The sequence below is a fragment of the Saimiri boliviensis genome, chromosome 7, assembly GCF_048565385.1.
Source record: "Saimiri boliviensis isolate mSaiBol1 chromosome 7, mSaiBol1.pri, whole genome shotgun sequence".
NCBI classification, from domain to species: domain Eukaryota; kingdom Metazoa; phylum Chordata; class Mammalia; order Primates; family Cebidae; genus Saimiri; species Saimiri boliviensis.
Window position 1 is genome coordinate 96,123,349 of NC_133455.1, and position 406,072 is coordinate 96,529,420.

The window sequence follows — 406,072 nt, forward strand, 5'->3', positions numbered from 1 at the left end:
GTCATTAATTACAAAAGTTCACACCTAGTTCTGTTTATATCAATATCATAATGTGGAAGTTAAGCTCAGTAAGATGAAGAATTTCAGGGCTTTAAAAAATGCATCAACCACTCATGGTGAAAGCAGAGGAAGGTGCAATGCAGTAAAGAATTTAATTTTGCCCCAAAAGAAGTCTTGCCATTGCCCTTGGCTTCTGGGAGGTAACCTTGAAGCCCTTGGAATGTCATGGCTGATGAGTGTCTTTATTTGCCTGGGAAGCCTGGGCCAATTTAGATAGTAACAATGTGATTTAGGATGGAGACATTGAGTAAAGCAGTAACAGCTTGCCTTCTTAAGGGGTCAGAAACTGAGGTTGGATAGTCAGCCACGCCACTGTGATTGAGCCCCAGTAAAAACTTTGAGTATCAAGGCTCAGGTGAACTTCCCTGGTTGGCAATACTTCATGTGAATTATGACAGTCATTGCCAGGAAAGTAATACTGTCCATGGCTCCATGAGAGAGGATGACTGAAAACTCCCCATTTGTTACTTTCCTAGACTCTGTCCTATGTGTTTCTTCTCTTGGTTGATTTTAACTGGTTTCCTTTTCCTGTAATAAACCATAACTGTGAATATAATATCGTTGAGTGTGTTCTGTGAGTCCTTTTAATGAATTACCAAATCTGAGGGTGGTCTTGGAACCCACAGACTTGTTGTTGGTATCAGAAGTAAAGGCAGTTTTATGGATGTATCCCTAACTTCACAATTGCTAATTCCTTAGATGCTTTAAGGAGATAAATATATTCAGGGTGGAAAGTGAGTATGGATTTGCACAATAAGCCATCTTATGTAATTGTAACATACTTCTGAAAATGCATTACTGGTTTGGACTTTGTCTTGGTGAAATCATTTGATGAAAATATAAATAAGCAATTGAAGTAGACATTGTTTTTCATTCCATGTTTGTAATTTAATGTTTATAAAGCAGAGTAAATTCTAGCTAAGTTATATCCAGATGAAACAAAATGAAAACTTAATGATTCTGCACACATTTCTGAGGTAAACTGCCAATCAGAATGACTTCAGATAAGATAGTATATATTCAGTAAGGGCTGATGTTATACAGTATTGTGCTGGAGTTAGTGTTTAACCATATTTGTGAAACAGTACATTGTTTCAGTCCACAACAACTCTAGAAAGTTTCCATCTGTAATAAGATGAGAGGGTATCTTTAGGGGTAGTTTCATGTAATTTACTTTTAAAGCGTGTATAACAATTGTAATTTATTTACAATTTCTTGGTTAGCGTTTATTTTCCTCCATGACAGTGTAGCAGTGTAGCAAATGCTGTCTGTGCCCTGCTCACATTTCCTGGGCACCTCCCATTTTCATACATGCCAGCCTGACTTGCAGCTGCCAGTGCATGACTGGTTTCCTAAAGGGCTTCTTTTGGCTGCCAATACGTCTTCTGCCTTGGAGGAGGCAGATGGAAGTACCAAAGTGTTAATGCTGTTTGAGCAGTTGTTTTAAACAATAACTGAATAGGAATTGGTGATTGAATACTTCTCCCTGCCTCTTGGACAGGATAAGTCTTTGAAAGTGTGTTCTACAACTCTGCTTCCTCAAAAGTATCCACTGACCAGTAACAGTAGCATCAGTACTGGTTGGGAACTGGTTAGAAATTAAAATTTGTGGAACCCACCCCCAAATTACTGAATCAGAGTCTCAGGCAGTAGGTCCTGGAATTTGTAGAGTGATGTCTGTGCTCTCTCGTGTTGGAAAACCCTATTCCTGCTGAGTTCCTCAGAAAAATTAACCTTAAGTTGTTCACAGTGGTAACTTGCTTAATAACACACACTTCATTACTTTCCTTCTTTTCCTGTCTGTCTCCTTTCCCACTTGCATGTGTTTCTTGATTTCATACCCCAAACAAACTGTATGTACATGATTCCTTGCCTCATAGTTTGTTTTTGGGGCAAGTCAAATTAAGACAGGCAGGGATTGTGGCAAGTAGATGAATGAATTGGCTTCACAGGTATATCTAAAAGGTTAACCTTGCTAATTTTTGTAGTTTTACCATTCTCTAGTTTCAGATTTCCATTTCTGCTGTCTGCTGAAAATTTAGTATGCGGGTGAAGTGGCATGTAGGTACAAGTAAAGAGATAATTTGTGAAGTGAAATATATATAGAAGGATAAATTATCAAGAATGCTGGAAGAGAAAATAAATAGAAAATATGAAAGAGTGGTTAAACAATAAGGACAGAATGAGAAGCTTTATATGTTTAATTGAAGTCCCACAGTATAGGAGAGAGAAAGAATAGAGGCATAATTTGAAGAGATAATAGCTGAGAATTTTTCCGGAATTGATCTTTTATATAATCTACAGATTCAGGAAGACTAGCAAATTCCAAGTGGGATTTAAAAACTGAAATATATATTCTAGTCCCAACATAATAAAATGACAGAGCCTCAAAGTCAAGTGAAAAACAGAAGGCCACTGAAGAGAAAAACTACTTTCTTAGAAAAGACAGCTACAGTGTCAGATGACTCATTAATAGCAATGATGGAAGCCAAAAGACAGTGTAATAATACCTTCCAAATGCTGATAGAAAGTAATTGTCATTTCAAAATTGTGTTTCCAGCCCTAGTTTTGAAATTACAAAAGTATCCACTACTAGCATGAAGGATCTGCTTCTGTAGGATTTGGTGACTTATATTTAGGGTCTTTATATTATATGTAGATAAGCACTTTCTCTTTCACTGTAGGAAAGGTTTTTCCTGCTTGTATTTCTGTTTGCTCTTCAACCCATATGTTCAACCATTTTCTTATTTCTTATATGTCTTTAGGCCTTTTTAGAGACTTCATAGCACTTGAAATGGCTTTAGCCACAGGCATTTGTTTTATTTTTGCAGTGCTGTCTCTGTTGGTCTACAGTGTGTATCCCTTTAGCCTGTTGCTCAGGAGATACCATGTGTTTTCTCATTTCTTTCAAAAGGCTTTATTTCAAGCTTCTCTTTAATACTTAATTCTTATCATGCACTGCTTGAAATTTTAAAATCAGGACACATAGGCATATTTAGGAAGTTGAGTGACTGTATATTTTATATGTGTGTAATATATATCATAAGCTATATATAATCATATAATTGATATCTATAAATGTCTACAATGTGGAAGAATGGCAAGACACAAACTTATGAGATAATACACACAGTGAATTGAAGTAGCTGGTATGTGTCCGAGGGGTTTGTGTGTGTTCATTTTGTGTATTATGTGGTTCAGTTCTGATGGGCACAGGTTTGTCTGTTCACCTGGTATTTCTTATGGGCACAACTGCACATCAGCCAGTGTGGTACTTGCATTATGTTCAAATTGTTTCCAAATATGTCAGTCATGTGGAAACAAATTTGCCTTTCAAAACAACTTGGACCAGCAAAACTGTTTTCCAGGTCTGTATTGTCTTCTAATTTTCTTTTTCTTTTTTGATTTCCTTTTTAAAAATTTATTTACTGTACCTTAAGTTCTGGGATACAGGTGCAGAATGTGCAGGTTTGTTACATAGGTATACATGTGCCATGGTGGTTTGCTGCACCCATCAACCCATAATCTATGTTAGGTATTTCTCCTAATGCTCTCCTTCCCTTAGTCCCCCACTCCCTGACAGGCCCTGATGTGTGATGTTCCTTCCCCTCCCCTGTGTCCATGTGTTCTCATTGTTCAACTCCCACTTATGAGTGACAATATGTAGTATTTGGTTTTCAGTTCCTGTGTCAATTTGCTGAGAATGATGGTTTCTGGCTTCATCCATGTCCGTGCAAAGGACATGAACTCATCCTTTTTTATGGCTGCATAGTATTTCATGGTATGTATGTGTCACATTTTCTTTATCCAGTCTATCATTGATGGACATTTAGGTTGGTTCCAAATATTTGCTATTGTGAATAGTGCTGCAATAAATATATGTGTGTATATGTCTTTATAGTAGAATGATTTACAATCCTTTGGGTATATTCCCAGTAATGAGATCGCTGGGTCAAATGGTATTTCTGATTCTCCGTCCTTCAGGAATTGGCACAATGTCTTCCGCAATGGTTGAACTAATTTACACTCCCACCAACAGTATAAAAGCATTTCAGTTTTTTCACATCCTCTCCAGCATCCATTGTTTCCTGACTTTTTAATGATCTCCATTCTAACTGGTGTGACATGGTATCTCATTGTGGTTTTGATTTGCATTTCTCTAATGATCAGTGATGATGAGCTTTTTTTCATAGGTTTGTTGGCTGCATAAATGTCTTCTTTTGAGAAGTGTATGTTCATATCCTTTGGCCACTTTTTGATGGGGTTGTTGGTTTTTTTTCTTGTAAATTTGTTTAAGTTCTTTGTAGATTCTGGATATTAGCCCTTTGTCAGTTGAATACATAGAAAAAATGTTCTCCCATTCTGTAGATTGCTTGTTTACTCAGATGATAATTTATTTTGCTATGCAGAAGCCCTTTAGTTTAATTAGATCCCATTTGTCTATTTTGGCTTTTGTTGCCATTGCTTTTGGTGTTTTAATCATGAAGTCCTTGCCTATGCCTATGTCCTGAATGTTATTGCCTCAGTTTTCTTCTAGGGTTTTTGTGGTTTTACATCTTACATTTAAGTATTTAGTCCATCTTGAATTAATTTTTGTATCAAGTGTAAAGAAGGGATCCAGTTTCGGTTTTCTGCAGATAGATAGCCAGTTTTCCCAACACCATTTATTAAATAGGAAATTCTTTCCACATTGCTTGCTTTTGTCAGGTTTATCAAAGATAAGATGGTTTTAGATGTGTGGCATTATTTCTGAGGCCTCTGTTCTGTTCTGTTGGTCTATATATCTGTTTTGGTACCAGTACCATGCTGTTTTGGTTACTGTAGCCCTGTAGTATAGTTTGAAGTCAGGTAGCATGATGCTTCCACCTTTGTTCTCTTTGCTTAGGGTTGTCTTGGCTATACAGTCTCTTTTTTGGTTCCATATGAAATTTAAAGTAGATTTTTCAAATTCTGTGAAGAAAATCAGTGGTAGCTTGATGGGGATAACATTGAATCTGTAAATTACTTTGGCAGTATGGCCGTTTTCACAATAGTGATTCTTCCTATTCACGAGCATGGAATGTTTTTTCATTTGTTTGTGTCCTCTCTTATTTTCTTGGGCAGTGGTTTGTAGTTCTCCTTGAAGAAGTCCTTCACATCCCTTGTAAGTTGTATTCCTAGGTATTTTATTTTCTTTGTAGCAGTTGTGAATGGAAGTTCACTTATGATTTGGCCTTCTGTCTATTATTTGTTGTATAGGAACGCTTGTGATTTTTGCACATTGATTTTGTATTCTGAGACTTTGCTGAAGTTGCTTATCAGCTTAAGGAGATTTTAGGCTGAGAAGATGGAGTTTTCTAAATATACAATTATGTCATCTGCAAACAGAAACAATTTGACTTCCTCTCTTCCTAATTGAATAACCTTTATTTCTTTCTCTTGCCTGATTGCTCTGGCCAGAACTTCTAATACTATGTTAGCTAGGAGTGGTGAGGGAGGGCATCCTTGTCTTATGTTGGTTTTCAAAGAGAATGCTTCCAGTTTTTTCCCATTCAGTATGATACTGGCTGTGGGTTTATCATAAATAGCTCTTATTATTTTAGATATGTTCCATAGATACCTAGTTTATTGAGAGTTTTTAGCGTGAAGAGCTGTTGAATGTTACCAGGGGCCTTTTCTGCATCCACTGAGATAATCGTGTGGTTTTTGTCATTTTTTCTGTTTATGTGAAGGATTGTATTTATTGATTTGCATATGTGGTACCAGCCTTGTGTCCCAGGGATGAAGCCAATTTGATAGTGATGAATAAGCTTTTTGATGTGTTGCTGCATTTGGTTTGCCATTATGTTATTGAGGATTTTCACATTGATGTTTATCAGGGATATTGGCCTAAAATTATTTTTAATTATGTCTCTGCCAGGTTTTGGTATCAGGATGATGCTAACCTCATAAAATGAGTCAGGGAGGACTTCCTCCCTTTCTGTTGTTTGAAATAGTTATTATGAAGAAATGGTACCAGCTCCTCTTTGTACCTCTGGTAGAATTTGGCTGTGAATCGACCTGTTCTTGAGAGTTTTTTGGTTGGTATGCTATTAATTGCTGCCTCAATTTCAGAAGTAATTATTGCTCTAGTCAGGGATTCGACATCTTCCTGGTTTAGTCCTGGGAGGGTGTATGTGTTCAGGAATTTATCCATTTCTTCTAGAGTTTCTAGTATTTGTGTAGAGGTATTTATACTATTCTCTGATGGTATTTCTTTGGGATCAGTGGTGATATCCTCATATCATTTCTTATTCCATCTATTTGATTCTTTGTTCTTTTCTTTTTTATTAGTCTGGCTAGGTGGTCTATCTATTTTGTTGATCTTTTCAAAAAACCAGCTCCTAGATTCATTGATTTTTTTTTTTTTTTTTTTTTTTTTTTTTTTTTTTTTACGGGTTTTTTGTGTCTGTCTCCTTCAGTTCTGCTCTGGTCTTAGTTATTTCTTGTCTTCTGCTAGCTTTCAAATTTGTTTGCTCTTGCTTCTCTAGTTCTTTTAATTGTGATGTTAGGGTGTTGATTTTAGATCTTTCCTGCTTTGTCCTGTGGGTGTTAGTGCTATAAATTTCCCTCTAAACCCTGCTTTAGCTGTATCCCAAGATTCTGGTACATTGTGGCTTTGTTCTTACTGGTTTCAATAACTTATTTCTGCCTTAATTTTATTATTTACCCAGTAGTCATTCAGGTGCAGGTTGATCAGTTTCATGTAGTTGTGTGGTTTTGAGTGAATTTTTTAATTCTGAGTTCTAATTTGATGGCACTGTAGTCTGAAAGACTGTTTGTTATTATTTCCATTCTTTGGTATTTGCTGAGTGTTTTACTCCCAATTATGTGGTCAGTTTTAGAGTAAGTGTGATGTGGTGCTGTGAAGAGTATGTATTTGTTGATTTGGGGTGGAGAGTTCTGTAGATGTCTATTAGGTCCACTTGGTCCAGAGGTTAGTTCAAGTCCTGGATATCCTTGTTAGTTTTCTGTCTCATTGATCTAATACTGACAGTGGGGTGTTAAAGTCTCCCACTATTGTTGTGTGGGAATCTGAATCTCTTTTTAGGTCATTAAGAATTTGCTTTATGTATCTGGGTGCTCCTGTGTTGGGGGCATATATATTTAGGATAGTTAGCTCTTCTTGTTTCATTAGTCTCTTTACCATTATGTAATGTCTTTCTTCATCTCTTTTGATCTTTGTTGATTTAAAGTCTATTTTATCAGAGACTAGCATTGCAACTGCTGCTTTTTTCTTCTTTCCATTTGCTTGGTAAATATTCCTCCATCCCTTTATTTTGAGCCTATATGTGTCTGCACATGAGATGGGTCTTCTGAATACAGCATACCATGGGTCTTGACTCGATCCAATTTGCCAGTCTGTGTCTTTTAATTGGGTCATTTAGTCTGTTTACGTTAGGTTAATATTGTTAGGTGTGAATTTGATCCTGTCATTATGATGCTAGCCAGTTATTTTGCCCTTGAATTGTTGCAGTTTGTTTATAGTGTTAATGGTCTTTACAATTTGGTATGTTTTGCGGTAGCTGGTACTGGTTTTTCCTTTCCATATTTAGTGCTTCCTTTAGGAGCTCTTTTAAGGCAAGCCTGGTGTTGACAAAATCTCTCAGCATTCGCTTGTCTGTAAACCATTTTATTTCTCCTTGCTTCTGAAGTTTAGTTTGGCTGGATATGAAATTCTGGGTTGAAAATTCTTTAAGAATGTTGAATATTGGCCCCCACTCTCTTCTGGCTTGCATGGATTCTGCAGACAGATCTGCTGTTAGTCTAATGGGATTTTGTTTGTTGATAACCTGACTGCTCTCCGGCTGCCCTTAACATTTTTTCCTTCATTTCAACCTTGGTGAATCTGACAATTATGTCTTGGGGTTGCACTTCTTGAGGAGTATCTTTGTGGTATTCTCTGTATTTCCTGAATTGGAATGTTGGTGTCTCTTGCTAGGCTGGGAAAGTTCTCCTGGATAATATCCTGAAGAGAGTTTACCAACTTGGTTGCATTCTACCTGTCACTTTCAGGTACAGCAATCAAATGTAGGTTTGTTCTTTTCACATAGTCCCATGTTTCTTGGAGGCTTTGTTCATGCTTTTTTCATTATTTTTTCTTTAGTCTTGTCTTCATGCTTTATCTCATTGAGTTGATCTTCAATCTCTGATATCATTTCTTCCACTTGATTGATTCAGCTATTGATATTTGTGTTTGCTTCACAATGTTTTTGTGCTGTGTTTTTCAGCTTCATCAGGTCATTTATGTTCTTCTGTAAACTGGATATTCTAGTTAACAATTCCTCTGATTTTTTTTTCAAGGTTCATTGTTTCCTTGCCTTTGGGTTAGAACATGCTCCTTTAGCTTGGAGGAGTTTGTTATTACTCACCTTCTGAAGCCTACTTCTGTCAATTCATCAAACTCATTCTCATCCAGTTTTGTTCTCTTGGTGGTAAGGGGTTGTGGTCCTTTGAAGAAGAGGCCTCTGGTTTTTGGAATTTTCAAACTTTTTGTGCTGGTTTTTCCTTATCTTTGTGGATTTATCTACCTTTTGTCTTTCATGTTGGTGACCCGCAGATGGGGTTTATGTGTGGGTATCCTTTTTGTTGATGTTGATGTTCTTCCTTTCTCTGTGTTAGTTTTTCTTGTCATAGTCAGGCCCCTCTGCTGCAGCAGGTCTGCTGGAGCTTGCTGGAGGTCCACTATATGCCCTGTTTGCCTGGGTATCACCAGTGGAGGCTGCAGAACAGCAAAGATTGTTGCCTGTTTTTTCCTCTGGAAGCTTCCTCCTAGAGGGACACCTGCAAGATGCCAGCCGGAGCTCTCTGGTACGAGGTGTCTGTTGACCCCTGTTGAGAGATGTCTTCCAGTCGGGAGACACAAAGGTCAGGGACCCACTTGATGCAGTGTGTCCCCTAGCAGAGCTCGAGTGCTATGCTGGGAGACCTGCTGCTCTCTTCAGAATCAGGAGGCAGGAATGTTTAACTTTGCTGAAGCTGCACCTACAGCTGCCTCTTCCTCCAGGTGCTTGTCCCAGGGCAATGGGAATTTGATTTATAAGACCCTGACTGGGGCTGCTGCCTTTCTTTCAGAGATGTCCTACCCAGAGAGGAGGAATCTAGAGAGGCAGTCTGGCTGTAGTGGCTTTGCCGAGCTGCAGTGGGCTCTACCCATTTCAAACTTCTTGGCAGCATTTTTTACACTGTGAGGGGAAATTGCCTACTCAAGCTTCAGTAATGATGGATGCCCCTCCCCTCACCAAGCTTGAGCATCCCATCCCATGTCAACTTCAACTTCAGACTGCTATGCTGGCAGTGAGAATTTCAAGTCAGTGTATCTTAGCTTGAAGGGCTCCATGGGGGTGGGACCCACCATGCCAGACCACTTGGCTCCATGGCTTCAGTCCCGTTTCCAGTGGAGTGAATGGTTCTGTCTGACTGGTGTTCCAGGCACCACTGGGGTATGAACAAAACTCCTGCAGCTAACATGGTATCTGCCCAAATGGCTGCCCAGTTTTGTGCTTCAGACCCAGTGCCCTGGTAGTATACTAGGGGAATTCCCTTAGGCATCGGAGGGAATTTCCTGGTCTGTGGGTTGTGAAGACCGTGGGAAAAGCATAGTATCTGGGACAGATTGCATCATTCCTCACAGCGCAGTCCCTCATGGCTTCTCTTCTTGGCTAGGGGAGGGAGTTTCCTGATCCTTTGCACTTCCCTGGTGAGGCAGCACCCCACCTTGCTTCTGCTGGCCTTCTGTGGCCTGTACCCACTGTCTAACCAGTCCTAATGTGATGAGCCGGGTACCTCAGTTGGAAACGCAGAAATCACCTGCCTTCTGTGTTATAGACTGGAGCTGTTCGTGTTCAACCATCTTGCCCAGGAATCGTCTTCTAATTTTCTTAATAGTGTGTTTTGAAAAGGGCAAAAGTTTTAAATTTTGATAAAATCAAATTTAACTTTTAAAAAATATTGATTGTGGTCACAGAAATTTTCTCCTGATTTTTCTTCTAGAAGCTTTGTACTTTTAGTTCTTATATTTGGTTCTGTGTTTCATTTTCAGCTAATTGTTGTGGTGTCTGTAACATAGGGTTATTGGGGGTTTTAAATTTTTTTTTAGGTATAGATATCCAGTTGCTCCTGCACTATTTGTTGAAAAGACTACTCTTTCTTAATTAATTTTGCACATTTATCAAAAAACAGTTGACCATCCATATGTGTTTGAACTCTTTATTCTGTTTCATTGATTTATATATCTCTTCTTATGCCAATATCATACTGTCTTGATGATAGTATAGCTGCTGCTGCTTTTTCAAAATTGTTTGGGCTAGACTTGGTTGTTTGCATTTCCATAGGCATTTTTGGCTACAGCTTGTCAATTTCTACCAAAAATTCCTGGTTGGATTTTGATAAGAATTGTGTTGATCTGCTATCTCAATTTGGAGAAGTACTGATGTCTTAATAACATTTAGTTTTATAATCAATGAATATGCTGTATCTCTTTATTCAGGTTTTCTTTAATTTATTACAGCAGTATTTTGTCCAAAGTACAGCTTCTTGAGAAACATGAAAGTTATTTTAAGCCACTAACTTTTGAGGAGGTTTTTTTTTTTTTAACCCATAGTAGATAACTGGGAACACATTTTTTGTAGCTGGGAGTGATGTGCTAGCATAACAAAACCACAAAACATGTGGCTTTAGGACTAGGTGATGGTTGAAGCTGGAAGAACCTTAAGATTGTTAGTTAAGGTCTAAGGACCTTAAAGAGATTCTTAGTGTAACTATATGGCCCTTGAGGTGGCTCATATTTCACAATTTCCTTTAGTGAGGGCTGAAAGGAAATTAAAGATAATGTTATGGCCAGGCACGGTGGCTCACGCCTGTAATCCAAGCACTTTGGAGGCCAAGGCAGGTGGATCACCTGAGGTTGGGAGTTCAAGACCAGACTGACCAACATGGTGAAACCCTGTCTTAAAAAAATAATAAATAAATAAATAAATAAAGATAATGTTATTGAAAGTTGGAAGGATTGGAATATTTATTACATAGTGACATAAAGTTCAACAGTATCACCTGAAGTAATATGGAAAATAGAAATAGAAAATAAGACTAGAAAATTATGCTGATTTTCAAGGAGAATGTTGATGATGACTCCTGGTTTCTAGCTGCCTATTGTAAAATGGCAGATGAGAGTGTTAAGCAACAGAGAGAACTTGAATATATAAAGAAGCCAGAACTTGCTGGGATCAAAAATACAACTTTCTCATTGTAGGCTCTTCAGATGGCAAATGAGGCTAAAATTAAGAAAAGCCTATTGGATGAAGGTCAAATTTAGGACATTGTCATGAAAAACGTAATAGAGATGATTTCAAGGGCATTATTGTACAACCTTTTGCAAAGATTTGAGGTAGTATTTTATTCAGATAACTTTCTCTAAGGATCTTGAGGGACATGCATTGCAAATTGTCTCTTCTAAGCAATAGGCCTTATAAGAACGTCAGGGTGCTTTCCTATAGCAACCTTTTGGAAATTAAAGGTAGAGAAATGCTTATCTTGATGAATTTTGTGGGTATAAATTTGGCAGATGGGGTGACCTGCAGTATGATTCATGTGAGACCCACAAAGTTTTAAGAGAAGCCTACTTGCAGAAACACTGCCAGCTTGGACTAAAGGGGACAGAGACAGACCATCACAAAAAGAGAGCTTTGGAATTCTGAAATAATTCTAGTAGGAAGCAGGTTGAGAAAACTATTTAGCTGCAAACATTTTTTAGTGGAGAAGCATTGTTTTAATGGAAAAGGATGACTTGAGGAGGAACTATGAGATCAGAGGATAGAGCTAAGACCCATGGAGATGCTATGCTGCATTATCAGACAGCAGACCCGAGTCAAGGAGCCAATAGTTTGAGCATGGCAGGATTACATAATTGTTATAGACTAGTGAATCCTGTTGGCCTTTCTTTTCCTCCCTTTGCAATAGGAAAGTCTGTAGTAATTATCCTGTGCTTCTTCCACCATTGTATGTCAGTGTCAATGTGTGAAGGACATATAACTTGTCTCTTTAGTTCACTAGGTCTTTGGATTGAGAATAACTGTACTTTATGAGCTGTATTCGAAAAGTGGTATCTGAGGAGATTCATCCACACTGGTTGCCTAAGTAAGTGGAGTATATTTTGCATGTGAAAGGAATATAAAAATTTGTGTCCAAAGGGTATGTTTGCAATTTCTTTCACACTCCTTCCACAGCAGGTGGAGTCTAATTGCCCTTCCCTCATTATCTGTGAACCTTAATGACTTGCTTCTAACAAAACAGAATGAGGAAGAAGTGATGTTGCATGGTTTCCAAGGCTATGTCATAAAATGTGATAGAATTTTCAGCGGGCATGCTCGCTCTCTCTTTCAGGACACATGCCATGGGTGTCCTGAGCTGCCATATGAGAAGTCTGGCTATCCTAAAGCGCCCACACTGGAGAGACCATGTGGAGGGATCACATAGTGATTGAGAGTAAGATGCCTGAGAAGCCCCAGATTTCCCAGCCCCAGCCTTTTGGGTCTTCTCAGCCTGAACACTAGATGTGCAGCCCCAGTCCACGGTGAGTAGAAATGAGCTGTCCCTACTAACCCTGCTCAGATTTCATATTTATGGTAAGATACTGTATGTTGTTTTATGCAACTAAAAGTTTGAGGTGGTTGCTACACGGCATTAGATAATTGGAACAGAGCACCTTTCACTGTCTTATTCTCCTTAATGTTGTATTTACTGTTGAGAGCCAGAACTGTGTTGCACTACTTTTTGTTTTTTAATATGTATGGCTCCAAATAATGGTTTTTTTACGCAGTGGAGACTCAATAAATCCAGTTGGTGATAATAAACGCATTGGAGCACAACCCAGAATATATGCATCTGGCTCTTTAAAAGCAGGTCTATTCTAGCGATGTTCGGATTACTTTGCATTTCCCCTTGAAAGTTCGTTTTTGTTGCTTTATCTTAGTTATGTTCTACCCTTTGCTTTAGTTCACAAACTAGTATCTAGCATTTCTTTTACTTCATCTCAACTTCTACTCCTTAACCTAAATTTGCCTCATGGCCTGATGATGATATCTATAAAATGTATTGAACTATATGTAAGTTTTATAAGATCAAGAGCCACTGTATCTCCCTGAAACAGTGCCCAGTAGAGAGTGTTTACTCAGTAATCATTTCTTGATTTATTATAGCTAGATAGGAGACACAGAAGCAACTTTATATGCATACCTCCTTTAATCCCCACAACACTTTATTAGGATTTTTATCCCCATTTTGCAGATAATGAAGTTGAATAAGTTAGTGAAGTGATTTTCTCGTCAGTAAGTCAGTAGTGGAGACAGGATTTGAATCAAAAGTCTGACTTCAAAGCCTGTGCTCTAATGACTGATTTTTAACCATAAATTCTAGCATATGTTAACCATAAGTTTCTAGCAGTCGAATTAGGTATTATCCATTGACTTGGCCTACAACATGTATTTTATTGGATATTTGGCCATTGCTTCTCAAGAACTTATGTCTTGCCTGTCCCTGATTTGGAAAGAATCTACCAAAATATGATTATGCACATGAAATTCTGAACTAAGAAGACCTATTTCATTAACACAGAGAATACCTGTCGAGATGAAAAACTTACAAAATATAACATTCACTGGAGTCATTTAAATGTTTCCATGCTTGACAAAAATTAAGATTTGTAGGAATGAGTGAAAAGACCTATGGCAATTCTTTTTTAATGTTAGATTTCACACTCTTAGAATTGGACATTTTAAATCTTCCAGATATACCAGTAAATGTTTTTGTTCTGTTAAGCTGAAATCACTTGCTCATGTGGAGTCTGTTTTCCTGTTGCATGTTGGCATGAGAATTAACTCTGTTTCCCTGCTCTTGGCCATTTGGTCCTCACCTTTCTGTGTCACTGAACATGTATGTGAGCAATGTTTGCCACCCTTCTGTCTTTTAAGAATTTTTATTCATATGTCATTTATTAATTAGAGAAAGTGAATGCATAAAAACTGAGAGAAATTAACAAAGTAAACCAAGAGAGCAGTTAGAAACATTTGAAAAATCAAAATGCAATGAGTATAAAGATACCTTTTTTATGTCATCACCTAATTATACTGACACCTTATTATGTTCAATAGTCAAATCTCATTTGTATTTAATAATTTATAATGGGAAACTACTTCATTTTAGGGAAGATCAGATTCAATGGTTATTATTTTCTTGGACTGCTTTTACTTGGAAATAACTTCATCTGACTTTATAGAAAGCGATCTTAGTAATTTTTGGAGCTTCCAACATTTGTTTAATATGTATGAAGGTAAAATATTTCAGTGTATATCTTAATCTGGGAGTCTTTTCTAAATTTTACAGCCAGACTTCCTGTATATTTTCAAATGTAATTGCCATATACTGAGTAAGTTTGAAAAATGGGAGATTAAAAAATCAAGTGGATATATTTCCAATTCAATCATATTTTTGTAATATGAAATAATACATATTTTATTAGAAAATTTTTCCAAGTAAAATAGCTGATAAGATTATACTATTGAATTGAGATGCAGACTTGCAATTCTGTTGACAACTACAACTTTTGCTCTTCCTATAAATATGTACTTAACAATTATTTGTAGATGACTTACCATGTGCAAATAAATACCTAGAGGCTATGGGAGATACAGATTAGTTGAGACAGCTGCTTTCTTTATGAGTTCTTAATTTAATAGAGGATTCATTCCTTTATTCATTCAGTCCTTTAGTCAGTAAACAATATTGATTGAAAACCTACTGAGTTCAGGTATTACCAAAGCAATGATCACACATTAGAAGAAAAGATAGAACTGATCCCTAGCCTTCAAAACTCATGATCTATTAGGAGCTCCCACATAAAGAAAATACAGCAGAATAGCATGATTGAATTATTTATTCATATTGAGTTAAAATATATCCCTTTTGACTGGGATGCTCAAGGAAGTCTTTCTTGAAATTATACTTCCAAATCGTATAAGTCACTACATGAAATAAATGCTCAGAGCCTTCATTTTTTGAAATTAATTACAAAAGAGGCACAAAAAACAAATGCAGTACTGTAGATTGCCAAAATGATCATAATTCTCTACCCCTTTCTGTATTCCCATCTGGTAAAATGTGATGTATTTTCTTTTATCAAGAAGTGTAATCTGTTTCTCTACCTCTGGAATTTGGGTAGGCATTGTGACTTGGTTTTGCCCAAAAAATATGACACATGTGAAGTTGTGACAATTCTCAGCCTATAACTCAAGCTTGCATGCTTCTGCTCTCTTTCTTAGAATCCTTCTCATCTTCCATGGATAAGCCTAGGCAAGCTTATTTATGAGAAGACATGTGTAGAAGACAGGTGTGCCATCCCAGCTGAGTCTTCTTAGGTAGCTGTCATACAGCCAACATAACTGTTGAAGTCATGTATTAGTGACATTAGGAGTTATGGCAAGAGCAACCGTATAGGATCATTTGACATTATCAAACCACCAAATTGTGTATTTGTTGATATATGCCCCTACATTTTAGATGGTTTATTTCATAGAAATAACTAGCTGATATGTCAGTTAATAAAAATCTTCCTAATGCTTTAGAATTGGGAGTGGGGGGTAGCACAGTTAATAGGTGAAACTGCATGTAGGAAAAAGATTTAATTACCAAGCTTTTAAGACCGTTTATATGACATATGTATTTTTGGGGAATCCTTTTTTCGCAAGCCAATTTTCTTTCCTATAGTGAATTTTTGTGGTAAATGTGGAGTTAGGATTGAAATTACTCATAGGCTATATTTCCTTCCAAAATGTTGTCTTAAATTAATAGGAAATAGTTATTTATTTTCACAAAAACAACATGCTGTAAGTTAAGTTTTTAGTGTTTTTTGTTTTATTTTCTGGGCGCCACTTTACAAGGTATAAGTGATACATTAAGGTTTTATTCAGTTGCATCTTGGGATCACTTGCAAGGATAATTTGTGATGAAAAATATAAATGGGCTACAGAGAATCAGTGAGACCCTGTGCTGTGCTATAGTTAAAGAAGGCATATATGGAGGAAGAAAGGATGGGAGACTTGGGCTCCAAACAACTATATCTGTTCAGAAAATCTAATTTCCTTGGTGTTTCTAGATTATTTTTAATCTTCATAACTTTTTTATTGCTTCCCAAAATGTGAAAACACAGCTGTTTAATGATTCTTTTTGTAACAAAATTAAAATTGATTTGGATTCCTTTGTTAAAGGAAACCTTATTTGTATTGGCTGAATAAACCTTATTTTAAAACTTAATGTAATATTCATAATTATGTATGCTTCTTTAATTTTTTTTTTTTTTTTTTTTTTTTGGAGACAGAGTCATGCTCTGTCACCTAGGCTGGAGTGCAGTGGTGCAATCTCGGCTCACTGAAACCTCTGCCTCCCAGGTTCAAGTGATTCTCTTGCCTCCACCTCCTGAGTAGCTGGAATTACTGGGCTTCTTTACATATTCTTAACATGTTCTTGATTTAGAGAAAACATGGGTAGAAGAGATAACTTCAGGTTTTCTTAAAATATCCAAATTTCTCCCTAAAACAATTTTTTTATGCATTCAGAATGCCCATTATATTTACATCGGTATTACTCCGTCACTTGAACTGGACGTGGGTCAGTTCTTCTCTCTCTTTTTTTTTTTTTTTTCTTTTGAGACAGAGTTTCGCTCTTGTTACCCAGGCTGGAGTGCAATGGCGCGATCTCAGCTCACCGCAACTTCCGCCTCCTGGGTTCAGTCGATTCTCCTGCCTCAGCCTCCTGAGTAGCTGGGACTACAGGCACGCGCCACCATGCCCAGCTAATTTTTTGTATTTTTAGTAGAGACGGAGTTTCTCCATATTGACCAGGATGGTCTTGATCTCTTGACCTCGTGATCCACCCGCCTCGGCCTCCCAAAGTGCTGGGATTACAGGCTTGAGCCACCGCGCCCGGCTAGTTCTTCTCTTTTTAAAAAATAACATAATGTAAAGCCTACCTTAATCCTGGGGACAGACAAGCATATCGGTAGACTTCAGCCAGCCTGAGCATCATCTTGACTTCAACCAGCCTGAGCATCATCTTGTCAGAGAATATGATAAGAATGTTATGTCTCCATTTCCTTGAGGAGGATCATTATTACTGAAGATAGAAGAATTTTATCATGTAGTTCATTTCACAGGGCTTTGGATATGAAGAAGTGTAGAGAGGTGTTAACGGACAAACCAAACTTTGCAAAACATTTTAAAGAGGTTTATTTTTAGTCAGTATGAGTGACTGGCCTGAGAAAAATAGAAACCCAAGAAGTCTTGAGTACATGGTCCCACAGTTTGGTTTTACACATTTTAGGGAGGCAGGAGTTACAGGTGAAGACATAAATCCATATATGGATGGTATACATTGGTTTGGCCTGAAAAGGTGAGATATCTTTAAGTGGGGGCTTATAGGTTATAGGTGAGTTTCCAGAATCTTTAATTTATAATTGGCTAAAAGAGTAAGGCTCTGTCTAAAACTCGAGGTCAGCAGAAATAAGTTTTTATGATAAGGAAGCTGTGTCAGTCAGCCACAATATACTGGATCTAAACAACCTGTTTAGCAAGACTAATGGCCTGCAGATGTGATGTAACCCTTGCCTTTCATGGCCTTAGGTCTTGTTCTTATTGCCACAAAGAGTGTGTTTTGTCAGTCTGTGATCTCTATTTTAACGTTAATGCTGGTCAGTTGTGAGTAAATTCCAAAATGGTAGAGGGTATAATGAGGCCTGTCTAACATCCCTTACCCTCATGGCTGATAACTCAGTTTTTAAGGTTTCTCTGGGGTTCCCTTGATTAAGAGGGGGTCCATTTGGTCAGTGGGGGGATTAGGATTGTATTTCTGGTTTGCAGGTAGGAGTCAGTACAGTGACTGTGAACATTTTCTGATTTGGGCTAAGCAAGATAGCTTTTTAAAAAAGGCCACTGTGTCAGGCTCTTTTCCACAGTTGAACATCTTTTTTTTTCAAGGGAGGAAGAGATCATGTAATTGCCAGATATATCTTTGTTACGTTTATTAAGTGTTGATAAATTAACTCTAACATCTAACAGTTTGAAGGCTGAACTCTTGGCACCTTCATATTCATTAAGATTTCTAATTAAACTTCAGAAGTAAAGGTAATTTTAAATTGTTTTGTTTTTAAAGGTACAGTTGTCTTGGTGACAGCTTATCTTTACCATGTGTCAAGGTGAGCTGTCTTGGAGCTCCCGGGTAGAGGACCTCTCTGCCTGTGAAGACCTCAGAGAAGGCTTCAGTGTCTTCTGGTCATTTGCCCAGTAGTTTTTCCTGGTAGGAAATGGTTTCTTAAATCATGTAAAAAGATACTGTGTTTGCCTTAGCTGGAATTTTTCATGTTGTATTTTACAGAGTTGTAGAAGCTTATTCAGTTTCTGGTCTGGCAGGTAAGGAGCTTGGAAGTTATACACTGTCCTCACAAGGAAAGTGCTAAATAAACTGAAAATCACTAACTCTTCTATGTGAAAAGTAAGGTCACAGGAAAATTGCTGTCCCCCAAATTGGAGAAACAGACAGATGGATAGAGAGAATCACTATTTACCAGAGCAGAAATCCTAAGTAGAAACCTCCATGGGAATCAGTGCCTGGACAGGAAAACCTAAATTGTAAGAGGCAAATTGCTGGAAGATCAGTATGAACAAATCTGAACTAAAAACTCCATGTGGCCCAGTGATAGTGAGGAGCCCCCCACCTTCACTGACATACTTTTTAAAGTTTTACTTTGATATATTCTATAAACCAGGTTTATAGAATGATGATGGGAGAAAATCCCCTTGTGCCTCTGGTAGGGGGAAGAGAAAATTAACCATTTTGAAATATGCCAAAGGATTCTGTTGCTTTTAATAAAGCCAGTCCTCAAGAGAAATTCTTTTATCTCAGCCTAACTTACTAGGGTTTAATCAGAGCCTAATTGACTTGGGGGAAAGGAATACTGAACTCCAGCCTACTCTAGCTGTCCTTTCCCACTTAGAGGGAGAAATAACTGAGAAGCACTTGTGAAGTTCACAGCCCAGGGCACTGCCTAACTAAAAGACTGAAACATAGTCATAGAACTATAGAATGCTTCTCCTTCCCTCATATCGTATCACCATGTCACCAAAAGTTTACTTGTCAGAGTTTCTTTAACCCAGTACAGTATATCTAGCTTTCAATGAAAAATTACAAGGTATACTAAAAGGCAAAAAACACAATTTGAAAAGACAAAGCAGTCATGTATCAGACTCAGCTATAGCAGGGATGTCAGAATTATCAGACTGAGAATTTAAAACACTATAAAGGCTCTAGTTGAAAAGGTAGATAAAAGAACAGATGAGTGAGGTAAGCAGACAGATGAAAATTCTAAGAATCAGAGGTGCTGGAGACAAATACACTGACAGACATGAACAATGCCTTTGACAAAGGGCTTGTTGATAGACTGGACACAGCTCAGGAAAGAATCTCTGAGCTTAAGTATATGTCAGTAGAAACATCCGTAACTAAAACAGCAAAGAGTAAAAAGATCAAAACAATAAAAAATAAAAAGGAACAATCTCCAAGAACAATGGGGCAACTACAAAAGGTATAACATACACATAATGGGAGCCCTAGAAGAGAAAAAAGAGAGAAAGGAACAGAAGACATAGTTGAAGCAAGAATGTCAAACAAAACCCCACAGGTATAGGAAGCTGGATAAATGCCAAACAATAATATTAAACTTCTCAAAATTGATACCTAGGCATATCAAACTTCAGAAAAATCACATTAAAATATTGAAAGGTCCAAAGGGAAAAAAGGCAGCTATAAAGAAATAAAGAATTATATTTGCCTTCTTAGAAACCATGCAAGCATGAAAAGAGTGGGGTAAAACACTTAAAAATCCAGCCATCTGAAATTCTTTATTCTGAGAAATTATCCTTCAAAAGTAAAGGTGAAATAAGACTTTTTCAGAAAATATTGAGGGAGTTTGTTGTCAGTATACCTAACTTGCAAGAAATGTTAAAGAAGTTCTTGCTAGAGAAGGCAGATGATATGGGTCAGAAATTCTGATCTGCACAAAAAATGGAAAAGTATTAGAAATGGAATGAGTGAAGGTAAGTTGTAATTTTTTTCTTATTCTTAATTGATCTAACAAATAACCATTTGTTTAAAATAATAGCCACCATATATCCAATTATTATAGCTGCTGTACAAGTGAAATGAAGGACAGCGATATAAGGGATGGGAGGAATTAGGAATAGTGTAAGGTACTTGCTTTACCCACAAAGGGGTATAGTGTTTTCTGAAAGTGGATTTGGATAAGTAGTACATTGCAAACTCCAGGGCAACCACTAAAAATAGCGAAGAAAGAAATGTAACTGATACACTAGGAGAGAAAATGGAATAACATAAAATACTCAGTTAAAAACCAAAATGGCAGAAAAAAGGTGGAAGACAAAAATTGGAACAAAGTACTAGGACAACAAATAGAAAACACAAATAGACATGGTAGATAGACATCACTTCAAAGGTTAATGCTCATCTAAATACACCAAGTATGAGACACTGTCAGAATGGATCAAAAAACAAAACTCAACTATATGTTGTTTTCAGGAAATGCACTTTCAATATAAAGACATGTAGATTAAAAGTAGAGATGGTTAGCATATACCATGCTAACACTAATCAAAACTAAGTTGAACTGGCTATATTAATTTCACATCCTAGACTTCAGAGCAAGGAAGTTTGTTAGGTTTCTGGGTTAATTCATAATTGTAAATGTTCCATAAACATTTAAAAACATTCCAAAAACAGAGTCCTAACTAAATCCTGATTCTTTCACATTTGCCTCTGAATTATACTATAAGATTTTATACAGTTGTCAGTATGTCAGTAGTTAAGACTTTAGTTCCTAAATCCATAAACAGTGACCCTGCAGGAAGAAAATGGTACCAAAATTTTTAGGTCGAGACAGTTACTACAATTTTCCATGATAAAGCACATTGTAAAAAACAGTAAAGGGTACTGGTTAAAAATGTCTTTTGCCCCAGTTAACCCTGGTCTAAATTCAGATTTACAAAGCTGAGCTACTTAATGTAAGTAACTGCTTCCTCTAACTCAGTCCTTTTGTAATTCATAAAATAGGGGTGATAATAGTGTTTTGGATATAGGGTTTTTGTAAGGATAGAATGAAATCATGGATGTTAAGTATCTAGCACATAATGAGTGTGTTATTCCATAAAGAAAATATATAAATAGAATAATTATAAAAGGCAGATTTCACCCAACTTTATCTTAATAATGATTTTTTATTATGTTTTCCCATTTAACAGGAATAAGAAACTATCTAAATGTATTATCCAAATGTGTTTATGTGAACACACATGCATTCATATCCTGTACAGATTTGCTGTTTGATTAAAGCAGCTATGCTATGCAGAGGTTCACTGTGAAGCTTTTTTGTTGTTGTTAATGTAAGCATGGTGCCATGTTGCTGTTTTAATTTTTTGTTTTCCAGCCTGGGAAAAACTTCCACTGTTCCTTTGCTGGCTGCAGGAATGCTTGAGATGCATGCACCTATTCATTTTTTAAAATTTATACAGCACATACTGTATGTCAGGCACTGTATGAGGTGCTAGAGAGGCAGTAGTGAATAATTCCATGCTTTCATGCAGTGTATCTTCTAGTGTGGAATCCTCAGCACCCAGGCCATGGACTGGTACTGATTGTGACCTGTTAGGAACCAGGCCATGTAGCAGAAGGTAAGAGATTGGCGAGTGAGCATTACCAGCTGAGCTCTGCCTCTTGTCACATCAATGGAATCTTATGGGAGCACAAAAACTACTGTGAATCATGCATGCAAGGGATCTAGGTTGTGCACTCCTTATGAGAATCTAATACCTGATGGTCTGAGGTGGAACAGTTTCATCCCAAAACCATTCCCTCACCAACCCCCAATCTCCCAGATCCCTGGAAAAATTGTCTTCCATGAAACCAGTCCCTGGTGCCAAAAAGTATGGGGACTGCCATTCTAGTGGGAGAAACAGGCAAGAAATAAGAAAAGTAATAATCTTCAAATAATGATACTATGAAGAAAATGAAAGAGTGACATGGTAATGTATTCAGATGAAAGGCATGATTGCATTACATAGAATCACGTCAGGCTCTGGAAGACAGGATTTTGAGCTGAAAATGACAAGAAAAGAACTGGATACATAAAGAGTAGGGCAACAAGCATACCAGGCAGAGGCAGCTACCTGTGCAAGGTCCCTGAGGTGGAAATAAGACAGTTATACAAATCCGAGCAACTTGCATGTAAATTCAGTTGATCATTTTATTATTCACTAGATGAGCTTACCATTTAAAAGAACACACCAGATTCCTTTTTAAAGTGTTGATTTCAAAGTTCTGTGCAGTGGTTTCTAAACTATTGTGTGCTGAAATAAATCACCTGGAGAATTGTTGAAAATGGTTTCCAGAGCTGTATCCTCTGAGAATCTGATTCAGCAGGTCCTGCAAGGCCCATGGATTTGCATTTATAATCCATGTTGCTGTTTTAATCTTTTGTTTTCCAGTCTGGGAAAAACTTCCACTCATCCTTTGCTGGCTGCAGGAATGCTTGAGATGCATGCACCTATTCATTTTTAAAAATTTGTAGAGCACATACTATAACAAACTGCATTTATAACAAACTCAGGTGATGCCAATGCTAGTTTGAGCACCATTCTTGGAGAACTGCTGTTCTAATGTATGTTTTGTGAGCTTAGTATCTATTTACTAAAAGTAAAGCACATCAAAATTTTCTTTGGTGTAAAAAAATTAATTTATGCTTCATGCTGATCATGAAATTAGTTTTTGGAGGTGTAGTAGAAAAGCACACAAAACATTAAAGGTTAAAAGAAGTAGCCTCGATGTTTTATACTGCATTCAAAGCATCTATAGTAAGATGAGCTTAATTTCAATACAGTTATTTAGTGAAGGGTTAATGTCACTGTTTTTGTTTGAATCAGGTTTCAAAAATTACGTTTTAAAACAAAGACTTTAAATGAGAGATTACTGAAGTGAAAGTTATTTTATGTTTTGACTGTGAGATGATAGAAATTGTATATTTAATCTTGTTAATCTGGGGAATACAGGAAGGTTGTTTTTTTCAACTGCCATTCAGGAGGATGCATATGGAAAAGAGAGGGAGAAAGGAAGAAGGACATCAGGCTAGTCAGCCAGATCAGCTCAAATCATTCTGGTCAGCTGGGAGGACATATGTCAAAGAAGCCAATGTACTCCTGTTCCTAGTAGTTGTTCTCAAGAAAGGACTTTATCAGCAAAGTGCCTGTGCTTTGAACGTTGTGACCTTAGATCATCAGGCATAGGATATGGATGAGGAAACCAAAAGCCAAGTTATCCAGTCCTTACTATATGCTACTGCTCTACTTGCTTTACATGATTCATTAATAACCCTCACAATGCACACGTGAGGTAGACGGTAAGCACATCTCATTTTATAGACAATTAAAGTGAGGCATAAAAGTAGTTCAGTAATTTATGATACTAGGCAGTACATTGAAAAGCTGGCATTCAAATCTAGATGATTTGAATTCAGTCTGACCTCTTAGACAATGCATTATATATTGCTTCATATTTGACAAGAGTCTGTAAATGAAGATTTTTAGGATTTGTTCTTGTAATCCAGGTTAAAGATGAGGAATCCAATTTTCTATGCATTCTTTTATGTTATAATGCAAGAATTCCACAATTTCTTTCTGTTTTAAATTTATCTTCCTAGGTCTGAAGAGATGATGTTCCAAAGGAGCACATAGAGAGGAAGACTTTTGGTGAGTCACTGCAAAGAAGAGTTTTGTATAACTTTCTAGTATGATCTTGGGCAATTGACAGAAATATTTTGAACTTAAGTTTTAATACCTGGAAAAGGTATGACAGTGTTTACCTCACAGGATTAGACAATTAAATGAGGGTTTTTCTGCCCACTGATACTGACATGTACTGCACTATTCAGGTGTCCATTATTCAGGTGAATGGACAATTGATAAGTAATTTGTGGGATTTTCAAGGGTCATTTGACTCAGATTTTTGCCTTACCTGCTGACATTAAGAACCTTGGTTAAATGTAACTCTACTGTAAGCCTGTGAGTGACAGTAGGTCTGGAGTATTCTAGTAGATCTCCTTGGGCTATTTCTAAGAGAGGCTTCGGAAGACACACAACTAACTATGGAGATGTGTCTAGAGACTGCCAATATCAAACAAGTGTACATTTGCCAATTATAGCTATGATTGAGGCTGAATGGCAAGGGAGAGCCACAGAGTCCCAAAAGGAACTGTCAACTGGTCTTCCAGCACAATTTTCTTTCTTTTTTTTTTAATTTTATTTTATTTATTTATTTATTTTTTTATTGCATTTTAGGTTTTGGGGTACATGTGATGAACATGCAAGATTGTTGCATAGGTACACACACAGCAGTGTGGTTTGCTGCCTTCCGTCCCCTCACCTGTATCTGTCATTTCTCCCCATGCTATCTCTTCCTACCTCCCCACCCCCCCCGCCCCTCCCCCATTTCCCCGCAATGGACCCCAGTGTGTAGTGCTCCCCTCCCTGTGTCCATATGTTCTCATTGTTCAACACCCGCCTATGAGTGAGAATATACGGTGTTTGATTTTCTGCTCTTGTGTCAGTTTGCTGAGAATGATGGTTTCCAGGTTCATCCACGTCCCTACAAAGGACGTGAACTCATCGTTTTTGATGGCTGCATAATATTCCATGGTGTATATGTACCACATTTTCCCTATCCAGTCTATCATCGTTGGGCATTTGGGTTGGTTCCAGGTCTTTGCTATTGTAAACAGTGCTGCAATGAACATTTCGTGTGCACGTGTCCTTGTAGTAGAATGATTTCTAATCCTTTGGATATATACCCAGTCATGGGATTGCTGGGTCAAATGGGATTTCTATTTTTAGGTCCTTGAGGAATCGCCACACTGTCTTCCACAATGGTTGAATTAATTTACATTCCCACCAACAGTGTAAAAGTGTTCCTATTTCTCCACATCCTCTCCAGCATCTGTTATTTCCCGATTTTTTAATGATCGCCATTCTAACTGGTGTGAGATGGTATCTCAGTGTGGTTTTGATTTGCATTTCTCTGATGACCAGTGATGATGAGCATTTTTTCTTGGGAAAACTGGCTAGCCATGTGCAGAAAGCAGAAACAGGACCCCTTCCTGACACCTTACACCAAAATTAACTCCAGATGGATTACGGACTTAAACATCAGACCTAATACCATAAAAACCTTAGAAGAAAATCTAGGAAAAACCATTCAGGACATAGGTGTAGGCAAGGACTTCATGACCAAAACGCCAAAAGCAATGGCAACAAAAGCCAAAATAGACAAATGGGACCTAATCAAACTCCACAGCTTCTGCATGGCAAAAGAAACAGTCAGTAGAGTGAATCGGCAACCAACAGAATGGGAAAAAAATTTTGCAGCCTACCCATCTGACAAGGGGCTGATATCCAGAATTTACAAAGAACTAAAGCAGATCTACAAGAAAAAAACAAACAAGCCCATTCAAAAATGGGTGAAGGATATGAACAGATACTTTACAAAAGAAGACATACAGGAGGCCAACAAACATATGAAAAAATGCCCAGCACAATTTTCATTTCCACTTGCAAAACAACAACCAAAGATAATTTTTGACGACTCAACTTAATGGTTCATGTCAACATCTGGTTCTCACAAAAACCAGAATTATTACTTCGAGGGTTCCTAAGTACCACATTTCACAGTTTTGTGTTCACTATTTAGAATAATTCTTTAGAAAAAATTTTAGGTATTATATTTTTAAAGATGATTAATCTTATCCATAATCAAAATAAATAAAATATTAAAATGAGTAGGACTGCATGAATATATAGAGGTAGATTGTTTTTGTAGATGCTTTAACTGTCTGTCTAACCTGGATCCCAGGAAGATAATTTAAAAAATAAATAAGTGCAAAGGAAGTTAATGAGTAATGAATTATTTTAACTTTTATTTGATTATTTTCATTTTACAGTTCTGGCACTGACACTTTTTTTAAAAAAAGATTTTAATTTTATGTAAAGATTGAACTTCAATAAAATAACTTAAAAAACATTTACATGTATATCACTAAATCTCCATAAAATATACAATACTTTTGATACAGCATAGGCTAGGATGACTTTGAAGGAGATAGTACATATTCATAATTTTTAAGAGATATCTCATATATCACTGTGGGAATAAATATTTATATTGAATTTGCCAAGACACCCGAAGTATTAAATACTATATAACATGCACTCAGAAATTAAAATATACAGTTGGAAAGACATATTTTAAAAGCATAAAACTGATTTGATTTAATCTAGGTGTATATCGGAGCTTCTAAATAGAAATTTGAACATTTATTACAAATAAAAGATACTTTAACATCAAGTAATATATAGTCCAAAAGCTGCTAGGAAACAGTTTAGACATGTAGAATATAAATTTCTACTTTGGCTACAGTTGTCTCTTCTTTTTTAACCTTTAAATGAGATGGAATAACGTTAAGTTTGCTGAAACTTTACAAAATGGTTACTCGTTAGCTGCATGATCCACTTTTTCTCATTTATACTGACATAACAAAATCAAACACATGAACTGTCTAAAATAAAAATGTGAATATTACTGCTAAATGAAGGTTTTTAAAAATTCCATAGACCAAATTACTCAAGTACAACAGACTATATATTTTGTACATATAAAGTAAAGATTTACATAAATTGTTTTACACTCACAAGCAAATTATAGGGATAAAATACTTTCATGAAATTTTGAACGTCAACATTCTTATAAAACACCTCTTTGATGACTATTGGCACACAAAAACTTCCTTCTCCAAAGAAACAATACACAAGAAAGAGTTGATAGCAGTTAGCTATTTGGCATTTTTAAATGATTGCTATTTCTAGAAAAATAGCAGCAGTATTGCTCACCTAGAAGAGCTGAATGTACCGACAATTTATATACTGCTACAACCTGAACCATTTCATCAAACTGGCTTAACATTATTGTACACAAAGCTAAGAAGACTAGTAAAAGTGACAGAAAACAGGATGTAAAATTAATCCAGAGAACAATTCTGAGCTTTCTTATTGGCAGCAGCTACATATGAGCTGTAAATTTTATCCATAATTTAATGCATTTTGCTATAAAGCACATATATTATAAATTCTCTGCTCCTGGTCTGATATAATCATCTATTTCTTTTACTCATAGATAATGAAAAGGTCTTAATTTGGTAACTGAAAACTTGTCACAAGTGATTAAAAGTCAGTTTTAGGTACTTACTATAATTTGAAATTTTTTAACTTTGAATATGGTAAAAAATATGATTATAAAAAAACTCATTAATTTTTTTATAATTGTGATGATAAAACCAAAATAACATTCCAACTCTCTCTACTGTATTACAGTATTTTATGAATTGTACTAGTGTCACTAAATTGTGAGATTTTCTTAGATAAACATATGGATAGTGTTTTCTAAAACATTCGTCCATTTCCACCAACTTCTGGATCTGTGAGTTATCATGATAGATTTTCAATATTATTTTGTTGTTGAAAAGCAAAAGGGTAAGTTGCCAGCTTACATTTTTCCTGATCGTTCTTCCCCTGTATAACAGATATTAAAATTATAGTAAAAATTTAATAAATTCCTTGTTTTTACTGATTTCCTCTTTTAGAATGAACAACTTAATATTTAGACTCTTATGTGCTAAAATCAGGTTCAGTGGTAAAATTAACTTCTGAAAAAAATACTCAGTATTCTTACAGTATTTTCTATCAGGAAACCACTGCATATGGCTGGGAACAAAATTTAAAATGGACATATTGCCTTTTATTATTTTTTAAGTGTTTTACATATATATTAAAAATAATCATGTTTCAGGAAATGATTAAATTAGAAGCAACAATCAATCAAAATTATTAGGAATGTTTACATTGAAGAAAATTATTAATGGCAAATCCTTTTGACATTATATTCAGCCCTATGTGTTTATATGCAGACAAAATGATACATCCTCTTAAGTCTAGTGCAGATCAGCCATCCAGCTAAGCCTCAGTAGGGATTTGGACCATCTTCATTATATTTACCTAAAACATAATATACCTCTATCAAATCTGCAGCAAGTTTCAAAGGAAATCTATAATTTTGGTTGAAAGCACGATATGTAATCTGTGTCTGTTTTAATATGGTAGGTCAAATCACATCCTATATTAATTGTCCTACAAAATATATATTTGATGATAGTTGATAGTGGTAGCCAAATATGCAGGGAACTTAAAAGGTGCCTAATATAAAAAAATCTGTAAAATTTAAACATTTAATTTTTAATATACTATAAATGTTCACCAAATCTAAAAATAATACCCTAATTGTATAAGGTTCCTTTTCAAGTAGTTATTTGTTTCTAAAAAGTTATAAATAATTCTTATACTGTGCCTCTCTGTCTTATACTTCAAAGGTAAGGAATATTATCTTTAACACTATATAAATAACAAATAGTCCTTTAATGAAGGGGCTCAGGCGAGTAGGGAAGAACTGTGGCTAATTTTCCCTGTTATTATGTGCATTTATGGTTATAAAGTTGAAAACATTGTTTTCTTATAGCAAGGAGAACATGCCATGTTCTGCTTTAGGAAATAACAAAAATCCAATTTCTCCTTTAATAAAGTTACTGTGCATCAGCCCAGCTGAGTCATAAGTATATAGTTAAGGCTATGTATACAATAAAGAGAAGAATTGAGGCAATTATTTTGATAAGTCCAAAAAATAAAATTTTTAGAGAGCACTTTATTGGTCTAAATATTTTTTCTCCTTGTATTTTGATTGTACCACACAGTAGCTCATTTTTCACTTCAATTTACCTGTGTAAAATATGAGAAATTTCTTATGAGATAAAAAATATCAATAGAATAATAATTTTCCCTATTAAATCATTTCTGCTTTTCTGAGGAAAAAATCAATGCTAATATTCCCTTGGAAATCAATTGTTAAAGCACCTAATTCAAGGCAATAACCTCTGTAAAATATTAAATTTTTGTATTATATGAAATGACCAAAGAGAGAAAACTATTTTTGTTTTTTGTTAAAGAATTTTTAGGCCACTAATGTGACTGTTTAAGCACATATTATACCTCTGGTGACTTAGAGAATGAACATTCTCAGCTTGATAACTGTGATAGGAAGAAGCCAGATATTAAACGAATAGAATATCTTGGAGACTAGCAGAATATGGAGATAGCCACCTTTTCTCTCCAAATACAGTACCTTAGTAGATGCATCAAACTGATGTACTCCTAACTGGCCACAGAAGATTCATTCATATTTTTCTTGGAACTATCAAGTACTTTTGTGATCAAGTAATTCTGTACATACTATATATTTATTAATAGAAAAGCAAAAATTAAGAGTTGTGATGCATTATCATAAAAACCAATGAAAACTTTGGAAAGGCATTGTAGAAATATAGTTAGGTCTGCATTTCTTATAGACATATGCTATATTAGAACCAATAATCTGTTCCAATAAATAGGAAATCTCAATTTTTAGACAAGAAGGAAAAAAACTAAACGAAGAATAAGAAAAACATAGAGAAAAATCTATGTATCTTTTTTTTCTGGTACATTCTCAGGGAAATGAGAAAAGTGTGCAAAATAAAAATGAGTTTATGCTCTTAAAACAAAGACAAGTACAATTAAATAATAATATGTAACAGTTCCCTTAGGAAGAGTTAACAAGAAAAAAAGTCCCATTATTTTAAACAAACACCAATAACAGCAGGATTATTTCTGCCAGTGATTTCTTTCCTCTTTTTTACTTTGAAAAGTATTGTTTGAATAAAAGAAAGGGGAAAAGTAATTTGCTTGCAGCTATGTATGTAACACAAATGAAGGCACAAAATAGTAGGACTCCAGGGCCAATGAGGAAGGTGTAGTCATTTGGCCATGAACAAAAACTGACCCTGATATACAGTTAAAGATCCGGCACTATTTTGCATTTATAATTGCATACCTAGTGACTAACCAATTTGGGATCCATAGAAACCTTTTCTGTTACTTTGCGACCATAAAAGATACTTCTCAAAACTTGCTAGCTTGTCTGTGCGAATGTATGCCTTATCACTGATGTTAAAAAAACAAACAAACAAAAAAATAAACAAAACTATGAAAATAACCCCTAACAGATTATCTTTTCACAATGTTCAAAAGCTAGTGTAGAGAGTCAGCCTCTGAATAACTCCCAATATCTGAATTGGAGAGAAACAAAAATGTGGAATCCAAAGGAGATAGGGACAGCTGTGCCCTTGTAGGAGGCACTTTGGAACTTGTTGATAAAAGTGTAAATGGAATTTAGTTTGTAACAGCTGATCAGAGACAATCCACTACTCTCTGTAGGAAAATTGAGGGCCAATAGGCCATCTTTTGACATAGAACACCCTTGGACCATCTCCCAGAATCCTTTATAAATATATTATGCATATGTAATTTGACTAGATTAGCACTGACTCTATTTGCCACTAATAATTATAAATGGTCTTAGGAAAATAGGATACCACTGAAGTCACTGGGTACAGTATTCATTTTAGACTATTTCAGGAAGGCAATGCACACATTTGCTTAAGAAGTATTAGATTAAAATCTCTGTAAATATTTTTTAAAATATTCCTTGTGAAAAAAAGGTCATCATGGTTCTATCTTCCTCCTAATCAAGTATTCTAGAATATAAAGTGAATCAAAACTAGACTGTGGAAAGAACCAGATTAGAAGCAGGGCAGTGAGGTCACCCATAGCTGTTCTTCTCCCCAAGTTTGTTTAAATAACTAAATATATGAGCAGCTGAAAATTATTCCACATCAGAAGCATCATTGTCAGAAAGATGATAGTTACTTCCCTTTACCCGAATATATTCAATATATCTCCCTTCATCAGAATCTGAAGTGCCACATGTACATAGCCTGTTGTCAAAGAGTGATTCAATTTCCTCTAGTTTTTTGCCTTTGGTCTCAGGAAGACAGCCATAGATGAAAATGAGTCCCACAGCAGCAAATCCAGCATAGAGGAAGAAGGCTCCTGCAATGGAAAATAATAGATACATGAATATGACTATATCTAGAGAGACATAAGTTGGAAAGAGTACTTGATTTTGACTTTTTTTCTTGTTAGTCATGCATAACCACAGTAAGAAATAGGACCAAAAATATTACTACGAGCCTGGTTTACTCCAGTTGTTCCAACCCTGTGAATATGATGCAATGTATCTTTCTAAACTCAAGTTTAGAAACTCAAGAATAATTGAATTTCTAACTTACATCTGGGCTAATAGACTGAGCTCAGCTGTAAGTTTGCCTTTGAAGCCCTTCCTCACTTTCCTGATTAGAGGGAATTACTCTCTTCCATGTGCTATCACAGCATGTTGTTAAGACCCCTAAAATAACAACCAAGAAGTCTTATAATTATGTACACACATGTGTGCTTGCCTTGTCTATTACACTAGAGGCATTCTGAGGTCAGAAGAGGTCCCTTTCTTATTCATCTTATGTTTCCAGAATGAATGCCTCAGTGGAATCCTCCATCATTCCAGTTTCTCATGTCATCTTTAATTTTTACCTTACTCTCATGACTAACATCCAATCTGTCAGGAGATCCCGTTGGTTCTACCCTCAAAATATAATCCAAAGATGGCCACTTTTCACCACTTCCATTGATAACTGTGGTCTAAGGGCCATCGATGGTCTCCCATCTGCACTATTGCAACAGTCTTCTAACTGGTCTTCTTGTTCTTTTCTTGGACCTTAACAGTCCGTTTTTTTCTCCATAGCACATATCATCATCTGATATACTATGATGCTTACTAATTTGTTTTTTGTTTCCCTCCACTAAAATGTAAACTCCATGAAGTCAGAGAATTTTGTTTTGCTGTAAGATTATGCACGTCAATGCTGCACAGCCAGAAATACATATATATTAGCTAGTTTGTTTTCTAAGGGTCACGATAGCAAGCTAGATGGATGAGATATATGATTGTATGGCTTGTTTATATTCTCTACACATTTCCAAGATGGACTTTTAAAATATGAAGCCTAGCCAAGATGGTAAAACCCTGTCTCTACCAAAACAGACAGACAGACAGATGGACAGACACACACACACACACACACACACACACACACACATCATTGAATTCTTTTTTTTTTTTTTTTTTTTTTGAGATGGAGTTTTTGCTCTTGTTACCCAGGCTGGAGTGCAATGGCACAATCTCAGCTCACCGCAACCTCTGCCTCCTGGGTTCAGGCAATTCTCCTGCCTCAGCCTCCTGAGTAGCTAGGATTATAGGCACACGCCACCATGCCCAGCTAATTTTTTGTATTTTTAGTAGAGACGGGGTTTCACCATGTTGACCAGGTTGGACTCGATCTCTCGACCTTGTGATCCACCCGCCTCGGCCTTCCAAAGTGCTGGGATTACAGGCTTGAGCCACCACGCCCGGCCCATTGAATTCTTTAAATGCCCAATTTAAATATAAGAAACTGTACTTGTAATTTTGATGGTGGAAAGCAACTAAGTATAATGGATCCCCTGTCTTATTTTAGGCCTTCAGTCCAGACCATCATGTGTATGAGATGGGGGAAGGAAGATGAAACACTAACGTGACAATTGGCTGGAGAAAGGATATCAGATTGGGAGTAGGAAGGTCTGAGTTTAAATGTTGGCCATGTGACTTATAGATAGTCATTTAACCTCTTCTCTGGGCCTCTGTTGCCTCATTAAGTAAAATAAGAGGGTTTCTCAGCTCCCATTTAAGTGTTGGCAATTTATGATTCTATAAATCTTACAGCCAAAATCAGGAACATGTGTAGGACAGAGAGTTAGGAGATGCTTGAAAGAGAGACCTGCTCTTCTGTTTCTGTGGCAAAGGTAGTATCCTTGAGGGCAGAGTATATGGCTTCTTCGTCTTTGGTTCCCAGTGCCTGACACATTGTGGGTTTAGAGAATGACTGTGCCCTTATTGACTGACAGATGGAATAGCACTGTGTAGCAGATCTGAAATAAAGGGCTAAACTAGACAACACACAGACATATTCCAAAGTCAAGCTGTAAGCTGAATAAACATAGAAGTTAAAGAACTGAATAATTTCCTCAGTTTTGCTGAATCCTCAAAGTTAAGGACATATTAAGAATACTTTCTTAAGAAACTGTTTTCAGAATATCCATTGAAACATGTCTTGAGAAGGCTCTAGAAAAACTATGGAGGAAAATTGCTGCTGAATCGGCCACCCAACCCAGAATCTGCTATGTGGAATGCAGAGCCATGATAAAATAGAAAGGAAGCAGAGGTAAATTGTGAGACATTAAGAAAAACATGAAAAAGTTAACTAACGATATAATTTGTCAGAGCTATATTATTCTTTAAGGAACTGGACTTGTATAAATCAATTACTCTGCTTAATAGCAATACAATGCTGTTTACAAATGTAAGGCTCTTGATATGATGGGCTGTGTCCTCACCCAAATCTCATTTTGAATTGTTCTTGGGATAGTGAGTTCTCATGAGATCTAATGGTTTTTTAAGAAGAATTTCCCCTTTTGCTTAGCACATCTCCTTCCTGCCATTATGTGAAGAAGAATGTGTTTGCTTCTGCTTCCACCATTATTTCAAGTTTCCTGAGGCCTCCCAAGCTATGTGGAACTGCAATTAAACCTCTTTCCTTTGTAAATTATCCAGACTCTATGGCATTTCTATATGGCAGTGTGAGAACAGATTAATACAGTAAAATTGTTTAATACAGTAAATTGGTTTCGCAGAGAGTGTGGGTATTGCTATAAAGATGCCTGAAAATGTGGAAGTGACTTTGGAAACAGATAACAGGCAGTGGTTGGAACAGTTTGGAGGGCTCAGAAGAAGAAAAGAAAATGGAGGAAAGTTTTTTTTTCTTCTTTCTTCTTTTTTTTTTTTTTCTTCTTCCAAGAAGAAAAGAAAATGTGGGAAAGTTTGGAAATTCCTAGGGGCTTGTTGAATGGTTTTGACCAAAATGCTGATAGTGATATGGACAATAAAGCCTAGGCTGAAGTGGTCTCAGACAGAAATGAGGAACTTGGAAACTGGAGCAAAAGTGACTCTTGTTATGCTTTAGCAAACAGATGGCATTTTACCTCTGCCCTAGAGATCTCTGGAACTTTTTGAGCTTAAGAGAGATGGCTTGGGATACCTGGTGGAAGAAATTTATAAGTGGCAAAATGTTCAAGAGGAAGCAGAGCAGAAAAGTTTGGATGTTTTGCAGCCTGACAATGCATTGGAAAAGAAGAACCCATTTTCTGGGGAAAAGTTCAAGCCTGCTGCAGAAATTTGCATAAGTAACAAGGAGCCAAACGATAATCACCAAAACAATGGGAAAAATGTCTCTAGGTCAAGTAAGAGACCTTGTGACAGCCCCTCCCATCACAGGCCTTGGAAGCCTAGAGGGAAAAATGGTTTCATGGCCCAGGGCCCAGGGTCCAAGGGTTCCCTGCTGTGTGCGGCCTAGGGACTCAGTGCTGTGCATCTCAGCTGCTCTAGCCATAGCTAAAAGGGGCCAAAGTACAGCTCAGGCCATGGCTTCAGAGGGTGCAAGCCCCCAAGCTTAGGCAGCTTCCACATGGTGTTGAGCCTTCAAGTACGCAGAAGTCAAGAACTAAGGTTTGGAAATCTCAACCTAGATTTCAGAGGATGTCTGGGAATGCGTGTATGCCCAGGCAGAAGTTTGCTATAGGGGTGGAACCCTCATGGAGAACCTCTGCTAGGGCAATATGGAAAGGAAATGTGGGGTGGGAGCCCCCCCAGAGTCCCCAGTGGGGTACAGCCTAGTGGAACTGTGAGAAAAGGGCCACTGTCTTCCAGACCCCAGAATGGTAGAGTCACTGAGAGCTTGCACCATGCTCCTGGAAAAGCCACAGACAATCCCAGCCCGTGAAAGCAGCTGGGAAGGGGGATGTACCCTGCAAAGCCACAGGAGCAGAGCTGCTGAAGGCTGGGAAAGCCTACCTCTTGCAACAGTGTGATGTGGATGTGAGAGTCAAATGAGATCATTTAAGAGCTTAAGATTTGACTGCCCCACTGGATTCTGAACTTGCCTGAGGTCTATAGCCCCTTTGTTTTGGCCAATTTCTCTCATCTGGAAAAGGTATATTTATGCAATGCCTGTACCTTCATTGTACCTAGGAAGTAACTAACTTCCTTTTGATTTTACAGGCTCATAGGTGGAAGGGACTTGCCTTGTCTCAGATGAGGCTTTGGACTTGGACTTTCGGGTTAATGCTGGAATGAGCTAAGACTTTGGGCGACTGTTGGAAAGGCGTGACTGTGTTTTGAAATGTGAGGAAATGAGATTTGGGAGAGGACAGGGGGGGAATAATAGGGTTTGGCTGTGTCCCCACCCAAACCTGATCTTGAATTGTAGCTCCCATAATTTCCATGTGTCATGGGAGGGAGCTGGTGGGAGATAATTGAATCTTGGGGGCAGTTACATCCTTGCTGTTCTTGTGATAGTGACTGACTCCTCATGAAATATGATGGTTTAATAAGAAGCTTTTCCCATTTTGCTTGGCAGTTCTTCCTGCCATCATGTGAAGAAGGATGTGTTTGCTTCCACTTCTGACATGACTGTAGGTAAGTTTCCTGATGCCTCCCCAGCCACATGGAACTGTGAGTCAGTTAAAAACCTCTTTTCCTGGCCGGGAGCGGTGGCTCAAGCCTGTAATCCCAGCACTTTGGGAGGCTGAGGCGGGTGGATCACGAGGTCGAGAGATCGAGACCATCCTGGTTAACAAGGTGAAACCCCGTCTCTACTAAAAATAAAAAAAATTAGCTGGGCATGGTGGCGCGTGCCTGTAATCCCAGCTACTCAGGAGGCTGCGGCAGGAGAATTGCCTGAACCCAGGAGGCGGAGGTTGCGGTGAGCCGAGATCGCGCCATTGCACTCCAGCCTGGGTAACAAGAGCGAAACTCCGCCTCAAAAAAAAAAAAAAAAACCTCTTTTCCTTTATAAATTACCCAGTCTCAGGCAGTTCTTTATACCAGCATGAGAACTGAGTAATACAGTTCCTTTCATTTCAGTTTGGTTCACATTAAATATAACAAGGTTATATATTTTTTACCTTGAGAAAATAATACCAGGTTATCTGGAATGTCTAGCTGAGTGATACAGTGAGAAAAAGGCTACATGACTCTATGGTGAATGTGGGCCTGAATATAATGACCCAGGCTGAATCCTTGGACAAAGTTTCTTAAATTCTCTTGAACTCTGTTTCCTGATCTGTATAATAGGGAAAATAATTCTTGTTTTGCCCAACTGTCAAAAATAGAAATAATGTATGTTTCAATGCCTACTAGAATTCTAAATATCGGTTACTCAAAAAAGTGATGGCTGGATTGTTAAATTCTACTAAATGACCAGGAAAGGAAGAGTTGCTATAAAGAGACAGAATAAGATTAGTGTGACTAATAAATTGGGATATTTTCACAAAAAGGGTGATAAGGTATAAGCCACACTAATAAGTTGATAAGCTGCCTCTTGGAGAATGGGGGGAATTTTGACACACACACAAAAATGAAAGGAGATGAAGTGCTATATTCTGAGCACAGATAAGCAAGGCTGTGAAAGTAGGAAAAGCAATGGAATCTTCAGCAGGGAGGGCCAAAGACTGGATGGTAATTATGGAAGATATAGAAAAAATAAGTGCAGATGGTAAAATATTTTAGACTAAACTAGGCTTCTAAACTACAAAATCTGTAACAGCAAACTCAGTTTGGCTTTATAAATATAATAGTATATATTTTGTCTTTATCATTGTCTTTCACAATTTAGCATAATTAGAAGAAATCAAATCTGTCAGTGCTAAACTCCTATAGTTAAATGCATTAGTTGGATTAGCAAGATTCCCAAAGTTGATTACAGATTCTTGCTTGTGACCTAGATTCCCAAAGCTGAATAATATCAAGGAATTCCTATTAAAATACAAGATTGTTTTATAAAATCTCAGGAATCCAAAGCAGGCAAATGCCAAAACTGCCTACTCAGTGTGAATTCCAGTGGTAAGACCTGATGTTAATTCACGTAGGAGTGTGGTCCGACATGGGAGACTGTGACCTGTTCTTTGTCATTGTCAAATCAATCACGAACTCAGTTTCCCATTTATTCCTCCCTTGGAATGAAAAGAAAAATGTCTGTAAGGAGTCCATCAGGACTACTGAACAATGTAGATATTCCTCACCTTTATTCTAAGGAAATAAATCTTATTAGAGCCCTAACTTAAGTTCCAGATTAAAACAACTCTTTTTTTTTTTTTGGAGATGGAGTTTTGCTCTTGTTACCCAGGCTGGAGTGCAATGGCACGATCTCGGCTCACCGCAACCTTCGCCTCTTGGGTTCAGGCAATTCTCCTGCCTCAGCCTCCTGAGTAGCTGGGATTACAGGCACACACCACGATGCCCAGCTAATTTTTTGTATTTTTTTTAGTAGAGACGGGGTTTCACCATGTTGACCAGGATAGTCTTGATCTCTTGAACTCATGATCCACCCGCCTCGGCCTCCCAAAGTGCTGGGATTACAGGCTTGAGCCACTGCGCCCGGCCCTTAAAACAACTCTTTAACTGAATTACACAAATTGAGGACTCAAAGGCCATGTTTGATTGAATTTCAGTAGTACCTCAAAAGAGAAGCTTTGATATAATGCCCTACAAGGGATCTCTTTAGCCACATGTGCCATATATAAAATGGCATATTGGTGCTATTTCAATAATACTTTTTCGTAATAAACATTATTGAATGAGGGCACAAAGAAGACTTGTATAAGCAATATGGTTGAGGAAGGAATCAAATTTTGAGATCTATGAAACAGTTAAAAAAAAAGAGGTAGCAAAGAAGACATAGCTATTTCCACAGAAATACACTATTAGGATGTGTATGTATTAAATCAGGAACATAAATGCATAGCTTACATAAATCAGTAACATGTAGATTAAAATGACATACAAAAAGGAGAAAAACTAGCCTGAACAGAACTATTTTTCTACTACTAGAGAGTACTAGACCAAATGGACCAGTGCTCTGACATAAGAGAAGCTTAATGCAAAGCAAAATGCTTTCAATGGTTTGTTTTTGAAAGAATTCTGCTTATGCCCTGTTTAAATTTCATTATTGTTGTCTCATGTTTCTCTGTAAGGATAAAGTCAAAAAAGAGGAGCTTTGCTGTCAAAAATATAATATAATCATGTAGACTTTTATTATTTGGTCTATGTCTTTCTATGAAGAATGCTTTCTCAGTATGCCAGCATGTATTTAGGTCTTCAAATATTTAAGTGTTCTCAAGAATCGGTAAACAAGGAAATACTTATTGTGCTCATATTTATTATGTCATGAAGATAAGTTCATGAATTTATAGAAAAATCTTAATTGCCAAATGGGATCCAGCTGAATATAATAAATATATATCCAGTTTAAAATGCCAGTGCATTTCCTTTCCAAGAAAATAAGTATTTTCAAATGTCCTAAGTGGTGATTAGGAGAGAGAAGAGTTTTATGAACATAATAAAATCATTAGATAAATACTATTAACCAAAAGCAAATACCAATTCAGCATGTTCAGAAGAGGCAGGGAATAGATTTTTATAATGTTTCATCATATTCAACATTCATCTACAAAAATTTATCCATGTGCATGGTCTAGAGGGAAATTTATACCACTAAATGCCCACAAAAGAAAGGAGGAAAAAATCTAAAATCAGCACCCTAATGTCATGATTAAAAGAACTAAAGGAGCAAGAGCAAACAAATTCAAAGCTAGCAGAAGACAAGAAATAGCTAAGATCAGAGCAGAACTAAAGGAGAAGGAGACACAAAAAACTCTTCAAAAAAATCAATAGATCCAGGAGCTGGTGTTCTGAAAAGATCAACAAAGTAGACCACTAGCCAGACTAATGAAGAAGAGAAAAGAATCAAATAGATTTAATAAAAAATGATAAATGGGATATCACCACCGATTCTACAGAAATACAAACTACCATTAGAGATTACTACAAACACTTCTGGGCAAATAAACCAGTAAATCTAGGAAGAAATGGCTAAATTCCTGGACACTTCCACCTTCCTATCACTAAACCAAGAAGAAGTTGAATCCCTGAATAGACCAATAACAAGGTCTCAAATTGAGGCAGCAATTAATAGCCTACCAACCAAAAAAAGCCCAGGACCAGAGGGGTTCACAGCCGAATTCTACCAGAGGTACAAAAAGGAGCGGGTACCATTACTTCTGAAACTATTCCAAACAATAAAAAAAGAGGGAATCCTTTCTAACTCATTTTATGAGAACTGCATCATCCTGATACCAAAACCTGGCAGAGACACAACTAAAAAAGAAAATTTCAGGCCAATATCCATGATAGACATTGATGCAAAAATCCTCACTGAAATGCTGGGCGGCCAAATCCAACAGCACATCAAAAAGCTTATCCATCATGATCAAGTCAGCTTCATCCTGGGATGCAAGGCTGGTTCAACATATGCAAATCTGTAAACATAATCCATCACATAAACAGAACCAAAGAGAAAAACTACATGATTATCTCAATAGATGCAGAGAAGGCCTTCAACAAAATTCAACAGCCCTTTATGCAAAGAACTCTCAATAAACTAGGTATCAGTGGAACGTATCTCAAAATAATAAGAGCTATTTATGACAAACCTGCAGCCAATTATCATAGTAAATAGACAAAAACTAGAAGCATTCCCTTTAAAAACAAGATAAGGATGCCCTCTCTCATCACTCTTATTCAACATAATATTGGAAGTTCTGGCCAGGGGAATTGGGCAAGAAAAAGAAATAAAGCGTATTCAATTAGGAAAAGAGGAAGTCAAATTCTCTATTTGAGGATGACACGACTATATATTTACAAGACCCCATCGTCTCAGCCCAAAATCTCCTTACTGATAAGCAATTTCAGCAAAGTCTCAGGATAGAAAACCAGTATGCAAAAATCGCAAGCATTTCTATACACCAATAACAGACAAAGAGCAAAATCATGAGTGGACTCCCATTCACAATTGCTACGAAGAGAATAAAATACCTAGGAATACAACTAACAATGTATGTGAAGGACCTCTTCAAGGAGATCTACAAACCGCTGTTCAAGAAAATAAGAGAGGACACAAACAGATGGAAAAACAGTCCATACTCATGGACATGAAGAATAAATATCATGAAAATGGCCATATTGCCCAAAGTAATTTATAGATTCAATGCTATCCCCATCAAGCTACCACTGATTTTCTTCACAGAATTGGAAAACATGTTAAACTTCATATGTAACCAAAAAGCCCACAAAACCAAGACAATCTTAAGCAAAATGAGCTGGAATCATCACGCTGCCTGACTTCAAACTATACGAGAAGGCTACAGCAATCAAAAAAACATGGTACTCATACCAAGACAGAGATACAGACCAATGGAACATAACAGAGGCCTCAGAAATAATGCCACCCATCTACAACCATCTGATCTTTGACACACATAACAAAAACAAGCAATGGGGAAAGGATTCCCTATTTAATAAATGGTGTTGGGAAAACTGGCTAGCCATGTGCAGAAAGCTGGGAAAACTGGCTAGCCATGTGCAGGATCCCTTCCTTACACCTTAAACAAAAATTAATTCAAGATTGATTAAAGATTTAAACATAAGACCTAACACCATAAAAACCCTAGAAGAAAACCTAGGCAATACCATTCAGGACATAGGCACGGGCAAGGACTTCATGACTAAAACACCAAAAGCAATGGCAACAAAAGCCAGATTAGACAACTGGTATCTAATTAAACTAAAGGGCTTCTACACAGAAAAAGAAACTGTCATTAGAGTCAACAGGCAACCAACAGAATGGGAGAAAATTTTTGCGATCTACCCATCTGACAAAGGGTAGATCTAGAATCTACAAAGAACATAAACAAACTTATAGGAAGAAAACAACTGCATCAAAAAGTGGGTGAAGGATATAAACAGATAGTTCTCAAAAGAAGGTATTTATGCAGCCAACAAACCTATGAAAAAAAGCTCATCATCACTGGTCATTAGAGAAATGCAAATCAAAACCACATTCAGATACCATCTCACACCAATTAAAATGGTCATCATTAAAAAATCAGGAGACAACAGATGCTGGAGAGAATGTAGAGAAATAGGAAGACTTTTACACTGTTGGTGGGAGTATAAATTAGTGCAACTATTGTGGAAAACAGTGGCAATTCCTGAAGGACTGAGAACCAGAAATACCATTTGACCCAGCAATCCCATTACTGGGTATATACCCAAAGGAGCATAAATCATTCTATTATAAAGACATATGAACACATTTGTTTACTATGACACTGTTCACAATAGCAAACACTTGAAACCAACCCAGATGTCCATCAATGATAGACTGGATGAAGAAAATGTGGCACATATACACCAGGGAATACTATGCAGCCATAAAAAAGGATGGGTTCATGTCCTTTGCAGGGACATGGATAAAGCTGGAAGCCATCATTCTCAGCAAAGTGACACAAGAATTGAAAACCAAACACCACACTTTCTCACTCATAGGTGGGTGTTGAAAAATGAGAACATGTGGACACAGGGAAAAGAACATCACATACTGGGGTCCATCATGGGGTGGGGGACTAGGGGAGGCATAGCACTAGGAGAAATACCTAATGTAGTTGACAGGGTGATGGATGCAGCAAACCACCATGGCACATGTATACCAATGTAACAAACCTGCATGTTTTGCATATACATGTACCCCAGAACTTAAAGTATAATAAAACAATTACTGATGTATTTATTCATTTGAAAAATACTTTTCGGCCGGGCGCGGTGGCTCAAGCCTGTAATCCCAGCACTTTGGGAGGCTGAGGCGGGTGGATCACAAGGTCGAGAGATCGAGACCAACCTGGTCAACATGGTGAAACCCCGTCTCTACTAAAAATACAAAAAATTAGCTGGGCATGGTGGCGTGTGCCTGTAATCCCAGCTACTCAGGAGGCTGAGGCAGGAGAATTGCCTGAACCCAGGAGGTGGAGGTTGCGGTGAGCCGAGATCACGCCATTGCACTCCAGCCTGGGTGACAAGAGCAAAACTCCGTCTCAAAAAAAAACAAAAAACAAAAAACAAAAAAAAAAAGAAAAAAGAAAAATACTTTTCAATGCTTATCAGGTGATAGGGAATGTAACAATGAACAAGGCACAGTCCTGGCCCTCCAGGGATTTATGTAGTAAATCTCCCTCTAGTAGAGGGAGCTGGGGGCAGACAAACCTGTTCTTGCAATGAGGACTGATAAGTGCCCAGAACACAGAATAAACTGGGACTGTGGGGAGATCAGAGAAGGTCTTCTGGGAGAATGGTCTAAGCAGCAGGCATTCCACCTCCACCACAGGGATTAGGAGGAGATTAGAATGAAAATTCACACCATGAATAATCCTATTGCAACCTATAAAGTCATGTCATCAATGCAGAAATCTTTTTTTCTAAAAAGCAGTCTTTTCACATTAGTAAAAGTAGATTTCAAGTAGCTCCCCAAAGTATTTTCCTGACTCAGCCTCTAAGCACTATTCTTTTTTATTTTGAATTATGGTCCCCACACATTTGCATTTGAACAGTTCTGTCATATTTACACTTTTGCAAGTGATAAGTGCTGGTCTCAGAGGACACTGAAATGCACATCCATTGGCCTGAGCAGCACAGGTGATACCGTAGAAGGTATGGCCACAGCACAGAATATTGTTAGGTACTTATTCTGGGGAAGCTACTTTCAGCCCTCCTCAGATTCTGCTCTTGGTCTTGATGCTATCCCTGTCACAGGGTATCTCACTGGCCCTAGACTCCCTGCCTACATCTTTTTTACAATTTTCTGTTTTTTAGGTTTCAGTGAAACTACAAACTATGCTGTAAAGAATTCCACCTGGAGAGATAGCTAGGAGATGTCTGTGTTAGGAGACAGCCCTAAGCACTGTGGGACAAGAAGCAATGCTGTTTAGGATAGGAGAATCCATCTTTTCTTTCCCAGACACATTTCCAAGCCCTTTGGAAAACTAGAAAGCCACATGGAGATACTTCTAACAGCAAAACATAACCACATACTCTCAATCACAAATGATATTATAGTATATCTAAAATAGAGTAATAAAAATAAAAACTATGTTCGAAAAAATATTCTCTTACCGTAGTATGTAAGATACTCTGCTGTGTGTAAAAATGTTAGTGAAACCAGAACATTGAAAATCCAGTTTATTCCAGATGAACATGCATTTCCTGTACTTCTTGCCCAAAGGGGATATATTTCAGAATTCACAGTCCAAGGCATTGGTCCCATTCCTGAGAAATAAAACATTAAAAACTTTAGTAAAATAGCATGTAAGATGTTCGTAAAATTATCGTTTGTCTACTCTAAAAAGAGGCAATTCAATTAATGCAACAGTAATAACAAAGCCTTTGTTTACCAGGTGCAAAGAAAACAAGATATAAAATAAGGCCCAAAAGTGCAGTCCAGGAGTATGGCGTAGGGCAGAAATTGAAAGCCCAAAATATGTCTTCTGTTTTGAACTTGGTTTCATTTTCACACCTGAAAAATAATGCAATATAAGTATTAATGTTTTAGGCTACAGTTGCAGAAATTCAATATGATCATATTTATGTATTTGGAAATACCTTAATGTCTTCAAAAAAGAGTCCAAAATGTTTTTCTTAAAAAAAAAATAGCAACTGAATATGCAGTATTAGATTGCAAGCTCACATAGGAATTTTAAAGCTAATTCAAGAGCAAAACAAAGAAAGACGCTATGTTTTATAATCATTTCCCATAAATTAGACATGATTTCTAGTTAGTCCCTGGAAGCTGCAGTAACACTTCAATACCACTGAGAGTCAGTATGTTGCAGTAGAATTTGCAATCAGGACAGGATTCAAACTTTAGAGAGATATTTTTCATCAGAAAAAATAGGGATAACACTTTGTAGACTATTTTAAGAATTAGAAGGGTAACCTGTAAAGGGTGATGGGGTGGACGAGAGAAGCAACCAATTCTGATTCCAGAAACCCTCTCCCTTCCAGGTCTGTGTTCTTGCTTGGATACCAGTCACTCCCTGATGACCTTGTCTTCTTAATCCATAGTAAAGCAAAGAATCCTAAGGTTTGATTAATTCTGAAGTCGAACTTCCAATTATTTACCTTAATTGCCCCTGAAGACATCACCAGCCTCAAAAACATTCCAATCCCCTATTGTCAATTTAGACTATCGTTCTGTCTCCTTCAACCTCTAACTTTGAACCTTGTCATCCAAGCCCTATTGTTATAGTATTTATGAACTCATCATAACATTCCACCTCTCTTGATGATTTGGGTGCCTGCTCAGTCCTCCTCCTTTCTTCTCTTGCCACATTCATTTATTTTTAATTCACCTCCTGTGTATCTCCATCAGACTTCCTGAGTGACCAGTGTCAATCAGCAGTAATATTTTGAAAGGAATCTTTTTTTTCTGAACAGGTCTCCACAGTGGCTTAAAATATTCACTAAACTATTCTGTAAACATAAGTGCTGTCATTTAGGCTTTGTTGTTTCATTTATAGAGCACAGGTTGAATAGATTCAGCCCGTCTTAATGGCTCTAGGATTTCTGGAGTGGCAAATGAGCATTGGCTTCGACTTAAAAGTCACCAGCTGCATTATATCCTAACAAGAGAGCCAGCCTGTCCTTTGAAGCTAGGCATTGACTTCTCTCTAGCTGTGAGAGTCCCGGATGATATGTTCTTCCAACAGAAGGAATATTAATCTCCATTGAAAAATCTGTTGTTTAGTATAGCCACCGGATACAATCTGGCTGCATCCCACCCAAATCTCATCTTGAATTGTAGTTCCCATAATCTCTAATAACAATAACATTATCTTGAAGAATGTTGTGGGAGAAATCCAATGAATCATGGGAATGGTTACCCTCATGCTGTTCTCGTGATAGTGAGTGAGTTCTCATGAGATCTGATGGTTTTATAAGGGGCTTTTCCCCTTTTTACTTGACACTTCTTTTTCCTGCCACCATGTGAAGAGGACATGTTTGCTTCCCCTTCCTCCATGATTGTAAGTTTCCTGAGACTTCCCAGCCCTGTAGAACCGCGAGTCAATTAAACCTCTTTCCCTTATCAATTACCCAGTCTCAGGCAGTTCTTTATAGCAGTGTGATAACAGACTAATACACCACCTTTATCAGTTATCTTAGCTAGATGTTTTGGATAACTTGATACCACTTCTCCATCGGCACTTGCTGCCTCACCTTGCAACAAGGTGCGAAGTGAAGACAGCTTCCTTCCTTAACCCTCATGAATCAACCTTTGCTAGACTCAAACTTTTCTTCTGAAGCTTCCTCATCTCTCTCAGTCTTCACAGAATTACATGGAATTAGACACTTATTCTGGATTAGGCTTGTGCTTAAGGGAATTTTCTGGCTGGTTTGATCATCTATCAGACCACTCAAACTTTCTTCATATCAGAGTAAGGCTGTTTCATTTTCTTATCATTTGTGTGTTTACTGGAGTAGCACTTTTAATATCCTTTAAGAATTTCTCTTTTGTAGTCACAATTTGGCTATTTGGTGCAAGAGGCCTAGCTTTCAGCTTATCTCAGCTTTCAAATATGCCTTCCTTAGTAAGCTTAATCATTTCTAGCTTTTCATTTAAAGTGAAAGTCATGCTACTATTCCTATCAATTGAATACTTAGAGGCCATTGTAGAGTTATTAACTGTAGTATCTTAGGGAATAGAGAGGCCCCAGAAGAGGGAGACAAAAAAGGAAATGGCTGGTTGGTGCCATGATCAGAACACACACGACATTTATAATTAAGTTTGACGTCTTATATACAGGTGCAGTTTGTGATGCCCCACAACAATTATAGTAACATTAAAGAATACTGATCATCATAACAGATATAATAATGAAAAAGTATGAAATAATATGAGAGTTACCAAAACATGACACAAAGACACTAAACGAGCATATACTGTTGGAAAAATGGTGCCAGTAGACTGGCTTGATGCAGGGCTGCCAGAAAATTACAGTTTGTAAAACAAAATGCAACGTCTGTGAAGTGCAGTGATGGGAAACACAATACAATGAGGTATATACTGTCTTCACTGGCCTCTAGAATCCATTCTCCCTCTTTTTTTTTCCTGCTGTTTTCACCATTTGAGTTCTCAACCTGGTATAGCATTATTAACTTCTTTCAACAACCACTTCTCAGAAACTGACCAGTGTTATGAAACCATGCTGTTGGGCTCTATTAAAAGTTCACGCTATTGCATCTCAGTTGGTTCTCTAATGATGCTTATTTTATCCTTTATTGTCTTCTCTACTGAATTATCTGTTTATCTTAGAGTAGACATTGAGTAAACTTCTGTTAACTATTGACTCAATTAATTAAAATGTTTCTTAATTAAAATATTTCTTACCATCTTATAGTCCTGAAATCTTTCCTTCTGTTTCCTATGTAGATGAACTTACCTCCTTTTTTTGGAGAAAATTTATCAATTTTAGTTGAGAAAAGTAAAATAAAACCAGGAATCTGGAGATGCTTTGGAGGACTTGATACATTTGAATCTGAAGAACAGATATTTTAACAATTGGAATTCCATTTAAGGAACTGACGATCATTAACTTAAACATCAGTTTTTCTCCATCGACTTCTACTTTTCTATATTTTTCTCAATACTTGAGAAAAAAAGCTTTTGACAAAATATTGTAGGTAGGCTTCCTTCCTCCCTCCAGGGGTACATGTGTCTCACCCTAAGGACTGCCCTTCTTATCAGTGGTCTTGCATCTCATTCTTCTGCCTCCTCTTCGATCACATTCCACCAGTATCTCTTCTTTTCCTGCCCTGTTTAGTTTCTTCCTACTTGAGCCTTCCCTTCATTCTACAATACACAATGTCTCTCCTACTCAAATGTTCAACCTTTCTCATATTCGTACAACTAGCTCTCCTGAAATACCAGAAGTTTATACTCATGAGTTTTTCCTGACTACATACTCCTCCTTTCACAGCCCAACTCTTCCACCCTCCCAGATGCTGTCTAACTCTTATATTGTCTCTTTTCCTGGATATGTTCACATGAAAGTAATCAGTTATTTCCTAGTCTCCAATTTCAGGTTTCTTGTCTTAATCTTGATGCTCTGATTACTCTGTGGTGCTTGGAATTTGCTGGCAACTCTCCTTCCTTCTCTTCCCTCTTTGCTTTTATATCCATATCTCCTTTTTAGCTCTCTGACCTATATGTATTCATTGCGTTTTACAGTGCCTCTTCCTCTTCTCAACCTCTAAATATAGGTGTCCTCTAAGATTCTATTTTGGGATCTATACCCTCATAATCATCTCATCTAATTTTAGGACTTTATAATTTCCATGTGGATGGTCCTCAATAGTTTATTATGGCCTTGATCTTTCTCCCAGGTTCCACTGATGGAATTTAGGTACTTAAATACCTAAAATAGCAGAGTTACTATGAACAGCTATATCCAGCCATGGCTCAAATGCAATGTAACTACAATGAAATGACTTCTCCAGGAGGGAGCATGGAGCTGCTCTGAGTTCAAAACGTGACTCTGCCACTTACTAGCTACATTCATTCCAAAACTTATATAACATTTTCATGTGTGAGACATAATGTCAGAGATAACAGCTATGAACAAAATAACCAGCGCATTTACAAAATGTTGAGTTTAGTGGGCACTGACATGGTCTGGTTTCCCAATCTGTAAAATCAGGGAAAGGACTGTATCATGGACTGTTAGGAACATTAAATATTTCCATTTGCATAAGCAACAGAACTTCTGCATACTCAGTGCTTAGCACACTGCCTGGCATGTGGTATATGCGTAGCATAAGTATTACTTTACTAGTGCCCCTCATGACATTTCTATTTTAGTTAACACCACCTTTCCCTAAATTAGAATGGTTTAAAATCTTGGATTATCTTCCTTTTCCTCTTATCCACTTCTCTTAGGTCCTTTATACTTTTAAGTACAAGTAAAGAAGAGTGGCCAAGACTGAGCGTCCACACTGACATCCTAGGTTCGGATCTAGGCTGGGACACCCAGATGTGAAGCTAGGATATATGTGACCTCTAGGTGCTTAACATCCCAAAGCTGTGTCATCATCTGTGAAATAAGGATTTTCCTTGCACCTACCTTAAATATTTTGATGCATATGTTAGATAATGTACACAAAGAACTTCACATGGTATACACAAGAAATAATACTTTCTAGACATAATTTCTTGAATCTGACTTTTCTATTTGCATTAACACCACCCTAATTTAGACTCTGTGTGTGTCCCATCACCTGCCTCTGCCTTTCAGGGAGACTGACTCTAGAGTAACCCTGATGATTCCTATTTCCTGATTTTATTTTCTTTTCTTTTTGAGGTAAAGTCTCACTCTGTTGCCCAGGCTGGAGAGCAGTGGTGCGATCTGGGCTCACCACAACCTCCGCCTCCCGGAATCAAGCAAGTCTACTGCCTCGGACTCCCGAGTAGCTGGGACTATAGGTATATGCCACCATGCTCAGATAATTTTGGATTTTTAGTAGAGATGGGGATTCACTATACTGGCCAGGGTAGTCTCGAACTCCTGACCTCATGGTCTGCCCACCTCAGCCTCCCAAAGTGTTGGGATTACAGGAATGAGCCACCACACCTGGCTTGTTTCCTGATTTTCATGCCTTGTGTAGTTTCTTCTCCTGGAGTGTGAGAGTGTCCTGGGACTTGCTTCTAACCAACAGAATATGACAAAGGTAACAGGACATATGTGACTAAGATTCCAGTGTTGCTGAGCTGAAGTCTCTCATTCCCTTGCTGGTTTTGAAGAAGCAGGTTGCCATGCTGTGGGATGCCTATGCTGGGAGACTTGTGGAAGGAACTGAGGGTAGCCTCTGTCCAACAGCTAGCAATAAATGGAAGTCCTCAGCACAAAACCACAAATTACTGAATTCTGCTAACAAAAGTAAATCCTTCTCCGGCTGAGTCTTAGATTAAACCATAGCTCCAGACTGCACACTGATTGTAGGCTTGTGAGACCCTAAGCTATGCTTGCATTCCTGACCCACAGGAAGTGCTATATTATTAATGTGTGTTACAGTAGTAAATGAATACAGTTTCCTGATTTTCCTGCTACTATCATTCTTTTCTTCAAACTCACACCCCACCAATTTAAGCACCCTGGCCACCTCAGTGCTCAAAAAGCTCCATTCTCCTTATTCCAGCAGTCTACAAAATGGCCTGTAAAATGTTGCTACAGCCTATCTTATTTTGTACTCCTATACACAATCCTTTTATCCAACTAAACTAGATTACTTATTTTCTGAACTTACATTCTAGACCCAGTATCTCCTACTCATGACACTTCCTATAACTGAAGGCAAACTCTTATTCCTGACATCTACTGTTAGTATCTACCATTAGTTCCTACCTCCTCACTCAAGGCCTGCATGGAGGCTACCCATTCACCTGTCTGAAATATCCTTTCCTTCCTCTCAACTCCTTTTCATTTTCCTCATTTGTCATTATCATGTAGTGCTCTGTACAGTCATATATTAATATACTCCTTCTTCTGCTATACTGAGATTTTACCCCAGGCAGTACAGCATGGGTCTAATGTCAGAACTGCATGAGTTTGTATCTCAGTTCTATCTCTTATCAACTTTGTAACTTTGGCCAAGTTACTTAACCTCTCTGTCTCAATTTTCTTATAGAGTAAGATTGAGTAATAGGACTACAAATATTAAATAAGGGGATAACTGCTTGGCACATAAAAAATACAATTTATAATTACTTGCCAAAAGAATAGTCACCTTTCTATTTTTAAAAAAAAAAACACAATCTATTGTTCATCGTAATACCCTATGTAGAGACAAATGTTGAATGATGAATGAAGCTTTCACATTTGCATTTGTTTAATTGTGAGTAGAAAACAGCATTAGATGTCCCTTGACCAATAATCCCCAATAATGAAATAGCCTTTTGAGTCATGAAGATCTTAAGAAAATAAGAAAGGGAAGAAAAAAGGCAGGAAGGCAATAAGCAGGCTCCTGTAGGAAGCAATACTCACAAATAATGAAATAACTAAAATTCACTGAACAATTTCCTATTTACTCTTTTCATTATTATCACAATTCCTTGGGCGATCTCCTCCTTTGGCCATGGTAAGTAGGACATTTTAAAGTGGACTCTGTGCTTGCCCGGATGAAGCTTTTCACCACCTGGCTATGCACGTTTACATGCACAAAAAAGGCCAAGTAGCCGCTCATCATCCTCATGCTGGTTTTGGGAAGGCACTGCAGGCACTGACTTGGCAGAGTTACACACTCAGCAATACATAGATGCTAATGACTGAGAATGTGACATCACACCTGACCTTCAAAATATAAACAGTAGAAATACCAACTAGAAAATGAAAATGCAGATTTCAAACATTAACACAAAATATCCTCATGCTTTCCTGGCAACTGCTGGTAGAAGAACATAATGCTCCCAAGAAGGAGCAAAAATACTTTAACATCAGTGTGTGGGTTGGGATTAGAAAAAGTCATGCTCTCAGATGTGGCACCTCTTCACCACATCCTAGAGCAAACCCTGAAAATGACTGCAGTAATGGGAAGCTGCTCAGAGGGCACTGCACTAGACAAAGCAGCAGAATTGCATGCAAGCAGGTGAAATATGTCTTATTTTGGCAGAGGGAGAGAACTAATCTTTTACCAGCAGAATGACTAGACTAACACCTGACACATTGACCAAATAAATCATCAGTTCCCCGTTCCAATCATGGAACTCACAGTACTCCCTTTAGTAATACCATCTAGAAATTAATAGCTCCATTTGAAGGTGGAACAATGCTCCCCTGCCCACTCAACACCCGCCAAACTAGTTCATACGTAGAGCTATTTCTGCCTTTTTTAATGTTACCTCTCCATCATCTACATATCTGTGGAGTTTTAAAACTAAGAAATAACCAAAGAAACTTAAGCAAATATACAACTGTTCTTGTCACGGTTAGCCATAAGTAGTATATTCCTTCCTTCCTACACAGAATGTGCTGTCTATATTGCCTCTTTATTCTCTATGATGAAATAATTTGACTGCTCCAGGTTTATATATGGGAGTGGGATAAAAGAAATAGGACCTATATTTAAAATACAAAACTTTCAACGTTATACATTCAGTCCTAATCACTGATAAATTTATGAAAGTTCATTCTCTTCCCAAAGTTTATAAAAGATCCAGATTTTTGGAACAGGGGAGAGCTTACTATAATTTGCATGACACATCTACCATTGTTCTATTAGGTTTACTGCACAAGCTTGCTAATTCTTTATTGAAGAGTGTCAGTGAAGCACAATTTTATTTCCAGGTCCTGATGCAGGACTGTGATTTTTCTGTTTAAGGTCCCTAAGCTATCACTTTAAAACATAGATATCCCTCTAAAAGTTAACTCTCACAGTTCTTTATTGATAGAGAGTTAACCCTAATAGTTCTTTGATAGAAAGTTATGATAATAATTACACAATTACAATTTGAGGGTAGTAGCGAAAAGGTACCCAGGAAGCCATAGAGTATGTCTCCAGGGTAGGACACCTTCATCTTATCTGAGGAGAACTAAAGAAGCAAAATTCTAATTCCCAATTAGAGAATTAGGATGATGTAAATTTCCTATAAGCAACCTAAGTTATAAGAAATTCTAAATTTTGGGCATTCCATCAAAGCAACCAGGAAAACTTACTGTTATAAACTTGGCTCTTTACTTCCCAGATACTTTCAATTATTGTTCAGTAGGCATATTTCCTATTTAATAATCTAACATGAAATAAACTTATATAAAGGGTGGCAACCTAGCATTTAAACTCTAGTAACATTTCTGTGGTTTTGAACAATTTAAGAAACATATGGTTCCCTAGCTTGCAGTGTGCAGACCATGTTGAAAATTTTGCTTTTTAATGATTTCCCATTGTCTAGTCTTTTTTTTTTCTTTTTGTAATTTTCCTGCAGAGGATTGTCATTTAAAGGCAAGACGAAAAAGCTATTGTCAATTACTATTATTTTCTAATAAATCCTTATTGAGACAATTAAATCACAGACATGGGTAAATTTCAAAAGCATTAGAAATTTGGAGCAAAAAGCCACTATTTTTTCCTATTCTGAATAAAATGTTATTTATCTATAAATCATTGCACCTAAACTCCTTATCAGTATATCAGCTACCTTAGGCACCCTAAGTATGGAAAACAGATGAATGGAATATAGACAGACGCAAATGAAAACAATGATAACATTTAAAGGTTGTGAGACTACAGTGATACTAGTACAGACTCTAATTCTGGTAACAATTTAAATTGGTATAATCTCCTTTTGGAAAGAAATTTGGCAATTTGGACATTAGAATATGCATCCCTTCCGTCCCAGTCTGATATCCAAACTGTATCTTTAGGAAATCACCTAAATGGGAAATTACATGCTTAACAATATACTTTTCTCTGTACTTTCATTTAACACAGCATTAACATAGATAGATAATTAGAAACCATAAAAGTCTCACACAGTGGAAGGGTAGTTAATGCAATTAAGGTACAACAACTGAATAAAAAAGCAGCCATTGAAATAATTATTTTAAAGGAAACTGGGCCAAAACCACCAAGGTTGGTCTGGATAGAGGACTGTTGAAAATGAAGTCTTAGGTAATGTAGGTTACTTTCATTTTGGCACCAAACTGGCCAACAAGCAATCCAATAACTGTATGCAAAATCCAGGACATGAGGATGTGGTAGTGGCCTACTTCTCTCTCTCCAGTTCCTCCGATGTTCCTGAAGTTCTATGGTCAGTGTGAAAGTAAGAGGCTGCCGAGTCAGAGGAGCCCTGAACTCTGCCTTGGGGAGGATCCACATTGGCATTTGAGTGGTCTAAGAAAATGTTTCAACTCTATTAAATTCATAAGAAAATACTTTGAAATTCTTTCTCTTACTGTGCCATCAGATCCAAAGCAAGCAAGGCCATGGCCTACTTCATAAAGTCTACCTGGAAACACACAAAATGCCACAAAGTTGGCAGTGGAGAAGATATTAAACTAAAAATACTGCCTAGGGAATAAGTTATATGGATAAGAGTGACTGGAAATATAAAAAATTAAGGGAGGAAAAGGTCATTTATTAATTAATGATTGTCTTCACGGTTGAACTTAACCAGGTTGTGTGTCTCTTATACAAAGTAGTTGAGACCAGAAGGGCTTTGGATTTCAGATTTTGGAATATTTGCATTATACTTACTGGTTGAGCATCCCTAATCCAAAATCCAAAATGCTTCAGTGAGCATTTCTTTTGAGTATCATGTCAGCACTCAAAAAGTTGGAATTTTGGAGCATTTTGGATTTTAGATTTTTGGATCAGGAACACTCAAACTGTAGTTGTTACAATATTATTTTGAGAAGATGGGAGAAAGTTTAGTGACCCATAGACAGCTAATGTTGGGCCTCTTTTTCCATACTGTTGCTCCCCTCTACAATTTTTCCCATAATAAAGTCAGGCATTCCAGTTATTAGCCGTTCTCCTGCTTCAGCTGGCACTGAAAGAAAAGGGAATTACATCCATTGTGTGGTTCCTTCATATTGACCAAAGGCCTCAAAATGCTGGTTTCCATATTTATACTACACAGTCACTGCACTGCTTCCCCACTTAGGAGCAGTAGGGCCTGCCTCTGCTGACAGCTGACGGGCCCCCTCGCCACCACGCACAAGTGGTAGTGCTCTCCCCCAAGACCTGCCTGCCTGGCCATTACTATGTGTGACACAAAGGCCACCAACAGCCTGGCCAGTGGCCTAGGAGGGAGCTTGGCAAGGAGTGGGTGCTTTATACCAGAGAATGATGTGGCAAACGGTTTATATTCTCTCTCTGAGGATATCTGAAGAGGATGGAGTGACACAGAAATGGAAATGACAGAGCCAGTGAGCAGAGGCCATACTGCAACAGAAGCCAGGAGGTAAAGAAGGGTCACAGAGTTGACAGTCACTAGGGAAAACATAGAAGAGAAACCAAGCACAGACTGCTGCCAGTCTGCTGAGCCGTAATCTAGATTTCCATGAGTTTGGGATGGGTGAAGTTGAGACTTTTTATTTTTTTTTAAACTTTCCTATGTACCTTTATTATGAAACTTTCATTAACTGAGGAAATCAAGCATGTCTCTTTTCTGCTTAATGTGAAAAGTCATAACAAAGTGATGGCTAGGTTCTAAGATAGTGATTACTGATCCTGATTTTGAATTAATAAAACCCCACAGGTTTTTCTATGTTGGCTGTACAACTCCATTCCTACTTTTTTCCCCAATTTTTTATAGATACGGCATTAAAAAACTAAGATGACTTTTCTCCCTATTCCATTGCTGTGGAAGGTAACATATTAATACTCATTCCAACTATGCTGTACTATACTGCTCATATTTTATGAAATTCCTTTTGGAATCATATTCAGAATCTACTTGTCACTCAAAAAATTATTTTTTTTCTATTCTACTTATGGTTCACTTTCCTTTCTTCCCTATTCCTTTTATTTCTTGCCATAATGAGCCAATTATATGAGGGACTCTAGGTGAAAAGGAGAGACTGGACTAAACTGAGTAAAGGTAGGGCAACAGTCAATTGAAATAATAGCAACAAACTCAGGATAATTTCATTTGTATGTTTTGACTCGAGTTATGAGAAATAAAATGATTATTCTTAGATAAAGGTCATCAAATTATAGAAATCTACATGGGAGAAGTGATACAGAAGAGACGTGCTGGGAGGGGAAGAGTGTGGTCCCTTTAAATTATGGAAGGGAAGTGCTGGGTAAAGCAGGGCGTGGTCCCTGGCTAGGGCTCCACCCCTGGCCTGTGCCCATGGACCTAGGTGAGGACAGACATTTGTTTTTTTTATCCTGGCCAAATGTTCCACTTCCCAAGACCACCTTGGCCTGCCACAGCCCCTTCCTGTGCCTATACAAAGCCCCAAGACCCTAGAAGGCAGACGCACAGGTGGCTGGACATCGAGAGAAGCACATCAGTGGAGGAACACACAGGTGGCTGGCCATCAAGAGGAAAGCACCGACGGGCACTGGCACTGCCGGCAGGGCCACCGACCGGCAGAACAACATGCAGTTTGGCTGTGGCAGTTGCAGGACGGCTCAGGCCACTGAATAAATAAAACTTGCTCAATAAAACCTTGCATTCATTCTCCAGGCCCACGTGTGATCCAATTCTTCCAGTACACCAAGGCAAGAAACCCGAGATAGAGAAAGCCCTCTATCCTTTATTTAAGGCATGGGTCTGATTGAGCTGACTAACATTAGCCACCTATGGATGGCTAAACTAAAAGAGCACCCTGTTACACATGCCCACTGGAGCTTCAGCTGTAACACCCCCAGATGCTGCTTTGGGGTTGGAAACCCACAGCCTGCCCATCTGTATCCCCCCCTAGAGGTTTGAGCAGCAGGGCACTGAGGCAAGCCACACCTTCATCGTATGTCCTGGAATGGAGACAAGGGAAGCTTTCCATTTTAGAAGACTGGAGAACACTGCATCCAACATATTCATTTTATAGATAGCACAGTTGAAGTCCAGTGAGGTTGAATGACTTACCAAAGTCTCAGAGAAAACTGTAAGTAAAACTAATCTTCAGTAGCACCCCGCTCACAGGCCACCCAGCTGAGGGGGCTAGTGGGCACTGAGATCCAACTTATGCCAGCCCTTGGGGGCCAGCCATAGGGATGACTCTTCCTGGGGGAAAGCGTCTCGTATTCTAGTTGTCACAAAAGCTTATCACAGTGACAAAGTTATTTCTTTGGAACAGTGCACTCATGTGAGGGCCACTCATAACCCTGTTTTAAAGAAATAACTTTATCCCTGTGATAAGTTATATTAATTTTATATTGTGTTATTTTGGTTTAAAAATGGTTTTTATCATTAGTTATTATTAAAGTATTATTACATTAAATTATTAAATCACTGGCAACCAGTAAAATAGACTCTATTGAACTCATTGTCTTCATTCATTTCTTCGCTCATTTATTTGACAGGTGAGTCTATACATTGCCCCAGGTGTTGGACATCCTTTAAGATATCAAAACAAGTGGCTATCAAATACCAATGACTGAAAAACAGCAAGTCTGCAACACAAAACCATTTAGTAACATCTGTTGGGGTATAGGGAGTTTAAGTTGGCAGGGCTTCCAAGAAAACTGTTTATATCAGTTTGGGGGTCACTTTTTAGGTTAAGAGTTTAATAATGAAGGGAAATGTTTGAAAAACCAGGAATTGCAGGAAAAAGAACCAGGGAGTCAGAAGGAAGACATAGGTAATACCGACCTTTGTGACAACTAAAATGCAAGACACTTCCCCCAGGAAGAGTCATCCCTATGGCTGGCCCCTAAGGGCTGGCATAAGTTGGATCTCAGTGTCCGCAAGCTCTCAGTTGGGTAGCCCATGGGTGGGTGCTGCTGAAGACTGGTTTTGCTTACAGTTTTGCTCTGAGACTTTGGCAAGTCATTCAACCTCACTGGACCTCATTTGTGTTACCTATAAAATGAGCATATTGGATGGGAAAGACTGCTTAACACTGCCATCTTATTGTGGCATCCTTCCCAAGTTCCAGTTCAGAGAACTGATGTTTTTCCATACTTAAGGGTTTACCTGATTGCCTGAGTGGGTGGGCTCACATAGGACCCTGGTTTATTTTAGGGACTTTTATGACCCTCACTAGATAGTGAACTTCAGTGAGAGCACCATACTTATCATCTCCCTTTTCCTTCTCTAGGCCTTATAGGCTAGTACTTGGCATAACATTTTACACACAGTCAATAGCTCAATAAATGTAAATGCAAATGTCAATTAAAACCATTAAAACATTTTTTTTTTTTTTGCTTCCCGTTTGGCTGACCTTTTGTTGTCTGACAATTTCTTCACTACATTGTAAGCCCCACAGAAGACACATATTTGCTGTCGAAATTTCTTGAACTCTAAGAAATCTGTGTCTATTTAATTTAAGATATGCCTGCCTGTGGTAGTAAAAGGAGAGACACATTTCTTTACCATAAGTGTTGAAAAATCCATCTGCATCATCCTAAGGTTTAAAAATGTCAAACTACACCAGTATTCTGATCTTATTTTCTTTCCACTGCAAGAGTGCCTGCACAGTATCTGCAGGTGCCTAAGAATGAATGCAAGCTGATTTATCGCTGTGGGCTATCGTGATGCAAACAATGGCATACTCTGTTTGTTAGATTCTTTTCAATCCATTCTACAGCTGTTTTCCATCAAATATGAGTTCTTTATGAAAGTTGTGCTCCCAACAGAAATGTCCTTGAGTAGATGTAAATCCCTCATTTTGATGAAATTGACTAACATTTGTATAGGGCCTTACCATAAACAAAACAGTTCACATATATTAATTCATTTAAGTCTGATGACCATTCAAATTCCCATTTTGCAAATGAGACAAGTCTTTTTTAAGTATAGTGACTTTCCCAAGATTACACAGTGGTGGCAGATATATATGGAAACCTCTGCTGAGGTGCATTATTTTTTTTATGGAATTTGAATGGAAAAATAGATGAAATGAAAACCGCTTGAAATCTCCCCTAACTTAGCATTCTTTTTAATAACAGCAGTGAAGTAAGCCCCTGAAATCTCATCCAGAAATGAGTAGAATAAAATGCTTCTCGAAGAGCATTAGGAATTAAAATGAGCAGCATCTTGGTAGGTCCGAGCCTCTGTGTCCTCTATATTCTCTTTTGACTTGGTATCCATTTTGCCCCCAAAGCACAAAACAATAATTAGAACACAAAGGATGCCTGCATGAGCTGGAAGTTAAAATATCATATAACAATCTCAGTAACTAGATAACTCATTTGAGAGCAATGATGTCAATCCTACAAATGTATTACAAGAACAATCACTCTAATGCAATAAGAAGGCAGTGTTAAGCAGTCTTTTAATAATACATACAGAGAAACATAGAGCTACATAATGATTTTCTCTGATACAGCCATGTCAGTAAGGAACTAAATTAAAAAAAACAAAACAAAAAAACTTCCCCCCAGAAACTGCTTAGAGAGTGAAAATACATACAGAGTGTCTCAACAATTACTTACAATAGAACTTGTGCCAATAGTTACTGACATATAAGAACTTTGTAAATAATGAGGAGATGGAAAGTCATTATATTAAAACTGTAAACTGTAAGGCAGTTTCACATTATTTCATCTCAAATTACTGCTAAAGTGAAAACATAATAGCTTCACAGAGTAAGCATTTTAACTGCAATTGCCTTTTTCTCACTTCCTGATTTGTACAGAAAGTTCTGAAGCACCTTACTATCAGCAATGAAGCAAAACTATGAAACTGAGAAAAATCTATCTCAATCCTTCCAAATCAAAGATGAGTCTTCTACCATTTGGGTGAGTGAATAGCTTAACATGTCTATTAAAATTCACTCTATCCTCCCTTCTAATCTGTTCCTGGCACTGGAGCAAAGAAAATCATGTCACACCTACTGTCACACCCAGCCTCCTAAACAGAGCCTGGTTCCCACTGGGGGTGCCCCGCACAGTCTGGCCTGCCCCTCTCCAGCCTTCCACAGCACCTCCTCCACATCACCTGCCACTCTCACCACTATGCCCCAGGGGCTGGTACAATGGCATGTACACAGTTGGGGCTCAGTACATATTTGTTTAGAATCATTTTCACCATTTGATGAATGTAACAAAATACTGTCTCACAGTTTTGAAGTTTCCTTATTTTCAAAGCAATTTTATGTAAGGAGAGAAGGAATTAGTAATTCAATTTATCTTTTATTCTTGACATGACTTTGTATATTATAGTCCAGAGCCTGTTTTGAAAGTTGTATTTTAATACCATAGTTACTTCTAACACGCACAAACACATACACAGGCATACAACATAAAAGAGATACTAGTAGACATTTGTTGTGTTTCTCTTTAGAATAGGTGGAAAGGATTTGGGAGCAATGGACAAAAGTTAGTGGGTGGGCTTGCATAGGACCCTGACATATCCTGAAGAAAGGGATTTAGCCCATTAGCCTGTATTTACAGAGGTGTCTAGGAGATCAGTTTTAATACCTGGTAATAAGTGATATTCTGAATAACTAAGCAATGGATAATCTTGAGGTATAGATGTCTTGTGAATACAGGAACTGGAAATTACCCAATGTCTAGGCTTTATCTTGGTTTCTAGATGGGCTTGTACTTGGTGGGGTCAAAGTAACTATAGTTATGGAACTATGCCCAGAAATAAGACCAAATCTTAGGACATAAAGACAAAAATCTTAGGGGAAAGCATATTTTAACTTAAGGAAGTCTTGCTATGCTTGGATTATAAAGTAATGGGCAGTCTGCTGTTGAGAAACCTTCGTGTTTACTTTATGTAGAAGATTCCCCAGTGATATAGTTTGGCTGTGTCCCCACCCAAATCTCAACTTGAATTGTATCTCCCAGAATTCCAACGTTGTAGGAGGTACCCAGGGGGAACTGAATCATGGGGCTTGCCAGTCTTTCCTACGTTATTCCTGTAATAGTGAATAAGTCTCAAGAGATCTGATGGGTTTATGAGGGGTTTCTGCTTTTGCTTCACCCTCATTTTTCTCTTGCCACCACCCTGTAAGAAGTCCCTTTTGCCTCCCATCCTGATTCTGAGGCCTCTCCAGCCATGTGGAACTGTTAAGTCCAGTTAAACCTCTTTTTCTTCCCATACTCAGGTATATCTTTATCAGCAGCATGAAAATGGACTAATAAAGTAAATTGGTACAAGTAGAGTGGGACATTGCTTAAAAGATACCTAAAAATGTAGAAATGACTTTGGAACTGGGTAACAGACAAAGGTTGGAACAGTCTGGAGGGCTCAAAAGAAGACAGGAAAATGGGGGAAATTTTGGAACCTCCTAAAAACATGTGAATGGCTTTGAAAAAACTGCAGATAGTGATATGACCAATAAGGTCCAGGTTGAGGTGGTCTCAGATGGAGACAAGGAATTTGTTGAGAAATGGAGCAAAGGTGACTCTTGTTATGTTTTAGCAGAGATTGGCAGCATTTTGCTCAGCCCGAGAGATCTGTGGAACTTTGAACTTGAAAGAGATGATTTAGGGTATCTGGCAGAAGAAATTTCTAAGCAGCAAGGCATTCAAAAGATGACTTGGGTGCTGTTAAAAGCATTCTGTTTTAAAAGGGAAACAGAGCATAAAGAGAATTGGCAGCCTGACCATGCAGTAGAAAAGAGAAGCCCAGAGAAATTCAAGCCTGCTGCAGAAATTTGCGTAAGGAGCAAGGATCCTAATGTTAATACCCAACACCATGGGGAAAATGTCTCCAGGCCATGTCAGAGACCTTTACAGCAGCACCTGCCATCACAGGCCTGGAGGCCTAGGAGGAGTGGTTTCGTGGGCCAGGCCCAGGATCCCCCTGCTGTGTGGAGCCTAGGGAGCTGGCGCTCTGTGTCCCAGCAGCTCCAGCCATAGCTGAAAGGGACCAACGTAGAGCTTGAGCTGTGGCTTCAGAGAGTGGAAGCCCCAAGTCTTGGCAGCTTCCATGTGGTGTTGAGCCTGTGGGTGCACAGAAGTCAAGAATAAAGGTTTGGGAACCTCCGCGTAGGTTTCAGATGTATGGAAATGCCTGGATGCCCAGGCAAAAGTTTGCTGCAGGTGTAGGGCCCTCATGAAGAACCTCTGCTAGGACAGTGCAGAAGGGAAATATGGGGTTGGAGCCTCTACACAGAGGCCCTGCTGGGGCACTGCCTAGTGGAGGTGAGTAGAGGGCCACCATCCTCCAGACCCCAGAATAGTAGATGCACTGATGGCTTGTGCCACGTGCCTGGAAAAGCTGCAGACACTCAATGCCAACCTGTGAAAGCAGCCGGGAGGGAGGCTGTACCCTACAAAGCCACAGGGGTCGAACTGCCCAAGACCATGGGAACCCACGTCTTGCATCAGTGTGACCTGGATGTGAGACCTGATCAAAGGAGATAGTTTTGGACTTTTAAAATTTGACTGCCCTGCTGGATTTTGGACTTGCATGGAGCCTGTAACCACTTTGTTTTGGCCAATTTCTCCCATTTGGAAAGGCTGTATTTACCCAATAGCTGTATCCCCTTTGTATCTAGGAAGTAACTACCTTGCTTTTGATTTTACAGGCTCATAGAGAGAAGGATTTCTTTGTCTCAGATGAGACTTTGGACTATTGACTTTTGGGTTAATGCTAAAAATGAGTTAAGACTTTGGGGGACTGTCGGGAAGGCGGGATTCGTTCTGAAATATGAGAACATGAGATTTGTAGGGGCCAGGGGGAGAATGATATGGTTTGGCTGTGTCCCCACCACATCTCAACTTGAAACGTCTTTCCTGGAATTCCCATGTATTGTGGGAGGTACCCAGGGGGAGGTAGTTAAATCATGGGGGCCTGTCTTTCCCATGCTATTCTCATGATAGTGAATAAGTCTCATGAGATATGATGGGTTTATCAGGGGTTTCTGCTTTTGCTTCCTCCTCATTTTTCTCTTGCCCCTGACATGTAAGAAGTGTCTTTCACCTCCTGCCATGATTCTGAGGCCTCCCTAGCCATGGGGAACTGTGAACCCAATTAAACCTCTTTTTCTTCCCAGTTTTGAGCATGTCTTTATCAGCAGAATGAAAATGGACTAATACACCCAGAAAGGTCTCTAGGGCTGGTCATGTGTTAACTTATAAGGGAAGGGTTTACAAGGCATCTGGAGTGCATTCAAAACAGGTCCTTGCATATAAAGCACAGGTGAGCACGATATTCAGCCCTGGAGCTTAGGAGAGTCAATCCATCTGGCTGCCCTGACCACAGCACAGAAAATCAGAGTCATATACTTAGGAATTGGGGAAATGTCAGACAGAGAGTATTAAATCTGGGCTCAGCCTTGGTGAGTGAATCATTCTTTGTACTATCTTTACTCAAGGGGTTAAGTGGTCTATATCTAAATCCGCTCTCTCCTATAACAGGTACAATGACTGTTTCCTCTGTGAGATAGAACTCATGGAATTGAGATTTTAGTAAATGAACTATTTTGAGCTAGTTCTTTGTCCACTTGCCTTTGTTCTTGGCATAGTGATCATAGTAGCCAGAACATTTTTTACACAAATCAGAGACATAGGCATATTTTCTGTGTTTTTTCTTTTCTTTTCTTTTCTTTTTTAAAAGTAACACTGAGGTTCTGTAATATAGTAAAACAACATAGTCTACCTGGATGTTAAGGTAAATCTCTGTTCTATATATTAGGAGTGACTCAATATGGTTAAAAGCTGCAGAGGAAATTAGATGGATTTGGGTATATGGCTAGTTTTATACGAAGGTTAACACACAAGCCTTGCAGCATAGCAGACTCAGGTTTGAATTCTGGCTTCACCACTTACTGCCTTCCACCAGTAGCCTCCATCAAGTTACTTAACCTACCTGAGAAATGATATTTTCATTTAAAAATGCTTTGCATGAAATGACATTGGTATTAAAGCAACAGTAATTATTGTTATTATTAAAGATGTATGCATTCTGCCAGTCCCAAGGACAGAAAGGAATACTTTTTCTTCTATAAAGTTTACACAGTACAATATTCCCTGTGGATATAATGTGTTCTCTAAAGGAGAGAGAAATCCTTCATCTGGATTTCTAGGAGATTTTTTTCCTTCAGTTTACTTTATTTATCACAGGCATAGTATTTTTGTTAATTTTTTAATCACATTTTAATATACTTTCTTGGCTTCCTCTTTAGTCCCTATTGAAACAAGTTTTCTCTTCATGCAATCACAAATAAAGTTATGCAGTTTTATTCAGTAATGTAAGCATTATCTTTGGTAACATTGGGATAAATTTTAGCTTGCAAATGAATGAATAGCAAGGGCAAGAGACAAGAGGTGTCTGTTAAGAAACAACATGGTGTTAGGTGAATGGAAACCGTTGGGAGGCCTAGTTTTAATTTCCTCATTATCTAAAAATCAAAAGGCCAACTGCACCAAATGTACTGATAATTAACTTTTATTTGCTAGCCATGCATCCATCATGTAAAGAGCAGGATTGATGAAAAGAGCACTATTATCATCTACAAAATGTACTTGGTACTAATGTAATATATAGTACTGCTAATTCTATTGTAGAAATTTGGCCAAGGAATGAGAATGTAGTAATTTATGAATTCCAAGCACAATTATGTAATAATACAAATAATATTCTAATACTCATACTTGTTGGGGTACATAAATAAAAATTATTCTACCTCTAGGAGACTTATGTACAGTAGTTCACCTTTACATGTGAGGGATACATTTCAAGATCCTCATACCTAGTACCAAACCCTGTAGATGCTTTGTCTTTTTCCTATACATATAAGCCTACGAAAATGTTTAAATTGTTAAGTTAGGCATAGTAAGAGATTAACAACAACTAATAATAAAATAAAAACAATTATAACAGTATGCCAGCACCACTACTCTTATGCTTTGGGGCCTTTATTAAGTAACATATAAGGTTTACTTGAACACAAACAGAGTGATACTGCAACAGGAGATCTGATAACCAAGAAGACTACTAAATGATTAAGGTGCAGGTAGCTGAGATAGCATGGATATACTGGACAAAGGGATGGTTCATATCCCAGGTGGAAATGAGCAGAACGGTTTATGATTTCATCGCACTTCTCAATGGTACACAATTTAAAACTTATGAATTGTTTACTTCTGAAATTTTCCATTTAACATTTTTGGACTGTGTTTGACTACAGGAAACTGAAACCATAGAAAAAGATATCATGGATAAGGGAGGACTACTGTATATCAAATGGGCCAATCATGGTTTTCTGCATGTGTAAAACTTTTAAGAAGCATCTAAAATTTTCCTAAAATATGCAAGCTTGCAAGTTTAGGTCTGTAGTGATATAATGATGCTGATATTTTGATAAGCACAATTAACAGAATGCTGATTTGTATTGGAAAGTAGCTCAATCGAAGCTGCCCTGCAACCTAAATTTCCAGACTCAAACTTCAACTACTCATCTACGTGTAGCCGTCTTATCACCATAAAAAATATTATGATATGCCTCCTTAGAGTTCCTTTCTAATACCTATTTAAAAATCTACTCTGTGTGTGTGTGTGTGTGTGTGTGTGTGTGTGTGTGTGTGTGTGTGTGTAAGGAAAATTGGGTTGATGCCATAGTTGTTTTACAGTTTAATTTATTAAAGTCTTTCATACATACAAGAAGTTAGCTAGGTATACTTTAAAGAATGATAATAAGATAATCACCAATTTACTCACCAACCAGCTTAGGAACTATATCATTATCAGACTTTAGAAGCTCTCTGTGAACCACTTTCTGATTGGATCCCCCTCCCTTGACCCCAGAGATAATTACCATCATGAGTTTTGTGTTATATATATCCTTGTTTTTCTGTATAGGATATTTTCTATGCCTGTACTCCTAAAAATACATATCACTTGGTTGTGTCTGTTTTTGAACTTAATGGAATATATGATTTATTTAATTACTTGTTTCATTTGGTATTATGCTTTTGAAATTCATTCAGGTTAATGCCTTTAACTACAGTTTATTTTGAGTACACCATGATATATACTTCTCTGAAAATATGTCAGACTATCCCTGATGTATTTATCCCCCATTCTTGTTTTCAGTTTTTAAAAATTACAAATGCTGCTGCTATGCACATATTTTTAACATCTCTAGGTACATGTGTGCAAGAACTTCTTTCATAAATACAGGGAGACAGAGTAAATAGAAATCCGATATTATAGGGTATGTGCACACAGTCAATTTTATAGATAATACAAACTGTGTCCTAAGAAGCTGAAACCATTTAGATTCTCATTAGCAGTGGAGGACAGAGAACTTCGTACTACAACCTAGCCAACATTTCTTAAATATCCACTACTCTAGTTGAAAAAATGGTATGCCAATATAGTTCTAAGTTGCACTTTATTGATTAAGAGCTTGATCCCCTATTTCACATATTTATTGGCCAATTGGGTATCTGCTTTTATAGAGTGTCTACTCTTTCCTGTTTTCCAAGTGGACTATTTGTCTATTTCTGATTGATTCATAGGAACATCTAGTCATATTATAAATCAGAATTGCTGTTAATATACAGGAGCTACAAATATAATTTTAAATTTTCTATTAGCCACATTCAAAAAGTTAAAAAAAGATGAAGTTAATTTTATTTAACCCAATATATCCTAAATATTTTAATTGCAACATGTATTTAATATAGAAATTATCAAGTTACTGTACATTCTTTTGTTTTCATACTAAGACTTTGAAATCTGACATGTATTTGGGATAAGACACTGCACATGCTCAAACATGTGACTTGTGGCTACCCTTCTGGACTGCACAATTCTAGATACTAAGCCTCTGCCAGGTGTATATACAGCCACCTTCAGTATTCATGAGTGAACTGGTTCCAGGATCCCTGTGGATACCAAAACCCACACATATTCAAGTCCTACAGTTGGCCCTACGGATACCAAACGTCAGTATATGTTGGGTTTGCATCCTGCAAATACTGTATTTTTTATCCTGTTTTGGTGTAGATGCAGAACCCACAGATACTGAGGGGTGGCTGTATTTATTAGAGAAAAAAAAACCCGCATAAAAGTGGATCCACACAGTTTAAACCAGTGTTGTTCTAGGGTCAGCTGTATTGTAAATTTATATCAACCTGGGGCTTCTCTTTCCACTTTCTCAATGGTATACAAAATTATAAACTTTAAGTAGAACCAAAATTATAAACTTTAAGTAGACATTTATCTATATTTTCCTTTATGCCCTGTATTTTCTATAACTAGTTAACAAAATCTTTCACATTGCCTGGGCCATAAAGATATATAAAGATTGTCTCTTAAAAGTTTTACAGTTTATAAACACCATCGTCACATATGTAGATCTAATGGAACCAACAAAAAGAATGAGTGAATTTAGCAAGGCTGTGTTTTATAAGATTGGTACATAAAAACCTACATACTATTTATGCATAATGAAATAATTGGAAACTGAATTAAAGAAAATTACATTTATAATAGCAGTAGAAAAGGAAATAAATTTGACAAAAGACATGCAAGATTATACATTAAAAACTAGAAACTGTTGCTGAAAAATATTCAAGACTACATAAATGCAGAGATGTACCTAGCTTATGGGTTTATTGGTAAAGACATTAATTCATCCCAAATTGATCTATAGAGTCAATGCAAATCCAATCAAAATCTCGGCAATATAAGCTGACTCTAAAATTCATATGGAATTGCAAAGGATGTAAATAACCACAACAACATTGTTCTTGTCTTAGCTTCTTGAGTGGGGGTACTCATACTACTTGGAAATGACTGCTGCTTGTGCATCCCTGAGAATCTTTCTAATGTGAAGCCAACCAGAATCTCTTCTGTATGGACAACATGGCTTTTACTAGAATGTACTCTGCATTGGGTGGTTAGGGCTGGGACCTCTGACTTTAGGCATTCCAAACAGAAACCGAGTCTTGGCGCTGAACAATTCTCCAGATTATTCATGCACCTGCTCTTCCTCTTCATAGGAATTCCCCCCATTAAATGCATAATTTCTATGATCATTAAGCTATACAGTGACATAATTTCCAAATAAATGATCCCAGAACATTATCTTGAACAGAAGCACAAGGAAACTTTAACCCTGAAGTTCACCCTCCCATTCTAATGACTTTTATCTCAGAGAGCTCATTATGGTTGGTCAGTGTTGATTTTTGTGCACGTTGGCCAAGAAGAGGGATGTGGAGAACCATTTTCTGCTCTGAACCTAATACCTACTGTCTTGTTCTTTGATACTGAGAAAGTAATGCCCTCCCTCTAAATTACTCTTTTGAGCTAGAAATTCCTCGAACACGATGTATGTCCTGGGATGGGCCAAATTGCAAGGAGAAACAACTCCTTTCTGCAAGATTGCAAGACTTGTCTGAACGGTGCCCACCAAACTCGCTGCTCTCCCTTTGTTGCTTTTGTGTTTTTCCCCTGCAAAACCTCTCATTCTTGATGTTTGAATAAAGTACATTTTCTGTTGCATTTTGAGATTTAAAGAATTTTTGACAAACAGACACTTTTACTTTTGTAAGTTGAAAGATATTTTCACTGGGCATAGAATTATAAATTGGTGTTGTTAAATTAAATTTGGCCTAGAGCTGCCTCTTTACATGTTTTAAATTCTGCCTAAAAGTTTCCCCATACATAATTAACTACAACTCAGCTTGGTATATAAATAGACTGTAACCTACTCTTGTAACAAGTAGCCAAGTCTCAGCCAATCACAGGAGCCAAACTTCAATCAACCACAGACAACTGCTCCAAGAAGGCAAAGGCAGGTTCAAATAAGGCAAAGGTAGAGCTGAAACCAATCCAGCTGTTTCGTACCTCACTTCCATTTTCTATACATCACTTTCTTTTTTCTGTCTGTAAATGTTATTCAACCATGTGGCAGCCCCGGAGTGGCTCTGAACCTATTTTGGTTCTGGGGGCTGCCTGATTTGCAAATTGTTCTTTGCTCAATTTGCGAATCATTCTTTGCTCAATTAAACTCTGTTAAATTTAATTTGTCTAAAGTTTTAACTGTGTATTTTCTCTCAGCGCATGAAGGATAAAATTAAATTCTCTTCTGAAGAAATGAGCTGTCAGTCTAATTGCTCTTGCTTCAAGATGATTTCTTTTTCCACCCTCTCTAGCTGTTTTTAAGATTTTTCTCCCTCTCGTTGTTGTTCAGCAGTCTCATTCTAATGTGTTTGGTGTGGATATTGTCTTACTGCTCGGATGCTTTGTGCTTCTTAAAGCCATGGGTGCAAAAATTTGGGAATATTCTCAGTTATCATACATTCAAATATTGCCTCTTCCCCATTCTCTTTCTCGAACTGTCATTTGAAGTACGCTAAACTTACTATTCTAACCTTTCTTACATCTTGATCTCCCACCTCTCTGTCTTTCTCTCTCTGTGTGTGATATCTTTTTCTTTATGTTTCTTGGAGTTTCATTCAGGAAACATTTTTTAAATCTTTCAGTTCACTAATTCTTCTGAGTCATATCTGCTGATTATATAGTTTTAAACTTAATTATTATTTCTTTTCTAGAATTTTTATATTTATAAATCTGCTTGTCTGCTCATATTGCCAAAATTATATTTTTTAAACATCTTAAACACGGTGATTTTATATTTGTCTAATAAATCCAATACCTCTAATCTTTTCAGGTCCAGCTGACGCCTGGGTGTTTCACTGCTTCCTACTCATGGTGCCTAGTTCCCTTGTATATTTTATGCTGTGAGTTACTCATTTTCTGTGGGCTTTTATCTATGGAATGATTTGAGGCATAGATTGATGTTGTTATTTCCAGAGAGGATTTACACTGGCTATTGCTAGACATCTGGAGGTGCAGCAGAGCCAGAGCTACGTGAGAGTAAATCCTTACTAGAGGTTTAATGGACACAAAAAGCATAAAGTCAGGCCACACTGAGGCTGACTTCTGGTTTTAAATTATTGGGCTAGAGTGTTTCCTCTTCTATCCAAGCCATGGTTGAGGGAGGAAAGCTTCCTTGTTGTCCTTTTATGCATTGGGAAATTTTTTTCTTTTATAATAGTTTTATTGAGATAATTCACATATCATAAATTCATCCTTTTAAAGTATATAACTCAGTGATTTTTAGTATATTCACAGAGTTGTGTAGCCATTATCACTATCGAATTTTACAGCATTTTCATCATCCCCAAAAGAAAACCCACACCCTATGCAGTCACCCCCAAACCTCTTCTCCCCTTAGTTCCTGGCAACTACTAAGCTACTCTCTGTCCTTATGGGTTTGCTTCTTACGGACATTTCATACTGTATGGAATCATACAGTATATTACTTTTTGTAACTGGTACTAGACCTAACATGTTTTCAAGGTTATGCATGGCAATTTTCATATTTCATTCACTCTCACCATGCAGGGGGTAGCCCTTAAGATCTTAATTTATCTGTGTGTGACCATGTGACTAAATTTTTACCTTGGGAATGTGGGCAGAAATACAGTACAATTCTGGGTGCGGTGGTGCATGCCTGTAATCCCAGCTACTTGGGAGGCTGAAACAGGAGGATCTCTTGAGCTCAGGAGTTTGAGACCATCCTGGGCAACACAGTGGGACCCACGTCTAAAAACAAAACAACAAAACAAAACCCAAACAAACAAAAAAATAAATGAGGTATAAAACTTCTGGGCCATTTCCTTAAAAGCAAGCTTCTTGCCCTTTTTCCTTTTTCCCATTCCCATGAGCTGGCAAAAGGTCTTGGTGGTGGTGAGCTGGCAGACGCTAGCAAGTATAATACCCTGGTGACTGCTGGAAAAAGAGAGGAAACCCAGGTCTTAGATAATCTTGTGGTGTACAGCCAGCCAGTAAACCTCCAGAATATAACATGATGGAAGTAAACTTTGTTTAGATGGGTCTTTTGGTTTCAGCAGTTCAGCCTATATGCCAACTAACAATAAGAACGCAGCATCGTTTATTTTATCATTCCCCTGCTAGATGGTTTTGTACTATTTTTAATAATGATAATGCTGCCATGGACATGTATGCACCTTTGATTTCCTCTCTTGTTATTTCCTTATAACACATTTCTAGAAGTGAAGCTGCCTATTACAGAATGTGGACATTAAAACATCTCTTAAAACATATTGTTAAACATCCTATTAGAAAAATAATTTGTTTTATGCTGGACATCTGTGTAAAAGAGTGCTTTGTGGTTATTTAAAAAAACTTAAAACATAATTACCTAAAAAGTACTACTTGATAACTTGTGTAGGCATTGGATAATGGAAACTATTCAATAGTAAGTACTAGTTAATAAAACTATTCATTTTGTTATTTGTATACATTCTGATGCTATGAAAACACCACATAATTTCAAGCAAGTATGCAAGCCTGATTTAAAGTAAGCACACAAACATCCCTAAACCTTTCAGCTGGGAAATGATGGTAAAAACTGTATTATGTTTGCAATGCAATTATCTTTAAGTACATTGAAAAATGCTAACATTTTCAGCATACACTGAACTTATTTTGGGTTTCTGACTTGTATTTCCTGCTCTATAATTATAATGTTATTTTCTTATTTCAGCACAGTATTTTTCTCATTTATATGTTGGTTCTGTAGCCAAATACGATTTTCTGTTTTCATAAATAACAGCAGTATGGGATATAAGTGGTGATTTGACACAAAATGAGGAGGTAATCTAATAACCCATTTCTTGTAAATAAGCTAAATATTTCAGTCAAATTCACATAGATTATGAGGACAACTTCGTCCCTTTTGTTGGCTCTCATTGGTAACTTTTATTTTGTGAGAATGAAAACCATAAAGCTGATAATCTAATCATATTCCAAGATGCAAGTGTGCTTTCAAATAAAATGAAAAGCTAATGGATTCATGTTATAAGCCAGTTATGATAAATACACACACACACAGGCACACACATGGATGCATACTCAAAACCAGTCATAATACAACCTATGTATTCCATCCATGTAAACATAAAAATCATTGTTTTAATTAAAGAATACATCTAATGAGATCTGCATTTGGGGCTGTGAGAGTCAGCCTCCAGAATGTCCCTCATTGATCTTACTTCCTGGTGTTCATGTCCTTGTGTAGCTCCCACAGAATGGGGTTAACCTGTGTAATCATTTTGATATTATGGAATGAAGGAGTGTGACTTCAGAAGCTAAGGTCAAAGATATGATGGTGTCTGTCTGTCTCTTTCTTGGATCACTCACTTTGGAGGAAGCTACATGCTATGTCATGAGCACAGCCCAGCCTGCCCAATGGAAAACTCCAAATAAAGAGAGAAATTAAGGCCTGACAACAACCAGCATTAACCTGCCAGGCACAGGAGGAAGCCACCATGGAAGTGGATCTGTCAGCTCCCCTTAAGGCTTCAAAGAACTGGAATCTCATGAGAGATACCACCCCAGAGCCTCAGCTCAGCTACTCCTGGATTTATGACCCAAAGAAACTGAGTGAGACATAAATGTTCATTGTTTGAAGTTGTTAAGTTTTAGGGTCACTTGTTACACAGCAATCGATTACTAATATAGGGGCTTTGGAATATTAAAAGAGGATCAATTAACTTGAATAAGAAATAGAAAGCAAAAGGAGATACCTTAATTAACATTAAACTAAAATCTATATCCCCACCTAACTATTAATTCATCAAAAATTTACAACATACTTACTATGCCTAAGAGCCCTTCTACTGTTTCTAACTGGAAAGCAAGTGCTTCTGTCCTGAGTAGGCCTTCAGCTCCTGTTTGGCCTCCCAGGAATGCCCCGGGCTAGTGCTGAAAGACTCATAAGACAGATCACATCCATTCCAGTCTTTCTTAAACTTTTGGGACATTTCTCATGATGCTTTTAGAAACATAAAAATCTCTTATACTCCTTTAGTACTAAGTGAAGCTCAAAATACTTTTTTATAAAGCAAATTCAACATATTAATTATGATATATAAACATATATTAATGAATTATTATGTATTTTATATAATCTAAACATATAATTTTATGAATCCAACAGCTTTATAATTATAAATTAAAATTATAAGTTATAAATTGTCCCCAAAATAAATCAAAGTAGTAAAACAGGGTGCTGCTTGTTTCAAACTATATACAATCCTACCATCTTCCATCTTCTCTCCACTATCCCCACTTCAGATAATACAGCTACCTCAAGAATTAGTCTGCTTTCTTTTGGGGGCGGGGACAGAGTCTTGCTCTGTCACCCAGGCTGCTGGAGTGCAGTGGCGCAATCTCTGTGCACTGCAACCTCTGCTTCCTAGGTTCAAGTAATTCTCCTCCCTTGGCCTCTCGAGTAGCTGGGACTACAGTCATATGCCAATACACTTGGCCATCTTTTTTGTATTTTTAGTAGTGATGGGGTTTTGCTGTGTTGGCCAGGTTGGTCTCAAGCTCTGGCCTCAACTGATCTGCCCACCTCGACCTTCCAAAGTGCTGGTATTACAGGCATGAGCCACTAAGCCCAGCCTGTTCTGTTCTTTAATCTTTACCATTAGCATCCCCTACCTGGCCCACTTTTATAGGAACCCACCTAGAGTAACCTCTAAAATTATAGTAAAAATAAGCTTCATTTCTACTAGAACTGGCAAAGTAGAGTAAATCAAATAAACAAGTATGAGAAATCAACAACAAAAAGGCAAAAACAAACTCTGGCAGTTGGCTAAAAGCCTGGTCAAAAAGGGAGTTGGGGAGGGATAGCATGGGGAGAAATGCCAGATATAGGTGATGGGGAGGAAGGCAGCAAACCACACTGCCATGTGTGCACCTATGCAACAGTTTTACATGTTCTTCACATGTACCCCAAATCTTAAATTGCAATAAAAAAGTATTTTATTCTTTTTGATACTACTGTAAATGGAATTGTTTTCTTAATTCCTTTTTTCAGATTGTTAGTGTACAGAAATGCAAGTGATTTTTGCATGTTGATTCTGCACACTGCAACTTTGCAGAATTCATTGATTAGCTATAGTATATTTTTGTTAGTCTTTTGGTATTATATATATATATACATACATACACACACACACACACACACACACACACACATATATATATATATATATATATATATATATATATATATATATATGATCATATTATCTGTGAATAAAGATAGGTTTGCTTCTTTTCCAAAAAAAAAAAAAAGATTGGAAAAATCAAGGCCATAAAACAGAATGTACAATTAATAGCAATTCAAAAGGTAGAGAATGCATGTCAGTAAAATGGAACAACTGAATGCTTTTTAAAGTTAGGCCTATTATACAAGAATGTGTTTTGAGACTAAGCACGATAATACATTTACATTGCTAAAGTCTAGCAACTGAGGAGAGATGGCTGGACCATGAGTTCACATGCCTTAGAAAAAAACTTAGAACTTTCAGCTGATAGGTGCAGAGAGAATCAAATTTACAGCAGAATAATTTGTCACCTGTCAGAATCCTTGGAGTAAGAATTATTCCCCCTCTGCAGTGACGCAGCCAATATGTTGAAATTAAAGACTGATGCCTACCTTTTTTTGCAGTTCAATGAAAAACAGATTTTTGCTGAGTAAATGTATATGTAATGTTTACTGTGATAGTTGGACCTATCCCAGTCTTCTAGGTACATTAAAAAATCAGGAATCAGGACAACTCTCAAACTGCCCCTGAGCTTCCCAAATGGGTAATATATCTTTAAACCATTGGCATTTTTACAGAAAGGTAATTGGTACTGATGTGCTTTGCATGAAAACAGTATCCAGAAGCATAATTTGTGGCTAAAATCTCTTCTGAGAATAATATAAATAGGAATACAACTTATACTGAGTAAGAATTGGCAAGGCTATTTCCAAAGGGGGCTTGAAAGAACTGAACTGCCATAGGTAGCAAAGCCATTAACAAAACAAAGCAAACGGCCATAAACAAAACAGTTTTCCCAGAGAAAATGACAATCTGCTTTAAAGGGCTGACCTCATGATCAAGTCTTATTTTTCTTAGCACAGAATTAAGACTCAAATTTGGGACATATTCCATTTAAGATTATTTTAAAAGTCAAGTAGCTGAATACAAAGATCATTGAAGCAGGAAAACTCGCCCCATGTACTAGTCCTAGGAAACAGAGGGTAGAATTGGAAGTCAGCAGACTTACTTTTCTTTTCCTAGCTCTGCCACTAATTGGTTTTCTGAATTTCAGCAAATTAATTAAACTGTATGGGATTCAGTTTCCTCATCTATAAAAGGAAAGGGCTGGCTTAGAATCCAAAATTCACTGGTTTGTGCAAAGTCAGATCAACTGGAAGTGGAGACCAAGAATATTATGTTGAAGAAGATTCTTGGGCTGCTTGGAGACTCATTAGGAAAGTAGACTTTATTCACTCATTACACAAACTAATTATTGAACCAGGCACCATTCTAGGGACTGCAGCAGCAAACAATATGGCCATCCTCATTCCCGTAGAGCTTATAATCTAGTATCTGAAGACAGCCAATGAATAAGTAAGCAAAGAATTTCACATAGTGGTAATTGTCATGATGAAAAAAGTACAAAAGTGATATAATAGAGAAACGCTAAGTGGGGTTGGGCAGTTGATGGGCTGGTCAGGTAGGGCCTGCTGGCTTCATGGGTGTGCAGTCTTCGCAACTGCATAGGGCCTGCCTTGTGCTTAGAAATCCCTATTTGATTTAGAGCTCTGCTTGTTTAAGACAGAGTCTTGCTTTGCTGCCCAGGCTGGAGTACGGTGGTGCAATCTTGCTCACTGCAACCTCCACATCCCAGGTTCAAGTGATTCTCCTGCCTCAGCCTCCAGAGTAGCTGAGACTACAGACACGTGCCACCATGCCCGGCTAATTTTTTTGTATTTTTAGTAGAGACAGGGTTTCGCTGTGTTAGCCAGGATGGTCTCAATCTCCTGACCTCATGATCTGCCCGCCTCGGCCTCCCAAAGTGCTGGGATTACAGGCGTAAGCCACTGCACCTGGCCAAAATCCTTAATCATTTTTAACAAGGGGCCCTGTATTTTCATTCTGCATGGAGCTCACCATATTATGTAGCCTGTCATGCAGGGTTGTGCGGTCTGATTGTCAATAAGAAGCTGGACGTATGTAAAGTTGGTGGAAGTGAAGAAATGTATTCTCTTCCCAGGTCCACAAAGGGGCATAGTTTCAAGGGCAAGAACTTCCCAGCACCATGCCTCCCCACTTCTCCATCTGGGGATTAGAGGTCTTTGTTTAAATTTTTGTGTGGTGGGAAAGAATCAAAGATTAATCACTCCAGCAGAAGTTTGAAGGAACTTTTTTCATAGGCCAGGGGGCTTGGAGGAGGAGGAATTCCTCCCAGGTTAAAAGTCCCCTTCTTCTACACCCCTTTGAATTCCATATTTAGTCCCCTTCCACAATCTTCATGGAAGCTTTCGCTCTCTCATCTTTTTCTCTCCCTTTTCTCTTTCTCTGCCTAAATAAACCACTTTCTGCAAAAACTCTTCAGGGTCTAATATTTACTTGCAAGCGCACCACGCCTGGTCCCCTCTCCCGTTCTTAGGTGAGTGAGAGGCCAAGAGCCTGGAGCCCAGTGGGGATGGGGAGCGAGCTAAACCTCCCCTGCCTCCGGGTCCTGGAACCTGGCAAACAGGAGGGCATTCTATGAGTAAACAGTAAGTGCAACGTAACCTTGGTATGTCTGAGAAATGGAAAAAAGACTAAGATGGTTGATGCACAGAAGTAACAGAAATACAATGGCAGGAAATGATGATAGAGAAATAGGCAAGGGCCACTCCTACAAGGTCTTGTAGGAGACTGGATTTTATCTAAGTACAAACATAGTGTACTTGTTTAAAAGGTGTACAAGAAGAGATACCCCCAAACTTGCAGTGAGACACAAAACTTGATTGTCTCTGTGTGAACTTAGATTAAGACTGTATCTATTTATCTATACAGAACTATGTATGTATATATATATATATAGTTGCATATTTATATATGTCTACGTATATACACATATATAGTTACATATTCATATCTATAGATAAGATACAGAGACATAGGTAGATAAGAATATGTAACTATATATTGGATAGGTAACAATATCTCCATCGTGAGAATTTATAACCACAGGCCAAAAATCTTATTTCAGATTGAGGTTTCAATGAATAATCTAGGAACCTCCAAGTAGGGAAATTAATATCAAAATAAAGTATGTCATAGGACAATAAAGCCCTCAAGGAAGGGCAACTCAGTATGGGATCACCCAAGATAATTACATTGGAAAAGAAGCCTCACTATAGGTATCTTCCATGGGCCTCTTGGGATACAATGAAAACAGAAGTCTCTAAATTTATTTATATTAGTTTTCGGAAAGGAGAAGTAAAGTACAACCATTCTATGGGCTCCTACCTCAAGCACAGGGTAGAGGGCAGCCATTGTAAATGCTCCCTTATTCTGGGTACCAGCCTATTGGTTGGTGATAACCCTGTGGCATCTAAAAGAAGCAAATGCAAAAAAAAAAAAAAAACTCTCTAGAAGGACAAGCTCTCAATAGAGGTTGTGCAGAATTGCCACAGATAAAACCTTGATGAAAATAGACTCTGACAATTATACAAAATCCATGAGGAAACAATCTACTATGATCAGTAGCCAGTAGATGACAGCAGTGGATAACAACAATAAAGAGCAGAGCCACAGGCACATTAAACTTTAGACTGTAAAACTGTCACTTAGGAGCAAAAATAAGGATGAGTATAATTATTTAAAGGAGATATCTGAAAAGTTTAAGAAAATACCTACTGTAGAAACATTCAGATTTATAAAGTAATAAAATGTAACTTCTTAAAAATATATGTATATACACACACACATACATACACATATATAGTCAGACAAAAGAATCCCTCAATAGATATGCTAACCAGCAAATTGGACACATGTGAGGAAAAGCAGTGAACTGGATGAATGATCTGAACAAATTCTTCAGAATATGGCACCAAGAAATGAAATGTGTGAACAAGAGCTTATGAGACAGGGAAGGCAGAATGTGATGGCCAGTGTGCATGTAACTGGAATTCTAGAAGGACCAAGAGAGAAATTTGCTAAGTAATATTTGAAAATATAATGGCTGAGAATTTATCATAACTGATGGAAAACAAGAATCTTCACAATTAGGAAGGACAATGATCCCTTCCCTGGATAAATAAAATTACACTTCTAACAAGGTACATCATTATGAAACTACAGAATTAAAAAAAAAAAAAAACCAAAAAAAAAAAAAACAGAAAAGTGCTCAAAGCATCCAAAGAAAGGACACAGTACAGGAAGAAGTAACATATGAATAAATAAAAATTTAAAAAAGATTTGACAAGAAATTACGAACAAAATCTGGTGTATGTGTGGGTAAACGTAACATCCTGTGACTTGAAAAGGCAGGTGGTTAGCGTCGTGGGGAAAAAAACACTAAATACGTATTTAGGAGATGTACCCACACAAACAGTTGAAATATTTATGAAGAAAAAGTGATACAACAAGCAAATATTAACAAAAAGAAAATTAGTAAAAATGCAATAACTTTTAAGGCAAAAGTAGTTATCAGGGATAAATGACATTATAATAAAATGCGCATTCCACCAGAGAAATAGTTCTGATCTTATAAACACCTGATAATATACTTCGAGCTATGTGAAGCAACACTGATTAATCTCAAAGAGAAAATGACAGCTTCAAAATCATAATGGTAGAGTTTAACATTCATTCCCAGAAACTGCTAGATTAGTAATAACCTACCTGTCAAAACCAATCTACTATACTCATGTTATGCTCACTAAACAGCTATGGTATTCCCTGATTTCTCTGCTTGGAGCTTATTCTGTAACTTTTATATGAATATGGCATAAAGGAAAGGGGACACAGATTGGTTAATTAATGTATTTATTCAACAAGTATTTGCTAAGTAACTTCTAGGCTCCACACACTGTTCTAGCCTGCTGTGTTATAGCACTAAATGGGACTCTCCTCTCATGGAGCTTACATTCTAGACCACACAGAAAATAAATGGATAAACATAAAGAGGAGTTTATATTTACATGTTAATAAAAATATGGAATTATATACACTAAAGAGAAGCAAGGGAAGTAGTACTAGGATGTCAGTGTGGGTAGTTCTGTTTTGACAGGGCTCTCGCGGAAGGCACTATGCTGGGCAGAGAAAAAAAACACTGTGCAGATACCTGAAGACTTTGGCACTTGACTAGGAAGTGTCACAGTCCGGGGGAGAAGCCCGCCAAGGGAGAGGCCTGCCAGAGGGGGAAGCAGCCTGGGCAGGCAGCTGCAAGAAGAGTAATGAGGGTCACCAGTGGTGAGGGGGCCAGGAAGACACAAGGGCAAGCCAGGCCAGAGAGTTGTGTGTGTTGCACGCGGCCAGAATGTGTAGGGCTCTGCAGGGCATGGCTTTTAATGATGTGAGAAGCCACTGCAGAGTGTTGAACAGAAAGTGGTGTGATCTGGCTTTATTTGAAAAGGGTCAGTGTGGCTGCTCTGCTTTGCAGAAAGAGGCAGGGGTTGGGGCTGACGTTGCAACATCAGTTAGGAGGCATTTGTAATAATTCTGGGGTGGTTGGACCAGGCCTAAGAGACAGAAGTGGTCTAAAAAAGGGGACTCTGGGTACATTGTGAAGGAGCACCCACTAGATAAATGACAAATCTTTCCAGCCTGCCTTATACTCTGTCTCTTAGGTTAATGCCTCTGTTGGTTTTTCTTTCAGACTTCATTCCAGTAAGCCTGAAATAGTATATTTAAAAACTGATATATTTAAAACATGCTAAAATATTTTTAAAAGGTTTGGAGAAGTTGCAAATACTGCTAACAGTGCTCTTTAAAAACAAAAATCCATTCTGCTTAAATAATCTGCTAATTAAAATGGCAAAGGTAAGTGAAGGGAGTTGGAGGAGCGACACTTTCGCAGTAACTGGCATCCAGGAACCCAGATCTGAGTGGGAAAGCGAGTTGAGGTTTTAGAGAGATCATCTAGAAAGGGAGTTATCCATTTTTTTTCTCTACTCTGTTGCTGATGGAACATTTTGGAAACACAGGCAGACAGCAGAAAGCTGTGGGCAGGATTTGCTTAGTTTCACAGGTAATTGGACCTAACAGCAAGAGACAATTAATGGCTGTTCTATTCATTAAACACTTTCCTTAGCAATAGAAGATTCCCTGCAATTTAACAAACTTCTTTCTGATATTGATTGCTACCAGAAAAAGCTTACAGCGACAGCAATTGTAGCTGCAGCAGAACTGATTATTTAGAATCATAAAACCAATTTGTATACAAATATATGCAAGTTTCACAAAGGCTCTGATAACATGATTTCAGAAACTAAAAATTAAGAAAAAATTGATGACAAGTTTGTATTTCAGAGTTGATTCTCTTTCTCTTGCCTGGAACCTCTAATGCTGAAAGATCAGATCAAAAATTCTAAATGCACTTTGAAGGGAATGAAGGATATGTCAGAAGCGAAACCTTTGCCCAACAAATGGTAAGGTATTTTTAACAGGAATATCTAACTGACCCTCGGTGCCTAATGAATCAGTCACCCTTTTCCACTAACAGAAGAAAGTGACATTCTGTTCCCTGAACAAGGCACCTTTTCTCCTGAATGCTGCAGAATACATATTTTCCCTGTGATTCAATTAGAAGTCGTGCAGGCTTCTATCTGATTGCATTTATCATTACCTGCAAATTACAAGAAGTCTACAAAAAGTAATGTTCTCAGTTGTGATAAAATCTAATCCGAGGTGTTCCATAAAAGAAGTTCCACTGTACTTGGAATACAGCTTCTTCAAGCAAACTTCCCTAAACAGACTCGAAAATATCTTAAGGTACTTTAGGTGGTAAGAGAATGTTAGTATCTTAATATTTTAGAATTCTTCAAAATGCTTGAATTATACTGTGGGAAACATTGGTTGTTATGGAATAATGAAATCAAGATAGTTGAAACTAAATTTTTAGGAGTTAAAATTGGAAACAATCCATGTGTTAAGAAAACTGGTATATTCATACTATACATTACTACTCAGCAATAAGAAGGTATAACTACTGACACATATAACATGAATCTCCAGAGAATTATGCTGAGAAAAAAGCCAGTCCCCAAAGGTTGCAGTCTGCATGGTCCTATTTATTAAATGTTCTTGAGATGACAAAGTTCCAGAAATGAAAAAAAAAAATTTAGGTTGGTGCAAAAGCAATTGCAGTTTTTGCCACTGAAAGTAACTGCAAAAACCTTGATGACTTTGCACCAGCCTAAACAGTGGTCATGAGGCGTTTATGGCAGGGCCACGGAGGATGTGGGGAGTGGAGTGTGCTTATAAAAGACCACCAGGGATCCTTGTGATGATAGAACATACCTTGACTGTACTGGTAGGCACACAAGCCTACATATGATAAAACTGTATAAAATACACACACTTGCATAAGTAAAATGCAAAGTCTGAACACAATCAATGGATTGAATCAATGTCAATCTCCTGATGCGAAACTGTAGTACAGTTATGCAAGTTGTTATCATTCAGGGCAACTGGGTAAACAGTACGTGAGATCTCTACATTATTTGTTAAAACTTCATTAAGTATATAATTATTTTAAAATAAAAAGATTAATTAAAAACAAGTAAAGGGTGGCTACAAGACTTGATAAATATCAGCTTGGCTATTCATTTACTTTCAGAAGTACTTACTGTTAAACCTGCAGGTAAGTAAGCTACAAGCAAATAAATTTGATGTTTAAATACATGATTTAGTTTTTATATTTCTTTTTCTGTTTTGGAAATCTGTGTCATCAGGAATTTTGTCCATTTCTTCTAAGTGTGCTTTTTAAATTATGATAATGGAGAGTTGGGTCTTTTTTTCCCCTAGGTGAGTCCAGCTATAAAAGTTGCCTAAGCCAACTTTTAATAATTGAAAGAGGAGAATCTTGTCTGTGATGAAAAGTGCCACCAAATGCTGTTTGCTTAAAGCAGAATTAGTTTGCCCTTTGACAATAGCTAGGAAAATATAATTTCATATGCTATAATTCTGAGAAGCCAAGAAATCCATTATTTTAATCACCTATTATGTATAATATACAAAATACAAAGTGTACCCATTTTATGTATAAGTCAATGAGTTTTGACAATGTATAAACCCATGTAACCACTACCACAGACAAGAGAGTAAACATTTCTATGACACCAAAAAGTTCCTTCATGCCCAGCCCTAGTCAATAACAGCTATTTCTGATCAAGAGAGGTTTTGCTGTTCTAGAATTTTATATAACCTCACCAACATTGTTTATATAACCTCACCAACATTTAATATTTTGTCATTTTTATTTTAACTATTCTAGTTGGTATGCCATAGCTTGTCACCATGATTTTTTTGCGTTTCTCTAATGATTAATAATGTTGAACATTATATCTATGTGCTTATCTGCCATCTTTTCATAGTCTTTTGTGACTTGTCTGTTCAAATCTTTTGGTCTTTTTTTGGAAAGGTTGCTTCATTTATCCTATTTTTATGTTGTAAGAATTCTTTATTCATAAGTCCTTTGTTAGATATACTTTTTGCAAATAATACTTCTAGTCTGTGGCTTGGGATTTTCATTATTTAACAGTGTCTTTCAAAGGGTAGACAATTTTAATTTTAAAAACTTCAATATATCAGGTTTTTTTCTGTGTGTGCTTTTTGTCTACTATCTAAAAATTACTTGCTTACCCTGATGTCACAAAGACTTCCTCCTATGCTTCCTGATAAATGTGTTATGATTTTAGCTTTTACTGTTAGGTTTATGATGTATATTGAGTTATTTTTTGTTTGGGGTATAAGAATTGAGGTCCATTCCCTCCACCTCAACCCACAGTGTAGATAGCCAACTGTATTAGGACCGTTTGTTGAAAAGACTATTCTTTACCTATTAGATTAATTTGGTCCCTTTATTGACAATCAATTGGCCATACATATATATGGATCTATTTCTGGACTCTATTCTGTCCCACTGATGTTTATGTCTATACTTACCAATACCACATAGTCTGGATTACTGTAACTTTATAGTAAGTCTTGAAATCAGATAGGGCATGTCTTTCTCTTTCAGGAATGTTTTGGCTACTCCAGTTCTTTTGCATTTCCATATAAATTTCAGAACCAGCTTGTCATTTTTTATAGAATTGTTTATAGGGATTATGATTGGAATTAGTTGAGTTGATCTATAGATCAATTTAAAAGGAACTGACATCGTAATAATATTGAGTCTTTTAATCCATGGGTGTGATCTATTTAGTTAGATCTTCTTTAATTTCACTCAGTAATATTTTATGGTGTTTAGTGTAGTGATCCTTTATTTCTTGCTATATTTATCTTTAAGAATTTCATGTTTTGATGATGTGATTATCCTTTAAAATATTTCATTTGCCAACTGTTAGTAATAGAAGTAAAATATATTTTCGACATTGACCTTTTTTTGAGATCGTTATGTTCACTTATTCTAGCAGTATTTTGCAAAAATAATGCCATCTGAAAACAGAGTATATCTTCCTTTCTAAACTGTATGCTGTTTCTTGCCTTATTACACTAGCTAGGACCTCCAGAAAAATGTTGCATACAAGTGTTAAGAGTATACAAAAATTAACTCAAGAAAGATTAAATACTTAAATGTAAGACCTAAAACCATAAAAACCCCAGAAGAAAACTTGGACAATAATATTCAGGACAGAGGCATAGGAAAAGACTCCATGACTAAAACACCAAAAGCAATGGCAACAAAAGCCAAAATAGACAAATGGGATCTAATTAAACTAAAGAGCTGCACAGAAAAAGAAACTAGCATCAGAGTGAACAGGCAACCTACGGAATAGGAGAAAATTTTTGAAATCTACCCATCTGACAAAGGGCTAATATCCAGAATCTACAAAGAGCTTAAACAGATTTACAAAAAAAAAAAAACAAACCACCCCATCAAAAATTGGGCAAAGGATATGAACAGACAAAAAAAAAAAAACACTCCATCAAAAATTGAGCAAAGGATATGAACAGACACTTCTCAAAAGGAAACATTTATGCAGTCAACAAACACATGAAAAAAAGCTCATAATCACTGGTCATTAGATAAATGCAAATCAAAACCACAATGAGATACTTTCTCATGCCAGTTAGAATGGTTATCCTTAAAAAATCAGGAGACAAAGATGTTGAAGAGGATGTGGAGAAATAGGAATGCTTTACACTGTTGTTGGGAGTGTAAATTAGTTCAACCATTGTGGAAGACATTATAGCAATTCCTCAAGGATCTAGAACTAGAAATACCATTTGACCCAGCAATCCCATTGCTAGGTATATACTCAAAGGAGTATAAATCATTCTATTGTAAGGACACATGCACATGTATGTTTATTGCAGCACTGTTCACAATAACAAAGACTTGGAACCAACCCAAATTTCCATCAATGATAGACTGGCTAAAGAAAATGTGGCAAATGTACACCATGGAATACTGTACAGCCATAAAAAAGGATGAGTTCATGTCCTTTTCAGGGACATGGATGAACCTGGAAACCATCATTCTCAGCAAGCTAACACAAGAACAGAAATCAAACACTGCATGTTCTCTTTCATAAGTGGGAGTTGAACAATGAGAACACATAGACACAGGGAGGGGAACATCATACAATGGGGCCTGTTGGGGGTGGGGGGGTTAGGGGAAGAATAGCATTAGGAGAAATACCTAATGTAGATGACAGGATGATGGATGCAGCCAACCACCAAGGCACGTGTATACCAATGTAACAAACTTGCACATTCTGCATGTGTACACCAGAACTTAAAGTATAATAGTAAGTGTAAATATTCTCACCTGGTTTTCAATTTTAGAGAGAAAATAATCTTTGGCTATTAAGCATAATGTAAGCTGGAGGTTTTTAACACATGTTGTGTATCAGGTAGAGGAAGTTTCCTTTCACTATTAGCCTTCTGAGAGTTTTTATCATTAATGGATTTTGAATTTCATCAATTTATTTTCTGTATGTATTAAGATGATCATATGATTTTTCTCTTTTCTTCTATTAATATAACAAATTATATCAATTGATTACAAATGTTAAATCAAACTTGCATTCCTTTATATTGCTGGATTCAATTTGATAAGTTTTCTGTCTATATACAAGGGAGATACTGCCATCCATGTTCATCTATCATTTCCCTTATTTGTAGTTTTTGGGTAGATTTGGTAATGAAGATAAAACCAACTTTATAAAATGAATGGGGAAATTTCCCCCACTCTGCTCCTTTCTGAAAGAGTTTTTACAGGATTGGCATTATTTCTTTTTTAAATATCTGGTATAATTCACCAATGCAGTTTTCTTTGTGGGGAGATTTTTAATACAAATTTGATTTTTAAAAATAATGATTCAGTTTTTCTATTTCTTTTGGAAATTTGTGTCACCAGGAATTTTTTCCATTTCTTCAAAGTGCTCTAATTGTAATAATAGAGAGTTGGATCATCTTTTCTTCTTAAACGAGTCCAGCCATGACACTCATCTCTTCAACAAATTACCTTTTGATTTCATTTACTTCATCTAATGCTTTTACATTTTCTATTTTATTGATTTCTACTATCATTATTTCTTTCCTTCTAATTACTTTGGGGTTTAGTCACTGTTCATTATCTAGCTTCATAATTGGAAGCTTAATTGATTTTAAACCTTTTAAAAATTTCTAATACACTTAAAGTAAAAGTTTGCCTTGAAGCACTGCTTTAGCTGCATCCTGATGTTCTTGAAATAATTTCATTTTCATTGATTCCAAATTATTGTATAATTACCTTGTGATGTCCTTTTTTACAGCATGGGTTATTTAGAAATGTACTGTTTAATATTCAAATATTTAGTAATTTTTGTGAAAACTTTTTATAATTTCTAAGAAGTTCTGTTATTAGAGGAACATACATTTAAGAATTTATGTCTCGATGAATTGGCCACTTTATTATAAACCATCCTTCTTTATCTCTAATAATTTTCCTTTATCCGGAGTCTTTGTCGAATATTAACAAAGCCACTTCAGCTTTATATGATTAGTGTTCGTATGGTATGTCTGTTTCCATCCCACTTTTTTCTAGACAGCAGATAGTTGTATTTGTTTTCATGTCTAGTTGGACAACTCTGTCTTTTATTGGAGTTTCTAAACTATTTATATTTAACATAGTTAACCAATAGAGTTGGTTTAAATCTATAATTTGTTTCTTCTATGGTTATCTCATCTCACCTTTGTTACTTGTCTTAGTCCGTTTAAGCTGCTATAACAGAATACTGTAGACTTACACACAAATTTATTTCTCAGTATTTAGGAGTCTGGGGAGTCCAAGATCAAGGCACAAGGAGATTTGGTGTCTGGTGAGGGACTGCTTCTTGGTTCATACCATCTTTTCTTTGCACCCTCACATGGTGCAAGGGAAGAAGGAATCTATCTGGGGTCCCTTTTATAAGGGCAGTTATTGATGGCTCTACCCTCATGACCTAATCACTTCCCAAAGGCACCACTTCCAAATACCCTGACATTGGTACTAATTTCAACACATGACTTTAGGGGTTGGGGAGACAAACATTTAGTTTGTAGTTTTTTTTTTTTTGTTTTTTTTTTTTTGAGATGGAGTCTCACTGTTGCCCAGGCTGGAGTGCAATGGCGTCATCTCCCTGTAACCTCCGCCTCTTGGGTTCAAGAGATTCTCCTGCCTCAGCCTCTCAAGTAGCAGGGATTACGAGTGCCTACCATCATGCCCAGCTAATTTTTTTTCTTTTTTAGTAGAGATGGGGTTTCACCATATTGGCCAGGCTAGTCTGAAACTCCCAGCCTCAAGTGATCCACCTACCTTGGCCTCCCAATGTGCTGGGATTACAGGCTTGACCCACCATGCCCAGCCTGTAGTATTACATTTGCCCTCCCATTAAAATCTATTTTATTGGATTAATTGGGTATTTTTTACATTCCATTTTATTTATTCTATTTGTTTCTTAGGTATTTTAAAAATATGTTTGTTTTTGATTTAGGTCAGCATTTATTTTGACATCATATCAAAATTTTATTTTATTACAAATATTTTCAAGTATATTCAAAAGTAGAGAGAGCAATATAATTAACCTGATGTACCCATAACAAACTTTCAACAACTATAATCACATAGCCAATCACATTTCATCAAAATTGCCACTTACTCTACCTCTCCTGGGTTATTTTGAAGCAAATTTCAGATATCATATTTCATGTTACTATTTCAGTATGTATCTCTGCAAAAACTTAAAAAATATTTAACATGATTACTGCATCTAAAAAATTAACAATAATTTCTTAAGAACATCAAATAGTCAATCACTGTTCACAGTTCCCTGGTTGACTTTAAGTGATTTTTTTTTTCCTTTCATTTGAATCAAAATTAAAGTAAAGCCCATTCCTTGCCAACTTTCTGTTTTTATTGGAGTAGTGGGGGATGAAGAAGCTTCACAGAGACTTAAACACACTGCTGCTGCCACTACCATCTACAAATCTCAATATGATTTTCATTTGATTTAAAATTTAAAGTAGCAATTAAAAAGATGTAATTGGGAATATTAACTACACAGAACCCCTACACATGCATTGTAAAATTGGAGTTTCCATTTTATGCTCAAGAATGTCATTCTTGGAAATTGTCTGAAGCCTACACAGCCACATCTTGGATAACTCCATATTTTGAAAGTTTCAATCTTAGACAATTTCCAGTATGAGTGATTTCCTATATTACTTCATCTATATAGTACTGCCAAAATCTGTAAAGCTATCATCGTATCTTTCAAGAGGAGGAAAAATGCTCATGAATATTCTCTTCACTTTTGCCTAAACTCTTTTCTTTCTTTGTGGTAATTAAGAATTAATTTAAAATGTGAGGTCTAGGGACAGTACTTCAAAACATTAGTCAACCACTCTGATGTAGATTGTACTGCTGGAGTTTTAATGTCATTACTTTACCTCCCTGGGAAATGAGCTAGAGATGTAGACAACAAGTGTAATAGCTTATGAGGAATAAGCTCATGAAAGACACTTAATGAATTATTTATTCCCAATTTCCTCTTTGTACTGTTTTTAAATAAACTAGCCTAAACTTTTCAAACAGAGAGTAAAGAGAAAACATCTATTCCTTTAAAAACAACCTAAGAAGGCTGTAGCTGCTCTTTATTGTATCAAATAACACACTGGTTCACTAAAATTAAATAAAAATTCTGATAATGCTAAACACTGTTATAACTGTATAGAATTTAACCAAAATTAACAGACGACAGTTATTACAAACTCAGGAATGCGTTGGCAGAAAAAAATGAACTCCTCTTTTATGGTAGAATCCTTGCATACTTAAGAAAGGAAAAAAAAAACATTTTAAAGAGAGGAAAAACAAACTACTGTCAGTTACTAAATTTGTTTATCTCATACAATTATGTCTGCCATCCCTGCATGTAGAAACCCTATCTATCCTTCAAGGCTCAGCTCAAGTACTACTAAGAAAGAAATTTTAAATTTCATATTTGCCAGTTATATATGCATTATCAGTCAGTTTATCTAGTTAGGTAAGGCAGAAAGGTATGATTGATTGTGGAGCTGAGATTTTTAAGTGGGTCTTTAAAAAATTAAATCAAGTTTATGAATTCTTTTCACACTTTTTTTCCATTTGACTTTCTCAGTGATCTTGGGTGGTAAGCAAGATCTAGTGTTATTACTTTCTTCTGTTTTAAAGATCAGCAAACTAAGGATTAGTAAAGTAAAATAAATGATCCAAGCCCATCTTCTGGTCAGTTACTGAGTCCAGACACAAATCAAAGTCATCAGACTCTAGGAAGTGTTCTCTTTATGTTATAGCAGAGCTAAGCTGTACATTGATTTTAGACTTTTCTGAAAGAAATTTCCTGAGTTCCATATGCCCAAATATGAGTCAAAAATAGAAAAAGAGAAAACAGAATAAAGTAGGGGATGCTGTGTGAGCTGTATTGGATATGAAGATGCTCTGGCCTTTATTGTTAACTACTGTCATTTCTACTACAGGTTTTTCACAGACTGGCCTTCTCCACTTGATATCATATCATCTGGAAGAATAAAATGGATAGGTTATTTGTCAAAACAGCTAGAGGACTGGTAGCCTGGAATATTCTTTCTTTTACTGATTACTATCCTTTCACTAACATTCACATGCACCGAGAGACTTCTATGTGTCCAGGCATAATTTCTGGCAGAGAGAACAACATTATCCCAACTTTGCCCTTGAGAAGTTTCCAGTTTGGGCAACAGTAAGAGACAATCCGGGATAAAAATAACCATAATGCAATAATTACTCGTTCTAGACAGAGCACTGGAAAGCAGTTCTACTAAAGGGCACATAGGGGAAAATAGAGCATTTGAAGTAATAGCTGAAAAGTATCTTAAAATATGCTAGCTACAATGACATAATTCTGACATTCCCGGTCTGGAAAATATAAATGTTGTTTTAGTTATTAAGTTATAGCACAGTATAACATTCTATAAAAGAGAGCCAATTGTCAAATAAATATAGCCAAATAAAACTGGAAAAGCAGTGTGTTAGTGTTTCAGAGTCAGTGACATGAAGTCATAGATTTCTATATTTTCTGTTCTGAGTATACATTTTGTTCAAGAAATTCATTTAGATGTTCAAGTCTTACTCAATTAGTTATTCTCCAGACTTACAATGTCCATCAAATCCTAACAGTAACATTTACATCTATGAGGCACTTAATACGCCCTGGGCTGATAGTGAGCTGAGGTCTGAAACAGTTTCAGCTAGAATTTGCCTATCCCTTTGTAAGTTTTGCGAAATGGGGTTTTGTTTCTGGGTTTCATCTATGCTTGTTAGGATTCTCAAATTAGCACATGATGTGCTACAGAACAAAATAGCACATTTCTTCTAGAAACAAAAATTTCCTTTTCTCACTGATGGTGTGAAGGATGAGATGAAAGGCCATAGGTTGGGGTGGCCTAGATAAATCAAGGATAAGTAATCTTATATTAGTAAACTGGACATGGCTGTATTTTAGCGTATAAAGGAAAATTCATTTATTAAAAAAAAAAACACTAGGATAAAAAAGAAGCCTGTCCTTTCATGGGTCTCCTTTGGTTATGGCTACAAGAACCTCTCACCATATGCCTTCATCCTTAGTTCTTGGAGATAAGGTGGTGAAAGGCAATGCTCCACTGAATTCAGAAGAATTCTAAACAATTGAAAGAACTTAAGAGTTTGAACGACTTTAATAAAAATGCCTAGAAGAGCAGATATTTTGAGCTTTTTTTATATCCAATACACTGAGTATGCTTTATCATTTCCTTTTATCTTGGGCAAATGTATTATTCCAGTGTGGGTTGGGTCATTCACACTTTCAGGATACCAGGAACCACAAGTGCCTTGAGGGGAACAAGTAAGCAGGTGGGGAGTGACTGTATCCTTCTCTTTTCATAACAGCAGCACACAGAGAACATCTCATTCAACTTTTAAGGTGGAAGATAAAAGAAGAGTGAATAGTATTTGCGAAAAGTGTACTAATGTCTTTGAACATCTCTCACAGGAACACTCAACAAATTCATAAGAAAGTCTCTTTTGAAAGAATCAAACTAACTCATAATCTGTTCCAGGTTGCTCATTGTGGGGCGGTCCGTGTGTGTGTTAGGGCGGGATGCAGACAGTCATTAGACAATGTTACACTGCTGTTGCAAATACAGGCAAATCCATGGAATGATCAGCTGCATTCCTGTTTCCATTTAGGATGTGGTGTCCTGGATTCTAGTTGTGGGTCATCTGCTCCACAGATTTGGGCTCTTAGTAACTTATATTGTATCAATTCCTTATTTAGTGAAGAGACATTTTCTTGCCGAAAATGAAACTTCTGCATTACAAAACAGCAAGCTTTTACAGAGGTCAGCTGAGAAACACAACTGATGACTGCTAAGGAGTTTAGTGAAACAAAGGTACAGAACCTCTCACCTATATTCAAAAATATTAGTTGTACACAGTAGATCATAAAATCTAACTACTATATTAGTTAGTAGTTGTCTTAATTTTTATATACTTCATATGTATTTTAAAATGTCTACAGCCAATATATGTAGATACCAAACACTAAATCTATGAAAAAAAAAAAAAAACCTCAAAGCTATCAATCGTATCAGGACTTTGTCAGTATATCTGGGGCAATTTTGCTTACTTCAAAGGCAGTTCCTTGCCCAGCAAGGAGAGACCCACAAATGACAACATTCACTACAGAGAAGGCTCTGTTCCTATCTCCTGAAGTGGCCTCCAGGATACACATTCCTTAAACTTGTATAGGCTTGCCTGTTTTTCTTCCTTCCGTTTTGTCAGTTTTGTGTGTGTGTGTGTGTGTGTGTGTGTGTGCTTTGTCAAGTAGAATCTCTTTATAATAACAAATTCCACCTCTTTAACTTCTACAAATGTTTCCTAATTTACATCTTGCATTCCTGCACTGCCAGAGAGCCCTCTGGGCCACTCCTCTGACTCAAGTGACATCCCGGGTGGGCTCCCTCCTCCCAGTTAGGCCTAATGCGTTGTGGTTTCCCAGATTCTTCCTCCCTCTTGGATCTGGGCAGACAGTAACAATCACATACAATTTTTTAGACTTAACTGCAGTGGCACAAAATATGTTTCCTGGTTTGACTGTCTTGAAAAAGCTAGTAAATATGCACAGAGTTCCTCGCATCATTTGACTTCCCAGTGGTCATGTACACCTAACACTGAGGAGCTGATTTTTTAAACTTTTCTGTGAAATCACAGGAAAAAAATAAAAATACGTTGGCAGGGGAGGACATCTAATGCTGATCTGTACCTTCTTCATTTCTACTTAAAGAAGTAAAGTTATAATAATCAACAATTACTTGCAAAAATGTCCACTGCCATCAAGATACCAGATAGGATCTCTTATGAGTCAATAAAGAACTTAAAATAATATCTGAGTTAGCAGGGAAGAGGATGCTCTGAGTAATTACCTTCTTTGTTTAACTCTAATTTTATTAAAAGTAGCTTCTGTGACATAGCCCATGGTTAACATGTATCTCTGCTTTGTAATCACCATTGAAATTCTGTTTCAAGTGTGTCTAACTGTCCTAGTTGATGTCTCTCAAGTGTTTATAAATACCAAGGTTTGCCATACTATCTTAGGTTAAAGTCTGTTGAACAAGTAAGTAGGCAGAATAAAGGTAGAGGTTTCATATACCAATAACAACTACAGTTTGAAAGCACAGATGTTGAAAACTTTCTACGAATTTAAAATATTGTTATATGTATAAAAATTGAAATATAAAATATTGACTCAACTCTGATCCACGCCATTTCTTCCCTGATTCTCCTTAACAGAATTCTGACTGCCTGTTTTCTAAGCCAATAAATTAAAAAAGAAAAACATAGGTCTGGATAATCAAGTATTTCCCAAAAGGTCAATGTTAAACCAAAGAAGATGATTTTCTACTATGAATCTTAGTTTTCGGACGACCTGCTTGCACCCCACAGAAAGCAAAACAGAATAGCTATATAAGCAAACAGATTCCTGTCTCTGAGGCTTCAGAAGTTTTGATGGTTGAAATGATTTAATAAATGGGTATCCATGCATCACACTTGCAGTCTCATTTTTTAAGCCTTAAATGAAATTTTCATCAAGAATAATAAAGAATATATGCTATATTTATATGATTCTAAAAATGTCACAAAATAAATTCATGGTTTATAAATATTTTTATCGTTTGGAGAATCCTCATTTAGATCACAGAAAGTCCAAGTAAGTCACAGTTACAGGACCTTCAACATTATTTTAAAACATTTTAATGTGGTAATAAATACTTTAAATACTTACAGTCCATAGCTTGTATCCGAAATACTTTGTCCCATAATTTACTTTAAACTTTTATTTATTAAACCTTCCACTATTTGATGTTCCTAAAAGCCCAGAGTTGATTTCTAAAACTCACTCCAAATTTGCACATATTACAACAAATTTTTCATTTACCTTTTCTCTCAAATGTCTTTAAGCAGTACATACTGTAAATACTTTTCTTTCTCTATGTATTTTTAAAAGGAACATTCATTTCTTTAAAATAATTTTGGAGTATGCTTGTGTAAATGTTACGATCTACCTCTTAGATTATAAACCTTAGGTACTAATGTCTGAGTCTTTTTAATATGCTTTCAATTAAATGTGCTGTCTTTCTGAATGCATTTAAAAGGATAAATGCTCCTTTCAATGCAGAGGGAAACACCAGACATTGCTCCAGCATAGCGTCAAAGCCATGGGAACTATAAAGCACACTTGGTGTTCACTGTGCAATATTACATTTTTAACAGCATGTAGCACAATGTCAAATTTCAATGCTATAAAATGACCACAGAAAAAACTCTTTATATTTCAAGTATAAATGCCCTACCAATTTGAACAGATTTTAAATTCTATTATATAATCCAAACTACCAATAATTAAGCCTAATATTAATATTTATGGGTTTGTCCATGCAGAACAGCTCTAAATCCAATCTTTCCCCTATAACTCATTTACCAAATAAATGACAGCAACAAGAAAAAAATGTAATTTTTGAAGGGTTCTAGGGAACATGTGTCTCTGAAATGAAAATAAAGTTGGTTAATCCTTGGAAGTATTTACTTTAAGAATAAAGTTCCTAGCTAAAATAAGACAGCATTCATCCTAACAGAAGTCAAGTGAACATAGAGTAAAGGGCACTATAATGAATTTTGCTTAGAAATTATGAGGACAGAGTTTTGCATTATCACAATTTTCAGGTTGCCATTTTGGCATTGTTTTGAAACTGTAGGAATTGTGATTGGTACTGGTTCATGAATGTCTATGCATATTCCGATGCTAAACCATGGATTTCTATTGTATAAACTGTACAAGTTGTACACCCAGATCACATATAGTGGAAAACCATTTTACATTATTAAACTAGCATTGAAACCAAGAAAGTAGGAAGGACGTGGATATCACTGATATGTACAGAGGCAGCGGTTCTATTTGAATAGTCAAACTATTTCATATATGCTGTCCAGCAAAAAGCTTTCTTAGATTATTTGGATAGCTAATGCTGCCTTTTTTAATTTTTGTACCATAGCAGCATGTATAATCTGTTTAAAGTTTTAAATTAATATATATGACAACATCTAAAAATGCAAGCACCATTCTTCTATATCCCTTATATTACATTTCCAAATGCCTTGTTCATACAAGTTCTTTTTAATTTTTCCTTCCTTCTTCTAACCGAATTTTATCTCCTAAATCTAAAGCTACTCACATTAGCCCCTACTTAAAAACCTTAACAGATCTCTGCTTCCTAGTGCAATGTTCCCCAAACTCATGACATTTGGCAATTCCCTTCAAAATTTTTTATCCTTTCTTTTATTGCCCTGTACTATTATTTGTTTAATAGTTTTCTTTAGAGTTCCCTTTATTACTTAAAATTTTAAAAAAATGTTGTGCCCTTCCACAGTAGAATCCAGCTTATCTTGCTGTATCAGTCGACAACAGATTATGTCAGAGTAACAAAAGAGATCAAATTGCAGTGGGATTTACAAAACCCAAGCTTAATGCAGCGCTCACACCACAGGTCCGCCTCAGGTCAGTTATGCTTCTGTTCCACATTTTCTTCACCATGTGACCAAATCTAATGGAACACTTTCTATTTTAGGACATGGCCAACTATACTGAAGAGGGAAGAGAGGATGTGGCAAATCCCTGTTGAAAACTCCGTGCCTTAAATCTTTGGCTCAGAAGTGACAGAGATTGGTTCCACTCTAATTTCCTTGGCTTGGGCAAAGGAAATATAACCCTTGCCTTGGGAGTGGCAGCAGGTATTCTGAACAATAATACAGTTAACCACACTTGCCAGGAATAGAAGATAGTTAACATAAAAATGGAATGAAAAGAACATTATTCATTTCTAATTAGATGTCTCCTGCCCAAGTGTTAAAATCACACTAGCCAAATGATTTTCTTCTTTACAGACTGAAAATATTTAACTCGTTATGTGATACAATATCCTATCCATGTCCAGGTATCACATAAAGTAATTCACCTAAGTCACTGGCAATATGATTCCCACACCTATGAAAATGTATCTATAAAAAAACACATTACGTAAGATCTCTAAATATGCCTTTTTGATAATCTGATCTAAGTTCTATTTCCTGTATCGGCTCCCGCCATGCATGTTCCTTTCTCCTGTTCTCATTACTTTCTCAGCCCCCTTTTAAATAAAATCCAAGCTCCCCAGACTCATCTCCGCTGTGCACCTTCCGCTGCTTCATTGCACCAATGTTTGATGAAACAAGATTCACCATAGTTATCTTACATTCACCATGCACATGCAATTCAAGCTTTGGCTTTTATCCTTATAATAAAAATCTTACAGTCTTACTTTAAGTGAAAAATAACTCACAGTCTACTTTCCAAAGGAAATGCGAAGAAAAATTTTAAAAATATAAAAGGAACATGGGTTGACTAGAAATATTAGGTTTTGACTAAAAATGAAAGGTAGTTAAATATACTATGAATATCACTACTTGGATAAAACTGCTAAAAAGTGTTTATTTATTATTACAATTAAATGTCAACTAAAGCCTGTGCGGTGGCTCACACCTGTAATCTCAGCACTTTGGGATGCCGAGGCGGGTAGATCACAAGGTCAGGAGTTGGAGACCATCCTGGCCAACATGGTAGAACTATACTAGTCAGGCATGGTGGTGCATGCCTGTAATCCCAGCTACTCAGGAGGTTGAGGCAGGAGAATGGCTTGAACCTGGGAGGTGAAGGTTGCAGTGAGTTGAGATGGGGCCACTGCACTCCAACCTGGAGACAAAATGAGACTCCATCTCAAAGAAAAAAAAAAGAAAAGAAAAAAAGCCAACTAAGAAATTGGATTAATTGATATGAAGGAGGGAGATAAATTATTCAGAAATGTTTTGGTCTTTTGATTTGTAGACTTCGCCACATAAATAGTATTAGAGTCTGCAATAGTCATTAAATCCAATGGAGTCTAAGTTTCTGAACTTGAAAAACTAATAGCCTAGAGATATGAGATCTCTGAATTTATGGGTAGATGAAACTTCCAAACAATAACATGCAGCTACAGATATTAAAGAGAATAATTTAGCATAATGACTTCTATTTAAGCAGTAACATGAAGAAAAGTATAATTTTAAAAGTCAAAAGGACTAAAATATTCTATATTAGACACTATACTTATCTCTATAAAATTTATGTTGGTAAAAATTAATTTTGAGATACATTGTTATTCATTTAGGAGCAAAACTGGAGGTTTTTTCTATCTCTTATATGACTGATAAAAATACATCAGTCCTGTATATGTTAATGATAAAATAAATTTCAATTTCTAAATACAAAAGTGGTATCTCTTTTAAAAATTTTAAAGAGGCTACAAAGGAAAACTCCCTCTGTTTTTGCTATTTGGTATAGTTTTGTAATAAACTTGGTCTTATGCAATCACCATAGATAAAATGCTTCCCTGGCATACCAGTGAATATTAGGAAATATGCTGAATATTTCTAATAATTTTTAGCCAGGATGATGATGATGATGATGATAGATGGGGTCCTGCTATGGTGACTAGGATGGCTTCAAACCGCTGGGCTCAAGGGATCCTCCTGCCTTAGCCTCTCGAGTAGCCAGGACTACACAAATATGCCATTTCACCTGGCTTCTTCCAATAACTTTTAAAAAGTGCTTTTCACAAAGGATGGCTCAAAGCAGTATGTTTGCAATAATATACCGAAGTACATGGTTAAGTGTTATTTTTAAACTGTTTCGTAGTGTTTTTATTAGTACAGGTAAACATTAATGCTTTGTGTTAATGTAAATTACATTACTTTCATTTTTTTCTTCTCTAAGTTTCCTTTCCTGGAAATAAGTATGAATGCAAAAGAAGTAACTAAAATGAAGTGGCTGGAACATTATATCCTCTCATTTATAACTGTGACAATTTTGAACCCTTATATGCTTTTATAATTACTGACTGAATGCTTGATGTCTACAAAATGCCAAAGGTTTAAAAACAGGGCAGAATATACAAATTAGAATTTATAATTTAGAAGCAAATACACATCCAAACACAGATTGCTATCATATAAAAATATAATTTTCATATAAATTACACAAATTTCATTCCTGTTCAGGGGTTTTGGATGGTCCTAGTTAACTGGCTTCCCCAGTGGCAATTTTTCTTCCAAAGTGGTCTGATGCACATCACAGCGATGAGACTTAGATACCGAATGATGTTGAACAGCAGCAATTTATTCTAGCTGCGCTCTTATGAATAGGATAGTGGGAGCAGGTGGGTGGCATGAGCCAGATTCAGTCAGGGGTCAAATGACCACTCATCCAGGAGGGTTTCCATCTGAAGCCTATTCTCAAAGCTTGGGGGATTCTTCCCCTTTCTTATACCTGTATTCAATATGAGTCACTTACCAGGTGTTTTGTTCATAAAAGCAGGTTAAGCTAGCCTTGTAAGAGTAACTTTGTTTAAATGTCTGTAAGAGCTGCATCTGTGCTGAGGAAGACTTGTCTCCTGGAAACCCCCCACTGGGTTGTCTCACACGGCTACTGCTAAGTGGCACACAGTGTCAGCCCTGCAAGGTGTTCCAGTAGGATTTACGGTTCTCATTAATCTTATAGCCATGAAATGTCTCTTATAGTATGCTACAACCAGGGGAGTGCTACAGCCAGCAGGAGTCAGAATAACCATTGTTTTTTGAGGCTTATCACAGAAATTCCAATGAAAAGGGGACATCTTATCTGAGAAAAAAAAGAAAAAACATTTCAGGCAGAGATCAAGAAGGGTAAATTCTAGAGAGAAGGTACAGAGTGAGAAAAGACATAGAAATAGGAAATTATAATAGATATCAGGGTAACAATAAGGGATTTAAATTGGCTAGAATCTGTGTGGAAGAGTAGTGAAATGCTGGGAATACAGGCTGGGTGTTACATCAGAGTGCAGCTTTGAGAAAAATATCTCTGCTGAATGAATACGGTAAACAATGAATTGCCAAACAGGGAATCTATCTAGCTATTTTAGTGTTTCTAATTACAGAGCTAAAGTGCTGTATTATAGGAAACAAATACTGAATCAGCACATTAAGAAAGTGTCCCTCACTGGCAATACTATTTTAAATAGTCAGGAGGTTTGAAGTTCCAGAATAGATTACTTATGGTTTCATAAAACCGAGAGTCAGGAGATAGGGAGGTAGATAAATAGTCAAAAATAAATATAGAAAAAACATTCTAATGCATTTATCCATTAAGTATGATTTGTCAATAACATACTTTCTTTAACTTAGAAATTGGAAACTATCTGAATCTGAAAATATGTATCATTTCACTACTCAATTGTTGCTCCCTTAGAAGAAATGGACTTACTGGCCTTTTGCCTTTGAGAAAGTCATTCAGATCCTCCAAGCAACACTATTCTCATCTGTAAATAGGGTGTAGAAATCACTCACTTCACAGAGGTTCAGAACTGGTTTTGGAAAGTTACATTTTTTTTTTTTTAAACCGTCCATTTATCTGTTTTCAAAGGCACTGGAGAACACTGTTTATAGCATTCTCTTATGAATTTAAAAATATTTACTGTTGTTATACGTCTTTTTTATTCTAAATATTGTTTGTGCCTTCTCTCTCTTCTTGATCGGTATTGCAAGAAGTTTCTACATTGTATTAGTCTTCTCTAAGAACTTTTACTTTTTGATCCTCTCTACTACTTCTTTGCTTTGCACTTCTCATCCTCTGCTAACTCTACAGGCTTACTCCATGTTCTACTTCTAACCTCAAGTGGATCTGCTTAGTTACTTTAACATCTTGTTTTCCACTCTGATTTCTTCTAAATCTAATAATTAATTTGAAGTTGCTTTTCGGGTGTTTCATTTTTAGTTTCCAAGCTAAACCAGAAGGCGTGATAAATATGTTTCTATTATTCTGTAGTTTTATTGCATTTTTATTAGAAAACATGTTCTAGATGATACTAATTATTTAGATTTAATTTACTAAAATATCTATACATTTATATGTTTACTGAATTTACTCTTTGTGCTTGAACATGGTAAATTTTCATAAGTGTTCCATGTTTTCTTGCAAAGAATGAAATTCTCCACGTAAGGTTCTGTTTGACTCTCCTATCAAGCTTGTAAATTTTCTAGACACTCTAGTCTTTGCTATTTTTTGTCTTTTCAACTTAGTACTTATCTAATTTTTTCCTTCCTTTTATTTCTATAACCTTTCTGTGATTGTCTCCTGTAAACAGCATACAACTATATTAAAAAATTCAATATGACGATCCTTGTCTTTTACAATTGTGTTTAATTGGTTTGTTTTTTTACTGTAAAAATAGTTACATTTAGCTGTGTAATTTTTCTGGGTTTTTTAACCTCTTTCTGTCTTACTATACTTTGAGTCTCTTATTTCTCCCTCTCATAATTCATATTTTAAGAGCTTACTCTTATACTTTTAACATCTATATTTAACAAATTAAACTAAAAAAAAAAAATTAGAAGGCTTTTTTCTAAAAGTTCTCACACCACATCCTATGTTATTTCTCTAGAATTTCAGCTTCCCAAGGTTTTTGCAAAAATTGCTGAATTATAACATATATATGCCTCATATAAAAATAGACATATATACTGCACAAATCATAAGAATACAACTTTCGGTATAATTTAAAAATATAGTATTTTCTTTATTTATTTTAAAGTCTCTTTCAATTTGTGTGTGTGTGTGCAATGCAAGGTTCTTTAGGTACAGTATTCATTTGTCCATCTGTCACACCTGGTGGTTTTCTTGCCTCCAATAATTGGTGTGGTTTCAATTAGGTTGTTGCAAAAGTTAACTGTGGTTTTGCCATTTCTTTTTGCCATTGAAAGTAATGGTAAATTGCAATTAAGTTTTGCACCAGCCTTTGACTGTCTTTCTGTATTTACCAGGAGTTGCTTCCCGTGGACATCTTACATACACTGAGTACTGATAATTCCACGTGGATTCCTAACATGCCTCTGTGGATGTCTCCAGTTTAGGACCTACTTTTCATTCAATTTATTTAATTTAGTGTTTCTATTTCTCAACTCATGGTTCCCACTTCACAAAGGCACTGTGAAATGAGAACACACACACTGTCATAGCAAAGGCTCTTGGTTTTGATTTCTTGTGTGTGACATTATTTCCATTTGTAGTCCCATGTGATCAGTACACAAGTCAGTAGATTTCCAAGCCCAGTCTAGTTAGAATTTTTCTTGTTCCTATTTGAGAACCTGGATAGTGCTTTACAGCTACAGAGGCAAGGCCTGGAGCATATCTCCCTCAGCATTAAAAACCCTAACCTCTCACCTGGAAGGCCTATATTCTCTTCTGATATTCCCAGGTGGGCTCACCGCTTACACTCTTTTGTGGCACTTGGCGATTTCTTTCAAGTTCAACAGTGCATTAAACTTGTATGTGTGTGGGATGCTTGCTGGAGGTACAGGGTAAGGTAATGGGCAGAAGGAGACTTTCCTGCATCACTTCAGTCTACTATATTTTCTAAAAGTCTACTAAATAATTTTTTTTAAAAAAGGTTTCATTGAAATTTAACAATGTAGATATAGAAAGGCATGCTGACGGACCTTTAAAGTTCTGTTTCCAACTAATCTCATGCTATACAGACAAATGATTTTCATTATATTGACCATTTCAGAGTTCATCAACATTATTATACTACTTCCATCATCAATGGTGTTCCCATTCCACCTGGTGTCTTTTCAGAAAACACAGCTACAGTTAGAGATCAGAATATATGGCTATGGATTTCCTGAATACTTGACCTTGAAATATCTATACATAGTGTATCTCTAGATGTGAATCCAAAGTAATGGTTGATTTTGCCCTTAGAGTTCCATTCCATGAACTCTATCAACTAAAACACTAACCAATCAACAAAAATATTTACTGATTATCATATATACTGGATATTATTTTTCCTATAAGTGAAAAATCTATCTGATGAATTTTTCATAACACATCCTGCCTCTTTGCTCTTTTCTAGCCAAGACTAAGGAGGTGACCAATAGCAGTGGCTCCCCTAGAAGGAGCACTGTTGTTCAGCACAAGGAAAAGTAAGAAAACATGGCTGTCTTTTCTTTCTTTTTTGTAAAGAGTTTGAGACTATTCTAAGAATATGCTGTGAACATTTATTTTTTAGTTATGTTTATTTTTGCTGCTTAGTTTTATTATCTGTGTCTTACTTTTCTCTAATTTATGTGCAGTTATGGGATAGTATAAAAATACAAATAAAAGAGTGAGTTGTTAAATTAATCTTTCTGAAATAAAGGAATTAATAAACATTTCTACTAAAAATCTGTATGATTTGTTGTTTGCACAAAAAAACCAAAACTCATGCTTTGAGGTCTCCAACTCCTAACCCTTCTACTGAAGGTAAGAAAAATATCTAATTTTAGTGCTTTCCTTATTATTTAATAGAGAGTACTAATATGTTTATAAGTTAGTTATGTAAAATATGGGAAATGACATACATTTCTTTAACAGATTTCATAACATGTTCATAATTCTAGACTAGGAGTAACACAGTTTTCCCCTCCTATTCGCAAAAACAAAACTGTAAAGATTTAAAGCTATGAATTAGTACAACTAGAAATATTTGATCAGTTAACTCACTAAGTTTGGCTTAGGAAAGCTATAAATTATTTTTTTAAAAAACTGTTTTGAGTGTTCATTTAAAATACTAATTGTAGTATCCTCTGATGGTAGTGTGTATTTCTGTGGGATCGGTGGTGATAGTCCTTTTATCATTTCTTACTCTCTCTTTTCTTCTTTATTAGTCTGGCTAGCCGTCTATCTATTTCTTTGGTCTGAAATTGAGGCAGCACATAATGGCCTGCCAACCAAAAAAAGTCCAGGACGAGACGTGTTCACAGCCGAATTTTACCAGAGGTACAAAGGGGAGCTGGTACCATTCTTTCTGAAATTATTCCAAAGAATACAAAAAGAGGGAATCCTCCCTAACTCATGAGACCAACATCATCCTGATATCAAAATCTGTCAGAGACACAATTAAAAAAGAAAATTTCATGCCAATATCCATGATAACATTGATGCAAAAATCCTCAATAAAATACTGACAAACCGAATCCAACAGCATATCAAAAAGCTTATCCATTACGATCAAGTTGGCTTCATCCAGGGATGAAAGGCTGGTTCAACATATGCAAATCTGTAAACATAATCCACCACATAAACAGAACCAAAGACAATAACCACATGATTATCTCAATAGATGCAGAGGCCTTTGACAAAATTCAACAGTCCCTTATGCTGAAAACTCTCAGTAAACTAGTTATCGATGGAACGTATATCAAAATAATAAAAGTTATTTATGACAAACCCACAGCCAAAATCATACCAAATGGGCAAAAACTACAAGCATACCCTTTGAAAACGGGCACAAGACAAGGATGCCCTCTCTCACCTTCCCTAACAACATAGTATTGGAAGTTCTGGCCAGGGAAATCAGGCAAGACAAAGAAGTAGAGAGTAATCAGTTAGGAAAAGAGGAAGTCCAATTTTCTGTATTTGCAGACAACACGACTGTATATTTAGAAGACCCCATTGTCTCAGCCCCAATTCTCCTTAAGCTGATAAGCAACTTCAGCAAAGTCTCAGGGTACAAAAATCAACGTGCAAAAATCACAAGCATTTCTATACACCAGTAATAGACAAACTGAGAGTCAAATCATCAGTAAACTCCTATTCACAATTGCTACAAAGAGAATAAAATACCTAGGAATACAACTAACAAGGATGTGAAGGACCTCTTTGAGGAGAACTACAAACCACTGCTCCAGGAAATAAGAGGACACAAACAGATGGAAAAACATTCCATGCTCATGGTTAGAAAGGCTCTATAATTAAAATGGCCATATTGCCCAAAGTAATTTAATGGATTCAAAGCTATACCCATCAACCTACCATTGACTTTCTTCATAGAATTGGAAAAAACACTTTAAACTTTGTATGGAACCAAAAAGGAGCCTGCATAGCCAAGACAATCCTAAGCAAAATAATAATAATAATAATAATAAAGCTGGAGGCATCACACTAGCTGACTTCAAACTATATTACAAGTCTACAGTAATCCAAACAGCATGGTACTGGTACCAAAACAGAGATATTGATAAATGGAACAGAACACAGGCTGCAGAAATAATGCCACAGATCTAAAACCATCTGATATTTGACAAATCTGACAAAAACAAGCAATGGGGAAAGGATTCCCTATTTAATAAATGATGTTGGGAAAACTGGCTAGCCATGTGCAGAAAGCTGAAACTAAATCCCTTCCTTGTATCTTATACAAAAATGAACTCCAGATGGATTAAAATTTTAAATATAAGACCTTATACTATAAAAACCCTAGAAGAAAACCTAGGCAATACCATTCAGGACATAGGCATGGCACGGACTTCATGACTAAAACAACAAAAGCAATGGAAACAACAGCCAAAATAGACAAACCGGATCTAATAAACTAAAGAACTTCTGCACAGCAAACCAAAATATCATTAGAGTGAATCAGCAACCAACAGAATGTGCAAAAAATTTTTGCAATCTACCAAATTTTTGCATCTGACAAAGGGCTAATATCTAGAATTTACAAAGAACTTAAATTTACAAGAACAAAACAACCACATCAAAAAGTGAGCAAAGGATATGAATAGACACTTCTCAAAAGAAGACATTTACGCAGCCAACAAACCTATGAAAAAAAGCTCATCATTACTGCTCATTAGAGAAATGCCAATCAAAACCACATTGAGATACCATCTCATGCTAGATAGAATGGTGATCATTAAAATATCAGGAGATACCCGATGCTGGAGAGGATGTGGAGAAATAGGAATGCCTCTATACTGTTTTTGGGAATGTAAATTAGTTCACCCATTGTGGAAGACAGTGTGGAGATTTCTCAAGGACTTAGAACTAGGAATACCATTTGATCCAGCAATCCAATTACTAGGTATATGCCCAAAGGATTATAAATCATTCTACTATAAAGACACATGCACACGTATGTTTATTGTGCACTGATCACAGTAGCAAAGACTTGGAACCAACCCAAATGCCCATCAATAATAGACTGGACAAAGAAAATGTGGCACATATACACCATAGAATAGTATGCAGCCACAAAAAGGATGAGTTCATGTCCTTTGCAGGAACACAGATAAAGCTGGAAACCATCATTCTCAGCAAATTGACACAAGAATGAAATACCAAATAATGCATGTTCTCACTCATAAGTGGGTATTAAACAACGAGAACACATAGACACAGGGAGGGGAACATCACACACTGGGACCTGTCAGGGGCTGGGGGACTAGGGGAGTGATATCAGGGGGTGGGGCATAGGGGAGGGCTAACATTAGGAGAAATACCTAATATAGATGACTGGGTGATGGATGCAGCAAACCACCATGGCACATATATACCTATGTAACAAACCTGCATGTTCTACACATGTACCCCAGAACTTAAAGTACAATAAATAAATAAATGAAATACTAATTGTATTTCTTTCACATATTTCTTTGTAATTAGCTTATTTAAAATGTGGTTGGATTTTTCACTCAACCAACACATAATTTACTTTTTCTTTGGAGCACTTCTCTAATAAAATTATTACATTATACTTTATAGCTCCTATGAGACACAATATTTTATTACAGATTTCATTGCCTTTATCAGTACTATGAGTAGACAGGATAAGGGCATATTACTTTATAGGAATTTAGAACACAAAAGAAGTTAAAGCTGTATCAAAATTTACACATTTTATATGTCTGGACCGAAATGTTAGTTCGTAAATCTGCAGAATATTTATTTTATATTACTATTTCATTTATGCATCTACTACAAACCAAAAAGATTAAGATTTCTAGCCTCCCAAGCTAGTTACATGCCAGTGATTACTAACCTTTATCCTCATTTTGCTTGATTTCACTGAACTCTGAAAAAGACCTCTAGGAATGCAAAAATAGTTCCATCAAAGAACTTAACATGATAGTAATTCTTTTTTTTTTTTTTTTTTGAGATGGAGTAGCGCTCTGTTGCCCAGGCTGAAGTGCAGTGGTGTGATCTCAGCTCACTGCAACCTCTGTTTACTGGGTTCAAGTGATTCTCCTTTCTCAGCCTCCTGAGTAGCTGGGATTACAGGCATGTGCCACCACTCCCAGCTAATTTTTGTAGAGAAGGGGTTTCACCTGTCTCAAACTCCTGACCTCAAGTGATCTGCCTGCCTCGGCCTCACAAAGTTAGGATTACAGGCATGATGCACCGTACCCTGCCTAATGTGACAGTAATTCATTTTGACTTTACAGTTTTCTTTCATTTAAAAGATTGGGAGTTTGGAAATACAGTGTAATGAAACACTATGTAGTGGTACAAATTGTCTTGGCAGTATTTGGGAACACCTGCCTAAAACTAAAGATCCAAACTCATATACCTAATTAGGGAAATCTGGATCTCCAAAAGTCTAGGCCTGAGTGCTTTCTGTTCTGCGTGAAACACACAACTGCAATGCTTTTCATCCACTATCACCAGTATATGCTGCAAAGGAATGTAGTTTTGAAGGCTAGTTTAAAAGAACTGCGAGGACTCTGAAAACTTAAACTTAAGCCTCATTTCGAAATATTATTATATATTTGCATGGTAAAAAGAGTCATATACCTGCCCCAGGCTGCCTCATTTGTAGATGCTTTATTAACTGGAACACAGGAGGAGTCAATGACAGTTGATTTGTTCATCTTGTAGCAGAAACCACAGTCTGGATCCAACATACATTCATTACAGTAGCTGAAAAATGAAAAGAGTTACCGTTACATTGGCAGAGACAACTGGTGCTCACCACATACTGGATTCCATGTGCTTCTCTGCATTTTCCACTCTCTTGTGCAGTAAGCCTGGAGCCGTGGGACTTGTTTTGGCCAAGGAAACTGACATGTGCTGAGCCAGGTGAAAGCTGGCTGGTCTCTTCAAATTCTCCCTGTTTTGGCCCCGGCAACTTTGGAAGCCGCTTTGAGCTGACGGAGGCTTGGATCTGAGAGGCTGAATGTAGAAGAGTCTCCACCAATCTGGAACAAATAAACTTTTGCTTTCCTAAACCACTGAGATTTGTTACCAAACGGTAGACTGACTCATTGAGATCCAGCCCTGACTGTTCCAAGTAGCATCAAAGCATTCATTTCTCTTAATTGTCATATGCTATTTTAAAAAATGAAAATACCTCATATGCTATTTTAAAAAATGAAAATATTTTTTTTCCAATACATATCCTGAAAAAGAAAATTCAAACAATGAAAAACATTATGTCTAAAAAAAAACTTAAAAATACTACTACTCAAATATGGCCATTGTTCACATCTTGGTGAAATCTGTGCTTTCAGCAAACATATACTGAGTGTCAATGACATATTATTCTTAATTTAAAAGAAGTAGGTATAGGAACAAAGACTATCATCTAATCACATCTGCTAATTAGATCACAAATTCATAATCGATTACTAATTGCTCATTTGACAGAAGTATTCTCGCTGCAGAAAAATTTTGAAGAAGCAAAAAACTTTAGAGGGCAGGGTTTGCCAACTAAAGCCTACATCGACATCATGCTTAGAGAATGAGTTTTCTCCCTCCCTGTCACACAGTCATTTTCCAGACAAGAATTCTGGAGCATTTTACAGATGGCAAGCACATTCAGGGTGCCAGAGATACTAAAGATGAATAAGACAAAATCCATGCTGTTTTGTAGATAAAAGGCAAGCATGAGAAACAGAACAATGACAATATTTTGGAAATGGTATGAGCTACCTGGGATGGGGGCCGATTCATTTAACTCTGAGAGCTGGGAACCATTTTAGATGTGACATTAGAACCAAATCATTAAAGAAATTCACCAGGCAAAGAGATAGAGCAAAGGGCATTTCAGAGAACTGCTTATGTCGTCATTAAAGATCAGTCAGCACACACTTACGAAATATCTACTGCGTACAAGTAATGATACGAAGGTTTGTGAAAGGTAAAACGTCATCTGAAAAAGACATACAAGTTGTATGAAAAGACTAAGAATATTTCTTAATGTTCAAAATCAAAATCTCCTTTGATTCATTTAACTAAATGTGAAAGCACTGGTGATATGGTTTTTATATTTGTCCCTTCCAAATCTTATGTTGAATTGTCATCCCCAAAGTTGGATGTAAAGCCTGGTGGGAGGTACTGAATCGTGGGGGCAGATCCCTCATGAATGGTTTAGTGCCATCCTCTTGGTGATGAGTGAGTTCTCACTCAGATCACATGAGATCTGGTTGTTAAAGAGTCTGGAACCTTCCTCTTCTCTCTCGTGCTCCTGCTTTCACTATGTGAGGTGCCTGTTCTACATGAGCCTTCCACCACAAGCTTCCTGAAGCCCTCACCATGCTTTCTGTGCAGCCTGCAGAACCATGAGCCAATTAAACCTTTGTTCTTTATAAATTATCCAGTCCCAGGTATTCCTTTATAACAATAAAAACAGACTAACACAACTGGCCTGGCTTAAAAATCAGATTTGTGCTGGCCGGGCACGGTGGCTCAAGCCTGTAATCCCAGCACTTTGGGAGGCCGAGCTGGGTGGATCACAAGGTCAAGAGATCGAGACCATCTTGGTCAACATGGTGAAACCCCGTCTATACTAAAAATACAAAAAAAAAAAAAAAAATTAGCTGGGCATGGTGGCGCGTGCCTGTAATCCCAGCTACTCAGGAGGCTGAGGCAGGAGAATTGCCTGAACCCAGGAGGCGGAGGTTGCGGTGAGCCAAGATCGCGCCATTGCACTCCAGCCTGGGTAACAAGAGCAAAATTCCATCTCAAAAAAATAAATAAATAAATAAATAAATAAATCAGATTTGTTATCATTTCAGCTTCCTCCTGTAAACCCTTCCTGAGGTAGACAGTCACCCCTACTGCTGAATGAGACTTCAGCCCTAGACAAAAAGCAAAAGAGAAGCCATTCAAATGTACTGAGAGGTGATTCAGTAATGTAAATATAAAATTTTCCACACCTGTGATAAGCATGCTAAACCAAACAACTGAAGGCTTTAGAAGTAGGTACCCTGAGTGTCTGGCTTTGGGAACCAGACTAGGCTAATTTGGAAAGGGAGATAATTTCTACTAGTATTTTATTTGTGAATTCTGTCCATATGAAATTAAATTTAACAGTGTTAACTGTTTCAGTGGCCTTAAATGATACTCATGGGGGAAAGGCCAACTCACCCATTTGCAGAGAAATTATTCTCAATTTTATTTATCTGAAAATACGTAGTCCCTATAAAAGTCCAAAAAGCATAATGATAAAGGCTATTACTGAGAACTTCTTGTGTGTACATTTCAGACATGAGATGTCATTCATAACAAATAACTACCTCCATTCCTTAAGCATGACACCAACTTCCCACTTTTCCTGCTTACTTATTAAATGATCTTCCTGTGACCTACTATGTGCCAGGCACTATTCTAGGTGCTGGGACATGTGAGAACAAAACAGAGTCACTGCCCTCATGAAGCTGATCTGCGTATTAGACCTGATGATCATCAGTTAACTAACCCCTCTACTTGCTCTCTATTATCAGTTTTATCCTTTCTCTAGCTTACTGACCACTACCCATCATTTCAATATCCTAAATTTCCCTCCTCCTCTATCATTCCACTATACCCATCTAGCAAACCTCCTGCCCTATATGAATGCAAACACTGGCCTTTTCTGTGACTTCACTCTCACAGCCAAATGCGGCTGAAGGAATCACACAGAGCAGTTGAGTAGCTCTTCCATAATTCATGATCACCAGCCTCACACGGATTCTCAACAAGCCTTATCTAGATGGCTTTAGTCAATATACAAATCATAAAGCTTCTTAGCCCCTTGATTTCTAATTCTTTGCTTCTGCTTAACTTTCTCCACATCTTGGAAGTTATTATCTATGACTGGGGTCAGCAAACTACAGCTGCTGAGAAAAATCTGGTCTACCACTTACTCTATTAAAAAGGTTTACAGAAACACAGCCATGTCCACGTGTTTACTTATTGTTTATGACTGCCTTCATGCTTTAAGGAGAGTTGAGAAGTTGTAACAAAAATGATGGCCTGCAAAGCTTAAATGACATGCAAAGCTGAAAATATTTCCTATCTTGCCCTTTACAGTAAAAGTTTGCTGATCCCTTATCCAGAACACCTATATAGATCCCCTGTGCAGATATTTCACCCCTTTTCTTCAAATTCCCTAACTTCCTTACTCCAAGAATGACTGCTCTTGTACCTCACAGAAACCTTCAACACTCTTTCCCCACTGATCTCTCACTTACTCCATGGTTTCACTTCCCTCTCTATGGAACCTTCATGTGAATCCCACTAACCACTCTCACCAGATCCTCAGTGTCTTCATATTTAGTTTCTTCTATAGCAGCTTCCCTGCAGAACTTCATGTTTGGCTCTTTCTGATCCCTTTTCTACCTCTAGACCATTCTGTACTAGCAGAGGAATAACACAACCAGGCATATTGATACAAAGACACATTCACAGTTTTCAACCATAGTTGGATACTCACTGTTGCCAGGAAACTTTTCCTGTCCCTAATAATAGATAGATTGTCCCAAACACCCAAAACTCTCTTCAAACCCCAATCCTTATTCCTCCACAACTTTCTTAGACGATGCACTTGTATTCATTGGGGCTCAGAACATGCTATGGCATAATATGGCACCTTGGAGCTTACATCATAACCTTCTCCCCACTTTTGCCTCTGAAGCATGGTCATAAAAAAAAAAAATCTTTGGGTTGTGTGTGGTGACTCACACCAGTAATCCCAGCACTTTGGGAGGCCGAGGTGGGCAGATCACAAGGTCAGGAGATAGAGATCATCCTGGCCAACATGTTAAACTGCGTCTTTACTAAAAAAAGTACAAAATTTAGGGGGGCCAAAGACCTGGAACCAACCCAAATGCCCAACGATAGACTGGATAGGGAAAATGTGGTACATATACACCATGGAATATTATGCAGCCATCAAAAACGATGAGTTCACGTCCTTTATAGGGACATGGATGAACCTGGAAACCATCATTCTCAGCAAACTGACACAAGAGCAGAAAATCAAACACCGTATATTCTCGCTCATAGGCGGGTGTTGAACAATGAGAACACATGGACACAGGGAGGGGAGCACTACACACTGGGGTCTGTTGGGGGGAAACGGGGGAGGGGCGGGGGGCGGGGAGGTGGGAAGAGATAGCATGGGGAGAAATGACAGATACAGGTGAGGGGACGGAAGGCAGCAAAGCACACTGCCATGTGTGTACCTATGCAACAATCTTGCATGTTCATCACATGTACCCCAAAACCTAAAATGCAATAAAAAAAAAAAAAAGAAAAGAAAAAAAAATTTAGGGGGGCGTGCTGGCTCGTGCCTGTAATCCCAGTTACTCAGGAGGCTGAGGCAGGAGAATCGCTTGAACCAGGGAGTCAGAGGTTGCAGTGAACTGAGATCGCTCCACTGCACTCCAGCCTGGCAACAGAGCAAGACCCTGTCTAAAAAAAAAGAAAAAGAAAAGAAAAAAAGATCTCTGACCTACATTCTCTGAAAGCAGATCATAAGACCCTCAGCCTCTACACCCAGACGCCAAGAAGAATCTGAACAAACAGGCCTCACCGAGTTCTCCCCAGGTTATTACCATTAGGTATTACCTTTTTGTTCTCCACTCTTATTTACAACTACTGTTCCTAAAAATACATGTTTCCCTGGGCACAGTCTTTATGTCTGAAGGCTGTGTCACAGAAAACTTTGGTTAAATACATTTGTTATGCTTTTCTCGTTAGTCTCTCTTTTGTCACAGTAATGCCCATCTGACTCTTGAGGTAGGTCAAGAAAAGATATTTTTTCTCTCTTACATCTTACCTCTCAGCAAAAAACTGAAGGGACTAAGCATGAATTTTCTCACATTTAAACTCAAAAACAAAGATATCTACATCCATATCTGTCCTCACCTCTTTTCCTCCAGCCTCTGAAAATCAAATGTTCAAACTCATGGACCAAACTTTTTATTTCTCTGGCCGTAACCAGGACCAACACCAAGTCTCACTAGTAATTTTCTTCCCTTTATCTTTCCAAACCTCTCCCAAAACAGCCTCCATAGTCTATGTGCAGGTGTAAAGCCTTTCATTTATTAAAAAAGAATGAAAACTATTCCTTCTGCTACTCCATACTGCCGCCTTCAAACCATTTCATTCAAGGAAAGGAGGTCAAGTATTAAAGTGTTCCATTTCCTTCCCATTCCAAGAGTGGGGCTCTGTGTGGGAACTTACGTGCTTGTCTGGACCACGCCCTTCTCTGCCTCGGTCTTTTGGAGGCAAGACAAGATTTCTTACCACTCTTTCATCCTTAACATGGAATTCCTTTTTCAACATATAGACAATCACGTGGCAAAATTCTTCCAAATATTATAAGATTCCCAACTTCAACTTGACATTTAGAAGGTAGCAAAAACTTTAAATATTCTGGGGAATCTGCTAATTGACCTTTTACAGAGAGCATGTATTATAACTACAGTTTTAACAATGGCATCTTTAAAAAGGAACAACTTCTGCAAGTGGCTAACTGTATTTTTCACTCAAGATTTCCTCTTTAAGCCTTTCTTGAACATGACCTGATGAAGTCAGGTAAGGTTTTCTAAATATAAAAACTGAGAATTTAAATACATTGGCACAAAGTCAATGCTCATAAGAACATTCTAAGCACAGCCTGAAATCTTTTTTTTTTTTTTTTTTTTTTTTTTGGTGAAAAGCAGATATTAGGCATTAGGCCTATTTGTCCCCTTTCATAGTGTGACCTGGACTAGATTCTAAAATCTAGACTTCAAAGATTTCTTTCTCAAGAACACACAATCTTTAACAATCCACCTAGTTCCAAAATTGTATATGAAAAAAAAAAGACAGAAATATCTATGATCTAACCCTAAATTCACACAAACTTCAACAATGTAAAAAACCTATTAGAAGCCTGCAACTTCTCATAAACATTTACTCTTACCTACTAATTTCAAGGGCAGAAATTATAGGTGTGCTCTACATGAGGAAACTTTGTAATTATGAGAGAAATGAATATGAAGGTATTTACATAAGGACTATGCTTTATAAAAGGAATTGCAGAATGAATTGAATAAAATGATATACAATTTAAATTTCAGACTAATCCAAATTTAGCAAAGCTGATGGAGATGACCTTCACTGTGGAACATACAATGCTCTTTACTGAATGGTAGGCAAAATCAATTCTGAGCACCCAATGGATAAGGCCATGCTTACCCAACTCAGTATCTGCAAAACGGCATGGAGCCCACCACAGGGTGGATCCCCAATATATATTTATTAAATGAATCAATGTGCAATAGCTCTAGAAATCAAGGCATTCTTATAGGTTTATAAGCTAGTTTGTACTTGGTTTGTGGAAAATAATTTTAGGGGGTACGTGAATTGAGGTAAATATATTAGTAATTTTTAGAATGAAATAAAAAGAAGGCAAAACTAATTGTCAAAGGGTATTTTGAGCTAAGCCTGGTTTTAAACTGACAAGCCACAAATGTTCGATTAACACCCAAAGTGGAATTGGTTAGTAATTCTGACAACTCCTTTTCAGAAAGCGGCCACAGCAGCAAAGGTGTGGGGGTGCACGGCAACCTGATCAAGCTTATGTACATGCTATTTGAGGCCGGGGAGTGGAAAATTACTGAGGCACTGTGTATGTTATTTGTGCATGGGAATGAAGCTCCTTGACCCTGAAAATAGGACAGAGAGTGGAGTGTGTGATGTGAAAACAGCCTCCTAAGAATGCAGTGTGAGTGTGTACAAGATCACAGGTGCCTCAGTAATCCTCTTTAAATGACCATCTAGTGGATGTTTGTAAACAATACAAGCCCTTTCAATAAATACTTGGTGGTCTCTCTCGGAAGAGCTCCCCACTAGCCCTGCTCAGCTGGAAATGTCTGAGTACTTCATTCTTGGCGTTCACTGCAGGCTATCAGGTCTGCAGCTGGTGCCCTCAACGTGATCACCTTGAATTTACACTTAAAAGGAGAGCTCATCAATTTCTGAGGAATCCTGGTAAGAGGCAGTCCTGACTCCCATCAGGAGGATGGGCTGCACACGTAAAATATCATGGGTCAAGAAACGACCAAAGAGCAGAAAGTATTTTTTAAAACAGTGCAACAGCTACTGTTTTAAAAGGCTCTCCAGTGCACTGTAGACCCTGGAGCTCTACATAAGCTTAGGCTCTTAATTCAGCAGGAATGCCCTTGGTTTCCTGATCAAGGAACCTTAGATTAGGAGTTATGGGAGCAGGTAGGTCGCTGCCTGAAAAGAGGATATGAGCAAGGTCATTTGACTAACGTTACTATTTTGACCACCTGGGCGCTGGTACGCCCTATGTTGTAACCTCTTTATCTGCCATATTGCGGTGAGTCAAACAGCCCATCTTCTCCACCTGAAAGGAATTCAGGAGATTTAAAGGAGAAGGAAAAACAAAAAGCAGAACAACAGGGAGAGGCTCCTCTCCCCTTTTCATTCCCTTCTATGGGGAATAAGGAAGAGATTTTTTTCTAGTGAGGATAAGGACAGAACAGAGCTTTTTCCTCCCCTATAGAAAAGCTATTGCCGGGCCGGGCGCGGTGGCTCAAGCCTGTAATCCCAGCACTTTGGGAGGCCGAGGCGGGTGGATCACGAGGTCGAGAGATCGAGACCATCCTGGTCAACATGGTGAAACCCCGTCTCTACTAAAAGTGCAAAAAATTAGCTGGGCATGGTGGCACGTGCCTGTAATCCCAGCTACTCAGGAGGCTGAGGCAGGAGAATTGCCTGAGCCCAGGAGGTGGAGGTTGCGGTGAGCCGAGATCGCGCCATTGCACTCCAGCCTGGGTAACAAGGGTGAAACTCCGTCTCAAAAAAAAAAAAAAAAAAAAAAAAGCTATTGCCTTCTTTTCCTCGACCCTTAAAGGGACCTGCATCTGTTGGCTCCATTCAGGCAACAGTGCCTCCCATTCCCCTTAAAGAGACTGAAGGCCAAAGGACAGTTCTTGGATAAGACTCCTGGTCAGTGAACATCTACATGATCGGGTGGCCATGTCCCCTTGACACACTTCCCTGCTGGAGGGGCGTCTCCGGGAGGGAAGAAAAGTGGCTGATTCTGATTGTCTTCCTAATATGCAAGTTCTCACTTCCTACTTCCAGCATCGACCTTTCTGGCCTTGTCTTTTTTCTGTTTCCCTGGAGTATCAGGGAAAGTTGCATGCTGCCTCCTGGGTTTTATCCCAGAAAGCTCTGGCTTTCTTGCTGCCCACAGAAGCCTGGGACAGGAGAGTTGCTAAGATGCCATGGAGTGCCCATTTAGTCACTGGCCGTCTAGGCAAGTTGCCCCTTTCTCGGTTTGTGGTAACAAAGGGAAGCCAGGCTGAGTCCCCGGGTGGCTGCAGGCAGCTCCAGCCGGTCCTGAGAATCCTCCTCACCATGGTCACATGCCTTAGTAACTGTGCCCAGAAAGTGGCCTGCTGCTTGCTCTGCTGCTGCTTTTCCTACTTCTGCTCATCCCTGCCACCCCTCACATGTCTCAGCTGACAAGCAATTCCTCGTCTTCCTTGGCCCCCTGGGAAAAAGCTAAAACACAGTCCATTGCACCCCAACCTTATTAGCCTAAGGCAGGCAGAGGAGTGTGGAGCAGCCTAGAGTACACAGCTCCGGGGGAGAAGCCCGCTAACGAGGGGTGCTCTCCCTTAGCCACATGTTAAATGCTAACTAGGCTGAGGTGGACGAGCTCTGCCAGCTGCTGTCATCTCCAGAAGATAGACACAGCAGTAAGGAATGTTTTGCTTTTTTATAAAATGTTTAACAACACTGTGGCTAGGAAACTTCAAAGCAGACCCTGAAAGTCTGCTCCCTCCTGAGCTTCTCTGTTTTGGGGTAGTAAAAATAATAATAAAAAAAAGCCCAGTATATTTTCAATACCTTACCTAACAGGGTTGGCTCCAAGCGTAGGTGGCTTGAAAGATAAGAGGAGTGGTTTTCTCCTAGCCCGTTACCCTCTTGCGTCCTGCCTCCGCGCTTATACATGCGCGTTACCACCTGGTTATTCTCTGGCTGCTTGCTGCTGCTTGTAGTTTTCCTTCCTTCCTCTCAGGGCGAGAGTAGCAACAGGTGGCAGACTGTTAAAAAGAGAGGCTGCCTAACGAGCCCCGAGCCCCGAGCAGATGGGAAGAAACTGGCCACAGCCCTGCTTTCCCAAGCTCATCTCTAAGACATTCCAGCTAAAGGCTAATGCAAGAAAATGGCCTAAGGACACTTAAAAGCACCTAAGGACATTTAAAAATAATTTTTGTTTTTGTTTTTTCTTTTTTTTTTTGCACACTTAAGCTAACTCAATGCAGGTTTATTATCCTGGCGACTTGCAGTCACATGGTAATAACTTTCAAGGGCCAAAATACAGTAAAAATCAAAATATCCATCCCTTCCATGCCTTAGTTTAGCAGGTAGGCTTTACATTTTGCCATTTCTGTACTTTATGTGCTGTGTACCTGTTTCATAATCCCTCTAAACATACATAAAAGACCACAGATTTAATAGCTTCTCTTATCATAAAGCAGTGCCAGTGTTGTGTCCAATAACCCTGCTACTCTTTTGCTACTAGTAGGTAAGGAACAATTTCATACCCTCCTAGCTTGTAATCTTAATTGGCAAGTAGCCATGGCTGACTTTATTGGTAATATCAGCTTCCATTTACCAGCCTGTCAGCTCCTGAACTTTTTACAAACTGTGCCTGTTAAATTTGTGTCTATTGTTGTCTCTAAGCCCTTGCTTCACGCCACTACCGTCTTTACAGATGGTTTAAAAAAACCAAAAGGACAGCTATAGTGCGGAAAGATTCCATGCAAAATAGGCAACCCAAAATCAGGAACATTTTAAAACTATGCAACAGGTGGCGTTATGTGCTCTAATATGAGCCTTACAAACTTTCCCTCGCCAAAACATGAATATAATTAGTAATTCTGCTTATGTGGTATATGGTATCACTCATTCAGATCTTGCACACGTGAAGAGCATTACTAATGAATCTCTACTAGCTTTGTTTCTTACAGCTCAAGAGCTCCTCTGTGCCCGTCATCACCATCCTTACATCACCCATATTCGCTCTCATTCTAAGTTATCTGGTCCTTTATTAGAAGGCAACGCTCAAGCTGACGCTCTGGTACAACCACAGATGTGGTTTGCAGATTGTTCTGCATTTTTGCAAGCTCAAGCTGATCATGCTTTTTTTCATCAGAATGCCCACAGAATGAAAGTATTGAGTTTCATTTAACACTTGCTCAAGCTCGGGTGATTATGAAAACTTGTCCTGATTGCCAACAGCATTCTCTCTCTCCTTTTTCCTTAGGGCTTAGTGCCAACCCACGAAGTCTGATGCCTAATGCTATCTGGCAAACTGATGTTCTTCAGAATAACACCACCCTTTGGAGGTTTCAAATTTCTCCACGTTACCGTGGACACTTATACAGGCTTGATACATGCTACTCCCCAAAACAAACAAAACCAAAGATGCAATTTTTCATTTGTTCAAATCTACTATAACTTTAGGCTTTCCATAAACTATAAAAACTAATAATGGACTTTACTCCCTGAGTGCTCAATTTACATATGCATTGCAGATTTAACACATACAACACAAAACTGGCACCCCCTGTAATTCAACCGGTTAGGCCATTGTTAAACAAGCTCATTAAACCCTTAAAATATATCTTAATAAACAAAAAAGGGGGACTATGGGGCTCTCTCCTTGAGAGCAGGACCTGTCACTGGCGAATCGATCAGCAATGATGGTGATGACTCGGAAGGCACCTGACGCCAGAGGACAGCTAAAGAGATTGGATCAACACGCAACTATCCAGCTTGCCGCCATGGAAGCCCCTGCAACTGCAGAGAACCGGTTTCTTAGGTAACCGGTGGTAACTGGGGAAATGGCTGAGAACGTAAGATAGGAACAGATGTTAGGGTGACTGGTAATTCTTGTCCTTTGCTAAGTGGGATCAGCTCAAGAACATGTTTATTGAAGTCATATTCTAAATCCCTGTTCTAAAGGTCATCACATGGTGGGATGCTGAACTGCCTTTGTCATTTAATACTATTTTTTGGACAGGAGGTCAATAGATCCCCATCTTACCCCTTAATTGAAAATTTGAGATGGATTACACGTAATGACTCCTTGACATGATTGTCTAGTAATCCCTCTTTAATAGCACATAATAAGTGTGTTACTCTCGTTCCTTAGGAGTATCTGTACAATCAGCCCCAAAGGGATGCTGAGCTTGCAAATCTGACCTTTATTTCTGCTGCTGCCACTAATCTTACTGAAGTCTCCAATGAAGCCACACAAGTGCCTGATCTTCCCATATGTCATCCGAGTAGGGACTGGTGATGTAAGTTTGAGGCTGTCTGTCGGTCTCCGTGCAGACAACCTGCACTGGGCCAAGAGCCTCTGTTTAATAATAACACCTTACTTGACTGGGGTCCCCATGGTTATCGAATGTTTGCAAATCAAACTATTGGATTTGGGAGTCCCTCCAATAGTTCTATCACTTGGTCAGCCTATGGGCTTTCAGAACATTACAACTAAAAGAGAAACAAGCTTTAAGCTCTGCTCATACCTAAATTTTGGGTTTAGGACTTCCCTTTTTTAAAAAGGTTCTTTCACATGGTGAATATATCATGTCATAGTCGTGGCAACAATACCCTCTTTTTGCACAATAATATTACTGATACAGTCATGATTTGTACTACACACCCTCATATACTTCTGCTTGGGCAAGGTGTTCCTAACATAGAGCAGAATCAATCCTTTTATAGTATTAAAGTCTCTTCCAGTAGTTGGTATGCTATATGCCTGTCTCATCAAAATGTTACACAGTTAAATATAACCTATGTCATGATTTTAAAACGGCAAGCAGACTTGTGGCTGCCTGTAAATTTAACCCAAAGTTGGGAAGGAGATTCCACCTTGCAGTAATTTAGAAAAGCACATCTGCAAGGGGCTTATCATGACATCCGTCTTCTCAAATTTCCACTCCTGAGTGTGAATTAAAGAAACAACTTTAAGAATGGTCGCAGCAATTACAAACAAGTACCCTTCAGCAATTACAAGAAGGCTTTTGATGGCTAAACCGGAATACTTGGTTGTCTGGTGTAAACACACTCATTTGGGTGATGGCCGCTATACTTACTCTGTTTTGTATCTGTTTGCTAGGCATCTGCAGATGGCTCTGTGCTGCCACCCGATGCATATACAACCAAGAAAGAATAGCTTACCTCTTTCACTGAGTGACCAGCATGCTGTAAGAATTAACGAAGGGGGAGGTGTAGGGTGCCCGGTAACATATTCAAGCTTATGTACATGGCATCTGAGGTTAGGGCATGGAAAATTACTGAGGCACTGCGTATGTTTTTTGTGCATGGGAATGAAACTCGACCCTGAAAACAGGACAGGGAGTGGAGTGTGTGGATAAGGAATGCTGAAAACAGCCTCCTAAGAATGCAGTGTGTGTACAAGGTCACAGGTGCCTCAGCTACCCACCTCAAATGACCATCTAATGGATGTTTGTAGTTAATACAAGCCCTTTCAATAAATACATGGTGGACGGATGCTGGGGCGGACCCTCTTGGAAGAGCTACCCATTAGCCCTGCTCAGCTGGGATTGTCTGAGTTCTTCATTCTTGGCGTTCACTCCAAGTTATAAGCTCTGCAAAAGGCTCCTTGAAGCCCACACAGAAAAGCCAGAGAAAGAGCTCTCTTCAAAATCACAGCCTGTAAAATTTCATAGTAAAAGGACATTACAATATTTAGAGGGAATTTTTAGTAAAGAAGTGTGCCTGCAATTCAACACTATTGTTCCTGATTGTGGACACCTCTCCCTTGGGGAAATTAGAAAATAGCCAGTGATGCTCCTCTACTGTGAGATGTGACTGCTGGGGGAGCTGAATGCAGGTATACTAGAAACTCAAATAGAGGAAATTATGGAGTCCAGACAAGCTCAGCTGGAACCAAATGGTTATTTTCCTTCTAGCTGCAGAGAAGAAATATTTAACTTTTCAATCTCTAACCTTTCTTTTTAGAAAGGGAAAAAATCTCTGACTTTTCAGAAAGGGGAAAAATAAGTATTCATATATTTAGAACAGAACTGGCTCTAAAACCTAAAAATGCTTCCAATTAAAGTAAAAAAGAGCAGGACAAAAAGCTGCTTAGTGTCTAAGGAAGAGAAAGGATGGCCTATTTTCATTCAATCAATCGTTTATATGTTTCACGTGGCACCAAAGGTCTTAGCCAAATGTGCTCTCTGCTCAGAAAATCTTTTAAAAATTGATTTGAGTTAATTTAGAACATTTTTAGTTTCTACTCTGTGAAGCTGGGTGTGAACTCAGCCCCCTGGAAAACGGTCCATTTGTTTTTAAGTATGTCTCATTAAACTCAATGAGATGGAGCATTAAGAACAGTGTTTGATCTTAAAATGCCTCTCTCCAGAATGCCCTAAATTTCAGAAAATCAGTGGTGGTGAATGCAGGTGTAGGAATGATCCATGGCCACAGGTCCAATTTCATTCTCTGCAGATAACTGTGTTCACTCCCTCCTTCTTCATGCATGAATTAACACCCTGTTCTGTGCAATGTCACTCTCTTTCTCCTAACAGCTATTCCAAAACTTCCATATTCTACTATCCCCTTCCTGAAGCTCTCACCAGCTTCAGCAGGTCACCTGGAATCGGGTTTACCAGAGAACACTACCACTATTAGTGAGGACAAGGACTCCATGCCTTCCTTGGAACCTTGTGAAGGACAGATTCCTATATCAGCACTGAAAATAACTCTGGAACACCTGCCCTTTTTCCCTGCCAGAGCATAGATGTCGGTTGATTCCCTCTCCCTATTTAACTATGTAAGTAGGAAACTCATGAGAATAAAAAAAAAAATTCTTAGATACTTGAGTCATTGGTTGGAAATGAGTTTAAAAGGCTAGGGGTCTAATGGTACTAATTTCATGAAGCAAATCATAGTCTCCACCCATTACAGCTGCTCTCCCAGAGATTGCTGGTGGTCTTCTCACGAGTAACTTGGAGCACTTTTCTGACAGACCATTATCATTTTGTGATAAGATTCTCTTAAACAATTTCCCTCTTTCCCAGAATGTTCTCATCCCCGTGTTGCTTGACACTATTCCCTTTATGTTCCTCCTACCTCTCAGATGGGTGCATCTTCATCATTTCTCTCTCCTTTGCTTCTGTTCTGGGCCATCTACCATCATTACTTTGCTGGGAGATACTAACTTTACATGACCATTCCTATAACCAACCTATTGTTCCTTTTGTGTCTCCCAATTTAAAAACCTGAGCCTGATTCCAGAACATTCATATTTAAATAGCTTACCAGCTCTATCAATTCTATGTCTCAGACATATATAGTTCCTGTATTCTCCATTATTATTAATTAATTTATTTATTTTTGAGACAGAGTCTCACTCTGTCCCCCAGGCTGGAGAGCAGTGCACGATCTTGGCTCACTGCAACCTCTGCCTCCTGGTTTCAAGAGATTCTCCTGCCTCAGCTTCCTGAGTAGCTGGGAATACAGGGGCACACCACCATGCTTGGCTAATTTTTGTATTATTAGTAAAATTGGAGTTTCACCATCTTGGCGAGGCTGATCTTGAACTCCCAGCTGCAAATGATCTGCCTGCCTCGGCCTCCCAAACTGCTGGGATTAAAGACGTGAACCACCGCACCCGGCCTTGTACTTTCCATTCCTATCCTCGCCATCTCCCATCTGGGCTCTTCCAATAGTCTTCAAAAGGAGCCTGCTTCTAGACTCCGTCCACTCTCCTCTCTACACGGCCTCAAATCGAACCTGATCAGACTTCTCTGCTTTTTAAATGCTCAAGTGCTTCCCCCCATTGCCTACAGGAAGAAAACCACATTCCTTACTACAGCATCATTTAGCACCGCCCATCTTGCTGTGTCCCCACAGGCACCGTGGGCTCCAGCCAGTCCAACGAAACCGCAAGATTCAGAATGTGACATGCTGCCATGTTTTTCCTCATATTGTTTTCTCTGGATATTACTTTCTACCTCACCTTTCTTATTATTTCCTTTGCTTCAAGACTCATACTCCTCTATGCAACTTCCTGACCCCAGCAAAATCAGAGGCATCACTATCCTGTCAGAGTATCACTAAATGCTAGTATTATTATCATGCATCCTATGATTTCATGACAGGTTTATGCTGTGTTTGCTTTCCCTTACTGCACTGTGACCTTCTCAGGACCCTGGACACCTTTTATTCCTGGGGATTTCCATGTGGCCTGATACCTAAATGCTCAATAAATACCTCTTGAGTAAATAAAGAGATGAATGAATGTCACTTATGTTGAGAGAAGATTTGGTAGTTCCCTCTCTCTGTAGTTCCATTAGACACCTCGTTCTCCATTTCAGTCCATGAAGATAACAAGATTGAAGTCTGAATCCCACCATGAATTGTTCCTTATAATTCACAGCTCTCAGACCAAATCCATACACGACCATCTGGAACTCTGTGAAACACAGTCCTATTTTTCACCCCTTCTCCTTACACATTGAGGCTAAGATTCAACTGACTCCTGAGTTAGATGCAAAAAATTTTACAGTAGTGAAGTCTACTGTTTAAAAGAAAACAGGCTCCTGCTCATGTTGAGCATTTGGCTCTGGCACTGTTAAAGACAGCAAACTTAGCCTAGTGGTCAGAATGGTTGCTGTTGCGATTTAACATATATTGGTATCTTAGGCCGGAATTTCTAGTAACTGACTGTTTAATCCTTTTAATGAATTCTTGGGTTGGTTCTTCCATTTCAACTGAACAAAGTGCACCAATGAATTCTCTAATGGGGAAGGAAGAAGAAGAGAGCTCTATCTGCCAAGTCTGCCCATTCCAGTGGAGTTAAGTGTTTTCCTGTTACACTAAATGAATGTTTGATCATCATAGTTAAAAACCTCAATTCTAATTTTGCATGTGTAAGATGACATGTATATAAATGTATGTTTATATATACACATATGCATATGTGTATATAGGTAAATGTGTGCATAATATATATACATATATATAACTTTTTCAGGGGATACATTTCAGAGTAAAATCAGATTTGCATACAACTTACAGGTAATTGGCACATACAAATATAATCTAATTAGTGTGCAGCATGATTTTTTCAGAGAAAAAAACAGTAATCTTCTCTGGTGACAGTATACATATTTCATTATTGAAGAGACAGAAAAGAAATATTAGAAGGAGCACTTAAGAAACTGAAATTTTTAGGTTTGCAAACAGACCAAGTAAGTAGACTAGTATTTGTAGGTATGAAGATTTTGGAGGGTGAGATTTATCATGAGCCTTATTGCAGTATGTCACAGACAGTTTACCATGCAAAGAGGCTACACCAAATAATTACATGTTCTCATTTAATTCTTACACTGGCATCCTGAGGGAGACTTTATATTCCCCTTTTTATGGAAAAACCTCAGATTCAGAGAGGTTAAACTACCTATGCAAGGTCACATAATAGAAATATGGCAGAGCTGGGGTTCCAACCTAAGGATGTTGACTTCCAATGTTCAGATTTTTGTAAGAAATTTATTTAAAGAAAAGCAGGCTGAACAATTTGAAGAAATAAGCTAAACCTGAAATTAGAACACAAGATTAGAAATACAGAAAATAGTACTTTAATAGATATAAATATACATATAGTTTCATCTGGTCTTTTCCAGTATCCTAGTGAAGCATGCAGGACCATTCCTGTTTCACAAATGAAGAAAATAAGGCTTGGAAAGCTAAGAGACTTGCTCATGTCTCTAATAAAGGTTCTCTGACTTCAAATCAGATATTTATTCTACTTAGCCTCTAGTTTGTTGAAATGTAAAGTTATGCCATTTAGAAAACTGATCAGCATAATGACTGACCCGTGACACTCTGATAGATTTGGAAACTTACATTGTCTCGTGAGAATACAGTAGGAGGCACTGGTTACACTTCCCCGTAAAATGGAGGCAGAAAGTACTATGTGGAAAAGCGGTGACCACTCACTATAGCACATACTTAAAAAAACTATTTCCTGAGATGAAATTCATATAAAATTTACCATTTTAAAGCTTGCAGTTTAGTAAATTTTAATATATTCTGAGTTCTACAAGTATCACCGCTATCCAATTCCAGAATATTTTCATCACTCAAAACTAAATCCTTTACTTCCCAATGCCCACTTTTCATCACCCCCTGGCAACCACGAATCTACTTTTTGTCTCAATGGATTTGCTATTCTGGACATTGTATATCAATGTAATTATACAACGTGCTCTGTTGTTTCTGGCTTCTTTCACCCAGCATGTTTTCCAGGTTCAGCCATATTGTAGCATTTGTCAGTATTTCATTCCTTTTTACTGTTACATAATATTCCACTGCAGGAAGTATCACACTTTGTGTATCTATTTGCCAGATGATGGGGTCTTTGGGTTATTTCTACCTTTTCTGACTGTCTTATAACAAATGTTCCTATGAACATTTGTGTACAAGGTTTTGTGTAGTCACGTGCTTTCAATTCTCTTGGGTATATGCCTAAGGGTGGAATTGCTGGGTCACACAATAACTCTGTATTTATATTAACTTTCTGAAAAACTGACAGACACGTTCATGAACATTTTTTGGTACTTGATCATCAATCAATGGTATTGGTACAGAATGAGTCAAGTTTTCCAAATCAGTGATAGAAATTGTTAACTGAAGAATTTTATCATTTTTAATGCACATCACCAAAGGAGAAGATGTTTTCTAAGATAAGCCTATCTGTTATTAATACTTACAATAGTGATCCAGATAGTGGAATGAAAATTTTATATGGCCTTTTACAGAAAAAATAATAGGGAATCTTGGCCCCAAATAAAACAGCAAATAAACTGTGGAAGATATAAATAATGCTCACCAATATCTACTTGTCCATTTAAAGGTAGATAGAGAATTACAGTATGCGTCCTTATATGAAGTTAGAGGTAGCCAAGTGACTAGTTGTGGCCATACAATAAGAGTATGAAATAATAGTTGTAGGCCAAAGCATTTATTGCTAGTACTCAACTCTCCAGCTCTAAACTTCACCTCTGTTGTGAATCTTGAAGCCTTGAAGTGAGAGGCAGCATCATAGGATGGTAGAGACTCTACTAGTTTGGGTACCTGAGATAAAAGCAGAGTCATTTGTTGCTTTAAACCACAGAGATTTTGTTGTTGTTTTTATATTGGTAATGCCTATCCTATCCTGGCTGCCATACCAGCTCAACTTATTTCGATATCATCCTGGTTCTGAGCTATACTATATGATTACTGGCACATGTTTTAAGTCATCAGTATGCTTTTTTTCCCCCAAAGCATTACAAACTGATAATTATATTGGTGACATATGCTACATGTAGGCCACAGAGCTTTACCAAAAAGAGTAAATAAAAATAAGCTAAGAACACAGTTTTGTTTGGGGCTCATCATTACTATCTGAAAACTCTTTGATAAAGGCTTTACTTTCTTTCTTTATGATTATATTTGTATAATCATTGATGGGTCCCTAAAAAGCTGTGTAACACCCATGCCTCCTCTAAAGGTAGTTAACTAGTCATGTTATACCTGATAAGACACGCTAATTTCTATGTAGTACTCTTAATACTAGCTTTTCTACTTACTGAGAACTTTTAAATATTTCAAGGCATAGGGTAGATAGAGAGCCATTTAACTTCACAGTTTAGGATCATAGTAACAGCTATGGAGTCAAAGTTTAATATAAGTACTGCATTGATGTACATATTCTTTGATTAGAATTGTACTATTTTTAAATGCAATGAGAAAATTCTTGTAGTGAGAGGCTCATAAATATCCTTCCATCCCTAGAAGCCATAACCATAATTATTTTCTAATTTTTAGTATAAACTTTTCAGAATTTGAATATAAAAGTTCAAAAGGAACTCAGTGTTCTTTTGAGAAAATAAAGGATTCCTCTTTTCAACACATAAAATATAAATAATTTATCAAGAAAGTGAGGTGTATGTGACTAAAGTGTTTTGTATTTAGTATCCATGAAGATCAAACTCATTTAAATACAACTGGATCCAGAGTCATATACTCAGCTTTCAGTGCTACTTCAGGGGGACTGAAAGAGGTAAGTAAGGTCTCTACTCAATTCTCGGTCTGAGCCTTTCATGGATTTTGGAAATTATATTATTCTCTCATTTGAAAAATTAAAATAAAGATAAAGAAATAGATAAAGAAAACAAATTTACTTAGTTCTTTAAGTAGTTTATTTTTGCCTGAAATATGGGGATTCTGTATCCAACAGAATATGCTTTAGAAATACTCATATTTTGATCAATTGAATTTAAGAGACTATGAAGTTTTTAATATGTACTAATGGAAATTCATGGCTTTTGAAATCAAAGAGAAAAATTCAAGTGACACACCTGATACATAGTTAAAAACAATTTGTAGATTATAAATTTAGAAATAAGAATCAACTTTTATACAAAACTAATTACTCTTTCCTGTTTGGAGTATCACAACTTGAAAATTGAGTATCTAATATCTGCATTCTTTGTAATAGGCAGTCACGTTGCCTTCAATATATTTTCTTTATATTGGTATAAAATATAGGTTGTTTTAAAGTGAGCACTCTGTATTTTTTTCTCCATCTGAGCACATAGTTCTTAAAATTGCCTCTCTTTTTGAGGCCCATTTTTTTTCTAGTTTGCTTTAGTAATTGATGATTCTGTAAGTGTTACCCAAGTATAGTCCTATGCACCAAGAAAGAATCTTGGTAACCAAGCCCGTTTTACTTTTTTTGTCAAACTATAACACTCGGCATTAGGCTTATTGTATTGTAAGGGCTTCAAACAGAGACAACATAATCAAAGGAACAAATACATTTTGACTTTATACTGCTTTGCTTCTCAGTTCTTGCATAGCTAGTTGCTTAGAAGGTTTTCTGAGTTTTTAAAAGATATTTGTGTGAATATGGAGGACAAAGTGAGTTCTTCTCGAAGGGTGAAAGAAACAAACAGCCCCCGGAGCCCTGAATGACATTTGAGTGGGAGCTGCGTCGTGTGAAGGAGATGAAATGAGATAGATTGAAGTCAGCCCTCTGGATAGCATCATGTCCTCTGATGCCAGCAACTCTGTGTAATCATTTGCTCTTGCAACTAGACCCTACCACACTGACAGAATTTCATGAAATTAAACTCATTCATGGTGAATGAAACCAATAGGAATTAGGGAAGTGATGTTGGGGTGGGTCAAAATACTCATGTCAGCACACAGTGGTTCAGATTCACATGGAAAATTAATCTCCCTAACTAGAGGAGGAGACTTAGAAGAGAAAAGCTTTCAAAATTATCTTCATTTCTCATAGGACTGTACAGATATACTCCGATTTGCCTGAAGGGTATTACTTTGTAAGTGCTCATCTGTATTTGCTTCTTGTCTTAAACGACTTTTCTCATGTTCACCTACCTGTGTAACAGAGACCTTAAAAACAATTACCCCAAACAAAACAAACAAAATCAACAGTTCAACTTAGAATATTCAACTATGCTCATATTCAAAACCATATAGATAAGACCATTGTTATCATTTATGGTTTATTGTGAATACTTTAAAGTACATCACCTTTGACCACAAGCAATTAATATCCACTCACACAGGGTGCATGATACCCTCCCTTGGACAACAGGAGCATCGCGCTTTAATTGGTAAATTTCAGAATGAAGGGGGCAGTGGTTACTCACTGAATTTTAGAGAAAGATCTTCCTCAATTAAAGCATGGTTCTACTGTCTGGTAAACCACCTTCTAAAATTCACTTAACTTCTTTATTTTTATTTTTAGACAGGGTCTCACTCTGTCACCCAGGCTGGGGTGCAGTTGTGCAATCTCAGGTCACTGCAACCTCTGCCTTCTAGGCTCAAGTGCTCCTCCTGCCTCAGCCTCCTGAGTAGCTGGGTCTGCAGGCATGTGCCAACATGCCTGGATAATTTTTGTATTTTTTGTAGAGATGGTATTTTGCCACATTGCCCAGGCTGTTCTTGAACTCCCAGGCTCAAGGGATCCACTGGCCTTGGCCTCCTAAAGCTCTGGGATTACAGGAGTGAGCTACAATACCCAGCCTCGCTTAACTGCTTTAAGCCTCAGTGTCACTGGTAAAATGGGGAAAATAATAGCATCTATCTCAGTCTTTCTGAAGGATAACAGAGAATCCATGCAAAGCTCTTAGTAAAGTGAGCCACACAATGGTAAATATATAATAAATGGCAGGTGCTGTGATCACTCTTTTTGAACAGATAAGGAAATCACTCATTTGTTCAGATCACTCATTTTGAACAAATACAAGAAAAGGCAGCTGTTTCACAGGTTTCCAAGGCCAAGGAAACAGAACAAATGAAGGAGATACGAATGATTCCTTTTACCTTGCAAAGCTAGAGTTAAATATTTAACACAACCACATTTCTTGTTCCCTGCAAAGTTGACTTTAGACTTCTAACGGGCATAGAGAGAACTAAACCATGAAAGTAGGTGAAGCTCTATTTGGTTCATGGCTTTGCACTTCCTGCTGTAAAGTAGAACCACTCATAAATGTCTCATAAAATGAACAGATTCCCTATCTGTACTGTTGCGGCAAAGACTGCTAGTGACCTGTCCCTGTATTCATCCTTTCCTTCCTGAGTCCTAACTGAGCACCCTGCAGCTGTGCACTCCTTCTCCAACTGCTGGACAAAATAACACATTTCCTAGTCCCCATTACAACTAGATATGGCCAAGGGATTAATTCTGTCCAGTGAGAAGTATTGCCTGGGATTTCAGGAAGACTTCAAACGGAGCTAATGCAGCTGAGAAGAGCCGCTCTTTCTGCGTTTTCTTCTTCTGGCTTGTTTCCCAGGAATGCTGTGCTGTAGAACGCCTGCAGCCACCCTGGACCATGTGGTGAACTTATGAAAGACACTTGTATGGGTACAGCAAAAGGAGAGGAGCCTGGATCCCTGATGACACTAGATGTAGCACACCGGTCTCCAACTCCCTCCCCTTGAATTCTTTCACATGACAGAGAGAGAGAAAGACTTTTCCATGCTTAAGCCACTGTTATTTTGGGTTCTTCTGTTATATACAGCCTAACATAATTCCAAGCAGTACAAGTATTTTTTCAAATGCTTAAAAAATATTTTTGCTTATTTTTGAATATATTTGGAAAAAGCAAGTCTACCCAAGTCTCAACATCTTTCTAAATATATACTTGCTTATGGGTTCAAAACGTAATAAAAGCCTAAGATATTTCCTACTTCTGATGAGAGGCTATACCTCATGCTTTATTTCTGTAACAGCTGGCACAAACGCAGTACCTGGTGCATGGTTAGCATTCAGTAATGTGTGCCAAATGAAAGAATGAAAAGTGGGAAAGTCAAAACTATTAAAAAAAAAAAACCTGGAAGACAACCTGGGCAGTGCCATCCTGGACCTAGGAACAGGCAAAGATTTCATGAAAATGATACCAAAACCAATCGCAACAAAACGAAAATTGACAAGTGGGATCTAATTAAACTTAAAAGTTTCTGCACAGCAAAAGAAACTATCAACAGAGTAAACCAACAACCTACAGAGTGTGAAAAAACATTTACAAAGCATGAATCTGACAAAGGTCTAATATCCAGCATCTACAAGACACTTAAATAAATTTACAGAGAAAAACAACCCCATTAAAAAGTAGACAAAGGACATGAACAGACACCTCTCTAAAGATGACACACATACGGCCAAGGAGCACATGAAGAAAAGTTCAATACTCCTGATCATTAGAAAAATGCAAATAAAAACCACAATGAGAAACCATCTCACACCAGTCAGAATGGCTATTTATTACAAAGTCAGAAAATAACAGATGCTGGTGAGGTTGTGGAGAAAAGAGAATGCTAATACACTGTTGGTAGGAGTGTAAACTTGTTCAACCATTGTGGAAAGCAGTATGGCAATTCTTCAAAGAGCTAAAAGCAGAACTACCATTTGACCCAGCAACTGCTGGGTATATATGCAGAGGAATGTAAAGCATTCTACCATAAAGACACACACATGGGATGTTCATTGTAGCACTGTTCAAAATAACAAAGACATGGACACAACAAATGCCCGTCAATGAAAGACTAGATAAAGAAAATGATACATATACACCACGGAATATTATCCAGTCACAAAAAAGAACAAGATCACATCTTTTTCAGGAACATGGATGGAGCCAGAGGCTATCATCCTGAGCAAACTAGCACAGGAACAGAAAACCAAATACCACATGTTCTCATTAGTGGGAGCTAAATGATAAGAACTTATGTACACAGAGAAGGAAACAACAGACACTGGCGTCTACTTGAGGAGGGAGCATGTGAGGAGAGAGAAGAACAAAAAAGATAACTAACTATTGGGTACTGGGTTTAATACTTGGATGATGTAACAATATGTACAACAAACCCCTGTGACATGTTTATCTATGCAACAAACCTTCACATGTACCACCAAACCTAAAATGAGAATTGAAAAAAAAATTCAAAAAGATAAAAGAAAAACAAGTGGGAAAGAGTCCCTAAAAGTATCTGTATACATATTATTACAAATTAGTTGATTCTCCCGTGACTCAATGTACATTGGTGAATGCAGCAATTAGCAAGCACATTGCTTCCTCCAAGTTACTTGGACAGCATGAAAGGTGACCTAAAAGTCTCAGAGTTAATGCCTCATCCCATTAATCTCATCCACTCAAGAATGGCTGAACCCTGCCTTTTATTTGTGAGAGACAAGTTCAGTAATGTCAAGGATGACGACCATTCTAGCTTGTCAAGGTTATTTTGCTTTGTGAGTCTGTTTTTTGAGGTGCTCATGACTGCTTCTATCTTAACTCAATGCTTCTCTGACTGAGGTGGTAAATTATTCCTTTGTGACTCTTCCTTATAGGGTACCTGAGCAGTTAAGCTTCTTTTTTTAGTGCTACAATTTCTGTTGCTCCAATTTCGCTCTGACAGGATAATTACCAAGCTTGTCTCTCTTGGAGTCTCATAGATTCATGTTTATTTGAGTTTCATTTGTGTGTAGATTTCTCAGCCTTTTCTAGTATTTGTTCAATTTGTTGTTTTTGTCTTTTAATGCTTTAATTTTCAAGGCCATACAAATCCAACCTTACTTTTTGCATTATATGGCTACTCCCGCTTTTTTTTTTTCCCTGTGAGATTTCAAAGCTCTGTTGTTGTTTTTTTTAATATTCTTTCAGAGCAGTATTGTTTCTTCTTCTATTTTTCTTACTAGTGTGTATAATTTTTCTTTAATCCTATAGTTTAAAACCTTTGGATTCTTGTGTCTTTCCTCATTTTTCTTGAAAAGGCAACTTAAATGGTAGTGAAGTGCTCTCTTGCTTCTGCACACGTGCTGTCTCTCTTTCTGCAATGTCATATTCCCTGCTCTGGCCTGGTAGACTCCAACCATCTCCTTTCTGCTCAGCCTTGGGAAGCCTTCCGTAATAATATAGGAGTCACTGGATTTGTCCGTAAGTAGCTACTGGAACCAGAAAGGACTGTTAATACTTTAATACATAATTAGATGAGTGGCTTTTAAAAATTATGGGTTTTTATATTGCACTGATGAATTTTTCAACAATCTATGTATTAAGATAAGGCAGCCTATGGATATTAAAAAGATAAATGTAAAGAAAGTATAGCATTAACCCCTCTTGTAATTGCTCTGCAGTTGGACTGAGCCATGGCACTCACTGTTAGTTTGCATGAGAACAGAAAGTCACTTTAGCATACATTGAAATTCCAACTATAACAACAATACTACTAACTTAGGATGTTTAGATTTCTGAATTTTATTCTAGTCATATATAGCAAGCCAAAACATATTACTCACATAAGTAATATGAACATGAAAATAACGTTAACAATAGTTATATCTGTGCCAACATTAGTATATGGTAATTGCCAAGAATTTACACATTCATTTATTGATATTTACTTATGTGGCTATAACACGACACATAATTGTAAAATATATATGAATAAGGATGATAATATATTCTTGCCAAATTTGATTACACAGACCAAGATTTGTTGTTTTAGAAAGTGAATAACTATATTCAATTTCAAATGTTTATTATATCATACTGAATTGGTGTGAAGATATCTATCGCCATAATAATGTAGCCATACAATCATAAAAATGAAATATCAGGAAGAGCTGAATATTTAGGCCCCACAAAGTTAAATTTTGTTTTGTTTGGTTTTGTTTTGAGACGTAGTCTCACTCTGTTGCCCAGGGTGGAGCGCGGTGGTGCAGTTTCGGCTCACTGCAACCTCCACCTCCTGAGTTCAAGCAATTCTCTTGCCTCTACCTTCAGAGTAGCTGGGATTACGGGCGTGCACTGGCACGCCCAACTTACTTTTGTATTTTTATCAGAGACAGGGTTTCACTATGTTGGCCAGGCTGGTCTTGAACTCCCAATCTCAGGTGATCCACCCACCTTGGCCTCCCAAAGAGCTGGAATTACAGGCATGAGCCACTGTGCCTAGCCCAAGTTAAAAGTTTATACAAACACTAATCAATTAAAATAAATATTCCATTTGTTTCCAGTATGGACAAATTAGAAAATGCTACATAAGTTCTCCTTATGAAACAACTTTTCTGTTTGTGAAGACTAATGAGAATGGATTTATGACATAAAAATCATATTAGGCTAAAGAAAAGTCAAAAGGAAAAATGAGAATTAAAAAATGCATTTTGATTCTTAATTGACAATAATTCTATGATGTTGATAATTATTAAAATGAGCAGCGTACATTTTTTTGAGTGTAAAGGTTAGTGATTTTATTAATCAATTAGCAAGATGGACCTAATGTACAACACCATCTCAAAAACGTTTGTTCTAGGCTAAAATTAAGACAGAAGTGACATAATCATCTATGCTAAATGCCAAGGAGTAACAGGTTTCTACAATGACTGTGAAGTATGCAATTCAGATGGACATGCAGGAAAACACCAATTACGCTAGATGCATCAAGAGAAAAGCACAGGAATGAAGAATTGATTTGTATTATCAGCTACTTAGTAATATGGAATATTTAAGGCATGCTGAGCTTTGAGACATTGATCACTGCAAATTAAATACTCCTACAAGGTTTAAAAATAAATTTTCAAAATTTATCTTCCAAATATGATAGAATCATCTATTTCACTGTCAAGAATATTTAAAAATGAAATTATTTTCCCTTGTGTTAAAATATAGATAATAGGCAATTGTGTACAAGTATTTCTCTTTTACAAACTGAAACTTCCCTCAGGATGGGAACAATGTTTTAGGTATCTTTTATGCCCTAACATCACAGAACAATGCAATGTCCGAAAATGTTACGGAATCCATTTTCAGTTGCAGGGGATTTGTGGCTTAGAAAGGACTAGAACACAAGTGTGTGTAAGGCTGGGTAAGGTAATATGCATAGGGTGATTTCTAATGATCTAATACTACTTGTTATTAGGTTTGTATAAAACACCTAGCTTGGCAAATAACAGCATTTGATCAGACACCCAGTCACATGAATTCATATTTTCACAGGAAATAACTAAGTCTATAAGGGAGAAATAAAGAACCAGTCTCTGGTATTGTTCTGAGAAATGCTGGTCAGATTTTCCTTTACGGATCTAAAGTTGTCTAAATATTGCCACACAAATTATGACTGTAATCAGTTGTAAGTCAGACTAAAATCCATATGTACTTTCTACAGTGAAACAAATAACAAACATAAAGTGCTTACAAAATTCCTGTGAAAAACTTGTCAAGAAATTACTGGCTTGCTTAGTGGTTTAGCATTGCTTTAGAGAATAAAGAGGACTTGTCCACTGAATGTGCCTCACTGAAGATAACACACCTGTGACTGCCCATTGCTACTACCAACCATAGAGTATCTTGCCAACTTACAGGTGAAGGAGAATAGGGTCTGGAGGCAGGGAACCTAAGGCTGATTCATGCTGACTTCCTAGAACTAAATCAAAAGGAAATCTCCAACTTTCCACGCCCAAGTAACAAAAGGATCAGAGGCTACTCCCTTTGCAACCTTCACCCTTTCTGCATTGCAGATGAAGAATAGAAAGTAGCTCTGATTGGTCCCCTCCTGAAACCAATCAGGTTGGTTGTGAACTAGTCTTCATTTGCATAGAGGTATAACTTTGGAACTTCACTCAGCCTCTGATTGGTAGCCTTTGGAGACCAGTTAGACTGATTTTGGTCCACTCCTTCATTCACACAGGGTGCAAACCACTTAGCCAATGGGAAACCTCTAGAGAATATTTAAACCCCAGAAAATTCTGTAGCCAATGCTCTTGAGTCACTTGCTCAAGCCTGCTCTCATACTGTGGAGTTTACTTTTGTTTCAATAAATCTGTGCTTTCGTTGTTTCATTCCTTCATTGCTTTGTTTGCATGTTTTGTCCAATTATTTGTTCAAAACGCCAAGAACCTGTATATCTCATAGTCAAGACCCTCCACTGGTAAAAACGTGATTGCGTAGTTATGCTCATAAAGAATGGTGTTGACTTACACGCCACTCTCTCTGTGTCTTTTTTACTCCCTGGGTGGGTCTTGATATCCTTTTTGGAAAATAAAGGGATCTCATCTTACCAGCAAAAGGCTAAACCAGAGTGCGTGATATCTAAGTGCTATTTGGTGCTACTTTGGAAAGAGAACAGTGGTTATGATATACTATCTATGACAGATTTCTGAGGGTCCCTAAAATTCTAGCATTCCTTTAAAAAAGAAATCAAAAATAAGCCTGGGAGAAAAAAGGGAGTTGTCTCTAATTGTGACAACGTCTTTAAACAGGGCTTTGGAAATCTAGTCCCTTCACTTATAAGCTGGGCAGCATTTTTTTCTTTTTTCTTTTTTTTCCCATAAATAATATTCCTAGGAATCTGTAAAAGCTTTATTCAGACTGCTACAGCATGTTGTTTGATCAAGGTATCGCCCACTTTGTCAGTATCTGAGTTGCTGAGAAGGTGAAGTAATTAGAAGTAAATAGTTTCATAATCTGTTTCTGTTTAGGAATCTGTGCATCAACCCAGAATCTCATTTATGTTACATAAGGAATTTTGGCTACTAAATATATCCGAAAGAGTTTTATGTTAGTTCAATTAAATGGCATGTGTAGTGGGGGTAGAATTTCATTAGAAATTTTCATTTCATTAAAAACTCTTGTTATAATGATTTTCATTACTTGGTACTTGATTTTCAGGGCAACATTTTGTTAAAATAAAATCTGAGTGTTTCAATACCTAGCACTTCAATATGAGGAGCTTAGAACCCTGCTCTTTGCTTCTTGGGTAACTGATACTTAGCATCTCTTTACAATACTCACAGGCTTTTGATAGTATTGATATATGCAAAAAAAAAAAAAAAAAAGGCCATTAGTTTAACTAAGGGAGGGAGGTGGACAGAACAAAATGGCTCTGCAACATACCAGTTATATCACTCCAGGTAAGTGATATAATCCCCCTGATCCTTAGTTTTTTTATCTAGAAAACTGGGTAATAATAATATCTTCCTCAGGAAAGTTTAAGGGTAATAGGTAATATTCAAAAAGAATACCGAATAATATCTGTATATGGTAAGGGCTTAGTTAACAGAAACTATTATTATTTTAAAATAAAAAGCCTGCTTAGAATTATGCCCCATCAATCCTGCTAGGCATTTTGGCTGGGGCCACATAATCGTCACTGAGTATTCATAAAATTAAACTGCCTGCCCAAACGCCTTTTCCCTCATACTTTGTCTTTGACATTTATTCCTAATATTTTTAAAAACAGCTTTGTCTTCATGCTCACCATCATGAGATAACTTCAGACTCTCATTATCTCTCTCTGGGGCTGCCAGACTCTTCTCCCTCCAATCTATGCCAATATTCACACAGAAAACTCTTTGTAAAGCTCAGCTTTGATCATGGTACTCTCCTTCCTGATGCTGTTGCCTGGCTTACCATAATCACTCAAGTCTTGACCTAGTATCCAAGGCCTTTCCTCTCTTTCTGCCTCATGCTGTGTCTGGTGCCCCTTTCTCTAGCAGTATCAAGGTTTATAATTTTCTTGAAGGGCATATCTGTTTTCCGCCTTTGCACAAGTTGCTCGCATGCCTGAGTAGCTTCTCCATTTTCACTGTTCTGAGACACTCTGACTCACCATTGAAAAAGATCAATGTCCCTCCTCTATGAGGGGTCCTTAACATAGGGCCTGTAAACTTGGATGAAAAGAAAATTACATCTGTATTTCATTAACCTTTTACTGAAATTTAGCATTTCCTTCAATTAGGAATGTAGGCAGTCAACTACTGGCAACAAGAGAAGTCACATATTTTATATCCCATTAAGGTAGTCACAGAAATCTCCAAACACCATTTACATTCACTGTGGTGTTGAAACTATGGTATTAGACTTGCAGCTAGATTTGTTACTTAATGCATTAATAAAGAAGTACACACATTACTACGTAACAAGTTTATTTTAAAAAGTATCCTGGCAACTGTATTTCAATATGATTGATTTGCTTTGTACTTTTATAAAATTTATTTTAAGCAGTTAAAAACATTATAAAGGGATCCAAAATAATGAGACTACATAAGGACTCTCACGTAGGAAGCGTTCTGTCATGGCCCTGGGGAAGTGAATTATGCCAGGTAATGCTCTGATACATCTATTAGCCTTTATTAGACTGTTTTGCAATTATGTATCTGAATTTTTCTCCCTCATAGCTGTGAGCTCTATAAAAAGGAAGGCTTTTTTTAAAATCTCAATCATCCAGCTTACTGCATATCTCAAAAATGTTTATTAAAATAATCAACTACAAATGTGCATAAATGTTTTTTCTAAAGTGCTATATTCTTTGATTTGCTAAACTATATAGAACTTAAACAATTGCTATTGTATAAGTTCTATATAGTTTAGCAAATCAAAGAATTGCTATTGTATAAGTTCTATATAGTTTAGCAAATCAAAGAATATAGCACTTTAGAAACCAGGTTTTCAGGATACATTATTTCATTTTTCCAGTCTTCTAATTTATTCAACATATAATCTGGATGTTACAATTGAAGAGATATGAGACCTATTTTTTGTTGCTATTTATTTACTTACTAATATTAGGAAAACCTGGTAAGTATTGTGTTACCACCATTCAACAATCGAAACGAGTCACTGAGGCATGGCCTAAACACTATGTGACCTGTTGTATGCCCAGAGACCTGCAGGCTTAAATTGCTGGGTCAACTATTATACTCACAGAAGGCATTGCTAATCATCCTGTAGCCATGACTAGAAGTACACTTAAAAAACAAAGGCTTGCCTGCTTCCTAAATCCCAACTCCTTGATAGCAACAAGGTGTTGCCAAATTTTCCAAAACAAACCTAAGCTGCAGGATAAAAATTATACTAAAAATCTTCCTTTAGTCAGCCCATCCACCTTCTCTTACCAAAAGCAACCCTTCATCCATCTATCCATCCATCCATCCACCGAAACACCCAGCCAATCAAAACAACAGTTTTCAAAGTTACTTTCACTGAAGAGGTTCTTTTAACCAGGTTGCTATGCTTTGTTTTTAAATAAACCACATTTGGTCCACAGCAATAGGTGTTTTCCTACTATTCAGACAAGGAACTCGTAGTAAGGTTATGTAGTGTGCTTTTACAACCAGATGGGAAATACTTCAACTTAACATACCAGAATGTTTTAAGTGTTAATACCTGAATTAGATTAATTTGATATAAACGTAATTAAAGAGCAGTTAAGTTTTTTAGAGGCTTTGTTTCATATTTATATTTTTTGTAACATTTCCTTGGTCTTTATTATAAGAAAATACACCAGAGGCTAATTCCAGTCGATTGCTGTCACAGTCCTGGATTTCTTTTATTTATAAAGATGCTATTTTTAGGTGGATTTACTTGAAATAGGAAGAAAACTCCAAGTTGGTTTCATGGGTTCACTGCAATGAAAAGAGTTCTAGAATGACAATATAGATCCTATAGATTATGAGAGATAGATGTTTTTCCCACTTTATCTTTTTCTGTTGTTTCAGACCTAAATGAACAACTTCAGAAACATCTTTCTCAGAAGTCTTTTAAGTTCAAGAAGGAATAAAAATTACATCTCACGTAAGGTTATAAATTACAGAAAATATTAAGTACTGCTCTCATTATGTGACTGTTGTGTTTAACTTGAAGGCCAGGCAAAGGGGGTCCAGATTTATATGCTGAAAATCTTGTTTCTAAATAGACTACAGTGAAATTTCAGATCCTATATTCTTCTTGCACCAAGTATTTTCCTGTTTCTGAAGCACTTGTTTTCATCTGTTATCCAGCTCACCACCCAGCCTTGCCATTCCAAAATATCTCTCGTTTCTCTATATCCACTGCTACCATCAAGGTTATGTTATTTATTGCCTAGGCTACTAAGTTCTTTTAACCTTCCTCCCTTCATCACCATTTGTTTTTCTCTACTCAATTTTCCACTCTACAGTCAGACTGATCTTTTAAAAACACAAATCTGACCATGTCATTCTCATCCTAATACCATTTGAAGGCTTCTCAGCATTCTAAGGTGACATCCAAAATTCTCCCGGTGTATAACGTCCTGGCATGTTCTGTCACTGGTGTGCTGTCCAGTCTATTTTGGTGCCATTCTCTCGCTTGCTTGTTATGACCCAGTCTTGTTGGTCAGTTCTTTGAAGAAGCCATACTCATTGCTTAGGACCTGTACACATTCCATGATATTCCCTCTCTCTGAAATGCTTTTCCTTCATCTTTGCACACCTAATCTTGAATACTCCTTCTTGTCTTTCTGGCTTCCTGGGAAGCAACTTTTGACTATAGAAAAACAAAACAAAACAAAAAACCAAGGTTTGGGTAGCAAATCTGGCCATGTGGAGGATTTGTAAGTCCATGGCTAAAAGCCCAGGCATCAAAATCAAAAAGTTATGAGGAATTCAAAGAATACACCCCCATAACTTCCTCCAAGAAGCTCTTATATCCTTCCATGAACAGGTGGCTAGAATCCTCTCCAGGTGTCAGATTCAGCACACTGGGTATTTAAGAGCTAGCAAAAGATATGTGCAGTTATTTGAAGACAAGGTTACTGTGGACTTTTTGTTCCAACTTTCATTTCTCTTTTTAATTGACTTAGATAAATCTATCTTTATCTCAAATGGGTCTGTAGATATTAGTCAACACATACAACACTGCTTTCTACTGTAGTGTTTTTTGTTTGTTTGTTTGTTTGTTTGTTTTTTGTTTTGTTTTGATTTGGAGATGGAGTGTTCCTCTGTAGCCCAGGCTAGAGTGCAGTGGTGCCATCTCAGCTCACTACAATCTCCACCTCTTGGGTCCCAGTTCAAGCAACTCTCCTATCTCAGCCTCCCAAGTAGCTAGGATTACAGGCATGAGCCACCATGACCAGCTAATTTTTGTATGGTGTATTTTTGTATTTTTTAGGGTTTCACCATGTTGGCCAGTCTGGTCTTGAACTCCTGACCTCATGATCCGCCCACCTCGACCTCCCAAAATGCTGGGATTATAGGTGTAAACCACCACACCCCACCTACTGCAGTGTTATTAACAGTAACCTCAAGGTATAGTAGCTGCACCAACATCCCCCCTCAAAAAAAATATGAAGCAGGTTCATTTAAAGGAAATTAGTAAGTCAAAGAATATTTTTTAACAAAAACGGAATGTTGTTTTAATTCACACTATAATATTATATTCATTGTTTAGATGCTATGAATTACTGATGATAAACACAGTTATCACCAGGATGTCAAATACTGGGGGGAGGCGATCGAGGCTAACAGAGTTTTTGCACATTTCTTTTGTTTTTGGTTTTTTTTGAGATGGAGTCTCACACTGTTACCCAGGCTGGAGAGCAATGGTGTGATCTCAGCTCACTGCAAGCTCCGCCTCCCAGGTTTAAGCGACTCTCCTGCATCAGTCTCCCAAGTAACTGAGATTATAGGTGGCTAATTTTTGTATTTTTAGCAGAGACATGGTTTCACTATGTTGCCCAGACTGGTCTTGAACTTCTGATCTTGTGATCTGCCCACCTCGGCCTCCCAAAGTGCCGGGATTACAGTCTTACAGTGTTCATGTTAATGATATGTTTGTTAAGTAATACAGGCTGGCAAAAGGAGAAGAAAAGGCAGTTTAATTAAAAAATTAAATTTTTTTTTTATTGCAAATGAACTTTGAAGGGACTCAAAACTAGTGTCACCACCATAGGGAGGTCTACAGATGAAGCTACAATTTGTCAGTTTGGATTCTGGGGAACATCATGTGATAGGAAAACATGAAAATATCACTATATAGGAAAAGAACCATATTAATCATATGCATATGCTTATGATTAATACGAACATTTAACAATGTTCAAGAAGCAAAAAACAAAACAAAACAAAAACCAAAAGAGAAAAAGGAAAGAAAGCTGGCAGGTATTTTTTGTTTGTTAGTTTGTTGTATTATGGCTGGCTGTGTTTCTTTTTTTTTTTTTTTTTTTTTTTTTTGAGACAGAGTTTCGCTCTTGTGACCCAGGCTGGAGTGCAATGGCGCGATCTCGGCTCACCGCAACCTCCGCCTCCTGGGTTCAAGCAATTCTCCTGCCTCAGCCTCCTGAGTAGCTGGGATTACAGGCACGCGCCACCATGCCCAGCTAATGTTTTGTATTTTTAGTAGAGACGGGGTTTCACCATGTTGACCAGGATGGTCTCGATCTCTCGACCTCGTGATCCGCCCACCTCAGCCTCCCAAAGTGCTGGGATTACAGGCTTGAGCCACCGCACCCGGCTATGGCTGTGTTTCTTAATGGAAGAGGTACTGGCATCACCAGGGGAGTGTTTCAAAACAACATGCCACTGTCCTGGTGAGGCCGACCTCTGGGAAGGGAAAACAGGTGACTTTAAGTACCTCTGCAGATGACCCTGGGTAAGACTCTTAATTGAGAAGTTTCTTTCTTTCTTTTCTTTTCTTTTTTTTTTTCTTTTTAAGAGGAGTCTCACTCTTGTTGCCCATGCTGGAGTGCAGTGGTGTGATCTCGGCTTATTGCAACCTCCACCTCCTGGGTTCAAGTAATTCTCCTGCCTCAGCCTTCCGAGTAGCTGAGATTACAGGTGACTGTGATCACGCCCAGCTAATTTTTTGGTGTTTTTAGTAGAGATGGGGTTTCACCATGTTGGCCAGGCTGATCTCGAACTCCTGACTGCAGGTAATCCTCCTGTCTTGGTCTCCCAAAGTGCTAGGGTTACACGCATGAGCCACTGAGTTTGGTCTTAATTGAGAAGTATTAAAAAAATTATAATGAACTAGAAACATAGTCCCTTTTTTCAATTTCTACTCAAACAGGGTCTAAAAGGTAGCAAGATCTATATCAAAGAGGTAATATGCTATGCATCAATAAATTAGTCAAATTACCTAATTTTACTAGTCACCTTAACAGTAAAACCATGTCCTTGATGCAAAGCAAAAAGAGCAAGGTTGGAAAGGAATAGAAAAAGAAGCTGTTGTATCACTGGTTTCATATTAACAACAACTCCTAAAGAACTGTGTGAGCTAAAAAAGAAAGGTCTGTATGCAGGAAAAGGAAGCCTAAAGGATAAGTAGTTCGTCTGTGTGCCCTAGGAAAGGAATGTGACTTATTTTGACCTCAGTAAAAAACTGAGTAAGATCTAAGTGTAGGTTTAAGATGAAAGACTTGAATTAGGTCACATGAAAGGCCTTCCAGCATGAATAGTTTGTGATTCTATGCTGGGATTAAAAGCTTGAAGAATGGATAGATACTACTCAATGGATTAGTAAACTACTAGTGGCTTACGAATAGATTATGAATTGCAAAGGTAGCTAGAGTCTTGATAAACATCTTAATTGTGAACAAGATGTGGCCCATGTCTATGGCTTTAATTATCAGGTATGGATAATAATTCTTCATTCTAGAACTCTCCTTCAACTACAGGCCAGTTTTCCCAAATACCTACTCAATATCCCACTGATGATGGTTCATGAACACCTAAGATTCCACATGTCCAAAATAAGATTCCAATTGCTGCATCTTATTTCTATGATCTAGTCTATATTTTTTCTCATGAGAAATCTGGAATCAACCAAAGACTAGCTTCCTCCTATGCCCATAGTTAATCAATTATTTATTTTAAATTTCTTATTAATTTTTCTCCTCTAATATACTGAAAATCTGTCCACCTGCAAATCTCCAGTCTTGCCACTATAATCCAGGCAACAGTCATCTCTTTCATAGACAACTATAAAAAACGAGTCTCCCTGCATGAACACATGCCCTCTCTGCACACCCACCCAGAGACAGTTTACAAGTGAAAATGTGGTCCAAGCACACCCCTGCTTAAATTCTTCAATGGATTTATGTTCTTGGACTGAAGCTGAAAAACCTCTGAGTTTCTAGATGATCTGACTCTGACCTGTCTTCACAGTCCTATCTGATTCTTCTCTGACCTCCATAGTTTTCTTCTTTCAGTTCCTCCCACTTGCCAGGTTCCTTACTGCCTTGCAGGATCTTTGTACCCGCCAATCTTTCTGTGTGACATACTCCGCTCTCCTTTTCAGAGCTCAGGACAAACAACCTACTCTCAAGGTAATCTTCTTGGAGTCCTGTCATCCCAATCTCATCTCCTGTTACAGGTTCTATTAATTCTAACAACTATAATGTTGACTGAGTGCTTATTATGTGCCAAGCAGTGTTTAAGACATTTTCCATATGTTAATTTATCCTTATAATCCTATGGTAGGTGATCTGTAATATATTTAGATGCATGAAGAATGAATAAGTGAATATGATAAAATACCTGGGGCAAGGGTACCTTAAAATTCTACAGCTGTACGCTTTAGGAACTATCTGTCTACTTTTAAGTGTTTTATGATAGTGATTTACATATACTGAGATCACACTACAAATAATAATATGTCAAGTATTTGAGGGAAGGGTAACTAGGAAAGGTTTAATTCCTCAAAACTTGACTAGCTCTCATGAGGAAATATTTTGAATTGGAAATGAAAGGAATAGAACATTAGTAATTTGAGAGTGTGGAGCTGAAGGTCATATTGGAATTATGTGTGTGAAAAAAAAAGAAATACGTGTGTGAACTCTCATAAAGACATAATGATTCAGATGATATTCATGCTAGAGTTATTTCTTCTAGCTGCAGCTGGGACCGTGTGGCAGCTTGTATACAGGTGGCCAATCATTTTCTATAGCAATTTGCATCTGTCTTTATCTTTGTACACACTTTTATCTACTGAACGTAGATCTGAAAGGCATTTTTTAAAAATTTTATTTTAAGTTCCAGGATACATGTGCAGGACATGCAGGTGTGTTACATAGGTAAACCTGTGCCATGGTGGTTTGCTGCACCTATCAACCTACCACCCTCGTATTAAGCTCTGCATGCATTAGCTATTTATCCAAAAGCTCTCCCTTCCTCCATCCTTGCCCCCTGACAGGCCCCAGTGTGTGTAGTTACTTTCCGTCCGTGTCCCTATGTTCTCATTGTTCTGAAAGATGTTCTTTAAGACATTCAGTCCAAGGAATCTAATCAGGCCTTGGAAAATATATTATCAGTCAAAAACTTAAAACATCCTAGAAAGGGGATGTCCTGATCAAAAATTTTTGTCAATCTCTTGAACCTCAAGTCATTAGTGAGATCTAACCTACAATATTTTGGCCTGGTATGCAACCAATATTTATTGAATTAAAATCAAGAAGAATCATTGTTCTTTAACCATTTACTTTCTTAAATCTTCTACTCTAGTACGAATGGACTACATACACATCACTGGAGTCTACAGATGTCTACAAGTGGAAGTACTGAGTCAATGGGCATAGGCACTTTACTTTTATTAGGCAGAACAATATTACTTTCTGAAATGTAGAACAATTTATACTCTCACCAACAGAATACGATGTTACTAAGAGTAAACTACTTCTCCTTTAAAATCTGTTTTATTTGCTAAATTTTCCTATATGGATCGCTCCATGGGGAAAGCATACTACCTGCATTTACAAAGTGAACTTTACTCATCTTAAGGTACTAGGCGATTTTTTTCCTCGTTTGTCTTAAGGAAAAGGGGAAATGTATATAGATGGTTTTTATTCTTAACTGTTATGTATGTATAATAGTGGTACATATTTATGGGATATATGTCATATTTTAATACAAGTATACAATGTGTAATGATCAAATCAGGGTAATAGGGATATTCATCACCTCAAGCAATTGTCACTTCTTTGTGTTAGCAACATTCCAATTCTCCTCTTTTAGTTATTTTGAAATAACTAGTATAGTCAATTACTGCTCAGCTGGTAAAGCAGAGGATTATAAATGGTTTGAACCATAAACAACAAGTAAGGGACTGCAGCCTTATTTGACAACATCACTTAGACTAAAATACAGACTGTCAAATTCCCGCAAAGCCTAATACGTTACTCTGAAGGAAGGCATACAATAAATAATTGTTTTTCATATCCACTGACTCCCAAAGGACACCTAAAATTTGGTTCTATCTTCAAAAATGGCTGCTTATTTTTGTAATAAGAATAAAAGAAGGCTGTATCACTTTTCTTACTTCACTAAAATTGTATATTAAGATATTAGATGATAATACATTAGAAAGATCACAAGGATTAACAGAAGATGATCATAAGCTGCTGTGCAGTGAGATAGCTATGTTGGGCAATAAAGACTTTTATTTACACTTAAAGGCAATGTCGGAAAAACTATCTTATTATGTAAATCATCAAAAACTTATAGTCATTGCTTTCCTATATCAAAAGTTCAGATAACTTTTTGTAATAATTATTTAGATGATTTTTGACTTTAATTGACCCAACATTATGTCAGTCTTATTCAGAACAATACATCTAAATCAGGCATTAGATCTGGAAAATGTTCTGTTTCTCAAATGACAGTAATTTAAAAAATTTTTTGGGAAAGTAACTGTTAAAAACATGCAAGTAAAATATCCATCAAGGAAGAACTAGCAACTGAGGTGGATGTCCAAATAAAGATCACTACATCCATAAATAGTCTATGCTAAGGTTAACTTCTACTATGAAGACGCCCTTAAGTTTTCCTAGAACAGTAAAAAGACATGAAAGTCAGTAAGCCAATAATAAACTTATCAGTAAAAGAAAAGATGTGCTATGATGCTTATTGTCCAAAGGCACGTAGATCACAATTTGAGACCAATATATCTTCCACATTGTTGTAATGAACAGCCACCATGAATTCATGCTCAATTGGATGCTCTAAGTGAATACGAAGAGGAGTTTAGTGAACCATGTTTTAATTTCATATAGGATTGTATGAGTTAGTAAATCATTTACTCATTGATTTGAGACTTGCGTCCATCTAGTTCAAGCTATAGGAATGTAAATTTTTGCTAATGCTAGGTCTTATTTTATGCCTATGTTTTAAAGGGGTTTTTAGACTTTATGATGGCTAAAATCAAGATAAAAACTTTGAAACTCTGCTGCCAAATATATTAATTGATGTGTCCAATCATTCAAACTTTCATTTATTTGTTCTCAGTCCATCTATCCATTTACCTATTTTTTATCTTTATATCACATAGTGTGCACGCTGTTTGACTTGATGAGCTCTTAGGCCTGCAGCTAGCCATTAGAACATTTTGTGATTTTCCACCACCACTTTTTACTTCCTGATTCTCTAGAGGAGCCTCAGGACTGAGGGAAAACTTCAGGTTTAAGTGGACAAGAGGATATCCATGGAAATCACTAAAAATTGTCTGAATATTCAGAGGGCATGTGTAGCTTATAAAAGTTTAATTACTAACATTATTTTGCTTGGAATATAGAGGTCACTGAATCATATATGCTGTAAAATACCTTTTCTGTATTCCTGCTTTGATTCAGTATCAATCCCTAATTTTAATTTCCAGAGAAATAGCCCCAAGGTTGTATCTAACAACTCACTGTTTCCTTAATTCCTTACACTCACACATCTGCACAAGCTGTTCCTCTTCTTGGCGGCCTCTCTCTACCACCTTTCCCATTTTCTTCCCTTTTTCTTCCCTTTCCTCATAAGCCTGGATGCCTAGCAAGCTCCTACTCATCATGTCTACAACTTTAAAAAAGTCAAAAGCAAGCAAAAAAAGTTACCAGAATTATGTAAAGGAAGAAGAACATAGTGAAATCTCACCTGTATCTTGTGCAAGTCGCGTTCTGACCTGATGGAGCTATTGGCTTAAAAGTGATGCGTGGGGAAACTTGGGCTGATAGCACAAATCCCAAGGCAAGAATAATGAGTGCTACGGTGGTACCTTAAAAAAAAAAAAGTTTTGTATTAGAGATGAGTTAACAATAGTATTTTAAAGCAGTCTGGGTTTGGTAGACACAAAACCAAAAAACAAATAAACAAAAGAAAACATCTGAAAAAAAAAAACCTTGATCTGTCTTCACAGGATTAAAAATATATATATTCCTAAAATATAAACAAATGATCAGAACGATTCACTAGCACATTCATTGTGAGACATGATGAGAGTGAAATTCAAAGCAAATACATTTGCTAGCCAAACAGTAAATTGGTAATGATTTTTTTTTAAAAAAAACACACAAACCTAGGATTACTGAAAATCTCAAAATCAATTAATGTGACAACATTATTGAGTGCCTAACATATCAGGAAGTATGAAAGACAACTGATTTCCATCAAGTGTTCCTTTCAGTGCCAAGAAAATTGTTCTAACGATACTCAATCATGTAAGACTTAAACTGGTAAACCTTTTTAGTTTAACAAACAAATTATTTCTAAAGCAGTTGAAAGAGGATGTTTTATTAAAATAGAGTAGCATTTCTTGAAGACTTTAAGGTACAACAAATAATATATCACATGTATTCTTTTTTCTTTTTTGTTGGTATTTAAAGAGAAATACTTGTCTTTGATGTCAACATATAGGAATGGTGATATAACTTAAAAGAATAGTTTTTGTGTCCCTGATAGACATCTAATGGTAAATAAGACATTTTTCAAATTTCTGACTATTGTTTGAGCCACAGACATTGTGAGGGTAAACAAAAAGGGTCATGGAAGAATGGAGAAAGAAAATATGATGAAATACTATGCAGCCATAAACAGAATGAGATCATGTCCTTTGCAGCATCATAGATGGAGCTGGAGGCCATTATCCTTAGCAAACTAACACAGAAATAGAAAACCAAATACTGCATGTCCTCATTTAAAAGTGGGATCTGCATGACAAAAACACATGGATGCAATGAAGGGAACAACAGACAGCAGGGATTACTTGAGGGTAGAGGGCAGGAGAAAGGACAGGATCAAAAAACTCCCTATTGGGTATTGTGCTTACTATCTGGGTGACAAAATAATGTGTACACCAGACCTCTAAGACATGTGTTTACTTATATAATGAAACTGCACATGTACCCCTGAAATTAAAATAAAAGTTTAAAAAAGAAAATATGGCTGCATTAGTTTGTACGACTTATTTGAATGAGACAAGAAATGTTTAAAATAGGGAATTTAGGAGGACAATTTAGTAGTAGTAAAGGTTTCGTTAGTTAAGCTGGGAGGGAATTTAAATTATGAACAAAAATGTTTTCAAAATAGATTTTAAAAAGAACACTGAGAAGCACTGTGGAAGTACAATAGGATTATATACTAGTTGACAGAGTAGGTATATGAAGCCAGGTATTATGGGTGCAGAGGTGACCTTGGGATCAGAAAGCTGTAGTTTTTAGCTAGTGTTGCTGTTTCCTGACTCTATGGTTTTGGGCAAGGGGCACAACCCTTCCATAATTCCATGTAGTCTTTTGTAAAATAGGGCTTAGTGAAAATATTCCCCTTACAGGCTTACAGTGAATTTTAAATGTCATAATGTATTTGAAAGATGTTTTAATGCTATAAATTGTTAGTTATTATGCTATGATTATTATTACAAGTAGCAGCAGCCGCCGCAGAAACCCTTCAAAATAACAGAACAGAAAGTTGAAGGATGGGGAGGATTGAAAGAAAGGTCAGAAGGCTAAGATAATAATGCAGTGAACCTAAAATCACGGTTTGTTTAACTGTTGTTGGCTTAAAATTCAAACCAGAACTACCAGTAGTTTGAGCCATTACTTTTCTAAAATGACTATCAAGCCTCAAACTGGAAAACAGAAAAGAGATATAGTAGATCTGTTATGAAAATCATACCTCTCTTCTCAAACAAAACAAAACGAGCCAGGAGATTTACTGTTAATCTGCCCATCAAAAAATCTGAATCCCCATTTTCCCAAATTACTTCCATATCTTATTGCCATGTAACAGTAAGTTTTTTTTTTTTGTGGGTTTTTTTTTTTTTTTTTTGAGATGGTATCTTGTGTCACCAGGCTGGAGTGCAGTGACACGATCTCAGCTCAATACCACCTCCTCCTCCCGGGTTCTAGCCATTCTCCCGCCTCAGCCTCCCAAGGAGCTAGAAATACATATGTACGCCACCCACTCGGCTAATTTTTGTATTTTTAGTAGAGATGGGATTTTACCATGTTGGCCAGGAGGGTCTCAATCTCTTGACCTCATGATCCGCCCGCCTTGGCCTTCCAAAGTGCTAAGATTACAGGAATGGGCCACCATGCCTGGCCAAGATTTTTTTTTAATCAAGAAACTTTAATATATTAAGATGTGAAGGAAAGAAAAGTGTCTTCTTTCATAACACTCATTAAATAACCTATCTCCATAAACATGGTAAACTCTAAGATGGTATACCTAGCACATACCCAGTAAGGTCCAGTTCTAGTGCCTGGCATATAAAGATCTGAATAAATATTAGTTGAATGGATAAACCACAGTTCTATACCTTTTTATAATGTTGGACATTTTTGGAAAAAAAAATTCTTAAGACCATCCAATTAAAGTCATGAGGTTAGTATGGGTACAAATATCTTAAATGAGAGTTCTGCAATATGGATAATATGATTCTTACATTTATCTCTTAAGAAGTCCAACCAACCTAAAAATTATGAGAAATGAACTATTCTGGATACGCAAAATTCCTAAACAAGTAAAAGTTAACTCTTCTTAAGCCAAATTCATTTTTATTTCAGCCCAATTTGGAGGACAGTATTTTAAAAGCCAACATTATACTCTTACTTTTGTTATTACATATAGTGATGTTTCTCAATCCTGGCTTCCTGTTCGAAGCAAATGCCTGGATGTGCCCCAACCTCTGGATCAGAATCTCCAGGAGATCAGTAGAAAATATCTGAGTTTTAAAGAGTTCTACAGGTAGTTATGATGCCCAGACAGGGCTAAAATCCCTAAGACATGATAAGCTCCTTACAAGAAGGAAATGGTATCTTAAATGACTTTGTTTATAAAATAAATTTTAAAATAATCAACTAGTCCTATTATCTACTCATATATACTCTGAAAGCATAAAACTATTTCAATTACCTTTTTCCTTATATTTAATAAGTTACAGATGTTTTATCAGTCACTTGTTAGTATTTAAAATCAATCTGGTTATTGTCAAATTATCCATTATTACAATCTGAATTTGAGTCTAATACAAGAAGGCCTTGGATGAAAGAATTTTATCCAGTATACTGTGCACTTTTGGCATGTTTTTATGTTTCAAGAGAAGAGTTTCTCTTAACCAAATACAGTGTTAGATTCTGGAATTTTGATGTAATTTTGCAGATAAAATATTCTTCACAGGAAGTGAAGAGTGCTGAATAAATAACATTATTTATTAGATAAAAATATCTGATGAAATACATAAGTACTGGATAGTGTCTGGCTTCTTAGTAAATACTTAGAAAAACAAAATAATTTCCCTTTCCATGATTTCACTAGAGCAGTAGTTCTCACACTTTGTGTGTGTAAGTATCACCTAGGGAACCTGTCTGAAGTGCACATATTTCAAACCTCATTTTCAGAAATTCTAAGTTAGAAGATCTGGGTTAAGTTCTAATAATCCTATTTTAAAATAAGAACCCTTGGCAATAGTGATGAAGACAGCTTATGAATGAAACTTTCAGAGATATTCTACTACCAAAATACTTGAGTGGGAGAAAGACAATCTTTCTGGCTTCCTGAGTCACTACCAATAAAGCTAAATAGATATAAATCTCCCAATAATAAAAGAATCAAGAATTTGTCATTAAATTTGTCATATTTACCAGAAAAGTCCAGTTCTCTGAACAAGCTTTGAAAATATAAAAAGTCAGGACACCAAAAATGTCCGGCATGTAAAATTATTCATAGATAACATGTTTTGTATTTCTTTGCACAAAGAGTTCCTTTGTCCAGGCTTACATATTTTTTATTTGTAGTCATTTTAAAAGAATGAATATCTAACAGGAAATTATCTTGATATAACATTTTTCACTATTTTTACTCCAATATAATAAAATAAATCAGAATAAAAACACAAAAACACAAAATAGGAAACAATACTGAATCAAAAGTTAAAAATTCTAGGCTATTGCCAATTTAAGAAATTTAACATAGATCAGTATGTTAATCCTTAATACTATTAAAATATCAAGTGTATACCTACATATAAATGAATAAAACAAAAACACACTGAAATAAAAAATATAACTAACATAGAATTAATTAGTATAGGAATGTGAAAGAAAAATCTGTTGTGAGTGAGGGTCACAGTGGAGTAATATTAATATGTTAACAAGGTTGTTGAGTGGTATGTCTTCCTCTGAAGGTGTAAAGGTCCACTGGTCATTATCTTCTTGTAGGACCTAGTTAATAACTGAAACACAAGAACCACATGAATGGCACCATTTACTATGTGTACAGGTAAAAGAGGAGACCTGTGAGACCTGTGAGAAGAAACCAGGACTTCTGCCTCTCAAACCATTGTAATATCGACTTATCACTTTAATTGGCCACATAATAAGGAAATCAAATAGACTGTCTCTCATGCTGGAGGAAACACTGTAAAGTGTTTGTAGTGGACACAACTGAGGCCTGTGATTCTCTTTGAAGGGTTTCAGCTGCAAAGAGAATGAGTCAGGAAAGAAAAGTGTCTATGGGTTGCTCATGAGAAGCAGACTCTGAAATGTCTTGGTGTTTCCCAAGGAATTGTCTTAGTACTTCCTCTTAACTCTCAGGGATGGGCTCTGGAAATCCTTGGCAGAAGACCTACACTGAGAGGGGAACATGACATTGGCCAGAAGAATTCAGGAAGGTTCCTAGGTTATGATGATGGAGGCTGCTTTTGCAACAAGGTTTAAACAACAAAGGCTTTCTCTTTGGTAACCGTAATGCTGTGACAGCTAAATTGCTCTGAGCCCTTCACTTACTGTGTTTTAATGAAAACCACGTTTTCATGGAAAAATGCATTTTCACTCCAAATAAATTTATAAAGGAGTTATTAGAGTAAGTTAATTGATACACAGGAATGACTTGTATATTTGAACAAAATTAGAAAATTATACCATGCAACCATGTAAAGACAATGTTAGACCAGGCATGGTGGCTCATGCCTGCAATCCCAGCACTTTGGGAGGCTGAGGCAGGCAAATCACAGGTCAGAAGTTCGAGACTAGCCTGGCCAACATGGTGAAACCCTGTCTCTACTAAAAATACAAAAAGAAAAAAAAAATAGCTGGGTGTAGTGATGGGTACCTGTAATCCCAGCTACTTGGGAGGCTAAGGCAGGAGAATCATTTGAACCCAGGAGGTGGAGGTTTCAGTGAGCCAAGATGGTGCCACTGCACTCCAGCCCTGGTGACAGAGCAAGAATCTGTCTCAAAAACAAAAGAAAAAAAAAAGACAATGTTAAAGATCAGTCCCATTCTGTCAAGTGAAACAGTCCTTGTGTTACAGTGAAATAATAAATAAAATGGGCAGAATTTAAACATAAAAGATATTTGAGAGTTTTTTAAAAAAGGTTTTGCTTTATTTCACTATCATAGAAAATACATTTAACCAACCAGTCCTAGAACTTAGGCCTGTTTCAAGCACAAAAAGAGTCTGTCCTGCTTTTTGAAGAAATTACATGGTTCTAACATTCCACTGCTGAAAGAACTTTGAAAAAAAAAATGCTCCAAATTTAATTCCATTTTACTCCAAATTTAAAAATATAAAATATGTTAAAAAGTCAGTTTCCGAATCCAAAGCTTTTTTTTTTCAAACAAGGATAGAACAGAAAACAATTATTTTTTTTCACTTTTGCATCTTTGAGTAGAACTCAAAATAACAGAAAAATGTTACCCTCAGTAGATCCAAATTATTCTTGCAGTTTGTTTCTACTCACATTCTAGTTTCCAGGCATGTATTGTAATAGTTGGTAAAGATTTTTTTCTTTTTTTTTTTTGTCTAGAAGAACTCTTAATTTTTTGTTGTTTGGCTGAGAAACCAATATTAGAAGTGGTATAAGTATTGCATTTTCGAAGGTTAAACTCGCAGTTATTAGGGAAAAAAAGTTTATAATTGAATTCTTCATCCAGTCACCTACCTGCTAAACTACCAAAGGTAAGCTTTCTGCGGCCCACTTTCTCAACAAGCCAGACTCCTACGAGTGTGAAAATGAAATTTGTGAAGGCTGTAACGGAAGCCAGCCATATTGCAAGTCTATCATCTTCAACACCAGACATCTGCAGAATGGTTGCACTGTAGTACCTGCAAGGCAATGAATAAAACAATTGCTACTGATAGTCATCCAAAGAAACAGGATAATTCTAATAGGAAAAAACCTGTAGCCAACTTAAAAAACAATGGATAGCTATAGTAATAATATCAAATTAACATGGGAATTCATGCTGCCTGTTGAAAAGATCACAATATACAGACTGTGTTCAAATAAATTTATTTTGGAGTTTGGATAATCAAGGAAAGGCACCTGAGCAAGTAGATAAGGCTGAAGGCTTCCAAAGTGATACATATCCCACAACTAGGGACAGTGGCAGCTGGTAGTTTTACTAAAACTATCGTAAGCTCGAAGTTCATGGAATGAATCAGAAGTTATCATATACCGTGAATTAATGTCCTTAAAAGACTGCCAGAAGAGAATGTAATATAACGGTAAGAATTTGGTGCAAGTGAAGGATCACGCCTCAAAAAAGACACAATGAGTAAGACAGTGTCACAATGTATCTGGCATTGTGGAAAAAGATGATAAATTGACACGCGGTCCATGAGAATCGCTTACGGTTCCTAAAAATAGGTACTCTTTGGTGAGCAAAGTCTCTAGCATGATTAGGTTCTGTAGACTCATTTCATGCTAAGTGAACTCACTGAAGACCGGTTTTTTGTTTGTTTGTTTGTTTTGTATTGTTTTGTTTTGTTTTGTTTGAGACAGAGTGTCGCTCTTGTTACCCAGGCTGGAGTGCAATGGCGCGATCTCGGCTCACCGCAACCTCCGCCTCCTGGGTTCAAGCAATTCTCCTGCCTCAGCTTCCTGAGTAGCTGGGACTACAGGCACGCGCCACCATGTGCAGCTAATTTTTTTTTTTTTTTGTATTTTTAGTAGAGACGGGGTTTCACCACGTTGACCAGGATGGTCTCGATCTCTCGACCTCGTGATACACCTGCCTCAGCCTCCCAAAGTGCTGGGATTACAGGCTTGAGCCACCGCGCCCGGCGGAAGACTGGTTTTTAAAAGACCATAATGCCAGTCTGTTGACGCACAATGAAAGATATGTCTGGCACATTTAAGGATGACAGGTTTCTCACAAGACATTTCTTTTCTGGTGGAAATATTAATAGCTCAACCAGCTGATTACTTTAAGATTGACCTGAAAACCAAGAAAGCAAAATACTCCTGGTGAGTCACTGATGAAATGTGATAGAATTCAAATCCTAAAGACACATTCTGAACCATGGCTTTGCCTAGCTTTTGATGCCGTTATAAAATGAGTTAGCTTTACTCAAATCAGACAGTGGATATCCAAGCAATATGTTAAACCAAGCTGGATATTTCCATGATTAAAAATCTACAGTTTCTGAATATTTATCAACACCTTCATAATATTTCAAAAATAAAATCTGTTTTTAATACGTATAAGTCTCATAGATTCATCAATGGCTTCTGTCTACTATTTTTTAAAATAATGATGATAGTTCTTACGTAAAATTTTAATACCAACATGGACTCATTCATCTTGAAAAAATGTGTTTTCCTTTTTTAAATTAGTAAACTTAACTTATAAATTATGCAGCATGAGGGATGTTTTACTGATCACACTTAAAAAGTATGCCAACCATTTTAAGACTGAATTCTGACAGCTGTTGCTGAAAGAGAAATTCCCAGTGGAATTATTCCCAGCGTCATGAAAATTGTGAATGTTTTGCAGTCAGAGTGTAAAGTGATGATAAAAATTATGAAAACAATTTGTTCCATTTATATAGTATTTTATGGATTCCAGGTTCTACCATATACATTTTCATAAAGACCTGTATGGCAATGTCAAATCTCATATGTATTCACTAAGAAACTAACATGAATACCAAATCCAAAAGGCAGAAAATAGAGATATTGAGAGAAAATTCAAATATTTAAAGCCAAAAGAATTTGACATGTCATGCCACTAAGTTATACAGTCTTCACAATGATTTAAGCATAAAAATAATTACATTCCACAAAATAATTCTTCCAAAGAGAGGCAGGGGAAAATTAAAACAGAAGCTATTTTGATGCTTTCATTTTCAATAAAATAAAACCATGAAATCACAAGTGTTAAATGAAGGGATAGAAAGGAGAGTGACAAAATCAGTTGTCTAAATTTTGTTTAAAATGAAAAATGTTACATAGGTATAAAAAGGTATTTTAGGTACTTAAGTTATACAGTCAGAATGCAAGCAGCACCTGACGTGGGATTCAGAAACCTGCATTCTAATGGCACGTCTGTGTCTTCTGGCCAGATTGGGCAACATAATCACTTGTACAATGAATATTTATTTATTAAGTTCCTAGTGTATAAGCCATGTGAATTGCTAAAATTCCACAGATACGTTATTAAATCCTGTTGCTGTCCTCAAGAAGCTCATAGTTCAGTTTGAAAGAATGAAATGCAAAGACAATATTTTAATTTCACAACATGTTCAAGAAACAGTGAGTCATAAAGGACACAGCAAACAATTTATCTGCTGTAGAATATTCCTTGGTTTTCCAGGGCATTAATGTGTGAGTTGTACCTTGTCATAGAGGTTTGCCAGCAGGTCTGACAATCTGGAAGGGCATTGGAGGTCATGGAAATGACATATCTGAAGGACCAAAGTGCAAAATGGTATGCTGGGTTCACAGACATAAGTGGCCGGGCACGGTGGCTCATGCCTGTAAGCCTAGCACTTTGGGAAGCAGTGGCAGGTGGATCACCTGAGGTCAGGAGTTCAAGCCCTGTCCAGCCAACATGGTGAAACTCTGTCTCTATAAAAATAAAAAAATTAGCTGGGTGTGGGGGCGGGTGCCTGTAACCCCAGCTACTCAGGAGGCTGAGGCAGGAGAATCGTTTGAACCCACAAGGTGGAGGTTGCAGTGAGCCGAGATCGAGCCACTGCACTCCAGCCTGGGTGATGGTGTGAGACTCCATCTCAAAAAAAAAGAATGCTTACAAATGAGAAGTATGATATAAGGCTGTAGCAAAGATTCTGTTATGCAGGGGCCTTGAATGTAATGCTACATGTTTAGATTTTGTATTGCAGGCAATGGGAAATCACAAGGCAGAGTTTAAAGTGAAATAATAGGATTAAATCTGTTCTATTAAGAGACTACTCTGGGGGGATAGCCAAGTGGGTGGACTGGAGGCCGAATGAACTAAAGGTGTATTGTTCTGAAGTCATTATACTGGCAGCAGGCAATTGTAGATTACCTGGATTATTGGAAAACAGTCAGAGGAGGGGCTGAAATTCACTGACAGCATAGTATCTCCCTCTCAGCAGGAGCTGTGACTTCAGCCCACATTAAATTTTGTCCTGTACAGATTGCCTTGATTTTCATCTGCCTTTCTCTATCATTGGTAAATAAATATATCAGTTTGTGTTGCTGCCATGACATATGACCACAAGGTTAGCGACTTAAAACAAAACACATTTATTATCTCACAGTTCTGTAGGTCAGCAATCTGAGAAGTGTCTCACTTGGGGGTCAAAAATCACAGGTGTCAGCAGAGCTCTGTTCCTTCCTGGAGGCTCCAGGGAAAAATCATTTCCTTGTCTTTTCCAGCTGCTAGAGGTCTCCTAATTCCTTGGCTGGTGGCCCTCTTCCTCAGTCTTCAAAGCCAACAAGGATTTGTCAAGTCCCTCTCATGGTACTTCACTATGGCTTTTGCTTTGCCTCCCTTTAGACTATATTGGGTCTACTCAGATAATCCAGAATAATCTCCCTAATTAAGGTAAACTGATTAGCACATGTAATCCAGTCTGTACCTTAATTTCCTTTTGCCATGTATTGTAACATATTCACAGGCTCTGGGAACTAGGATGTGTACATATGTCCTTAGGGGGACCATTATTCTGCCCATCACCGTAAACGTACTAATCACCAGTAAAATAAGCGAAAGCCAACAGTTATAATGAGAAGGAAGGGATGAAAGACAAGGACATCGACTTAAAGGGTGATCAGTTCTAGAAAAATCAGGCAATAACTACATTCTCTTTCATGGGGCAAGAGATGACATATCTAGGTCACAACCATTCACAATCTTAATTTTAAAAGTCAGGTCATGGTCTAAGGGAAAGAAACATTTAGCTTACATTTACAAAGTACATTCCAATGTTTTCATGAATAATGATGTCAGCCAACCATTTAAGTAATGGGCTACCTATCACTGTGTTTATAATCTTCTAAACCTTTATGCAGTAGTTTGCATTTTCAAGGGACCATATTCATTTGAAAGTTGCACGAAGGCATAAGGGAACCCTCTTATGCATAAAAGAACAATATGAACAACTGAAAAAGGCTTTCTTGCCTTTTTAGACTCAAAGCAGGCATATCTTCTCTTTTCAAGTCATTTTATAATATCTATCAGACAAACTATCATCCTCTTCAAAGATTCTCTGGGCAAACTTTGGTCGTATCACACACATCCTCTCTTTCCCAGAGTGAAGTTGAAAGGTTTGCAACTCTCTGTAGACATTTAAGAATAGCAAAGGCCGGAACTCTACATGCATTGCTATCTTAAAGATTATATGACACTCAGCTTCCAGTCCTGAATTTTAAATCTGACTCACACAAAATAGAAACATACAGGCTTTGGAAATGACAATCTATCCTAATGCCGACTTTTAACTAGCAATAAAAGACTTTATATGCTTAACAAAATACATCTGCTAAGTTCCTATTTGAACAAAGTATCTCCTAGGAATTTCTGAAAAAGTTATCTTTTTCCAGCTTCCTGGGGCCACAGCCTGTCTTTTTCACTATTGCATTACAGAATTAACAGTGAAATAATTGCTTGTTAGATTAATTGAATTTACCACAAACTTCTGAGAAAATATTAAGAACAATTATACTAAAAAACACCTGATAGAATTACTAAATTAAAAATTAAAGACTGATGAGAGAGAGAGAAAATGAAGATAATTATATGAAATCCTTAGCTGCATAGACACTATAAGATAGCTCTAAAATTCCTGGCAGCCAAGGCAAAATTGTAAATATTTTAAATAATTTTAACTGTCTGACAAAGTAAAATCTATTCACTCATAATAAAGACAATTTTTTTTTCTGGCATGGGACTATAAAGACTTTAATTTCATGAATAAAAGGGATATAGAACACACTCTTCCTGAGAAGAGCCAGTCTAAATAGGACAAATTAACTGCTGAAATTCAGTTATAATAATTTGATTAATGTGGCACAAAGGTGATACATCCTAGCAGTATTACAGTTAGCTTCCAAACACAGTCAGCTGTGAGCCTTGCATTACTCAACAGCCTTATAAGGCATATTCATGTTGTGATAATAGGCTGAGTTCCATGGAGGGCTCAGAAGACAGGAAGACCAGGAAAAATTTGGAACTTTCAAGAGACTGGCTAAATGATTGTGACCAAAATGCTGATAGTGATATGGACAGTGAAGTCTAGGCTTCCCAGGTCTCAGTTAGAAATGAGGAACTTATTGGGAACTGTAGCAAAGGTCACGTGTGTTATGCCTTAGCAAAGAACTTGGCTGCTTTTTGTTCATGTCCCAGGGGGCTGTGAAAGCTTGAACTTGAGATTGATTACTACAGTATCTAGCAGAAGAAATTTCTAAGCAACAAAGCATTCAAGAAGTAACCTGTATGCTTCTAAAGCTTATCCTCAGATGAGGGAGCAAAGGAATTACTTAAGGTTGGAGCTGATATTTAAAAGGGAGGCAGAGCATAAAACTTTGAAAAATTTGCAGCCCGAGCATGTGGCAGAGAAAGAAAAAGCCTGCAGAACCATAAGCCAAGTAAATATTTTTTTTTTATAAATTACTCAATCTTAGGTATTTCTGTATAGCAATGCAAGAATGGCCTAATACATCATCATATGGAAAATACATCAATAGCTTTAAGAGAAAAATGTTTTACTCAAGATAAAACATGTTAAGCATCATTTTAAAAAATGTATTAAAATTTTTAAACATATTTTCATCTATTTTGTACATTTAAGTATCCTCCTTGTACATGCAAGATATAAAGCCAAAATTAAAAGTTAGAAAAGTAGAAATCACAATTGCACGTATTTCATATGAGTGATTTGAGCTAACATACTAGCGAATTGTCATACTACCCTTAAATCAAGCAATAATCCGAAAATCATATTAACCTGCAAACATTTACTTATTAATCACATTTAATAGATTATAAAATAATCTTCAAAATTTAAATAATTTTATTAGTCTTTTGGGAAGAACAAAGAAGAAAATATACCAATGGAACTTACAAGGGATTTCTACGTATGCCAATGTTGCCAATGTGACCTACCCTCTGCCTCAGAAATGAGTTCTGTCACTCTGGCTTTGTGCCTCCAGGGACCTCAGGAAACACCTGTTACTTGTATCACCTAGCTCAACCACATCACTGACTTTCCTTTAAGCATCACTGAGAACACTGAAGTGAGCTCTTTAATCTGACCTCCAATTCACCAATTTGTCATATTGACCTTTAAATTCTATCTATAAAATACATGCCCACTGGACATTGAACATTTGGGACTTCACATAGTCTCACATTTCACATTTGTTGAATTGTATGTATAGCAAGTCACATGTGATCATTCCCAAACCTATTTATTATGCCTGCAACTGTAATCACATAATTTAATCAAATATTACATAAAGCAAAAAAACATAAAATACTAAAAGAGAGTTGTTGCATTAAAAGCAAAACTTCATGATTTGGAAAAAGCCAATAAAGGTTAAGTTATTTTAAAAAGCTGTGTGGGTTACAACCATAGAGAGTTAGGGATATGAGAGAAGTAAAAGTCTAGAAAGATTCTGCCCTTGGGCTTCTTCTTATGTGTCTTTCAGTTCTTCTTATATTTGAAAGCCTGGAATTCACAGATGACAACACAGGTGTGGTTTATGTAAAAAAAAAAATCTGGATGTTCAAAGAGTAGATATGATGAATTATTGTATAACTAGAAATAAAATGTTACGGTATATATGCATCATTTCCACACGACTGTCTTTCTCAGTTTATTAAAAAAGTGCTGATTCTAATCCTGTCAGATAAGAAGGCTTTTCATCTTGCCTCACCATGTCTCAGTTCTCTGCTTATTTCAGCAACAAGAAGGAGTCTAAGACTTTCAGATCACCTATTTTCACCTGGCCATTTACCTCCACACTAATCTGGTAACATTCACTAATTCGACCCAATCTTCCTCTCCTCTCAGCCCTTCCACACTCTTTTTCGTGCCCTGTGAACTAAGTCTAGACACGAGGCATAACTTCTTATATCTTGGATCCAGAGGCTAGGTGGTTTTCTCTCACATTTTAGATACTTCTGGGCATGAGGAGTGGGAGAGAATAAAAAGAGGGGCAAGAAATGATTGTACTATCCTCTAATTCCTACTTAGTTGTCTATCTACTTTCTGGTCAGCATTCATTCAATAGAGATTTCAGTACTGGCTTCGCAATTTTCTTCTTCACTCCTACCTTTGTATCATGATTCTTGGTGAGAGTGGCATCAACATGGACCACCCGTACAACATCTGAGTCTCTTTGAACTGCTTTACCATCAAAATTCTTTAAGTATCTTCCTCTCTGGTCAGCACAGCCTACTCTCAAGGCTCATTTACTTGAATTCCCCATTAACACAATATGTCACTGTCATGTAGACTTTATTCCAGATGCTGCTTCTTTTTTGTTATCCATCATCACTCATTCCTGCCCCTTACCCACAACGGTACTTGCTGTCTAAATACTTTACATTTCCTAAACCAGAGGGTCTCGGATATCGAGATAACATAGAATCTCCTGAAATACCTGTTCAAAAACACAAGAGTATTGGGCTCTGTCCTCAGAATTTCTGATTCAGTAGGTCTAGGAACCAAGAATCTGCCTTTCTAACAAATTTTCAGGTAACGCTGATGCTGCTTTGAAAACTACTTCCACAAACCATTGCTACAATCACTTTCTTTTCATCATTCTCGAATCCCGTAGCCTGTTAACCCTTTGTTATACTTACGTCATAAATTCCAACTCTGTCTATATCCACTTATTCTTCTACTCTGTATTTACATCTAGTAGCTGAAAGGGTCTCAAGAAAAATGCAAACAAATTATCCTCACTTAAATTTCCTAAGATGCACACTTCCCAGTTCTCCAAAGGATGATTTCATAGCATCTCCCTTCTTTCTACTATCCCAATCTATGCAGCCTCAGGTGAAATACTGCCTAATATTCAGAGAAAAATGGTGAGCAATCAGATGGGTACTACCTGCCTCATCACCACCACATCTACCAAAGTACCTGATCAATCTACATTGATATACAAATATCAATCAGTACTCAAACACCTCTCTTTTATATTCCTTCTATATTTGCTGCTATAATTATTACTCCTTCCTTCTACTTTTCCCCAGAAATTTATCTGTACCTCTTTCAGTAACACATACCACTTTGTTTCTGGTATTAGAATTACTTAAATACACATCATATTTCAACTTCTACCACATTTCTATAAACTTCCAAAAGAATAGTCTGTGTTTCACTCTTGCAACTACCAAAGCAGGCTTGTGAATATTTTTTAGACATCTACTGTTTATTTACATGAATGAATGTGTTCATGTGGGTTCCTACCTCTTTTTAAACTTACTTAATTTTACTGAGATATAACTCATATATCAGAAAACTTTACCTTTTAAAGTATATAATTCAGTGTTAAGTATATATGATTAAATTTTAGCCTCTTTAATAATTATAATAAGTAATGTTCCTAAGAAAGCACTCAAACAATCCAAAGGATTAAAGTAATTTTTAAAAAGTCCCTGCAGTCAGATGGAAAGGAAAGGTGGAGTGGAGTGTGTCTCAGTTTTTGCTGAGTACACCCTAGCACCGCCACTCTCCCGATTCAGCTGCACTCCTTCCTACCTCACTGCCAGCTTGAGTTCCCAGGTGCCCTCAGGGGTGGAGAAGAGTACATCAGAAAATGACGACATATGACTTGGGAGCTTTTGATTCAAACAACGATACAAACTAGTCTTTTCTTCCATCATTTATTTGTCTCCGTAGTTCCAAGTTGTGCCCTTCTAACACCTCATTAAAGCAAACAGGAGGGAAAAAGGTGACAGTTTATTTAAAATTCTCAGGAGGCTTAAGAGCCTGAGTGTGAAAAAGGGCAGGTCACGGCATTTACTTCCTGAAAATCACTGCTCTCAGCACTGACTTTCAAAAGGGAATTAAGACAGTGTTTTATTTTAAGCTGGAATGGCCTCAAAGAATCACATGTAAGTAAAATTTCACAAGAACTTTCATTCTATATAAAAGCAACATTTTAGCACTTGGTCACAAAAATGTGATTATGCAAAGATATGTAATTTTATGTGCATTATTTATAACTCTGAATCTCTATGGAATCACAAACTGGGAAAAGAGGTCAAGAACATACAAGATGAAGTAAAAAAAGAAAAATTCAGAATTCACATACAATCTCACCTATTAAAAGTAATCACAGGAAAATAAGGCAAATACATCAAAATGTTTAGACAGACTATCTCCAGGTGGAGAGATTTTGATGCCTTTTCTTCTTTACACATTTCCAATTTCCTATAACAAGCATGCATTATTTAAAAGTTTTGTTTAAAGTGTTACTATTTTGTACATTGGAAAATGTCATACATTGTATTCAGGCACCATAAACCTCCAAGTCTGTAAAGTAAATCTATACTTTTTATGCATGTATGTATGTATGTATGTATGCAGAGACGGGGTCTTGCCATGTTGCCCAGGCTGGTCTCAAACTCCTGGCCTCAAATGATCCTCTTCCCTCAACCTCCCAAATTTCCAAGATTACAGACATGAGCCACTGGACCCAGCCAAATAAAATCTAATATTATTTTAAGTTAAACAAACATGAAATTATAATCATGAGGAACTTACATGTGTATTTGTCTTCAGAGAAAGACAATTTAATTTTTTCCTCTGCCAAACTTAGTATTTTCTTAAATTAAATAATCTATGTCCTTTACCTCCGGGTGTCTAAAACACTACAAATAAATCACAGTAAGAAATTACAAGCTTAACTATACAATCAAACAAATATGTAGACATTTTCATAGAAAATAAGGACATCATGGCCAAATGCCTCAATAAGATGCAATTAAGATACACTTTTTCAGGACCTGCTATGTGCCAGATGTAGCAGAAGATACAAAGATGATATCTGCGTACTGGGTTCAGGGAGAGTGGAGGCCAACAGCACTGAGGGTGGCTACCATACGCATAACAAGGTCATACTGGTGGCTGAGTTCTGTGACAGCAGTGAAAGTAAGGAGCTGCCGGAACATGAAGGCAGCAATGAACTCCACCTTACATGAAAGCAGCAATGAACTCCACCTTACAGTCCAAATAGTTCATCAGTGATGCCAATTAGCCATGGTACTGTTTCCCATGTCCCAAGATTGAAAACAATACAAACGGGCAAGGAATTCAAGATGCAAGTTATCACAGGGTTTAGCCAGAGAAAACATTTAAAATCAGCCAAGGATCGCACATGGGGAGAACTGGAAAGAGCCAGAAAGACTGTGAGTCATAAGTGGGATGACAAACATCTATTCAGTTGCCCGACTAGAAAAACTGTAGTGGCAGAGACAGGTATTACAGCCAGGAAGGAATTCCTTGATTTTGACTTCCTAGGAGATGACAGTGATATAAATTGTGACTACATTTAAGAGTTGCCTTTCAGGCAGGGGGTTGATGATGAAATGGAAAAGGAGCTCTGTCCACAGCAGCTCATGAGGTAAAAGATCTGAGTGGAGAAGAAGGATCACTGGAGGAACAGGAGGCTAGGAATGTCAGCAAGACTGCCAGTTCCCAAAGATTGGGGAAAACACAGACTAACCTCACTTGAAATTCTCTCCTCTCTCAAATGAATGTTTGCATCTCCAGATGAAGAGTGGGTTTGTAGAAAAACAGAGTAGGTGAAACATAAAGCAGTACTGCAAACTAAAGTAATGTGCTTTATTCAGTCATCTAACATGTCAGAAGTACAGATCTCTGGACCAAATATTGCATGTTTGGTATATTTTTTTCCTCTCTCCCCCTCTACAATGTGGATAAAGGACTTCTATGGCATGGCTTACCTGTTCTAGATACTAAAATTGATAACTATGCATTCCAATTATTACAATAAACTTTCTCTGAAAGGATGACTATTAATGAATATTACATTACCACCAAACCACCCAGAGAAAAATTCTCTCTGGCCTTAGTACATTACCTAGGAATTCTTGTCCTTCTCTGAGGCATTAATTCATTTCTACCTCGTGAATCATGGAATAAAACTTGTCTTCCTTTTCTTACTGGCTGCTAAAACATTTACAGCAACATGGTTCTCAAACTTTAGTTTGAATCAGAATCATCTGAAGAGTGTTCCCAATGTAAAATTTCCAGTTGTCTGTCCTTTGTCTGACAGGAGCTCCAGCCTCTTCATACCCAGGATTCTGATTCATTTCAAGAAATTCTTTTTCTCTCTCTCTCTCTTTTTTTTTTATTGTACTTTAGGTTCTGGGGTACATGAGAAGTCAAGAGATTCTAATGTATTTGGTTCAACATCGCTTTTTAAAAAGTCAGGGTTTGTGACCCAGTTTGTATAGCTATTACTCCAGAGCAACCATCTTCTATAGAAACTGTCTTCTACTCTTGAGTTATTTCCTAAATCACTAATTTAAAAGTTTCTTTTTTCTTACTGCTTCTGCATGTGTTTAACTAAAGCTCACACTTCAGAAATAAAGAGGTAAAATTTAAATTGCACAGATCTTGAATCAACAGAGATAAATTTTATTGTTCCTTTTCCAAATATCAGGGAAAGAAAGACAATCGATTTTTTAACAGCAGAGGAACCAGTTGAACTGTAACAGCCCTAGGCTAAGTGAGGTCTGACACACAAATATATTATTAAATATAAATTAGGCTGCTGGCTTGATGTGGTCATGTTGACAGCACTGTCCCCTTTGATGTTCAAAGGAAAAAGCCAGACATTACACTTGGTTCACTTCAATGTATACATGCAGCACTAAAGCATGCTTGCTCAATTATTAGCAGACCAGGAGGACCTTTCACAGCTGACAGCAAAAAATCTAACTGTGTATATATGAAGTGTGATCTGAAGAAAAGTAATTATCAATCAGTCAGTATGCATTTATTGAGTGAGTACTACATGAAAGACATTCATTTTAATTCACAGATCCACAGAGAAGCATTGAATCATCTGGCTAACTCTGAAAAATAGAAAGAATTAAGCAGATATTTCCGAGTTACATGTTCAGGTGTGTTTGAATTGACTGTATTGTCTTAACTCTCTACTTTCCTTTAAGTGTGTAGAATTGGTTTTAGAAATGCCTTTTTCATTTCCTGTTCTTTATTATGAAAATGTAAAGCTACTTCATAAGAAAATACAGAATAGAGAAACAAAAAGAATAATGACTAATGCTTATTGAGTATTTTCTACAAATCTAAAAGATTCACTTTTAGAGTTGAAACTGAGGGCAGAAATCATTTCCTAATAAAAGAGGAAAAGGAGAAATAACATCTACTGAGCACTTACTAAATGCCAAGTAGTGTCCAGATGTGTTTTGCACATGTTAAATAATTCCGTCATCGAAAATACCTTATAAAATGCAAACTTGATAAGAGGCAACATTAAACACCTCAGAGTTTAATTAATGCAACAGACGAGCTCTACAGTCCATTCTCATACAGATTTGGGGTAAGAAAAGAAACTGTTATGGAATTTCTCACTCAGTTTAGGCACTACACACTGAGCAAATGTAAACCCTTATTCATATTTAACACTCTACATTTTTTTGCACAAAATGTATTTTCATTTTTGATAACATCTTTTGTCTACTTTAGTACTTTTGGTACAAAACAAGTTATCACTAGCAGTGAAATTCATAAAACATAAAACATAAAAATACTTAGACACCTCCAGAGATGTGCAGATGGATGGGCAGCCAGTCTGTTACCAGTGACATCCCAGAAGTACCCTGCCCCTTCAAGGGGATAAGGAGCACACCAGTCCTAGAGACTCAAAGTCAATAAATTCTTCTCCACTAAGAGCTCTAGAATCAGTGAAAATACACCTACAGCAGGCTTACAATGGAACGTAAAAAAGGGCCTTTTCACCACAAGGGAAGAACAATGGGAGAGAAAAGGGAAGTATAGGTCCCCACTCCCTGTGTGTGTCATGCTGATGGTGAGGCAAGAAATTATTAGATTTTGAGCAGGAGTTTTTCCAAACACCAGAAGGTAGACATCCTCCTTACAGCTTCTTCTATTCCAGTGACCATCGCTGAGGTTAGTTATTCCAGTTCCATGAAGAAATAGCCTATCATTCCGTTGTGAAGGCCATTTTATATTTTGTCCAATTTTTTTCCTTTTAAAACATTCCAGATTTTCTTTCTTCTTGGCAAGAAAGGAATAGAAGTGACAGTATCACTGATGTAGCATTTGTTTATTCTTGTAATGAATGAGGTCTGTCTTATGATTCTCCTTCTCCCTACTGATTCAATAAAGGAGAGTAGGAGAGAGGTGGTTTGAACAGACCAGTGATCAACAATCCTTTTCCTTCTAATTTCAGGAACCTCCAGAGTCAGTTTGCTCATGCTTCGTATCCCATATCACCACACCACTCTCAGTCTTGTGTTGATGAAATGCTTGGAAACGCTATTAGCCTGATCTGGCAGATATCAACTGACAGATTGATTGCACTGACTTAGCAAAAAGCCATGGAGGATCCCTGTGCTTCTGGAGAAGTAGCAGTGCCACCTGGGCAGGCTGCTTCAAATGTCCACATTCTGCTGCCTGCCCAGTTCATGGGAGAAAATGCTTATGTATTTAACCATTCTAAGTTATAATTCTATGTATTTATTTATTTATTTAGAGAAGGAGTCTCACTCTGTCACCCAGGCTGGAGTACAGTGGTGCAATCTCAGCTCTCTCTACAACCTCTACCTCCCAGGTTCAGGTAATTCTCCTGTCTCAGCCTCCCAAGCTGCTGGGACTATAGGTGCACGCCACCACGCCCAGCTAATTTTTGTATTTTTAGCAGAGACAAGGTTTCACTGTATTTGGCCAGGCTGGTCTCAAGTTCCTGACCTCGATTAATCCATCCTCCTCAGCCTCCCAAAGTGCTGGGATTATAGGCGTGAGCCACCGTGCCCAGCCCAATCTAAGTTTTTACTTAATGTGCAATTTAGCAAGGTACTTGCAATTAGTGACACGGTAAAAAACCTACCCTACTTTTGAATGTTCATTCTTTACATGACAGGACAGAATTGCAAGAGAGCACAGTACTAATTTTACTTTTTGTGAACATTGTTTGCTAATAATGTAATGTTTACAAAGGCATAACAATCAAAGAAGTTGTTTTGAATATAGTGTTTTCCTCTATTTGAAATTCTCACAAGTAACCAAAATTTTATAATATTATATTAATAACTAATGCAACTTAATTCGATATTTTGACTCATGCTATTATGAATTGACCCACATAGCTATGATCTGCTTATATTTCAATAAAAATAGCTAAAGTTATTCCAGATTTCAAATAACCATTCACTAGTAAAACATTTTTTCTTATGAACAGTTCAAAGTGTTTATAAAAATACAAGTAGGAATTCAATAATTAAAATTAAAACTCTCTCTGAACTGAGCAATATAACTTAAGTGTTGACTGTGACATGGTTTAGAAATACAAACATAAACTAGATAAAGGAATTCTCTTGTTTTTTTCTAAAAGCAAACCAAATGCTGGCTCATATAATCATATCATACTATTTCATTTTAAAGTTTATTAGGCCTATTAGATCTTTCTGCAGATCACAGATATCTAATTACTTATTTTCTATGTATATATCACCATTCAGTTCAAACCCCAAATCTGTTATCAATATAATATTTGTTGATAGTTTTTAAAACATATTTTTAATTATTACTTTATTATTACAGGATGCTATATATTCCTCTTTGTATTTAAAATATTGGCAAATTCTTTAACTTTTTCTATTAAATGAGAAATTTTAAGACGCATTAGTATAAATATAGTCTTGTACTCTAACAAATGATCCTATATTTTACAATTACTGTAAGTTATAGGAACGTTTGCGAGGTACTCAGGTACCATCATACAGAGAAAGTGAGTAGAGGCAAGCTTTATGCATCAGTGGTAAACAACCTTCTAAAGGGCAAACCTCATTTGTTGTTTTTATTATCCAATATTTACACAATTACATTCTAACCAAAAATGAATATAATTTCTGTATTTTCACCAGTTTCTACTTTCAACTAAACTCTGGCCAATAATACTTTATAATTCTACATAGCAATCTTTAGTCTACACTTGCCAGAAGTAGCAAGAAAATTACTACATGTGGGTAGAAACCCTATAATCTGTAAAATAATCCAGTTACCAATTTTAAGTAATACCAGTCTATATCAGTTTTCAAGTCCTAAATTAAGCAATTACTAGGGATATATTAATACAAAATCTCGAGTTACATGTAATAAAGAAATAAAAGGAATATTTTCCCTTACAGAGAAAACCTGGCCATTTGTTAACATTAAAGAAATAGAGATATAACTAAAGTATGATGTAAAAAGAGGTTCATTACAGCATCATTATTATTATACAGTATTATTTATAAAACTGAAAAAAACAATTAAGAAAATACATTGTGGCAGCAGAATATCAGTCCTGCAAAGCTGTCCGGGTCCTACTCCCCTGAATATGTGATACGTTATTTTACCTGGCAAAGGGAAAGTAAGGGTACAGATGGAATTAAACATTGCTAATCAATTGATCTTGAGATAGGGAGAGTATCCTGGATTGCTCAGGTGGGCCGTAATATAATCATGGGAGTCTTAATAGTGGAAGACGGAGGCAGAGGTAAATCTGTTTGACCTGTGTCAGATTTCTGACATACTGGACTGTAAGATAATAGATTTGTGGATTTTTTTTCATTTTTAAGGTTTTTTTTATTTTTGATCGATACATAATAACTGTATATATGTACTGAAACATCACACCGTACTCCATAAATATGTACAGTTATGTATAAATTAAATTGAAGTTCATTTTCAGCAGCTATAGAAAACCAACACATATACTGATATCCTACATTATGAAATTGATTAAACAAATTATGGCTAACCCATATAAAAATTTCTATACAGCTATTAAAAATGTTTTAAATAATATGTAATAACATGAGAAAATAGAACTACCCTGATATTAAGTAAAAACTTTATACAATGGTACATATTACATGATTTTAATTCTGTTAAGTCAAAGATACATGCATTATGCAAAGTGAAATGCCATCTCTCAGATAAGATTATGAATAATTTTATTTCTTCATACTATTTTGTATTTAAACAATGAACCTTATATATAATTTTAAAACAATAAATGTAATAGAAAAATTCTGGGCACCTAAATCCCTAAGAATCTCTCAAACTTTCAAATACAACTTTTTTTTTTAAGATTTAATTTTGAGGATGCATCTAGGATGCTTGTCCTCTGGGACACCTTCACCAGCTCTCCCTAGTCCCTCCATTGTTTCCATCCGTTTGCTGACCTCTGCCTCTGCTCTGTAACTACCATTCTATGGCATCTCTGCACTGTGTGATAACTACTCCTTTACTTTCCTGACTCCTCCATTGAACTCTGAGCAATTTGAGGAGGGACCCCCCACTGTTTCACTCCTCATTGCATGTTCCTATCCTTCCACAGAGGAGACAACATTATCTTCAATTCTTGTTTCATCAGTAAAAATCATGAATACTTTAGGCCAAAATAGATTGGAGGTTTGTAATTTATCTTAAGAAAGCATATGAAAATCTCTAATATATTTATTCAACTCTATTGTTTCTTCAGTAAATAAATCCTAGGAGTCCTAAAAATGCATTGCTTCATGAGCTCCACAGTGGAGATTAAGATAGGAACTTGGAAATAATGGCTATCATTTTCTGCAGGTCTATTACTGTTGACAATCCTCAAGGTATGTATTGCTACTGCAGTTTTACATATTAGAAACCTGGTGGCTCAGAGAGGTTAGGAATGTGCCGTAGGTTAGTGGTAAGAATAGGCTCAGATCAGGGCTCAGTCCCCTAAATCGCATTGTTGCTAAAATCTAAACGGGCTCAACATTTATCTACAGCCTTTCCCAGACATTCAGCTGAGAATGTCTCTCATCTTTACTGTGAAATTACAATTTTTTAAAGTGGTTTGATCATTATTATTAGTTGTCTATGTTTTTTCTTAAAAAAATTGTTGATACTATAGGAGGAAAATAATCCTATATTGGAAAATATGGTTATCTGAATAATAAATATGATTTTTTTAGTCGGTTTAATCAAGTCCGTGAATTCATACATTAATTCTACTCTCTTACAGAGAAGAGAAGATCTGTTAAGTAATTTCTGGCTTTAAAAGTTTGCAAATTACTGAAAAGCATTCATTCTACTGCAGTCTACATTCCTACTTCTGCTCCACATGGTAAGCTACTTACACTGTAAGTAATAAAAAGAGCTTGAGCAGAGAAGCAGCCGTGGCTGTATTTCTGTAATTAATAAGGCTGCCTCTTACCCCTGTCTGTCTCATTAATCTCCCTGTCTGGCAGCAGGCTGGCAAGGCCACCTTTCCTCACCCTTTCAGCTTGTTTGGGTCACAGGAATAGCTGAGCTGACTTGTGTGTGTGTGTCTTAATTCTCCCCAGGGAGATTCACGGAACTGTCTGGCCCAGCCACAGGACCTACTGTTGGCACCATGCTATAACAGCTTTCGCTGGATCAGTGATAGACTGCTTACGATTTTATCATTGTGACTTGATCTGTGCAACTACTGAGGCTTAACCAACTTTAGTCAAAAGAAAGACCCCCCCCTTTTTTTTTTACTACTGAAATCCTCATTTTTACTTTCACTACTTTCTTGGTTTTGACCAATATATTGGGTACATTAAACAATAAACCTATTTCTTCAAACAGATTCTTATGGATCTGCCACAGAAAACAGCAATTAATAAATATAAATAGTAGCCTGACTAATTAATACAGTATTAGTCAATTTTCTTTAAAAATAAACAATATCGAATTTGTTCTGAAGTAGTGACAGAAAAACCCTCTACAACAGAGGGGAAAAAATTTTCTCTCTAGAATTAGGATACTGACAAGATGAAAAGTAAGTAAGTGAAAACAACCAAAGTCATATTACATTTTCTGCCTTTTTCTCAATAAAGCCAAATTGTAGAGCTTTAACATTATAATGTTAGCAAAGAAAGAAAAAAAAAAGAAAGCAAATCCTGATGTTTATATTAATTTATCAAACCAAATATTCAAAAATAAAATTTAAAAAGTTAACTAGATTCTGTTTGATGTTACAATTTGTTTTGAACTACTCTAAATTCAATTAAGAGATTTTCACATTATTAAGAAGAAAATCAAGATAATTTGGTCTTTGCATATTTCCTACTGAGAAAAATAATCCACAAGCATTAAATTTAAAAAAATCAGAGTTATCAAAAATAAGAAAGCAACACCATATTCAGTCATTTAAATTAGATTGACCAATTTTCCAGGAAAATGCTTAGCAACATTCTAAACAGATGCTTGGTATTTTTCAATAATTTTATCTATGTGTATTTTATAGAAAACAAAACATTCCTTTACAGTTTTATAGCTCTTTCCTTTTCTTTTGAAATGGAGTCTTGCTCTGTTGCCCAGGCTGGAGTGCAGTGGCATGATCTCAGCTCACTGTAACCTCTGCCTCCCAGGTTCAAGCAATTCTCCTGCCTCAACCTCCTGACTAGCTGGGACTACAGATGTATGCCACCATACCCAGCTAATTTTTGTATTTTTAGTAGAGATGGGGTTTCACCATGTTGGCCAGGCTGATCTCAAACTCCTGACCTCAGGTGATCCACCCGCCTTGGCCTCCCAAAGTGTTAGGATTACAGGTGTGAGCCACCACGCCAGGCCTATAGCTCTTTTCTATTAAGAGTAAAATCGCCGGGCGTGGTGGCTCACGCCTGTAATCCCAGCACTTTGGGAGGCCAAGGCAGGTGGATCATAAGGTCAAGAGATCAAGATCATCCTGGTCAACATGGTGAAACCCCGTCTCTACTAAAAATACTAAAAATTAGCTGGGCATGGTGGCGTGTGCCTGTAATCTCAGCTACTCAGGAGGCTGAGGCAGGAGAATTGCCTGAACCCAGGAGGCGGAGGTTGCGGTGAGCCGAGATCGCGCCATTGCACTCCAGCCTGGGCAACAAGAGCGAAACTCCGTCTCAAAAAAAAAAAAAAGAGTAAAATCAATCGTTAATTTAAAAGTAAGACAAGAACCCCTAATACCTTAAATAAAAGGACTTAATATAAAGAGAATTTTTAAAAGGGATAAAATTAGCCTTTGAGTCTGAAATAATTTGTCCTCCTGCTGAATTGATTTGGCTTGAATGATGAAGTCGTTAAACCCAGACTAAATATGTAAGACAGACTAAAATTTCTAACAGTGAAATGATTACAAGGGAAAATAAAATTAAACTGATCTATTGTGCTAATGTATATCTTTTTTAGGTGAGTGCCAACAGCTAAAGCAGATATGATCAATTATTAAGTTCAAAGTCAATCCAAAGGGCTAGGTTCATTGGTAAATACTGGCTTTGGCTGGCAGTACGAGAGTATAACCGATGTAAAGATTAGGGAATAAAGCAGGTAGATGCAAGAAAGATAGAAAAAGCAAAAAGTCAAAGAAAAGGGAGAAAAGAAAGAAAAGAAGAAATGAAGATGAAACCATTGGGTGCTTACGAGAATTATCTTTACTGCTACAAGGAAAACTGACTAGAAGAACCCTCATCTGCACTTAAGAAGCATTAAGGACCATAACCAAATCATCCTGCAAGGGAAGAGACGGAATCATAACCAACAGCAGTGGAACTATTTGTTTCTGAGATGGAGTCTCACTCTGTTGTCCAGGCTTGTGTTGAACTCCTTGGCTCAAATAATTCTCCCCCCTCAGCCTCCCAAGTACCTGGGACTACAGGTGCATATCACTGTGCCAAGTCAGAACTCTAAGTAACAGGTAGTGGGTTTGTTACTCCTATGCATACCTCAGGATGTAACTAAACTGAATTTCATTTTTCAGAAAAAAATTATAACTTCTGAAAGAAGACACTGCTTAATGAAGTTTAAATATTAATATCCCCAAGTTATCTGCAATTTAAGACTTCAAGTATTATAGTATACCCTAGTAAACATCTTCCAGTTTATATTTATTATAGTTTTTCACATAATCAAATGGTTATAAAAGTTGTATATACTTTCAGTGAGAAACTAATCACTCTGCCAATAGTGTGTCAAAAATATGTACAATTTTTACAGTTAGAATCCAAGTTACATGCATGGTGAAAATGTATGCCTTTTTCTCATTTAGTGGAATTTGAACTTCCCAGAGGATGAAGTAGAAATGTAGTAATATGGCTTCACTTCTCTAACTTTTAACCAGGGACAGGAGGAGATTAGTAAAAGAAAAAACACGAGGAAGAAGCAAATAAATTCTAACCCTTAGTTCAGTGTTTATTTTCCTGAGGATAAGCTAGTTGATGGTTATTTCTAGTTGATAGTTATTTCTTTACTACTATTCCTGTGAATTAAGAAACTTCTAGATTAAGAAATTTATTCTGCCTTCTGGTTAGTCTTTCTAGGACTCGATCTTTCCATCAATGAGAAAAGAGGGTTGTCAGTTGAAACTTGCATGACTAGCACATGTTAAAATACATTACATCAAGCAGTTTAAAAGAACATGGTTATGCTGTTGCAAGCCTGCACAGATTATCTGAAAGATAAACTCAAACAGAGTTCCCAGTTTTGAAATCTCACTACCCCTTCTTTCACAGACAGCTGTTATAACAATTCCCAATTGCCTAACCCAAGCATGCAGAAAAAAAGATGCAGCTATTCCACTGCTATAAGTAGAATGCAGATGTTTTAGTGTTTCTGCAGGGAATTGTTGGACTACAACCTCTAATTCAAAGGTTAGGCAGCACAGTCCAATCGATCCCTGTGTGGTGATGGAAAATGCTTTCTATCTGCTCTGTCCAGTATGGCAGGAATCAACCACACGCAGCTATTGAGCACTAGAAATGTGGCTCGCATACTAAGAAGGTGAATTTTTTATTTTATTTAATTTCAGTGAGTTTTCATTTAAATTTCCAATTAATTGGCTTAATGAAGTAATATCTTCATTGTAGAGAAACTAGAAAACAGAAAATATTTTTAAAAATCACTTTTCTTCATTTACCTGTAATCATTACTTACATTTCTGTTTAAGGACTTTTTCTTCTAATTAATATTTTCATAAATCACAAAATGTATATGTGCATATTTAAATATATAAAAATGCAATAGTTAAGACATTTTTAAATAGATCTATGAAATATAAGAATTTTGAATTATTCTACAATAACACATGTAAGTTTATTATATGCTTGGCACATAGTAAACACTTAAGAGATGCCATCAGTTATTATTAATCATAGTAATTATTTTTAATGACTGAATAGTACACCACTATATTGAGGAGGCTTTAGTAAGCAGTCCATCATTGTTAGGAATATAATTTTTGTTCTTATTTAAAGCCTTCTGGTGAACATACTTGCACAACTTTCCATTTGCAGAAGTATTGCCTTAAAATAAATTTCTACAAGTAAATGATAGGTTTAATGTCTCTTTTTAAGACTACAGATACGTATTATCAAATTACTGCACAGAAAAAAACTGATGAAAAGATGAAACTCTTTAAAAAATGTAAGACAAGCCTTATAAACCCACATGTCGAAATCATTAGAGTGAAGCGTTGATGGTGATTAATGTGATACAGTGGGAATGTTTAGGTTCTAAAAATCTCACGCTAGAAAAACCTTGATTTACCTATAAAGTAAAATAGCCAGTGTTTGTGTGTCCATTTGGAGAACGACATACCATATTCTGCCAGTCGGTAGTTCTACAGGAGCAAGGCTTTTCCCCCTCTTTCACTGAACAGATTACTATTCCTTCAGCTAAATACCAGGCAAAATAGCTGGCTTGTCTTTAGGGCCATTTTTATTGTAACATCTGTGTCTTTAAATTGAAGAATCACACTCACGTCAGCATGATACTCACACTATGAGAGACATACCAGGGATTGAGACCTCATGAGAAAACTGCAGATTGCAATTTCCCATTTTACTGCTCAATCTGGGGCATGTGTTCATGGAATGGAACCAGAGTCACCCACACTACTTACATCTCTCTCAATTATTCTCTCTCAGCATGAACAAATTAAATGTGCAAATGGGGTGACTTCACACATTTTGGATGTTTAAATAGGATATTTAGCATGTTCTTCATCTTTGTGTATAAAATGGAAAATGGAAGAAAACGAAAAGGAAGGAAGGAAAAGATAAGAAATGAAGAGTGAAAAAATGTGTGCATACATTTAAAATTGAAATGTGTCTTCACTCCCTATCAGTGTGCAATGTTATTTCAATACTCAGTGCATACTTCCTGTAATAAATTAAACAGTGGCATGTCTCTGATATACACCATGGAAGATCTCATGTTGTTTTAAGCTCTATCAGGTATACTTAAAATAAAATCATAAATGAGAAGAAATAGTCTTGTCCTCACCAAAGTGAAATCTAGAAATAGATGTGTCTAAAGTAGTTTGAACATTTCTGAGGCAAAGGCTAACATTTTTTTTTTTTTGCATTGCCTTGTAACTAAACATCTTAAATAAGTCATCTTCATTTACCTTTAGACACTAAGACAAAATAAAAAAGATGTAATGGAATTTAAATAATTTTATATTTACATAGTTTATGTAGTTGTAGTTATCTACTATGAATGAGGTGAGTGGCATGTCAGTTTCATGTTCAAACCCAAAGAAACAAGCAACTGGGAAATAAATTCTCTTAAGAAGTCAATACCTTATTCCTTATTGAGTTGCACATAAATGGTTGACCACATTCCAGGAAATGTTTGTTCATAAAAAGCTCATTTCCTTTCTTCAAGGTGATAGAAAGTTAAATTACTGTGCTTGGGAGATGAGTAATATGAGTAAGAGACAGAATTAAAAGGCCATAAGAACACAGTAATAATCTGAGTCCAATTAGCGAGTCTAGGTAGGAAAATAAGGCTAAAATCTACAGTGATCTGAAAGGCATAGGCCCAATTATTCAGAAACTTTGAATAGCATTCTGAACCTGAATATTGCATCTGTCCCATGAATTTAGATACAGTACTTTATTGGAATACAAAAAGATTTCAGATATGGGCACTAATCTACGTAATGGGTCCTTTAATCAAAATGCTATATCTGACGGATTAGCTATTTCAGAAACTATTTTTCCAAAATGTGTATAAACACTGAAGACATACCATATACTTACCAAGTAAACTAGTGATTCCTACTTGATCAGAGTAATGAGAGTAGTAAACATCTGTGTGATTCTGGTCCCCCCATGCCAAGATTCTGGGGTACCTCTGTATATGGCACAGGGGTAGGCACATGGCAAAAACCAAACTCACGAGTTCCAGTTTTCAACTCTGGCTTGTCAGTCTTGGAGGGAAAATATGAGCCTAGAGCTTATACAGGCATCTTACGATAACAAGGAGATATATCTATCTATCTCCAGCAAAGAAGCAGCAGGACCCAGAAATGGAGACATTATTTGAGCTGGGCATCCAACTGAAACAAACTCTATTCCTAGATTGTTCAGTTCAGTTATAAGAATCAAATAATCTCCATTTAGCTTAAGTTTTCTATCACTCAAAACCAATAGGTAGGAAAGTAGGAAAAGAAGGATGGATTAAGTGCCTCTTATATTTTCCAGCGACATGACGAAGCAGCCTGGTCTGATCTCCCTTGGAGGCTCATGTTTGGACTAAAGAACAGATAAGATACTGATATTTATCAGATTTCCTGCAGCTACCTATCAGTTTGAAATCTGGATTCTGTCTGTGTAAAGGTCCCCAAGACCACCCTCAGTCTTATTGATTATAGACAGGAATAGAACACAGAGCAAAGGGGAAAGGCTAAGGTGGTGAAGTTGAAAAAGCAGGCCACCAGCTTCCAAGGGTTTCTACCATTGGGTTACACAGGATGCACTTACTTTAGCAATAATCTGTGACAAGAAATGTTGTTTACCAGGGAAGTTCATTAAAGATTCAGTGCCCAGGATTTTTACTGGGGGCTAGTGGTAGAAGCACCTTCTGCCCAGCATGTAGCCAAATGGAAGGCAGATGTTCAGTAGAAACCACACTGTACAGTTTAGACACAGTGAACCACTCTTGCCATTTAGGGAAAGTTTCACATTAGTGTAGGGAACTGCTGATTATTTGACTTCTCAAACTGCAGCAAAAGGCCAACCTTGTGAGCAGGTCTTTCTAAGGACAGCAGTCTCAGATCTGCCATGTTAACTGTTTTCTGCATACGGCCTTTCTTTTGGCATACTTCAAGACCTTAACTTAGGAACTCTCTCTTCCATATGCCAACAGCCACTTGCCACCTTCCTTGGAGAGAGCTCTTGTTTTCTGGACTGTATATCCACAGAGATATTGCAGATGAGTTTATTGTCCTATCACGTGCCTTCTTCTCATGGATGGACAGACCCCGTTTCAGGTTCCAGCCTGTCTGTCCTTATATGCCCTGCTTTGCTGCAGCCAAGTAAACTAGACTACAAGTCACAGGGGAATTAGACAATGTTCTATTTATTTTAATATCTAGACTTCTAAGTGCATGCTACTTCTTTAATGCATATTTGTTGAATGAATATCTATATCCCAAGGTGGAAATCTATCCTGGCCCTGGGTGAACGGTTCTTCTGCACTGCCTCACCTTTGTGTAGCTGCTCCCTTGAACATGGTACACGTACACACACCTAAGGCGTGCCACCCTTCGATACAGGCGTGTAGGCAAACTAACCCAATCTCAACTGTAGATCAGCTGCTTCAGTTGCTAGAGCTAAAACTAGTTTACTGCTTTAATGACAAGCCACCAAAGTAACTTGAAGAACACACAAATATGCCCACAGAATAGGACTTCTGTTCATATCAACAATTTTAGAATCAGACTTTAAAAACCAGAGTAAATTACTGGTCCTAGTACGAACAACAATTAAGTCAGGAAAATACTTAGTTTTTATAATACTCTGAACACTGTACCAAAGGAACGTGGTGAGCATTTCGGTGGCTAGAAAATCTACCTAGAAAACACTCTGAATTCATCATCTCTGTCTTGCTGCTCTGGCTGCTCTCCACAGATCCCAGATGTAATCTGCTCATAAACAGCCTGTAATACTGTTCATCCGAGTTGCACAGTGCATTGTGAGCCTGGCAGCCTCCCTCTGTGGGAAGCATGGCTGCAGATGACTAGCTGAAAATAAAACTAAACTCCAGGCTGAATGTATCATCATGATTTTAATTAAGTTTCTAGAAGAGTTGCTTCATTTTGTGGCATTTTTCCCTTTCTCATTTACAAATATGGTCTAAGAATACTATCTTTAAGTAAATAAGGCATTTTGAATCGAAGTACAGTAAATGTGGATGAGTGAATTTTCCTCATTATTAGTCTTGCAAATGCTGCTGATTTTACTATAGGATGCTACCCTTTAAGACAGCTAATGTCTATAAACATTAATATTTTAAAATATGCTGCAGAATCACATAGCTAGAGAAATCTCAGGAAACAATCATGTATTCCTTTTTTAACCTAAAAAAAAAAGTCTGCCACACATTCAAACAGAAGTTCTCATGGTACTAGGCCTTTATTAAAATGTCCAGAAAAAAAAATCTATACTTGCATGGAGAACTTATTCTACTGTCTCCCACAGACAGTAGAAAATTTTAACACCTCTTCAGCTGTGACTTAAAATTTCTGTCAGGTTACATTATATTTGGTATAAAAAGTATATTCTTAATTGTACTTCTCAATTGGAACATAACAGCTGATTAAGAGGACTCTCATAGCCTATAAAGCACCATAAATGCTAAAAAAAAAAAAAAAAAAAAAGACAACTTTATCACTACAGACAAACTTATTTGTAATAAAATTCACCTATGTTGGATAAACTCTAATTCTTGCAGATACAGAACTTCATTTTCAACTGAGTTCATCTTAGCATAGCTTCCCATAGGTTTAATACTCCCAATTTTCAATCCTTCGGTAACTCCAACTATCATTTATTAGAAAAGAAATGGAAGCTATCGGCAAAGTACTACTTGAATTATTACCAAGTCCCTGAGTGAATAACTAGGCAAGCTTGTAAACTGAATTTAATCAGAAGTCAGTCATTGTCAGTCCTCCTGCTGTTTATGGCGATTACCTTGATATGTACACTTTTATGTACACATGCATACTTACACTAGTTATATAAATCACTAGGTAACTTTCCCCAGTCTTATCCAGGAGGAAAGTTACAGCATTTAACATACTTTTCCATTGAAACAGGAAACTTGAAAGAAACAGTTTCAACTTGAAAAAACCCTTTTATTTCATCAGTTTCTATGATAGTTAAGCCTAGTTTTCTGTCCGGCTGGGTCTATAGTCGGTTTTATGTTGCCAGGCAACCAAAAGGATGAGGATGGGGTGAAGGCAGAAAATCTCAGTTGCATTATTCAGGCTAAGTAAATATCAAATCAATTACTAAAATTCTTATTAAAGCAAAAGCCACTTAAATGTGGGGGGCTCATAGGTCTTCTGTAATTATTTTAAATTAAAGGTTAATAAAGTGGAGATGGTGACAGTAGTGTTTTTGCTGACATCCCTTGAAGTAGGAAAACAGGCAAAACAATTATGAGGGAAGACAAAGTAAATAAAATTTGCTTTGCAGTGTCCATAAGGAAGCAAAATATAACTTGTACTTATTATATTTTAGTAATCCTTTGCAATTTTCTTTGTATTTCAAAATAATACACAAATCTTCTAAATAAGAAAGCCATTTAATTTTATTAGCTCTTAAAATAGAGATATGTATTTAGTCCTTCAAATATTTTCATGTTCATAATCCATCAACATGCAAGATGATGAAAGAGAACATATGTGTATTATTTATAGATGAAGTCAGCAAATTTAAATTGTTTATGCTAATTTTCCTGATTTTCTCAATTAAGAAAGAGAAAATATTTTTTGAGTTTACAAGCCAATTCATAATTTATAATATTCCAAATATCTTTTTGTGTAGCACTCAAGATGAGTTTTCTACAGAAAAATGGACCTCAGTGGCCTAGGGTTCCTACAAAACTCTATCAAATCCATGATGTACCTGATATATACGACTCATATAGAATATGCCCATAATGTAAAGTGATATTTTAATGGAAAAGAATGTTAAGTGATGATCTGTTTTTGAGTGTTAAGATTGTTTTTCCCCTACACACTACTTTGGAAATAGAATAATGCATGTCTCATTAACCATACCCCTGCAGAAAGACCTCTGACCTGTGAAACAGGAAACTCTAAAGGTCTAGAAAGTATGTGGATTGGACATGTATCCCGGATTAAATTCTCTTACATGCCACTGGAATTAACCTCCCTGATTCTCTACTTTTCTCTGCTTCATTCTGAGGGTCCTTGCCTTTCCTGGGTATTAGAAAGAGAATGGAGACTTAGAACCAATGCTCCCAACCCACCCATTGCTTCTCCTGGCACTTTCCACCTTTTTTACAACTATGCCCCCAAAAGTTTCAGCCTATTGGAGCTACGGTGAGAACCACATAGGAACCTCATGGGGAGGGAGGGCTATGCGAAATTCATGAGCCACAGTTCTCGGCCAGAAGAACCACACAGACTAATTATTACCAGGATCGGAGACGGTGGGCCCCTTTCTTCCTATATTTCACTTTTTCTCTTAATTTATTCTGACAATGAGGAGACAGAAAAGGTTGCATGAAGGCGATGTAGAGTGTAATGGTGTATCTCTGGATATAAAAAGAGCCACCTCAGGTAACAACTTTAATCCTTGAAATGAGACTGTTCTCTTCCTATTAATTACTCCATTATTCCCTAATGTGTTTAATACTAAAACCCTCCAGACAACTACAAAGAGTTAGGAGCTTGCTCTGGGGTTATGAGTACAGAGGAAACTGTGTGGCTACATTTTGTTCCTCAGAACCCGAGGAAAAAGAAGAACTTGGAGCTGAGGCAATAGATTGTGCTAGTCGAGAAGGGAGAAGAGAAGAAAGACAAAGCGGGAGGGAAGGGGAAGAAAGCCAGGATGTGGATGACGAAGGGGAGAGGTGAGATGGGGGTCATGAGGAAGAAACGAGGGATGCGAAAGTACCAGGATCCTGGTGTGAGGTAAGTGTTGGATGATGGGAAGCTGGGTGTTCACTGTCACCCTCATATTCAATCAACGCTTTTCCTTACGCCACAATTACTGTCAGGTCTTGAGTGCAGAGGTAAGGCAAAAAGCAGGGTTTGGTATTTGGGAGGATCAGAAAAACAGACCTGGTATGAAAAGCATGAAGAAGATGGAAGGCAATTATATGGGGCAATTCAGAACTGGCACTTAGCTAGTAACATGGCCTAAACAGTTACTGATAAGCAACTGAGGCACAAACACCCTAGCAACTCTAGGAAGTGCTAGAACTTATTATGATATGCATGTGTCATACGGGTGAAGAATAAAGACACATCAGAGATGGGCTATATCAAGATCTAAAAATTAATAAGCATGAAGAAAGGGTTTTTTTAGTTGATTAAAAGGGTGTAATTTCATGAGAGCAGAGGCAAGTTGTACTACAAGGAATACAGTGACATACATGTATTTTTCATGTTTGGAAACTTCCAGGGTAGAGATTAATAACAGATGAAAAAAGTAATACTTTGCATTCAATTTCCGAATAAGAATTAAATAATTATACTAAAATTTTTCTATTATACACCGCTGTGAGGTCTAAATGTATAATATGTCCCAGTCATGTAATTCTTTTATAAGTCATTTCTTATTTCTAAATTCTATCTTAAATAGGCTTTCTTCTCTGAATCAGTTTTGCAGGGTGAGCAGGATGACATTTACAATGGGACTAACACATTCACTCAATAACAAAATATGAACAGCTTGCATTTGTCAATAGGTGGCAAAAAAAAAAAAAATCGCCGCTCAGTTTTTCTGGATTCGGTGCTCTTTGTTTTGCCTACCATGAATATTTCAGAAGAATATGTTCATCTTTAATTTATTGCCATAGCATTTCAGAATATCATTATATACATACAGACCTGGTATAAACATGTCCAGAGCTATCAAAACACAATGTTGGCTTTATGAATAAATGCAAGTCTTTAAGTAGAAATGAAGATTTTGAAATAAGTCGAATTTGAAACAGCCTAAGCTGTGAAGTCAGGGTGCTCAAGGGGATCTGATTTTGAATTCAGCCCCCACTAATTGCGGTGCACAGAATAATTAATTTAATCTCCATAAGTTTTTTAAATGGTGGTAGTGAGACATACAGAATTTTACTGAGAATTAGATGAGAAATAGTAGGTAATTTGCAGTGTGGGTACTCAATGCATTATCTGTTTTCTTTTCATTACTCTTCTTAAAGCTTTTGTTTTGTTTTGTTTTGTTTGAAGAGAGTAAATAACATAGAGTGTGCCTCCCTGGATCCACAGGTAATCCATAAATGTTTCCATTTGACTCCTAGTTCCATGTTCCCAGGTGACAGTAATAAATAAATTATAGATTTTTTTAAAAAAAGTATTAAAATTTCTACCTTTTAAAGAAGGGTCCTTAGATCCATTAGTGTTATTTGACTTTCTCAAGAGCCCTTAGAAGAACTAGAACCCTGTCCCCTGATTCCTTGCGGAGGACTGTCTATTGTGTCAGGTACAAACACATTTCCATCCTGAATAATCAACCAGCACAAACACCCTAGCAATAATCAATAAGCACAAACACCCTAGCAATCCTAGGAAGTGCTACTATTTATTATGACATACATGTCCATTTTTCATAATGGCTATATTTTAATAAATGTATCTGTATCTTTATAATTTAACCATTTCTCTGAAGCAAAAGATCTTTTCATCTATACTTATGGATGACAAACTATGAATTTATGCTCTAACCACCTATATGGTACAGTTAATACTTGGATAAACCTCAAGTTATTTTTTTGAGAATATAACCATCGCCAAGCTGCCTATGTGTTACAGGTGAAGCTTTGATAAGTCTAAGGTAATTTTCTTCAGACATAACCATTGCCTGGCTTTAATATATGAATACATTTGGTATAATAATGGGCCTGCCTCCTGTTAGACGGATATTCTCTTCTATTCTCTCTTACTCCATCTGTTACGGCAGAGGAACTCAACAATCTTGGGAACCCACAGAACAAGTCTGACAGCTGCAGGACTCAGATCTAATTTCAGGAAGCTGTGATTCACTAAGACTTTCTGATTTTTTTTTAAAAAAAGCATTTCCTACTACACCTAGAGGGGCTATGTATGAGTGTATATGTGGTTTAATTAATTGGTTAGGCAAAGGGAGGAGGACATGACTAAAATTTTAAATTTTAGTCAGAAATGTAGGCCAGGCACAGTGGCTCATGCCTGTAATCTCAGCACTTTGGGAGGCCGAGGTGGACAGATCACCTGAGGTCACGAATTCAAGACCAGCCTGGCCAACATGGTGAAACCCCATGTCTACTAAAAATGCCAAAAATTAGCTGAGCATAGTGGCAGGGGCCTGTAATCCCAGTGGAGACAGAAGAATCGCTTGAACCTGAAAGGCAGAGGTTGTAGTGAGCCGAGATCAAGCCACTGCACTCCAGCTTGGGCAACAAGAGCAAAACACTGTCTCAAAAAAAATGTAGTCAGAAATGCTATCTCATCAATCTCTCAAGAGCTTAAGATAACTTTGTACTCTAATATATGTTCCTGCCAGACATAGCACTTAACAGCATGAACATGAAAATGTTGGCCTTGGCAAGAACATTACTATATTTAGCTTAAAAAAAGTTTGCTTGTTTGTTTGTTTGTTTTAAGTTTATTTAGCTGAGCTGGCTTTGGAATACCACTATTGTCTTTTTCAGTGAAGACTATTTTAAGTTCAACTATTTTGTTGTTTGGTTGCTAAATATAACGATTGTTTATGTCACAGTCATGCATCTTATTTTGTTGTTTTAGGATACTGTAACCTCATCCTGTTGTCTATCTCTGTGATAATTAGATTTAATACAAATTAGAAAACAAAAGAAAAAAGTGCCAGGGCAATCATAAAAGGGAATTTAATACAACCCTTACCCTTTTCTTGGCTTTTGTTTCAGCCTGCAACTTAGATCATTTTCAATGTAAGAACAGTACCCCAAATTCACATTTTTCCCCATATTTTTCTGAATGCTTCAAGACAAAGTCTGTTTCCACTATCTTTTACGGTGTTATACCCTCCCCAGACACAGGCTCTGAGAAGTTTCTCAGTATCAAAGAAACTACTGACCCACCAAATTAATAGGAAATATAAAATTAGGTTACTTTAGCTGGAAATTCATTGAGTCAAGGACAGTGGGGATGTGTCTAAAAATTAGGAGAGAACAGACAAGGTAGAAAAAGGATTAGAATCAAAGGTGAACCAGACACATTCCCAGGATGCTTCCAGATGGACAGCATAGTTTGTTTATGCAGTAATCATTATGAGAGCTCCCTGATCCTGCTTCTTCAGAAATTCAGGGCTGATTCTGACAATCACCACACAACACTCTCTTCTGACTCCCATGAGGAGCTGGAAGCAGGTGTCTAACCAGTTTTAGAACCAAGGAGAAATGACGTGGGACCACCCTGATCCTCAGCTCCTCCTCTCAGTTCCTTTTCCCCACAATGATCAACCCTCCTAGGAATTCAACAGATACAATTTTCCTAAGGTTCTGATCATATCTAGGCTACCAGACCTCATATATAATTGAGTTTCCTAGCTTTTCTCTTTAAAATTAAGGATGTGCTTGAAAATCATCTCTGAAAACTCTCTTGGCCTTGACTGCCATTGGCACTTAACACCCCATAATAATAGTAAATAATAAAAATTAATAATATATTCTGTGAGGACTATCAATTCTGGACAAGAAGGAAAACTACCATGGGTAGCCGGATTCCTTTCCTGGCCAAATCCCAGAGGTATTACAAACAACATGAGATCTTGGTGGTTTTCAGAACCAAATTAGCAAATAAAAGAAACTTAGCAAATAAAACAAACACCACAACTACAACCAACAAACCGTGAGGAAGCAGGAAGAAGTTATCTTAATATGGATAGAAAAGTTATAATCGAGGAAGATTCAGTAGCCACAGATTAGGGATGGATTGGGAAGAGCTCTCTAGTTGGCCTGATTTTCTCTCTTAGTGGCCTAGCAAAAGTATCACTTGCCCAGTTATCATAAGAAAGCAGCATAACCTGTTTAGCACCATCCAGAAACTACAGGGCAATATCCTGGCAGCTCTGGAGCCCAGCTGTAGTGTGGGGCCATTGCCAAGGACTGTTGATCGGGCCTCGTGTATTCTCTGCCCCTCCCTGCTATCTTGTATAAACTCTAGTAGGCAAAAATTTTTGTTGACTTTTCTCAGGTCTAGGACAAGAGGAAACTACAAAATTGCTGTGGAATAAATTAGTAAAGAAACAGGATAGTTTTAGATATGACCATAGATTTATGGTCTAGGAAGAAGTACTAGTGGCTTGTCTTATAAAGTGTATTACACATTGATGAGCCCTTGTTGAAAGATATGTTGAAGGATGTGTTCCAAGAAGAGAAGTGTGTTCCAGAGGAAGCCAAGAGATAAGGTAACCAACGAGGAGCAAATACTTAGTAAGTTTATTGTTACCTGAATAAGCAAAAAAAGTATTGAATGAAAATGCCAGATGATGCCAACATGAAAGAAAAGGAAGTCACAGTAGAGGAGTGAGTTGAAAGACTACTGAGATTTCTTATTGTGGAGGAAGACAGATACATTAACTTTTACACATTGGAAGAAAAAAACAAACATAATGAATCTTAAATTAGAGATAAAAGAACAATAGAATTTGTAACTTACAAACAAAAAGTTTAAAATCTGAGTTGTCAACACGACAGAAGATAGAAAAGATAGAAAAAAGAAACAATAATAAAGTATAATGAATAAAAACATAAAATAATATGGGAGAAATAAGCCTCTACACAATAATACAACAAACACAAATCTCTCAAATTTAGTAATCAAAAAACTGATTTACAAAAAAAATCCAGCATTAAATTGTCCACAAAAGGCAAAGAAAGCTTGATAGAAGAGATGGACAAAAAAATACATAAGGTAAGTATTAACCAAATGAAATATTAAGTAGCATTTAAATGTTACAGTAAGCAATTTAAGGAAAAAAGATACATAATTTGCTCATAAGAATAATATAATATTAATACCACTAAGTATATATACATGTGAATAGAACTACTAACTGACAGAAATATGGTGAGAAATATATAACTTTTTATTAGAAATTTTAACATCTTTTAGAAACTGATCAAATAGAAAAACATAAGCCAAAATGAAGAGAATGTGAATTACACCAGTAACAATCTAAAACATATGTATATATAGTAAAAATTTTATCAAATAAATCTTATTCATTCCTTTCAAGAATGTATGAATATTTTATGTATTAGACCACAAAGGAGGTCTCAAAAAAGTCTCCAAATAATCAACCTATGCACACAACCTCTAAGTAAAATTCAATACAATTTTAAATTAATAGTAAAAAGGAATCTAGAAACATGTCAGGAAAATAAATAGTTAAATGAACTCACTGTTAAATAAAGCAGAACTGGCAAGAACTAGCAAGAAAAATTATAAAACATTTAACAGCTGAATGGCAGTGAGAGTGCTGCATGTCAAGGCTGTGTGTACTGCATATAAAAGCAGTATGGTATGATGTAGAGATTTTAAATAGATTTTTTCACATCAAATGAAAGAATGAAAGAATGAATATAAGCAAGCTAAGGGTCCTACTGAGAAATTACCAAATGAGTGTCTGCTTACAACAGTGGTGGAATAACAGGTATGAAATTTACCCTCTTACCTTAAACAATCAGAAAACCCAGTACAACCTGAGACAAAGGATTTCAGAGTTTGGACAATTAGGACAGAGAACTCTGAAAGAAGGTAAAAATGAGGTGAGCTCTATGAGTGCCACAGCAAATTTCCAGATTGTGTCATACACAAGGAACGGGAACCCAGAGTACCAGAGAGAAAATTAAAAGCCTAATAAGGGTGCAGAAGAATAAAGGTATAACTTATAATCACACCCATATATTAGGTTGGTGCAAAGGTAACTGTGGTTTTTGCAAGTATAAGTAATGGCAAAAACCGCAATTACCTTTGCACCAACCTAATATATATATACATACTCATGACATGATATATATGGTATATCAAACCAGTGGAAAATGACAGACTATTTATTAAGAAGTGATGGAAAAACTAACTCACTATGTAGAATTAGATTCTCTACTTAAGTCAGAAAAACATCCAGAAAAATGTAATACCTAAATATATAAGATAAAACTACAAACTAATAAAAGGAAACATACAAAAATATCTTTATGACTTCAGGGAAAAGCAAAATTAATTAAAGATCTAAAATGCATGCATTATAAAGGGAAAAACTGTTGACTATATCAACAAAGGACATCACAAAGTTAACAGACAGGTTACAGACTTAGACATTTTCAGGAATAAAATACTACAAAATATTTATACATATAATATATAAGATACATTTTCAATTTAGCAAGAAAAGGCCAGGAAAACCAACAGAGAAATGTCCAAAGCATATGGATAAAATACAGCAATCACAAGAATTAAAACCACATATAGCTACCTAATAGTAAGGAGCAAAGTCAGTGAAGAAGATTTCCAGGACAATATTATAAAAAATAATTTAGAAATAGAAACATTTAGAAGAATGGAAGATATATATTAAATACATTGTATTGACTATTAAATACATAGGTACACTGAGTTTTTATGGAAGAGGGAATATTGGGGAAAACAAGTGAACGAAAAAGAAATGTCATGTATGGAATGGTAATGATAACTTGTAAAAGCTAGTGTACAACCTTAGAATGTTTCATATTGGCATAAAAATAAGTCAGAGCTAATATCAAATTTTCAGTAAGGTTAATCACGTTGACAAGTGAGTTAACAGTGACAGGAAAAGAATCAATGCAGCAATGTCGAGTGCAGACTTTTAACTGCGTAGACAATAATAATGATGCATAAAACACCCACAGAAAAACCCTCAGGAGGAGGTAAAATCCTTACTGGGCAAGATCAGATATCTGATTCAGTCACAAGACAAATCCTGGCTGAGGAGTTAGAAGTATATATAGAACCCTTTGGAAAGAAATCTTGTTTTGAAAAATTAGCCCATTGATTTTCAATGAGTAAAAGACTTGATGTTTGTTGTCATCGTTCACTGGGAACTTAAAAATAGCCATTGATGAAACAGGATTTTTTTAGTTAACATAGAAAGAAAGCACAAAAGTTTAGGGTTAGAAATATCAAGGCCAAGCTGGTTCATCAAAGTGACGACTGAGGCCATCGCTGATTTTAAAACAGCTGGGTAATGCCAAATTTCACGAGTCCAAACGTTAAACATAGGCATCATAAAACAATCTGGAAACTAAGGAGTCTTTACGTCACATAAAGACCTCAATGCCTGACATCATCATGGTGAATCTCTGATTTACAGCATAATTTACACAAAAATTTTAAAGAAATCAAAATGGCTGGACCACCTACATTTATTCAACAGACAAAAAAATACCTCCTAAATGCCTTTTATTCCTGCCTATTTCCAAGAATTTAATCATTCTCAAAGGACAAAGATCTAGCTTTAGGAGTTCAAAAGAACTAACCATAAGAGTTGAAAAGCAGATTAAAAATTTTAATTACCAGCATCTTTAGAACATTCCCAAATAGTTAAGGTGATGATTACAAAGGCGCGATATTATTAATAATTTTGGAGATTTAAATTACTGTATGTTTTTTAAGTTCCGTGATGTCACAGACACAATCCAAGCAGAACAGTACAAAACAATAAAAAATAATCACTGAACATAATCAGGTGCTAAAATGTATTGAATTTTTCCCTTGCTTTCAGTTGTTTTCCCTTGCTTTCAGTTTCCCTTGCTTTCAGAAAATTTTCTGAGAAATTAAAACCAGTATAACTTCCTTTAAAAACATAAAAATCATATAGATCTTCTCGTTCACTGCTAAGTTAAGTGAAAGTGAAGAGTCAAAACTAATTTCCTTCTACTGCCAAAACCTTAATTCTGAATATGGAAGCCTTAGCTGCTAGTTTAATTATACAGACATGTATCCCAATATCATACACATTGGCATTCTAAGGTAAACAGTAATAACAGTTATGGTTAATTATTTTGTTTTTCATGTTACAAGAAAAACACTTTAAAAATTAGTCTCATTGTTGATAAATATTCCCTGGAAACACAGAATCGTACAGCTCACCAAGAGGCTGAGTTGGCTTTGGCTCACAACATCATTATGTATTAAAAACATCTATCAAAAGCGCAGTAATAAACTGACGTCTACAAAAATTTAGAAGTCCTTGTGTTTAAGTAATTAATAAACTTAGTATCTCTTGCCTTCCAAGTTGGTAGTCATTGTCCTGGGGAAGGATTATCATTTAAATAATCAAGGTATAAATATAAGACAATTTGTTCTTCTCACTGGGTGTGCACAGGTACTAGTAATTTCATCATCTTCCCAAGCATATACAGTGAGAAAAACAGAGCTTCATTCTTTCTCTACTTTAAGTGATCTCCTGAGACATGAGAATGCTCTTCCATAATTATACCAGCCCCTCTTTAACAAGTCACATATTAAATCAACAAACTAACTTATTGAACGCCTGCTGTAGATCATTCACTATGCTTGTAGCAAAACCAAACAGTGTCCCTTTTCTGCAGGGGCAGGAGACATTTTTTTAAATATGTATTTTTTAAGAGACAAGGTTTTGTTCTGTTGCCCAGGCTGGAGTGCAGAGGTTCAATCATAGCTCACTGTCACCTCCATCTACTGGGCTCAAGTGATCCTCCCACCTCAGTCTCCCAAGTCACTGGGGTTACAGGTGTGTGTGCTACCTCACCTGCATAATTTTTTTTTCTTTTGGCATTTTTTTTTTTTTTTGGAGAGACAGGATCTCCCTATGTTGCCCAGGCTGGTCTTGAACACCTGGGCTGAAGAGATTTCTCCCGCCTCAGTCTCCCAAAATGCTGGGATTCCTGGTGTGAGCCACTGTACTCAGCCAATTATAAATACTGCAGCATGAAAAAATATAAACTGTATATGTGGTAAACATTCTTCCTGGCCAAAGCTTAAGTAAAATGTCTCTACGGATTTTTTTTTTTTTTTTTTACAAAAATATAGTATCTCAATATTGAAAAGATCCAACTGTGTGATTATAGATAAGTTATTTACTTTATAGATTGCAAAATAATATACAAGGTACACAGAAGTATGTTGTAAAATGAAAATAAGATAAATGGATACTTTTATCATATTTCATTTCTCTTTTGTTTTTCAAAAAAGTTACCAATACATCTAAGGTTTCTCTATAATATCTAATTAACATAGTAATTTAAGGAAACTTTCATGTAGCAGATAATTTGGCATTTTTCTCCACAACATATTTAAGCTTGGTGTTCTAAATTTTTAAATTATTTTTTTTCTGTTTAGATCTAAAAAAGAAATTATGGAACTGTAATACTGGTAGTCATAAAGTTTGACAAGAAAAAAAAGTCTATCGTCCCATAGGTTTCGAGGTATAGTTATAGCAAATATGTTCTGAGAATACTGTATAATTAATATAATGGTGTTTTAGACCATAGTGTATAAAAGGTTCAAAGGGCTTGGATGAAAACACCCACCAAGCTACCCCAAAAGAGACTAACAATTACTCAATATTTCATAACATTCATAAAATACATATAATTTCATCTTTTTAATAGTCATATATTAATGAAGGTTATCATTGTTTTAATATGATTTTATTTATTTAAAGGGAATTCCTCATCCAAGTCCAGATATTTTGGACCAATTGATTAGGTAGCTATAAATAGGTCTACAGTGCTTATCTCAGCATTATTCCACATTCCCCAAAGCTATTATAGTAAATTTTAAATAATTTTTTTGTAAACCACTCTTGGCACACTTTGATACACTAATTATCTCTGAATAATACTTTAATCAGCTTTGTTACTTAGGAGTCCAGCTGTGAATAATTAGCAAACTTATCCTGGGTAGAAATAATCCTGCCTGGCCTGTGCTCAGCAATGGAATTTACCTCCTTACATTCCTCATCATTCAAGACACATTCTAAGACGTTTCCATTCTACCACATTTAAAATTAAGCCCTTCCAATATTCAGAGTATGTATGTATATGTGTGTGTGTGTGTGTGCGTGCGTGTATGTTTTAACCTTTTTTTCTATGCTTACAGAATCAGCCATACCCTAAATGTATGCATGTATGTAATAAGAGACTGTGAACTGAATTTCCAAATGTTAATTATATCCAAGAAAACCTAGCACATTGTTCCGAACAATGTAGATGCCCAATCAAATGCTGGACCAAGCTCAGTTACTCTGGTTAATTATTGGCTTATAATATGGAATCGAGCAAGGTCAGGCAGCAGAGGTACCATTGTAGTTTTTACTCTCTATCCTGGTCAGAACTGGGTCCAAAGATGGAAACTGAATAGTATAGTAGAGCATATCCTGGTTCCTTCCTTCATTTAGCAAAGCATCTGGTCAGTGAACATTTATAGAAACTGTGTAGTCTAGTAGTTAAAATATCTGGGGTGAAGTCCGGATGCTAAATCCCAACTATATCGATCACTAGCTTTAAGATCTTAGGCAAAATACTGCATTTTACCAAGCTCCAGCTTACATATCTATAAAACCAGCATGGAAATCATATCCACCACATAAAGGTATCATGAGGATTAAATAAGTTCATCTCTGCATAGCATTCCGATGCATGCACATACCCACACTCCTGACTAGACCTTAGCTAGCCGTAGAATGCCTACTAAATGCCAGGCTGTACGCCAAAAGCTAGTGATGTATCATCAAAGGAAACCCATTTCTGCCCTCATTAGACCGTGCAACCAATAAGCAGATTGAAACAACTTCAGCACTATGCACATCAGTGCTGTGTGTAAAAAGTTTCGCAAATAGAGGAAGAGTAGCTCAAATACAGAAAACCACAACCCCAGGAGAATACCAGGGGCAATTTTAAAATGTACAAACAAAATTGAAAACATGATTAATTGATTCTGGTTTTATACATAGGGTTTCTAATTGGGGTATCTAGCACCAGGATTATCTATATAGAGCTTCACAGGGGCAATTTCTGAGGGTAAGAATTAAGTTGCGTGCATGATCTCTGGTGTCTGTCTGCCTTGGGATATTTGTTGGCTTTGAAGCACATGCGTGGTCTTCCTTCTGGTACTAGAAAATGATGATCTTCACTTACCAATACTAGGTTGGTGAGTCTTTCTAAAGCAGTCAGTTCTCCTTAATTCAAAGAAGCCACTGAAAAAGAAAGGGAACTCTCTCCTGCCCTGGCTGTCACACTTTAACCTGCTCAGATACCTTCAGTGTGTTTAAGAGTACAGGAAGGTGGCCCAGCTATGCTTAAATGGAAAAGTCATGGGAGCTGCAGCACTTCTAACTGCCTGTACATGAATAAACTGTTTTCAAGTCATAGATACTACTGTTTACAACAGTCCATGATTGGTGAAGAAGAAAACATCTTCCAAAAGGTGTCAGTGCAAGGTATAAGTCATACCATATTTTTATGTTCAATTTTAAGTTGGCAACTTAAAATTCTAATTTAGCCATGTGGCAGCATTTAAGAGAAAACCTAAATTCAAGTAACCCTAACTGAGTATATCAGATATGCCAGCAATACTTGGATGCATATTTTAAACATTTCTAGGGAAAAAGAAAGTTAAATGACTACATTATAGTTTAGAATGTAATTTAACATGGCTAATTTGAGTAATGGCCAACCTAATGTTGAAATCAACTTTTCTATATGGTAAATCTACTTCATGTAAATATGGCAATAAATATTGCATATAAATCCAACAAAAATGCTCATAAATTAAAAGGTCAACTCAGAAGCATCAAGGTATGCAAGGTACATTAATAATTAGTTTCAGTTCTAGTACTTATGTGATGTACCCACAGTTTTAGGGTAACAGACATTTCTCAAATGTTTCAAATTTGAAAGTTTCAAAATTTTCAAATTTATACTATTTATAGTATGTATGTCTTAGTGTTTGGAGAACTTACACTGCTAGAGATGCACACACAAAAAAACAAAAAACCCGCATTATTCTCTCTATATCAGAAAAAATGAAAAGCACAAAGAATCTTAGAAAAACCACATTATACAGAATCTTTTCATTTCATTAATTCTGACAAGAGAATTTTTCACTGTCCAGTGTAATCTTTTCTGATGAAACATCTATTGTTTTCTACTCTTGCCCCTGTGGTTCCATTAAGTTCAACCTTCTTCATCCTGCACCTTGCCTCCTAGGGTGAGCCTATGGCCCAAGCCTCACCAATCAGGAGGTCAACATTTGCCTCAAAAAAAAGGAGATTGTTATTTGGTGTTGGCCTGTGTCCCAAGTCAGATCAATAAGGCACCAGTTTAAGAACTAAGATTCTGTTCTCTAATATTATCCATCTTTTTATGGGGTTCTTTCTCAGGTGATATAAAGGATAAACAGCTGAAAAATGGGAAAAAGAGGTTGGGAAGAAACAAAGTCTTGATGACATAATTGGAGCCCCGAGGAATCAAGATATTCCTAGACTTTTTACTTATACCAAAAAAAAAAAAAAAAAAAAAAAAAACCACACACTTTTTTTTTTGTTGTGGGTGGGGCGGGCTTTTCCTTAAGTTAGCTTTCCTCATGCAAAACACAAAGGGTCAAGCCTATTGTATTTTACATTGCCAAACTGTTTTTCTCAAGTACTTTCATCAAATACTGCCTCTGTTTTAGATAAGCTAGTCTTATCACCGTCCTCAAAAACTGAAAGGAAAAAATAAATGAAGGAAGAATTGAAAACAGGGATTCAAGCAAATGCTTGTATCCTAATGATTACTGCAAAATTATTTACAGTAGATAAAAGTGGAAACAACACAAGTGTCTAAGAGATGAATGAATAAACAAAAGGTGGTAATCCGTGCAATGTAATATTATGCTCCTACAAAAAGGAACGAAGTTCTGATGCATGCCACAATAAGGATGACTCTTGAAAATACTGTGTTAACTCAAATGAACCAAACAAAAAGGACACGTATCGTATGATTCCACTTATATAAAGTATCTAGAATAGGCGAATTCATAAATCAGAAAATAGACTAGAGGTCACCAAAGGCTAGGTAAAGCGGAAATGGGGAGATACTTTTTAATGTGTGCAGAGTTTCTGTTTGGGGCAAGGAAAAAGTTCCAGAAATGGGGAGTGGTGATGGTTGCCCAACATTGTAAATATACTGAATGACGCTGAATTTTACACTCAAGAATAGTAAAATCACAAACATTATGTGATTATATATATATATGTATATGTACACACATACACATATATTTTACCACAATAAAATGTTTTTAAAGAAAGAAAGCAAAAATGAAGAACTAGCTAGTAATAAAAGCTTACCAAAAGTCATAGCACCTCAACATCTATTCTGCCTCCCTTGGAGCATGTTATGAAGTAAAATATGCACATCTGCATATGTTTATAAAACTATGAAGCATATAAATATTCTACAAATATGGAAAAAGAATTAAAACAAACATGCTATTGATTTTCATTATTTTCACTAAAGTTATAATAATTCTATTTTTCTTGAAGGTTTTATTCTTAAAACTCCATAATTACTTGTATTGAATACAGCTAATCAAGGCAAACAGCAAAAACAAAAGAAAATAAAAAATGTTATGTTAAAATGATTTTCCTTCATCTTTTGAATATTAATAACATACACTCTTAAACAAATATATAAATGATATTTGTATAAAATATACTATACTTTTGGCCTCCCAGAAACCCTAAAACATTCTTGAAAACAAAATGACTAAAGTTGCTAGCTAAAATGAATACCTTCACCAAATTTAAGCTGAAGAGATACACAGGTTGTTGTCTTTTTCAGTGTCAGGAAGATATGTAGGAAGCTGGATTGATCGTTTAGCAAGTTAGGAGGACTTCACGTTTTTCTGACGTGACATAGATACTAAGTATAAAGAATGTTTATTTTTTTACATAATACTTTGCAAAAAATCTGCCAAGGACTATTCCTTTAAAATCATTCTTCAACATTTATTTACATCATCACATACATTAGGAAGCATGACATACTATATGAAAAAACAGGCTAAGATGCATTATTATTATTATTTTTTATGAGGAAGAGTCTCACTCTGCCACCCAGGCTAGAGTACAAGGGCGTGATTACAGATCACTCACTCGATGTCCTGGGCTAAATCTATCCTCCCACCTCAGCCTCCTGAGTAGCTGGGCCTATGATATACACCACCACGCCTGGCTAATATTGTACTTTTGTGTGTGTGTGTGGAGACAGGGTTTCACCATATTGTCCAGGCTGGTCTCAAACTCCTGGGCTCAGGGATCCTCCTGCCCTGCCTCCCAAAGTGATGGGATTATAGGTGTGAGCCACCAGGCCTGGCCTTATTCACATTTTTAATATCTACCTAAAACTAGTTGGAAAGTAGTAAGATGAGCTAAATGTATTTTAATTAAATCTTTCCATTTCTGTCATTTATCTTTGCCACTGAAATCATTCTTTACCAAAAAGAGTAGTCACAGTAACACCTCTCAATGACTTCATTTATTCAGCTGTGCGTATATAATAACAATATATTAACACTGTCCAACTGTGTATTTTAAAAACATATCAAATAGTCATTTTAACTTTTTAAATGAGTATAAATAAATACTAAAAAGCTTAGAAGTTATGGTTCAGAAACCATATTTTTTATGGCTTACTCCCTTTTACATCAATTATTTTAGTTTTTACTACTGAAAGAGCCACTACTAGTAATGCTAGTCCGCTACATCACTTCTCACCTGTTCTGAGGTCACTGCCACTTTAGTTTCATTTGGTACTTTTCTCTATATCCGTCTAAATACTGATGCTTTAAAATAATTTTCAGCAAATCCAATTAATCATTCTAAGTCATCAAAATTTAACAATCTTTTCCCAGTAGTACAGAGCTTAATATAAAATAATTTGCCATCTTTATCCAAGTTATCCATATTAATTTTTTAAATGGCCTTAACCCAATTGTTAGGCTATCCTATGTAGACCTTCATAAATAGGACAGATCGTAAAATAAAAATGAGGCACAATTTCTTATCTGGGCATGAATTTGGTAAGCTTTTTTATTTGCTATTAAGTACTCATAATACTGAAGCAAAGATTATTGGAAATTTGTTGAAGAGAACCTTAAATCATATTTAGAACATTAAGGAAAAGAGAATGAAAATGTCCCCTCAAAGCACAATAATTGCTCCTCAGTTATAGAAAACAACAAATAAATAGTAACCCTTTGTATTTAAATAATTATAGTATCTTATGAAAGACTGAGCAATATTAAGACTTCAAAAGTGATAAATACCTATTTACTCCATTTTAAACAGCATTGTACATACAAAGCTCAGGTTGAGAGCCTCAGAAAGAGTCAAGGCATGTTACCACAAGTGCCTTCAAGAATGTTACACAAACTTTTATTATGAATAACTCAAAAAACTCAAACACATTTATATGGCTCCGACATTTACCAAAATGGGAGCGCAGGTATGAATTGTCATAAATGAGACATGTGACAGCATATTGTAAGCTGCTCTTTAGTATGTGCTGTGTCTCCCACTGGTATTTCAAATTCCAGGTCATCATCTCAACAGGTTATAAGATCATCTTTACTGTTTTACAAACCAAATACAGTTCTAATCTTTTTATATAATTTTTTCCAGGCAGGGTCTTACACTCAGGCTGAAATGTTATGGCCCAATCATAGCTCACTGTAGCCTTGACTTCCCAAGCAAGACATCCTCCTACCTCAGCCCCTGAGTAGCTGGGATTACAGGCATGAGCCACCATGCCAGGATAATTTTTAAATTTTTGTAGAGACAGGGTCTCCCTTTGTTGCCTAGGCTGGTCTTGAACTCCTGGGCTAAGGGGATTCTCCTGCTTCGGCCTCACAAAGTGTTGAAATAACAGGCATGAGCCACCTGCACCCAGCTAGTTCTAACTTTAAATGCGAAAATTTTTAGAGGTTTCATTTATAGAGAAAAATATTATCCTGATGCTATCTGATTGAGAAAAGCTGGTTAGTTGATAAAGCGATCAATCAAAGAATCATATAATTTATCGTACCTCCAGAATTTAAGCATTTAGTTCGTTCATATATAAATGGAACAGTAATAGACTTTGCACTAAGTATTTTAAACAGATAAGATCCTTGTCAGCCAAACATCTACAGTTCGTGTATCAAAATCAAATGGCTGGTGCTTCTGATTCCTTTTATGAAATGCTCCACTACATTTTGTACATTTTATAGAATTTAAGAGAATCAGCCTCTGCAAGTTTACTTCAATCCTTGATTCCTGACAACAAAATACATATGGAACTTACAGTTTTCTAGGTATAGAATAGTGATCAAAGTTAAAAGTAAACTAAACTGAAAATTGGTGAATCACATGATATTTCCTGGAAAGAATATAAACATGTTAGTCAAAGTATATTCTTGAGTTTTTTTGCCAAACGTCATTTAAAATATAAAATATTAAATATGTAACAATACAAGTGAGTTCAGGATTTCATAATCTATTACAATTAATAAAATATTTAATACTTCAAAATTGCATATTCATTATATGTGGTCTATAATAGGTTAAATTTATATATTTTGTTATTATACTTTAAGTTCTGGGGTACATGTGCAGAACGTGCAGGTTTGTTCTTTTTTAAAATAATAACATGTCAAACAAGAAAAAATATTTCATTTTCCACTGTCACTGTCAAAACAGTGCTTCAAAAAACCCAAGAAGTCTGTTTTTACATTTTGAAATTATATTTTTACTTCTAAATTTTTTTATTATACTTTTAAGTTCTGGGGTACATGTGCAGATCATGCAGGATTGTTACATAGGTATACACGTTATGGTGGTTTGCTGCCTCCATCCCCTCGTCACCTACATTAGGTATTTCTCCTCATGTCATCCCTTCCCAATTTCCTACCCACTGCTTTCCCTCCTCTACTCCTCTACCCCTCAAAAGACTCCAGTGTGTTTTGTTTCCCTCTGTATGTCAATGTGTTCTCATTGTTCAACTCCCACTTATGCGTGAGAACATGCAGTGTTTGGTTTTCTGTTCTTGTATCAGTTTGCTGAGAATGATGGTTTCCAGATTCATCCATGTCCCTGCAGAGGACAAGAACTCGTCCTTTTTTATGGCTGCATAGTATTACATGGTGTATGTGTGCCACATTTTCTTTATCCAGTCTATCAATGATGAGCATTTGGGTTGGTTCCAAGTCTTTGCTATTGTAAACAGTGCCTCAGTGAACATAAATGTACATGTGTCTTTATAATAGAACGATTTATAATCCTTTGGGTATATAGCCAGTAATGGGATTGCTGGGTCAAACGGTATTTCTACTTCTAGATCCTTGAGGAATCGGCACACTGTCTTCAACAATAGTTGAAATAATTAACATTCCCACCAACAGTGTAAAAGCATTCCTATTTCTCCACATCCTCTCCAGCATCTGTTGTCTCCAGATTTTTTAATGATTGCCATGCTAACTGGTGTGAGATGGTATCTCAACATGGTTTTGATTTGCATTTCTCTAATGACCAGTGATCATGAGCTTTTTTCATGTTTGTTGGCAGCATAAATGTTTTCTTTTAAAAAGTGTCTGTTCATAACCTTTGACCATTTTTTGATGGGGTTGTTTTTTTCTTGTAAATTTAAGTTATTTGTAGATTCTGAATATTAGCCCTTTGTCAGATGGGTAGATTGCAAAAATTTTTTCCCATTTTGTTGGTTGCTGATTCACTCCAATGATTGTTTCTTTTGCTGTGCAGAAGCTCTTAAGTTTAATTAGATCCCATTTGTCTATTTGGGCTTTTGTTGCCATTGCTTTTGTGTTTCAGTCATAAAGTCCTTGCCTATACCTGTGTCCTGAATGGTATTGCCTAGGTTTTCTAAAAAACCCAAGAAGTTTTTATGCAGTAGTATAGTAACTTGGCTAAAGTTGGTTTATTTCATACTCAGAAATATTTATTTTAAGAGGTATTTACAAAAGCTAAAGGATAAGCTTTAATTAATTTGACAAGTCTATTAAGCTTCACTATGTTCAAAATACTATGCCAGACATATACAGCATGATTGTTTTTATATCAATGCTTACTGAGTTTCTGTGGAAGGAAAGCATAAAAGATAAATGGCACATTCCCATGAAGTACCTGAAACACAAATAATTAAATGAATTAACTCCAAATAAACTGGACCAAAAAACATTAAATATAAGTATAAATTAAATTATATGTATAATTATAATAAGCTTAGTATCAAGTGTTCATGTTGCAGAAAACAAATTACATTTCCAGTATCAAAGTTCTGATATATATTTAAGAGTTGTTACTTAAGTTACATCATTTGGAATCTTTCCTATAGCAATATTATTTGAAAGGGAAAATGTTTTATTTGAATAATATGAATAATATCTTGCACTTCAATAGTCAAAAAAAAAATGCCACACTTCCATAGTCTTGAAAAAAAACAAAAAAATCTTAACTTCAAACAGCACTAATATAAGTTATGCTTTGGCTCAAATGTTGCTTACTGGATTAGGTGAAAAAATCTTACTCTTAATTCATATTCATATTAGAGAATTCTATAAAGTAAATCCTGTCCCTTCTAATATGCAAATGTACTTACTTAATTTGAGAGCGTGCCAACCCTCCAATCAAGCTCTGATTGCACTTTTTGCATGAGTGGTGGGACCAAGAGTGCTTCTTCAAGAACATGAGGAATAAAGAAAATAGAGCTAAAATGGTAGATTCTCTACTGCAGAGTTAAAACATTAAAATCTTAAAAATTTAAGGGTATTAATTGCATAACTAATTTTAAAAATTAAGTAACATTTTTATCTCAGAAGCATTTCAATTATGAACTTGCCTGTTTCCTGCCTCCTTAAGATTTTTAAATGGCTTAGGAAAGATGTTCAGTTAAACTCAGCAGCTTTATTTCCTCACCCTCTCCACTAAAATGACTATAAAGTAATTAAAGTTCATATGCAAGTATAAAGAACATTAGACTGGAAGTTTTGGACAATGGAAAGAGGATAGACAAGTGGTGACTGTCTTAACACAGCAGAATTGAAACCTAATCACAACAAAGTGAAGCCAGCAAGAAGCAAGATGATTTCTATGATGGACTCTAGAAAGGTTTAAGAATTGGAGGTACCAAATATCACAGACAGTAGATTAAAAAAAGGGCTGGTTGACAATCCTTCTAACACTCAACAGGATGCCTCCCCCAACTCTACTGGCAAGATCCTTTGCCCTCCCCACACATGAGAGGAGGGGCAGAAGTGTCCTGTCCACAGACAATGAATGGCCAGGATTGCAGACAGAAGGATGGCAGGCACCGTGAAGGCCAGTGGCAAGGAGTGGCAAAAAAATGAAAGTTCATGGCATTAAAAATTCCGAGGGAGAAAAACAATACAAGTCTGGGGACCAACTAATGATTTTCAGGGCCTCAAAAGTGTTTACTTCTCATTGAACTTTTCACAGAAAACTAGTACAGATTAACTAAAACCATTATAAAGTCAGCCTAAAAAGAAGACATGGGAGGCCAGGTGCAGTGGCTCATGCCTGTAATCCCAGCACTTTGGGAGGCCGAGGAGGGCATATCACCTGAAGTAAGGAGTTCGAGGCCAGCGTGGTCAACATGGAGAAACCCCATCTCTACTAAAAATACAAAAATTAGCCAGGCATGGTGGTGCATGCCTATAATCCAGCTACTTGGGAGGCTGAGGCAGAAAAATCGCTTTAACCCGGGAAGCAGAGGGTGCAGTGAGCCAAGACTGTACCATTGCATTCCAGCCTGGGAGACACAGTTAGACTCTGTCTCAAAAATATGGCACCTATTTATTACTATAGGGGAGAAATAAATTCTGGTACAACTATATGAACCATTTCACCCGGCCAGGATCATGGGTTGTAGGCAGCAAGGTGGAGGAGGGGGATGTCCTGCGGAGGAGCCAACAAGCCTCACAGCACACAGCAAAGTAAATCTAATCACAGTGCACTGAGCTGCTCAGTAGGGAACAACATTTCCATCATCATAATAAAAATGGTATATATTAATTAATCCAAAACTTGAGATATAATTATATCGGGGCATGGAGAATTTGTGAATGTGAATGTGTGTACTGGGTTGAGGCAGTGTTGGAAGAAGTATTTCATTTTCCATAATGAAAAGTCAGTGCAGAATTTTAAAAACTGTATATATTTTTCATTTAGAAATACGATTGTTAATACTGAAAGAAACATCTAAAAGAAGTGTAAGTAATTGGCTCTGGAAAGCAGAATTTGAGGTGGGAAAGGGAGGGGGCAGGGACAACTGCCTTTCACAGTAAGCTTTATAGTATCTTGACTTTTGTGTATATAATACTCCGATAAAAGTTAGGTTCAAAATAAAAACATGAATAACCTTAAAACAAGACTGCGACTGCCACATAAATATTCTGACTTTAGTACATTATTTATTGTTTAATGAAAAAAACCTTAAAATCAGCAAATTAGGCAAACTCATTTCACTATGCTTTAACAGATCAATCTTCAAATCAGTCAAGCAATTTGATTCATACTCTACAATTAAAATAAATAGCTTATCAACATTTTTAAATCTGGTCATTGACACATTATATACATGCAACCTAAGTCAGCAATATAATTTTAATAACCAAATTAATTTACAAATTAGCCCTCTAATAACTATGTGTTAATAAATACTGAATTTCTGTATGATTCATTCTGAGAAGCCCCAGTCATGACAGCTTTTCTGAATTTAGAAATCAATTGAATTGGCAACTAACATATTCATATGAGATAATAGTATATGTCCAAACAGACTGCTTACTGACCACTGATACAGAGAAACAATCTTGTGCCCCTCCAACTCTAACAGCTGATATCAGAACCACTATAAGCATAATTTACTTCTTTCTTCCCTTACAAGGGCAAGACAAACACCGTGCTATTAAATGAGTACTATTACTGAATGCCTGCTACTAAATGAGACCAGAGCTCCTATAACCATGACTAGCTGCCCTTACCACTGCCTCTGCTGTTGCCACTCCCTTTCCAACACCCTTTCTTCACCTGCTAGCAGTGGCTGGCACCTCCCCACTACTGCACCTAGAGAAGCCTGGGCCTCCTGAATATCTGTGTTTCTTTATTCTACTCTTATCTGGAGCTCATGCTACAGGAATGCTGGAGTTGGGGAAAATACACTGTAACTTGGGAAGTTCTATGAGAGCAATGATATATTGATTTCATATTTTAGATATGGTAAGACAAAAGAGGATTTTGTGTACCTGTTTAAAATGCTACACTATTGAAAAATGATTCCCGATTCCAATTGCACTTGTAAATTCCAATTTAACTTTTAAATGTAAACTAACTACTAAGTTAGGAATGGACTCCATAAACCTAATGAAAAAAAAAATACCCTCTCACAAAACAAATGGTCAGAATGTAAATAATCACAATTGTAAATAAATATCCAAATGTAGTTGTTTGTTTTGATTTTGTACTAATTACTAAAATAGTATCACAATTTTAATTTATTTTATATAACAATATATCATCCTAATATAGTTTTATTGAGGTCCATTCAAGACCTTTATTTTGTTACTCTTATAGCTAGTCTTTTCTTTCATTTCCCCAAACTGAAAACAGACCGTGCACAACACAACTTGGTAATCTAGTTCATTCATTTCCCAGAAAAGGTGAAAAAATAAACCTTAAGGCCATTTCAACACATTTTCTTCCATGCTGCTTTCAGTTTGGTATTTTAATGAAATGAGTAGTATACAGGGTAATTTTGATTTTACTATATACTACTCCAGTAAAGCAGGAAATAGAAAATAGATTTTTTTCAGTTATTTAATCAGTTTACTAAGGATTTGGGAGAGTCAGACACTTCAAATAAAGTAGAGTATGATAGAACTACACTTCTTTTTTAGCCCACTAAAGCAACATGAATAAATGATCGAATGCTTAAAATTGATCCCTAAACACATAGTTCCTCATCTTTTAAAACTGCAGCAAAACCTGACTATAAAAAAGGAGCAATAGAAGCATGATCATCAACGACATTATCTCGTTACAAAAACAGGAAATAGATGCAGCAGTTGTCCGTGTTTCTCATGCAACTAATATTTTCTGAGTGCCTACTGTGTGCCTTGAGACAGTTCAAAGGTTAATAGAGATGAGCGCTCTGCCCACGGAGCTTCACAAGCAAATGAATAAGCAGAATTTAGGCAATGATAAACATGATGGAAAAAATGGATTGATGTGATATTAATGGGAAAAGGTGGCTGTTTTAAACAGGGTCAAGGACTATTTGAGGTATGCTGTTTAAATGCAGATGTAATTGACAAGGAATCAGCCACAATGAAGATACAGAGGAAGATCTTTCCAGCAGAAGGGAAAGCAACTGAAAAGACTCTAAGGTGAGAACAAACCTGGAGATTTTGAGAAACAGATGAAAGAAAAAAGTTGGTGCCATTGTCTTAATGAGCCAGGGGATAAGGGTGAGGATGATGGAGAAGATGGGGGACAAGCAGGCAGAGTCTGTGGACCATGTGAAAAGCCAGGTTGATTTAAAGCGTAACAGAGCCTGTAATCCCAGCACTTTGGGAGGCCGAGGTAGGTGGATCACTTGAGGTGAGAAGTTCAAGACCAGCCTGGCCAACATGGTGAAACCCTGTCTTTACGAAAAAAAAATACAAAAATTAGCTGGGTGTGGTGATGCATGCCTGTAACCCCAGCTACTCAGGAGGCTGAGGCAGGAGGAATCACTTGAACCTGGGAGGCAGAGGTTACAGTCAGCCAAGATGGTGCCACTGCAGCCCAGCCTGGGTGACAGAGACCCTGTCTAACAATGAATAAATAAGAATAAAGTGTGATAGAAAGCTATGACCTTATCTACATTTCTCAAAGATCATTCTGGTTGCTCTGTGAAGCATGGCTTAAGAAGGATGAGCACGGATGCACGAAGACCAGTCAGAAGGCTGGCTACTGCAATAAGTGATGAGAGGCAACAGTGGCTTGGGCAGATGGCAGCAGTGAAATGAAGATAAACATAGGAAGGATACATGCTAAACGACAGAGCAGAGGTTCCCAAACTTTCTTGTTTCATGGCGCCCTTGGTGTCTCAGTAATTTTTTTCATAGCACATATAGGTCTAGTACCTAGCAGTTCCACTTAATAAGTTACATATTACTTAACAGTAATGGTCATCTATGTCACTATTTTGCTTGAAAATTTAAAATATCCTGTGGTCTCCTGTGAAGAGTTCCCTGTGGCTCCAGGCTGTTTAGTAACCTTAGCTTTAGAACTAAGACTTGCAAGACAAATGGATGCAAGGAGCACAAACAAAAGAAGAATCAAAAATTCCTGGCCATAATCCTGGATTTGGGGCCTGAGCAACTAGAGGGATAGTAGTGCCACTTGCTGAGATGGGTAGGAATGAGGAAAAAACACAACCCTGAAAAGTATCATGCCATCTACAAATCAGAAAGTTGAGACTTTCAGAATGGTTGTCTAAATTACTCAAGGTAGCACAAATGGTCAGGAAACAAGAAGAAATTCGACTCCAGGTCTGTCTAATGCCAGATAAAATAATTATATAATGAAAAGATCAGCTGTTACGACTTAGTCACATTAGAGTATATTAACTATGATATTTCAGTTAATTCTAACAACTCTATTAGATAGGTCTGTCTGATTCCGAAGTTAGCTCTGACCTAACTCCCTCTTAGCTGATAAAAAGGGATTGTAAGGGGTCAAAAATAGCAGCTTTGTCCACATAGCCTCAAAAAGAATTATTTTTATGTGAAATGAAGGTCTTGGGGATAAAAAAATGAAACTGAACATTCTGTGAATGTCCATAGTTGCTGACATAACAGCTAGCTGCTCCTAAAACCAGAGCCACTCTAATTGTCAGCTTGCTTTTCAACCTAGCCCTGAACAGCATATATATGGGGAAAGTTCTAAGCAGAACACGAGTTGAATGTTGATTCCTTAGGACAGGTGGCACGACCTCAAAGGCTTAGATGAGGCCAGGTCATGTGGAGCAACAGGGAATGTAGGGACTGGGAGAGGACACACATCATCTCCAAGAGGCAATGCCATCCCTTGAAATCTGGACTTTAATGTGAAATTTAACAAATGTAAAACCTCTGCACTTTCTGAAGAAAGCATGCCTGAGGACTAAATTTGGTCCTTGCAAACAGTCTTAGATAAATGATTACACTTTTGGATAAGCAGCTGAGGGAAGAGACTTAGGGACGTGAAAGAGAGATCATTAAAAGAATCCAGGAGAATGCTGTTAATTCTATGCAGGAAACTAAAGTTAAAATTTCACAGTCAAATCTATTTTATAAATTTTCTATATTTTCTGGTACTGTTTTTTCAAAAATAGAACTAGAACCTTATATTTAGTTCTTTAAAGTTTAGTCTGTCCAGTAAGAAATGATCTTATCAAAATAAATGAAGATGTTCTCACAAGAAACACTGTTTATTTTTCTCCCTGCCATGAATGGCATGTCATCAGACTATTTGTCTCTGGATGGAGCAGCTTAATAACATTTGAAATCCTGCAATTCTATCAGCCACAGGAAGCATAATCACAAACTTGAACAGAACTCACTAACTTAGACCTTCATTTGCCCTCAGAAAGAAGGAGCCAAGAGATATGACTTGAAAAACACTTTATGGACATTTTCAGTGTTGAAACGCAAATCAAATTTAAGGCTGGGATTGGTGGCTCACACCTGTAATCCTAACACTTAGAAAGAGGTGGGATGACAGCTTGAGCCTAGAAGTTTGGGACCTGCCCGGGTGCATAGCAAGATCCCATTTGCCACAGGAAGGAAAACATAAATAAAATTATGAATACCTATTCAATATTATAAATCATTAGACACGTCATTCCAGCCTGTCACTGATTCTAAAGGTCATGGCTAACTTGGCAGCATTTTTGAAAGATCCTCTTCTCAAAGCTTGAAGATTGTGGCTTTCATTTTCCTAAGGTCATGCCTGCAGACTAGTTAAGGAAGACTCACATGATCAGAGAGTGATTCATTCCCCTTATACATCATGCTATGACTCTGGCTATGAACAGAATTGAAAAACAGTGGTAACTAGAATCTAGCTGGCTCTCCCTAGAGAACATTGCAAGGGGGGGTATTTTTAGTATTTGCATGGTCTTTTAGAGAAAACAGACATATCTACAGCTGTAATAATAATAACTATTGACAGATAACCACCCAGAGTGCTAAAGGAGACCGGAAGGGCAACACTTACATTGGCCCCTGGGTTCAGGAAGATGACATGTGCCCTGAGTTTGGAAGTCTTTTAGGGTAATCTAGCTATTTCAGTTAGGAAGAATGGCATGCATGAAGGCACTGAAGCTTAGATTAGTTTTAATCATTGCCAGAAGTATAGGAGGTTCCATGTAGCAGGAGGTACATGTAACTCCTTATACCTTATATGCCTTGTCTTTGTGCCTTATTATAATTCCTGATTTCCAGATCACTGAGGCTCTGGGAAGTTATGAATCTTGTAGTTTTACATGCCCTGCTTTATATTCCCTTGTGTAGGGCAGTGGTTCGACATGAACCAGTGCAGAGGTGGACAAAAGCCACAAAGGGCTCTAGACTTTGAACTCCGCTGAAAGCTATGGGATACATTAAATCATTTATGTCAAGATGAGACATAATTGATTTTGTGTCAGAAAGTTTAGGGGCAGAGATAATGAAGGCTAAATGAGGAAGTTGAGATCTAAGGCAGAAAAATCCTCTGTGCCTCCTTCTATAGTGTTGTCCAGCCCCCTGCCCTCACATGCTTGGGCTAGGGTAGGTTCACTTTGATCTTTTTCTCCTTGGGAATTAAGAATTGTGACAATTTCAATCAATCTATTGTGGATGCTTGAAGTAGAGGTACCTGCAAAGTTATGGTGGTAGAGATTGACCATATATAAGCAAAAGAAGAGGATGTTCTCTAAGAGAAAGAAAAAAGAAGGGTGCATACACCCTACAGAAATAAGAGCAAGACACCTTAGGGACACAGAGGCTGAGCAAATGACTCTCCAGTTTCTGATTTCAACCCTGTGCCAGGCCTAGCTATATTTCCTGCCTTTAGGCCCTATTTGTAAACCAACTTAGGTTTTTAAAGTTAGGTTTGAATGGGATTTTGTTACAAATAATATGAGCTCTGACTAAAGCAAGGCCTGACAAAATGGAATGAAGATCATAGGAAGGATACAAGAGACACTAAGGATGCACAACTGAAGGAGATTACAGCTTATTGGATTTGGATGTGTTCACTCCCCAGGTACCGGCTTGGGCACCCAACTGGTCACATGCATCATTGAGAAGGGGATGACAGGGGGAGGAGCAAAATTGGGAGGGGCAGAATCAGCAGAAAATGATAGGGATTCAGTTTTATGCACATTGAGACTGGTGAGAGTAGGATATTCAAAAGTAGAAATGTCCAGCAGTTGAATATATGAGTGTATATAGAGAGGAGCTATACACAGAGGAGCTCTTCAACAGAGACGGTAAGGTGTGAACCTACATGCCTTAGAGCAGGCCCAGCTCCCAAATCTCTTGAATTTCTTCACATAGTTAAGGATTTGAACCACACAGTCATAGGTCACAGACTTCAGTTTTATGCCCCATTGGATTACTTTTTTTTTTTTACTGTTTGAAAGTTTTGTTCTGTGGTAGTCCTTTATGGGAAAAATCCAGTATTATCCCAAGTATTGGCCTAATGGGACTGGATAGGTCTCTGAGTAGAGCTGCAAGCCAAGACCTGGACAGCACCATCATCAAGGTTCAAATTGAGTAGGAAATGGCATGACGGAGACTTCAGAAGACGGAGACTTCAGATGAAATGCTGTGGTGAAAGAAAATTTCTTCAGAAAAACCATGGCCAAGTGATGAGACCCTGGATAGTGAACTCACTGAGAGGAATAAATGTAAATCTGGGAAGAGGAAAATAGATCTTCCTCACATCTTTTGAGTACCTCCTATGTGGCTAGCAGTTTGCTGTCTCATTTCATCTTCAAAGCAACCTTTCAAGGTAGGTCACAGCATATGCTTTTAAAGATAAGCAAAAGAGACCGTAAGTTCCCTGAAAATGGGCTAAGTCATATTATGTATCTCTGGTCCCTGGCCAAGTGCCTACTACCTGAGTGACTTAAAACCTGGGCATTTCTACAATGTGACAATAGTCTACCTGGAATCAGCCAGACTGGGGTTACTCTGAAACTCACATATCATTTTGGGGATAAGGTTCTGCTTTATTGGCACAGAAAGTCTATTTTCTAGGAAAGGTCCCTGGACTTCATGCTATTTCAACTCATTAAGAGCATTCCCATTTCTTCTCCTTACCGTTCAGTGAAACATATGAGTCAGAAAAAGGAAGGCAAGGAAATATGTTTTCCTATTTCTAAAGATGTTCCGAGGCACCCAAAACCTTAGTTGCTGATACTTTACAAACCATGGAGATGAATTTCCACTAATTACCACAGAACCTTAAATTCACATCTGATTCAGAAAGCATGACAAAAGGATTTGACAATCTTTTGATGTAAACTACAAGCCGTGCCACTTTGGGCATATTTAGCTATAGAACCCCCACTTTCTAAGGAGGCTTTATTAGACCTTATCATTCCAAGCTCATTGAGGTCTTTTCTCCTTGACATTAATCTAAGATGAAAAGAACACATCTAATACTGAAGTGAAGAGCACTACTATAGCCTGTACAAGCTAGAAGAAAACCACCAGCATGATCCCTATATTTTGAAAATAGAGATATGCATAAAAGAAGGGTGTATAGCAATTTTGTGTTTCCAGAGGATGCCTCAAATCCTGTATTGATGAGTATAGGGTAAAGAAGGTGGATGAAGGGTGGGATGTTTCTGCTTTCCGCAAAAACACTTGGGAATTTATAAACCACAGTACAGAAGCAGCAGAAGGAAAATGCACACAGATGTAGTTCACTTGGGCCTGACTCATACATGCTATCTTATTTAATAACATTTAGGAGGTATTATAATTCCTGATTTCCAAATCACTGAGGACCTGAGAAGTTATGTAGCTTGCGGAGTTTACACAGACAGTAAGTGTGTTGGGTTTGGATTCAAATCCAGATCTAACACCAAAGGTTGTATTAGTATTTGATGTGCCATGTTTCTGCATACAGAACAACCCCATTTAAAGAAATTTTAAAAGACACAACAAAAATCATTTGTATGTGTCCTTTTCAATTCCTAGGTAGAATTAATCACTCATTTTCCTGTGTTCCTACAGTGTATTAATTTGGCTTTTATTATGCTGCACTGTAATTATCTGTGTGTCTATATCTTTAGCTATAATGCAAATTTCTCAATGATAAAAATTACAGCTTAGAGATCTTTGAATCTACAGCAATGATATAGTAAATATTGGTTAAAGGCATAAATAAGTAAATACTTTAATGATGCGTTTTACAGATTCCTGTAACAGGAGAAAAATTATTTGTGAATTATACAAACAAAAAAGATAATATTCAAGAAAATATATTCTCATCATTTACTGGCATGAATCACCACTTTTTATTGCTTATTTTCTACATGGTTGGCCAGGAATCACTGACTTTGTTTTTGTTTTTGTTTTTGTTTTTTAACTAAAAATGGATTTGTCATATCCATGAACAGTACTAAGAAGTTCACATCCATATTGTGCTGTTATTTTGACACATATCTGAAGACAGGACTTTTCAGAGATGCTCCTCATGCCTTGCCCCATGTGCTCTAGATCCCCCTCTGAATTTCCCTGCAGCCATCATGGAAACTCACTATAGAATCTGGCAGTTTCTAGCTCAACTTTCTTTGTCTCTCTATTTGTCTACATGAGAGCTCTGGCACCATGAGTGATTGCTCAGGAGAGTCTGGAAGGAGTGCCTTTAACATCCTCCGGGACGACACTCAAGTTGAGGGATTCGGGATTGTGGATAAATACCCCTGGACTAATTCTGAGCCTAATCTACACTGTTCCTCGGAGAGTACTCAGTAGGACTATACTCCAAGTGCCTACCGATGTAGCCTGCTTCCCGGTGCTCTCTTTACTGCCTCTTCTCCCATGCCTGCCCACTTCCCTTACTCCCTCACTCATCCTCTTGTTATTGTCTCCAAAATATCATCTGCACCCAAGTCCCTGCCTTAGGGCCTGATTTGGGGAGAACCCAAACAGAGACAGGCATGCAATATATTCACAGGGAAATGGAAAAATGATTGGAAACATTCTGATGGCTCACTTTTAAGGCATTCTGCTCCAAGTCTCCTCTAATAAGAATGCTTTGTTTTGTTTGCTAGAATATGAGTGACCTACCTGTCATCAAAAAGGGTTTTAGACTACAGAGGGAGAAAGTACACCATTTCCCTTATAAACCATGTGCACACGAGTTGAGAAGCTAGTGAAGTTCATAGGACTTGAGCCTACTCTTACATTATGAAAGCCAAGGAAAGTCTATCACATCAGGTGATACGTCTGCTACACAATCTTGGGATAAAGAGGCATTATTAGCTCTAGATTGTCTTTCTTCAAAGACATAATTGGGAAATAAAAATATAATCTTAACATATAAGAAGCTGAGCCTCTAGGACAATGATCAGTATGTGGTAAGCATTTAATAAACATTCCAAAAATTTTATTGAACATACTTTTTTTAGGCCAAAATTATTTTTCTACAGTCTGATAACTTTTTATCCAAAAAAAGTTTAAAGTATTACTATTTCAAATGTTTTAGCTTCCATTCTACTTGAAACTCCATTTGTCCTCATTCGAATGCACGTTAAAAGTCCATCTAGTTCACTTTATAGGTAATTAGACTGAAAGCAATTAACTGGCATGTCCAGAGTCCCATGGTGGAGACAGACCTTGAATCTAATTTTCCTGATTCCTGGGTTAATATTCTTCCCCTCATATTATACTCGGTTTTCAAAAGAGTGAGCCATAAATCCTAATATTTTCCTATTTATTCAATAACTTTCAGCCAATGAACACAAATGAGTACAAATTCACTAATCTGGGAATACTTCGATGAGTAAACATTTTATCTTTCAATAGCTTTTTGGACTAGGGAGGCAGAGAGGGGAAGACTCACTTTAGTGGGCTCCTGATGTAATCATTCATCCTGCCTTGTGGAGGGCCTCAGAGAGAGCAAAACCTCATTCCCAGTTCTACAACCCAAAGTGTGTACAAACCCTTACTGTTTTCTTTTTTATTTCCTGCAACCTTTATTCTTCTCTACATTTATTACCATCTGTCCATGCATGTTTGTGCCATGTTTTCTGATTGCGTGGTATTTTTTTTTTTAATACCAGGAGTGCTTGTTAAGGATAGAATATGAGAATGGAACAGATCTAGTAATACTGCACTTAGAAAATTAAATTAATTAAATATGATGAACAAGTATAAATGACTCATTCAATCATCAGCCTAGCTTGTCCAGGAACTCTAGATCAGGGTACAAATCAAATCACTTAGCTAGGAACCAGAAAATTTAAGACTTAGATGAGGTTAATGAGTCTTGAGATGGCTTGATTTTTTCTTAGCACAAAGACAGCCATTTTTGGTTGTTTTTTTTAAAAAAAAATTGTACCGTAACATTTTATCTATTTATTTTATTTTTCCATAAGTTATTGGAGTACAGATGGTATTTGACTACCTAAGTTCTTTAGTGGTTATTTGGGAGATTTTGGTGCCCCCATCACCCGAGCAGTATACACTGTAGCGTATTTGCAGTCTTTTATCCCTTGCCTCATCCCACTTTTCCCCCAAGCTCCTCAAAGTCTCTTATAGACTTCTTATACCTTTGCATCCTCATAGCTTAGCTCCCCCAAATCAGTGAGAACATACGATGTTTGGTTTTCCATTCCTGAGTTACATCACTTAGAATAATAGTCTCCATTCTCATCCAGGTCACTGCAAATGCTGTTAATTCATTCCTTTCTATGTCTGCATAGTAGTCCATCATATGTATCTATACTGCAGTTTCTTTATCCACTTGTTGACTGATGGACATTTGGGTTGGTTCCACAATTTTGCAATTGTGAATTCTGATGCTGTAAACATGTATATGCAAGTATCTTTTCCAAATAATGACTTCTTTTCCTCTGGGTAGATACCCAGTAGTAGGATTGCTGGACCAAATGGTAGTTCTGCTTTTAGTTCTTTGAGGAATCGCCACACTGTTTTCCACAGTGGCTATACTGTGGAAAATTCACAGTTTACATTCACACCAATAGTGTAGAAGTGTTCCCTGCTCACTGCATCCACGACAACATCTACTGTTTTTTAATTTTTTGATTATGGTCATTCTTGCAGGAATAAGATGGTATCACACTGAGGTTTTGATTTGCATTTCCCTGATCATTAGTAATGTTAAACATTTTTTTCATAAGTTTGTTGGCCATTTGAATATCTCCTTTTGAGAATTGTCTATTCATGTCCTGAGCCCACTTTTTAAATGGAATTGTTTGTTTTTTTCTTCGTGGTTTGAGTTCATTGTAGATTCTGGATATTAGTCCTTTGTCAGATGTATAGATTGTGAAGATTTTCTCCCACTCTCTGGGTTGTCTCTTTATTAGCTCTCAACTATTCATCTTTGTTTTTATTGCATTTGCTTTTGAGTCCTTGATCATGAAATCCTTGCTTAAGCCAATGTCTTGAAGAGTTTTTCCAATGTTATCTTCCAGAATTTTCAGGTCTTAGGTTTAAGTTCTTAATCCATCCCGAGTTGATTTTTCTGTAAGGTGAGAGATGAGGATCCAGTTTCATTCTCCTGCATGTGGCTAGTCAATTATCCCTCCATGTGGCTGGCCAATTATCTCAGCACCATTTGTTGATAAACTTTCTCTACTTTATGTTTTTCTTTGTATTGTTAAAGATCCATTGGACATAAGTATTTGGGTTCATTTCTGGGTTCTCTATTTTGTTCCATTAGTCTATGTGCTTATTTTTATACCAGTACCATGCTGTTTTGGTGACTATGGCCTTATAGTATAGCTTGAAATCAGGTAGGGTGATGCCTCCAGATTTGTTCTTTTTGCTTAGTCTTGCTTTGCCTATGCAGGCTCTTTTTTGGTTCCATATGAATTTTAGAATTTTTTTTTTCTAATTCTGTGAAGAATGATAGTGGTAGCCTAATGAGGACTGTGTTGAATCTGTAGACTGTTTTTGGCAGTATGATCATGTTCACAATATTGATTCTACCCATCCATGAGTATAGGGTGTATTTTCATCTGTTTTTGTCATCTATGATTTCTTTCATCAGTGTTTTGTAATTTTCCCTCCCAGAGGTCTGTCAACTCCTTTGTTAGGTATATTTTTAAGTATTTTATTTTATTTTATTTTGAAGCTATTGTAAAAGGGGTTGAGTTCTTGATTTGATTCTCTTCTTGGTAGCTGTTGGTATATAGAAGAGAGACTGATTCTTGTATATTAATCTTGTATCAGAAAACTTTGCTGAATTCTATTATTGGTTCTTGAAGCTTTCTAGGAGTCCTTAGGGTTTTTAAGGTAAATGATCATATTGTCAGCAAACAGTGACAGTTTGTCTTCCTCTTTACCAATACGGATGTTCTTTATTTCTTTCTCTCATTGGATTGCTGTGGCTAGGACTTCCGGTACTGTGTTGAAGAGGAGTGGTGACAGCGGGCATCTGTGTCTTGTTCCTGTTCTTAGAGGAATGCTTTCAACTTTTCCCCATTCAGTATAACGTTAGGTGTGTGTTTCTCATAGATGGCTTTTATTACATTAAGGTACGTCCTTTGTATGCCAATTTTGCTGAGAGTTTTAATCATAAAGGATGCTGGATTTTGTCAAATGCTTTTTCTGTTATCTATTGGAATGATCATGTGATTTTTGCTTTTAATTCTGTTTATACAGTGTGTCACATTTATTGACTTGCATATGTTAAACCATACCTGCATCCCTGGTATGAAAACCACTTGATTATAGTGAATTATCTTTTTGGTATGTTGTTGGATTTGGTTAGCAAGTATTTTGTTAAGGATTTTAGCATCTATGTTCACCAAGGACATTGGTCTGTAGTTTTCTTTTTTGGTTATGTCCTTTCCTGGTTTTGGTATTAGGGTGATGCTGGCTTCACAGAATGAATTAGGGAGGGTGCCTTCTTTCTCTATCTGGTGGTACAATGTCAAAAGCATGGTACCAATTCTTCTTTGAATGTCTGGTAGAATTCTGCTGTCAATCTGTCTGGTCCTGGACATTTTTGTTGGTAATTTTTAACATACCATTTCAACCTCACTGCTTGTTATTGGTCTGTTCAGTGTATCTAATTCTTCCTCATTTAAGCTAGGAGGGTTGTTTATCCATCTCTTCTAAGTTTGCTAGTTTATGTGCATAAAAGTGTTCATTGTGGTCTCGAACAATCTTTTGTATTTCAGTGGTGTCAGCTGTAATATTGCTTGTTTCATTTCTCAGTGAGGTTAGATTTTCTCTCCTTTTCTTGGTTAATCTTGCTAAGGGTCTATCAATTTTACTTATCTTTCAAAGAACCAGCTTTTTGTTTCATTTATCTTTTGTATTTTTTGTTTGTTTGTTTGTTTGTTTCAATTTCGTTTAGTTCTGTTCTGATCTTGGTTATTTCCTTTCCTCTGTTGGGGTTGAGTCTGGTTTGTTCTTGTTTCTCTAGCTCCTTGAGGTGTGACCTTATATTATCTGTTTGTGCTTTTCCAGACTTTCTGATGTAGGCATTTAGGGCCATGAACTTTCCTCTTAGCATCGCTTTTGCTGTATCCCAGAGGTTTTGATAGGTTGTGCTATTATTATCACTGTTTGAAAAATTTTCTGATTTCCATCTTGATTTCATTTTTGACTCAATGCTTATTCAGGAGCAGGTTATTTAATTTCCATGTATTTGCATGGCTTTGAAAGTTCCTTTTGGAGTTGATTTCCAGTTTTATTCCACTGTGATCTGACAGAGTGCTTGATATAATTTCAATATTCTAAAATGTATTTAGGCTTGTTTTATGTCCTATCATATGCTCTATCTTGGAGAATGTTTCATGCACTGTTCAATAGAATGTGTGTCCTGCAGTTGTTGAATGAAACAGTCTATATATATCTGTTAAGTCCATTTGTTCCAAGGATTAGTTTAAATCCATTGTTTCTTTGTTGATTTTGTCTTGAGGACCTGTCTAGTGCTGTCAGTGGAGTACCAAATTCTCCCACTATTATTGTGTTGCTGTCTATCTGGTATCTTAGGTCTATTAGCAATTGTTTTATAAATTGGGATCTCCAGTGTTAGGTGCATATATGTTTAGGATTGTGATATTTTCCTGTTGGACTGGGCCTTTTACCATTATATACTGTCCCTCTTTGTCTCTTTTAACTGATGTTGCTTTAAAGTTTGTTTTGTTTGATAAAAGCATAGCTACCCCTGCTTGCTTTTGGTGTCCATTTACATGAAATGCCTTTCTCCACCCCTTTAAGTTTATGTGAGTCCTTATGTGTGAGGTGAGTGTTCTGAAGGCGGTAGACAGTTGGTTGGTGAGTTCTTAACCATTTTGCGGTTCTGTATCTTTTAAGTGGAGCATTTAGGCCATTTACATTCAATGTTTGTATCGAAATGTGAAGTACTGTTGGCTTTCATTGTGCTCTTTCTTGCCTGTGTACTTTTGTTTTTGTTTTGCTTTTTAACTTGTATTTTTGTTTTATAGGTCCTATGTGATTTATGCTTTAAAGAGTTTCTGTTTTGATGTGTTTCCAGGATTTGTTTCAAGATTTACAGCTTCTTTAGCAATTCTTGTAGTGCTGGTTTGGTAATGGCAAATTCTTTCAGCATTTGTTTGTCTGAAAATGACTGTATCTTTCCTTCATATATATGCTTAGTTTCTCTGGAAACAAAATTCTTGGCTGATAATTGTTTTGCTTGAGGAAGCTGAACATAGGTCCTCAATCCCTTCTAGCTGGTAAGGTTTCTGCTGAGAAATCTGCTGCTAATCTTATAGGTTTTCTTTTATAGGTTACCTGGTGCTTCTGTGCCACAGCTCTTAAAATTCTTTCCTTTGTCTTAACTTTGGATACACTAATAACAATGTGCCTAGGTGAGGATCTTTTTGCAATGAATTTCCCAGGTGTTCTTTGTGCTTCTCATATTTGCATGTCCAGGTCTCTCGCAAGGCTGGGGACATTTTCCTTGATTATTCTTCGAAATGTGTTTTCCATGCTTTTAGAATTCTATTCTCAGATACACCGATTATTTTTAGGTTTGATCATTTAACATAATCCCAGACTTCTGGTAGGCTTTGTTCACATTTCTTATTCTTTTTTCTTTTTCTTGGATTGGGTTAATTTGAAGATCTTGTCATTGAGCTCTGAATTTTTTTTTTTTCTGCTTGTTCAATTCTATTGCTGAGACTTACCAGAGCATTTCACATTTCTAGAAGTATGTCCAAAGTTTCCTGAATGTTTAATCCTTTTTTATTTAAGCTATCTATTCCCATGAATATTTCTCCCTTCACTTCTTGTATCATTTCTGGATTTCCTTGCATTGGGCTTCACGTTTCTCTGGTCCCTCCCCGATTAGCTTAGCAACTAATCTCTTGAATTCTTTTTCAGACAAATCAGGGATTTCTTCTTGGTTTAGATCCACTGCTGTGAACTAGTATGATTTTCGGGGGTGTTGAGCATTGTTTTGTTATATTACAGGGGTTGGCTTTCTGGTTCCTTCTTTGGGTAGGCTCTGTCAGGGGGAAGGTCTAGGGCTGAAGGCTGTTGTTCAGATTCTTTTGTCCCATGGAGTGTTTGTTCCTTTGATATAGTACTCTCCCCCTTTTCTTATGGATGTGGCTTCCTGTGAGCTGAACAGCAGTGATTGTTGCTTCTCATCTGGGTCTAGCTACCCAGTGAGTCTCCCCAGCTCCAGGCTAGTACTGCGGGTTGTCTGCACAGAGTCCTGTGATGTGAACCATCTATGGGTCTCTCAGCTGTGGATACCAGTGCCTGTTCTGGTGGAGGTTTCGGCAGGGGGTTGGAGGGGTGTAATGAACTCCATGAGGGTTCTTAATTTTGGTGCTTTAAAGCTCTATTTTTGTGAGCTCCTACCATTAGATGGAGCTTTCCAGAAAGCATCAGCTGTAGTAGTGTGGAGAGGGATGGGCAGTGGGTTGGGCCCTAGAACTCCCAAGATTGTATATCCTTTGTTTTCCACTACCAGAGTGAGTAGGGAAGGACCATCAGCTGGGGATGGGGCTAGGCCTGTCAGAGCTCAGACTCTCCTTGGGTGGGTCTTGCTGTGGCTGCTGTGGGGGTTGGGAGTGAGCTTCCCAGGTACTGGAGTTGTATACTTAGGAGATTATGGCTGCCTCCGCTGAGTCACGCAGGTTGTTAGGGAAGTGGGGGAAGGCTGGCAGTCAAAGGCCTTACCTAGCTCTCACGCAAGCGAAGGGTCAGTCTCACTCCCAATGTGTCCCCCTCAACAGCCCCAAGTCTGTTTCCAGGAGGAGGGTGAGATGGGCTTGAAAATTTGCCTGAGGCTTTCTACTTCCCAGCTGTGAAAGAAAAGAGCTTTAGTTCTTCCCCCCCCTATGAAGTCTGCATGCCTGATTCACCTCCTCCCATAGTTCTGGCCAGGAGGTTCCTTGCCCCATTCAAATTGTTAAAAGTTCAGTTAGAGAATTCCTTTTCTCTGTGGAGTTTTATCCCCTGCTCCTCTGGCCACCCTCTGGATGGACTGTTGTGCTGTGCCAGGCAGGAATTGCAGCTTGGGATCCAGTGAGCTCCCAGGGCCTTTCTGCTGCTTCCTCTATCCCCATATTTTGCTTGGCTTTCTAACTTGACTCAGCTCCAGGTAGAGTCAGAAACTTCTCCTACAAACAAACTTTCAGCTTCTCCAGGGGGGGTCTGTATTCCCATTTTAGGTTTAATCCTTGGACGGTATTGAATTTCATAAACTTTGATCGTTTACTGTGTACCTTATCCCCAGACAAGCTTTAAATAGTCCGACTATTTAATTCCAGGTGTTCTACAATTAAAGGGTGGCCCATGTGATCTGGCATCAGAAAACTGGGCTCCACCCTTAGCTCTAAAACTTATTAGTTGTGTGATGGTGGACAAGTCACATAGTTCATTAAGCCTTAGCTTCTTTAGCTAAAGCATAAACAGAAGAGCCACCCTGCTTACTTGATAGGATGTTTATGAAGATCAAAAGACACTGTCTATAAAAATATTCAGAGTGTTAAACACGTAAAGCAGTAAAAGATGTTTATTATTGTCATGACTATAACAAATATACCATTTGAGGGGCTCAAAGCAGTTCTGTCCTACTTTTTACCTTTTCTGTTAGTATTTATTGAGTTAACACATACTAGAGTAGCACCTGGGATTGAATGACTGCTATTAACATTATTATTATTACCAGGGCATATTTTCTAAAGGCTTTCCCTCTCTCTTATAAATAAAGTAAAAGAACTGATGTCCTGGAGGTTAAAGTAAAGCAGTTCTGAAAGCAAGAATATCTGCCCACACACAATGGGATAACTTACTCTCCACTCCTACTCTGAGTTAATAAAAGACAGAAGAGTAAGAAGAGAAAATAAAGCTGGCAATATTACTCTGCTAGAAGAGTGGCTTAAAAGTAAAAGACTAAATGCCCCCAAAGAAGTTTCCTCCACAATTCTCTTTATCCAAAGCAAATTCAAAAGCTTAAAATTCTGAATTTTCTTTTCCCCTTTACTACTGTTTTTCTTTGTAACCTTAAAAGAGAGTCATTTAACCACCTGGTCTTCTCAGGTAAAAATCTGATACCTTTCATTCATCCAAGACAAACTGATTATCTGTTCATCAGAATATAACAAAATATAGTTTATTATAAGTTCCTCAAAAAAGAAAGATATTATCAAACCCACAAAGAACTTGGTGTTTTCTTTCTCATTACCTACTTACACCTTCCTCCTCCAAACATGAACACATGTATTCTGGTTGTGGTAATGATAATGTGGAAATTATTAAGTTATGAGAGTCATATTATAAAAGCATTGCCTCATCTAAAAGTTAAATATAATGTCTGAAATATGTAATGTTTTTAAGAGCTTACAAGTTCTCCATTCAGTAGGGTAGAGAATGAGAACATATATAGGTTGGGATATAAAGAAACATAACTTATCATACAAATAAAAATATATATATCTGTATCTATGATATACTATCTATAGATAAATATGGTAAAGGAAAAGAAAATTAGATATTTCAAGAAGAAAATCTATTTCGCTGAATGAGACAGAATAGTAAATAGGTCAAGGGAAGGAGAATAAAGGATTCTTTGAGGGAGAAGAGAAAAAACTAAAATGGTAAGATTATATAATACAACTGTGAGGATGATTTATCTTTTAATATAACCTTTAATATTATCTTTCCATGTAATCTTTCTATAAACTCTTCTTGGTGAGAAATAGAACTCAAAATACCTCATATTTCGGTTCACACAGACTTTGAGGTGAAAGAATTTTTAATAACATATTTCAACTTCTACACATTATTAGGGTTGAATTAAAATAAAGAAAAGCATTACCTGCTTTATTTCCCACTTAAAAGATAAGAAGGTGGAAAAAAAAGTAAAATTTTATATACATAAACATATGTGTTATATGTAATAAAATATCCTTGGAAAATATATTCTGAATTAACAAAGCAACAAAATAAAAGAAAGCATAATTAAAATTTCTACTAAAAAACACAAAAAGTAACTTCTTAGACTCTAATAGATTATTTTAAATCAGAGACAAAGTTTATGATAGTATTTACTTAACAGAAAAAGAAACACAAATATACATACAGGAATGCGAACTAGAGACAATAGGAGAAAACACATTACACTAAAGTCCCATATTAGTCATTTTTCATGCAGACAGTAAACACTAGTATAGTCTATCATAATGACATTGACTTACACTAAATTTTATGGGCTTATAATATGAATGTCTGAAATTACGTACTGTGAAGAAACAACAGTTATTCAGCATAGGTATCATATTATTTTAATGTCTAACCTTCTAAACTCTAGACATGAACATCATATTAATTTATTTAGGGAGCTGATTAGCTATTTTATATCACGTAGACACAGTCTAAGTTCAGCTATCATTTACTTTATGTTATTCTTCCTGTTTTCCAGGATTGATAATCAAATGCAAGCAAAGGCTCTATGAAAACACTACGTATATCATATGCAGTTTATGATAAGCAAAGTACATCTATCATAAATCTTAGAGAAGATGAGGATCCTTCTATTATTTGATCTTCACGAAAAAAAGTGAGCCTTTGGAGAAACGAATGCTTTATTAAAATTTGAAGCATCAATCAGCTCAATTTACACTAGGTTACTGCTTATGAATTATGACAATCATTTCACCTGTGAACACACTGGCCCCAGTCACTACCCATAAACTAGAGGTGGCTCTGTTTGTGATACCTGCTTTAAATGAAAACAAAAAAAGTCCAAGAAAAATCCTTCATTTTCTATGCTTTTAGACTTGTTGAGTTTAAATGCTTAGAAAAAAAAAGCATAACAAACAAAAAATACTTTCAGAAACAGAACACATATTAGATTGGTCAACTAAAGAATTCATATAGGATTATTACTGCATCTGCATCTAATTATTTGATGCTTGGTTCTAGCCTAGCTGCAATTCTATACTTCCACCAGACTGCAAAAGGTGAACACATCTCAGGACAAGTCATGATGTGCCAAATCCAGAGAACAAACAAGCAAATGTGCTTGGCACCAGACCAACAAATGGGCCTTAACAGAGTTGGTAAAGGTGAAGAAAAATGAAAGTTAATGTCAGAGAGAAGGAGGAGAGGACAAAATATTAAAAATGTAGACTCAAAAGTTAAAGTCTAACGGGGATTATGATTAAAGTCAAATCCACAAAGTGTGTGAATGTATAGAAAATGAGTTTCTTAACTAATCTTGATTTAATCTACTGGCTCATTGGGTCCTAATCCTTATTTTTTAAAAAAATATGTTAATCAACTCACTCTTCTCAAATTATCATGAAATAATTCTTCCTATCTCAAGTAATTTTTAAAAATCAAGAGTCTCAAATACAAATGGTTTACATAGAGAAATTTAATTTTACATAGTTTGTATTTTGTTAATGAAAAAATGGAATCAATAGTCAGGGGGTGGGGAGGACTTCTAAGATGTGGCAGCTTTTAATCTAACAATATGTGCCTTGGGTACCTCATAACCTTCTCTAAACTGCATTTTATTATTTAGGATCTTAAAAGTCTACTCTGTGGAGTATTTGAAGAGTCCTGTATGGCCCTTATCATGATTTGAAATCTTCTATTTAACGGTGAGTTTATTTAATGTGTGTTTCCTCAACCAGCCTGTACATCCATGAGGATAAGACCCAGGTCTACTTCAGTTACTGCTGTAGGTCTAGTGTAACAGAAGCCCTAAAAAATGAGTTTAATACTGAATGAGGGAAACCTAGTAGAGCCCCAATATTTAGCCCTTCCCACCCCAGCACACATACAGCTTTGGGAATTACTCTTCAAATCAGAAAACAGGGAACTTTTCTGTATTTTTCACTCTCCTTCCCACTCAATCTCCCCTCTACCGTACTCTGGTTATGATAAACGTCCATCTCCTAATGTCCTTATCACATTGCTGTGTAGTGGACTGCACCAAAAAGAGAGGAATTAGTTATCCGTGTGCCCACAATCTCTGGCAATGCCAGGTGATTTCCTTCTATTTTACTTTCCAACCAACATCATAAAATGGTTTAGAAAAAAATGACATATTTAAGCTCAGCATATGAAGAAGCATTGGATGGTGCAAAAGAGAAATTATATGGAATCAAATAAAGTCAAAAATATAACAAAATAAATCACCTCTTTCTAGTTACAGATTACAGGAATTAAAAACTTATAAAGTTAGTATCTCCCAAAAGGATAATCCATACATTTAATCAGAACAAATCACTGAGTCTACTTTTTTTTTTTAACATAAAATAATCCTTTCACAATCTTTTCAGTAAAAGCCAGAAAGAAATACATACATGATGGTGTTAATGCCTGAGAGCTGTTGGAACATTTGTAGGCCACAACCCACAATTAAAGCTCGGCGAGTTGGGGGATAACTCAGCATTCTGCAGATCACAGGTCCAGCTTTTTTAAAAAAGAAAGAAAAAAGGATACATCTATTATTTTTAGCTCTCATAGTAATTATTCCCAATAGAATAAATTTTCCCAAAGCTTCATGAAATCAACATGACTAGGCATTTTAAATTTGAACAACTCTATTTTTACAGAAATCTGGGTGCAATGTTTTATGTTGCAAACAGATAGTACATTTTTGTTTTCGTTTGAACCATAAAAGTGACAAGAAATAATTTAAGTTTAAGCAATTTATGGGTACTAGGAAGACCTATATAACTAAAACTCTTCCTTAAATTCCTGCAAGCTCTAGCGATTAATCACTTTCTTTGTTCTTCAACTTTCTTGACAATTAAGTATTATTTAAAATCCATCCATGTGGGACTACTTAAAAGTCACTAGCAAAATCGCTTTAATCAACCAAAAGAAAAGTATTCATTACAAACAATTAAACAAAGAACAAAATTCATTTCATTTTACTAAAGTTACAGAATTTGGGCATGATGTCAGCCTTAGTAAAAGCTACAATGGAGATTATTAATAAAAGTTGCCAAAAAGTTAGTAAAAGAAAAACAATAAAAAATAACTATTATCTACCAATGTGTGTGTGTGTGTGTGTGTGTGTGTGTGTGTGTGTGTGTGTTTTGTGTGTGTATTTCTAAATTTTGAATAGTCCCCTAAGAGGCAATCAGTGGTTATTTTAAAACATAAATTGACTTTCAAAATGGCAGATATGCCTTGGTCTTTATCAGAACTCTGGATCAATTCTGGAAAGCTGTAGATCTGAACCACTCAATCCCTAAGAAGGGTTACTAACCTTATTGATGCCTGTTGTCAGGGTATAATAACTAAAAGTGGCCCTTCCAGCCTCAAAAGTGTTCCAGTTACAGTGTCACCTTAGCTTTAGGAGTCATTCTATATGGTGTCCTTAATGCAGCTAGAGTCCCAGGACCTTTATTATTCCTACTGTTAGAAGAGATGGCCTGGGATCATTGTGATGCTGATTGCTTAATTAGAGGTATTTTTCCTGAAGTCCAAGTTCTGCTAATGAACCCTAAGACAAATCTAATAAACTAAAATCCAAAGACATCTCACTATTTCTGGATCTTTTGAAAATCTAATAATTCACAGAAATGAAATAGAATATGTTGTCTTAATAATAAAAGTTAGTATGAGATGTCAAGACAGGGCATTAGTTAGAACTAAATATTATAGGGGTGAGAATATTCTATTCCTACATGGATATAAGTATAACCATAAAACTTGGGTTACTGCAAACGATTTTCTTTCTAAGTGGCAAAAGAGAACACAGATTAGTTCAGAGAACTGTTGATGGCCATTCAAAGCTAAATGTAATGATGATCCATTTGGAAAGCAGGCTGAGGGTATTATAAATGTCAAATTGCCTTAGATTCTAGCAAAGCAGTATCAAAGCCTAATATATCGGAACAACTGTGTGAAACCGGTGGATTTTGAGAGTTTGATTGTAACAATGCTGAAATATATCTGGATCAGCTGCCTGAAAGATAGGCAGATTCATCTGCAAATACAGATATCTACAAGTGAGCCACAAAAAAGCAATGTACTACCTTTTTCCATCAATCAAAACTGTCAAATAAGAGTAATATCATTTACTTTGTATACTGTGAATTTTTTTTTTCTTAAATGACAACAAAACAAAAACAAAAGCCCTTTCTCAGAGGAGAAATTAGTCTTTCCTCCTGCAAGAAGTCTATGATAATCTCTGGAGAGCTGCATCTACTTTCACTATTAAACTGTCTCATGAGTTGATGGTCAGGTTAGGTAATACTGATTGTGGAGGACAGAAATACAGAATATTTTGGTAAATTACAACCAAAGTTTGACTTGCCATAAAAACAAGAGATAAGCTATTGCATAAACATCACATATTTATTTCCTAGTTTTTAAAAATCTGGAATTTATATTTTCTCTTGTGGATTTCCTGTTAAAAATAAACGATGATAGTTCCTTTATTAGACTGGATTTTTTAATGGATAAATTTTGTTCCTAGCAGCTGCACATCTGATTATGCATAAACAAAATTAAAGAATTTCCTTTCATTAAAATTATAAACCTAGCTTTATTAGGCAGTAAAACTTACTTTACAAATGAAAACCATCATTAATCTTTATATCACAGAATCTATGAGGCAGAAGAAAAATATCAAGTATATTAATTGGCTGAATGTTCGTAAGTGAAAATTTAAAATGTCATGCTCTGCTTAAGACATTTCTTTTGCTTTTGTAATTAAAAATGTTTTGTGCATACAAATATTTCACATTTAATTTTCTTTTAAACGTTTATCCTTAAAACTAGAAATTCTCACATAAAAAAACTAAAACCTTTAACCAACTAGATTAGAAATTAAAGACCTAAAACATAACATATAATAAAGCAGTAGATTCAAGATCCTAAAATGAGTTCCTCCTTCTTTCTTCGTTCTGAACACCTCATACTACCAAGTTGCTAAGTAACTTGCACAAGGTTGCCCAGGTAGCAGAGGCTCTGGCAGCAAGGATGAAAAACACAGTCCCACAAGGGCAGCCACTTTTGTGGCTAGGTTGTCCATGAACCTAGCCTACAGAAGGTGTTCTGAGTATGAACAAAAATGCACTAAAAGCCAGTTTGTACAAAATCCCAGCTCTTGACTTTCACTTCTAGCTTTCCCTTTCTACAGGAGTCAAGTACAAAGCTATGCGAAAATGCATGAAACAACTGTTCTCATGCTAGTGGATAATAGGCAATGACGTGAAGTGATTCCTGAGATTTGGGAAACAAATGAGGTGAACTCTATTAAATTGTCCCAGCTCAGTATCTTAAAAAAGTTTCCAGGCTTGCCTCACAGGGCGGGAAAGCCAGGCAAACCTTGGTGTTTCCTTGAGTTGATAAAATGCAGCTCAGAAGGGATGCCAAGGGTGCTAGGGTTCAGATGGCAGAAGTCCAGGGAGGATAGATTCAGAGAGGGACGAGGAGAACTCTAGAGATCTTTGGAGTTACCCTTGAGTATTCAGTTGAGTACTGATCAGTGGAGGTGTGTGAGGAAACAACCCAAGGCAGGGAAAAAAGCTACTGGAAAAGATGAGGGAAATCAATCCCAGGAGCTCATATGGGGCTGGGGACAGTGCCTGTTTGATCAATCAGAGTGAAAAACCTGAAGCATAGGAAGCCATGTTCAGAAGGGATACACCTCAGTAATAGTGTAAATTTAGTCCTAGATTAAATACTGCTTGAATGTCATCTAAAACAGCATAAAAACAAGACTCAACTGCTTCCAAGCAGCTTAATAGTATCCCAGAACAAAACTCAACAATGAGATAAAATTTTATAATGTGGACATACAGTAAAAAATAACTAGGCATGCCCAAAGACAGGAAAATAAAATCTGTAAAGATAAAGCAACCAATTCATCAATAGAATATATAACAACCCTAAACCTGTATGTACTTAAAAGCTTCCAAATATTAATACTTGAAACAAAGACTGACACACCAGCAAAGGGAAATTGAAAAATCCACAATTGTACTCTCATATTTCATCACTTCTTCCTCAGTAACTCATAGAACAGGTAGCCTAAACATCAGCAAGGATAGAGAAGCCTCCAACAATACTATCAACAAACTTGACCTAATAAGTGACATTTAGTCTACCAAATAAGAGCAGGACATGCATCCTTAAATTGTATGGCCAATGTCTTAGAATATTTACCCAAGGTAGATTATATTCTGAGCTCTAAACTAGTCTCAACTAACTTAAAAATATTCAAGTCATATTAAAAATATCCTGACCTAATAGATAAAGATAATGTGGCACATATACACCACGGAATACTATGCAGCCATAAAAACAGATGAGTTCATGTTCTTTGTAGGGACATGAATGAATCTGGAAACCATCATTCTTAGCAAACTGACACAAGAACAGAAAACCAAACACCACATGTTCTCACTCATAAGTGGGTGTTGAACAATGAAAACACATGGACACAGGGAGGGGAGCATCACACACCAGGGCCTGCTGGGGGTTTGGGGGGCTAGGGGAGGAATAGCAGGGGGTGGAGGAATTGGGGAGGGATAACAGTAAGAGAATATCTAACGTAGGTGATGGAGGGTTGGATGCAGCAAACCACCATGGCATGTGCATACCTGTGTAACAATCCTGCAAGATCTGCACAAGTACCCCAGAACTTAAAGTATAATAAAACTAAAGAATATCCTGACCATAATGAAATTAATCTAGAAATCAGTAACTGAAAGACAACTGGAAAACATCCCCCAAAAAATTGGAAACTAAGTAACACATTTCCATGAAAATTAGTAAGTATATAAAACTGAAAGAATCTAAACACATAACCTATAAAATTTGTGGAATGGAGCTAAAGAAGAACAAATAAAACTACGGCAATAAATTCATAGGAAACCTTTAACCTTAAGAAACCAGAAAAAGACAGACAAATGAAAAGTAATACTAAATATCAAAATGGAAATTCATGAAACAGAAAAGAAGACAGTAGAGAAAAATCCATAAAATCAAAACTGCTTTTTTGAAAAGATCAATAAAATTGATAAGCTTTATGCCAAACTATGGTAGGCTAAATAAGGGACCCTCAAAATATATTCGCAGCCTAATCCCTGAAACCTGTATTGTCTTAGATGGCAAAAAGGAACTTTGTAGATATCATTAAGTTAAAAATTTTGAGATGGGAAGATAATCTGAGATTATCCAGGTTGTCCCTAAATGCAATCACTTGTATCCTTATCAGGGAGGAGGCTGAGGAAGATTCAAGATAAAAGCGGAGAAGATAAATGCAGAGATTGAACCTATACAGCCAAAAGCCAAGGAATGATGGGTGCCCCCAGAAGCTGGAAAAAGAAAGGAAGAAGTTGTCCTCTAGGGATTCCGGTGTGGGTGTGGGACAGGAGTGGATACCTGGCCATCACAACTGTGAGAAAATAAATGTCTATTACTTTAAGCTACCAAGTTTGTAGTAATCTGTTTTAATAACCACAGAAAATAAACACACAGACTATCCAGGAAAAAGCCAGAAACACAAATGGCCAATATCAGGAATAAATGAGGTGAACTCAGGACAGATATTAAAATAATAAGAGTATCATGAACAATTTTATGCCATTAAAATCAACATCTTCAATGCAACAGACAAATTCCCTAAAAGATGTAATCTTCCAAACTCAAGAAGAAACAGCCTGAGTAGCCAACCCTACAAGCTATTAAAAATACTTAATTTGTTAAAAAAAAAAAAAAGGTTCCCCCAAAGAAAACTCCAAGTCCAAATAGATTGATAGAAAGCGGATGAGTGGTTGCCTGCAGAGGGAGAATGAAAAGCGGCACCCAAGGCAGTTTTGGGGAGGCAGAAATATGTTCACTCTCATGGTTGTGGCAATAGTTTCACGGTCTTCACATATGCCAGCGTTTCAAATTATATGCTTTAAATACATGCCTTTTATTGTATGTAAATTATCCCTCAATAGAGCTGCTAAAAATCAACAACAAAAGTAAGAAAAAGCTTCACCAATAAATACACTCTAGATGTCAGGAAGGCTGAGATGGTGAACAGTATGATAAGAAAAAAATTCAATATTCAAAGAGCATGATACTCACTTAAATAAGAACACTAAGGGGTTACTAGAAGCAACAATATTTGATCAAACTGGACTAATGAAGTCTGCTGTGGGATTGCTGAAAGAGAACTGTCAAAGATGCAGGCCCCTTAACATCTCTGCAAGGTTTTCCTTGCTCTTATTCTTCCCTTTCTTTTGTTTTATTTATTTATTTTACCTTGTATTAATATTAAATAAAAGTTAAGAAGGAAAAAGTGGAACACTTTATGACTAATGGATTACAAGATGTAAACTGTGGGAGGCTTCCCCACTGCTGACAAAGTAAAGATGCCTCTGTGGAGAAGGCAGGAGCCTCACCGGGAGCAAAATCATCACTGCTCAGCTTCAAATATTATTCTCTCCACTCCTCAATTTAGGGCCCTATAATTGGGCTACAATCAAACACAGCAAGGCCCCCCAACACCAGGATCCTTTCCTGAATGCAGCTAGAGGAGGCCATTTTCACACGATCACCAAGAGTATTAAGCATCTGCTCGAATCTCAATGGATTACCTAATATTTCAATAACTCTTCAAGCCTTATGAGCAATTTCCTGTCATCAACAGACTCCTGTGAAGTCAGAGAGAACAGGTGTTGCTACCCCATTTTAGAAGGGAGGAAACTAAACACAGAGGGATTAGATAACTCTTCCAAGGTCACAAACTACTAAGTGTTTATAGCGAGAACTTGGGCCAACATCTTGTTTATGCCACAAATGCCAAGAAATTCTGTATGTTCATTTAAATAAGCTGATCTTTCTTAGCATAAAAAATCAACAACTTATGAACAGTAGGAGTAATAAAAGACAAAACTAAAATACTTCCAAGCTATAGGAACACACTTATTCTGTGCTCCTTATGACTTCAATTCCTCCAATTCATTTTCTTCATTGTTTTCATGATCCACCTGCCACTGTACCCAGCCTCATTTCCAGATTTATCTACTACAAGCCATTCATTTCAGTCTACCCTTTATCCATTCCCACATCCAAGGAATTAAGCATTGTTTGAGAATAATTACAAAAATAAGCCACATTCATTTTGGGAAAAATTCAGCGTGCTGTTAGGGGAGCCTTTCACTCATGTCTGCCTGGCTCCCAACCATGTTCTCACAATATCCATTTTAAGCACTCCTCCTCCTTGGACTTCCATTGATTTCTCCTATCTCTCTGGCCCAGAATCCTCTAGTTCCTTCTCATACCTGAAGCGCTTCCCACGAACCTACTCCATGCTATGGAAAGAAACATGAAGAAGCCCAGCCCCTGAGGAGCTCATAATACTGGGATGGGGTCACCCAAAGAAACAAAACCACCTACAACACAATGGTGTAAGTGCTCTAACAGACATACACACATACAGTATTATGAGAATAAGGCATAAGGAAGGACCCACAAGAGCTATGCCACTCAAGTACACACAAAACGGAAGTCCTCCTCTCTCACTCCAAACTTGTTCTTTACCCTGTGTTATCTCATTTCAAAGTAAATCAAGATGCATGGCTTTTGAGTGCTCCTTCACCACTGCTGGGTTTTGTAAACATTTCCTTTTAGCATTCAAGCTTTAGATATGTCTTTCTATATCAGTACCCGGAGCAAGTATGGGTACTGAGAACTCATGGATGAAGCAATTTGAGTACACTCCAAGTTGCTAAACAATATTGTGATTAATTATAAACTACCACTAAGATCCTGAGCGCACCCATGCTGTTTTCCTCTTCAATATGCAGCAGATGATGTTTGTGATTACAAGCTGGTGCTTGGCACATGTTCTGTTTGGAAGAATGGGCTGCTGCTATTGATAAATTCAACCCCATGTGGTTCAATCATTCCTTCACACTCTGGCATTTATGCCAATACATTCTGAAATCCTCCAAGGCAATCAATTTGCCAAGATGTTGTGATGGGCCAGTTGTCTATAGATGCGTGCTTGTAAGCTGACCATGGTACATTAGGGCCTGTATGCAATGACTGTGTGAATCTAGTCATTATTATTCCAGGGTGCTAAAGTAAAGATTATTATCTACTTAGAAGAGGAGATGATTATAGATCTTAATATCGTTTTCAAAAACCACTTTCTGTTACTATCAAGAATTCTTTCTAAATTCTAAAATATTTTCTTTGTCAAAAGTATCTACATAAACGAAGCAGACATAAAATGCATTCCTCAGCAATTCTCTACTAAAGGAACTTCAAATGTCATAACAGCCATGGGAGTGTGGTATGTCGCTAAGGAAAAAATAAGGAAGAATTACTGTTCTGGAAAACTTGTCTTTAAAAAGGAGATGTATCCTTTCTAAATAAATAATTTTCTTTTTTAAAAATTTTCTTTTATTTTACTTTAAGTTCCGGGATATACGTGCAGGATGTACAGGTTTGTTACACAGGTAAACGTGTGGCACGGTGGTTTGCTGCACTTATCCACCCATCACCTAGGCATTAAGCCCCACATGCATTAGCTATTTATCCTGATGCTTTCCCTTCCCCTGGCCCCCTGACAGGCCCCAGTATGCGTTGTTTCCCTCCCGGTGTTCATATAATTTTCTGAAATAGATATATTCTTAGCATTAATATTGTCTATAGGCAAAGCCACTTTTAAATGAAAGGACAGACATTCTTGACTGATGGTATTCTGACAGTATTTTCACAACATGCTGTCGTTCTTAGTGATGTAATAAAGTTTTCTCACCTACCCGGTTTTTCAATACATATAAAAGAACATATATGACTTTCACCTGCTAAAGACTACACAACCATAAGCAGTGTTGAATAGCATGATTTCTCCAAATCAGGGAAATGCAGGTTTGACTCCATCTTGGCTATTTAGAAGCTGTATGATATTGTGCAACTTCCTTACCTTCTCTGAGCTCCATGTGCTGCATATGTAGTGACACCTATTTCACAGGTATTTTCATAATTAAAGGTGGAAATGCATGAGAAGTATATCCCACATTAACTCAACTACTGATGCTATGAGTTCATCCGTAAGCTCTCTAGTAGAATTTTTCCATAGCTGAATACAATTTCCAAGTTTTACATTAAAAACAGCCAGTAAATTGTATAGGTTTTCCTTCTCTGTAATCAAATAAACAACTGCCCTTCACATTTAAGATTCCACAAAATATTTCAAATAGCTTCACTGGCATAAAGAATAAATGGATTGTATACTTAAAACTTATTTTCTTTATAGTTAAAACTCCAACATAGATTACTAATAATCCACTAGGGATAAATCAGTAAGTCCTAGACCACAGGCTCCCATAATAAATGACAGTTCTATCAAGTTCAATGATATGTACTGCCAAACTATTCATAAAACCACAGATAAATCAGAATTGTTTCATTCTCCTGCCTTCATTTTAGATCATATGTAGACTCCCAAGAAATCAAGTATTCTTGAATCTATTAGATCAGAGCATTTTGACATGACCTGTGCTACTAAAGATTAATCACTTGCTTGGTTAAATAAACTGTATTCATATAGATATGTAAGTTTTATATGGATATTGAGTAATATTCTATTAGCATGTTCCTTTTTTAGATTCAGACATTCAACAAATAAGTACCAATGAGAATGAAGGTTGAAAACTAACCATGCATGATTCATGCTATACTGGCTTTATATATAATAGTTATCAAAAATAAAAATATCAAAAAAATAAACATCAGCCTGAATTAAATAGACTATGCTCTTCCATTGGGGCAGAGTATCTCTAAAAAAAAAATTGCTGTTGTCCCCCAGATTCTGGAAGTATGATTACTGCAAATGCATGGGGGTACCTTGAAATAAAACATCTTAAAAGAAACAGATGATGTTTTCCGTCAGCATCATTCTCAGAAAATCATAATTATTCTAAAAATATCCAGGAACTATATATAAATGGACTGACTATATGAGCCAGTAATGTATTCTCTAATTTCAAAGTAGTTCTTGTCCCATCCTTAACTTTCTTTTCCTACTTTTCTATTACCTGTACCGCCAAAAAAGGAAAAGAAAAACCACTGTCTTTTACATTTTAAAAAATTCAGTGGTCATCATCAAATGAGTAAGAGTAAAGATGTCTATAAAAGGGCAGTGCTAAGTTCTCCAAAATGTGGTAGGAAGTAAAGCATTATGTTCATGGAAAGGAAGAGTTAATTCAAAGTATGGATTTTCCAGTCTCTCATCTTTCACTTACTTATAAAGGTACCATTCCTAAAATAGATAAACATAAATACTTAAGGAAGAATGTAAATGCTGTGGGAAAGGAAACGGACATATAACCAGATCTTCCATTTGTTTAGCTATGCTAGGACACTTGAGATTTCAGGTATCTTTACCATGCTGTGAGCATAACCGACAGAGCCTTCAAGGTAGGTGCATACAAGAATATGGTCACCATATGCAAGAGTGTTGGTACACAGGGTCCTGGAGGTCATAAGGTGAATGCTGGATCTTAGGATCTATTTTTCTCACAAAGACAATCTCATAATATTCTATAGTATCGCATATAAATTTTTTAAAAAATCTCTCTTCTTAGGGCTGATGTACACATAGGCTATCTTGGGCAATTGTTTCCATCAAAGCTATGAGAGGCCGCTGAACCTGCTTTCAGTTAGTAAAGATCGCCAGCCACCTCTGAGAACCTTAGCCGGAGGGCTGACCTATACACCAAATATGAATCAAAATCTAGATTTTTATAGGGAAAAAATAATTAAGATAAGCTATTTAGTCTTCTTGTCTTATTTTACAAATTTTCAGGAAAAAACTGTCCAATAAAATAATCAGATACATATAATATATTTCCCAAGTAAATACAACTTAATAGAAAAGATATCAGCTAACGAGCATAAACGGTTTCATTTATTCCTGAAAGATCTGTTAAGAGTATCATAATCCCAGTACAATTCCTTTAATTTTCTTTGTCCCAAAGTATTTTATGGCCTAAAGCAGTTCATAACTAAATAGCCCCTTATGAGATCAATACCAAAAATAAATTAATATTGAAAAGCGAGTTTATGGACATTATTAAGCTAGTACATTAGTTTTAATTTTACAGTGCTATTGGATTATTATGAAGGATTGATCTTTTTATTGCAGAAAATGTTTTAAGGTTTTCTGTTAAAGACTCATCTTGTTACATTTAGCAAAACTGAAGAGTACAAAATCAGACAACACAGTGAAAGAGACTGAGTAATCTGAATAAGTTCATATAACTTTAAAAAACTACTTACAAATCTGGCTTAGAATAAAGTAATCTAATTTACACAACAAGAGACAAAAATAAGACTTTAAAAATAAATTTCACAGATTTCTACTTACATATCCAGTGATACACACTAGTGAGGGGCTTTGCTTTGTAAAAGAAAATGTTTAGGTTTATTCATATATTGTAAAAATTAGCTCAGGAGTGGGGAGTAGGGGGGAAAAAGCATTAGTTCAGAAATTTCAGTGACCTTTTAGGGTAGAGTATAATTTTCAGAGTTTTTGGCCTATGAGGGTAATTTCCTTCAGGATTATAACTGTATTTGATTTGAAGGCATATCTGATATATCACTATGTCTGAAACACAATCACTGAATCAAATTCAATAAAATACCACTACATTAAAAGGAAAGTAAAGGAAAAACTAAAGCTCTTGAAGAACATTTAGGAATTATTAATATTGTTAATTTTGGGCAACTGGTATATCCCTGAGTGCTCAGATTTAAACAAAACTTGGACATGAGAGACCTGCTAGCATAGTACTACACCTGTGTGATGCAGGGCTTGCCTGTCCACAAAGAGGATATTAAAATCTTTTTCTCATCTATCTATCTATCTATCTATCTATCTATCTATCTATCTACCTATCTACCTACCTACCTATCTATCTATCTATCTATATGATACGTATGTGTATGTGTATGTATGTAGAGAAGTACACACACACACACACACACACACACACACATATAGAGAGAGAGACAGAGAGAGACAGAGGTGGGGGTGTGTGTAGAAAGACAGAAGTGTGTATACGTATAAATATATAAACACAGAGTGAGAGAGAGAGATTTTGTAGTTACAGTCATCACACATTCAAGAATCTTACTACTTGCAGACCTTTACTTCCTGAATCCCCTTTTCTGGCCCCTTCTCCACTCCAATTTTGATAAGAGAAATTAGGTACCACTGAATATATAAATACATTTGTTCCAAATTCCTGCAACAATTCTGCTCCTTCTTTCATGTTTTTAATTCATAGACACATGCCCATAAAGCTAAATGTTCTGGAAAACTGTGGCAGAATTTCAATAGAGAATGTTTAACAGGAGGAAACCACAGAAGTCAGTTCCACATGCTCTACTCTAGAAATTCTATAATAGAAATCAGAAAAAATAATATTGGTATTCGATTAGCACATCCAGCAGACAGACTAGCAGTCATTTGCATCCAGTGACTGCTAGTCTAAGAAGGAATACGCATACCAAGCATTCCTATTGATCATCCCTTAAGCATTGCACTAAATCCACTCTGATGGCTATAGCACATGATAGATTTTAATGCTACTTTTATGTGTTTTCCTACTGTGTATAAGGACTGGGCAAGGAGAATTCAAAAGACACAAATCCAGATGCCTTTGCTTTTAAATGTCTGTGGGTACCTAACCTTATTTTCCTTGGCATTTTGTTCTTAACTTGTGATTGTTTTTCATTAGGCTGATTCTTCTAATCTTCAAAGATGACACAAACCATAATTTTACTTGATATGTCTTGAGATGCTCTTCTAGATAAATATGGCTCTCTAGGGATGAGGTCAGTATTTGAAAATCTGCATATGGCTGTTTTATTTTGAGGCATGTCTGCAGTTACCATATGGTCAGTGGCAATCTGTGAAGGGAGTCAGGATGTGTCTATTTAAAATACTGACTGAAATTTGAGTTTCTACTTAGAAATTGCTTTGATCCAGCTACTTTTTCTGAAGGCTAAATCTTATTTTGTCTTTTAAAAATGCAGTCTTCCCACTGTACTGCAAAACTCAACTGTAAAATAAAACTTGTTTCTACATATTTTCATTGATTAAATCTCAGTTATGCATATATAAAAAGTCTAGCATTATATTCATTAGCAAAGATGTAGACATGATCTTAGTCTTGCTATTCAACTTATTGATGACTTATTTAGACTATAGTTTAGCATGGCCCATGATCACTGGAATACACATTAGACAGAAGTGAAGCAATGTCTAGCTGAATGTCTCTCAGGGATATTCTAGAACATCCTGTCCTCTGAGATCTCTTAAGACACTGAGATTCTATGACTCTATTGAATGGAACTGTTTAAGCAACATTTACATTAAAAATATATGACTCCTTATGTAAAATATAGCCATGATGTAACTGCTATGTAGGAGTATAAACAAGTATTCTATTTGAGTGAAGTATGTGGCTATTATAAATTATTCCCATTCATTATTCATCAAGTTACTATAAATGTTTTAGGAAAATAGTGAAGAACCATTTTCCTAGCACTTTTCTAAAAGGTACTATTCATAAATATTCTACTTAGCCTGTTGGTATAAAGCTGATTTACTTCATTGTTATATATATCCATTTGCCCTTTTAATGAAAGGAGAGAAGAAGAAGGGAAATAAATACATCTGTGGGAGTTGAATGGCGTAAAGGAGCAAGGCAAGCTAAATTATTTCTGAGAAAGCAAAGAACTGACATATTCAAAGCCAGAAAAATGCTATCTGCATAAACTCAAAAAAGTATGTTCTAAGCATGGTATTTTGACCTGAAGAGTCTTGACTTAAATAGATTCCCTATCCACACACAGTTTCACCTCACTTTGCAAATTATCTCAAAAATCTTGAACCACTTAGAAGCCAACTGTAGCTTCCCACCTGTATTAGTCTATTCTTATGATGCTAATAAAGGCATACCCGAGACTGGGTCATTTCTAAAGGAAAGAAGTTTAATTGACTCATACTTCAGCATGGCATGGGAGCCTTAGGAAACTTAAAATCATGGCAGAAGGGAAAGCAAACAAGTCCTTCTTAACATGGCAGCAACAAGAAGACATGCAGAGTGAAGGGTGGGGTGGGGTAGGTCGGGGAGCCCCTTATTAAACCAGCAGATCTCATGAAAACTCACTCACTATCACTAGAACAACATGGAGGTAACTGTCTCCATAATTCCATTACCTCCCATTGGGTCCTTCCCAAGATGCATGAGGATTATGGGAACTACAATTCAAGATGAGACTTGGGCAGGGACACAGCCAAACCATATCACCTCCCTTTCAACACAAAGTTTCTCAGTATTTCTGTTTGTCCTTCCCTTGTAACTCAGCAAAAAGAGTGACTCTTTCTTCTCTGAGCCCCATCTATTTTGAGCATCTTAGGTCTCCCTCCTCCTCTGCGATCTTGCACATTATTATTCCCCTTACTTACCTGCCAATTAATTGCTCTATCTCAAGTCTACCAACCTAAAATTCTGTCACCTCTACCCTCCTTGAAAGAAGAGGTCCGTACACACTTTCCCATTTCTGCCAGTTTACTTTCTAAGGCTGCCCTTTCTCATTCTATTGAAACCACTCTCAGAAGATCATTAAACTCTAATTGTTCATACCAACAGTGAAGTGGTCTCTTTATATTTCATATCCTTGGTTGATTCTTTTTTGAAACACTCATTGGTATCTTTTGCCTTTTCTGATGCTACAGAATTTTGTCCCTCCTCTGACATTTCTTTGTTTCATTTCGGCAACCTTTATGGGATTCTGCTCTTCTGTTACCCTTAACGCAGGCCATCTCCAAGATTTTACCCTAAGTCCTTACGTAATTCTACCACGGCCCATCTCTTTCAAATTTTACTTCCAAAATTCAATCTTTTAGTTTTAAAAAACAAACAAAACACATACACACACACACACACACACACACACAATTTTCACCTCTAATTCTAATCTTTTTCTTGACCACCAAAATAAAACAAGCGTCCTCATGCTTTGAGAAGTAACTTTATAAGTCACATTATTACACTGGCTGTCAACACTTTTCACCACTCACACTGGGTATGCCCCATAGGAAAACTCATGTAAAATACTATATAAATGCCAGTGCAAGTATTTTTTCCCTTGAGTGACTTTTTTTCCCCTTGTAAACAATAAGAATTATGTAACCAACTGAATTTTTCTTTCCAGTATGGCTGAAATGAAGCTCAGACTCAAATATGGAACAAATCTTTACCAAGTGTTTATGCCTTTATGGTCAATAATATAAATATATATTTTAGCTCTCCCCCTAGTGTTGATTTTCTCTTCAATTTTTAACTTCCAATGTCATTAGTTTTTATTTTATTTAGTTTCTATTTTACAATATACATTTATTTACATTTTTTAATGTATCTTCCATAAGCTTCCTAAAATCATTTCGGGAACCTGACAAAATACAACCAAACAAACAATATAGAACAGCTGTAGGTACTCAATAATTTCAAGATCAAGTTCATTAAATCACTTGTAATTATACAAATGTTTATTCCCATAGTTTAGCTTACTATAAATGCTCAATGAATGATTACTGAATTAAATAAAAACATAATTTCATTTTTAATAAAATATTTCCTTTAAAAGTTTGTCACCTAATAAGCATTTATTTCCATTAAGGTCTAATATTAATAAATAATTTGAAATACTACCTTTTCTGTCAAAAAGTACAAGAAGTTTATTAACCAGAACCTGTTTCCATCATTTCAGAATTGGCATGGGTCATGTCAGCATTTCTGGATGGATAAAAGGCTCTATAATGTAACTTCTCTATGACAGGGAGTAAATTTATGGTGTGGTTGTTTCTTCCCATTACCTTCTGACCCACTCTATAACAATCTATATAGTTTATATTAGGGGTTTGGAACAACATATATGCCTTCAAGAGAAATAAAAATGTGTCCAGGTGCAGGGGCTCACACCTGGAATACCAGCATTTTAGGAGGCTGAGGCGGGCGGATCATCTAAGGACAGGAGTTTGAGACCAGCCTAGCCAACATGGCGAAACCCTGTCTCTATTAAAAATACAAATATTAGCTGGGCATGGTGGTGTGTGCCTGTAAGTCCAGCTACTCAGGAGGCCAAGGCAGGAGAATCGCTTGAACCCAGGAGGCAGAGGTTGCAGTAAGCCGAGATCATGCCAAAAAAAAAAAATGTTATATATATATATAAATTGATTTTGCTGCTTCGCTTCTTAGACTACCATCTGATAAAACATAATTGACAGTGAAAAGATGAAGGTATAAAGTAGGCTCTTCATTGGGAACCTTTCATTCATACCTCACTGCTCAATTGTCATCTCTAAGAATTACATGGCATGAACACAGGAACAGCATTTATAGCCAAAGTAGGACAGGGAACATAACCCACAAAGCAAAATTCTGTTGGGAAATGATCTCCCAAGAGCCTGCTGCCCAAGGATGCGGTTTATGCAGATGATGGTTAATTAACATGACTCATCCATCATACTGCACTTGCTAATGACCTCAGTTCTTATTTCACTGAGGAAACAAGCAATTAGAAGAGAACTAATTCATCTTCCCACCAAATCTGCAATCTCCCTGTTACTTGGCCCATAGTCTCTGCCATTCAAAATGTGAAAAGGTCAACCTCTCTATGTTGAATGTTGATCATACCCTTTAAGCCTGTGTAGAACATCACTTCTGTAATAATTATCTATCCCTCAATCCCAATGTCAGTTACTCCCATCTATTAGATCTTCTTCATTAGCACAGAATGTTGATGTAGCATCATCTGTAGTAAAATAAAACTGAAAAATCAAGCTTTTAAAAAACCCACATTATTTTCCAGTTCATATCTTATTCTGTCCTGGTTTACAGAAAACCTAATTAAAAGTCTCTATACCTTTTATTTCTACTTCCTTGCCTCTACTGTCTCCTCAACTCCATTTTAAGCAGGCTTTCCTGTCTACCAATTCACTGAAATTGTACTTGTTAAACTCCACAACTCCTCCGCTAAGCAGATTCAATTGATCATGCCTCTGCCATCTCATCTAAACTAAGGGCCGCATTGGAAACAGTGGCTTTCTCCTTGAAACACTCCCTTCACTGGTTTTCAGAAACTTTCTCTTGGTTTTACTTCTATATGACTGGAAGCCTCCTTTGCTGGATTCAGCTTTGCTTCCTGACATCCAAACTTTGGAATGCCCTGGAACCCAGATTTCTTCTCTTCTCCCAGTACAGGGATTCCTCATGCATCTTTTCCAATCTCATGACTCCCAAATCAACACTGTCACGCCAGTCTGTCCTCTGAGTTCCAGTGTCACGCATCTGACTTCTTATTTCACATCTGCACTGAGATATACAAATGGTATCTCAAACTGTACTGGCCAGAAGAATACTCCCAATTCCTCGGCTACGCACTTCCCCTTCAGCATTCTCCCTTTCATGAAATAAATCCCCCATTCACCCACCTGCTAAAGCAACTAGAGTCATCTTTCTCTCACACCTGTCTGTTAAATCTATCTATCTCGGCTGCATTTCTTCAGAGCACTTACTACTAGCAGAGATGAGTTATGGATATATTTGTTGTCTTGTTTCTCTCTCTTAGTAGACTCTAATTTCCATGCATTTGGTTCCAATTTCCATCTGCAGAGTGGCCCATAATTTGTATATTTTTGGAAAGAGTTTTTCTACTTTAAAAACGACAACTGCTTGTGATTCAAGGCACATTTCCATACCATTCTGTCTGATCTTTTCCAGGACCAGAGTCAGTGGAAAAAGCATGGGCTCTGGAATTAGACATGCCTCATTTTCTCTAAGAAATGCCCTACCATCCCCACCACCAACAGCAGCAGCAGCTTTATCTTCATCATGGACAATGTTTCAGCACTTGCTATCTTCCACAAACCATGTTAACTTATTTATATACTTTGTTTAACTCTCACAACAAATATATGAGGTTAGTGTTATCATTCCTGTTTTACAGATGAAACTTTATAGAGATCCCAGAACTGATAAGTACTACAGCTAGAACTTAGTCAAGAATCTTTCACCAAAGCTCTTCCTCTTGACCATGTATTCGCCTGCAATCCTGGTTCAGCAGCTTGTCCAAAGTCACCCACACACATATCAACAGCACAAAGAGGGCTCAGGCCATATCTGACCTCAACCCATGTTCTCGCTAACCTGTTTTTAGTGTCCTCATTTATAAAATAGGATGGTGACACAAACCAAGATGATGCATGCGTACTGCCTGGACAAGGCACACACTCAATAGCTGCGGCTCCTCTTCCAGGGTTCTGACATTTACAGGAAATTGACTGCAGTTTTGTTAAAGCATCACATTGTTTACCAAAGTTTTTTTAGTCCCTGTAGTATCTTCTACAACTTCTGAAGCACTTCACTGAGACTCTAAATGCAAAACTACAAAATTTATGAGATGTTAAAATTATTAAAATATCATATTATGTAGCAATTTATACAATTCTAGACAAATGGCATGGGGTAATGATGAATATCACTGAATACCTTTGCTTATAAACTATACAAGAAGCTTTACACCGTGAATTTTCAAATATAATTATCCTGCAACCCTTACATGCTTATACCTTACATTTTTCTGTAAGCCTTTTACATAATTTTTCACTGAAAACCTAGGAGCAAAGTTCATTTCTATTGTCAATAAGTCTTAAATTTTGAATTAATCTAATGTTTTGTGTTTAGGCACTTTTATGTATTATAATTGGATTCTATAGCTAAATTTTTTTTCCATGCAGGTATCTTAAAACTCATATTAAAAAGGCATGCATTCTTTCTTTTCAATACTTTAATGTCACATGAGCAAATGCTTTTGCTAGGCCAGGAAGGGGCTGAATTACTACTCATTATGGTGATGCTTTTTAATAAATATTTTTAGTTTAGACAGACAGACATGCAACAGATAGATTTGAAGGGCAAATTTCACTCAGACAAAATATATACTTAATTTCTGTTAAATCCTAATTTTAAAGCTACTCCCCACCACCTGACTTATATTTCAGTTTGCTAATTTGTTATGGAATAGGAAGAAAATAATGCCAAAGGAGGGAAGTGAAAAAAATTTATATTTCCTAATATTAGACAAACAAAATATTTTAACTACATACATCCTTATTAAACTATCTAAGTTCAGACAATCTAAGTTTAGACATTCTGAATTCTCATAAAATACGTTCATTTAATAAGGTTTATTCAGTGATGACTTAGTCAGTGCCTAAATTTTTACCATATTTGTGCCATGCCACTAAAAGGTAGTAGACATATTCTAAATTTCTCCATGGCAAGCCCCATTAATTCGAATTGAAGCTTTCCATTGTCAGCTTATCCTTGGCAGATAGAACAGTTTAGAGACTGCAGCTAAATGTAAGATTTCCCAGAGGGAACTGAAAATAAGTTAGAAGTATTCAAGTAAGCCACCTGCCTGGAGGAAGATTTATTTATTTGATCAGAATAGTTGTCCAAACGTCAGATGACTCATGCACAAAACAGATGTAGCTCTTTAAATGCAACTATTTTTATTTCACTCTCTATTAATATGTATCACAAATGGATGGAGCAACTCTAAGGAGCCAAAGGATATAAATGTTCAATAATGTATATTTGCCTATGAATCTTGAGCTGTAAATAAAGTCAGAACGTATTCTTAAAGTTGAAGATTCTAGATAGCTATGTGTACTAAAAAAACAGCAGACTAGGAATGCTCCATTCTAAGCTAAGTGTCCAAATATAACTGCTACATCAAAACAGTGACATCACAATTCGGATGCGTAAAACGCAGAGGCACAATTGTCATGTGGTGTCGGCCCTGCTCAGGAGTTCATCTTCTTGTCTTCTAATAGGGCTGAAAACAGACAGCTGTCCCTTAGATAAGCACCTGGGGTACCCATTATGACAGCACTACAGCAAATTCAAGGCATAGTTGCCCCCACCAACATCCAAAATTAGTGAGAACAGGCAAGTTACTTAACCTCTCTATATACCACCATTTTTTTAGTTACTGTCAAATACAATTCACCATCAGCAACAGGACTCTGTATGGTGGCCTTCAAGATAAATTAGACTTGGTCCTTGACATCAAGAAACAGAATGGTACATGGCAGTTACCAAAGCAGACAAGCCATAAGGCTTGACTTCATGACCTGAGAGTTGAGAACAAGAGACATGCATTCTAGCTGAAGTGGACCATATATGAACACATTTGCTAATTCCATGATTCATTTGAAATTAGAGTAATTAGTTTTCATTAATGATGTTACTTCTGGTATTTCTCAATTGTAATAGTGTTTCAATTTTTAAATCTTCATTTTTCTTTTTAAGGACTAGGGTCTCACTGTTGCCCAGGTTGGTCTTGGAACACCTGACCTCAAGCAAACTTCCTGCTTCAGCCTCTCAGGTAGCTTGCATTAGAGGTCCGAAACTGCTGTTCCTGGCTATGTTTCAGTTTTTAATAATCAGTACGTTGGTATTGCGTGTGTGGAGAACCAAACTGACTTACTTTATTAAATATTTTATAGAAGATCTTTTCATTGTATCCTTTCTACCCACCCAAACCAAAACTTCCACCTTTCTGGACACTTAATATCTCTTGGCACTTTCTGGCCTTATTGTTAAGATACAGAATGAAATCCACCTGAAGAAAAACTCAAGGATGTTGTCTTTCTCTAGCCCTAACCCTAGCATTGCCATCTTACGCAATGTATTAAAATGTTTTCCTAAAAATTAACTTTAAAACATACCAGGAAGGAAAGCATGAGAACATATGTACTTTAAGCTAAGTGACTGGATTTCACAGAGTTTGACATCTATGGTAAAAGATAAAAGGATGAGGGGTTTGGAAAGAGGAAGTTGGGCATGAACTCACATTTATTTAGTTCCTCCTCGATTCAATCTCTATATAGATTAATCTGCAGGGCTCCCTGAAAGGTTTGTAATATTAATCCCATTGGGTAGTTTAGCAAACAAAGGCTCAGAGAGATTCAGTAACTTTTCAAAGAACAAAGAGCTAGTGAGTGGTAAGGTCAATGTTTATCTGACCCCAAAGCCCTCAAAGTCTCTAATGTTCCCACATACCAAACTGTTTATCTGATCTCTTTCAGACATTGAATTAGCAACTGAGTCAAACAGAACATTCTTGGTTGTTGCAGAGATTATTCTGTCTCAGTGTTCACTTTCTCAAGAAGGAAAAGTAGACTGAGCTTCTCTGAAAAGAGGCAGAGTCTTTTTCTATTCTCATTACATTAAGAATTGTTATTAAATAATGGGGCTGAAAAACACATCAGAATTTATAAATACGCTTCCTTCAAAGTCATCTTGGGAGGCAGGTTACAAAATTATTTCCTTGATGCTGTTACAGCCCAAAGCATAACTTAAAATCTTTGAGAACGATCTTCAGAGCCAGCTGCACACTCGGAATATCCTCAGTGGTCACAAATCTTCACCCTCTGCTAATCGAGGTAGCTTTTGGCAGTCATCCAGAGGCAAATATTATTGATAAAATGGCTTATTCAGTTGAGTGCAAGCATTTGAGATTAAAAAAAAAAAAAAAAGGAGATGCCTATAAAATAATGAGCTGTTCCAAGTTGAGGCTCAATCCAGGGCCTTCGCTCATGGTCTTCACCTTTTCTCTAGCGTTACCAGAGATACCTTCCCTAAATGCCCACTTCCCTCCTATGTTATTACCTTAATAATTTTTCTTAGAGTCCTATGTATTTCATGTGTGTGTTTTCATTAGTGTCTCCCCCACTACACTGTAAACTCTGTGAGCTCAGTAACCATGTGGCTTTCTCACTGCAATATATCTGGCATCCAAAGAGAAGTGACAGAAGTAAGCCTTCAATAAATTTTTGTTGAAGGAGTGAATGAAACATTTTGACTCAAAAACTGGCTCTCAAGGCAATTCTAATAAAACCAGAAGTCTTCTGAGCAACAAATGGCAGCATCACAAAAATACAGTCCACTCCCCCAAATGGAAGAATTCTTAATTGGTTAAGAAACCTACTTGTACTTTCAGAGTCACACTACCTCTTTAACGAAGTATTTATAAAATATTATAACAGGGCAACAGTAAGCGTAATCTTCGATAGAGTGTTTAATAAAAGAGAAGGAAATAGAAATAAGTTTTTCATTTGACTTTCATTTTTACCCAATTTAAGTGTAAATTCCTGGTACTAAAACTAGAATACGATATTGTGTAATATATAATAGATGAAGTTAATTTTTAGAAAAGCATTACTGCTGTTAATTATGAAGGTTTAATGCAGAAGTTCTGGATTACTAATATCTAGTGAATATATTCTATTCATAATTTTTAAACACTGCTTTAAAAAAATCAAAGCCATTTACTTTTTTGATGACATTACTTAAAAGGTAGTCAACAGTTTCTCTCAGTTTTTTAAGTGGCTAATGTCCTTGTTGATGAAAAATGGAGACTATCTTATAGGGATTCAGAGATTTCTGTCAACATCGTTATGACTTTGTAAGTCACACACACAGCCCTTAGATAGATAGCTTTTCACATGCTCATTAACTGGCAGAGATTTGCTGTCACATATCTTTACAAAGACGAAGCAATCTATGGGAGGTCACCAGGGAACTCACCAACAAGGAAGAGTCTGACAATGATTTTTATGCTCCACAAAAGCAAGAATATCATAACTAGAATACCGAACCCACCAGCTTGCTTCTGTTACCTATACTTAAGTTACTTACGTGTATGGGGGGAGGGATATACACAAACAATTTTCAACTGTAATAATACATGGTTAATGTTCAGAATCTGGAAAATTACAAAAACTGAAAAATAAAAGGGAAACCGTCTCCAAATCATAGGAAACCATGATGATCGTGGTTGTGTCTCTCTTCCTAGAGCTTTGTTTTCTACTCCTCATGCTGTTTGTTTCTTAGTGTCAGATAGTTCATTAGAATTATTTTAGCTTCCCTTTATTTCTATGCCTATATCTGCCTGTTTCTCTTTTCTGAAGTTAGCCATTATTTGCATTATCTGATACATATTACCTCTGCTTATTTAATAAAAGTGAAATAAAATTATTCATGGGAGGTAATAATGGTTAATGAAAGTATTAATGAACTGACTAAAATGATTTATTCATAGTCTGTCTCTAGACAGCTTCTGTTTGAAGTATCAAAAGAGAAATGAAAGTTATAAAAGTATTTCAGAAGCTAAAAAATTAGGTTAGGAATTCAGTACATGCAGAGGCTGTTTTATGCTTTTGGGAAGGTTGCCTTTGGGAAAGCATAAAACAATCTATTGATATAGAAAGACCTATCTAAAGCTTGAATACTTAAAAAAAAATGTTTACAAAACCCAGCAGTGGTCACATACCTTATAGTCTGCCCCTTAAATGTCAGACTTGATATCACAGGCAGCTTAATCAACAAAAATCAAACTCCAGACCTTTTCTGTTCTCTGCAGAAAGGTGATTCTTTACCTCTTTTCATGCTACCATATCAAACCTCCAGCAATAAGTCATTATATCAAAAATAGGGTAAAGAATTTGTCTTAGTCCATTTCAGCTGCTATAATAATACCATAAATGGAGTGGCTTATATACAATAAACATTTAGTTCTGGAGGCTGGGAAATCCAAAATCAAGGCTCCAGATGATTTACTGTGCAGTGAGGGCCTGCGTCTTGGTTCAGGCAGCAGCATATAATTGTGTCCTCACATCATGGGAAGGAAGAGATCTCTCTCAGGCTTTTAAAATAAAGGCCTGGGTTCCAATTGTGAGGGTTCTGCCAGGAGCCAATCACCCCTCAAAGGCCTCATCTCCTAATATAAATCCTAACCTGTGGGTTAGAATTAATACTAGGAATGGGGTCATTGGGAAATGGGGCATAACCCTGGAGTTAGAATTCCAATATATGAATTGGGGGGTAGGGACACAAACATTTGGCTCACAGCAGCATTATTTTCAAAGCGTACACATTTTCTGGAGATACTGATCCATGCCTGCTTACTACACATTCACCCACCTCTCCACCAGTGATTTATCTGAGCCTTCAATCCATGATGTGCTTCCTGATGTCATAAGCCAGTGCACTGTTTCTCAAACTGTGGAGGACGGACCAATTCTTTTCAGGTTCAATCTGTTGCAGATTGATACCTTTGTTAAATACAATAAAATGAATTACTGAAAATAATGAAAAAAGGCACACAAAATACAACAATTGTAAAAACTAAATTCAACAGGCATAAAGTTACTGTGACTGACTGCTATAAAAGTTTCTATATGTCAGCTCTCTATTTCTGTATTTAACCCATATTTAAGCAGACCCCACCAAAAAAAAAAAAAAGATTTTTTAAAAAAAGTATCTTAGCAGACAAAAAAAAAAAAGGGTGGGGAGGAGGGGCTTTATGGACAGAAACCAGTCTGTGGACCACACTGATCAAACCTACCAATTTCAAAAAGAATAAATCTCAGGTGTATCTGCAGTGCTTGTCAACAGTCTGAGCTGGCATGAAGTTTATTTCCTCCAAGACCACAAGCCTGGTCTTGGTTAAGCTCACATTTGTGCCTAGATTATGACCATGTACTGAGCTGAGCTATCAAAAGGCATGTCACTTCCTAGAGACACAAGGATATCAGCAATCGAGGGCAAGATTTAAATACCTAGAGATGATAAAATCTTAAGCTTTGATCATAAACTATAAATTTACCAACCTGGTTTCTCCTGTGGCAGCTTTTAAGCTTTAACCTTTTGGTTTTAAGAAAAATGGCTTTCCCTGGACCAAGCCTCAAGTTAATCATAGCTCCAGTCAATAATATCCAAAGAAAACAAACCTACAGCTTCATACCATGGTGAGGTTGCCGTGAATGAAAGATTAAAATGTCAAACCAGATGTGGTCTCTGCCCCCAAGGATTTTAATGTAGACAGACTAATATGTCAACAAACAATGACAAAATAATGAGGTAAGTGCTGTAACTGACACATGTATAAAGATCATGATACATCTATACACTGCTGATTCCCAAATTCATATCTCCAAATTTGCCCTGTCTCTTGAACCGAAAACTTGCTCACCAACTGTCTACTTAATTTCTTCACTTGGATGTCTAAAAGACATCTCAAATGAAATGTGTCAGAAACAAACTCCTGATTCCCTTCCCCCAAATAATAATAACCTGTTTCTTCCACAGTCTTTCTTGATTAATAGCTACTGCATCCTTTGAGATACTCAAATAAACAACTATGAATTTAGTAATCAACAGCATGTAGAAGGTATCTGAGACCATGATCTTTATATATTTAGCAGGCAACACTGCTAAAGAGGAAACCAGGTTGTTAAATTTATTAGGGCAATGCTTAAGATTTTTATCATCTCTATGTATTTAAGTCAAAAAACTTTGGGTCATCTTTATTCCTCTTCTTCTAATACCCCCGTCCAATGCATCACTAAATACTGTTAACTCTATACCTCACCTCTTCTCACGACCCCCATAGCAATTATCTAGGCCTAGGCCACCAGCCTCTTTCCCAAATTATTCCAACAGTCTCCAATTAAAGGGGCCAGATTCCACCATTGTTTCACTGCATCTACTCTGAGCACAAGGAGGAGCCAGATTCGCCTTTTTAAACCTAAATCTGCTGTCAGTCCTCTGCTCATAAACCTTCCGTGGCTTCCCTTCTCATTCTTGCATAAAACCCTGTCCTTACAGTCCCTACATAATCTTCTCTTCTGACCTTACCTCCCGAAACCCTCCATGCCATTCTGCTGTAGCCAACTAGCTCAGACAGCCACATGGCTCACTCTCCACTTATTTTAGTCTTCTGAACACATGCCACCTCTCTGACTTTCCTGGACCAACCCATAAAAAAGTGCAACCCTTTTGCCTCACTATTAACAACCATTCTGATTCTGCTCATTAAGTTTTACCTTTTGTCACCATTGCCTGCTAACCTTTATCACCACCCTCATATGTTTATGGGTTTCCGGGTCACCTCTCCCAACTAGAAATAAAACTTGAAGCAGGCTTCCTTTCATTCATCACTGCCAAATCCTCAGTGCCCAAAATGGTACCTGGCATGTGACAGGTATGTATTTTCTGAATGGAGGAATAATCAAAGACGGATGCCTTGCGTGCTCCGGCTGGGTTATGGAGAAGGCCAGGGAAGGAGACACACGAAGTGGACAACACTGAAACTAGGTCTTGAAGAAGATTCAGGCTTTGCTGACATGAAAAGGACTAAAAATATCACTGCCATATGCACAACTTTTTTTCTACAGTCTTGTTGCATAAGAATACACTGTAGGGAGGCAGACTTTTAATGTTCGAGTTGACAGAATCCCCAGTAAAGAAATTAATCCCCATGATCCAGAAGAGGATCAAGGTTTGGGTAAACAGAAAGAAAATTGCCACGAGTGTCAGGAAATTTTACAGATGAGAAATCACTGTAAAATACATCAAGCACCTAAATAATGGAAATGTGTTCTTACTGATCTGTGTATGGTTGTCTCAACACTTGTTTTTTTGCGGGGGGGAGGCACAAAATCACAGTTTTATTCTCCTGGAGTTTTCTCTGATAGGACTATAGCTCTGATTTTTAACAGGAAGCCAGTGAGGAGAAAATATTATTCCAAGTCTAGGACTACTTTATTTTAGATACAGTTCTATTGTGGTATAACTATTCTGGTAACACCATGTATTCTGGAGTCATAATTATCAAATATTACTTCCTTTTATTATATGAAGTAGTCTTACAAATATTTATTTACTTGTTTATTTATCATCTTCCTCCCACTGGAAAGTGAGTTCCTTCTAATAGGGCAGGAATGCCTTTATCTCTTCACAGTATCCCTGAGGACGGAAGAGGGCCAAGCACACAGAGTACTCAAAAAATGCTCAATGATTGAATGAATAACATTCACGTGAGAGATAAATACATATTTTAGATGAGGAGTCTTGACTTTAACTTCTAACACATGTTCCAGCAGGGCATTCTCCTCTGAGTAAGAGTTCTTCTACTTAACAACATTATCAAAAGTATAAGAAGGCTGTGTGCATACTTGCATTTTTAGCTGTACTATATGCTGGGAATGGTATGTCAGCACATACCAGGGAAGCTCAGTATCTGGGGAATGGGCGCTCTAATGACACAGTGCTGGAGACAGGCAATTACAGGCAAAGGGATTTTCCTGCAACCCTTGTGCGAGGGCTACAGTCGGGGAAGTGACACCATGGGGAGCGAGGGGGGGGCTTCCATCGCCCCCTAGTGGCAGCTGTGCTTGGGACACTTCAATATATTAATATCTACACTTTAAGCATTATATGATCACAGTTTAGAAACTTTAAGCAATGCCAACTATCTCTACAAAAAAAAAAAAGCTCTAGTCAGACCTTCTCAAACCTCCAAACTCACACACATACTCAAATTAGTCTCGACTGTATTCGATTCTCAACCCTAGGCATCAAGGTTCAAGTCTCTTTTTTTCATCAACCCAGCTCTATCCCTCCTCCTGAAGTATGTGCCAAACACTGATTTTCCTCCTGTAAAATGAAGGCTTGGACTAGATAAGGTCTTTCCTAAAAATCAATCCGTGGACCTGTGCCGGTCCACAGAGAAGTTTCCTCTGATTTGAAGCCAATTTAGAAAAGTAAGTGTTTTTTATCTGTTTCCTTATACAGTCTTAACTTCTCAGAGTTCAACCATGAAAGACTGTGTCTTTCTCTACTTACTCCACACAGCAGTGCTTTGTAGAACTGTCCCTAATTTCTCACAGACAGCAGTTCTCAAATTCTTTTCCTCAATTTTTGTAAGTGCATTTGCTTTAAAACTTCAATCTTATATAACTGGGTTTTTCCTTCATCTTGAATGGGCTCCAGGTGACATCGCAGCCCTGCCACGACAGTTGTTCAGGCCACTCCAGTGCTCTGCTCTGCTCCCACCATCTTCCGTATTCCCCCCTCTCCTGCTGCCATCACACTCCAGTGTTCCTTCCTACTCAAGTAGACACAGGCGGCAGATTAGCAAGGGCGCCTCATGAGTGCATGTCCAGCTAGGCAACAGGATGCCAGTTTCTCCCAATCAAGCGGGTCCCTCTCATTTTTACTGATGATTTTCTTGATCTGTATTGGGTGGCTTGGGATGTGAGGAAGACCCCCCTCTTCCCACATGGGTGCTCTGTTTAGAATATAGGCTACTTAATTGCCCCTTTATCCTCTGCTGCTTCGGACCCCCACCTATCCATAGTATCAAGTCAGAGCAATAAAAAAAAGTCCCACTCACCATTGTATTAATTTTTCATGTGTTGGTATAAAGTTGCCTAATATTCTTTGTTTGAAAGTACTGTCCTTTATTTCAAGACTATATTCTACTATCTTTTTGTTCTTTTTAAAAAGGAAATGGTGATGGTAGTTGGGTTATTTTGTTTCTGACATAAAATTAAAAGCTTTTAGAGCTCTCTCATCCTGCCCTTAGAGCTCACACATCCTGCCTTTACAGCTCACACATCCTGATTTGGTGAGCCTGAATGTTCTCCAGGCATTCTTGTTCCTCTTCTTTGACTGCAATTATGCTTAAGATCTCAGTAAGATGCATGCTATCATTGCCCTAAAGCTGATTTACAACGGAGAGAGAAGCCACTGTAGCAGGGATTACAGCTTTATCCAAAATACCACCAACGAGCTCTCCCCTGGTATCTGTGACCTTGCGCAGGGCTGCCTGATGCAGGGGTAAAAGAGAAGAGTAAGGGAGGTGCCTTCATGTGCTCTGAACTGATGTTGTGAACGGGTGGGGGTCCAAAGCAGGAGAAGACAAAGGGGCAAAAAAAGCAGCCTATATTCTAAAGGGAGCACACACATGGGGACCCAAGTGATGACGTTGTGCTTTTCTACCCTTATTCTATTTTTCATTCTGAATATTCCATGGATCACACCATTTCCCCCTGGTAGATGCTATCATGATTTGCAAACTCCATACTAGGCAGGAGAAAAACAGAATATGACTACCGTAGAGGCAGAAGGGAGAAAGATGTAGCAGGTTGGCTGAACTCTCCCACTCTATCTTTTACAGGTCATAGCCATTTTCTTTCACTCATTTTCATCTTTCTTTCTATTTTTCTCTTGCTCTGTTTTGCCACTTTCCACAGTCACTCTTTTTCTTCCTTTTCATCCCCTTCCTGGGGTTAATTATGGAAAATGGCTGTGACAGTTAAAAATCAAAGAGACGTCACTTAAGATTCTTATAACCCAAAAAGCTCAACAAGCTATGTTCTCAGTAGCATTAATAGGTATATGTCATTATAGTTTACATTTGGGTCCACCAAGATTAGGCAGAAAGATTAAATGGCAATACAATACATAAAAGTACAAATTCATTTTGTAGCTTCTCTTTTCCAAATGTGTTAAAACGGACACAATGGAATTACTACCATTTTCTCAGAGAAAAACTGGAGCTGTGTCATTATTTTCCTTTTTTTAACCAAAATAAAATCTATCACTTAGCTTACAAAGCATTTTTCAATTTGCTGATCTAAATATTTAAAATTCACAGATATGAGTACAGTTATATATGCATACATATTCATGTAATATATTTATGTTTTATTGGTCTCTCTTAAGGAAAACAAAACTAAGATACATCTTTTTTTATATTTCTAGAGTACTTATACATTTAAGAGGAATAATATTGCCATAAAGATTTTAAATCTCAAATATAGAACAATTTATTTAATCTCTGTATCACCACATTTCTACATATACATAAACAGCAATGACTATTCAAGAAATATTACCACTGATAAAAATTTCCAATAATTTGACTTTAATATTTCATCATCACTACTCAATTTTTAATGGTAATCTTTTATATGATCCTATTTTAGAAACTAATAATCATAAAAGGCAAGCTTTTAGTGGAAACTATGAGGAGAAACAATGCAGCCTGGGTACCATTTCTCGGATGCTGTTTAAGAGATGCAGAGCAAGTCCCTGATGGCTTCACTCCTGCATCTTCCACATGTGAGTCAGTTGCTAGGAAACGTGAAAGACAGGGATTCAGTAAGAACTGCAGAACAATGAGCTAGCTTAAGAGTCATCTTAATACTAACACATATCCTTCATAAACTGTTGTCAACCTTAAGAGACTGAAGATTACATGTGACGTTTGTCCAGGGAAATTGATTTTGATGTAGCCCCATCTCTTTTGGACTGAAAAACATAACCGAGATATAAGTAAGACTTATTGCTTATTTAATAGGTCATGAGCAATTAATTGCTATAGAAGTGTTATATTCTTATGTAATGATTAGGAATATCTTTGTATTCATTTGTAAAAAAGGTAGAGAAAATTCAAAAGCCTACAAATATTTCTGTACAACTTTGAATTTGCTATTACTTCTAAGAAAAAAATATTTGTTTCTTATCTACTTAAACATCATTTAAATCTAATCAGAAAAGTAAGGAGCAAAGGAAATATATATAGATTTGTTTAATAATAATAAATTATCATCCTTTAGCTTTAAGAAACAGGTTCTGGTATTCACTGAAATAAAAGACATCATAAGTGTAGACATTTTACAATCTTTTTTTTTCCAGCCAGAAGTTGTATCCATCTTATCAAACTTACAGATGATAAAAACTAATTTCACACTTCAAGCTGCATTTTGATACTGTTGTACATAGATATGTGTGTGCACACACATAAAAGAGAGAAAAAGACAGAAAACATACCCACATCACCACCACCATAATAACCAGAAAAGAGAAGAACTCAAAACAAAGGAAATACCTTCTGTCTCACATTACAAACACACACAAGCACATATGTGCATAGAGTCTTAGGCACATTTCAAATGCACTTCTCAGTTCTTGGGCTCTTCATCTACTTGGGCATAAAAAACAGAAAAAGAGCTCTGGGCGGAGAGTCAGGAAACATGGGATCCATGAATTTACTGTATGACTCAGAAAGTACCTAAATGTCTCTGGAAAATGCTTCTTCATCTGAAAGTTAAGGGGGTAATGCTAATCTCTACAGGTTTTTGAAAGGATGGGATGCAATGATGCATGGGCAAGAATCATCAACAAATAGCACAACATCGTATATGAAAAGACAGTACCATTTTCTTACCTATAAAACAGTTATTTCAGTGAATAGGCTTATCAACAGGACTCAATAATTAAACACCAAAATTAGGCCAACTAAAAACATGAATGGATAAATGTCATCTTCTCCAAAATTTGTGCATAAATTAGACTGTCTCATAACATCAAAACAGTACTTGATCTTAGTTAACCAGTACGAGAAAGCATGATGATATAAAACAAACCAACAAAATATAAAAATAATACATATTGTACAGGTCTCTTTCCAAAAAAGATTTATAATGATACATAATAATGGTATATATTTTTAGGTACATGTGGTATCTGATATATGCATACAATGTGTACTGATAAAATCAGGATAATTAGGATATCCATCACCTCAAACATTTATCATTTGTTTGTGTTGGGTGCATTCCAAATCTTCTCTTCCAGCTATTTCAAAATATAAAATAAATTACCATTAATTATAACCTCCCTACTGTACTATCCAACACTATACTTTATTCCTTTAACTTCTCATTCTCCCTCCCCACTACCCTTCCAATCTTCCAGTAACCACCTTTCTACTCTCTACCTCTATAAAGTCCACTTTTTTAGCTCCCAGATATGAGTGAGAAGATGCACGTCATGTAGACATTTTGAGCCACTTGTGTACTCCGATTTTAAAGAGGAAAAAAGCATATCAAACTATCAAAGATATAAAAGTAAGCACACAAATGGACTTTCTCAAATATTGTTCTCTTTGTCTTTTCCACACCAAATGTAGCTTTGCCATCTGATATGGTTTGGCTGTGTCCCCACCCAAATCTCATCTTGAATTCCCATGTGTTGTGGGAGGGACCTGGTGAGAGGTAACTGAATCATGGGGGCAGGTCTTTCCCATGCTGTTCTTGTACAGTGAATAAGTCTTATGAGAGCTGATGGTTTTAAAAACAAAAGTTTCCCTGCACAAACTGTCTCTCTTTGCCTGCTGCCATCCATGTAAAATGTAACTTGTTTCTCCTTGCCTTCTGTTATAATTGTCAGGCTTCCCCAGCTACGTGGAACTGTAAGTCCATTAAACGTTTTTTGTAAATTGCCCAGTCTCAGGTATGTCTTTATCTGTAGCATGAAAACAAATATAATTTGGTACCTGGAATGGGGCTCTGCTGAAAAGATACCCATTGGAACTCCCTAGAGACTTAGGAATGGTTTTGCCCACGATGCTGATAGTGATATAGACAATGAAATCCAGGTTGAGTTGGTCTCAGATAGAAATGAGGAACTTGTTGGGAACTGGAGCAAAGGTGACTCTTGTTATGTTGAAGCAAAGAGACTGGCAGCATTTTTACTCCTGCCCTAGAGATTTGTGAAACGTTGAACTTGAGAGAGATGATTTAGGGTATCTGGTGGAAGAAATTTATAAGCAGCAAAGCACTCAAGATGTGACTTGGGTGCTGTTAAAGGCATTCTGTTTTATCAGGGAAGAACAGCATAAAAGTTTGGAAACTTTGCAGCTGATAAAATTCCATTTTCTGAGGGGAAATTGAAGCCAGCTGCAGAAATTTGCATAAGAAATGAAGAGCCAAATGTTAATCCCCAAGACAATGGGGTAAATGTCTACAGGGCATGTCAGAAGTCTTCATATCAGCCCCTCCCATCACAGGCCCAGAGGCCTAGAAGGAAAAAGTGGTGTTGTGGGCTGGGGCCCAGGGTCCTGTGCTGTGTGCATCCTAGGAACTTGGTGCCTTATATCCCAGCTGTTCCAGCCATGGCTGAAAGGGGCCAATGTACAGCTCAGGCCGTGGCTTCAGAGGGTGCAAGCCTTAAGCCTTGGCAGCTTCCACATTGTGTTGAGTCTGCCAGTGCACAGAAGTCAAGAATTAGAGTTTGACCTCTTACAAAGCTGCAAAAAAAATTAAAATACTTAGGAATATACCTAACCAAGAAGGTGAAATGGAAAACTACAAAACTGCTCAAGTAAATAATAGACAAAAACAAAACAAAACAAAACAAAAAAATGAAAACACATCCCATGCTCATGGATGGGTAGAATCAATATTGTGAACATGATCATACTGCCAAAAGCAGTCTACAAATTCAGTGCAATTTCCATCAAAATACCACCATTATTCTCCACAGAATTGGAAAAAAAACAATTCTAAAATTCATATGGAACCAAAAAAGAGCATGCATAGCCAAAGCAAGACTAAGCAAAAAGAAAAAATTTGGAGGCATCACACTACCTGATTTCAAACTACACTATAAGGCCATAGTCACCAAAACAGCATGGTACTGATATAAAAATAGGCACATAGACCAATGGAACAGAATAGAGAACCCAGAAATAAACCCAAATACTTAAAACCAACTGATCTTCAACAAAGAAAACAAAACGTAAAGTGATGAAAGAACACCCTTTTCAACAAATGGTGCTGGAATAATTGGCTAGTCACATGTATAAGAATGATATTAGATCCTCATCTCTCACCTTATACAAAAATCAACTCAAGATGGATTAAGGACTTAAATCTAAGATACTTCTCAAAAGAAGGTAAACAAATGGCCAATACACACATGAAAAAATGCTCAACATCACTAATGATCAGGGAAATGCAAATCAGAACCACAATGTGATACCACCTTACTCCTGCAAGAATGTCTATAATAAAAAAATTTTAAAATAGATGTTGGCATAGATGCAGTGAACCAGGAACATTTCTACACTGCTGGTGGAAATGTAAACTAATACAACCACTATGGAAAACCATGTAGAGATTCCTTAAAGAACTAAAAGTAGAACTACCATTTGATCCAGCAATCCCACTACTGGGTATCTATCCAGAGTAAAAGAAGTTATTATACAAAAAAGATACTTGAACATACATGTTTACAGAAGCACAATTCAAAATTGCAAAAATATGGAACCAACCCCAAAACCTGTCAATCAACGAGTAGATAAAGAATCTGTGGGGTGTACACACACGCGCGCGCGCGCGCGCACACACACACACACACATTGTGTATATATATACACACATATATACATATACATACACACACAATGGCATACTACTCAGCCATAAAAAGGAATAAATTAATGGCATTCACAGTAACCTGCATGATATTAGAAACTATTATTCTATGTGAAGTAATTACTCAGGAATGGAAAACCAAAAATCCTCTGTTCTCACTCATAAGTGGGAGCTAAACTATGAGGATGCAAAGACATAAGAATGAAAGAATGGACTCTGGGACTCAGAGGGAAGGGGTAGGAAGGGAGTGAAGACTAGAAGACTCTTCCACAGTGGCAGAGCTGCCCAAGGCTGTGGGAGCCCACCTCTTGCATCAGCATGACCTGAATGTCAGGCATGGAGTCAAAGGAGATCATTTTGGAGCTTTAAATATTTGTCCCACTGGATTTCGGGCTTGTGTAGGGCCTGAAACCCCTTTGTTTCGGCCAATTTCTCCCACTTAGAACAATGCCTATACACCCATTTTGTCTAGGTAATAACTAACTTGCTTTTGATTTTATAGGCTCATAAGCAGAGGAACTTGTTTTGTCTAGGATAAGACTTTGGACTATGGACTTTTGATTTAATGCTAAAATGAATTAAATTTGGGGAACTGCTGGGGAGGCATGATTGGTAGTGAAATATAATAACATGAGATTTTGGAGGAGCCAGGGCAGAATGATATGCTTTGGCTGTGTCCCTGCCCAAATCTCATCTTGAATTCACACATGCTGTGGGAGGGATCTGGTGAGAGGTAATTGAAATATTGGGGCAGGTCTTTCCCATGCTGTTCTCCTGATAGTGAATAAGTCTCAAGAGAGCCAATGGTTTTAAAAATGGGAGCTCCCCTGCACAAGCTCTCTCTCTTTGCCTGCTGCCATCCATGTAAGGTGTGACTTGCCCCTCCTTGCCTTCCACCATGACTGTGAGGCTTCCCCCGCCATGTGGTATTGTAAGTCTATTAAACCTCTTTCTTTTGCAAATTGCTCAATCTCACATATGTCTTTATCAGCAGCATGAAAATGGACTAATACACCATTAGTTCTACATTAAAAAACAACAATAACAAAACCCAAAAACGTACAGGCTATATCAAGCTGTGTAATCTGTGAACTTCTACCCTTTACTAAATTTAATCTGAAACTCAATTTGCATGAAGGTTATCAGGTCTTTTAAGGTGCTTTTCACAGTCCTAATGGCTGACACATACACTTGGTAGTAGCAAGCACCTGGGCAATCTCCATCTATTGGTTTGCCAGGGCTGCTATAGCAAAATACCACAGACTGGGTAGCTTAAACAGAAGTTTACTTTCTCGCAGCTTTGGAGGCTCAAAGTCCAAGATCATGGCATTGGCAGGTTTGGTTTCTCTGGAGGCCTCTCTCTCCTTGACTTTCAGATGGCCACCTTCCCACAGTATCTCGACATGATCTTTCCTATGTGTGTGCAAATCCCTGGGGCCTCTTCCTCTTCTTATAAGAAAAGCAGTCATAGTGGTTAGCATTCACTCATATGACCTCATTTAACCTTAATCATCTCTAAAGGCTCTATCTCCAAATGTAGTCACATTATAAGTTACTGGGGGTTAGGACTTCAACATATAAATGTGCAGGGGACACAATTTATTATATAAAGCCCCACTCACTACTTGATCTCAGTGGAAAAGTAGACACTAAAAAAGCCTGGCTGGCCAATTAGTATCACATACAGGCTGCAATCCATTCCCCAGTGTCCAAAAGCTCCAGGTACTCACCAAAAACAGAAATGATAAGAGAGGCATGGATGCTCACGAGAAATTCTTTTAGCATACATAAACATTGACATGACCAAGCAAACAGGAGTCTCCTGGACTCACACACTCAATGGATAAACACTGGTATGTTTAGCTGTTTTCAGAAAGTTTCCTCAACTCTATTTGCTAATATTGGCATTCACTCTAAGTGGGCTTTAACAACAACAAAAAACGGCATTGCTAAAATCCAAACTGGCAGCACATACTGGGGAAGGGAACACAAATAACAAGCCATCCCGTAATTTGTAAATTTTCTTTCAAAGGGAGCTAGAAAAAGACATTAAGGACAATATTTCTGACATTAATTCTGACAATATTTCTGACATGGGTTCAAAGTCCACTAAGGAATAAAAAGTCAGGTGAATGGATGCATTTTCACTGTCTTAGCCTACATGCCGTAATCACTTCTAAAAATTGCCTTACACCAAAAATAATATTTTCAATTTTCACAGTCTTCACCATTCTTAGATGTTTTTTCATTTCATTCTCCCAATGACTCCATGAGGTAGACAACGCAGGAAAAGATGAAGAAAATGAAACTTGGTAGTTAAATGACTCATCCAAGGTCACAGACTAAGAACTGATGGAATTAGAATGAGAATGCGTCTTCTGACATCTAAGTCAGCACTCTTTATTCTTGGGGCTTAATGACATTCAAGGCACTGAAACTATGATCTTGCAAAATTCACTTGCACTTAGCACCACTGGGATGTAAAAGTCTATAAATAAAATTAAATGTGCTGAAATTCTGTACATAATCACAAAGTGAATTTGTTCTGAATAAAAATAATTCTGACTTCTTCAATAAATATGACATTTCTAAGTTATCAATCATCCCAATGAAAATTTCAGAGGCAGCATTTTTGTTGATAATTTATTTCACTAGGATAAATAACTGGGTTAAAAAAACGTAATAAAATTTCAAAGCAAGGAAATGAATTTTCATAATTAATAATACAAAGCAAAATTTAACCTTGCAGCTAGATGATTTTATTAACTAGATGATCTTACTGATCTATCACACACATTTTCATTAGGCAGTAAACATTTCTCCAGCTAACAACTGAAATTAAGGATAATAAATCAATCACTGGACGACTTTAAATAATCAGGTTTAAGAAAACCACACGTTTTTAGCATGAAGGGAAAACCAACTATCTAAATGTCGACAACAATAAAATCTTATATTGGGCACTTGTTATGCACCAGCCTAAGAATGTTGTGTGCGCCCTCTCACTCAATCCTCATTATTATCCTCTAAAGTGGGTACTGTTTCATACTCATTTTACAAATGAAGAGACAGTAGTGAGGTTAAGTAATGTATCCAACAACAACATTTAAAATAACATGGCAAAGCCCCAATTCACACCCAGCTCTGTTTGACTCCGAAGTCTGTATTACACATCCCTCTAATGCCTTGATCCAAAACACAAAGAATAATGAGATACTGCCTCACAAATGATGCAGACTGAAAGATGGGCCCAGAAAGCAACAAAAATCAACAAAATTTGTAAGCAATACGTGCTATTAGACATGAAATGAATGAATGAGGTCGTGGAACTTCCACTAAAAGTCTTTTAAAAAGGAACAAATAATCTTCATTTCAAATTTTTTCATGCAGCAAAACTACTGAGCACATGTCATAAGCTAGGAACTCTCTTAGGTTCTTGAGACTCAGAATAACATGACACAATCCATCCCCTTGAAGGGTTCAAACTCCACTGAGGAAGGTAAAGACACAGAGGAAGTTTTTAAAGGCATTAATATGAATGATGACATAGACTAAGGTTACAAAAATGCCCAGCATGTATGCGGCTCTGATTTCTAAGGCATGGCTAAGTATAATGTATATGCCCCTATGGGAGAAGGAACTTCATAAAGCTGCTTTTCACTCTCCTTGACAGTCAGTGACATAATGATACTCTGTTAGCTAAAAAAAGCAAACTAGGGATCAATACTTTAGATCCATGATTTGTAAATAGAAAAGGGGCCCTCACTCGACACACACCAGTCATAGGCTCATTGTCCTGCTCTGTGCTCCAGATCCACCCTCTCCCCTGGTGAATAATAATGGGATCATAATGGACTGGGACAGGGAGAGATGTTTGAAAACCACTCCTGTAAATATGGACACTTCTACAGTTCACCCAGCACAATTCTGTACATTAAAACAGTTATATAATCAGGAATAAAGTTAAATTTTCAAAAAGCAATACCTATCCTCAATAGCTTATGAATTATGCTAGCCTCGACTTCTGCTTCAAAAAGAATAGCATATTAATTATCCTATTTAACAACTAGAATCTTAGATAAATTTCAATGCATATCATTTTTAATGCAGTACTAACTTATTAAAATTATAATGATTATCTCCAAGGAAGAGCAGAGACAAAAACAACACTTAGCTAACAAGTGAGTGGGGGCTGATGGCAATAACAAAACTCGAAAGTCAGAGGTGCCCTGTACACAAATATTTTTGAAGGTTCTCGAATCTATAAATCTAAGCCTTGGACATGCTATACAGTGGGGTAGCTTAATCTCTTGGTTTCCTATCAATGTGTATTACTGAAAGAAATAATGACATGCCAGGTCCCTAATATGCCTTAATCCCTGTTCTGTAAAAAAGCAAGTCATCTCCAAGGAGAAGAAACACTCAAGAGGCATCATCATGGGTTTTTATAAATACATTTAGAAATGTATTGAATTTATAATTTATTACAAAGCACCAGACATTTTTTCTTATTCTCTCATATAATACCACACACAAAAACTCTACAAAATGGGAATGATTATTATTCTCCTTCTATAGACGAGGACACCGAAGCACAGAAAGTTTAAGTAATTATCCAAAGACACAAAGTTAGTAATAGGTGGCAGTGGAGTTTAAGCCCAGGTAGCCTAATTGCAAATTACCATCTTATTCTGTTCCTTGAACTTATACAAATAATAGTAATCAACATTAATTGTGTGCTTGGTGTATGCTTAGCACTGTTTTAAACCATTTAGCGGTATTAACTAATTTAATTCTTACAACAACTCAATGAAGTTTACAGATGAGGAAATCAAGCCAGAGAGGTTAAGTAACTCATAAGGGTCACCCCGCTCCTTAGCAGCAGAGATGGGCACCACACTGCTTCCCATATACTGCTTCATTTCATCTATTCATCAGTTTCCTGAGGAGCTTTCATCCCTGTCATACACAGCTTATTCCTAGGGAGAAAGGAAATATGTTTGCATAAGAAGGCAAGAGGCTTTGGGAAGCAGCAGCCCAAGACCCCTTCCTCAGCTCCCTGAGTGGTGAAGTTAGGGAATCGTGTACAGGGAGATGTTTTCACAGCAGAACAGGAGACATCCTGACAGAAGCCTAGCGGCAAGGATGTAAGTCAAAATCTCTGACACAAAAATTGGTACTTGCAGGAAGGAAAGGACCTAGGCTAGTGACTTGAGCACAACGCCATCATTTGAGAGCTTATAGAGAAGAGCAGAGCACGTGCCTACTACAGGAGGTGCCTCAGAGCTCACTGCTGTACTATACGGAGCAGTAACAACATTTGGAGGTATGACCAAAAAGGCACTGTAACCTGGTGTGATAGGAAAAGGCATGGCCTCCCGTCAACAAGGATTTCCATGTCCCGATCTCAGAATTTCAGCCACTGGTCTTTATTCTGTTATCTATTATGCTTTTATTGTATCATATGGTAAAAGGGATATTGGAGATGTGATTACGGTTTTAGATCTTAAAATAAGGATATTATCCTGGATTAGATGGGCCCCAGAGTGGGCCCAATCTAACCATCTGAGCCCATAAAAGCCGAGGAGGAAGACAGAAGAGTCAGTGAGAGAAACACAGGCTAAGACAAGCAAAAGAGATGAAGCAGAAGACAAGGTCGGAGAGATCTGAAGGGTGGGAAGGACCCCAACTGCTCTTGATGCCTTTGAATGTGGAAGTAGACCATAAAAGGAGGAACCCGGGTGGCCCCTCAAAGCTGACAATGAACTTCAGTAAGAAAATAGAGGTCTCAGTCCTAAAGCCTCATGGAAATGAATTCTGTCAACAACCTGAAGGACCCCAGAAGCACATTTCCCTCTGGAGCCTCTGGATAGGAGCCTATGCTGGCAGCCGACACTTGCCTTTTAGACTTCTACAATACAAGTAAAGAAACCAGTCAAGACAACCTGGACTTCTGACCTACAGAGGCATGATATAATACATCTTCATTGGTGTTAAGCTGCTACATTTATGGTAATTGGCTATGGCAGCCAAAGGAAACTAATACATCACGGTAGCCACATAAAACAAAACCTCTTTGTGACCTGGGCAGGAATCAGAAAGCTTACCCCAGTGGCAGTGGGTTCCATGATAGTACTGGCCTAATGAGATGCCAGTTCCCACCTGTCTCCCACCCTGTGGGCTGAGTATAGACCCAGATTTCCAGACAATTCAGGCGGTAGGCTTGAAGTTGGGGTAATTTTCAAAACAGTGATAATGAACTTCTTGAATAAGGCAAGTAACAGGGTTCCAGTGACTTTGGTAAAAAGAAATTTAAATGACGTAACCAAATTTGTTACTTAGAGCTATAAATTTGACTTGGAGAGCATATCAACTATTTCAAATATATAATGGGAACTCATTATTTACAACTCTACTGATGAATTGTCTATAAACTCAGTTTCTCACATAAGAAATGTACTTAGAGTGAGGTAAAACTGAATACTAAATCAAATGTCTGGGTTTGTTTTTTTTTTTCAGCAGGGAATCTAGTAAGTTTGAAACACATATGCTGGTTAGACCTGAATGATAACCTAACTTTGAGAATCAGTCTAGCTTCCCAAAGACGTCCAGGCAAATGGTGAAAATCCTTGGACCTTTTAATGGTGTTCAGCACACAAGTCAAGCTGGAAAATACATTTGGTAATCACCATTCTACCCCATCACTGTTCCTAACTCTTTACAAACTTTATCTCTTTTAATCTCCATGACAACCCAGTTAAGATAGGTATTGCTATTCCTATTTTTAAAATAAAACATTAAAATTTTAAATTAAAACATTATGATTAAGAGAAGTAACTTCCCCACAGTTACACAGCCAACAAAGAACAGAGCTCTTACTTAAACCTGGTCAATCGTAGTACAGAGAACAGACTAACACATTTTATCCTGATTCATAAACATGAAGGTGCAAAATACATTTAGAAGGAATCCTAAAAGGTGGTGAAACAGCAATATTTTTCCAGGAACTGACCAACCTCTCAATTTCTACCTCTCCGACTTCCCCTCTCCTCCTTCCCTTCCAGCCTATTTGCCTCATTCTGAGTTTCAACATACAGTCCCATATCAAAAAGGAAAATATAGTAAAAATCATTTTAGCAATTTTATATTTGTATCACAGAACCAACACATCACAAATATTGACCTTCTTTATTTTCTCTTACATTTAAATTATGTATACAAAACACTCTCCTAAATTAATACGTTCTTAATATTGCTTGAGAGAGAGAGAGAAAGGGATGGAGGTGAAATTCTTAAATCTACTATTTTGCCATAATCATCCTCTTCCTCTCCTCTATTTTGTCAGCCCCTATCACCTGCCTTCCTCTGTTCTCAATCTGTGTACCTTACTATTTAGAGATATCAGTATCAACTAATATTTAGCTTAATATAGATACAGATAGTTACAGATAGAAAAATTTATAAATGTATAAATCTGTATGGGTTTGCAGACATGTATTTACTTCCTTGGTCAGCTGATACGGCCTAGAAGCAATAACATGTAAACAGCAGGGAGCACGCCGAGAGCCCAGGTCTTAGTAGCTATTACCATTTTCCACTGAAGGAACTTGGAGCCATCTCTGATTCCAGGACACATGTAAGATAACCCTTGCAGTGCTGGAAAAGTAAGAAAATGCTCAAAAACAAACAAAACAAAACCCGACAATAATAAGAGTATGTTGGAGGGACATACAGGTCAACTAGAAAAGCTTCCAGAGGCCATACCTGAACAATTTATGAAACAAAACACATAAAGTATATTGGGTTATAACACAAAGTATCAAATAACTATCCATGAGTTCATACTGATATGAATAAATGACCAAATTAAATGGATGAGGGGAAAAAAGGCAATTTCCCACACAGAAGAGTTTCAAATAATTTTTATAGACGCTTGTCCTCAAGGAGGTAGACTCTAACTCCCTACTCATTCAGTAAGGGTTGCACTGGGACTTGATTCCAAAGAGCACAGTCAGATGGATCAAAGTCAAATCAGTAGTGATGAGTCATATTGCTGGCATATACTTCTGATATGACGTTATGAAAGTGTCACTTTATCTCAGTGGTCTTCCTCCCAAAAAACATATAACCCCGGTCTAATCATGAGAAAAATGGCAGATAAATCCTAACTGAGGGACTTACTACAAAATAGCTGACCAATACTCTTCATATCTGACAGGGTCATCAAAGTGGAGGAAAGTCTGAGAAACTGTCACAGTCCAGAAGAGTCTAAGGGGGCATGATGACTAAATGTTATGTGGTATCTTGGAAAGAACCCTGGGTCAGAAAAAAAAAAAAGCTATTAGGTAAAAACTAATGAAATCCAAATAAAGTTATAAGGCTTAGTTAATAATAATGCATAAATACTGGATCATTAATTTTAACAAAATTACCATACTAATGTAAGATGGTAATAACAGAGGAACTGGGAGCAAATGGGAACTCTCTGTACTGTCTTTGCAATGTTTCTGTAATTTTAAACATTTCTAAAATAAAGAGTTTACTTTTTTTAAAAGCCTAGAAGAGAGTCTTTAAAAATATAATCATAGTACACTATTTGTTTCTACAGTAAAGCAAAGAAGAGAGTCACAATAATATAAAGTGATTATAGAATTCATATGTAATAAATATATATTGTGATGGTGGAGGTAGGGATGTGACAGGTATAATATGGCATTACCGTAAATTCACATCTATCAGTTACATCCCCATCTTCTATAACCATAGGGTAACAGATACTGCCTAAAACTGATGAGTCAAGAAATAACAGTATAAACATATTACTCTATATTTGATGGTAAATATCTCTACAGGAAGTGAAGCGTTTGGCCCTATGAACTAGAAAGATAGGAGATAAGACAGGCTGGACACTACTATTTTGGTAATATAAACCTCTATAACTATTTGACTTCTTTAAAACTTAGCTATCTACTATTTTCATACTTTTTAAAGAAAGTGTAAAAAAATGAAAAAAATGACTTTCGCAATTTGACTTATGACCTACAGAAATGAAAGCATCTGCTAATAAGCAGCAGAATCAGAATTAGCACCAAGGCTGCATGAGTTTAGAGTCCATTTGCTTAGCTTTATGCTATAGCTTTCTATGTGGTTCTGTGATTATAACAAAATAGCACCACTGTTCTATAGGAGACAATGAATGGTAAGTATTGTTATAACAAAATGCCAATGTAAATTTTTTAATGGAAGAACTTACTGAAAAAGAATCTATTACTTTTAATACTTCTGCTTTCCACCCACACTTTCCCTCTTAAATGCCAACATAAAAAGACAATTTGCTAACTAATAAGGTAACTAATATCTAGGACCATCCACGAAAGCATAAATGATATATTTTGACATACTTTATAGTTTTGACATCCATTTTATGGCATATATACAGTATGGTATAATTTATGACAACCTTTTATAGGTACCTAGAACAATCACGTTCATACAGACAAAAAGTAGAATAGTGGTTGCCAAAGGCTGGGGGAAGGAGGGAGCAGGGTTTAATGGCTACTGAGCTTCAGTTTTCCAAGATGAAAAGAGCTCTGGAGATGAACGGCGGGAATGGTTGCACAACAATATGAATGTATTTAATACTATTGAACCACAATTTAAAAATTGTTAAGAGGGTAGGGATTTTTTACATTATATAGAACCATGACACTGATTATACAAAAAAAAATATAAGAATTTAGCATGAAATATTATTAACACTAAAGTTCATTTATTTTATATGCCAATCTTATGATGGTAGATTTTATTTTGTATGTATTTTACCACAATTAAAAAAAAATAATGCCAACTATACCCAGTTATGTGCTGACAATGAGAAAGTCACTTTACACTTAAAGACACAGTAGGCTAAAACTGAAGAGATGGAAGAAGATATTCCATGTAAATGGTAACCAAGAGAGCAGGGATGGCATTAATTATATCAGAAACTACAGACTTAAGTCAAAAACAATCACAAGAGACAAAGAATGACATTTTATAATGATAATAGGGTCAATGTATCAGAAACATGTAACAATTATAACCGTACAGACACATATATAGGGCAAATATTGACAGAACTTAAGAAACAGGCTGCAATACAATAATACAGGAAACTTTAATACCCCAGTACAAATAATAGATAGAACATCTAGACAAAAAAGAAAGAAGAAAACAGAGGATTTTTGAATTACACTACAAACCAAATGAACCTAACAGAACATTCTACCTAACAGCAGAGAGTATACATTCCTCTTAAAGACATGTGAACTTTTCTTCAGGACAGATCATGTGTCAGGTCACAAAACAAGTCTTAACAAATGTAAGAAGACTGAAATCAGGCCAAGTAGCTTTTCTGATCTCACAATGCTATGAAATCAGAAATAAACAGCAGACAAAAAGTGAAAAACACACAAAGATGTGAAAATTAATGCAGTCTTAAACAACCATTGGATCAAAAAAGAAATAAAAAATTGAGTAAATATCTTCAGACAAATGAAAACAAAAATACACGATACCAAAACTCTTGGGATGCCATAAAAACAGTACTAAGAGGGACATTCACAGTGAATAACATTTATATTAAAAAAGAATAGCTCAAATAATCTAATTTTACACCTCCAGGAACTTGAAAATGAAGAATAAACAAAGCCCAAAGTCAGTAAAAGGAAGAAAATACCAAAATTAGAACAGAAATAAACAAAATACAAAACAGAAAAAAAAATCAACAAAACTAACAGTTGGTTTTTGAAAAAATATCCAAATTAATAAACCCTTAGTAGAGAAATGACTCAAATGAATCAAATCGGATGTGAAAGAACAGACATTATCAAAAATAACACAGAAAATAAAATAATGTTTAAGAGACCACTATGAACCATTATATACCAACAAACTGGATAACTGAGAATAGATCTATTTCTAGAAACAACCTACACCAAGACTAAATCAGGAATAGGAAGTCTGAACAGACCTTTAACTAGCATGAGTCAGTAATTGAAAGCCTTGCAACAAAGAAAAGCCCAAGACAAGATGGCTTCACTGGTAAATTCCATCAAGCATTAATACTAATCCTTTTCAAACTTTTCCAAAACTGAAGATAAGAGACACTTTCAAACTCACTTTATGAAGTCAGATTACCCTGACATCAAAGCTAAAGAGAGACATCACAAGAAAAGAAAACTATAGGTCAGTATCTCTGATAAACACACATGCAATATCCTCAGGAAAATACTAATAATTGAATTCAACAACACATTAAAAGAATCGGGACCAACGGTGGCTCTGACCAGTTGTCCTGGCATTTGAGGAGTTGAGGCTATGCATTCAAAGCCAACCTGGGCAAAATTAAGAACCTCTCACTGATTAAAAAAAAAAAAAATCATACACCATGACCAAATGAGAGTTATCCCTGGGACGCAAGGATGGTTCAACATACACAAATCAATCAGTGTGACAGAACACATTAAAAGAATGAAAGGAAAAACTCATGATCATCTCAACATACACAGAAAAAGCATTTGATAAAGTTCAACACCTAGGAATGGAAAGAGATTACATCAACAAAATTAAGGTCATATCTGAAAAGCCCACAGCTAACATAATTCAACAGTGAAAAACTGAAAGATAAGGAACAAGGCAGAGATGCCTCATCTCAACACTTCAATACAGTACTGGAAGTGCAGGCCAGAGCAATTTGGCAAGAAAAAGAAATTAAAGGCATTTATATTGAAAAGGAAGAAGTAAAATTGACACTATTTTCAGACTATATGATCTTAAATATAAAAAACTCTCAAGACTCCACAAAAAAAAGTTAACACTAATAAACAAATTCAGCAAAGTTGCTGGATATAAAATTAAAATACAGAAATCACCTGGATTTCTATATACTAACAGTAAACTATCCTTTAGGGATTTAGGAGGGTAGCTATTTATAGTAGCAATAAAAAGAAAAAAATACCTAGATAGAAACTTAATTAAAGAGGTGAAAGACTTGTACATAGAAAAATACAAAACACTGATGAAAGAAAGTAAACAAGACACAAATAAATGGAAGTCATCCCATATTCATGGATTGGAAGAAAAGGTCTTTACTATCCAAAGTGACCAGAATCAATGGGATGACTAACAAAATCCCAATGGTATTTTTATAGAAATAGAAAAAAATCTAAAATTAATATATAGACCCCCAAAAGGCCACAAATAGCAAAGTCAATCTTGAGAAAAAATAAAACAGAAGACATCATAATTCAGGTTTTCAAAATATATTACACAGCTATAGGAATTAAAACAGTATGTTACTGGCATAAAGACAGAAACATAGACCACGAAACATAATAGAGAGCCCAGAGAAACCCACACATATACAGTATCTTAGTCCATTTGTGCTGCTATAAGAAAACACAGTTAACTCTCAATATCTACGGGTTCTGCAACTGTGGATTCAACCAACCACTAATCAAAAATGTTTCCTCTGTAGGCTGGGCGTGGTAGCTCATGCCTGTAATCCCAGCACTTTGGGAGGCCAAGGCCAGTGGACCACCTGGGGTCAGGAGTTCAAGACCAGCCTGGCCAACATGGTGAAACCTGTCTACTAAAAATAATAAAATTAGCTTAATGTGGTGGTGGGCGCCTGTAATCACAGCTAGTTGGGAAGCTGAGGCAGAAGAATTGCTTGAATCCGGGAGGTGGAGGCTGCAGTGAGCCAAGACTGTGCCATTGCACTCCAGCCTGGGCAACGAGAGCAAAACATCTCAAAAAAAACCCCAAAATTCCCCCCCAAAAATACAAAAAATAAAAATAAAAAATACAAATTAAAAAATATACAGTATAACAAGTATTTGCATAACATTTACACTGTATTAGGTATTATAAGTCATCTAGAGATTATTTCTAGTATATGGGAAGATGTACTAGGTTATATGCAAATACATTTTATTTAAATGGAGTTTCACTCTTGTTGCCCAGGCTGGAGTGCAATGGCGCGATCTTGGTTCACTGCAACCTTTGTCTCCCAGGTTCAAGCAATTCCTGCCTCAGACTCCTGAGTAGCTAGAATTACAGGTGCCCACCAACACGGCTGGCTAATTTTTAAGTAGAGACGGGGTTTCACCATCCTAGCCAGGCTGGTCTTCAACTCCTTGAACTCCTGAGCTCATGATCCACCCGCAACGGCTTCTCAGAGAGCTGAGATGACAGGTGTGAGCCACTGCCTGGGCGATATTTTTCAAAATTATTGAAGAAAAAGGGGCCTGTAACTATAATATGAAGAGACCTCTAAACTAATCTGTGTAGTTTATACTTCACAGAATAGAAGAAGGAAAGAATAAAATTCATCTGAGGTTTTCCCAGGTGAGTCACAACAAATCTCTCAGCCAGAGATACAACTACACTTTAATATTAGTGCAGGCATCTGGGGGCTCCTAGTAATGCTTAATAATAGCTTATAAAGGGTATGTGGGTGTGTATCTGGTGGGTAGTGGGGTGTGGTGATCACTCAAACTTCTGATCACAAACTAAAAGGAAGTTTAAGTCATCAACTCAGAAAGTAAGATTCTAAATCAGTGGTTCTCAAAGAGTGTTAACTAAATCTGAAGCGGTTCTAAAAGGGCAGTCCAAAAAAGAAGCACTGGCATCACCTGAAACTTGTTAGAAATGCGAATTCGTAGGCCTCACCTTAGACCTACTCATTCAGTGTTCTGTGCATGATGCCTAGTAATCTGTGTTTTAATAAGGTCTCGCACCAGCTGGTTCGGATGCATGCTAATGAGGAACCACTGCTCTAATAAACTCCACTAAGCGGCAGTGTGCCACCAAAAGGCTATTTTAAGTCCATGGTTCTCAACCTTGGCTGCATATGAGTATAATGAGGAAGCTTCCATGTAAGGCCCTATCTCAGAGAATCTGATTTCATAGTTTTTGCTTCCTCCGATGGTCATCCAAGGTTGAGAATCATGTCTTTAGATGATGTAATAACTTCAATCAAACAGGGTATAATTTGAACGAAGAAAAACAGTATATGAATGTTTTAAGTCTAAACATACTCATCTTCCTGCCATATAAGTATGCATTAATAAATAAAATAACCCATACAGTCAGCTAATACTTAGGCAAAATATAAAGTTGAAATTCATAACACAGGATTAAAATGAAACCTAAATGTTTATAGGAGTTCACTAGGAAAACATAAGAATACAAAATTATGTTTTTTCCAAAGGAAATTTTGAAATATATAAGCTGTAACAGAATGGCAGGAATACTTGACTTTGTATCTCAGGTATACCTGGGCAAGAGATTTGGCTCTGTCTTCTGTTAGCTGTAACATTTTGGTTAATTATAGTTTTCTATCCTAAGCCTGCACTTCTCCTCCACAAAACAGTCAATCTCCTGACTCTCTAACAAAGAGATGTGGTGAGGATTAAACAAAACAAACCATGTAAAGCACTGAACACCAAAACTGGCACATAGTTTATGCTCATTAAATGTCAGCTTATTAGTAAGAAAATTATGTTAAAATGAAAATATAGTAACAAAATAGTAAAATCTAAGAGTCTGGTAAAATTTCTTTTTGATATTCTAAGCAAAGAAACAGATGTATTAAGAGAACAACAATAGTAAAGATTTAGGGGAAGGTCTCCATACGAGATGCGCAGAAAGCAAGTACAGTTAGATAGAAACAGTGTACTCACTTCCCTTATCCTCCTGTCAATGGAAACAATCACTTAATCACTCAGGTCTCTGGAGGAAGTGCTCATCCAGGGTAAATCCATCTCTATAGTGTCTGCTAGACAAATCTCAAACACACATAACAAACTTGTATTCTCTGATGCCAAGATCGTATTTTAATTCCTTCATATATTTAATCATTCATAATGTAAAGAAATTCCCATCTGAGTATTTATAATGCTAGCAGATCACACTTCTGATTCTTCCAGTTTCCAGCAATAGGTCACTGATCAGTTTATTTATTTATAAAGAAGATGACTCACATCTTTTAAATAGCTAACAGTCATATGTATTCAACTTTCATTTATTTATTTGTTATTAAATTTGACCCAGTACGAGAATTTCTTGAAACTAATGAGCCCTTCCCACCTTTGCCCTGTGGCTGGGAGGAAAAGTGTGCAATGTGAAGTGGGCACGCAGATGCTGCCAGCAGGGAACTCATTCATAATTTGCTGTTAAGAAATGGTGATGGAATCACAGGAAATATTAATCCTTTCCTTATATGTTAGGTTTTCATATTTTCCATAATAAACATACATTATTTTTAAATTTTCAAAATTTTAAGCATAGGGTCTAGTATGATAGAAAAATCTATAAATAGTTCAAGAATATATAAATATCCTAAAACTTTATAAGTTCTTTTTTGCCATTCGAAAAGAATACCACACAAAATTAACTGTGTCTGTCCACTAAACTATTTAATCTACAATTACTGCTGAAAAAAATCTTTAAAATTTTTTGTTAAAAAAAAGATCATTACTATTTCAAAAATAACCATAATCCTGGAAAACTAGACTCACACAGTTTTTTAAATGATGAGAAAAGGGTACCGTTATATAGTATGTTGGAGAGTATATACTGTTCTAATAAGATAAGCTTTGTTTTCAATTCTTAGTTCTTCTATTTCCTAACAGGGTAACCTTGGGCAAGACTGTTAACTTGTCTATCAATTTTTATAACTATAAAATGAGAATGGCTCTCATTCTAGTTCTTTGGCTTCCTGTAAGAATTAAAAGAAAAAATATGGCACAATACCTCGTGCATAGAAGCCACTAAATATGAGTGGTAGTATAATTATTCTGGTGAAGAAACACTATTCAAATAAGGAAGATATTGTTTATCAGCCTTAAAGATTCCATACATGGAAAAGTGCTGTATCTATGTTACATTTATAATATACAGTGGGTTTTACAGGAAAACCCAGATTTTAAACATAAGCACTTTTTACTTCTGAGGTAGTTAAACAGTATCAAAGGATTCAGGTAGTTTAAACCAACATGTATATAATTCTTAACTAAGCAGCATCCCAAAACATTTAAGGAGTTTTTGAAAAAAACTATCCAGATTTTTTTAAAAATTTTAGACTCAATATAGAACACACCTGCTAAAAAGATTCTTTATAACAACATTTTCTTATCTGAAATTCTGTTAACAAAAGTAGAACAGAGATGCCAAAACGATTTGACTAAAGCATAAGCAGCAGCAGGGTGGTGGTGACGAGAGATAGCTCCAAGGTCAAAATACTAAATGTTAAAGAGCACGGAGAAACAATTGAACTAATCCTTTATATTATAAGACAATACCTGAGCTTTGATTTCCAAAAGGTGGTGATTCAGTGACTTCCGACCAATATACTTTGAAGCTTAGAAAGAAATTGCCCCAGAATCAAATGAACTAAAACACTGTAACAGCATGAGATAAATGGTTGTGCACAATTCTACTTCTAAATATCTACCCTAAAGAAACACATATACATCTGCTCAAGAAAACATATACAAAAATGTTCATTACTGCACTGTTTATGATAATCCCAAATTTAATTTTTTTTTTTTTTTTTTTTGAGACGGAGTTTCACTCTTGTTACCCAGGCTGGAGTGCAATGGCGCAATCTCGGCTCACCGCAACCTCCGCCTCCTGGGTTCAGGCAATTCTCCTGCCTCAGCCTCCTGAGTAGCTGGGATTACAGGCACGAGCCACCATGCCCAGCTAATTTTTTGTATTTTTAGTAGAGATGGGGTTTCATCATGTTGACCAGGATGGTCTCAATTTCTTGACCTCGTGATCCACCCACCTCGGCCTCCCAAAGTGCTGGGATTACAGGCTTGAGCCACTGCGCCCGGCCTTAGTGCCTATTAATAAGAGAACACATAAACAGAATGTGACATATTCGTATGTGGAATATTGCAGAGAAGTTCAAAGGGATGGACTAGATTTGTTTAAGATCTGACTCAAATCAACTCAACTTGAAAGAAAGCAACCAAGTAACTTAACAATTCATGCGTTAATACTATTACCAGAAAAATTATCTAGGTGTGTGTGCATGTCTGTGTCTGGAAGAATATTCCCCAAGTCTGTAACAGTTATTATGGCCGGGTTTGAAGCAGAGAGGTATAAAATGTGTGGGATCAATGTGATGGGCAAAGAGAAATTTAGCTTTATCTGTCTTGTTTTAACCTTCCAAAGAGAGGCTGAATTTATCTATCACTTGTTACCTTAAACTAATGCAAGAAGAAAAGGGCCTGGTATCTTTGATCATAAATGATAAAACATTTTACTAGCCAAATAGCATGTTTATGGCTTTAAATTGTTAGATAATGCTTACAAAATTGTGACTATTGATGGGAAATAGAACATTAAGGTGTGTTTGTTTGTTTGTTTGTTTGTTTGTTTTGAAACAGGGTCTTACTCTGTCACCCCAGGCTAGTATACAATGGCATGGACATGGCTCATTACAGCCTTGACTCCTTGGGCTCAAGCAATCCTCCCACTTCAGCCAACCAAGTAGCTGGGGCTTCAGGTATGTGCCACCACACCCAGCCAATTTAAAACAAAATATTTATAGAGATGAGGTCTCACTACGTTGTCCAGGCTGGTCTTGAACTCCTGACCTCAAGCGATCCTCCCACTTCAGCCTCCCAAAAAGTGCTAGGATTACAAGCATGAGCCATCATGCCTGGAAACATTTTTCTTTTAACAAGTTCAAGATTAAGAGGCCAGAACTCTGTTCTTAAGTTCAAGGAGAGATATGGGTCCTTAAACAAAATAACACTAAGCCAAAAGCCATCTGAAAAAAAGGCAGACTGATAATTAATGTCTCTTTGCTCAATTCTAACAGTATTTTGATATTATTTGACTATAATTCTGATTAAGATTTACACTTGTTCAATTCTAAAGGAATGTGACCATGTGATGAAAATCCCAGATGCCGCTAATCTATACAGGCACATGGAAAACTCAAGGAAGAAAACATATGCACTGAAAAGGAAGCGCAGCTCTTCAACATTTCAGTATTGAATCTGCCAAGAGACAGATCTCATGTTGGTGTCTATGGAGTCAAAAACCAAATGAATATCTCCTTAATGCATAAGGTAGTGTTAAATAAGGAATATTATTCAGAGACATCACTGAACTGAGAGTTGTTTAGCTATGGAAGTGAGAAAAGTAGAATATTTGATATTTTTCCCACTGAAAAATAAATGTAATAGATGCCCTGTTGTCTGAAATACTGATTATTAGGGAAAGACAGCTAAGGTTACATTTATAAATAATTTTATCCACCTAAAATATATAAATTTCATTCATTCTTCCATCTTGTGATATATGCAAGGCCTTTTTTCTCTGAGCATGGATCAGCTGACTAAAGCATTTTCTTGCAAAAAACACACAAAAAAATGTATTGTTACAATCTCCATAAAGAATGGTGAAAACTTAAGGCAGTTAAGCAATTTCAACATAGGATCCATCTAATTTTAATGATTTTTTCACAAACCTTTTAAATTCATCTTGCCCACAGTTTGAGAGCAGTTTTCTTTAATAACATCCTTATTGAATCTTTCCAAAACATTCAAGTTAGATTTTCACTGAAATTGGTCTCCTTTTTCATATTTTTCTTTCTTTAAATTTCTGTAATAGTTGATTCCACCGCATAATTACAAGCAGCACCATGGCATAAACAGATTTAGAAACAAACCTAAATGACTTGGTAAACAGCCCAACAGACCACATCACAAGTGCCGGGGTGTCCTGGAAAGTCATCTGCCAGCTGTGAGTGTGTTGTGTTTTAGAGGTTTTAAGAGTCTGAGGCCCGCCAGTTGGTTGGGTAAGTGTGACATGTAAAGGCCCGTAAGAGAGCATCTGTGTACTGTATCTCACGCAAATGGTAAGTTACACTTCCTACTCACCAGCTTCTTTCTTCAGTCTTCATGTGGAAAAAAAAAAAAAAAAAAAAAAAAAAAGACAAAAAACAAACAAAAAAAAACACCTAAGCTCCAGGCTACAGCCAGAGGCTCAACAAACTTTTGAGTAACCTACCAGGCCCAGTACAAGAGTTGGAGACACATAATAATGGTAGGGTTTACCAACATCACCAGTGTTGAGTGTTGACTTTTTGGGCCAAAAAGTTGTATGCTGTGGGAACTGTTCTATGCATTTGTAGGATTAAAGACTACCCACTAGATGCCATCAGCATATTCCCTGAGCTGTGACAATCAAAAATGTCTCCAAATATTGCTAAATGCCCACTAGGGGGCAAAATCGCTCCTGACTCAGAAAAAGTGAGGGTGGATCCTGAGCTTTAAGTTTCTAATAAACTTTATTGGGTCCTTCCCTTTATTGGAATTCAGACTTGGCTCTATCAAGAATCTTTTTCTTCAAGTTTTATTTTAGATCCAGGGGAAACGTGCAGGTTTGTTACACAGACCTATTGTGTGATGCTAAGGTTTAGGGTATAAATGATCCTGTCACTGAATAGTGAGCACAGGACCCAACAGGTTGTTTTTCAACCCTTTCCTCTCTCCTTCCCTCCTACCTCTAGCAGTTCCCAGCATCTACAGTTCCCATCTTTATGTCCATGTACACCCAACGCTTAGCTCCAGAATATTTTCGCTGCCTTCTCTCAAATTCAGAGAAGCTGTCAACAGCCAGTTGCGGCTGCCTAATTTGTAGGGATAAGGTCTAAATGAAAATCTGAGTCCCATGCTCAAAAATTAAGATTTTGATGACAGCGACAGGAGAGGATTAAACCAAGGGCTCTCGGCAGCTGCAGAGGTCACATGTCCACGAAGTCAGCCCTGCAATAGCCACCTAGTGATAGGCAGAGCAGGAGTTACGATCTGTCACTCTTTGCACTAAACTGACAGTCACACGAAGATCTGCCGCATCTCAGTAAACCAAGAGGTATTAATACTCCAAGTTCCTAATTTTTATTAAATTTTTTGCCAATATTCCTTATACTTAGCAAGAAAGGTTGTACCTAATAGTGAATTAGTTTCTCATCTCAACTTTTTCAAATAGAATTTTTCAACAGAAACCTACTAAATTAGATTGACAGTCCAATTATAGACTACAAAATAATTTGTGTTTTATTGGAAACAACCATGAAGAGTTTATTTTATTTTATTAGTAGCATCTGTCTCCTGTCTTGGAATGCTAGAGGAGAGATTAATGATGTTCTTTTGCCATTTGGAAACAGATACTCTTTTCTCAAAAATCATCTTGGGCTCTGGATTAATTCTCTAATTTATTCTTGTCATTTGGCAAGCATTTTAACACCAGGTGTAGAAATTAGCGTTGTTTCCAGAAAGATCAAGGGAAATATACAATTTATTACAGAATGTCAGAATGTGTGTTGCTTAAAGATGTGATGTTATATTTTTCTATTACATGGATGTGACCATCATGACCCTAAATTCTAGCTTAATATCATCAGTTTAGTCTTACTTGGTAAAGATCACCAGGACATACTTGCCTCTACCTTTTATTGCTCTGACTTTTTCTTTTTCAACATTCTTCCAAATGTAAAACAGCAAGGCCATAAGTGTCACAGAAAACGTTGCTTCCAAAATACAAGTAGTGGGTTATTATGTTGGTTCAGTAATGTTCAAAACAGCGTATCGCAAACTTCCCATCAAATGTTTGGAATCCAATGTTATGGTCCCAGAATGGAAAGTGACGCAGGAAATCACACTCCAGCAGTCAGAGACAGCAGGCCTCTGGGACTGAATGACAATGCTGTAAGAAATTTTCGCCAGGGAGTGTTTGACAGGAGATGCCACTTCTAACTCTGTGCTTTCAGTTTTGAAGTTCAAGTGTGTTGGTAAGAAAAATCCTGCTAAAGACATTTATATGACTCTTTAGACATAAGGAGACAGTAAAGGAATATGCAGTAGCAGCTACAGTAAAAATGTTTTTAGTTTTTATAATCAAAAGATACATGTAGAGGATAGCTTCCAAAAAACCATTTGCAAAAAGGGCTCCAAATCATCAACTAGTTTTACAAAATGATTAAGAAAAAAAAAAAAGCCTGAATAAAATAAACTATTTTCTACAAAGTTTAAATGAGGTTTAAAATTTACAGTACAGTGAGAAAGGGATGGATTACGCTTTTAAGAGTAGGGGATCTTGTTTACCACCCTCTTCTCATGTCTAAAAATACTACTGAATGAATACTTTTACAGAGCTTATAATGTGCCAGGCACTGTTCTCACAGCCTTACACATTAAATCATCCGATCTTTAAAATAATTCTCAGAGACAGGTATTATAACTATCCCCATGCTACCAAAGAAGACACAAACACAGAGAGGTCAACTAAGTTGCTTAAAGTTGCAGAGCTGCAATTTAAACCCAGGCAATTTGTTTCTAGATGTTAAATAACACCCAATGGCACACAGCCTTGAACCACTCAAGTCTGTCTTTCTGAAAAGCTGATCCCACTATATTATACAAGAACCACTATTTAAATCTACAATGGTAAGCCACTCAGCCACTACATAGATTTGTATAATGAAAATAACTGCATTATAATCTCCTTTGGTGTTTATTTCACTAATGTACAAAACAAAAGATGAGAAATCCACTTTGAAGGAGCTCTTCCTGTGTGTGGCCCTACGCAGGCACTATATTTCCTTCATGTCATCCACTTCTCACCAGGATGTGGAATGGCCTTCGGCACTTGACTTTACAGAGGAAGATACTAAATACTTGGTGGAAAAGCTAAATCACCTGCCCAATTGTGTAACTGATGAGACTCAAACGAAGCCACATAATTTCAAGAGAAATACAGAGGAAATGCATTCATATATATGTATATATTTATTTTTGGTATTTAGAACATATCTATACTCAAACATTATACAGCATCAACTTCTTGCTTCCTTGCTTGAATACCTGATCTTATCTAGTATATTATAAAAGCTCCTAGAAATGAAAGCCTGTTTTTAAAAACTTTATACACCACATTACTTTTAATATAGTAACATGCAAGTAATAAAAGCCCCATAAACATGTGTTAAATAGTGGATGAATATGTATTTCTGGCCCAGAGGTAAGCAAAACTCACCTAACTAATGTATGAATATGTGGTATGCTAATTAAGTCAATTAAGTATAAAGTACAAAACTCTAACATCTGTGGGGATCTCTAGCTTCCACTGATTTACCTCAAAACAGAAACTGTTTCTCTCTTTTGTAAAACAGGAAGGTTTTCCAACTCTAGCAGACTGGTACACTGAAACTCCACGTTGAGAGAAAATTCACCTAAGAATTCCATAAAAAGATTCTATTTGATACTTTAAAATTAAGTGTTGGACTCATCCAGCTTATAAATGATATTCTTAAGTTATCACCTTCATATACAAAATAAGATTTCTATCATAATGCTATATTAGATCCAGCCAATCTCTATCTGAGACCATTACAGAAAACAAATGTTTTATGCAAATGACTACATTTTGAGAAAAACAATTTTCTAAGACCACTGAATTGCCAAAACTAAAGTAAATATATATCTTGCAGGTATATATGTATTGCTGCTGGTATAATTTTACAAGTAATAAAGTATATGAAAGAATTTTTAAATGGCCTATTTCTCACATTATATATGTCTAGTTAGTACCTATAATTTATTCTTATCTGTGTACTTAAGAATATTATAACAATAACCTTCACTGGCCCGCCCATTTAAGAGAAAAAAAATTTCCAAGGAATTCAACATAGGTTTGAATTCTGAATTTGGCCACTTAGTAGCCAAGGAGACCTATGCAATTTATATTCTTGGCCTTTCTTTTTTCTCAAAAACAGAGGTGATTCTGATATTGAAGAAAACACTTTTCTAAAAGTTGTTCAACGTAGTTTTATGGTAAAATACTACTGAACCCTTCTACCTAATGAAATTCCTTATCAGAACAAGTCTCTAACACCAGGTACCTGTTAGTAATTAGGTCTCTGGCCTGTTTACCTGAGTAGCTTACTAATCCACTTGGCAGGCAGAGATGCTCAGTCCAGATTTTCCTTTCGAATAAAATAAAGGCAAATGTATATCTGGGTTTCCTTTCTGGAAATGTACTACTCAGTTCCTCAGGTTTCAGAGGGCACCTCATCGAATGGACCATGACTCACCTTTCTAACCCCAGGCTTCCAGCACTCTCTCTCCGTGATCTTTCCCTAACACACTCATTGCTTCTTGGTGTTTTATATATTCCTTTATTGTCTGTGTTCCTCCACCAGCATGTAGATCCATGAAAGCAGACATTTTACTGTTCTCCAGCAAAATAAAAAGGCCAATGGGTTGGAATTCTGAATTTGGCTAGTAGCCAAGGAGATTTATGCAATTTACTTGAGGTTTTTCTCATCTCTAAAAGAGCATAGTAATAATAATGATAATAATAATGATTTCACACAGGATTGTTATAGAATTAAAAGACATAATAATACCATGTGAAGTATGACAAACAGTACACGACACAGTGTAAATATTCAAAAAAGATTAATGCTCTTTTATTAGTTTCCAAAAAAAATGCTAACAGATAAAATCAGAAAAAGTCTTATGGTTGCTTTCAAACTTTGCTCTTTAAGAGAAAAAAAGAGTTTAAATGATATTATTCCTCTTTGTTGCCACAAATATCACCTGCGTGGGTATGCAGGTATAGCCATGATTCCATATGAGAATAAAGAATTTATAATTTTAAAACATACTACCCCCCCAAAAAAAAACTCTCCAAATTTGAATATTCACAGGACAATTATTAAGCTTAAAATAGAAAAATCTACAGAATTATTATATAAATGATGCCAATTGTGTTTCAGTAATTCTTGTGAAATGAACAGAAACCCTGATAAGCTGTTTCAGAAAGTAAAATTAAAAGTTTTTACAGAACATTTTGAGAACTATGAGTTTCCAATTACTTCTCAAAGTGGTTATACATAAATATAAACTAGTGAATGAGAGTAGCAGAAACAGAACACACACCAAATTTCACATCTAAGATTCTAACTACAATTCTATGGTCAAGATAATCATTTGTCTTAAAAGTACTGAAGCCACTATAGTTATAACTAGTGAAAATATATTTGAATTTCAAAGGCTCACCTTTCATAGTAGAGAGAAACCCCATCACATCTTGAGGTGTACATACCTATAATAAAGGCCTAGTCTGAATTATCATCTATTCTCTAGAGTTATAAATGAAACCTAGCTCATTAAATAGTAAGTGGTATTTCCTAAATTCAGACATTAACAAGGGTCTGCTTCAAAATTAATTCCAAGATAATAAATCACATGAGATTTTATAACTTTCATATTTGACATTTCATTGCACTAATAAATACTTGATGTCAAAAAATAAGTTTCTGCCATGGGCCCAACATGTCAGCATCTGGAAGAAAATACTAATAACTCCTAATGTACACATAAATTCCAAGCAGTTTTGCCAAAAGTCTACAGTGAGAATCTAAACATATACACATGCCTTTGGGATCAGGGCCGTTCAACAAATAGTCATTGTGCACTGACTTACATCTCCTCCTCACCAACCACACTTCCCCCAGGGTCTCAGGATGACTAAGCAGCACAGAGGGAAGGAGTCTACACATTCTAAGAACTCCATTTCCTCCTCCAAATCTCAGGAGTCAAAGATCAGACATCACCAGCCACTGCTCTCACGTAAAGAGAAGGTCAGAGAAACATTTATGAAGTGCCTTTCTAACGTCAGGCAATGACTGTATCTGGCAGTGGGCATGCAAAGATAAGCAAGGCCAAGCTGCTAGTGGAAGCAAATCTAATGCTGACTGCTCCAGACACGGATCACCAAGGTTTCCAGGGAGTCGACAGAAGGAAGGCACTCTGCCTTCTCATACTGCAACATAAGATTTCTTCCAGCCTTCCTTCTGACTCCCTTGTTTACATACTCTATAAAATCGCAGGATTTCTCCCTCTTCTTAAAGATTTCCTCATTAACAAACCTTCTCTCTATTGCAAGAGCCTGAATAAAACCATCTCCTTAACTGTTTGGTACATTTTAACTTTCACAAAAGTATCATCTTGCTTTGACTGCAATTCGTGGCAAGGGAGCTGAGATTTCTGTTGATGAGTCAAGCCATTTTGATAGTGCAGCTGGCCACAGTCTCAATGAGAGACTCAACTCTCATCATTCAACCTTGGCCTTTCTTGGTGCCCCTTAGATCAAATATGACATCACATGCTGAGATGGACCTGTTGGGCTGTGACATATGCAGAAGTGATTGTTGCTGGGCCTTGAAGAAGCAATGTGCTCTGAGCAGTGGTCTCATCAAAGTTTGTTGCTGCAATTATCCAGAGGCTTCCCTGAAATACATTCTTACAGGTTCCTCTGTTACTACACACACTATGCACATTTATACATGGACATAAACATTGACAACTTTACCTTCTGCACAGAAACCAAAACCCACCAGGACATATCATGTTAAAGAGGCGTCAATGCACATAATTTAAAAAAGAAAGAAAGAAAGAAAAAGAATGTGAATTAACATCCTCAAAATAGTCCAAAGAATAAAAACTGAGGTAACTGATAAAAACAGATACACTTAATGGTTAAAGAAGGAATCGGCAAACTACAGCTCGTGGACCAAATCTGGCCAGTTTTCTGTTTTTATAAATAATAAAACATAACAAGCACAAAATAATAAGCTTCACACTCCTGGAACAAATCCATACTCATTTTTAAAATATACTTTCTATGGTTGTACTACAACAGCATAGACAAGTAGTCACAATGAAGACCACTGGCCAAAAAGCCAAGTATTACTATTCTGCCCCTTTACAGAAAAAGTTTGACAACCCCTAGGATAATGCATCAAAATTAATGTCTAACCCTCAACACAGAGAAGAGCCTCCAATCTCTTAGATTCAAAGTATAATTGAAATATCACCATTCTAATTTCTCAATAGTTCTTTCTTTTGGATGAAATATGATTTTTCCTAATTTGTAGATCTTCTATTCTTGTGCAACACAATTAAAATAATACCAGCATCTATGGGACTAAGCAGGAAGAAATGCTTAAGCACTTCTAGTTCAGCCTTTTTGTAAACTGAACAATGAATTGTGTTAAATTTTGCTAATGGAGAAAAATCAAAAGGCCTTCTTAGCCCAGAGAAAACTCCTAATATGCTACTTCTTTTCAAATTTAATATAATTCTTTTTGTGAGACAATAACTGCATTTTATTTGCAGGGTTCCGTGATTAAACAGTGGAGGTCAAGGGATGTGAATGATCTCAGGGTGTCTCCCAACTCCACCTCACCTCCTCAGATCCCACCCACACCATATCCCCCTCACCCCGACAGTCAGGAGGCACCTGGTAATGTTGAGTGCTTCTTGCTTTCTCTCTTGGTCTGATGATGAAGGCTGGGCACTACTGAAATAAACCTGGAAAGATACATTCAAACAACATTGTAAAGGAAGTTTAATAACAAGTTAAGGAACATGTTTCTGAAGAGGAGAGGGACATGATCCAGTTTGTGTGTTGCAATGACAATTTTGGAGGCCATGGGGAAAGGCTGGAGAAGGAAGATACTAGAAGCAAGAACAGCTGACACTGCTACTCAGGCAAAGAAAATAAGCACCAGAAACCTCACCCAGGCAACGTCAGCAAGAATCGAGAAAAGAGACTGGAAACAAGCTCAAGGTAAAAGCAACTGAGCTATTTTGCCAACTGATTTTGAAGGTCATTGTCTTTTTTCCTATTTTTTATAGTTGTGTGAATGCTTGAATACTTTCCTTTTAGAAAAGGACATTCTTAAGCATATTTGATTGTTAGGTTCTAAGCTCTTTAAGAGCAAGGACAATGCCTAATTTCTTTCCTTTCCTAATATTTACATTCAAACTGCATGGCACAGATGTGCCATGAGATGCAGGGTCTGCAGAGCAGAACAAGGAAAGACTGGAGTGGTAGCAGCTGAGCCCCAAATCCCGCCTCCTTTATTTCCTAGCTGTTTGCTCTTGCCAGCACTCCATTTTCTCAGTACAACATGGATTATATTGTCTGTTTTAGGATAGCTTTAAGAATGAGAGAGAAACAGAAAGGGAGAATGTGTTTATATAGATGGGCATGCAACATTTAGAGAAATGGGCATTCAGGAAAAAGAAATTGTTACCAACATTTTCACACTAGTTGCCCCTCCCCTTTAGAAAAGAACAGTTATTGGCCTCAGTTTTCCTAAAAAATTATCTCGAAGGTTTATTTTATTCTAAGAGATGTTTAGTGGGAGTCATTCTCAAGGAAGAACCCTGAAAAATTCAGGGGGAAAAACTGTACTGAAAAACATAAGACACTTAAACAGTAACTGATTATAGTTCTAGCTTCACAGACCTATTAATTTTCCCCTCTCTGTATCCTGCTAAAGACACACCTCCTTATTGAAGGCTCAACGTTTCAAGAAATATAGGTGTTAATAAGTAAGTTAACTGAAATTGCATCTAAGGTAAGGTATTCAGTAAGATGCTGATTAAAAATACTGCTCAGTAGCAGAGGGTTTAGAAGGCCTCAGGTAGAGCAGTAACGAGAGGAGAAAATTAATGGCATTTGAACACTTTAGCTTCCCGGTATAAATCCAATTTAAAATATGAGGAAAAAAATAAGGTTTCTTTAATTTTTGAGAAACTTTTGAGAGAAGAACTCTTCTGACAGTTGAGAACAGGCAAGTTTCTTCGGATAGTGCATGACATGGTGATATGCTTTGGCTCTGTGTCTCCACCAAAATTTCATGTAATCCCCAGGTGTCAAGAGAGGGACCTGGCGAGAGATGATCAGATCATGGAGGCAGTTCCCTCGTGCTGTTCTCCTGATAGTGAGTTCTCATGAGCTCTGACGGTTTAAAATTGTGCGGTTTTCTTCTCTCTTTCTCCTGCTGCCCTGTAAGACATGCCGTGCTTCCCCTTTACCTTTCACCATGATTCTAAGTATCCCGAGGCCTTCCCAGCCATGCAGAACTGTGAGCCAATTAAATCTCTTATCTTTATAAATTACCCAGTCTTGAGTAGTTACCGCAGTGTGAAAATAGACTGATACACATGGCCACTGACATTCCAATTCTAGAGACGATCCGTGGAATGGTTTTGTTACACTAACGTGTCCCAACACTAGAATGGCTTCTGTGCCTTCCCCTTTGAGGTGGAAAAAGGAAATGGGTTTTCTTCAGGACCTTCATCTAACCTCCTCCAAAGATCAGGTAACCTTTAAAGGGCATAGCAATTTGTTGTTCCTTGAAGAAAAAGTCTCCAGATCGTGGTTTTATTTACAAAGCTGACTATCACCTATACTGAGTGATGGATTTCAAGTTAAGTTGGAAGTGAGCTACCCTGAGTGGCAACTCATGAACGATATTCATTTTCAAATGTCTACCTTGTAGGTTTTTTTAAGATCCCATTTAATTGTATTAAATACAGACCACTAAAATACAGTATGAACCTCACGGTGAGTGGGGAAAAAAGAGATCTTTGACAAAGTCACAGTTCTTTCAGCATGGATCTTTTTTAATGAGATATAGATTTAAGTACATCTTATCAAGAAAACAAAAATATAGAGCTTACTACTTACTAAGACTTACTTATCTACTTAGTAAGACAATCTGGATTTTCAATATAAATCAAGGAAGATGACTTAAAAGTCATCAAGTAATCTGAAAAATGTTTTCTTCTCCTGTGAGTATGCTTGAGTGGAAAATCTCTTTGCTGTTCTTTATCCCTATGTAACAGGATAATCAATGATATTTTAATGTAAAATCCAAGAATGATTCCAATTCTGTGTAAAAATTTAAAAGTTCTCTGGGACATAGAAAAATGATGGCAACCTTTATTTAAAGCCATATTGAATGAAACAGCATTTCTTTTAAATAAGTCAGCATGCCTAAGAAAATAAGTTTTACTAAAAACTGAACAGAGTTGTATATTGTTTTAATAGTCCTTCAGCTTAAAGCTTGTTAACACAAGGACTGAGAATTAAAGCAGCTTTTTATGTGACCTTTCATTTTAACCTACTGTTTACCAGCCTAATACTTTGACAATTTTTGGAATTTCACAACAACCTCTAGAATATTGGATATACAATTTTTTTGCCAATATTCAGAAAATTGCAGGTCATCTTGCCAAGAACAATTTATCAATATCTATTTAAAGTTCACCTGGTAAATGACATGCATGCATTGTCTTGGGTCACCTAACAATGTATTACCACCGCATGAAAAAGATAAAAGCAAACTACCAAATATATTGGGGAGAATGACTACTTGCCTCTAAGCGCAGCAGACGTCAACTGCGATGTGTATTTGACTGCAGTGTCATTATGCTGAAATTGGATTTCTAAAGAAATACAGAATAATTTCTACCGAAATATGATAAATATTTACCCCCTCTGACCTCTCTGCAGAATACGATTTGCTGTAAGGGCCACAGGCAATATCAATTCACAGAAAAAGAAAATGACTTATGGGAAGGTAAGACTTCATGACCAAACTGCAAAATTACTGGAGTAAAAAAAAAAAAAATGCAGCTGTCCCTTCCTATACATGACAGCCATGATCCCCCCCAAAAAATAGCCATTTTCTTTTAGCAGAAAAAAGACCCATGACCATTTTTAAGTTCCTTGGATTGAACCTGTACTATAAATAGACTTATAAGAGGCCACTCTCTACTGCCCTAAGGTGTACAGTCAGTGTTCCCCTTGCCTTCATCCCTTTACTCAGTCTGTCATTGCACTGCTGCTGTCCTAATAACTTCATTCTCCCTAAAATACTGCTTTGTTCTTTCCCTAGCTTTTTGCAGTAGTTCTAACACCAACTCCAGTATGTTTCTCTAGAGAAAGCTTTCGTAGTTCATGCTTTCCTTCCAGTGATCCTGCCTTAGCACCACAATTCAGAGTGGAAAGGTGGCTGGATTCATCTAAGACCTCCCAGAAGCTCTGCCTGCGGAGCTCCTCCAGCAGGGCCAAGGGGCTGCTTCTGACAAGGCATGGGAGCAGCAGCCTTTGCTTTCCTTTCACCTCCTCCCGGGGTACACTTGTTCTCTGGTACAAGACAAGAAACTAAAGAAGTCAAATAAGTGCAATGAAACAAGGCTGTATAAAGCACATGAAAATATACCTCTCATTTCTGGATTGTTCCCTAAGACTGACTTCAAAAGAATCCTCTCTCTTTTATTGGTTGGTTTTACCTTCTTTCTCACAATTTTTAACTTTTCGGAACTAAAGCTCCAAACAAAGAATCTTTGCCTTCTATATGCCCAGTCATTTAAGACATGACCTCTCATCTCTAGTGATATAGACGGACCCTACTTTTAATACCATGTCTAATGAATTTGCCCAAGAGAGAAACTCCAAACTCTTTCAGTACATGTCTGTCAAACTGAGGGATACATATCCCAGAGATATACATGAGAGAGTGATGGGTTCCATGAAGTCAATGAATGAACACTGGAACTATTTAGAAAAAAACATTTTTCCAGTCAAGTAAAACAGTTACTTTATAAACAGAATACAAACTTTGGTTAAGGTCTAAGATAAAGCAGAAAAATTCAAATATATATGAGCTTACTACAGCTGCCTCCTGTTATAATTAACCGGCCCCAAAAGGCCTACCTCTCTTCACTTAACTCTGAACCTAAGCAGAAAAGTTTGCCAGTCATTGCTTAAGTAACTACCTATGTCTCTGTAAAGATTCTGTATCTTTTGACAATGCAACCCATGACTCTAATAAACAACTGTCCAAATAGGACATAGACTAGGAACACAGACCAGACATACCACAAAACGATGGAAATGACATTTATATCACTTTGTGTTTAAATTTGCTTTCAATTCTGAAAATAGCAATTGTGTCCCTACTAATTGAACACTTAGGCTCCAGAACCTGAGATAAAAGATGCATAGTTAGTTCTTGTTGCGGTATCTTAAAGTGTACAGTTTGTAGCTATGATCAAAACCTGCAAAAATCCATCTGGCCCACTTAATAAAATGGAATTTTGCATTTGCTGTTTCCTCTCTCTGGAACGGTCTTCCCTCCAGTTCTCTGTATTGCTGATTCCTTTTCACCCTTCAAGCTCATCTCTTCAGAGAGGCTTTCCTAACCACCCCATGTAAAGTATCTCTTTTTAGTCCCTTTTATAAGCATTTTATTATTCTGTTCTTTTTTTTTTTCAAAGTAATTACCATAATTTGTAGTTATCTGGTAGTTAATTGCTCTTTCATTTATTATTTGTGTGCCTCATCCCATGAGAATGGACCAGAATCTTGTCAGTCTTATTTATTGCCACAGCCCCACCTCTGAAGCACATCATTCAATAAATAGTTTTGAAAGAAATTCTGTATAGCATTTAGAAATAAAGAGGAGGCACTTCTCACAGACTTTCAAAACCCTAAAAAAAAATCAGACCCTGGAGCTATTATAATCTGGCTTTCTTTTCTTACAAATCTAAAAAGAAACTGAGGCTCGGCAACTCTCCCGAGATTCACTGAAGATGGCAAGTTTGAGACAGAGCCAGTAATATTCTTCCATCACCCTGTCTCCCACTCCAGAGAGCTCTCCAAACCAAGCTGTTGTTTCTGCTAGTCTTACTTTATTATTCCTACAGGATGTATAAACAGTGCTGAGCACACGTGAAAACCAAATGTTTGCTTCTTTCCCCATACTGCCTTTTCGTTGTTGTTTTGCCAACTATCGTGGAAAAAAACACACAAGACATTGTATGTCATGCAAAGGAGTCTGACCTCAATGCCATGGGCAGAAGAGATGAGATTCCACTGTAGTCCAACCCTATTTCATGGGATGGCCTGGAAGCCTCAACTTTGCTGCTGACATGGCCAGAGCAACTGCCATATCTACTATATAAAGTGTGCTTTTAAACCAAGAGAAATGCTGTATACACAGACAATCTCACACATCCAAAAAACAAATTAATGTAGCCAATATACACTTTAGTAGCTAGGCCCATTTTCCTCAAAGAGGTCAAGTTTAAATTCAAGTGACCAAGAAAAAAAAATTCCCATGAAGAAAGAAGGATGACATATGCAAGTGTCATAATTGTCACAAGTCACAAATCCACTGAGGAACTACTAGACAAGATACGGTTTACTGATCTGGAATCAGACCTATTTATTAGTAAGCTTGACGGGAACAAGTATCTAAGCCACCATGTCTGATTAAACATTCCTCCTTATAAGAAACAGAGTGTCTTAACTTCTTTCTAAATTCCTGGAATATCTGGATAATTTGTGGTGCCTACGTCAAGGTACCCTCCAGGCAGCTGCACTCACTGCCCACAGTCCCCAGGCTTGATGTCGTGGCTCAAAATTCAACTGCTCAGGATCCATGGACAGATTACCAGGCCATTCTCTAACCCTCCAACACAGTGACTGACTCATCTTTTCTGAGCCAGGGCATTTTTATTCCTTTGAAGTTAGCTGTTCCTTCACATGTATTTGTCCATCTAGCCTATCATTCTTGAATGAAGCATGCTGGAGGGCCAAGACCATGTCGGTTAACATTAAGTCCCTGCACTGGTTGGTCTCTGTTTTGCAATTAAACTGGCCCAGAGTCTTGCTCCTGGACGTTACAATACCGATATGCAATTCCCAGTTTTGCAGACCATGTTTTACTGTGGTTAAGTTTCTTAATCATAAAAAATCAGGTCCCCAATCACTGGTGCCATGTAATGTGGCAAATCTGTGTGCGTGCGTTCGTGCCATAATGCTCTTAACTGTGTACTTTTTTTAAAAAAGAACATGAGATTAGCTTTTAAATTAAGCAAGATGATATTACTTCAAATAATACAAATACAGAAATGGATAGGTTAATAATCCTATTAGTTGCAAAGTTTAGAGTATTTACTCAAGCATGAGAAATGTTATTAGGATCCAGTGAATAACATTACAGTATTTTTAAAAACCTGTGCCAAATGTGAATCTAAAACAATACTGGGGAATAGGGAATTATTTTATCTATATCCAAGAAAAGGTGCTCTAGTTAGCTCCCAAAGACTTCTGATAAAAACTAAAGTAGATGTAGGTAATTGCAACCTTATGTACCCCAGATTTCCTTAAAAATCCATTTGGTTATATATTCCAAATAAGGTATAAAACTCAAATAACATACACAGTCAACACTGCATGGCTACAGTAGTCAGACATATTTTTAAGCAGTCAAAATGAAGCTATATGCTTAATGATTTGTAGTAAAATCGATGATATCCCCATCCTGAAACAAGAAGGCTTTTAAATATTTAATTGTCTTGTCCTTTATATAAATTAATAAAAATACAGGCCCTAAATAGTATTTAAAAATTTTTCTATTACTCTGAAAAGTCTTTCCACGTAAACATTATTTGTATGTGAGCTTCAAATGCACTAATTACTACAATTAAAACAAATTCATGGCTGGGCGTGGTGGCTCAGCCTATAATCCCAGCACTTTGGGAGGCTGAGGTGGGCAGATCACCTGATGTCAGGAGTTCGAGACCAGCCTGGCCAACATGGTGAAACCCTATCTCTACATAAAATACAAAAATTAGCCAGGTGTGGTGGCACGTGCCTGTAATCCCAGCTACTGGGGAGGCTGAGGCAGGAGAATGACTTGAACTTGGGAGGCAGAGGTTGCGGTGAACCGAGATTGCACCGCTACACTGCAGCCTGGGTGGCAGAGTGAGATTCATCTCAAAAACAAAACAAAACAAAACAAAAAAAAACAATTAATATTTCGTTTGAGCTCCTGAGAAGAGGAATTTAGACAGGCACATAAAAGAAGTTACTTGTAATTTAAATAGATATTTTAAGATAATTTTTTTTTTTTTTGAGACGAGTCTTACCTTGTCACCCAGGCTGGAGTGCAGTGGCATGATCTCTGCTCACTGCAACCTCTGCCTCACAGGTTCAAGCTATTCTCCTGCCTCAGTCTCCTGAGTAGCTGGGCCTTCAGGCATGTGCCACCACACCTGGCTAATTTTTATATTTTTAGTAGAGACGGGCTTTCATTATGTTGGCCAGGATGGTCTTGACCTCATGATCTGCCCACCTCAGCCTCCCAAAATGCTGGGATTACAAGCATGAGCCACCATGCCTGGCCAAAGATAGTATTTTTTAATGAACACAATGTTGAACTCAGTAAATCATTCTGCTAAAGCAAAATTCTCCTTAATCTTTGTAGTAATATGTTACTCTGGAAATGCTTACTTTGCTGGACACCAAGCAGATGCTCAAAAAGTGTTAAAAAAAAATGACCTTCACGTAGCATGAGCTCACAGTTAGTTAGCTGAGGCTTTGATCTGAGCAAGAAAGTAACAGCATCATGCTACAGATACGTGAATTTAAATGAAGCCACATGTGGCTAACACAGAGTCCAGCTTCTTCAGAGTGCTCATTCTGTTGTTTGAGGAAGACAAACATGGTCAGCTTCATCAAAGATGCTAGGAGAAGGTGACCAGACAGATCTTCTAACACCTGTGTATGACATGTAGCAACAAAGGGTGGGTGTGCTTGGCATTTTCTCAGGTAAGAAAAATAATTTGAGTAATAAAAATCTGCCTCTCCCCTGAGCTACCAATTAATGCAGAGGCAAAAGGAAGCTCAACAGAAAATAAGGCCAATTTGGGAAATGTGAAGTGAACAGGCTGTTATTGTTGAAAAAATGTATTTTGAAATGTCTACCTTTTCCCATCGTTTACATCCTACAAATCACTTACCCAAAGCAGACTGTCAAGATTATAGATGCTGCCTCAGAATTGTTTTGTAAATCTCTATATGATATCTTCTTCAAAAATAAATTCATCAACATAAATTAACGAGACTTTTCTTTTCTTGGTTTTCTGACATGGTGAATTTCAGAATAGACAGTGAATTAAATATTTTAATGAAAATAGGGAAACACAAACTTATTCCCATACTAGTACATAGAATACATAAAATATGAGGTACTCATATTCTTTATAAAAACTAGTGTGAAAATTAATTTAACAAACGTAAACAAAGCATTTTAAATTTTTTCTTTTTCCTTTCTTTTTTTTTTTTTTTTGAGATGGAGTCTCATTTTGTTACCAGGCTGGAGTGCAGTGACATGTTCTCGTCTCACTGCAACCTCCATCTCCCAGGTTCAAGAGATTCTCCTGCCTCAGCCTCCCAAGTAGCTGGAACCACGAGTGTGCACTTCCACACCCAGCTATATTTTGTATTTTTTTTTCAGTAGAGATGGGGTTTCACCATGTTGGGCAGGATGGTCTCGATCTCTTGACCTCGTGATCCGCCTGCCTTGGCCTCCCAAAGTGCTGGGATTACAGGTGTGAGCCACTGTGCCTGGCCTTAATTTTTTACAAAGATTATTTTGAAAACAGTTCAATAGCTTTTAAATTAATATGGAGAGTTAATAATACACATATAATTTTATATATGGATATATATATAAATATCCATATATTTTAAATATATATATTTAAAAATATATGTATACACACACACAAAATAATGACAAATAAGATCACTGTATAGTATTTAAATTCATATAAGTATGAAGTCTACATACCTGAGCCAACTTCTTTTTCCTCCTCTTCAATGTTGTTTTTGATGCTATCATATTCCTCATCAATGGTCTGGTTACCACGCATCTGAGATAAAATTCTACGGGCCTTCTGAGTCTGTCCTTTCTGAATAAGCCATCGAGGGCTTTCAGGCAAAAAGAGAAAGCCAAAAAACTGTATAACTGCTGGAATTGCTGCAAGTCCCAACATGTACCTGCAAGAAAAAAATCCACTTTTATTGTAAAACTTGCTCCTACTGACATGTGCTCACCCTATACTTTTGTGTTGTGTTAACAATGGTAATGTTTCATGTAAAGTTAGTCAGAATTATCTTCTTATTTGTGAGTTTCTTCGTGTGTCTGTGTGTCACTAGGAAAAAATATTTTTGTGCTATACTGAAAATTGAAAAATCTAATTATTCATTTGTGGAGAGATCGAGATCTCTCCACAAATTACATTGAAAATGAATGACCAAAAGTTACAATAATTATGTATACACATTCTAAACCAAACATATCAAGCAAATCATCATAATCACCATTCCTATGCATACTAACAGATAATTTTGTATTTTATAATATAAAATGGGGCTATGATAAAACTTCCTAAAAAGTGTGCTTAAAAGGCACACTTTTCATTAAAATAAGTTCCCGTTTGTTTCTTTATAGTTATTTCTGATTTGTGAATCATGAGTTATAATTTTGTTTTTACAATTTTCCTATCTCATTTTGCCATCAAGCATCCTGTTCATCATTATTAAGTGAGAAATGGGAGCCTACAGGAAAAAAAAAGATGGAGTCAGAAACCAAAAAAATCCTAATTAAAATGACGACAAATATAAAAATCTGCTCACATAGTTTTAACTTATCTGTTATCTCCTTTACATGTCTATTTTTTTTTTTTTTTTGAGATGGAGTTTCGCTCTTGTTACCCAGGCTGGAGTGCAATGGCGCGATCTCGGCTCACCACAACCTCCGCCTCCTGGGTTCAGGCAATTCTCCTGCCTCAGCCTCCTAAGTAACTGGGATTACAGGCACGCGCCACAATGCCGAGCTAATTTTTTGTATTTTTAGTAGAGACGGGGTTTCACCATGTTGACCAGGATGGTCTTGATCTCTTGACCTCGTGATCCACCCGCCTCGGCCTCCCAAAGTGCTGGGATTACAGGCTTGAGCCACTGCACCCGGCCTACATGTCTATTCTTAATGGCTGGCAAAATTCTAAATAGCAAATAACAATGTAATTTTAACTCTATCCAAGGAATAACAAAAATAGTAATGAGTATATCAATATCAAAGATCTCTCCAAATTATCATGATCACCAGACTGATTTCCTAACATCTCTAAGGCCTCCATCTTTTTGAACCAATGGGGTTCAATTAGATAAACTTCAAGATTTCTTTCAAATGGAAACTTCCATGCATCCAGGATACCTGGATGTTTTATATTAATCCAACTTCTCTAGGTATGTTCCAGGGTAGATTCCTAACAATAGAGCTCAGCAGGCCAATTCTATTTCTATAACAAACCACGCTGATATGCGGAAGTCATGGAAAAGTCACCTGGCTCAATATCTATCAAAGCTATTCTACCTTTTAAGCTATGCTACACTGAACATATAGAGTAGCCTTAAAGGCTTCAGAAGGCTTCAGAGATAAATCTCACAAAGTAAGTCTGCTATTTTCCATGCAATTTCATTTTAATTCTAAAACAAGTAGAAGAAAAATATAATCATCACATGGGTAGTAAGAATACCTCTTACTCCAAACTACAAACTAAAACTACACATGGAAACAGAAAAATTAACCAAGATTTAGAAAGTAAATAAACAATTTATGAATGACTGACTAAAGGAATCACTTGACCTGCAGTTTTAAATCTTATTAGAGGTGTCTTATGCTTTAAGCCATGGATTGTGATAATTACACCAACATTCCTACCTCTACTCACCCACAGAGCACACAGTTTTTAACCTTAATTTATGTCTCTGTATCTGGTATTATAATACATTACTTACCTATCCCAATCAATTGGTTAATGTTATTTAACTTTGTATTCAACATAGTATCTAATCATCTTGCACACAGTAGGCATTTAGTACATATTTTATAAAATAATACATAAGCATATCTAAACTTTCCCTATTAACCAGAAAATAACCATGCTTTGGATTTACATGACAATATTTTACGTGACAACTCTTCTGGGTCATTTATCTCTGCAAACTTACTTGCACAGTAATTCCTTCCCACCAAACTATTCATTATTCTAAATATAACTAGACCTTTTCTTCTGGAAAAGTCCTTGCATAAGAGCTACAGAGATCAGCTCACAAAAATATATACTTCTGACCTCTTCTCCTTCAGATGTTAACTGGTATAATTAAATCTCTTATTTAAATGTATGTTTTATTGCTGTAAATCAATAAAATTTCCATCTGAGCTGTGTCAAAGAAATGTTTATACTATATTACGAATTATTTAAAAGTGATTTTTTAAAGGTAGACCCTAAATATACTGGATTACAAAATAAATTTTGAAAGTCCTAAAGGTGAAAGTCTTTATGTTTCATTTATTTACCTATACCTCTCATGATCTTTCCAAAGAAAGATCATAAATTAAGATAGAAAAGCTGCAGATAATACTTCAAAAAGCACTGATATGAATGTAGAAACTGAATCATTTTAAGGTTCAAGATGCTCACATAATACTTTGCACTCTACCACTTGCTATTAAATCCCAGGATGCAGTATTTTTATAAGTTTTTTTTAAACAGAAAAAAAGAGAAGGGAAGAGAAGACAAAAAATAAAAGGAAAATATAGGCATATATATTAGCCTATGTTTCTTAAGTGAGCTACAGAAGACAGAATAAGCCTTCCCACCTTTTGAAATCTGTGCAAGAGTCTGGGTCCAAAATGTACAGTTCAGTTGCCCTCCACTAACATGGGGGAAAGGAATTTGTACCTGTTTCTAGTCTTTAAGAATATTAAAACTTCTTTCCAAAGATTAGTCAAGAAAAAAATGTTTTATGCATTTGTATTCTAATACTTCTAAAAGTAAAATGAGAAAGCTTTTTTTTATTATGTTTTATTTACCTTTCATGATGAAAATATTTTGACATGAATAATTTTCATGGCTTTGTAGAAATGCAATACACAAGATCAGAGGTAGCTGTGTTATATGTCTGAGAGGATACAGGAACAGATCTGGCTATCACTTCAGCTCTGGGCAGACAAACCATGAGAACCTGGTCAAGTTACTTAACATTTTACTTATTTATTTATTTATTTTTGAGATGGAGTTTTGCTCTGTTGCCCAGGCTGGAGTACAGTGGCACAATCTTGACTCACTGCAACCTGTGTCTCCCAGGTTCAAGCAATTCTCCCGCCTCATTCAGCCTCCTGAGTAGCTGGGACTATAGGTGTGCACCAACACACCCGGATAATTTTGTATTTTTAGTAGAGACAAGGTTTCACCATATTGGCCAGGCTGGTCTCGAACTTCTGACCTCATGATCTGTCCACCGAGGCCTCTCAAAGTGCTGGGATTACAGGTGTGAGCCACAGCACCTGGCCAAATAATTTAATATTTGAACACACAGGTGACAGTGTCTATTTCATAAGACTGCTGGGGGAATTAAGTGAAATCATTCAGCCAATACCAAGGCAGAGAGGATGCTCGGTAAAAAATGTTTCACCTCCCTGAACTCCTAACCACGCAATCAATTCATTGCAACTTGTTTGTTCTGGCTTTATCACCCAACTAAATTTTCAGCAGGTAGAACAAACCAATTTCTTGAGAAAACCAGTCAATCCTCTACTGACGTGCAGACTGGAGAATAGGAAGTAACTAAGAGGCTGTTTTTGCTGTGGTACTAACAAAAATTTCAACAGAAGACGAAAAGAGAAGGATTTTTAGAAACTAAACTAAGGCAGTAGCAGGACTATCAGTCGTTCTAAGTCCAAGAAAAGCAGCAATTAGATGAATGACAGAATATTGTGATACACTAGGGCAGGCAGTCCCCAGAAAAGCAAGTATTCTCCTATTGATACAGGAGATCTCATTATTCTAAATTAAGCCAGGGACTCTACACCTGGTTTCACATTAGAATCACCTAGGAAGCTGGTAAAACCCATCAGTTTCCAGCCCCACCCTCCCCCAGGGATTTTGATTAATTGGTCTGGGCTCTGGGCCCAGGGAGTTCTGTTTTATTAAAAGCTCTCCAGGTGGTGCTAATGTGCAGTTGGAGCTGAGAACCAAGGATCGAAATATTTTTAAATCCCAGGGAGTAAACATGGACAAGAAGCACCCAAGGTCCACACCTTACGGGAAACGCCATTTATCTTCTGCAGGCAAGTAGTGCACCTATGAACACAAAGTCAAGCAGAAATCCCAAGTTCTCATGAGCTCTAAAAATCTGTAGTATATTCTTTACCATCGTGATCACTCATCTAAAGATTTAAAATTTTCTAAACTTACGGTTGCGAAATAAACTATTTTCTGGCACAGCTAGCAGAACCAGCACCTGCCTACACACGCAGGTCATTTAAGGGGAGAAGAATGCTTCCAAATGACAAGGTTAGGCCAGCTATCCACCAATTTCGCCCCGGGTGAAGCCTTCTCAGTTTCAGAGACTGAAGCTCTGTGAATCATGCATCCTGCATTCCCGGGCCAGACCTCCTTCTACGGCTCAGCTGAGCAAGCCTGCTATCTCTTCCATTAGATGGCCGGGGGCTCACAACAAACCAAACAGGTCCTTCACTGTACATTCCTGTTTTAAAACAATCCTGTTGCTCTCACCTATGTAACTAAAGACAAGAATCCTCTAACTTCTGCTACCTTAAGTCACAAAATTTTGCACTTCATGATCATTGACCTTGTCTCTGAACTAATAAAATGAGTTAGCATGTTATCTCCTCTTCAGTAGTTCCAGAGATGTGCTGATTATGTTCCCATAGTGTGAAAACCTAGTTGAATGCACAAACTCAGCATAGACATATAATTATTTACTAACAACAGTAATAGCAATAGTAATAGCTACTGTGTACCACCAGTTACTGTGTGCCAAGCACTGCTCAGAAGAATTAAGAAACATTAACTCCTATGATTTTACAACGACCCTATGAGGTGAGTGCCATTATTATCCCCACTTTATAGACAAAGAAATGAGGCACAAAGAAGATACATGGTTAGTATGGAATAGAACTACAGTTAAAATCCAGGCAGTCTACCTCCTACAATAAATGTTTATTGTCAGTCAAGCTATATTAAATGTTCAATAATTACTTGATAATTAATTCTGTAGCACACATTAAAAGGGGCATTAATTTACCTTAGCTTCATGTTTAAAGAATTCAGAGATTCCCTCTGGAACTATTATTCCCTCACCTCTGTTAAATGTGGTAAAACACTGCAGCAATAGCAAAGCAAAGCTGGCTGGCTGGGAGCTGTCACTCCTAATTGAGCCCAGCACAGGTGCCCAATACAGTACCACCCAATGGGCTGGGTAACAGCAACCTGGATTTAAACAACACAGAACTGCTAGTAGGAAATGGAATATCCTGTGATTCTCTCAACATCTATCCTTACAAAATCAGAACTCCCTAAGAGCATTACTATTAAAATAGCTTACTACTAGTTAAAATACCTCATGTGTAAAGGGTAAATTTGTACTTCTTATTTTGAACACTGTAGCAATCTAACATTTTGTTTAATGTTTCTTTAAGATACACAAGTAGATTTTTCATGCAGGAAAACAAGAAGGTGGGTATTTAAAAAAAAATCCATTAGGAGCAAAAATATTCACTTGAAAGATTTTAAAGGATTTGAGCCTTTTAAAGTATTGTATATGATGAATATAATAAATCTAAAGTTGCTTTTTCTTTATTTTTCAATCTCTGCATCCCAAAAGTTTCCCCAAGCCTCACTTCTCCTGAAGAAACTGTACAGGCGTGAACAGTTATGTTCTGCATTCGTGTTCCGTTTCTTTCCCTTCTCCCTTATGTTCCTGTTCATCTTTAAATTCCCAAATGACATGAAAAGGTTGCCAACGCCTTACAGTGTTAAGATCTATATGATCTGTGGTTTTAACTGCAGGTCAAGTTGTAATGGAAAAACTATCCTCGTTAAGGGAAGTTTATTACAATGCATTACAAATTTTAAAAACATGCAATTGTTTTTATAGCCCTTGAGCAGCTGAATTCTACCAAGGGAAGACACTTTTCACTTAGAGAGGCACAGTAAAGGTTTTCAGACACCACAATCATTTAGCCAGTTATCCTCCCAACAGGCCACGAGAGCATTAAGGTACAGGTCAACTATCACTTCCTTACTGGTTTCCCAACTTCATGTTGTCAAAACTATGGTTCCAAGCAAAATAACCACCTCATACTTTTTAGTCACGGATAATCCTGATACTTTCTGAAACACTAAGATTGGCTCACTGATAATCTCTGAAATGTCAACCTGAGTACAGTGAGGTTTTTTGCAAATTCTCTAATGATATCCAATACTGTCTTAAAATGAACTAAGAAAAAATAAATGAAAAAACTGTATCTGTTATTCCAATTAGGTTTTATTGCCACTGTCTTCTAGTTTGAACTTTTGCTATTGATTATCATGTCCATGTTAGTCCATTCTGAATAGTTCAGAGGAATATTATAAATGTGAAGATGATTTATTCTTTAAAATTCTACAGCTTCAAGTTGGCGTCCTTTCACATATAACTATAAAATAAACAGCAAATCTTTTTTTTCTTGCAATAGTTCACTGGAAATAAAAAGGGTTGGCAATTAGAATCAGTAGATTCTTTGAAAACATTACCTAATGAAGATGTATTGTGTTTGCTTGGAAAGCTAAGCCTGAATTCCTTGTGATTTCTCTGAGCTGTTACTCAGCTATTTACCCAGCAAACATCTCCTGAATGTATGTTAAATGCTGAGCACTAAAGCTAATCACTGAGCATCATGAATAAACTTTCCCAGAGATGGCATCCCCTGAGCTGGAACTTTCCAGTGATAAATAGGACAGTGAAACATTTCCCTTAAAAAAGGATAACTCAAACACCTTCAACCTCATCCAAGACACTGTGCCCTCAGCCCTACATCCAGAGCTATCCAGCTACATTGTTTAATGTTTAAATGCATTTTGAATTTTTCATATACTAAAGGAGCGAATAATCACCTGAGTGATATATTTGCTAAAAGATCTTTATCCCTGGATTTACAAAAGAAACAGTCATCATTACTGATCAATAACAAGATATTTACATGATAACATGGTCATGAAACATAAATTATGATTTATGTAATATGTTTCTACTTAATGCAGAAGTTTCAGATGCACACAGATAACACTGAATTTCGTCAATTTCGTCACTTGCTAGAGTTATGTTACAGCAACTTACTTGATAACGTATTTTTAAACTTTAGTTCATGCTTCACAAGTTTATTTTAGGAGGAAAAAAAAGCATTGCCACATTGAGATCCTAGGCTGGAAAGTTACTTTTCCTCTGCCCCCATGGGCCATGTAAACATGCACACTGGTAACTGATACACTTGATAATCAGACGGCAGCGAGAGGATAAACATTAGACCACGGCTCAAGGTACAAATTTAATTGTGCACAATTGGAATCGAAACAAGTTAGAAGCAGGTGATATACGATCTGAAATGATCAACTCCTGTGTTACTTAGAGAAAGATTCTGTGTAAACTGTAAACAAACAAACCATCATTGCCGGGTACATATGCCTAACAAAATATTAACTCTATCTACATAGCTTAGGAGAAGACTCCTGCAAGTAAATTAAGATCAGCATATAAGTGGCTTGGCCAAGGTTACTTAAAATGTCATGATTATAGCAGAAGAACCAAAATATGTTCTGACAGAATGCGAGATTGTTTACATCAATGGAGTGTGGCATTTTGTACAAATATTAGGTAGTTTTAAACTGTACGGTAAAATATGTTAAGATCTGCACAAAATCCACAGTACTGTTGCTGAAAATAATGTACACACTTCTTAAATAGACACATATCCTTTTCTTTTCTTCCCCACCAACCTCTGAGAATCACCCATGAAAAGCTTTAGGCTAGGGAGTGTAGAGAAATAGTAACTTCAACAGACATCCCTGGATTCCAGTAACCTATACTCTAGTAATCATCCAACAAAACAGGATTATTCAACTGCTATCATGGGGGTTTAGGCCCAGTGTAGGTGGAGTAAGGAAAGGAGTTATGCCAACAGAAGCCATTAAAAAAATTTCTTGCAGAAACATTTATGTTATTCATTGGCCAAGGCAGAACAGGAATATAACAGGGAAATCTACCATGAGATTAAAATTAATTTATTTTTTAGGTAAAATTTATATATGAGAAAATGCAAATGTCCAAGGTGTACCCATTCTAAATTTTAAGAAAATATGCACACCCTTGTAACCACTATCCCAGTCAAGAAAAAGAACCTTTCCATAATTCCAGGAAGTTCTCTCGAACCCCTTCTCCATTCAATTGCCATTGCCATAGACAACCACTGATCAAATTTCTGTCCCCATAGCTTATTTTGCACATTGATTAACTTCATAGGGAATCGTGGGAAATGTACTGTTTTATGTCTTGCTTCTTTTAATCAGCACAATGTTTTAAAAATTCATTCATATGGTTGTTCCTTCTATTTCAATGATTCATTATCTACTGTTACCAGACTGTCTTGATTACTTTAGCTTTATAATAAATCTTGAAATTAGACAGTGAATCCTCCAACTTTGTTCTTTGAAATAGTTTAGCAATTATAGGTCTTCTGATTTTCCATAAAAATTTTTGGAATCAACTTTTCTGGTTGATGAATGTAAGTGATGATACTGGATATTTTTGCCTAGCAACCAGTCATAAGAGAAAGCATCATTTTTTTCACCAAGAATAAAGCTGGCTGCAAATTTTTGTGTGGATATCCTTTTCTATTCTGCTCTGCAGAAAAGTTTTATCATAAACGAACGTTATTCTCTCAAATATTTTCTCTGCATATACTTAGATGATCATATATGTTTGCCTCCATTGAATAATTTCAATATGGTGACTTGCACAGATTATTTTTCTATATGCTAAACCAATCAACCTTCCTGGGTCATGATTTATTCCCCTTTTACATACTGCTTGGTTCATTCTTACCAATTTTTTGTTAAGGATACTTTTTGGTCTGTGTTCATGAAATTGGACTAGAATTTTCTTTTCTTGTAACAACTCAGGCCACAATATTAGAATTATGCTGGCTTCAAAAACCTTATTGGGAAGTTATGTCTTCTACCTTTGTTTTCTTCAAGTTTTTGTTTAAGGGTGAAGCTATTTCTTCCTTAAATGTTTTATGGAATTCACCAGGGGCTCGGTGCAGTGGCTCATACCTGTAATCTCAGCACTTTGGGAGGCTGCAGTGGCTGGATTGCTTGAGCTCAGGATTTCAAAACCAGCCTAGGCAACAAGGTGAAACCCCATCTCCACAAAAAATATAAAAATTTGCCAGGTGTGGTTGTGTGTGCCTGTGGTCCCAGCTACTCAGGAGGTTGAGGTAGGAGGATCTCTTGAGCCTAGGAGGTCCATGCTGTAGTGAGCTGTGATCGTGCCACTGCACCACAGCCACTTGAGTGCCAGAGTGAGACCCTGTCAAAGAAAAAAAAAATCTATATGGGCCTAGAATTTGCTTTGCAGACAACTTATTAATAATGATTTAGCTTATTTAATAAAATAGGATACTCATCTTTTCCATTGTATGTCCATTTCTGGTAAGCTATAATTGTCAAGGAAATGACCATCTCATCTAAGTCGGTAAATTTATTGGCAAAAAGTTGTTCACAGTATTCCTTCATTATCCTTATAATGTCCATAGAAATGACATGCCCTCTTTTATTCTTGATATTGATAATTTGTACTTTATTTTTTTCTTCTTAATCAGTTGATCAGTCATAGCCAGTTTATCAATTTTATTAATCTTTTCAAAGAACCAACTGTTACACTGACTTCTGCTCTTATCTTTATTATTTCATTCTTTGTTTTGTTTGGGTTTAATTTGCTCTTATTTTTCTAGCTTCTTAGCATGAAACTTAGATCACTGACTTTAAACCTTTCCTCTTTTCTACTGTAACCACTTTAAGCTACATACTTTCATCTAAGGACTGCTCTAGCTGGATTTCACAGATTTTAATATATTGTATTTTCTTTCCATTCAAAGCTATTTTCCAATTTTCCCTCTGATTTCTCCTTAGACCCATGAATTATTTAGAACATGCTATTTTAATTTACAAATATTTGCAGCTTTTTCGGGCTATCTTAATTGTTACTGGTTTCTAATTTAATTCTGCTATGGTCAGGGGACATATTTTATGTATTCAATTTATTTAATAAATTGTTAACATTGATTTTAGACCCCATGATATGAATAATTCTGGAGACTGTCTAATGTAAACTTGAAAAATAATGTGTAAGGCCAGGCGTGTTGGCTCAAGCCTTGTAATCCTAACACTTTGGGACTTGAGGCAGGTAGATCAATTGAACCCAAGAGTTTGAGACAAGCCTGGCCAACATGGCAAAACCCTGTCTCTCAAAAATAATAATAATAATAATAAGGGGCATGGTGGCATGTGCCTCTAGTCTCAGCTACTCAGGAGGCTGAGGCGGGAGGGCTGCTTGAGCCCAGGAGGTTGAGGCTGCAGTGAGCCATGTTCATGCCACTACATTCCAGCCTGGGTGACAGAGCAAGATCCTGTCTTGAAAAGAAAAGAGGAAAAAAAGAAAAATAATATGTATTGTCAGGTGTAGTAGTCTATCAATGCCAATTTTGACAAGGTACTTATTAGTATTGTACTGCTTTTTTACAACCTCTTTTATCTAGTTGTTCAATCATTGTTTAAAAAAAAGAGTTAAAAATTCTGCAAAACTGGATTTGCCTATTTTTTATTGTGGTAAAATATAAATAAAATTACCATTTTATCCATTTTTCAGTATACAGCTCTACAGCATTAAGTGCATTCACGCTGCTGGGTAACTACCAACTGATAATTTTTGCTTCATGTATTTTGAAGTTCTCTTACTAAGTAAACTACACATTTAGTATCATTATTATTTCTGATGACTTGGCTCCTTTGTCGTTATAAAATGTCCTTCTTTATCTCTGCTAATACTGTCTCTCTAGAAGTCCACTTTGTGTGACTATTAGTATAGCCACACCAGCTATCTTATACTTACTTTTGTATCCTATATCTTTTCCCAATCTTTCACTTTCAACCTGTCAAATAGCATTAAAGTGTGTCTCCTTTAGACAATGTAAATCTGAGTCACATTTTTAGTGTACAATAATTTTTTACATTTAATGTATTTATTACCATAAATGGGTTTTAGGTATACCATTTTGCTCTTTGTGTCATCTCTCATTTATTCCTATGTTCTTAATATACTGCCTTTATTCGGCTTATCCAAACATTGCAAGTATTCCATTTTAATTTTAATTTTCATAATCTTTTTGTAATATATTCTAGTTGTTTTCTACAGATAAAAACATGCATCTTTCACTTATCAATCTACCTAGAGATACTACTGCGCCATTTCACAAATGTGTAATTCCATTTACTGCCCCCAACCTTTTTGCTATTATCATAAAATTGAGAGGAAGGTAGAGATATCCCATATACTTCCTGCCCCACATATGCACAGCCTCCCTGATTAGCAACATCTTCCACCAAAGTGGGATATTTGTTGCAAGTGATGAGTCTACATCAGCATATCATTATCACCCATAGTCCAAAGTTTACATCAGGTTTGATTCTTGGTGCTGTATAGTTCATAGGTTTGGACACATGTATAATGACATGTATCTACCATTACAGTAAAATAAAGAGCATTTTCACTATCCTAAATATCCTCCATGCTCCATACATTCATACATTCTGTCCATGGTTTATAACGGCCATGTTCAGGGGAATTAGACTTGTACAAACTGTTCTGCCATTTACCAAACCATGTTTACGTTTTCTTGGAAAAATATCAAATAACTGAAGGTGAGAGCAATTTTTTTTGGCCAGCTTAAATGCAGAATATAAAGACTTAACCTAAAACATTCTAAAGATAACAGCAAGAAATACCTAATAGCATTGAAAAGTTTGTAAGTATGTTCACTACTACTAACTCATCTGATACTCTAAATAACATTGAATGACTGCTGGAACATCAGATATGTGAGAATATTAGAGCTTAGATAAATTAATTCATACGCTGTGAAAGCAAGTCTTAAACATATTCTTCCCACCACACTGTAATATCTTTATGACAAACAATCTTATTTGTATCTTCAGCACTAAGGTATTTACTTTTTTTTTTGAGACACGCTCTCACTCTGTAACCTAGGCTGCAATGTAGTGGCATGATCTTGGCTCACTGCAACCTCTGCCTCCCAGGTTCAAGATTCTCCTACCTCAGCCTCCTTAGTAGCTGAGATTATAGGCATACACACTACATCTGGCTAATTTTTTTTATTTTTGGTAGAGATGGGGCTTCACCATCTTTGCCAGGCTGGTCTCGAACTCCTGAGCTCAGGTAATCCACCTGCCTTAGCCTCCCAAATGAGCTCAGGTAATCCACCTGCCTTAGCCTCCCAAAGTGCTGGGATTACAGGCGTGAGCCATGACACCCGGCTGGTATTTACTTGTAATCAGACTGTTTGCCACCAATTAATACACGTGTTATCTAAATCCATCATTCTTAAAATGGCCAATGCATACTTATATTTTTAAGATAGCGACTGACTCATATTCCATATTTCATATAGAGCCAAGTACTATTGATCTATTAGCATGAAATTATAACAACACATTCTCCAGCATGAATTTGTTTAGAAATAATATCCCCTTTTAAATATCACTCTGAGAAGCATCTTACTGACATGGATTTTAAAATTATAAAATATTATCAGGGAGAGAGGCTCATTTATTCATTCATCTAAAATTAATATTGATTTTTAAAATATTTTGAGGCTTTCAATAAACAAACCCAAAACTAATGTGTTATGAAAGTGAGAGAAAGGATTTCAAGTTCCATCCACATCCACCAAAGGCTGGCCTTTCCACTTCACCCCCAAACTCTCAGATGATCATTATAGCCCTCCTCCTAGCTGCCCTAACTTCTCACTCTTTTCCAAACATGACTGGCTCTTTCAGACAACAGGGCCTTTGAAGATTACATTTCACCTAGAATTTCCCTCTCCCTCACTGTACCTGGAATTCTTTTATTCAAAAAGTCAGCTCAAGTATCTTTCTGTTGTGAGGCTAAGTTATTCACTCCTCTTGGGAGCTCCCATAACACTATATCCATCATTTAATTAACAGGCTGAAAAAACATCTCTCCTACATTAGGCCATTAAAGGCTTGAGGAAAGGAGCACTTATTCATCTTTCCACCTCTAATTTTAACTACAAGAGTAGTTTGCAAAAAGTGTCAAGAAACTTTTTTTTTGAAAATAAAAGGCTGAATCATTTCCATACCAACTGATGACTCCAAATGTATGACCTCACCCCTGTACCTTGGCAGCAGCCTCATAAATAGGTTTCTTAAATCCACCCAGTGGTTTAAGAAAGAGCCAAGAGTCCCAGTTAATTCTAGGCATCACTGCCATAGTGATCTTTGACTCCTATCATGGCTCACTCTGCTAAAAAAAATAATAAATTCCCTTTATCAGTAGGTAGAAGTTGGACTTGAATTCATAGACCACTAGAATCCAGCTTCAGCCTCTCATGTAAATCACCACTGTAGTCTTAATCCTCCCTGATCCTCTCCTGGTCTACACTCTGCCTCCCACATCCACCTGTATAAACCTGAGTCCCACTAATTCTTCAAAACTTAGCAAGTCTCACTCTGTGCATGAGTCAGCCTCAGGATACTCAGGAAAATCTCCCCTACAGTGGTTGCCAGGACTAGTATTTTGTATTTCTCATTCAATACCTTACACATCAATTAAATTATGAAGCATGAAAATGTCTAGTACAACCAGACATTTAACAAATGGTTGTACATAGTTTAGTGAGGTGGAATAAGATAAGCCTGGTTTTTTAAAAAAAGAAAGAAAGTAAATTTAGAAATAAGATGAGTAAAAATCAGCATAAAACAGAAAATTTTAGCCTCTCTGTATATATACCTATCCCTATTAATACAAATCACATGATGATTATATACTTGTAAACACAGAAATACTCATTTGAAAAACAGCATTAAAAAAAAGAATGAAAGTTTTCAGGTTCCTATGGAGGTATATTCTTTTGAAGGAGATAAATTTTCAATTTTCTTTCTCTTCATTTTTATGCTCAGTGAGATACATGTATGATTAATAGTTTAATTTTCAGTTATGTACGAAGTATATCTATCCCTCTGTATAAATTAATAATTTGGCATTTGGGGTTATAATCAATATCTTTTTATGTTGATTAAGAGTCCCTTCCCAAGAGCCCTGTCAATTTCAGCTCAGTTCAATAAACATTTACTGAATATTTACTATATCTAGTCCTTCCCAGATCTAGAAATGAGTAAAAGGTCAATGACATTCAGGAGTTCCAAAATGAAGAGGAGACTGAAAAACAAGCAAGTAGTGCAAAATAATATGGTGAGTATAAAAATGGAGCTTTGTACAAAGTATTGAAAAGACAAAGGAACAGGGTTTCCATGATACACAGGCAGAGACTTATAGGATGAACAAGGGCTGGATCAGAAACCCAGGAGCTAGACCAGAAACCAGGATAGGGTAGGGAGACACTACAGGCAAAATTAGCATAAAAAGGAAAAAAAATCCCTAAAAACATGACAAAGCAAGATGCGGTTGGTTTATAAGCATGGATATTACATAAAGTGGGGTGGGAGTTAACACTAGTTGGAAATATCTTTAAAGCATGCATGGATTGGGTACTACAAGCCATGATAAAGAATTTATTTATTTTTTCCAGTAGGAAATAGACAGACTTGAAACATTTTACCAGAGGCATGGCCAGATAAAGTGTTCGAGACAGATAATTTTGATGGCTAAATTCACTTACTATATATTTATTGAAAGCCTGTTATAAGCCAGGATTTAACTAAGCAATTTTTTAAAAGAATATCTTTGGTTGCTTGAAGCATAGAGCATAAAGCTATGTTCATGAAGTAAGATAAACAAGTATTAGCAAAGAAGCCTGGCATGGTGATTCACACCTGTAATCCCAGCACTTTGGGAGGCTGAGGCAGGCAGACCACTTGAGGTCAGGAGTTCGAGACCAGCCTGGCCAACATGGTGAAACCCCATCTCTAATAAAAACACAGAAAAGAGTATATATATATATATATATATATATATATATATATATATATATATATATATACACACACACACACACACATATATGCACAAAGAAACGGTGATAGAACTTTATCATTAATATTAACTATCGAAACATCTCTGCCAACACTACAATATATTAGGAAAAAACAAGTTATCCTCATCACTATTACTCATTAGAAAAATGCAAATCAAAACCATAATGAGATGCCACTTCACACTCACTAGGATGACTGTAATAAAAAAAGACAACAAATGTTTACTAGGTCACAGAAAAATTGAAACCCTCATACGTTGCTTGTGGGAATATAAAATAATACAGCCACTCTGGAAGCAGTCTGATCAGTCCTCAAAAAGCTAAATACAGTTTATGATCTGTATTTAGTCATATGACCTAGCAATTCCACTGCTAGGTGTACATCCAAGAGAAATAATTGCCTATGTCTATCCTAAAATTTGTACACAAATGTTCATAGCATCATTATTATGATGGCCTCAGAATGTTAACAATATCCATAAACTAATGAACAGATAAACAAAATGTGGTATGTCCACATTATTATTTGCCATAAAAAGAAATGAAGTACTGACACATACTATAATTTAGATGAGCACTGAAAACTTGCTAAGTGAAAGAAGTCAGTCATAAAGAACAACATATTTACATATGAAATACACAGAATATATAAACCTACAGAAACACACAGTAGATTAATGGTTGCCTAGATGTGGGACAGTTTGGGGGTTAAGGGGGTGATGGCTAAGAAGTGCAAGGTTTCTTTTTAGGGTGATTAAAATAGTCTAAATTTGATTATGGCAATGGTTGTATAGCTCTGTTAATATACTAAAAGCCATGTAATTGTACAATTTAAACGGATAAGTTAAATGGTACATGAATTACATCTCAATAAAGTTTTTATTTAAAAAATCAAATCTTGAACAATATTTTCCAAATTCTATTTCCCCCTTCTTCATCAAGCCAGATGGTGTCCTTCCCAGTACAGAATGTACTATGACACTCAAGTGCCAGAAAAATGCCAACGTTTTCTGTTACTGGCAGTTATTTTTTCTAGAAAAAGTAAACTTCCAGTTGTTCAGCAGAAAACAGTATTTCTATGATATCTAAACAATAAGAGAACAGAAATTTTGACCCATCTGGCATGAAAGGTGAACTATAATGTTTCTACAACATCAAAATCTAAAATGCTTTTCTATCAATCAATTTCATCTTCCATCTGTCTTAATCCAATCACTAGCGTAAAAATTTTCAATAACTAGGGCTGTTAGATTATAAACTTTTGAAAGCAAAACCATGAGGAAGAAAGGCGTTAGCTTTTGAAAAGAAGAATTGAATCTAATCTCTGCCAAGGCCAAGTAAAAGCCATGTGGTCTCAGCCAAATATTTAACTTCTCTGAGCATCAAGTTTTTAATCTGCAAAATGGGAATAATACCAGTTTCCCTAACCTGTCAAGATTTGAGGTAGCATCAAATGGTATTTGCTACCAGACTCTGAAACTGTTCATCAATATAATGCAAAACCAGTAAATCTGAAACACTGGATATTGTAGTACAAAATTAAATATTAGTAACTTAAAGTAGAGTTTTAGAAGCAATAAAGTCAAAAAGGGAAATAAAAAAATTTAATATTCAAATTCTTTCAAGACTAGGGACATCTAAAATGAAGATATACAAAAACATAAGTGTGAGAAAGAAATTTTACATGACATATTTACACGTACATTTTCCTAAGAATTTTTGAAACATATTGGTATAATGATGAGTTATCTATTGTTATAATTATGAATAAGTTATCATTGTTGGAAATTCCAGAGTTAAAGTTAATGCTAAGGTAGCATTTCAATTTTTATTCGCTTATAACCACATTCCTATTAGCCCAGGAGTCAGATGAGATAAATATACTGATAAGGATACTAAATAACAGAAGACAGGAACCAAGAAAAGGAAACCTAAAAAAAGGAAACATGTTTGCATGTATATGTAATTAAATATGTATTCATGCAAACAAGGAATTGGGTTCAAAACAATCTGCTTGTTAACATCTTGGTCTATATATAAACCCAAGTTAGTTTTCCCATAATCTTATTTTATTTTTTTACCCCTGGACATTCCAATATTGCTAGAAAAATAAACACAAGCATGCTGATTAATTGGCTTTACTGCAAATACATATCTCCAGCTTCAGCTGGGATTCCATGATTACTTGGAAATCAGGTGTTGTCTCTAGTCTTTCTTCCTTCTCATACTTCCCGCAGCAGCTATACACTTTAAATATTATTTTCTCTGGGCCTCTGCTCTACCATCTCAAAGAACCATTCTTGCCAATAAAGAAAACAGATACCATAGAATGTTGGTTTTCTTTCAGCCTTTCTTACAGCAATATCTATAGTAGCACCCATCCTTCATTCATCAGAACAGCAACTAATAATGTGATTCTTCATTTATTATCTGCCACGTGCAAAGCATTAGGCTGAACACTTTGCATATAATAAGTAATTTGGATCCTACAATAATCTTGTAAGTGTTTCTACTTTACAGAAAAGTGAAGCTCAGAGGCGCTAACTGACTTGTTCGAGGTTCATAGCTAATCAATGGTAAAAAACAGATTTGAATCCAGGTCTATGTTGTCTCCTTGCCTCTGAAAAGGGGTTTCAGGCTCGTCCCAACATTTCCACTTTTACAGAGCAACACCACATTCATAAATGTATTGTCACTATGGTGTGACTTTCTCTTTCCTAATCAGGACTAAGAAAAGACTTCTTAATTGTTATATTTAGTGAAAAATGTAGTTTATGCAACTATACATGCTATGCATTTGAATATATATCTATATTAGTTACATTAACAAAAATTTTTCACAAAATGTAAATTGATGATTTAGATCTTCCTAAGACATGAAAGTTGAAAGAGTGACTTCCATTGCATTACAAGAAAAATTCAAAATACCAGGTTATGCTGAAAACAGTTACTATCTTTCCTCTTTCTCTTCATCTACTGAGTAGAAAACAAACAAACAAACAAGATTTCCTGCTTCAGTTTAGCAACATCTGCAGACACATCGGTTTTTAAAAACTGTGTCCTCCTTTAATGGTCCTTACTAATCTAGGCCCTCACTAGCCTCAAAGAGTTTTCTCACATGACTTTTAATTAAAACTTCATCAGTTTAGGTCTTTAATGTCTCATCTAAGTCACAACGTTTATGGTGCTTCTTACATAGAGGTTTAATTCCCTGGGACCACATCACATTTCACCCTTTTTCATTTTCTTTCTTTCTTTTTTTTTTTTTTTTTTCTCGAGACCAAGTCTTTCTCCGTTGTCCAGGCTAGAGTGCAGTGACACAATCTTGGCTCACTGCAACCTCTGTCTCCCGGGTTCAAGTAATTCTCCTGCCTCAGCCTCCCAAGTAGCTGGGATTATAAGTGCATGCCACCACACCTGGCTAATTTTTGTATTTTTGATAGAGACAGGGTTTCACCATGTTGGTCAGGCTGGTCTTGAACTCCTGACCTCAAGTGACCTGCCCACCTCGGTCTCCTGAAGTGTTGAGATTACAGGTATGAGGCATGCCCACACCCTTTCATCTTCTACTGTTGAGGATTAACATCAACACCGTAAAAGCCATACAAGCACGGCCTTGAGTTTATCTTCTTGAATATTCTATTCCCCAGTACGTACAGAGAAGTAAATGCTAAATAAATATTTGTTCTAATAAGCAGAGGCAAGAAAACAAGTTAGGCAATATTGTATAACCTCTACTACCTTCTAATAAAATTTCTCTGGAACAGTTATATGCGTACTATAAAGACATCAAAATCCACAGCCCATAATATCTTTAAGCTTTAATGTAATATTTTGTTTTAATAATAGTTTGTATTTATTTTAAAGCAGTTTTAAAGTCACTTTTGTCATTTATTGATTCAAAATAAGCCAAATATCAAGGAATAATTTGTGTATTTTAAACTCATGTGTAACTCTTTTTAGAGCTAAATTTTTATCTTTAAAGTCTAGGTTTCTTTCAGATCAGAATGTAGCTTCCAGAATGCAAAAAGGATGTTAGCTATATCTGCAGTTCATAAACAGCTTGTCAATCATTGTAGATTTCATGAACTCCATACATATTTATCACTGCATTCATTTTTAAACAAATATTGTGAAAGAGTGCACACAGTGTGAGAAATGTCATCTAAATGCTAAAAAAGGCCTGTAAATATCAATTCTTAATGTTAGGTTCCTTGTCTATCATCAAAATAAATATCAGCTTCTTGTCCACTTTCAATTTTGCTGAATACCACCTACTTATAAATTAGCTATAATGATTCAAAACACACAGTTCTATTTTGACCATGATTTCTCAATTTTCCTCCCCTTCCCCAAAATCATGATTTGAAAAATTAAATGTAAAAAGTATTTACAAACCTCCATCCATCCTTCTGGAGGTAACTGAAGGCTCCATCAACAACACTTGCAAAGAACTGCCCTCCTGTGATGAAGAGGGTATTAATGGTGACTAATCGGCCTCTTAAATTGGGTGGTGAGACCTCCGCAATGTACACTGGCACTGTCATAGAAGCAATGCCTGTAAAAACAACGAAAAGTAAACGTGAGACATTTACTCAAGATTTCTGTTGTTATAAATGCTTATGCTAGATTTAGGCATACACTTACATATATGGGCTTGGTTTTCTACTTTAAGCAAAGGTTTACCACATATTTAAGATTTTGTTCTTAACTAACTCGAGGCTACTGCAGACAAGTAAAAATGTATGTAAGATATCATTTTGCTTATTATCACTTGAAAGCCTACAAATGAAAGCATCCTTAAAGGCTAAGATAATTTCAGAGTGAATGTAAGTGTACTTTATAACTTCTTGAGGACTAAAAATACAAAAAAAAAAAAATTCTCTAGATAGAATGATTATAGAAAGATTTTTAGTCTATATGGAAATGTAATCAGACAATAGTAAGAATAAAAAATTATCTTAGGATACATATTAACTATTCAAAGACATAATTAGATGCCAGTAAATGCACCAAAACTTTCCACTGGTTTACTAATAAAAAATTCACATATTAAATCACCTTATTCAATTGGCTGGGTGTACATCTCAGAATAAAAGAGTTTTACAGCTAAGGTATATTTAGTTACATTAGCTTTAAACCTTTTTCCTATCTGAAATTAATGCAGCATTCTCTATTGCTGTAGTTCTAACTTCACTGATAACCAGAATTACTTATGTGACTTTTTTCTTTAAATAAAGTTGCTCCTACCTCACCTACCCCAGACCTACTAAATAGAAAACCTCAAAGGTCAGGAAGAGTTTGCCTTTTTAAAATTCTCCAGAGGTGATCTTGAGGCTTACTGTGTATTTAAAAACCTAAAGTTCTATAGTACAGAACATTGAACCAATCCAAATTATTTCTTAAAGTCTCACCCGCTTGTGGCATCTGCAATTTCCATATATGTCTGATTATTTACACTACTTTAGCATTTAGTATTATTTAGCCTGTTGTATTCATCCTTAACCAAATGTTGGACATCTATGGATTTGCTTTATCTAATCAACATTCACCAAAGCCTCCATAAAAAAAAAGATTGCCTAAAAAAATTTAATTTTTTATGTCTCTAGATATAATAAATCAATCCTTAGATTAAGCCAGAACATCAATAAAATGAATAAAACAGATCTATATAGAACTGCTTTTAACAAACTGCTTTTTAATGAATTTATGATGGCAAAAAAATAGTTTGTATTGCAGAAATCAGTACTAAGAAACCTGCTGTGTGTTTTCTTGAACAAGGGCTGCCGAAGGTGCTGTTTATCACATTCCATAATGCAAGAGGCATTTCTCTATGGTCTCAATAACTGCAATAGTTGTGATTTTTGTTAGTTGATGGCTAATAAAAATCGCAGGATTTTTTCTTTATTTCTCTTTTAATGTACACAAAGAGGCCCACCTCTACCCAATTTTTTGGACTTCAAGGTATTATTTTGTGACCCAAACTCTCTCCTAATGCCATAACAGTCTGTAATTTCTCCTATTATATTTTTCATCTATTTTTATTTGCTTTATTGTATCTTTGAAGAAGGCAAATAAATATATAAATGAACAGAGAAATGAGATTTATTTAATACATATTTATTTGGGAAAATTCACTGTATTAGCACATAACTCCTGATAAGTAGTTATTAAATCTGCACACAAGTCAAACCATTAAGTCTCAGAACTAGATACTAATTTCCACCAATGTTATTTACTACTGTAGTGGCTGTCAATAATCTTATGACTTCTAGTTTCACACAGTAGTAGGCATGTACTAATAGACACAGAATTAATAAATTATTAATTTACATTGTATTAATTTAATACATATTAACTTAAATGTATTAATTTACAATTAAATTGTCACCTAAGCAAATGAAGTTTCCATTTGACTGCTAATTAATTCAGTAACACAGACCACCTTGAAACGCCCTCATCTGACTTGGAAAAAGGAAGCAAATATCTGCTGCAAATGTTGACGAGGTACTTGTATATTCCTTTTAGTTCTCTTACTATTAAAACATCTCAAACTTCCATAAATCAAACAATAATTTAGAATTTGGATTTCATTTTCTGCTTTGATCTGACTATAAATAGGATTTTGGTTGCTCTCTTTAGACAGAGATCTTACCATGTAGCCACGGAATTGAGTATGGGAATTCAGGTCTGTGGTTTTAGGCAACACATGCTCATCAAAAAAACCCAAAAAACAAAAAAACAAAACAAACAAAAAAAATTACATAGATTTTACTTGATGGAAATGCAAGTATGTCCTCAGACTCTGATAAAGCTTGATTGTTTAAAACACCAGAGCTTTGAAAGTAACACATACTGAAAAGGGTAAAGACTGAAGACAGATTCACTGGATTTGGAGTTGAAAAGAATCATAAAAGACCTTCTGTCCAATGAGAGTTCAAACTGACTTAACACTGCGACAACTGCCTACGCTCAAGAGATATTTTACAGGAACTAATTATCTTATTTAATCATCAGGACATCCCTTTAAAGGGCATGTAATTATCTCTATTTTTCATATCCCAGGTCACACAATGAGTAGGTAGAAGAATCAGAATTTAAAGCAGACAGGAAGATTCTAAAACCCAATTAAGATGGCACAAACTATATGGACTGATCATCCTAAGTAAGGGGAGGCTCTGGAACCAGTGGGTTTCAATTCCTGCCTTGCCACTTAACAGCTGGTTAAGTGTGGCAAACTCACTTAACTTTTCTGGGTCTGAAGTTCCTCATCTATTAAATGGGATGAATAAAAGTAACTCCTTCATAGGAGTTGAGAGGATTCAATGAGTCAAATAAAACACCTAAAATTGTGCCTGGCATAGAGAAGGTGGTCAATAATGTTAGCAATTATTTTTATTCTTATTATCATCTCTAGTTGTGAAGCATCACCAACTCTTTCTATTCAATTCAACCTATAGTAGGTGACAGAATTATAAGAATGAATACAAACAAATAAAATAGGGTCCCAGCTATGAAGGAAAGTATACAGAAGACCTACTCACAAAAGCATACAATCCAGAAAATAACTGCAAAATAACATGGTAAGGGTCATAATAAAGCTATACACTGGATTCTACTGTGGCATGCTGACGATAATCAGGTGGTAGCTGGAAAGGTTGGGCAGATAATTCTGCACAGAACAGGAGCTTAAAATACGTGAAATGGCAGGGGGTTTTCTGAGAGATAAATAGAAAATGTGAGAAGGAATATGTGTGCAGATAAGATGTGAGAGACAGAGAGCACCCAAGTCTCATGGAAGCAGCATCCATTAAGCAGTGAGTATTTGTCAGATGCTAGGTCTGAGCTGGGCACTGTGTTAAGCACTTTGGATATAGTGCTGTAGGAGAGAGACATGAGCTCTGTCCTCATGGAGCTTAGGGTCTGCTGCTCAAACTGAATGGGTCTTACCGTAGGGGAAAGTTGAGGAATATCAGGCTATAGCAAAGCGACTGGCCCAGCCTAAGGAGTCAGAGGGGACTTGAATGAAGTCATGTTTAAGCTGAGATGTAGTAAATGAGTAAGTGAGAGTAGGCTGGAGATAGGGGAGAGTTGGGAGGTACTGCAGATGATCAGATCAACTTAGATAAAGGCCTTGAGGCAGAAAGCAATGCATCCTGCTGAGGAAGGGGGACTACATTTAGAGAAATGGGGAAGGATCAAACACAGTGTAAAGAATCTTAAAGGCAAAATGAAGGTATTGGTACACAGAAGCCTCTGAAGAGGGTAGAAGAGGAAGATGGATGATCAGGTTCACATTTTTAAAGGATCATTCTGGTTGGAATATGGAAAATTGATTGCAGGGAAGCAACATGTAAAGTGGCAGCAATGGAGATGGACTGAAATGATGAGATTTGAGAATTATGTCTTTGGTATCTAAGCTAAAGAGAATATGGATAGGATGTGAAGGATAAGGAGAGAAGGAAGTTGAGGATGATGTTTTGATGTCAGGAAAAAGCAACTAGGAGCATGATGGGCACATTGTACAGGGATGAGGGGCAAAAATTAAGTTTGGGTGCAAGGTAACAAGGTCAGGTCATAGAGGGATTGAGTCAGAGGAGTTTTGCAAAATACAGAAGTAGATAGTAAGTGGCGTGCTTGATGATGTGCTGTGAATATAGATTATTTACATGTGAGTGTTCCACCCCCTCACTCTCTCCCTGACCCGATAAGGTCTTTATCAGAATAACCTGTCTTCTCCTTTATCCTCAAGGGACAATTTGGTCTTTGTCAGACTAGTTCTTGGGATTTTATCATGTTGGGCAAAAAAAAGGTGGAGAAAAGAAAACATGGGCAAATAATGTGGTTTGTAGGGAGAAGTTAAGAGCAAAAAAAGGCAGAAAACAGTTGGGAGAGTCTTGGGGTCGGTCTGGGTAAAATGGGAGCCTATAACAAAGGGAGTAAGCCTTGAGTGGTGAAGCGAGGAGATGACAGCGAATTTAAGAAATAATGTTGATTTGTAACCTACCTGCTATTATATTCTTCAAGAGACATAAGTTAAGAGCAGTTCTGTCTTGCTATTGATTTTAGTTGCTGGACTATATTTCTTCAAATGCAACATCAAACTGAGACTTGGCCAGGTAGGGCTTGGGAGTCATACAACTATGTGGAGCTCAAAGGATGGTTCTATGTGGACAATGAACATAACTGAAACTATGGAAATGGATAAGATCACTCAATGGCATATGAGAAGAATGCTTGGAATAGAATCCTGAAACAGTCCAACAACTAAGACCTCGGAGTGGGGAACTGAGAAAGCAGATGACCAGCAAATATCTACTTTACCTTTCAATACTATGTTACTTTTAAAGTCTTTCTATGTTATTGTTTTGTCTTATGTAAAATCATACTATCAACAGGCAGATGGGACAGATATAATTTATTACTCCCCTATGAAAGGTAGTGAAGCCCAGTCCCAGAAACAGATACAAAGAGATTTCCAGAAAGTCACATGGCAAGTGAATGTCAAAATGGGTCCCACAGATCTAGGTCCCCTAACCTTTGTAATATGTCATTCGAGGACTGTGATCCTTTGGAAATGTCTCAGAAACATCTCATTTTTGACCTTATTTCTTTGACTAGCATACATAAACTTCTAGAAGCAGAAGAGTCTTCTTTCCTCCCTGCCCCTGCTGCCTGCTGAGTGACTTACTGCCCCCAGATGTCATGTTAAAGAGCCTGAACCAATTGGTAAGAAGAATGAATACTGAATGTGATTAATTGTACGATTTGGGGCGAGGCAAGTTTAAACCATAAAACTGCTTTATGAAACTGGAAAAGTAGGAGGATCCGTGCTCAGACTACTCACACCCGCCCAATACATACATGTTAAGCACAGACCCTGTTAACTCTTCTTGCTTTTAATAAAAGCAACCCATGCAAACTATAATTTATGGATTTCTGAACATGGAGCTCACTTTTGGAAAACCCTGGACATGAGGCTATGTCAACCCAAAATCTGCTTTCCACTTTAGGGAAACAAATGAAATTTTGTCCCTTGACAAAGCTCATTATTTTAATGAAGGAGGAATGGTTAAGTAAAACTACTGCTTAACTTTAGAGTCTATTTCAAATCACTATTATGTATTTGTGTAGCTCAGCCCTCAATTTATATAAACCACAGCAATATTCAAATAAAGAAACAAAAACATCCTCTGTTATTTCCCTAAAATCTGCCTTAAAGAAAGAAAATATATCAAGGCTCACATTTTTGCTAGGGTACTATTATTCAAAGATAATAATTTGAGATCTTCAAAATGAAGAGTTAAGTGCTTTAAAAATCAATGTAATAAATAATATTTAAATATGATTTAAATATTTAAAGTGCAGGAGAGTTCTACAAAGAGCTTTTGATTTATTTCCTATTCGAATCACGAACCAAATAAAATAAATGCCTGATAAGGAAAAAGTAAGTTATTAATAGTCCATAATAAACTCATACATTGAAATTAACATAAGGGGCTGGGCACAGTGGCCCGTGCCTGTAATCCCAGCACTTTGGGAGGCCGAGGCAGGCAGATCATGAGGTCAAGAGATCGAGACCATCCTGGCCAACACAGTGAAATCCCGTCTCTACTAAAATACAAAAATTAGCTGGGTGTGGTGGTGCACGCCTGCAGTCCCAGCTATTCAAGAGGCTGAGGCAGGAGAATTCCTTGAAGCTGGAAGGCAAATGTTGCAGTGAGCCGAGATCACGCCACTGCACTCCAGCCTGGCACCTGATGAAAGAGCAAGACTCTGTCTCAAAAAAAAAAAAAAAAAAAAAAGAAATTAACATAAGGAATATAATGGTATAAATTCCTGTTAACAGCTTATTAGAGTAAACATCACCACCAAAATCCATGTTGGTGTTATTCTAAGTATTTTTAAAACGCTCAATTTCTTAGACAATTTCTTACAAAATTATAAGATCTACATCAATGAACACTCATTATCACACTTGGCTTGAGAAGTTTCACCAGAAAACTGCATCTCAGACACCGCAGTGCAACCGGATTCACACACTACCACGCTGCCAAGCTGATTCACCATCTCAACAGCATAAAATGCTCTGGAGTGCAGAAGTTGGCTCTCAAAAACGGCTGGAAGCCCTTTTAAAGGCCTGAGTCAGAAGTATAAATAATTTCATAACCAAATAGCATTAGAAAATCCTGTTGTGATGGATAAATACCCATGAATCACAGCTGTCTCTCAGCATGATAAGCCAGGCAGCAACTAATTAGCTTCTTAGAAGCACATCAAGCTACCTTTTAATAATAATGCTTCTTGAACAAGAAGGATTACAATGTTCTAATTTCGTATTGCAAATTATTGCTTTATTATCTCTAAAGAAATAATTTTAATAAAAAGGAACAGAATCTGTCAAAGGGATCAGTATCCCTTGATGTAGTTATTTTGGTTTGGCTGTCTTGCTCAGGGCTGGTATGTTTACATTTTTCCAAATAGTCAAGTATCTACAGTTACCAGGTTGTTAACAATTTAGAATTGTTTCTACTTTTCTCTAGTAAGGCTTAAGACACTCAGAAAAGATGCTGGGAACTAAAATGCACAAAATACCAATAAAAAATGCCTGTAACAGAAAAGTCACGTTATGAGAAAGATTCTCTCTATGGAGATAACTGGAAATATCAATGGTCTACAGACTTAAATAGCTCTTAACAAATTATTATAAACACGTCATCAACCTTTTAACTCAGTGCGGTCTCCCATGACCTAAAATGACCACTTTGGTTAGATTGCTTGAGAATATTCTATCTGCCTTTGTCCTTTTTCACTGGTAATAATCGCAGTAGAGCCTGTATCACATTTGTCTCTCCAAGCAGGACTACAAGCCTGTTAATGGAATGATCAGATTTCATGTATCTTCTGTACTGTAACTTGCCTAAGTGTCAAGCCTAAGTGCACAGAGTAAATTATTAGTAAAAAGTTATTGATTAGAACTATGGAATACATACACAAAACTATATTTTTTTAAACTAGTGTTAACTGATTGGTTTTCCTAATTATATTCATTAGGGAAAATTTGGAAACTACAGGTAAGAAGTAAAGGGAGTAAAAATCTCTTCTACACCCATAGATAACCATTGTTTACATTTGGTTGTAACTGTCAGTATTTTTTTTCTACAAATCTATAGTTTTCACTTGTACTGCATTTTCCTTCTTTTTAAAATATTCTTTTCCAAAAAGGGTCTCCAGCTTCTTATATAAGCTAGGCAGGTACCACAAATATAAGAGGTCAACTGAGTGGAAGATGTTAAGCTGCTTGCATAACAGCTAAGGTACAACAAATCCCACAGGCCAAAAAAAAAAAAAAAAAAAAAAGCCAAACAAAACATATCTCTACAGAGCCACATACCACAAACCCTGGTCTGACACCTTTGTAGTACAAAATCATTTAAAATAACAGTATAATATTCCAATATTAAGATATAACTTACGTAACCATTCCCTTCATAGTCTATGATAGATTCTTACATACATATTAGAATGGGAAGCCTGTAACTTTCAGGTATTGAAAGTAAGTCCTGCTTTTTGGAGAGAATATTCGTCAATTAAATTAAGTTTAAATTTAGTATCAGAACAATAGTATTATAAAGAGAACACCACTGGATGAGACAGACCAGGGAAAAAAAACACAGAGAAATAATTTCTTGACAGGAAGTGATGCCAAAATAAGAAATTGATATTCAAGGAATTTCCTAAAATAGACTTAAGAGGTTATAAATATAAGGGAACGGTCACCGTATGAAATGGTACATAAGCAGAGGCAATATGTGTTTCCACCTGACAAGTGGAATGCACAAAGGTTAATAAGAAATCAATATGCTTTCCCCAAGGCAGTGAATTTAACAAGCAGCAACATAAGTGGTGCTTTGTCATATTTAACTCTATGTGACATCTAAAGGCAAATGTTCTAAGAACAACAATGTGGCCTAAATCAGAGCTAAGAGAATGTGAATCACCTGAATACAGATGATAATTGCACAGGTGTCCATGAAATGCACAAGAAATATGTACAGAATACGACTAGCCCAGGACTAGAATTTAGCTGCAGAAATGTTCATGCAATAAAGGGCTGAGGAGTAAAACAGAAGAAACAATTGAAGGAAATACTAGAGTTGCAAAATAGTAAATGAACACAGCCCCCCAATTTTTTCAAGCTGTTCTTCAATATAAGATGATTTGACCTTGCCTGAAAAGCAGAAATGAAGAGCCATGAGGAGGGAAACAAATAAAAAGACAATTAACTAAAATTAAATAGGGAAATGAGTAGCATAAGGAAGGATTGTAAAACGCACAAATTTAACACAAATAATAAGGAAAGTAAAGCCCATACTGGTGCTAGGATTACAGGCGGGAGCCACCACGCTCAGCCTTGGACACAGTAAAGAGCAGAAATGAAACTATGTGAAGTCTGAATCAGAAATATGGATCAATTTCATATGCTCTCCATGATCAGAAAGCAATAGAAATTGCAATGATAAAAGATATTTTTGAAAAAGAAACCATTATAAGGAAAATAAATGGGCTCAGGTAAAGCAACTAAAGTTGGAACCATCCTAGACAATTTTCTGATTTGCAAGGTTAAAAAACATTGATTTTAAAGAACTTGTACGAATGAGGCAGGAGGAAAAAACAGCTTGCCTAAAAAGTAATAAAAAGCAGGTAACATGGAATGTCACAGAGCAACAACTACAGATATTTGAGGGAAAATTATTGCGACTTGAGTACTTTAATATTTTACTTAATATGAACTATAGAAATCCAGCTGAATAAGTACACCACTGAGCGTTTACTTAACCATTTTTCCTATGGTTCTATTTTCCTTGTTCTAAGTAACATATTTCTTGAGCTACACTGATGGAATTTCTTGACTTCTCTCATAACCACTTCAAAGCATTAACTGGTCTTTTTCTGTTCTATTATGTGATAACAATGGCTAAGAATTTTACTTAGTTGGAACAATATGCCTGAATTAATTTTTAAATTAAAATTTTTGCTAATTTTTTCAATGTACAAAGAGGCACAGATTATAGAGCAACATAATGTCCACCTTAATTACCAAAGATCTCTATTATTTCCTGTGTCTGAAATTTAGACTGAATGGTTCTGGCCTTTGAATTTTTAAGTGGTAAAAATAATAAAAGCCACCCACCAACAGATAGTATCTTTATCAACCTCTTCTAATATTATCTTTACATCTAGGGCATATAAATGTCCCTATGCTACCTACACTTGAAAATTTATCTCCAGATAGATAGATAGATAGATAGATAGATAGATAGATAGATAGATAGACAGATTTGCTATATATATTTTACATATAAATATTTAGTAAAATCTTAACCAAGTAAAAAAGCAGAAGAAAAAGGCATATTTTTAAGATCTACAAACAATGTCACATAACTTGTTTTCCCAGAGCCTTCAATGATAATCCACGGCAATCATAGTCCTCTGTAGACAGATTTCCAAAGTTTGAGAAAGAACACAGCCAAGCTGGCCTTCACTTTCTCTTATTTTATTACTACAGAATAAGGAATTATTTTCTACATGCATACCTTTTGCACTTGAACTTTGAAGATAGTTTTAAATTACAAAATATAAAAGTCTGTTACAGAGCAATGAGAAGAATTAGAAACTGCCATCCGAAAATGAAACAAAAAGTCTGTTTATGGAGTTCTAGTTCTATATCACCTGGCTTTCATCATAAAGCTAGATCTCACTAAGGATAAAAAGGAATGGAGTTATAATAAAAAAGAGAGAGGGAGGTTCATTTGATTCTCTTTACCATGCAGCCAAAATTATTTTAATGGACTTTGCCAATTTCATATTTTGTTCTTCAGTAAACCAGCTATATACACATAATTCCAAGATTGCTTAGTTCTTTGAAATGGCAGGCACTAATTATGATGAAACATTTTACAACATTTGAGCAAACATTTTTCCTGTAGGGCTGAAAAACATTGTAAAGCTACCTGACACTTAGGAAGGATGGTAAGATGCCATAACTATGGCTCATAACATTCTGAGAAACAGACTCCACATTACATGACAAATACTTCATGAACAAGTCAGATGACTGTGAAAAGGGCAGTATCATCTCTTTTAGGCCAGCTTTAGAACAAGCTGATTAAAATAAACCCACGTATTACTCTCCATGGCTTTAAAACATCTTTTCACTCTACTTGTAGATCTAATGGCAGCTGTGACTGGGTCAACAGAGCCTAGCCCTTGCACCAATTAACTGGCATGAATGCTGTGCTCCAGCAACTCTGAGACACTGACAGAGGCAGAAGAGAAGTAGTGATTTCCTTTGACATATGATGAGATAACATAACTTTTAGCACTGCTGCTATTCATACTCTACTTCAATGATTTGATTGTAAAACACCTAGGTCCATTGTCTTACCTTTTTTTATTAGATTTTTACAAACTCTCCATCTACAAGTATGCTAACGGCACATTTCAATTATGCAGAGTCAATACCCGATACCAGAAGAGACAGAGGAAGTAGATACAAAACTGGATGACAAATAAATAAGACAGACACATAGGTAAAATAGATACACATTGAGTATGGAACACCTTAAACTGCTTTTCCTCTGCTCTCACACCACAACAATCAACTTCTGACCAACCAGCTTCATATTGGGGTTCCCATACTCCCCCTTTAAGTTTTATTTCTTTGCTAGAGCAGCTCACAGAACTCAAGGAACCTTGTTTACTAGTTTGTTCTAAAGGATATTATGAAGAAATACATAGGACAATGTATGGGGGAAGGAGCACGGAGCTCCGATGCCTTCCCTGAGTGTGCCACCCTCAGGGAACCTCTATGTGTTCAGCTAGTTTCTTGGGCCTTTTATGGAGACTTCATTGAAAAGTGTTTTCATGATTAAATCTTCATGATTAAAGCATGAATAACCATGACAAAATGTGATCAGACAAAAGGGTATGATCTTACACTAACAGAATGAATGAAGAAAACCAGAAAGGCCTATCTGTTTAAATAATTCTTGGCCCTTCTGTGTGGCATTCCTTCCTCCAAGGATATAGGGAGGAGCCTCTCTGGACTGGGGGGCTTTACAATCCACAATGGAAGATTAGAGTCCTGTCTTGGACACTGAAAGGAGATTAAGAGAAGGCCAGGGAGAGAGAGATTCTTTTTCCTGATCCTACTTCTGGGGCCCAAAGTGCCCCAATATTACTTTAAAAAGACTGTAACAAGGGCTATAGGATTTGTAAGCCAGAAATTGTGGATGAAGTTCTATATCAACAGATGGATGGACACATAGATGGATGGATGCATGGATGGATGGATGGATGGATGGATGGATGGATGGATGGATGGATGGATAGCTCATAGTATCACAGACATAGATGTGAAAGGATCTATATGACTTCCAACTATACTACAAGATGACACATAAATAATAGATGACACATAAATAATACATGATAGCTATATGGCTAAAGATAATTTACATTCGTTTTCTTTTTTTCTTATACTTTAAGTTCTGAGATACATGTGCAGATCTTCCAGGATTGTCACTCTAAGGCAGGCGTCCTCAAACTACGGCCCGCGGGCCGCATGTGGCCCCCTGAGGCCATTTATCCGGCCCCCCGCCGCACTTCAGGGAGAGGCACCTCTTTCACTGGTGGTCAGTGAGAGGAGCACAGTATATGGCAGCCCTCCAGTGGTCTGAGGGACAGTGAACTGGCCCCCTATGTAAAAAGTTTGGGGACATCTGCTCTAAGGTATACACATGCCATGCTGGTTTGGTGCCTCTATCCCCCAAGTCACCTACATTAGGTATTTCTCCTGATGCTATCCCTCCCCAACTTCCCCACTCCCTGCTATCCTTCTCCTAGGTCCCAAAACCCCAACAGGCTCCGGTGTGTGATGCTCCCCTCCCTGTGTCCCTGTGATCTTATTGTTCAACATTCACTTATGAGTGAGAACATGTGGTGTTTGGTTTTCTGTTCTTGTGTCAGTTTGCTGAGAATGATGGTTTCCAGGTTCATTCATGTACCTGCAAAGGACATGAACTCATCCTTTTTTATGGCTGCATAGTATTCCATATGTGCCACATTTTCTTTATCCAGTCTATCACTGATGGGCATATGAATTGGTTCCAAGTCTTTGCTACTGTGAATAATGCTGCAGTGAAAATACATGTGCGTGTGTCTTCATAATGGAATGTTTTATAATTCTTTGGCTATATACCCAGTAATGAGATTGCTGGGTCAAATGGAATTTCTATTTCTAGGTCCTTGAGGAATCACCACATTGTCTTCCACAATGGATGGACTAATTTACACTCCCACCAACAATGTAAAAGTCTTCCTATTTCTCCACACCCTCTCCAGCATCTGTTGTCTCCAGATTTTTTAGCTATTGCTATTCTAACTGGCGTGAGACAGTATCTCACTGTGGTTTTGATTTGCATTTCTCTAATGACCAGTGATAATGAGCATTTTTTCATATGTTTGTTGGCCTCATATATGTCTTCTTTTGTAAATTGTCTGTTCATTTCCTTCACCCACTTTTGAATGTTTTTTTTTTTTTTTTTTTTTCCTTCTTGTAAATCTGTTTCAGTTCTTCGTAGATTCTGGGTATTAGCCCTCTGTCAGATGGGTAGATTGCAAAAAAATTTTCCTATTCTGTTGGTTGCCGGTTCACTCTAATGATTGTTTCTTTTGCTGTACAGAAGCTCTGGATTTTAATTAGATCCCATTTGTCTATTTTGGATTTTGTTGCCTATGTTTTTGGTGTTTTAGTCATTAAACAACAAATGCCTATGTCCTGGATGGTTCTGCCTAGGTTTTTTTCTAGGGTTTTTATGGTGTTAGGTCCTATGTTTAAGTCTTTAATCCATCTGGAATTAATTTTTGTATAAGGTGTAAGGAAGGTGTCCAGTTTCAGCTTTCTGCACGTGGCCAACCAGTGTTCCCAATAGCATTTATTAATCAGGAAATCTCTTTCCCCTTGCTTGTTTTTGTCAGGTTTGTCAAAGATCAGATTGTTGTAGATGTGTGATGTTGTCTCCGTGGCCTCTGTTCTGTTCCATTAGTCTATATCTCTGTTTTGGTGCCAGTATCATGCTGTTTTGATTACTGTAGCCATGTAGTATAGTTTGAAGTCAGGTAGTGTGATGGCTCCAGCTTTGTTCCTTTTGCTTAGGATTGTCTTGGCTATGCAGGCTCTTTTTTGGTTTCATATAAAGTTTAAGGTGGTAAAAACCACCTAGGAAAACCTAGTTCTGTGAAGAAGGTCAATGGTAGTTTGATGGGGATAGCATCGAATCTATAAATTACCTTGGTAGTATGGCCATTTTCACAATATTGATTCTTCCTAACCATAAGTATGGAATGTTTTTCCATCTGTTTTTGTCCTCTCTTATTTCCTTGAGCAGTGGTTTGTAGTTCTCCCTGAAGAGGTCATTCATGTCCTTTGTTAGTTGTATTTCTAGGTATTTTATTGTAGCAACTGTGAATGGGAGTTAGCTCATCATTTGGCTGTTTGTCTGTTATTGGTGTATAGGAAGGCCTGTGATTTTTGCACACTGATTTTGTATGCTGAGACTTTGCTGAAGTTGCTTATCAGCTTAAGAAGATTTTGGGCTAAGATGACGGAGTCTTTCAAATATACAATCATGTCATCTACAAATAGAGACAATTTGACTTCCTCTTTTCCTAATTGAATACCCTTTATTTTTTTCTTGCCTGAATATCCTTTATTTCTTTTTCATTGCTCTGGCTAGAACTTCCAATACTATGTTGAATAGGAATGGTGAGAGAGGGTACCCTTGTCTAGTGATAGTTTTCAAAGGGAATGCTTCCCGTTTTTGCCCATTCAGTATGATATTGGCTGTCGGTCTGTCATAAATTGCTTTTATTATTTTGAGATATGTTCCATCAATACCTAGTTTAATGAGAGTTTTTAGCATAAAGGGCTGTTGAATTTTGTCAAAGGCCTTCTCTGCCTCAATTGAGATAATCATGTGGTTTTTGTCTTTGGTTTTGTTTATGTAATGGATTATATCTACAGATTTGTGGAAGTTGAACCAGCTTTGCATCCCCCAGATGAAGCCTACTTGATCGTGATGGATAACCTTTTTGATGTGCTGTTGCATTCAGTTTGCCAGTATTTTATTGAAGATTTTCATGGATATTGGCCTGAAGTTTTCTTTTTTAGTTGTGTCTCTGCCAGGTTTTGGTATCAGGATGATGTTGGTCTCACAAAATGATCTGGGAAGGATTCCTTCTTTTTGTATTGTTTGGAATAGTTTCAGAAGGAATGGTATCAGCTCCTCTTTGTATATCTGGTAGAATTCGGCTATGAATCCACCCAGACCTGGACATTTTTTGGTTGGTAGGCTATGAACTGCTGCCTCAACTTTAGCCCTTGCTATTGGTCTATTCAGGGATTCAACTTCTTCCTTGTGAAGGGTATAAATGTCCAGGTATTTATCCATTTCTTATAGATTTACTGGTTTATGTACATAGAGTTGTTTGTAGTAACCTCTGATGGTAGTTTGTATTTTTGTGGAATTGGTGGTGATATCCCCATTATCATTCTTTATTGCATCTATTTGATTCTTCTCTCCTTTCTTTTTTATTAGTCTGGCTAGTGGTATACCTATTTTATTGATGTTTCAAAAAAACCAGCTCTTGGATTTATTGATTTTTTGAAAGGTGTTTTGTGTCTCTATCTCCTTCAGTTCTGCTTTGATCTTAGTTATTTCTTGCCTTCTGCTAGCTTTTGAATTTGATCTTGCTCCTCTAGCTCTTTTAATTTTGATGATAGGGTGTCAATTTTAGATCTTTCCTCACTTCTCTTATGGGCATTTAGTGCTATAAATTTCCCTCTAGACACTGTGTTAAATGTGTCCCAGACATTCTGGTATGTTGTATCTTCATTCTCATTGATTTGGAAGAACATCTTTATTTCTGCCTTCATTTCATTATTTAGCCAGTAGTCATTGAGGAGCAGGTTGTTCAGATTCCATGCAGTTGTGTGATTTTGAGTGAGTTTCTTAATCCTGAGTTCTAATTTGATTGCACTGTGGTCTGAGAGACTGCTTGTTATGATTTCCATTCTCTTGCATTTGCTGAGGAGTGATTTACTTCCAATTATGTGGTCAATTTTAGAGTAGCTGTAATGTGGTGCTGAGAAGAATGTATATTCTGTGGATTTTGGGTGGAGAATTTTGTAGATGTCTATCTACTAGGTCTGCTTGGTCCAGATATGAGTTAAAATCCTGGATATCCTGGTTAATTTTCTGTCTCATTGATCTAATATTGACAGTGGAGTATTAAAGTCTCCCACTATTATTGCATGGGGGCCTAAGACTCTTTGTAGGTCGTTAAGAACCTGCTTTATATATCTGGGTGCTCCTATATATTTAGGATAGTTAGTTCTTCCTGTTGTATTGGTCCCTTTACCATTATGTAATGCCCTTCTTCGTGTCTTTCAATCTTTGTTGGTTTGAAGTTCGTTTATCAGATACCCAGATTGCAATCCCTGTTGGTTTGGTTTGTTTTGTTTTGTTTTGTTTTGTTTTGTTTTTTGCTCTCCATTTGCTTGGTAAATCTTCTTCCATCCCTTTATTTTGAGTTATGTGTGTCTTTGTATGTGAGATGAGTCTCCCGAATACAGCACACCAGTGCGTCTTGACTTTATCCAATTAGCTAGTCTGTGTTGTTTGATTGGGGCATTTAGCACAGTTATATTTAAGGTTAATATAATTATGTGTGAATTTGGTCCTGCCATTTTGATACTAACTGGTTGTTCTGCCCATTAGTTGATACAGTTTCTTCATTGTGTCCATGATCTTTACCATTTGGTACATTTTTAGCGTGGCTGGTATTGGTTTTTTTCTTTCCATGTTTAGTGTTTCTTTCAGGAGCTTTTCTAAGGCAGGCCTGGTGGTGATGAAATCCCTCAGCAATTGCTTGTCTGTGAAGATTTTATTTCTCCTTTGCTTATGAAGCTTAGCTTAGCTGGATATGAAATTAACAATGTTGAATATTGGCCCCCACTATCTTCTGGATTGTAGGGTTTCTGCCAATTGATCTGCTGTGACTCTGATGGGCTTCCCTTTGTGGGTAACCCGACCTTTCTCTATGGTTGCCCTTAGAATTTTTTTCTTCATTACAACCCTGGTGAATCTGATGATTATGTGTCTTGGGGTTGCTCTTCTTAAGGAATATATTTGTGCTGTTCTCTGTATTTCCTGGATTTGAATGGTGGCCTGCCTTGCTAGGTTAGGGAAGTTCTCATGGATAATATCCTGAAGAGTGTTTTCCAGCTTGGATTCCTTCACCCCATCACATTCAGACACACTGATCAAACACAGATAAGACTTCACATAATCCCATATTTTTTGGTGGCTTTGTTCATTTCTTTTCACTCTAATCTTGCCTTCTCATTTTATTTCACTGAGTTGATCTTCAATCTGATAACCTTTCTTCTGCTTGATCGATTCAGCCAATGAAACTTGTGTATGCTTCGCGAATTTCCCATTCTGTGTTTTTAACTCCATCAAGTCATTTAAGTTCCTCTCTAAGCTGGTTATTCTAGTTGGCATTTTGTCTAACCTTTTTTCAACATTCTTAGTTTCCTTGCATTGGGTTATAACATGTTCCTTTAGCTCAGAGAAGTTTCTTATTACCTGCCTTCTGAAGCCTGCTTCTGTCAATTCATCAAACTCACTCTCCATCCAGTTTTGTTCCCTTACTGGTGAGGAGTTGTGATCCCTTGCAGAAGGGGCATTCTGGTTTTTGGTGATTTCATTTTTTTTGCGCTGCTTTCTTCCCATCTTCATGGATTTATCTACCTTTGGTCTTTGAAGTTAGTGATTTTCAGATGGGGTCTCTGAGTGGACATCCTTATTGTTGATGTTGAAGCTATTTCTTTCGGTTTTTTAGTTTTCCTTGTAGCAGTCAGGCCCCTCTGCTGCAGGACCGCTGGAAGTCCACTCCAGACCCTGCTTGCCTGGGAATCACCCATGGGGGCTGCAGAATAGCAAGAACTGCTGCCTGCTCCTTCCTCTGGTAGCTTCATCCCAGAAGGGTATGTGCCAGATGTCAGCCAGGGCTCTCCTGTGTGAGGTATCTCTGGATATACAGGAGTCAGGGAGCCACTTGAAGAAGAAGTCTGTCCATTACCAGAGCTCAAGTGCTGTGCTGGGAGCTCTGTTGCTCCCTTCAGAGCTTCCAGGCAGGGATGTTTAAGTCTGCTGCAGCGGAACTCACAACCGCCCCTTTTCCCAGGTGCTCTGTCTTGGGGTTTTATTTATAAGTCCCTGATCAGCTGCTGCCTGTTTTCAGAGATACCCTGCAGCAGGAAGGAGTCTAGTCACAGTCTGCCTGCAGATGTATTGCTGAGCTACAGCAGGCTCCACCCAGCTGCTTTGTAAACTTCCTTGCAATTTTGTTTACACGGGTAAGGTTAGAAATGCCTCAGTAATGGCAGACTGCCTCAGTAATGGCAGATGCCCTTTCCCCCACCAAGCTCAACCGTCCGGGTTCGAGCTCAAACTGCTATGCTGGCTGTGAAACTCTCAAGCCTGTGGGTTTCAGTTTGCTGGTCTTTGGGGGGTGGGACCCACCAAACCAGATCACTTGATTTGCTGCCTTCAGCCCCTTTTTTTCAGGGGAATGGGTAGCTCTGTCTCATAGGCATTCCAAGCACCAGCTAAAACAACCACCCAGATTTGTGCTGGAAACCCTCAGCCCTCGTTGAAATGGCCACCCAGTTCTGTGCTAGAAACCCATGGTGCTTGTAGGCCCAGTGGGAATCTCCTGGTCTGTGGTCAGTAAAGACTGTGGGAGAAGCACAGTATCTGAACCAGAGGGCTGGAGTGGCCACAAAAGTCCCCAGTGGCCTCCGTTGGGTGAAGGGGTCCTCCAGCCTGCTGCACTTCCCAGGTGAGGCAGTGCCCCACCCTGCCTCGGTTTGCCTTCCTTGGGCTACACCCACTGTCCAACCAGTCCCACTAAGATGAACCTGGTACCTATGTTGGAAATGCGGAGATCACCTGCCTTCTGCATCATTCTTCCTGGGAACTGTGCTCTGGAGTTGTTCCTATTTGGTCATCTTGGCAGAAGTCTCTACATTCATTTTCAAAGGCTAATCTTAACTGGATGAAAACTACTTAAATAAGTAGAATTCAATGCAAAAACTCAGAAACCTCCTTTTGTTACATTTGTCCTGGCATGTTATAAAGGATCCCAAAATTCTAAAGTTTCCTTTCTTTATGTCTGTTCAACCTTAAGCTTGTGTGTTTATCTTCATATTTATGGGAAGGTATCAGAAATCAAAGCAGAATGTGAAATTCTTATGTATAATGGGTTGTTTTTTGTATTTGTTTTTGTTTTACAAAAGTAGGAAACAAATAATAACTGCTTTGAGTATATTCAATATTCTCACTGCTGTTAGAATTTATTAAACCACAGCTGACTTTGCAACAGTAACAATGGAACCCAGAAAACAGTAAAATAGTATCTTCATTGCGCAATCAACTTATGTTTCCAGTCCAACAGAAAAAAAATATCTTTCAAGAATAAGGGCAAAAATCTCTAAATAAGGAAATTCTAAAAGTGAATCTTAGATAAACAGTGATTCCAAATGGATAGTGCAAGAATAAAGATGCAGGAGGAAATGAAGAGCATAGAAAATGGTGAAGATGAAAAAAATTTTTTCAGTCACTAACAGTATTTTGCGTTGTAGAAATGAAAACTCAAGAAAAGAAAATTAAAAGATATGACAACAAAAAAACTAAAGCTGGGAGAAGGTTGAAGAAAGTTAATGTGCTTTAAGTTGCAAATATTATTCAGAATGAGGATAAAGATATTATGTAACTTCAGATGTTGTTATGTTAAATATGCATGAGTAAAATTTCCGTGACAACTACTAAAAATAAATGCAAATATAACTTTCAAACTCCTTGAGAAAAAGTTGTATGAAAAAATACATATATGCAAACATGCAAGGCAATTCAAAAAGGCAAAAAAGAATAAAAGAAGCATAAATAAACTGGGAGAGAAAAGGCAACATAAAATGGTAAGTCTAATACGTATAAATAAATCAAATATATCATGTAAAAAGAAGAACAATCAGCCTGGACTTAAAATTAATACTTTTACTCTTGTACAGGAAACATAACTAAAAATGATAGGAACAAGATTAAAAGCAAAACGATAAAAAATATAAATAGAAAAATCTAAACAAAAGAAAGCAAAAATCACCATATTAATCCAGACAACATAAACATTAAGGCAAAAAAACATAACTAGGAACATAGAGAGTCATTCTGACAAAGAAATACAATTAATAAAAACTAATACAAAGTTTAAACAACACAGTGTATCAAATACTTACACAGCATCTACGTGGAGTTAGGTACTACAAATAATCTAGAGATGGTTTGAGGTACGCTGAAGCATATGTGCAGAATATATGCCAATACTACACCATTTTATACAAGGGACTAGGACAGCCATAGTATTTGGTATCTACAGGAGTGAGGTTGTGAACCCAATCCCCCATAAACATCAAAAGATGACTGTACTTTCCAAATTAATATACAAATTTAATATACTTGACATCAAAACCAAAATGAGTTTGTGGGGGGTTTCAAATTTGACAGTCCAAAAATATTGGAAATTTAAAAGTTGACACTTTGCTGAAAGGACAAGGGGCCAAGATTAGTCACTACTCTTAAAAAGTAAAGGGGGACCTGTCCTTCCCCATATCAAGATTTATTAGAATGCTAATGTAATAAACACAGTATATATAGGAAAAGAAAGACCACCAAAACAGAATAGAAAGCCCAGAATGAGACTCAGCCACACATCAGTCTTGACATATTACAGAAGAGCTATTGCAGATCCTGGGAAAAAGATGGATCTTTTAATAAATGGTAGTAAGACAACTGGGTAACCATGTTTAAAAAAATAAAATTGAACCCCTACCTCTTATTATATATGAAAATCATTTCCAGGTGGGTTAAAAAAATACACACCAAAAATAAGCCTATTAAGTTTTTAAAAGATAGGTAATCTTGTGAGGTTACAGTTTTATAATGAGAAATCCAGCAATCTTCAATTTAATCTGCCCTAGCTGATGGCAGAGGGCAATCCCCTGACCAGAAATCAAGATTATTAACCATAAAAAACATTAAATTTCTTATTTTCCTACTTTTGTAGCTTCAGGGGAAAGAAATCCCAAAACCTCAAAAGATCCATCACTTGCAAACATCGATACTGATGTAAAGAAGTACTAATTAATTGCTGATAATGCAAAACGGGGGAGGAAAAGCATATATATTTGAGGACTATAAGGAAAAAAAATAAAAGAAGACAATTGTAACTTAAAATTAAAATGTCAACTCTCTAAGACATCTTAGGAGTACTTTCAGAAGAGAAATCAATGGCTAAACTAAGTACTGCATTGCATAAGCTCCCATATTTCTAGAAGAAAATTATACTAAATTTCCATGTTAAAAAGAAAAGTCATTTTATGAGACCAACATCATCCTGATACCAAAACCCAGCAGACACTCAACAAGAAAAGAAAACTTCAGGCCAATATCCATGATGAACATAGACGCAAAAATCTTCAATAAAATACTGGCAAACCAATTGCAATAGCACATCGAAAAGCTTATCCATCACGATCAAGTAGGCTTCATCCTGGGGATGCAAGGCCATTTCAACATACACAAGTCTATAAAGGTAATTCACCACATAAACAGAACCAAAGAAAAAAACCAGATGATTATCTCAATACATAGAGAGAAGGCCACTGACAAAATTCAGCAGCCCTTTATGCTAAAAACTCTCATTAAACTAGGCATTGATGGAACGTATCTCAAAATAATAAAAGCTGTCTACGACAAACCCACAGCCAATATCATACTCAATGGGTAAAAACTGGAAGCACTCCCTTTGAAATCTGGCACTAGACAAGGATGCCCTCTCTCACCACTCCTATTCAATATAGTATTGGAAGTTCTAGCCAGAGCAATCAGGCACGAAAAAGATATAAAGGGTATTCAACTAGGAAAAGAGGAAGTCAAATTGTCTCTATTTGCAGATAACGTGATTTTATATTTAGAAGACCCCATCGTCTCAGCCCAAAATCTCCTGAAACTGATAAGCAATTTCAGCAAAGTCTCAGGATACAAAATCAGTGTGCAAAAATCACAAGCATTCCTATACACCAATAACAGACTTAAGGAGAGCCAAATCAAGAATGAACTGCCATTCACAGTTGCTACAAAGAGAATAAAATACCTAGGAATATAACTAACAAAGAATGTGAAGAACCTCTTCAAGGAGAACTACAAACAACTGCTCAACAAAATAAGAGATGACACAGACAGATGGAGAAACATTCCATGCTCATGGTTAGGAAGAATCAATATTGTGAAAATGGCCATACTGCCCAAACTAATTTACAGATTCAATGCTATCCCCAACAAGCTGCCAATGACCTTCCTCACAGAACTGGAAAAAACCACCTTAAACTTCATATGAAACCAAAAGAGAGCCTGCATAGCCAAGGCAATTCTAAGCAAGAAGAACAAAGCTGGAGCCATCACACTACCTGACTTCAAACTATACTGCAAGGCTACAGTAATCAAAACAGCATGGTACTGGTACCAAAACAGATATATACACCCATGGAACAGAACAGAGGCCTCAGAGGCAATGCCAGACATCTACAACCATTTGATCTTTGACAAACCTGACAAAAACAAGCAATGAGGAAAGGATTCCCTGTTTAATAAATTGTGCTGGGAAAACAGGCCAGCCATGTGCAGAAAGCAGAAACTGGACCCCTACCTGACACCTTACACCAAAATTAACTCCAGATGGATTAAAGACTTAAACATAAGACCTAACACCATCAAAACCCTAGAAGAAAACCAAGGCAAAACCATTCAGGACATAGGCATAGGCAAGGAATTCATGACTGAAACACCAAAAGCATTGGCAATAAAAGTCAAAATAGACACATGCGACCTAATTAAACTCCAGAGCTTCTGCACAACAAAAGAAATAACCATTAGAGTGAACTGGCAACCAACAGAATGGGAAAAAAATTTTGCAATCTACCCATCTGACCAAGGGCTAATATCCAGACTCTACAAAGAACTAAAATAGATTTACAAGAAAAAAAGAAATAACCCCATTAAAAAGTAGGCAAGGGATATGAACAGACACTTTACAAAGGAAGATATATATGAGGCCAACAAACATGAAAAAATGTTCATCATCACTGGTCATTAGAGAAATGCAAATCAAAACTACACTGAGATAGCATCTCACATCAGTTAGAATGGCAATCATGAAAAAATCTGGAGACAGATGCTGGAGAGGATGTGGAGAAATAGGAACACTTTTACACTGTTGGTGGGAGTGTAAATTAGTCCATCCATTGTGGAAGACAGTGTGGCGATTCCTCAAGGACCTAGAAATAGAAATTCCATTTGACCCAGCAATCTCATTACTGGGTATATATCCAAAGGATTATAAATCGTTCTACTATAAGGATACATGCACATGAATGTTCACTGCAGCACTGTTTACAATAGCAAAGACCTGGAACCAACTCATCGATAGTTGCCCATTTTCCCTGCCCATCGATGTGTACACAGGACAGGGAAAATGTGGCACATATACACCATGGAATACTATGCAGCCATAAAAAACGATGAGTTCGTGTCCTTTGTAGGGACATGAATGAACCTGGAAACCATCAATCTCAGCAAACTGACACAAGAACAGAAAATCAAACACCACATGTTCTCACTCATAGGCGGGTGTTGAATAATGAGAACACATGGACACAGGGAGAGGAGCATCACACACTGGGATCTGCGGGAGGGGATCTAGGGGAGGGACAGCAGGGGGTGGGGAGTTGGGGAGGGATAACATGGGGAGAAATGCGAGATAAAGGTGATGGGGAGGAAGGCAGCAAACCACACTGCCATGTATGTACCTATGCAACAATCTTGCATGTTCTTCAAATGTACCCCAAAACCTAAAATGCAATAAAATATACATTAAAAATTTAAATAAATTAAAACAAGGGTTTAGTATAAACATTCAAATTAAAATTGTAGGAAAAATTTTCCTAAATTCTTCAAGGGTAACATTAACGTTAATTATGCTCTAAATTTAGAGAAAAGTTCTTCCTTTTGAAAGACTGATGTACTTATCTTGCTTTATCTATATGAGAACTTGGTGATGGAAGAATAAGCAGTCATTACAGCTCACATTTTAAGTGACATTTACCAAAAAATTAATAAAAAGCTAGCCACCACAAATACCATTTTTTTCAAGTATCTATTTTACAAGTTGTTTTATATAGATAATCCTTCATTGATGCTTCTATAAATACCATTTTTCTAGTACCTATTTCAGTTATTTTGTAAAGATACCCCTTCAGTAATGCCCCCAATCAACTTTTTATTTTATCCCAAGAAATGGGATAAATCCATAAATTTCAATAATTAAATATCTCTCAGTGAAGTTTGTCAGTTACTGATTATTCCACAACTTGTGACATTTCAGTGTTTAAGATAAAGGACAGAAAGAAAAAACAGTTACAGGACTACTTTCTTACAAAAGGCGTTAAAGAAACTTTCACAAACCACATGCCTCAATATTTACTTGAAATCCAAATTAGTTTTTCCTTTGACAGACAGGAGAACAAGGAGATATTCCTGCCAACAATTCATTGAAGCATAATGTCTACATCTAAATTAGTAAAAAAACTGAAGGAAAAAAAAAAGCATCTGCTATGTCTCTATTCAAAATCACACAGCAGCTGTGAAAAGGGTTTTATTCTTCCATTTCCAAGTCAGTCCATCAACACCCTTGCCCAGAAGTGTGCCAGCAACCACCACACTAATTGCAAAATTGCCATGGCAATGAAATGACAATAGCCATGCACGTTCATTTGGATGACCAAGCCAGAGCTATTTATAACTGGAAAAGTGACTCCAACAACAGTCATAGAGGACAGACTAATTAATTAAGGTGTGCTAGTCCAAAAATGTTAAAGACTTCATGTTTTATTCAGCTTACCCCAAAAAATGACTATAATTTTATTAACTTTTTACTTTTTAAAAAACCAAGTATCAGTTAGTACACAAAATATATGAAACTTCAAATTATTTTTCTCCAGTGAATTCTGTATGAGAAGTCTTCAGTACCAATAATAAATATCATTTAAAATATAAAATATATGGCCACATGCAGTGACTCATGCCTGTAATCCCAGCACTTTCAGAGGCCAAGGTGAGAGGATCACTTGAAGCCAGGAGTTTGAGATCAGCCTCAGCCACACAGTCAGAAGACATCTGTACAAAAAAATTTTTTAATTAGCCAATTATGGTGGTGCACACCTGTGATCCCAGCTATTCAGGCAGCTGTGGCAGAAGGATCACTTGAGTCCACAAGTTCAAAGCTACAGTGAGCTATAATCACACCACTGTATTCCAGTCTGGGTGACAGAGAGAGAAAGAGAGAGCCCTGTCTCTAAAATATATATATTGTGTATACATATATATTAATGTATATACACACACATACACACACACCCCTAATCCATTTCTCACAAGAAAGTGGTCTTAAACTTTTAACATATAAGTTTCAAAAATAAATAGTAAATATTATTTTGATATATTTTAACATAAATAAAAATATCTAATGTGGAATAATTATTTACTGGTAAAAGAAGGAAGAAAAGAATAAAAATGACAACAATCTCTAAAAAAAAAACTAACAGACTCCTGCAGTGCAGGGAAATTCTTTTTAGGATCAAGGGAAATTCATTCCAAGTAAGTTTCCCACAGTGTTCTTCTGCCTTCATAAAATTATCAAAATCGGAATCCATCCCAAGCGAGCTATATCTCACAGTAAAAGCTCAGTAGATTGATTTTCCACCATAACAAATAGAGCAAAATATTTCATCAAAATTGTTACTGTTTCCATCAAGGATGCTGTTCAAGGCTACCATAAAAGACTTAAGTATTAGTGATAAGAAACAACAGCAAAAATCACAATGAATCATTAGCTATATTTCTAGAAATCCTTCAAAAACCTGTCACTGATGGTTAATTAATTACATCAAACCTTATCAAATAAGAATTCAATGTAAAAATTAACCTCAAAGAAAAATTATTTTTCTCAAAACTGAATATTGATTAAAAAGAACATTTAAAAACATTGATATCCTTAAAATTAAGTGACACAGCAAAACAATCCCAGCTTTTTACTTCTAATTCATTCAGCAAATACTGTATACACTGACACCAGTAAGTTACACTTAATCTTGAAAAGCTTAAAGTTTAGATACTAAAAAAATGAAGAGGTAGAGAAGCAACATTTAACTAAGATCAGAAAGCAAAATGAAGATAACTCCAGTCCACAGAAGGCTACCTGAACAGGAATATCAACATGAAAATTAATTGCTGAGAGTACACAATAATTATAGATTGTTCTGGCTATGCTAAGAACTTAACTCACATCTCTCTGCTGCCCTGTAAAATCTGCCCTTTTGTTAACTATTGTCACCAAGCACGGTGGCTCACACCTATTTATAATCCCAACACTTTGGAAAGCAAGAGGATTGCCTGAGCTTAGGAGTTCCAGACCAGCCTGGGCAATATCATGAAACCAAATCTCTAACAAAAAAAAAAAATTTTTTTAATTAAGTGGGCATGGTGGTGCATGTCTGTAGTATATACTCAGGAGGCTGAGGCAGGAGGATCACTTGAGCCCAGAGGTTGAGGCTGGAGTTAACTGTGATCGCACCACTGCACTCCAGCCTGGGTAACAGAGTGAGACCCTGTCTCAGACAGACAACAAAAATTATCAGCTGTCATCTAAGACTCTATAAATGTTCTATATGGCTTGGACACCTTATAATTTCTGTACCACAACCTGAAGTGACCCAAAGATCCAATTATTTTGAGAGGATACAAATATTCTATTGTGATACTTTATTACAAAATGTAACCACAATGGAGACAAAGTGAGTCAGGAGCTAAACAGTAATTTCTTAAATACCTACCATAAGGCAGGTTTTACATATGTGCTTTCTTTCAAAGCTTCAAAACAGCACTTTAAAATAGGTATTGTTATGCCCATTTTACAAGTAGCTATAAAGTCAGAAGCATGACAAAACACCCAAGGTTACACAGCCAGTAACTGGCAAAACTGTCTAATCCTAATATTTATGCTTATGTGGCTAAATAATCCCTCTAAAATTATTTATACTTGACACACTTTTCAAAAAGCTTTAGAAAAGTTATACAGTCGAATTAACTTAGGAGAACACACATGCAGTAAACGGAGCATCCTAATGGAGGAAACTAAATGTAGAGGTTTGAGATTAAATATTTATGAATTTAACTTTGAATCCCTGCAACCTAGCACTCTCTCCAGGTAAAGAGGTCAACCAGAAAGTTTCAGGCCCTCATCTCATGATGTATAATGCAATGAGTGAAGAACAAACTGTCCTGAGTATACCATTCAGTTAATGGCCCCAAAGCTAGCCATAAACCAAACCTATACATATTCCTGCTAGTTCTGCTTATCAAAAATATCACTATCCTAAAGGAAAACTAAGTAGCATGCATGTCTGGTCAGAGAAATAACATGCAATCCTAAAGAGAGGGATAAAGCAGTAAAGACTATCAGCTCCTTCAGACTCTGCCTAATAAATATTCACCAGGAGACGATGCCCCACTACGTACTAAAGGTAGAACTAAGATATAAATAAGCAATAAAAATCCATCACTTATTCAGAAAATGTTTAACAGATACCAGAATAAAATGTCATGCCTGTACATAAAATGTAAAATACAAGAAACCTGTGAAGTAACTGGAAACAAAAACATACAGTTAACAAAAATGTATAATTGTGATGATGCATAATGCAGTAAGTGTACTCCTATGGATAAGAAAGACTCATGAGTTCGTAAGATGGGGAAGACTGCTTTGAGTTTGTCAGGCAGTTCTATGAACTAAGTTTGCAAATTAAAATGAAGTAGTTAATGAAAAGAAAATTAAGTCTTCATAAAAAAAAAATCAGGCCGGGTGCGGTGGCTCAAGCCTGTAATCCCAGCACTTTGGGAGGCCGAGGCGGGTGGATCACGAGGTCAAGAGATCGAGACCATCCTGGTCAACATGGTGAAACCCCGTCTCTACTAAAAATACAAAACATTAGCTGGGCATGGTGGCACGTGCCTGTAATCCCAGCTACTCAGGAGGCTGAGGCAGGAGAATTGCTTGAACCCAGAAGGCGGAGGTTGCGGTGAGCCGAGATCGTGCCATTGCACTCCACCCTGGGTAACAAGAGCGAAACTCCGTCTCAAAAAAAAAAAAAAAAAAAAAAAAAATCAGAGCCACATAAGTATCAAAAGCTAAGTATCAAAGTAGACAAAACCTTTTTTTGGCTTAAATCATGAGATTTAAAAATCTTAAAAGATGGAGAGGGGTGGTGGCTCACACCTGTAATCCCAACACTCAGGGAGGCCAAGGCTGGTGGATCACGAGGTCAAGAGATTGAGACCATCCTGGCCAACATGGTGAAACCCCATCTCTACTAAAAAATACAAAAATTAGCTGGGTGTGGTGGCATGCACCTATAATCCCACCTACTCAGGAGGCTGAGGCAGGAGAATTGCTTGAACCTGGGAGGTGGAGGTGGCAGTGAGCTGAGATTGCACCACTGCACTCCAGCCTGGTGCCTGGCTACAAAGCAAGACTGCCTCAAAAACAAAACAAAACAAAACAAAACAAAAAACTTAGAAAACTTAATTTTACAATTTTTAGGGAAATTAATTTAAACAAACTACAAGTAAATCAAAAATGTTATGTGGCATAGAGAGAGAACATGTTTGAATTCCAATAATGAACAATATTTGAGTTGTAGCTTTGCCACTTACACTTCATATGTAACCATGAGCAAATTACTTATCTCGTTCCCGGTGTCCAAAATTGTAAATCAGGAGTGATACCATGATCCAGTTAGCTAATGTATAGGATACATGAGGAAAGCATAAGTGCTAGCTTACTATACAAATTCATATTTAATAATTTATTATGTATGTATGTATGTATTTTTAAGCAATAGGGCCCTCTCCTGTGCTCAGGCTGGAGTACAGTGGTGCAATCACAACTCACTGCAGCCTTGAACCCCTGGGTTCAAGTGATCCTCCCACCTCAGCCTCCCGAGTAGCTAGGACTACAGGCCCTTGCCACCGCACCTGGGTAATTTTTTTTTATTTTGGTAGAGAAGGGGTCTCATTTTGTTGCCATTGCTGTTGTTGGTATTGTATTTGTATCTAAGAACCATGTTTATTTGAAAGAACTTTACTCTTTAATAATGAGTGTATTATTTAAACACAGTAAACATGGTTAATGTTTCCAAATCCTTTTAAACCATTTTATCATTTACATAGACATGTTAATTCTATGCAATCAGTGTTAATTTCCAGTATCATTCTGCCATCTCCCTAAACATACAGCTTTCTACTTATTTTTTTTTTCATTATTCTACTAATAGTATTACACATCTATTCACAACTGAAGAAACTACTAATTTATTACACATCTATTCAGGACTACAGAAATATTAATGCACATACAACTGCATGTTTCTTCTCTCTCCCCAAACTTTGTATGAGTCAAAGAATATTTAGCATAAAATCAAATTTTTCTATTTACATTTTCTCTTCTTTATTCTTCACTGTTTAATCTCATACACAGGTTGCTTCTGGTGAAAACTGCTTACTCTTTTCTTCTTGTTAAACACAAAGGGTCCCACTCTGACACCCAGACTGGAGCACACTGATGCAATCTTGGCTCACTGCAGCCTGGACCTCCTAGACTCAAGAAATCCTCCTGCCTCAGCCTCTTGAGTAGCTGGGGTAACAGGCAAGCACTACCATGCCCAGCTATTTAACATATATATATATATATATACACACACACACATATATATATATATACACATATATATGTATATATATATAAAATTGCATTAAGGCTTTGGGGTACATGTGAAGAACATGTAAGATGGTTGCATAGGTACACACATGGCAGTGTGGTTTGCTGCCTTCCGCCCCATCATCTATATCTGGCATTTTGCCTCATGTGATCCCTCCCAACTCCCCAAGGTCTCACTATGTTGCCCAGAGTGTTCTCCAACTTCTGGCCTCAAACGATCCTCCCACGTCAGCATCCAAAAGTGCTGGGATTACAGGCTTGAACCTCTGGCAAGTTTTACTAAAGAAAAATGATTTTGCATGGTTTACTTTTCACCAGTATCTTCTGGCATGCTTCTAAAGATATCAGAATAACCTGAATCAATGATAGCCAGTATGTACCATCTATGGTATTTTCCACATGCTGTGCCCAATTCAATATTATTACCACTGTAGTGATGAACACCAGTTTGGGACAACATGGTACAGTACCTACTGGGGATTTTCTCAATGCTGGGCACTTGTTGGTGAGGATGACAAATCATCTTCAGAATCTGCTTGTACCCCAGCATGTACTTGCTCCACTTTTCATAACAAGTTGAAGCCTAGAGCTGATCAACTCCAGTGAGTTTTTCATCTTTTTGCCACCTTCCTGGCTGAGGTGCCAGTTGTCCTCCAACCAAGAACAGCCACCAAGATGGCCAGGGAATGAGAAAAGCAAATTGCTCATTCTTATCATGATGAACAAATACTTTGTTTCACAAAAAATTTAACCTTCGGAATTATAAATTTTCCCATATATTTAAAAAATAACATACTCCACAAAATGTTATCATAGACACAGCTGATAAATATCAAACTAATTAACCTAATATGAGTTCTCTTGTTTTTTCTCATCCATTCACTGATGAGAGGCAAAAACAGCAAGAATATGACCCAAAAACAAATCATGATGAAAGAACTTGGCAGTGCTTGAATAATCAAGAGCTGACCACAGTGTCTTCCTATAAGAAATGTGCCCACTTGGTGAACAGCCATGTTTAGGAATATCTAGACATAAACCCGGCAGAGGAAGATAGTCTTGAATACATTTTTGCATCTCATTTGTACTTAGCTAGTGGTTAACTACATACTTCGCCATATAGTTATAAAAATAATGTATTAGGAGACTCTAGTATAATTTTGGAAATATTAGGTACTTCGTGTCTGTCAAGGGCAGGAGTGAGGAAAGGAAAAGAGAAATGGAAGGGATAAAAAAAATACAATGTATCTAAGATCTCACTCTTTCCCATATTCACTCTTTCTGGTATTCATTTCCAGAAATAATACATTCAAAAAAACATGCGTATCTTAATGAAAGGAATTATGCATTATGCTTATTAAATGTTTCCAAATAATTCTTTTAGTGGTATTCATTAACCAATTTCTCTTTTGCATCCATTCAATAAAAAAATTAATTGGGTAAAAACTATATGCATCTTAAATATGTCAAGAAATACAAAGAAATTAAGTCAGAGAAAAAAGAAAAGTCTCTTGAACTATGGACTCCAGTATAATAGCTGACATTTCTGTAATAGTACCTTTTATTATAAACCATTAGCAACTCCTAAACTACCGGCATCTACAGATGATATCGTGCTACCATGGAAATGCAGAATACATGAATTAATTAGGACTATGGTTGAAAAACAAAGGACAGAAGGGTGCCTAGTTTCTACAGAAAGCAGTTTCCTTCAATAGTTTCTTATTATTATTATTCATCTAACAAATACCCCATGTTTTAAAATCTAATTATTTGGACTTAAGCTTTTTTTCAAACCAGACATCAGTTCAACATTACTTACTTGCTATGTCTTCTTAAATTCTGGATGTAATCAACAGGTTTCACATCAATACTGTGCACCACTAACTTTTTGCCGCTCATTATTTCTTACATACAGTGAGTTTAAGAGAGCTATCTGTCACTGTTGCAAAAACTATGAATTTCACACTATGCACAATTTCTTGTATGTTAATTATACTATAATAATAAAGCTGGGGTTTTGTTTTTGTTTATTGTTGTTGTTGTTGAGATGAAGTCCTTCTCTGTTGCCCAGGCTGGAGTACAGTGGCACAATCTCGGAACTTTTCCTTAAGAGTAGTTTATAAACAAATTCCTGAATGGAGGTTTCCAAATACCAGTTATTGTAAATGAATACAATAACAATATTCCTTCTGAAAGGCATAAAGAGAATATGATGTAACCTAATTTGTCATATTATTATTAGTTTGACAAAGGGTATTATTAGAAGGCCAATTAATCTATATAAAATCCCTGTCAGAAAAACAATAAAAAAAAACCCCACAAACTCAAAGACTGTTCAAAGTGTCTCCAACAGAGACAGGGTAGAGTGCCCTGACAAACCAGTGAAAAGTTCTGCTTGATTTGGTAGATTTCTCTATATATTGGAAAGAAACCAAAAGAACATGAATATTTATCAGCCACCAACTACACTGTACTAGGAATGCAAATAACTGCTTTGTTCTGACTACCAGTTCACCAAACAACTTTCCATAAAGGTGTCAGATCCTTCTGAAAGAAGAGATAGAACAACAACAACAACAACAACAACAAAGTCCCAAAACACTGACCAGCTAAACAGGGCATTTCAATTCGCTTGGTACTTCTCCTTACTTTACAAAAAGCATTCTGGTCCTTTCTCCGTCTATTTTAGGTTGGGTTAATGGAAATAATCAGTCCTATCCCCAATCAACCCAATAAGAACTAAAAAAAAAAAAAAAAGCCGGGCGCGGTGGCTCAAGCCTGTAATCCCAGCACTTTGGGAGGCCGAAGCGGGTGGATCACGAGGTCAAGAGATCGAGACCATCCTGGTCAACATGGTGAAACCCCGTCTCTACGAAAAATACAAAAATTAGCTGGGCATGGTGGCTCGTGCCTGTAATCCCAGCTACTCAGGAGGCTGAGGCAGGAGAATTGCCTGAACCCAGGAGGCGGAGGTTGCGGTGAGCCGAGATCGCGCCATTGCACTCCAGCCTGGGTAACAAGAGCGAAACTCCGTCTCCAAAAAAAAAAAAAAAAAAAAAAAAAAATCATCTTTATAGACCAGAAAAATGGAAGGCCAAACCTGTGCTTGGGTGACACCAAAGTAATGCCATCCAACAAGATCCTGTTTGAACAGCCATTTCACATCTTCCCTTAAATATCAATCTCTATTCAAAATATTTTTCCTTCAGTTGTGACCATCCTAATTACTTCCCTTCACCTCTGGACATCCTTTAAGATTTTTTTATTTTAGCATTTTCTTATTCCTAACCACATAAAATAATAGAATGTGGAGTTTTTGTCAAAGCACTTCCAAGTCATTATCTCATTTGATGCTTACGGCCGTTTTCTGAAATAAGCAGGGCAAGTATCAGTGCATATTTATAAAAAGGAAAAGACAACCCAACAGGTTCCATGCAGGGATTTCAAGATATGGATTAGGGCAGAGGTTCTCAGATATGGCCCCCTGAACCTTCCTCCCTAGGACTACTGGCACCAACAGCACACATAGTCACAACCACCAGCAGGAGTTCTGCTACTGGTACTTAGTGGATACAGGCCAGGGATGCTGCTAAGCATCTTACAAAGTCCATTTCTGGGCACTCTGTCTCACTGATCTACACATGTCTATTCTTTCACCACAATGTCTTGATTACTGTTGCTTTTTAGTCATTCTTTTTATTTTACTATTATTTTTTAAGAGATAGAGTATTGTTCTGTTGCCCAAGCTGGTCTCAAACTTCTATCGATATGATGTGATTATTTAGTCTGTTGATGTGTCTGAACACCAACTTTGAAAAGTTGAATAAGTCCTGCATACTTGGGACAAACCCCATTTGATTCTGGTGTATAAGTCTTTCTGTGTAGTGTTGAATTCAGTTTTAGGATACTTTGTTGATGATATCTACATCTACATACCTGAGAGATACTGGTCTATAGTTTTCTTGTAACACCTTTATCTGGTTTTGGTATTAATACTAGCTTCATAAAATGAGTTAGAAAGTATTCCCTCTCCCTCCATCTTCTGAAGGAAGTTCTAAACAATTGGTACAGTTTCTTTCTTAAATCTTTGGTAGACTTCACTTATGAACCCATCTGAGCCTGGTGCTTTCATATCAGATATTCTTAATTTATGTAGTTTTTTTTTTTTTCTTAGCCTGGCTAAAACCCTGTTTCTTCTACCTTTTCAAATAACCAGCTCTTTGTTTTGTTAATTTTCTTTATCAATTTCCTGTTTCCATTATCATTTCCACTCCAATATTTACTATTTCTTATCTTCTGCTTACCCTTTTCTTGTCGCCTAAGGTGAAAGGTTAGAAGACTGACTCTAACACTTTCTGCTTGCCTAATAAATATATCAAACACTATAAATTTAGAAGCACTGCTTTCAGTGAATTCCACAAATTTTCATTTTTCACTTTCATTTAGCTCAAATTTTTTTTTTTTTTTGAGATTTCATGGCTTGTGTTATTTAAATTGCAAACATTTTGGAATTATCCAGCTATCCTTCTGTTATTGATTTTGTTTAATTCCATCATGGTCTAAGGATAGTTATGATTGTATTATTTTTAAATTGTTAAGGTGTATTTCATGATTCAGAATGTGTTCTATATTGGTGAGTGTTCCATCTGAGCTAAGGAAGAATGTGTATTCTCTTGTTGGATGACGTAGTCTGCAAATACCAATTATACCCAGTTGAGTAATGGTGGTGTTGAGTTCAACAATGTCTTTACTGATTTTCTGCCTGCTAAATCTGGCCACTTCTAATAGAGGGGTAATGAAGTCTCCAACCACAGTAGTGATTCATCTATTTTTCCTCACAGTTCTACCAGCATTTGCATTTGAGAATTTGGTCACTCTGTTATTAGACACATAAGGTAAACTGGAACACTTTTACCATTACAAAACACACCTCTCTTTATCCCTGATAACTTTACTTGCTCTGAAATCTGCTGTTTGAAATTAATATAGCCAATTCCACTTTCTTCTGATAAATGTTAGCATGGCATGTCTTTCCCATGCTTTTAATTTATATGTAGTTATATTTAGAGAGTTTCATGTAGAGAGCAATATATTTGGGTCCTGTTTTTTCATGCACTCCCACAATCTGTCTTTTAATTGGTACATTTAGACCACTGACATTTGAAGTGATTACTGATAGTTAGATCAAAGTCTACCACATTTATTATTTTCTATTTCTTTATTTTTGTCATCTACTCTTTTTCTTCCTTGTGTGGATTTAGTTGAGCATTGTACATGATTCTGCATTTCTGTATTCTCTTCCCACCCCCCCCGCTTTTTTTTTTTTGAGACGCAGTCCACCTCTGTTGCCAGGCTGGAGTGCAGTGGCACGGTCTCAGCTCACTGCAACCTCTGCCTCCCGGGTTCAGGCAATTCTCCTGCCTCAGCCTCCTCCTGATCATCTGGGACTATAGGCGCATGCCACCATGCCCAGCTAATTTTTGTATTTTTAGTAGAGATGGGGTTTCAACATGTTGACCAGGATGGTCTAGATCTCTTGACCTCATTATCTGCCCATCTTGGTCTCCCAAGTGCTGAGATTACAGGCATAAGCCACCACGCCCAGCTTTCTCTCCTTTCGTACCACATCGGTTATACTATTTTCATTACTTTTTCTTTGTGCTGGCCCTAGAGTCTGCAATACACATTTACAACTAATTCAGGTCCACTTTCAAGTGCCACTATATTATTTCATGTGTAGTATGAATACCTTAGAATAGCAAAACAATGCTAATTCCTTCCTTCCATCCCTTGTATAATTTCTGTCATGTATTTCACATGTATACACATATACACACACATGCACACACAAGCACATATACACACAAGGAAGAATCTCCGAGCTTGAGGACATATTCAACAGAACCCTCCAAAACTGATAATCAAGGAGAAAAAATGCTGGGGGGTAAACAAACCATAAACAAACCATGGATATATGTGCTTAAGTATAAACCAGTATATACATAGACAAGCACACCCCATCAAAGGCATTATTGCTATTACTTTCAATAAACTGTTGTCTCAGATCAATGATTAATTTAAAAAATGAAAGTTTTACTTTCAATTATTTCTCTCCAATGATTTCTTATGTAGATCTGAGTTTCTGACATACCATTTTTTAAAATTCTTGCATGGCAGGTCTACTGGCCACAAATTTCCTTTGTTTAAGCAAATTTCTATTTATCCTTCAGTTTTGTAGGAAATACTTAACCAGGTACAAAACCCTAGATTGGTAGGGCTTTATTCCCTTAACGCTTTAAATATTTCACTCCACTCTCTTCTTGCTAGCACAAGGCATTCTTATCTTTGCTCTTCTATAGATACGGTGTTTCCTTCTCTCTCTGGCTTCTTTCAGGATTTTCACCTTTGATTTTTCTGTAGTTCAAAAGTGACATGACTTCATGTAGATATTCTGCCATTTACACTGCTTTATCATCTAGGAACTTGTGGGATCTGTGGTTGGGCTGGGAAATTCTGTCATTATTGCTTCAAATATTTATTCTTTTCCTTTCTCTCTTCTTGATATTTCTTTTACATGTATGTTACACCTTTTGTAGTTGTCTCAAGGTTCTGATATTCTGTTACGTTTTCCCCCAGTATTTTTTCACTTTGCTTTTCAGTTTGAGAGATTATTTTAAAGATATGCTCAAGCTTGAACATTCTTTCTTTAGCCATGTCCAGTCTACTAAAGCCTATCCTATCAAAGGCATTTTTTTTTTTTTGGTCAGAATCTTGCTCTGTCAACCAGGCTGGAGGACAGGGGTGTGATCACAGCTCACAGCAGACTCCAAATCCTGAGCCCAAGGGATCTTCCCACTCCAGCCTCCCAAGCAGATGGGACTAGAGGCATACACCACTATGTTCAGCTATTTCTTTAAAAAAATTTTTGGCCGGGCGCGGTGGCTCAAGCCTGTAATCCCAGCACTTTGGGAGGCCGAGGCGGGTGGATCACGAGGTCGAGAGATCGAGACCATCCTGGTCAACATGGTGAAACCCCGTCTCTACTAAAGGTGCAAAAAATTAGCTGGGCATGGTGGCGTGTGCCTGTAATCCCAGCTACTTAAGAGGCTGAGGCAGGAGAATTGCCTGAGCCCAGGAGGCGGAGGTTGCAGTGAGCCGAGATCGCGCCATTGCACTCCAGCCTGGGTAACAAGAGCGAAACTCCGTCTCAAAAAAAAAAAAAAAAAAAATTTTTGTCGAGCTGCAATCTAACTATGCTGCCTAGGACATTCTCAAACTCCTGGCCTCAAGTGATCCTCCTGCCTCAGCTTCCCACAGCATTGGGATACCCAGCCCAACATTCTTCATTTATGGTATAGTGTTTTTGATCTCTATCATTTCTTTTAGTGAATTCTTAGAATTCTCATATCTCTGCTTACATTATCTATGTGTCCTTGCAAGCTGTCTATGTTACCCAATAGAGCCTTTAGCTTATTAAAGGTGCTTTTAATTCCCAATCTGAGGATTCCAGTACCCCTGACATATCTGATTTTGATTCTGATACTTGCTTTGTCTCTTCATTCAGCCCATTTTTCCCCCTTTCAGTATATTTTCTAATTTTTTTCTTGATACCCAAACATGACAACTGGTTAAAGGAAACTGATATAAATACATCATCAGTAATAAAATGGTAAGGTGTGGGGACAGGGGAAACATTCTACAGTGTTATGATTAGGTCTCAGCCTTTAGTGAGGCTGTTCCTCTGGATTGTGAACTTCACAAATGCTTCTCAGTTCTCTTCTCTCTTGGTTGGAACAGAATGGCTAGAGGGTGCAGGAGCTTAGTAATCCCCTTTCCTCAAATAAAAGGCTAGAGAGAAGTAGAATTGGGTGTTTTTGCTTACCCGTAGTCACCTACACTGTGTTTAACCAATTTTGGAGGCGGAGGCGGGCAAGGCTAGGCACGATAGCTCAAGCCTGTAATCCCAGCACTTTGGGAGGCCGAGGCAGGTGGATCACGAGGTCAAGAAATCGAGACCATCGTGGTCAACATGGTGAAACCCTGTCTCTACTAAAAATACAAAAAATTAGCTGGGCATGGTGGCGCGTGCCTGTAATCCCGGCTACTCAGGAGGCTGAGGCAGGAGAATTGCCTGAACCCAGGCGGCGGACGTTGCAGTAAGCCGAGATCGCGCCATTGCACTCCAGCTTGGGTAACCAGCGAAACTCCGTCTCAAAAAAAAAAATAAATAAAGCAAAACAGAGTATTCTGGTATACTTCAAAATGGCTGTCCTTTGGATGGGGCTTTTTGCTTTCATATTCTTTGATGCCCTTGAGGGTTTGACAGTGGTCTAAGTTGTGTTAAATTGATTGGCTTTATGTCTGGATGACTACAGGGGACCAAGGCTCAGCTTAGCATTCCTAGGCTGTGTGTTCTAACCCTGGGGGCCTGGGACTAGGCCCACAGCCTTTTTTCTCTGGCCCCTTGAGGTTAAGCTCCTGCTGTGCTGAAAACGACAAGGTGTTCCCAGTCTGCTGGTAACACTCCAATGGGGTGTGCCAGCAAAAGGGCTTTGACAAGGCAGTTGGGGTCCCTGCATGTGTGTGTACCAGTGGCAGGGTGGCAGTGAGGTCAGCATGCACACATGGTGTTCACTGAGCAATCCTGTAACTCAGTCCTACAGAGGTAAAAGCCAGGAAATTAAGAAAGATGACACAAATACTAAATTCAGACATACCAGTTTGTCTTCAAATTTTGACTTCCCTACTCAATCTGCCCGCTTACTTTTCAGAATCCTCAGTTGCATTCTGCATTATTTCCAGAGTTTTTAGTTGTAATCATTTGCACCCACCAGAGAAGCAGCACGGGGAGGCTGCAGGCAAACGCATGCCAGTGAAGTAATGAGGGGAGGCTGTGAACAAGTGCGTGCTGGCAAGGGAGGGCTGTGGGTGGGGCATGCCAGCAGGGGCCCACCTACGGAAGCTCTCTATGCGGCAGGATCTTCTGACAAAAAAGCTATGGCAGTAGCTGCCAGCAAGTGCCCAGCTGGGCAGTCAAGGTCATGTTGTAAGTAGATGTGGCCAGGCAGGAACCTTGGGATAGGACAGTAAATGGGGGATACTCAGAGCAGACAGGCCCCTTCCCATGAGCAAGATATACTCTGTCCAAGTCTGACAGCCAACAAAGGCTAAAGACACCTAGAGAAGTATGGTGGGCCCTGAAGGATGAGCACCCACGACCATGCTCCACTGCAGCCATTCCCACGCCAGACCCCTGGGGTTCCACGCATGCTGGAGTTCTGTCTCTGCCAGCTCAAATATTCATGGGGGTCCTGAGGTCTCCTGCAGCCAGAACACCAGAGGTCTGTGACAAGAGTGGGCCACTCCAAGCCTATTTCACTCGCCCCTTCCCCAGAAACTGCTCAGGGTTAGCAACAACTCCTGGTGCTCAGCAACTCCATGCAGGATTTCCTCCCCATCTTTAGCCGGGATCTGCATCCTCCTTCTGTCTACGCTCAATACTTTCTTTCTGAAGATCTATTGGGAGTGTGCAGTTCTTCCTGATGGTCTGGTCTCTAAGTGGGAGAAGCTCTTCCTGTCTGCACCTAGTCGGCCATCTTGTTAAATAGCAATTTTCAATAGTCTGTCATTCAGATTACTCATGAGATACTAGGGACTGTGTGGTAACTTATGTCACAGTTCTGTACTCAAAACATTTGCTATACCCCTTTGGGTCTGAAACGTGCATGTGCTGCTTAGGAGTGAGCTCGGGACTTGTTTCAGCTTATACACAGAAACACAGATCCTCTTTTTCAACTCCCTTCTCCACCACTTTCCCTGATATGCTCTGCTACGCAGACAACCAGGATTTTCTCTTAGAACTTAATCCCTTACACTGTTTTTCAGTTCAACATAATTGGGACTGTTCTTGCAGCGTAACAGCAAAAGAAACTACAGAGAAAAAAAAATAACTGATTCCCTCCCACACTTTCTAGACTCTAGGTATCCCTTTTCTACTTCCTCTGTACAGAAAGAGGGGCTGTATCTCAGCATTGATAGCGCTACACTACTGCCATCACCACTGCAGCAGTGCAGGTTTTTAACTGGGCTGGCCTCAAGGCAGGGCAAGGAGAGAAAGAAAAAAAAAAAAAAGGAGAGGGAACTCCTTCCATTTCTTCTGGCTCACAAGGGTCCCTATTCTGAGTCTTTTGACTAGAAGGAGGGGGTTTCTGTTGAAGTTTTCTGCTATATGTGTTCACTGAGCAGTACTGGTACTCAACCCGCCAAAGGTAAAAGCCAGGAAATTAAGAAAGGAAAGATGGCAGAAACAGTAAATTCACTGCCAGTCCAGTTGGTCTTCAAATTTTGACTTCCCAACCCAATCTTCCTGCTGTTTACTTTTCAGAATCCTCAGTTGCATGTTCCATTATTTTCAGAGTTTTTAGTGGCAATCACTAGAGAGACAGGCTGTGGAAGACTTACTCCATTTTGATCAGCACCAAGTATCATTCATTACACTTTAAAATGCTTTTTACTGTATACTTTTACTGTATACAGTACCACAAACAGAGATTTGAGAGGCAGTAAAAGGCATGCCAACAAAACCAGAATAAATGCTCCAAATACTGGATACTGAACCAACAGCTCTTTAACTGATAAATTTGAATGTATCTAATTAAAGATGAAGTACACATCTGGCAGGGTAACCGCAAATCTATTCTAAGATATTGCAAAAATGATCAAACAGGAAACTCTAGACCTGGCTCATGCTGTGCTTTCTTCTTACAAATACTTCAAACATCTAGCACCAGGCTCTCAAGTACTTACCTGTGTGTTCTACCCACCAATAGCTATTTTGAAACTGTGTCATTTGGCTTAGAATTGTGTGGTCTATAAAAACACAAAGCCACTTTTTAATGCAACAGTTTTCCATTAAAAAGCACTCTTTCAAAGAGTGCATGCACTATCCAACTTCAGCAAGATGTCTTAAATAACAAGGAACACATTAATAGCCAGCAAGGCCAGCCTACTCACGGGGCTGACTCAAATAACAAAATTCAACCTAAGTCAGGGCACTGGAAGTGATTTGTCCAGGATTGAGCACCAAATCCAATGGAGCATCCTATTAAAAAGTTAAAATATTTTTAGGGTAAATATAAAAAAAAATCATACAATAGGGCAGCACTAGGCTTATACTTCATTTTTTAAATGAACTCATGCTATCTATTTAGCATTTTATAATTGTATGTGACTAGGATTGAGGACTCCTCTTAAGGCTTGACACTCCACTTTCTGTCTGTGATAGTGTGAAATATTTATTAGGTCTTTCACCCTTGTTGCACAGCGGCATACAGCTCCTAAAATCCTTAGACTCTCCAAAGTGATGTCTTTTTGTATGCTAATAAGTTGACAGCTGACTGGTAGCCCCTAAGCAGCTTCAGGATAAGGGCTGGTCACTGGAAAAAACCACGGCAGATTAAGAGGGTTGGGACATTCAGCCTGATTCCCCAACTTCCAAGGGGAGAGAAGCTGAAGCTTAAGTTGGTCACCAATCACGAATGGTTTAATCAATTATGCCTAGGTAATGACATACTTGATTATGACACTTCTATAAAAAGCAAAAAGGGTTGAGTTCAGAGCATTTCTAGGCAGCTGAACACATGGAGGTTGACAGGAAGAGAACAAGAACTTATCCATGTATCAGCAGCGGTACACTTCACCTCCACGGGGACGGAATCTCCTGAGCTCGGGATCCTTCCGAGTCTCGCCCTATGTATCTCTTTCTCTGTTTGTATCCTTCGAAATATCATTTGAAAGAAACCAGTAAACCTAAGTGTTTCCAGATCTCTGTGAACCACCCTAGAAAGTTAATATAACCCAAAAAAGGTGTTTGTAAAAACTCCAATTTAAAATAGGTGGTTGGCAAAGTTCCAGAGACCCAAATTTGCAACTGATGTCTGAAGGGTGTTGGCACTGGGGGTGATGGGAGGTCTTGGGGACTGTGCCCTCAGCCTGTGGAATCAGACGCTATTTCTAGGCTGTCAGTGTGAGAACTGAATTAGAGGACACCCAGCTGGTGTCTGCTGCAAAACTGATTGCTTGTTGGTGGGAAGAATTCCCCCACATTTGGACACAGAAGCCTTCTGTGTTGACTGTTGAGAGAATTTTTAAAAAATATGCTTTTGAGTATGGTTTTACTCTCACGGTGTCCACTTCACATTGTGGAAGGGGCCCAAGTAGATGGCAGATCATGACAGTACTCCTTTTTCTTTCTCATCTGGCCAATGAAATGCCTATGGAAGAAGGAACTTTACATATAACTCTTACCTTACAGAAGAGAAAGAACGCCCAAGCATTAAGTGACTTACCTAAAATCGCGCGTTTACATAAAAGGTTTGAAAGCAAGACACAGGATTTCCAATTTCACATCCCACACTCCTTCCACTATTCCCTGCTGCCTTTTTTTTTTTTTTTTTTTTCAGACGGAATCAGGCTCCGTCGCCCAGGCTGAAGTGCAGTGGCACAATCTCGGCTCACTGCAACCCCCACCTCCCAAGTTCAAGTGACTCTCCTGTCTCAGCCTCCCCAGTAGCTAGAAATAAAGGCACGTGCCATCATGCCCAGCTTATGTTTGTATTTTTAGTAGAGACGGGGTGTCACCATATTGGTTAGGCTGGTCTTGAACTCCTGACCTCGTGATCTGCCCGCCTCGGCCTCCCAAAGTGCTGAGATTACAGGTGTGAGCTAGCACACCTGGCCCTTCCTGATGCCTTCTAAAAAAAAGCAAAAGCTGGGGAACTTCTGAAGAGATGGCACCTGGGAGATGCTGATCAAGGCACCAAACACAAATGCATTGGCAGTCAGCATGCAGGTGGCATGGGAGGGTAGTTTTGTTTTGTTTTGTTTTTAAATCCCACTACTCCCCACTGGAAATTACCTCTCTGAACAACAGGTTCATCTGAATACTTTTCATTTTACATAGTAATAAAAATAAATAAAAACAAACACCTATTGCCAGGATAAAAGAAAATGTGGTCTTTTCCTTTAGTGCCACCTGTTTTTGTAGCTGGCTAAAAAAAACAAAGCAGTAAATGTAAACTGAGAAATGAAGACAGGCCATCAAACAAGCAGCTACATGTCTATTCTCTAGCTACATGTCTATTTCATCTCTATAGATAAGAACTATTGTCCCTCATTGGTTAAATACACCACATGCTTTTTCTTACTACACCAACAGCAGAAGGTAATGCAGACCCGACAGTTTTAAAAGCGAACCAGTTACAAACAAGAAATGCATTGTTGTCTACCATCCACCACCCGAAAGACAAGGAAGAACTGGGCATTCATAGGTGTCAGGACTAAACTGATGGGTAATGTGATTATGTGTTGCCTCTAAACCAAGGACAGATTAGGGTTTGTCTCCTGGACCTAACACTGCAGTGTTTCCTCCAGAGAAATTTCCAAATCGAGGAAGACCTGTCAAGCTAATTTTCTCTAATGCAGTTACCAACAGCCAGTCCCAAGACATGTTTTCTTCACCTCACCCCAAGAGGCATAATTAGGTCTTGATACAGGACATCAAAACCAACTCTAGAAATGCAACACGTTACCTCCCAATTGCTTGGTAGCTCTGACAGTGGAAGTGAACAAAATGTACCCAGTCCTCAGATCGATTTTCTCTTAATCCCAGGCCGTTTGCTCCAGTTACTCAAGACAAAACCACACACATCCTCCTCAATCTTCCATACCTCTCACTACCACCTTGGCTGTATCTTTCACTGGGAAAGGATCCTTCAAAGTCTTAAAGGCAAGTAATGTTTTAAATAAAGGCTAATCATCTAATTGGCTTTCCAAAGGCCCCTGATAATTGAGCTAAGACTCTTGAAGCCACTCTCAAGAGTGTAACTTTAGAGTTTAACATTTCCACAGGACTTAATAAGTCTCCTAGTCTTTCTCTCCCTCCGTCTTTTCTCTTCCAGTCTGTATCCCTCTGTGTTTCTTCCTTTCATCAGTCATGGTCATATTAGTTGTAATAGTTTAGAAGTAAATTATCAAAACGCTTTAAGCTTTAAATGAAAAAAACTGAGTCTTTAAAACCCCTGTGGCTTTCAAATGACCTTTCTCCCCTGGAAGAATGTTTCCTACAACAGAAAAATTTCTACACAATCTTCTGTTCGTTGTTCTTCCCAATGCTCCTATTTATGTATCCTGCAAGCATTTACTAAATAAACACCTACTTTGTGCCAGAGGCTGTGATAGATCCTGAGATAAACACAAAAATAATAACCAAACATGGTCCCTGTACTTAAGGAACTCTTACCTCATAAGAGAGCAGAGTAAACCAACACTACCAGGAAGTTACATGTACCAGTTACCCTTCTGTACTACTACTTACTTAAATACTCATAAAACCACCATGAAGTGGATAAAGCTGAGAAACCTAGGGCCCAGAAGGGGTTAATCTGTATAAATTAATGAAACAACTCACTAGTATAAATTATGTAATTTCTACTAATTAGAAGTATAAATAACTATAATTCATACTGATTATAAGTATAAATATCCTTTTAAATTATTCCACTGAGGCAAGTGCATGGTAGATATATTAAAAACTAAAATGCAAGAACAGATAACATTTACTACATACTACCATGTGCCAGATACTGTTCCAAGAGCTTTATATAGTTTGTCTTATAATCTGTAAGACAGGTTTTTTTTAAAAATAACCTGAAAATATGTCTAATCTATTCAAAGAAGTAAATGGCATAACATTTCTTTAAGACTTAAAGCTCAAAAGGGAAACAGGTAAAGGCAATTAAGTCCAAAAGTATAGATGGTTCTCTCAAATTGAGAAAAAAACTGCTTGGTAGAACATGAACACTTCCTCAACATCTAAACTGAGAAAGATGACGCAAACACTGTTTAATTAGACCATTTTATTTTAATTGCTCTCTCTCAAACCTCAACATCATGTATTAGAAAAAATTACAACTTAGAAGAAACTGCAGCTGACTAGTCACTCAGCTCTTTGCCGGGAGAAGTGTCAATTTTTCAAAAGAACTTTCTTTACTTTTTGAAGCCAATCATCCATCATGGCTATGTTTTGAGGAAATTAACCATTACCTCAACAGTTGAAGCTCCGAAGCTCTACAGAGGTAGGATCTGGGGGTGTTAGTCTAGCTGTAGAAAAGCTAGAGGTATTGTCTTAAAGCTGTGTTGTCACAGCAATATATTGTATGTTACAGATCAATAAACATGGCAAAGCGTTCTAAAAATGCTTTTTATTCACAATTTACATAAGATTAAGAAACCTCAAAAACACCAAAGTGTGGTGGGGGTGTAGAAGGGGAGACAAAAAAAGAAGATACAGGGAGTGGTTGGGACCCTAAGCCCCAAAAGAGGTATGTGATGAAATGCCTGGTATAATAAATTCCTTGAAGCATGTTTTTTAACAACAACAAAAAAATTGAAGATGCATGTTTATCCTAGCATGGTAAAATGTGTAGTATGAAGGCAGCACCCACTGGTTTTAAGAGTCTATTAATCTCTGAATATCTGATCTAAATAACTCAATTACAACGAGTGAAGAAATAATTTCTAGTTTTCAGAAACTGGAAAATTTACCAAAAATGTGCTTAAGAGCCCAAGATTATTTGCAAGTCAATCACCTCAAGAACACTAAGTAATTGGTTTTCTTCAGAGGAATCATGCAAATGACAGCATTAATCATTTAAAGAGTCAGGAAAGAACTGAGGTGCTTCAGAGGGTGCCAGGGGCATATAGTTTTCAGAGTGGTCATCTTTGGACTTTACGAACTCTCGCTGTAGAAAGAACATGAAATAATATTCTTGATTTCATAACAAAAGACCTAATACATTCAAGAAAAGTTAATCTGTTAATTTAAAAGACAGGAGCCAAAAGTAATCAAACAGAATGACTCAGGTGTTATCAGTGAGCCAACCAATGTCTACTAAACTCTCATAAAAGTTATAAAAAAGAGACACTGTCCTCCCCTTTACTAATTTGAAATCTTGAGGATCTCAGACGATTTATTCCGTTTCAAAGGACAAATCCTCTGGCAGGTTTGATGAAACCATTTCTCAATTGTAATCACTAAAGAAGCCTGAGAATTTTAGAATCATGAAGGACTAAAGAAGCTGTTCAGTCAGGCTTGGAATACAAGGAAGATTTAATCTCTTGAACAAAGGTCACTCTGTATCTTATGCTGACTGCCTCCCTGTACAGACTTCCGTAAACTCTCTCCTAGTGTTCTCTGGAAGGAGCCTGTCTCACTGTTGGTCAGCTCTAAGAGTGGATCAATGGCAATAATGCAAATATATTTAAAATGTAAAATACAAGGAGATATATATCTTATATTTCCTATGAATTTTAACTTTTCTTGATTTTTAAAAGCATTCCAGTATCTTAAAGTTATTTTTAATATTAGTTCTGTTATCAATCATAACAGCCATTTAGCTTGCTCTGTGCTCCCTGGATTTGATAGACACGGAAGCTGAAGGCCTGAGCTTTCAGTTGCACCCCATTAGAGACCTTCTGGGCTCACTTTTCAACCCTGACAAGGTATCCCACTAAACCATGTTTTTTTTAATTTGCCAAATTTCAGAGATTTGTCATCAGTATCCCCATGAGATTAAACCTTATTTTGCTTTATTTTGCTTATAAACGCAAAGTAAATGTTCTACAAATATATTCAATGAAAGAGAAGTATGCCAAATGCTTAGAATTTTCCTAATCTCCTTACCGCAATGCACTCAAAGAAAAAACAAATGAAATTATTTAGTAAAGCATATTTCTAGTGAACACACAAAAGTTCCTAATCATCAGATTCTTTTCTAAATGCTTCCAAATCTTCATTAATATTTTATAATTTAGCTAAAAACCAGTCATGCTTATTTATCTTAATTCCTAGAATTCATTCCTTTTTGAACGATTAAGGCACTATTTGCTCATATGGCTCATCTCTGGGAATCTTATCCTCATGACTGCTTAAAAATAGAGAAAAATTTACTGACAGTGTCTTTGAGTTTACGTCTGTAAATTATTTTGAGTTAGATTAAGTTAGCCAGATGTTCACTTAAAGCAAATTAAAGGTAACTATTAACCATAGCAGTAGCTATCCATAGGCAAAGTTTTAATGCTTATTAATAACTATAAATTCTGTATTCTTTATATTTTCATTTAAAAATGTGTCATATTTAGAAACTAAAATTTTGAAAATAATCCAGACCTTAATGATCTCTTGCACAGATGAATAACTTTATAATTACCAAGCAAATGTAACAGTCATGTGTTTCTTTTCCAACATTCATGTTTTTCTTAATCAGGTCATAAACCTTTTTTTAAAAAAAGGTTCTTACCTCCCCAGCTTCAAGAACTATTCATTCATAATAAATAATGTACTTTAGATTTGTCTATTTTATATTACCTATGAAAAAGTAAAAGTCACTGCCTCAGAACTTTAGTAAGATATTCTTGGTAAAGATGCGCACATGCAGATATAATCAAGCACTGCCACGGAGATACATTCTCAGGAATACATTTTGCAAACTTCATAGAGTAGCCTTACATAAACCTGAATGGTAAAGCCCCCTATATACCTAAGCTATATGCCATAGCCTAATGCTCCTAGGCTACAAACCTGTATAGCATGCTATTGTACTAAATAGTGTAGGCAACTGTAACACAATGGTATTTGTGTATGAACATGACTAAACATATAAACATATAAATGGGACAGTAAAATAGAAATATTATCATCTTATGACAACACTATCCTATATGCCTCCACTGAAATGTCGTTACGTGGCATATGGCTGAACTTTATGTTGTGTAAAATAAGTTCCCTGAATTCTATTTTATGCACTGTAATTTGTACAGTAAGTCAAAAATAGAGCATCCTCATTCACCTGAGTATCATTAGATTTTTTATAATTTACTTATGTTGACACTATTGTTAAAATTTTATTCTACAGGATGAGGAGGAAATCTAATCTAAAATTAAAAGCTTTTTGCTACTATCTTTTGCTGTGATGTTGCAAACTATTACAAAAGCCAAAACTTCAATTAAAGTTGAAATTGGCCAACTACTGGCAACAAAGAATAATGACATGTCATATACTTGATGCTTTAAATTCCCTTTTTGTAGAATCCTAAATTTCAAGGTTCAAATTACGAACTATGAAAATTTCAAAGTGTCTTTCTCTCTTTAACCAGGAACTATAAAGGTGAAATGAGGTAACTCACCCATATGCATTCCTACTATCTAATATGCAAATTATAGTCCTACAAAGGTTTTAATTACACATGAGCCAGGAAAACTTAATTCAGGACAATCTGGTTTTGTTCGCCAATCTAAAAAGATGTTGATGTCCGTCTCCAATAGAGATAAAATGGGAAGAGAAATTCTTATTAATTAAAAAACAATGGCTAATGTTTTCTGAGCATATACTAAGCATCATGAATTCTTGTTGAGCTTTTAACAGAAAACAGTTTATCAATTAATCTATACAATAACTCTATGAAGTAGGTTTTTGTAAAACCTTACTTGCCAGCTCCAGGTGGCCCTCATCAATTTTTCTCTGCATTACTGTGTCTTAAATATTTTTCTATTACTGTCTTTATTAATGACATAGGAGTTTCACTATGGGCAGTAACAGAAGTATCACAGAGAAAGGTACAATAACGTCTATCTGGGGTGGCAGGAATGGCTTCACAAGTTTAGGGGGTTTACGGGATTTATCAGATTAAAAACTAGAAGAGTAAATCAGGAAACATGGCTCAAGTCAAGTCTTCACAGCATACTTTGACAATGTGAGTTTCCACATTTATTTGAATCAGTCCTTTTCAAATATAAGCTTAAAATACAATATGAAGACCAGTTTTTTAATTATCACAATTTGGACCGGTGAAAGTGCCACTCCATTTGCTATGAAGAGCTGCATATTGACTTCACTTGAAACATAACCCCATCCAGAATTAAAATTTTATCATTTAAAAGAGTCAGATCAACTTCAAGATCATGGTACTTATTTTTTAAATTCCATATATGTAATACCATCTTTAAAAACTTATCACATCATTATACATTTATACATGTTTTTTGTCCCCTAAATTTATAATCAGACCATAACGAGAAGTAAAGCATGTCTTATTTTTTGAATCCCAAGCCACATTGTGCCTGGCCCAATACAGATGCTTAATAGCTACTTAGTGAAATTTATTATAGAATCTGAAACATGGATTGGCTGCTAAGGAGAGAGTAAACGGAGATTTCAAATTACGTATTTCCATTCTCCAGGAGAAAGATTCACTAAGGTTTGAAAAGGTGTGTCATCAGACAGAAGATATGAAGGTCAGGGAAAACTGATCAGGCCTCTTTACAGCCTGGATGACCTACGACCCCAACACCCTTCCACTCCTGCTTTAAGTCAAGGTTAAGACACAAAGATGCAACTGTGTGCATCAGTAATCCCTCTTCCCACAAATCTCTCTGCCAGAAAAAAGAGGAGACATTAGAGCATTAATAACACATGGAAAAGATACATCCCTTGTAATAAGTTTACACTTCTGTTGATCCCACTGTCGCGTCTAAGTGTAATTACTCCATGCTCATCCCTGAGAGTCTATCAGATCATTTTTCAAACACAAATCAACTTTCGTTTTTTTAGGCTCCCTAGACACAGGGAGATACCCATTTCATTGCAGGCACTGAGAACAATGTTAGACTTAAAAGTCTTAACTGAAGTTAAAAGTAACACCTATTTTCCCCCAAGTACTTTAAAAAGTTAGAAACCACAGAGTAGTGTCAGAAGCAACTCTAGAGAACATTTAATTACTTCCATCCACTACACAAATTTCCCACAATATCCTTGATCCAATCTTAGCTCAAAATTATTCCTTAGGATTATACTGTTATAGTTTTTAATCTATAAATATTTACTGGATGCCTGTTGTGTACCAGGCACTACACTATGCAATGGTGAAACAGCAATAAACAAAATAGAAAAATTAAAATCTACCTTCATGGAGATTACACTCGAGTGGAGAGAAACAATCAATAAGTAACATAACTATTAAGTGTTTTGGATAGTGAAACTGCTATAGAGAAATATAAAGCAGGGAATGCCAGTGGTGGGGGCTGCAACTTGAAACCGAGTGATCAAAGAAGGCCCTGATAAGAAGCTATGCTTGAGGAAGCACAAGGGAGAAAGGAAAAGAGTACTCCAGGTATCTGGGGAAGAGGCTTCCCAGCAGAGGAAACTGCACACAAAAAGGTCTGGAAGGACGTCTAGTGTGTTCCTAGAGGCGGGGGCGGCTGAAAAGGAGGGAAGAAAAAGCAGTAGGAAATCAAGTCAAAAAAGAAGTGGGGATGGGCAAGATCCCATGGAGGGCTGCAGACCACCAGCTTTTACTCTGAGGTGAGGAGCTAAACAAAAATCTGAATGTGAAGTAGAACAATGATTAAAAAGGGAAGAGTAAAAAAAATAAAATGTAAAGGCCCTTTGCCATATGTAAACTAAACGTACACCTTTATTCCTTCTTCCAAACTCTATGTCCAGCTGTAATTTTTTAGGTAGCTGGAATCAATGTGTCCATACAGCTAAGTTCTATGCTTTGGGCTTATTATTTGCAGAATGTGTGTATCTGAAGTCTACAGGTTTTTTTGTTTAACGTCAATTCAATGTGGTCTAACTAATCATTTCCCAATCACTAGACACTTGGAGGTTCCTCCTAGCTTTTTAAAATTACATACTGCACATCTATAAATACCTTTATACAAAATTAGTCTTTTTTTCATTCAAATATGTATTTATTTAGAATGCACACTAACAGCATGATAAATTGTCATTCACAAACCTGTAACAAGAAGCACATCATTTTTAAAATGTATTGTTTTTCACAAGTAATTTAAGTATAACAGTATTATCATTTGGTACTTGAGTCAAAGATGACATTTAGATTCTTCAGCTTTGAGGCATTTAGTAACATTATTGTCTAGTCAGGCAGAGGAAAGAAATTCAAAAGCAGTTTCTTTTCTTCTGTCAGTGTCTTTGCAGTAAGATCCATCTTCTAACGTCAGAAATCATTATAGGGAGACCTTGAACAAACTTCCAGGTCTTATTCTTGATTACAACAGGGAATGAGTAGAGCACATCATCAGGAACACCACGGGAGTTGCCATCAGAGATAACACCCATGGACACAAACTCCCCCTCTGGGGTTCCAAACCAGATGTCCCTGACGTGGTCACAGATGGTTTTTGCAGCAGACATTGCACTGGATAGTTTTCGAGCCTTGATGACAGCAGCGCCACGCTGCTGCACAGTCGTGACAAATTCTCCCTTGAGCCAGTTGTCATCTTTCAGAGCTTCATAAACACCAACTTCCTTTCCTTGCAATTTCACCTTGACATGGTTGACATCTGGATACTGAGTCGAGGAATGGTTTCCCCAGATAATGACATTCTTTACATCATTAGCAGTCACACCAAGTTTAAGAGCAATTTGAGCTTTAGCTTGGTTGTGATCCAAAGGGGTCAAACAACTGAAGTTCTGCTTGGGGATGGATGGAGCTGACCTGGAGGCAGTCAGGCAGTTGGTATTGGCTGGATTACCCACAACAATAACCTAAACTGACTTCTTTGTGTATTTATCCAAGGCAGCACCCTGGGATTTGAAGATTTTCACGTTTGCTTTCAGTCAATCTTTTCTCTCCATGCCCTCTCTTCTTAGCATGGAGCCTAAGAGAATGGCCACATGCAGGTCTTTGAAGGCAACCTCTTCTTTATCTGTTGCGATGACATCTTTCAGGAGGGGAAGGGCACAGCCCTGAGGTTCCATTAGGACACTGTCCAGGACACCCATCATGGGGGTGATATTCAACAGCACAAGAATTATAGGCTGGTCTTTACCAAAGACAGATCCATGTCCAATACTGTACAGCAGTGAATATGCAATCTGACCACCTGCTCCAGTCATAAGGACTCTGATTAGTTAAGACGTGACTGAAAACTGTGAGGACAATTTCAATGCCTGCAAAATGAGCCTCAGAACGTCAGGTCCCCTCTACCATGGAACTGACTCAGTTTTTCTTTATTTCCTTATATTATAAACCCTCAAGTGAAATTTCCAGATCAAAGAATTATTAGTAATTTTACAACTAAACTGCAAGAGCAAAGACCTAGCCATATTAACCCCTGTATTCCAACTATTTACTTCAGTATGTATCAGTAATTCAAAATAAATGTGAATGAAGAACAAATGAAGCATGTTAAATATGTCAGCTTTTTATCTAGAAAATTATTCCAATTTATTTTGCAACCAGAAAATGTTTTCCTAGGCAACAACTTAGCCATGAGTTTTTAATTTGCTAATTTAGTAAGTATGGTGTTCTCTTAATTTTCACCTCTAATTAGTAACAAGACTTAACACTTTCCCAAGAGTATTTACTAACTGTATTTTTCTTGTTGTCAATAGTCTATGTAGTATACTTTGAGGATAAACATCTTTTCTTTTAGGTAAATCAATTTACCACAATATTTGGAGGTTTTAAAAATTATAATAAAAGATGTCATCAATATTGATAAGAAAAAAACTCCATTAGTAGAGACTCTTAAACCAATATACTACAGAGAATGAGACCTAAATTTAATTTACATTATTTTAAATTCACATTCCTATTTCCTCTTGTCAGTTACTTCTTTCTTTTCTCTGTTGTCTTACCTGATTTGCCGAATACTAAACTCTTTCAGTTGGAGCTATCACTGGAATTCTGAATCTGTTCCATTCATCCTATTCTTGTTTTAATAATATATAACATATACCCTATATAGTATATACATCTTATTTATTTGCAGTAATTACTTCAAACTACTGTCTTACTAGTGTTCCCCCAATCTGATTACAATCATTTTGTCAAATTCTAGAAAGTATCGTGTTGAGATTTTCACTACTAGCACATTAAATACTAATTTAGGAAGCATTATGGCGACTATATTTAGCTCTCACAATCAAAAACTGGATTTATCAGCTGAGCACGGTGGTGCACACCTGTAATCCCAGCACTCTGGGAGGCCGAAGCGGGCAGATCACCTGAGGTCAGGAGTTCGAGACCAACACGGCCAACATGGTAAAACCTTGTCTCTACTAAAAATATAAAAATTAGCTGGATGTGGTAGCAGGTGCCTGTAATCTCAGCTGCCCAGGAGGCTGAGGCAGGAGAATCGCTTGAACCTGGGAAGCAGAGGTTACAGTGAGCGGAGATCACCCCACTGCACTCCAGTCTGGGGAACAAAGAGTAAAACTCTGCCTCTGGCTCTTGGTCAGAAATCTGGGTTTAAATCTCAGCACTGTAACTAACAGTGCTAATTTCCCTAATTTCTCTGCACTTCCTTTAATTCATACTTAAACTAAGGAAAACACTCATGTTCCTAATTAATGAGTGCATGCAAACACACACACATACAGGCATAAAGAATAGACTTTGTTTTAGAGTCTACTTTTTATAACACCTCAGTTAAGCTGCTTAAAACTATTATATCTTGGAAAATGAAGACTACATATTTTCACAGTCAATGTATTCTAGGGAACAAAATGACATATTCCTAGAAGTAAAATTTAGTATTTTATGAAAATTCCCAAAACCTTACTCTCAAGGGGCATGACAAATGACTCCAACAATTTTAGTTTTGAGTGCAAAAAAGACAAATAGGACATCAAACTTAAAAACTGCACATCAAAGGACACGATCAATAGGGAAAAGGCAACCAATGGAATGAAAGAAAACATTTTGCAAATCATATATCTGATGGAGGTTAATATTCGGAATATATAAGTAAATTCTACAACTCAACAGCAACAGAAACAAACCAATTAAAGATAGGTAAAAGACTTAAAAATACAATAAACAATTTTCCAAAGAAGATATACAAATGTACAAGTGGCCAAAAATGAAAAAATGTTCCACGTCACTAATCCTAAGAGAAATGTAAATCAAAAATACCATGAGATATCACTTCATATCCATGAGATGGCCACTGCCAAAAGAAAACAAAACATCAAACGTTGGTGAGAATATGGAGAAACTGGAACCCTGTATGCTGCTGGAAGCAATATAAAATGTTGCCACTAGGGAAAATGGGATAGAGGTTCCTCAAAATATCAGAAATGGAACTACTACATGGTCCAGCAATCCCAATTCTGGGTATATACCCAAAAGAACTCAAAGAAGGATCTCAAAGAGATGTCTGCACTCCCATCTTCATTGCAGCATTATCCACAATAGCCAAGAGGCAGAGGCAACTCAAAGGTCTATCAACAGATGAATGGATAGATTAAATGCTGCCCCCCCTACACACAATGGAATATTACACAGCCTTTTAAAAGAAGGAAATTCTATCACATGCAACACCATGGATGAACCTCAAATAAAGTAAGCCAACAAAGGACAAACACTGCATGAAGTATCCAGAGAAATGAGAATCACAGAAACAGAAAGTAGGAACGTGGGTTGCCAAAGGATAGGGCAGAGAGGCTAGGGGATTTGTGTTTAATAGACATAGTGTTTCAGTTTTGCAAGATGAAAATGTTCTAGAGCTCTGTTGTGCAACAATGTGAATATCTTTAACAATACTGAACTGTATGCCTTAAAATGGTTAAAAGTATAAATGTGTTCTTTACCACAATAAAAAAAATCTATACTAAAACAAACAAAAGTAATGTCCATATGACATACCATGGTAAAGACCAATTATGCCAGTTTCAGGGAGGAGTGTCACAGACTGGGAAGCCATACCTCTTGGGTATGAACTCCAGCCCCACCCAACAGCTTTGTGATCATAAAAAAGTTACATCATCTCTTTCTGCCTAAATATCCTTATCTTAAAATAAAGGTAACCCTATTATCCCCCTGGGTTATGATGAAGACTATGTGAATTACTATGTGCAAAATGTTCAGCAGTATAAGCATTCAGCAAGTCTTAGGTACTACTTCCAGGGCATTGCCAGCTAAGTTGATTGTCAAACCACACCCTGCCATGAGGATGGACTTCCTAGACTCCTCCCAGTGCAGGTCAGGGAGGCGCTGAAATCAGAAGAACACAGGTGCCATCACTTGCTGGTGACCAGCTGTCATGGTGCTTGGCCCTGCTGTGAAACAATGCTCCTGCCAGGTCCCCTTGGACACATGCTGCAGACCGTCCCATTTCAAATGGTGGCCTTTAATAAAAGGCCTAACTAGAAAGCATGTAGTACTCGCAACTTGAGTTTAGAAGTAGCTGTGAAACATTTTTCTCTCTTTCTACAACCAGAGAAATTCAATTTTATATGTGGGAAAAGTCTGAGGCTTTTCTGGTGAATACCGATTTTTCTTCTGACACTGGAAGTTTTGATACTATCAGCAATAGCTGCTATTAAAGTGTTGCTACTATTTATTGGCTCTGATAGGTCACAGGAAAAAGAAAGGCAAAGAAATGGAAAAAGATGTACACAAGAAAGATGTAAAAAGGAGCTAAGCTCAATAAGAGAAAAAGAAATCAGAATCATGTGATTTGGGGTAAGGACGGCAAAGACTGCTTGATATTTCAGTTCTCTTAGCAGTTTCTACATCATTAAAGGTGTTCAAACAAAAGATGATAGTGTGAAGTCAGTAAACTTTGACTGTGTTCTTACTTTAAATTTATAAACCACAACAGGGAAAAATGAATGAATGAAAAAGAACAATGTTTTCCAAGGAAGTCACGTGAACCATTTCACATAACTCATGTTAACAGACTTATCTTGAAGAGGGTGTTGCTATACTACTAGGCAAACACAATTAGATCATAATCCTCACTATAAATGCAATGTCAGTCCTGCTGCTGCCAGACAGAAAAGGGAGGGAACAAAGCTGTTAATGCGTACAAAACAAGGAAATACAAGAAGTCAAAGGAGGCTTTATTTTATGTGTCAGTTTCATACCAGTAGGGAGCATAAACCCAATAAAGATTTCCTGCCTTCAAAGACAGAAACTGGGGAATAGTGGAAAAAAACAAATTTAATCACCTCCCCCAAAAACTGTGTATTAGCTGATTAAGTATTTGAAAATTAGTAGCTTCTGCCCAGCTATGCTTAGCTTAAATGAAATTATTTGTTGACACTGATCTCAAAATTGCATATTTTTTCATCAAACAAGATTTTACATTTCATTTGCAATGAGGAAGAATTCAAAGTGCTGTTTGAAAAAAAATGTGGTATTTTTAAAAGTATTACTCAACAGGCCATAATATACTAATTATAAGCTGCAATATACAGCTACAAATTGTATTCCGGTAGACGGAGTCCTAAAACAGAGGCTGACAGAGGAGAAACTGATGTAAATCTAAGGTTAATTCAATGAATCCAGTGCTGTATAAGCCAGTATGTCAATTCTCAGGAAAGGTTTCGAATACTGGTGACTATCAAATTTAGAGACTTCTTGATATTCCCTCCACAGGCTCTAAATCGCCACTTAAAATGAGCAGTAGAATAAATGCCAACACCAGGTAGAAACAGCTAATGGGTATGCTTTTGCGCTGACTGTGCACGTGCTAACAGTGATAACAGTACCATGCTCTTGTACTTTGCCTTTTCTAGACAATTTCTTGTGTGTTATGCATGGGAGATACATGGTCATAGAAAATGAAGCAAAGAAGCAAATTCATATTCTTCAATCCTGTTGTAACTGAGCCTACTTAAAAACCTTAATTATAAGTATAATACTGCTAAACACCTGCAAATGGGACTGTGTGTAAAGAACCTACAAAATGAGATTAACCCTGTTAGGATACAATCATTTCTGGGATGGAAAATTTATGTCCTGTTTGAAATGTGAGTTTTCAACTTTAAAACATTCAGGTGATCATGGTAGCAGGCAGAGACAATGGAGGAAGTCTAGTGTCAGGACTCAAGTGTAAGAGAAAAATAAACTACAGGAACTCACCTATGCTTCAAATACTGCTTTTTCTGTGCCTTTACACCAGCTATTAACTCCACCTTAAATGCCCAGCAGGGTAATAGGGCAAAAGACTCAAGATATTTTTTAATCCTGTCTCTGTAATCAGTGCCATTTAACTGTTTTCACACCCCACAAAAGGGAACTCATTTCCCAGACTCAGGAGATTAAATGAGGTAATATGTGTTAAGTACTACCACTAGGCCTGGCACATACTACAGCACTAAATAAGCACTTTCCTGGCTTTATCTACATCATCTAGTGAACACCACTCACTTTTCAAACCCTACTCTGAATATCCCACTGTAGAACCTTCCTCAATCCTGTGTTCTATTTTTTCCCCTCAAAGAATCAACTGGTCGACCACTCAATCTTCTGTGTGTCATCTGGCACTACAGAGAAATGTCTATTTTAATTGCTTGTTTATGTATCTTTCTACTCCATCACAGAATGAACACCTCCAGGGTGGGATTTTTATCTATCTAATTACTGCCTACCCCATATCTGACAGAATCAATAAAGACAGCTTAATTAGCAAGTGTTGAATAGATGAATGTTTTCATTCAACTATTACAACCAAAACCTTAAGCTAGCCTTTCAAATACTTTGATAATGCACTATTTTCTACCAACTAGCAATGGAAACTGTTCGGTTTTTTTCATTTCTGCTCACCATTCATTTATTCAACAGGTATCTCCTATGCGGCAGGAACCCATCAGCGAACAAAATGAACAGAATCCCTGACCCACATGGGCCTTATATTTACCACAGGTAAATGTATGGAGGAAAGACGTTCTTACAGCAAACTTGTCTGAGAAAGCTATCAGAAGCCACATGTTGTTAGTCATCAACATTTACTAAATATCATAAAGACAAAACAATAAATCCCTGACTACACATAAAATTTAACTACTTAAAATAAAAAGCATAAAATTAACCCAGATTTAGTGTACCAACCAAGCAACCTGATTCAATGGTCTTCAAAAAACACTCATGTTAGAAACCCATTTCCTTGTAGCAAAAAAAGAAAAAACAAAAACTTGTGATTTATTTTGAAAGGCTAGTAATCTTTGTGAGTTTTAATGATTTTATGTGTGTAATTACATGTTTTGCATAGATCCTAATTTTAATCCTAATTTGAAGTTTTTTTTTAAATATTGTTTTATTTTGAATGCGGCCTATTTCCAAGTCTGTTTATGATCTTAGAACATTCTTTATTTTGTAAATGACAAGGGCTTTTATGAAATTGCCTCTGGGCTTCTATTCTGAGAGGTATGTTTCTGGAAGTGAGATGGGCCACACCAGAACTGAATGGAGACCACACCTAAACTGGCCTTCTCTGTTGAACCAACCAGCCCAGAGACCACAGAATGAGGCTACAAGACAGAGGCCTCCACAGCTCTGGCACACCAACACTTTCAATCTGATCTCCTTTATTGCTGCTTCCATCTATTCCCCAAGTATGCCCTATGCTTTTCTTCCTTTACTCATTTTATCCCTTGCTTAGAAGGCCCTTTCCTTGTTTCTCTTAAAATACTGACATGTCAACGTACCATTTTCATCGGTAAGAGCTTCTGGCTTCCCTCTGCTGGGGATAACTGTACCCTCTCTGAATTCATCAGCCATCTCTGAGAATCTCTCTTATATAGCTTACCAAGTTCTGTTGCTTTGTCCCACCTTGCTACATTTGCTGAAATATAATACATTCTCCTCACTGTTCTGCTCAGAACATCTGGCAGGGGACCTTACAAAGAACAGGGGCTCAATATGCAGGTCAGATAAAAGAGTAAACATAATACCCAAAATTTTACCAAATACTTGAAAACACTAGAAAGCTTCATTTAGAGAGCTCTGCAAAGCATGATTCAATTTCAAAATCACAAAAAAAGATTCAGGGTGACAGAACAAATCTTACTACCTAAAATGATGTTATTTCTATTGCAGAGCAACAAAAAAGTCCAGATGTTCCAAGCAGACAATGCTGAGAAAAGAATCATGGTCGCTGGACATTAAAAGTGGGTTATTCGTTGAAGGGTCCTGCAGGCACAGGTAGTTTCCACACACAGAGGTTTCCTTGCAGCTGGATTTTTTTTTTAAATCACTTTGGACATTTTTGTGCCAACTTAATGGGTTACTGAGAGCCTTGCCCTACCTTTGCTAATTAGCAGTACAATAAACAAGCAAAAGCAAGGTCACTACTGACAAACTTCGGATATAAAGTGCTGTGAACTGGGTTTTAAGCTCATGGTTCCCACATGTGGAGTTGAATATATGGCCTTTGCTTTCCTTCAGAACCCACAGAAAAATGGAGAAAAGCACAAACATCAAACAAGTGGTGAATACACAGATCAGCAGCAGCCCCAGGTTTAAAGCGCTTTCATCAAGCCCCAGCCACAGGGAAGAAATACTTCAACAGCACCCTAAGGGAAACAAAAAACTGAATTATGAAATGAAACATTAAAAACACATCAGAGGTGTGCCTTAGAAAAATTACTAGTGAGATTTAAGTCGCAACCCCCACGTTCCCTCAAAAGTGCTTTCTAATAATACTGAGCACATTCCAAATATCTTCCCTCTGCCGAAAACTTGACAATTGTACCTCCCCTGCTAAGCAAAAAAAAAAAAAAAAAAAAAAAAAAAAAAGAAGCCTGGAGAACGTTAATGGCTTCATTTTTGAAGTAAATTCCAAACATTTATCTCGCTGGGCATTTATCCACAGGGGGAGTAGCTCCTAAATGAATTTAGGAAGTGAGCATGACCCTTAATAGATAATTTGGTTCCCAACTGGAGAGCACGAGAGGCAACACAAAGAGGAGGCTGGATGAAAATGGATTCAAATGAAAAAGTTGGAGAAACAGAAGGTAACGGAATTTACCTGGGGAAAGAATGAACGCTGAAAGGCAATACAAAAAGCATCAAAGCAAAAGGAGATGCCATCTAAAGACAAATGCTAGAGAAGGAAAGAGGGCAGGCGTAGCTCATAAACCTTTCAGAGTTCAGAATTACTTCACTCTAAAAATATCTCACTGTGACTTGACGACTGACTGGGTTCCAGGCTGGGAGCTCTAGAAAAGGAAATGGTCTAGTAGTGGAGAGACAAGGTGGGACAGTGCAGGAAAGTAGAGACCCTCGTAAGGTCCAGACGCAGCATCAGGTTAGGCTGGATCAAGGAAAAAGCTGGTGCTCAGCTGGGTTCCTGGAAGTGCTGAGAGGCAACAACCACTCGACATGAGTGGTCGGTGGGCGATCAAAGATTCCACGTGGGCTCGAGCGAGACTACAGTGGACCCCCCGCCACCATGTCCCCACCTTCCCGGAGAGCCTTGGAGGCTGGACCAACAAACAGATGGGCTCTGGAGGCCAGAGAAGTGGAGGATTCTCTGACCCGGCGAGACCCGACGGGGACCCCCAATGGGCAAGAGGCACGAAACGCCCACGCAAGGGCGGTGACACTGGGGTCCCGGGCGCCCCTCGCGGAGCACGAACTCACCGATGCCGAGCCCCACGACCAGGCGGCCGGCGAGCAGCGTCTCCTTGTTGTTGGCCGCGGCCAGCACCGCGGAGCCGGCGGTGAAGAGGGCACTGGCCAGGAGGATGGCGGCGCGGCGGCCGAAGACGCCGTTGAGGGCTCCCCCGGCCAGCGCCGAGACGGCGGCCGCCCCCACCGTGCTGGACACCAGCAGCTCCTGCCACAGCGCGTCCAGGCTGAGCTGCCGCTTGAGCAGCAGCATGGCCCCCGACACCACCCCGGTGTCATAGCCAAACAGGAAGCCGCCGAGCGCGGAGAAGACGGCCACCACGTACACGAAGGCGGGGGTCTCGTCCTGCTGGAACTGCCGCCGCGCCGCGCGCTCCAGGTCCCCGACGCCGCCGCCGCCCGCGCCCGCGCTCTGCAGGCTGGTGCTCGACTCGGCGGCCGCCAGGAGGCTGCACTCCCCGGCCGCGCTCGCCGCGTCCGGCTCCTGCTGCTTCCTGCGCCGCTCGCCCATGAGGCTGCTCAGGCTCCGCAGCGTGTACTCCACATTCTCGCTCGCCTTGCGGGACATAGGGCAGGGGCCCGGGGCTGCCCGGGGGGACGCGGCTCCGCGGGCCGGCGGTCTCGGCGAGCTGGACGGCCCGAGCCGGCGGGGGCAACCGCCGCCGCCTTCTTCCTCCCGGCTTCCGCTACGGCTGCCACGGCAGCAGCCGCCGCCACGGCCGCTGCGGGGAGAAAGTTGCTGCCCGCCGCGCTCCGGCGCTGCGGAGTTGGAGCCCGGCGGGTCTCACTCCACACTCACGCCCCGCGCCTGCCGAGCTGGCGCTGCGGAGTGGGCGGGAGGCGGGGCCGCGGGTCACGTGCAGCCCCGGGCCGGCGGGGCGGGGCCCGGGGAGCGTCCCGCCCCCTCCCTGGGCGGGGCCGGGTTCCGCCCGCCCCGGACCCTAAACCCCGCCCTCCCGGTGGGTGCTACCTCTGACCTCGGCTCCTGCTGTATGGAAGGAGCTCTGGCAACTGTATGGAATTATCCCTGCCTTCGGAGCTGCGGCGGTGGAGCAAGCCAATGTGGAAATAGATGCCAGGTAACAGGCTTCCAGACTGAGGAAGCCACCCAAAATGTTTGCGCTGTTGGGAGGGTAGGGAGAGACCCCCTAAACCAGCCTCACACTCCTTCCCGCAGCCTGGAGATAAGGCTGGAAAAGGGCTGGAAAAAATGTCCTAGAATAACACCTAGAATAGCACCCTTCCTTTTATAGCATTGTGACATTACCCAGCGGGGTCTGCTTCCCTGGCATTAAACGTGTTTGTTCTGGAGCAATTCAGGACAGCATTCTCTCATTTCTATAGCTCAGGCGTCCCCAAACTACGGCCTGCAGGCCGCATGCGGCCCCCTGAGGCCATTTATCCGGCCCCCGCCGCACTTCAGGAAGGGGCACCTCTTTCATTGGTGGTCAGTGAGAGGAGCACAGTATGTGGCGGCCCTCCAACGGTCTGAGGGACAGTGAACTGGCCCCCTGTGTAAAAAGTTTGGGGACGCCTGCTATAGCTAGTCTCCACTCTCCTCGCCATCCCTCCTCAATTTATGCTTATTTTAAAGGAATGGTGCCTTTGATTCTTTGAAGACAGAGATAACATATCTTCTGGGGTGAATCCCAAACCTCCTTCCGTGGATCCCTGACTTGTACAAAAAAATTCATATATATGCATTCCACCCATGAAAAAGTTAATTCCCAGTAATAGAAAGAAAACCCAAGACCCTGATGTGTGATCCGGCAGGCAGTCTCCACCTCTCTGCCCCAACATGCTAACCAAAAGGTAGGATATCTTCTGCCCTGAGAATCCTCACTGTTGCCCTCGATGAGGCACTGTTTTAACTGCCTCATTTACTTGAAACAAAGACATTATTTGCAACCAAATTTTTAAACTGTTGAGTGAGTTGACAGTTGTTGGTTCATTTGGGTTTCTTGGTTATTTTTCCCCCTTTGATTTAAATGTTTTGTAAATTATATAGTTCTGCATCAGGGGCTAAATTCTGTTTTCGTTTTTGTTTTTGAAACAGTCTTGCTCTTCCTCTTAGATTGTAGTGCAGTGGTGCTGTCTCGGCTCGCTGCAGCCTTAAACCAGCCTCCCAGGTTTAAGCGATTCTCCTGCCTCAGCTTCCCGAGCAGCTGGGCCTACTAAAGATGTTTTGCCTCTCTGATTTGCTTTCCTTCTTCAGGCTGAGGTCAAAAAGTCAAGCATCATAGGATTCTATTCCTACAATTCCACTCCTCTTTTATTTACGCTGTTTGAGCAAAAGCTTTCTTAGCCGGGGGCCTATTTTCTGTACAGTCTAAAACTTTTTTTCTTTTAGACAAAAGGACTTGTTATCTCTATTTCAATAAAAACTTATATTAGAATTTGTCAAAACTGCTTTCATTTTGTTTATTAGTCGCGGTTATCTCCCTAATATAGCACTTTCCTTGCCAGCGACAAGGAAAAATAAATTAACGAACCCAGAGGGCTTAACTAGCTTTAAAGCAAGGCTCTACCGTCATTCCCGGGAATCAGTTAAACAGAAAGAGCCTTTAGATGTGCAGCAATGAAGTCTTTAATATTCAGACCTCAGGCGGTATTGCAGGTGAGAGCGCGCCTTTTCCGCGGCATACTACGGTACTGAAAACTGCGCCCCCTGGCGGTAAGCTAATTCCCAATGCTTCTAAGAGACTGGCTCCGCAGATGAGAAGCAGCTGGTACTTCGACAGTTCCCTCTTGCAGAGCTGAAACAAGCTACTTTTTGCCCCAGCGGGTGTAGTGAACACCTTGGTTCCCGAGCACCCCTTGCTTGAAATTTAGCTTTGGGGTCATAGAACAAGAAACTACTTTAAAAAGTTCTGTTCCATATTAGGGCATTTATGTATCTGTGATCAGGTTACATTTGAAAAGAATTGTAACGTGAAAAAAAGGCATCGGAGAGTTAAACAGAATTCTTCTCAACCTTAAGAGGGAGCCCAGTTCAGCTTACCACCAGCGTGTGAATCTAATATGTAGTTCCCCGAAGTCTGCCCCAGCTGTGGATTATGATGAACTGGAAAGCCCATGGGCTGAGAATCAAAAGAAATGAGTATCGGCACCACCGTTGTTTTACTGTAGAACTTTCCAGAAACCATCAGATTAGCTGTGCTTTACTTTTATTCTCATTTGAAAAGCAGATAATGTGCAGCAACTACTCACTGACTAGCAGAATAAGTGTTAAAAGGTATTTCTTAAATAAAATTAATTGCTATTTCGGGGCAAATTTCCTTACAAGAGTCATTATTGGTTTGCAGTGAGTTCTATAGTTCTAGTTTTGAGGACATTTGCTTTGCAACCTCCAGGAATATGTTCCAAAGTAATCTAACTATGAGGAAAACTAAAAGTCCCTTCTCAATCATCTTTTCCATCATAACAGACCCCTTTCACCAGAGAATATGAAAGGATAGAAAGAGCATCTTTGTCCAAAGCCCTAGCAAACTTCTTATTATCTCTAACTGGGTTTGTCAACTGTGGTCCCATTCCTGATCCAGTTACTGCAGCTGGGAGATTAGTTTGATGATCAGTCTGGGGCCAATCAACACCCACATCATGAGCTTTGAGTGAAGGTAAATCACATGGACTGAGACTATAGGAAGTGTTCCCATAAGAAATCTTTTGCCAGAAGGCAGGCAAACAAATGCTGGCAATAAAACCGACATATTTGAGTTGCCATAAGTAATTAGTAAGTTAAGATGGCATAAAAGCCAAGTAAACCATTTCAAGAAGGAAGAACTGGCTAATAGAATCAATTATATTACAGAGAGATGAAAGAGAATGAAAGCTCATGGGAAATCTTTAAATTTTATTACAGAAAGTCAATGAAAGGCTGGATGCAGTGGCTTACGCCTGTGATACCAGCACGTTGGAAGGCTGAGGTAAGTGGATCATCTGAGGTGAGCAGATGGCACTGTGAAACCCCATCTGTACTAAAAATATAAAAATTAGCTGGGCCTGGTGGTATGCACCGGTAACCTCAGCTACTGGGGAGGCTGAGGTAGGATAATCGTTTGAACCCAGGAGGTAGAGGTTGCAGTGAGCTGAGATTGCACCGCCACACTACAGCCTGGGCAACAGAGAGACTGTCTTAAAAAAAAATGGAGAGAAAGTCAATGAATGTTGACTGCTGAGAATCAGAATGTTATTTTGAAGGTATTATAGCCACGAAACCTAATAACACCAGAATCCTATCCTTTTGATTATTCCTCCTCTCTGTATGTATAATATGAGAATTAATAAGCAACAGCAGCATCAGAATAAAGATATTATTTAATAAGTACAAAGGTAAAGTATGGGTCCTATGGTTTAGTTATGAGGTATAAGAGATACTTAAGTGTTTAGTACTTTCTGCAAGAACGTGTGTTTCTTTCACTTGCTGTAAGGAGGTGGAGAAAAAAGATGAAAGGAAGGAGGAAAGAATGGAGAGAAATAAGAAGAGATGACCAGCATACCCCAATGGCCAATGCCCTGTCTAGATCTGCTACTACAGAGAGACAGGGGGCAGGGAGCACAAGAAAGCACGAGGCATGAATGACCTTTTAACATACACTGACCCTGCCCACTAGTAAGCGTGACCCAACCAGGAATAGAGCCTGTGACACATCATGATATCATCTCCTCCACCTTTGGATAGGGAGAGTTGCATTGCCTCTCCCCTCAGAGACTATCAAAAGAGCAATTTCAATTAAAATGAAATTAGTGAAAACATCAAACATGGGCTGCATTTTCTATAAGTCTCTTGCTAAATGTAATAAGAGAGTAGCTTAAAAAGTTATCAGGATCAAGAGAAAGAGTGTGGGCATGGATTAGGCTTGATGTGAATTTATTTAGATGCTGGAGTAAAAAGAAATAGACAATTCAAGAGCTGGAATGTTTAATATGACAAAGTCCCAAAGAAGGGAGAAAGATAAAAGAAGAACATACGGGGTGAGGCAAGGATAGCCTAGCCATAAGAAGAAGGGGAGACACTTCTTCCTCTGAGAAAAAAAAGGCAAGGAAACAAAAAATAATGCCATCATAAGAAAAAGGTTGATAGGTTGATACTAACAAGAATAGGTAATAGTTCTGTTAAATGGGTAATTGTTTGTATTTGGAGGTGAGGAGTGGAGTGAGCCTAAATATAGTCAGAAAGACCTCACTTCATTTCTTCGCTATGCTACTTCCTTGACTGTGTAACCTTGGGCAACTTATTCTTTGCAAACTTCAGGTTTCTTGTAACAGAGAATAATAATACTGTATTCATATTTAGATGATTTCAATTCTAACAGAAATCCGTATTCAAACTATCCTAAACACTATAGAAATATATGACATGAATCTGAATGTCCAGCTGTTGGGCAGCATCAGGAATGTATGATCAGTTTTTTTTTGTTTTTTTTTTCAAAAATGTTACCAAAGACCCAGGTTCTATCACTTTCTTTACTCTGCTGTTCTTAGCATATTGGGTTTGCCCTCCACTGGCTTCTCCCAACGTAGCAAAAGGACTTCAACATTTTCAGGTGTCATAGGTTTCCAATGTATACTCATAAAGATACTACCTTGTTCCTGTCCTCAAATGTAATATATTTCAGCTAGTAAAAGATCCACATGACCAAATAAAAAGTAACTAATAATACACAGCACAATGTACCAAATCATTGCTACAAGAAAAAAAAAAAAACAAGTAGTTGAATATTGGTTATGGAGTATCAAAATATTCTTTATTGACCCAGATTAATAGCTACAAATGATCAGAGTTAAAAAGAAACAAAAAAACCCAAAGAGTTTGGCTTGTGATTTCAAGAAATGCTTTAATTAAGCAGGATCCAGCAATCTGAAATGAATGAAACTAAGAACAACTCACTTTCTTTCACTGAGAAGTTATTAATTTGGTTTGAGTCTGGTTCTTTATGCAGTTCCAATGTTTGAGCTAGTTAGTGGAAAAATACTTTTATTTTTATTTATTTGTTTATTACATTTTGAGACAGGGTCTTGCTTTGTAGTCCAGGCTAGAGTACAGTGGCGTCATCACAGCTTCCTGCATCCTTGATCTCTCAGGCTTAAGCGATCCTTCCACCTCAACCTCTCTCCTTCCTCGGCTTCCCAAAGTCCTGGGATTACAGGCATGAGCCACCAGCCCTGGCTGGAAAATACCTTTTAAATTGAGCTTGTAACACAGATGAGCCCCTTACTGATCACTCTCTTTTTAAACAATTTTATATATTTTGTTTTACATTTTGAATCCAAATTGTAAACTCAATTGTAACACTGACTCTGTTGGAAATTGTAAGCACAGTAAGCATAGTACCACTATGACCCTACTTAGCCAAATTAAATGAATTTATCAAGTTAAAACTAAGCAAAGTATGCAGATGAAACAATCAACATATATTTTATAATTGGCTAATGAAGTGAGTTATTTAAATTAAAAAATTCCTGTTTCCTTATACTCTCAACTCAGAAAAACAAAAAACTTTTAATTTGATAATACAAATTGTGTAACTCATTGTCCATATAATGTTGCATGGCATAAACAAACACTATTTGGAAAGATACTTTGTCTTCCCAGCCAGTAGTACTTACACACACAAAATAAAATGATCATTTAAATTAACTTGTGCAAAAAACATTTCGGCAAGAGTGGCCAACCTCAAAATATCCAAAAGCATGCTACTGTAATTTCCCTTCAGATTCTCTCATGCAATTTTTATAATGTTGATGTGGATTGGCTCTGTGTTCCACCCAAATCTCATCTCATAATATAATCCCGACATATTGAGAAAGGGACCTGTAATCCCCAGGTATCAAAGGAGGGAGGTGATTGGATCATGGAGGCAGTTTCCCCCGTGCTGTTCTCATGAAAGTTAGTGAGTTGTTACTAAATCTGATGGTTTTATAAGTGTTTAGAAATTCCTCCTTCATGCCTCTCTTTCCTGCTGCCTTGTGAAGAAGTGCTTCCTTCCTGTTCTGCCATGATTGTAAGTTTCCTGAGGCCTAGACACCCATGCAGAATGGCAAATCAATTAAACCTCCTTTGTTTATAAATTACACAGTCTCAGGTAGTATCTTTATAGCAATATGAAAACCAACTAATACAAATATATACCATGGAACATTTTTATACCTAGAATACACTGAACCGCCTTTGGTTAATGTGAAGTTGCTTTCACATTTGATTTTCATGCTGAGAAGCAATAAATGTGAGACAGAGATCCTTTATTGTGGAAGTAGGAGCATTCACTACTCTCTTCCTGTGATTTTCTTAAACTGGGAATTCTTATAGGAAACTCATCATTATAGGTACAATTAGAGAGGTTTGATCTACAACTTGGCCGGCAATTAAAGAAGAGTGTCCTTAGTAAATCACAGCGAGGCCTGTGTTTGCTTTGTTTAACGCTAAAGCCCTTGAGGCCAGCTAGTACACTGCTGCCACATGCAGGGGCTCAGGCATTTATTGCAAGAACATATGAATGAATTCATGAATGGTATCAGCCTGTATGGACTCTGATTGACATGGGTATATAAGTCATGACTTTCCACATTTAAGCATAATATAATGAAATAATAACAACTTGTGGTAGCACAAAGTGCCTGTAGAGCATGACATCTAAACCCCAGCTGTAGTCCCACCAGTGTCAGATTTGAACTGAGCAACCCAATCAGACATAGCATAATTTTTACTTAAGAAACACATTGTATAATTGTAGATTTTAATAGAAAGGTACTGTTTTTTGAGGATTTACTTTATTAAAAGCTCTTTATTTTGCACTGTCCTTAATTGTTCCTATTTTCAAGTGGGAAAACTTTTTACATATGAGCACTGCATGCCCATATGTAAAAATAGATGATGATATAAATTATTCTATACCAAAGAATTGATGAAGACAAATTTCTAGTCAAGTTCATGGGAGGTAAGAGTTGGATGGGCTGAAATTTAAAAATTATTTAAATACATTTTTTTTCTCCATTTAGAGACAATAATATAAAAAACAAAACTGTAGAGCTGGGCGCGGTGGCTCAAGCCTGTAATCCCAGCACTTTGGGAGGCCGAGGCGGGTGGATCACGAGGTCAAGAGATTGAGACCATAATGGTCAACGTGGTGAAACCCCGTCTCTACTAAAAATACAAAAAATTAGCTGGGCATGGTGGCGCATGCCTGTAATCCCAGCTACTCAGGAGGCTGAGGCAGGAGAATTGCCTGAACCCAGGAGGCAGAGGTTGCAGTGAGCCGAGGCCACGCCATTGCACTCCAGCCTGGGTAACAAGAGCAAAACTCCGTCTCAAAAAAACAAACAAACAAACAACAACAAAAAAAAACAAAAACAAAACTGTAACAAAAATAGTTATTACTAATTGGCACCAGAATTATTTATGAAATCTCAGCTGATCAAACTAAATAGTTAATAATTTACTTTGCTTCAGTTTTAAAAGCTGCTTAGTTTCTACCTTTATCTGGTCTACTAGTGATCACTGTCTGTCTTATCAATTTGGGGAGCTCTAGATTGCAAGTGACAATGCACAACTTCTGTGTGTATTGTCTTCATATTAATGAACATCTGACTTAGCTCCTAGCCAGGCAAGGGATCACTCTGCTTATCACCCTGTGGCTTTTACACATTCTTCTTAAGAAACCTCTTCAAAGACTAGAAAAATTACATAAACCCATAAATCTCAAAACATAGACTAGGAATCAATACTTTGAAAATCTTTGAAAAAATTCTTGAAAATTTTGAAGCTGAAAGCTAAGTCTATATACTTACCAATCAATGATCTCTCATCTTGGAAAATTACTCCGAACGCTGTAGAGAACTAGAAAGGGATGAACCATTTTAGTGGCTCTTTCTAATTCTAAAAGAAAAAGAAAGCTTCCTAGTGAGAAAAAAAAAAAGCATTTCTCAGAATGCAATAAGAAAAAGAAATGTCTTTCTCAGCTGAAGAGCCAAGATAATTTCATTATTTTCTTTTGAGTTATATATTTGTTATAAGAGATGTTTGGATGAGTATAGAAAAGTTCAGTAAATATGTTATTGCCACAGGCTAATGATGACAGATATTCATCAAGGAGTGATTTTTAAGAAAATAGAATGTAATAGTGCACTGACAAGAAAAGCAAAGTCAATTTCTTCTGTATGATCTTTGTTTTGTAAAATTGCTGTGAAATTTCCATGCAGAAGCCCTACAGTAATCACAGCTATTTCTCACAGACCTACAGGCTAAGTGTAGACTGAGCTTTCAATTATCATCCTGATGGATGCGAGAGTCACAGTGTGAATGATAGAGGGAAAAGCAGTCAACTAATATACACCCATAATTTTAAAGCTCTTGCTGATATTAAAAAATAAAGCTTTAGGTTTCTGTTATACTTTAGGTGTGTAACAAAATTGCTTTGTGTCTTTATTTTTAAAACCATGTTTTCCACTTAGATAAAATATATACATATATTTTCTCTCTCAACAGATATTATACTTTTTGCTCACTTCCTACATTTGGACCCTTTTTGTCTGTTTGGGGTAGTGCCTGAATTGTGAACACTGCCTTGCCAAAATAGAAGCCAGAAGCTCACTTTCCCAGCATTCGCTGGAGTGAGGGGCAGGCGTGTGACTCAGGCTCAACCAAGCAACAAACCTGCACAAGACTTTAGCTGGAAGAGAGTAACATGAACAGGAAGGCTATCCATTAAGTACATCATAGTGAGGGTGGTAGGGACTGACAGAGAGACGTACGCCCTGAACAGGTAGCCACAGCAGTTGTAGTGGAGAGGTACTATGTCTGCATTTAGCAGCAGGGGCTGTAGTGCCTTTTCCTAGTACTAGCAGCAGCAGAAGGGTCTCTACTGCAGCAGCCAATGGAAGAACTAACATGTACTTCAAAACAGCCTCCAAATCTGATCCTCTGGCCCTTGCCAAATTTCTGAGATTTTAAATGTAAATTATATATTATAAATTTTATATAATTTATATTCTATAAATACACAACATACTCTGTGTGTGTGTGTGTGTGTGTGTGTGTGCATTATGTAGTGTATGACAGCCATAGTACAAGTGTCAGGACAGAAATGAAAATATGCACTTGCACTTGCGAAGTGGTAGCACATCAATAAATGAAAGATGTATACTATAATATTTTAAACAAGCATCAAAATAATGCAAAAGAAGCCAACAAGAGGTAAATGAAAGAAAAGGCAAACTTTTAAAGGCAGAAAAAAAGAATAAAGAGGAAAAGGGGAATGAAGAACAGGTGGGGAATATAGATGAAAAATAGCAAGATGGTAGATTTAAGCCCAACCATATCAATAATCACATTGAAGATAAGTAGTCTAAGCACACCAGTTAAAAGACAAAGATGGTGCTGGGCACGGTGGCTCACTCCCGTAATCCTAGCACTTTAGGAGGCCAAGGCAGGTGGATCACAAGGTCAGGAGTACGAGACCAGCCTGACCAACATGGTGAAACCCCGTTTCTACTAAAAATACAAAAATTGGCTGGGCAGGGTGGTGAGTGCCTATAATCTCAGCTACTTGGGGGACTGAGGCAGGAGAATTTCTTGAACCCAGGAGGCAGAGTTTGTAGTGAGCCAAGATCATGCCACTACACTACAACCTGGGCAACAGAGTGAGACTTTCTCTAAAAAAAAAATTTTTTTAAGGCAAAGATGGTAAGATTGAATAGTTAAGTTTGCAAAACTCAACTATATCCTGCCTATAACAAACTAATTTTAAATATAATTAATGTATTAAATATTATGTATATATTTAATTATCAGAGGTTAATATAAAAGTATATATAGAAACACCATACTAACACTATTTTAAAAACAAAAAAGAAAAGAAAAGGTAACCCAGGTATGGTGGCTCATGCCTAGAATCCCAACTTGGGTGTCCCAGGTGGAAGAATTGCTTGAGGTTAGGAGTTTGAGACCAGTCTGGGCAACATAGCAAGACTTTGTTGATACAATAGAAAGCAATTGTTTTAATCTGCTGGGCATGGTGGCACACTCCTGTAGTCCCAGCTACACGGGAGGCTGAGACAGGGGTTTCCCTTGAGCCCAGTTATTCAAGGTTACGGTGAGCTATGACCATGCCACAGCACTTTAGCCTGGCAATGGAGTTAGACTTGGTATCAGGCCATCTTGCATTGCTGGATAATTTTTAAAGAAAAGAAGTTTAATTAGCTTATTGTTCTGCAGGCTATACAGAAAGCATAGCAGGATCTGCTCTTAGTGAGGCCTCAGAAAGCTTATAGTCATGACAGAAGTTCAAGGGAGCAGGCATATCACATGATGAAAGCAGGAGCAAGAGAAAGTGAGGTGTCACACACTTTTAAACAGCCAGATCTCATGAGATGTCACTCAGTATTGCAAGGATAGCATGCTAAACCATTCATGAGAAATCCACTCCCATGATCCAGTCACCTCACACCAGGCCTCACCTCCAATACTGGAGATTATAATTCAATATGACATTAGGGTGGAAACATATATCTAAACTACATCAGATCCTGTCTCATAAAAATAAAAAGAAAAGAAAGAAAGCTAGAGTGGTTATATTAATACAGACACATTAAATTTCTGAGCAAACAATAGTACCAGGGTCATTTCTTAATGATAAAGGGGGTCATTCCAGCAAGAGGACATAAATCTAAAAGTTTAAGCACCTTAAAACAGAGCTTCAGCCTGGGCAACATGGCAAAACCTTGTCTCTACAAAAAATTGGCTGAGTATGGTTGCACACACCTGAAGTTCCAGCTACTTGAGAGGCTGAGGTGGAAGGATCACTTGAACCTGGGAGGGTGAGGCTGCAGTGAGCTACTGCACTCCAAACTGAGCAACAGAGTAAGACCCTGATTAAAAAATAATAAAATAAAAAATATAAATATAAATAAACAGAACTTCCATATGCATGATTGTGATGAAATAAAAATAGAAAAAAATCACAATTACAGTTAGATGTTAATACAGTCTCAATAATTTATAGAACAACAAAAATTAGTAGGTAATAAGGATGTAAAATATTTGAATAACCCTATCAACCAACTTAACCTGACACTCTATTCAACAACAGCAGATACATATTCTTTTCAAGTACACACAGAGCATTTACCCAAGTTAGAGTATATCTTGGACTTTAAAACTAATCTTAATAAGTGTACAATTTAAGACATTCAAAGCATATTCTCTGACTATAATAGAATTCAATTCAAACCAATAGCTCCCAAATATTTAGAAACTAAGTAGCACACTTCTAAATTAACCATGGGCTAAGGAAGGAGCTAAAAGAGTGAATAGAAAGTTTTTTGAACTGAATGAAAAAGAAAATATAATAGATCAACATTTGTATGATGCCACTAGAGCAGAGCTAAGGGGAAGCTATAAGCTAAATGCCTGTAACAGAACCAGAAATCGTCTCAAATCAGTGATCTCAGCTTCAATCTTAAGAAACAAAAAAATGAAAGAGAAGATGACATTTTGAGAAAAGAAGTCAAAGAGGGAATCAGTGGAATGGAAAACAGAGACAATAGAGAAAAATCAATGAAAATAAAAACTGCACCAACTGGACCCCTTCCTGACACCTTACACTAAAATTAACTCCAGATGGATTAAAGATCTAAACATAAGACCTAACACCATAAAAACCCTGGAAGAAAACCTAGGCAAAGCCATTCAGGATGTAGGCGTAGGGAAGGACTTCATGACTAAAATACCAAAAGCAATGGCAACAAAAGCCAAAATAGACAAATGGGACCTAATTAAACTCCAGAGCTTCTGTACAGCAAAGGAAACAATCGTTAGAGTGAACCAGCAACCAACAGAATGGGAAAAAACTTTTGCAATCTACCCATCTGACAAAGGGCTAATATCCAGAATTTACGAAGAACTAAAACAGATTTACAAGAAAACAAACAAACCCATTCAAAAGTGGAAGAAGGATATGAACAGACACTTTACAAAAGAAGACATCTATGAGGCCAACAAACATATGAAAAATGGCTCATCATCACTGGTCATTAGAGAAATGCAAATCAAAACCACAATAAGATACCATCTCATGTCAGTTAGAATGGTGATCATTAAAAAGTCAGGAGACAACAGATGCTGCAGAGTATGTGGAGGAATAGGAACACTTTTACACTGTTGATGGGAGTGTAAATGAGTTCAACCATTGTGGAAGACAGTGTGGTGATTCCTCAAGGACCTAGAAATAAAAATACCATTTGACCCAGCAATCCCATTCCTGGGTATATATCCAAAAAATTATGAAGTGTTTTATTATAAAGAGATATGCACACGTTATGTTCATTGCGGCACTGTTTATAATAGCAAAGACCTGGAACCAACCCAAATGCCCATCAACAATAGACTGGATAAAGAAAATGTGGCACATACATGGCATGGAATACTATGCAGCCATTAAAAATGATGAGTTCCTGTCCTTCCTAGGGACATGGATGAATCTGGAAACCATCATTCTCAGCAAACTGATGCAAGAACAGAAAACCAAACACTACATGTTATCATTCATAGGCGGTGTTGAACAATTAGAACACGTAGACACAGGGAGGGGAGCATCACATACTGTGGTCAGTTGGGGGGGCTAGGGGCAGGACAGTGGGGTTGGGGAGGGTGGGGAGGGATTACGAGGGGAGAAATACCTAATGAAGGTGACTTGGGGGATGAAGGCAGCAAACCATCTTGCCATGTATGTACCTATGCAACAATCCTGCATGATCTGCACATGTACCCCAAAACCTAACATACAATTTAAAAAAAGAAAAGCTGGTTGTTGACAAAGATGAGTAAAATTGATAATCCTCTTACAAGACTAATCAGGAAAATACAATAGAAGCCACAAATTATCAATATCAAGAATGAGAGATATTACATCATTGTAGATTTCACAAGTATTAAAAGGACAATAAGGTAATATTATAAATATTTCATACTGGAACAATTTATGAAATGGACGTACTCCTTGAAATAGACTAATTACCAAAGCTCACTCAAAAGAAAATGGCTTATTCCAATGGCCTTTTAGCTATTAAGAAACTATTTGTAGTTTAAAACTTTCTCATAAGGCAAATTGCAACCCCAGGCAACTTCACTGGCAAAGTCTACCAACATTTAAGGAAAAATAATGTAATCCTGTAACAATTCTTTCAGAAAATTGAAGAGTACAGAATACTTCCCAACACATTCTATGAGGTCAGCATTACCCTGGTTCCAAAACCAATTATAAGAGAACTACAAAATCAGTTTCCTTATGTACATAGATGCAAACATTCTAAACAAAAAGTTAGCAAATCAAATCAAACAATATATTCAACATATTAAAAGAACGATAATACATCATTTGTTGTTCCTTTTCTTGTTTCCTAAGGTTGAAGCTTTCAACGCAGTGAAAGAGAGTTAAGTGGGAAGAGATAGTCTTTTCAATAAATTATGCTGAAATATTTGATATCTGCCGGCAAAAAAAAAAAAACAAAACTTCATAGCTTAAGTCATATACAGAAATTAACTAAATGGATGATAGAATGGAAGGTTAGAACCAAAAGCTGAAAATCTTCTAGAAGAAATACTAGGAGAAAATCTTTGCTACCTTGCATTAGGCAACACATTCTTAAATATAATATTGAATGAACAGGTGTGGTAGCTCATGTCTATAATCCTAGCACTTTGGGAGGCCGAGTCTGGTGGATCACTTGAGGCAGGGAGTTTGAGACCAGCCTGGCTAACATGGTAAAACCCAGTCTCTACTTTAAAAAAAAAAAAAAATTAGCTGGGCAGGGTGGAGCGCACCTGTATTCCCAGCTATGAGGGAAGCTGAGGCATGAGAATTGCTTGAACCTGGGAGGCAGAGTTTGCAGTGAGCCCTGTTCATGCCACTGCACTCCAGCCCGAGTGAAAGAGTGAGATTCTGTCTCAAAATAAATAAATAAATTAATTAATTAATTAAAATAAAATACTGAAAACACAATCCCTAAAAGAGAAACATTAATAAGTTATATTTCACCAAAATTGGAAATTTCTCTACTTCAAAAGACACTTTGTTTTAATTAAACTTGTTCACATGAAGTTCTCAGAAATAACACACAAAAATCCCATGTATCCTTTACTCAATATCCCTTAATAGCAACAGCTTGCAAAACTACAGTACAATATAAAATATCACAAACAAGATGTTCACACTGATACAGAACGTTTCCATCACCACAAGGCTCTATTGTGCTATCCTTTTATATCTACACTAACATTCCTCCTGCCCTTACCTTCTCCTTAGCCTTGGATATTACTAATCTATCCTCCATTTCTATAATTTTGTCACTTCAAGAATGTTATTTAAAGGGAATCACGGCCGGGCGCGGTGGCTCAAGCCTGTAATCCCAGCACTTTGGGAGGCCGAGGCGGGTGGATCACGAGGTCAAGAGATCGAGACCATCCTGGTCAACATGGTGAAACCCCGTCTCTACTAAAAATACAAAAAATTAGCTGGGCATGGTGGCGCGTGCCTGTGATCCCAGCTACTCAGGAGGCTGAGGCAGGAGAATTGCCTAAACCCAGGAGGTGGAGGTTGCGGTGAGCTGAGATCGTGCCATTGTACTCCAGCCTGGGTAACAAGAGCGAAACTCCGTCTCAAAAAAAAAAAAAAAAAAAGGGAATCACACAGTGTATATACAAATTCTTGGAAGTGATTGTTTTCAATCATGATAATTCTTTCAAGATTGATCTAGGTTGTTGCATATATCGACATTTCATTCCATATATATACATATATATATATGTATGTATATATGTGTGTGTATATATATATGTATGTATATATATTGCTGTGTAGTATTTCATGGTATGGGTATACCACGGTTGCTTCAACCATTCACTCACTTGAAGACCTGGGTTATTTCCAGCATTTGGCTATTATTTAAAAAACAGCTATAAATATTTATGTACAAGTTTTTTTTGTGAAAATAAGTTTTTCATTTATTTGACATAAATACCCAAGGATGTAATTGATGGATTATTTGATTGGTGAGTAGCATGTTTACTTTTTTCAAGAAAATACCAAAATGCCTTCCGGAGTGGCTGTACCATTTTACATTCCTTCATTCTCTAGATCCAGATCCTCCAGATCCTCATCAACATTTAGTGTTGTCTCTTTGTATCTTTTAGCCATTTATATAATTTTGCAGTGTTATCTCATTATGGTTTCAACTTGCGTTTTTGAAAGACTAATCATGGTCAACTTCTTTTCATGTCCCTGTTTGCTGTCTTTGTTTCCTCTTCAGTGAAATACCACTTCATACCCTTTGCCCAGTTTCTTATTGTATTGTTTATTTTTTCACTCTTGATATTTGAGAATTCTTTATATATTTTAGGTAGTAATCATTAGTTAGATATGCAGTAAGCAAATATTTTCTCCCCATCTATAGCCTTCTTTTCATCTCTTAACAGAGAGTTGATAGCTCTTATTTTGACAGTTGAACGTGTCATTTTTTTTCTTGTATGGGTTATATATTTGGTTTCAAGTCTAAGAACTCTTTGCCTAACCCTAGGTTCCAGAGACTTTTTTCTTATGTTTTTATTTTTGTAAAAGTGCTATAATTTTATGTGTTGCATTCAATCTCTTGACCCATTTTGAGTTAATTTTTGTATAAGACATGTGACTTAGGTCAGTTTTAATGTTTTTGCCTATGTATCTCCATTGGCTTCAGCACCAGCTTTGTGGAAAAGGCTACCTTCTCTTCTATTGGACTACTTTTGCATTTGGTCAAAAATTAGCTAGGCCTGTTTATGGGCTTATTTTGGAGTTCTCTGTTTTGCTCCATTGATTTATATGTTTAATCTTCTCCCAATACCATACAATCTTCATTACTGCAACTACCTAGGAAGTCTTGAAACTTCCTAGGTAGTTGCAGTAAACTGATTCCTTCCCCATTTATTCTTCTGTTTTGAAATTGTTTTAGCTATTCTAGTTTTTTTGCATGTCCATATACATTTTAGAGTAACCTATATATACCTGCAAAATTTCTTCCTGGGATTAATGATAGAAATGTGTTAAATCTTATATATATCAATTTGGGAAGAATTGATATCTTTACTGTATCCAGTATGTTGAGTCTTCAAATCCATGAACAGGGTTTGTCTTTCTATTTATTTAGATCTTCGTTGATTTCTCTCATCAGTATTTTGGAGTTTGGGGTACACAAGTCTAATACATGTTATGTTAGATTAACATCTAGGTAGTTCTTTTTTTTTAGTGATCATAAATGGCATCTATTTTTAATTTTGGCATCCACATTTTCATGGAAGGTATAGAGAAATATCATGAATTTTTGCATGTTAATCTTGTGTAAGGAGACCTTATTAGTTCTAGATGTTCTTTTGTCAAAAGGCACTTCTTAAAGAATGAAGACAAGTCACAGACTGGTAGAAATATTTGCAAATCATATATGGGATAGAGGATTCATATCCAAAATATATGAAAAGCCTTGATACTCAATAATAAAAAAGCAAGCAATTCAATTAAAAGATGAAAAATGCCTCACCAAAGACAATTTATGGATAGCAAATACATACATGAAATGATGCCTTAAGTCTGTTAGTTTTTAGGAAAATGTAAATTAAAACTGTAGTAAGGTATTACTATATACATAATTAAATACCTAAAAATCAAACCTATTGACGATATCAGCTGTTTTGAGGACGTGGTGGGACTGGAACATTCATCTGCTGGTGGGAATGTAAAATGTCATGACCATTAAAAAAATACTTTGGCATTTTCCTTAAAAAGTTAAAAATACACATATTACATGATCCAACCATTTCACCTTAAGTATTTGCTAGAGAGATGAAAACATAAGTCCATCCAAAGTCTTGTTAATGTTCACAGAAGTTTACTTGTAGTAGACAAAAACCAAAACCAACCATAATGGGCATCATAATGTGCATCAATCAACAAATAAGCAGTTATGCTATGTATCTATACACCAAAACTAATCAGCAGTACAAAGTAATGACCTATTGATACATGTTACCAGTAGATCAATCTCAAAATAATTATGCTGAACTAAATAAGCCAGATAAAACAGTACATATTACTATTCCATTTATTTAATTATTTTGAGGCAAGTTCTCACTCTGTCACCCAGGCTGGAGTGCAGTGGTACAATCATGGTTCACTGACCTCCTGGATTCTAGCAATCCTTCCACCCCAGCATCCCAAGTATCTGTGCCTACAGGCATACATCACCACTCCCAGCTAATTAATTAATTATAGTAGAGATGAGGTCCCACTATGATGCCCAGGCTGGTCTCGAACTTCTAGGCTCAAGTGATCTTAATACCTGAGTCTCCCAAAGCGTGGGAATTATAGGCATGGGCCCCTGTGCTAGGTCTGTTATTCCCTTTATATAAAGCTATATTAAATGCAAACTAATCTGTAGTTAAAGAAAGCAGGTATTCATTGTCTGGGGACCTGGTGGGAATGGGGAGAACAGTAGGAAGAGATTTCAGAGTGGTTTTGAGGAAATATTTGGCCTGGATAGTTAATTTCATTATCTTGACTATTATGATGGTTTCACAGGTATGTACATATGTCAAAAGTGACCAAATTGTATACTTTAAATATGTGCAATTTCTTGTATGTTAATTATACAATAATAAAGCTGGGGTTTTGTTTTTTGTTTGTTTGTTTATTGTTGTTGTTGTTATTGTTTTTGAGACAGAGTCCCTCTCTGTTGCCCAGGCTGGATTGCAGTGGCACAATCTCAGCTGACTGCAACCTCTGGCTCCTGGGTTCAAGTGATTCTCCTGCCTCTGCCTCCTGAGTAGTTGGGATTACAGGTGCCCACCACCATGACTGGCTAATGTTTTGTATTTTTTAATAGAGATGGGGTTTTGCCATGTTGGCCAGGCTGGTCTTGAACTCCTGACCTTAGGTGATCCACCTGCCTTGGCCTCCCAAAGTCTTGCGATTACAGGCGTGAGCCACTGCACCCGGCCCAATAAAGCTGTTTTTAAAAAGCTTAAATGCTTCCATACCTTTTAAAAGGGATTTTTCCCCCTATTTTATATGCTGACTTTAATTTTGTTTCATTTGTCTGTTTTTTTAAGCATGGAATGTCTTTTGTCCATGAGAATGGGAAGGTTGGGTGAAAAATATAAAGATTCCTGTGTCCGATAACGTAATGAAGTCTCCATATCAGCAATCTGCCCAGTTCTATATTCCTCATACATGATGAGAAAATGAAAAGCACTTATTTTTTTAAAAACAGTTGCTCTTTGGACTTCCTGTTACATGCAATGTAACTCAAATTCTGACCAATTCAGCAGTTGTAACTGAATTGTCGAACTAAGCCCTCGAAATAGTTAAAATTGAATTATAGTATTATTAAGAGTTGTGTGTCCTAGGAAACAGGAAGTACATGTTTTAAATATAAGGCTCCATCCACATCAAAGGTGGCCAGAAAATGCATGTAAACATCTTAAGTGCTTATAAAGGACAAAACCAACCACATAATATAAGTGGCTAGGCTACGACAGTGAGAAATCTATGGAGTTGGTGGAAGAATCAGATACTTGTAAGCTGAACTCAATGATGTGATTCATTTGGGGTGTAGATCACATTGATATATGATAGATAACAAGTAATGCTAAACCTATTCCATGATCCCCTAATAAGAATCCAAAAGAGACAATAAAAGATCTGGTTGTGAAAGCTCAAATGTTGGGAAAGCGATGCTGAAATTGTCTTTAGATGACATAATTGTTTCCTAAGTAAGCATCCTCTATCAGAATATTTAGAATTAAGTACAACTGTTAAAGAAAATCAAAATTATCATATTAATATTTCTATCTTGTGGAATCTGAGCGCATTTGGAATGTCCTTGAAATGAAAAAGAAAATTGGCTTTTTAGAGAAACATGTAAAACATTTAATTCTAATTTAAAATGAGTTATTTTGTTATTGATTTAGACTTTAAGTCAAGCCTTTATTAAAGGTACCTATTAAAATATTTAAGAGAACTTAAGAATCAAATTATTTCAAAGTTTATCATCATTTGAGAGCTAATTTTATATTTGAAAGGATTTTAAGTTATATAACTGAAGTATTTAAGAAGGAAATTGAATATTTTTAATTATAGTTTAAAAATGTATTGAATGTAACCTATCAAACATTATTCAGAAACTGCTAAAATTTTGGCTCAGCACAGTGGCTCACACTTGCAATCCCAGCACTTTGGGAAGCCAAGATGGGAGGATTGCTAGAGGCCTGGAGTTTGAGACCATCCGGGTCAACATAGCCAGACCCCATTTTTACAATAAAATAAAATACAATAAATTAGCTGGTGTCATGGCACATGTCTCTAGTTCCAGCTACTCAGGAGACTGAGGCAGGAGGATCCTTTGAACCCATGAGTTCAAGGCTGCAGTGAGCCAAAATTGCATCATTGCACTCCAGCCTGGGAAACAGAGAAAGACCCTGTCTCAAAAATTAACATTAAAATCAAATAAACTGCTAAAATGCAAAGTAGAATAGATTTGCCTGTTGAATTCAAAACTTTAAAAAGGGGCCTTAAAAAACTGAATTTCAAATTTTAATATCATAGGAAATGATGCTTTTGTCATGAAAAACTGTTCTTAAAGGTATAAATATCTCACATATAATAAGACCTTCCTGTTTTCACTATGAACTTTGTGCCACGTTTTTATTGTCTCTTAAATTCTTTTGTTTTTAGCCTACAAATTATCCTGTCACTGAGGTTTCAAGAACATAATTCTCAAGGTTAAAGAAAACTGTGTATGCGTATATCTGTTTCTTTTATTAGACTCTTCGTTTCATGAAAGCAGACATTCCATTACATAATTCTTTATCTTCTATGGACTTGGTTTAGTGCTTGGAACAAAGCAGATTCTCCATAGCTACTCACTAGGAAGTAGCAGTTGAACAAATTTGCTTGCTTTTCTTAAATAGAAATGTTCTCCAGCCCATGTACACAGTCAATCCCAGCATGAGGACTGTTGGTTCTTGTACACAATTCTCGGAGACTTTTGACTACTTAGCCCCTGACTCCCCTACTGAAATGTTGTTCTTGATTCCTGGAAGGTATACCAGGGGCTTTTGGTCATAGTGGTGCCAGAATTTCACAGAGACTGGGGAAACATACTATGTTTGCAAAAGTCAACCTTAGAAAAATTGTTTGTCTACCTACTCCGTTATAGTTTACATTATATTATTTTCATGGTTTTGCTTATTAGTTATTTGCTTATTGATCTATTAACTCATTTAACCATTCTTTTTTTAAAATTTTATTTTAATAGAGACAAGGTCTCATTCTGTTGCCCAGGCTGGAGTGCAGTGGCACAGTCATAGCTCACTGCATCCTCTAACTCCTGGGCTCAAACAGTCCTCCTGCCTGAGTATCCCAAATAGCTGGGACTACAGGCACATGCTGCCATATCCAGCTAATTTTTAAAATTTTTTAATTTTATGAGACAGGGGTCTTGCTATGTTGACCAGGGTGGTCTCAGACTCCTAGCTGCAAGGCATCCTTCTGTCTGGGTCTCCCAAAGTGTTGGGATTAGATGTCTGAGCCACCACGCCCAACCTCAACCATTCTTTATTTTGTACCTACTGCATGCCAAGTATGATAGTAGGCCTTGGGATAACAGCAATGAACAGGCAAGACACAGTTCCTTCCCTCATAGAGCTTTTTTTAGCTTTAGAATTAATTTCTAGTCTTAAAAAATGAAATAGGCTGGATGTGGTGGCTCATGCCTATAATACCAGCACTTTGGGAGGCCTAGACGGAAGTATCATTTAAATGCAGGCATTTGAGACCAACCTGGTGAACATAGGGAGACCCTGTCTCAACAACAACAACAAAAAAATCGAAAATTAGCTGTGACCAGAACACGAGGCATGCTGTTAGGGATAGGAAGGTAATAGGAAGTGAGATGCTTTTGGAGAACTACAGTAGCAGGGGTGAGATCTCTAGAGTCTTTACGAACTTTTAATAAATTTTTGTTGATCCTCTTCGATGTTTTCCTTTCTTCTCTTAATCTTTTGAACTCTAGAATATGATACTAAATCATTCATTTAATCTTCAATCTATTGCATGGTATTCTGTTCCTGCTAGCACTTTTAATTGTTACAGTATAATAAATATAATTATTGATATTTTATTTCAAAAATAACTCATGTAATTTCTATTTTTACTGTTAATTCTGCTATCACCTGCTTTTTGGGGGGCCTTTAAGGCCTGCTTCGAAAATAATTTATCTAATGAACATTCCACCCATAGGTAGTTTTGCCTATATATTCTTAAATTTGTTCCTTTGTTCCACAAGTTTTTTAATCATTTCTACAGACCTTGTTTTCGCGACTTACCTCTCATGCCAACTGTATCCCACCATGCCATTGTAGTTAAGTATTTTTCAAGAGTACTTTATAATTTTAAAAAATTCAACTCTTTATTTCTGCTTCTGAATTTCCTCATGTAGACTTTTCCTGTTATTCAAAGAAATACACCTTTGAGGGGACCTTGGAGATTCTTTGACCTTCTACCTTCATTTTACCAAGCAGCTCTTTTAATTTATGATCCCTTATGCAATGTTTAGCAGTCTGATAAGTAATGCTTCCATTTCTTAGTATCTTTTCATTTAAAATAGCCTACCTTTTCGCAATACTTTGTAGCGGTCAGTTTGAGGTTATAAACGTTCATGTAGTCTTTCTTAGCCAAAGTTGAAAATAAAATATTAGTTTTTTTAAAACCCTACAAAGTAAGGGTTAATTTTCTATAAACTCCCAGGTAAACAGCTTTGTTATTTGCAGATCTTTACCAAATACACACTCAAGTTCATAAAGTAGTAGAAATGTTGCTAATAAGATTGACTATTCAGCTGAAAGTAAGCAAAGTGGTGAATAAAACAAAAGGTGAGTGTTTACACGGATTGATTAGATTAGATCCTCTCTTTATATTCTGCTATCTTTCACAAAGCTCCCTAGGAGATAAGCAAAAGAAAAGCGGTGAGACTTCCCCAGTTATCAGCTGGGAGCCGCTGGCAAATCCGCTTTCACCCCCAATGCTGGGAGGAAATTTATGTGTCTTCCCCTCTTCTTTCCCTGTATTTCCCTCTATTCTTTCTTGTCGAAGTCCTTGAGTGACCCAGCATTGCTTTCTAGTTTAAACATGTTTAAACATTTATTTCGCCGCTAGTCATCTAATCTGTTACCAGCAGGAAAAAAAGCCCAAGCAGAATTTCAGAGAAATGACGTTTTTCAGGTATTGGAAAGGAAAGTGCTGATCTGTGCATGTTGCCATGGCGTTAGTGTCTGTTTACAGTTGCATTCCCTCAATGGCAGGTAAAAAACAGTCCAATTACCAGAAAAAAGCGGCACCTTATTTTGGCAAGATAATAATTTAGTCTTTGAAATATGTCCATACATCAATTGTTTTCTTACTCTCCAACAAGCTTTTAAATACATCTGCCCCAAACAATGTATTACTAACTATTTACAAAAGCAAAATCTTATTGCTAGAATGCTGCAGAGATTCTATAATAAAAATACTGAATATCTTTTTTAAAAAAGCATTATGGGAAAGAAGAAACTCATTTTAAGAGAAAACTCTTTAAAATAGAAAATATTTCTATATCTTTAAGAGTCCATGAATAACACTATTTATTTGATAAGAAAAGGTCATCCCTGATCCTTTCTGTGGTTGCTTATCCTTAGGACTAGAATATAAGGCCAGATGTTTTTATTTCCTGTTATCTTACTCACTGCTGCTTTCCCATGTAGGATTTCTACTCATGTGAAAGGTAGCACCAAACCCAGAGTAAATGTGTGTATAAGAACATAGGGAATGTCCCAACAGCAGTGGAAAAATTGATAAAACACATATGTACATACACGGAAGTCCTATCTTTACCTTCAACCTATGGTTTTTGTATGCATGAAAGAGAAAAGAACATGTTGACTAATGAAACGTAAATTAATTGTCACTATTAAAAAATACTTATATATATTTTTAAGATAATGAAGTCTAAATAAATAAAACCACAGCAGTGTCTATAAAATGAAGAGTTCACACCTCCCTCTTTTTGCACCCCACCCCAACTCTACCAAGATCATCCCCAGAAGCAACCAATGTCAATGATTTCTGTCTTTAGTTATTTTGGTGGTTGCCAAAAAAGATAGATTTACCCTACAGCTAAGGATACTTTAGCTTCCCGGCCCTCCAAATACATAGATCCCTTCCAAAACTGGGAGCAGCTCAGTGATGGATCCAAATTTTGTGGGTACCAAAATTTACTCATCTGGGAGCATATGCCTTTAAGAAAAAGAACACAGAATTACAGCTACACATTGTTAAGGCTCCTCCCAGTGCCTTGCAAAGAGCCCCTGCAAGTCAAGATTCCTGAAACACACTTCATTAGTTTCAGTTTATGATCGCCATTTCTAGATTTACCAACGGCGTTAGACAGCATCTGTTGATTGTCTACTCAGAAGCCAAGAGACATTTAGCATGCACATCTTACCTCTCAATTCTCCTTCCCCCATCTGCCTTCTAGTTTTTGTTAGGGATATTGAGTTATTGTGTTTATAGTTAAGGTTTACAGTCACTAAAATTATATTTGTATACATAGTAGATTCATTATAAAAACTTTGAAATGAAAATAAATCTCAATACCCCTAAATCGCTAAGCCAAAGGAAAAAGTCAGGCTGGGAACTGCATCAGGCAAACCTGTCTCCCATGTTTTTTTCTAAATAAGATAGCTACAAAGATTAAAAAAAAAAAAAAAAAAAAAGAACTACATATCTCCCTTATAATGTTCCCGAAAGGATTCCTTGTGGGCCTTAAGATTTTTACCCTAAAACAGTTCTGTTGAATTTCACCCTGGCAATGTAAATTGATAACTTATTTTTACAGGTGTGGGACAAAGGACAGAACTCAAAGTCATCCCTCTGTTCCCCTGAGACAAATGCAGACCTGTTTGCTTCCTCTGCCCTATTGTTTATATAAAATTACAGATTCACTGAGCCAGACTAAGGCATAAGTGACTATTCTCCTATGCCTACTCTCACATGTAAATTAGGTATTCAGTGAAAGGTTTATCAAAGACCCAAAAGAATGCAATATTTGTCTCTTATCCACCCATGACATGGAAGCCCCATGCCCACTTTGAGTTTTCTGGTCTTTCCAGACCAAGCCAATGTACATCTTACACATATTGATTGATGTCCCATGTCTCCATAAAATATATAAAACCAGGCTGTATCCTGACCACCTTGGGCACATGTCATCAGGACCTCCTGAGGCTGTGTCACAGGTGTGTCCTTAACCTTGGCAAAATGAACTTTCTAAATTGATCAAACATCTCAGATACCTTTGGGTTCACCAAGCCAAGTATGTTTGCATATATACAATAGTATATGTGCTTATTGTATATGTGTAAAACATATATACAAAACACTATTGTATATGTGTAAACATATACACAATATATAAAAATATTTCCCATTGAATCAAGTAATGTGGTTAGATGAATAAAAATGTAAGTACAACCTTGTATCTTTGAATTTTGCTACTCCAAGGAGAATTGTTCGAGAATATTGGATTTATAATACTCTTAATTTTGTTTTAGATTTTATTCCTCACTTCTTTTGGATCAGACATAGCAGGCCTTGTTTCATGTGTCCTCTTTTTCTTTTTTAGTTTCTTTATACATTTCCTGAATTTACTCCTCAAACAAATTTTATGTAGTTTTGTAAGGGGTTAAGTTCATGAATGTCCTTCAGAATGGAATGACTTCATAGACAATTGCTAGTTTCAGAAAATGTTCTTTATGCAAAACATAGAAAGGTATGTTTAACTTAGTTATCCCTATGTACTTTACCATAATAACACGTCCTTAGGAAAAGTTTCAGATAAAGTTATGAGAATGAAAGAAAGCATGGTAGACATTGTGAGGTGATGTTTAATTTACCCCAAGGTAAATTAGACCATTCTGAGATGGAGTCAACCTTCACATTTGTTAGAAGCCACGCATTAACGTGGATAAAAGCGAAGAGAAAACAGCACACATTATATTATGTAACCAGAAGAGTGACTATTTTCTAAAAATCTAATCATTTTTTCAAAGAGCCACTCTTCCTTTTTGTTTTCTCAATATTCAAGTGGAGAAAAACCATGCCTAAGTAACGAATAAATTCTCTTAATTCATGTCCCAGAATGACTTCAGCAGAATAGGTTCTCCTTCAACAATTTAATATACTGTAAGTCATCACCCTTTTGTGTTGAACGTTTAGTGAAATAAATTGTTTATATTCTGCAAGCTGAGGAAAATAGGCTAGTCAACTAAAATGTTTAAAAATCTTCAAAATATTATATTCATGGCATCTAATAAGAGACTATTTTCTTCATGGCAAGTTTCTTAATATTCTTAATAACTCTTAGTGTCGATGAAAGATGAGAACACTGTTCTATGTAACTTTTTTATATTTGTAAAAAAATGTGATCATGATGTATTATGTTTTCACAAGCTGACATGACCAACATGAATGGTTTTTATGTACTTACTATTAGTCTGAATAGCTGTCCAGTGGAAAGCAATGTCTTTGCAACAGTATGAGTAGGTTGAAGCAGAGAATAAGGAGAAGGCTTTGGATTTCTGCTTTGGTACTCCCTGATCTTTATGTTCATTTCCTTTTCCTTGCTTACTCATATGATACCCTTGCCGTCTTTTCTATCTTACTACTTTTCAAAAGTCCATCAGTTTAATACTTAGCCCTGTGCTAGCTCATGTCAGGGAACTCCAAAGAATAGTAATAGAAATGCACAAATAGTTTCCACTCAAGCTACAATGACAACATTCCTGGGTAGAATTAGAGAACATTGATGCTGGATTGTACCGCGTGGGTTGTCATTACAATAGATGATTGGAGAAAGAAGTGATCTCTGTGGGTTGTAGTAATTATGCATTATCTGGGATTCTCTGATTACTAGGAATAGAAACTGATGGTCTAATGTATGAGAAAAAGAGAGAAGTTTATTTGAAGGAGATCCCAGCTGCCTGAACTGCTTGATTGTGTTGTAAGAATGCAGGCCATGGAATAATTATGCTCTACCTGTTTTTCCACATATCGTATTTACTCACTTATCAAAATCCCAGGAGAGCATGTGATTGTTCTGATTTAAGTCAAATAACAATTCCCTGGCTATGGTAGATGAAGGTACCTTGTTTACAACCTACAAAAATTAGATATGTATTCTATTTCTACCTATGATAGAATAGGCAATGATGGAATAGTATATAAGCTGGCAATTTGAAAGCACCAGCTGTGAATTTCTTGCCTATTCTTAATTACATCTTTGTTCTGAGTTTGGAATCACAACATGACAATCCAAAGAATCCAAACCTAAAGAGACTTCTACAAGTATTTATAATTATAAATGGAACAGTATCTTTTACTATTCCAGATGATGGTTCTGAAGGCAACAGGTCTGAGTTAAATTCTAACTTAGCTGTTTAGTAACTGTTTAACCCTGGATAAACTATTTCCAACCTCCATAGTTTTTTACCTGACAAGATTATTTTAGGGATTAAGTCCAATTCATATAAGAGCCTATCACAGATATGCACAAATAAAAGGAGGCATTATTGTATAAACAAATGCATCTGGATTAAGCATAACTGATGAAGTAGATAAGAGCCCAATCTTCTGTTAAAAAAGCTTTGTCCTGTTCAAAGCTAAAAAATTATTAGTCTAACGTATTTCCTTCAAATCCTTATTAAGAAAAAAAAAGGATAAATTATTTTAAATAGAAAGAAAAAACCAATACAGGTATTAGAGTTTTAAAAAATAATTTGTGGGAAGATCTCATCTAACACTTGTATTTTGAGATCTGTTCAGCCACCTGTTTTTTTGTTTTGTTTTGTTTGTAATTAAAGGTGATTGATAGTTTGAGGTCAAGTTTACAAAAGTATAAAATGTCTCCTGATGCTACTAATTAGGCTGTGTGTGACCCTGAGCACTGTTCTATTTACCACATTCAGTGCTACGTTCTGAGTATCTCACCGGTTATTTGTACATTGTCACATTTGAACACTTACCATACTGAAATCAAACAGTAGGTAAAGAACAGTTGTACTGGTAGTGGTAATTGTTGTTGATTTTTATCTTTAGGATCTAGGGTTATTAGTACAAAATAATGACAGGAATTTATATGTCTAGAATCTGCAGGATGTCTAGGAGCTGTTCGCGGGGTGTCTGTTGGTATACCACGCCCAGTGATAACTGTGAATGGAAAACTGTAGCAACTACAGTTTGCCAAACACAAAGAAATTAGGGTCATAAACCCCTTGGGGAAGAAGGTCTGGGTCATTCCAGAAAGCAAACAACATAGACCAACCAAGGAGCTGGCCCAGGGTCAGAGAATTCTAGAATTATTAGTGCAGGAAGGAGATAAAGTATGTCAATTACGGCCTTGGAATCTGGGGTTGCACTGGGGACTGCAGCTTGTTTCGCTGACTTCCCTGCAAGTGTTTACAGAAATTCCAGCTGACCACCATATTGAAGGGGATTCTGTAACTGACTGGATTTAATGCAAAGCAAAAAGAGATATGACTGGTAGGCACAAAAAATGGATTGTATTGCAACAATTTCTGTGTGCCACTTCCAATCCTCTTATTCTGGCCTTAGTTATCGAGACTAGTTCCCATGAAGACTTCACCCAGATTCACTGAGGTCCCACCTGCCAGCACATTGACTTAGGGGGACATGGGCACTTCTTACTTCTTGCTAGAAGTATGCCTAGTCATTAGATACTCACAGGAACTCTTAGCATTCACGCTTGTATAGAGGTGGTAATGCTCTGTGACCTAGCTCTTGACTAATGGGGAAGGAACTTGATTGACAAATGCTTTCCCTTTTCTTTCTTCAGTGGATGATTCCGAGAAGCATTTCACTAGGCTTTCAGATGTGCTTTCGAGATTGAGCTCCCTGTCATACAAAAGTGGCAGCCAAATTAGTATGCATTTCTCTCCTTGCTTTCTCTTCTTCCCATTCTCCTACTGATTCCTACCACCACATTCCCAAATAAATCACTCTCAAATAAAATTTTCCCTCGGTGCTTTTGTAAAATGAGAATATAATTTGTATTCATTTAAACCCTATTAGAGGCCCGACGCGGTGGCTCACACATGTAATCCCAGCACTTTGGAAGGGTGAGACACATGGATCACTTGCGGTCAGGACTTTGAGACCATCCTGGCCAACATGGTGAAACCCCATCTCTACTAAAAGTACAAAAATTTCCCAGGCATGGTGACTTACGCCTGTAATCCCAGCTACTGGGGAGCCTGAGGCAGGAGAATCACTTCAACCCAGGAAGTATAGGTTGCAGTGAGCCAAGATTACATCCTGCACTCCATCCTGGGTGACAGTGAGACTCTGTCTCAAGAAATTAAATAAATAAATAAATAAATAAATAAAAATAAACCCTATTGGAAACATATTGTGATTCAAAATTTGCTATATTTATCTTTTACTTACTTTTAAACTGCACAAATAAAATAAATGTACCTGAAATATTTGAAAGCAAATATCTGACATTATTTTATCTATAAATATATCAATATGTATCTTTAATATGTAAGTACTTTAAAAATATAACTACAATTGCATTATCATGACCCCAAAATTAACCATATTTTCTTACTATCTAATGCCTAATATGTATTTAGTTTTCCCTGATTGTCTTTTTCTTTCTTTTTTTTTTTTTTTGAGATGGAGTTTCGCTCTTGTTACCCAGGCTGGAGTGCAATGGCGTGATCTCGGCTCACCACAACCTCTGCCTCCTGGGTTCGGGCAATTCTCCTGTCTCAGCCTCCTGAGTAGCTGGGATTACAGGCACGCACCACCATGCCCAGCCAATTTTTTGTATTTTTAGTAGAGACGGGGTTTCACCATGTTGACCAGGATGGTCTCGATCTCTTGACCTCGTGATCTACCCGCCTCGGCCTCCCAAAGTGCTGGGATTACAGGCTTGAGCCACCGCACCCGGCCTGATTGTCTTTTTCTAGCTAGTTTGTTGGGATCAGGATTGTAACAAGGTTGTACATTGTATTTCGTACATTTGTCTGTTATAATTCTCCCAATCTATAGAATCTCTTTCCTTCTCTCTCTGTCTCTCTCTCTCATATTTATTTTTCATACCTTAGTGTTCTTTTCTCCTTTACTTTTTAAATATATATATTTTTATATAATGTGCATACATACTCGGTTTATATGCACAGTTGTGTGTCTTAACTCATTACAGAATGAGTTATAATATTAACAAAAATGTCTTTCTCTTGCCATTTATTTATTGATGAAATTGGAGTATTTGTCCTGTTGAGTTTTCCACATCCTGAATTTGGCTGATTGTTTCCTCAAGGTTCACTTTAATTATTAATCTGTTTAAAAATATATAAGCACCATTCTTTCAAAAGTTTGCCCTGCAAAATACGTGTTGCTAATTACTCAGACTGGTTTCTGTCTTTGCTTCCTTGGTATTAACTTTATAATTTTCAACAGGAGTGCTTTGCGTTCTTGAATGTGCTGAGGCAAAGGAAAGCACGTTTCCCGTTCACTTGTTGGAAAACAGAGTGACATTTATTGGACGTATGCTAAAATTTGACTTCTGCATTGGGATTTATTTAGTTACTGATACCATACCTCATTCTAATAATAATTTGAGGTGCTATAAAAACGTGTATACAAATAAAAAACTTTTAAATAATACATTAAGAAACCAGGCAAAAAGAATACTAAAGTAGGAAAAAAATACATAAAACTTCAGGTGTCACTCCTATCAGAATGAAAGACACCAAGAGGCTTCATATAAAACGCTCTTGGTCATTCTGAGTGATTGTAACATTTCAGTGGAAGCATGGTCAGTTCACTATTGTATCCCACAGCTTATAACAGTGCCTGGCCCATAAGAGGAGTCAATAACTAGTTATTAACTACTATTTGACTATTGATGCCCAATCACACCTCTCCATTTGTGACTGGATTGATTACTAGTAATCAAGACAGAAGCTACATGAAAGCACAGACAATTTAAAACATAAATTCTATTATGTATGCATTCTTGGTGTAAGTCCCTCTGGAAATTAAATATTAAGATGTTGATTGTAGATAACATGTAGGAGTAAGTTCAGTAGGTTTTAAAGGTTTAGGGTGAAGAAGACAGGAGAAAAAGTGAAACCCAATTTTATCATCTAGAAATAACAATTATTACTTTCCTTCTATGACATAAAAGATATTTATTAGAGCCCTGCAATGGTACAAGAATGAAGAGCAACTTCAAAATGAAGTGGCGACTTAATATTTTACCTTAGTAACTGGGAAAAATGTGATAAACAAAGAACACTGAAATCTTCAGATTATATTTGTAGAAATAATTTGGAGCTGAAAATCAATTCATAGAAGTGATTAGAATACTTCAGATTAGAACTATGTATTTTCTAGGCCAGGTGCGTTGGCTCACACCTGTAATACCAGCACTTTGCGAGGTAGAGGCTGGTGGGTCACTTGAGCTCAGGAGTTTGAGGCCAGCCTAGTGAACATGGTAAAACCCCATCTATACAAAAATACAAAAAATTAGGCAGGCCTGGTTGGTATATTCCTGTAGTCCCAGCTACTGGGTAGGCTGAGGTGGGAAGGATCACTTGAGTCTGGGAGATGGAGGTTGCAGTGAGCCGAGACTGTGCCACTCACTGTACTCCAGCCTGGGTGACAGAGTGATACCCTGTCTCAAACAAACAAACAACAATTCCTCCTCCGCCGCCAAACTATTTATTTCCTTGAGCGATTCCTGTCTACTTTATAGAAAATAAAACAAATGACTGAGACCAGCCTGGTTAACATAGTAAGACTCTGTCTTTGGAAAAAAAGAAAGAAAGAAAAGAAGAAATAAAAAAAAGAAAAAAGATGAAAAAATAAAGTTCACTTTAAAGTATTATAAAGCACATGGCAGACCTTTTTATTACTTTTAATTTTCATGGGTACATAGAAGGTATATATATTTAGGACATACACAAGATGTTTTGATACAGACATGCAATGTGAAATAAGTGCATCATGGAGAATGGGTGTTAATCCCCTCAAGCATTTATGCTTTTAGTTGCAATCAAGTCACTTAAACGCTTTAAATTTTTTTAAAAACGTAAAATTAAGTTACTATTGACTATTGTTGCATTATTGTGCTATCAAATAATAGATGTTATTCATTCTTTTTTTTTTTTTTTGTAGTCATTAGCCTTTCCTACCTTCCTCCCCGCGCAACCCCACCCCCTACTACCCTTCCCATATTCTGGTAACCATCCTTATGCCCGTGAGTTCAATTGTTTTGATTTTTACATCCCACAAATAAGTGAGAACATGAAATGTTTGTCTTTCTGTAGCTGGCTTACTTTGCTTCACAGAATGATCTCCAGTTCTATTCACGTTGCAAATGACTGGACCTCCTTCTTTTTATGCTTGAGTAGTGCTCTGTTGTGAATATGTACCATGTTTTCTTTATCCATTGATCTGCTGATGGACACTTAGCTATTGTACACAGTGCTGCAACAAACATAGGTGTGCAGATATCTCTTCCATATACTGGTTTCCTTTCTTTTGGGTATACACCTAGCAGTGGGATTACTGGATTGACAGACCATTTTAAAGATTCAAAACAAAGTTGAGACATATGGAGATATTTTTATGAAATTCAGTCAAAATAGAATTTTAATTTTTAAATATAGTAAAATGACTCTAACTTGGTTTCTTTTTGAAGTAATAAAATATTCAGGAATATTATCTAAAATTGACATAGCAACAAATGTTTCAAAGGAGAGAATTAACCTGAAAGTGCTTTTAAATATAAATTGCTATATGAACGGAAAATATAAAAGAATAGTTTTACTCAGTTTTTTGTGCTAAGCATCGTCAGGCACTGGGAGCAAGTCACAAATAAGCCAAGAAATAAATGAAGCACAGCCTGTGGTTTCTTTTTAAGGGCTGCTGACAGTCACTTCCTGTCTGACAGTGTCTCGTCTTTTGCTTCCCTATTTGAATCAGGATATTCTGGTGACTGGACATGTTTATATTTCATGCCCACACAAATGTCTACCAACTGAATGTGTAAGTCAAGGTCAAAAATATTTTTTTTACTAGAGTATGCGTATATATGTAATACGTTGCATAAATGAGGAAAAGAAAGCTATATAAAAATCTAATGAGATGGTTTCTGTGGTGCACTAAGCTCGCTTGTCTAAGAATTTAACAAAAATGAAACACAAACATATAGTAGATTGAATTTATAGAGAAGCATTTTGAATAGCGAGACAATAATTCTGGATTCTCATGTTATAATCTGGTTGGCTACATATTTAAATCTTAAAAATTTTAGTTGATTAAATTCATTCAGCTATTCATCCATTCAACAAACTTTTATTGCTTACTACTGTAGCCAACATTGTGCTTAGTTCTAGTACCTCAGAGGAAAGTAAGACATCCCTTTCTCTCAAGAGTCAGCAATCTAGCAGGGGAAATAAAAGTAAATCTGGGACTTTGAGGTACTCTGATGGAAAAAGGTGTGTTGAGATAGCTTTAGGGGAACAAGCAGGGGGTGCCTAAATTGGCCTAGGGCGAAGGCTGGAGAGGTGAGGCGGGTAAGATCAAAGGACACTTTATGGGGGAAGTATTGTTTCAGCTTACTTTTAATGGAAGAAGGAACAGTGTGAAGAGTGTTATAAGAAAAAGAAAACTGCTTTATCCATTGGAGAATTCAGTCAATTCCATTTGACTGGAGAGGATGGTTATTGGGAACAAGGGGAACGGAGGCCGTAGTGGCAAAGTGGGAAGCAAGTGGTATGAGGGTTTTAGGAATGTTTAAAGTTTCTGCTCCCTGTTTCCTTACTGATGAATTATTAAGTAAAGGAATGACATAATTAGATTTAAATACTAGAAAGATAACTCCAGTAGTGTAGAAAATAGAATTGAGTGACAGGACATCTCGTTAAGAGTACACTAGTTCTGGACCTGAGGCCAGAGACCATGATGGGGGAGACTGGTCAAGGGTAGTGACCTTCACTGAGATCAAAAACACCCACTGGGGAGAAGATTGGGGAAGCCATAATGAGGTGAATTTTGTAACTGAGTTTGAGATGTGCTGTCCAGTTATATGCGTTTAACAGGAAGTTGGATACATGGGAAACGAGAATGCTTCAGAAGAGGGGATAAAGAAAGGAGGAGGTGGAAAGAGGGGAAAACCTAAGGACATTTTGGCTTAACTCGTGAATTCTCTCAGTCAAGTGGGTGACTATGTTTTGACCTGTCTGGTATTGTCAGGTAGACATAGCCTTGAAATTTGAAGTCTTGTGAAGGAAGTACAAACAGTAACAGCTAGTACCCCAATAAGAAATACAGTGGATGGGTTATTGGTTATTGAAGCTTTTGCTTAAAATATCTTGTAACAACTTCTGTCTGATTTTTGCAAAGAGCTATTAATAATCTTACCCGTCAAAGACACACATTGTCATTTTTCCTTAATAAAAGTGTATTCTCTGCCACCGCTTCTATTACCTTCTCAGTATCTGCCCATGACTGATAGGAAAGTTTATCTCTAAAATGAAACTAGAATAACAAGTCTAAGATTTAATATACTTAATTTGCAATCTGTATCATAATGGATCAATGGATTTATTTATAGTATAAAATCTGGGTGAAAATCTTTGGGTTGTTAAAAAAATTCAAATGTAAATATATTTTAAAAGACAGTCCTATAAATAACTATGTCAAGAATGTATCAATATGATTATTATTTTATATGGAGTCTTGTGATAATGTTCTTTATTAGAACTATGGTTTTACTTTAATAATTGAGGGTACTTTTTTTTTTTTTTGAGACAGAATCTCACTTTGTCACTCAGGCTGGAGTGCAGTGGCGCAATCTCAGCTCACTGCAACCTCCGCCTCCCAGGTGCAAGCAATTCTCATGCCTTAGCCCAAGTAGCCAGGACCACAGGCACAATCTGATATACTTGAATTTTCCATTGAATTATTTATATATATAAAAGTCATTTGCTATGATGGTTACACAATGATTAGATGTACTTAATGCCGTTGAACTCGATACTTAAAAATTGTTAATATGGTAAATGTTATTTACATTTTACAACACAAAAAATTCATTTGCTACATGATTTAATACTGTTTATTCTGAAATATTTATTTCTTGTGAAAATAAAATACAAATAGTGAATTACATGTTTTGATGTTGCAATGAGAGGGCACTGTGTGTTAAATAGCCTTTAGGTACATCAGAGAAAGAACAGAGAAGAGTAAATGCCCCAGATCACCTCTATTACTCTCTGTTGGCATACCTTAAGAAAATAACTATTTTAAATTATACCAAAAAAACCCTTAACTAATGAGGATACACTTTAAAAGCATGTAATTATTCCATAAATTGATCAAGGAGAATATGAAAAGAAGGATGGGATTTAACCAAGAGACTCACTTGATCCCTGTCCTTGGAAGCAGTCTCTCGTTGTAATCTTGGAGGGTAGCATGGTTGGCAAGAACATACATTTGACACACTTGGGATTTAAAAACTATAAATTTCTACTATGGGATTATAGCAGAATTCTAATTAGTACTATTAGCCGGTCATTTTTTAGACTTTGTTAACGTTTGAGAGAAACCTCATCATCTCCCAAAGAAACTCTGTAACTTCAGTCCCATTAGCAGGCACTTCCCCAAAATGACAGTTCTTCAAAATAATCTGGATAGGATTTTAAAATGCATTGTCTCTCTTTTCACCCTAGATGGTCCAAATCTGATTATTTGGGAATGGGGTCTCAGTTCTATACTATAAGAAAATATTCTGAATTAAATTAATGTTACCTCTCTGTGAATTTTCATTTATGAAACATGGTGTTCTGTTTCCATGAAGCAAATATATACCTTCAAATTCACCTTGGTGGGCCTAATACAATGCAGTTTATTCATTTATTCAAAAACATTTTATTGCATGCCTGTTTCACTTAAGTATATCCTTGATGAAGTAGTTACAATTATTAATGTTATTAAATCTCAACGCTTGAGAAAATGTCTTGCTAGTATTCTGCATGGTGAAATAGAAATTATGCATTAGGCTCTTCTGCTACTTACTAAAGTATGATGGTTGTCTGGAAGAAAAGCATTTGTGCCAGTGAGTTGCAAATGAACTACACTTTTCTTTAGAAAACACCATTAAAAGAACGAACATTGGCAAAGAAGCCATGTCTATTCAGACTTGAATAATTGGCAAATATTTTCTCAAAAATGGGCAAAGTGAGTTTGTTAATTCAAGGAAAACAACTGACTGCATTTGTTGCTAATGATAAAATTTG

At 37.0% G+C, this 406,072-nt stretch overlaps 1 protein-coding gene, 1 non-coding gene and 2 pseudogenes across 2 annotated transcripts; all 4 read right to left on the reverse strand.

The window, feature by feature from the left end:
• Positions 1–28,284: 28,284 nt before the first annotated feature.
• Positions 28,285–370,458, reverse strand: SLC2A13 (solute carrier family 2 member 13). Its single transcript, XM_003926726.4, has 10 exons — positions 369,637–370,458; positions 309,502–309,661; positions 289,735–289,943; positions 220,342–220,450; positions 150,686–150,849; positions 144,403–144,523; positions 104,703–104,828; positions 43,698–43,819; positions 43,420–43,572; positions 28,285–31,262 (listed from the first exon to the last, which is right to left on the reverse strand). The coding sequence occupies exons 1-10, from the start codon at positions 370,190–370,192 to the stop codon at positions 31,036–31,038; spliced, it is 1,947 nt and encodes a 648-aa protein (XP_003926775.2). The 5' UTR covers positions 370,193–370,458; the 3' UTR covers positions 28,285–31,035.
• Positions 92,111–92,243, reverse strand: LOC120365194 (small nucleolar RNA SNORA22). Its single transcript, XR_005580202.1, has one exon. It is a non-coding gene; the product is annotated as a small nucleolar RNA SNORA22 (small nucleolar RNA).
• LOC141585167 (large ribosomal subunit protein eL30 pseudogene) lies at positions 313,848–341,923 on the reverse strand (annotated as a pseudogene).
• On the reverse strand, positions 347,208–368,744 carry LOC141585166 (malate dehydrogenase, cytoplasmic pseudogene; annotated as a pseudogene).
• Positions 370,459–406,072: the final 35,614 nt, after the last annotated feature.

Bases quoted from the DNA above. Each gene is read 5' to 3' on its own strand.
- SLC2A13 (XM_003926726.4), bottom strand. From the start codon at position 370,192: ATGTCCCGCAAGGCGAGCGAGAATGTGGAGTACACGCTGCGGAGCCTG. The intron at 220,451-289,734 runs GTATGTAGACTT...TTTTTAAAAAAG, and splicing joins GGAAAAAGAAGTTGGCTCAG to CTGGACCTGTGATCTGCAGA. The intron at 43,820-104,702 runs GTATATGACTCT...ATTATTTTTCAG, and splicing joins AATGAGGCAGCCTGGGGCAG to GTGTGAAAATGAAACCAAGT.